The 489,556-nt window shown below is 46.0% G+C and overlaps 4 protein-coding genes, 2 long non-coding RNA genes, 1 other non-coding gene and 1 pseudogene across 59 annotated transcripts; 2 read left to right on the top strand and 6 right to left on the bottom strand.

Annotated features, from left to right (window-relative positions):
• Positions 1-11,312: 11,312 nt before the first annotated feature.
• Positions 11,313-278,971, bottom strand: PKNOX2 (PBX/knotted 1 homeobox 2). Of its 7 annotated transcripts, XM_031016196.3 has the most exons (14): positions 278,868-278,971; positions 209,085-209,155; positions 112,340-112,446; positions 111,576-111,648; positions 92,814-92,922; positions 76,311-76,450; positions 58,578-58,749; positions 46,168-46,356; positions 33,868-33,997; positions 33,316-33,413; positions 32,341-32,460; positions 15,624-15,700; positions 14,569-14,747; positions 11,313-13,542 (listed from the first exon to the last, which is right to left on the bottom strand). In XM_031016196.3, exons 5-14 carry the CDS (start codon positions 92,898-92,900, stop codon positions 13,316-13,318), a joined length of 1,419 nt encoding a protein of 472 aa, XP_030872056.2. In that variant the 5' UTR covers positions 92,901-92,922; positions 111,576-111,648; positions 112,340-112,446; positions 209,085-209,155; positions 278,868-278,971; the 3' UTR covers positions 11,313-13,315. The 7 variants fall into 7 exon arrangements, with proteins under 7 accessions (XP_030872056.2, XP_030872055.2, XP_030872059.2 ...); XM_031016195.3 differs by lacking the exon at positions 111,576-111,648 and having other exon boundaries at positions 278,868-278,970; XM_031016199.3 differs by lacking the exons at positions 92,814-92,922; positions 111,576-111,648.
• LOC115936339 (U6 spliceosomal RNA) lies at positions 166,686-166,787 on the bottom strand. Its single transcript, XR_004071836.3, has one exon. It is a non-coding gene; the product is annotated as a U6 spliceosomal RNA (small nuclear RNA).
• Positions 174,122-181,261, bottom strand: LOC134756481 (uncharacterized). 2 transcript variants are annotated; one of them, XR_010129217.1, is made up of 3 exons: positions 180,401-181,261; positions 176,645-176,740; positions 174,122-175,615 (listed from the first exon to the last, which is right to left on the bottom strand). It is a non-coding gene; the product is annotated as an uncharacterized lncRNA (long non-coding RNA). The 2 variants fall into 2 exon arrangements; XR_010129218.1 differs by having other exon boundaries at positions 180,475-181,261.
• Positions 278,972-283,020: 4,049 nt separating the features above from the next.
• Positions 283,021-286,585, top strand: LOC134756482 (uncharacterized). Its single transcript, XR_010129219.1, has 2 exons — positions 283,021-283,115; positions 284,842-286,585. It is a non-coding gene; the product is annotated as an uncharacterized lncRNA (long non-coding RNA).
• Positions 286,586-329,032: 42,447 nt separating this feature from the next.
• LOC101130192 (keratin, type I cytoskeletal 18-like) lies at positions 329,033-332,027 on the bottom strand (annotated as a pseudogene).
• Positions 332,028-332,136: 109 nt separating this feature from the next.
• Positions 332,137-346,978, top strand: TMEM218 (transmembrane protein 218). Of its 31 annotated transcripts, none has more exons than XM_063693640.1 (7): positions 332,168-332,412; positions 332,720-333,059; positions 339,928-340,017; positions 341,168-341,243; positions 341,660-341,856; positions 342,690-342,792; positions 346,250-346,978. In XM_063693640.1, the coding sequence occupies exons 5-7, from the start codon at positions 341,747-341,749 to the stop codon at positions 346,382-346,384; spliced, it is 348 nt and encodes a 115-aa protein (XP_063549710.1). In that variant the 5' UTR covers positions 332,168-332,412; positions 332,720-333,059; positions 339,928-340,017; positions 341,168-341,243; positions 341,660-341,746; the 3' UTR covers positions 346,385-346,978. The 31 variants fall into 31 exon arrangements, with proteins under 31 accessions (XP_063549718.1, XP_063549710.1, XP_063549711.1 ...); XM_063693638.1 differs by having other exon boundaries at positions 332,309-332,460; XM_063693648.1 differs by lacking the exon at positions 332,720-333,059 and having other exon boundaries at positions 332,137-332,414.
• Positions 346,277-380,751, bottom strand: SLC37A2 (solute carrier family 37 member 2). Of its 3 annotated transcripts, XM_004052358.5 has the most exons (19): positions 380,548-380,736; positions 367,135-367,216; positions 366,650-366,743; positions 366,445-366,523; positions 364,734-364,869; positions 364,221-364,297; positions 363,199-363,365; positions 362,521-362,558; positions 362,073-362,225; positions 361,645-361,735; positions 360,101-360,163; positions 359,659-359,744; positions 359,117-359,165; positions 358,851-358,924; positions 358,517-358,595; positions 358,316-358,413; positions 357,972-358,036; positions 357,730-357,786; positions 346,277-355,888 (listed from the first exon to the last, which is right to left on the bottom strand). In XM_004052358.5, exons 1-18 carry the CDS (start codon positions 380,604-380,606, stop codon positions 357,759-357,761), a joined length of 1,518 nt encoding a protein of 505 aa, XP_004052406.2. In that variant the 5' UTR covers positions 380,607-380,736; the 3' UTR covers positions 346,277-355,888; positions 357,730-357,758. The 3 variants fall into 3 exon arrangements, 2 of the variants coding, with proteins under 2 accessions (XP_004052406.2, XP_004052405.2); XM_004052357.5 differs by lacking the exon at positions 357,730-357,786 and having other exon boundaries at positions 380,548-380,751; XR_010129216.1 differs by lacking the exons at positions 357,730-357,786; positions 358,517-358,595 and having other exon boundaries at positions 355,867-355,888.
• A 21,391-nt stretch (positions 380,752-402,142) lies between these two features.
• On the bottom strand, positions 402,143-489,261 carry CCDC15 (coiled-coil domain containing 15). Of its 14 annotated transcripts, XM_055355135.2 has the most exons (18): positions 488,774-489,088; positions 488,236-488,421; positions 483,882-484,031; positions 483,142-483,330; positions 468,644-468,757; positions 466,250-466,372; positions 456,963-457,109; positions 455,717-456,724; positions 452,630-452,749; positions 452,262-452,384; positions 451,158-451,265; positions 450,576-450,650; positions 449,187-449,270; positions 439,873-439,965; positions 438,621-438,724; positions 405,041-405,214; positions 404,576-404,724; positions 402,143-403,054 (listed from the first exon to the last, which is right to left on the bottom strand). In XM_055355135.2, exons 2-18 carry the CDS (start codon positions 488,410-488,412, stop codon positions 402,933-402,935), a joined length of 3,060 nt encoding a protein of 1,019 aa, XP_055211110.2. In that variant the 5' UTR covers positions 488,413-488,421; positions 488,774-489,088; the 3' UTR covers positions 402,143-402,932. The 14 variants fall into 14 exon arrangements, with proteins under 14 accessions (XP_055211110.2, XP_055211111.2, XP_004052404.3 ...); XM_055355136.2 differs by lacking the exon at positions 449,187-449,270 and having other exon boundaries at positions 488,774-489,053; XM_004052356.4 differs by lacking the exons at positions 449,187-449,270; positions 452,630-452,749 and having other exon boundaries at positions 488,774-489,066.
• Between the last annotated feature and the right edge of the window lie 295 nt (positions 489,262-489,556).

The raw sequence follows: 489,556 nt of genomic DNA, 5'->3' as shown, positions 1-489,556 counted from the left end.
TTTAGTGTCTGCTTGAACTAAGCATGCCACAGAGAAAGCCATACTTTATCCCATCAACAGCTCCACAGAAGGCCACAGAATCCATCTAGGGAATACAGAAGGCACTCCCAGTGCCCTGCCTCCCTTCCTGGGCCTCTGCTTTTCTTTTTTTTTTTGAGATGGAGTTTGACTCTTGTTGCTCAGGCTGGAGTACAATGGCACGACCTCAGCTCGCCGCAAACTCCGCCTCCTACGTTCAAGCGATTCTCCTGCCTCAGCCTCCCGAGTAGCTGGGATTACAGGCATGCAGCAGCACACCCAGCTAATTTTATATTTTTAGTAGAGATGAGGTTTCTACATGTTGGTCAGGTTGGTCTCGAACTCCTGACCTCAGGCGATCTGCCCTCCTAGGCTTCCCAAAGTGCTGGGATTATAGGCGTGAGTCACCGCGCCTAGCTCGGCCTCTGCTTTTCCAGAAGCAGAACACTAGCAATCTTAGCTCGGGGTGATGGAGACTTATCCCCCCAGGAAAACTGCTGCAATGCCTAAAGCTCTAGTCCAGGCATCTGCCCAGAGCAGAGCTTCTCCACAGATAGAGCCCCGGCTGCCACAGGAGCACGGAAGTGACAACTCGTCCTGTGATAAAAGGGCATGGATTCAGTTCTGCAGTTCCTGGTGCTAAGGCTGAACATGCCCAGGGTCATTAGTGGAGTGAGGTCATTAGCATGTTTAGCACTCTGCCGGCGATGGGGTTTTTCACCAGCCTCAGCAAAGGGGAAGCAGCGAATTCCTGAGAGCTTTTCTTCCTGCCTTGGATTTGTCAGATCTCGGTCAGCCACTCCTTTCCCCCAATTTATCCTGCCAGCAGGTGTCTGAAGCGGCAGAGACAAGCTAATCAAAGCTGCTGGCAGTTAAAAATAAATCTCGAGTGTTGGGGATACACTCTGGCTAGGAGGAGGTGAGCAGGGCAGGCTGAAAACAGTGGCTCCTCCTTTCTCTCTTGTTTGTCCGTCTATCTGGAGTTTAAGGGGAATATGAAATCAATTCCTCATGGTTTTGCATTGCCCTTCCCTGTGTTCTTCCTATTCAAAGTGTGCTTTCCAGGCCAGCAGCACTGACCGCACTTAGAAGCTTGTTAGAAACGCAAAATCTCAGGCCCCACATCAGGCCTACTGAGTCAGAATTTGCATTTTAACAAGGTCTCCCTTTAAAAGGGAGGCAGCTCTTCTCTTAAAAGGAGCCTGGGTTTTGTGCCTTGAGTTCAAATGCAGCTCTACTACATATTAAGCTAAATCTCCCTGCAACTTGTATTTGCATCAAGGATTGGAGAAACTCTGCCCTAGGTTTTCAGAGTTGCTGAATCCTTGACTCTTCAATGCTGAACCTAGGGAATTTGTGGCTAGTGTGATTATCAGGTGAACCCAATTGTCTTCCCTCAGCTTTTCCCTCTTCTGGTCTTTCTGGATTGTAGAAACCTCAGGGAAGAGTCTCAAGAATTAACTGATTTTCAGGCCCGAGTCAATCTTGATTGCAAAACTCAAGTCCTGTCTAGGATGTCCGCACTCCGCGAAGTGTACCAGAGAGCCACGGTCTGCAGGGAGCCCTCCTAGGTAGGTCAGAGGTCTGTCTGGCAAATACAGCCTATAAATAAGGTATGTTTCCATCAATTAAAGGATTTTGCTAGGCCTAGTCTGGTCAAGTTCTGGTAAGAAAACTCCACCATAGGGCCAGGCGTGGTGGCTTATGCCTGTAATCCCAGAACTTTGGGAGGCCGAGGTGGGCAGATCACCTGAGGCAGGAGTTTGAGAACAGCCTGGCTAACATGGTGAAACCCCCTCTCTACTAAAAATACAAAAATTAGCCAGCTGTAGTGGTGCACGCCTGTAGTCCCAGCTTACTTGGGAGGCTGAGGCAGGAAAATCACTTGAACCCAGGAGGCGGAGGTTGCAATGAGCTGAGATTGTGCCACTGCACTCCAGCGTGGGTGACAGAGCAACACTTTATCTCAAAAAAAAAAAAAAAAAAGGAAAACACCATGGCACCAGAGGCCAGCCTTTATTTATGTGTAATTGAAACAAATGGTCATGCGGGAAAAACTATTTTTCAAATGGAATATTCCAACAGTCTCTATCCTTTCATCTCTACTTCAGAAGACCAATGTGATACTTCAGAAAGAAAACCCAAAGGGAGCATTTTGTGACCCTAAGTTTGTGGGACAAATTGGATTTTTAAAGTTAAATAAACCCTTTTCATACTTGCTGGACTAATGTCTGGAGAATGACTGTCTTCCACTGGTGGTCAGGGAAGAAGGGATGGAGACCGTTAATGAGAAGACCTGGTCCTCCAGGTGTCTTAGGGTTAATTATAACCCAAGTCTTAATGGACTTCACCGAGTCCATGCCCAAGCCTCTTTTGAGCACCCAGTATGTCCCAGGCACTCCCACCACAGCCCGGTCACTGAGAGGTTTAGGGGTCTCACCAGAGGTCAAAGGCAAAAAGCACCCCAGGACGCCCAGCTTTCTTTGCAGCAGAAGCAAGAAATGGGGAGTGGCAGCCTCGTTTCCAGGGAAGCCAGGAGAGGTGACTCTCATCACCCAGTCAGCCTCCGTAATTAGTATGCGTGGAGTGGAAAGTAATTAAATGCTACTCTTGGAGAAGAGATACTTGCGTTCTTGATGGCGCCTGATTATTTATTTCCTTGAGAGGATGAGAGAATGGTCGTTAGGGTTTCTGTCTGAGCCTGAGGTTTGCTCTCTTCCCTTCATCGGGGAAGGGAAGCCGAGGCCACTCTGCTCGCTGGGAAAGTGCTTTGGTTTCTTACTAATGCCTTTCTTCTAAAAGAACAATGAGCCACCTTAGCCCACAGCCCAGCAGCTCTGCACCCCGCCCAAGCCCTCATGCATATTCATCCTGCTTCAAAGAGCACAGCATGGAATATGCAAATTAGCCATGCAGGAGCTGGTTGGCATTTTGATAATAGCTTTGTCTGAAAAACCCCAGAGACACGTGCACATCTAGTTTCTCTCTTTCTCCCTTTCTCTTTTCTCTACCCCTGTGTCCTGCTTCTCACTCTCTTCCATTCCCAGCCTCCCAGAGAACAGGAAAATGAATCACAGAACCAAAGAAGCAAGTTATGGAGGAACCCGGTGTCTCTATTCCAGTCCAGCGTATTTCCACTTCTGCCTCTCCTCTCTCCTCCTTCAACAGAGTCGTTTTATTTTTTCCTACCAAAGTGTTGCCTGATCTGACAACATCCCAAGGTTTCCGGCTTGTCCTATGCTCTCTGTTGACTCCCCCGACTCTTGCCTGGGGACCCATTCTATGCCTGTCTCTCAGGGATTAACTTCCTTCCCTTTGTCTTTCTTCTTCCGTCTTCCAACCTGTTTTGCCCTTACTCTCAGCAATCAAGGCTAAGAACCTAAGAACCTAGCCTTGCCTTCCAAGCAAGAAAGGAAAGGAATCAGCTGCACAGATCAGGAGAGAAGGTTTGGATATCAGCTGTCATCACCGACAGGTCACTGGGACTCAACATTTCCTGACACACACCAATTTCCAAAACACATCTGCACAACCATCACCAACAGTGCCGACAGCGGTGCTACTGCCCCCTCCTTTATCCGAGCAGCAGCGTCTCCTTCATGACTTGCTTCCTGACCCCCTCCCATAGCAGAGCTACTTGAATAGTATGAAGAGGATTTTCTTAAGTTCAGATGACGTGAGTCCTGCTCCTTCTCCCCGAAATGCAGATGGTCAAGTCAGGAGCTGGTGGGTGACAGAGTAGGTGCTCTGCTATGGGTGAAGCAGGCTGGGGTTTGAAGCCCACATCCTTGGATGCTGTTTCATCCAGGACCTTGGAGGAGAAAGGCATAGGCAGGTGCAGGGATACAAGCACCTCTTGGGATTTGAGGACAGAGGGGGCCTCTCTCCTTGACTCCAGAGGCAGCTTATCTCCTAACAGGAGCATGGGCTTTGTGCCTTGAGTTCAAATCCAGCTCTAGATACATATTAAGCTAAATAATTTTTTAGAAAATTACTTAATTTCTCTGAGCCTTGGTTTCCTCATTTAAAAAATGGGAATACTAATATTAATAATACTAGTAATTCTCCCACAGTTGTTTTAAATAATCTTTAGTGTCTAGCATATATGCTACGTGCTCAATGAAATGTGACTTTTATTTTTTCCTAGTAAACTTTGAAAACCATAGAGAAAGTGCTGGTTCTGTTGCGTCTTTAGCCTTGGGGACGTGACCGTTTTTTCAATTCAACAGGCACAAAAAACCTGAAAACAAAATCAAAACAAGACAAGTACAGCCTAGCCTGTTGCCCTAAAACGAGCTTTTTTTTTTTTTTCTTTTTCTGAGATGGGGTTTTGGAGTTTCACTCGTCGCCCAGGCTGGAGTGCAATGGTGTGATCTCAGCTCACTGCAACCTCCGCCTCCAGGTTCAAGTGATTCTCCTGCCTCAGCCTCTTGAGTAAGTGGGATTACAGCTGCTCGCTACCACGCCCTGCTAATTTTTTAAAATATTTTTAGTAGAGACGGGGTTTCATCATGTTGGCCAGGCTGGTTTCGAACTCCTGACCTCAAGTGATCCACCAGCCTCGGCCTCCCAAAGTGCTGGGATTACAGGCATGAGCCACCATGCCTGGCCTAAAACCAGCTTTACACCTACCCTTTATGCTCATTAAATCCTGCCTAGTGGTAGCCCAGGGAGCCCTGGTACTTGCGGATTCTGGAACTAGCGGCCTCCAAGTACATCTGGACAAGAAGACAAAGTGAAGTGGCAAGAGTGGGAGTGTATTCTGGCTTCTCAGCAGGTTCATTCAAGGGAAGGGGTGGAGGAGGGATAGTGAAAAGTCACATTTATTTTTGAGCTTAGAGAACAGACTCTATTTCCACTGGCAAAGAGATGGGTGGGTTCACAGAAGAAAAACACACAGACCACTGCAGTCATGCTCAGGGAAGCCTCCTGTGCTTTATGGATAGGCAAGACAGGTGGGAACATGAGGATTAGTTGAAGAGGTTGGAGAAAGGTCCTGTAGATCTCCTGAACTGCTGCTGCTACAAATTACATAAGCCCTGAAGACCACAAGTATGCAGTCTGGAGGGTTCCTACATATTCCCTCTGTCTGCAGAAGGTAGAGCTCAGATCACTGGGTGGAAGTTGGAGGGATCAGTTGGCTCTGTGTAACAACTTGGCCTTCTTTGCCCTGAGAGGTAGTGCACAGTGTAAGGTAAATAGAAATGACTTTTTTTTTTTTTTTTTGAGAAGGGGTTTTGCTCTGTCATACAGGCTGGAGTGCAGTGGCATGATCATGGCTCACTGCAGCCTCAGCCTCCCGGTCTCAAGCAGTCCTCTCACCTCAGCCTCCTGGGTAGCTGGGACTACAGGCATGGGCAACCATGCCTGGCTATATATATTTTTATTTTTATTTTTGTAGATATTGTTGGGGGAGGGTCTCACTATGTTGTCTAGGCTGGTCTCAAACTCCTGGGCTCAAGCAGTCCTCCTGCCTTGGCTTCCCAAAGTGTTGGGATTACAGGTGAGACCCACTGTGCCTGGCCAGGAGATGACAATTTAGTGTTCCGTGGGTAGGGTTCCTATATGGCATGGGTGAGTTGGGATTACTGACCCACAGTACCCTTTTCAGGGCTGAGAAATGATTTTTTTTTTTTTTTAAACTCTAGGCTTGGATTCTTGTTAAGACACAAATTCAGCTGAGACGAGAAACACTGAGAGCATCAGGTGTTTTCTGCTCAGAGTGACTCACTGCCGGTCCTTTTGTGGAATCAGGTTGAGAATCTCTGGGGTGCTATTAAAAATGCACCTATCTGTGCTGCACCCTGTGAGTTTCTGATTCAGTAGATGGAGAATAGAACTTGGGTGCCTGTAACTGAAGCTTGCTCAGCAATTCTAAAGTGCAATCCAGCTGAGAAGCCCTGGGTTAGGGGTTGGAGGAGAGATGAAGACACCATTGGGTTGGGAGGTGGGGAAGATTCCATCATAACAGAGCAGTTATTTAATATTTCACCTCCTTCCAAAATGTGTCCCCACACGATTCACAGTGTTCTCCAGTCGAAAAGGAAGCCAGACGTGTGAAGCTGTCTGGCTGTTGGAAGCTGGGCAATGATGTCAATGTCAGCTTCTCCAGCAGGGTGGGTGGCTTCCAAGGAGAGCAGCTGCATTCCCAGGAGAAGCTGAGAAGCTGCTAAGTTGTCATCCACAAGACTAGAGTTTCATGGACTATCAACCGAAGGGGCTCCTAGTGCCGTCTCCTCTAATCCCCTCAATATGCACATGGGGGAAGTTGCTTCAGATGGTCCCTGTGTGTAAGGGAAAGTTACGGGCAGAATCTCAACTACATCCAGGGGAGCCCAGTGTTCTTTCCTGTGCAAAGGGGTCAGGGGAGGTCCACAGATGGGCAGAGCTGGCCTTAAATGAATTTGGTAGAATAAAAATTTTGCAATACATCAGTGGAAACAGCTAGAATTTCTAGAACCTAGAAATTCACAGGAATAACAGGTAGATGTGAGGTATACACACCTGTAGTAGAATCTCTGAATAATAAGATGAGAAAAATGTGAAAATGAAAAGGTATAATGAGATACACATAACTGAAGGGAATTGTCTTAAATGGCTGATTGTAATGAGATGTACATAAATTGTAAGGCTTGTAATGAAATGAAAAAAATCATATTCTTGCCTGATAATACTGGGTGTAATGTCTATACCAGAAATAAGTTGTCTCAGTGCGTTGAGTGTAATGAGATGCACATAATTTTAAAGAGCGTAATGAGATGAAAAATAAATCAAACACTTGTCTTAAAATGAAAGATGTACTAAGATGCACACACCTGAAGGGCATTGTCCTAAATGGGTTCGATTTAATGAGATGCATTCAATTTGCAAAGGGGCTAAATGAGATTGGCCCAGAGAGAGGCTGAGAAATAAAAAGTATAAGATATGCTGGAAAGTGGTATAATAAAACCTGCCTCATCTGTGGGATGGAAATAAGGTGCCAAAGTGGAAATGGAGCGTGTGAGGTGACCGCAATTCTGTCAGTCCTCGGTGCTCGGTCCCTTGGTCTGTGATGCTCTGCAAAATTCATCATCCTTTGTCCCTCATAGGTTACCAGGCACATAGTGGGCACCTGGGAATTTGTACTGAATGAATCACTGGCTTGAGGGTGGTAGTGTATCTGGCTAAAGGAAGTTAAAGGAGCAGCTATAAAGCAAGGAGCTTCAAAAGACGATTGAAAATTATTTTCTTTTTTTTTTTAATTTTTATTTTTGAGACAGTCTCACCCTGTTGCCCAGGCTGGAGTGCGGTGGCGCTATCTCGGCTCACTGCAACCTCTGCCTCCCAAGTTCAAGCGATTCTCATGCCCCAACCTCCCGAGTAGCTGGGACTACAGGTGCATGCCACCACATTTGAGTAATTTTTGTGTTTTTAGTAGAGACAGGGTTTCACCATGTTGGCCACGCTGGTCTCAAACTCCTGACCTCAAGTGATCTGCCTGCCTCAGCCTCCCAAAGTGCTGGGCATGAGCCACCATGCCCGGCCGACAATTGAAAACTATTTTCTGAAAGCAATGCTCCTCCAAGTCTTTGGGCATCTTGCCTAGCTATCTGGGGCAAACACCAGTTGTGGAACCTATATTGTATCTGTAACAAGCAACCTTGGTGATTTTTATGCCTCTAGCCTCATTGTTGCCTGGGGAGGCAAGGTAGGCAGAAAACGTATGAGTGAAGATATCTGGATACGAGACACAGGTATACTTTGCAATGAAAGGTAGGAGTACCTTTATGCCCACAAACAAATACATTCTCTCCAATATTTTGTACCAAAGGCAGGGCCCTCCCTCTTGGACTATCTTGTTTTCTTACTCTTTTTTTTTTTTTTTTGAGATGGAGTCTCGCCCTGTCACCCAGGCTGGAGTGCAATGGCATGATCTCGGCTCACTGCAAACTCCGTCTCCCAGGTTCAAGTGATTCTCCTGCCTCAGCCTCCCGAGTAGCTGGGATTACAGGCGTGCACCTCTACGCCCAGCTAATTTTTGTATTTTTAGTACAGACGGGGTTTCACCATGTTGGCCAGGCTGGCCTCGAACTCCTGACCTCATGATCCACCCGCCTTGGCCTCCCAATTGGTCAAACTCAATTGACCTCAGGCCTCCCAGTTGGCCTCCCAAGAGGCCAAGCAATCCTCTTGATGGATTAATGAGTAGAGATAAATATTTCCCTTCTTAAAAACAACCACTTAGATATTACAGCAAAAGGGGGTTAAAAAAAAGGGCATGGGGGAAGCTTAACTAAGCCACCAGCCACCCAAATAGTGACAGCCAATAGTAAATGAGCAATGAACCCTCAGCCTCCGTGTTGGGGAGACCACAGGGGCTGCAAATGTCCTGATGACACAGAGAACGTGCCTTAGGGGGCAGCAGTTAATTCAACTACACTCAATCATGGCCAAGTGGGATTATATAGGTCCCAAGTCGCCTGATTGCCCGATTTTTCAGGAGAAGCCAGGAATCTGATTTTTTAATGTGTAACCTTCTAACTTTTAAAAGTTGGCACACAATTTTTAGACAATATATGGCTCAAAACAGGTCTGAAGATTGAGATTAACCTGAACGTCACAGTGGAGCTGAAAGCTTCCTGCTTTGCAACTCTGAATGAAGAAGTTTGAGTTCTCTGTGGTAAGGATGAGATCATAGTTACAGCCATTACAAGGAGGCTACAAGCACTCTTTCAGTCTCAATCTTTTTCTTTTTTCTCAGGTATATTCATTTTAAAATAGAGATGTGGGCGGGTGGGGGGTCGGTCTCACTATGTTTCCCAGTCTGGTCTTAAAATCCTGGGCTCAGTGATCCTTCCACCTTGAACAACCAAAGGGTTGGGATTACAGGTGTGAGCCACCGTACCTGGCCCAGTCTCAGTTGTTTCTAGTAGAATGTAAACTCCCTGAAGTAAAGAACTCTGTCCTTGTTAGCCACAGGTGTATCCTTGTAAAACAGTGCCTGGGACAGAGTCGGGGCTCGATAAATGCATGCTGAGATAATGAATGACTCATCAGGAATGAATTGGAGCAGGCTGCAGTGTGGTGGTCATTGCCCTCCTGGGGCCCCATGCAAGGCAGGAGAGGGGATCCTCGGTCAAGTAAGTTGAGCTCTGGCCACCAACTCCCATGAGCAGGATCTCTGAGCTTGAAAGGTCTTTCCTGATGGGTTGGGGGGTGGGGGGCAGAAGTCAGTCTGAGAGTTGCCAGAGCCCTGATATCAGAGTTCGGTTTTGGGTAAAGGAAACCTTCCCCTACCCCTCGCCCTGTCATCCATCTCTTGAATTTCCACAGGGATTATGGCGTGTCTTTTCCTTGGGTTGGGTAGCATTTGGGTCATGCACAGAGAGAGGTTGTTGGCTCCTAAAAATACAACTACCTACATCTCAAGTGATTTCAGAAACCCCTTTTCAGCCGGGAGTGGTAGCTCACGCCTGTAACCTCAGCACTTTGGGTTGCTGAGGCAGGCAGATCTCTTGAGCTCAGGAGTTGGAGACCAGCCTGGGCAACATGACAAAACCACATCTCTGCAAAAACAAAACAAAACAAAACAAAATTAGCTGGGCCTTGTGGTGCATGCCTGTAGTCCCAGCTACTCAGGAGGCCAAGGCAGGATAATCACTTGAACCTGGGAGGCGGAGGTTGCAGGAAGCCGAAATTGTGCCATGGTACTCCGGCCTGAGTGATGGGAGTGAAACCCTGTCTCAAAAATAAATAAATAATAATAATAATTTTAAAAGGCCGGGCGCAGTGGCTCACACCTGTAATCCCAGCACTTTTGGAGGCCGAGGCAGGTGGATCACCTGAGGTCCGGAGTTCGAGACCAGCTTGACCAACATGGAGAAACCCCATCTCTACTAAAAATACAAAATTAGCAGGGTGTGTTGATTCATGCCTGTAATCCCAGCTACTTGGAAGGCTGAGGCAGGAGAATCGCTTGAACCCAGGAGGCAGAGGTTGCGGTGAGCCGAGATCGTGCCATTGCACTCCAGCCCTCCAGCCTGGGCAACAAGAGCAAAACTCCGTCTCAAAAAAAAAAAAAAAAGAAAAAAGAAACCCACTTTCAGTTGGCAGCGTGATTGAAAAGATGGCTGGCAGAACTTGATAGAAAAACTTGGCGGGGAGAGTGTAGGACAGGCTACTCTGCAATTTCTTTAGAATAGTGTTCCCTAAAGTGTGTTTTGTGGAATATTGGTATAACTTGAATAGATATTACTTGAAAAAAAGGGAGGTGGAGCAAATCTGGGAACAATTGAAACAAAGTTCAACAGGTTTCTTTCCTGTAGGACTTTTCAGAGCCTTTAGTATAATAATGTGCATGACGAAACTCTACTAACAAAATAGAATATGCAGTTAATCTTAGGCTAATTTGGGCATGGATTTTTTTTTTTTTTTGGTAGCATATCTTTCAACAGTGTGTTCCTTAGAAACCACTGTCTTAAAGGACTGTTGTCTTCCCAGCTCTGGAGGTGAGGTTCCAATCATCTTGCAGTTCTTAAGATTTTCTTCCTCTACCCAGAGAGGCGGGGTTTCTGTAGAGTTTGCAGAACTCTCTCCAGGTGTGAGGAGGGGGAGGGAGGTTGGGCTCCCTGAGGGCAGTGATGCAGGGAACTCCACCAGAGCTGGTCAGAGCCCACTTTGCCTGTGTAACCAACCACTGGCTTCCCTATCTTCCACCTGGCCATGGGGTGATCTGCCAGTACGTGCAAACTCTCCAGCATTCCTGAACGTGAACAAGGCACTCCCCTCCTGCTTCTAAACAGATGCCCCAGACCTCTCAGCAAGTGTGGCTAAAGAAGGTACCCTCTCGTCTGGCGCTGACAAGAAGGCCTGCCTCTCACTTCTGTGAGGAGGTCAGCTGCCCGAGTTTCTTCTTGCCTGGGGGATTATGGTGCTGACCCCTGGGATTCAAGGCCGAGAATGGAGACAGGAAAGCAAAAGCCTTTGAGGGAGGTGGAGTATGGTGGACAAGAGGGACCGGATTCATAGCTTCCGCTGTGGTCGGGGAAGCTGTCAGGAGAGGGCAGTGCAGAGCTTCCTTGCCTTCTCTCCCCAGCTCTGCCTTACAACTGGCTGCACACAAGGTGAGTGTGCTGAAATTGGCTCTTCCTCCCCAGACAGGGCAGCTGAGCTCACGCAGGACGCACATCTACCTTGTCCCCTTCCCTGGGTAGTCAGGTGTATACTGAGGCCTCCAAATTTTGTCTGGCCTCGGGTCCCGTGAAAAGAGCAAAGGATTGCCACAGCAACCACAGAAAGAGAATTGTGCACCAGGGTTACGGTAGGTAATAAGATTTACTGAAAACGTCTCGGCCACATTCAGTACTGGTTTGGTGGATACATCAGAAGGAGGTTGCATAACATTAGGCAGGTGGAGGGGCTGAGAGGAAGAGATGTGGGCACCTGTGTGCCAGTGTGTCCGTGCTGGGGGACGCCTGTCCGGGTGGTGAGTGGAACGGTGTGTGTGTGTGTGTGTCTGTGTGCGCGTGTTAAGAAAAACGAACCAGAAAAGGAAATGCATTTTATCCCACTGCACATTGCAAAAGTCTCACGCCAAAAAAGCTAGACTTTCCTCTATGTATGGCATCAAAAGGGAGTAAAAAAATGATTGGATCACCCAGATTATAAATAAGGTTATTTGTTTCTCAAAAATCCTTATTAAAACATTAAATATCAGCTCTTTTGGGGGAGAAATACATTCATTTCAGGGAGACCTTGGAAGAGTGACCATCCTTTTGCTCTACCCCAACCAGGTGGGGGAGGGGAAGCCCCAGAGGGCCCCGAGGGTCCCCTCCAGTTGAGCCAGGTAGCCACTCACATCCTGCCACTGAAGGAGATGGCTAATGCACAATTTACAAATGAAACTGCACGTCCATTAAATTAAACCCAATGGAAAACACACGTGTGACCTGTCCTGTCATTCACAGCCATGGGGTGAGAGGGAACCGGAGGAGAGGGTGCCAACCAAGGGGGTCTGGAAGGTGGGTGGGAGGGTATGTGTTAGGGTGGACAGTGGAGAGCCTCCTCTTCCTTCCAGGAGCCCCAGTTCCTCCAGGGCTGTGGATAGCAGGGTTAGAACAGCAGGGTGGGTGGGGTGTGTGGGATGGGTATCCCCGCAGGCTCTTGGGTGCCATTCTCTGGGCCCTCCCCCACATTTAGGATATTGATGGGAAGAGGGATGTAGCACCTTCTCCAACCCCTGGCTTCCCACTGGACTAGATGCTTTCCAATGTTTCTTCTGCCTTCCCTGAAGGACAGAATGAAGAAAGGAAGCTGGAGGCTGATGGAGCCAGGCTGGGAGCAAAGGGATGGCCGTGGCGACCTGCGGGGTGGAAAGATTCCCAGATAACCTGGTTTCACCTTCTCTGAAGGTCTATGGAGGGCGTGGAGCACTGAGGGTGGGAACATCTAGGGTAAAACACCATTGTCCTGTTGTTACAGGAGCTAAGTTCTGTGATCACCTAGGGACAGCTGTGGCCTCAAAGTCACCTCGATATGATTCCTAGCCCAGGGTCTGCCATCTCCTTGGCTCCTGGAGTCAACCCAGAAGGGACTCCTCTTAACCTCCCACAGGTTGAGCCCACCAGCTTACAATTGGTTTCCAGGAGAGAGTGAAGGGCACTGTGGCTCCCATCCCTTTCTCCTATGTCCATGGCTGCTGTGCGCAGAGACAGGGCCTTGGAGGGATGAGCTGGAGCCCGGTGGATTCCATCCCATTCTGATCTGCAAGATGTGATGCCTCAGGCCCTCCCACTCCTCTGGCCACTGGTTATGCTTTGGGGCTCCCTCCTGCCCTTGAATGTCTGTCAAAGGAGCTGAGAACCTTCTGGGGATGAAACTCAGTCCCCCTTTGTCTCTCCCCTTCCTTCTAAGTCTGTCCCCGGGCAAAGGCCTACTCTGCAAACAGCACCAATCTGCCTCAGTGCAGGGCTTGTAAACAACTCAAGTCCTTCCGTGGGTGGGGGCCATGGGTGCCATCTGTCTTCAGGGATTTGGTGAGTCCAGATCTCACTCCTGTCTTTCCATACAGGCTGCTCGACTGGCCCCGCCAAACAGAGTCCTCGGCAGTTCAAGGGTAGTGGGGCTGGGGTCCTCATTGAAGCTCGGTGGTTGGGAAGGAACAGGTGTCTCCTTTGCCTTTCTTCAAGCTACTGATTTGGGGAAGCTAGGGCCCAACTCCGTCGGTGCTTCCTGCCCGTGTCCCCTTCCCCCCCACCCTGAAGGCCTCCCAGTGACACTCCTCTCCTGCTCAGTGATCAGTGCCATCTGGGCTGCCCGACTACTCCAGGGAGTCACTGTGTTCCAAGCCCAGGTCGCTGACATTTGTCGTCTGCAGCTGGTCGACCTCCTCCTCCAGCTCCTCCTCCTCCTCCTCTTCCATCTCATCCTCATCCTCTTCTTCCGTCCCATCCAATGAGTCATCGTGTGCAGCCATCATAGCCTGCTGCATGGCCATGGTGGCACTGTCTGAGGACAGGGACTGCAGGTTGTCCAAGTTGATGGAACCTGCGAGAGAAAGCCAGGGTCAGGACGAGGCAGGGGCTGCTGGTCAGGGCCAGCACCTCTGTGTTGGACAGGGTTTAATGGACTGGCTCATAGAGCAGTGAACTCCTTGTTTTTAGAGCTGTCCAAGCCTGAGCTGGACAATGCCCTGGTATGAAGTCTCCCATCCATTCACTAGTCAGCTCCTCCCTGCTCCATCTCAGGAAGCAGCACTCCCAGCCACCGTTCACTGCGCATTTTCTTCATGTGTTGGCCACTTTTGACTTTCTAACAATTCTGTAAGGCAGGTATTATTATCCCCATTCTGTCTCAGACAGTTAAGTCATTAGCTCAAGATGACATTGTCAGCGATGACAGAGTTGGAATTTTCTCCCAGGCTGGTCCAGGCCCCTAAATCTGTTTTTTTTTTTTTCCCATCATAACCCATAAGATGGCTCATCACAAAGGAACCTGTGCGCAACCATACGCATACACGTGTGCGTGAGGTTATGTGTGCACACACGCACACCTACGCTCCACTCCCCATACAGAGCTATCTTCATATGCCAAGCTATAAAATGCTTGGCTCATTGAATTATTCATTGTGCACTAGGCGACTGGCAATTAGAAAAGAGTATATGGAGGGTGTGATGGAGAGGCTGGGAAAACAGAGCTCTTCCTGGCCCCTGTTCACCAGCCAGCTGCCTGCCTTGATATTTATAGATGGCCTTGGCTCCTGAAGAGCTGTGCAGATACTGACTGGTGCTAAGGAACTCAGATGCATGCGGACATGGGGGGCTCTGCTGAGCAGTCACTGACTTGCGTGACCACCAACTCCCGCTTTTCTTTATGAGAGTGCATCTGGTCTGTTAAATTAGGTACAAAAACATCCCCTTCTTTAGGGCTTTGGGGAGGGATAATCACTGTGGCAGGGCAGCGATGGGAGCCCAGGTAAGGAGACAGCCCTTGAATCTTTGCACGGCTTGACCTGAAGAAGCTCCAGGAGCACCCCCAGCCCTTGTCTAGGGTGCACTCAGCCCCGGTTCTTACCATCGGGGTTTGTCCCTGGGGCACCGCCCTGCTGTTGCAGCACCCCCGCAGCGATGGAGTTGGGCCAGAATCTTTGGGTGGGCCGGTGCTGAGACTTGATCTTCTTGGCTTTGGGGGCAGGATCTGGGTTGCTGGCATCAAGCATGGGCTGCAGGATGCGCCTCCGGGCATTGATGAACCTGCCCAGAGGTAAAGTGGAGACCTGGTTAGTCATCACCTGCATGGCCTTGGGGTGGGGGCAGGGAGGGTGAAGCTGCCTTCAGACTCCATTTCACAGAGCAGACCGGAGTTCCCATCCCGGATGTAAAAGCCCAGCAAGGAGGAGGGCCCTGGGTGCTGAGAAGTTCATGAAATTTCCTGGGGCTTGGTAACTGCAAAGTCGTATGGGAAGAATGCATGGGGGGTCAGAAATCCCTGCTCAAGACCTTCCAGGTTGAACGGAGGAGGAGAGCATGGTAGTCATAGGCACTAACCTCTGACTTCTCTCCAGAGAGCCAAGGGCTTGGATCAGGGCCCTCAACTCTGGGGTCTACTTCCATCCAGCCAGACCTTGCTCTCTGAGCTCCCCTGACAGCCCAGCCAGGCACAGAGGCTGGGAAAGCCGAGATCCCTGTGGGGTCAGAATGGCTACTCTTCCTCCCTCTCCCCACTCCCAGCTTTGCAGCTAGTTTTAGTCTCAGTTCACATGGGGGTGGGGTAGACCAGATGACCACTGGCCTCCAGTGCACAGGTGCGGGCAATCCTGTCTGTCTCTGAAGTGCAGGTGGGCTGGGTGCTCAGGTGGGCGTGGGTTTTCTCTTCCTCAAGAAGCTTCCAGGGATGTGCCTGACACAATGTCCCAGCAGAGGGCGCTGAGAAGCTGCAGATGAAGCCACAGGTACCAGTGTTGATTCTTGCTTTCTGCTTCTAGCCTAAGTCGGGGGGGACTGGCATGGTAGCTGGGCTGAGATTGAGGCAGATCCTGGCATTCGAGTCTCTTTTCCCTGCTACGCATTCCCCTGCCCAGAAGGTGGCCCCTGGATCTGGGAGCCTGCGTGCAGGTGATGCAAACTCACCAGTTGTTTACTTGCAGGAGGGTGAGGTTGGTCTGGGCTGCGATCTGCCTCTTCTCATCCTCCGTGGGGTAGGGGTGCTGAAACGAGAGGTGGAGACTAGTGAGGGCTGGGCACATGCTGATCTGGCCCCCCAAGGGACTGTGCCCATGCCATGGGCACTATCCTGAGCCAGGCAGCCCGAGTGGTTTGGGAACCAAAATTGGGGAAGTGTCATGTTTGCTCCCCACAGAGAATGGACCTAGAGCTAGGAAGGCTGCCCCATGCCTGAGACTCCACATCCCGGGCTGGCCAGTCCTCAGCCAAGCCCCCACAATGGGGAGCCAGGGAGGTTTCCCAAGACCAAGATGGTTCAGTACTGACAGCTTCCAAGGCATATCCTTCTCACTTGATCCTCACTGCCACCCCCAGCAGGCAGGGCAGGCATTGTCAGTGTTAGGGTTTCCAATGGCCTCAAACGCCCATAGAAGGTGGTAGGCGGGGTGAATGGATCAATTTAAGTTAACTGCTATTTACTGAATATCTACTATGTGCCCAGATTTATGCTAGGCATGGCTAGGAGACAGAAGAGTACTACTTGTATAGTGCTTTATAACCTGTAAAATGCTTTCATGCATTTTATTCATTAAAAAATCATCATTTTATTTAATAAAGCACATCATTGAAACTCTGAAAGGCAGGCAGGTTAGGTATCGTTATTCCCACTTTGCAGATGAAGAGACGGAATGACTCCTCCAGTGTCCCCCAGATGGTAGCACCAGCTCAGGTCTTCCGCTTTGGGTCCAGTCTTTCTTCCATTGCTTCATGATGCCACTTTATGGGACTGAGTGGAGGCGAGAAAGAGAGCAGGGCAGGTGTCTCAGTCCCCCGCATGCTGCAGCCCGTGCACTGACTACGCATCTGTCTCCCTCTCTCAGACTGTGCTTCAGGACGGCACTGGGATACTGAATGTATCCCCAGTGCCTTCCACATACAAATGACATACAAATGCCTGCTGAGTGAAGGAAAGCAAAAGCACAGCACTCGATGCTGTGGTTTGGGTGATGAGCACTGTAGAGGCTAAGAAGGAGAGAAATGCAGTGGTGGGGAAGACTGAACAGGTCACATTAAAGAATGAGAAGGCTCTGGGTGGCAGTGGGAAGAGAGTCGTGACCCCATTGGGAGGGAGGCCACAGGATGGCTGAGTCTATGCATCCCTAGGACTTGTTCAGGCCACAGCCCAGTGCCTGGCACCCAGCAGGCATGCAATTAAGGTGTGGCGAACGTCTGAATAAGTCAGAGTTTTGTCCTGGAAGCTAGAGGAGGTTTGGGGGCTCTTATGGCAGAAGATCAAGCCATCCAGCATCCTCAGGCTAAAATCATTCCTTTTGATTGGAGTGGTATTAGAAAGTGGTGCTTGAGCTGCCTAAGGTCCCCGAGATGGGAGGTCTCAAAATCTGGCTCTATCGTGACTAGCTATGAAATCTCAGGCACGTCGCTTAACTACACATCAGCAAGTCATCTGACAAATAAATGAAATTATACTTGTAAAATGCTCAATAAAAGGTACGAATACTCTTATTATCAGGGGGTGTTACAAGGTGCTTAAAACTTTCTGAGGGAAAAGGCTGCGGCCAGCAGCCTTGGTGGTACTCGCATTATCGGTGGAAAAGGAGGAGCAGCCTCTCCCCTACCTCAGCATCCCCCAGATGAAGCCATCAGGACCATGTGTTGCTTTAATTCAAACCTCTGACCCTCACCACCATGCCAAGGCAGCTGGGACTTGTGATTCATACAGTATTAAGATTCTAACAAGAAAGAAGGCACATCAGCATTACAGGAGCCGATTTTCATTCTAATTGGGAAGGAGCGGAGGGAGGATGGGAGGAGAGGGTGCGGATGGCCCCAGGGGGCAGAGGGGCAAGGACTCTAGGAGCTCTGACACCTTCTGGGGTCAAGCCCTAGTGCCTGGCTCCAACCTCCCTATTTGTGGGAAAGAGCCAAGCAGCCTCCCTGTCCATAGCCAGCTGGTCTGTAGACAAAATGCAGCAAAAATATGGTGATTTTTTGGCCTTCCCGGATGCAAGGGCCTTTCATGCCTCCATGCCTTCGCACGTGCTGGCCCTCCTCTGGAGCACGCTTCCTCCTGCCTGTCCTCATGTGCCTTTCTGAGCTTCTGTGAGGGCCTGCCACAGATCACAGCCTCTGCAAGGCCCTTCCCGACTCCCTGAGGCAAAGCTGGTCACTGTGGCCTCTGAATGATTGCTTTTCGCCCACTAGATGGCAAGATATGTGTCCCCCACTAGGCCATGAGCTTCTCTCAGGCAGGGACCCCATCTTATTAGACATTGTTTATTTCCAGTGTGCAGACCAGGCACAGTGTGCAGACAGGCAAAGAGGCCAGTGTTGAAGGATTGTGTAGTGAACTGAGGAATGAACTAGCACAATAAGGAGACGCAGACTTGTTTCTTGAGCAGAGCTAGTGGCCGTGCTGGCTGTGCCGGTTCACCAGCCCACAACTGTTGGGCATCTGCCACATCCTGGGTGCTGGCAAGTGAAAGGTATCTGAAGTTAAGAACTCACAGACTAGACGGGAAGAAAAAAAGGAGGAAAAAGCCTCTCTATTAATGGGAAGTCTGTGCTAAGTACCCCTCTGGTGACAAAAGAAGAAAGTCCTTAGGGAAGGGGATTTCAGCTGGACTTTGAAGAATGGCAAAGCCAATCTAGTAGAGGAGAGGATGATGTTCCAGGCAGGAGCCTTGCACTGGGACTTATATTTAAGCCGGTAGGATGAAAAGTTCTTCCACTGTTAACGGCCTCCAGAGAAGGAAATCCTCCAGCCTTCTTTGGAAGAATAATGTTTGCTGTCTCTAAGGAGCCTTCTGTTGTCGGGCCCCCATTCTGAGTGAATGTCACAAATACACAGATTAACATGCTCCAGTCCAGTGGGGAGCTATGAGAAGCAATGCCACCCAAAACTGGCTGCTTGCTCTCTTATGAATGAGGATAGAAAGCCCCTAACCACCGCCTGGTGCAAGTCCTCACCACCTATCCCTCCTGGAACCAGTATCTCAGGACGCACGCTGTGGGGCTGTGGGGTAAGCAGCAGCGTTTAGCAGCTCTGGGGACAGGTGTGTCAGCCAGAACATTCCTGGCACCACATCTGAGTGGTCATGGGAGCAGTCCAGCTCGTACACGCCTCAGACCACATGATTCCTGAGGACAGAGTCAAAATAGTCCTGGCCTCTGGACAGACCATGGTTAGGTCAGCGCTACTTTTAGCACAACTGGCCGGGCTTGGGGCCAAGGAGGGGAAGAAGAATCAAATGAGATCACAGCAAACCATCAAGGCACAGTGGCTGCTCTCTGATCGTTATTGGAGGGAACTCCCTGGATTTGGAAGAGAAGGGCCCAGACAGTAGCTCTCTGGAAGTAGATAATCCTTCCTTGAAAAAGAAGTATATACAGTTCATGAAAAGCAAGGAAAAGAAAAAGAAAAAGAGGTACAGAACAGACTAGAAGATGACAGAGCCTTCTCAGGGACAGCTGGAGCCTCACACGACTGGGCAGTGCTGCCAGGGAGTAAAGGACCTTCAGAAATGGGATCAAGTCCTGACCCACCCTTTAACATTGTGTGACCTTGACACACGCAAGTGACCTTTGTTTGTTTTATGTCTTCCATCCCTAGATGGAAGTAGCAAAACAGTGACTACCTCTTGGACGTGGGGATGATTTAATGAGATAGTGCAGGGTAAGCCTGTGTGCTCCATTGACTCGCTCTGTGCAATGCACTGAAGCCTCCCGGCATCATCTAGTTGAATACTCAAGGACTCTAGAGAAGGGAATTATGGTATTTACACCAAGTAGGTGTCTCAGGGCACTATAGTTGCCACCGGGAAGTTCCGCTGAAATCTGACCTCAACTCTTTCCCATCTCTCTCTGATACCTCCCTTTATAGCCCCATAACGCAACTCTCCTCTGGACTAAACTGATACTAAAAGCATCTTTCAATTGAAAGAGTGAGTTCTGCCCAGGGGCTGGTTCAGAAGGAAGCTAAGCCAGTTCTGGTTCACAGGTCCCTGGATATTTCTTTCATGCACAGCCCATTGGCAATTGTCCTTCCACCTCCTAGCCATGTAGATCTCACCACGAGGTGAGCCAGTTCACCAAGGGACACAGCAGATGGGAAGCCGCAGCCTGTCAGTGTCAATAGACACTGAGGTGCTGGTGGAGCGGGGCATGGAGGCTGATTCAGATCAGCGAGCTTCCATTAGGTTTCCTACCATCAGCAGCGCTGCACCAGAGTCCACTACACGCTTTTCCCCTCCTCTCCCTCTTGACAGCTGTGGGGCCATGGGCTGCTGCCAGCCACCACTCTGGGGTGGTTCCACTCTAGGAGGGCCAGAGACCCAGAGGAAGGCAGCCAGGATGGTGGGGGCCCCAAAACGACCACATTCCATCACATCTAAGAGGCCACTGATGGTGGGATGTACCCAATTTCAGAGATGTTAAAATGGAAGAAAAGAAAAGCCTTTTAGAATAAAGAGAAGCACAATAAATCACCCGAGAAACTTCTCTTTCTGTAGTCATTGCCCTTGTTCACGCTTTCCATTCTTTTATTTTTGCTCTCATTTTTATCCCTGCTCCCCTTAAAACTGTGAACACTCAGAAAAGTACGAAGAAAAGCAAACACCCATGTAACCACCCCCAGGTCAAAAAAATAGGATACTACCAGCCCCCCACAAACCCCCTTCTGTCCCCCCAAACACCTCTCCAAAGATCTCCTGACTTTTACAGTAACCACTTTTTTGCTTTTCTTTGTAGTTTTGCTATCTGTGTTACATCCTAAACATGATGGCCTAGTTGACATCAGGTTTTTGAACCTGATGTAAATGGAATCATTCATCCATGCTGGCTCTGTTTAACTGTAATTGTTCCTTTTAATCGCTGTGTAGTTTTCCACTGTGAAGACACACTGCTGTCCCATTCTTCACCTTCCTGCAATCTCAAAACTATTCTCTTTCCCTCTGGTTTCTGTGTCAATCTATCCTTCACAATGCCAGCAAGATGGGTCCTTCTTAACCTCCTCCCCATCCCCATCCCTGATAAGTGAAGCCCTCTCGGATGCCCCTTCTATGAGCTCTGAGCACTTGCCCTATCTAGGATTCTTCCTACTACAGGGGCTTTGGATCTGTGTAGCTACCTGTCACCCCAAGGGGCAGGCTGCAAGTGTTTTGAGAAAAGGGACCATGTCTTTCTTTTCAACCCTACCTCACTAGCACCAAGGAAAAATGTGTGGCATGTGGTAAGTGTTCAGTACGCATCTGTTGAATGAACGAACACGGGGCCTTCGGAGTAACTGGTACTTCTCACCATTTCCTGTGGGCATCTGCAGGTTAAAGGTGAGTGGGGAAAGCATCAGTGATCGGATCCCCCAGGAGCTCCACCTAGAGGCAGGTTGCTCTACTCACTAATAATGCTGCTTTTTCAATTATTGTTGAACGTATATTCAGGGAGGATGTGGAAGAGAAAAAGGGGGTACTTAAGAGTCCATTAAGGCACACTGGTCACCTCTCTAAAGAAGACGTGGAGGCAGTACTGTTAGAAGTAGGTGAGAACACGGACTCTAGAGTCAGACTGCCCAGGTTTGAATCCTTGTCTTGTCTCTAACCAGCGTGAGACCTTGGGCAAATTACTTAGTTTCTTCTTCTGTAAAATGGGAGAGATAATTCCACCTGCTTCAAGGTTGCTATAAGAATTAAATGAGTATATATGTATATATGTGTATATACATACGTATATATGTATGTGTATACATATGTGTGTGTGTGTGTGTGTGTGTAGCTAAACTGATCAGTATCAGTAAATGAGTTAATATACGAAAGCTATTTAGAACGGTGCTTAGTGTACTCTGTGAGTGTTTGTTAAATAAATAACAAATAAAATAAGTCTGTAGCTTGACGCATGTGGCTGTGTCTCTGAAGAAGCCACAGGTTGTTTCCTGGCAGATGGCAGGAGCCTCCCAGCAGCCCCTTCTGTGAGCATACAAATACGCTCATTTTTTCAAATGGGTTTTATTTCCTGCATGTACTATGATGGGGACATTTTATCCTAACCTGAGTCTTAAGCTTCTTGGGGAATGCTGTGAGGTTGTAAATCTCCTGCAGCCATTTTTCAGGTGGACTTTCTTAGAGCTGCAGCCCTCTGGGGTGTCCTGGGGCTCAGTGCAACCCAGGGGTCTCCTGCACACCTTCCTTTTTCAGCGCCTCCATGCAACCCTGCAGCTGACTTGCCTGTTGTTGACAAGGCTCAGTCTTGGATGGAGAAGCATCAATCCAATTCTTCCTTCCCTGGGGACTCATTGCCAGCGGGGCACACACCCTGGGACAGCATTACACCAGGGGATGCCTCCGACAGTCAAACATCACTCCTGGGGAGCTGGAGGGCAGCTTCTCTCTAGATCCCTACAGCGAAGGATGGGTGGAGAAAACACTCTCACCCCACAGGCAGGAGTCTGAGGTCTAAGATTTCTCTGGGACAAAGAGAGAAATGTAACCAAGAACCCAGCTGGCCTGACCTCCTTCCTCCTGGTAGCCGTACACTAAAGGCCTTCAGGCACAGATGCCTGAACAGTGTCTAGAATGAAGACAGTCGTGGCTGGGGTAAGGGGCCACAGTGTTCCCAGCCTTCAAGAGTGAGAATAAGGGGTGAAGAGGGTTTGATGACCACAACAACTTGGAGCGAGGGGTCACTCCCTGTGGCCAGTACGAATCATAGTGGCATTGATGATTATCTAAGAGATAATTGTCATCCAAAATGACCCCTCCTTTTGCTCTTCCTACCCAATCCTAAATCCTAGCCATCCTTCATAAGGCCCAGCTCAAATGCCAGCTTCTTCAACCAAACCCTTTTAACCAACATCTCAAGATTACACAGAGCTCTCAGGGTCTCTGTGTCCAGCTTCTCTCACAGGACAGGAGCCCTCTACACCAGCGCTTTTCAGCCAGCATACCCCAATAAGGTATAAGTGTGCAGACAGCGGTGCCCTCGGCCCCGGGTGTGGTTTGCAGAGTCTGGAGCAGCAAGGGCTCCCCGGCTGGTCTCCGGGCGTAAGCAGCCTAGTGGCTTTACTATCATTTTCTACGCGTGCTGACATAAAAAATGTGACATGCCGGCCTGCAAGGCCACCATCGTTCAGTGCATAGCCCTTTGCTCTGACGGGTAGGAAGGCGTTTCTTCTGAACACGTGGCCACCCGCCAGGCACTGTGTTTTCTAACATATTGTCAATCCTATTCATCATAGGTAGCATTTCTATCTCCATTTTATAAAGAGGAAAGCAATATCAGAGAAGTTCATTAATCTGTTCCAGATCACACAGTAAGTAAAATTAGAGCTTGGACCAACTCAAGCCTGTCTGCCTCCAAAGCCCTTGCTCCTTGCGCTACACCATGCTGCCATAAAGGAACAGGCTGCCCGAGTCTTCTTTTCTGCAGGCAAAATATCCCCAGACCCCTCAGCCGCTCCTCACATGACATGCTTCCTGTTAGGGTCACTGGAGCAAACATCTCCCCATCCTGCCTGCCCCCTCTGAAGATGATTGTCAAAGAACTTTTTTCAACCTGATTCTAGGGCCTGGACACACTCTTCTGGCTCTTGAGCTGCTCGAGTGTCCGTGCTTGTATAATAGCACTTGATTACGTCATGGGTTGACCTCTCCTGGCTTATGTCTATCATTTATTTCCCCAATTACACAATCAACCCCCTTAGTGCTGCAATCACACCTCATACCTGAAATTTGGGTGTTTGTGAAGAGATATGTTATTTGGAACTTAGCTCATGTTTTTTTTTCATAGACAGAAGTTATTCTAAAAACAGGCAGTTTTCCTGGCCAGTACTAAAAGCCACTTTGGTTAAAGATCTGTGTTCAAGTCGGGAGGGGTCCATGGGCTTCAGGAAGGACAGGCGAGAGACTGCTCTCTGCTTTCAGGGTCAGAACTAGACTGGGGAAGACTCCATGATTGATGCAAGTGAACCTTCAGCGTCTCCTTTTTGTGCCCCATTGACACGATGCCCCAGTTCCTTTTCTCAGAAGCCCCTGGGTTCTGTGTCACCCTACAGTCAGCATGCTGAATCTCAGGCCTCTGGGACCCCCGACTTCAGGGTCAAATGCCCTGAAACTATGTTCACAATGATCTAAATAAGCTTTCATCAGATTCTCAAAAGATAGAGAGGCTTAGAGAGGTTGAGAACAATTGCTAGAAACTTCTCTGCACCCCATTCTGGCTTGGCTCCTCGAAACTCTGTTAGAAAGTATTTTAACCTTCATCTTCTACCACCAACAAGCACTAGCATTCTTCTCATTTTTTTTTTTTTTTTTGAGATGGAGTCTTGCTCTGTCACCCAGGCTGGAGTGCAGTGGCGCAATCTCAGCTCACTGCAAGCTCCACCTCCCAGGTTCACGCCATTCTCCTGTCTCAGCCTCCCAAGTAGCTGGGACTACAGGTGCCTGTCACCACGCCTGGCTAATTTTTTTGTATTTTTAGTAGAGTGAGGTTTCACCGTGTTAGCCAGGATGGTCTCGATCTCCTGACCTCATGATCCGCCCACCTCGGCCTCCCAAAGTGCTGGGATTAAAGGCGTGAGCCACCGCGCCCGGCCCCCATTCTTTTTTTTTTTTTTAATAAAAAACTCAGCTTTTTTGGGGGAAATGTGGTGGGGAGGGAACGGGGTCTTACTCTGTTGTCCAGGCTGGAGTGCAGTGGCACAATCAGGGCTCACTGCAGCCTTGACCTCCTGGGCTCAAATGATCCTCCTACCTCAGGCCCACAAATAGCTGGGACTACAGGTGCCCACCACCATGCCTGGCTACTTTTTTGTATTTTTAGTAGAGACGGGGTTTTGCCGTGTTGCCCAGGCTGGTCTCGAATTCTTAGACTCAGGCTATCCACCCACCTCAGCCTCCCAAAGTGCTGGCATGATTACAGGTGTGAGCCACTGCACCCGGCCTTTTTTTTTTTTTTTTAATTTTTTCTTTTTTTAAACAGATGAGGTCTCGCTATGTTGCTCAGGCTGGTCTCGAACTCTCAGGCTCAAGCAATCCTCCCGCCTTGGCCTCCTAAAGTGCTGGGATTACCACTGTGCCTGGCCCCATTCTTCCCATGAAGCTGACCTTAGCTGAGTAGGAATAGTAAAGCAAGCTTTTGAACTAATTCATACTAAGCTGTGAGTAAATGATGGCCTCACAGCCTTTCATAGTCATTGCTTTTTACAGGGATTGGATAGTTTAAAATGGGTCTCTAATAGTGGAATTTCATTAAAAAGTTAATCCTTAATATGTATGCAAGTGGAATTTCAGACAGTATGAGGAAGTTAAAGGAATAGGTAGCAGACAAAATACTCTGGAACAAAAATGGGCCAGTCTCCCTAAGCCATTTTCTTTTTTTTTTTTTTTGTTTTTTTTTTTAGGGGTTCTTGCTTTCCTCCATAGGTTCCCCAAAAGTTTTGTGGTTTCTCTCAGCATTTTCCAAGGCAAGGCCAATTATGGGAACTCTCAATGAGACTGGAGGCATTTGCAGCAGTAGCGGTGCCTGTATCGGGACAAAGAATCTTCACGCCCATCTGCTTATTCTATTCTCACAACAACCTATGAGCTGGATATTGTGGCTACCGTTTTACAGCGGGAGAAACAGAGGCTTCACAAGGTCAAACAATCACCCAAGCTCGCCAAGCTAGGTAGAGGGGGTGGTGAAAACTCAACCCAGGTCCTGCCCCAGGAACCATGTCCTTTCCATAGGCTATGTGGTTTCTAAGAAACATTGCCATTCCTATGTCAGGCATGTGGATGGGTCCTGTAGGTGGGCCTTTGACAGAGATACAGCTAGAGAGAGTCAACCTCCAGTATCCGTGGGGAACTGTTTCCAGGACCCCTGGTGAATACCAAAATTCATGGATGCTCAAGTCCCTGATATAACATGATATAGTATTTGCATATAACCTACAAACATCCTCCCGTATATTTTAAAACATTTCCAGATTACTTACAATAATGAATACAGTGTAAATGCTACATAAATAGTTATTATACTGTGTTGTTTAGGGAATAATGACAAGAAAAAAGGCGATACATGTTCAGGACAGATGCAACCATCCACTTAAAGATATATTTTCAATCCAAGGTTGGTTGAATCCAGGGATTCAGAACCCACAGATACAGAGGGCCGACTGTAATCCCTTCAAGACTTAACACAATGCCCTGTGCAGGGGAGGTAGCAAGGCATGCAAAGAATGTGGAGTGACCAAAGGCAACACTGAGGCACAGAGGCAACTGGCTGGGCTTCACCTCCACGTGCCCTCCTTGGCCAGGAGCTCTGTGCAGTGCACCCGCTGTTCCTGGGGTACAGCCGCTCTGCCTCCCCTCAGCCAGAAGGAGCCCGGCATGTGAGGTTCTCAGGTTGGGGGAAGGATAGCTGGGCATCTGACAGTCTAAGAGAACAACAGGCACAGAATCATGCAGAGTATACCCGTCATGGCAGCAGGACTTACGAGCCAAGAAGTGAAAGCAACCCCAAAGTCCATCAACTGATAAATGAATGAACAAAATGTGCTACATCTGTACCATGGAATATGCTTCAACCACAATGTGGAATGAAGTACTGATACATTGTCCTAAGTAAAAGAAGCTAGACATGAGAATCCCACAATTCCGTTTAGGTGAAATGTCCAGAATAGGCAAACGCATAGAGGCAGAAAGTGAATTCATGGTTGCCAGGGGCTGGGGAGTGATGGCTAATGGGTACAGCCTTTCTTTTTGGGGTGATGAAAATATTCTGGAATTAGATGGTGGTGATGATTGCACAACTCTGTAAAGATACTAAAAGCCACTGAATTCCACAGTTTAAAAAGGTAAATTTTATGGTACGTGAACTTATGTTTCTATCTAAAAAGTCACACAGAGAAGGCCCTGGGTGTTTTTTGTGCACTCAGCTTTTGTGACCACAGCAGAGTTCATAGAAGGGCCCTGGAGTGAGCCCTCAGCTCCTTGTGGCTGAATGGAAGATGATGTGGTGGATGGCAGAGTGCAGCTGGATGCCAGGCCAGGCTTCTGAATGTGATGAATGGGGTCGGGGAGACATCAAAGGCAGCATCGCTGTGAGGTCTGAAGACCGGGACTGGACATGTAAAATCTCTACACCTCTCCCAGGACGGGACTCCACGCCTCCGCTGGGCGTTGGGGTTCCCCTTTGCTTTACCTAGACTTTGCATGGGAGCCAAGAGATGTCTGTGGTTTCTTGGGTCAAAGTGGTGGGTAAGAGATTAGAGCCTCCAGTTGCATAGGTCCGGGTTCAAATCCTGTGCCACCTGTCATCCATGTGACCTTGAGAAATGTGTTGCCTTCTTCGAGTGTCAGTTTTGTCACTGGTAAAATGAGGCGAATTGTATTACCTCCTCCTAGGGTGGTTGTGTGGGTTAAATGAGATGATGCGTTACAGTGTTTAGTGCAGAACCCGGCACGCTGCAGTGGTCAATGCAGAAGCGGCTCCTCTGGTGGATGGCAGGGCCTGCTGGGGCCTGGTCTCCAGGATCTCCCTGCACACAGAGCATATTCTGAAAAGCTGCTCATGTGCTTGGCTGGCAGCAGCACAGACAGATGTCACATTTGGGATGGAAAGAAGCAGAATCACGTGGCAGGTCAGGAAGACTCCAAGATCTGGAGCAGAAGGGGTGGAGTAGAAGCTGGGGATGGGGAACAGTGCCTACCTCTCCACCCTCCAAGAGGAGGACTGTCTGCCATGGGCTCTTGGCCGACCTGAGTCTGCTATGGAATGATTGCTTCCAGCAGGAGTGTGGCCTCTTTCAGCCAAATGCAAGAGCAAGAAAATGTCACTGGATTCTTCAGGGACTCAGAGGCGAGCAGCTAACGGATGAAACCATCCCAATCTCACTGCAGCCTAACAGCAAAAAGGCTCTGGGATTTCACCTCCATCTCAGGAGCCTTCTATCATCTGAATACTTTCCTGTGGCTGCCAGGGCTGCAGAACGGTAGAAATGACAAGAAGCCCCAGACATAGGACAAAGGGAACCAAAGAATACAAACTTATACCCCAGGGAAAGAAGACAACAGGAACCAGTATTTACTACAGACATTCTCACAACCAATCCCTATTTAGCAAAGTTTGTGGATTAATCAATGCTGTTTCCACTTCTTCTGTAAATCATTAGAACTGCTGTCTGCAGCACTCTGAATGCTTGAGATGAGTAGGCTGTTTTGTAGAATGTCTGTTAGCCACACTACCTGCTTATCTGAAAGTCAGCAGTGCTCGTATGCAGACTGGTTTATGCCAATTCTATGTATTATTAATAAAGTATGTAAGTTTCTGTAATTTAACAAACTCTTCTGTAAACCAATGAAATATGAGTGCAAAAAGAGTTGCTGCTGATAAGTAGAAAGCTTTCAAAAGTCTTGAGGCCCAAATTTGCTTACAAATGCTGAATAGTTAGGATCAGATGAGACAAACATAAAGGATTGGAATACATAATAAAAATCTGGAAAGATCTCGTGGACAGATTAGTTCCCAAACGTCAAAGTTGTAATTCCACTTTCTATTGAGGTGGAATTTATAGATGTTACAGTATAGGAGAGGTTTATGCAAGGAAGATGACTAACAATTAGAAAAAGACCTTAGTCCAGTATCAAAAGATTAGCAAATGAATGTATACGGTATGTCCATCTTTTAAATTAAAATATCTCTTTTGAATGGTTGTTTCTTTTTTAAACTAATTTTTTCAATCAACAACAAATTAGTTGTCCCAGCTGCACTGGATGTGAGAACATCGATGGCATATTTAGGTCTGTCCTTACTTCATACCCTTTCCGCTCTTCTTTCCTAAAGCTGAGCAGCTCCTATTGGCCTGACACAGTGTCTCCCTAGAGTTGCATTTTTCAAGAATTACAGTCTCAGAGTTGTTCCTCAGAGCAACAGTGAAAACACCAAGGGGGATGTAAAGTGTTCACATAAGTTTGGGAGAAGCTTCGAACCTTACCCCTCTTGCAAATTCACCATGCCCCTTCGTCCTGTAAGAATAAAAAAAAATACACTATGGCAGGCCAAGGTGGGTAGATCACTTGAGGTTGAGTTCGAGACCAGACTGGCCAACATGGTAAAACCCCACCTCTACTAAAAATATAAAAATTAGCCAAGCATGGTGGTAGATGCCTGTAATCCCAGTTACATGGGAAGCTGAGGCAGGAGAATCGCTTGAACTTGAACCTGGGAGGTGGGGATTGCAGTGAGCCAAGATCGTGCCACTGCATTCCAGCCTGGGCAACAGAGTGAGACTGTACCCCGCCACCAAAAAAAAAAAAAAAAAAAAAAAAAGCTAAACTTTGTATAACTCAGATTGGCCCAAACTTATTTCACCATGGAACCTCTTTTGGGGTGCAAGACCTCATAAATCCTATAAAGCTCCGTACCTTGGGAATTAATGCTGTAGGGCTCCTAGAGGAATATAATGTATGATCCTTATTTCTGAGAAATTTACAACAGAGTCAGAGATGCAAGAGAGGCCACATACATCTACCCAAAGAATGAGTAAGTCACAGTATTGTCCGTTACTCTTAGGGTCAAATGATAGTAAAATCAGTAGGTGTTACAGATGAAAACAACAAATCAGCTATCTACCTCTGATTAATATTCACAAATTTTGGGTCTTCAGCCTCCAAAACTTGCTCTTGGCCCATTGTTCTAAAAAATTCAAAGGGAACTTATTTCTTAAGTGCTATGTGCTAGGCCTGGCTCTTTATATACATTTTCTCATTGAATTTTCACAACCATGGGAAATAAGTATTAGCTTCTTTTTTTTTTTTTTTTTCAAAGAAATAGAATCAGGGTAATCACACTGCTAGTGGGAGAGCCTCAATTCATGCCTCGATCTGTCTGGCTTCAAATCCTGTCTTCTTTCTACCGTGCCTAGTTATGAAGAGCCTTTATAGCCTCTTTCCTGAAGCAGCTGAGGTTTGGGGAGGGTGTGTCCACATGTGCATGGCTGTGTGGCCCAGGCGTGGCCTGCCAAGGACAGCTGGGTCTGCTTGTTTCCCTAGAGCAGCCTGGACTTCTCATTCTCTTCCTTCCCTTCAGTCCCAAAGTTCTGAGCTCTGACTTTAGAGGCCTAGTGGCCACTCCCCTTGCCTCTCTAGAGGCCACTGTGATGAACTGGGGGAGGACTCTGCCAATGTTAAGCGCGTCATGAATGGCACCTGCACCTGTGCACACTGCCAGGCTGGAGAGGGCAACAGGGGTGGGTGGGAAAGTGTGGGCAGAAAGCCCCTCCTCATGCGTCTCGGCAAGTCCTCTACCCTATCCCTGGTGCTTTCTGTAGATGCCAGCCTGGGTCCTGCCTCACTCTGTGCTCAGCTACTACCTCCTCTCTTCTCCACCTCCCCTTCCTCTGCCTTCCCAAGTCTGGGTGGAAATGACCGTGGAGTGGAAAGACAGGACCCTGAGCTCTGCAGGGAGGCTCACAAGGAAGGAGATGAGAGGGTGGGGCATGAACTGAGGTCCCAGGTGAGAGGCCAGGCATGACCAGGAGAGACAGAGATGGATGACCCTCCAGTCTCAGGCTAACCATTCCCAGGGGTAAGTTGCAAGTGGGGAGTGGAAAGTAGTGAAGGGGAAGGCCACAGATAGGGTGATGGGAGTCAGTGAGCAGGTGCTGGCCTGGACACCTGGGCAGGGAAATCTGCTTTGCAGCTTCCTCTCTCTCCTCTTGCCTTTCTCCCCCTTCAGAAGTGAGGTTGTAGGTATGTTCACAACAGCCTTCAAAAATGCATGGGGGTGGGAGGTGGGGAAGGAAAGGGAGCATTTATTAAGCAATTCAGTGTGCCAGGGTCCTGGCAATCTTTCATTACTTCATCACAGTCTTCCTAAGAGGCGAGTGTGACCAAGTTGCAGGGTAAAAGGTAACACTGAGATTTGAACCCAGGTTCAGCTGCCTCAAAAGCCCATGAGCTTTCTGGCACACCCGTGACCCTGCATCGTATGTCACCCACCACAATGAGTGCAGCCAGACTTAGCTCCACGAGCAGCTGGGAGAGGGTGGTGCTTTCATTTCGGTTGTGCCAGGTCAGTGCACAGAAGATGCATCCTTCCTCCCACAGGTAGGCTGGGAGCTGTGGCATGGACACTGGACCCACAGGTCACTGAGTCCATCTGAGCCCCCTGGCTCTCAGGCAGTTTGGAAAACCAGAAAGGCAGGAGACCTGGGCGTTCCCCCTGTACACTCCAGCCACTGAATCAGAGCTGCTCCTTAGAGGCCTGAGGCTGTACCTGCTGCGGGGCCTCTGGCCTCATCACCTAGGCACAGGGTTCCCTCCAGCCTCCTTTCCTCACCTTAACTCCAGCATTCCAGCCCCTCCTCTCCAAATTAGCTTTCTCATCTGGAAACTGTAGGTGTTCAGACTAGTCAGTGTTTTCAAAATGTACTCACTCAGCAAACCACTGGGGCAGCCCCACGACCCCAGAGGCGAGGGAACACTTTTGGGGAGATGCCGAGCTCTGGCTCTCATCTCTTGCTAGGAGGTAATCCTTCCAGTCTCTTGGGGCACAGGAAGGTCCAGCACTTTCAAATCAGAGCCCCCAAGACCCAGTCAGTCTTCTGCTGCCACTCAAGTCTGAGAACCACTGAGGCCTGGTCTCCATGGCTTCTGAAGGCTCTCCCACTTCAGATAAAGGGCTGTTGATGGACTAATTAGTTTCCATGGCCCATTTGATTTTTCTCCTCCCTGAAGAAGGATTTCCTCTTCCTCCTGGTTCTTCCCACAGTTCTCCAGCCAATGGATCCTCAGTCCCTTGGAATTTGTCTTGTATCTGTGTCTGTCTGTCCTGACATGCCAGGGCAGGAGCTCACAGACTAATGGAAGCCCGCCCGTGGTCACAGCATCTACCTCCCTACCCCAGAACACACACATACCAGCGCATACACACTCAGCACAGTCACTGGCCTTTATTTACTGCCACAGCCCTTGAAAGTGGTGTTAGGAGATTGCAATTTTGAAGTCTTTCCTGACATTCCACCAAAGGCTCGTCTTTTGCAACTAATGCTGCACACAAACACACAGCAACCTTCACACAGTATGCACTTTAGTAACACTCCACTGTAACCCAAGGTAGTGTGCCATTTTATAAAAGGAGCTGCTGCAGCTTATGAAAGAAATAGTGCTGTGTCCTGGAGCTGAGCTGTGACATGAGGAGCCAGGATTCCAGCCTTGGCGCCCATCTCCACCACACAGCGCTTGGCTCACCCAGCGGGGAGGACTCAGGAGTCCTGGCAGAGTCAACACATTCTTCCATGGGAGAGGGGCACGGTGAGCGTGGCTGTGGCAGGGGGAGGGCTCTGGACCAGAAACCACCCACTCCCCGCAGTGACCCTCTCTCTGTTCATGAAACAGTGTGACACACCTGCCCAGTACTGGACTCTTGAGCATGCGCTTGTCCCCATTACCCCATGTGTTGCCACATTTTTTCCAGATAGCAACAGCAGCAGGTACTAGAGAAGGTCTCCAGCTTTAGGACCCACCTGAGCCCCCCTGGCCTGGACTCCAGATGTCATTCCTATCAGAGAGCTCTCCCTGAGGCCGCGCCCTCTGTCTGTGGGTTTGGAGCCAACAGCAGAGTCTGGTACCCACACGGTGGGTTATTCATACCCCATGCCGGGACTCCACACCCCCAAGACACACACACTCACCATGAGATGCTGGAAGAGCCAAGAACGCATTATATTGGTGGCATGCTTGGGCAAGACTCCTCGTTTGTTCTTGGACTTCTTATCCTCATTGTCCAGGAGGGAGGTGAGGTCAAGGTTAACCTTCAGGGCACGTGGAGAGAAAATCAGCATCAGCAGCCTGTGAGGCCAGCAGCTGGGGACCTGTTGCCATAGCGACGGCAGGCTCGGCTGCCAGCCCCTTTCCCGGCTCATTCCTAGGGCCCTGGGGAGGTCACCTTTCCCTCTCAGCCCATGCCAGCCCCTCAGAGAGTGGAGGTGAGGCTTGGGTGATGGGAGAAGGGAAGAAGGACAAGGAGGAAGAGATGGGGAAGGGGGAGAGAGAGAGAGCGAGTGAGAGAGAGAGAGAGAGAAAGACAGAGGAAACAGGGCCATGCAGAGAGAACAGGAGAAGATATGAATTTGCCATAAGCTGTCAAGTAGTTATCAGCATTTCTGTGGTACTTTACAGTTTGCAAAGCACTTTCCTATCCATCGCTGTGGTTCATTCTCACAGCAGCCCTGTAGGTTGGCTAGGCTGTGCGCAGTTGCTATTAATCCCCCTTTTATCAATAAGAAGTCTGAAGCTCAGAGAGGTTAGGTGACTTATCAGAGATCCCAGAGTTAATGTCAGATCCCAGACTCTGACTTCCGATCTTTCTACTCTTCCTTTGTGTGTGCACTCTCTACCACTGAGGGACACAGCGGCTCAGTCTGCAGACAGGAATAGGAAGTGCAGGATCCTTTGATGTAACCCCAGGAGGGAGGCAGCAAAATCCCAGGAGTTGATAAAACCTTTCCAAGACCCAGCTTCTTATCTGTAAAGTAGGGGTAATGATACCTCTTGGAGGATGAGGAGGATTCACTGAGTCACCCGTGTAAAGTGCCTGGCAGATAAGAAGCGATTACAGGTGCCCTAGCCCACACCATGCACATGTGCACACACCTACACACACTCACCTGTGTGTTCTGGATCTGGATGGCTCCCTGGGGGATTGCTTGGGTGACCACCTGACCCTGGGAGGTTACCATGGTAACCGGTTGGTATAAGGCTCCACCTGAGGAGACAACCAGTTTTGGGGTCCCCTGCCATGGGAGTGGGTAGGAGCGAGGGCAAGCAGGGTTCCCAGTTCATTTGGCACTCACGTGTAAAGACCCTCTACTTGGAGCCCTTGGGTAGCGAACTATGGCTTTTCTGCTTTATGGGTGGGTGGGGGATGGTGTCTAGAGCCTAGGGCAGAGCCTCTGGTGGGAGGTGCTTCGGGGAAGGGACAACAGCCTTACTTGGTCCTCTCAGGGGCTCATGAGATTTTGACCCAAATTTGTTCTAAACCATCACAATTGGGTCTTGGTGCTAACCGTCTATAAACTTACAGAAAACTTTAGTCAAGAAACTGAGCTGGGAGCCCCTCCCTCGGTGGAGGACAACCCCCACCCCTGGAACCGCCTCAGGGCCACCCTTTCTCCTCCCAGGGAATTCCCACAATCACCCTTCCCAGTCTTTGCACCGACCTGACACAACTTGTGAGTTGACGGTTGTCATGGCGATGTTGCCCTGCTGGAGCGCTGAGGCTGGGACCACAATCCCCTGGGGGTTATTGGAGACTCCAGACATGGAATTGGGGGAATTCTGCAGGAGGTCCTGGCAGTGAGGGAGGCGTGGTTTGTGACAATGACACTGAGAGCTTAGACTCTACAGCCCCAGAGTCCTCTTCTGTCCTTTCCCCTTCCTGCCTGCCCCCCTCCCTCCTTCTAGCTCCTCCCCAGACCCAGGTCCAGAAGGCAACTCTCTTGGTTTCCTAGAAAGAGTGAATAAGAGGGCTCAATTAAAAAAAACAAAAACAAAAACAGAAACAAAGAGTCACCCATTTAACCATTCCATTGCCCTGAAAACTTAAGGCACAAATTATCTGATAACCCCATGGTCTCCTCCTTGGCTGTACTTTGAAATCTCCAGTAATGATGCTTGGGTTCCAATCTCAGAGAGTCTCACTTAATTGTTCAGGAGTGTGTCCTGGGCTCTGGCTTTTTTCTTGATCAGATCCATCATATTCAATGGGCTCTGGGTTATTAAAAGCTCCCCAGGTGATTCCACTGTCAGCCGGGTCTGAGAAACTGGCTTCACCTGGTCGGCACCTGCTCATCCTTCAGCGACGCTTGTCTCCTGATGCTTTCCCGTCCCCCGGCTCCTCTCCACACACCTCCATCACAGGCCTGTCACGCTAGGCTGCACACACAGAGCAGCCTCCAGCTCTCACCTTTGTATCCTTAGCACCTAGCTCAGGATACTAAAATACATGTTAAATAAGCAAATGAAAGCCGCCCTAGCCGCCCTAGACTTCCCATAACCTGTCTTCTAAGGGTGTCTCATATGAGCCTCAGCCACCTTTGGCACGTGGCATTGATCCTGTTCTCTTCCTCAGGCTGCCCACAGGATTCCACTGGAAACAGACTCTCCTCTCCCCACACTGCCGACCAGCACGGAACCTTTGCCGCTTTTCTTTGCGTTAGCCCAGGCAGGTAAGACATGTTTTCCTGGCCCTCTGCTCCCCTCACCATTCCTAGTTAACAGCTGGGTAAAGAAGCCCTTGGACTTGCTGTGGAGCCCTCCCTGCTTTCTGGGGAGCCTGCACTGGGAGGCTGGGTGCTTGGAGAGAATTTGTGAGGAAGGAATAGGATGTGGGAGAGGTTAGGGTCTCTAGGTTTGGAGAAGACAAAAAAGGCAGCGAGTGAAGTGTGGGAGCCTCAGGAGGCCTGCCTGGGTCTCTTAGCTCCTCCTAGCCACGGTTCCTCATCTGAAGACGGGGCTTGAACCAGTTAACAGGTCCAATGGCCATTTAGGCGACATTCCCATGCTCAAATGCTGGAATCGTAAGGCATGAACTGCAAGGATTTAGAGACAGGTAAATGGTCAAGGAAATAGACAAAATGGGGCAAAAAAGAAGGCCCCAGCTTCCTGGTTTTTGTTTTAGGACTTGAAGAAGCTTGGGTCTTCAGCCTTCAGGGCAAGTCTAGGGTTTCGAGCCTGGAAATCTGAGTTTGGAGGAAACCTGGAGCCAGTGACTGCCTACCTGTAGCAACGAAGGGAAAGTGTTACAGCCCGGGGGACAGCCATGGCGAATCTCCTCCCAGACCCCGACAACACAGAACCTGGCAGAGCCTGTCAGGAAGTGGAAGTCGGCACTGATTTATACATCTCACTCGATTCAGCTGATTAAATCCCCCTTGGCGTCTCCTCCAGAGCTGCCTTTTTTACTCTCCTGGGTTGTCTCTGGCCCAAGAGCTGGAGGAGTATTGCCTATAAATAAGCAGCGCCAGGAGGAGAGGAGCCAAGCACGCCCTCCTCCCACCCACCTGCCGCACGGGCCTCCTGGTCTGGCTCTTCTGGGTGGGTGGGGCGATGGAGGCCTTGCTTCTATTCTGAGCTCACCTCTGCTGCTGTGACCTTGGGGAACAGAGGGGGCAGCTCTTGCCTTGGCTTCCCCTTCCTGGGGCCCCGTGGGAGCCGCCTAGCCCGTGAAGTTTATACTTTGAGCAGAGCTCTTGGCCTTTCTGTTCATGCAGTCGCAGTCTAAAATGGAGTCTGCCATGCAGAAGCCTAGAAACTGGAAGAGCCCCTGGAAGCCACACATTTCCCCTCCCTGAAGTACAAATAAGGCACTGAGGTTTAGAGATGCCTGGGACTTCCCAAGGCCACACAGCCCGTTAGCAGCCAGAGGACTAGAACACAGATCTCCTTCACCCACAAATGCCCCCTGCACAGGTTCTGGGCTGCAAATGCTCCTTGAATCCTGCAGGTCAACCAATCGTCATTGCAGGCAAGGTGAACAGATAAAAACAACGAAAACTCAGAAGTCCAGAAGCAGCGTGGGCACTGGAGGAAAGGCAATCACGTCACCACCCTTCTGTGGGCCTCATCTCCTTATGTATACAGTGCATGTGACACCAGGACCCTCAACGCCTGAGTTTTCGGCGATGAGACTGCTCTGAGTTTGAGTTCTCCTTGTCCCAACATCCCAGCCTACCATTCTCATGGTGTGTAAACCGTGCTGATATTATATTTGAAGCTGAAGCAAACTCGGAAGGTAAATTTACTTTTTTTGTTTTTGTTTTTTGAGACAGGGTAGACAGTCTTGCTCTGTTGCCCAGGCTTGTCTCAAACTTCTGGGGTCATGTTATTCTCCCACCTGAGCCTCCTGAGTCATGGGATTACAGGCGTGAGCCACCACACCATGCTTGAAGGTAAATTTAATGGGGGAGTGGGTACCTCCATGCCATTCACCTTAAAACCAGTGGAAGTGACTTCTCAATCCCTTGTTTGGAATCATCCATGCTAGCCTGTGCCTCCTCTGGTAGGGATATTTGAGAATTTCAAACATAAAAGATTGTCCCAGACTTTCTTCACCCCCAAAAAAGTACCCAACAAGGTTAGAAAAATACAAGCAAAGTCAGTAAAATAAATACAAGATGTGTCCCTTGGGATTCAACCAACACACATTGTTTCCTAGCCAAAGGCAGAGGGTGAGCCACCACCTGGATGCTTCATCTGCTTACTCAGACCCTGGCTGCTTCTCCACCTTGTGGCTTGGATACCCTCCATGCCAATTTACCCAGTTTGGGTAACTAAGGGCAATTTATGCATTGGATCAGAGCCTTCTCTTTCCTACCCTTCTCTCCCTTCCCTGGGTCTTTGGCTGGAAGGTGCTGAGAGGCAGCCAGATTCTATCAGTGAAGGAATAAAATAAAAACCTTCAGAGATAGAGTCCAAGGGCAGGGCTGGGACTGGCAACATTTTAGGTGGGGCAGGGAAGAGGAAGCAAAATTTTGGCGTCCCGGAGGTCTGGGGAAATGATATTCATCCCTTACATCTGTAAACATGAGCTGCTTCACAAACCTGCCTTGAGTGTGTTTTTTTTTTTTTTTTAGACATAGATTCTCAGGGCCACTGGGTCAAGACCCTCACCCATCATCTAGCAATCTATATTTCTAAAAACCTCCTTGTGATGGTCCCAAAGATCGTACACACTGAGTATCAGAGAGCATTCTTTCACCACGCTGTTCCATTTTAATGTCACCATCACCCCATGGGGTCAGCAGGACTGTCCTATTTGCCTGAAGAGAGATTGAGGTCCAGAGAGGATGGAAGTGACTTCCCAGAGTCAAATAACTGTGCCTCCAGCCTAAGGCCTCTGGCTCTGAGTGTAGGACGAGTGCTCACAGAGAGAGGATATGTGCTTCGGGGTCAGACAGGCTCCAATGCAAGCACAGTGCCTGGCACATTTAGCCATCCAATAATTTATTTCCCACTTCCCTTGGCTAAGGTCACTCAACTAGGGAGTCGCACAGCTGGGATTTAAAACCCTGTCCTAGAAGCCTTCAAGCCACTTGAGTTCTTTACGTAGCAATGGAAGGGGTTCAGCTGGGGTTGCGCACGCAGGCAGAGTTGTGCAAACCTTGCTACATGTCTCCCTGTCTGAGATGTTCCTGGGCAACGGTCGAGTCCCAGGATCCTAAGCATCGTTTCTCTGACTAGCCCCACAACTCCACTTGGCTGCGATTTCCAGTCGAGGCTTAGTCTCTAGAGCCGTAGAATGGAGACAAGGGGGGTCTGACTCTCTTTTCTGAGGAAGGAACTTCCAGAGCAGCAGTGGAAACCCCCTGGGGAGCACATGTTGGCTAAGCACACAGTATTATTAGCTTTTTGACAGCTTCCCCTCAGGGCTTATCAGACTCCAAACCCAGGTAGATGCCACTGTGTCTAGACACAAACAGAGTTGCTCCCCTCTAGGCTCCTTAGCACCCAGATGGAAGTGAGAAGAGTGTTTGGTACGGTTCTAGTTACTTTTTTCAGCACCCAGAGCCTCACATCCCTGCTGGAATTATCCAGGAACCTGGGGATGAGAGCTGGTTATCCAGCCCAAGAATTCTGTTTGTTTTGTTCCACTAGGAAGACAGCCATGGTGTCCCCAAGCCTCTGGAAACTGCCTGAAGCCTGGGAATCAGATGAAAACCAACACGCCAGGCTCCATGGGCACCCCTGGAAGCGGCCCCACTCCTGTTCCTTGTGGGCTGTTGATTGAGACTCAGAAGCAAGAGCCTCTCAGGAGGGGCAGAGCAAGGCAGGGCTTTGGGTTTGGAATGGCAGAGTTTGGAATGGCAGAGAACTGGTGCCTCCCGAGCACCATCCTCTCGGCCAGCTGCAACACCCTGGAACTGCGACCGCCACTCATTCTTCACAGACCTCAGTGGTCACCAGGGGAGTTTTACTCCAAATTGCATTTGGAACAGCAGAAAGATGACTTGTTCCAAAGGAAGGCCTTACTAAGAAACGATGAGAAGCTGTGGAATGACTTTTGGAAGTGGGGGGTGCAGGGGCCCACAGGAATGGACAGTGGTCTCATGTCAGCCCAGGAAGAGCTGTCTGTCCCTGTGAGCCACCGTGCTTCATTGTTAATAGGGAAAGGGCTTGAGCTGCCCTGGGAGACTCAAGGAAGACTTCATTTCCACTCAAGGAAGGAATTCCTGGAAGAAACTAGAATGGGACAAAGACATGAAGGACTGAAGGAGATAAATGACAGAAAAGTTTCTGTTTAAGCTGTTTTGAAATAGATGGAATTTTTATCTTACTTGGATGCCTGTGAAACAGGGGAATGAACGGGATGGCCTGGCAAAGATCCTTCCAGCTGAGGATTGTAAAAGAGCCCATGCCATTTCCTAAGGATTGTGTGGGAGGGTGAGTGACGGTGAGTCGGTGGCCGGAGTGGGGTGCAGTGCGGAGCCAGCCCCAGCCACCTGCCATCCTCCCCCTGGCCACTAGAGGTCTCTGCTGATCCACCGGCTCAGACCACACTCACCAAAGCCTCCCAGAAGGCCCGTGCTGGCGGCTCCCCTGCCTGGGCTGGGGGCGGGTGGGGGTCGGTTCTGAATGTCTCCTTTCTGCTGGAAAGCTTGTCCTGACCTCTCCAGGGCACAGCCGCGGCCTGTCCTCTGGACTCTTCAAAGCCTCCCATCTGCCTTACATACTGGACACAACAGAATGGTTCTCTCGAATGCAGGCGTCGTCTTTCCCTAGCTTGGTGGCAGGCTTTTTGAGGGAAAGAGGGGTCTTTCTCTGAATTCCCTGAAACTGCTTAGCGCAATGTTAAGTGCGTGGTACATGCTAGATACATGTGTGGTCTGACTTTGGCCTAAGGCTGTGGGTGTATTCCTGTGTGTGGTGTGTGTGTGTGTGTGTGTGATGCGTGTGTTTGTGTGTGTGCCCGCGCAAATGTGCCTTAGGAGGGTGGAGAGGTTGTCCCTGTCCCCAGACACCCCTTCCCGGCAGCATCCCTCTGTTCTGGCAGAGCCAGGGCCCTGTCTTAGACCAAGAAAAGCCAGATTCCCAAACTCGGGAAAGCCAAGCACATGTAAACAAGCCACCTAATCCTGTTCTTGTTCCACTCCTGTTGGGGGCCTTGGTCTCAAGGGAAAGGCAGTTCTGGCCTGTGGGGACAAGCAGCAGCTGCTGCTCTTAAGGAACATTCCTTCTCAGGCGGGAGAAGCGCTCAGGTTTCACTAGCCTGGCGGCAAAGGCCACCCTCTGGTCTCTGGGCTCCACGGCTGCAGGGCTGGGGGTGAGGAACCGGCAGAAGAGACAGCTTTAATGCCTGTGACAGGCAGTGTGGCTCATTTTATTCCACTTCAGTCTAGGGATGCCCCCTGTCCATCTAAGTAGTGATCTTTCCAGGGTAGATCGCCCCCTACCCCAGCCCCATCCAGGCTTCTCCCTGGTCCTGTCCTCAGGATGCTTAGCCACTGGGCAGAACGTCTAGGGTCCTGGCTGAGGTGATGGCCCCCTACCCCTTCCGCCCCCTGCCAATCTGGAAAATCCAAAATTCCTTAGAGGTCAATAGGCAAGTGCCACCCTTCCCAGGTGGGGATGCGTTGATTAGCCCCCTTCCTATTCTGCTGGGGAGGCGCAGAGCTGCAGAGTCGCATCTGGCAGCTGGGCCTAGCATCTCAGAATGTCCTCAACTTTGTACCTCTCATTTCCCTACTTCCAGTCTACTAGCAAATCCAAATTCTTGCTTCGTAGCAATTGGCTTCTTCCTCTGTAGTCCCTACCCCCCTGACCAATAGCTAGATAGGGTCATCACTCCCCACCCAGGTCCCAGGACCCCTGATTCTTCTCCCCATGTGTCACAAAAACATATCCCCGTGTAGCAAGAAGAACATGGGCTCTGGAGTAGCCCATCCCGGACTCCAGCACTTGCTAGGTGTGTAACTTTGAGCCAGGGTCTTCACTTCTCTCAGCTTCTCTTTTCTTGGATGTAAAATGGAGAAAATCATGTGTACCTTGCAGCCTGTCATGAAGAGTAAATTAGATAATCTGTGGAAAGCACCTAGTACACACCATGTTTGAGACAGAGGGGAGCTCAATAAATGTTCACCGTCTCCCCTCCTTCTGCCAGCTCTTCTTGGACCAATACAAGATGTGGCTGCTCAATTGATTTGTCTCCAGCGTGTCTCCAGCCCTGACCCTGTTGCCTACATTCTCCACTACCTTTAAAGTCTTCAGCAGTCGGCCACCACTATCAGCCCCAAAACAGAACTCCCACACATTTGGCTTCAAGGTACTCCATCATTACACTTGGAGACCTGGGACTGTGTCACATCCATTTTTTATATCCCCAGAACTCAGTAGGCTCCAGAGGTGCCTGAATGGATGCAGGATGCGTGAATGAATGAGCCCCCTTCACCCCATCTCCTCTCTAGGGATTCTGATTGGCTCTCTCTGTTTCTCGCCTTCTTTCAGACTTCTTGCTACATTGGAAACACTCACCTTTATAAAGGTTGCCAAATAGGCTACCAACTCTCACCAAGCCTGCCTGAAATGCCACCTCCCAGAGGAAGCCCTCCCAAGGCCAATGAATCTGTAACTTCTCCAATCACAATGGGCAAAATCCTCCTGTTGGCCTCTCCAGTCTGTACTGAGGTTTGTTTATCCTATTGTGGAGCAGGAACAAACTGGCCATGAAGGTGTGAGGGCTGGGTCTGGGACTTGGTCCCCCTCTGAGGAAGGATAAGTGATGCTGAGTTGAGACTGGGGCAACCTCAAGCCACACATGTGGATCACCCAATCCAGAATCCCTGCCTGCAGCTCCTCTCCCCATCTCTTTGGCTGCTCCTTTCCCCATCTCTTTGGCTGCTCCTTTCCTCTATACTCTTGACCCTGAGCATTTCACGGCTGACATGATTTATCTAGATCCTCATTGTGACTCATGGCGCTCTCTCCCTGAGACTGGGAGCTCCTCTTGGACAACGGCTTGTGTCTGTTCTCACAGGACCTAGCACAGAACATACAGGGAGTGCCCCCCAAACGCTTGGCAATTGAATGAGAACCATGATTCAATCCAATTTGCCTGGAATAGAGCTGAGGCTTAAATCTCCACAGAGAAAAAAGGATGAATTTCAGGTCAAACTAATACTTGAGTGAGGTGTCTCTCTAGTGGAATGGTTCCATTTGCGCCCTCTAGGAAGGACAGGAGAACCCAGAGTAGGGTCTAGAACCAGTCTCCTTACAGAGGATGCTGCCCCCACAAGAAGCCTGGGCTCTGAGGAGTAGGAAGCCTGGGTGTCATTGGGTGCCTGCAGCACAGGATGGGTTCCTAGGGAGGGGGAAAATCTAGCTGTGGCCCAGGTCTTTGAAAGTCTGCTTTAGTCCCCTGCTTGGTAGAACAGTCTCCCTTACTTCCCATCTCCACTTGGCCCAGCAGAGAAGACTCACACAGAGAAATCGAAGGCCGAGCAGGAAAACGCTCAACCCATCGATCTGAATGGAGGACATGGCATAGCATCTGGGAGTGGGGGTACCAAGTTGAAAACAAAAATGTCTCCCGCTTTGCAACACAAGGCTGGATGATTAGCACACAGGGAAAACCATGAGCCAGCAGTTTGCAACAAAGCTGGCAGGCGGCTGGAATGTTGATCCAGAGGATCATGTTCCAGAGGGGAGACACCCCTCCCCAGGCCAGGCTGGTGCTCAGTGAGGCTATTTCAGGCCGGGGGGATTAAGGGTGAACCATGACGAATGCATGTGCCCGCGTGTGCACACACATGCACACACACACACACACACTCACAAGCTCCTTTTCTCTCTCTCATACAGGCTCCTGTGTCTTGAACCCAAGACCTGCCTCCTGCACTGAAAGTCTCTGGTCCCCGATTCTTAGCAGCCCTGGGCCTCTCCTTCCTGGGAGAGCCCATGCAAGCCCCGCCCCTACCTTAGTGCAACAATGACAGGGGCCTGTCCTGGGAAGGCTTAAGAGATGTGTGAGTGTGCAGGTGGGCCGAGGGATGGCCAGAGAAGGCAGGAGAGCAGGTTAGGAAGCTCCTGCCATAGCCTATGTGTAATTACCGTATTTACCCCCGAAGCCTGAGCAAAGCAGGCAGTGGCAGTCAGAGAAAATGCAGGGGCAAGTTTGAGTAATGCAATAGGAGCAGCACACAGCACATCCTCCTGACTTTCCCGCCTCCTTGTACCCTGGCTGCGCACTGAGCCACATGCATTGTCCTTTCACTTGCTGTCACTCTTGCTGCCGTTCCTCTCTCCGTCTGTCCTTCTGCCCTGTCGTTCTCAGTATTGTCTCCCTTTTCCTGGGTTTGTGTGCCTCCCTGTCTCTCTCTGTTGCTCTTTTCCTCCAATTCTTCAGCCTGTCTCTGCCTCCCTCCTGAATGTTGACCCTGCATATTTGGCTTTCTTTCCCTTTATTTTTCTTCCTATTTCTCCTTTCCTCCTTTGGCTTCCTCTTGCCCCTGCCCCCCCAACTTTCTTTCTCTCATTCCATTATTTCTTTCAATAAATACTTCCCGGCCATCTTTCTTGCACAAGACCTTGTGGTAGCCACTGCTGGGGTCACAGGGAGAGTACACTAGGACTCTGAAGGGATGAGTCTATTTCAAGAGACTATCAGCAGGCAGAGGCTGGAAATGGCTGTTTTTGGCCTATAATAAGGTGATTTGGTGATTTCAAACATGTAAAATACTGTCTCTGCTCAAAAAGTGTTATCTAGGATAGGAAAATGAGATGAACACAGGGATCTATAATATAAAGTCACAGTGACTTTTGCCATATCGATGGCTCAGCAAGCTCCACCAGTTAGTGGAGTGCAGGAAGCGTCCATTCTGGATGGGGCATCAGGGAGTCCTCCTGGGTGAGCAGCCTTGTTCCTACCCTTGGGGAAGAAGCTGGGTTTGGTTGTGCAGAGATGATGGGGTTGTGGGGGAGGTGTCACCCGAACAGACAGGCATGGAGTGATGGTTACAGCACCTTGAACAGTCAGATTGGCCCACCCAGGAAGGCTGAAGCCAGACCTAGGAGGGCCTTGAATGTCAGGTGGACAGATGTGAAAGCCCTCCCTTCCACCCCCAGGGGCATGGCAAGCAGGGTTTCTGAGCAGGCGAACGACATGAGCAAAGTTAGAAAGATGAATCCAGCAGCAGAAGCTTAAGAGATGCGAGGTTGTGCAGGTGGGCTGAGGGATGGCCAGGAGAGCAGGTTAGGAAGCTCCTGTCATAGCCTATGTGTAATCACTGTATTTACCCCAGAAGCCAGAACAAAGCAGGTGGTGGCAGTCAGAGAAAATGCAGGGACAAGTTTGAGTAATACCAAGTAGGAACACCTCACTAGTGTCTTTTCTCTTTCTCAGTGCCTCGCTTGCATCACCCCCTCCCCCACACCCACCACCCAATTGTCTGATTCCTCTTTCCCAGCTGATCAATGGCCTTTCTGCAGTGGGTACCCCAGGGCCAGCTTCACTTCCAGGCAGAGATCTGATGCTTCCAGTGATAGGAATCAAAATTCTTCTCTCTTTCCTCAAAGCTCAGAAGGCTGAGTGCCGGGATTCTCCAGGGGGACTGATTTTTGCAGGTGGCAGCATCTCTGAGACCTTAACCATCCAGAGTCCGCGTTATCCTTTTCTGCAAACCCCACTTCTCCAGTGACCGACTGGTTTTTGCAGACCAGCTTGTCAGTCTCAGACCTCCAACCCTGAGGGGGCTGAGGTGGCTGCTAAGCCCTCTGCCCCTCCTTCCTTCCCCCACTACCCTGGTGCACCCCCAGCTCCAGAGCTCGAGGTGGAGTTGGAGGGCCCAGGAGGGGAAATCCAGTGCCTCTCCAAGGACCTGATTATTTCCAAAGACTTGTGCTAATTTTCTGATATGATCCTCCCATCTCTGTGAGGCACTAAATCCTCATTACTTTTCCTGACCGATGCATTCTAATTAGATCAACACTTAAAAAAAATTCACAATAGCCACAGGATGGCTTTCCATCTCATTAACTCCTCACTTATTATTTTCATGAAAATTACTGATAAAAATGTGCATCTCCATTTGGCGAGGCCTCACAGCCTCCTCAGCTCCTATCTTGCATCTCTCCCATCACCGGGACTGCGCAGCGTCACCATGGTAACCCACAATAATAGAAACTAATAAATTACAAACGAGATGCTCGTTGAGCAATTATTGTCCTCTTTTATGCAAGTTTCTTGCTAATTTTGATCATAAGGGAAAGTACAATAAGACTCTGAAGGAATGAGTCTATTTCAAGAGAATATTAGCAGGCAGAAGCCCGGGCGGGTGTTTTCAGATCTGTAATAAAGTGACTTGGTGATTTCAAGCGAGAGGAAGAGGAAGTAAACTTCTTGCCCTATGTCCTGGGCAGTACTCACTACGGAGTCTCACAAAGAGCCCACTGGGGTGGGTTGGATGTGATACCGAGTGTATCTTTTGTGCTTGTTGTCAAAATGTGCAAAGCAAGGCTGGCCTTCTAGAAGTCAGCCTGTCCCCTCCCCTGACTCCACCAATCTGGGGAGATAGAGTACATGGGTGGTTCCTTAGGGGTCCAGGGACAAAAACGGCACAGCCTTTCTTTGGCACTACTTCCAGCACCTCTCGGCACTCACTCCTAGAAAGTTTACCTGCATCCCCATGCCTGATTGTTTAATGAGAAGAGGCTACGGAGGACTCCTTGGGGACCCTCCAGGTGTCTTCCAGGACTCAGGAGCTCAGTGGAATGGGAACAAAGTCTCAAGCCTGTGGCTTATGCAGATGCCTGTGAGTTGGGCGGGAAGGTATTGCCAGGCAGCTTTCTCGGTTTGTAGGTTTGGGGAAAATATCCTGCCCTGGAGGGGAAACCCCATTCTTGCCCAAAGCGTGTAGTCAGCATTTCTGCATTTCCCAGGTCTCAGGAAGGAGGTGGCAGGGGAACCTGGGAACAGGGTGGTTTGAGGTGACCTTGACCATGGCCCTGAACCTTAGGGGGACAGAGATGCCAGAGTAGCGTGAGTGCCTGGAGAATGATTAGGGAGCAGCAGGCCCATGGGAAGCTGGCTTCACCCATTAGGTGGGCAGGATTCAGGGAATGACTGCTTTCCCCAAATGCCCTTTCCCAGAAATGCAGATGGCTCAGCAAGCCGCAGCCTCTTAAGAAGCCTGTCCCAGCTCATCTTCCAGGAGAGCTTTCCATCTCCTTAGCTCTGGTGCTCATTCTGGGGGATACCTTGGGCCAGGAAGCCAGGAATGATTTTGGACATTGTCCCTCTCCGATCTGGTCATTTTCAAGGGAATACTAATGCCCTGGCAGGGCAGATTGTGTGTAAAAAAGGGATGGGATGGCCTAATGGATATGAAGAAGAGTGCATCAGAGGAGGGCCCTCATGGCAAAGGAACCCACTGGGTCTAACCCAGTGAAGGTCACCTTCCTCCACGCCTGGCTCCAGAGCTGGGCTTAGGAGCCTGGCTTAAGAGATGGGACCCAGCTCTGGGAGTTACCTGTGAGTGAAGGTTGATGGAGGGCTGGTTGGGGGAGTAGGGCCCCCCTAGATCATTCCTGAGCAGGTTGTCGCTGTGCATCTTGGTTTTGAGGCAGGTGATGTAACGGTTACAAAAGTCCTTGCAGAGTTCATTGACTTTCTCCAGCTCCAGCAGGTGGATTCTCAGGACCTGGATTGCCTTCACCATCTGTGGAGAGGGAGGAGAGGTGAGCCCAGGTGTTTGCATCCCATTTCCCTCACTGCCTGGACCCCCAGCCCCCACCACCCCAGGGGAGGGGAGCCCACCCCCTGCCGTAGCTCATGCTTCCTACACTTGATCTTGGCCAAAAGGCCCAGAAGTGGTAGGCGGTGCCTTCTCATCCCCATGACTTCAGTTCTAATGATGGCTCTCTGCTAATTATTCCTTTGCTCTGAGCCCTCTGTTATCACAGCTGTTCTTGAGGCAGTTGTGGTATTCTGAGAACAGCATTGGCCTTAGCGATGGGAGGCCAGGTCCAAGCCCCGGGCCTGTCATTTACTATCTGTGTGAGCTTGGGCAAGTTGCTCAAGCTCTCTGTGCCTTAGTGGCTAACAAATGGGGATAATTAGATTCTCTCTGACAACTTTACAGGTTTGTTGTGAGTGTTGTATGAGGGCGTATAAATGGTAGCACATTGTGAGGTGTGAAGGACCAGGCAAGCATGAGGAAGACGGAGATCAGAATTTCTTATAAGTGCCTCTAGAGCTCAGGGACTGTCTATTCTTAAACAAGCATTCTGAGTGCCTCATGGGATACCGGTTACCTTGTGGACGCTCTGTGGATACTTGCTGATGGACTGAATAATCCAGCATGACTTAGCTGGGCACCAGCTACCTCACTGTCTGCTGTGGCCATTTCCATGCCCTTTGGATTGCTGTATGGGAGCCTGCTGCCTCTTCAAATGGACATTCCTAACCTTTTCATGGCAAGAAGCTATTTTGCAATTGAAGCTTTGCTCTTTACTGCTGTTATTATCATAAAAAGAAAATACTATGGAAGGTATGGAAAGCAGGGTGAAAAAAACCTGTCTTTGATCCAATCGCCCTAAAGAATGATGATTTTTTCCTACACCCATATATTTTAACATAGTTTCAATAACCTTGTGCATGCAATTTTGTTTTCTGTTTTTTCCCTCTAGTTTAGCAAATCTATTTTTCTAAGTGCCAGAATTGTTTTCTCTATCCTGTCTTCTAGACTATGAGCTTTGAGAAGGCAGGGATGATGTCTAATTTGCTCACCATGTTATCTTCAGCACCGACACATATGGATACAGAGTAAACATTTGCTGAATGGGTGAAAGTTATTGAGTAAATATATTTTTAAATGTTGCATATTATTTCATGTGTGTGCCATACTTAACCAGTCTCCTATTGTTAGGTATTTAGATTACTTCCAATTTTTCAATTTTATAAAAAATGTTACAGTGAATATTTTCTAAGCTTATAGCTTTTTTTTTTTTTAAAAAGTTTCTGCATTATTCTTTAGGATGAATTCCCAGAAGTGACAGGAAAAAAAGCTATGAACGTTCTTGTGGATTATGATAAATATTGCCAAATTGCTTTTCAACAGGGGGTTGTTCAAATGGTGCTAGAATAATTAGACATCCACATGCAAAAAAACTGAATCTTGATTTAAACCTCATACCTTAGATGAGATTAACTCAAAATGGATCAAAGACATAAATGTAAGACAGAAAACTATAAACCTCTTAAAAAAAACAGGAAAAAATCTTCAGGATCTAGGGTGAGGCAAAGAGATCTTAGAGTTGACACCAAAAGCATGATCCAGGCTGGGCACAGTGGCTCATGCCTGTAATCCCAGCACTTTGGGACATCGAGGCAGGAGGATCACTTGAGGTCAGGAGTTTGAGACCAGCCTGGCCAACATGGCGAAACCCCATATCTACTAAAATTACAAAAATTAGCCAGTGGTGGTTGTGCATGCCTGAAGTCCCAGCTACTTGGGAGGCTGAGGCAGGAGAATCGCTTGAACCCAGGAGGTGGACGTTACAGTGAGCCGAGATCGAGCCACTGCACTCCAGCTTGGGCGACAGAGCGCAACTCCATCTCAAAAAAAAAAAAAAAAAGATGATCCAGTGAGGAACTGGACGCTGTCAAAATTAAAAATGTTTACTCTTCAAAAGACCCTGTGAAGAAGAGGAAAAGACTACATACTGGAGGAGAATATTTGCAAACCAAGTACCTGACAAAGGACTTGTATCTAGGATATATAAAGAACTCTCAAAACAAAACAGTAAAATAACAAGCAACCCAATTAGAACATGGTTATAAGACATGATTAGACATTTCACTGAAGAGGATATACAGATGGCAAATAAGCACAAGAGAAGATATTCAATGTCATTAGTCACTAGGGAAATGCAAATTAAAACCACAATGAGATATCACTACACACCTATTGGTATGGTTAAAATAAAAGAAATAAATATGACAACACCAAATGCTGGTGAGGAACTGGAGACTAGAACACTCAGACATTGCTGTTAAGTGTGTAAAATGGTACAGCCACTCTGGAAAACAGTATGACAATTTCTTACAAAACTAAATATGTGCGTACCATATGACCCAGCAATTGTACTCTTGGGCATTTATCCCAGAGAAATAAAAACATATGTTCTTACAAAAACCTGTATACAAATTGTTCAAAGCAGCTTTACTTCTAATAGTCAAAAATCGGAAAAAACCCAAATGTACTTCAATGGGTGAATGGATAAAGAAACTGTAATTCATCCATATCATGGAATATAACTCAGCAATAAAAAAGAATGAGCTATTGATATGCCCAACAATGTGGATAGATTGCAAGGGAATTTTCCTGAGAGACAAAAGCCATTCTCATATAGTATATAATCCTCATTGGATTATATACTATATGATGCCATTTACAAACGTTTTTGAAATGACAAAATTATAGAGATGGAAGACAGAAAGACAGATTAGTGGTTGACAGCGGTAGAGTGGACGAGGGAGGGAGGAACTGTTCTGTACTTTGCTATAACAATGTTTATGTGGATCTAAGTATATGATAAAATTGCACAGAACTAATTACGTTACACACACACACACACACACACACACACACACACGAGGGCACGTAAAACTGGTGAAATCTGAATACAGTTGGTGGACTGTTCCTGGCTGTGAAATTGTGCTATGGTTATACAAGATGTGAATCAGGAGCTCTCTGTATGAGTTCTTATAACTGCATGTGAATCTACATTTATATCAAAATTAAATGTAACCACTAGGAGCGGGTGATGCTTATTGCTTTTCCAGATCCATTTATGTTGACGCAAGCAATATATGGGATCTCTTTTTAGTCTCACCCTCCTAGCTTTTGGCTAGCTCCTGGATGCCTAGAGGAGAGTTTGGACAATATAAAAAGGGATGGAAACAAGGAAGGAAATCTCTCCCAGAGAATTGTGACTGTGAGGTGTGTGTAGAGCAGTGTGGCTTGAAGCCAGCATTACACCCTTCTCTGAGCCTCATTGGCATTTCAAGTGGGGAGCCCACATTCCCTGGGCTGGGTTTGTGGCTTGTCTGATGAGCAGGGATTGTGCTCAACTAATTAAGGGTTTTTGGAGTACTAAATTAGACCAAGTGTCACTCAAAGACAGAAAGCAGCGATTGTGTGTCGTCATGCAGGGCTCAGTCACAAGGTCTCCTCCTAAGAAGTGCCACCTCTGTGGGGCTGAGACTGAGGGAGACTGAGCCATCCTAAGCAAAGAGGAAAATGGTGACTTTAGAATGGATCATTTGGACCCCAAAGTGGAGTTAAGTACTTAATTAAGATTTGTTCTTGCCTAATGTTCTACTTGACTTTGGCCACGAACATCTTGGTCTATGTCTCTCAGTGGAATGAGCACAGGATAAGGTACTTAACACATATGCGTTGCCGGATTGTGAATAATACCCAAACGTTTCTTGTTCAGACTGTGTCTCAGGCACTGTGTTAAGCCCGTTCCAGGCCTTATTTATTCCACACAACCATCTCATTAGGTAGGTACCGTTATTGCTCATGTTTTGCATTTGAAGAAAATAAAATCCAAAAATATTACGTTTCCTTGCTTAGAGTCACACAACTGGTGAGCGACATGAAGCCAGGTTGCCCCACCCCCGACCCGTGTGCCTTGTCTTTCAATATGGACTCTCAGGATTATGTAGGTAGAGGAAGTGGTAGTATAAAGGGTGCGTGGTTTGGGAGAAAGTGGCTCAGTGATAGCAAGTACGGGGTTCTAGGAAGCCAAATAGCTTTTGAGACATCAAAATTTAGGATTTCCAGAACCCTTCCTGGTAATGTGCCTTTTCTCAGCTGCTCTGATCTCCCACCTCTCACTCCTGGCACAGCCCCCCGGGGTCCAAACACCTCACCAACACAGGTGCCTGCTTCTCCATGTGCACACGGAGAGGGCTGGACTGTCAGGTCCCTTACGTTTTCTGATTCTCTGAACATTACCAGGACTTCTGCCCTCAATTCACGCCTGATGGTGTTAGAATGAACCCCACACGGTGACCTGGACCAGCCTCTAGGTGGCTGCACAGTCCAAACTCATCAGGACACAGGCTGCATCTTCTCCTCCAGCCTCTCCCGGTCACTGGGCGATGACCTTGTTGCCTCGGACCCTCTCCATATTCTCTCAGTCTGCTGATTAGAAGCTTTTCCTTATATTCAATCAAAATCTCTCCTGCCTTAATGTAAAGTGCCTTCTGTAGGCACCAAGAACATCGAGGAACTTCTAGGACCTCTATCAACACAACTTCTTTTTAATTTAATTTTATTCATTCAACAAGTATTGAGTCTTACTATATGCCACATATTGGACCAGGCATCTGACTTGAACAAGTTGTTCAATTAACTTTCTCTTCTCTCTCTTTTTTTTTTTTTGAGACGGAGTCTTGCTCTGTCGCCCAGGCTGGAGTGCAGTGGCGCGATCTCGACTCACTGCAAGCTCCACCTCCTGGTTCACGCCATTCTCCTGCCTCAGCCTCCCAAGCAGCTGGGACCACGCCTGCCACCACGCCGGGCTAATTTTTTTTTTTTTTTTTTTTGTATTTTTAGTAGAGACGGGGTTTCACCGTGTTTGCCAGGATAGTCTCGATCTCCTGACCTCACGATCCGCCCGCCTTGGCCTCCCAAAGTGCTGGGATTACAGGCGTGAGCCACCGCGCCCGGCCTAACTTTCTCTTTTCTAGACAAAAACGATCGTCATTCCTTAAACCTTTCTCCTCTTTCCCTTCCCCCTTCCTTCTTTCCTCCCTCCTTTCTTTCCTTTTTTCCTTCTTTCTCACACACATACATATATTCACACATACACAGAGAAAAGTGCACATATCTATTCATTTATTTTAAATATATAACCAATTTATACTTACTTTATAAAATCAGAAAATACAGGTAAGTAAAACAAAAGTAAAATAGACTCAGAAGAGCTTTGCTCAAATAAAATACACGCATAGCATGTTTAAACAAGGTCTGGTGCACAGTGACCAAAAGTGGACTTATCCTTTGGTCTAATAAAGTGCAGCTGAAGGATTACTTTTTTATGGGCTAATGGAATTGGTTTAAAGATTTAAGGAGGTAGAGTAAATCATAATGGTATTCTGAGGCAATGAATATGTAGGACCTGTTCAATATTAGAAAGGTAGGCAACACTATCAATGTTAGGGGGCTACCTGGCAGGGCAGGAACACTGTGGGCTCATTGTCAGGCAGCCTGGATTTGAGTCCAAGCCCGCTCTCTGCTAATTGGGTCCTGTTGGGCAAATTCCATGATTTCTCTGAGCCTCAGTCTCTTTACGTGTAAAATGGGGATAATGTTCATCTCTAACTCACAAGATTTGAAAGGGGCTAAAGGAGATAATGATGTAAACATGCTTTATAAACCACAGTAAACCAAATGCATGCAAGTTGTAAAAATAATCTCTTCTAATAATGTCTGATATCCCATTGGCTTTTCTACTGCTATTCTGTGTCCGGCCAGTGAAAAAATAGTAACTCCAAGGGTCTTTTTTGCTCCCATATTTGTGTTTAGTAAATCATCCTCTATCCTGCGTTTACAATTTTGGATTTTTGTCTCCAAGTTAGAAAATTCTGATTTATTAAACTATTTTTCTAAATGATCGGGGTCATGTGAAAATTTATTCCAAATCTTCTAGAGCAATAACAATGCCACTTAATTCAACATCACTGCCAAATGCGGTGAATGCGTCCTTAATTCCTCTCCCCAGGTGTTGCTCCATCTTTCAGCTTCTTTCCCTCCCTTCTCTTTCAAAATAATGATTCAGCCCTCTTTTTCTAAGAAGTCTGCATCAAAAAAGCAAAACAAATGCAACCTCACATTTTAGTCTCCTACCACTGTACACAAGTCTCACAGTCCCAGGAAAGTACACAAAAATGGGGTTTCTTATTTTCTATAAAGCCATGTGGTCTGATGTCCCACACTGATTATTTTCTGCCTGGATATTTTGAACAAGTAGTTTGAACTTTATCTGCAAAATTTAGGATGACAATAATACCTACACTTCAGAGTTGTTGTGAAAACTGAATAAGATCATGTATGCAAATGTGTTGGGCATATAGTAGCCATTCAAGAAATGTCAATTCCTCATACCACTGTGGTATAGTCCTCCCTCCATCATCAAATGCCTCTCTCAGTGTGCCTCTCTTGTAGGATCATGGCCTTTCCACTTGATAATAATAATTTCTTCCCTTTCAAAACATTTGTATACACAGCACTTTACAATTTACAAAATGCTTTCTCTCCATTATCTCATTTGAGTCTCGTCACCACAGGGACACAGGCAATATTATCTCTCCTAGAGATAAGGAAATTGAGGCTCAGAGATTACGGAACCCATTCAGCTCCATGCAGGAATTAGGGAGGCATCTTTGTTTTGCAGGCACATTCCTTTCACCCTCTCCTTCCTTTTTGCAAATTGGGAAGCTGGAACTATTCTCCCTCACGGACAGAAGAAGGAATTTATAAACACACATTCCTTAACGTGCTATGATATTTCCTGTGGGTCACTGTGCCTGCCAATGCTCAAATCTAATCAGGAATTTTTCCAGACCAGGCCAGCTTGTCCTGACCATTTGGAAGTGTGGGGTCACTAGAACAAAAAATGGGACATGAAAAAAAGGTGAATACCAGTGATTGGAGAACTGCCTGATGATTCGGGGACAAAACAAATATTTTGTGGAAACCATCACGCAAGACAAGTCAAATCATTTTGGAGCCAATAACCTGGCACTCTCCTTCTGATGGCCTCAGAATTTGGGAAAGAAGTGGTACCGAGGAAGGAGGGTGGGCTTCGGGAGTTAGAGCCACTTGGTTCAAATCCCAGTTATGTAATTTATTGGCTATAGGGTTCCTAGTCCTTGATTTCTTCCTCTGTCAGATGGGGATAATAACAACTACTTCATAGGGCTCTTGTGAGAATTAAACAGCAAAGAAGACACTCGGGGCTTTAGGTCTTGGGTGTCTTGGGTCTTCCACCTACGGTGAGACACTGAAGAATTTACATAATCTCTAAGCTGTAGTTTCCTCACCTGGAAAATAAGATAATAATAGTGACTCCTCAGAGTTGCACTGTGGGTTAAATAAGATGTAGCTAGAAGAAAATGAGAAACAAGACCTGGCCCAGAGAAAGATGGAAGAAGATATTAGCTCCAGAGCTGCTTCGGGTGTGGTCACTGGAGCGCGAGTCTTGCACTGTATTTGATTCCTGCCTGTGCCATGGACCAGCTGCATGATGGTGACTGCATCTCTTGCCTCAATTGCCTCCTCTTAAAATGGGGATAATAGTAACATGTGCCTTGTGGGTTTAGAAAGAAGATTAAATAAGATAATATATGTAAAACAGTTGGAACGGTACCCGGCACCTGGTAAGTGCTCTATAAATGTTCATTATTACTAGCGTTGATGATTCCCATTTCCTTTCCCTTTCCTGGTGTCTGTGGGATTTTCTGCTCCTGTCTAGGCAAAGAGAGCCTGGACTGAAGGCCAAAGTGGCTAAGTCTCTGAATGCCGCTGGCCTGAGGCCTCTGGGCCCAGAGCTCTGGCCTGATTCCTTCAGGTGCCTCCTTATCCACAGCCTCCGGCCTCTGGCCCTGCCTCTTCAGAGTGGGCCCAGGGGCCTGGGGGGCCCTATTTTAGAGCTGGCTTTGCGGTCAGGCAGCCATAATCTGTCCCTCGAGCCACACCAGAGTCTCATTAAAATGTGCCCCATAAATGTTAAAAAATTTACACATAAAAAATTCCATGCATGAAACTGAAACCGTATGTTTTACAGCCACGGTTTGAAATCTTGCATAATATATAAAATCTTGGCCCTGCACTGGGGGCCCGTAAATCAGATTTTATAAAACAAAAAGCTTTTACCTTTCAAAGGGTTTTGGGGAACTTGCAAATTTTACAAACTTTACCAACTGCCAGTCAGAGGCTGGTGGGCCCAAGGAGGGGATCTGTGGGCCCAGCTTAGGAATCATCCTGGTGAGCCCCTGCGGCTATGGGAATTGGAGTGGAGGGAGTGAAGGATGAAGCCGGCCTTTCCCAGGGGAGCCAGCCAGGGGCACTGCAGCTTGACCACCATGAGGGTGGAAAGCCACCCGCGTCCCCTGGAAATGGGGAGGTAGAGTGTGGGTGTACGGAAAGAGATATCGGGGGCACTTTTATTTGCAAGTGAAGGAGGAGTGGTGGTGTGATGTTGTGGGCAGAGCGGAGGATCAGGAGTCAGCTGACCTGGGTTCTGGTCCTGGCAAGTCACTTCCTTCTGTAAACTTACATCCCAGGCTATAAAAGGAGATAGGGTGTGCTTCTCCCTAGGGTTTTTTGTTTGTTTGTTTGTTTGTTTTTGAAATGGAGTCTTACTTTGTTGCCCAGGCTGGAGTGCAGTGGCATGATCTGGGCTCACTGCAACCTCTGCCTACGGGGCTTAAGCAATTCTCATGCCTCAGCCTCCTGAGGAGCTGTGATTACAGACATGTACCACCACACCTGGCTAATTTTTGTATCTTTAGTACAGACGAGGTTTCGCCATATTGGCCAGGCTGGTCTCGAACTCCTAGCCTCATGTGATCGGCCCGCCTTGGACTACCAAAGTGCTGGGATTACAGGAGTGAGCCACGGTTCCCGGCCCTCCCTAGGGTTTTCCCTCTAATGGTTCATGAATCTGTTTCTTCTCTGGTAGGGGTGCTGTGGGAGCAGGTGGCTAATGGAGGGAGGGAGGTTCCCGCTGAAATCTACAATCTGGGAACCTCTCTGATCTTCGGATCAGCCCTGGGTGACTGTGGGACACAGGGGAGTGTGGTACAGGGCAACTTGCTTGGGGGACAGGGGAGCAGCCAGCTGGGGATGGGGAGGATTTGAGTTCAAATGGGGGGCTTGTTGGGGCTGGAGACCACAGGCTTACAGGGCCTGGGAGAAAGCAGGGCCCAATTGGGGCTTGAGGACCCTGGGGGAGAGAGGAACTTCCAAGGGACAAAGTTTTTGGGGACCCAAGTGCCCTCCTGACAATCCCTGTGAAAGTCAATATCCAAGGGCAAAGGAAAGCTGCCCTGACACACATATATATAAAAAATAAATCTCTCAATTATCTCAGCTCATTTGCTCGGGGTCTCTCATTTTATGTCCCTGCTCGGCTGCGCAGTATATCTGTCCGGATAAAGAGTTACAGTCCGTTGGGCTACGTGTGCGGGGTTGTAAAAAATACAGATGCCAAATTAACTGGCTGTGGCACTCGGCAGCTGATTGAGCTGATAATGACGCGATCTGACCTTTTTCTAATTTCTAATTATGTGCACCTTGGCTGTGCTGGCTACATGATTCTTGTTCTAATGATGGCTCCGGTGGTTGGCCTCTTTACCTCCCGCTTCCTGACACAGGACCAGGGGTGGGGGGTGGCAAGGGGCACTGCTTGACTCCCCACATCAAGTTTCAGGGTCCCGGCCGCACGGTCTCTTTGGTGGCCAGGATATGAAGTTGAGGAACTGGAGCACCTTGTCGGAGGGGCCCTGCACTTGAGATTAACCTTCCAGATGCCAGGCATTTTTAAAGGCCATTTCCCAGCACCATCTCACTAATTTTGTATTACCATCACACGAGATAGGTGTGTTAGATCTACAGATGAGGAAACCGAGCTTCAAAGGAGTTAAGTCATCCAAATCACACAGACAGTAGTGGTGAGGCTCAGATAGCGCTCTTTCAAATATCTCCATTTACATAATCAGCCAGTCAATCAACCAGTCATTGACCATGGCTAACTCAACTAGATAAATCGGGTGCACCCAAGTAGATGGAATGTCCAAGGATTGCTCCACTGGCTGGACACTCCCAGCCCAGTGCCTGAGATGGAAGACCAGGGAACGCTGGCAGTATGGGGCCACCAGGGCAGCTTCCACAGCAACCACGTCCCTGGGTCAGGCCTGGCATGGGGCAGACACTCAACCAAGTTCTGTTAGGTTGATTCTAAATATGATTCTTTGAGTGAACAGAACCCTGGGGAACCTACGTCATGTTGGCCAGGAGAGAGCATGGAGGTGGCCACCTGGGCGTTTTCCAGGCTGAGCTAGGATGGGAGGCTGTTCTTGGTGGGTCTTCCAGAGCTCACCTGGCAGGTGGTGGTGGGCAGGGCATGAGAAATTTGTTCCCCCAGAACTCCTCCCTCTTAAGAAGGTATAAGTTATTTCACATTAGCTACCCAGTTTACTTTTTGATATTTCCTTACCAACTTAGGCCTCAGTTTCTTTTTGTGTCAAATGAAGGGAGTGGGCCCCGCCCCCCAGGTCCATCCCAGCTCCTACAGAAATGGCTGCAGCATCTCCTGGCCCCCTGGCTGCCATGGGTCTAGGTTGTGAGGATCTGCTCCCCGACTGCAGTCTATGGTTCTGATCAGCCGGAGCACAGGGCAGAGCAAAACCAGCCTGCAACTGGAGCACCTGCACAGGGCAGCTTTCCCATGGGACCTGAGAGACAATGGCCCACCTCCTGGGAAGGGGGCTGCCAATCCCAGGCAGGGAAAGGGATGCCCCAGGATGAGAAAAGGTGGCTTTGGGGCTCTCAGATGCCTTCACTGACCCTCCCGACAGCAAGCGAGCCCTTATCCTCTGGCAGGGTCTCCTCTGCTCTTCAAACACTCCACCCATCATGACACTTCACAAAGCTTCCGGCCAGGGTGGGCTCTCCTGGCAGCTCTTCTGGACTCCATACAGTCACATATTCAGCTCTTGAGAGAAGCAGTGGTGTGGATAATTCACAGCACAGAATACCAAAGCCAGTTACACCGGTTCTGCAGATGCAGTGTGTGTGTGTGGGGGGGGGTGGGGTGGGGTGTGTGTGTGGGGGGGGGGGGGGCGGGGTGTGTGTGTGTGTGTGTGTGTGTTCTTTTTCTTCCTTTCTGGAACCACATTTTCTTTTCTAATTATGTTTCCCTTTTGGAAGTAGGTACCAGTTAAACTCTAAATGCAAGAGGACAGCACTATCATTAATCAATTTGTGGGGGAGAATTTTTACAGAGTTTCCAAATTCACTGTGCATAACCTCGGTAATCCACCCACAAAAATAAAGAATTGTGGTTAATAATTCCAAGATGACTAGTTAGAGTAATGGACAAACAGAGCAACCTCTCTACTGCTCTCTCCACAGAATTTCCAGAACTAGATGAGAATTCAGATGTCATCCAACTCAGTGGTTACCAAACCTAATGACAATTGCAGCTGCCCAGGAAACTTTTTAAAATGCAGACTCACAGGCTCCCACCAAACTCACTGAATCACAATTCCCAGGCGGTGTGGCCTAGAAATATGTATTTTTATAAAACTGTAGTTATGCTCTAGTTGACAAATCAGGTTTGGGAAGCTAATCTACTCTGTCCCCAGAATGAACGGGTCCTCCACTGGTCTCCTCAGCACATCGATGTCAGGTCTTTCTCTCGATTAATGTGCTCCAACACATTAATACCTTCATCCTCCATACAGTAGCACATCAACTATTAGCTCCTCTCTGGACAGCCCAAGACAGATTTGCTAACATGCCAGGACTCCAGGACTCAGAACAGCTACCCCAGATGTTCTGGCTGTTACAACCCTTCTTTCCTCCCGTCTGCACTGTAAAAGGGTGGGTGCTAAGATGCTAGTGCCACCCTGGGCATAGATGGGCAGAACTTTGGCAGCAAAGCCTGTGCATGGAACTCTTGGTTTAAGGCACTTAGAAATGGTTCTTGGCTGCAAGACTGGTACATCTAGTGCATGACTCATGGTGGGCACTCAAAACCTTTTGTTGGTAAATTAATGAAAGGATCATTTCTAGGGCATTTTGAAGGGGGTCAGTGGGTAGGAAGACTCTAGCCAGGGTAGAGGGTGGAGGGTCTTTACCAGATTGTCCAGTTCTGGGTCATCGCTGAAGAAGGGTTTGTGCTCCTGCTCCTGCTGGTGGACAAAGTTCTCGATGTCCACATCAAAGCTGGCGGAGGTGATGCACTCAGAGCCCTGGGTGGCCTGTTCACATTTCTCAAACAGCAGCGTCAGGAGCGGGAAAAGAGGGTGCCTGCGGGGACATCAAGAGCTCACACATGCGCACACACAGAGACCGTGCTGCTACCTGTGCTCAGAAGCCACCAGGCTCCCCTGCCCACGTTCCCCTCACTTCTCCCAAGGTCCCGCTCCTTGGTAACATCCCCAGTCCCTATGGTCAATCTAGATGGCAGCACTTTGTGCCTTGGCAAGGAGGGTCCACTCTTCCAGCTTCTGGGCTTAAGAGGCTTCTGTCCCTACCACTGGTCGCCTACCTTTTCTCTTTGGTCACATAAACTGCATGAATATTTGGGGAGGGATGATGGATTATAAACCTTCCAAGAAGTAGGTGTCCATTTCTGGCTCAGAGTCAACCTAGGAAGGAAATGTGGGGAGTGTCCAGAGAAGTCCTGGATGTGAACATTCGTGGTAGGTCATAGATCCATTCTTGGCTTTCTGGAGCCAGCTAAGGGTGGCAGTTGTGCACAAACACTTGTGTGCTTGCAAGTGCATGCAGGAGACATATGTGAGCCTGAAGACTCATCCACACGTGGTGGGCAGATGTGTCCACCTGTCCTGAGTCTTGGTAGACTCAGTTTAGGTCAGATACCCCAGTGTGTTAGGTCATCACACAATGATGCAGCGATTATTTACATCACTACGTGATGCAAATCATTTGCTCACTGTTTTCCTCTGAGACTCTACCTGACTTAGTGATCCTGATATCCCTAAGACCTTGGCATGCATGCTCATAGCAGACACTTAATAAATATTCGGTGAATGAAGGAATCAATGAGTGAAGAGGGTATGTGTGGTGGTCGGGGCGGGGGGTTCTATGACATCTAGATGTGAGCCAAAGTGTTTACCTAAATGGCTCTATGGATCTTTTTGTATTTTTTTGAGACGGAGTCTCGCTCTGTCACCCAGGCTGGAGTGCAGCGGCTCGAACTCGGATCACTGCAAGCTCTGCCTCCCTGGGTTCACGCCATTCTCCTGTCTCAGCCTCCTGAGTAGCTGGGACTACAGGCGCCCGCCACCACACCTGGCTTATTTTTGTATTTTTAATAGAGACAGGGTTCCACCATGTTAGCCAGGATGGTCTCGATCTCCTGACCTCGTGATCCGCCCGTCTCAGCCTCCCAAAGTGCTGGGATTACAGGCGTGAGCCACCACCCGGCCTGGCTCTATGGATTTTATCTTGGAGATCAGCAACTCTTGAAAGCTTTTCTGACTCCTGACCCCCATTCCCCCACTGCCAAACCTACACTGATAGTCCCTGAGTTGTTTGTTTTATTGTCTGCCTTCCTCACTAGACTGTGAGCTACATGAGGGAAGGAATCTAGCTCACCTTATTTATCACTATATGTCCAAAGTCTAGTCAGATGTATGTGGATCTCAAAAAGTATTTGGTAAATATATATGTTTTATGTGTGTAGGTGTATTTGCATGTATAAGTCCACAGCACCTTTATTTCTGCAGTATGTGTGCATGCGAGTGCATGGGAGTGCATGGGTTGTTGACAATGGACTCCAGAGAGTCCCATTCCCTTCCACTGCAGTTCCAAAAATGCATCTGCACAGCCCTCTCTGGTCTGTCTCCCCAGACTCCTGTAACTATGCAATGTAGGTTTTTGTTTTGTTTTGTTTTTTTGTTTTTTGACATAGTCCCATTTGCTGGGCAAGGAGGAGGAATGTGTGTTGGACCTGGACCTGGCCCCCATGCTTCTGCCCAAGGGGATGGTCTAGCCAGTGCTGTGCAACAGAACTTTCTGCAATGGTGGGAATGTTCTGCAATCTCCACTGCCCCATATGGCAGCCACTAACCCCATGAGGCCAATGGATACTTGAAATATGGCTACTGTAACTAGGACTCTGAACTTTTAATTTTACTTCATTTTAGTTACTTTAAATTTAAGAGGTTACATGTGGCTAGTGGCTACCATGCTGAAACAGTAAGTCTTTTTTTGTTTGTTTGTTTGTTTTTTGACAGAGTCTTGCTGTGTCATCCAGGCTGGAGTGCAGTGGCATGATCTTGGCTCACTGCAACCTCTGCCTCCAGGGTTCAAGTGATCCTCTTGCCTCAGCCTCCCAAGTAGCTGGGATTACAGGTGCCCGCCATCATGCCTGACTAATTTTTTTTTTTTTTTTTTTTTTAGCAGAGAGGGGATTTCACCACTTTAGCCAGGCTGGTCTAAACTTGTGACCTCAAGTGATCTGCCTGCCTTGGCCTCCCAAAGTGCTGGTGTGAGCCACCACGTCCTACCGAGTACACAACAAGTAAGGCAAACAGGCAATGGTCTCCCCTCCAGCACACTGTGACTGAGCACACAGAGAAGGACTGAATATCTAGCTTACATGGTATCTGTAAGTGGGTGGGGGAACCCCTAGGAGCCTGTCCATCTTGGAATTCTAACAATTTTGGACAAAAAGAAAGTGCGTACCCCCATCCACACTCACACTCGCATTTTATGAGTCTTTCTACTCAGACTCAGGGGTGGTGGGCGAGGAAAAGAGAAATTCCTGCTCCAGAGGAGCTGCTGGGCTTGGCAGAGCCTGTCCCTGCACACTCTCTCCCCGACCCTGGTTTTGGAAGCCGATGCCTAAACTGCTGGGCCCCAGGGCTGCAGACTCGGTGTAGAGTCTGCAGAAAAAAAGAGTCAATATTTAAGGGTGGCCTATTTGCTGCCCCAAATTGCCAGGAGATCCATTGAGAAAGATCTACCGGGAAGCTGGTAGGGAAAACAATGGGTTAGCTTAGCCATTCGGCTGAAGACAAAGAGAAAACCAGGTGAAGGGGTTAAACTCCAGTATAAGTCTTCATTTGCAGCCACTAATACTGCAGCATATTATAGTCTAATCTAACCTGATCCCAGTTTAATGCAAGATTCTCCTGGCCCTGAGTGGAATACCAAAGAAAGCCTCAGTGGCTGTAATTTAAGCAGAGCCCTGCAGTGGTTTAGCTGAGGGACATGAAAGGCAAATTCCAGACGGTGTTATGAATTATTGCGCCTTATGAACCTCCCTACTCTCAACAGATGCCTGCTGCCATTTAAACAGCCACTAGATCAATTAGGAATGAAAGGCACAAATCGACTCTGTACAAGGGCACTAAATTACCAGGAACTAATAATCCGCAGCATCGTGCCAGGTGGTGGGGGTGCGGCCCCCGCTGCAACCCCGTGGCAGCTGCGGTCACCGCACATTCCTTTCTCACTGGTTAGTTGGAGGGAGGGGACAAAGTGTGTGTGTGCTTGTGTGTGTGTGCACGTGCATATGCATGTGTGTGCACCAAGGTTATATGCAGGCTGTCAATGAGAACAAGTGTTGTTTGGGGTCCTGTGTGTTTTCATTGTGTGCACACAGAGTGTTGTGCCAATGCTGTATATATGCACAGATGGGTAGTGTATGTAAGTGGGGTGCTGATTTTGTGTGCTGTGAGCACAGTGTGCATGTTCTCTGTGCTGTTTGTATGCAATACGTGTGTATGTGTACAGGGATGGTGTGTTCTGTGTACACAGTGTGAGTGGCATGTGGGGTAAGGACAAGAGATCTGCCACGACTGTGTCCCCCAGCTACTAGCACTAGGCTTTGGGTAGGGAGAGGAGGGTGATCTCCTCTGCTTCTGTCCTTGCTTCTGCAGGGAGGAGCAGCTTTTCTTAGAGTGGTCAGGGAGGGCCTCTCTGCGGAGGTGACATTTGAGTTAAGCCTCGGATGATGAGACGTAGTCACGCAAAGAGCTAAGGGATTGGCGTTCCAGCAGGAGAAAAAGCAAAGCATTTGAGACAGGAATGAGCTTGCATGTTTCTGGAACAAAATGTAGCTGAGTGTGGCTGAAGCCAGGTAGGCAGGTGGGGCGTGGAGGGAGATGAAGTTGAAAAGGCAGCAGGAGTCAGATCATGAGGTGCCTCGTGACAGAGCTGGGCTTGCAGGGATGGGGTGGGAGGCATTGTCACATACAGCAGGGAACATGCACCTCCTCTGCAGAACCACAGCCAGGGTCTGTCTTCTAAACCTCCTTCACTTCCAGGTGTCAGATCTCCCCAGAATGGCTATGTGTATGTATGTGGGGGCATATCTGGGGGTGTCTTCTGTGGCTCCTGCTGTCTCAGAAGAAAGGAACATGCTGCCCATCCTTCCCTCCAAGTTAACTAAGAGTCTATGGAGCATAGGGCAGACTTCACAGGTACTGGCCTGGCACCCTCTCTCCAGCTGCTCTGCAACCTGAGGACTGAGCAGTCAGGGTTGGAGGGTAGGGTACTGTCAGCCCCCAGATCCTCTCTTCTCCTACCCCAGCCTCCCCATGCTCCAGCGTCTGGCTCCTCCCATCCCATCCCAGAGCCCTGTTTCTCTCTCAGAGCTCAGACAGCATCTGAGATCACCCACAGCTTTTCCTGTGATCCATGGTCATGGTCAGTGGGGCCCCTGTGGCTCCCATGCTCCATCCACCTGGCTCACTTGATAAACCCAGACCCTACCTTCTACCTCATGCGTGGGGATCCCTGAGACACTGCACTGCCCACTGAGAGACAGGCTCCATTTCTCAGCGACTCCGTGGGTTTTGTGGCTGCAGCGTGGTCCTGGGCTTCTCGCAAGCTGTTCCCAACACAGTTATGGGAGAGTCATCTCCCCTTCCCCAGGTGCCCAGCCTGTACCTGCCTAAAGGCTGACTTATATTTTCTAAGCTACCCTCCAACATCACCCCCTAAAGCATGAGAGGAGGCTGGCAGCCACTTTGGAAAAGTTCTTCCCAGCAGTCTCGGCTGCAGGCTTGGGGGTCTACCCTGAGGGCAGAGCCCATGAGAGCTGCCATCAAAGCCACCTGCAATACAAATGGCCCTGTGTGAGCCAGGGATGGGTGGGGAGAAGGATTCCCAGTTAGAGGAGAGACTTTGGCCTTCCCTGAGCCTCAGTTTGTCCCACTACAAAATGGTTTTTCAGGAGTGCTTCTTCCCGCTGTCCAGATATCTTCCACTGTGGGTCCACACCCTCCATGGGCTAGAAGCAGAGATGTGGACACTTGGTGTCCAGTGCCGAGTGTCGATGATGATGAGTGGGATGTGAGGAGTGGTCATTAGACTTTATATCCAAAGAGCTGAGGACATGTGACCTCCATAAGAGCTCACCTTCTCCCTCCCAGACCCCTTCTTCGCTCTTCTCCCCCCATGTCGCCTCCCTCCCGACCGCCCCCTCCACCCCAATCTCTCTTAAGCCGTTCAAAATTTGGAGGAAATAAATCTCTCTGCACTAATTCAGTGAGAGTTTGAGCCTCGTCAGTGCAGAACAAATAAAAGGAGTGAACTGGCATGACATTTTACTGCAGAAGAGAGGTCGTTTCCAGCCACTAATAAAAAGGATTTGACACAGACTAATAAAGAGAAATGAATTTCTCTAATGGCCTAATTTAGCACATTCAGCCCTGCGCCTCCGCCTGGGTGCCGGGAGGGCGGGCTCCTTCCCCAGGAGTGCGGACACAGGCAGGCAGGAGGGAGACGCAGCTCAGCTCAGGGAGAGGGGAAGAAGAGATGATCGCGAATAACATTTTATTATTTCTTTTCTCTTTTCTGAGTCCCCCATCCCACCCCCCACCCCCTACCCTCATCACCTCTCCCCAGGAGCATCTGAACTAAAATCAAACTCAAGATATGCAGTTCTTGTTAACGATCCAAAGAAATAAAGAACCCCTCTCCACAGAATCGCAGTCTTGTGCTAGCTTAAGAAGGTGATTAAACCGGATGTGTTGATTTCTACAGGGGTTTAAGCCATCGTTGGGTTTAATTACTTCTGACATTTCTGCCTTCGTGTTTTTTACATCACCTAAATTTGCCGGTCTGGAATGCCCAGTTTGAGGCCAAGGTGTGTGCAGCTGTCCCCGGGAGAGGCGATTAGAGACAGGGCAGTATGTTGGCTGCAGCCCTGTGCAGAGGTTAGCACCACCCTCTCTCTTAGCAACAGAGAGGCTGAGACCCCTCAATCAACACCGAAGCTTTGGAGAGCATCATGGGGCAGGCAAGATTCAACAAAGCCCACATATTCCTCCCCACCTCAAGACAGATATTCTTCACATAAATCGGGCTGACAGATTGCCCTAACATTTTTAAAGGCCTTCAGGAATGGACCCCGCAACTTCCTTGGTAACTCTTATGCTCATATATAACTTAAACTTCCCCTATGTGGTTGTGGCTAATTTCTTTTTATTAAAAGGACTCAAAAAAAAGATGGCTGGGTCCTTGGCTGGGCATGGTGGCTCACGCCTGTAATCCCCAGCGCTTTGGGAGGCTGAGGCAGGTGGATCACCTGAGGTCAGGATTTTGAGACCAGCCTGGTCAACATGGTGAAACCCTGTCTCTACTAAAAATACAAAAAATTAGCCAGGCATGGTGGCACGTGCCTTTAATCCCAGCTACTCAGGAGGCTGAGGCAGGAGAATTGCTTGAACCCAGGAGGTGGAGGTCGCAGTGAGCCGACATCGCGCCACTGAACTCCAGCCTGGGTGACAGATTGAGACTCTGTCTCAAAAAAAAAAAAAAAAGAGAAAGAAAAAAAGGTAGTTGGATCCTTTTTCATTTCTCTTTCTTTCTTTTTGGACCACCTGGGTTTAAAAAAAAAAACATTTCTTCCTTCTTAGGGGAGGAGTGGAAACAGAAGCAGAGACAGAAAAGAAGTTAGAAAGAATGCAAAAACACAGAGCTTCGGAGAGGCGAAGATGCAAAACACAAGGGAGCCAGAGAGCGGATATGCAGACAGAAACAGCACCAGCCATGAGCGGGGGCGAGGGTGGTCACCGGCAAGGGGAGATGTGAATGCTGAGTTCTCTTTCTGGGTGATAAACTTTGTGATTCACAGCCATGCCACTCTGTCCCTTCTAAGCCTCTCAGCCATCCCTTCCCTTGTGACCTTGGCCAGGACTGCAGACCTCAATTATGGGTCCAGCCAAGTGTGTGGCTGCCTGCCTGGGCCATCCACCTCCTTTCCTGTAACTGACCTTGGAGCCCCCCAGCTCCCTCCACACCTTCCTTACAGCCATTCTCACCCTCTTGGGGGTGGGAAGAGGGAAGCCCAGGGTCAGTGCCCACCCCATCCCTGAACCCCTGCTGCTTCTTCCAATGGGGACAGGGGAGACAGAGCCTCTGTCTCTTCCTGTTGGGCCAAGGATGGATGATCCAGAGGTGGAATGCATGGGAGAACAAGATTTTTTGGTGGACATCTTCAGGCATGGGCCAGCAGGACCAGAGGCCTGGTTAGAGTCCCACTGCTCAGAGGACACAAGGCTGTTGGCCGGTGGGGTGGGGTGAGGTGGGGCACGCAGGGATCGGTGGCGCTCTGGCTACCAACCTATGCCCTACCGACACACAGTGAGTGGTTGTCAAGTTGCCAAAAGCTCGCCTTTCCAGAAACTCTGCCTGAGGACTGGCGTTTTGAGCCTTTATTTCTTAGTGCCCAGGCCAGAGACCACTGGGATCTCAGAACCAGAGAATATCCTAGAAACCACTTTCCCGAACAGACCCCTAACCCCTTCCTGGGGCATCTGTTCACCGCAGACGGTCCACAACAAGTGCCCTTTCAGAGGAGGGCAGTAAATTTTCTCCTGGATGATGGTGAAATGAAGCCAGCGCTTGCAGATGGGCGCTCCAGGCTCTTCATCATGTGGTCTCAGCCTCTTTTCAGTATCTCTCCTAGACCAAGCTTGTCCAGCCCGCGGCCCATGGGTGGCATGGAGCCTAGAACGGCTTTAAATGTGACCCAACGCAAATTCGTAAACTTTCTTAAAACATTATGAGATTGTTTCTTTTGCGTTTTTGTTGTTGTTTTGTTGTTTTGTTTGTTTGTTTTTGCTCATCAGCTATTGTTAGTATTAGTGTATTTTATGTGTGGCTCAAGACAATTCTTCTTCCAATGTGGCTCAAGGAAGCCAAAAGATTGGACACCCCTGTAAAAGGACTCAGCAGAGAAAGGTGGTGGCTGGAAGGAGAGGGCAGGCGGACCCTGGTCCCTGGAATGGTCACTACTGTCCTTCAGCAGCCCGTGGAAAGCAAACTTCTGTGCCTTCCTGTGCCCATCTTTGCCCTTTGCTCTCGTGTGCCCATGACTTTCTTCCTGCTGCTCCTTCCACCTGAATTCCCTGCTCCTGTGTCTCTTCATGTCCCCTCCAATGACCTCAGCATCCAGGCCAACATGCCTTCTGTGCAGGCTCCCCTCATGGGTCTCTCCAGCAAGAGAAACCATCGCCTCCTCCGAGCCCTCACAGCAAATGCTAGGGGTTTCTTCCTTGACCTCACTCACAATTTAGGGTGGGAAGCTGGGTGGTCTGAAATAAGCTACACTTTGGGTAAGTTACTGAATTTTTGGAGCCTCAGTGTCCTCTTTCATCAAGGATAACACCTCCCATGCAGGTTCCTGTAAGAATTAAATGAAGAAACACGGAGAGTGTCTGGCACTTAGTAAACTATCAATTAATGCCTGCTCCATTTCCCTGGAACGGTGCGTGGGCACTTTTTAAATTCAGGGCAACACTGACACCATCCACTCCAATAAATTTATATTCCCATCTCCACTGACTCATTTGGCTGGGAAAACAAACCCACATGCCAATTCAAATAGAGGCCCAGAAAGAGGAGGGGGAGAGACATCTTACAATTTATCAGAACTTCGAACCTCATTTTCTTTTAACTGAAAAAGGACTGCCAATAGAAATTTATTTTTATTTATTTTATGACACTTCTTAAACTCTACTAAGCACAGTCGTTTGTGCACAGGACTGTCTTCCTCACGGCATGGTGGGCTCCTCCAGTCGGTGACCACATTTTCTCTCTCTCTGAACCCCCAAGGGTTAGGCACAGTATATGGCACACAGCAGAGGATCAGTACATTTTTGACGAATCAGTGAATGGGAATGAGTGAATGAATGAGTGGAGTAAGCAATGACTATCGGAATGAAGGTTTTGAGACACAATCCTCAAGTTCTTTCAGGCTCAGAATCCATCCATACTAGGGGGACTTGGAACAGATTTTGCCATCTGGCAGCTTCTAGTCACAGTTGCTACGAAAGGACCTGCCTTCTTTGGGGCTCTGCTGGGGGCTGCCTGCGGAGAGGGTGGTGAGGTCTTAAAGGGAGGGGAGGGAGTAGGGAGGAAGGTGCTTGTCCAGCCCTCTGCTTCTCCTCCCCTTGAAAGCACCAGATGGAGAGAACAGAGGGGGGTGGGAGCGAGCCAGCGGCCCCTGGTTGGATGTATTTTTACTTCAGGTGTGACGTTGAAACCATGCGGGTGTATTTTTAGTCCTGCCCAGTGGGCGGTGTGTTCGCCTGGGTTGCCTTGGAGAGGACTTCTTCGAGTTGCTAAATTGGAGCTGCATCTGTCAGAGCTCCTGGGCTCCAGCCCAGCTCTCCTCCCCCAGGTGGGTGGACAGGTCGATTCCCGGCAAGTGTGGGGCCCAGGGCAGGTCGCAGTCTGCTCAGCCCTCCTCCCTTCAGACACATGCACGCACACACTCCTCCCGGCACATTAAACGCATCTATGTGAAATCTCAACACAGTGAAAGTTAAAACTGCTCTGCGAGGGCAAAAATGCAAAGAGCCTGATACATGAGACCTGGTGGGGATGTCGCGTCCAGCCCCTTCAGAACAAGGCGAGGTGACCCTGGCAGTGAAAAGCCCCCGTGACACGAGTTTACCTATATAACAAACCTGCACCTGCATCCCGAACCTAAAATAAAAGTTATAAACAAAAGAGAAAAGACAAGTGTCCTTCCTGAAATTAGGCAGCTAGTGAAAGGCGATCAGCGATTCCAACCAAGTCACCAGAAATTCAGCCAGTCCCCCTAGAGAAAGAACTTCAAGGGGAAGAGATGCTGTGAGGAGGTGAGCCCTAACCACGTTGTCTTGGTCACAGGCAAGGACTAAACACACACCCACACACACTCAGTGGCACTTTGTAAAGTGCTCTTGTATGTGCTTATTGCATTTTGATACCCCAACGGGCTTCTCATTCCCATTTCACTCATTAGCAAACAGATGTGCTGTGTGGTTAAATGATCGCATCAGGCTATGCAGTAACTGAGTTGAGATTTAAAATCCAGGTATTCAAACTCCAAATCGTGTGCTCTCCCCTCTCTCCCATGTACTACTTGTGAGCAGTTACTGAACTCACTTCATCCACCTTCCCCCTTTTCTCTGCTGTTCTTGAGTCATACACATCCTGGGGTCCAAGCACTGAGCTGCCAGGATTACCCTGGGAGCCACGAGACTGTTGCTGTATGAGAGAATCTCTGCTTTATCCGGTGAGTTTCCAAAAGAACCTCCTCTTGTAATAACACTTGTGTGTGTTTGGAGAGGCCTTAACATTTTTACAGATCTCTCCTCTCCTCGTTTGATGCCTACCCTGTGGGGTAGGAAAGCTTATCTAAAGAAGTTAAAGATTTGCCCGATGGTAGAGTCAGAATGCAGACTAAATTTTCAGTTCAGGTTCTTTCCACTCAACCATGAAATGGATCAGTGCCTGGGAAAAGCAGAAAGTGGCACTATGGTTAAAAGACGGGGAAGCTGGCTTAGCTCAGGCCCGGTGAGAAGCCACTGGCCATATGAACCTTCATTGCCCCAGCTTTCTGTTCTCCTCCCACCCCACCTCACCCCACCTCACCCCACCCCATGACCCCATGTCATTTGCACTAGCAGGAGACCCAATTGCTGGTTGTCTTCCTTCTTGTAAGGGGGACAGACCCGGTGTAGTCCTTCTTCATGAATGTAGCTACCATTCACCAAGAGCCTTCTGTGTGCCAAGCACTGCCAGCTGTTAGCATTGGTTATCTCATTGAATCCTAACATAACCTTGTGAGGATAAAAGTCATCAGATTTCAGGACTCCTGGATCTCTGGTCTTCGCGGGGACCCTGGATGATGGAGCTCTACCTAGGTCAGGCAGGTGAGCCGTGGAAGCAGCACGACCCACCACTCCTGAGCACACCTGCTCCCTGAGCAAGACAGCTGCAGCCTCTGGGCCTGTCAGCATCAGTTGCAAGGCTGGGCTTGGTGCGGGAGGCCTTATGATGCCATAGAAAGGGCAGGGAATAGGCTTTGCCTGGTACAGAGGAAATCTGAGCATGGTTTCACTTTTCAGATTATAGCTCCAGCAGGATCACCCCCCTGACTATAGTCAGCAGCTGAGATGTTACCTCAGGTGCCAGTGAACCCAGCTGCTTCAAAAAGCAGGGACTATCCACTAGAACCCCCATCCCACAAAGCCCAGCCAAGGACACAGCCTGGAACATCTGCCCACAGCATCTAGTAGTCCAGAGGCCCTGGCATGAAGCATCCAGTCCTAACTTCTCTGCTTGGAATGGCTGCATGTCTCCCACACCATTCTCAGGCCACCTCACCCAGCACATTCCAGGAATGACCAAGCCTAATGCCAGGGAAGGCAGAGGGTTAAGCCCCAGGGTCAACTTCACTGGAGCCAGAACACTCTCTGGTCACAGGGTGGACGAGTTCTCTCAAAGACACTTCATTAGGAAGTTCCAGTTCCCAGGGTCCTGACCAGGCAGCTGCTACAGAGGACAGTCACACAGGACCCAGCCTATCTGTCTAGCCTCAAACCTGGAGAGATTCCTCCCGCCCCATCTACCAGCCCAGCCCCAGGATTGGTAGCATGGCTGTCATTCTCTCGGGTCTCACCTCCCTTGGGAAAAGCAGTGCAACTCTCCCACGCTACACTGCAGGCCTGAAGCTCTGCGGTCAAATCCACAAACACTTTTTTGAGCCCATACTGTGTGCCAAGTTTATGTCACAGCTACTTTCTACGCCTATCTTTCCCTCTGTCCCTGCACAGGACCCCTTTCCGAATTTACCACAATGCCTTACGCATGCTGGAGCTCAGTTCATAATTAATTGAATTGTAGAGTGAAGACCACTTGACTGGAAACCTTTGGCAGCCCTGCCTCTTGCTGCGCCGCCTCTCAGCATTTACCTCCTGGCTCACAAGCTCCTGCCTGACACCAATACATCCAACAGCGGCTGACACCCACAGAATGTGGACCACCTGCCAGGTTCTTTACCAAGCACATTACCTGCGTTATCTCACTTAAACCTCATGACAATCTAGATGAGGAGATGGTACTATTTTTAGCCCCATTTTACAGATGAGGAAACTGAGGCATAGAAAGTTTTAGTGTCCAGTGATGGAGCTAGAGTGTGAACCAGGCTGTGCTCGTAACCCCGATCCTGTCCCCCCGAATGTACCAGACTTCACATCCTGAATGGGCCAAAGCAGCATATGCTGGCTCCTCTGTTTAAAATACCCCAGTCTACTGAAAACTGATCTGTATGCCATTTATTATCTTATTGTATTCTAGCTATTATCATTTTTCTTTTTGATAGTTGAGAAAACAGAGTCCCAGAGAGATGAGCTAGCCGACAGTGACAAAGCTAGTTCTCACCAAGTCTATTTCTAGAGCATGATTCTATTTCCCACTGCCCAACACAGGGCCATGGCTGCATTTGCACCTCTGGCTATAGGGCTGTCAGGATCATGCCGGGAACTTCTGTGACCTTTAGGATGGTCTCAAGGGAGTGATCTGAACACTGCCTATTGTCCTGCTCTGTTCCTCCCCACACAACTGCGGATTCTGCCATCCAGTCTGCATGAGACAGAAACAAGTGCATTATAAACAGGGCTCACATTGCTTTTATTGAACTAGAGCTGGACTTGAGCATGAGCTCTCTGGTGGTCCCATGTGGGTAGAAGTTCTGAGCTTGTGATGTGTGGGAGATGAGACTGACAGAACGAACTAGACACATGGTGTGGAAAGTGTAAGATTCTCAGAGCTAAGAAACTAAAGAGGAGGCATAAGAATGGTTTGTAGCAGGGTTTCTGGAGCTGCGAGGAAGGAGATCATTCGCTGATAGACCAGGAAAGGCTTGGAAGCCACTTGGAAAAGATGGAGAAGTTTGGAGTGAAGGTGGGGCTCTGCTGAAGCAGATGGAAAGAGACAGACTGCCTTGGCATTCAGGTGGAAAATCATCACTGAAGACGCTTATAAAACACCTATCCACACCAGGTGCTGTTCCAAGAGTTCATTGATTAAGAGAGAACATTTCAAATTTAGAACCCAGGAGTGGACCAGACAGGACAGTGAGGACCAAGAATGTAGGATTGCAGCTAAAAGTATCAGTAACACCATTCTAAAGAACTGGCCTGTAAGATGGGCTTACGCATGTAAATCTAGAGACTGTGCGCCTGGAACCTGGCTCCCTAGGTGGGGTTTGGGCTTTGAGGCAGCGAGAGCCTCACGTCTTCCCTACTGCTTGGTGCCCTCAGGTGGGCGGTTTGGGATGGGCCATGGTATGAGTATTTACATCACGGGGATCAGCAAATGCTACGAATCGGAGCTGCTCCCCTTCTCTGCCTCGAGAGACGTTTGCCGGCACATCAACCTAGAACTATGGTATATTTATGGGGTGCTCCCTAACCATTTAATGAAGCCGTCCAACAAGCTTTGATGCAGTAGCTACTTCGTCTAAGCTGCTGACTCTAAGGTATCATGTAAGGTGCTGGGGATAAAGCAATGAGCAAGACAGACGCAGACCCTGTCCTCTGGAGTCAACAGTATAGCAGGGGAAACAGAAATAAGGTTGACACAAATGCTAACACAGTTAATTCAACTGTGAGTAATGCCACAAAGGAGACAGGCAGAGTCCGGAAGCCACCTCACCCTCTATCCCTGACCTGCAGCTCCACTCTCTGGGTTCTTAATGGAAAGGCAAAGCACCACTGCCCTCACTGTCTTCTCACTGCTCATGCCTCCAGCCCAGCTTTTCCTTATCGGTAATGGGCAACAACTTTAGCACCTCCGCGTCCCTGGTTCTCGGAGAGAATCTTTCAGCCTTAGGGAAGTGAGCCAACACCTTAGCAGAGCAGTCTTTGCAAAGCCAACCTCCTCCCCCACCAGCACCTGGCCAGGCCTAGCTCCTGCCCCTCTTCCGCTCCTCAGGACACCATGGTTTCCATGGGAACCCACTCACTTCAAAGGGGAACGAAGGAGACTGGAGGGGAGGAGGGGGAGGGAAAGCTGGATTAACCTCACCCTCTTGGTCCTGCCTCTGCGCCGCTGGCAACCTAATCCCCTGATTTAGGCAGCCCCTAACATCGGAACCATCACCAGCATGGGCGGGTGGGTGTTGTGGTTCAAGCTAAGCTTGAACTTCTTTGGGAGAAAACCCCAGGGTTGAGGTGGGGGCTGGGGGAGGAGAGAACTGAGCTGGGTCCAAACCTGTGGTCCCTCACTCCACCGGCCTCCCCTCTTTGGATCCCCTCTCAGTGCTGCTCCTGGGCCACAAACACAATTACCCGCGATGTGCATCCAATCATGGGATCTGCTCGGATTAGACTGCAATCATTAATCTGAGCCGGAGCCCCTGGTTGCTTTGCTGATTAGTCCAGATGATGCTCTGGTATGATCCAATTAAAGACAGACGCTGCCCTCCGTCCCCCACCCCACAGTTTCCACATCAGAAGGGAACCAGTACATTTCATTAACACATCCTCATACACAAATAAAACCTCCCGGGCACTGGCAGGCTCCCTCCCCTTTGTCACACTGCCCCTCTGCCACCCAGCAGGGTCCTAGGCAGGGAGGGGCCACACCTACCCTTCCTTCATCTGTGGTTCTAGCAGGGGCCATGATGGGGGCTCCCAAAAGCCAGTGTGGGGCACTCATCTGAATGGAAAGGGTCTGGTTACATTTATTGACATAAAATGCCGACTCCCTGATGTGCTTTGGAGCAGCCAGGCTGCCCCAGGCAGGCAAATCTAATTAAAATTACCCGACCCTACAGGAGGCTGAGCTCCCTCCCTGGTCATCCTGGGGCAATGGCTGCAGAGAGGGCAGCTGGTACTAATGGGTGAGATGTGGTTGTAGGAGACAACCCTGGGGCTGCCGGGCCAGGAGGCAGCAGCAGGACTAGAGAGATGGGAAGCCAGCATGGTGCTGCTGTCAGCTCGGTGTCCTGAGGTGCTGGGGCAGCCGCGTTTGCCTGGGATTCCCTCTTCCAGGTCAGACAGCTGCAGACATACTTTGGGCAAACACCAAGTGTTGTGGGTGGTCAGCCCGGTGGGAGAAGATAAAGCCCAGGAGGGAAGGGGAGTAGGAAGAAGTATTAATTGCAGAAAGGTCTAGGCCATTCTTCAAGTGACATCCATGTGGTGGCTCCCATGGGGGTGGTGACCCACCTCTCCTGCAGGTTGGCCTGGGTAGGGTACGAGCCTGGGATTGTGAGAAGGGCTTTGGAACCCATGGTTCCCATTGGTGGGACAGAGTAAACCCTCTGTTTGGTGCCGGACGCGGGGCCAGGTGCCTCCACGGGCCGTCTCATTGATTCTTATCAAGTCTGCTGCTTAGGTTCCATCGGGACACGAAAGCTCAGAGAGGCTAGGACACAGTGGAGGTGGGACTCAAACCTAGGTTTCCAAAAACTATTCGTTACACTACTCATCTGGAGGGCTTTCTAGACCATGATCTATGCTCACTACAGGCCCCTGCCCCAGGGGTCTGAGCAGCTGCCAGGTGAGTCTTCAGGATGCATAGGAATCCCCTGGGATCTTGTGAAAATGCAGATTGAGTCCTTAGGCCTGAGTGAGCCTTAAGAGCCTGCATTTCTAATCTGCTCCCAGGTGATACAATGCTGCCAGTCCACAGGCCATACTTTTGAGTAGCAATGCTCCAAATAGAGTATGACAAGCATATGTCATCAGGCTGTCGGGCAGTTTTCAGAGGCCACGCTACTCCCTTCCCTCCTTATGCTCCCCACAAAAGCACAAGCCCACTGCACCTTGCCCAGGTTAATTACAGGTGTCTGTGCAGTCTTATCTCCCCATTCCCAGCTTCTCTGGCCACTGGCTGGTCCTGGAAGGTCCTCTCCTATCCCATTTCTCCACCTAGTGGGGTCTCTTACTCAACCTTTAGGACCAAACTCAAATATTGCCTCCTCTGTGAAGCCTTCCCTGTTGCTCTGACCACGTAGCTCTGGTTTCTTGTTTGTATGTCTATCGGTGCCTGGAGAGATGGAGGGAAGAGACTATACATTGACCCTCCTTCCGCTGGAGTCTAGCACAGCCCCCCGCATAGGAATAGTAAGGATTCAATAAGAGACTGTAAAGAGGGAAGGGCAGAGGGAAGGAGGTCCATCCCACACTGGGGTGGCTAGCTTGACCTTTCTTAGAGTCTCCCTGACAGGTACTGTGACCAGGTCCTGGAGTTCTTTGGGGCCCAAGCCAGAGCTCTCCACCAGCAGGCAGCTGGGCCTAGCCTGTGTGTTTCACAGGGCAGGGCACAGGTGCTGTGTTTTGTCCCTCTCCTGGGCCTGGGAGGCCCCTGGTGCCAGGATCCGTGATCAGAGGCCACTGCTCTGGACTCCCAACTGTTGGTATTAGAGGCATTCGGCTTATCTGAGGAACTAAAAATAATGCCGATGAGAATGAGAATAACAGCCCTAATTACCACCATTACCATAAAGGCACTGTCATTGGGGTGGTGGGGGAGGATTCTGAAAGAAATCAATCTTCCTATTCATTAGTCTTGGGTGAATCATTCCACGTGTTACTGGCATTCGCACCTGCTGCAGTGTGTGCCCAGCCAGAGGCGAGCCACACTTGCTGATGCATGTGAACATATAAGCTCCCACAAGGGAATATGAGCAAGGGTCCAGCCTCAATACTGAGTGCAGACTTGGGCACCTCTTCTTAGTGGTTAATGATAACTAAAGTCCCTGTAGGAGCCTCATTCAGGCCTGTTCTCAGGTGACAGCATCTTCCTCCCCAACTATGTACAAGAATGGGAGTTCATCAAAGAGACAGGCATTTCCCTGAGCCCCATCCCAACCTCTGCAACATTCAAGACTCAGCCCTGCATGCGTGGGGCAGATGCAGAACAAGAAGAAACAAGCTGCCTGCCCTCAGCAAACTCCCCTTCTTGGGGAAAAGTGCCAGAACCTACAGTCACACACAATACCTATTGTTTAAAAACAGACTACCATGAATCCAAGTGTGGTCCAATAACCAGCTGCATCAGATTCACCTGGAATGATTTAAAAAATGCCTATCCCTCTTCCTATAGTTTGATCTACTGATTTGTCCTCTTTGAGGATGAAGCCCAAAACCATGTGTTTTAACAAGCTCTCCCTGTGATTTTCATGCCTCCTGACGTTTGTGGACTGCCAAGTTCTAGAGGGTGCGGTCAGAGGTCCAGTGCTCTGGTGGGCTTGATGGAGGGAAAGCAACAACAGGACACAGGGCGAGGAAAGGGTCCTGAGGCAGCTGCCTGTTTGGCTGAGCAGAGGGTTTCTGATACCCATTAGGGGTCATCTCCCTGGTTGAGATAGGAAGTGCTGCCTAGGCCTCCATATCCTTCCCTAGACATTTCCAGAAAGCTAGAGTCACTGTGGACAGCTGAGGGGTTTCTGGATTGAGTAGAGAGAGAAGGAGGCCAAGGGAGAATAGCTATTGGCCGTCATCTCTGCCGAGCCCACCCTTTGGCCTGCATTCTCATCCCTCACAGCTGAGCTAGGCCTGAAGCTGGTTGAGGGCTGTAGACACAGCTGAAGTGTCTCCTACCTGTATACAGCTCGCTTGTCAGCCTCCAGCTGGGCCTGGGGGTCGATGGGGGCACTGGGCACAGGTGTGCTGGCAGCAGCTGAGGGGGCAGAGATGTGGACAGCCTGGGCCTTGGAGGGTGGCTGGGCGGTTGCCGTCATCTGCAGAGAGAAGAAAGGGGAGGTGGTGGGTTAGCATGGCCAGGGTGCTGGTCTCCAGGCTGTAGTGTGAGGTCCGCCTTGGCCTGTGCTGTGCCTGGAGGAGAGCAAGAGGCCAAGAGAACTGTGAGCACACAATGAGCATCCATTCGTACATGTGCTACAGTGGGAAGAAAAGCAGGCTTTCTTCAAATAAGCATGTTCTAGAAAACAATTTCAGGCCATCCAAAACCAGGAGATGCCCAGCACACTCTGAAAAGAGATGACTCTTAGTGCAAATATGGTAACCCTTGCCCAGAAGTAGAAAAAAACAATAGGATGAACCCTTTAAATTGTGCTTATGAGTCGTTTGGCCCATCATACAGTTGATTTGATGACTTTGAAAAGCAGGAAAACAGGAGCTGAATCAGCTGTCATTTGGACACAGGTTTATTTATTCCCTTTAATGGAAGCCACAGGCTATGGTCCCAGTGGTTTTGACGGATGGCTGAATGGCTCTCCAAATTTGGTTTACCTGGCCACTTCAAGATAAGCAGGCTTTAGTGGGCAATGAACAGATTCTTGTTCTTGGCCATAACAAATATTTAGGGCAGGGGATTTCATAAACTGTGACACGTTTTTGAAGGTGTCCCGAGGCCGACAATTTTGTACCAACCAGAGCAACTCCTTTTAATATTATCTATGAGATTTTCTATCTAAGGTTTTGTTTAAAGAAATGGTTCAATGGTTTACATTTTTTTTAAACCATCACTATGGAGTTTCATGCTTTTTTATTTCCTTCAGTCAAAGAAATCTCTAAAAGTGTGAATGATGATAAGTCTCAACTGTTCTCTTACATCACCCTGTCCATAGCACGATGGTAGTTCTCCCCACATGTGGTGTTGGGCTTCATGTACTTATCTGTCTTCTCCTCTGAGGCCTTGGTCACTCCTTCATCACCAGCTTCCAACTAGCACATACTTAGTAAAAAGTTTTGATGCTTAATAAAAATACTTGCGGAGAAAATGAGTGAGTGAATAAATGAATGAATATGCCTTGAAAGAATCAGATATTTTATAGTTGCAAAGTTCATCATATGAATCTAGGTCCCTGCTTTCTGGAAGAAAAAGTATTATATGTCTGTGAATACAAGCATTGCTGGTACATATATCCCCAAGACATTTGCATGTCTTCATTTAGATCTTCTCTTCATTTAGATCTCTGTTCAGATGCTACCTCTTTGGAGTACCATACAGCCCCTCTGCCTTTGGTTTATTTTTCTTCATAGCCCTTACCATGATCATATTCTATATTTATGTGCTTATTGATTTTCTCTTCACTCCCAGCTAAAATGTAAGCTCATGGAGTGATTGTAACTGTTGTATTCCTAGGGCCCAGAATAGCCTGGCACTAGTAGGTGTTCAATAAATATTTGTTGAATCAATGAATAGATGAATGATGGGTGGTGAATGAGGTTGAGACTATAAAAGAAATGTACCTGCTTTCCTAGATTGTATCATTTATTAGGCAGAAATACCCTTGCCACTGTTGGCTGATCTGGGGGAGCCTTTCCAATCTCAGTGGGTAAGAAGCTAGACATAGCATCATGGTGCCTGGAAGCCGGAAGACAATTGATTGAGTCCTACCGTTTTCCCCTATTAGCCTTTGATCTTGGGCAAATTCTTTAACTTTCCTAAGCTCCTATTTTCTCATCAGTAAGCAAATTGGTGACCTTTTGGAATTCATGAGTATTAAGGAGGTGCTGTAAGAAAGAAAGTAGAAGCAAATGCTGTTCCAATTTTCAAAATAGAGAAATAAAGTGAATTCTGAAAAAAACTAAAACCCAGTAATCTTCACACTTATCTGGGCCAGATTCATTCCTTCATTCACTAATGCAACTGATTATTTCTTCAGATACTTCTTGAGTCCCTGCCATGTACCAGGCACCGTGCTGGGCACTGGGGTCACAAAGATGAGAGATTGCTATCAGAAAGCTCAGTTCATGGATCTGACATGACCATTAAGCTTGCAGATCAGGAAAACATGGTGTAAGTGACCTCAGCAAGGTATTTTCCATGATAGCCTGGCAGAAAATGTGGAGAGATGCAGGCTGGTGGACAATTGCATGGATTAGAAAACTACACCCAAGGGATGACAATTAAAGGATAAATGTCAGTTTGGGGCAGGTTTCCAAAAGAGTGTCTCATGCTTCCTCCTTATCCTCTTATTCAGCACTTTAATCAGTGATTTAGAGAACGTCTAAAAAAATGCTCAACAAATTTATGAATGCGGTGAAACAGGGATCCAAAAGATCTTTACAGATTTTGGCAAGGGGCTAAATCTGATAAGATTACTCTTCATCTAATAAGTTAAAATTTAACATTTCTAACATTTGGGCCAAGAAAAATCAATATTGAAGTGCAGGGAAGGAGAGACATGGCTTAGTAGCCGTGTTTTAGTTGACAGCTGGCTCAATATATCAAAAGTGTCTGTCAAAAAAAAAAAATCCAACCTAAACTAATGCTAGCTGAGGATGCATTAACAGAGGCATTGCTCACAGCATGCAGAAACTTCTGGTCTTGCACCACTCTGATTAAACAAATACATGAAAGTACATTCAAAGCAGGGTCGGCCAGGATGGTAAAGGGGTTCGGTACTTCATTGTATGAGGAATATTTGAAGGAACGTGGGATATATAGGCAAGATTTGGGGGGTGGGGGAGAAGGGGAAACATGAGAGCACTCTTTGAATATCTGAATGAGGAGATTTGATTATATCAGTTCTGTATGACTCCAAGGGCCAAACTACAAGCAATGCATTTGATCTATAACAAGGAGACAACCTAAATAATACCTTTCCAATCCCCCAACTCTTTAAGGCTGGAATGGGCTGCCTCCCTTTCCAGGTGAATTTCCTGCCACTGCAGAGGCCAAGCAGAGTCGGACTGACCAGCTGGGCCACCGTGGAGAAGATGGGAGCTTCAGGTGGGTGGCTGGGTTACATGATATCTGAAGCCCCTCCAACTCTGACAGGCTCAGACACCATGAGGGTGTTTTAATAATCACCACCCACCACACAGCGCTGGTGTGAGGCTCGAATTTGACGATGTGTAGTATGTAAAAGTGCTTTGGAAACTCTAGAGCGCTTCACAGATGGAGGAGAGGTTGTTATTATTAAACACGAGACTTCCGGAATGTACTTCTGCCATAAAGCAAGGCATAGCTACATCTGCACAGCTCGTCTGAGGGTGACATGTAGGGGGAGCAGTGTGCTCTGCTCTGCCCACTAGGAGTGAGTTTCCTCGTGTCCTTGAAGGAATCCACAAGCGGCTTCTGTTAGCTGAGCTCTTGGGATGAAGAAGGATGAAGGAGGATGAAGTCCCCCTCCTAGGCAGGACTTTGGGGAAAGGTGTGGGGGGAAGGCCCTGGAGGGAAGCTCAGAATAAAATGTAAATCAAAAGTGGTCACTTGCCAGTGTTCCAAGAGGCCCCAGCTGAGAGGCTGTGACTGGCAGAAGTATGTAAAGAAGACAGCAGAGCTGGTCTGAGGAGGACGATGACTCAAATTTATATAGCTCATGGGGGCCAAGTTAGCAAACTCTGCATTTCCTGCAGGTTTGAAGAATGAGTGTTTATCCCCAAATAGGTTTCTTTTTCTAGCCAGAGACATCCACTTCCCAGGAACTGGAGCTCAAAGGGAGAGGACCTGCAGCTGTCCACAGGGCTTGGGGGCCAGGAGGATGGGGATAGCTTGAAGTAAGTTTTTTTGGGGGAAGTTACTGGGAAGCACAGCCTAAAGAGTAGGCTCAGGTGTGGACCAGGGGCAGGGCGTGGCTATTAAGCAGTGGGCTGAAACTGCCTTGTTCTGGCCTGTGAAAGCCAATTGTTAAATGTTCAGAAATTTTGCAAATTGGCTGACATCACATTGAGAGCTTGAAATTGGCCATGGTGGGAGCATTTACACCATGAAAATTGGCAAATGCTGCAAATCAGGGCTTGCCCCTGCCCTCCCCACCCCCACTCCCAGAGAGCAAGTTGTTAAATATTTACTAGCACACATCTAATTTCAGTTTTTCCCCAAGTAGCTTTCTTCCATTCTTTTTGGTCTGGCACAGGAAGAAACTCGTCTTACCCACTCCAAGAGGCCACTTGGTGCATTCACAGCTGGTCTCAGAACTGGCCACTCCAGATTTGGAGCTTTTCCCCAAGGAGCCCTCAGAGCACTCTGGAGACCCTGCCTTGGCAGCCCGCTAGGGACAGGGACAGGTAGGCCATTAGTGTAGGCATGGAGGACTGTCCCTTTTCAACCAGGGGAAGCTAAGGCATAGAGGAGAGGCAAGGTTGAACGATGTCCTCAGAACTGCCTGGGAGATCAGAAAAGCCTCAGAGAATGGAAAGAGCAGAGGATCCGGCCCTGGGTTTGATGCTCCTCTGCCAATTATTAGCTACGTGTTTTGGGACAAGTTTCCTGATCTCTTTGGTTTCCTAATCTGTAAAATGCAGGAGATAATACTCAATCTGCAGGTTGTGCAGATTAATCAAGAGAACCAGACAATGGCTACTGATGGGGCAGGAGGCAGCATTCCCTGGGGAGGCCCCTATGAGATGTGACATTGTGCCGGCACCTACACCCGTGCTAATAAAATATTTCTGGGGTGGGTGAGTGGCTCACACCTGTAATCCCAGTGCTTTGAGAGGCTGAAGCGGGTTCTGTGCTTCCCATGTCCTCTCTTGGCCTAGGGTTCTTTCTTGGGACAAAGACCCTGGGGCCATCACCTCCATGCACGTCCCTCCTGTAGATGCTATAACCACTGGACTTCTGTCTGCTATCTAGCCAGAACCAGTTCTGCCTTAAGCTTGCAGCTAAGGAAACCCTGCCCAGATTCTTGGTTTGAAGGTTCCTTCTTTTCCCATTCTAAAAAGGAGTGGGAAGAGTCAGGGGTTGTCAGATGTATATGCAGGTGTGTAAAATCTGGGTGGGGCTGAGAGATCCAGCCACGCTGTCAGTCTGGCCTTCTACTCATGAAAATGAGCAGGAGATGCTCCCTGGTGTGTTTTAAGGGGTGCTGGGAAGCATGTAACTTGCCCTCACTGATACCCAAAGCCCCCACAGATGCTTCTTTTCTGTTAAGCACCATCTTTTTCCAATTGTAGGGGAAGAGTGACATGTTTTGTTCTAATAAGCTAATAAAATATTTCTGGGCTGGGTGCAGTGGCTCATGCCTGTAATCTCAGTGCTCTGGGAGGCTGAAGTGGGAGGATTGCTTGAAGCCAGGAGTTCAAGACCAGCCTGGACAACAAAACAAGAACCCATCTCTGCAAAAAGTAAAATAAATTGGCTGGATGCGGTGGTGTGTGCCTGTAGTCTCAGCTACTCGAGAGGCTGAGGCAGGAGGATTGCTTGAGTCCAGAAAGTCGAGGCTGCTGTGAACTATGGTCGTACCACTGTGCTCCAGCCTGGGAGACAGAGCAAGACCCCGTCTCTAAAAAACAAAAAAAGAAAAAGAAAAAAACCATGTGGGCCTTCATGTTTCACAGTAATCCTGTGCAGTAGGTTATCATCATCTCCATTTCACAGATGAGAAAACAGAAGCCCACAGAGGGCCTTCTGACTAATCGCACTATGTGAATTGGAGCATTTAATTACTTTTCTTTGAAGAGGAGAATGGGAAGATTTTCCCCTCTCTGTGCAAAAAGAGGCAGGAGGTGTAGGGGGGCTCAAATTAGAATGAAACTTCACTCCCCCTCTGCACGTGTTCTAAGTCTCCATCTAGTCCACCCCATCCTCACTGCTGGTCCCAGTTTGTCCCTCTCCCTCAACAAACCTCTCCCCTACGAGTTCAAATCATTCTCCCAACAATGATCGTGCCAGAAACAGTTCTCCCATGTGGAACCCATGTAGGAAGGCACAGCTGGTTTATTAATCGAAGGTGGCTCACTGCTGGGTCAACTTCCCTCCCAGGCTACGAGGAGCCTGGAGGCCGAGAGCCCACAGGAAACCTGCCTGCAGGGGCTTCAAGCCTTCTGGAGCCCGGAGGCCCAAGTTGCATTCAGCTGCTGCCTCCTGCCAACTTCCCTTCAGACTTCCTCTCTTGCTCATGGGAGGTGGGAGCAGATGGTTTAGAAGTGGGGCTGATACCAAGGTCTTTCCAGCACCCATAAAAGATGGGGTGGGATAGCATTAGGAGATATACGTAATGTAAATGATGAGTTAATGGGTGCAGCACACCAACATGGCACATGTATACATATGTAACAAACCTGCACATTGTGCACATGTACCCTAGAACTTAAAGTATAATAAAATAAATAAATAAAGTCAAAAAAATAAATAAAAAAAAGAAGATGGTTGGCGTTGGGGAGAGCAGAAGCGTGGGTTTCAGATAGAACTAGTTTTGAATCCCACTCTTACCACTTACAGCCTTAAAGATGGAACTTTACCTTCTGGGGTTTCAGGTTTCTCATCTGAAAAATAGGCGAGGTGCTTCCTACCTCCCACCACCATGATGGGGATGGCTGTCTCCTCCAGTGGATGGTGGCAGAGCATCCAGAACCAGGCCAGGCTCCTCTGCCCCAGGCCTGCGTGGCCCTCAGCATGCTGCTGCGACCTGTCTGCTCACTCGCCTCCCTCCCTCACTAGACTGTAGGATCCTTGAGGGCAGGACCAGGGCTTTTCTGTTTACTGTCGTAGCCTCAGTGTCTGGTAGAGAGAGTATCTGAACTATCTATTGAATCAGGAATGACTGGTATGGAGTGGGCAGGTCTGATTGAATGCTACCATTTTAGCTGCAGATTTACCTCCTTGACCCTGAATCCTCAGGTCACAAAAGAGAAGTCTACAGTTCCTGACCACATAACTGACTGGGGGGATTTGGGTGTCCAGCCCAGAGCTGGAGACAATGGGACAGAGCACGCTGTGCTGGGATGAATCTCTGCTTTGTATTTGGCTCTCTCCTGCCTGTGTGATTTGGGCAAGTTACTCAACCTTTTTCAACCAGGGTCCTCATCTATAAAATGGGAATAATTATACTCAAGGTACAGGGTGTTCAGAATTAAATGAGACAATTATATGCAAAGTAGCTGGCACTCAGTAGCTATTCAGCATATGGCGGTTATTGTTAATATAATCCACACAGCCTACAGCCCACACCCTGAGAGCTGGCTGCTGTTGTTTCTCTCATGTGGGCTTCCCTGGGGGTCCTACCAGTGTGGGTGCCACCCCTGCTGAAGGAACCCATTCTGCATAAATTCCCTGGGAGGTAGGCAAGTGTGAGTTCAAGTGCAGGAACAGGGGGCCCCTGGTGTCACAGAAGGTTACATTATGCGTTACCAGCTTGGAATTGAGTGGCATGCCCAAGGCAAGGACTCAGTTCCTCTGAGCCTCAGTTTCCCCATGAGGTAAAAATGGAGCTATTAATATCTCTTCCCAGGGCTACTGTGAGACCATATGTGAGGGTGCATTGCAAGCAGCAAATGCCCCGCAAACCTTGGTTTCTAAGCAATTCTAATGCTTCCTTTTGCTACATTTCTCCTCTGAATCAAATCCAAATCCCACCCCCTGTTCAGATCCGGCCCCAGTGCCCCCACTCCTCTGCATACAGTCTTGCTTGTTATGACTATTAAACCCCCACACACCTCCCACAGGGCCTCTTTCTGAAAACGCTGAACACCCAAGCCTTCACCTTCTCAGCACAGACACTCCTTTTTTTCCTTTTTCTTTTTTTTTTTTGAGATGGAGTTTCGCTCTTGTTGCCCAGGCTGGAGTGCAACGGCACCATCTCGGCTCACCGCAACCTCTGCCTCCTGGATTCAGGCGATTCTCCTGCTTCAGCCTCCCGAATAGCTGGGATTACACCGGGCACGGTGGCTCACGCCTGTAATCCCAGCACTTTGGGAGGCCGAGGCGGGCAGATCACCTGAGGTCGGGAGTTCAAGACCAGCCTGACCAACACGGAGAACCTCCATCTCTACTAAAAATATAAAAAAAGCACAGACACTCCTAAGAGGACATCCCCTCTTCTGAGCCCTCCACCTGACATGGCAGAGTAGGTGCCAGCCAGCCCCAGGAGGGCCCCCTTAGGCTGCCAAAACCTTGTGTTCTGGCCCCCTAGGGCTGCCCAGGCCTAGCCCTCAAGGGGCCACTGAGGCTTCAGGCGGGCCCGGCAGGGCTGGCACTCCCTCCAGTTTAGGGCAAGCCGGGTATGGGATCAGTTTCCTGGCAACCAGGAGAGAAGCCAAGGACCCGGGAAGAGGTCAGGGCTTGAGGTCACTTGGTAAACATCAAGTCTGGCCTTAATAGGTAGGAGGCAATAGGGGACATGAACATTGTTGGGGGGCACAGAGTCCAGGGCGCTGCAGACCTGGGCCTGCTCCGGCGAGTTGGAGTATGGGGATATGTCCAGTTTAAAGACATGGGTGGCTCCAGCAGGCAGAGAGAGCGGTCACGGCGCACAAAGAGAAGAAAGGCCCAGCAGAAAACCAAAAAGAAAGAGAAGAGTCTGTTTTGATGAGTCGAAGCAAGGGAAGGTGGGTCCCCATATGGTCCCTTCGCTTACAGTCACAGAAAAAGCTTAGGGGAAATTTCAAAGCTACTGAAAGCTGCTCACGGATCCGCAGCCTTGTCACCTGCACAGCCCTCCTCCCCTTGCCCTATCGCCTCACACCTACCCTTGGTTGCCTGAGCGCACCTGATGGTGTCCACCTTCCTGCCTTTCCGATGGTGTCCACCTTCCTGCCTTTCCGATGGTGTCCACCTTCCTGCCTTTCCGATGGTGTCCACCTTCCTGCCTTTGCTCCCACAGCTGCCTCAGCAGGGACTGTCCTCATCTCCCCTGCAACCTGCCTCCCACCCAGCTGCAGCTTCAACTCTTCCAAGAAGCCTTTCCTGCTTCTCCTCCCTCCCCAGGCCGCAGAAGACTGGACTCCTGCATCATCTGAACGGATCCCAACACCGGCAACACCAGGCCCTTTGCCTGTCTCATGAGCGGGCTGGTCTCCCAGCTCCCATGCCTGCCCGCGGTGTACTCCCACGTGTTAAATGACTGAAGGATGACCAGAAGGAGGCAATGACTGAGTGATGTGTTAAAGGCCTCAGGGATCCCAAATCCTGGGAGAGGCCAAAGAAGGCCCCTCAAAATATTCCCCAACCCAGTTAGCCCAGGGAGAGGAAGGGCCGGCATCAGAGCCGGACAGCCCAGTGTAGCTCAAAGAGGCTCTCGAAACAGCAGGCCTTGGTCACCTCCATTCTGATCCCAGGCCAAGTGGACAGAACAGACCATAGAAGAGTTGCTCAGTGGTGTAAATGGGGGTTTCAGTTAGTTAATTAATTTTAAAAGGGTTTGTAGGTGGTGGTTTACACAATGTGACTCATGGAACATTCACTGCCCCTAACTGCATTTCCTGGACTGTCACTGACAGGAGGCCAAGAAGAGGAAAGCTGTGGGCTCCACTTCCCAGCTTTGTGCATTTTCCTGGGAACTGATGGCCTCCTGCCCATCCCATCGCTTCCCTCTGGAAGATCCTTCCCTTTTGTAATAGTCCAAAACCAGTGATTTCCAATAGGTCCTTCAGAGGGCACGCCAGAATCCCTGTGTGTGCACGTCTCTGTGTGTGCGTGTATGTAAGGGGGTGTTCATAGCTGGTAAAACCTATTTGACATGCCTACTATGTTCCTAATAAAAAGTAATTAAGGTTCAATCCCATCTGGGCTGCTGGAGATGTGCAGGTGATCGAGTGAAGAATGAAGCTGCGGTGCGGGTGAAAAGGGGCTGAGGAACACCACTGTACTTTTTGTTCTCACACTCTCAACAGCCTCGTGAGGCAGGGAGGGCAGAGTTATTCTCATTTTACGAATGCAGAAACTAAGGCCCCACATGGACTCTAAGCTCCAAGAGGACAGGAACTCCGTTGATTTTGCACCCCAGTACACAGCACAATGTCCGCATGGCCCACAGGACACACTCAATGTTTATCGAATGGATAAGCGGATGAAAGAAATAGCTCTGAAATTACTTGCCTAAATTTGGATAATTCATCAGCAGTGGAGCTGATAATTATACAAATTCTTATTACAAGTCCTGATTCCTGAATTTCTACGAGGTTGAGTCATTCCATCCTCCTCTTCAGACCACAGACTTCAAGAACAGCAAGCATCCTGGGGTCCTAACACACCCACCTGCCTCCTGCCAGGCCGCACAGACACCAGAGCTTTCTGAAGACCAACTAAGACCAACGGTGTGGGAAAGGGAGGCAGAGCATGTAAGGTCCTCCCCAGACCCGCTGCTGACTTGGATCACCTGTCCCCTGATTTATTTTAGGCTTTGTATCTCAGGGCCATTAACTATTTTTGTAGCTGTTTAGGGCATTCATTTGTTCTGCTTGGGGACAAGGGAGTAGACAATAAAATCTCTGTTTTTGGTAAATATCAGAATATAGTAAGTTCATCAAATAAAATACCTAGACCAGGCCAGTAGAGTGTTTCTTCCCAAGTTTAAAGCCATCCTGACAGCCCACCATCTCCTACATGGGCATAAAGGCCCCACGGTTGGACCCAGATGTTGTTTTTGCCTTTTACACAATGAAGAGTCCAGGTCTTGAGTGAGTTGGAGTTCAGGGATATGTTCAGCTTCAAGACATGGGTGGCCCAAGCAGGCAGAGAGAGAGGTCACTGCGCACAAAGAGAAGAAAGGCCCAGCAGAAAAGAAAAAAGAAAGAGAAGAGTCTGTTTTGGTGAGTCGAAGCAAGGGAAGGTGGGTCCTCATATGGTCCCTGGGGTGTTGCCCCCAGGGGCAGAGGGAGCCATCAATCACCATCACAGAAAAGGCTTAGGGGAACTTTCAAAGCTGCTGAATTAACTCTAGTGCTGCAAAGCAAATGTGTTTCACAGGCAGCTGAGCAGAGGGCCCTGCAAGGCAGGGGGCTCCAGCCCTTAAAGAGATGAGAGGAATGTAAAGCGAGTGTGAAAACATCTGAACCCACTTCTGCCTGTCACAGCTGTGTGGCCTAGATGGAGGCCATTCACAGCCAGGGGCCCCAGCCACCCCCTTTTGCCTCCAGTTAATTAAACCAGCATGGGGATCCTAATGACTGATCAAAGCCCATCCAGCTTCCCCAGGATATCTGCCTCCCCTGGCCCCACCTGGAGTGGGGATGGTGCTAGGACAGGGAGGGAAAGAAGGTGCCCAGAGAGACAGGTCTGGCTTCCTCAGTGTGGTTGGCCCAGGCTTAGCCTTCCTCTTGCAGGGTAAGTGAGACAATGTTGTCTTGACCCCAGATCTCTGAGTGCCGTGTCCTGGAGTCCCAGACACCATTCTCCCCACTCTGAGGGATGCTGGAGGATCGGGGTGAGGGGAATGGGAGGGACGCAGCTTTTGCAAAGGGGCCCCAAGCAAACACTTGACTTCCTTCCGAAGTGAGCCTCACAAACCGGACCTCAACTATGAGTTCTAACTTCCTGTCTTTTCTCTCTCTGTTCAAAAATGAGGCTGCATCCTTGGTGAACTTCCCAAACCCTTCCAATGCCACTCATCATCAAGTCATGCTACGTAAGCCCCTAGCTACCTACCCATCAGTTTGTTCCTAAACTTTCCATTGAGTTTAGTTCCACATTGACAGGGGCTGTGCCTAGTGGGTCAGACTAGGATCTACCAGGATTTCTGCTTTCTAGTCCAATGCTCATGCAGCTGACATGCCAGGGACACGCAGACCGAAGCATACTAAACATTGACTACATACTCAAATAGACCAGATACAAATATTTGTCTTGCTAATAAGCCAAGGGCAAAGATATTTGTGGAACAGTAGGTGTGTGTCTGTGTTTGAGGAAAAGTTGTGTGGGGGGGTGCTGATAGTGAGAGTGTGTTTTGTGTGGGAAGGTGAGGGGAGTGAAGTGGTTGCCTTTGCTGGTGAACCCGGATGGCTCCCCGGAGTGGCTGATGGAGCTATAGAAGTGAGAACTTCGCTTGGCGGGTGATGTTGCATATGGGTGTTACAGGAAGGTCTCGAGTGACATTTCTGAGAGTACATGAATGAGAGGTATTTGCCTAGAAGGAGTGACAGGGTGGTTGTGTGTTCCCAAGAAAACTCTGGGAGGGAGGCTGGAGTGACACTTGCTGGGATTCTAAGCAAGGCAGGAGAGGAGAGAAATAGTAGCAAATGGAAGGGTCAGTGGGGATTCTTGGGGCAGTGGGAGGAGGGGGCTGTGAAAGTCCAGCTGACAGCCAGGCCCACTATGGCAGAGATACAGAACAGAAGTGGGGTGATGTTGGAATCAACACAACACACTGAACTGAGGATCACACACCTAGTTCACATCCAGGTCTCTCTAGAGACAGTGTGGTCATTAGGCAATCATTGTAGAATTCCACTACCCCAATGACTTACCCCTACCTCTTCAGGGCATAAAGTGAGGGTCTGCATCAAGGACCCAGTTACAGCATGCTGGAATTGGGGGTCCTGTAGTTAAGACAGTAGAGGGCGCTGCTACTCTGGCAGAATTTAGCAGGAAGCCACCAGAAAGAGGAAGTAGGTCACAGGGAGGGTTCCACTAGGTTGTTGTTTTTGCACTTTCTTTCTTTCTTTCTTTCTTTTTTTTGAGATAGAGTCTCACTCTGTCACCCAGGCTGGAGTGCAGTGGCGCAATCTTGGCTCACTGCAAACTCCGCCTCCCGGGTTCAAGCCATTCTCTTGCCTCAGCCTCCCAAGTAGCTGGGACTACAGGCATGTGCCACCATGTCTGGCTACTTTTTGTATTTTTAGTAGAGACAGAGTTTCACCGTGTTGGCCAAGCTGGTCTTGAACTCCTAACCTCAGGCAATCTGCTCACCTCAGCCTCCCAAAGTGCTGGTATTACAGGCATGAGCCACCATGCCCAGCCCACTTTTGCACTTTCTAAACATATAGTCATCCTTCAGTGCACAATCAACAGAGAGTGTGGCGGCCTTATAAGCAATCACAAAGTTTCTCCGGGATGGACTGCAACAGAACTAAGGGGCTAGAAGCCGCTTAGCCATCGTATCACTTGGCTTGTGCCCAAATAGCACGAGGCCATAACAGTGAATGCTTCTCTACTAAAATGGGAAGAAAAAAAAGCCTCCCTCATTTTTAATAACTTTATTCCCCAAACTTCAAAAATGAAATTGCCAAGTTAAGAACTTGCCTTGAAAAAAAATTCTAATTTATTATAAAGAAGGTCCGGGGCTTGGGAATTTTTTAATGCAGATTCCTAATTTTCCAAAGTGAGATTCTCCTGTGCATTTGAATAGATTATGCTCGGTATTGCTAGCCCTTAGCACAACGGGAACATTATTAAAACGATCGCATGGGTCTCAGAGGAAGGGCTCTGCGTCTCGCTTCCTTTTTCATTTGGGGGACTTCATATCAGAGACTGTCCATTTGTTGCCTGTGGAAGAAACTGGGTTTCTGAAGAGGTGATGGAGAGGTGTGCTCAGCTGCCCAGGTTGTGAGGAAACAAGTCATACGTTGTCCAAAAGTAATGAGATTAGACCTAAAGGAACGAGGAGGGAGTGGGCCTTGTTTCCTGAGAGCTCTGTTTTGGACAGGATTCCCTGGTGTGCCTGGCCCATGTTCCCATCAGGCCCTGCTTCTGTGAAGATGTGGAGTCTCAGAGAGCGGCTGGTTCTTGGGGATATGAGCATTCTGAAGGGAAATGCAGCAGTCTCCCCCTAGGAAGCTGGGGTCCATAACTTGAAAAGATAAAGGGAAGAAGTCAGGGGTCCAATGCAAGTTTGCAGAAAGTACCAGCAGCCAGGCATGCACGGAAGAGCTGTTCCTACAAGGGAGCCCCTCCTAGAAGCCCGAAAGAGTGGGCAGAAGGTCCTCAAATACCAGCACTCTCTGGAGAGAACAGCCTTTCCCCCTAGAGTCAGAAGCCTTTGTTCTGGGGGCATCCCCTAGCTCCCCCATCCCTCCCACTCCACCCCTGCCCTAGCTCCTTTCCCTTAGCCCCACATCCTGCTCAGTTTCCTTGGGAACCAGCTCAGCTTGGGGAAGGCCAATGGCAATTTGGGCATAGCCTAGTGCCTTCGTCAAGGCCGTAAAGACCCTGACATCTTGACCTGGTCAGTTCACCATGGACACTGATGCTTCTCATCAGACATTTCACTCATGGATTGCCAGGGTTACAAATAGATGGCAGCTTCCCCAGGGCAAATTATTCCTTTGCTCTAAATGTGAAGATTTTAAATGGTGACATTCTGGCGGATCCTCAGAGAGGAGAGCCTTCGGGCAGTGCCTGTGTCTGGCTTCTGTCTGAGACCTTAGATATGAAAGTGGAGACTCCCTTCTTCCTTACAAAGGCTAGAGCAGCTCAGTGGTGACTTCTGGGGGGCTGAGCACCTTAGGGCTGCAGCCCACCTCCATCCATCCCTTGATAGCTGGGATTTATTAATCCAGCTGTATGCTGATCATTAAATTAGGCTTCTCGATCAGCATTCAACACAGGCTCCTGCTAATCCCCGCCAAACCAAAACTTCTCCCAGCTCCCCAGGCAGTCAAAACAGGGAGGGGTGGGTGAGAGGGAAGCGGCCTTCATCAGTCATGCCAACACAGTGTTCTCTGACCTCTCAGCCCTGCCCTGGTCTATCCTTGAGTCTTGGGTATGGAGGTGTGGGCCTTGGCAGCTACCACCTGCTAAATACAAGAAGGGTCTCCATCTCTGTTCCCCATTCTGCTGGAGAGAGAATCCAGTCACAAAACAAGTGGAGCCCATGTTCCCACCACTTAATCGATATGTGGGCATCGATGTGTGCTGGCTGAGTGGAATGGGAATGGGTCTGCTGCTATCAAAGAAGGATGATCTTGCCCCTATTCTGGCCCCTAGCTTCTTCTCTCACTTCTTTCTTGGGAGGCAAAAGGTTCCCATCAGTTGAGGGCTCCTTCTGAACTTTGTCTCGGGAGCTGAAACTACAGAGGGAAGGGACTTGACATAGTGTTGGATGCCTGGAAGCTTTCAAATACAAGAGCCATGTAAAGGCCAAGTTCAACCCTGTGGCTTATTCATGGAAGCTACTGGCGTGAGCAGAGGGCTCGCTGAGGATGGGGTTAGGCTGGGAGAGCTGGGGAAGTAATATGATTTGATATGTGGGAGCGGGGCCATAGACATGTGCTCAGAGATTGGTGAAGGACCAGGGCTTTTGGACCTTCAAGGGCAGAGCAAAGGTGTTCCATATGCTGGGTACGCTAGAAAGAAGCCCCACAGCATCTGGTAATCTCCCAGAGGATGACAATGATGTATAAAGCAGCTACTATATGCTCCCACTAGGCTGGAGGCATCAGGGCCATAGTGAGCACAAGCCTGGCATCTACATCTTAAGACCCCTTTCATGCTGCACAAATCTTACATGTGGCCCACGAGAACCACTGTGTTTGAAAATGCCAATGAGTGAGGGATGGCAGAGGAGGGCAGAGAGTGGCTGCTGGAGGAGTGCAGATGGTAGCCTGCCCACAGCACCCGGCGGGCACCTGCTGCACATGGGCGAATGTGTGGATGGACATTCTAGCTGGGTGCATTTCACATCACAGGTGCCCAATAAATAATTATTGAATTCATATTGACAGGAGAGTGTGAAGGGAAGGGTCAGAGAATTAAGGCTTCTGTGAAAGCACAGACACAAAACTCGAAGTTTCCAAAGAACCAAGGGTGGACAAGAGGAGCACCTGGGGGAAGCAAAAAGGAAAAGCGGCTGGTCTAGAGGATGTAGGAGGGCAGCCCCCACAAGCTGGGCAGGCTTCCAGGAGGAGAAGGGCAGTCAGCATGAAGACAAGATCTTGGGGGGCGGCTGTGTCTGAGCTGAGGGATGGAAGCTGGGGACCAGAAGGAAAGGGTTGCGGGGTGTACAGAAAGAATCTTGGCTTTTTAAAAGTAGAAGCCCAGAAGAGTTCTGAAGAGAACAGAGATTCTCCCGACAGGCAGGCAGAGGAGGACAAAAGGGCCCAAGTGACCCGAGAATGGGGGGCCTGGCACTCAGAAGCCTCTGAGTGTGAAGTTTCTCAAACACTCAGAGGGCGGTTCCGCTCACATCTGGTACCTGGGTCTGCCCCACTGTGGATTTTGCCCCAGTCACAGCAAAGGGGCTTGGCTGCGCTTGTCTGCTGTCTGATGGATGGGGTGGAGGACAGGACTGTGACCACTAATCTAGCTTCCAGTCCTAGGTCCTGGGGTCTGAACCTGGTGACTGCCCTCGGGGTCTGTGTTTGCAGGGCTCTCGCTCCCCAGGCTGACGGGAAAGAGCCCGGAGTGCCGCCAGGACGTGATTGCGGGAGGCCTGGCTCAGCCCGTCGGCCCCTGGAATATCCCAGCCTGCAGCTGGGGCTCTAAGGCCACCACACTCCCTCCCCCGTGGTGGGAGGCAGCGGCCCCTGCGCACTCACCTGTGGGCTGTCCTGGTAGGGTGGGGGCGGGACATTCTGCGTGGCCATCATCGTCAGAGCGGGGGCTGGGGAGGCATGTTGCATCATGGGATTGATTCACATGGAGGACCTGTGGGCAGGAGAAAGGGGGCCGCACCGTTAACACCGCTGAGCAGGCCCGCCCTGGGCACCCAGCAGCTCCCTGTGTCCCCCGCTGGGCCACCTGGGCCGGCTGGATGCAGCAAGGGTTGCACGCCCTTCAGGGCAACAAATGAGAGCTAAGGAAGAGGCCTGGGTGGGGAGGGGCTTGCTGTGCTATTTTGACTTGAAAGAAACAATATTCAAATCATATGTAAAACAACCGGTACCCCTGCAGCGGCGCTTTGTTCAGCATCAGCTCCGGCCTGTTGTACGTGTGGGGAGGGGGCACGAAGAGGGAGGGGGCCTGCCTGGTAGCAGCACCGGGGGACAGGAGGCCATTTGGATACCCCTCCTTCCCCAGGAGGACCCTGAGTTCCAGCCTGATAAGGGTGCTCCTGGCCCCGCTGTTTCCCAGGCTTTCTGGAGCAGCCACAGCGCGCACAGGGGCAGGAGGGCCTCAGGCCAGCTACGGGATTCCAGGGTCCCCAAGCACCAAGCTCGCCCCTCCCCAGGGCTCACCCGTGCTCAGACTGTGAGACTGAGGACGGCCTGGACCCGTCCTCACACTGTAGCCCCAGGGTGGCTGCCTGGAGGCCTTGGGGAAGGGAAAGAGGCAGGGAATGCCAGTCTACTCCTGTACTTTCCCAGGCTCGGGCTTGTGACTATGGGCGTGTCCACAGATGTGCCTGCATATCCTATTAAGGAAGACTTTCCTCAGTCTTGGTTCAGTACGGTCACCGGAATGTGGGGGTACCAGAAGAGCTATCAGAGCCAAATGGGCTACCTGCCTCTTTGGCTGGTAGAAGACAGAGGCCAAGGGTGACTTGTGTATGGGAGGGTGGGGGTTGGGGGACTTGTTAGTAAAGCTGGGATGGAAGCAGCACCTCCAGATTCCCAGCTCTGGGTCTGCTCCACTGTTGCCCCCGTCATTTCCCCATCACCAATAAGCAGGCGAGCTGCCCCTATGAAGCCTCAAGATTTCCTCTTGAAGTAGGATGTGGTGCCATAAGGGGAGACAGCCCGGCTGTGCCACCCAAGGAAACAGAATGTCCAGAGAGCTGTTGTGCTACAGTAGATGCTCTGAAATATTTAGATCTAGAAGCCACAGGCTAGTTGCCTGATACAGGGCTGTCCACTGTAGGGTAGGAGGTTGCTAACAGCCTCTGTGGAGTGCAGGACGTGTCCTTCTCCTGGGTGGAGGGCACTGTTGGTGTAGAAACCTTTGTGAGCACAGCACTCCCACCCTCCGTCCCCTCTCCCTGAGGCACCTAGGGCTTCATCCACTTCCAGCCTGGCCCTTCCCAGGGTCTTCCAAAATGTTCACAGACCTGAATTCTGTGGGAATTTGAGAGTGCTTTGGAGCTGCTGTCATCTAAAGGGGCTGGCCTCCAGGGCCGTGTGTGTGTGTGTGTGTGTGTTTCTTTTGGTTCTTTTACAGGAAGTGGAAGTAAGATCTACTCTGACCTGACCTGAGTCTCCAAGATACCAAGTACGCTTTGACCTTCTGCAAAAAGCACTGGAAAGGCCTGTTTCACTCAATAGATGTCTACCAACTACCAACTCTGTGCAGAGAACAGTGTGAGGAGTGTGGTGGGACAGATGAATGAGGCATGGCTAGGAGAGGGAGGTCATGGTCCTAAAGGAAGGAAGAAAATGAGGTGGAGGTGGGTGGAGAATGCACAGGGAGGGATGGCTCCCCCCGTGCTAAAAATGCCGATTTCAGGCCGGTTCCGTCGGCCTCACCGCCTGTCACTCGCCCCCGCCTGGCCTCCTTCAGAAGACGGACTACCAGGATATCTTCACAACAGCATGCAGGGCCTCGCCCATCTCACACACCGCTGGTCCCTGAGATCCAATTTCCTTTTGCAAAGGGACGCAGGAGGGGGCTTTGGGGGAGCCTCTCTTCAGGCAGGGGAACCAAGGCCTCTGTTCACAGCTGGATCTTTGGGTGGTGGTCAGCATCCCAGAGAGCCAAGAGCAGAGTGAGGGTTGCAGAGGGAAAAAGGTGGGGGTGGGGTAAGATATAGACTTTTTGAGACATCAGAAGGAACTTCCAGAATTAAGACTTTTGAGATATTAAAGTGGGTGGAATTTCTCTTTTTTGGACCCTGACAAAATAAAGGAAATAGGAATGTTTCAGGGGCCTATTAAACATAGCCTTCCCTGGAACTCTGGCAGAGAAGGCAACTTTGGATAGGGCCCAAGGGCCAGGATGGTGGGATCTCTTCCCGGGAGCATCGATCACAGATGCTCATCCGCCAGGAAAAAAGTGAAGGGCCATAGCACTGTAATGCCTGCAGCCTCCAGAAGAGGGAGCCTGGGGGCAGAGTCAGGGTGGGAGCCGCCTCAGGAAGGAGGGCTTTCTCCCCCTCTTAGGGGCAACTAGTTCTCTTTAACCTCGGGCTTGGGTCTTTTGGTAACCTCATTCCATGGATTAGAAAGTCATAATGAAGGCAAAACAAAGGAAGCTCAACGAGGAGGGCATAGGCTACAGAGAGGCGCCTTTCATTCACATTCTTTTGTTCACTGTCCAGTGAATGGAAGGCAGGGTCATTTTAGAGGCGCTGTCCCCAGAAATATTTGTAGCAGCAGGAGGGCTGCCCTGTCTGGGGGTAAGGAGGGATGGTTAAGAGTAGTCTGTGCCCAGAGACAACCACCCATGAGGCTGAGAGGAGACTGTTCAGTCCTGAGCCCACCAGGCTGCGGAGCAGGGCCAGACCCGCGTCGAAAGAAGACACAGGAACAATATTCTGAGGACCCAGATGGCCCTGGCCCCTCCCCCTCCTTGGGGTCACCACAGGCCACTAGGCCACTGCCCCATTACCCTCTGGGGGCTTCTCCTGCAAGAGAACAGGAGGCCTTTTCATTAGAGGCTTAAGTTTCCTTCTCTGCTTGCTCAGGCACAGAAGCCTCCGGCAACTTGACACTCCGGAAGCTCAGCTGCTGGAGACCCTGCACCCATGTCCGGAAGCTGGCTCTTTTCCTCACACCTCTCCACCCACACATGCACTTCCCCGGTTCCTAAGGGGCCACGTGCAACCATCCTGGAGAGGAATTTGGGGATCTGACTTGCCTTATCTGTGACTTGGCTGGGACTTTGCAGTGGGGTGTGGGGGAACTCTTTGAGCCACAGCGGGGGTCCTGGCCCTTTGGGGGAAGGCTGCCCTTTTTGCATTTTCTTTGGGAGAGGGAGGGGAGCAGCAGGCCTGAGCCCCTGCAAACCTAGCCCCGGGCTTCAGAGCTTTTGTCACGGATTCTGAGAGGCTGCTTGGCCCTGTCCAGAGGCCCCAGTGCTCTGTCACCAGACACCTGGGCATTCAAGGGGGCACAGTCAAGACTGCAAGTGGAGGACAGATGAGGAGCATCTCCCATGGAGAGATTTCCCATCGCGAACAGGCTCACAGGGAAAGGTTGCTTTTTGATTTGTTTTGTTTTGTTTTGTTCAATGCTGAAAACCTTTATGATATGACATCTAGGAGGGAAAAATTCTAATGCAACACTTGACCCCACAATGACATCCAAGAAGAAATCATTTGGGTCTCTGATATCATCCGAAGAAACTAAAATGCCATTTTAGAGAGCCCAGGAGCCACCGAGGCAGGATCAGTGGATGCAAAGTCATAAAAGCACACCCCTTTAGGAAACGGGATGGGCAGTCCTGGACACCCACCTCCCTCAGCCTCCTCAACCCATGCCCCCCACAGCCCTGCACCACCAGGTCGGCAGTCTGGAGCCCCAAATCCAGTGTGTTGACAAACAGGCTCAGAAAAAAATACCAAGCTCATTAGGAAGGAGCTCATTAGGACTTGTTGACATGAAACCCATTAGACCAATTAACATTCCATTAACGGCCTGGGGCACCAAGGGGTTAATGCTGCCAGGCAGTAATTGGGCCAGTGTGCCGGGGTTGGGGGCTCAGGGCCTTAAGGATGAGACACAAAGTCTAATTGGGAACTCTCTGGCCAGCTGGCCTGACAGCATTTGTTCCTGGCCCCTGACCCTAGCTGAGGCAAATTGATGGGGGATAGGGAAAGTAGGGCCAGCTCGCTTGGCCCCTCACTGTCCCACCCACCTGCCCCAAACTGGAGACAGGGCCCATGGCTGGCACAAGGACAAGGGGGAGGGGACACTCCCACCCTCCTGGACTCTGACAGTCCTGTTTTCTTCCTTCACGCCATTCCCCCCACTCCCTCTGGTCAAGTTTCTTTCTCAGCCCCAGGGAAGTGGGTCCCTTCTCTCCAGGAATTGCTTTGCAGTGATGTTACCCTCTTAGAAGAACTCTTTGGAGAAGCTAGAATCCTTCAGGCCCAGAGCCCCGTTCATCTGAAGAGTGCTGGAGTTCAGAGAGAGGGATGGAGGGGACGGTGGCCCTGGGTCTGCCTGCCTTCTGGCCCCTGACCTCCTCCCCTCCTTCCTCCCTTCCTTCCCCCTTCCATCCTCCTTTCCTTCCTCCCTTCCTGTCCCTTCTTCCCTCCCTCCCTTCTTCCCTCCCTCCCTTCTTCCCTCCCTCCCTTCTTCCCTCCCTCCCTTCTTCCCTCCCTCCTTCCTTCCTCCCTTCCTCCCTTCCTTCCATAGCAGCTAAGAGGCACTCATGAGGGCCCCTAGGAATGCTACTTGTCTGTCCTCCGACACACACAAGCAGCATGTTCATGATTTTCCTTCCCTTGAGACAAGTAGGGGCTGTGGAAGTCCCTTCCTCTGTCTGGGTCTCAATTTCCCCATCTGTAAACTTTGGGATTGGATGAGGGAATTCACAGGGCCACCCCTCAGTTCTCAGTTCCCATGATCTAAGCCTGGCCTTGGGGTAAAAAAAAGTCTGGATTCCACATCCAGTAGAATCTACCACTTATTCTGTAGCCTGTACAAGTCACTTTCCCTCTCGGACTGCAAAATGAAGGGATTTCCCCAGAACATTCGGGAAGCCTTTGCCCAGGATTTGCACTGCACACGTGCTTGTTGAATGGAACGGAAAGGGTTGGATTGTAGCTTCTTTCTAAAGGCCAGCCAGCGCCTGACTTCTCTTCCTCCCATCTAGTTGGAGAGTGGGAAGGAGGCCCCTGAGGTCAGCGAGCCAGGAGCTGTCAATCCCTTCAGCCCAGACGCCCCCAGGTTACCCCTCCACCCCCACCCCCAAGCCGTCCCCTCTGAGCAGCTGCCCAGGCCTGGGTTCTGACGTCTAGACAGATTTGCAAGAGGCTGAAATAACACAGTGAACTCAGCAGGAGGGACCGAAAAGCTGCATTAGTAACCTGGCTGGCTTCAACATCTCCCTCTGGGGCAGCCTCCTCAACCCTGGCGCAATCCGTCTCTTTTTCCCTCAGCCCCAACACTGCGTCCAAAATGATCTTCTCTGGCCCAGCTCCCTTCCCAGAAGTGGCCTGTAGGTGGCGTCGCAGGGCCCGCTTTAATTGCATTATATAATATAACCTGTTTACTAAATCATGTAATCAGTCGCCTTAGGATTTGCAGCTTGGGATGTGTATGGAGAATTGGACTTTGAGTCAAATTTAAAAACAAATAAAAATGAGAGGCAGCTGTTGCTGATAGTGTGATACTCATCTTTTGGAAACAAATTCACCCCAGTGCTATAAATTATGCCTGGAAAAAAAAAGTGTTGCTGGTAGAACGGAGTTGGCTAGGTCTCCTCTGCTGGCAACTCATAGCGATGAATCTTGAAATAACGGTGTCAACCTGTCACTGATTTCATGTGACTCTGTGGATTTATCTAAAGAAGCAAAGGCGTGTGGGTGCATGCGAGCACACACACATGGAAACACACACATGCACCAGGTCTCTCTGCAAAACCCAGTAAGGGCTAGAAGTGACAAGCTGGAGGCGGGGTGTCTGCCAGAGCTCGGTGGTCCCTGAGGCTTGGTGGATGGAGTTGGCACCGAGAACTGAGCAGTGACAAGGGTGAGGTCAATTTGTGGTGGCAGAGGAGGACAGAATGGAGAGAGAGGATGCACCATGGGCTGGGAAGTTTGACCATGTGAGCAGGGGTTTGTCACCTCCAAATCAGTTGTTGTGTTGAAATGTTTCAAAAAGAGGGAGAAGTGGAGGCTCCTGGAGGGGAGGACTAAGGAATCTGGGAAGAGGGGCAAGCTCCCCAGAGCCTGCCCCACCTTACAGCACAGCAAACACCCTCGCCTGCCTCTTCACCCCAGGGACTGTAGGCGCTGAAAGGAAGATGGGGACCCTGAGGATTCAGGCAGCAGGAATTTGGGGCTGAGTGGGTGCTGCTCTCTACCTGTCTTTCTGATCCTGGGCTGATGGGGGGAGATGGAGATCCTCCAGTCTGCTGAGGTCAGGCTTGGAGTGGGGCCTGGGAGCCAGGGAGGGAGGTTGTACATATCTATGTTACTGAAGGAGGGGCAGGTGCAGAGGAACTGAGTGGGATTTGCACTCAGGTCTCACATCCTTGTTCACTCTGTGTCCTGAAGGGCAGCTAAGAGGTCAAAAATAAGCCACGACTCCACAATGACCCAGGTCCCAGGGCACACTGCACCCGGCACAGAGCCCAAGTCCTTGCAGAATGTCACAGCCAGAACACCTGCTTCCCTACTGCCCCTCCGGGTCCTCCTTGGAATACTCAGTGGGGAGGCAAAGATGACAATCAAGACAAGCAGACGCTTTGGCCACCCATGGCTCTCCATACTAATTGTCATTTGCCGCCCTTCTGGGAAGCCAACTTGGGAGGTGGTGCCAGGTCATGCCCTAATATCATGATGCTGGTGTCCAGGGAACAGAGTGGGGACAGAGCAGAAGCCAGCATGAGCTTTGGCTAGGACTGCCTGCTTCTGACTCCCTAAGAGATGTGCAGATCTCTCTCCCTCAATCCTCCTTCAGCCCTTAAATGCCACATGGAGTGAATGCTTTGGAAATGGTAAGAGCCTTCTGTGAGACCAGAAAATCCAGAGACCCTTCCCACCCAACCCCCAATTTCCATCCCAAGGAGCGTGGCCTCCCCCTAATGGCCTGTGGCCCTACTTCCAAGGGCCTAAACCTCCTCTCCCGTCTCCACTCCCAAGACCATTTTACTGTTTGTTCTTTTTTTGGAGTAACAATATGTCCTCACTGTGGTCAGGCCAACAGATCACTTATGCACTCACTGACCCCAGCCTAGAGATGAGCAGAAGCTTACATTAGAGACCCACCCTGGAGGAGAGGGTGCCGGATCCCTCTGTGTCCATGGTTCACTATGGGGAGGATTAGTGGGCACACAAGCAGCATGATAAAGCAGTGTTTGGGGACAGGCCCCAGCACTGGGTCCATCACCCTCCTCAGCCGCTCCCTCCTCCATGGACAGGACTTGCCTTCCTTGAACTCCAGCCCGACCAGGTTTCCCAGAGAGGAGCCCCACCGTCCTGCCCTTTGCTGACGGCCATGCCGCTCTGACTCACACAGAAGCCAGAGTCCCAGGCCTGCAGTCTCTCCTCCTTGAGTCCCCAGTTCAGCTATTTTTTTAACTGGGCTTCACAACACGGAGCAGGAGAGTCAGATGAGCAACACCCGCCCTGCTCCCGCGCCCTCTTCCTGGTCTTGCTCCTGCCTCTCCACACTGGGAACGAGAGTGCTGGAGCCCCACCGCCCTCCCTGCCTCACTGTCACACCTTTTTTGGCTTCAAAAAGCCGCTGATATATTTTACAAACTGAAACAGCAATTTAATTCCCCCTGATAGCGGCAATTGTCCATTAGATCTTCCTACCGAGGAGCTTAACAATAATTCCTTTCATCCAACTGCTTGCTTCTTCTTGATCTGAGAATCAATCCCATAAATAGCAGGCAAGAGTTCTCACATTACTCTCCCCTCCAGCTTTTAGCATTTTGATGAAGATTCTCATCTCCTCTTTAAGCACTTTACAACTTGGCAATTTTTCCCCCTTTGGTTCCTTTAAACAAAATAAAACAAAAAACAGAAAAAAGAAAAAAAAGCGTGCTGGCTGGAAGGGGGAGCACAGCCCTTGCATTCTGCTCACGGAAGTGGTGTGCACCTTTTCCTACCTGGAGGCAGGGGGATGGCTGCAATGACCTGCGGTGGGTCCTGTCTGCTGGAAAGTGGGTGCTGCTCTGCCCCAGAGGCCATGACTATTGTGTCCCCAAAACTCACACTCACCACACCTGGGTCCCGCTTTTGCCAGTGATGTTCAACTTCCGGTACCTCTCCCATTCCAGGAGCCCCTCCCCCTATTGTTCACCCCCAGGAATGGAGGCGGGAGGGAGGCCACAGCTGCTGCCCTGGGGTGCTCTGAGCCAAATCCCTCCCCCAGCCTGTGGCCCCCTTGGAACCTTCTAACCTAGAGAGCGGATTCTGCCCTTTTGTTTTCCTCTCCAGCCCCTCCATCTCTAGCCAAACAACAAGAGTGGGAGAGGTGGGGAGGCCCAGGGAAAGGAGAGAGCTTGAGGCCTTTTATTCAATTATTTTCCTTTTTTTTTTTCAACATGCAAGCAGCACCAGGGATCGGGACAGTGGAGAGCCCTCCAGCTCCTCCACGGTGGTGGCTAGGGTGGAGTGTCAGGGCACCTGGGAGCCCCGGCCCGCCCCTCCCCCGGAGACACTATCATGTGCTCTCTCGTCTGCACACACTCACAGAGAAACAGATCTAAAAATGAACCTGGGACTGAAGTCCCCCTCGACAAACCTGATTCCCAGGTTTATTATTATTTGTCAAGAGCTGACAGCAGCCGCTGCTCAGGCGCTGAGCTGAGAAAACAACACAGGCCAGGCCCCTGAGACCCACAACTCAACAGAGACAGACAAACAGCTCCAGCGCTGGGATCCCAGGTGGAAAAGCGCAGAGCCACCTCCGGCAGCCCTCTCGGGCTCCCTCCCTTTCATAAGTCTCTCTTCTCTGAGGCAGTCAGGAGGGCCCTGACGCTCCCTGGGAGCTGGGGGGAGGAGGAAAGCAGGCATGGGGACCATGTAAGGTGTGAGCAGGGTGGCCGGAGCAGGGGCTGGTGGGGGAAGGAGGGCATGGAGGCGAGGGACCCTGAAGCCTATGCATTCCACCTCTGGTGCAACCTCAGATTCTCCTGGAGCCAGCGGAGCTAAAAGGGTCAGCCAGGCCCCTTTTCTCTCTGAGGACTGTACTGTGTCCTCTGGCTAGATGATACCTTGTTCCAATTTTTAAAACTTGCCTTTAGGAAAAAAAAAAAAAAAGTCAAGAGTCAGAGTTGTGGAAGCAAGTGGCTCTGTGCATTCAATTTATCATTGAAAAGCCACTAGTTCCTGAGACGCCCATACCCAGCCAACGTGTGCCCTTCCTGCACCTTACTGGTGGCCCAGGCAGAGCTCACGGGAAACAAGAGCTCTAAATAGAGCCCACGGCAATGGAATCGGCTAGAGGAGGAAAGGCTGCCCAGCCAGGCTGCCCCACCCTTGGTCCTCACCACCCCCTTGGAAGGAGGGCGGGTACACTGGCTCTGTGTTCCTAAGCTGCAGGAAAGCCAGCCCTGGGGAAGGGAAGATGACAGCCATGATGCGAGAGGATGTGGCGCGGCCACGCAGACTCGCACCCCAGCAGATACTCCCTCCATCACCCAACCTAAGATGCTCTCGTGCCTTTTGCTGTGTTTCTTGTCCGCTACCAAGGTGTTCTGTATTTCACAGCCATGCCCTTCCCTTCATCAACACTTGGCTCCAAAGCCTACTGTTCCATGAAGCCTTTCTTCCCCTTCCACTCCAGGACTACACATGGGAGATCAAGGCGGGAACAATCATCATGCATGTTTCTGTGTTATGGAAAATCTGCTCCTCACCCGCATGTCCCATCTTGCCCACTGGCCCCTGTTCCCCCAGCAGACAAGATCATGGCTCTGCCTTGCATGTTCACTGGGGGAGAAGGGGCAGCCTATGCAATATGACTGCACAAAGTCTACCTCCTTATGGAGCCTCAGTATATATACATGGTTATAGTTTAATTTCTTTGGCTTAACTCCTTTTTTTCTTTCCTTTTTTTTTTGAGATGGAATCTTGCTCTGTCACCAAGCTGGAGTGCAGTGCAGTGGCACGATCTCGGCTTACTGCAACCTCTGCCTCCCGGGTTCAAGCGATTCTCCTGCCCCAGCCTCCCGAGTAGCTGGGACTACAGGCGTGCACCACCACACCCAGCTAATTTTTGTATTTTTAGTAAAGATGGGGTTTCACCATGTTGGCCAGGCTGGTCTCGGTCTCTTGATGTGATCCGCCTGCCTCGGCCTTCCAAAGTTCTGGGATTACAGACATTAGTCACTGTGCTTGGCCGACTTACTTTTTTTTTTTTTTTGAGATGGAGTCTTACTCTGTCACCCAGGCTGGAGTGCAGTGGTGTGATCTTGGCTCACTGCAACCTCTGCCTTCCGGGTTCAAGCGATTCTCCTGCCTCAGTCTCCGGAGTAGCTGGGACTACAGGTGCCTGCCACCACGCCTGGCTAATTTTTGTATTTTTAGTAGAGATGGAGTTTCACCATGTTGGCCAGGCTGGTCTCAAACTCCTGGCCTTGTGATCCACCCACCTCGGCCACCCAAAGTGCTGGGATTACAGGCATGAGCCACCATGCCTGGCCTGGCTTGCTCTTAAAATGTAAAACAAGCCAATCCAAGAAGCATAACCCTTTGAGTCCCAGCAGCCATTTACACAACAGTGAGAATAAGTTTGTTAGTTTCTGGAGCCAATTTGGATGTGAGTGAGATGATAATATAGAATTAATAACAACTGCCACTTACTGAGCCATTCCTGTGCCCCAGGCATGACACTAACAGTAGATACGGGTCACCTGGTCTCTTTTTCTTAACAACCAGATGGTGTCGGCATTACAGTTGTTCCCATTCATGGGTGAGCAAACTGGGGCTTTGAGGAAGTTTCCAGATGTTACACACAGTCTGATCCCAGAGTCTGCAGGGTTAACTGGAAGTCTCAGGGTGAGGGCAGGAAATAGCAGGGAAGGACAGAGACTCCTAGAAACTGGAGAAGTGCAGACAAGGTGAGGCTGATTATAAAACCAAGCTGCCAGTTTAGAGGTGGGCCCTCGAATACTGGCTGTCCTTTGACTTTCCTATGCCCTGATTTTCCAAGCATCATGTTATACTGACACCACTAAATGCCTTCTGTGTTGCCGAGCCTGGGCTTTTGTACATCAGTTAATGGACACACACTCTGTGCCTTCCCATGGTGGGGAAGTTCCTTCCATCAGCCCTGTCATCCTGCTACAGCAGTGTGTGTACACATTTTGTTAAATATTTCATTGCATTTTGCTCTTATTATTTTATAAAAATGAGCGGGAGATGGGAAAATGAAAGTGCTGATCCCAGCGATAAGAAGTAGGGGTCTCATAAACATAATACGACTGAGACGAAGATGGAAAACGTTAAGCGAGCTGAAAGCGGCAAATCTTGAGTCTTCATCGTGGACTCATTGGACTGTGTGTTCAATTAGGAGGAGAAGGAACAAAATTAAAGAACACAAAATGATGGAAATGTATGGCTGAAGACCGCATCTCAAAGGCGATGTATAATTGGAATCTGATAATGTGTCGTAGCTGTCTGGGAGCAGAGCTCCGGGAACGCATGGGGCACATACGAAAGCCAGGCTGTCTGTGCCTCACCCTGCTCTTGGCGGCTCTGGGGCCAGGGCTCTGAATCACATTGACTGGGATTCTGTCGGTGTCTCTGTCTTGTCATACTGGACTGAGGGGCCCTGCTGGGGCCCAGGAGGAGTGAAGTGGGGTAGAAGGGGGCATGCAGTCAGCCTGCTCTCTGTGACGGTCTCCACTTGGCCTTTCCCCGCACACCCTTGGCTTTCCAGGGACCACCCACAGCTGTAAAGAAGTCCCTGTTCTGGAATGAAATCTGTCCATGACGCACAGGCTAAGAGGCAGCTGGCTGTATCTTGGGAAAGCGTGTCCAGTGGAGCAGTATTAGTGTTTTCAAGTCAGGGCACCCCATCGTTAGGGAGCATCCCCTCTCTTGTCATATCTCCCTGAGTCCAAGATTGCCAAAGAAGCCCCTTCCTGTTCACTTCAGAGTCTTCTCTTCCACTCTCAGCCCAGAGAGATTCCAGGCAGCAGTCTGCATGGGCAGCCAGTGAGCCAGCAGCAGGGTTATTACCCACATCCTCTGAGGCAGGCAGCTATTAAACAGAAGTGCGAGGATGGAGCTGTGTTCTACCTCCCACTGGCTCGGGTTGTTCTCTGCCAGGTCCCGTCCCCTTCAACCTCCAGCCTTGGAAAGGGGCTGTGGTTTTCTGGCTCCTAAGAGGGAAAACTTTAGTCATGTGCTGGCCCTTTCAGCTGCTCTCAGACACAGAAGAGGAGTGTTTCATATTAGCAGCAGAGTCTTTGAATACTAGGAATGGGTCTGAAAATTATAACTCGCAGTGAAGCTTAATTCTGACTTTCGCAATGCAACCCATTTCCTATTATTATGGTCTGGGTGGAAAGAAAGAGTCCTGCCTTTAGCACAGAATCTTTGTAGTCTCGATGCTCAAGATCTTGCCTTCACTTTGCCCTCTTCTTTCTCCGGTGAGATGGACATCATCTCTCATGCTAGGGCAAGGACCAGGGAGTGGAAGAAGAGGAGGAGAAGAAGGCAATTTTGCACAGTGGACTCTGGCCCTCAGGGACCAATTAGGATGCTTAGAACGGTTACTAATCCCCTGGGATCTGAGCATTTGTTAGTCTGGGTCTTCCAGGGTCAAGCCTGTCCAGGGAAAAGGAACAAAGTGTCTCTACTTCCAGATCAGGAGGTTCTGTCCAGAGTAGGTTGATCGGAGCAGGCAGGGTGCTGCACGTGAGATGTCTGCTCCCAGAGCCAGGCTCTGGGATGGGAAGGAGAAGTAAACGGGGCTACTCTTCTAAGATGACTCCCCAAGGGCACAGGTTTGCCTGGGGCTGGGGATGATCCTTGCTGTCTTCAGCCCCCCTCGGAGCTTTCCTCTCTGTTTAGGGCCTGGCTGTCTCCAGTGAGAGCCTGTGCTTTGTGGCACTGGGAAGAGCAGTCTGCTGTCTCTTTGTCCTGCAGTTCATAAACGTGAGAAATAGAGCTCACTTAATGAGGCACTTGCCACGGTCAGGGATGATTTCACTAGCAGAAGCTGTGTGCATGTGAGCTGGGGAAGTGTGGGGAGTAGGGAAGATGGGCAGAGGGAGACAGGGAGGTGAGGAAGCCCATTTCAGAATGATGGGGAAGGTCAGGCAGAGAGCTCCCCAAGAGGGACAGAGAGCGGATGCTGGGGAGATGGAGGGTCCAAAGGAGCTGTCCACAGTGAGAAGCCAGCTGCTGCGGCTGACCTGAAACCCAGCCTCAGCCTTTTCTTCACTCCTCAGGAAATGAACACTTCTTCTCCAATTCTGGAAGCAGTGGGAACTCCAGGCACTAGGGCAGACTGTCAGACAACCGACAGAGGTGGAAGGGTCCTGAGTCGTCATGAGGTCTGACTTCTTCCCGAGACAAATAAGGAAACTTGCCCAAGTCCATGCAGCAAGTTGGAGATAGGGCCCTAATTAGAACCCAGGTCCCAAGTAGCAAATCCAGGCCTCATTTACTGAGCACCTATTCTGTGTCAGGCACTGTGCAGGGCAATGGATGTCCCAGAAGGAGAAAACAGACGACAAAAGAAAAGAAATGAAGACGTAGCAAAATGGAGATTTCCCTGTGCTGAAGCAGACAGGTGACTTCAGACTTAAAAGATCCCAGTGCTAAGAAAGGAGAACAGAAAGCAAACCTCAAGCCCCAACACATGGTGGTGAAATCAGAACTTTAATGGGAAAAGAAGAGAGAACGACACGTTCCCATGGATCCTCATTGCAAGATTGGAAACAAGGAGATGGTGCAGCCATGTCAGCAAGTTCTAGGAGAAAAAGGTTTTGAACCTGGGATTCTGAGCGCAGTCCGGTTATCAGTCAAGTATGAAGACAAAGCCAGTGTTGGACATGTGAGAACTTGGAGTTTATTTCCCACTCGTTGATATAAAAAATAACTAGAGGTTGTAGCCCAGCAAACGAAGAAATCCGAAGAGGCGGAGAACACTGAACAAGAAAGAGTGGCTGCTGAGGGCACCAGTCATGACACCACAAGGCTCAGAAGGTTCTTCCACAGCAGCCACGTTGTAACGACCCTTCCACAGGCCATTCACACTGCTTAGTTCTGTGGTTGAAGATATTGCCATGCCCACAGTGGTTTTAATGCTTTTAAACAGATTTCCATCTTATAATCACCTGTAGAATGCAGAGGTAAACTACAGCAATGTAACAGTATAAATCTTCTAAATCTTAACAATGTAAAAATCATAGATAACTTATTATTATGCAAAATATAATATGTAGTACTATATACAGTATATTATATACAGTATAAAAGTATAAGGCATACTATAGATCCTATATATCATATATAATTATATATTATAGTACATAGCATACATATGTATTATAGTACATAGCACATAATATACCTCATATTATATAAACATATAATATTACATATTATATAATGTATATTATAATATACTATTTATTATATGTGATTTTAAAATACTGCATACATTATATAGTATACTATATAATATAGTGTATAGTATTATATATTATATATCATGTATTATATATTATATATCATGTAGTATACAGTATTATGTATGATATATAATGCTATATACTATATTATATAGAGATATACTACAGAGTATACATTATATATTATATATAATATGTAGTGCTACACTATATAATACATAATCTTTATAGTATATATAATGCTATATGGTATGTGTTATTTAGTCTATTACTATCATTTTACATTATTAAGATTTAGAAGATTTATACTTATATTAATATATAGGATATATTATATATGGTGTATATATGTTATATAGTACATATAATGCTATGAACTAAAAATAGATAATATCAAATGTAATTTGATAAAAACTTATCAAAGTAATATAAATTGGAGGGGAAGGATGTGTGCTAATTTCCTCAACTTTCATAGCAGACAGTTAATGGATAAATAGATAAACTGAGAAAAAAGGGCTTAAGCATATTATCTAATATAATAAATGTTGGCCATCAAATAACTAAAGCCAGAAGCTGTTGTGGTTGACTTTGGATCATGAGCCTTGTGGGGAGAGGTGAGGGTAGGAAGGGAGAGTTTTTATTTTGTATCTTTTACACTGTTTGCTTTTTCCTCTCACACATACTTCTAATTTAAAAAATAACTACAATAAATAAATAATTATACATCTATATAATAGAAAACTATGCAGCAGTTAAAAGTAATGGAGTAGATCTATTTGTTTTGGCCCAGAAAGCTATCAATCATATAACCTATGTTTAAAAAGCAAGTTTTTAGAACAATATTTAAAACATAACATTTAACTGTGTTATAATAAACAGCAAAACTGGTAACATGTAGTCCCTACCTTCAAGGAGCTTTCTGACCACGCACCCACTTCCATGTCCTCTGCCCTGGGCCATCTGGCCTGCTTGGGACCTCTTCCCTTTGCAAGATGCATGCCTCTTATTTGCTTGCTTGTTTGTTTTTTAGAGACAGGGGTCTCCCTCTGTCACCCAGGCTGGAGTACAGTGGAGCAATCATAGCTCACTGCAGCCTCAACCTACTGGCCTCAAGCAATCCTCCCTCCTCAGCCTCCTGAGTAGCTGGAACTACAGGTGTGCATCACCATGCCTGGCTAATTTTTTAAAATTAATACCGCTTTTTGCAGTAGATAAGAACTATTTTGTGCATTTTTCAAGTAACAACTCTAAGTTCTTGACTATAAGTGCTCAGTCCAAAGACTGGCCTGGATGAAACTGCACAAGAGATGAACAGCTTTCTACACAAATATCTCGTGGAGGGAAGCAGAGAGGGGAGTGAGAATCCAAGGACTACAGGATGTCAGGCCTGAAAGACTCCTCGGAGAGCCTCTAGTCCTCCTCCCTCATTCACAGAGAAGGAACACATGTGGGGCCCAGAGAGGGGCAGTGGCCAATAAAATGTCATGCGGTTGGATTATGATGTCCAGAAAAGACAGAACTGGGCTTTGTGAACAGCCAGAGTCAGGAAACAGCAGACAAGCTGAAGGCTGACCTGGGAGCCTGAAACCATGGCCTGCAGAGAGAGAATCCTACAGGGAGTTCAGAGGGGGCCCGTTCAGGAGCTGCTCAGAGTGCAGATGGCTTGACTTTAAGGGGAGGCCTGCACAAATCAGACCACATCGCCCTTCCCTAGTGTCCATGGTAGTGGGAAAGAAGCAGTTTTAAGAAAGTAGAAGGTGGCGCTTTGGGGCTCAAGGGGAGGGGCTTGCACAGGAACTGGCATTTTCTGAGCATTTCTGATGCACCAGACATTGTGTGAGGTGCATTCTTGTGCATTCTCTCATTTAATCTGCACAGAAGCCCCATGAGGTAAATATGATTACCACAATTACAGAAAGACAATGATGGTAAGAAAACTTAAGTGTCCGGGCGCAGTGGCTCATGCCTGTAATCACAGCACTTTGGGAGGCCGAGGCAGGCAGATTACTTGGACTCAGGAGTTAGAGACCAGGCTGGAGAACATGGGAAAACACTCTCTCTTTAAAAAAAATACAAAAATCAGTCCAGCATGGAGGTGTGCACCTGTTGCCCCAGCTACTCAGGAGACTGAGGCAGGAGGATCACTTGGGCCTGGGAGGCAGAGGTTGCAGTGAGCTGAGACTGTGCCACTGCACTCTAGCCTGGGTGACAGAGTGAGACCCTGTCTCAAAAAAAAGAAAAGAAAAAAAAAAGAAAACTTAAGTTACGTAACTTGCCCCAAATCTCACAGGCAGCAAATGGCAGAGCTAGAATTGGAGTCTAGGTTGGTCTGGTTCCAAAGCCTAAGTTTCCTCAAGGAACCAGAGGACTCCGATAACTATGTGTTCACCAACTGAGAAGAGGAGATATGTCTCTCCTAAATGGGGATACAACAAATGCTGTTCCCTTCCTGAACCCTGAGTATGGAATCAGCTCCTTTACCCAATCCATGACTATCCAGGTACACTGGCTGGCTCTTGAGAACTAAGGTTTATGTTTGCCCAACAGGACTTTGAAAATCCCCACCTCAGAGGATATCAGCATTTGGGGCTCCCTTTCTCCCTAGCAGAGTTCCTACAGTGCCAGGCTCAGAAGAAGATGGGCTAGGACCTAGCATGAGTGCAGGGAAGAGAAGAAGCTGGAGTCCAGAACTCTTGATTTCCAAGGTTTCAGTCCTGAATCTGTCCTGTACCAACCTCAAAGGCATATGACCTGCTCTTGCCACCCCTCAGACACCGGCCCCCAGCCTCCTCCTATGTCTTCCTAGGCACCTCTGCCTCCACTGAGCCCTGACTCTGGGGGAGGCAGGCAGGCCCAGGAGAGTATATATGTCAGTTAGGGTTTGTCGTTTACACGTGGAGATCATTAACGAGACTTATTTTTAAATTGTAATTGCAAAATGTAAATGATCCCCAAACCGATGTGTAATTGCTACCCCCTCCACCCCAGCCCTTCCCCTCTGGTGCCAGCTTTGCAAGGAGAGAATTAGAAAATAAAAAGGGGGTGGATTATGTAAGCAAAACGATTTTAAAAAAAGAGAGCGAGAGAGCTAAGAATTTAAGTGAGACAGCTGGCAGCTTCTCTGATTGCCACACTTCCAGCATTAGCTGCAAAAATTGTCCTTGCCAGTTGCACCCATCCAAGCAATAGTGTCAACTGTATTTAGTCCCTAGAACAGACCATACTGCCACTCACTTGGCAAGACGGTTCAGTGGTTAGTGTATGTGTGTGTGTGTGTGTGTGTGTGTGTGTATGTGTGTGTGTGTGTCTCGGGACTGAGAGGGCAAAGGTCAGGGGTGATATATGAGGTTGCCTCTACCCCATCTGTGGAAGCCTTCCATTCTACAGGAAGACATAATTCACAGCCGGATTAGCAGTCCATCAACCCTGTTACCCATATTCTACCATGCAGGTGATGGCAGGAACACCTCCATTCTCCCAGGCTCAGACTGGCTTGTTTGGACTCCAGCATCCACAGCCTCAGCCTGCAGAGAAATAGGACTCTACAGGAGAGTTCAGCAGAAGAGCCTCAGTTCTATTCTCAGTCCCAGAGAAAGCCACTGAACTTGGGCATCAGCACACTTCACACGGATTCAGCAGGTGTAGAACCCTTGTCCCTTTTTGTACCTTCTTCCCATCTTCTTCAATCCCTGCCCACAGCTGCTGTCTACAGTGAACTCCTTGTGACATCACTCTGCTACACAGACTCCAAATGTTGAATAGGCTCAACTTGCCCCCCGAAACGGGCATCGCCCAACCCACACTCATCAAAGACTTGACCTGCATAGATACCTTCCCCTCAGCTTCCACCGCGAGGAGCCACAGCTCTCCCATGCCACCCACCCCTCGTTGTACCTAGAACACAGAGCTCCCCAGACAGGAAGAAGGACGAGCATTGTTGCCAGTCTGTCCTCAGACATGTGGACCTCTAAATAGACTAACTAGCTGCTTGGAGAGCTGGGCAAAGGGACATTCATCTTTGTGATTAACTCTCCCTCGTTCCCTCTCTGCAGGGAAACCAGCTTTGTGAGGAATTTGGCAATGATTTCTGCGGCCAAAATGGAGACTGATGAACTGTAAAATCATGGTGGCCCTAAGACATCAGGGAAACTTACAAAATCCTGGGCAAGGTCCTTTGGAGTTGGGGCCCAATCTCACCATAACAGATCCAGCCCTTATCATGGCATACTGGAAAGAAAAAAGGGTTGTTTTGGATAACTGGATTTCTACATCCCTGCCTATATTGATACTTATGTCTGTGGGATCATGAAGTTACTTAAGGGGATTTAAAAAACCCTATCTGATAAGAGGATTAAATGAGATTCTCTATTCAAAATGCTTTATACATTCAAAAGAACCATTTCTCAGAGTTCATCAGAAACACCTGGAATGCAGTTTCCATGCATCAGAAAGATTTGGGGTGCAGGTTCCTGAGTCCTAATCCTGACTCAAAGGATCAGAAGCTTTGGCTTTGGGGTCCTGGAACTGCATTTTTAAGGAACCCCCCCACCCCACCCCGCCACCACCAGGTCATTCATGGGTGATAATGTTTGCTCCAGAGGGCGGTACAAATGTGATCATCATCTTGATACCAAGCAAGGCCCCACCCATCTGTATCAACCACCATTTATTGTTCACAGAACCATTTATTGTTCACAGAATAGATGAAAAGAGACAGGAATAAGGCCCAGCCCTCCTCCTCAAGGAGCTAAGGAGGTGACATGAAGACATGAGAATAATCACACAATGATTGGCTTTCAAGGTTGTTCATGTTAAGTGTCAGCTCATGTTCTGAGCTCGTTCTAGAGGCCTTCAGAAGAAAAGATATCCTGCTTGGGGGGTGTAACTATATGTTAAAGGACAGAAGAGCATTTCTTACTGTTCGGGTGATCCTGGGGCCTCTGAGATGGTCCTCAGGAGACTCACTCCCCTCTTTCTACTTCCAGCTGGGCCAGAATTTCTTCCTGTCTGCTAGAGCCAAAGCACCTGCAAAAAAGGGTAGAGCAGCTCTCAGCAGGGAAGGCAAGAAGTGCAGGGGTGGTCAGAGAAGAGGGGCTTCCGGGCTGTGTTCTCCCCTCTCCAGGCCTCTCCAGGATGTCCTCTATTCTGTAATTTCCCTTGCAGCCATTTCTCCTGTATTTGCCATTCAACTCTCTCTCAATGTGGTCACTAAGGCCCATGGAGCCACTGTAGCCAGGCCCTGGTCACTGTTGAACATGATCTGGTCACTGTTGAACACGCCCTATTGTTGTCCTTCTGGCTTCCTGAACCAGGAGTTCCTGCGGCCCTCTCCCCCAAGTGTGGACAGGTGCCTGTGAGTGATTTCTGCGGTGCTGGGAAGACCACAGCTGACATCTTGTATTAAGGCTGTGGGGAAACTCAGAGGAAGGGGGGACAGTGGTAGATTTGCCAGGCGTGCGGATAAGTTGCAGATCCAAATGATAGCAGGCTTCGACTGGGGTCTGGAGAGACACTCAGGGGTTAGGGTGGGTGGGGAGGTGTCCAGGGCAGCAGGGAGGAAGAGTCGCAGGGGAATGGGCCTAAAGCAGCACTTAGCAGTAAAGGATAACCTGTGGCCTCAAGCTGGCTTTGGCTGCATGACTTATTTTTATTTTTAGGTTAAAGTGAATTAATTTTGTTTCTCAACATTTGAAATGGACCATGGCGTTGGCAAATGGAGGCTGGGTGGTCAGCACAGCCATAAGGTCTGGCCGGACACTCCTCAAACAGTCCCATCAATTTCTCCTTGTGGTTGAGTTGCTAATTGGACTTCAGTGAGGCTGTGCTTGGAGCCAGGATGGCAGGGTCGGGGGAGGGGGCTGCTCTGAGGCCTGGGCGGCACTTTCAGAGCAGCATCGGGAGAACCGCTGGCCAGGAGGGCCTGCCCTACACCAGAGGTAAATGCATCTTTAACATCAACAGTTTCTTCCTAGTTAACACCATCTTACTCTCCCTGTAAAAACAGATTTGCACCTCAGTAAAGAATGTAATTAACCAGTGACATGACAACAGGAGGAGCTAAACAGTGGCCCAGGCCGGGAGCTGCAAGGGGTGGTGGTGGTGGGGTGGTGGAAATTTAGACATTTGCCTGAACAATGAGACTTTCTCACCTCCCTTCTGGTGTGTGCGTGTATGTGTGTGTGTGTTTGTGTGTGTGCACTGCTGGGAGGTGAGGGTGGCAGACAGACAGCATCCGGGATCCTGAGGGAGGTTTGAATTCCTGGTGGCAGAAGAGAGGAAGCCAAGGGTGCTGGGAAGTGGGATGAGCTGAAGGAAGCAAGGATAAGCAGGGTGGTTTGTGAATTTCCATTAACAAAAGCTCTCTGGATTAAAACAAAAACCCCTCCCTTCTTTGCACCCCAGGCTCCTCCCAAGAGGACGTAAGAGATACCAGCCATTGCCTGCCCTGGGCAGCCCCTGGGAAGAGCCCAAGAGATCAGGACCAGCTCACAGGCATCATCATGGTCCAGTTACTCCTAGCTTATTCCCTGCACCAGGCTTCTCCTCCACGTGACCTCGTCTGTGAACTCTGTGACCGACTCCCGGTTCTGTGGCCACCCCAGCAGCAAACGTGGGAGATATGCTTGATTCCTCCCTCCTCCAAGCCTCATCTCCTTTTCACTCCCCCATCACTATCCCACTTCTCATCCTCTTCCAATCAGGGCTGAAGATATCTTCCCTCCTTTCTATCCCCAGCTGCACAAGCTACAAAGGGCCCTTCTCCCCTCCATGCTCCTCCTTCCCACCATCGGCCCCACAGCGCACCCCTGCACTGCTGCTTCCAGGCAGAGCTACCGGGACAGGTGACTTCATTCATGCTCTTCAAGGTCTCATCCATGCCAGGCACTGCCGACACAGCCGTGAGTGCCTCACACCTGTGATGGGCTTACAGCTGTGGCACCACCTCCCCCAGAAGTACAATGACTTCCTGCTCAGAGGAGGCCTTCAACACACATCTGCTCATTGTCTAGAAAGCAGCTGGCCCCGACTGCCTTTCTAGACTCATCTCCCACCCTGCACCATGGCTGTCTACTCTCCAACCACTCACAACACTTGCCATTCTCCAAACCTGTCCACAACTTCCCACTCCCCTCAATGCCCGATTCTATATTTCTGTCTGATCAGATATTTCTACCTGAACCATTCCTCAGTGTTCACGCAAACATTCTGGCTGCTACCTCCACAGCCAGAAGTAATTTTTCCTCCTCTGTGCTTCCAAATAACATGCTGCTTGTCATTCTCTGAAAGCTCTAGTCACATCCTGTCTCATGCTATGGTTATCTTAGATATCTTTCATCTCCTTCCAAACTATAAGCTTCTCATGGGCAGAAGTCCTATCTTAAATCTGTATAATTTTTTCAGTTCACAAAGTACTTTCATGTGTAATATCTTCTTTAACTCTTAAAGCAACCTTTAAAAGTAGGTATTTTAATATGATGATTTTGTTACCTTTAAAAAATAGCAAATGCTTCTTGTAAAAAATAGACAAATAAGAGGAAAAAAGTTAGTAGCAATCCTACAATACAAATATAAGCTACAGTTAATATTTGGAGTAAAATGCTTCTTTTTTAAAAGCAGTATCACATTTTCATACTGTTCACTAAATAGCCTTTTATATTTAACAACATATCATAAACACCTTTTCATGTAGGAGGAAAATATATTATAATTTTAATGATTATGGCATTCCATTTATGGGTATACTATAATTACTCAAATTCTTCACATTTGTTGTTTAGATTATTTCCAGTTTTTGCTATTATAAACATATAATGACTTTTCTTGCAGTGGACTCTTGCTCCAGACTTGATCATTTTCTTAGGATAAGTTTCTGGATGTGGAATTGCCAAGTCCAAAGGTGTGTTCATCTTAAGGAATTTTTACAAATTACTTGCAGGAAGGTCACACCCATTTACATCCTATCAGCAGCATATGAGAGATGCCTTTCCCTTGCCAGGTAGTTGCTCTTATTTTGTAGATGTGGAAAATGAGGCTTAGGAAAGTCAAGCACAGGGCTTGCCTAAGAAAACAGCCAGCAAGTGGTGTGTCTTCTGACTCCAGACATTTTGTTCTCTCAAGCTCTCTGCTTCTCTTTGCCCTTCTATTTCTTACCAATCCAAAGAGAGTGCTTGCAGTAGTAAGTGCTAAATTAATGTTGCACTCCCGGAAGGAGAGGCAGAGGCGGCTGTGCCCTGAGTGGTGGGGTGGGTCAATCCTGGGAGCTTTGCTAACTTCAGTCTTTTCTGGGTGTCTGAGGCTGACTTGGTAAATGACAGATCTGTTCTTTGGTAGCTTTTTACTACTCCCTCCTGCCCTGTTCTGGGAAGGTACAAATTGCTTCAATTTAGTCCCCATGTATTAAGAATCTACCTTGTGCTGGGGCCTGGGCATCAAAGACAAAACACACACACTATCTGTCTCTGTCTCTCTTTCTCTCTCACTCACTCTCTCTCTTTCTCTCTCACTCACTCTCTCTCTTTCTCTCTCTCTCCCCCGCTCTCTCCCTGTCTTCTAGGTGTTTACAGTCTAGTGGGCAAAATAGAAGGTAAAGAAATAATTGCCACCTACAATGTGTGTGTGATGCTACTTCTGACTGTCAGCCTCCAGATCCCACAATGGCCAGAGCAAGGCTCAGGGCCAGGGTCAGGGCTGGGGAGGGGAGGAAGCCCTGCCTGCCTGGTGTGGCCTCCAGCCTCTGTCTCTTTCATTGTGTCCCTCCTGGCACTGGGGTTCTAGGGCTCCCTCCGACATCCTGCCATAGCTATGTGTTCCTTGTCTTTCTGCTCTAGCTGAGCCTCTGCTGCCCCCACCCCAAGACAACACAGAGGAGCTACAACTCAGAGAGGAATCACTCCAATATTAGGGAAAGAAGCTGACCCTGTTCTCCACTCTGGGAATAAAACACACATTTGAGAGAGGAAGGACGATCAGAGGTGACACCAGCATGCCCCCACACAGGGCACCGCTTCAGGGCTACAATACACTTGGAATTCTCCTTCCCAGAACTGACAACTGCCGAGTTCCATTTGTTTCCCAACAGCCTACAGAAAGCTACAAGGCACAAATACAGTCTGTAATCTCCTTCCTGTCACTGCCAGCAATTCCACCAAGCACAAGGGGGACCACTCACATGACAGAGAGCCAGGACGGCAGGGAGGAGAAGACCCCTGATGGCCGCGGCCATCCTCCCAGTCTCCAACCCTCCTCTTGCCCTCCACACTCAAGCTGTGTGCCCCTTTCTAGATTGCAGGCAGAGGGACCCAACAATCTCCTTTTTGTCACCATGCAGAGCTCTTCCTCTCTGAAAGCTAATAAGCAGCACAGCAGGCAGGGCCAAGCCACAGATGCAGACAGAAAATCAGAGAGAAATGGAAGGATGGGAAGACACAGGGCTGTGTGACCCAATGACCCGGATGGTTCAGGGGACAAGAAAGGAAGCAAGAGCTTCACATTGAAGATAAAGTTCCTCTGTCCTCACGACCTCCCCACCTCCAGCACTGTAGCTCCCACAGGCCTCTCTCTGCCTATCCAAGTTCATTCTACTGGACCCATCTATGGACATGGGCTGGCTTCCCCACAGATCACCTTTGCCTGTTTCGCCAACTTGTGCTTAGGCTTTTTGCAGATGAGTTGGATAAGTGAAGACCGAGCCTCTGGAATCTGTGGCCAGAGACCCAAACCAAAGGCTTGTCCCCTGTCCACTCTGGGAAGGTTACCCCACTCTGGTATCTATCTCAGGAGCATAAAACACCAAGGTTTTTGTCCCAGTTGGCCCAAGAGCCTAAAAAAGCATCTGTTCTCACTCTGGAGCCCACTGAGGGCCTCTTCTTCCATGAGTGCAGTGATGAAAGTGTGGTTTGCCTACACGGACACGCCAGCAGTCCCTAATAGCTGATGTTTGTGAATCCTCAGGCTTCAACTCCCTGCGGGCGGGGGTGAGCTATGGAGGTGTGGCAGCCAGGACCAGCTTCATCACACATTTGCTCTGTGATGTTGGATGAAGCATGCCACCGGTTTAAATTCTGTTTCCTCCTCATCATTATTGGTTTTCACCATTGCCACCTATAAACAAGGGGCTGGACCTGACAGTGTGGCATTCTCTGATCTCATTCTCTGATGATGCTTGATTGGCTGTTAAATTCAACTGTCATCCCAGGGAAAGCCTCAAGTTTCACCAAGGCAATGAGACTGATCTCAAAGACACCAGATGCCAATCCTCTAGAAAGAGAGGGGCTCTTTGGAAGCTAAAATAATTCATCGACTTGTTTATGGTGTTTCTCCTCTGCTCAAAAGTCTATAATGGCTTGCCAGGGCCTAAAAGACAAAATTGAGGTTTCTTAGCTTCCATTCTTCCCCTTCATAATCAGCCTGACCCTACCAATCTTACCTAATCCCCCACCACTTTCAAATCTGAACCTTTTCTCCAGCCAGTCCGGGCTGCCACTGCCTCACAGCCAAGCACACCCCCTGTGTGAGTTCCCTGGCCCACCTGCCACGCTTCCCTTTCCTCTGTTGTCCAGGTCCCATCTAACCTGCAAAGACCAGCTCAAGTCCTGCCTTTCTGCAGCCGAATGAACTCAGCCTCTTGCCCTCCTCACCCTATTACTGACCCTTGATCTTACTCAATTTTGTGAGCCCTTGCTTTGTGCGTGAATCTTAATCTCCCCTCGATGTCATCATAAACTTTTGATTGTGAGACTTTCATATTTCTCTTATTCCTTCCATACATACCTAGGTGAGTACTGTACCCATGGAGATCATGGAAAGTATTGTTCCTGTCACATGAAGAGGAGCTGCTACTAGAAAATATTAAATCAGATCAATGCTGAACCAGTTCAGTTGATGGTTTGCTTACTTAGTTATTATTATTCATTGCCAAAGGTATTACAGTTCTTTATATTTCAATGTGTTCTTGAATTGAGAGCTGTTGACTAAACTATGTATTATTTTGCATGCTTCCTGCAGTAACACTAAGTGAATGTGGGAGAGAGAATACAATGGGTGGAAAGGTGAAGTCAGACAACCTTGAATTCCAATCCTAGGTTTCCGTTTTCCTAGCTGTATAAGTCACAGTTTTCCTACTTCTGTAAAATGGTTACAATAATACCCAACTCACAGGATGCTTCCTGGGATTTGATGGTATTACAGTAGATGTGTGATATGCTTAGCAGATAGCAAAGGGCTTGGCAATGACGTAGACTGAGCCTTTCATAAATGATGACTATTGTCATTAGTGACAATGATAGCAATAATAACTTGTTTAGATCTCATCTAGCAGAATCTTACTCATCCTCTGAGACTGGGCTCTGTTAGATTTTCTCTCATGGCCACTGAGCCCCATACAGGGTGTCTGTCATTCCTTCCTTTCTGCTCCCCTAATACCTGGGACCATATCTCCAAGACAAAGTCCAAAGTCGTTAGCCATGAACTCCAGTCTGTGTCACTGAATTATCTGTTCCTAGGTGTGTCCCTCCCACTAAGCTCTGAGTTTCCAGAGAGCAGGGACTCTGTATTCCTCACCGTGCACTTCCAGCCCTGGCCTAGCATCAGGATCAACGTGCATCTATTAAATGAGGGAAAGAATGGATAAGCAGGAACGCCAGAAGCAGTCAAGAGACCTGGGCAGAGTTTGGCCAGTCACAGATTTTCTTTCTGGAGAAAGGGGCCTGGGGGAGAGATTGGTAATTGGGAATGCATCATGAAAAGCAAATGTCCGCTTTAATTCAGCTAAGACCAGCCCACTTGAAAGGGACTTTAGAAGAAGCCTTTCACTTGCCCAGCAGGATTTTCTTATTTGGGGAACCTTCAGCCCCATCAGAAGACTTTGACATTGAACATCTCTGCAAGGCCCTGCTTGTCTCTACTTTCCTTACAAAACTCAGCCTAGCCTCCTTCTCTCACTCCTCCCCTCCCATCCCTTTCCCCAGTGGTCAGACCCTCAGCCTCTGAGTCCTTGCTGTCTCCCCAAGCCAGCCTGCTTGATGACTCTGGGTTCCAAGCAGGCTCCCCAGCTCCAATGGCTCTCTCCAGAAGCAGGTGAAGGTAAGTGCATCTTGGTACAATCTGTTTGTTTTTGCCTCTGCCACCAGATAGAGTGAGCTACATTTTCTTCCTTTCCATCTCCACGGCCACATCTCAGCTCAGCAATTCCCTCCTGATCCATCTCTCTGGGGGCTGCTGCATCCTCCACAGGCTGCACGAGGACCGTTCCAGCCACTTACAGCATCCTATGCACAGTTCTCTTCACATTTAGCCAGCCACATTGTGATCGTCTGGGTACTACTCTGCCACCCCACTTGATTATATAATCCTAAATGGAATCTCGAGCCTATAGAGCTCCCCAGAGCCTAAGATGTATTTTGTACATATAAGGTGTTCAGCATATTTGCTGGATAAAGGAGTAAATACATGTATATATTCAGCAGAGGACATGTGGAGTGTATAACACACCACATGCTGATCTCCTTTACGAAGAACCATATTATCCAATTTATTATTTAAGCCTTGCAGCAACTTTGGAAAGTAGTTATTATTAGTCCTATTTTTAAAAAGGGAAAACTGAGGTTAGAAAGTTAAGCGACTGGCCCAAAGAAAACTGGTTCAGGGGTGAAGGGAAAGGGTGGAGTCCACCTGCCTATCTAGTCCAGGAAAAGCTATAAAGAGGGTGAGCTGCTTCTGTTCTGCCTCTCTTGGGAAATAAACAAGAAGAATTCTTCTTCTCATCATTTGGTGAGTCGGTGACATTTCATTTGACAAAGAATCTAGGAAAAGCCTCTCTTGGGACTAGTTTTGGGACCAGGCTCTGATAATATTGCTTTATTGAAAAAGGATGCTAGGAACTGAGCTCCGGATGGCCTTTTACATGGAGTAATTTATGCAGGAAATGAGATATATATTTTTTTAAAGAAACACACATTGATCTACACAGTCACAAAGACAGCAGTGACAACACACACACACACACACACACACACACAACCCCAGAAACAGTGTCACAGACACACAAAGGCACAGATTCCAGTTCAGGGTCATGCCACACACAGTAAGCAGTCAGAAGATTCCAGGTCAGATGGATACAGAGCCCTAGGCTCACACCCACTTGCAAAACAGTCGGAAGGCTCTCTCTGACTTTCCCTTCCATGCCTTCCAGGAGAAATTGCGATTTTCCCCACACATGTAAATTTTCGTTATTAAGGAACGCAGAGGAAGCATGACATTGAAGAAATTAATCTCTCTGTGCCTCCCTGCCCTTCTCAGGGCTCTATTTCCTCCTGTGATGACCACACCGCTTATGGAGATGGTGCCAATCCGATGACCTGCACCCCGGGGCATAGCTCCCACTCAGGGAAGATTTACACCTTGTGCCTTGCAGAGGTTTCAGTCATAACCAGCTCCTGGAGGACAGCAAAGGAAGGCAACAAGGAAGGGAAATGAAATGTCTGTAAAATTCTCATTCAGATACTGCTGAGAAATGAATTTCAGAAGTGGAAGGCATGGTAAAAAGCATTTTATTTAAAATGCCTTTCTCCCTAGGCTGTTTGTGAAGAGTTGGGATTTGAAAGGACATCTGAAAGTTAGGACTTCCCTTCCAGCCATGGTGATTTTGACCTGGGCTCAAAGCAGAGCCCAGGATCCCTGTACTTACAAAATTGGCACCGAGAAACTCACGGATGCTGGAAACGCACGGGGAGCCAAGATACCTGGCCTCCATCCATAACTCTCCTGCATCAGCACGTCACTGCTCTGGGCCTCAGTTTCTCCATCTGCAAAGTGAGGTTAGGACCAGATGGTCCCTTCCACCATGGTCTGCATCAGGGGACTCCTTGCTCTGCCTTGGTCCAGTGTTAACAAGACTTTATGTACCGGGGTTATCTGCAAGATGATGTATACAACCCAAAGCATGTCCACTCCCATCCATTGACTTTTTGTTTATGCTTCACTGTAACTTTGTGAGGTTGGCAGTGCTGGTATCAATATACCCATTTTACAGACAGAATAAGCAAAACTGAGACTTAACTGTCTCGGCTAAGGTCACAAAAATAATCAATATTGAAATATCAAGTGGATCTATTGGGATATTCAACGGAAAGCTGACCTGCACACTCTGGGGGATCTGGGGGACACAGGGGTGATGGCGGATGACTAACTGCTCCCCCTTCCAGCTCTGCAGCCAAGCATCTGCCACAGTGATTCAGCAGTGAGGGTGTCATCATCCATGGGGAGTTCTGGGCGTGATGCTGCCCAGGAGCCACTGGGCTCATCAGGATTAAACCCCCACGAGAGCAGCGCCATCCTGGGTGGGGCGGGGAAGGTGGTCATTAGTGGGCTTCACTTCATGGAAAACGCAGAGGACAGCACCTTGTGACTGTGTCTGCATAAGAGAGGACAAGGTCCCTCAGCACTCTCATAATGATGAAGAGGACAGGGAGTGGAGGGGGCTGTAGAACAAAAGGGCAGAGTCTGGAGGGATGGCTACCGGCACTTGGATATGCTTCCCAAAGCTCGGTCTTTCTCTGCACTGCTGTTCCCCATTTTTCTCCAGTACCCTCTAAACTCTGACAATAAACCCTACGACCTCAGATCACCCATTCCTATGCTCAAAAACATATATATACATTTTTTTTTTTGAATAAGACACATCTTCAGTGCAGGTATTCGAGACCTTTCATGACATGGCTCCTACCTAACTTCTAGCCTATGACTCTCCTTCAAGGACGCTAGGTCAGGGGCTGGCAAACCACACCCTATGGTCTGAATGTGCCTCTCCAAAATTTGCGTGGAAACCTGATCCCCACTGTGGTGCTATTAAAAGATGGGGCCTTTTGGGAAGTGATTAATTTATGAGGGCTCTGCCCTCATCAATGGGATTAGTGCCCTTATAAAAAAGGCTCGAGTGAGCTCGTTTTGCCCACCCCCTGTGTGAGGACACATAGAAGGTCCCGTCTATGAGAAAGGAGCCCTCACTAAACACTGAATCTGCTGATGCCTTGATCTTTGAGTTCAAATCTCCAGAACTGTGAGAAATAAATTCCAGTGTTTTATACATTACCCAGTCTAAGGTATTTTGTGACAGCAGCCCAAAAGGACTAAGACATAAACTCACAAGCCAAATCCTGAGGCTGCCTGTTTTTGTAATTAAAGTTTTATTAGAACACAGCCACGCCCATTTGTTTACTATTGTCTATGGCTGTTTCCCACTGTGATGACAGCGTTGAACATGGTCAGCCCTCCGTATCTGTGGGTTCCACATCTGTTGATTCAATCAACTGCAGATAGAAAATATTTGGGAAAAAAATTTAATCTGTACTGAACATGTGCCGACATTTTTCTTGTCATTATTCCCTAAACAATACAGTAGGACAACTATTTACACAGCATTTACATTGTATTAGGTATTATAAGTAATCTAGAGATCTAAAGTATACAGGAGTATGTGCGTAGGTTATATGCAAATACTACACCATTTTATATAAGGGACTTGAGCATCTGTGAATTTTGGTATCCGTGGGTGGTCTTGAAATCAGTCCCCCACAGATACCGAGGGATGATTGCAGTTGCAACACAAGACCTGAACTATTTACTGTTCGAAATTTTACAGAAAAAGTTTGCTGATCTCTGCTCTGGGTTATAGTTAAACTATACTCACCCTCTCCTATACAGATTCCACTTTTAGATACCTCCAGGCCTTTGCTTGTTCCAAGACTGGGATGCCCTCTTTCCGTACTCTAATAGTTGAAATACAGCTCTTCCTCAAGGACTCAGCTCAAATGTTATTTATTCTGTGATGCCTCCTGAATTGCTACAAAGAATTGCTCATAGCTCTTTATAGCCATGGCACATTGTTAGGATGACCCCACAATATATCATCCAAACTGGAGTAATTCTGAGAGTGAAAGAGAGCACAATGACTAATTACACAGCAACTACAGGTTGCAACTGAGACCATGTCAGGCAAAGCAGGTTGTGTGGTTGCCAGCATGGAGTGCTTCTGTCATCCTGCCTCCTAAGGGTTAACTGTTTACATATCCACCTCCCTCCAGGAGGCAGCACGTTTAAGGGCAAGGGCAGTGTGGGGATTTTTTTGACCCTCAGAGCATCTTTACACAGCAAATGTGATCAATTCATATTTGTTGAGGTGAAAGAAGGGCTCTGGTCCGAAGCTAGACACAAGCAGTTTCTTTAAGAGTAGCAAGCTGGAATAACAGAGGATAGAGGAGCCATTAGCTAAATGGGGAGGAGGTGCTTGCAGCCAATGGAGGTTGCAGGCTTGTGTGTGTCTCATGGAGCCTGTATGCCTAGCTTGACAGGGCGTTTCAGTACCTGGAACACCAGGAGTCACCTCACCTTTCTGCATCTCTGGCTCCCCTGCTGCCCACCCTCCTGTTCCTCCAAGCCCAGCCCATTCATCCTCTCAGCTCCTACTTTCCCTCCTGACATCTGGTCTCACTGATCCTAGGATGTATCTCTTGTTCTACAGGGTACCATGTACATCTCAGTCCTGGGTCTATAATGATCAAAGTGGTCGTAACCTCCTGAATCTCTGCTGTGTTAGAAAAGGAGGGGTGCTAATTCAAGGGCTATAGCTTATTTCTGTGGTTCCTAGATTCCCACTTTAGACTGAATACTGGGTAACCAGAATTTAAATATGCATCTCCTTTCATAAAGCACCGGAACATTCTATAGACTTCTGCTCACTAAAATGGGAGACAGGAAACAGCAAGGGATATGAGGACCCATTTAACATTCTTGACACTCTCCATCTGTTTTCCTTTAAACAGCTAGAAAGATCTTTTTGAAGGTGCAAATATTCTACTACATGGTTATACCTCCCTTGTTTCAAGCACAATATGGCTTTCCCATTCTTGAGATCAACGTCAAAATCTTTACCATGGTCTAGAAGGTCAGTCTGGCCCTTCCCACCTTTCCAGCCTCATCTAGCTTGCTGTTTGGCCTCCATCCACCCAGGCCTTTTTTCCCTCAAACAAGCCATGCTTCTTCCCACCACAGGGCCTTTGCACAAGCTACCCATGTTCCTAGAAGGTGCTCTTTCTTCATTCCCTTTTAACTAGTAATAGCCTGCTTTGCTTTCACATCTCAACTCAAGAGTCACTTCCTCAGGGGAGCTACAGTGACCTCTCAGGTAAGCCTCCTTTGTTATATGCATTTCTTAGTTCAGTTTGAGAATTTAATTAATGTTGTAATTATATATTATATGTGATTATTTGAGTAATGCCTGTTTTCTCCATTAGGCTATAAAACTCCATGTGGACAAGAGTCCAGGCTTGTTTTGCTCCTCTTGAAACCCCAGCACCTGGTAGCACTTAAAAATATTACAGACACATCTCATTTTATTGCGCTTCACTTTGGTGTGCTTTGCAGATATTGCATTTTTTACAAATTGAAGGTTCATGGCAACACCGCATTGAGCAAGTTTATCAGTACAATTTTTCCAACAGCAGGTACTCACTTCATGTCTGTGTGTCACGTTTTGGTAATTCTCACAATATTTCAGACTTTTTCATTATTATATATGTTATGGTGATCTGTGATGAGTGATCTTTGATGTTATTATTGTAATTATTTTGGGGTGCCGTAAAATGTACCCCTATAAGATGGTGAACTTAATCAATAAATGTCATGTGTGTGAGGCACAACAATATTAAAATTAGGTCAATTAATAACCCTACAGTGACCTCTAAGTGTTCTAGTGAAAGGAGTCCCATGTTTCTCACTTTAAATCAAAAGTTAGAAATGATTAAGCTTAGTGAGGGAGGCATGTCAAAAACTGAGTGTATTAGTCTGTTTTCACATTGCTATAAAGAAATACCTGAGACTGGGTAGTTTATGAACAAAAGAGGTTTAACCAACTCACAATTCAGCATGACTGGGGAGGCCTCAGGAAACTTAAAATCATGGTGGAAGGTGAAGGGGAAGCAAGGCACGTCTTACATAACAGCAGGAGAAAAGGGTGAGGGGAACCGCCAGACACTTATAAACCATCAGATCTCATGAAAACTCACTCACTTTCACAAGAACAGCATGGGGGAAACTCACTCATGATCTAATCACCTCCACCAGGTCCCTCCCTCAACAGGCAGGGATTACAATTTGAAATGAGATTTGGGTAGGGACAAAGAGCTGAACCATATCATTGAGATAGGGCAAAAGTTAGGCCTTTGTGTCAAACAGCCAAGTTGTGAATTCAAAGGAAAAGTTCTTGAGAGAAGTTTAAAGTGCAACTCCAGTGAACACGTGATAGAGAAGTGAGTGAGACAGTCTTATTGCTGACATGGAAAAAGTTTGAATGGTCTGGATAGAAGATCAAACCAAACACAACATTCTCTAAAGCCAAAGCCTAATCCAGAGCAAGGCCATAACTCTCTTCAATTCTATGAAGGCTGAGAGAGGTGAGAAAGCTGCAGAAGAAAAGTTGGGGCAGGGCACGGTGGCTCACACCTGTAATCCCAGCACTTTTGGAGGCCAAGGCGGGATCACCTGAGGTCAGGAGTTTGAGACCAACCTGGGCAACATGGTAAAACCTCGTCTCTACTAAAAATACAAAAAAAAAAAAAAAAAAAAATAGCCAGGCATGATGGCGGGTGCCTGTAATCCCAGCTACTGAGGAGGCTGAGGCAGGATAATCACTTGAACCCAGGGGGCAGAAGTTGCAGTGAGCCGAGATTGCACCATTGTATTCCAGCCTGGGTGACAGAGCAAGACTCTGTCTCCAAAAAAATTAAAAAATAAAAGTTGGAAGATAGCAGAGGTTGGTTTATGAGGTTTAAAGGAACTATCTCTATAACATAAAAGTGCAAGGTGAAGCAGCAAGTGCTGATGTATTATAGAAGCTGCATCAAGTTATCCAGAAGACCTAGCCAAGATCACTGATGAAGCCTACAGTAAACAACAAATTTTTTCAGTGTAGACAAAATAGCCTTATGTTGAAAGAATATGCCATCCAGGACTTTCATAGCTAGAAAGGAGAAGTCAATGTCTGGCTTCAAATCCACAAAAAAGCAGGTTGACTTTTTTATTACTGGCCAATGCAGCTGGTGACTTTAAGTTGAAGCCAGGGCTCATTTACCATTCCAAAAGTCCTAGGACCCTTAAGAATGATGCTAAATCTGCTTTGCCTGCACTCTATAAATGGAACAACAAAGCCTGGGTGACAGCTCATCTGTTTACCGCATGGTTTACTGAATATTTTGAGCCCAATGTTGAGACCTACTGCTCAGAAACAAAGATTCCTTTCAAAATGTTACCAGTCATTGGCAATGCACGTGATTACCCAAGAGCTCTGATGGAGATGTACAAGGAGATTAATGTAGTTTTAGTGCCTGCTAACACAACATTCATTCTGTAGCCCACAGATCAAGGAATACTTTTGACTTTCATGTCTTATTATTTAAGAGTATATTTTGTTAAGGCTCTTGCTGCCATAGATAGCAATTCCTCTGGTGGATCTGAGAAAAGAAAATTAAAAACTTTCTGGAAAGGATTCACCATTCTAGTGCCATGAAGAGCATTCATGATTCATGGGAGGAGGTCAAAATATCAACATTAACAGGGATTTAGAAGAAGTTGATTTCAAGCCTCATAGATAACTTTGAGGGGTTCAAGATTTCAGTGGGAGGAATAGCTGCAGGTGTGGTGGAAATAGCAAGAGAACTAGAATAAGTGGAGCCTGAAGATGTGACTGAACTGCTGCAATCTCATGGTCAAACTTGAATGAATGAGAAATTGCTTCTTAAGGATGAACAAAGAATGCAGTTTTCTGAGATGGAATCTCCTCCTGGTGAAGATGCTGTGCACATTGTTGACAACAAGGGATTTAGAATATCACATACACTAGGTTGATTAAGCAGCAGCAAAGTTAGAGAGAATTGACTCCAAGTTTGAAAAAAGTTCTACAGTGGGTAAAATGCTATCAAACAACATCACATGCTAAGAGAAATCTTTTGTGAGAGGGTGAGTCTGTCAATACAGCAAACTTCATTGTTGTCTTATTTTAAGAAATTGCCACAGCCACCCCAGCCTTCAGCAGCTACCCTCCTAATCTGCCAGCAGCCATCAACACTGAGGCAAAACCCTCCAGCAGCAAAAAATTATGACTCGCTGAAGGCTCAGATTATCATAAGCATTTTTTAAGCAATAAAATATTTTTAAATTAGGTACGTATGTTGTTTTTTAAGGCATAATGCTATTCCACACTTAATAGACTGCAGTATAGTGTAAACATAACTTTTATATGCCCTGGGAAACCAAAAGATTCATGTGACTTGCTTTATTGCCATATTGTCTTTATTGTGGTGGTCTGAAATCCAACCTGTGATGTCTCCCAGTTTATGCCTGTAATGGAATGATCATCCTCAGGAACCGAGTCGAAGATTGGGAAGGCTACCTCTGATCATTTCTCGATGCAGTAAGTGAAATTCAAGATGAAGCTAGGGATTAAATTCCTCTTTCTTCTTATCCTGCACTTTCAGCTTCTTCTCCATGCAAAGCTGTCTTTAGGGGCCCAGTGCATAGAAGGCCACATAAGAGAGTTCACACAGGCCCTGGCACTGGATGGGGGTTCTCAGGTCAAGACAGGCAACAGATGCGGCTAAGTCCATATTGGGGCAGGTGGATGGATGACCACTAAAGAGGGGTGAGTCAGTACCAACTGGCTGGGAATGAGGGGTTCACAGTAGGTCTCATTCCCTCCATGCGTCCTTCACACACCATCATGGGCTCCATGAGAACGCAAAGGAGCCTTTTGCACTCCCCGGGTCCGTCCTCCATCCTTCCCTTGCTGTTGTAATGGTGTCCTCTTATGTATGGACATCTTTGCCTCCACTCCAGCGCAGCCTCCTTGAGGACAGAGACTGCGCCTTACATGTCCTTGAATCCTCACAGCTCCTGCTACAAGGTCAGGCACAAGATAAATATTTGTGGATTCCTGCTCTTACACAGGGGGTGTAAATGTGAGGGTACCTGCTTGTAGTGTAGAGCCAGAGAACAGCTTTAAGCCCTGGGTAGGGGGTGGCACTGGGGAGGCCATGGGGGCACTGTGGTCTCGGGTGTGCAGAAAGAGTCAGCACTTGAGCCAAACACTAAGGCTTTTCTAGCCCAGCCACCACTGGACTGAGAAGCTGCCCACTCCCAGGCTGGCTCATCTGAAGCATGGAGCGGGTCACTACGCCCTCAGATCTGGTGAGAGACACACCATTAGCTGCCATGCACTCAGCCCTCCCAGCCCTGCAAGGCAGCCTGCCAGCTGCACCCTGGGGTGGGGTTGAGCAAAGGCCTCCCACCGGCCAGGCCAGGGAGAAAACAAAACAGCTGCCTCTGTGCTGGCACCAAGCCCACTCCCTGTGAGAAGGCCTCTCTGCACTGGACCAATAAATAATAGAAAGTCCAAGCGGTCCAAGGTAGCAGACCCCACGGGCTGGGCCTCGGGCAGGAGGCGGAGTCGCCCACCAGTTTGGGAGCACAAGGATTAATAACGCATCAATTTTAATGCAGAGAGAGGTGGGTTTTTTTTTTTTTCCTGCTTCACAAACAGTAAAGTGAATGTTTGAGCATCCCGGCAGGGGGTTAATGAGGACTCTGATTAGTTATTCGGATTTCTCCACACTGCCTCCATCTATCCTACTAGGGAGGAGAAAAGGAAGGAGGTGGGGAGAGGGGGATGCTGTGGAGAGCAGGGGTGGGCCCATGTGACCCTCCTGCCTCCCTCTGAGCAGGCTTCAGCCAGAGGGTAACTGCAGCCCACCCTGTGGTAGAACCAAGGGCAGGAGAGGGCCTTAGAGAGGACTGTGTCCGGCTCCTGGTTGGGAAGACCAGAGGGGCGTGACTTGCTGGCCACAAAGGGGAGCAGTGAGAGCCTCTGGCCAGAACCCAGCCTGCCTGGGGCTTCTGCTGCATGGAAATTCCTTTCCCCAACTCTCTTTCCTGACCCAAAGTCAGGAAAGGAATATTCTCCTTTTCCCTTAAGGAGGCTGCTGCTCAGGGGTAATCCAGTGTCCAGCCAGGGCTGCCCCGGGGCTGGGTCCAAGGAGCATCCTCATCGGAACATCTCTGCCAGGTTTTTTGTCCTCTCGGGGGCAGGGCAGGGCGGGGCAGGGCAGGGCAGGGCTGGGGAAGCAGTAGGCAAGGTGAGAGTTTCTGGGATGGCTTCTGCTAAGGAGAAGCTAAGGGGAAGCTTCTCTGCAGCATAGCCAGAGCTGGGGGCTGCACTGCCTCCTCTGCTCCCAGCTGTGGGCATCTAGCCCGGCTCTGGGGGAGCTGAAGTACGAAGCCTTTTCCCCTCCCCAATGACTGCAGGTCAGTGATGGATCCTGCCTATTTGGCCCCTGACATGCAGAGCACACCAGAGGAGCAAAAGCATGCGGGGAAGCAGCATGCTCCCAGGAAGAGAAACTGACGGGCCATCTGGACGCGAGCTCTGAGTCTTCCCCACCATTAAGATGCAGATGGACTTCTGAGCAAGGGCTCCCCTCCCTGACCCACCCTGGCTCCCAGCCCATCTGCTGCCACCCAGGACCCAGAGCAGATCCAAACTGGCCATGGTGATGTTGCGAGCAAGTGATGTCACAGTGAGGGCACCCCACTGCAGGTGCTCTGAGATCACTGAAATCCCCCAGGTGCCTCTCTTTGGTGATTCACGATGAGCTGACCATGACACCAACCCCAAATTCTCCAACTGGAAGGTGAAGCCCCTTCATCAACTGTCCCCAGAGTCAGGGCCGGTCTCCTCTGCATACCCACAGGGCTCTGCAGCCCTGCATCCTCAAGGAAGTCTTGGATGCTGCTACGGCAGCCCAGGGCCTCAGCTATTTCCTCTAATTCATTCAGTATAATAATGGCCAGTGCTTACTGGGGGTCACTTGTGTGCCTGGCATTGTGCCCAGAGCTTTACACACAGAACTCACAGGGCTGCACTCCATCCTGTGCGGTAAGTACTAACATCCAATTGCATCTTAGCCCGGCGCTTTCCAACAGAACTCTCTGTGGTGATGGAAATGCTCTCTGTCTGTATTTTCCAATACCATGGACACCATGTGGCTATTGAGCACTTGACTCAAACCTGGTGTGACTCAGTCACTGAATGTTTAATTTCATTTCATTTTTATTTTTATTTGAATAGATACACGTGGCTTGTGGCTACCAGCTGCCACGTTAGACAGTATATATTTGAGGAGGCCCTGCGATGTGCTGAATATCACAGCTAGGAAAGGGCATGGACAGGACTCAAGCCAGGGTTGTCTGCCTCCTGGGTACATGTGCTTTTCCAGGATGCTGTCCTTTGAGCTTTATCTTCAAGTGCAAAATGAAACCAAGGTAAAGAAGTGGAGTGGCATTAGCAAGTCCATGCAGTGCTCACAGCCAGCAGGAGCTCTGTGAGGATTCCAGGAACTCCTTGAGGGGAATAAAGATGAGTCAGACCTGGTTTCTGCCCTCAAGGTGCTCCCAATTCAGTTGAAAGAGAAAATTCTACCTGGGACAGGAGAGTTCAGATGCAGAACTGAATGAGGTAGGATGTCACCTGGATAACCCACAGCAACCTCCCCAAACTCACCAGGCCCCATTAGGGACTCCAGCAGCTCCCTCCTGCCCACCCTCCGTCTGCTCCTTTCTTCCATGTTCCTCAGTTTGGATGAATGGCACTGCCATTGCAGACATTCAAGAAACAAACCTGGGGGTGCCCTCGACTTCTCTTTCCCCTTTCTCCCTTCTTTCACCTTCTACTTTCAAAGACACACGGATAGTTCTTCTTAAGTGCACCGTAAATACTCTCTGCTTCCCATCCCTGCTGTCTAAGCTCCCTGTTGCCCTCGGTGGAAGGCGATAGCATGACACGGGCCTTCAGTGGGCTTGGCCTCCTCTGCAGCCTCCCCCCTGCCTCTCACACTGCACGCGAGCGAAGGCCTTCCTTGTGCCTCTGTTCATCTTTAAATGCTGTTTTCTCTGTTCAAAATGCCCTTTCCTACCTTACCTACTTGGGCCACTGCATATTCCTAAGGCTCAACTCAGGGTATCTTCCCTCGGAAACCTTGTCTGATCATCCTGGCCCCTCTGGCAGACAGTAATTTCTGCCTCTGTGCTCCCATCACCTGAGCACACCTGTATGGTGCTGCTGAGCCTGCTGAATTGGCATTATGGGCACGTGCGTCTCCTCCATTCCATGGAGCTCCCCGAGGTGGGTGGTTTTGTCTCTGTGCTCAGAGTGCCTGCCGTGCGTGACACTCGGGGGGTGGCAGGCAGGGTGCGGTGGGTCTGCCCTTGCAGTCATCCGCAGGGCCACAGCACCCGCTGCCCCGGCCCTCCTGCCTCAACACACCACACACCACCTTATGGAATATTCCTGATTCACCTCACAGCCTGCCTGCTCTCCTGGGGCACAGCAGGGTGACTTCCCACAGAACCTGGTGCTCAGCGTGAACTCAGACGGCTTTGAAGAGAGTCTCAAAATCAGCCAGCTTCAGCCCCAACAGAAATGGGCTTGGATCTGTGGCCTCCACACTCTCCTTTTGCCTCTTGCCTTCCTGGTCCTCCCCTCCACCAGGCATTTTTTTGATAGTGAGCTTCAGGAAACTTCAGTTTCATCCAAAAGAATTTTTTACTGTGTGGTGCACAGATCTGGGGACCCGATCATACTGAACATCCTTCTTACCCCCACACAGCACTCCACCCCTTACAAAGCAGTGCCCTCATCTAGCTCTCATTTAATCATCATAACTCCCCCTTGTAGGAGGAAAGTTAGGCACTGTTTTTCCCATTTTACAGATGAAGAAACAGAGGCTCAGAGAACCTAAAGGACTTGCCCAATCTGAAGTGCTGGATCTGAGGTCCAAATTCAGATTTTTTTTTTTTTTTTTTTTTTTGAGACAGAGTCTCACTGTGTCACCCAAGCTGGAGTACAGTGGTGTGATCTCACTCACTGTGACCTCCACCTCCCGGGTTCAAGAGCAAATTCAGATGTTTTGATTCTAAGCTCAGTAAAACAAACTGGGAGGACAGTGATGTCAAAAATTTAAAAAAAATGTTTTTTTAAGGATCATAGAGGAAGAATAGGCTTGGAGGAGGTGCTGATGAGTTTATTTGAGGGCATTGTGTTCAAGGCTTTGATAGGACGCTGGGTAGAACAGAAAGCTTGACATGAGTGTTTGAGGCTACGTTCTACCCCTAGTCCACCGTACAATCACCACACAAAGCTGTCTGCTGTTCCCCAAACACCATCTTGCATCTCTACCTTTGTGTCCTCCATAAGGAATTTGTAGCCTTCTCTGCATCTCTGATGCACAACTGCTTAAAATGTCACCTCCCTTCATGTCTCTTTCTTGCATCTGCCCAGGCAGACATGGGCTCTCCTTCTGGGGGGCTTTCACAGCACTTTGCATACACCAGAATTCTAACCCTTGTCCCTTCTACCTAGGGCTATAGCAACTTGTGTGTCTGCCTCCTCCATGGTGTCTAAGGCGGGGACAATTCTTGTTCCGTTTTGTATCGCTCGCAGTATCTAGTACTGTGCCTTGGGCGTAAAAGGTGATCAAAAAAATATTGGTGGGGTTGGATTTCCTTGCTAATGCTATTTCTAAGGAGTGTTGGCAAAAGAGAGCAAGGTCTAACCCATGTCTTTCTAATGGGGAATGTGAAATATAATGGACATCACATCTTAGCCCGAATTTTCAAATCTGAGTTCTGTGATGATTTAAAAGTACATGTACAAAAGATGGAACAAGGCATGGATGAGTAAAAAGCAACACAAAAGAGTAGGCTGGGCCTGTTAGAAGTGTGCTAGGAAGGCCAAAGACCAGAGTGCACTGGAGTCTAAAAACACCTTCCCCCACCAGACTCCCCCATACCACACACATTCTCTCCCTGTTCTCTTAAAAAGCAATACTTGAAATAAAATGGAAAGAAAAAAAATAAGGGATTGAGGCAGCTATATCCCGGGGCAGACATATGAGGTTACCAGACGACAGAAGGAAAGCAAACGATTGAACTCCCACTTGGCTTTGTTTTTTTCAAGGACAACAATCATCAAACCAGAAAGATGATTTTAAAAGGGTTCAAGTTTGAGATAGGTGAGGAGATGGTAAACTAGCATCTCATAGCTTTAAATAAACTCAAGTCTGTGGACAATGGCAAATTATATCTTGGAGTATGGAAAGAACAGGATTGCAAAACCACTGTTAGCTGTTTGTGAACTGATGAAAACAAATAGCTTTTAGAGATGGAAATAAGGCAAAAGTTGTCCCTCTTTTCAAAAAGTGGCAAGCATCAGGGTTCTGGAAGCTATGTAACAGTAAGTTTGGCATTACTTGTTAATGAAAATTCTAAATAGGATTATTTATTTATATATTATTATTATTATTATTATTTTTTTTGAGACAGAGTCTCACTCTATCTCACAGGCTGGAGTGCAGTGATAGGATCTCGGCTCACTGCAACCTCCGCCTCCTGGGTTCAAGCAATTCTCCTGCCTCAGCCTCCTGAGTAGCTGGGATTACAGGCACATGCCACCATGCCTGGTTAATTTTTGTATTTTTAGTAGAGACGTGGTTTCACCATGTTGCTCAGGCTGGTCTCGAACTCCTGACCTTGTGATCCACCCACCTCAGCCTCCCAAAGTGCTGGGATTACAGGTGTGAGCCACCGCGCCCGGCCTAATAGGATTATTTATGAAAGAAAGAAGAGATGACCAAGAACCAGAATGGCTTCACTGAAAAACAGTCATGTCAAACTAACTTTATTGCCCTTTAAAAAAACACACACATAGAATTCCTAGGCTGGCATAAGGAAAATTCTGAAAAATATCTTGATTTCAGTAAGCAGTATGACAAAGTCTTCCATGATATCCTTCTGGGTAGGATGAAGAAGAGTAGCTTGAATGGGGGAACCGGAGGAGTTTTTAGCTAGGTGAGTGATTGTCTCCAATCAGTGTTGGTTAGTAGAATTCAGTCTGGAAGGAGCTGTTTCATGCTGAAGTAACCAGCTTTATACTGTTGAGAATTTTTGCTAAAGATTTGCATGACACTATGGAAGGTGTGCTGATCATTCCACACACTGAAAGAAATAGTTAATGTGTTTACAGAGAGAATTAAGATTGAGAAAGACCTCATGAGGCAGAAATTACAGGCTGAAAGCAAGAAGATGATGTTGAGTAGCGAGAAATATAAATTGGTACTGTTAGAGGCCGGGCGCAGTCGCTCACGCCTGTAATTTCAGCACTTTGGAAGGCCAAGGCGGGCAGATCACCTGAGGTCAGGAGTTCGATACCAGCCTGGCCAACATGGTGAAACGCTGTCTCTACTAAAAAATGCAAAAATTACCCGGGCGTGGTGGCCAGTGCCTTAATCCCAGCTACTTAGGAGGCAGAGGCGGGAGAATCGTTTGAACCTGGGAGGTGGAGTTTGCAGTGAGCTGAGATCGAGCCATTGCACTTAAGCCTGGGGGACAAGAGTGAGACTTCTCTAAAAAAAAAAAAAAAAAAAAAAAATTGGTACTGTTAGAGTAAAATGCAAACTGTATGGGTGAGGGAGATGGAATTTGAAAGCATGTCATGTGGGAAAAAAATAAAGGGATGTTGGAATGAAAATTCAGTAGGTACCAGTGTTGTGATGTGCAAGGAAGGAAGGAAGGAAGAGAGGAAGGAAGGAAGAAAGAGAGAGAGGAAGGAAGGAAAGAAAGAAAGAAAGAAAAAGAAAGCAAGAAAGAAAGAAAAAGAAAAAGAAAGAAAGAAAAGAAAGGAAGAAAGAAAGAAAGAAAGAAAGAAAGGAAGGAAGGAAGGAAGGAAGGAAGGAAGGAAGGAAGGAAGAGGTAATTGTGATCTCAGGCTGAATGACTACAAGATGACTGCAGACTGGTGTCCAGATGAAGGAGTCAATGGTTCAGACCACACAGGAGGAGCGTGTTTACTCCATAAGAGGAACATTGGTAATATGGAGTGCATCTGTGGAGGAAGGCTAGGATGCTTAAGAAAGGTACATACTTCCAGAACAGAAGATCTTGGAAGAACATGACTGTTACCTTCAATATTTAAAGAACTACCATGCAGAAGATGGTTGGTCTTACACTGTGCAGGCGAGAGCACTGAACTAGCACAGACGGTGGAAGGGACAGAGAGACCAATTTCCCCTTTATGTGAGGGAGTCCTACTAGTGAGAACCAACCCAGAATGGGAGAGCTGCCGTCACCAGGAGTTGTTAGCAGACAAGAAAAGCCTCTCTAATCAGAGATGCCATCACAGCACGGCAGGTTAAACCAGGTGACCTCCACGGCCCCTTCCAGCTCTAGGTTATTATGAAACTCCTGAGTGGGGAAGATATTTCTGATTGGGGCAAAGCCTCCCCCGAGTCCTGTGAACACATTGTGGAGGTCGCCATCTCCTTTGCTGGTGTAATAAATCTGGCCCTGCGTTCCGGGGAGCTGCTCTTGGGAGAGATCATGGTGGCCATGATATGTGGCATTTGGAAAAGAGCCAGCATCTTCTCTTGTGCTTCTCCTAACATGTCTGGAGGAATGCAGCTCCCACTGAGTCTTCCCCAGAGCATGAGCAGGATTGAGCAGAGGTGGGAAAGGAAAGCCCTAGGGTTGGGGGTGCTGCCATTCTTGGGGGTGGTTCCTCCTGAGCTCCGAGGCAGCTGGCTGGGCAATGCTGAGGCTGGCCAGGCCCAGCCCACACATAAGCCAAGGAGCTACCCATCGTGGCCAAGCATGATCCATAAGCTGAAACTTGGCAGGAAGGGGCAGCAAGAAGCAGTAATAGGGCACATTCTAAGGAAGGCCATCCCAGTGGCCAAGGGTCTCCCGGGACCATACGCTCAACACCAGCTGATACTGCACAAATTAAATATCTGTGGGAAATTCTCGTCTCCAGTCATCTCTGTGCCTTTGCCCACACTGCCTTCTCTGTCTCAAATGTTTTCCCTCCTCTCCCCTCGATGTTTGCCTTTTTGGGTCTTGCTCATCCGTCAAGGCCCCTAGCCTTGGCAGTACATTTTGTGTTTCCAAATTGAAGACATTTCCCATGGCAGCACTCATTGTAATCTACCTTGCCTATGGTGAGTTGCATTTGTGCTGATGTGTTTCCTCCACTAGGGAGCAAACTCCTTGAGGGTAGAAAGGGTTTCTTTGCATACATATGATTAGCTTTGCATATTAGCGGCAAGATGGCAGCTAGTAGAGCATTAAACTGGTGGCCCAGAGTTCTAGTCCTGGCCTGTTTACCAACGTCTCTAGGCCTCTTTTTCCTAAAGAGTAAAGTGAATACAGTGGCAGATCCCTAAGGGACATATCGAACACTTATGATTTCACTTCATAAATGTTTTGGGGTATGTCCCCCTTTATTGTTTTTTGTTGTTGTTGTTATAGTTTGTTTTTTTGAGACAGAGTTTCACTCTTTTTGCCCAGGCTGGAGTGCAATGGTGCAATCTCGGCTCACTGCAACCTCTACCTCCCAGGTTCAAGCGATTCTCCTGCCTCAGCCTCCTGAGTAGCTGGGATTACAGGCGTGCACCACCACGCCTGGCTAATTTTGTATTTTCAGTAGACACAGGGTTTCACCATGTTGGCCAGGCTGGTGATCCACCTGCCTCTGCCTCCCAAGGTGCTGGGATTATGGGTGTGAGCCACCGCACCCGGCCTCCCTTTATTGTTTATGTCAAGTCCTGTCCATCTTCTGGTCTGCTTGCATTTCTGTAACTTTTTCTGCTGTTGTCACTCAGACAACTGTCCATCCGTCCATCTGTCCATTCATCCATCCTTATTTCCAACAAATAAGTATCTGCTTTGTGCTAGGTCACCAAGTAGACTACGATATACAAACTGCTCTTAAGGAGGGCACAGGTATGTCAAGGGTCACAGAAACGAAAAACGAATAGCAAAAAGACAAGGTGAGAAGTGCTGTTGCAGAGGTGAGTATAAAGTGTGCTGGGCCCACAGAGAAGGAGAAACGAGGAGGAAGAGGCTGGTTAAGATGCCAAAGCTCCTCTTCACCCTCTCAACCCTACTGGGAACCCTGTGGCCTTAAATCCATTCTCTCAGCAAATTCTCCAAATGCAACCCTGGGAAGAAAGATGCAATTTGTGTGAAATGAAAATGAGGGAGAGGGTAGTGGGGCCTGGTCTCTCAGTCCCCAGAGAGCCCATGGTCCGACGTAGAATGAGTCCCAGACCCCTCCACGGCTGTGCCAGGGTCTCTAGGGTCCAGAGTCTGCATTTTCAAGCTGTTCACCTCTCTTCCACCCCCACTGCCTCAGCACACTCGGCAAGTCATTTATTCCTCCATAACATTTGCTCGAAGGAACGTTACAGCTGAATTATAGCTGGGACCATTATCTCACAATAACTGTCTGGGAAATGTTAATGCATGGATCATGCAGAATGCCACATTAGGGGTTTTGTGGTGGACATAACATTTTTATGAACTTTTTCTCTGGTAGCACCAGCCTTCGATGGAAAGAAAAGAAAAAAAGAAAGAAAGGACAGAGTGGGAAGGCAGAAAGAAAAGCCAGCCCAGGAGAAGCGGGCCTGGGAGTAGACGTGGCCTTCAATGGCACCTAAACCTGCATCAGTGAGCGCCCTGGGGGGTGGGGGGCTGCCCTGGCAGCGCTCCAGTGGGTGGAATATCTTTAGCGTTAGGTATTTGCGAGTGGGGAGCAACCGACCAAATTGGCAACTTGTGGGAGACAGGGCCTACTGAGGCAGACCCATAAAACTTCCCAGCCTTTTCAGCCACCTGCCGCCGGGCGGGTATTCAGTGCCAGTGGCGGAGAGGGAGGGGTGGGAAGGGGTGTGAGAGACTTGGTGAATGACCACCATGCCTCCTGGGTGAGGGGAGAGGCCCCTGGTAGAGCCACTTTTGGGGCTCACCTTGGGGAGGGATGGCTAATAGCTTAAGGAGATTTTAATTTCTGCCATTTAAGAAAAAAAAAGGAAAAACACAATCTGGGGAATGGCAGTATTTTACACCTGGCTTTTAAAAAGGACTAATAAAGGCAGTGTTTAGCATTTTATATCCTTGCTCAAAAATAACGATCTTTGGTTCTCATCTCAGACATATTTTAAGTGAGCTTGTGTCTCCTGCCTCCGGAATATTCTTTCAGGAGGCTGGATTTATAGCTCTGTTCTTTACCTGCCCTGGGATCCAATTTAAGTGTCATAACCACCACACTTCGGTCAGTTTGCCTCTTCTCTCCCCTCCCTTCCACCTTTGCAGTCGTTCTCGATGCTGTTACTGCAATTTTTCTTCCAGACAGGGCGCTGGTTAGCTCCTGACCCTGCAAGACACTTGACACCTGTTTACAGCCATTTCTTTGAGCACATTAAAATGTGAGCTGGAGTGGGTGCCGTGCGCTGAGTGGCTACCCTCCAGCTATGCCGGATCACTGCCTGGCGTGGGGGTGCCCAAGAACCAGCCACTGTCTAGACTGCAAGTGCCTCTGACCTGGGGCAGGTAGCAGGTGCTGGAAGGTGTATGCGTGCTCTCTGAAGCATGAAGGGGTTCAGGGAGTTTGCAGCAGGCTGGATCTTTTGAGAGAGCCACTTGTGGTCTTGCTGAGAGCCCTAAGCAGGTCAGTGTGGTTGGGTAGAAAGGACCCTTGCCTGCAAGTCAGGCCTCCAGGTGTCAGTTCTATAATAGTTTGTCTGGCTGTGTGACCTTACACACATCACTAGACACAACTCCAGAGGTTGTGACTCCACTGTAAAAGGCTGAAGCCAGAGTGGCAATCTCTTAAGAGCTCTTTCTGCTCTGGAGCCTCTAATTCTACTGCCCACCCAGATCATCTGGAGTGGTAAACTGGAGCTTGCTCAGGTGGGTGTCTTGTCCATCTTCAAGACGAGGTGAGTGCGTGGCGTTGGGCCAGATGGGTTCGAATCCAGATCCCACCACTTACTAGCTCGGAGAACTTGAACATGCTTTTTAGATACTCTTTTGGTTTTCATTTCCTTGCGTGTAAGGAGGAAATCACAATACTACCTCATAGGCTGACTTCACGAGGCTAACTCCTGCTAACACCCTCAACAGTTTACTTATGTATTACATTTATTGTCTGACGCTACACATGGGCAGGGATCTTGGTTTGTTTTCTTCACAGATGTATCTCTAATACCCAGGACAGTAATTGACACATAGTAGGCCCTCAGTCAATACTTAGTGAATAAATGAATGCCCAAGAGTGTCTAGGGAGACATTCGTTCCTCAGTACCTCCACTCGCATCCTGTGCAGACCCCTGGGTATTTGCCCTGAAGCTCTCCAGAGAAAGACATTGCTCAGGGCTTATGGGCTTTCCAAGTCTCTTGATATAAAATGTTGATTTAGGGGACGTTTAATGAATCTGTGACCTGAGATGCATAAGGAATTCACACCAGCCCTTGGTTCTGTTCCCTCCAGGATTAAAAGCAGGTGTACCTGGACCAGGCAGCAGGCTGGGAGCCCTCCCCTTCCCACGTGCCCCTTCTCGTGCCTCTCAGGCTGCCACACGCTGGCTCCTGGGGACCCCCTCTGCCATATGTTCCATCCAGCTCCAAACTGCATGCTAATTGTTCTGAATGAACAGCTCCAGCTGGAAAAGCAGGCAGGCCGTTTATAGACCTTAAGATAACACCCAGCTTCCCGTAAGCGAGGGGGTTTCCAGGGAAGGGGAATGGAAAGTCTTTTCAGGGCCAGAGCTGGGCGAGATGGGGCCCTGGGGCTGGAGCTGCAGTTCAGGACATCACCTCTTCTTGGTGTCTACCCAAGTGGATCCATTTCCAAGCAGCCCCCTCCCCACCAACAGCCTTTCCTATGGAGGCCCTGAGGTGTTTCCCGGATCCATCAGGCCAAGCTCCCTGCAGGTATCAGAGGGTCCCTGCCAACCACGTCCTTTGTGGCATCCAGATCCCAACAACATCCCTGCATTCCTAAAGAAGCCTTTTGAGGTTGGCCTAGAGGAAGCCCCAGTAACTGCCTCCTAGCTCAGGCCGGCCATGCATCTACCTGGGGGAAGCAGAGAAGAGAATGTTTGCTGATGGAAGGAGATGGTTTTGCAATGGACATGGAAACATAAGCCTCCTTCTATTTTCTTAGCCTACATAGGACTGCCTGGCAGCCTGTCTCTCCCCTTAGATGACACATCCTTCATTGGTAAGGGTGAGTGTCCTCTTTTTTTATGTCACTATCTAGTGCCTGTCCCTCTGTGTAAGCCCAGTTCCTTCTCCAGTTCTACAATGCTGAAACAGCTTTGTCCTCCATTTCTGCCAGCATTTCCCAAAAGTGGAAAGAGAAATGTTGAAGGGTGGGTTTCCTGATAAGGAGGAGGGCAAGTGTGATGGAGTCACGGAGCTGGGGAACATTGGGGTTGACAGGAATCTCCAAGGCCATGAGTCTGAACTCCCTGATCCACAGGGAAAGAGGCCCAGGCAGCACCGGAGAGCTCACCATCCTCGTATCCAGACCCACCCTGCACCCCACATCCTTTCCCGAGCCTGGGGCCTGCCTGGGAATGTGGCGGGGGGGCTGGGGCTGTGACCAGAAGCTTGGAGACTGGGCCCAGTGCCGGCTCTGCCAGCAGTTAGCTGTGTGGCCCCAGGCACATTCCTCAGCCTGTACCCCCGTTTGCTCATCTGTAAAAGTGAGGGTGACGTAACACTTGCCTGCATCCCTTCAGGGTGGTTGGAGGCCATAAGAAAAATAAATGTGAAAAGGCTATGAAAATTGAAAAGCAAAATTCAAAAGTATGAGATTTAGGTTATGTTTATTTCTGTGGCCTGGGGTCCCAGCTGCGGGTCAGGTTTTGGAGGGTGCGGAGACACAGTGGTCTGTGTGATGGGAATTTTCCCGCCTGGCTCTCAGCACCCAGCATGGGAGCAGCAAGAAGAGCTCCTGGGGACATGGAGGAATAGAAGCACTGTGGCTTCTGGCCTTGTAGAGGGCTGGGGCTGCTGGGGCCTTCAGCTCTCAGGAAGCAAAAAGAAGAACAGACTAGCCATGAGATGGTCCACTGTGTGCAGCAGCGAGCTAGGGTGGAGCTGCACACCACTGCACTGGCTGGTTCTGCCGCCTCCAAGGATTCTCCCAGCTCAGGTATTGCCTGACTTTTCTCTGCCCTCCAAGGCTGTAGTGGGAAAAGAGGTGGAGAGGGCATGGAGGAGGGAATACAGCGCCTCCCTTTGAGGGGTGTCCATCCAGAAGAGGCAAAACTGGGTGCTCAGGGCTGGCAGCAGGGCCTGCTCTCTGCTTCCCCGTTAGGTATGGGATGCACATGGGGCTGATGACTCCTGGCAACAGGGTGGAATTGGGGACAGCCTTGTTTTAAACACCCCCAATGCTCTGGAGGGCCTGACTCAATCCCCTTGGCTGCATGGCCCCACCAGTACATGGGGGTGGCCGAGAGCTTCCTGACAGCCAGAGGCTGGCTTCCTCTCTAGAAGCCTGTGAGTCCAGCAGCAGGTGGGCTGGGCCAGCCGGCTAAAGGCTGTGAGGGGTAGTGTGCAGCCCAAAGGTGGGAAATTGCACCCATCAGCATCAGAGGAGAGTGTGCATAGCAGATTGTGGACTAGACGTGGCCTCAGTCACTCACTTGATTGTCAGGGGCTGGTCAGATCATGGCTGGTCAGTGCATGGCTGGAGAAGAAGCTCCTGTCCTCTCCACCTCTCCAGGCCCAACTTCTAGGTCCAGGCTGAATGTGGCCTTTCAATTTACATCACCTGCTCTGTTCTTCTCTTTGCCTGCAATGCTGCAGCTCCCATCCTCTGTGGGAGTCCACTCATCCTTCCAGGCCCCACCCAGATGTCCCCTTCTCTGTGAGGCCTCTCTGGACCTCCTCCAGGCAGCATAGCCCCTCCATGGGCTCTGGATTCTCCAGGCAGCTGGCGAACTGCGTCTGAGATGCCATGGCCACTCTTAGCCCCAGTCAGACAAGCACTGGCCCTGAACTCCTTGCAGCGATGCTCTCATTAACACACACTGGGATCTCCAGAGGGACCATGCCCTGAACTTTGCACACAGTAGGTGCCTAGTAAATGTTGGCCAAAATGACAGAGTCTGGGCAAATGTATAAGAGCACGCTTTCCCTGGCTTAAATTACATCTGCAAAATCAACACCCAGAAAGGGAGAATTAGAAAGATGGCTTTGCCTCTGGAAGGCTGTCCTGGAAAATCACTTCTGTCTCCTCTCCACTGGCCTGGTACCACCTGCCTTGTGCCCAAGCTGAGTCCACCAAACCCAAACTGTTCTTTTTTATTCTTTATTTTTAATGAAACAATAGATGATCTTTTGACATTTCCAGGGCTGTTTGGAAGAAGGAAAGATAATATGTAACAAATTCATATACTTGTGTGTGTTTCTTGGCTCTGGTAGCTAAAATTTCCATCTCTTTATGCAGGAGTCCTGGGGAGCTGAAATCCTTGATAATGCCAAACAATTCAACACTTTATTCTCTCTTTACTCTGTCTGTACCACGGAAAAATATCGATTTGATGCTGCCAGCTGTGGGAAGTGAAATCAGATACTACACTCTTTCTTGCAAGCAGAAGAAGTCTACCCTGCTTGGGAGGCCCTGTCTCTACCCAAGAGTCTTTGGGTAGAGTCCTATCCAAGGCAAAGGACAGCCTGGCTTTAGTTGCCCCCGGGGCATATGGGCTGGAGGATCGCGAACACCTGAGGTGTCCAGGGTGGGCCCAGATAGTTTCTGTCTGTCTTTCTGTCCCTATAGTTTCTGTCTGTCCTTCTGTCCCTACTGCCTGGAGTCCTTTCCTAGGCAGTCCCAGCAGTGGATTGGCAGCATCTGATCTGAGCTTCAAACAGTGCTCCCTGAACCAGAGCCAGCCCAGAGCCCTGGAAGTTAGCAGAGCCAGTGACACCTTCAAGCTCACATTCTCAACTTGTACAGCACATTTTGGCCTGGGGCTGAGATAAGCATCTATCATCAGCACTTTCATTTCCTGGAGGAGGGGACGAGGATAGAGCACAAGACTTGCCCAGGGCCACACACTGCAATCTCGCTAGAGCTTAAGACCTCCTCTCCTGACACCTAGGTCAGAAGTGTATTCATTTGTCCATCCATCCTCTGAGTCATCTAAAAAATATTAAATGCCTGCAACATGCCAAGTAGTGTGTTCTGGCTCCAAGTAGCTTTTCCTTAGTCTGGGAGCTTAGCTTTCAGGTTTCCCTATAGAGGAAAAAATGCAGGGCCCTGCCTGTTGGGATCTGGGGAGAGTTTATTGGGATAAACAATACGTAGTTTCAGAAGCAGGTATTTTCAACTTTCCCTCCCTCCCCTCTCCTGCACCCGACTCTCTGTCTCTCTGTCTCTCTGTTTCTCTGTCTCTCTCTGTTTCTCTGTCTCTGTCTCTCTCTTTCTGTCTCTCTCTGTCTCTCTGTCTGTCTCTCTTTTTCTCTCTCTCTGTGCACGCACACACCTTTCCTCCTTTTCGTGTAATGGTGATTAAGAGTCTGGGCTTGGGAACCAAAATGCCAGGGCTTAAATCTTGATTCTGTTGCTTGCCAGCTGGAGAACTGTAGGAAGCTGCTTAACCTCTCTCTGCCTCAATGGCCTCATCTGTAAAATGGGGATACTAATATCCCTAGACAGGATTAAATAGAATAATACATGTAACGTGTTTAGCACAGTGCCAGGCACAGTATTCAAAAACTGCCACCTGCTATTGCTATTATTATTAGTAGTAGTGGTCATTGCCTGGTAGGGAGGGGTCAAAAGGGAGATAAAGAGGGTAGAAAAAGAGAAGTCTCCAGCCTTAGGCTCAGCCACCTTTGCTCTTTCAAAAGCAGACTCTCCAAAGAAGCCACTCCAAAATCAGGATGGAAGCCCTCATTTCAGCTCCTTGGTCCCCTCTCCAACCGCTCACACGGCCCCGAAGGCCAGACAGGTGCAGGATGCTGGTTGACAGGCCGGTGACTCCACCCCTGGACAACCAACCAGGGCTAACCATGTGCCAACCATTTGTGGAGGAGAGTCATCCGCCCACAGGCCTAAGGCTCACCTTCTATCAAGCACAGCCCTGTCATGAGGGGCAGCAGACAGGGTGTCTCAGAAACAGACGGCGAGACGGGGAAGAGACCAGGCTGCTTTTGGTTTGTTCCACAGCTTTTAGGAAGCCCCACGGTCGCTTCTGGCTCAGAACCGAGGCTCAGGAAAGCAGAGCAGCCCGGTGGGGGGATGTGAGGGGATCCAGCCCTATCCCCAAACCTCACCCTCTCCAAATCGGGTAAGAAGGAGGACCCCAGGAAAACAACTTCAGGCATCTATCAGCACAGTTTGTGAAACACTTCCATATCCTTTAATTTTTCCCAACAATCTTTGAGACCAACATGGCAGATATAATTAACCCCATTTAATCAACAAGTATGTTGAGGCTCAGAGATGCTAATGGCTTGTCTAAGGTCAGGAGTAGTGGCGCTGCCAGTGCCCAAACCCACCTCTCCTGATGCCCAGCAGAGCACAGCTTCCTCTGCCACCCTGCCCTTCCCTGGCCTCGGTCAGCTCTCCATTTCTCCACCGAGACAGCTGAGAGGCTCATGTAGCTGGCTCCTCGTCTTGTGCCCAGGGAGGGGAGGCAGACAACCAGAGTTACACACTCAGACTACAGCTGGGTTTAGAGTGTGACCTAGTTTGGATGTTTGTCCCCTCCAAATCTCATGCTGAAATGTGACCCCAGTGTTGGAGGTGGGGCCGGGCGGGAGGTGTTCAGATCGTGGAGGTGGGTTCCTCATGAATGGCTTGGTGCTCTCCCCATGGGAATGAGTGAGTTTCTTGCTCTGGTAGTTCACTCAAGAGCTGCTTGTGTAAAAGTGTGTGGCACCTCCCTGATCTCTCTTGCTCCTGCTCTTGCCAGGTGACATGCCTGCTCCCCCTTTGCCTTCCACCAAGAGTAAAAGCTCCCGGAGGCCTCCCCCAAACCCGAGCAGATGCTGGCACCATGCTTGTACAGCCTGCAGAACTGTGAGCCAAATACACCTCTTTCTTTATAAATTACCCAGCCTTAGGTACTTCTTCATGGCAATGCAAGAATAGCCTAACACAGGGCATGATCTGGAGAAAGGTGACAGGTGTCTCTTGGACTCCTGACATGATAACCAATGGTCAGGTAAGAACAAGAAAGGGACGAAGAAGGCCTGCCCTACAAGTGTGCCACATGGGTTGTGGAGACCCCGGGAATATGTCAAGGTCAGGAGCCAAAGTCTGAGGCCACTGTTTGGCTTCTTCTGACAGCCTTGCACTGTAGGCTTCATTCATTCATTCATTCATTCATCCATCCATCCATCCATCAATTCATTCATTCATTCATGCCAAGTATTTGTCTGGTCCCTGGTACTGTGCTAAGGGCTGGCCTTTCAGCTGCTCAGAACTGGGGGCCTGGAGGCCTGTCTGTGCACAGCTCAGGCTAAATAAATGCTCCTGGGGAGCTGAGGGAACACAGAGGGAGGCTGAGTTTCTACTTCACCCACCCCAGAGTCAGGGCTGTTGCTTTGGAGCTCAGTCCAGTTTTAGAAAGCCCTCTACTCTGGTGGCCAGGCCGAGGGGTGAGCCAGCCCAGGCATTCAGGGAGGGAGCAGGTAAGCCTCCTGCAAACCTGTGACAAACGCGCCGCTTCCAGGGTATCCTGTGTGGGCCTCTATCCCTGGTGACACATACACAAGGTGGTCCACAAAGGTTGTCACTCAGTGGGATGCCTGACTTTTCCAGGTCTCCCAGTGCCCAGCTTTAAGAGCATCCTATGCAAGGCCCTTCATCTACCCGTCTGAACCTCCACAGCCCCACGGGTAACCAACAGCCTCTGCCTGTTTCCTTAACGCCACCTTCTGAGGGACCCAGAGCTCTCACTCCGGCTTATTCAGCCTGGCCTACTCAACCGACTGCTTGCCCAGTGCCCTCACTGTGCCTGGGTCCTCCCAAGCTCCGAAAGTCCTCTTTTCCTCTCTAGCACAGGCTCAGTTTGGGCCATCAGTTGTATGTTCATTGTTCATTATATGACAGGTCCCATGATGTCACCCACTAGCAAGAACAAAGGTGATTAAGACTGTCCTCAGAAGGGTTATGGTTTGCAGGGAGTTATGGAAATGTGACAATGAGCTAATCTACGGGAAGGGTGATATGGGGCTCAAAGATGGGCACCAGGCTCATCCTGGCAAGGAGATGACGCTGAGCTGCGCCTCAAGGAATAAAAATAGTGTGCGGGGAGAGAGACTGTGTTCCAGACAGAGGAAACAGCATTTGCAAGGGCAGGAAATAACATAATGCATGCAGGATGTAATGAGAAGTCTGTGTTTATGACGAAGGGCTGGCCATAGATGAGGCTGGTGAGGAAGGTGGAGGACCCATACACCAAGTACGAGAGCTTAGTCTTCATCCTTCCAGGAACAGCCAGTTTCCTGAAATGCACAACCCTCATTTGCAAAGAGTCATCTCAAATGTCACCTCCTCCAGGAAGCCTTCTCTGACTTCTCCAGAATGAAGCACTTTCCTACTCATGCTGTCAGACTAATGAGTTCCTACTTCTAGTATACCGCACATGGCTCTAAGCTTTTGTTTAAACTGCTGTTGCCACCACTAGACTGGAGATCAAGAATTATTTTCCATTCAATTGTAGATCCCCAGAAATTAGCAGAAGGCCTGGCATACTCAGGTGGTTAATACATATTTTATGGATCAGTGAATGAGAACAAATTGAGGTCAAATGATCTACTCACTCCCTGCTATCTGCCTCCATTCTGAACTCTCAGTTTAAATACGTAAATATTGATCTATAGCTCTATTTATTAGTTTCCTCATCTGTATAATGGGAAGAATAATACTCTGTGGATCATTGTGAAAAGTAAATGACATAAGTGCAGATGCTACTGCACAACTTAGCATGTAAGCGTCCTGTAAATGTTAGTTTCTTTTCTCTTTCAATTAACTCATATTTATTCATCACCTGCTATGTGCCAGGCATTGTTGTAGGCACTGGGTTTAAAGCAGTGAACAAAACAAATTCCCTGTCTTCATAGGACAACTTCTCGTTGGGCGAGATAGATAATAAACGGCTGGGCGCCATGGCTCGCCCCTGTAATCCCAGCATTTTGGGAGGCCGAGGCAGGTGGATCACATGATCAAGAGATCAAGACCATCCTGGCTAACATGGTGAAACCCCTTCTCTACTAAAAATACAAAAATTATCTGGGCTTGGTGGCGCATGCCTGTAGTCTCAGCTACTTTGGAGGCTGAAGCAGGAGAATCGCTTGAACCCAGGAGACAGAGGTTGCAGTGAGGCAAGATCGCGCCATTGCACTCCAGCCTGGCAACAGAGCGAGACTCTGTCTCCAGAAATAAAAATAAATAAATAAATAAGTACATGCATAGCATGCTGGATGGAGATGAGATGCATGGAGAACAATACGCCAGAATTAAAAGGATCAAGAGCACCAGGAGTCAGGGAGGGAGAGGGGCTCACTCTTTCGTGTAAGGTAGTCGTCAGGTGACCTTGATGATGAGATGACAGTTGAACAGAGACTTGAGGCGACCAATGTGGGCACATGGAGGAAGAGTGTCCCAGGCAGGATCATGTGTTGAGTGCACAGCAAGGAGGCCAGTGCAGCTGGAACAGAGTGAGCAGGAGACGTGGCTGAACTGGCAGGGATCTGTATTGGGTAGAGCCGGCAGACTATGGAGTAGACTTTGAGTGTTCATTCTCAATGACAGGGAAAGACACTGGCGGCTTTTGAGCACGGAAGTGGCATGATCTGATTTTCATTTTAAATGGAAACTGGCTGCTGGGTTGAGCACAGACTGGAAAAAAAAAAAGGCTGGGAAGAAGGGAAGAAGTCGGGAGGCTCTTGTAATAATCCAGGCAGGAGACAGTGGGACTGGGGCCAGGGTGGAAACAGTGAAGAGGAAATAAGCTGAGTCTGGCGAGGTTTCTGAAGACACCAGGGGTGGAGAGTGTGAGAGAAAGAGAGGAGTCAGGGGGACCCCACCTTATTTAACTGGAACAACTGGAAGTATGGATTTGCCCTTTACTGAGATGGAAAGGCTGCCTTCCACGTGCTGTGGGGCAGAGAGAACAGAAGAACATTCTTGAAGAGCTGTTAACATATTGAACGGGGGCGAGCTACCGGCAGTACAGAAGGAGGAAGACAGAAGATAGCCGTCTATGAAGGAATAGACCAGCAGATGCCGAAACGATACAGACGAGAAAGGCTATGGGTGGTCAGGATGGGGGCAGTCCATGCGAGCCCCAGTTCTGAAACTGCCCTCTTCGAAGGCCACCTCCTTGCCAAATCCAGTGACCCTGTCTCAGGCCTCCTTGTCCTTTCCCTGAAGATCACATCTGACACTAGGGTCTACCCTATTCTGGTGACACCCCCAAGCTTCCTTGCTGCTTCCCTCCTCTCCCACTGTGTCCTCCAGTTCACTGTGCCCTCATCCTTCGACCACAGGAATCCAGCAAAGGCCGCTCCTGAGCCCTCACTCTGCTCTCTGGCTCTGAGAGTGGTGCATACGCACAGGCACACACACACATGCACAGGCATACATGCGTATGGACACATGCACACACACACGTGTGTACATACATGGATTTGATCCACATGAATGTTTGACTCTCAAATCTATATATCCCTAGAGCTGACCACTCTCCCAAGGACTTTGATCTCATCTGGACATTTTCTTGGGACGTCCAGCTGTCATCTCATGTTCAAGCTGCGCCAATACCTTCCCCCTCCTTCAACTTTTCATGCTACCTTGTTCATTGTTGTCAGGGGCATCACGGTTGTCCTAGCACTCTGTTTCCAAGCCTTAGATTCATCTTTGGTTTGTTCCTCCTCTCATAGATGTGTGTGTATATATGAAATGTTCCTTTATGTCCCACGGCTGAATGTCTGCAGCACCACACTGTGGACCCGCCTCTAGCTTCACTGTCTGGCCAGCCCTCCAGAAGGCCACCACCAAACTGACCCGGCTAAAGCATGACCCTGACTAGTTCACTTTCCTGTTCAAAAACTCCAAGTGGGTTCTCATGTCTAACAAGGCAGAGTTCCAGTTCCTCCGCCTGGTGTTTACTCCTCTGCACAGTCATGCCTCACCCTTCACTCTCAGAGAGCCCCAATACTCCATGCGAGGCAGGTGGTGAAGGGATCTAGCAATTGTTGGCATCTAGTTTGTGCTGTTTTTCATCTCATGTAATCTGCACAACAGCCTTGCACAGTAGATATTAACCTGTTCATATTGCAGATGAAGAAGTGGACTCTTCATAAGCCTGACTACTGGAAGTCATGGAGCTAGTGAGGAGCAGACTGGGGGCTGATGCTCAGGCCTTTTTTACTTCCAAGCCCACACCTTTTCCATCTCACCACAGTGTCCCTGTGCACACGAATCTTTCCACTGTGGAGGGCTGACTCATGTTTTCTACTCACCAACAAATGCCCTGCCATGCCGCCTCTCCACCCAACCCTGTCCCCTAACCTCTGCCTCCCTAAATCCTCTACAACCCAATTCCAAGGTCTCCTTTCTCCTCCAAGCCCGACTTCTCCCACCTTCTCTACTCAGTACTGACTTCTCCTTTCTCTTCGTGCTGAATTGGGTTCCTCTCTGTACCTCTCTTCTGGCCACCTAGCTATAGAATGTCTTCTCTAGCTCTGGTTCATGCCTTTTTGCCAAGCTCCATAAGATGGGGGGGCTTACCTCAGGCTTCTGGGTGTCCCAAAGGAGACACCCCTAAATACTTGTGGAAATGAAAACACAATAACAATGGCTTCCTTAACAGGAATATCAAAAACAACTTCTAGCAGGAATCATTTGTGTTTCTGCTTAATGTGTTAATTTCCTGTGGTTAACATGGAAATAATAGTCTGAAATGACAAGTTAAATAGAATAGTGATGTTAGGAAGTTTTGTTACTTGAGTAAAATATTATTATAACATTAGTGGCAGTCTACAACAGAGTTCAGTTGAGACTTCCTTCCTAACACAGTTTTTCATTGCTCAAAATTGTTCCAAAGCATTCTGGATTTTTTTTCCTCCTTCAATCAATGTTGGGAGAAATAAGATTAAAGGTAATATCTACAGCCATTTTGAAGACATTTGAGTAAGCGGTAAGAGGGAGATGGGAGATGTTCCATTTCTCCAGGGATAAAGTGTATGTGTGAGTGTGAGTGAGTGTGAGTGTGTGAGCATGTGTGTGTGAGCGTGTCTGTGTGAGTATGTGTGTGTGTGTGTGTGGGTGTGTGTGAGTGTGTGTGTTAGTGTCAACTACTCCAAATAAAAGGAACTTCACATGAGGCTGATCATCAACGTGGCCTGATTCTTCCCTGAGTTTAAAGAGACAAGATTTGCAAAAGACAAACAGAAATGTCTTCTGGAAAGTCTCAAGTAATAACAACTTAGATGCCCAGAGGGTTAGATGGCAAGGCTGCCAGATGCAAGACCTGGGGTGTCTGTCAAGCCAGACAAAGAACAAGGAAACAGACTGTTGAAAAAGGAAGATCTCTTCCCAAGAAAGAAATTCAAGTAACATCTAACACTGTGGTGAGCTCCCCAGGGACAGGAGAGCCACTCTCTGCTTCTCCAAACTCCTTCTGAAAAACACTAAAAGAAATCAGAGGTAGGGAGAGCTACATTTCACCCGCTTGCCCCATTAGTCATCCACCTGCCCACATACATGGGTTTACCTAAAACAATTACAATTTGTTCTGTGATTAAGTAATTAAAAGCATATGGTACAGAATTTAAGCAGTATGGATTATATATGTATATATTTGTGTGTGTAAATATTTCTACTTCTGACCCTGAATCCCCCATTCATCCACCCCACCCCCAGAGGCAATTACTGTTATAATTTGTGTGTCTGCCTCCCAGGGAGATTCTATGCATATACAAGCATGTATGGTTTTGACATAAATGGCAGCACATTCTACCACGCTGTCCGGCATCTTGCTTTTTCCCTTTGGGGTTGGCCTGTGAACAAGGTTAGGTGGTCCAGGCTGACCGCAACGCTCCCTGCAAAACACCAAGCCAAATAACACGCACAGTCTCCCACTTTGTGGCTTCTGGTTCTCCGAGACCCTCACTTCCACACCGTACATGCACATCAAGAGGGGATGAATATCTCCAGTCTTGAAAGGTGGTACTTCCTCTCTTTAAAGGCAAGCACTTCTCAGGTATACGGCAATGTGGACACGGTCTGAGGGAAACCTCACCCTTCTCTCTAGGACTACAACGTTCCCGATAAACAGCAAAGGGAAGAGAGAAAGGAAGGGGTGGCTGCGGCCAGCCTCGTGAGTGAAAGCTGCCTTCCCACACATGGCAAGACCTGCTCCGTTCCATCAGTCTTCAATGCAGCACCCACTAGGAACCCAGCCTTGTAGCAAGAGCCAAGGATACACAAATGGATCTTGCCTTTGAAGGAAACAGAGGCAGCGCCCCCAGAACCCAGAATCAACATTAATTCCAGAAAGAATTCCCCGAACCTGGACCAGATAGGGTCAGCCCCCTCACTCCCACCCCACCCAGCATCACACCAGAGGGAACCCACTGAGGGCTGGCACTGGCTTGTCTCCTGCTGCTGCCACTGCCACTCCAGAAAGACTGTCATTAAAGCTTTGTCCCCGACTTTCTGATTTACATGTACAAATAATCGCTGTCAGGGGCACAAGCCCCAGAGAGCAACAATAGATTCCGGTGGTAGCAGATGCAGATGCAGGAAATAAAAACAAAAATGAAACACACCAGCCTGGCAGAACTCAATGCTGAGAGACGACCTAAGCCGGGGAGAAAGGCCTGCTGGGGAGGCAGACTGGAGAGGGGTTATTAGATGAAGTGTGATGGGTAGGTCTTCTGCAGAAGCTAACCTAGGATTTTTAAAAATTGTGGTAACATGTCCATGACATAAGATATGCCATTTTAACCATTAAATGTACAATTCAGTGCCATAATTATATTCAGACTATCATGCAGTCATCACCACTGTCTCTTCTCAAAACTTTTCCATCACCCCAAACAGAAACTCTGCACCCTTTAAATCAATAATTCCCCATCTCTACCTCCTCCAAGCCCTTAGTAACCTTAATCTACTTTCTTCTCTATGAATTTGTCTATTCTAGATATTTCATATAAGTGGAATCATACAATATTTGTCCTTTTTTGTCTGTTCTCCTTCACTTAACATAGTTTTTAAGGTTCATCCGTGCTGTAGCATATTTCAAAACTCTATTCCTTTTGATGGTTGAGTAATATTCCGCTGTATGGATATACCTCATTTCCTTTACCCATTCATCAGTTGATGAGTACTTGAGGTGTCTTTGCCTTTTGGCTACCATGAGTAATGATGCTATGAATATGGGTGTACAAATATCTGTTTGTGTCCCTAGTTTTGATTCTTTGGGGATTATATGTAGGAGTGAAATTGCTGGCTCAAATGGTAATTCTATGTTTCAATTTGGAGGAACCACTAAGCTGTTTTGCACAGTGGCTAGCCTAAGATTTGAGAAGATGACTCAGTCTATGCTCTAGGAGACAGAGTTCTGTGCACCTTGGTCCTGGGAGCTCACATAGCACACTCGAGCCTGCCTGCCCGGCCTGGACTGGAAAGAAGGGGATGAGTCCAAGCTGAGGAGTATTAGAATAAAGTCTAGTGGGACTGGCTTTCCATACCACTCCCCATGGTACTCAACCAGCTGCTGGGAGAAGGACCGTTGTATACCTGCAGCATGGGGAGCACCGATTCTTAGGGTCAACTCATCTGCCTCCAACTTTACATGCGAGGAAAGTGAGGCCCAGAGAGTGATGACAATTGATTGAAGTCTTGTGACCCTGTCCCCTATTCTTTCTGCAGGACCAGCCTGCCAGAGCTGGGTCTGGGAAAAATGGGGCAGCTCAGGGAAAGAAGTGGGAAGAGACCCTCTTTGTGCTCTGCCTCTGCCATTGGCATGACATGGTATCGGGGTGTAGTCTTGCGTCTGTCTCAGCTCCTTCTGCCGGAAACACCCTTCTCCCATCAGCTTCTCCTGGTTAACCCCTACTCATCCTTCTAGGGTCAGCTCAGGTGTCATATCTGCATCCCCCATATGACACCCTGCTCTGTCTCCTCAGTGGAGCTGGGCACCCTCCTCTGGCTTCCACAGAACCTCAGGCATCCACTCTCAAGGCTGTTACCACAGGCATCTTGTTATGTTCAAGTTACTGACCCATTTCTCCACCACACTGTGAGCATCCTGAGGGCAGAGAATGAGCATTTGTCTCTATTCCTGACAAGGCCCAGGACCCAGTGTTTGTTGAATGAATGTATGACTGAGACTAAAGAATGAATGAACAGCATGCTCCTTATTACCATGCTGCGTAATGAATGTTTATTGACTGACTGAATAAACAAGTGAATGGTGTCCCAAGGCCTGAATCGAGCTTGTGGAATAGACTCTTGGATCACGGTCAAGCCCTCACTCACTCACCCATTTATTCATTCCTTTATCATAGTCACTACTGTGTCTGATCTAGAAGGTACTCTGATTCAGATGTAAAAAACCCTCAGTCTCTGTCTTCAGGAAGCCCACAGAAGAGTAGAGGGAGACAGAAATAAACAAAAAGTGTGCTTCAAGCCGCTCCATTTCCCCAAAAGCACACAGAACTTGTATCACATCAAAAACCTGACCAAGGCCGGCTCTGCTCCACCAGTAGCTGGGCAGAGCTGGCTTTGGGAGGGGTAGCCAATTAGCATGCTTCAACACCTGTCCGTGGCTGCTCCAAGGATCCAGGGGCTGGAGAATTAATGACCAGGAGGATTTTGGAGCTCCCAGAACCCAGTCCAGCTCACATCAGAGACCTCATTCCCCTTTAGGGATTCATTCACTCAGCGCAGCTGGTTAATTTTTCATCAGGAGGTGGGGCTGGGGCTGGGAAGGAGCTCTGATCCTCCACTCTTTCATGCTGGGGGTGGGAGTGAATACAACATCCTATCCATTTTATTTTTTTTAGATGAAATAGAAACAGACTGTGGTTGCCAGGAAAGACCCAGCCCTCAAGGGCTGGTGCTGCTGCTGTGGGCTGATTAACAGTTATTGGGCAATGGATGAAACCTCCAGGCTGCAAGGGCCTCCGGTGAAGGTGCTTACACAGCTAATGAGCACCGAGTGACACGCCAGTGGTGAGCAGCAATTTTTTTTTAGAACAGTGATTTAAGGCTCTAGTCTTCTGTCCCACCTTTATCTCCTTTTCCATCAGGTCCTGGCTGGGCTATACCCCTGCTCTGGCCTGGGTAACATTTGGTTTTTTGTTTGTTTGTTTTTAGGAGTGATCTCTTCCTCCATGGAGACTCCAGCTGCAACTCCAGGGGCAATTGTTTGGTCAAATCTGGCCCAGAGCCTGAAAGCTCAGGGATGAGAATGAAGTCTCTGTTTGCTCACCCAAAAAACTGGAAAGGGAAAAATAAGAACATGACCTGATATATAAATGAGGCTAGAGGTAGCAAAGTGCATCCATTTTCTCACTTGATCCTCATTCAAAGCGTTTACTGAATACCTTCTAGATGCCCAAAATTCAAAGTGACCTCAGAAGATGTGTGGAGTAGACACTGTCATTCCCATTTTGGAGAAAACTGAAGGACAATGTTGCATTGTCTGCCCGGATCACTGGTGGAGGTGGGAAGAGAGCAGTATCCTACTATAGCATGTGGCATGGAGTCAGTCATGAGGGGAGGCTCATCTCCTTCTCCCCATTTTGGGTCTCATTCCACTGTGGAGTCTCCCACCTGGGAGCTAAGAGATTTCCCCTGGTCAGCAGGGCCCCGGTCTGCTATGGGTTCCGCTTGAAGGCTGAGGATTTCCTGCCACTGCCCATCCTCTGGAGATCTCTACACCGCAGCACCTAGGAGAGACTGTCTCAGGCCAATGAAATGGTAAAAGGCACCTGCTATGTGCTTTGCACTGTGCTATGTTGTTATATGTTATGTGCTAGACACATAAGACATGGTCCCCTTTCTCAAGAAGAAGGTAATTTTACCATGGAGACAGAATCTACACAAATGAATCTGATAGAGTGCGTGTGTGTTTCACAACAAATATCAGTGCTTCTCCATCTAAGAAATATGTACAAAGCACCTGCGGATCTCACTAAAATGCAGACTCAGATTCAGGGGGTCTGGGTTGAGTGGAGACATGCTAAGGCATTTCTCACAATCTTTCCGATGATGCGGGTCCCACTGGTCCTCAGGCCACACTTGGAGTAGCAAGGCTGGGGATGGTGCACAACGTGAGAAGCCAGAGTCGCTGCGGTGGTCAGCAGTGCTTCCTACAGGAGACGTGCCTCTGCCGGTTCCAAGGAGGGGAAGGCCTCAAATTGGCCAGGAAAATTGGAAAGGCAGACATAAAAGGGTGACTATGATCTTTACTTGGCACTTTGCAGGGCCGATGGGCCATGAGGACTCGAAAGAACGTGTGGGAGAACAAGCTGTCGCTGGGAGCTGGAGACAGGGTCTTCAGTTCTGACTGTGTGACCTCGGGCTCACCACGGCCTCAATCAGGAAGTGTTTGTGATGGAGAAGAGTTCAGTGGTTCTCAACCTGGGCAGCACATCCGAACATCTGGGAGGCTTTTAAAAGAAAACGCCTGGACCCCTTCCCAAGTGATTTTTATGTAGTGATCTCGGGTAGGCTCAGGCCCAGGTAGTTTTCAAAAGCTCCCCACTGATTCTCATGTGCAGCCTGGGTTGAGAACCCTCACACGGTGCAAGCTCTAAGGCCCCTCCTAATTTCCTCATCTTCTCATTTGGACAGAAAGGTCCAGGACTCCCGGCTTCTGTTCCCAGGCATGTGGCCTGGAGCGAAAAAACAGTCTCAGAGAACTCCTAAGAAAAGCTTCAGCACAATGCCAGAAATCTGAGCATTTCTCCGGTGGAGGCCAGGTGGAGGGGCTGTCCTGCCCATCTGGTTCCCATTAATCCCAGAGCATGTTTCACATCCCTGGCAGGTACTTGGAGCTGGGAGCAACCCTCTGCCCCCTGGGTGGCCCTCAGCAGGGGCCTTTCAAGCCAAGCCCTGCTGACAGGCTGCAGGGCTCTGTGTGGCCCCCCTGGCTTCCAAGTCGCTTCCCCCACTTGGGGATAGAATCCCTGGACAAATTAGAAACCAAAGAAGGCAGACGCAGAAGCCTGGCCTCTCTTTCATTAGCAGTCTGTCACAAAGCGTGAAGGGCTTCCATAAATTCTGTAGCTCAGCAGCTGCCGAGGAGACCTGGGAGGAAGAAGATTCATTTGTTCCCCAGAAGACTGAGTCTTCAGGCATTTCCAGCCCCTTTCCTCCCCCACCCACTCAGCCGGGAACTAGCCCAACACCACGTGTTGCTCCAGGGTCTGCCTGTAGCCTAAGCTTTGGAAGGAGCTGGGAGGGAGTGACTGCCCCAGCTAAAGACGGAAGAGGAAATGGTGAGGCCCTAGACACCCCTTCCTCCCCGCCACATGGGACAGAGGAGTCAGGCTCTGTTTCCATAAGGGCCTTAGAGCATTTGGCTGCTAGCACGCCCTTTCCCCAGGTTGCAGCCACTGTGGCTCTGTGAAGGGGCTTGGTCTTTGCTGTGAGTTTCCCAGACTTGCTAAGTCAGGCTAGTGGAGCTGGGGTTCACCTGAATCCTCCCCAAAGGGTTGCTATTTTTCTTTCCGATGGCTACCTTCTAAACAGCACGGTGTTGTGGTTCAGCCCGGGCTCTGGGGTCAGACAGCTATAGAGCTGAGCCTCAGTTCTACCACTTACCAGCTACACAACCCTAAGCAAGCTGAGGAACCTCTTTGTGCCTCAGTTGCCTCATCTACAAAATGGGGATAATAAAATATGTACCCAATGAGGATTAATGTCATCAGACTGTCAACAGCAAATGCCTGAGAAAGGTCAGAGACAAAGAGGGCCTCCTCAGGCGGCAAATTCACAGGCATCAGAGACCTCAGAAGCTGGAGGATCAAATGAGCTGCAGGATCCCACGTGCAGCACATGTTTTCCTGGGTGAAAGGATCAGCAACGCTTTCCCTCTTGAGAAGGCCAAGAAGAACCTAAGGCCATACGCTGCCTGCGCACTCACAACATACGCTGTTCTTCCCTGCACATTCTGACCAAGTCAGGCCTGGGAGACTCTGGCCAAACGGCAATGCCAGGCCCTGAAACAAGAAGAGGCCAAGGTCCACGGCTGCAGATGTCCCTCCCAGACAGAACCCAAGCCCAGATTCACAATGAACTTTGGGGCAAGGGAGGAAGAACAGGCTGCAAATCACAGCTTTGGCCATTGCTCCGCCCAGCCCAGCAGGCTACACAGCTGGGGGCCAGGAGGGCCTGGCAGGCGACACCAGGCCTGGCAGTGGGGAGGAGGGCTCAGCACCCCTTCTCCCTGCAACCTCAGTGGGTGGCGAAGGGGTGGCATAGGGCCAAGGGGGTGGACAGAGGTTGCACTGTGCCCACATCAGGCACAATAGGCTTACGTAGGCTAGCAAAACTTACTTTGAAGAAATTGGGCAAAAATCCATTTTTACCCCAAATTCACTTTGTCGGAGAAGTAGTGTTTATGTTCCAAAAGGATTCTTTTCTCTACAATATTATTTACCATGGGATTTTTCAGTGAGAGCTTCCTAATACCTTTAGGGTATGATTTGAGTTATTAAACCTTTGTTGACATGCAAGTTTTCAGGAATTCAAATTTGTGAAGCCCTCTTATTTCCTTTAGTTACGACTGTGCTGTTTTTAGGCTACCTGTGAGCCTCCATGCCCTGGCCCCAGATCTGTTTTTTTCCCATTCCTTTCTTCCCGTGCATCCACAAGTACCTCCGTCATGAACGGAGTGTGCACTCTGTGTTCCACCCTGAGCTGGGGCCTTTCTTACGGTCCTTCATGCAGCCTCACACTGCCCCGTCTCTCACTTATGCCCTACACACCAGGACCAGTAGTATGCTGGTAAATATTTAACAGCTGGCTTTCTGGAATAATATTCCCACCATGGCCAGTTTCAAGCTGCCAATGTGAAGTTGCTGAATGTGAAGGGGGAAGAGATGCAAAGCAGCACACCATCACCCAGGATTTCCTCCCTACAGAGGTGATGGAAAGAGCCTCAAGGGCATGGATGGTAGTGAAGTGCTTAGGAAGCCGTGAGCTTGGAGTATTTATTACCTGTGTTTTTAATAGAATTTATTTAATGCAAATTTGTGTAATTTAATGTTAATAATGGCTGTGTTTAACCATTGGCTTGCAAAATTTCTGAAAATTTAACAATCAGCTCTTGCAAGCTGGCACCAGCTGGCTCCAGCACACCACTGCCTAGACTCTAGCTGCAGTCACCTCTACTACTGTTGTTACTGAATTTACTCACAGTAATAGGAATGATAGGAAGCTCAGCATTTTAAATGCAGCTTTCAGTTAAGCCTCATAGCAAATCTAGAGGTTAGGCCATTTATTATCCCCATTTTACAGATGAAGATACAGCTGAGGCTACCCTGAAGCTTAAGAGAAGTTAAATGATGTATAGCCCGATATTAGATCGGATCTACACTCTTTAACCTAACTGTCAAGACTCTATGAACTGTGCCTTCTCTGTTTATTCTATTTCATGTCTAATACCCTTCAATATCCTTATTCTCAATGAAGCTTCAGCAGAGAACTGGGAATCTGGGGTGTGTTTTCCCAACGTTCCTTCTCAGTTTAGCACCAGAGCCCTTTTCAAAGCAGCAGACTGTGTGTAGGAGCACCAGCCTGAGTCCTGGTTCAGGCTCTGTCTCTGTGATATTGGACAAATCACCCCCCTAGCCTTGAGTTCTCAGCTAAAGGATAAGAAGAGCAAGTCTCCATGGCTTGATTGCTTTAGGTGCCACAATGCTATGGGACAGCATTTCTGCCCAGTGGCCCACAGAAAGGGCCAGGGAAGCCTGGATCCCCTTCTCTGCTATGTGGCAACTTGCTCCCAGATGGGGCTCTTTCTGCTGCTCTCAAGGTAGAACACAGCCTCCCACTCAATCAGTCCCCAAGCAAGCAGAAGCTTATTAGGTATCCAACAAGGTGGACCAAGAGGTGCCCCCATAGAAGCCAGGGAACCTCAGTAGGGAAACAGCCAGAAATCAAGAATGGTTTGGGAAAGGCTGCTCAGAGCTGGGGGTGGAGGACAGCAGGGGGGCCCAATGACCTCCAGAAGTCCCTAGTGTCCTTTCTCTGAGGAGGCTGGTCTTGTGGGTTTCCTAAGCTAAATTGATTCCAGGCCTGGAATTCATCATTCCCTTCATAATACAAATAATCACCAAATGCGCTCAAGCACTCGGTAGCCTGGATATTCACTCTAGCAATTCTCTGTGTGGACGGTGATTAGACCATCATTATCTTAATGCTTCTTAATTTATCTTTCTGATTAGCAACTTACCATTTTATTTGCAAAAAATAGCCTTCTGCTGGGTGGAAGCCAGCCGAGCACAGCAGCTGTCATTTTCTCTGTACTAAATCAGGCCAGGCTTAAGTTGGTTCTCTGGCGATGCTATTTCTTGTGTCTTGGCGCTAACACGCACCACAATCTATCCTGGTTGTTGTTGTGGAGTAAAGGCGCACTTTTGAGGAGCAGCGGGCTGAGAGGTCACCTCTACCTTGGCAAAGGGTCCAGGATAAGACACTCTCATACTCTCAGGGAAGGGCTCCCAGAGGCAGAGCCCTCCTACTGCCCTAATGGGACAGCCCATGGGGGTACTTGCTGCAGAGACTAGGAGGGAAGTCAGTGGTGTATGCACCGTAATAAGAGAGGATGGCTGCTACAAAGCTCTTGCCATGTGGCAGGCATTACATGAAGCACTTGAGATCCACTATCTCATTAATTCTCAAAACAACCCTTTAGGTGTGTTCAGTTACTATTTCCATCTACAGATGGAGAGACCAAGGCTAGAGAGGTTACATCATTTGCCTGAGGTCCTACAGCTTGTGAGTGGCACAGCTAATTTTGAGCCACATCTTAGTGACTCTCAGAACCAATGATCTTAACTGCCATGTTATATCACTTTCCCAAGCGAAGTAGGCCCGGTGTGAGATGAGACATTTTAGAGCAAACACTGTCAGGGTGACTGTTGAATAGTATTATAATACTTGACTGATTTCCCACCTTCAGAAATGCCTTGAATTAGCAAGCACCTTTCTATCCTGGACACAAACATGATTCCCTTCTTCCCCACTCCCCACCACCAGGAGGAATGAGTTCCCCTCTTTCAAATTGTCCCTAGTCTTGTCTTGGGTCAAAAGTTTTCTTTTTAACTGACACTTCTGTTCTTCCATCTTCCAACCCAGAACAAATCACGCTGCTCTCTGATTTCTACTTCCTGCCAAACATCTTTACTTTATTGTATCCTGAAAACACACAGGCCGTGGCCCTGGCACATCTCTACCCTGCCACTGTCCCTAAGAGGTCTATCACTGTTTATTCCACTTGGATGTTCAAACCCTATGCGTCATATATTTCAATTGTTTCTGCGTCTTCCAGAGAGCAGTATACCTAGATATTGAAGTACAGGAGAGGAGGAGGAAGCTTCAACTTGGTTCCTAAATTCTCCAGAGAAGGTCTCAGGTAGAGGGAACACACTGAAGGGGCAGGTGGCTGCAATGTTTGTCTTGACCCCAATCTCCATTCTTGAGGTGTCAGCCACTTACCCATTCATTTCCCTGGTTAATAGTTATGCCTTCACTAAGCCCTATCTGTGAGAATCTTGTCTGTGCTATCTGGTGGTAGGCATTAGCTGCATGTGGCTATATGGAATTTATTTTATTTTATTTTTTATTTATATATTTTTTGAGATGGAGTCTCCTTCTGTTGCCCAGGCTGGAGTACAGTGGTGTGATTTCAGTTCATGGCAACCTCAGCCTCTCAAGCTCAAGCGATTCTCCTGCCTCAGCCTCCCGAGTAGCTGGGATTATAGGCATATGCCACCACACCTGGCTAATTTTTGTATTTTTAGTAGAGATGGGGTTTTGCCATGTTGCCCTGGCTGGTCTCGAACTCCTGACCTCAAGTGATCCACCTGCCTCAGCACCCCAAAGTGCTGGGATTACAGGCATGGGCCAGCATGCCCGGCTGGCTATGTGAAATTTAAATGTAAAATTCATTCCTTCAGCTGTACACATTTTAAGTGTTCAATTGCTACATGTGAATAGTGACTACCAAATTGGCCAGCACAGACATAGAACAATTCCATCATTGCAAAACGTTTTACCGGACAGCATTAGTCTAAATTTGGTCCTCTACACCCACTTGGAAGCTTTGGTAAACAAAGCTGGATACCTATAAAGCTCAAATGTCATGGACCTTGGTCAAATATTTCCCTCATTGGACGACGGAGACCAGTGCTTTTCAACGTGTGGTCCCTGTACCAGCATCATCACCTGGGAACGTGTTCGAAATGGAAATTCCAAGGCTCCGTTTCAGACCTATTGAATCAGAAACCCCAGAGGGAGGGCCCAGCAATCTGTGCTTTAACAAGCCCTCCAGGTGACTCAGATCACCCACTGGTCTCGATATAATCATGACACCACAGATTGAGAGACTGGGACGTGCCAGTCCTGGTGGTGAACCCTTTATGAGTATTATCTCATTTAAACCTGTCAGTGACACTGAGATAAACAGAATCTTCACATTTTACAGCCAGGAACTAAGATTCTTAGTAGGAAGTAACCAGCCCAAGGCCATGCAGCTAGAAATGGGCAGAGGTCAGTTTCAAACCCAATTTTGTTTGACTCCAAAGCTTATGCACTAACACTCCCTGGCTTGGAGCTGACGGACAGCTTTTCTTTGCCAAGCGTCTTCTGAAGGTACTTGGGATATCTTATCTGACAAGCTGAGCAGTGGCACCCCAGAGAAGAAAAGCGGCATGGCTAAAGCCCTGCTCAGTGACAGACACCACAACAGCACTGGCATGGCAGCAGCAGCTGCACCTTGTCCTAAAAGGGAAATAAGCCGGATTTGAGTAACTTGAATGTCAGCCCTCTCCACTTGGAACGATGGTCTTTTCCTAGGTCTTTCCAGGCACTTGGGGATCTTCTTTTAAGGGTTCATGTGAGTTCAGAGGGCTGAGTTGATCTAAAAATAAAATTCTTCCCTGGATAACGGTAGATTTGCTTTTCTTAAGAGTTCAAGAAAACCTCCAGTAATTGTATTAGGGGATTAGAGCTAGAAATTGCTGTTCCTTCTTTAAGCTCTGTGGTTGTCCCCCGGCTGGCAAGCAGGATTTTACAGGAAAGGAAACACATGGTTTGTTTTGTACAAAAGTCATGTTCCTGAAATACAGTATTCAGCAAACATCCACTGAGCACCTGTGTTATCCGGCTACATTCTCTCAGGTCATTTCATTCAATCTTCAGAAGAACCCTGTGAGGACCTCTTATTTAAGACAGTAGCTATTATTATCCCCATTTGATAAATAAGGAAAGTGAGGCAATCAACGGGTAAGTGGCAGCCAAAATTCAAATCCAGGCCTGCCTATCATGCAAGTTCCTCCCTCTTTGCTGCACCACACAAGCCCACCTTGTCTAGCACTGGGATAAATTAAGAGAAGAGCCTGGAGTCTGGGGATCTGAGGACAGAAAGGGAAAGACATTCCACATGATGGCAGGTCAGCCACCAGGAAGGCATTGAGGGAACATTTCTAAGAGTATTTGTGTTAGCTGGGCCTTCTCTACACACGGCCATATCACACATATACGTTCCAGGAGTCCAATCTCTTTCCTCCTGAGGTGGCTCTGAGCTGGTGCTGGCCACCAGCTCTTGCAGGCCCAGAGGGGAGGCATGGCCCTAGCAAGCGGCCTGAGCTCCAGACAAAGCTGAGCCTCATGAAACCCTGACACGAGAGCTGTCAGCCCTGCCCAGCAAATTCTGGATTGTCTTTGGAGTGTGATCCACCTTTGGTTCCAGAGAAGCTGTTCATCTGGTGCCCAGGAAGCCAGGACGGTCACTCAGGTCACCAGTTTCTTGTTTCCCCATATATCTGAAACCTCCACCTGGACACCCTCAGACTCTTGGCCTCCCAGAAAGCAGGCAGAACTAGGGGGTGAATGGGAAGCGGACAGACATACTCCTTATACACCACAGCCACAGATGTCCATCACCCTGGCACCGTGACAGCCAGAGCCCTGCCACGCCTGTGCCATTGCTGGGTAAGCTGGACAAACTGTGTAGGGCCCTGTGAATGTAGGAAACTACAGCCTCTTTCTTGGGGGAACTCCACACTGGTTCTTGATGGAGAGCACTGAACGGTAACATGCATTGCACCTCACCCTGCTTGTGACACTCACAAAGGAACCCACGCCAGGCTGCCTGCTTTCACTCAAACCCAGTAAGGGTTTCCTGGAGATATTCCAGTTCCTCTCACAGGAAAAGCTAGAGAAGACCTCCCCATTCTCTTTCTGAGTAGACTGGCTGTGTTCATCCTTCCCTGACAGTTTGGATTCTCAAGTCCAGTGGAGAACCCCTGAGTGCCAGACATGAACTTTTTAGGGAAGGTGCAGCCTCTCCTTGCCCCTGGGCAGATGACCAGGGCTCCCATCTCCCCCAGCCTACACTTCCCATTCAAGGTCCCCAACACTGTTCCCCAGATGCACACAGGTTGAGAGGGGTGGTTATAAGCTGAGCTTCAAGAAGCCCCAGGAGTCTGGGTGCAGGTTCAGGCTGTCACGAGGTGCATATCAAAGCCGGAGTTTAAAAACTGTACTGGGAATAGTGCAATTATCTCGCTTCACCACATTTCTCAGCCCCGACTGAGGTTTAATTAAAGCCAAGTAAAAACAGAGTCGCCATTTCAGATATCACCCCACTGCATGCTGGTTAAAAAAAAAAAAAAAGGAAAAAAAATCCTTTATCGGGGACTTAAAATTTTTTCTGTGGGTATCTTCCAGCTCAGTTGGATATTATTTCTTCATAACAGTTCCTTTAAAGGAAAAAATATATATATTTAATATATATGTATAAAATGAGTTAATCCCCCATAATCTCCTTGAGTTGTACCTAAAACACAGTTTCTTGCAGGTGACCTTTTCAGAAGAGGCTGTTGCTATGGCAACCGCATTGTTTGATTTAGTCAAGAGAAAAATGCTGCATGGAAATGTATTTAATTTTGCTTAATTTGATGCTGTATTTAACACTTGCACAGGCTGAAAGGAGAGAAGGGCTGAAAGGCAGGAGCCAGCTCACTGGGGCCACGTTCACTGGCATCCTATTCTGGGTGGCAAAAGGGGCCCCCAGATACCACCATAGACTGGGTACCTGGCTGTTGGCCTAGGAGTTGGAGCCAGGACTCCCCTGCGTTCCGCTTCTGAGGTGCTCTATAGGAAGAAGCCTGGCAGGGCCCACCAGATGCCCCTCAGATGCTGGGGCCACGGGGCAGACACTGCAAGTTGAATGGCAAGGTGAGGCATACCAGCCATAGCTTCAGACCAGGAGTTCACAGCCGGGGTAAAGCTCTCACTCTGGTGCTGCCATAGCCTCATTTTCCTCATCTGACATGTGAGGCCAGTGAATTAAAATACTTCTCGGGTCTCCTTTATCGGCTTGTGAGTCTCCAGATCCAGTCTGATGTTCCCCGCTAGGTTTTGAGCTTCATGGAAGCAGGGCTGAGTGCAGGGTAGATACTTGGTAAATGATTCAATCATTCGGTCAGACAGAAGCCCCCTCCAGGAGATACCACGGCCCAGTTCTGAGAGGTCCAGGCACAACCTTGCTCACTGCAGTTCACAGGCCATGGCACCCACATGTTGCCACACAGGCATGCCCACAAGCACAGAGGAGATGTGAAAACCAGACGAGCCAGGGCACTTGACCAAGGTGCCGCAGGGATGACAGGGACGGAATCTAAGCTCTCTGGTTTCCAATAGTCCCGCCAAGCCAGACACATGCCCCTGTTGGGGGCAAACATGGTGACCACGAGGAAAGAATAGGTACAGCCTGACCATAGTGGTCTCCCGGCTCAGCCAGGCTGGGAAAACGGACATCCGCCAGCCTCCTGCGCCTCCACCCAGCCTTAGGCTGGCAGCATCCACAAACTCTATGCCTGCCTCTGTTCTGAATAAATTCTAATCCCACTCATTGACCTGATGACCTTGGACAAGTTATGTGACCTCTCTGGGCCTCAGTTTCTTCATCTGAAAAATAAGACCTGGCGAGGGATATCTAAATGCCTTTTTTACTTTGACATTCCCTGTGATATGATTCTCACCTGCCATTACTGGATGCAAACAACCAAACACCTCCGGGATGGGCTGTGTCCACCACCCCGATATTCACTCATCAATTGTACTAATCCAGCAAGTCGGCCCCCTCCCTCGGTCTTCAACTGAAGGCACCGCATCTCCGTCGCAAGCCAAGACCCGGCCATCCCAAGGCCCTCAGTCCCAGACTGCTGTGCCCTCCAGGACCACACTCATCAGACTTCCCATTCGCCTGAGCCATCATCGGGAGTCTGAGGGTCCTAGCTGATACACTGCTGGGTAGACACTCAGCGCCAGGCTGCTCCCACTGCCTTTGGCCATGCCCTCTGGGGATCCTGGTCTCTCTGACTGGCTCTTTCACTTTCTTGCTTTAGGGGAAACCCAGACTTCCCCCACGAGGACCTGTTTCCTCAGAAGCCCTTTCTGTTGGGGACAGCTTTGTCTTATGTCTCATATACTTCAGAAGTGGGAGATGGGTGTGTCTTCCCTGCTTCCCACTACAGTTTTTTTTTTTTTTTTTAGACAGGGTCTCACTCTGTCGCCCAAGTGGGCATGCAGTGGTGCAATCACAGCTCACTGCAGCCTCCACCTCCTAGACTCAAGTGATCCTCCCACCTCAGCCTCCTGAGTAGCTGAGACTATAGGCATGGGCCACCACACCTGGCTAATTTTTTTTGTATTTTTGTAGAAATGGGGTTTTGCCATGTTGCCCAGGCTGGTCTCAAATTTCTGAGCTCAAGCAATCCTCCCGCCTCAGCCTCCCAAAGTGTTGCGATTATAGGCATGAGCAACTACACCCAGCTAGTTTCTTTTAAAAAAAATTGCATTGATACATAATAGCTGTATATTTGGGGGGGTACATGTAAGATTTTGATATCTATACACAATGTGAAATGATCAAATCAGTGTAAAATTGGGATATCCATCACCTCAAACATTTATCTTTCCTTTCTGTTGGGAACGCTATAATTCTTCTCTTCTAGCTATTTTGAAATATACAATAATTTATTGTTAACTATAATTTCCCTACTGTACTATTGAACACTAGAACTTATTCCTTCTATCTAATTGTATTTTTATACAAAATATGGAATGCTTCATGAATTTGTGTGTCATCCTTGTGCAGGGCCAAGCTAACCTTCTCTGTGTCACACCCATTTTGGTCTGTTTACTGCTGAAGCGAGCACCCCACTGCAGCTTCTAAACCATCTCTCTTTCTTCTTTCAAAAACCCAAGCTCACTTACTTGAAGCACCTGTCGTCAGACCTCATGCCCCCTCCTACGTATGAAATGCTGTCAGTCTACCAACCTCCTGGACACTCCCCCTCATTCATGGATGACTTTAGCATTCGGGTTGCTGACCCCTTCTCCATTATTATTTCTGCCAGCATCATTGGAGACTCCAAAATCCATGAAGATGACCTGTCTGATACTCTGGCCTCTAGCTGGCTGTCCTTCCTAGCTTCAATGAGCCTTTATTATTATTGTTTTTTCTTCCCACTGTGATTGGCATCCCATGAGCTTTTGCTCCACTCACGTGGCCGTTTCCTAGATTTTGGCACACCACTAACTGAATCACCCACGAAATGTACATTGCCAACTTCCCACTTTCTGACCATTGCCACCCTAGCTTACTCTGACACCCCTACTTACTCTAGCAATTCTCCAATCCTACTTCATTAAAAACATTTTTTCATGATCCGTTTCCATCACTCCCTGCATGTGTTCACTTCCCTCTTTGCCCAGCTCTGATTCCACTATCCAATACTTCAGCTACTGCCATGCTGATCACCTGGGCTTCTTGCAGCTCTCCTTGCATTGTCTCAGTCTAGCGGAACTCCTGCCCTGGTATCCTACCCACTTATTCAGGGCCTGTACCAGAGCAGCTGAACCTTACTGGAGAAAAATGATACAAATTTGCTGACTAGACTCACTTCAAACATGACCACAGATCTCACTCAACACTGTCAGAAAAAACTACCACGTTTCCCTAGAAAATTCAATTTCCCAGTCTCTGGGGAAACCTCATACTTCCTTCTCTCCCCAGGTCTCCAACACTCCCTCCCCACCCCACTCTCAGTTGATGACCTTGCAGTATATTTCATACAGAAAACATATTTCTATAAGATGAGAACTACCCCGTCTTCCCATCAACAAGCCCTTTATTGTGTCTGTCTCAGAACTAAAATACTCAGGCCATGCCATCCTGCAATTACCATAGAAAAAGAGTCCTGGCTCCCATCCAAGGTCAATACCTTCACTGGGCTCTGAACCCATTCTCCCGTGCCATTTCAAGGACTTTTCTTCCTCTTTAACTGGATCACTTCCACTGGCATATAAACATACCTCCATATCATCCTCCTTTAAATAAACTCTCCCTTGACCCAAGTCCCTCCTCCATTTTCCACCTCTTTAGGAGTTCCTCTTCACAGTAAATCTATTCAAAGGAGTCATCTGTACTCACTGTCTCTCCTTTCCCATCTTCCATTCTCTCCTCAACCCGCCCCAATCAGGCTTTATTACCCACTGCTCCACTGATGACTAATTACCAAGATTACTAAGGACCATATCTTGCCAAAGTAAATGGTCAATTCTTTGTCCTCATTTTGACTTCCCAGCAGCATTTGGCACAGCAGGTCAATTGCTGATCTCAAAAAACTTTCTCCTCCAGGCCCTGATACTTCACTCCTCTGGTTTTTCCCATATTTCGTAAGCACTCCTTCTCAGCCTCCTCTGTTGGCATTTCCTAAAAATACTGGAGCATCCCCTTCACTCTCCCTTTCTGCATCCTTTCTCTCTCCCTATGTGATCTTTCCCCATTGCTTTAAGGACCTTCTTACACACGCAGGTCTCTCACATCCCCATCTCCAACTGAACCTCTTTTCAGACACCCAGACATCTGTATTCAACTGTCTACTCAACACCTCTACTTCAGTGTCTCAAAGGCATCCTGAGCTTGGCATATTCAAAACAGATCTCTTAATTTCTCCCCTCAGATCCTACACCCCCTTCTGCCAAGTCTCCTCTATCTAAGTAAAACTCTCCATTCAGGTGCCAAAAATCTAGAAATCAGTCTTGGTTCCTTCCTTTCCTCAACTACATTCAATCCATCAAGAAGTCCTCAACAACCTGACTCCCACAACTCTGCTCCATCTCCACTGCCATGGCCAAGACTAAGCCAACAAAGCCTCCACCAGCCCCCTTTACTCCCTCAGCAGCCAGAGTGGTCTTTCTAAAGCACACTCAGCTCTCCTCACTCTCCCCGTTGTAGTCCTCATGGCTTATCCAAGACAGGTAAGACCCAAATGCCTTTGTGTGGCCTCCTAAGACACTCTCTGCCTCCCTGACCTCCTTTCTCTTCATCCTCCCTCTTGTCTACTCATTCCCCACGCACACTGGCTCAGGTCCACCCCAGAGACTTGGCTTTTGCTTTTCCTTCTGCTTGAGAGGCTCTCCCATCTACCCATGGCTGTCACTTTCTCGACCATCAGGTTCAGTACAAATATCCCATCCTTAGAGAGCTCTCCCCAACACCCAGCCCAGACACTTTCCCACCAGAGCCTGCTTTACCTTCTTCCCAGCATTCGTCAGGACCTAACATTTTCTTATTTCCGTGGTTGCTTCCTTGTTTATTCACTCTACTCCTCCCTACTTAGAATATGAAATCCTTGATGGCAGGGACGCTTGTCTTGTTCAGCACTATTCTCTGAACCTACAATAAAGCCTTGCACACAGTAGGCATCTAGCATTTGTTGACTGCCTTCCTGAAGGAAGCAATTTATGGCTAGATGTGCTGTCTTAGTTATCTCTGCACCCCGGGACTGGGCCTGCTGCCACACCAGGCTCATAATCAGCACATAATAGATGCACATGGATGTGCAGCAACTTGGAGTTGGGTGTTATCCTACTGCCCCTGATCTGACTTTCCACCTACAGCAAGAGTTCCCATTTATTCCAACATTCCTCACAGGTGGTCATTCAGCCTTCCAAGGTCCTAGAATATTTTACGAGGAAGCTTAGCATCTAAGAGAGTAGACAAAGGCCATGGCCCAGCATCCTGGCCTGGGCCTGCTCCAGCCCCCAGCCTCAGGTCAAGTCCTTCTAGCTGCAGCCGACATGTTCCATCCCTGTGTGTTCCTTGTTCACGCATCCTTGCCTGCCTTCTTGGCACTATGGCTGCTGCACAGTTTGCTCTCTAGTCTATAAAAGGTGAAAAACAAAACAAACAAAAGGCCACGGTTTCATGAGTTGCTGTCTGATATGAGCTGGCAGGGCACCTCTGCACAGGGCTGGCACCGCAGAGGCAAAGGATTCATATATAGGGACTCCGTTCTGTGCTCTGTGGAGGGAACACAACCCCTCAGGGAGCTGGGATGTGGAGCTCGATATCCCTTACCCTTCAGGCTCATCATGTCTTTCCCTGAGACCATAAGGTTCTGAAAGTATGTGTGGTGCAGTGGTTAGGAGTGTGGACCCCCTGCATCATTCTGGTCTGGGTGACATCTAGGTTATGTGACCATGGGCAAGTTACTCTATTGCTCTGAGGCATAAGAGTACGATAATAATAAGCCTTAGCTCAAAGCATTGGTATAAAAGTAAATGAGAGAATAAATGCAAAGTACTTAGCACAGCTTTAGACACAGAATACACACTAAGTAATAAATATGAGGTCCTCCAACTCTAACCTGTGGTTCCAGAGCCAGTGTGATTCTACCTTCACCACTGTTGGCAGGAAGCTATGTCTTTGGCCCCAGCCTGGCCTCACTCACAATATCCAAGAAGATCCTGATTCTGCTGGTTCCTGCTCACATGACCATCCGTGTCCATGTGTCTCGGAAGATAAGCTTCCAAAGGCGGTTAGCACAGCTCAACAGTGGTCAAATATGTATCCAAGTCTTTGTCAGTTACGGTAAAAGCAAAACACAAAACAAAACAAAACAAAAACTATAGAATGTTAGAGCTCAAAGGATCCTCCTGACGTGGTCTAGTCAAACTTTCTCATTTTGCCAATAAGGAAACTGTACTCACAAACATGGGGTGTTGCCCAAGGTCACACCATGACTGCTGGGTCTGGAACCCAGGCCTCCTAACTCCTAGGAAGGCAAAGTTCCCAGACCTACCCTCACTTCCAACTTCCCTTCACTGTAGAAAAATACCACAGAACTCACAAAACCACAAGGCATTTTCCCCAAAAATCTCTCCATCCAGCCCAAAGTTGAGAACCTTTTTCTTGGCACTGCTTTCCTCACCCCATAGGGAGGTGGGTGACAGAGGCATCTCCAGGACAGAAGACAAGCCAGAGCCCTCGCTCTGACCCGCCTCCTCCTGCCCCTCGGTCCACCTTCCCTCCTTCTCCCATCTGCCCATCCTCCTTTTGCATTCTCCCCTTTTCTTGTTTTGCCGCCTGCCTTTTCAGCTGTTTGCTCAGAAGCTGGGCTCTGTTTGCTGAGCCTTCATTCATTTTCATATAACCTGGGATATTTTCAGCTGCTCCTCTGGGTTCTTAGGAGAATTTCAAGTGGCGAGAAGCACAGTGGGCTGCAAAGGTAAACACCCATCCCTGAACTCTGAGCCTGCCTGGGGAGTGTGCTCATTCACAGGCTGCCTTCCTGACCAGCACAGCCAGTCTCTCCGGGCCTGACAAGCGGCCTCTCACCCTGGACTGGGCAGGCTTTTAGGCAGGCAGACTGCAAGTTTTCTTCAACCCAAGACTGGTGCAGGAAGCTGGCTGCTTAAGCTCTTGAGTGATGGGCAGTGACAGTAGGGGCTTTGGCTGCCTCCCCTTGCAGGCCATTCTCCCTGCGCTTCGGCCAGACCCGACAGTCAGTGCTCAGTGCTGCTTCTGTCACTGCCTGAAACAAGGTGTGGTGAGGCAGGCGGAGAAGTCAATTCTCTCACTTCTGGAAAACAGCTTCAAAAAAGCACTGATTCATTGCTGCTCCTCTCCTGTTCACACCAGGACCTGTGCTGAAGGCACTGGGAGTCCGTGGGAAAAATAAAGAAGGGGAAACCCCACAAAGAAGGAGGCTGTTCCTCCTGGAGGAAGTGGGAGAGCTGTCCCTGTGCCCTCTTTACTCGACACGATCAAAGCGTAAAGAACATCCCTTTAATCCTTACTCCAGGTCCTGGGTAGAACAAGGCCCAAATCCTCCATGTTACAGAGGGAGAAGGGGAGAGAGGGCACGGAAGGAAACGGAAAGTCAAAGGAACACGGGATACAAAATCAAGATCTGAGCTTGGGCCCCAGTTGTCCCATATTAATCATGTGACCTTAACAAGTCAAACCTTCTGCATCTCTGTCCTCTCAATTGTAAAACTGGGACAAGAGCATTCATCTCAGGGTTGATGTGAGCATTAAATGAGATAATATGTGTGCCTGTGCTTAGCAATTGGTAAAGAGCTTCACAGATGCCATTTATCATGATTCATCGAGAGCCAGACATTCCACCAGTGAATCAATTACCTAAGGATCCAGGATCAGTCATGCTGAGACAGACTTATGGAAAAACACCTGGAGAGCTTTCCTCACACCCCCACGACCCTTCGCAGCCAGGAGCACTGTCATCACCAGCTCTAGTTCCCATTTGAAACACTTCCCTCCAAGCCTCCATGCAATTTGTATCAAATGATGTAGGAGAGTAGGCATGAGGCCAGGGTTATTGGATATTTGTCAGGTTTAATAAAAGGCATCGAGTGGCTCTGGGCTTATAGTGTTCTGTGATTTGTCACTGTAGTGTTGAGAGGTCTATGGCCCTGCCACTGCAGGCACAGGGCATTAGGAAAGCAAGGGCAGGTTTTATTAACAGAGCCAAGGGACTCGATGATGCATCTGTCACGGGGGTGGGCAAAGGCGGCTTCCCCATCAGTATGCCTGGCTCATCAATGGCTCCAAATGGAGTCACATCATTTCTGGGTACCGTGGGCTGAGCAGAGCCAGGAAAAACATCTGGGCTATGAGCTGGAGCAAGGCCCAAGGAGGAGGTGCTCCTTATGGACCCTGGGGGATTTTTTTTTTTTTTCTTGACAAAGTCATCAATTTGCTGCTCTCCTTCCCTCAACTCTGTTATTTTCATGACAGGACACACATTGAAGGTCTAGACAGAACTGAAATCAGTGTCTTCTGGAACACAGGAACTGAGACTCCTCTGAAGACCAAGTGAGCAGAGTGCTCTGATACAGTGCCAGCATGGCAAATACTGAATGAACAAATGAAGACAGGAGTGGGGCTGAGAGCTGACCCAAATATGCACTCTGCCTTGGGATGGAGGTAGGGAAGAAGCCCCGGTGCAAATTATGGGAGGAGGTCTATTCAGGAAAGGAGAGCATGGAACACTGTGTTCAGGGAGAATTCAGCAACGGAGATGTCCAGAAAGAGATTATGAGTGTCTTGTCACACTGACACGGTGTACAAATGGAAATTTGGTATTACTAAGATGAAAGCCCATTTTCTAAAAGCAGAGCAAAATGGCCAAGCTGGACTTGTAGCAAAGTTTGAAAACTAACTCAGAGCTCCTTAAATCCTTCCTAAGAAGGAAGGCCAGAGTATATACTGGAGTCTGGGTAGAATTCAGTCCCATGGCTATCCCAGCAGAGAGGACGGGATGGTGGGGCAGGGAACTGTGAAATCATTCAAACATCTTCCCTCCAAATCCACAGACAGGATCATCAGCCCCCATGAAAGACACAGAAGTTGAGTCACAGGGGTTAGTCCTGCAGAACTTCTTGTGTCACCCCCCAAGGCAGCTAAGGTTCAGCATCTTTGGTCCTAGCCAATCAAGAGCCTCTGAGATGCCTGGAAACTCCTCCCATAGGCCTTTCAAGTCAGACAGATCTCCAGCTCCTGAATCAGCCATGCCTGATACAGGCCCTGGTCCAGGAGCCTGAGTCAGGGGAGAAGAGCAGGGTGCTCGTGATGATTTCCAAGTTTCCTCCCGCCACCCTATCCTGGGAAACATGAAACGCAGAGTGCATCAGAGCCTCTCTGGGAAGGTGGGCTGGGGCCTGGGTGCCAATTGTTTAAATTTTCTCCTCAGTGGAATTACAGGCTCAGGAGTCCACATTGGCTTTCCAAACAAAGAGTGGCAAATTGCTAACTACAAAATCAATTTTTTTTCGAGTGCATTAGCTGTCCCCTCATTATTCTCCACCCCATGAAAGAATTAATGAGAGCCTGAGCCACAAGTGAATGAGGGCTTTTTAGCTTGGGAACACACACTGAATGGCGCCAGGCATGGGACAATTACAGAAGATATTCAATAGGGGGAAAGGCTGACAAATGCCACATGAAAGCTGAAATTCAAACCTCCAAGGCTTCAGCCCCAGGTCTGGGCCCTTGAGATGACACATAGAGGCAGGATCAGCAGTGCAAGACACCATGTCATGGCAGGACCTGCAGTCTCCCAAAAGAGCCATTCACCCACCTGCAGAGGGAAGACCACACCTGGAGTCCAGGAGAAAGGAATGCCGATGCCAGTCATTCGGTTTGTAGGATTCCTCCCAGGGGAGAGAGGGCTGCTGGTAGTTGCAATCTTATCTGCGAGGTTGTGCTAAACTCACAGGAATTGGTAAATCCAGGAACACTGAGTTATTCAAATACTAGCCAAGAGTTCTTAAAACCTGAGGGGGCAATGGCTCTGATAGATGGATTCCTTAAGATAGCCAGAAAGACCACTGAATGGAAAAAGGAATGAGCAGAGGCGATGGTGGAATATTCAGAAACTGGATATTTCATCTTCATTTCTTGCCTTAGTCACTGTTGTATCTCCAGTGCCCACAACAACACCTGGCACATATGAAGCACTCAGTAAATATTTGTTAAATTAATGCATGCATAAAACCCAACTTCCAGGAAACTCTTTCCTACTGTGCCCCAAGCCAGTCCTTGTGAGAACTCCCCAAAAGTCCAAGGACAACCGCCCCCCACCCCATGAAGATGTACCAAATGTCCTACATCTAAATGTCCCAGCATCCTTTTGGACGAATGCTACCAAGTGCACTTGAAGAGACCTGGACCACCCTTGCCCCATTCTATTGAAGATAGAGGTGAGTTTCCTGTTTCATTTCCAGACTCACTCTCAGCCTCGCCCTGGACAGTGGGTACCATCTCCATCCATCAACCAAAAGCACACAAAGAAGAAACAGCTGAGAGTCCAAGAGGGCCTCAGTCTAGGAGACTTGGTCATGCCTCTGCCAGTGTCAGCAGTCAGGCTGGATTCCCCAGCCCCGGCATTAATTGTAGCCCCTGTGCTATGATTACAAAATGGAATTAAATGACATGCCAAATTAAAGAGTTATTTTTTCTAATATATATTTTGCATAGGATGTGTTTGTAACAGCATTAATTATTTACACTGCCATAGAGAGAAAGCATAAATATAAAGAGAGAGATCAGACGGTTCCTGTAGGAGAAAAAAAATGAGCATTTCCATCAGGATGATGAATACCTGCGGTCTCACTTTGGGGCTGGGCCTAGGGGGTGGTGGAGAGAGGGGGACATCTTGAGAACAAATCTGACAAGCGTTATCGAGGTTTTTGAGGAAGGAATATGTTAAAAATGAAAGTGAGTACAGAAAGTTTAAATATTTAATATCTGCATTAATTCTAATTCACACTTTCTTTATTTTTCAGATTAAAAATTTACAAGAATTCCCATCTCTTTCATCCTTCTTCCTCCCATGAGACGCTTTGTGGTCACTGTTCCAGGGACCACCTTTGGCAGCATCTAGGTAAAAAGGGGCATGAGAACAGCAGCCCCCCTGCCCTCCACCCCACCCCCACGGCATCCTCCCGCCATGGGCATCTCCCCCAACTCCCCTGTAAGAAGCCATTGCTGTCGGGCTGCTGGAGCCAGAATGACTCATGGGACCAAAGCCATTTCCTGGCCTCCTCAGCCCCCACCCCAGAGAGGGTCACGGAATTCTCAGAGATGGTGCAGCCAACTTGTGGGTTTAAAGTGCTTGTCCGAGCCCAGATCTCACAGGGACGGGCAGAATACCACCACGGAACTGATGTCTTCTTGAAACAAGAGACTTCTGTCACACACAGCCCCAGGCCCCCCTGCCCTTCAGAAGCTTTTATTCTAAGGCCAACCAGACCAGCGTTATATGCTTTCAATAATATCACTGAAAGCCAGCATTGATTGACTTGGAAGCAAGGGAGAACTAACTTCCCGAAGTCACCAACACCAGCTCCCAGCTTCAGCCCTGCCCCAACCCCAGCATTAAGCAGGTGAGCAAACTGCTCTCCTACTAAGAACAGCTTATACATCTGAATTCCCTTACAAAGCACTTTCCCATGCCACGTTTGACCCCAGAGTCCTGTGAAGTGGTCAAGGAGCTGTTATCAGCCTTCATTTTATACAGGAGAGCACCCAGGTCATGTGACAGACCTAAGGTCTCCCCATTTAATTAAAATGTTTTCACTGTTACAATGCAGCTTCTACAGCACGCGGTTCCCAAAATACTGCATGTGAAAGGGGAAGGGAACATTGGGTTGAGAGATGCTTTTAACCCCACTCCCTGGTTTCCAAGTGACCTGTCTGCGTTGGGGGCCAACGTTTTCCGAGATGAGAGCAGGGAGGGGCAGGTGGGCCAAAGGACTGCATCTGCTCCCATGAGGGCCCGCTGTGTCCTTGCTCCTGTTTTCCCTGAGATTCTCAGTGACCTCAGGCCAGAGACCCTCAGAGGAGAGTTGTTGGCAAAGTTTTCTCAAAGCCCCAACATTTCTGTGACTCCCTGAGTTTTAAGTTGTCAGATACTGTGGCATTTTCCCCCTTCTTCTCATACCCTACCATCCTCCCATCACTTGCCACAAATTCCTGCACAAAACACCTTCCTAAATAGTGTCGATGAGCGCCTTATTCTCATCAGGCCTCTGATGGAAGACAATTCCCTGACTCCATTCTTACTCTTCCTCACAGATCTATCAACCCCAAAAGTGCCTGTAAATCAGCAGAGAAAACACACACACACATGCACACACACACGTGCAAACACACACACACAGGCTTCCTCCATCAGAAAGATGAGCAGGAAATCTCACCTGTGGTAGAAATCTGAGCTATCAGTCTGGCGCTGGGAGATGTTTGGGGTTGTTTGTTGTTTTTACTTCCAGATACCTGCTGGAGTCAGGCCGTCCCTTTAAATGAGAAGAGCGGAGCTAGAAAGCACCCCAGCTTAAGGCCTGGAGAGCAGAATCCCTCTAAGCAGTAGCTTCTTCCTCTCCCTCACATAATTCCACAGCCTCTTACTGAAAGGGCAAGGAAAGAGATGGCCCAGCCAGGCAGAGGGAACACCTGAATGAGCTCAGGAGGAGCAGCTGCCATGATAGCTGCTCTCTCTACAAGCCTTCAGGACAAGCACATCCTTCCTGACCCTTCCATTCACTCCAGATACGAGCACTATCCCGGGACAGGACTTAGATCCACATGAGTACGGGAACACACACATGAGCACAGCGGGAGGAGTTTGGTAGAACTGTCGTTCCAGCTTGACCAAACATCTACCTATGCTTCCCAATCTCACAGGTTGTGAAATTTTCAAATGATGGAGGGAGGAAAGGACATAGCAGAAGAGAAGGTGAGTTAGCCAAATGGAGATACCGATCAGGGTCCATGCTTTGGCTGGTGACGGAAACAGACAATCATAGCAAGGACAAAACCCCTCCCTCTCATGGCCTCTAAACAGCCTCTGTCTCAGAGAAATCAAAAGGGAGATTTTTCCACAGAAAAATCAAAAGGGAGATACAGTGCTTGCCGAAGGCACATTCCTAAGGCCCTAGCACAACGTGGAGCACATGCCAGGCATGCTTGTTCTTTCTCCTCATTTCCCCCTGTTCTTTCCTCATTTCCTTGTGCTAAGTAAAATGACTTTAGAACCTGGGTGGGAAGTAGGGAGGAAGCCGTGAGTCCTGTCCTGACCTCCAGACCTTGCATGTGGATTGGTTTTGCTGCTGTAAGGAAAGGGCTCAAGGACAGCAGCTCAGCATCCTGCGGCTGCACACGCAGAGTGAGAGGGACATGGTGGCAGGGCCTATCGAGGGTCTGCGTGGCCAGGAACGAGGAGGTAAGGAGAAAACGTTCTCCCTTCTTACTGGGAGGAGCTCTTTGCAAACTGAAATGAGATTGTCTTAGTGCAGAAGCCTACTTTTATTTTTAAAAAGTTATTTTCACAACAATTAATACCCCCTTCCTGCCTCCACACATCCATAATCCCACCCCTTCAAAAAAGCAGGGCTGTCTTCCAGCCTCTGTCTCGCAGGCATTTTACTAGTGGGGAGGATGAAGGGTTCAAGAATCAAGGACATCACACTTGCTAAATGCCCCCAAAAGTCAATGTAACATCTCCCATCTCAGAGGCATCTTCTTGGAAATGAAGCAAAGCCGGAAGGCAAAGGACTGGGGGTGACTGGCTGTGTGACCTTGGGCAAGTGACTTAACTTGTCTGAGCCTCAGTTTTCTCTCTCCTAAAATCAGAGAAATCTTACCACTGACGGGGGAGGGGGTGGTGAATTCCTCTCTGCTCGTGCTTTCTGAGCTACTCTTCCATGCCAGCCGTTGTCACATTTATCATATCATTCAACTCTGATGAGAACCCAGTGAGAAAGGAACTATTCCTTTCTTTGAGAAATTTGATAAGTGTGCATAGGGGTGAAGTGACCGGCCTCGGGGCAGAGACCTGGCCAGTTATGGAGCTGGGGGCCCAGGTTTCCTCCATGGCTGACACGCTTTCCACCACACCACAGCTGTCTCCTGATGGGCGGGCGTAATGCACACTCAGGGCCTTTGGGAAGTTTGAGGGTTGCGGAATGTGAGGTGTGAGTACTCTAAGAGTTTAGACGGTGAGGAGAGGAACGCCTATTCCTCTTTAAGCTCCCCCCTTCAGGATCCTCCTGATGAGATCCTTGGTGGCCAGAATTTTCTTCTCTCCTTGCTCTAGAGCCCTTACCCAACCCTGTGAAGCAGAAAAGCCACAGATGACCCACAACCCTCTGGGGACCATTGGGGTGGGGGCTGAGCTGAGGGGCTTAGGCCCCTCAGAAACCCGGGTGACAGCCCCGCACTGCCCCTGCCTCTGTTCGGGCTCTCTGAAGGTCTGGAATGGAGAAAACCCAAGCACAACTGAGCAGCCAGCAGGGTGAGGTGGCAGCGGAGGCCATGGGGCAGAGAACAGTGTCAGGGATGCGTCCACTGAAGGAGGAGCGGGTCAGGTGTGTGGCAGGAATTGGCGTGAGCATCCTGGGTGCTGAAGAGGAACCTCGGAGAGAGAAGGGCCTTGGAACCTCTTGCAGAGGCCAGTGTTTGCCAGGGAGGTTTGTTCATAGAATCGGAAATCAGCTTGCCTTGGTCATACATGTTTAGGAAGCCCTAAGTTAAAGTCTTTAAACTTGGAATGAGCCCTGTAACTTTTTTTTTTTTTTGAGACAGAGTCTCGCTCTGTTGCTCAGGGTGGAGTGCAATGGTGCGATCTCGGCCCACTGCAAGCTCCACTTCCTGGGTTCACGGCAATCTCCTGCCTCAGCCTCCCGAGTAGCTGGGACTACAGGCGCCCACCATCACGCCTGGCTAATTTTTGTATTTTTAGTAGAGATGGGGTTTCACCGTGTTAGCCAGGATGGTCTCGATCTTCTGACCTCGTGATCTGCCCGCCTTCGCCTCCCAGAGTGCTGGGATTACAGGCTTGAGCCACCGTGCCCGGCCATAAGCCCTGTTAACTGTTTTAAGACAAGGTGTTCACACAGGCTTTCCCAAGCTGGCTTAGCTTTGGAACTTTCTTTACGCCCCCAGAGCCCACTCTGGGAAGTGCTTACCTAGAGCAGTCCTCCCATTTCACAGATGGGGCCAGGGGAGGATGGGAACCCATGCAGCTTCTAAAATCGGCCGCCTTCTCGAGTCCCCCACATCCCTAGGGGCCTAGAACTACTCCACACCTGTTCCCAGGGCTCAGAGAAATTGTGTCTGGCTGCAGCTGTGATGTGTGGAAGAAAGGACATCTGTCTCCTCCTTTTCAGGGGATGGGGGTAAAAGGAATGGGGGGTGGGGAAGGGAGAACTAGGCCCCTTGAAAGTGAGGAATAATTTCTCACAGTAGAAGATCAAGACAGCTGGGCAGCCCCCCGGCCCCGCCACCCCACCCAAGAACTCTCTATGCCTCCCAGGTCTTAGCAGGGACCACCCAGGTGACCTCTCAGGAAGCCAAGTCCCAGCCCTAACGTCCAATCCTGCAGTTATTAGGCCTAAAGAGACACTATCCCTGACCTCAGTTTCCCAATTTGCAAGTGGCTCCTTTCTGAAAATGAAATCTCTTCCAGTGACAAACTCCCCAGGACCCCAGGCCCACCATAGCCTGAACTGCATTCCAAGAGATCTGGGGAAGGAGCTCTAGCATCATCCAGTTTCCTGGGGACATACGGTGAGCTCAGCCCAGGAGAGGAGAGGGGTTGGGAAGCAGCTGCCCTCTGCCTCTACCCATCCTGGCCCCCAGACAATCCATTTTCCACTGGGTCCCGGTTCCTTATCCAGAAAATGGGTGGAGGTCCCTTGTAGCTCCCATAATGGATCTTCACCTCTAAGGGTTCCCTTTTCCTAACAGTGTCAGGAATGGCACCAACTTGCTCAGATTCAGAGTTAACTCCTATAGGGGCTTGAGAAAGGTGATCCTCTCCCACCCTCTAAATGTGGGGGAGGACTGATTAGCCCCCCATCCCCTGAGGTCACTGGGATTCCCATGGTCCTGCAAAAGCTGGATGGAAGGGTGCAGAGAAGGAAGCCAGGAAAAGCCCCCTCCCCGCATCCCCTTACACGCCATTCCAGGACTTTGTCCTCCCAGCTCTGAACCCAGCCAAGGCAGCTGTTCTCCAGATTCAGACAAAGACCTGACACTTCTTCCAACCGGGCCGAGCTGGGCAGTCTGTGGACGGGTGGTGGGGGCAGCGTGGCACAGAGAGAGGCCAGGGAGAGCCAGCGCCGGAAGAGTCTGCATGGCTCATCCTCGGCTCCACGCCCTCCGTGAGAAGACCGGACTGAGATAGCCACGTTCTGTGGGGCCCAGTCTGGCCCTCGGCAGCTCTCCCCCTCCCGCGCTGCTCCTCAGCCACATGCCCTTGGGCTGAGCTAAGTCCAGAACCCGGCTGAGTAGGGGAATTGTTCTGAGAAAGTGGCCCGTTGGCTGGTTGCTATGGAAACCGACATACCACAGTGCTGACCCCGGAGAGGTTTAGCACGCTCCCCCAGCAGGGATGCCAGCAGCTGGACTGCAGCTGTTACCGCGGGAGTGGGGGCTGGAGCCGTCGCCAGCAGTCCCTGCTGTTTGCCTAAACTAGGCCCGCCAGCAGATCCCCTCCATTTGCTCCCACCCCGCTCCTCCTCATGCGGCCTCCCCCACTGCTACGGACGGGAAGGGAGCGGCTGAGCCTGCCCTGGCAGGATGGGGGTGGGGTGGGGGAGCTTGGCTCTAGAGAGAGGAGGTCTCCTTTATGAACCGAGGCATGTCCTTGAAGGGTAGGGCAATGTCCTCCCCACTGCATTTCTGAGGAAACTGAGGCCCAAGGAAAAATAGGAATTGGTCCCCAGTCACACAACCAGGGCATGCTAGAGCTAGGGCTGGCACCCAACTGAGTCTAGAAGCACCACACCACTGGCTCTGGCCCTCTGTGCTGTGCTCTTGGCCCTCCCTGCAGCAATTCAGCACACACTATAGAGACTGCCCCGTGCAGACAGCAGCATTTAACCAGCATTACTCCCGGCACAACCTCGGGGAGGGCGAGGGGCGCCGATGACTGAACAAAAGGAGCACTAGGAAACGGATCATAGAAATAGAAAGAGGGACACAGAGAGGAAAAGGAGGGTACGTGAGTCGGGGAGCAGGAAGGAACGCATGGCAGAGGGAAACAGAGAAGTAAGGAGAGGCAGAGAAAGTTAGAGAAAGAAAAGAGAGAGGTGATGAGGTGCCCAGAACCAGTGGAAAGAAAGGACAAGATCACCTCCCTCCCCCAGCTAGTTCCGAGCCCCTCCCAGCACAGACAAAGCCTGTGGGGTCTTAGAGAGAGGACTGCACAGACAAAGCCTGTGGGGTAGAGAAAGGAGAGGGAGGGAGGAAGGGTGGGAGGGCTGCTTGGGGAGCAGGGCAAAGGTGGAGCGGGCATTAAAATCGGTTTCTGGGAGGCATCTCCTGCCATCCCACAATGCCTCAAGCTCCCTGAGTGACCTAGCGCAAACACACCAGCCCGCCTCCCACCGTGATGTGGCACTTCTAGACTCAAGTGGGCTAATCTGCGACGGGACGCTAAGCAAACACCCCCTCAGCCAGAGAGGTGAGATAGCGCTCCCTCCCCGAGTGCCTGACCAGTCCTCCATCCTCACGCGTGGCTGCCAGAACACAAGCGTCCTTTCATTCCTCATGGTCTGTTCTGACCTTCGTCCCCACCTCTCCAGAGTCATCACTCCTTCCGGCCCAAGGGGAGACGCAGCTGCATAAAGAACACCCCCCCCCCCCGCCCCCACCGCCGTGCCGCCTCCACTGTCTCACTGTCTGGCCCCTACTCTTCAGCCCTTCCTCATCTAGAGCTGGATCTGACACCAAAGGCGTCTTGTGAGCAGGTGGGCCCACTTCTCCCCTCCAGTGCCCCATCACGGCTCATAATGAATTAACACCCTTCTTAGTGCTCTTCCCCTCCAGCTGCCCTAAAATAGTTGGTTGCAGGGGACTGGAGGGCTGCTCTGCATCCCCGCACCCTCCTGGGCTGTTGGGAAGTTGCTCTGTCTGTGAAGCCTTGGCTCCAGGAATGCCAAGGGACTCAGGGAACAGTTCGGAATGTGCCAACACCATTACACTCTGTAATTTAAGACCTGGCTCTGCAATGGGCCAGCAGATTGCTTTTGCACTTACACCACCTTTTTCACAAAAATTTGGTGTCTCAGGCCAGTTAATTCTATTGTGTTTGCAGATTGGGAAGAGCGGCATTGGAGCTGATGCTCTGCTCCCTCTGGCCATGTTCTCCCTTTTGAGCAAGACCAGCTGGTCAGTTGCAGACACTCAGCCTTGACTTGGGGGTGAGATGCCCTGCTGAGAGTATCACTGGTGCTCCTGCTTCTGGCCAATGAGGTCACTGAAAGGCAGTTCTTGAACAAATGACCAACCCTGAGCCTACCACTGAGAGTGCAGTGGTGAGGAGGGAGCATGCGGAAGAAGTCTCCACAAGGACCCCTGTCCAGAAGTTTGCAGTCTTAAAGGAAGACAAGGCTGATCTACCACATGCAGCAGAGACAAATCAGTGCTTAGCTGCAGGGCACCCTGAATTGCACATTGCCTCAACTTGAGCTCATTTCTTAAGGCAAAGTGCAGGCACTCGCTTGGCAATCATGGTCTTATGTGGTGGTGAGGTTGAAACCAGATCTATGAAACCATCCCAATGGTGAACTCCAGCCAGAGCCCTTTCTCTGTTTCTCCTCTTTAGAAAAGACAGATAACATAAATATGTGACTCCAGGAAGCAGCAACATCCCATCCTGACAGCAAACATCCCTTTTCCCCCTCACCAGCCCTTCCAAGACAAGAAATAGGCTATAACCCAGGACCCACGATCCAAATCGCTTTGGAACTTGGTCACATTCCACCTGAAAAATGACCAGCATTTACAGTTTCCAGGTCATTACCACAATCAGCATCTCATTTAAATCCCTATCACTTACTGTGCCACAGGTAATTATTATTATCATTTTATAGATGGGGAAAAAGGGGCCCAGGAAGGTGAGATGCTTACCTGAGGCCACACAGCAGAAAGTAGCAAAGTCAGAAATTCACTGAGGCCTTCCACTGTGGGCCAGCTTCCTTCCCACTTCTCCACAAGGCCTCTTTGCTAGTTTCTCCTGTTTCTCACAGAATCTAGCATGTGGTGTTTGTTCAGTAAACATCTCTTGTATAGCAGGAAAACATAAAGTTGTCCTCAAGGCCACAGCGAGACGTCCTCAGTCGTGTGTGTGCATGGAGAGGTGGGGGCGGCAGAAGATGTAGTCTTAATGGAAAACAGGGCTGACCTCCCAAATGCAACTCACGAAAGCCTGCAGCTACTAGGGAGATGTCACCCCCAAGCACTGAGCTGCCATGTTGAAGAGATGGTGGCAAAGGCAACTGAACTCGTCTTTACTTGAATTAACTTCTCAAACATCCTCAAAACTCCCAACCTATGTGAGCATCAATCACCTTTCTGATTAAAAAAAAAACATAAAACAGGCTGGGCATGGTGGCTCACGTCTGTAATCCCAGCACTTTGGGAGGCCGAGGTAGGCAGATCACGAGGTCAGGAGATTGAGACCATCCTGGACAACATGGTGAAACCCCGTCTCTACTAAAAATACAAAAATTAGCTGGATGTGGTGGCACGTGCCTGTAGTCCCAGCTACTCAGGAGGCTGAGGCAGGAGAATCGCTTGAACCTGGGAGGTGGAGATTGCAGTGAGCTGAGATTATGCCACTACACTCCAGCCTGGGTGACAGAGCGAGACTTCATCTCACAAAACAAGCAGACAAAAAAACCATAAAACAAAAATTGGGCCAGGCATGATGGCTCACACCTATAATCCCAGCAATTTGGGAGGCTGAGGCGGGAGGATCACTTGAGGCCAGGAATTCAAAACCAGCCTGAGCAACATAGCAAGACCCCATCTCTACAAAAAACAAACAAGCAAAAAATAGCTGGGCATGGTGATGTGCTTGTAGTCCTTGTCGGGGAGAGTGAGGCAGGAGGATCGCTTGAGCCCAGGAGCTGGAGGGTACAGTGAGCTGTGATTGTGCCACTGCACTCCAGATTGGGCAACAGAGCAAGGCCCTGTCTCTTTAAAAAAAAAAAAAAAAAAAGAATTAAAAAAAAAAAGAATGGGGGTGGGATGGGAGAGTTAGGACGGGGTTAGGACAGTCAACCGAAAGCAGGCTGTGTGGTGAGGTGCAGTAGGTCAGTAAGTAGACAACGTGTGAAGCCATAGCAGACTCCCAGCCAGCCTGCCCATAGCAGATCCCATGGCCCAGTGTGGGCCAGGCCTTCAAAGCCAAGGCAGGTGGGCCATCCCCAGGATCCCAAAGGAAGACATGCCAAGGATGCCCTTCAGCCGGAGGCAAAGGTAAAGGGCCACGCAGAAGTCCACAGGTCAGCCTCAGTGTGGGGAGCAGGGATAAAAGGCCTCAGTGGTGTGGACGCCTGGGACTGCTGATATGCAGGGGGGCCAGGGTACAACAGAGGTACTTAAGGTGCCTAATGAAAAGAGACCCAACTCTAAAATCACCCGGGGAGTGATTTGAGAACCAAAGCCACAAACTGGAACAAAAATCTCACGTTATTGGTCACTTATTGCAGAATAAAAAAAATTGTCAGAGCTGGCAGGAATCTTAGGGATTACCTTATGTATGTCCTGGCTCAGTGTCTAGAACATAGTGGGTGTCCAACATGCGTCTTAAATGAGTGAGTGAATGAATGCATGAATGAATGTATCCTCTCATTTTAGAGATAAGCAAAACTCTGGGACCGAGAATTGATACTCACAATGATGTGCAAAGACCCTAGGATTTTGAAGAACCTCCTGAATCATCCAGGAAAAATTCATGCTCTGTACACTTGTTAATTGCCTTTCAGTGTCATGACCGAGAATGAATACTCTGGATGTGGTGGCTGGCTCCTTGTGAAGAAGAATTCAATCAGATTCCATTTGATTAACCTGCACTGAGATCCTAGTATGTGTCCGACACTATGCAGAAATACTTCACTCCCTCTTCCATGGCAGACCATGATGAACTAGGGTTTGCTGTTTTCATGGCTTCTGTCACTGTTGGAGCTGAGGCTGAGGCTGCAGCAGGAGCTCCTCTGGCCCCGAGGCAAGAGACATGTTCTCTGCATCCCCAGGGGACCCAAAGCAACTTCTGGTTTGGGTTAAAGAGGACTTGGGTGACCCCACCCTGCCAGTCATCCACCCTCTGGCAGCCAGGGCGGCAGCAGGGGAGGGGGCAGAAGGCTGCCACAGTGCTTCTCTCCCCTGACATTTCCTCTGCAGCTCCCTCTCTGGCCCTGTTTTTCAGACCTCTAGTAATAAAAACAAGCCAATAAAATGAACATGAAAATATATTCATTAGGATTTATAATGCTCATTAAAACTGCCTGTGTACGAAAGCATGACTTAGCTTCATATAAGTGGGAAAAAAATGCAAATTATACTGCATGCAAAGAAGATATTTCCCTAATCGTCCAATCAAATGCCAGCCCAATTATCTGTGGCCAACCCAATGGGTTAAAATTATACTCTCTTTCCTTGGACACAGTGAGGTGCCTGAAAGTGTTTCATTTTAATAAAAATGAAATCTGGACCCTGCAGAAAACCAGCTTCACTAATGACGTGTTTACACAGAGAAAGACAATTTCTAGTTAATGGTGATTACTACCGAGAACAAATTAAACTTCCCGGAGTATATGGGTTAGAGATAATGGGAAAGAGGGGGAAAAAGTTATGGTTTTAGTGTGTGCGTGGTGCTTGAGGGGACAGGGTGACAGGAAGAAAGAAGCTAAGGAAAGTCTATGAGGAAGCTGAGGTTGCAGGGGTGCTGGGGTGGGTGTGGCGGAAGAAAGCTTTGGTGACCGGCTGCACTGGTTCTGCCAGGGTTGGGACCTGACAATAAGGCAGTAGGGGGCTGGCAGCTGGCTCTGGGGTCCTAAAACCCCAGGGAAGGCCATCTTCAACTGGGGCAGGGCTGAATTCTTTCTGCAAGCTCAGGTGCCCTGAAGCCTGCCACTTTTCCTTCTTGGGAAGGCAGGTTAAAAAATTCCTGCCGTTAACAGTCACTAAGGCTATAGGGAAAGTGCTTCCTACTCCACGCCACTGGCTTAATGATGAGACCAGAGGCAGGCCTGAGCCTCCGAGCTCTCATGCAAAGTCTAAGTGAGCAGACAAGCTTCAGAGGGGCAGCAAAATGGAAACAAAACAGACAGGAGACAGAATGGTAGAGTGACAATGACGATGAAAAGGGCAACCTAAATTTACCTACCCTTCACTAAGTCCTTGCCATGTGGTGGACACTGTTTTAAAACGTCATCCCTTTTCATCCTTACCTGTGGGCAGGATCGTCAGCTGCTGCTTCTTCATTTTTACAGCAGGGAAACTGAGGCTGAGAGAAGTTACTAACTGCCCAATGTCAGATTCTTAGTAAATGAAGAAGTTGGATTTCAAATCCAGATTTGTTCGATTCCGAAGCCCGTACTCCTAACCATTGCTGGAATAAACATGGAGGTATCCTATTGGGATCCTGCAGGCCTTGAAAACAGCCTCCAGCTCACTGGCCAGCCCCTGCACTTGGCTTCTTTGGCCACTGGAGGCGGGTTTGACCATTGGAGGCCATGAAGATGTTCTATCAACAGCACAATCTCAGAAAGTACCAGATGGTTCCTGCTTCCCCTCTCCCCTCTCCCCTACCTCCGACAAGCAGGTGAGCCAGCCGGGGACAGCGAAGAGGAAAAGGAGCAGGGATTCCTCTAGTGCTGAGTTTTAATGTATGTTCTTTTGTAAACAAGAACAATCATTTGTGAACAGGCCCAGATGCAAACAGTCCCCATATCAGGAATTCCAGCTCAGAGGCACAGAATAATACAGCTTTGGGGAAGATTTAATAATAGTAAAATTAAAATTGTAACTGAAGCATAATGAAGAATGTGGTACAAACAAGCACTGCAAAGAAGAAGGAAAAAAAAAAAACCCTACACAGATTAGCCCCTATGGAATAGTGATTGGTTGAGAGCAACAGTAAACAATGCACAGAAATGCAACTTAATTATCTCGCAATTCTCAACATTCTACCAAAGCCACAAGGAAAGCTTTGATGTTGGCAGCTGAGACAGAGGCGGCTGCAACGGAAGCAGAAGCCTCTCTCTCCCCTGCTCCTGGAGGAAGATCATTACTAAGAAATCTGCAGCCACTACAGCAGCTGAGCCAGAGAAGAGCAGCAGGATTGATCTGCTAAGAAAGCAGGAAGTGGCTATCTGGAAAAAAAGTATCTCTCAGGGGGCTGCCAAGTCAGGGGGTTGGTGAACAAAAATGGAGCTCTGAGGTTCAGGGGCTCAAGGATGAGGACTGGCAGGGGGAGGCACAGCTGACCACCAATCCCCAGAGATAAGTGTGTACCTGGGGCCTGGCAACCCCAGCACTGGTTTGGTGGCACCAGGAACTTGCTGGATGGAGTCTGGGTGCCCTTTCCCGGCCCCAAACGCACACAGTGGGTACTACCTGGTCAGGAAAACCTCCCTTCTTCCTGGTTTTCACCTGAGGTGCCTGCCCAGGGTTTAGGGTGGTGGGGAACAGTCCCAGAGGAAGGAGGATACTTGATTCTGAAGACTTCTGAAGAGACAGACTCAGTGGGCACCCACATACAGAAACCCAGTCCCTGAAGCCCTTTTTATCTCTGCTTGTCTGATGTCCTAGGCAGGCTCCTGGCTTTGTTTAGTTGGGCCCTGAAGTGCCTTGGAAACTGTGTCTTGGGTCTTCCCCTGTTCATGGAATGGGGAGGCTGCTGTAGCTCCCCAGCAGTTGCCACTGCCCTGGAATAAAATATTTTCTGTGGCTTCTCAGTTCTGGAAGTTTCACCCTGACGTTTCAGCCTGGAGTCCATCCCCACCGTCTTCCCAGCAGGCTAAGTTCCCTCATTTCCTGAGATTGGAGAACTCAGGCCCGAGGAGCATCAGAGGAACAGCCCTGGTCTTTCTGTATTTTACTCCTGATTCCAGATTTTGATGAAGGGAGGTCATGGAGCCCTCCAAGGGGATACTGGTGAAAACTGAGGTAGCCTATACTAGATACATGACTTCTAGCTGTGGGCAAGGGGCTGGGAAGGGTAGAGACCATCTCAGTATTGATTACCTTTATTTGGAATGCTGAGCTTGGGAGACTCTGGTGTGTTGGTGCCGGGCAGAGTCTCTCCAGAACCCTGCTCATTTGGCAGGGCGACTTCCAGAAGTGAACAAAGCCCGTCCCCCACCTTGCCCCCCACCTCCCAACAACCACCCTGTTACTCTCTAGTACGTCACCCCGCATGTGACTTGGACAGCTCTTGTCTCATTCTGAAAATATCTGGTTTATTTGTTTATTTATAGTTGATTGTCCAATCCCCTTCCCCACTAACACAGAAATTCCTTGAGGGCTGGGGCCTTGTTGGTGCCATTCAGCAATGAGCCCCAGTGCCTGGCATGGGGCAAGCTCTCCATAAGCATTGATTGAATAAAGGAACAAAATGCCCAGGTTGCTCCCATAAGAGCCAGGGTCAAGGGCCTCAGGACCCACTGTCATCCCTGTCCTGCCTTTGTCAGTCTCATCCCGGGGGTGGGCTGGGCTCATTTCAAATGCCCAACCTCATGATATGAGTGAGGCTAGAGCTCAGGGCAATGAGGGGTCTTGAGACATCACAGAAATGCTCCCGGAGTCTGGAGATGTCATGGAGACATGTAGAGAACCCTCACTGGGTGGTTCCAGGCACGGCTCTGAGTCCTGGGTATGCATTCGCTCGTTTAATCTTCACAATGCTGATTTTTGATCCTGCTAAGGGCACTAACCAGCCATGTGGCCAGGATAGTCACTTTCCCTCCTGGGCAGCCTTATTTTTTCATCTATAAAATGGTGGTAAATGGGCATTAATCTGGAATACTTGCTAGACAGCAAACTCTGAAAGGACAGGGACTGTGTATCATTCGCGTTGCATCCTCAATATCTAGCACAATGCCAGGTGTGTGGTAAGTCTTTAATACATGTTTAAGAAGTGCGTAAAGTGATTTTCCACTTAGCTCCATTCCAGGATTCTAAGACTTCTTACCCTAAACCATCCACTGTCCAGCAGTGTGCAGGCCACTTGCCATCCCCATCTGCTGTTTCCAAGAGCCCCTTCGGACCTCAGACTTAGAATTCACCTGGACACCGCCATCAATGTTACAGAAGGTGAGGTGGGAACAGGGCTCAGCTCTGGAGCAGGAGGAAAAGAAGGTTGGCTAGAGCAAGCAGGGGATGCCATGTTACTCACCTGCACCTGGGGCTCAGCTTTGACCCAGCTTGGATGACAGGTAGTGTCACAATGCGGTTGTGATCCCCTACACAACCTGTGCAGGGTACAGGTATTCAGAACAAGCCAGTGAGTTAGGCGGGTCAGAACTGACTGTTCTCTTCATTGTACAGATGTGAAACTGAGGCTCAGAATGGTAAGCCACTTGCCCAAGGTCACATAGCCATTTAGTGATCAGGCCTCAAGACCAGGACTCCTGGCTCAGACCTGGGACTGCGTTCCCTTTTTTTCTCCCCTTGCTGCCCTCAGGCAGATCCCACTGGGTGAGGAGGGAGCTGCTGAGGAGGTGGCATCAGCCCCATGGCAGGGAGGTGGGCTGGGTAGAACCTCCAGGAACCCCATCGCCCCTTTGCAGCCCTGGCAAATGGCCATCAGTGCACCATCTGAGATTCAGGGAGATGGAAGCCATTGGTGAGTTTTTACACTTGGAATATATAAAGAGACATTTTTTTCTTTGTAAAAAGCGGTTTGGAAATTGCCCTGGTACTAAATTTTTGCTGAGGACGTCAGATGTGTACACCTCTTCCCTTCAGTTGTCTAATGGCACAAGCGGTTCGCATCTCCATTTGTTTGTTTCCTTGGTGTGCGCACTCTTCAGTCCCTAGGAGCTGGAGGAAGCCTGGTGTTACATAAGCACCTCATCAGGATAAACATCCAGCCAGACGCGGCTTCCTTCGATGCTCCCACCCAGCAGGAGCACTTATCCCAACCCCCACATTTCCCCAGAGTGCAGAGGGATTTGTGTTCCTGACAACCGCCCCCTTATTACCAAGTGGGTCCCTGGGAAGAGCTGAGTCCAATCTGCGGCATATCTAGACGCCTTGCTGCTCCTGTGATGAAGGGAACCAGGGGGTCCTCTTTGACTCCGACCTCCAGGGTCCCTCCTGAGCATCCTGGCCTCCCTAATAGCATTTATTTATTCATAGAAAGCCTACTAGGTGCCAGGCTCTGTGCTGGGTGCCAGTGATAGAGATGAGTGAGCCAGGATCCTTCCTTGGGAAAACCCAAGGTAGAAATGAGGTGACAGCCATGCCAAGGAATCACGACAAATCAGCGGTACTATCACTGAGAAATGTATGAAGTCTGGGAACCAGGGAGGAAGGAAGTCCTAGCTCTGCCTGGGACCGTCGGTGGCATTTGCACAGGACCCTGAAGGACACGTGCACATGAGGAGCAGCAGAACAGCAAGCAGAGGGCAGGGCTGAGCCACCCTCCTCTCCTCCTCACTCACACCCAAACAGGCTCTGGCCAGGACTCTCTCCTTCCTTCTTTCATTCTGAGAAGGAAACTGCCACAGGGGAGGCCCAGTAGCCTGCGTACTTCTCCCTGTGCCTCTGTTTCCTCCTCTTTATGACAGAAAAAATGATAATATCTACATGATAGGACTGAGAGGCTATCATGCAAGTGCTTCAAAGAGTATCTGGGACAAGAGTAGGCCCTGATAAATGTGAAAAAGTTTTATTACGATTTTTATTGCTATCACCACGAGTGTTGCGGGCAAGCTTCCAGGGACCCTAAGCAAATGCCTCAGAAGCATAAAGATATTTTTGGTTGTACTTAAATTCTTCACTTCCAACCCAAACATATCAGGAAGGGCCTTCCTACTCGTTCTTGACTGTGCAATGACAACTCCCTTAGAAGAGGTAGCCTTTGACCCTGGGAGCTGCTGGTGAACAGCCGAAGGCCTTGGTATGAGTTCTGTTGCCTGGGACAGAAGTTGGAGCCAATCGGTGACCTGCTTAGCGGACAGCTCACAGCATCCAGATGCCTTTAATAACTTGACAGATGCAGCTGTCTATGACCCCCTGAAGGAGTAAGCTGATGCCACCTGCAACCCTGATGCCACCTCCAACCCAAAGGCCGGGTTGGTAGAGGTTCTGTGGTGACAGTGACCAGGGTGGCCAGCGTCTGCTGGGATTTGTGCCTGGTCATCTCGCAGCCCGGGGGAGCTACATGGACCTCTCATTGGGTACCACACCTTGTCCTCGTTTTCAGGACCCCACCACTCAACATTCACCAGTTGCCCAAACCAGAAACCTAGAGCCCATCCTTGGTGCCTCCTCTACCTCCCACCACTCCCCCTTCTGAGCCTGCCATTTCTCCATCTGAAACACCTCATAAAGGTACACAGGTCTCTCTCTCCGCTGCCTCTGGCTTCAGGCAGGTCATCGTAATCTCTGGCAACAGCTTCCTGCAAGGTCTCCTTGCCTTGTCTCTTTTTTTGCCTTCCTCCAATCTATTCCACATATTGAAGCAGGGGCCACCTTTCCAAAACACAGATCTGGCCAAATCAATGTCCTGCTTAAAACTCTTCCACATCCTTCGAGACTCTCCAGAGTCTCCAGCCCCAGCTTTCCCCACAGCCTTTGTCCCTCACGATGCTCCTGAAATGTGGGAAATTTTGCATTTCACCTCATCAGCCAAGCCCTCTCTGGCTACCAGGCTCCCTCTGCCTGGAGTACTTCCACTCACTCCCTGGCCACTTCAGGTATCAGCCCTGATCCCACAAAGTTTCACAAAGTGCCCTCCTCACCGCTTGACTAGCACTGCGGCCTTGCCTGATGGAGGCACTTAACATATTGTGCTAGAGGTGCCTGCTTACTTGTCAGCTGTCTCTCTTTGCTACCGTTCTATAAGCTCCAAAAGGCATATCTCTAACCTGAATAAGGCCTGAACAGAGTGGGCAATGGACAGGTGTTGAATGAATGACAATAGAACAAATGAATGAACAATGAAGAGAAGGATATATGAACTAAAAAAAAACTTGATTGTTATAAAATAACATCACTGAGGCCGTCACCACAGTGGAATCTGAGCTTATATATAATGAGGAGGTAGAAACACAGGATGGAGGCATGAATCCATCTGGGGGTTGAGCCAGCAGGAATGGAGGAAGAGAGGATGGGTTGGGAACCAGCAGAAAGGCAGGCGGACCTCAGAATCAACTGCCCCTTCCCCTCTTGCTCCCCTGCACCCCATCTGTGTAGATCTCAGCTCCCTGAGAACAGAGTCTCATCAATAAAGGGACTTACACTATTTCATAAACTTTCTTTAAATTAAAATCCAGGCAACGCACACACATACACATATACCCCACAGACATCTTTGTCGCTGAAAAGTTGCTCCCTATAAAATAAAAGAAGCTGTTTAAATGTCTTCCTTCCAAGCTAGCCCCACAGAGCTGGAGCTGAGAATACATTAGCCTTTAATGAAGTGAGACTCTCATCTTCCAGGAGACACCTCATTTAGCGCAATTGTTTCAGAGCCATTACAGAAAGACAATTACAAGGAAGCGGGGAGAGTAATTGGAAATGCTGGCAGGAGTTGGGCGAAATGATAATAAATAAAAATATTCAACCTAATAAGCTTCCAGGAGGGGGTGGGATGAAGAAAATCAACATAATTAGAACTGAACCTTAGCAAGGAAAAACAGACAGCAGGGTGGCAAGTGCTCAACTTGTACAGGAAGAAAGAAGAAGTCACATGCCTCCCGTGATGACTCGGGGGCTACAGGCCGCTGGCCCCCTCCAGAAGCTGCCAGGCGGTGGAGGGGCGCCCGCAGCCCAGAGCCTGTTGGGCGATCAGCGTTATGCTGTTCCCAGCCACAGAAACCTGGGTGTGTGAAAAAGGCAAGCCCAGCCTGGCACGGCCAGGGGTCCCCCATATGCTGAGGGGAGGCAGAGGGAGGAACCTGGGCCCAGCCCCATTCTGCCCTGCCGATCTCCAGTTGTGCAGCTGTGGGGAGGAGGCCTCAGCTTTCTGAGCCTAAGTTTCCCCATTGTGGGATAAGGGAGGCGGACTGTGAGAGCTGTAAGTGCTCCATCTATGTTGTGTGAAAGCCTGCAGTCTCCTCCGATAGGTGTGTCTTCCTCTCATATTCAGTCCTTATCTGGCAGGTCACCTCCGTCGTTCTGAAATTTCAACACAGGAGCCTAGAAGTTAAGCCTAGTGACTCAGCCTAGACACCCTCGATATAAAAATCATTCCTGACCTATCTCTGCTTTCCCCAGGGAGTAGTGATCCCTCCAGACTAGCGCTAGGCCCAGGTCTTTCCAGTGGGGTCTGGCACAGCTCCTGCAATACAGCAGCATTTGTTGAGAAGTCTGCCTGTCTCTAAAAGGCTGTGCGCACCGGAGCTCTTGCAGAGGAGATGATATGAGGCCTGGGACTTGTTTCCAAACAACCCCACTGAAGAGGGAGGGCTGATAGCTGCTGAAGCTGGGTAATGAGTACATGGAGTTCGTGATCTACTGCTTGTTCTCTTTTTTGAAATCTGTTTGAAAATATACATTACAAAAATTTCTTGTTTAGTTATTTTTGTTTGTTTTTGAAAAAAAGAAATATACGTAACTTGAGGTGAAGGACCTCAAATTTATCACCCCAAGCTGGGCATGGTGGCATGCACCTGTAGTCCCAGCTACTCAGGAGGTTGAGGTGGGAGGGTCATTTGAGGCTAGGAGTTCGAGTCTAGCCTGGGCAACATAGTGAGACTCCCATGTCTAAATTTTTTTTTTTTTTTTTTGAGACAGAGTTTTGCTCTTGTTGCCCAGGCTGGAATGCAACCGCGCGATCTCTGCTCACCGCAACCTCTGCCTCCCGGGTACAAGCGATTCTCTTGCCTCAGCCTCCCGAGTAGCTGGGTTTGCAGGCATGCGCCACCACACCTGGCTAATATTTTTAGTAGAGATGGGGGTTTCACCATGTTGATCAAGCTGGTCTTGAACTCCCAACCTGAGGTGATCCACCCACCTTGGCCTCCCAAAGTGCTGGGATTACAGGCGTGAGCCACTGCGCGCAGCCAAAAATTTTTTATTTTAATTTTGTCACCCCAGTTCCTATCTTAGAACCTGGTACACAGAAGGCACATACAGTTGTTTTTTGGTATCTGCATGGGATTTGTTCCAGGATCCCACTTGGATACCAAAATCCATGGACACTCGAATCCGTGATATGAAATGGTGTTGTATTTGCATATAACCTACACATATTCTCCCATATACTTTAAATCATCTCCAGATTACCCATAATACCTGATACAATGCAAATGCTGTGTAAATAGTTGTAATACTATATTGTTTAGGAAATAATGACAAGAAAAAAGTCTGCACATGCTCAGTGAAGATGCAGCCATCCATTTTTCTTTTCTCCAAATATTTTTCATCTGCTGTTGATTGAATTCGTGGATGTGGAACCTATGGATACAGAGGGCTGACTATTCTTGTTTATTTGCTGCACCATGGTTCTCTAGGTATACTATTTAGAAGTAAATCATTGAGGACCAAATCAAAGTCAAATTTTAAAACTTTAAAAGATTCTCCAATAGTATCCATTAGTATCCCATAGTATCCATTTAAATCAGTATGAGTCCAGCCACACATTTGCAAGTGCCTGCCATGTCCTAGGACCTGGAGATTCCCAGGGGAATAGGATCCCCAGATGTTTACAAAACTCTACCAGTAAAAATTTATAATCACCCTCAAGATACACACATATAAACATGTGTGTGTATATATGTATTATATATATTATATATAATATATTATATATGTTATATATAATATATTATATATGTTATATATATTATGTATGTTATATATACATATATGTATGTATATATACATGTATATACGTTATATAATGTATATTATATGTTATATATATACGTTATATATATATTATATATGTTATATGGACAGAGGATCACTTGAGGGCAATTCAAGTCCACCCTGGGCAACATAGTGAGACCCATCATATAGGACACACCATATACTGGTACAGTAGTGTGGCTTGTATAAAATGTATATATTATAACATATAATATAAATGTATTATATATAATGTGTATATATAACATGTTATACATAACATGTATTATATATAACATATCATATATGTGTATGTGTTGTATATATGTCTTATATATCTTATATATAATACATCTATATTATATGTTACAATATATACATTGTATATAAGCCACACTACTCTACCAGTATATGATGTGTCTTATAAAACACATTTCAAAAATAGAAATCTAAGTAAAATAAGATTTTTTAAAAATACAAATAAGTAAAGCCGCAAGATTTTCTTCTCTTATTCCAATGGCCCATCTTGTTTACTCTGTTTTGGAGGCTTTGCCTGTAGAGTATCAGTGTCCTGGGACCCGACAGAGCTGCTGTGCAAAAGTAATTCCAGTCTGCTCAGCATACCAAGCAGAATTTAACACCTGCTTTTCTTTTGCTGGCCATAACATCTAGTTTCCAGTAACTAGTGACAAATTGCCTTCAGGTTCATTAGAACCCTGGAGCAGAAAACTCCAAGCAGTGGATGAGAGAAAAACCCAGACACCTCCCTCTGAGACAAACAAGAAATAGCCCTGTTCATTTGTTCATTTGGGAAACATCTATTGCAAATTCAGCACTTGCCAAGAGCCAGGCCAGGCAGAGCAAGGGCTACAGAAGCATCAGCCATGGACCGAGGACTGACATGGCCCAGGGGAAAAGGACAGACACAGACATACCTGGGATGGTCAGTGGCAGGAGTTTCAGGCCAGGGGCTCTGGGAGGAAGAAATTGCTTTCCCCGGAAGGATCTTCTTAAGAAGACTTTGTGGAAGAGGTGGATAGGAGCTAGCGGGATGGGAAGAATTCGGCCATGTGGAGAGCAAAAAAAGACTTTGGGAAAAGGGAATGTCCTTGGCAAAGATACAGGGGCAATACATTAAGGGTCATTCTTCTCTGCCTATCCTGTGCACCTCTGGAGATCCCATATCCTGAGGCTGGGTGGGGAGACAGCAAATCCTTATTAGAATTGCAAGTAACAGAGACATGGAAGGGCTCTCAGACTCAACACCCTGGAAACTAGAGAGGGAGGCTGCTGCTCTGACAACCTTTCTTCAAGCATGCCAGTGAAGGAGGCTGCTGAAGTTGTCCAACAAAACAAGCATTTATTGAGTGCAAAAGGCTAACGAGAGGGGAAGGCATTCCAATAACCCAGCATTCTCTTCTGCTGTGGAGGGACTGGGCATAATCTGCCCTGCAGACAAGGCAGAAGAGATGACCCCAGGGCCTGTGCTGGCTCTAGGACATCATACTTTGGCCTCTAGTGCCCTTCACTAGAGCTAGGCACCTCTGGTAGAGACAGTATAGAAACCCAGCGTGAGGAAGAGTCCCAGGAGGATGCTCAGTGGGCACTGTGAGCTCAAGGAAGAGGAGCCCAGCACAGATGTTGTCACAGAGGCACTCCTCATCAGGAAACTGGGTTCCAACCAGGTAAACATGGGGTGTAGAGGGCATTCTAGGCAAAGAGGACCTCATGTGGATAAGCAGAGAGGAACAAAGGGGTACAGAAGCCTAAAATCCTGCCGGGAAAGGCAGATGGTTCTGGGATCTGCCAATTCCAAAGAAAGCAGAAACTGTTGGGGTCTGGGAGGAGACAAGAGGCCCTGGGGGTCGTTTTCAGGCTAACCCTGCTGTGCCTAGCACTGGGTACTACACACAGCCAGTGCTTAATAAATGCATTTTTATTGTAGATTGTCATTTCTAGGAAGTAAGGGCTGGGATAAGCAATTTATTCTTGTAAAGCCCCTGGCAGTGCCACATGCTGAGATGCATTTATTAAAGTCTTTTGATGAGAGAAGGAGGAGAGAGAATGGGAAAGTGAGGAGGGTGAGCTGAAGCAGGGGTTGCCCATCCTCATCTCCACAGCCTCCCTAATGCCCAGGATCAAAGCACAGGGCCTAAGAGGGAAAAGTAGACAGGAGCTGTGGAAGAAAAAGCAAAATGCACAGTGATGTCTTGAGTCCCCATCTAGGGTCAAGCATGCCTAACATTTCCCTTAATATTCCCAACAATCCTGTGGGGTGAGATCATTATTATTCTTTAATAGACGGAGAAACTAAGGCTAAGACATGGTCATAGGGAGGAAGTGGGAGAGCAGACATTTAAGCTCAAATTCAATGTCCCTCCATTGTACCATCTTCCTCCAGATGCTGTGGTCCTGCCCAGACCACAGGGCAAACCAGGGAAGGAGAAGGCAGAGATGAGCACCAGCAGCATGTCCCAGGAATATTCCTGCTATGGTTTGAACATTTGTCTCTTCCAAAACTCATGTTGAAATTTAATTGCCATTATGACTATATTGGAAGGCAGGGCCTTTAAGAGGTGTTTAGGTCATGAGTGTGCCACCTTTATCACAGGAGTGGGTTTGTTATTGCAGGAGTGTGTCCCAGTCCCTCTTTCTGTCTCTCTCTGGCCCTCTGTTTTGTCCTTCTGCCATGTGATGCCTCCTGCCATGTTATGACACAGCAAGAAGGCCCCTGCCAGATGCCAGCACCTTAATCCTGGACTTCCCAGCCTCCAGAACTGTGAGAAATAAATTCCTGTTTACTATAAATTATCCCGTCCCAGGTATTCTGTTACAGTAGCACAAAACAGATGAAGACACCTCCTGGCTATTCTTCCTGTTCCCTGGACATCTCTAGGTAGAACCCCAGGAATTGGTGAGGTTCTTCTTCCTGAGGTCTGGGGTCCACAGTAGCCTCCTATCCCCTTTCCACCCTGGTTTCTTGCTCCAATCTTATTTTACATTTTGTATCTAGAAAGATAGCACTCACCATTAAAAACAAAACAAAACAAAACCCTGGGACTTTCCCAGGCCTTGGCATCACTTCCCTCCCAGTAGTTGGGAGCCCTAAGGTTCCAGACCAGCCTGCATTTCAGTTTCCTCACTCAGTACTGAGAAACTCAGTAACCACTAAGGTCCCTTCAGCAACCTATGAGCCTCTCCTTCACTCCTCAAACTTCTTTTCCTTTTGCTCCCTGCCCCATCCCTCAGAAGCCAGGGTTCCCCTTCTCCTGGTGAGTCAGCAGCAGCCTGAGCTTACCCATCATAGGTCCCCAGAAGTCCCAGGATAAGCCATCCTAATGGGGGCAGGCTAGGACCAGGGCCTCTGTACAACCCGGCCAGGGCTTGCTGGTCAGAGGATTTGGGGAGGCAGAACCATTCCTGATTCAAAGCCAAGTCCAATTGCTTCATTTGAGAGAGACCTCCAAGTGCAGTGGAAAGCACATAGTCTTTGGCGTCATGCAGACCCAGGTCTGAATCCTGGTGGCTCTGCTTTTTAGCAGTGGAAACATGAATGTGTTGCTTGGCCTTTCTGAGCTCCAGTCCCTGGTTCGTCCTGACTCAGAGGGCTGGTGGAGGGTGACCACAGATAGTGCATGTGAAGCACTTGGCACAGGCCTGTCACACAGCAGAAACTATTCTCTGATGCCTCCTAGACTGGTATATTAGTAGGACTCCTAAAGTATAACACTTGACAGTCATGGGGATCACATGGCATAAGGGAAGAGAAGCTGCCAGCCATGCTCAGCCAGCCACCAAGGCTGAGTAGTTTCAGGATAAAACACACACCTTCCAGCATGGAAGGGCTCCCCCAGGGAGAGTCCCAGATGCGTCACTTGATACACTTTTTTAAAAATTGGGTTTAAAGTTATAAAACAGCAACAGTGAACTTCTCCTGCCTCTGCAGGTACATGGTCCCAGGTGGGGAGTGGCGGCATTAATTAAATTCACCCAGTCTCCCCCATGAGACCAGGTGGTCTCAAGCCCAGACACCACCCACCGCGTGGTCTCCTGCACCAGGAAATGGGTCCTCACAAGTCCCAGCCTGGAAAAGGATCCACTTTCTAGATCAGTCTCACAAGCACCCTGCCCTCCCCCAGATGCTCACCCCAACCTAGCCTAATTCAGTCCTAAGTATTCCTAAGGTGCCTTCCAATTTCCCGCTGTAATAAATGGCACAGAATGCAAATGGAGGTGGATGTGGGACACAGATGTTTGCACTAATTTAATTGAGGGAACACCTTGGATTAAACACTTTGCAAAACACTCACAAATAGGTTCAGTGCATTTGGTAATGAAAAGCCTCCCAGCCCCCTGGCACTTTGCTGAGGCTGCCTGGGGCTGGGAGTGGGAGGGCAATGTGGAGAAAGGCCTAGAGCAGGCAAGACACAAGATGCCTCCAACTCAGGGGGAAGGCGAGGGAGCCAGGTCCCTGGGAGGGTTTATAGCAGATTCTTTGCCAGCTGGGGCCAACCCCACCAAGAGACAGATCTGGAAGGGTTGGGGATAAGGGGAGGCAGCGTCTGCATCCCCAGGTGGAGAACTGCTCACCTCTAGAAGTCAGCAACAGGCAGATGCCTCTCCATCCTCAGGACACAGCTCCAGCATGTAGGCCTCACTGCCCAGCTGGCTGAGGGCCAGACACCCACCTACAGGGGACTGGGGTCCCCAGACCCTGTGACCCCAAGGAAGATCAGCCTTGCTGACATTTGGAGCATGAGGTTGGCTGGGAAATATCTCAGAAATGTGGGGGTGATTTGCAAGGCAGTACTGATCTCTCTGCAGCTTCTTCTTCCTTGCCTTGCCCTGTAGCTCAGGGTGCTTCAGAAGGTCCAATCTTGTGCAGTTACCAAGCTCCAACCCTTCCCTTCATCTTTCATCCTTCCGTCCATTCATCCACTTGGCTCTGGAGCTCCAGCGATGAGTGAAGCCCAGTACCTCCCCTGGCAGTGCACACTGGTAAGGGAGGCAGGCTTTAAGGGTCCCAGGTACAGGCTGGGCCTGGTGGCTCACGCCTGCAATCCCAGCACTTAGGGAGGCCAAGGCAGGCAGATTACGAAGTCAGGAGATCGAGACCATCCTGTCTAACACAGTGAAACCCCGTCTCTACTAAAAATACAAAAAATTAGCCGGGCATGGTGGCGGGCACCTGTAGTCCCAGCTACTCGGGAGGCTGAGGCAGGAGAACGGCATGAACCAAAGAGGCGGAGCTTGCAGTGAGCTGAGATCATGCCACTGCACTCCAGCCTGGGTGACAGAGCGAGACTCTATCTCAAAAAAAAAAAAAAAAAAAAAAAGTCCCAGGTATACTGTGATAGATTCCCTCATGGCAGTAAACTTGGTAACCTGGGTGCCTGGAAAGAGTGCAGCAACTATGGCACAAGAGGTGAAAAGACCAGTGGAGAAAAGGGTGAAAAGCATCTTTGGCAGAGGGTACAGCATATGCAAAGATAACGAGACATGGAGTCCAGACAATGGCAGAGACTCGGGAAGACCATTTCCATGGGCCCACTTTGGGGACAGGTGGCTTAACTAAAGATGGCCCACTTTCTCAGACTCATCCTCCCACCCCAGGGACAGTCCACCAGGAAGAGGAGAGGGCAAGGGCCTCTGGGCTGAGCCTCCAGGCCCTGAAAGCTCCCACTGTTGGCTGAATCTAGAATCAGTTCCTATAACCATTGCTCTACAAGTCCCATAGTTCAAATCAGGCCTAGATGATTTTACATTCCTGAAAACAGAATCCCTAATTTTCAAACACAGTGATCACTTCAAGTGTGATAACCATTATAGTAATAACCTCTTATATTTGTGCAGTGCTTTATAGTGTATAAAACACTTTCACATATCTCTTTTAATCCTCCACCAACAACCCTTCAAGAAAAAATAGGAAATATTATTATTCTTGCTTTCTAGATGAGAAAATTAAATCCCAAGTTCCCAGCTAAGTAAATAACAGAACCCAAGTCTGCTGACACCAAAATGCACACTTGTTCAATCCTTCACTTATCCATTGCATTCACTGAGCATTTGTTGAGCACCTACTGTGTACCTAGAAACACTACAGGCTCAGCAGAGCATGATGGGGACGTTAGGATGATTGCAAGCCTAGATGAAGAGATAGGCCATGGACAGATGTGCCCCGACAAAGAACAACAAGCAGGGCACTAAAACTCAGGAGCCAAGAAGGACACACCCGCCACTCTCCTGAAAGACTGCCTCGCTCGCACACTCACACACAATCTGCCCTCCCCCCATCCCTGCCCCGCATTGCACAGGAAGACCTGAGCCATTTCCCCTGGGCTGCTCCATCCCCAGCATGGAATGCAGACACCTCCACCCCTGATGTCCCCCCACCAGCTGGGCAGCAGTCCAGAACCAGTAACCAGAGGCCACCCTTCAGGGCCTGTGCACCACTCAGGCCCCCAGCACATGCAGACACACACAGGCAGGTACATGCAGGCATCCTAGAACATGTATGAACCCTGGCGTCGTGGGGAGAGAGAGTAGGGCAAACTCCCAGAGCGGCTTAGCTTCCAGTAAGGATGGATGGGTGGATGGGCAGGTGGGGGTATGAAGAGGGGAGACTGGGAAGTATAGGAGCTTTTACCTCCCTACAGGTAGATGCTCCTGGGGTTCCCCAGTGGGCCCAGTTACAGACCAACACTGCCTTGTCCTCCGATGACAACAGGCCAGCCTCAGTTCCCTCTGCAAAAATAGTACCCACCTCACATGTGAGCATGTGCGAAATGAGACAGTGACACACCAAGCACAGGGCCCCCACATAGACGGGGAACCACAGATGAAGTGCCCCTCCTCATCTTGTAAATGAAGGTGATGAATGGATAGGCAGCTACCTCTGCATGGTGTCAGCAGAAATCAGTCTCCTGCTCCCCGCCGCCATCCCCCTCCACCTTCACCATCCATCCTGGAGCTTGGGGGCTTAACTGGAGAGTACCTCTCCATCACTCCACCCTCTTCACCTTGAATTATACATTCATCCTTCATCCTTTCTCTCTCTCTCTCTTTTTTTGTTTGTTTCTTTTGTTATTGTTTTTTGATGAAGTCTTGCTCTGTCACCCAGGCTGGAGTGCAGTGGCACGATCTCAGCTCACTGCAACCTCCACCTCCCGGGTTCAAGCAATTCTGCCTCAGCCTCCTGAGTAACTGGGATTACAGGCATGAGCCACCATGCCTGGCTAATTTTCGTATTTTTAGTAGACACGGGGTTTCACCATGTTGGTCAGTCTGGTCTCGAACTCCTGACCTTGTGATTTGCCCACCTTGCCCTCCCAAAGTGCTGGGATTACAGGCGTGAGCCACTGCGCCAGGCCCCTCCTTTCTCTTAATCAGTCTTGTAGGGTACCTGTTATGACCAGGAACGATTCAAGGTATTGGGATTGAAAGAAGAATGGGGTTCAATGGTTTACATGGATAGATAGACTAATAATTGTGTTTGAGTCTTGTGATGGTCTACAGGCAAAGGAACGCAGCAGCATAGGGATGGGGGAGGCTGGGAAGGCCTGTAAGGAGGAAGTCACAGAGGAGATAAATGAGCAAGGGCCGCCCAGGCTGAGGATAGTCCAGATAAGCAGCATGTGCAAAGGCACCGAGGCATAAAAGTACACAGAGTATTTGTTGGGGGAGATTGAGCAATCCGGCATAGTTGGGGTTTCAGCTATAGGAGTGTGCCTGTGTATCTGAGTGTCTGTATTTACAGGGATGGGGAGCAGCTGCAGGGTGAGAGATGAAGTTAGAAAAGTAGACCAGGGTTGAACTGTGAAGCCCATGGTCAGCCAGGCCAAGAAAGCTGAACTTCAACCTGTGGATAGCAAAGAACCACTGGAAGTGGTCCAGCATGGGGATGGCATGGCCGCATATCACAGCAGCATTAATTAGGCTCCAGCTATCGCAAGCACAGCGCTAGGCTCCTCCAGATACGGGAAGCTCTCCTTGGCTAGCTCTGATGATAAATGGGTCTAATGAGGTATTTTCCTCTTTGATCCATGCAACTATCCCTGGAGAAATGGCTAGCTTTGGAGCAATTTTTCCTCTCTGAAGAGCCAGCTTGGCTGGCTAACTGCAAAGGCAAGAGGAGGGGACCCTACACCATCACTAGCCCCCCCACAGCCAGGGATACTGGGAGCAGCACTTGGAAACCCTTCAGAACCTTCTTATAAGCCTCCCGGTTCTCCCTCTGAGGATTTGAGAAGGACCTGAGAATGGGTAATGGTGGAAGTGACAGGCACCACAGAGAAAGAAAAAAGAGGGAAATCCTTTCAGGCTGGACAAGGATTTAGAACTGCATTTCAGTGGATGAAGAAAGGCGATTTGGGTGGTGGCAGCCACCTTGCAGCTTCCAAACTCTGCTCAAAGCCTCTTGCCCTGCTTGCAGCGGGAAAGGGTCTCTCTCCCTTTCCACCTCTTCTCTCTCCTCCCTCCCATCCCTCCTTCCCAGCTCCTCTCCAGAAAGGTTTATGGAGAAGACTCCAAATAGCCCCCTCTCCTGCAGGCATAGTCACACCAACTGAAAGGAGATTTAATTAGCAAAATCTCGTTAGGCAAACGAAATTATCCGTAAGACAATACTCTTCTGGACAGGGGGTATGATTAAACAAAGCCATTAATTGAGAGAGTCGCCTTGGCAGCTCCCCGATGCGTTCATCTCTGGGCCGGCTCCACTCGGCCTCCTTGGGCCAGGGAAACAGACTCTTTGCCTCCTCCCCTGCCCGGTCCACCCCCTCCCCACTCCATCTCACTCTTCCGGGGCGCCTCCAGTTGGGGCTGCAGACCTCGGCATCTCATCAATCGGCCTCTCTGCCGCCAGATTCCTGCTAAAGTGCCTTGATTGCATAACGTCTATTTGCATAATGTAAATTGCAATCTCCTAGCTCAGGAGGCAGGAATCACAGAACAGCCATTATTTTTTACCACTCCACAAAAATTCTACATTTAGAAAGCAGATTTGCAGCTCGGAAAGCCTGAATCCGAATCCTCCAGAAATGCCATTAAATCACACCAATTAAGCTGGACCAACTAAAAGCCCCTGTCACTGCTCTCTGCACACTCAAGGACTACCAGCCTAGATGGAGGCCATGAGAACCTGGAGGCTGGGGCCACGGAGCTGGCTGCAAAGCCGGAAAAGGCAGGAAATTCTGCCTTATAAACCTTAGCACACACCCTTCGAGCATAGGTTCCCATCAAGATCTGGTCGAGCGGGGTGGATCGAGTCTGTTGTTTTTACGCTCATTGCCTGATTTCTTGTGGGCACACTGACTGTCTGTAGATGCAATCTACGGAGGAAAGAGTATGTGAAGAAGAAACCTCCACCTTTCACAAAGGTAATGGGAAGATCCAAAGTGTTTCACATGGGGTAAAACATCCACCCTTTTAGTGGTTCTTTAATGACCTTTTCTCTCTCCTTTCAAGTCCCCTCCAGCCAACTGAAATAAAAAATGAGGACAAACCCTACTCAGGCCAGGCTGGGCTGGCTGGATTCTGAGCTGTTTTTGAGAGCTGTTTCCTTAGGGGTCACTGGGGTGAAGGGTGAGTTACAAGGTCTCTGGAAAGCGGGCATTCCCTTGGACAGCCAGCCAGGATCCTAGCTCCTCTGCAGCAGTATACCTGGCTAGTGTTTTGCCTCTTTATTGCTCATTCAATATTCATTTGTCAAAGGGCAAGACACTAATGTGTATTATTAAAATATCAATAGTTTATGAGTGAACTTCTATGGAGAGTACAGTTAAAGGCAAGATTCTTGACCGTCTCTGTCAGAAGCAATGGAAAGGAATAGCTTTTCTTTCCAACTCCACTTTTTATTTATTTACTGGGCGAGTGAATGGCTGGAGCCTTAGTGAGTACCTATTGTGTGCCAAGAATGGCTCTAGGTACCTGCACATGCTGGATCGCAGTGAGTCCTCATAGCAGTCCTGGGAAGTATATACAACCCCATTTCTATTCCAGAGATGAGGAAGCCAAAGGCCAAAGAGATGTGCCCAGGATCACAGGGGTGCCAAGGCTGGGCTTCAAATCTGATCTTTGTACTTCAAATCCAACATTCTTCTCCCAAGCTGGAGCCTTGAAAATCTAAATGACCTTTATGTTTGTATCCATCTGTTTCCTTCATGTGCCCAAATTAAATGTTAATTTCCTGACCTAAGTTTCACAAAAGGGGACAGAATAGGAAATCTTTCCATACTTTCACCTAGACTCAACTCCATGAAGTAGGCCCATTTAGATATATCTAAGCAAGTTCCCAAAATCTTATCTGCACATTTAGAATCTTAGAAATGACGGTAGCATTGGGGATGATGCCATCAGACATTTCCGTTTACAGAGGAGTCAACTGAGTGTCACACAAGAAAATAGTGTAAGTCTCAAGAATAAAGAGTCTTTAGTTGAATTTCAATTCTGTTACTTCCTAGGGTATTCCTCTTGCTCTCTAAGCCTCCTCTCCTCTTCTGTAATAGAGAAAATAACATCATCCCATAACATAGTGTGAGGGTTCAGTGAGAAGATGCACCCTAAGTGCTTAGCATGATGCCTAGCATGTACTAAGTGCCCAATAAGTGGAAGAATCCAAGACTCTTCCTCCAAACTCTAGCACTTTTTATCAAGACCAAGTCCACTCACCCCTCTCGCCCCTGCCTCCTCCCCTTTGGTGTTAGCCATTCTCAGCTCTCAGCCCTTTGGGGATACGGGCTGGTTGTTTCTACTCTTTGGTTGCTTGGGCTTTTTTTCTATCCCCTTAAGTCACAACAAGGCACCCAGGACATTCAGATCCTCTTCCAGGATTTAGCTGCATCCAGGTCAGAAAAATGGCAAAGGAAAGAGACTATAGTTCCTGAAGGGCACAGCCTCCTCAGGACATAGTATGTGGCAGAGGGGAAGAAAGGAGAGCAGGGGACGTGAGGTCAGGGAGGAAGGGCTGCCCAGAATTCCCCAGCTACAGCACAGACCCTTGTAGCATCTTAAATCCTAATCTTTGTGTGAAACCTACCCCAGCTTAGAAGTCCATGGGGATGGAGGTCCAGGGAGCCCTGGATGTAAGTGAAGGGCTCAAGGCTTGTGGAGTCCTGGCTCACAGTCTAGGACTCCTCCAGACCTGACACTTGAAGCTGTGGGTTACAGACTCAACTCACTCTTGCTGAGATCGACCCTGAGGTCGAAGTTTCTGCTAGCTGCAGGACCTACTAATACCAGCATGGCCTGCCCAGGAAGGAATCCTTGCCTGGCCTCCGAGGGCCCTTTCGACTCAAACATTCTGTGAATTAAGGGACAGTTTAATTTATCTAAGGCAGGGGGTTCTTTAGCTTGTCTTTCTAGGGAGAACAAATCACCCCCAAAGAAGGGTTCCTTTTATTCTTTCTGGGAAATAGATGAGGCTGTGCTGTGCCAGACCACTAACTTGATGAGTACCAATTGTGGTAGACTGAATTCTCTAAAGACGACTGCAACAAGATACATTCCTATTCTTCATCCTGTTCTTTCAATGTGATGTTGATACTCCTTGGAGAGATGGAGAAGGTGGGTATTTATGTTCCCTTCTCTTAAACCTAGGTGGACCTTTGCAACTGCCCCAGTTGAGAGAATGCAGTGGCTATGATGCTGTTTGCCTTCGAAGGGCAGGTAATAAAAGGCAACACAGCTTCCACTTGGCTTTTGCTGTCTCTTAGATGCTCACCCTTGGAATCAAGCCGCCATATTGTGAGGAAGCTCAGGCTACATGGAGCTGTCACATGGGTCTGGCCAAGACAGTCCAGCCAACCTCTCAGCCAACAGCTAGCATCAAAGCCCAGAATAATGAGGGAGCAAGCCTTTGGATGATTCCAGCAACCAGCTTTTGAGCTGCCCCCACTGAGATTCCATGGTGGCACCTGGTGGCACAGAGACAAGCTGCCCCACCACGCCCTTTCTGAATTCCTGACCTGAAGAATAAATGATGTTAAGCCATTCTGTTATGGGTGATTTTTTACATAGCCTGGAAATGGAACACCACTGGAATTAACTTGGAATATTTGCTGTTTCCCTCTCAAATCCAGCCCTCACTGGCCTTGTCTCTGAAACTTCAGACTTTTAGACGCTTCCCTCCTCAACTGGGCCCTATCACCCTGAGCCTGCCTCCCCGTCTCCTCTTCTTCCTTTCCCTCCAAAAGGCAGGCTCCCCATGCCTGAGGCCACCCTGGTAAACCACTCCCTGAAAGGTCATTTGAATCTTTCCATTTCAGAGGCCTGGGACCTGAAGAAACCTGTGTTTCCTGCTTCCTGTCTGTAGGCCCAAGGCTGTGTCCCTGCCAGGGAGCTTTCCTGGGTGTGGTGGCCAGAGCCAGGTGCCCAGCTGCCCTCGGGGATCGGGGGGATGCGCAGGCCTATTTCCCCCCACGCTCTCAGCTCTCATTAAGGTTCATGCTCAGCTTGCTCCTCATACTTGACTTATGAGGTCCCTCTAACCTCCGATGCGAGGAGACATCGATTCTCACAAAGGTCATTATCTTCTAGTCTGCCCCTCCGCCCACCCCCCCCTCCCACCTCCTAGACAGGCTTTCCTGGAACAGGATGGAGGGAGGTACCCTTCCCCCAACACCCCAGCCTGGAGATCCGACTGCTCCTGAGCAGGGCTGCAGAGGAGGTGCCCCGGGAGCCCAGGCCCGTCAATCACAGAGGCGACCGGCCCTGAATCGCAGGCCATTAGGCGGGAGGGCCGGCGCCCTGCTCGCTCACCGGGCAGCCATCGGCAGGATGTTAGCCGATCGCAGGGCGGCCATTCTTATGATTTATTCAAATACTCATTACAGTCAATCTATTTTTACACAGAGGTGAAGATGTGCGCTGTTAACGGTTAATCATTTATAATTCCATGGACTGGTTGGAAGCCAATGTACTATCAAAGTCGCGGCAGCAACAGCTCAGCCTCAGGTAGCCCCATAAGCAGCGTGGGGAAACTATGCCTGCCCAGGGCAACTCAGTCATCCAGGTAACACTTATTAAAGAGCGACTAGGCTGAGTGTGCAGTGGGCAGACTGAGAAGTAGGAATCCCAGACTTTACCCCCCAGGAGCTCACGGCCTTGCTGGAGAGGGTTATGGTTATGTGACAGCCAGAGGTGGGGACAGAGGCAGGGGACACACGCAGGGGCAGCGTGTGTGAATGCTGCGGAATTTCAGAAGGGGAAGAGATCGCTTCCAGCTGGCGTTACCAAGGAAGGCTCCACAGAGGAGGCTGGACTTAGGCCGGGTCCCACAGGTGGGTAGACTTTTGCCAAGTGGGGAGAACCAATATGAGCGAATAAGCCTAAGAGGTCAAGCTATTACTGGGCTGATGGAAGGGAAGCGGTCAGCAGCATTTCCTTTTTCCTCCCTCATGCCTCCCCAGAAATAACCAGATGTAAAACAAGTGCAGGCTATAAACTTGGCCCAGTTTGAGGACTGATGTTGCCACTTCCTCCTCTCGTTGCCTTCCAGGCTTAGCCCACAGGCGATAGTGGCTGGGGTCTGGGTCGGCCTTGCAGACTCAAGAGCTTCTTTCTCCGGCACTCGTGACACATGTAACACATCAAGTCCACCTTAATGCACAATCAATATAGTCTAATTAAATACGATGTCATATTACAGGGCCTCTTTGTCACATTCAGACATAATCTAATTAGAGCTCCACTGTATTTTACATTCTGACTAGCTCTTTGTTGAGTGTTTCTCTTGCACAATGCATGGCTGTTAAAGATCAGGTTCAGGGCTGGTCTTTAACCCCTAACCTTATTGAGTCAGCACGGAAAACGCCAATCAAAGTTACTTACAGTTCACAGCCCCTTTTCTAGTGAGCAGCATGGAGGATAGAAAGCCTCAGAAGTCCTGCTCCAGACTTCACCTGCCAATGAAAGAAAACATCTTTATAGACTGTGTAAGATGCTGCAGAAGTGAAAGCCAGGGTGGGGAAGGGAGTAAACCCAGAGGTGGGTTTGGCTCAGGAAAAAGGCCAGGGCTGGCAGCCATGTGCCCGCAGTGCTGAGTGAGAAAGCTTCCTAGCAAGAGACTCCTCGTGCAAAACCATTATTGTTTAGAGACCTAATCAGGGCAGAGCGAGAGGTTCATGCCCTCCTCTACCTGCTTGATGCCTCCATTTCGTAGGACTTGTATTCCCCTTCCCTATAGGACTACCAGAGGAGAAAAAAGCCTCATGGTTGTCAAGTGCCCTGAGCTGACCAAGGTAATAATCATTTACTGGTGCCTCCTACCTATTGGAAGACCCCATGCAGGGGAACAGAGCAGAAGGGCCCCTATGAAACTTTGCAATCTAGACAGGGAAGGCTGCAAAAGGCAAGCAAACGACGACGCTGACCCTGTTGTCTACCTCAGGAATATGAAAGTCTTGCTGCAGACGAGAACTTGCAAGTGAAGGTGAAGAGTCCAATTGGGCAGGAAGAAAAATGTGCATACAGAAGAATGATGCGGCAGGACTGGAAAGATAAAAAAATCTGCCTGCTTTTAATTCTCTTTCTGAGATAAAACAATTTTCTAAAAATAAAAACAGTCAACACATATTTATCAGTTGTCTGCTCTGTAATCTACACATGCTGTCCTGTTATAAAAGCACTGCCTCCACATTGCTGGGGAAGGGAGATCACCCATATACAAGAACCCCCAATAAGGCCAGACTGTATATGAAGTTGTGCTAAAGTGTACAGAAGCGATGCCTATTTTCTCTCCACAGAGACATGAAGTCTGCAAGAGTCGCGGCACTCAAGGGAGTTTTCATGAGGAGGTGGAATTTGAATGGGATCTTGGCGGACTGGACAGACAAGAATTGGCTGGTGGGAGGGAGGGAGAAGGCATTCCAAAGAAGGGGGCTATCCAAGCAAGGGCCAAGGGGCAGAAGGGCATGGAGGGTCCTGGGATGACGCAGAGACTGGTCTGCCTGAAAGACACTAGAGGAGAGAATAGTGCCAGCTCAGCAAGGTGGGGCCAGAGCATCCAGGGGTTTTGGTGTCAGGCAATAGAGGGCAGGCTAGCCTGTGGGATCACAGAGACACTGAAGGATGTTCAACAAGGACTTGACATAATGTAAACCCTCACATGTCCCTGCCATCTTTAGCACTTTCCCTTTAATTAAGACAAGCAAGCCTTTTTGGAAGAAGGTGGAATTTCAGTTAGAAGATTCAGGCATGGGTTGTAGTGAGATGTGCTGAGGAAACCAAATTTTCTCTCTTGTTCGTGATGACTTCCTCGAGGCAAAGTCATTTCCTCAGGGGCTGTCTCCTTACACCTGCGTGATCAAGGCTCATAGCTCATGGAGGTGACTCAGAGGCGGAACCAGACCACTGGCCTACAAACCACTGAAAAGAAGGACCATGTCTTCTGCATCTTTATATCCCCAGAACCTAGCAGAGTGCCCAGCCTGTGCTGGGTTCTCAGTAAATATCTGCTGAAAAGTTGAATGGTGGACTCTCATCATTCCAACCAGAGTCCACCACCAGCACCTCAGAACCAACCCTTGGCTGGCAATGGGTTCCAACTTGTATTATTCTAAACTACTTACATATTACTACTGAGCATGATATGAACTTGGCACATGAAGTCTCTAGATTAAATTACATGGAGCTGTATGCTCTATCCCTGTCCTGTGGGACTGTCTGTCTGAGACACCTGTGACTTGAAAGAAGATATGGCCAACTTTTCAGGTGCACATGATGCAAAGCTGAGAAAAGCAGTTACTGTGCTGGAGGCATAGATTCTAGATTGTTATAAAACTTTTAGCAAGCTGAAAGAACAGGCCAAAAGTTAAAAGTTCACTTTTCCTTTACCAGTTTTTATTTCTTGCACAATAACATCATGACAACTACAAATGAAATAATTTTGAAAATAAAGAAAAAAATGCCCACAATCTCATTACTCTAAACCATCAAATTAGTATATCCTGCGTCCACATGCAAACCCACTTTTTTTCACCGACTTTTGTAGAAAAGATTTGACACGAATATATATGCCAAATCCCACTCTTACATTAAAAAAAGCATTGCAAAACAAAACAAAACAAAACAAAAACAAAAAACCATAATGGGATGACCCAGTTTGAAAAAAAAAAAAAAAGACTTGGATTATTTGATTTAAATCCAAGCTCAAAATGAGCCCAGGATATGATATTGTTGCCAAACTCACTAAATGTGATCACAGGCTGCAGTAATAGCCATATGGTACCCAACTGAGGGTTGAATGATCTCCTCCATTCTGAACTTACCAGTTTGTATTAGTTCTATATGTAGTTTTAGCATCATATTTTAGGAACTTTGACAATGATGAATAGAAAAGAGAGGAGAGAGAAGATGTCTAGTGGTTAAATTGTGGGTTAGAAGTCTGGTGGTTCAAAGGGTAGGCTCTGGAATCACACTGGATAGGTTTCGATTCTGGCTTGACCATGGGCAAGTCACTTAGTGCTCCTGTGCCTGTTTTTCATCTATAAAATAGGGCTAATGCTAACTCCTCCTCTGAGGGTGGTGGTGAGGATGAATGACTTAATATACTGAAAGGTTCTTAGAACGCTGCCTTACACAAAATAAGCACTTGCTGAATGTTAGCTATCTTTGCTGTTGTGGCTGTTTTCAGTATTATTAGGAGGCTATGAGGCAGAAGATATGGTAGAAAAAACTAGAGATGTATCTTCCTTGTCCCTTTCTAAAATTATCCACTGGTCCTTGCTCTAGTGACTAAAGCAATACAATCCTTCTCCCACATGGTAGTCCTCCAAATATTTGAAGAAACTATGTGAGACGGGGACTGTGTTGCTCTAGAGGATAGGATTAGGACTAACTTTAGATGTTAGCGGAAGCCAATCTGCAGTTCAACATAAGAAAGAATTCTCTGGCAATGAGAACCATCCAGAAATGAGCGAGTCTTCCTTGGAAGGTAGTGAACTCCCAACACTGAGAGGAGAATCGTGCACTGGGTGAGAAGCTGCTCAAAGCATGTTTCCCAGATTTGGGTTTCAGCCATCAGTAAAGTGTTGAACAGCATTCGAAGGCTGATAGTGTTGACAAACTTGTATTTTGATAAAACATTAATAGTGTCTTCTCTCACCATCATTTCATGAAATAATTCATCTCCCCCAAAATAAACAGTGCAAAAATCTCACAATAAAGAGCCATCCTTTGAGAAACGGAGCATCATTTTCTCTCTCTCTCCACACACACACACACACACCCCACACACACCTGTGTGTGTAAGCACATGCAATCTCTACACACTGTACTTATGTTTCACTCATCAATATGCACCACTGAAAAAGTCTTCCTGGACTGGCACTACCCCATGGATGCCTGTTGGGGAACCATCCATGTGCCTGATGTTTTTAGGGCCTTCCAAAGCCAGCTGTCTGTGATCCTCACAGGCAAATAATCATGGCAAAGGCTTTCAGCCGTGCAATAATGCAACCAGAATTTGAACTCAGGCTTGTCTTATTCATCGTGAAAATAAAATGGAATCATAAATGAGATTGGCGATTCACATTTGTAGATATGAGGGAATTTATGAAATGGTAAATGAGGAGGGAGTTGAATGGTCATGCTTATTTGGAAAAGAGGCAGGAAGAGGGATAGAAGAAAGCTTCCCATAGGAGGTAGCGTGATAGAACTTGTCTCTGCATCCTCAAGGATAGCTGTGCAGGCATCTATGAAACCTATCCAGGTAAAGAGGAAGATGAGCTGGGGGTTTAGCAAAGCCATAGGTCTGACACAGAGAGCACTAGACCGGGGGGTCAGCCAGACATGGGTTCATGCCCTGACTCTGTTATTAACTTACTGTTTGATCTTGGACAAGGAACTTTAATCGCTGTATGCCTCAGTTTCCTCATCTGCAAAGTGGTAGAGTTAAACTACCAGATCTTTAAAATAAAACTCCATCTGACAATCTCTGAGATTGCCCAAACCAATCCTCCAGGGAGGGCACTAAGTCTCTTGCTAGCACGGTGTATCATTGAGGTTAAGAGTAAAGATGCTGGAGTCAGTTTCAGGTTTAAACCAGGGCCCGTCATTGACCTAACCTTAGCTTCTATGAACCTCAATTTTCTCATCTTTAAAAGTGTGCTAACAGTAGCACCTTTAAATAAGATGGTGCATGTACCATCTCATTTGTGCAATGCCTAGGACATATTAATAACTTAATTAAAAAATGGCTGCAACTGAATAGGAAAAAGAGAGGCAAATCCAGAAGACTGAGGACTTCTGCATTCATCCTGCTGCCCATGACAAGTTTTCCTATTCTTGCCCAAGCCAGACTTTGGGGATGAGGACCAAATTGTGACAACTCCTTCTTGAACACTAAGAGTCTCTCTGGATGCTCCTGTCCTCTGCAAAGCCCTCTGTAGGCCTATAAGCCAAGCTTCCAGAAGAGAAACAAAACTTTGGTGGAAAAATCTGATTGAGATAGGCCATTCCAGGAGCAAACACCTGATGGACCACTCGTCCCTCCAAAAGCGTATCCGCAGCTCCCACCATATCTCACTGAGTCCCTGCTCTGTTCCACCCGTGCACCCTCATCACCTGACAATGTTTTGCAGTTGCTTACACTTGTTCCATGAGGTTGTCAGTCAGGCACTGTGGCCCCTGACCAGCAGGCTCTAAATGACACAATAGCTATGTAATTAAATAGATATAATTACCTAGTGCTAACTTGTTGGCTCTGAGACTCTTATGCATCCAGCACTGAGGGTACTGCACGGCCTTCCTCAAAGCCCACTGGGCCTGGATGCTAATTCCACACTAGTCCTCAGCCCCCTGTGCTACAGGCAGTGCTGGGCACCCAGTTGCAAAGGACCTGGAAAGGCTTCCTCTGTGACACTCCTCAGGCCCTGCCCAGGCCAAGCCTCGACTCTTGGGCCTGGACCTGTCAGTATAGGTATGAATATGAAGTTATCTTAGGAATGTTGGCACTGGTGGGTTAACCTTAATATTTATCCCATATGGAAGGAAGAAGTGGACATACTTATGACCTTTCTACACCAGGCAGAAGCAAGCAATTTACCCTCCAAGCCTGGGATGGGAAGACTCACATACACTGGGTGGTGTGGGCTCACAGAGTGGCTTGGTCTCAGCAGAGGTAAACCCTCAAGCATGAGGGTGGGCCTGCTCACAAGCAAGCCTCCCTGGCCCCATGGACATCCTCTGTAGTGCTAAAACACCAAGACCCAAGACTTACTAATTCTCCCTCACAAGCATCACTGCTCTTCTACCCATCCCATTGTCATTAACCCAACTCTCCTTGTCTCCAGCCTCACCCTGTTTTTGCGCATCCACCCTACCAACCCTGCCCTGGGAATCTTCCTAAAACACAATTTTCATCTGTCCATGTCTCCTTTAGTACCCTTCCACGACTCCTTATTGACTGGCAGAGGTTGCCAACTACCAGCCCCAAGGTTGACTCTTGCCTGTCCAGTGTTTTTATATCTGCCAACATCTAAACCTTGCAAAATTTCACATTTAGAAATCTGGATTCCTAACTTTTCTCCAGAAATTGTATGACCTAAACATGCCAATTCTGCATTTCCACATGTCGATCGTTGGACGAGGTAGAGTATCAGCCGCCTCCTTTTAACTGGGCACATGTCCTCCTGTTTGCCCCATAGAGAGAAGGCAGGTGTTGCCCCAGAAGTCTCCCCCGTCACGGGGCCAGACACCTAGAGGCTGACTCATGCTGCCTGCTGAGCAGTATCGGGTTCAAGGTGATAGTGTGGGGGTGGTGGGGGTGTCGCATTATGTTCTCAGCTGTGCCGTACTCAGCTGCAGGCTGGAGGAGGAGGGCCAGGAAATGTCAACACCGCTCCCCCATGGACCCACCAAGTGTCTCTCCCTCTCACCTGGGCAACTCCTCCACTCCTAGTCGGGAAAGAGCTGGGGAAAGGTCTTACTGCAGTTTCCCAGGAATGCCAGTGGCCAGAAGGCAGGGGCTGAAGGCTTCCCTTCATTGTGGACACTTTCCCCACCCCCAACTCTGTAGCGGTTGCACCCCCTCCTTTTATTTCCATCCCATTCCTCCTATCAAAGCCCTAACAGCACATATTTTGTTAATTGTACAAACCTAATGGGGGAATGCATTGGCAAAAAAGGGTAATGGCCATCAGACCAGCAATAAAACAAAATTAATGGCCCATAGGAAGAAATCATGTCCACTTAATCCTGGCTCTGAAACTCTAATAGAATAATGGAATACCAACCGAGGGTTTTTTCTCTCTATGCAGATTGCTTACACCATGTTAATCACTTGCAAAGCAGGCCACATACCACTCCGGCTCACATGACCCTCCAGGGAAAGTAGCAGACCAGAAACATTCAGTGCAAGGCTCATTACTGACATGGACCATACAGCAACACCTTCCCTCCCTCCCCCAGGTGACTCCGGGACAGCCAGTGTGGGGTGTCATTGAGAGCCATCAGGTGTGGTGGGCCAGAAAGCAAGACACCTAAGACCTAATAATAGCAAACATTTATTGAGTGCTTACTATGTGCCAGACACTGGGCTTGCTGAGCTCCTTCTATGGACTACATGACTGCCACCTGTTTTCATCCTCTATAGCTGCATGGTGCAGTAAGGTAGCCAATGGCCACGTGTGACTTTTAAAATTCTAATTCTAATTAATTAAAATGAAATGAAATGTAAAATTCAGTCCTCATTCTCACTCACCACATTTCAAGTGCTCAACAGCACATGTAGCTAGTGGCTGTCATACTGGACGGCTCAGATGGAGCACGTTTCTGTCATCGTGGAAGGTTGTGCAGGACTGAGTTGCTCTAGAATGTTAAGGCTATTGTATCTTTTTTGTTTAACTGATTTTTAAGTAAAGGAGGGGAGAGGAGCAGTACACTACCCAAGGTCATGCCATGCCACTGATACACGGCTGAGCTGGGTTCTAACCCTCGTCTAACCCAGCCTTGCTCCAGCCAGGACCAGCAGTGGAGGCAGCAGGGGGCCTCCTGAGCCTTTCAAGGCTGGTAGAAAGTCTCTTCTGTTCTCTGTGGCTCCTCCAGGGCTCTCTGAGAAACTGCCTTTTGCAGCAGGTGCCACAGACCCAGTGAGGTCAGTAGTTGCTCAAACGGCGTTAATGAAGAAAATGAATATTGACTTAAGGGACAGCAGAAAATAATTAAGACACCTTAAAAACATGCCTCCACTTTTTACATACTATAAACCCAAAGGAAGCAAAAGTGGCGACTGAAGCAGATACTTGTACACTTGTGTTCGTAGCAGCTTTATTCACAGCAGCCAAAAGTGGGAGCAACCCAGTATCCATCAACAGATGAGTGGACAGACACAATGTGGCATGCGTGCATCTACATCCAATGGAATATGATTCAGCCTTAAGAAGGAAGGAAATTCTCACACATGCTACAACATGGATGAACCTCGAGGATACTATTCTAGGTGACATAAGCCAGTCACAAAAAGACAAATACTGTATGGTTCCACCTGTACAAGGTACTGAGAGTGTCAAACTCACAGAGATAGAAAGTAGACTAGTGGTTTCCAGAGGCTGAGGTGGAGGATGAGGGACTGGGGAGTTGTTGCTTACTGACTACGGAGTTTCAGTTTTGCAAGAGGAAAGGCGTTCTGTGGATGGATGGCAGTGATGGTTGCACAACAATGCGAATATACTTAATGTCATCAAACACTAAGGCAAATTACTGACATGCACCATCTAGCAACCCCTTCCCTCCCTCCTCCAGGTGACTCCAGGACAGCCAGCGCAGGGTGTCATTGAGAGCTATCAGGGGTGCTTAAAAATGCTTAAGATGGCAAATTTTATGTGATATATGTTTTACCACAGTTTAAAAATACGTATATATGCCACCACTAATATCTCCCAATTTCTATCAAGAATAATAAAAAAATAAAGAGCCTGAGATCTTTAGGAGTAGGGGAAGGAGCAGTTCATCAGTCCAAGGAGAGGATAAGGGAGCCAAGGCCTGACAGAGAGAGCAAGGAACCCAGAGCCTCCCAGCCCCAGTGGGGAGAAGTCAGAGGAGAGGCTGCCAGGGAGGAGGGACTGTGTTCCTGAGGATGGGACAGCTGGGCCAGCCTGCAACAGGGAAGGCAACTCCAGAAGGCTGACACTGGAAAAATGAGCAATGATTTAGGATTAAAAAAAAAAAGGAAAAAAAAAACCTGGTGAGGGTAGGAGAGGGGGCCAATTAGGAGTGTAGGAGAGTATCTACGCTTCTAGTTGTACCATCTAAGAGTATATCCACAGCAATAAAACGATAAGTAGGAAATCTAAAAGAAGAGGGGAATAGGAGGAAGAGAAAGAGATGAGAGGATTTGGGCACCCAATGTGATGCAGCAGTCAGTAATGGTTTGGCGTGTTGGAAAGGGTGTAGACAGGACCTAGGAGACGGCCCTTGTCCTCATAGTGTTATGACTCTGTGCACATTGCCCTAACTCTCTGGGCCTCAACTTCCTCATCTATTCAACCCAGTGGCTGTACCACAGCAAGAAGAACCTTAAGGTGGTAGCAGTCCACAAATCCCTGGAAATTTTATCCAGAATAGTATTTGTGTGTAAGTTTTTCCAGGGAGAGGTTTACAGATTTTACCAAAATTTCAAGGCTATCCACATCCCCTGAGAGGTTAAAAATCAGTGGAGAAGATACTCACTAAGTTCACATTCAGCCAGAAAGTCCTAAAATTCCAAGAAATCTTGGACCAGACACCAATAAATCTTTGGAGGGGTCAAATAAATCCAGATGTCTATTCCTGCCTTGCCTGCAACGCAGACATATTGTAAAAATGAAATGAAATAATTACATACTTTGAAAAGTTAATATTACGTGTCTTGTGCAAGTAAATATTGCTGTTGTTGGTTCACAGGAAGCAAGAGAAATTCTGCAGCAGGCAGAAAGGAGGAGGCAAGACGCCACACCTCTGCTTTCCTGAACAAAGGCAGTGTGATGAAGGGATGTGGATGGGCTACAGGTTGATCCCTGGGCTTTTCTCATTTGGTTGGAAATGAAGAGGCCTTTAATTCCCCTTGTGGAGAAGGGTCTAGCTCAGAGAAAAAAATACAGCCTACCCAGGAGGTGCACCCCAGGGCAGAACACATGCATCTTTTTGTGCTAACAAGACCTCATTTTGCATCCGACTTTACTTTGGAGGAAATTTTCAACGTGTGACTGAGAAAAGTGACAGACTGAAGATGCATCAGGGGAAAACAGCACAGGCAGAGGACAGTATTTGGCACCAGAGAGCCAGCCAGCCAGCAGGAAACCCTGCATAATGACTAAGCCAGGGTCGTCAGGCCAGAGGGGACATTGCTACCGTGGGCTGTGCCCTCCAGGAGTAAGCCAGCCCAGAGGCAGTGGGTGGGGGAGCTGGAGTCTGGGGCAGCTCAGTGCAGAAGTCAGTGCTAGAAGTGAGATGGATGGACCTGGGCAGACTCTTAGAGATCATCTCTCTTGACCTCATTTCACATTTGAAGAAACAGTTCAGAGAGTGATGGAGACTTACTTAGAGAAGTCCAGGATTGGAAGTCATGCCAGTAATTCCCTTCATTCATTTACAAAATGTTTTCTGAGCATCAGACCCTTCACTAGGCTGGGGATCAATGATGAACAGCAATTCCAGTTCCCTGCCCTCAAGGAGCCCACAGTCTAATGAGGGGACAGACAACCAGTTGACTAGGGAGTTAAGTATGATCCAGCAGCTATATAGGTACTGCAGGATGGGTTCTCCCCAGCAGGCATTTCAGAACCTTCTATTCACTCCCCTTTGGGGCAGGCACATCCAGACAGGGGCATGTTGAGGGTAGGCCACACTTTCTCAGACCAGTGCTGGAGGGAGTAGAAAGAATTTTACTATCAAATCCAAGCCAAGCTAACAGTCATTGGCATCTCAGAAAAGATGCCATCCAGGCAGCCATCCGAAGGCCATTGGAGGGAGCACCCAGCACCCAGACCCTGGGGGAGGGAGATGGACCCCACTCCAGCAAGCCTGCCACAGGCCTCTCCAAAGGGCACCACGGGCACTTCCCATTCATTATTCCCTAACTCGCCTCCGGGGGGCGGTCCTGAATATTGTTTCATAAATAACTTAACAGGGCTCCAGCTTGTTTCACTGAGGTTAGGCAGATGTGTACGGTGCTGGCTGATTATGAGGGAGTTTGGCTGTGCTGAATGGTTCTGGGATGCTGATTCTCTGGGGAGGGGTGGCTCAGTGGAGAAGGCAGCCGCGGCTGGTGTTCCCACCTGGATCTGGGATCACAGCAGGATGCTGAAAGAGCATTTGTTTCCAATTGTTCTTAGCCACTAATTTGGCTCCTGGGTGTAACACCAATCTGAGAACAGAGTAGGAAAACTGCCTTTCTGAGGGAGGCCTGATTTCACCATAAACAGGCAAGGGGCGGGAGATTTCCTGAGTTCACAGCACAGGCCTCGGCCTCCCAGGCAAGGCCGGCAGCTTCAATCTCCAACCCAAGTTGCCCTGACTGCACGGCCATCTGCCTGCCTCACCTGCGCATGGCTCCTTCGAGGGGCTCCAGCAGAGGACAGATTACTCTGATGGCAGGTAGATAAAATGGGATCCCTTGCTAGCAGTAACTACCCTGAACAATCTCTCTCCTGAGCAGCTGACAGTCTCCACCTGGCACCTGCCAGCCACAGAGCTTGTGGGTGGCACCGGCTGGATGGGCTGGCCCGGGCGACTCCCCAGGCACGGAGAGGCCAGGGAAGGTCCTGCTGAGGCAGGACTTGCTGGAAGAGCCCTCTGTTGGGCTGCAGGAAGGTCCGCCTGAGACACCCATCAGTAGAAGACACAAAGGCAGCTGTGTTTCTGGTGGACTGAAGAGCTAGCAGCATCCAGGGGCAAAGGGGAAAAGCTGTGTGAGCAAGGCCGCAGCAGCCGCTGCCTTCTCAAGACTCATGTGCAAGATCGCCAGTAACAAGAGGCCCTTCTTGTCGCTAAATTGCCTTCTTGTGGCTTAAAATAATTGAATCAGAGAACTTTCAGTGTGACCTTCTCGAAAGCCAACTAGGAGATATCATGCCTTTACCAACCCTTGTGGCCTTCACTCACAGCCTCCCAGCTGCAATGTCATCGTTTCTAAGCCAAAAATGCCTTCCTCACCAGCATGTGATTTAGCTATTCAATAGCTTCATAGATCCAACATAGTATAAAAATACTGGAGGAAAGAGGACAGTTGTTTTGTTTGTTGTTTGTTTTTTAATCTTCTGGAAGTCAAAGTACATGCCACGAAATCTTTGCGTTAAAGTTTATGAACTTTGTTGAAAAGGAAAACTCTCAGGCCCTTACTGACGGCTTCGTTACTCTGGTTTTACACATATTTCTAACAGACTAAGTTACCTGGTACCCTGAGCCTCAGCTGATTAGAAGTATTAAAAGAGGGCTGGGCGTGGTGGCTCACGCCTGTAATCCCAAGACTTTGGGAGGCCAAGGCAGGTGAATCACTTGAGTCCAGGAGTTTGACACCAGCCTGGCCAAAATGGCAAAACTCATCTTTACTAAAAATAGAAAAAGTTAGCTGGGCGTGGTGGCGGGTTCCTGTAATCCCAGCTGCTCAGGACGCTGAGGCAGGAGAATCACTTAAACCAGGGAGGCAGAGGTTGCAGTGAGCCAAGATTGCGCCATTGCATTCCAGCCTAGATGACAGAGTGAGACTCTGTCTCAAAAAAAAAAGGACTAAAAGAGGAAGAGTGTGGGCTTCCCCAGAAGGTAAACTGAGGTATGGAGGGTTGGCCGAGGAGAGAGTTAAAGGGCAAACCAATGTGTCATTAAATGAGGCTCAATCATGTTCCAGATAATTTACTTAAGAAGACAGGGAGGATGTCCACTTGTAATATTTACAACATCCTCAGGGTACTTGAAGAAGTAAACCATTAGCCATCTAGAAAATCCCAGACGAGAATCCTTCTTGGTGGTTCCAGGCTGCCAGGCTCTTCCTGTAGGTTGTCTGGTGTGTTCAGAAGCTGCTTGCATTCACTCCTAACTAGGCTCATTCATTCACTCAACATTCATGGACTCCTCCAGTTGCTGGGTCACCCCAACAATGCAGAAAGCAAGATGAAAGCAGAGACACCTTTTGATGCAACACACACACACACATACACACGCACACACACGCACACACACATACACAGCACACACATACACACGCACACACACATATACACACACATACACACACACATACACATACGCACACACATACACATGCACACACACACATACACACACACATACACACACACACACAGACACACACACACACACACACCAGGAGCACCTATTACACATTAGGTGCTTGACAGATGCACATTGTATAGATGTTAGAAAAGGCATCTGGAAAAAGCAGAGGCCAGCCAGTCAGACTGTTCTTTAACCCAGTCCCTAGGTACTTAGGTGAGAATTTTTGTGAGAAGGGGCTATAATCATTCAGGGTTCAACTAAAAATATCACATGAAAAACATCAAACTGCTCCACCAAGAAAAACAAAAAGACAACATAGCCTCAACCCTGAAAAAAATGTGGAGAAGATCCCCCCGGTGCACCTCAGAGAAAGGTTGAAGGAAAGGCATCCGTGTCAGCCCCAGAAAAAAATCCCAACTGGAAGAGAGCAAGGGGGGTGGCTCAGGATGAGGAAGGACCCATCACTGTGGCCCCAAGGCAGTTGTCACCCCTCTGTGGGCTCAGCTTCCTCATTCAGACAAGGAACAGTTTGGGGCCATCAGTATCTGAAGTGCTTCTGGCTTCCGGGTCAACAAGTTCCCAGCTTTGTTCAAGAGCCAATTCTCCTTGTCCCCCTGATTTATTTTCACTGCAGCTTTGAAAGGCATGATTCTCATCAACAGTTCCTCTCCAGGCACCGGCCAATCACCCCAAAATATGCATTTGATTTCTTCCTAACTCTGTTAGGTCTCTGCCTCAGGTACCCAACCAGGCGACAGCAAGTGATTCTTCTACAGCCCGGGCAGGCAGTGGGCTGTAGGTCATGGCACTACTGTCATTCTGGGGACAGGAAGTTTTTATGAGACTCACAGGGGGTGGTGGGGGAGGAGGAGGGATTCCAGCAATCTGCCCTGAAGAATGCAGGTTAATAATTTATATGTGCATTTAAAAAAAAAACCTACTGAAACAAATTGCATACAAATTGTGTGACAGTCGAAGGAAATGTGCCAATGTTGCTCAGTGAAGCGTAATAAATATATGCAGCCCATAATAACAAGCTACTTAAACTCAGGGCACTATATGATTTATTAATTGTCTTCTAATCCTTTCCAGCTACAACTAAAACCAAGAGTGTGGCTGTATCTCACATACTGACTTATACGCCTCCAACACTAAACGGCGTGGCTGCGGTTAGCTCTCAGGTCCATTTTTCATTCTGGCCCCCAACTCTGCAGACGGGCTTGGAGCAGGGTGGGCTGCTTAGCATACTGCTGTTCTCACCAAAGGGGGTAAATGTGCCCCAAACACACTGCACTTATCACATGGATGCCACACACTTCATGCTTATTTTGCCTAGAGTTCCCCTCACCTGGCTTCCCTTTCCCATCCACCTCTCCCACTGCCACCAGTACCAAGGTGCCCCTGGGTGGACACTAGTCCACTATCTCCTGGGATGCCCCAGTGCCAGGCTCACAGCCCCAGAGTCCACTCCAGCAGCAGTTGCAGAGCCAATTAGATGGTGACAATTTTTGTTTGTTTGTTTTTTTAGACAGAGTCTCACTCTGTCACCCAGGCTGGAGTACAGTGACGCGATCTCGGCTCACTGCAACCACCACCTCCCAGGTTCAAGCAATTCTCCTGCCTCTGCCTCCCAAGTAGCTGGGATTACAGGTGCCTGCCACTGCATCCAGCTGATTTTTTGTATTTCTAGTAGAGTTGGGGTTTCACCATGTGGGCCAGGCTGTGATTCACCCGCCTCGGCCTCTCAAAGTGCTGGGATTAGAATTAGAACAGAAATAGGAGCAGAACACAAAGTCCTGCCCTCTCTCTGGGACGTACTGACCCAGTGGCGAATGTAGGATTTTGCTGTTGTGTCTACTGGTTGGGCCTCCATCCTGTCCCTAGTGCTACAGATGCTGGCCTTTGAAACTTCGGAGGAATATCCCCTCTGCTTTTGTAGTCAGAAATACTGCTTTGGTGTATGGATGGTTGGATGGAGAAATAGAACAACGCCAGATCCTAGGCAAGGTATGACGGGAGAATTGCAGAGACTGGGTTCAAGAGGTGAAATGATTCCCCAGGGCTGATTGCCCCAGTGACCTGCCATTGTTTCCTTTTCCCCCAACATGCTTCTCTCCGGCCTTCCCATCTCACAATGGTGCCATCTTCCACCAGGTGCCCATGTCTGGAGCCATCTCCAATGCTGCCTCTGCCTTCTCCCTCAATCCCACACCCAACCTGTGGGGATTCCATGCCTAAAAAAGACTTCTCAAATCTATCCCTTCTGTCTCCACTGCCACTCTACAATTCGGAGCTCAGGGGTTGGAAATCAGCCGCTCTTGGCAGAACGCAGCCGCAGATATTTTGTGGGATTTGCACAGTGTTTTGTGTTGTGTTTTGTCTTGCTTTTAAAAAAGGTAATATGGAACAAGGCTCAAAAATCAAAAAGTGTAAGAAGGTAAACACTGCAGTGTTTCCCTCCCATTCCTGTCCCCCACCTGTCCAAGCAAATACAAATATAGATTCTTGTTTTCCCCTTTTTATACACACTTTTTTTTAAACTTGGTGGGTTATTTTTTTTTCCTTTTTACACATATTTTGGAGATCTTTATCAGTACAAAGAAAACTTTCTCATTTCTCTTTTTAAATGAATAGTATTCCATTGTCAGGAAATTCCATAATTTAATAAATTGGTCTTCAATTGATGGATATTTGGGTTCTTTCCAATCTTTTGCTATTACAAATAATGTTACAAAGAAGGTACTTAGACATATGTCATTTCCTATAGGTACAAGAATGTCTTTAGGATCATTTCCCCAACATGAAACTGCTGGGTCAAAGGCATATGATTTATCATTTTGATGATATTCGAAATGGCCCTTCAAAGGGGTTGTGCAGATTTACACCATAAGACAGTCTGTTTCCCCAGGGCCTTGCCAATAGAATGCGAGATCAAATTTTTTGGCTTTTTGCCCATTTAAAAGATAAATGAATAATGGTATCCCAGGATAGTTTTAATTTGCATTTCTCTTACTATGTGCAAGGTTGATCATGCTCTCATACATTAAAAGCTATTTATGTTTTCTTTTCTGTGAATAGTCTGTTCATATTCTTTGCCCATTATTTTTTCTATTGGGTTATGTTTTTGTTGTTGTTAATTTTTAGGAGCTCTTCATATATTAGGGAGAATAGCCCTGTGATATGAGTTGTAAAAAATTTTCCGCAGGTTGTCATTTTCTCTTAGCTTTGCTTATCATTTTTTTTTTTTTTTTTTGAGATAGAGTTTCACTCTTGTTGCCCAGGCTAGGATGCAATGGCGTGATCTTGGCTCACTGCAACCTCTGCCTCCCAGGTTCAAGAGATTCTCCTGCCTCAGCCTACAAAGTAGCTGGGATTACAGGTGTGCGCCACCACCTCCAGCTAATTTTTTTTTTGTATTATTAGTAAAGACAGGGTTTCACCATGTTAGCCAGGCTGGTCTGGAACTCCTAACCTCAGGTCATCTGCCTGCCTTGGCCTCCCTAAGTGCTGGGATTACAGGTGAGAGCCACCATGCCTGGGCTACTTATAATTTTTGATGGTAGTTTAAAAATGTTTAGTTTGAATGCCAACAGGTTGAGAGCAAACACCCTTCCACTGGCTGCAGCCCCCACTGCTCCCTATACTTTTGCAGTTGACATGCTTTACCCTTTTTGATTGCCAGCCTGGACATGGGTGTGATGCCTGGAACTGCCACTACCATCTTGTGACCCAGAGGAAAGCCAGTTGGAAAACAGAGCTAAGATCCAGACGATGACAGAGAAAGAACCTGGGTGCTTGTGGATGTCATGGAGCCCCTGAATTTCTCCAACCCTAGAGCAGTCCTGGTACTGAACTTTGTAACACATAAGAAACTAAATGCCTCACTCTTTAAGACTTTTGGGGTTGGATTTGCTGCTACTTACAGTCTAAGGCTTTCTAACTGATACACATCTTGACTGCTCTTCTTACAAAGGTCTGGTCCCCTCTAATCCATGCGCACTGCTGCTCAGGCCAATGCTCTAAAATATAAACCTGACAGTGCCACTCCCCATCTAAATACATGCACTAGCTCCCCATCTCCTGCAAGATACCATCCAAGTGCCTTAGCTCTCACCCTGTCCCTGCCTACACCTCCCAGCCTTGCTCACACCTCTGTGCTTTTGCTCAGCCTATCCCTCCTGCCCTGAGCTCCCTTTTCTTCTTTCTGCTGTCTAATCCCCAGGATGGTCTATTCTGGCACCACCTCCTACCAGCAAATTTTGGAACAAGTTCCTGTCCCCGCCCCATCACTGCCATGCAGCACCCAGAGTCTTCTCTACGGCTGCACAAACCCCAGTGTCCATGCATGTTTTTACATGGCCGAGCCCCCACCCCACTCACTTCCCCATGAGTTCCTTGAAGGCAGGGACAAGGTCTTATTCACTTCTGCATCCCCAGTACTTAGCTCAGGGGCCAGCGTGAGGTGGTATTCATGGCATTTGCAAACCTGAATGGAGCTCCCCCCTTTCATCCTGTTTGTTCCCACAGATGCCCCCTCAGGCCTCCTGCATCCAGCTCCTCAGAACCAAAGCCCTCCCACCCAAGTCCACATCACTTTAAAGAGCAGCTAGAAGAAAGGCCCTATCCAAATCTGCCTGCTCTAAGAGGAGAAGGAGATGACCCATTGAATCACCAGATCAAACAGGGCCGTCTGTCTCTGCATGGGCTCATGCCAGGGTCCCCAGTGCTACAGCAAATCATCTAGTGCAACAGAAAGTTGAGGTTAGGAGCTGGGTTCCCAGCCACTTACTAGCTCATGAATTCAGACAAATTACTTAACCTCACTGCAATTCGGTTTCCTTATTTGTGATGGAGGGATCAGGAGGCCATTGTGAGGATGAAACGAGTGTAATTATCTCACATAGAAATTGCTCAGTAAATGATAGCTGTAATATTCCCCCTCCTAGGCTCAAAACCACCCCCTAGGTAAATGAGGAAAAGTCCATGCAAAGTAGACCCCAAACACTTCCCTAGGGTGGGTCTCTTTTCCAGCTCAAACAGCAGTATGGGGACCACATAGCAAAAATATATTCATGGGGCAATCACTCAGAGGAGACAGCCGATGTGCACTGACACTTCCTGTGTGCCCGCCTGCGCTAGGTGGCTTCTACCTGTTTCCATGCACATTCCCCACAACAACTCTGCAAGGAAGTATTTGTAGCTGGCCTTGCAGTGAGGCTTAGAGGAGTTAACAACTGCCTAGTGTGAATGTCCATGGCCATGATCCTGGCTACGTGGAAGTGTGAAGATCTGAACCCAGCCCCACTGGGCTCCCACCTGAGTTCTTTTCCTTGTCTCGTGTTGCCTGCAAACTACATGGAGTGAGAGCTGGTCTGGCATATCTAGGACTTGTGATCCCTGCTGATTAAGCCTAATAAGGTGTCCAGAGAGGAGTGTGGAAGGAGAGAGATCCAGGAGTGGGAAAGGAGGGGATGGAAGAGTGGAGAGAGAAGCTCCTAGAAAAGGCTTCTCTCATATCACCAGCGTGCTGTTGTCTGGAGGGTCGTGTGTGCACATGCCTGTGTGTGTGACTCCATGGGTGGGTGTTCACGCATGTGTGTGAGTGTGACTCTGTGTGTATGACTGGGTGTGACTTTGTGTGTGTGTGAGAGAGAGAGACTGTGTGTGTGTGTGTGTGTGTGTGTTTTGAGGGGATGGGGAAACTTTCACAGCCTGGCCTCCTGCCTACTTTCACGCACATGCACATCCTGGCCACACCAAGCCTGAACATGCCCCATGTGAACTCCACGTGTGGTCAACAGTGGGAGTCTTCACCTATTAATACGCCTTTAACAAGGCCCCCTGTTGCAGGCTGCTCAGGCCAGCCACGTGACCTCAGTGGTACCAGCTCTGTTACTAGCCCCTGACTGACCTGGCCAGACTGCTGAAGGGACAGTGGAGGGGAGGTGGGAGGAGGGAGGGAGGAAGCACCTTCGGAAATGCAGTGGGCTTCCCTGGACAGGCCTTCCCAAATCCAGAGCGTTGGGGCAGAGAGAACTCTGAGAAAGGCATCTCTCCCCGGGTGTCTCTCAGTTTTCACAGACGACCAGAGCACAGGGGAAAACACACACCCCTTCTCATAGGAGCAACCCTTTTGAAGAAGAGGGAAAGGGGTGGGAAGGGAACGAGGGGAGAAGGGGCAGGCTGGGTTCTCAGCCTCGCTGCCTCCCCAGGCGGGTTTCTCAGGCCCCCTCAGCACCTGCCCGGGACTCGCCCCCCTACCAGGACTGCCCTGAGTTTATCTGTCCTCTTCCTGCTGGGTGGAGGCAAGAGCAACTTACCCCATCTGACACTGTCTATGGGAAGGAAAACGGGGCCCAGAGAGGGGCCCAGGGTCACACCGTGGCCTGTCAGGAGCAGACAGACTCGAAACCACAGCTCGGACCCCTCCCTGCCTTAGTCCTCTGAGCCCTGGTAGACAACAGCTGTAGCTAAGGATTTTCTCCTTGAGCAGGACAAAAAGAGACAATCTCACGGGACCTGACCCAAGGTGAAAAATAGATATCGTTGTTTAATGTAAAAACATCTCCGCAGCTGGGGTAAGCCTCATCTTCTGCATTCTTTAAAGCTTTTGAGGACCTAGTGTTCTGAAATCAATCTAGAGAAGCAATGAAGTTGAGCAATTCAAGTCAGCAGCAAGCATGGACTGCAAGGCCCTTCTTTAACCATTCCCTGGCTTCTCTGATGTTGGCAAAACCAGATGCAGAGAATAAATGACTGAGCGCTGTAAGTGACCACCTAGCCCTGAAGAAGATGTAATCATCCAGTCCTCCTGGGGCCTTATGATGTCTTCAAAGACCCTTTCACTTCCAGCCTCTGCTTTTCACTTATGAGGGTAATGGGAAATAGTTAGTTAGTTAGTTAGTTAGTTTATTTTGAGATAGAGTCTCGCTCTGTTGCCCAGGTTGGAGTGCAATGGCGCGATCTTGGCTCACTGCAACCTCTGCCTCCCAGGTTCAAGTGACTCTCCTGCCTCAGCTTCCCTAGTAGCTGGGATTACTGGTGCACGCCACTACGCCTGGCGAATTTTTGTATTTTTAGTAGAGATGGGGTTTCGCCGTGTTGGTCAGGCTGGTCTTGAACTCCTGACCTCAGGTGATCTGCCCGCTTCAGCCTCCCAAAGTGCTGGGATTACAGGCGTGGGCCACCGCCCCCAGCATGGAAATAGCAGTTTATATCCTGGGCCTGCTCCTGCTTTTCTAGCTGAATGACCTTGGGCAAGTTATGCTCGTTTTACAGGCGAGAAAAGTAAGGCACGAAGGGATCTCAGGTTGGCCTGAGTCACGGAACTGTGACACACACAGTGCTGATTCTCCTAACTCACAGTCCTGAGCCCTCTCCATGGCCCCCAGCCTTTCTTTCAGCCATTCTAGCCTTGATTAGAAAACCAATGATTACTGCACTAACTCCTAAGCCCCGTCTTCCTGGTGGGGGAAGAACAGCCTTCTTGCAGCAAGCTGATATTTGGACAATCCGAGAGCCTCCCAACTGCTCCGGAAGACATGGCCTTCCCCTCCCAGGACCTAGCAACGCTGCCAAAACAAGAGGAGAAAGCTTCCAACAAAAGTTTGTTTTCATGGAGATTTTATTTCCTTCGCGGACGCTCTCCCACCACAGATTTCTCTTTGTTGGAGCTTGCATTCAGAAGTCACCAGATACACAGCCCCTGACCCCGCAGGCCCCTGGGGGATCTCACGCCTTTATCTCTCCTCCCAGGCCCACAGGCTGCCTGCTTCCCCACTCAAAAAGCCCTTTGAGCCACTATGGATAGAGAGGGGTTCTCGGAGTGGACAGAAGCCTTGGAGGGGCTGAGCTGTCCACATCAAGGTGGGGAGGGGAGAGAAGAGAGAGAAAAAGAGGAGGGTGGAGAGGGAAGGGCTCTGTGTCTAAGGGTTGGCAAGGAGATGGAGAGGCTGCACCCCATCCCCTCCACCCCTCAGGCAGGGGCTGCGTTGCCCGATTGATGGTGCAGATGCTAACTAGGGGGTGCTGACAGCAGGACGCAGACCTCAGAGGCTGCCCAGGGTATGGCTCAACTTGCACCCAGGCAGGGCCAGCCCAGGCAAAACTCAGAAGGGGATAAGATTTGTCTTAGGTGGAGGAGCCTTTCCTTTTTTCCCTTTTCAGGATCAGCTATCCTCCCAGGTACATGATTTAGACCTCTTACTCTGGCTGTCACTCTTAGCCAGGAAGAAAAGGGGCTGACAACACAAATCCATGCTCCAGAGCAACCCCCTCCCGAGTAGGACATTCAAAAGAGGGGGACAGAAAGGGAGTAAGAGGGAGAGCAAGAGCGAATCAGAAGAGGAAATGCTAGCTCTGAGGAACAAACTGGGAATGGTAGAATTTCAGGTTCAAGGGTAGGTGGGGCTGGGAGGTGGCCACTCATGGAGCCCACTCAGATGACAGCCTAGCTCTCTTCCAAGCCACCCTCCAAGAGGCGGGTCCTGACATGGGATGGCACAGCGTGGACATTAGGGCCAGGCAGAACTGAGTTTGATTCCCCATGATACAATTTGCTAACTTTGTGATCTTGGGCAAGTGACATAACCTCTTTGGGTCTCATTCCTATCATTTGCCCACACGGAGATAACATCATCTCCAGGTTTTTGTGAGGAAGTGAGATAGCCGAGCCAAAAGGCCAAGCCGGGCAGCTGGCAAGCAGTAGGTGCTGGAAACCCCTCCCTGGCCCTCCTTCTGCGAGGACTGAGGTTGGGGTGGCACAGGCAGTCCTTGTCTTTACTTTCCACATACGTGGTTTGGGGCTTTTTTCCTCTGTGCGCACCATCTCACTCCCCTCCCAGATCACATGTGGCCAGAATTGCCGTAGAATTTGAAATGTTCACATTTTAAGTGTTTTTTTAACTTTTGGGCCAGGCACAGTGGCTCACGCCTGTAATCCCAGCACTTTGGGAGGCCATGGCAGGCAGATCACTTGAGCCCAAGAGTTCAAGACCAGCCTGGGCAACATAGGAAGGCCTTGTCTTTACAAAAATTACAAAAATTAGGTGGGCGTGGTGGCATGTGCCTGTAGTCCCAGCTACTCAGGAGGCTGAGGTGGGAGAAGCACTTGAGCCTAGGGGGCAGAGGCTTCAGTGAGCCCTGATTGTGCACTGTACTCCAGCCTGGGTGACAGAGTGAGAGATCCTGTCTCAAATAACAACAACAACAAAATCTTTTGTCCTGAGGAGACAATGAGCACTGACAGTTTACAAAGCATTTTTCAAAACCAGCATCTTATTTGTTCCTCAAATGGTCTTATTCCCATTTAACAGATGAGGGAACTGAGAGTCAGGGATCCAAAGCCATCCCATAGGTAAACAACAAAGGTAAGATGAGAGCCAAGGCTTGTCTAATGTCTGATGCAGACGTGAGCTCCACACTGTCTACAAAGGGCAGGGAGAGGTGACAGATGTGAAGAAACTTGGGGCTTAGACACAAAGGGACGCCACAAAGGATGATAGCATTTTGAAGATGGGGGAGAATAAAATTCTAGAGCCTGGATTTAGAAGACAGGGGGCTGAAGGCATCTCAGAGGAGTGCCTGTGGGCCAAGGAGGCCGAGAGAGAGGACAACTTCACACAATTTCAGTGGTGAGGCTAGGAGTTCAGGGAAAATTGTCCTATTTCATCTCTGACCCAAAGATCTGGGGAAGAGAGCCCTGGGTCAGATGGTGGTGCAAGAGCCTACATATGGGGTAGACATGGAACCCGTTGAAGTCTTACTTCCCAGGTTGACCTGGGCCAAGTCAAAGTGAGTTCTGAGCCTAGACCCTTAATTGCCATCTACCTACAAGATCTCCACCAAACAAATAAACAAAGGATGTGGGAGCAACTAGGGAAGGCCATTGGTCCTAACTGTAGAACCGGCCAAGAGGACCTCCAGCTCGGGGGCTGGCTGTATGGATCATGGATCCTGCCTCCCCTCCACAGGAACCACCTATCAGCCCAGGGATATAAAAAGCCCAGCTGTGAAGTTCCTTTTCCCTCTCCTCTCTTCCCTCCCTGTTCAGTGTAGTCCCCTGGCAACACCGAGCTCTGACAGGCTCTTTAAGAATCCCCTCCTAGAATCGCTTGAACCCGGGAGGCGGAGGTTGCAGTGAGCCGTGATCATGCCGCTGCACTCCACCCTGGGCAACAGAGCAAGACTCTGTCTCAAAAAAAAAAAAAAAAAAAGAATCCCCTCCTATTCTTCTGTCCAGTGTTGACCTGTCAGGGCCATATCAGATACAACGTCAGGTATAACCACACCTGGGTGGGGAGGAGAGGACCAGAAGGATTAGTCCTGGAGGACACTCCTGCCCGGAGATTTCCAGGATCTCAAATCCACCATTACCAGCTCCAGAAATAATGCTCCCCTCTACCTCGTTCAGCACACATAAGACTGGTTACATGTTTCTAGACTGATCTCCTGCTTAACCAGCTGCAAAGGAACTCTTTCAAAGGGAAGATGAGGAATCCCTCCTGGGTCCAGAGAAGCCGTGAGTCTATATTGTGAAGCAATTTCAGACAGTCTCCTCTTGCTTTCAAATGTACTTAATCAACATGAAAAGGATTGCGAGGGCTGGAGCTCTTACAGGTAGAACTAACAGAGAAGAATAATGTTCATAAATCATTTAGCATACAATCCAAACAGAGGTGTATTTTTTTCTTAAAGGAAAAGGCAATGCCAAAGAAATAGAGCCATATAGGAAACCAAATACATCGTGACTTGTCCCCACATGTAGTGTGTCTCCAAGTAGGGCAGGGCAGCCTGTTTACATCATTGTCATCTGTAATCTGACCCTCAATACTGATTCTCCAGCTTGGCTTCCTCCCCCATTCCCAAAGCTCAGATCAGCAGAGGAGTCAGCACCAAGGAAGGACAACTGATAAAAACAGCTGCATTCCCACCTCCCCCTGCAGCCCAAAGCAGGCACCAGCTCTCTCCCGAGCAGCCGGCTCCACCCCGGGCAGCTGGGCCTGAGCTGGAAGCTGCAGGGGCCAGGAGGGCAGGCCCAGAAGACCCAGGCCACATTCTTCCAGGGCTCAGTTCAGAGAAGCCTTCCCTGACCACCCCAATAGAATAATGCCCAGGCCCCAGTCGCTCTCTGCCAGAGACCTGCTTTGTTTTCCCTTCAAAGCAATTATTACTAGTTTACATTATATTATATAGATGTTTATTATATGTCTCCAACCAGGATCTAAAATTTATGAGGGCAGAATATTTACATGTGTTGTCAACAGTTGTATTCTCAGCACCCAGAACAGTGCCTGATACATAGTAGGTACTCAGTAAATATTTGTAGAATGAATGACTGAACAAATAAAGGAATACATAAAAATACATCCTTCTCTCTCTTCCAGGTAATGTTCCAGATTGAGAAACCCTTGCCTACTCCAAAGTAGGAAGCTGCAGTTGGGAGTGAGAAGTCTGTGAGGGGTCTCTGCTTCTGACTGTCATTTTGACCCAAAGGAAACTATCCCTGCTTACCAGCCTCACCCTCTCCATCTGCAGAATGGGAATTACTCCAGTGCAAGGAAGGAGAGGGAGGAATTGGGAAACTGACGTTCACTGTCTTCTCTAGGTGCTGTGCACTGTGCTAGGCACCTGACCGACAAGCATCGTCTCATTCATTCCATACACAACCTTCGTTCAAGATTAACATTATTATTCACATGTTATGGATAAGGACACTGAGGCCCAGAAATATAAAGTAACTCACTCAAACTTGCACATATAGAAAGGAGGTTTCAACCCAGATCCGGAAGCCACTTCTACACAACAGGACGCCCCAGTGCAGTTTATCCTTTTACCCCTGTAAAGGACACATCACTCCAGAGGAAAATTCACACTCTGCGCAGTGGAATTTGAAGATCCTGAACTCTGCACTTTCCCAGAAGTAGAGGCGGGACAGTGAGGGTGACAACTCGTCTTGGTGTGTCTGAAACTTTCCGGGTTTTAGCACTAAATTCCTGTGTTCCAGGAAACCCCTCAGTCCCAGGTGAACAGAAACAGTTGACCTCCCTAAGTGAATGCAGCCATAGCCAGAGACGCTGAAAACTCTGAACCAAAGACCACGGAGTTTTCTCAGAGGGAGCACCTTCTTCACATCTTCCCACAGGCAGTGAAGGGAGGGCCTCGCTGTGCTGCACCCCGTGCACACTCATCCAACACTGCACCTGCATCCACATTTGTGCCCACAGCAGAGGGAAGAGCAGGAAGCTTCAAGGCATTATTGCCTTCCTGTGCCCTGAATGCAGGCTTTGGACTCAGAAGAAAAGCATGGGCTCCTTCCCTAAAGGGCGAGATGACATCCCCAAAGAGAGAAGGGCAGATTCCTGGAATTCCAGTCAGTGAGGCTTTGGTTTTAGCCAGACTCCCTCCGACACAAAGAGCAAAATCCAGGACTGCCAATAAGTTCCTAAGAACCACTGGCCCATGGGATGGACTCTTCAGGACTCCCAGATCAAAGGATTCAGAGGGAAAGGTCACCTCTGTGGGATCCTCTTTCTGCACAAGAAGCTGTCCTTCTATTCTCCAGCCAGAGGTTGGCAGAACCTTTACTGCATAGCTTCATTCTCCTGCTGCCAGAGAGATGACCTGTCCAGGGCTCAGTCCCCCACACCACCACTACCTTGCTTCACCTCCAGTGATGGTCAGCATGCATCCTGGGCCACCTCTGACCTCGAGCATGTGCTGATCTGGTCTTTCTTCTGGAACCAGTGATAAAACAAGAGCAATACCAGCCCAGAACTGCAGCAGAGACCAAGTGGAGGTGAGGGTGGGAGTGAAGAATGACACCAGGGTGGGTATGAGGGTTGCACAGGACACGACTCCCTCCTGCTTTTGAGGTTTCTATTTTCAGGGCCTTGGGAGAGGCGCCCTTTTGCCTCTTTGTTTTTCCACAACAAAGATGGCTCTGATCTACATCTTGCAGCCCTCCCTTGTCGTCATCCTCCTCCCCCTCCAGCCTGCCCCATCTATTACTGTGTGTTAGCGCGTTGCTTTATGAATGTTCTCCAACTTTTTCATTTGTGTTTTCTGTAGCCATTGGTTCTGTGCCTTCTGAGTTTTCCTAATTTTCTTTCCTTCTTCCTCAGCATGCTATATCTTTAACCTCCCTCTTCTTTCCTACTACCCCAAAAGCAGAACCCTCCTTCTCCTTCCCAAGCTGACCCCACCTGGTCTCTGACCCTCCATCCCATAGTGATGCCCATCAATTATGAGTGTGTGTGTGCGCACATGTGTATGTACCTTCAATCTCCTACTTGGGCTACCAGCCTTGATCTACAAACATGCAAAATCTACCCAGACCCATAGGCATTATACTGAAGTGGAAAGAACACTGGCCCAGCATACAGGATCTCACCTGTGACACTTCTTGGCCCTGCCTATTTCAGAGACTTTGCTTCTTCACCTGTAAAGTGGATTTAAAGTCTCCCCACCCTGACTTTCTTAAGTGTTGTGAGGACTAGGTAAGACAAGAGATTTGAAGTGCTTTGTAATTCATAAGATGGATTTAAAGAATTATGTAATTTTTAAATTATTTTCTTAGCCCTCTGGAATTATATTCCTCCCATCTCTCTCTTCCCTTTCACCACCAAACTTCTGAAAGAGCGATTTGCGCTCGCAGCTGCCACTTCCTCACTTCCCGTTCTCTCCTGAGACCCTGAAACCCGGATACTGGCCCCACAACTCCAGTGCAGCTGCCATTGAGGTGGCCAATTACTCCCATCCACCCAAGAAGTGGCCATTTCTCAGTCACAGCCCTCCTTCACTCAACACGTCCACAGAATGCAGCACACGTCCCCTCTCGCTCCCTGAACCTGCTCATGAGTCTTTACTATTTCTGTTAATGGTACCCTTTTCTTCCAACCACCCAAGCTGTACGAATCTTGGAATTCTTATTGATTTATCCCTCATGACCATTCAAACTCTCTTCTACCTCTCACCTTAACCTGCAAACAACCCAGACCCCACACATTCCCACACAGGCACATTTTAAGCCCTAACTGGCCCAGTTTCCACATATGTCTCTCATATTCACTTTCTCCTGTCCCATTACCAACATGCTTGCTAAATCCTTCATTACTTCTCACTCCCAGACCATCACATTAGTCTCCTAACTCACTCCTCTTGCTCTGATCTGCCTTACACATTACTGTCTGCAAGATTTTTTCTAGTGCAAAGTCTTCTCTTTTTACTCCTTATATCAAAAACTTGCAATGGCTCCTTGTGGGCTATAGAAAAGTGCAAATTCCCTCATCTGGCATAGAAAACCTCCCAAGACATGGTCCCAATCTAACTTTCCAGGCTCAACTTACAATCTACCTCTGTGCTGTGGCCACACTCCCAGTAAATTAGTGTATTTCAGGTCCCATGACTATGCTCCAAATTTACCTGCCTCAGGGCCTTTGCATATCCCTTCTATCTGCTGGAATGCCTGTTTTCCACTGATGCCTATTAGAACTCTACTCCTCCTTCAAGCCCAGCTCAAAAGTGATTCTCATCCATGAATCATCCCCTGGTCACCCCAGGGAGAAGTAATGTTTCCTCATCCAAACTCATAGCATGTTGCCTAAGATACCTTTCATCTTTGCATTACAGCTACTTACATTTGTCCTGTCTCCTCTATTGGACACATTCATTACAGAATTCCATTCAGTGCATTTTAAAATCCACAGTAGTGATGCAATCAATATTTGTTGAATTAAAAAAATGGATGACTAAATTAAGTCTCCCTGGCAGTTTTCAATCCAAGGACCACAGGTAAGCTTTGCTTACTGATGGCTGACAACCAGAGGCCTCCTCCTCCATTCAAGAGTCATTTGGCACAACCAGCCATGCCCCCGACACACTTATTCCCATCTCTTCCTCACCTCCCAACCACCCATACCCGTCTCCTATCTCTTCCACCCTGACTTGCCACTAAAACCTCTCTCCCCAGGTGCCAGTAGCTTTCATGCCCACAAGCGAAGGAATATTCTCTTACTCTTTCCCTTACTGGATATTTTGGTCCTTGTTTCAGCTGACTCTCATTCTCATCACCAAGCTTTCTACTCCTTTGGTTCAGTAATGCCACCCTTTCCTAATTCTCCTCCTAACTCTCCTACCCTTTCTGTGTCTCTTGTGGTTTCTCTCGCATCATGTTTTAAACACAGTGTTCCTCTGGATTCTGCTTTTGCCCACTGCTCCTCCCGCTCTGCACATGCTCCCTGGGAGAGCTTATGCACCCGTCATGGGCTAACGGTGCTCACATTTCTGTCTCCAGCCATATTCTTGAATGTGTGTATTCAATTTCCTGCTAGACGTCTCCAGCTATATGTTCCATAGATGTTGGAACTCAAGATGAAAAGAAGACAGAAAAAGAAAAAAGGAAAAACAAAGAAGGGAGGAAAGGAAGAGAGGAGGGAGGGTGGAAGGGAGGAAGGGAAAGAGAGAGAGAGAAGAATCTATCTTCCAGAAGACCTATTTTTCCTCTTATGTTTCCTGTGGCAGTTGTTGAACCACCACCCCCTAGAATGAGGTCAAAACTTGGAAGTCTCCCTGGACTCCCTCCTTTCTCTTAGTCTCCCACATACAGATCAGTCCCCCACCCCCTCACCCCCTCACCCCCGCCACCTGAAGATTTTTCCTTCTACCTAGTTCTGGAACTCAGACCCTCCCTCTCTCACAGCACCACCCCTCAGCCCAGGCCCTCAGGCTCACTTGCCTGCAGTACTGCAGTAGGTCTCTAACTGGCTTCCTGGTCTTGCCCACGTTCATCCAGCCTTCTTATACTGCCAACGTGATCCTTCTAAAACACAACCTGTCTAAGTCACTCACCTGAAATCCTTCATGCTAATGCTGGCTGCAGTTTACTGAGCGCTGTCTTTGCTCCAAGACGGCTGTTAGCTTGTTATGCTGATTAGCTCACTCAGTCCTCACAACATCTCAATGAGGTAAGTACTATGATTTCGCCCTCTTAACAGATGAGGAAATTGAGGCACCAAGAGATGACGTTTTTCTCTCAAGATCACCAGCTCGCAAGTAGCAAAGCAGGGCACCTGGCTGCTTCTCAGCCGCTATTTCATGCTGCCTCTTCAGGGGACCCCACTGGTTAGATAAGAACTCTACGCTCCTTAGCAAGGCATTTGAGGCTGTCTGTGACCTGGCCCTGCCTGATTTCCCACTCATCTCTTGCCACTCCTTGGACCAGAATCCTGACCTGCTTACTTTTTGCACACACACCACGCTGGTTCATGCCTCCACGTATTTGTGCAGAGTAATCTCTCTACTTAACACCCCCTCCTCTGCATTTTGACCTAACTACTCTCTGCTCAAGTCAGGTTAGACGGCACCAGGGCTGGTTCCTGCCAACCTCCTGAACAGCATCAGCCCGAGCCGACTATCCCTCTCCAGTGTGCCCACAGCCCTTGCCCTTGAAGTTGCCTTCTCGGTTCTCCCCCCTCCACTGCCCACTAGACGGTAGGCTCCTCGAGGGTGGGGACTCTGTCTCCTTTGTCTCTGCGCCTGCAGAGTATGACACAGTGCCTGGAACACAGTGAGTGCCCCATAAATATGCACTGAGCTGAGCTCCATCCCAGCCCAACCAAGGCCCTGGTCATTTCAGATCCCAGATCACCCCGGTGCACAGCCATCTCCTTCTTCCTGGAATTCCCTTAGCACATAGAATCTGTGCCACTCATTCAGTGATTAATTAATCCTGTTCCATCAGGTGATGTCTCCTGCATTGTAATCTTCATTATTATTTAACTTTTATTGTTACTTTTCTTTTCATAAATTGCCTTTCCATTTAAAGGGTAAAGTCCTTCAAGATGGAAGTTAGGGGTTAGGTTACATGTGTATTTTCATCTTTTTAAGTATCTTGTAGATCTTAAGTGCCCAATAAATGTGCAGTGATTTAATTTAACACAGTCTGGGGAAGTCGAGATTGGGCTGCAGTATATGTTTAGGGCAAGGCGTGGCATGAGAGAGAAGCGGGGAGACATATTTTAAAACAGGGGCTACTTAGAGAGATAGAATATTTGGGCTGAAAGGGTTATAACCCACTCTCTGCTTATCCTAGCTCCACCCCTAGCAAGAGAGTCACCCGATGGCTTTGAAATGAATTTTTACTTGGATGTAATAAAATACAGAGTTACAATTATGAATTCAGAAACAGAGGCCACAAAGTATGCATAAATGCCAAAAGTATCTTTGCCCTCCGTGATCAAGAAGCTGCCTGCCTGGCCTGCTAGACACTGAGGAATGTGCTGCATGAAGAACATGGTTGTGGGGAAAGAGCCCACCTGGGCCTGGGTTCAGACTTGGCCTTACACCAGCTCTCCCCCGCTCCCCACCCACCTCCCCGGAAGGGACTCCACACCCAACAATACACTTTCATTAAAAAGAATGTCCAGCCCCACTATGTACCACACACATAAGCAAAATAGACACAGAATGGATACAAAATAAATGCCAAGAACTCAGACCTCAAAAAGGATCCATGATTAAAATATGTATGGAGCATCTTCTAACTCACTCCTTTCTAGGAGTAACATGTAATGAACACGTAAGGGACACAAGCCCTGTGCTCAGCACGATGCTGGGTTCTGGGACTACAGCAGCAACAGCAAGAGTCCCTACCTTCCAAGGGTCAACAACCACTGTGCGCAATGCACCACGGGGATACAAGGAAAGATCAGACATGGCGCTCGTCCTCTGGGAGTGTACGGTCTTGTTTTGTAAGATGTGTACAGTGTCCTCTGAGAGCCAATCACACCAGACAGTCTCTGCTAAGCACCAAGAACAGGTATACCCCAGGAGCTCAGAGCAGGGTAAGGAAGGGGTAGATTCAGCCGGGCCTGGAGGAGTGGGAGAGAGGATCACAGTGGGAGAAAAGGAGTCAGCAGAGGGAGGAGAAGGACAATAGAAGGCAAACCTCAGAATGTTGCAAAGAGCTGTCTCTGACCGGGAATGTGGCCAATTCACAATTGAAATGGGAGGCGAGCTCCTTTAAGGCAGGTAGGCTTGGAAGAGAGGTCTGGAATTAGAGCCATCGACTTCCCCAGAACTCACATGGATAAAACCAGGAGAGTCCCAGGCAAACTGGGATGGGCCGTTCAGCCTGTGACAATGGGATTAAACTGGGAGCTTGAGCCACAGGCCATCGATGACTTTTTACTAAGCGAGCACAGCACTGCTAAATCCACTAGCCATGTGCCACTCACAGTGTGGCCAGGGACCAGCAGCATTGATGTCACCAGGAGCCTGTTCAACACAGAATCTCAGCCCCACACAGACCTGCTGAATCAGAATCTGCATCTTAACACGGTGCCCAGGTGGCTCCTTTGTGTTGTACCTTAACGTTTGAGAAACACAGCTCTAATCACCCCTTCTCCCCGGAGACTTAACGCCAAAACCAAGGCCCTGCTACCCAACTTGCCACCAAGCCATGAACTACACTTCCTCTTCCAGGAAAGGAGCAGGCCTTTGCTTCTCACCCTGTTCACCTGGTCACTGGGATTCTTTCCCGCTCTGGTGTCTCCGGCATTCAAACAGCTCTGAGAAGGAAATTTGCTTTCTAGGTCGAACCTCTCTCCCTGCCTTCCCCCTCTCCACACGTCTCTGGGGAAGGCAATTCCAGGAGGCCCAAACAAAGGGCACCATGCCCCACCCTCTGAGCAGAGGGACACAGAGGCTTGTACTTCTCTCTACTCAGATGGTGAAAGTGAAGCATGGTTTGGGGAAATGAAGCTTGGGAAGAATGAGCTAATACAAGACTCCCCCAGAGATGACACAGAGATTCTGGAGCTCTGAGTTTTACCCATTGCTTCGGGGGACATGGGCACACACGGACACACTCTCCAGGCGCCATGCAGTGAGTTAAAGTGAATCGTTTGCTGACCCAAAGCACCCAGGACTCCAGGCATTTTGCTGGTTGGCTAGTGGAATACCACCCTACTCAGCCTGGCTTGACTCTGCTCCCAAAAGCCCCTAGAGAGAGCGCATTTGGGTTTGTGGTTTGAAACTGTGGACCTCTTTCTGTAGTTGAGAGGGGAAGAATGTCCTCCAAGGAGGGAGAAAAAAATGAGGCCTTGCAGTCCTGTCCCCAAAGAACACTATACAGCTCTGCCCATTGCCTGGCTCTGCCACCTTCCCTGAAGGGCCAAGGAAGGGAGACCTACAGGAAGGAAGCGGAGCCACTTGTAATTGTCCTGATGTCCAGACAAGGCAAGTTAAATAAATATTCAAAGTCAGGCATGGTGGCTCACGCCTATAATCCCCATACTTGGGAGGCCAGGCAGGAGGATCGCTTGAGCCCAGGAGTTCAAGACCAGCCTGGCCAACATAGCGAGACCTTGTCTCTACCAAAAAATTTTAAATTAGTGCACTTGTGGTCTTAGCTACTCGGGAGTCTGAGGCAGGAGGATTGCTTGGACCCAGCTGGTTGAGGCTGCAGTGAGCCATGATCAGCTGACTGCACTCCAGCCTGTCTCATATAAATAAATATTTAGAGGCCAGAGGTGAGGTCCTAGCCTGAACTCTGTACCTCTTGGTTAGATCTGGGGATTTTCTGAGCAGCATAGTCAGAAGGCCTAGCACCATGGTCCCCAGATACCAGAGATTCCAATAAGAATTAAAATGAAGAGCACATAAGGAAAAATTTACCACGGTGAAATTCTATTCCGAGGGCCATATATTCAGGGACTGCAAATATTTTACCTCATAATGAAAGGTTTTTTAAACTCTAAAAATACCTGGCAGCTGGGGGTAGAGAGGAAAGGTGGGAGAATAGTGAGTTAATTTGCCCATCTCTAAAAAGAAAAAAATAATTGTTTAAATAATATAATCAAACAAAGCTTTAAAAATGCTCTGTGGAGCCTGAAGGGGTGATGAAATTATCTGTCCCAGAGCACTCACCCCTCCCCCCCGACCCACAGCCTCCCCAGAGCCCTAAGAGCACATTCCACGGCTCCTCCCCCTGCACTCCAGAAGGCTCCAGTGGAAGGTGGGATGGAGGATGCCAGACATCCCTCGGTGTCCCCTGCCAGTGCTCAGCACTCTGTCAGCCTGGACACCTTGGTGCCAGTTTCAGCCCTTCTGTGTGCCTGGACTTCTCCACGGTGCACCTGCCAACTGCCCAGACCTCTTTGGGGACAGACACTTCACCCACATGGCAGTGCAGCCACCTCATCCCTGGAGGGTATGGGGTCTGAGGGGAGAGGTAAAGAGGAAGGATGGGCTCTAGAAGCCAGTGGTCACCACTCCTTGCCCACCCCATCAGCATTAACATTCCCCCAGGACACACAGCCATCAGGGATGAGGCCCCTCGGTGAGGGGTGCAGGGGGCAGGGCAAGCAAAGGGGCAAGGAGGGTCCCAGCTGCAGCCTGGCTGGCCCCTGGCCCTCAGCATGTCTGCAGCAAGATGGGGGGCTCTCTTGGGGATGCCATTCAGGCCGTGTCTTTTGCAGGAGGGGAAGCCAAAGAAAAACATGTATTTATAACATGAACTTTCCCCCTCTCCTTCCCCTCAGCTAACTGATTAATTAAATGAATACAAAGGCCGTCTTGTTGGGAGCCCCAGCCGCACGGACCCTCTGTGTTTTCTTTAAGCCGGCCTAGCAAACAGGAAACAAAAGGCTTAATTCTGTCTGGCTTCATGAAGGGGGCTGTATGTCACAGCCAGAGGCTGGGGCTCCACCAGACCCCAAGGAGCAGCCACAAGGCAGCTCGTGACCCCCAGCCTCCCAGCCGAGCCCACATTCTTCCCCAACCTGGGCTGATGCTAAACTCGCTGGGCTCTTGGGGGAAATGCCTACCCAGCAGGAAAGAAACTAAAAGGAGCCAGGAGTGCCTGAGATAAGGCTCTGGAAGAAAACCTTGAAGGAAGTGAGGCTGAGGAATTTGGTCCACATGGCCACTAATAACAGGAGAGAGGGAGGGGGTGAAGTCTGGGGCTTTCCTGATGGTGTCGGATGAAAAATCACCATTTTCCAGCTGGCACACTTCCTGCTTCCAGTGAATCTGTCAGATACTCCTTAGCTTGGCAGCCGCACAGGTGGCGCAATCTTCCTTTCACAGGTGGAAACTCCAGCTCGGAGAGGGACACAGGCAGCAAATCACACAGCACCAGGCACCTTCTCCAGCCAGCCTTGACTCTCTCTCCAGGGCTTTACCTGCTCTTCTGTGGCCATTCCTTGTGGACATTTTCCATATCGTCTGGAAGTCCCCAGAACTTTGGAGGGAGGCTGCTTTTTTTTTTCTACCAAGGAAGAAAGCAATATCTGGGAAGGACGCAGTTCCAGAGGTCACAGAGGTTCTGAAGAGCTCATCAGGCCAAAGGCTCTAGGCATCAGCAGTGAGGGGGCTTCACTCAGAGCCCCTGCATGTCTCCTCTAGCTCCCAAACCCCACTGGAAAGTGGAAAGGAAGACCCCGCTTCCTCTTGGGGTAGAATGGCCATAACCAAGCAGCAATCTGGGTTCAGCCCCAGCCTAAGCTCTCAGGTCAGAAAGGGTTCATGGAAACCAAGGTCCTGGGAGACCAGTGAGAAGGAGCTAAAATGAGCAATGATGGCACAGAGGAGGTGGCCCCAGGCTGAATCTGAGGACAGTGGTCTGCATTAAGGGATCCCCATCAAGTTCTCTACTTCAGAGACTCACAATTCATTCACCAAAGCTTTACCAAGTCCCTCGATGTGCAGTGTACAAAAGGCAGAGACCCCCTGCCCATGAGGATCACACGGTCTAGAGGGGGAGTCCTTTTGGAAAAGAAGCAAGAGACAGCAAGGAAACAAGGGCCCTGCCTGGGTCATTCACTCAGTTGCTTAACCATTCCTCATCAAGGGCACTGGGGATGCAGTGACGGTCAACCCAGGCCCTGCCCTTGACCTCCTGGAGCATGTCTCATGGGCAAGTCAGACAATAAACTCCACATCACATAAGCAAATATGTGACTGCAGACTGTGGTGGCCTTGGTACAGCAGAAACATGGGCATGGGTGATGGCTGTGGCTTCAGTGTAGAGAACAGATGGAGGGCCAGGGGGAGGTTGGGAACTGGCGGGAGGCACTGCAATGAGCCAGGCAAGCGGTGGCAGAGACTTGGGCTCAGGGGGCAGCATGGTGCATGGAGAGCCATGGTTGGGCCAAGATTCACACCTTACATGACAGGTGGAATTCACAGAACCTATCACTGGGCTACGAGGAGATGAGGGAAGGGTCAAAGTCGAAGCCAGTGCCCAGGTTTTTGACTGCAGAAACTTGGTGAATTCTGCTGCTATTCGGTGAGATTGGGCAGGTTGGGGAGGCACAAGTTAAGGTGTAGGGGGAGGAAATCAAGCTGGCCTGGTCCTTTCTACTCCCTCCCCTGCCTCTAACCCTTGGGAGGGACTCTCTGCTCATCCCTTTGCCTTATTTCTTCATGGGACTAATGGCTGTGACCATGGAGAACAAAATGCTTTGGCAGTGGGGCCCTCTGGTCCCCGTTCCGGTTACCATCTGGGGGAAAGGCCAGCAGCCAGGCTCTGACATTGTACACTGAAGGCAAGACAAGGTGCTCTTAGCACAGACAGCCCTAAGAGGCCACTGGTGTCACTGTCTATAGATGGGAAAGTGGAATCACAGAGGACAGGAGACACCTGCCCAAGCTTCTCGGCCGTGGGTGATGGACTGAGGTGATCTGGCTGCAAGACCAGGGTTCATTCAATGAGTGTATGCTGCTTCTGTCTTGTCCAGTCCATATACATAGCAACGAGAGACCCAGTAAGTTTTGTTTTGTTTGTTTGTTTTGTATTTTTTGAGACAGAGTTCTGCTTTGTCACTCAGGCTGGAGTGAAGTGGTGCAAGCTCGGCTTACCGCAACCTCCACCGCCTGGGTTCAAGTGATTTCTCCTGCCTCAGCCTCCTGAGTAGCTGGTATTACAGGCACCTGCCACCACATCTAGCTAATTCCCTTGTATTTTTAGTACAGATGGGGTTTTACCATGTTGGCCAGGCTGGTCTTGAACCCCTGACCTCAAGTGATCCACCGGCCTTGGCCTCCCAAAGTACTGGGATTACAGGTGTGAGCCACAGCGCCTGGCCAACCCAGGAAATCTTAAGCAACCCAGGAGCTCACATTGCTGACCTGGGAGAGTGAAATATGCCACACTGTTTTCTTTTGCAATAACTGATTTAACTTCCTGAGTTGGTTTTTCTCAGATGGATAATATATTTAATTAGCACTGAATGCATGTGCGGGGCTGGCAGGAGCACCTGGACCTCAGTGAAGGTGAGAACCGAGGAATGTTTTGCCACAAGAAGGGGGTACCTGGGCAATGGTGGGAGCAGCCGTTCTCCCCTCACTGAAGCTCTTTGACCTCCTCAGAGCAGTCTAGGAGCTTGGGGAGCTCTCAGAGGGACTGGGGCTGGTCAGCAGAGCACAAGGGCAATAACATGCCACCTGGGGCTAGGCTGGGGCAACAGGTGAGATCAACTACCAAAGAGGAGAAAAAAAGGGAAGAAGGCTGGGCGTGGGGGCTCAAGCCAGGAATCCCAGCACTTTGGGAGGCCGAGGAGGGCAGATCACTTGAGGCTAGGAGTTTGAGACCAGCCTGGCCAACATGACGAAACCCTGTCTCTACTAAAAATGCAAAAATTAGCCAGGCATAGTAGTGGGTACCTGTAACCCCATCTACACAGGAGGCTGAGACAGGAGAATAGCTTCAACCCGGGAGGTGGAGGTTGCAGTGAGCCAAGATCGTGCCACCACACTCCAGCCTAGGAAACAAGAGTGATACTCTGTCTCAGAAAAAAAAAAAAAAAAAAGAAGAAGAAGAAGAAGGAAGAGGAGGAGGAGGTGGATGAGGAGAGAGGTGAGGGAGTAGAATCTGCAAAAGAACAAAAAATCAGAGGAGAAGCGGGTGGCAATAAGGGAGGGCATTGTGTCTGAGGGGCCCATAGATCAGATCTATAGTGTTGGGACCACCAATTGTCTTAGAGCAGGCCCCTGTTATCACAGGTCGGAAACTCGAGGAAGTGTACGTAAGAATGAGCCTGCACTGATTATTTTACTACCCTGTGAAAAGCCTGTCTTCCAAATTCACTTGTACTGAAGGAAAATATAGTGAGACACTCAAATTACCTCACTACCATGGAGGGGAATGAAGATATCGAAGGAGAACCTGAAAGCAAGTTTCAAAAGGAGAAATTGTCCCCATGCACCGTCCTTCTTACCCTCAGGTAAAGAGGGGATCCGCGGCTGAAACTGGTTGATGGGGTGTGGTGTCGTATCGCCCTCTACCCCCACCTTCACCTTCTGGCCTTTCTATCCAAAAAGCGGATGGGAGCAACCCATCTAGACACAAAATTCCTTGTCTTCTTCGGGGGAGAAAAATCAGCTATAGAAATGATGGTGGAACATTTGACTTCTCCACGTGAGGATTCCATGCTGGGCTCCTGACATAACTCATCCCTCTGCTGCTCTCTTTTCTGGTCAGTAGATGTGAGAGCCCCAACAAGTCCCAAGAGGATGGGCTACCAGGCCCACCCCAGACTGTGGTGCTGGGAAACACAGACGAGGGACCATCAGCCCTTTTCAAGCTTCTATCCACCAAAGGCCTTGCCTCTGAGGGCTGCCTGAAAGCCCAGCTGCTTCCCTGCATTGGTCCTGCAAGGACAAAGATTATGCTGCTAATGTGGTTTGCAGGGAGTGACCATTAGCTTCCCTAGGGCCTCTAATCTGCAACCCCTGGCTGCAGTTGTGGCCCAAAGAGGTGGCTGCAGCACATCTGTGTGAAGGGCAGAGTGGAGCAGATACCGAGATGACCCACCCTGAGATCACCAGGACGCCATTCCAGGAGTCCCACCAGCTCTGCACCGGCAGCCGTAGCCAGGACCCTGGGGGATGTGTGTCTTCCCCTTGGGGACTCTCCAGCTAACCCCTACGGTGGCCCTGCCAGAGCCTCAGCTGTGTTTTGTTTGTTTGTTTTTTGTTTTTTTGTCTCTGCTTTGGGGCAGGGAAGGGGTCTGAGGCAGAGCTGTGTTGTTATGGGGTCCCCAGAATGGGACTCTCCCAGCTAAGGCCCTAGGAGAGCCTTGACAGGCAGCTGAGGACTCCTACCGAAGACCAGGGCAGAGCCTCTCTTAGGCAGCTGTTGGGCTGAATAATAGGTTTCTGTGGGTCCCCAGGCAAGTGGGAGTTCAGAAAGAGAGATCCCCACTCAGGGTAGGGGTGGCCTGATCCTTGGCTTCAAAGACCTCGTGGGGAGGCTGAGAGGACCTGGGTGGGCAGTCCCGGGGCACAAGCAGCAGTCTCTGGGTTCACTGCTCAGCCACCCCCTAAGCCTGGGCAGTAACTAAATGACTCTGAGGGTCACAGTGGCTGAATTCATTAAGAAATGTCAGCTCCCTCCCATCTCAGATGCAATGAATTACACAGGACCAAGGTATCCATGAGAGTCATCACTCAACTACTCCAAACACCAACCTGCCTCAACTAAGCAAGATCTCTGTCCCCTCAGAGAAGCAGGGGTCCCGGCTGGGGCCAACTCCAACAGCAGCAGCACTCTCTGCAGCGAAGGTGACCCTGTGAAATGTGGCTAGTGAGACTGAGGAGCTGACTTTCTGATGTGAGTTCATTTAATGCGTTTAAATTTAAGTAGCCACATCGCTTATGGCTTTACCCAATAGGGTAAAATCCAGTGATCCCAGGGAAGTACCTTCTTCATACCTGCATACCAGGCACTACTACAAAGGCCTCTTCTCAAAGTATAAAGCACCAGGGTCCCTGCTCATGAGGAGAGGACCCTTTTATCTTCGCTAATCATCAGGGATATTTCATTCCCTGTAGCCACTACAGGACAGCTGTGGTTCTCTACCAATACTTAGAATCATGGAAAATTAACAAGGATGAGATATTGGACATGATCGAGTCCAATGCCTTTGTTCTAATGATGAGGAAATTCAGGGCCAGAGAGGTGAGGCAGCTTGCCCAAGGCCACAGGTGAAATTGGAGCAGGGTTTGACCCAGGTTTGGCTTCATGGCTCTCAGATCTTCCTCCTCCCCTGCACTGCCTCTGAATACCAGCACTCTCTGTGACAGTGGCCCTTCCACCCTTGTCCCATAAAAGCCTGGTTAGCAACACACAGCATGAAGCTTCTCGGTGAGGATGTTGGGAGCTCCCATGATGGAAAGGCTTCCAACCACTTGGGATCTCGTGTATGGGGACAGAAAGTGGGCTCAACAGAAGACGGTGTCCCGGGCTCAGGCCTTGTTTCAGGCCCTATCCTAAGCTATAGGCCTCAGGGAGCCCTAGAGAAACCAGCAAAATGTGCAGCCCAGCCCCAGACACAGTCAGCACACACAAGAGTCAGTGACTGAGAGAAAAGATGCACAGACCTCACAGCCCCTTCTCGGGTGCCACGGGAATACACAAGCTCTGGGAAAATGACCATGCTGACAATCCTGCAGGCTCAGGATCCAAGAGGAAATCCCACCTGTACTGTTGCCAGCTCCATGCTTTGTGTGCAAAAGTAGCCCCTCTAAGGATCTTGGCACAGATCCCCATGCCCAATGCCTAAAGACAGAGCCAAGCCATGCAGAATGCTGGTTCCCCAGCTTCCCAAGCAGACCCAGAGGCCGCCTAAGTGGTGGGGGAGGGGACCAGCCTGAGGCTGTAAACCCAGTGTCCTTAACCTGGAGTTTCTGTGTCTGGGATATTGTCAATGAATTTGTGTGTGTGTGTGTGTGTGTGTGTGTGTGTGTGTGTGCGCATGTGCATATTCCTTGGGAGAGAATTCATCATTTCATCAGATCCTCAAGGAGGCCATGGCACAAACACTTTAAGAACCCTGACATTCAAAACCAGTGTTGGAGTTGGAGAAATTATCAGGCATTGCCATCTGCCGACGGGACTCCCCCACTGGCCATTTCCCTGGCATCTCAAACTCAGTGTTGTAAAAAGGAGACCCTTGCCCCACAAGAACTTCACTCTCATTTTCATGAGTAGTGTGTCAGCTCACCGAGTCTTCAGGGTGTAGATTTCCCCCTGAACCAGATTTCCAATACCTACTCCATCAGCAGGTTCTTTCGGTTCTTCAGAACAGCTCTCAAACCTCTCCTCTTTTGGCCTCGACCCAAACCAGGACCCTCGACCGTCCCCAAGACCTCCCCGCCTCCCCACTCACTGCCGACTGCTGAAAGTCTTCACCCCTCCTCCTGCTTCCCAGGCCTCCCAGCTCCAAGCCATCCTCATGTTCCTAAAAACTTTTCGTTTTATAATATCACCTACTTACTTAAAAGATTATGAACTGAGGGTAGGAAAAGCACGTGTCTTGAACAAGTAAGCAAGAGGATAAAGGCACAACAGAAAGACCAGATGCTTTGAAGCAGACCAGCCTGGGTTCAAATTCTGGCTCAGCTTCTTTCTAGGCTGAGAATCTGTTTATATCTAAAGGTAAGTTTAGGTGGGGTACAATTAAAACACGGTCATAATGAATGCCCTCCTTGAAGAAGCCATGTTCCTTATGGAGTGGTTAAAAGTTCAGACGTGGAAACAGACTCCCTGGGTGCTAGTCCCATCTTCCCAAACTCCTGGTTGTGTGATGTTGGATGGGTTCCTTAAGCGTTCCATGCCTCCGTTTTCCCGTCCATAATACAAAAGAGGATAACAATAGAGCCCGCCTCCTAAGAGCGTCAGGAAGGTAGGACCTACATAAAGAGCTCAAAGTCATGACTGGCATGTTGGAAGTGCTGCATACAGGTTAGTTATTATTATCTGGAGGGTTTGTGGTGAGAATTAAATTAGCTGGAGCATACACAGCACCTTGCCTGCAGCCTGGCATATAGTAGGTGCTCAATGGACGGCAGCATTTTTCCCATCACTAAAAATGTGTTGAATGAGTCTGTTTTAACTCGTGACATTTTACATTCGTGGCAAAATATCCAAGTGGGAGCACTGCAGCAGCAAGCAGTTTAAAAGGAGGGATGAGGCCTAAGGGACATTGAAGCAAGAGTGGGCCTTTGGGGTCCTCTGCAGTGAGGGGCTCACCAAAACCCCAGGAGAGGCTGAGTGCCCCTCTCTGTCAGCCAGTGTGATCCCAACTCGGGGGCAGGAGGGCCAAGTTCCCCAGCTATAAGGGTCCTGCTGTGAGGACACAGGGTGAGGACCCTCCTGTGAAGCAGGGTGGGGGTGGGGGACTGGGAGCTACAAACCTCCTTGCCTGTGAATCCCCCAGCACCTGCTCAATATCTTCTAGGTTCTCAGGAGACCCTGAAAAGACTCGCTGTGTTATCTTCTGATGAGAAGCATCAGCAAAGACCAGGAGAGGATTATTGCTCTCAAGAAAGGCTGCAATGGGAGCCGGCCTGGGGTGGGGAAGGGGATGCCAACTGCTCTTAGCAAGGGATGACAGCTCTTTCCAGCCCAGAGGGCCCTACTGGAAAAGGAGAAGCATGTGCAGAGCTCTCCTGCCCTGTGCTACGCAACCGCTCTCCACACAGGGCTCAGCAGAGACCAGGGAGGAAGGGCTCGCACAAAGGCATCTAGGTTTGACTTTGGAAAGCCCAAAGACATCACGTTGCTCTCAGTCTTTACCCCTCCTACGGGGCCCTGCCGGCAGCTCAGAGCTTGGAATAGCTCCCAACCAGCCCTTCGATATTGTCTTAGCTGAGGAGGGGCCTTTGCAGTCAGTAGCACACTTGGTACTCACAACACTATGGGGAGAAATGTGTAGCCCTTCCCCCATCCTGAAAATGGGGAAACTGAGGCTTGGAAAGCTTACATGGCTTGCCCAAGGCAGCACTTCTGGAATGTGCTCCATTCTATCCTTAAATCCTCGTCCCCTGCTCTGAACCTCCTATGCCTGCACCCCACCGTGCTGCCTCTCATCAAGCCCCACGTCTTACTGGTGAGGACACTGGGCCTTGGTCCACATGGTGAGTCCCATCAACTCCTGTTCCTAGGTCAATGCCCCTCTCTGCACTGAGGTTACTTTGTCCCTGGGTTTGAGGCAGGGTGGGGTCCAGGTTATCCCGCCCATGGGACAAAGCATCCATGCCTCTTGTAATAGGAAGAGTGGCTCTGTATTTCATGCAGACATTTGTAAGTTATAGCCTTACACAGAGAGAAAGAGGCACATAAATTAAAGTGGCCAACTTGTATGCACACATGCACACTGGCACGGACAGAAGGCTCGCTTTAAATGGAAAAAATTAGCAGCTTGAAACAGTAAAAAACCTCAACTTTGCCTCAGAAAGATGCAGGGCAACTTCACAGAGTTTTATGTGGCCCATAAATTAGAGCCGAGAAAGGGCCTCTGCAGCATTCCTCGGTAGAGAGGGGGCTTTCTGCCGCGCAGATACGCTGTGTGGCAGCATTACAAATGTCCCAAGCAGTTTATATACAACAGCACAGCATGAGTTTGCTGGGGGATATTGGAGCTGGTAATTGCTATTCTAAAACTGGCCTTGTAAGCTTGGAGAAATGTTTTGAGGGGGGAAAAGAGCCAATTTAAGAGCTTTATAAAGCTATAAATGCCTTCTGAGCAAACCAAATGTAATCTATCTAGAGAGACAGGTCATCCCTCAAACTCAATGGCAGAGCCCACAATGCTGCACAGCTGACAGAAGTGACCCTGAGGGTCCCAACCGGCAAGTGGTTCACCTGTGTGGAGGCGAGGGACTGCCCAGATGACCCCAGGACTGCCTTCAGGTCACCTCAGGGCAGTCTTCCCTGCATACAAACAGCCACTGGCTCACTGAGAGCTCACAGCTGGTTTCCCTGCCAGCTTCTTTTGATTTCTTTCCCTCAAAAAAGCAAAACCAAGCCCCCTTGACCTGGCTGGCCGTGATTTCCTGTGTGCCACCCAGATGTCCTTTCCTCCCTGTGGCCTCTGAAACAGGGAGGCTGAGACTTGGGGGACAAGGCAGACAGTCCTCCCACCTGGCCTGGGTTCCCCATCCAGAAAATGGGCGAATACCTCCCTTCCAGGGCTGCTGAAAGAATTAAGAAAATGTATGTAAGCACCTGCCACCCCACACTCAATAAAGGGTGGCTGTTACTATTTCATTGTTGTTATCACTTGTGGGAGGAACAAGTGTGCTCTAAGCAGAAGGCACTTTTGCAGGTCTCCACCTTCCCCAGACCTAGCTCCTGCCAGGCTCCCCCAGCGTCAGGTTAAAGGACATCATTTATGAATTCCCGCCAGCAGGACACAGGATGGACGCTGGCCCAGCTTTCCCCAGGAAACAATTGCAGTGCCTGTTTCCTGACTTAATTTGCCCTTATCTTCCCAAGCTGCCTTCAGACACATTCTTTAGCCGCAGCGCCTGTGAATGAGTGCATAGCTCTGCCCTGGCTTTGCACGGCTCTGCCGGGACCCTGGAGCCTTCTGCCAACCCTAGTGACCAGCTCAGAGCCTCCTCACATCAGTGAGATGTATGAATTTCCCCACGTTTATGGTAAGAAAAAGCGAGACTCAGAGAGACCTGCTGGAATTGGAATAGAAGCCAGATTCCTGCTCCCTCTACCTCTGCCCTCAGCCCTCCCCCTGCCACAAGTCCCCAGCCTGCCCCTCACATCTCTTCACAGTGCCCTGTGCCACAATAATCCCTCTCTCTGCTCAGATGTCGATATTTCATCACAGAAAACAAAAGCCATATAATGCACAATTACCCACTTTCCATTGTGTTTTAACAGCTCTATTGACAGCGCGAAGCACCACACTGGAGTAGTAGAAAGGGATTCGAGATCAAGCTTCCGGTGAAATGTGGTTTTAGTTATATGTATTTTTGTAGTTTTTGCAACACCTTATTAAAGTTGAAAGGGATATATAACAGCATTACCAGTGACGCTTTTCAACGCCAGTGCAGTCAGGTTTCATCACAACCCAAAGCAAGTACATCCCGGCCACCTCTGAGAAGGCATTTCCTACGTCCTCATCCAGCCCTCCTGAGCTGGCCACCTCCACTCCACACCCCACCCAAAACATGCACCCCACCCCAAACACACGCCCCACCACAACTTCCCAACAGTGGAATCTAGTGATGAGATGCTCGCCGGAGGCACTGGCAGGTGACTGCACTGTGACGTCTACTGCTCAATCCCCAAATCATGGGACTGTGGTCTTCCTTGACCCGCCACCCCCACCACTTTCTTAGAGTGAAATTATGGTGGCCTAATTGCTGTGGCACCAGAGTTATGCCACACAAGTTTGTACCTCTTGGACGTTGCTGAGGCTGTGCTGCACTCCGGGCTTGCTTTGGTTTATTCTGCTTTCTAAATTCCTACACACCCTTGAAAATGAATGCAACCCACTCGCAAAATAAAATCAACACACAGGCAGTACCCTGTGGTGACTGGAGAGTGTCCTGGACTTAGAATGAAAAGATCTGTGCTTGAATCCTGCCTCTGCCATCTGCATTAGCTGGGTCTCTTTGGGCAAGTCTCTTGACTTCTTGTCTCTTCATTTTTTTGTTGTTGTTTATCTACAAAATAAGAGTATAAGCTATGTTATTATAAGGATCTTTCCAGTCCCAAGATTCCTAAATGAACACCTCTTAAGAATTTCTGGAAAGTATTTATGTTATACCTACTAGGCACTTGGTGCCATAAGGAATGAAAAGATGAAAAAGATGCGGCTCCTGTCCTCAAGGAACCTGCAGTTTCACTGTGGAGACAGGCATATGAGAACAAAAAGTGAAATTGCAGCGAATAATTCCAGCCCTAGTTCAAGAAACAATATATGAAAAGTCATGAGGCAGTACATGATTAGATGCCAAATGAATTGTGCAGACAATAATTGCTCTAGGCCAAGGAGTTCAGAGGAGGAGAGAGTGCTGAGGGGTGGGCTGGTCACAGAGCACTGTATTTAAAAGATGGGAATCCCTGCTGGGCTTGAAGGATGCAGGCACGGATTTGCATCTGTGGTGACGGCCAGAGTGAGAGCCCAGGTAAGTGGACCTTCGAGAGCAAATGTTCACAGGTGGCCATCACAGGGCAGGGTCAGGGGACAGAGTATCAACCAATTAGAGTGGAAATGAGACTTCATGCTGAGAAACCAAAAGAGGGAGACCAAAGCAGAAGCTGGGCTGTAAAGGGTTTTAAGTGCCAGACTAAGATGTTTGATTTGTATCCCATAAATAAGGAACCAAGAGGGTGAGCAGCGGAGTACCGTATTTTGAGAGAATTAATCAGGCCATGATCTGCAGAACGAATCGGAAGTAAGTGGCACAAGTATGGACATCAGAGAAAAGGCACTCTCAGTGAGCCAGCAAGAGGTGACAGCATCTCAGCTAGGCTAGTGGCACTGGGAAGGCGGTGACATGCTGGGCACGGATAGGAGGACAGCCTCAGCCTCTGATAGGTGATAGTTTGGTTCACCATTTAATTTATTGCCCAAATTGAGACACTTTTGAGAATGAAAAGAGAAGGCCGGGCGCAGTGGCTCATGCTTGTAATCCCAGCAGTTTGGGAAACCGAGGCGGGCCAATCACAAGGTCAAGAGATCGAGACCATCCTGGCCAACATGGTGAAACCCCATCTCTACTAAAAATTAAAAAATTAGCTGGGCATGGTGGCATGCACCTGTAGTCCCAGCTGCTTGGGAGGCTGAGGCAGGAGAATCACTTGAACCCAGGAGGCGGAGATTGCAGCAAGCCAAGGTCACGCCACTGCACTCCAGCCTGGCGACGGAGCAAGACTCGGTCTCAAAAAAAAAAAAGAGAGAATGAAAAGAGAGCTATTAACAGTTATACTAGGACAACAGATTTAAACCAGAACCATCCAGGGAAAGCAGGGATGTATGGTTATTATATAGACCAGGGAAGGAAGGAGAGGGAGGGGAAAGAGGGACTGCAAGATTTCAAGCCTAGAAGACCAAAAAAATTTTGGAGTTGACAGGGACAGGTGGGAGGATGGTGGAAGAAAGTGGCATAGAGTGCAGAGAAAGAAGGATGAAAGGAGTTTGCTTCTGAAAGGAGTTTGCTCCAGTTGCATGGCCAAGCAGATGTTTATTTCATTAAAGAGAAGACCTGCATCTTATCTAAATTATTACACAGATATTTGTTAAATTGAATTGAGACAACAAAGACCTTCTGAGTTTAATCTAAAGAGGACTGATTGTTAAGGTGATGGGGCAGGGCTACCCCTCTCTCCTTGGTTTTGTTCTATATATATATATATATATATATATATATATATATATATATATAATTAGAATTTTAATAGAAGTATCTCTTGGTGGGCTTGTTCCTATCCCCTGGGCCATCTGCAGCCCAGAAAGTCTCATCATGAACCGATAACTCCAATGTGGGCTGAAAACATAAATGTGGCACTGAATGGCCAGACTGGCAGAGGAAACTCAGTGAACCCTGCTCCAAGCTGGATGGAAGAAGCAGGGAACTTAATTCACCTATACCCCTCTTCCTGACCATAGTGCAACAGATGAGAACAAAAGAAAGAAGAAAGTCAACCCCAAAATACGAAGAGAGGCTTCTCTTGCCCTAAGTTGATTGGGACTTTTGTGCTTAGGTGTCTTCCATCAGACCATCAGCAGCAACTCCTGCTGTGTCCTGTCCACACTGGGAATTAGCACCAGCACAGGACTCAGAAAACCTCAGGACTTTTCTGCAGGGTGCCACGTCCTTTCATGGGAACTATGTTCCGGGCTCATGCTCACACTTTAAAAGAAAAGAAAAACGCGGCGCATGAGGAGGAATGTACAGGCCACTAGCTGGGTCTCATATCACTGCCCAGAATAGGATCTTACACAGCTCCAGCGACCCAGAAATTTGAGGCAGAAACTAACCATTGGCTATGAATTATCCAAGTACCTGTGGCTGCAGTCACTTGATAAAGCTAATCTCCCTGAGAGTGTTGATTACCACCGAGTTAACAGCACGGGAGTTTGCGATAGGACAAAAGTTGCTGGGCCAGAAGCTCTCCTTGAGCTGCAAACAATTTGCTCCCAATCCTCAGAAAGAGTTACCTCTTGGAACCTTCTGATAGAATCAACTCTACTTGTCTCTCAGACTCATCTGTTAACACCAACATCACAAAAGAAAGAAGATGCTATAGTTTGCAGTGGCTCACAACCTTTTTACCATGACACACTCATGAAGGTTGCAGCAAGCTCTTGTCAGTCACAGTGAATCCTTGCAGCAATGAATTTCTAATGGGGTGAAAGACTCCAGAAGACATGATCTATCAGAACAGGCTGAGAGGTGCAGTACCTTTGAGAAAGCCTTCCCCAGTCCTCCAACCCACCCCCAGGGAGGTTCTGATTCACTCCACAAAGGAGTGTAGTCCTTTCTCCCCTTGAGAATGACTGGATAGAAAACAAGCCCACTCACAAATCAGAAAACTTACCACATATACCTAACTTCCTATGAACACTTACCAGCTGTATGAATCACCTCACTCTCTTAGCATTCATTTCCTCCCCTCTAAAATGGGGGTGGTAATAATAAAAAGCTTGTCTCCAAGGGCTGTTTTAGAATCAAATGAGGTAATAAAAGTGCCTGCAACATAGTAGGAGCTTAACAAATGTTTGGGTTTCAGTTCAGCTGACATTTTAACAGTGTGATTAGTGCTCCCATGAAATTGGTATTTTCTGATTAGTGGGTATTTGCTCTGAGCAAGACTCCAAATATGATTCTCCATCAGGAGAAACCCATTTGTTGGGTAATAAATCAGATGGATGCCCCCATTCCCACCTGGCCCAGGCCGCTAGGAGTGACCCATTATCAAAAGGGTGGTAGACAGCTAACATCACACTCAGTGGTGAGACAGAAAGCTTTCCTCCTAAGATCAGGAATAAGACAGGATGCCTCTTTCACCTGCTATTCAATATTGGCTGGAAGTTCTAGCCAGAATAATTAGGAAAAAAAAAAGAAATAAAATGCATCCAAATTGAAAAGGAAAAAGTAAAACTGTTTCTACTCATAGATGACATGACCCTGTATATAGAAAATCCGAAAGAATCCACAAGAAAGTTACTAGAACTAATAAGCATTCAGCAAAGTATACAGTTTGTGTTTCTATATACTAGCAATGAACAAGCTGAAGAGAAAATTAAAAATACAATTCTGTTTAAAATAGCATATTTTTTAAAATCTAGAAATAAATTTAACCAAGGAGATGAAAGACTTGTATACTGAAAACTACAAAACATTGCTGAAATTAGATTTAAAGAAATGAAAAGACATACCATGTTCATGGATAGAAAGACTTAATATTGCTTAGATGTCAATACATCTAACAAACAATCTGCAGATTCAAAGAAATCCCTATCAGAATTCCACAGTCTCTTGAAAAAAATGGAAAAGTTAATCTCAACTTCAAATGGAATTGCAAGGGGCCCTGAATAGCCAAAATAATCTTGAAAAAGAGGAACAAAGTTGGAAATCTCACACTTCCCAACTTTAAATTTTACTGTAAATCTACAGTAATCAAAACAACATGATACTGGTATGGGGATGGACATTTAGACTGGTGGAATTGAGTAAAGAGTCCAGAAATAAAGCCAAACAGCTATGGCCAGCCACATTGATCTTCGGCAAGGGTGGCAAGTCCGTTCAATGGGGAAAGAACAATCTCTTCAATAAATGGTGCTGAGAAAACTGATTTCCATATGCAAAAGAATAAAGTTGGAGCGCTACCTCACACCCCATGCAAAAATAACTCAAAATGGTTCAACAACCTAAATATAAGAGTTAAAGCCATGATACTCTTAGAAGAAAATAAAAGTGATAAATTTTCATGACCTTGGATTTGACAGTGATTCTTAGTTATGTCACCAAAAGCATAAGCAACAAAAGAAAAATATATAAATTAGACTTCATCAAAATTGAAAACTTTTGTGCATCAAAGGACAATTATCTATTTATTTTTGTTTGTTTGTTTTTTTGAGACCAGGTCTCTTTCTGCCACTCAGGCTGGAGTTCAGTGGTGCAATCACAGCTCATTGTAGCCATAAACTCCTGGGCTCAATCTATCCTCCCATCTCAACCTCCTGAGTAGCTGGGACTACAGGCACATGCCACTGTGCCCAGCTAATTTTTTATTTTTTGGTAGAGACAGAGTCTCACCATGTTGCCCAGACTGGTCTCAAACTCCTGGGCTCAAGTGATCTGCCTACCTCAGCCTCTCAAAGTTCTGGGATTACAGACATGAGCCACTGTGCCTGTCTCAAAGGACATTATCATGAAGTAAAAAAGAAACCTCCAGAATGGGAGAAAATATTTGCATATTTTCCCTGATAAGGGTTTAATATCCAGAATATATAACGAAGTCCTACAATTCAACAACAAAAACATAAACAACCCAATTTAAAAATGGGCATAGAATTCGACTAGCTGTTTCTCCAAAAAAGATATACAAATGTCCAATAATGAAAGGACATTCAACACCATTTGACATTAGGAAAATGAAAATCAAAACCATAACGAGATACCACTTCACATTCTATCTTCACAATGAGATGCTATAATGGCTACAGTTAAAAAAAAAAACAGAGAATAACAAATGTTGGTCAGCATGTGAAAAAAATTGAGATTCTTGTGCATTGCTGGTGGGAAGGTAAAATAGTGCAGCTGTTGTGGAAAACAGTTTGGTGGTTCCTCAAAAAGTTAAACATAGAATTACCTAGAATATGACCCAGCAATTCCTCTACTAGGTATATGTCCAAAAGAACTGAAAACAGGGACTCAAATGATACTTGGATATCAGTGTAAGTATTAATATGCAATACTTGCAGCATTACTCACAATAGCCAGAAAGTGGAAACAACCCACATGTCTATAAACAGGTGAATGGATGAACAAAATGTGGTATCTACATTCAATGAAATATTATTCATCTATAAAGAGGAATGAAATTCTGATACGTGTTAATGGCACAGATGAATCTTAAAAACATTATGCTAAGTGAAACAACCATACACAAAAGGACAAATAAATTATGATTCTGCTTATATGAAGCATATATAATATAGTCAAATTCATAGAGATAGAAAGTGGATGAGAGGTTACCAGGGCAGAATGCAGAGTTATTGCTTGATAGGTACAGAGTTTCTGTCTGAAGTGATAAAATGTTTTGGAAATATATATGGTGAAGTTTGCACAACTGTGTGAATGTAATGCCACTGAATTGCACACTTGGAAATGGTTAAAATGGCAAATTTTATGTTATGCATGTTTTACCACCAAGAAAAGGACAATAGAAAAGATAGAGTGTAATTAATTATGTAATTTCTTATGTAAAATGAATTGAACTCAGAGAGCCCAACCAAACAAATGAAACCAGACTTCTTTCAAGCTCAAACTCAGTAATTGTAAATGTACACAGGTTTTGCAACAGCCTCGACTTGGGCTGAGGCATGGAGCCACTGGGCACAGAGCTGCAGGGCTGAGGACAATGAAGAAATGCCAGGAGGCAATGGTCAGGGATGCTGCTTGCTTTCTGCAGAGGTGCTGGAATCAGGTACCTGCAAACAGGGTGGGACTCAATGCTTGTTTATTGAGCATCTATTATGTGCCAGGTACCATACACAAAATGGTAAACAGTGAGTAACCTGCCTGGGGCACTTGTCCTTGGCCTGTCCTCTGAGGGTTGAGCAGAAGTCCCTTGAGCCCTGGACCTTGCCTACCCATCATGATGTCTTTCTTCGTGGTTTGTTTCTGGTTTCAAGCATAAAGACTGTGTAGATGGAAAAGTATTCTACAGATGCGGGATGGTGTTGCTGTCATTCCTATTACCACTAGGGATTTACTAGGTCTTCTTGGGAGACAGATGCCAGCCTAGCCAGCCTCCAACACAAGGCCAGGAAAGCAATCAGAGGCTCCTGGGTGTGAGAAGAGGTTCTGAGGAGAGGGCAGGGAATGGCAGTCAGCACAGGCAGGTTCCAGAGGCTCCAGCCTCTACCCAGCAAGGAGCCCAGCACTGCAGGCTATGCTCCCCTAGAGCACGCTGCTTTCTTCTTTCCACACTGGTGGGCTCAGTGCCCCACCAAGCAGTAGGGTCTTTGCTCATTATCTTCCTTACACACACTCTTGTTTATGGCTCCCCTCTCTCTGTCTATTCAATCCCACCCAACCTTCAAAGCCTGGCTCATGGGAGACAGGGTTTCTAATGGAAAAAGTTTGGATGCAGATGGGTCCGGATTCCAAATCTCAACTTACCAGCTGTGTGGCTTGGGCCTTTGCCATATGTGAAAATGGGGATAGTCATCCCCACATTCCAAGCCTGCTGAAGGGGAATGAGTGTCAAGGGTCTGCCACACCATCCACCTCTTCCAGAAGTCTCCCCTATCCTTGCAGTCCACTCAGTCTGTCCTTCCTCTGAGAGCATTACTCTTATTAGTGTCGCTCATTTGGCAATGAGTCTCCTCTGTCCTGTAACATCTCTTGTGATGACCCGCCCTCAGGTATTGTGATGTAACTCCTTCAATATCATTAAACTTTCCATGGTTTCCATGCTTCTCTCCCCACTCAAACTGTATGCTCCTTCATGTAGAGACCAAATCTTGTCATCTTTTATCTCCCTCCATGGTGGCTAGAACACAATGGGTGCTAAATAAATTGAAAACGTATTTGAGGCAAATGGAGGGTCCACAGGCAACAGAAGAAACCCCCACAGGAAACATATCACATTTGCTCAGAGTAATAGCCCATTCATGTTCTCCACTCTGGGTGTAACCGTTCCCTGACCACACTGGCACTGAATGAACACTCCATTCATTGAGCACATGAAATCTGCTGATGCCCTCAGCTCAGTAAGGTCAACTGTAGTGGCTAATCCAGAAAAATATTCTCTCTGAAAAAAATCACCTCTTTTTGTGAATTTTAGAATGTCTTTAGAAATGGTGTTTATCTTCTTAGTTTAGTGTGACCATTTAAAAGAGTCAATGCAAAAAAAAAAAGTTAATGAAAAAAGAGTCAGTGTCTTATGAGCATAGTTTACCCTCCATTAGAGAGAGGTGGCTCAGAGAGTATGCTACAGTGGCAGAGGGTAGCTGGCCAGGGATTTAATATGTGTCACCAACGATCCACAAAGCAGGCAAGCTGCTGTCAGAAAAAGGATTCTTCGCATGCTACAGCCACCATGTGCCTTGTCCCTTGGAGCTTAAAGGACTTCCCCAGCCTATTGAACCGGGATGTCCCCTGGGCTAGGAGCTGGGAAAGCCTGGGTGCTGATCAGCAGTGGAGCTTCGAATGAGTTACCACCTCCCTGGGCGTCAAGGTCCTCATTTCAGAGAAGGCCAAATTAAACCAGAGGCTCTCCACGGTCCCTCTTGCAAGTTGCATTGATTCCAAACAGTAATGAGCCTTCCTATTTTCCAGAAAGTCAAATAAGCCAGGGAAAGGGGAAAAAGACACACTTAAAGCCCCAGGATTCTGGCCCTCAGCCCAGCCTTGAAGGCAGGGACAGGAGCATTTCTCCTATCTTTACCTTTCTCTCCACAAAAAAACCAAGGGTCCTTCCCCAGGCCCTTCTCTGTAGCTGCTGGCAGGCCAGGACAGTGCTATGAAATGGGCCAGGAGCCATGAATTTGGAGGAGCTGGGGAGGCCAGTTTCACAACCCAGCTTTCCTAAGAGAAAGAGGCTATTTCTTCCCATCCAAACCCAACACTGGGAATAAATGTAATGGCTCAGATGGCTGAGCCTGTTGTATGTAACATCTGTAATATGCCAGGTACTTTATTTGCCTTGGGCCATTGAAGTCCCAAAACAGCACCATGACATAGTTATTACAGTCCCCACATTTACAAATGAGGACACTGAGGCTCAAGTTAAGACATTTGGCCAAAGTCAAGGTGATAGTACACAGCCAATGGGAGATTTGAACCCTGGTCTGTCAAAAGCCAAAGCCCTTTACCTTTCAGCTAGATCTTCCATAGACATCTATCTGCCTATCTCTGGGGAATTCAGCCACGTAGAAGGAGCAATGGGACAGCCTTTAGTGGGTGCATGAGCCTTCAGTTCCATGACATTCTCTCCCTCTCTCCTGACTCACAGGGCAACCAACTGCCTGCCCAGGTTACCTGGGACTGGGGGGACCCCAGAAACAGACTTTCAGTGTGAAAGTCGTTACAATCCTGGGCAAACTGGGGTGGTTAGACAACCTCCAACTGAGACTTCGTTGTGCTTTATGGCTCCAAAAGAAAGCAAATGTATTTTTAGAATGCAAACATAATTGAGGGACATTATCAGTAACTCCGCTGAGGAGAGCAGCTTTAGGCCTGTCCCCTAGTGCAGCCCCAAAGAGCCAGGTCACACAATCAACAAAACCTCTGTGTCCCAGCTCTAAGCTAAGACTGAGGGTAGCCAGTCTGGGCTGAACTGGGAATTTCGGGAGGTGGACAGAGAAAGGAAGTCATCTGTAACTGAAGCCAAATGGGCCAGATTCCTTAAAAACATTGAGCCATGAAATGCTGATTGCACCCCCATAGCATGGGGTTACTGGCCCATTTTACAGATGGAGCAGCCATCTTGGCATCTTGGAGAGCATTTAGAGGATCTTCTCTGAATCTCCCAAACATTTAAGAAGGCTAGATCCTGAGGGGCTCACCAAGAGATTCCTCTCCCAAACTAGGCAAAGCCCCCATGACACAAGCGCATGGGGAACTATTTCTATGGGAGACAGAGGCCAGGCCAGTGCCAAGTCCTGCTCCCAGCCCTCACTGGGCAGCTGGTAAACGACCTTGTTCAGGTCTGTTGCTCCCAAATGCGTGTATTAAGGGAGGAGACTCCTCCCTACCACAAGTCCCTCATCGGACACTCCTAACCACTGTTCCCTTCTACCTAAGGATGGAAAACCAAGAGGGCAAAGCCTCTCTCCTGCTATCCAAACATTCTGCTTCCTTTAGGCAGCACTTCCTCCTGGAAGCCATCCCAGACTACTCCAGCCTGCAGTGTAACCTCCTCCCGTGACCTCACTCTACTGTCTCGTAATGCATCTCACATTCTTGTCTTGTGCTATTATTTCACTTAATGTATAAGAGGATGAGTGCTGGTGAGAGACCACCTGGGTTTAAATCCTGGCTTCTCCTCTTACTAGCCGTGTGGCTTTGAACAAGTTGCTAAACCTCTCTGTGCCTCAGGTTACTTAAATGTGAAAGAGGTATGGCAACATCCCCACAGAGTCATAGTGAGAACTGAATAAGTTAATAGGCATAAAGTTTTCAGAACAGTGCCTGGTATGTGGTAAGCACCAGTTAATGTTTGCTAGCATTATTTTAATGTTAATATCGATGTTAGTAAGCATTGTCTCCCTAGCTAAACTAGAAGTTCCTGAAGTGCAGGACTAGAATCTGATACTTCTTGCATTCTCCACCTTAGGCAGACTCTACCAAGTCAGAGCTAAATAATCATTTCCTGTGGATTGACCTCATTCATTCATTTTACCTCGTGGGAGAGAAGTATGTCTGCCTGTCAGTTGCCAATAGCTGCCTTTACCAACATCCCGCAAGGTGGCCCAAGGAACAGCAGCAGAGATCTTGGAGTGAAATTACAGCCCCTCAGGCCATGTGGCCCCAGGAGCAGAACACTAGGAAGCTGGAGACCACAGAGCAAACCCTCTTTTTCCCCAGGAGCTGTGTCATGCAAAAAAGCCAAAGCTTCATGAAGAGTCCTGGAGTAAATCCCAGAGGCTTTGGTTCTCATTCTGGCTCCGAGCTCTGTGACCTTTCACAAGCCCCTGAAGTACCTCCCTGGGCCTCTGTTTACTCAGTTGTTAAATGAGAGAGTTGCTCAAAGACCAATGACTTAGTTCCTTCCAATTCTGACATTCCATGAGTCAATTTCAGAGTAAGGGAAAAAGCATCTTTGAATGAACCTGACACATCATTTCACGAACAAACAGCTCTCCCCATTCATTCACTCATTCATTCATTCCACAAACATTGCCTGGGCTTTTACTACAGCCAAGTACTATTCCGGATTAGAGCAGAGGGGGAAAAAAAGAGACAGAATCCAACAATCGCTCTAAAGAAAAATAAAGATGGAAAGGGAGAGCCAGGGAGCGGACAAAAGGGATTTCATTTTAGATGGGAAATGAGGAAAGCCTCATTGAGATGATGATATTGGAGGGGAAATCTGAAAAAGCAAGCAAGCTAGCAAGCCACGCAGATATCCAGGGAACGATGCTCCCGGCAGAAGGACCAGTACATGCAGGGGCCCTCAGGCAGGAGCGTGCATGGCTGTTTCAGTTACAACAGGGGTGTCTAGAAGGCCCGTGTGCTTGTAGTGAGCAGGACAGTGACAGGACATGAATTGGGGAGGTGGAGATTCAGCCATGGGGAGGACTTTGGCCTTTATTCAATTACAAACCCAGATCATCTAAGCTTTAACGTCAATGAATTTGATGCCATTCACATATACGCTGAGGGCAAAATACCTAATGCATCTGTTCATTTTTACCTCCACCCCCACCATCATGGATCTGCAATCTATTTATAATTTTTATTGTCATTATGTTCATTTTGGGGCAGAAAAACTGAGGCTTAGAAACATCTGTCTCTCTGTCCAGGACTATAGCCAAATGTTGGCCTGGTCTCCATTTCAGAATCTCAGACTCGGTTTACCCACCTCTCCCCGCAGGTGCAGCCCTGCTTCAGAGTCAGACTCCAGGGGTTCTCTCGCAAGCTCCTCTGAGGCACAGCTCAGTGACTCGCGCCTGACCCGCCACTCTGCCCCAGCACCCCAGCTGCCTGTCAGCTCTTGCAGGCACAGCCCTTCCTCCCTGCCGGGGGCCTTCAACTCTATGTTCCCCCTGCCTGGGACGCGATTTTTCTCCCGTCTTTTCTCAGTTTTGCCGTGTCTGCCTTCAGGCTCACCTCAAACATCACTCCCCAGGGAGGCCCTGCCCTGCTCTCTCCGGATAAAATCTTCCTGTTGAAGAATGCTCCCACAGTGTTAGGCTCTTCTCCTCAAAGCTCGTATGTCACTCATATTCTCACATTTATTCGTGTGATTTTTAAAAGTAACGTCTCTGTTCGCCATCTAACTGTGAACCCTAACAGGATAGAAGCCACCTGAGTTTGCTCACCTATATATCCCTGGCACCAAGATAATGCTGGGCACATGCTCAGGATACCTAATAAATACTTGAGGAATAAGTGAATGAAAGAATGAATAAATCCTCAGGCCTTCTGTTCATTGAGCCCAGGGGACACACGGTGGGACAAACACAGGGTTCACTGGTTGGTTCTACGAGTGTGGCCAGAGCCATGAAACACACGGGAGAGGGCAAGGCTTGAAGGGGAAGGACCTGCGCCATCCGAGCCCGACACCACACCGTGCACTTTACACGGGCTATCTCCTTTCATTGTCCCGGCTGCCACCTGAGTTGAGAATTACTGTACCAACTTACAGATAAGAGAACTGAGGCTCAGGAGGTACGTTTTCCTGGGTCATATCACAAGTGTTTCTGTAGTTAAGCCCAGTCTTTGATTCTAAGGTCTATGCTCTTTCTGCTCTGCCCCAACTGCCCTGCCCTGGGCAGTTTCTTCCTCTTTCTTTCTTTCTTTCTTTCTTCCTTCCTTTCTCTCTTCCTTCCTTTCTCTCTTTCTTTCTTTCTTTCTTTCTTTCTTTCTTTCTTTCTTTCTTTCTTTCTTTCTTTCTTTCTTTCCTTCTCTCTCTCTCTCTTTCTTTCTTTCTTCTTTTTTTTTTGAGACAGAGTTTCGCTCTGCTGCCCAGGCTGGAGTGTAATGGCATGATCTCGGCTCACCGCAACCTCCGCCTCCCGGGTTCAAGCGATTCTCCTGCCTCAGCCTCCCGAGTAGCTGGGATTACAGGCATGTGCCACAATGCCTGGCTAATTTTGTATTTTTAGTAGAGATGGGATTTCTCCATGTAGGTCAGGCTGGTCTCGATCTCCCAACCTGAGATGATCTGCCTACCTCGGCTTCCCAAAGTGCTGGGATTACAGGCATAAGCCACCACGTGCCCTGGGCAGTTTCTAACCCTCTGCCACTGATTTCCTGTGTGACCTTAGGTAAGTTACTGTCCTTCTCTGAGCTTCAGTTTCCCCATATATAAAATACAGTGGTTGGGATGGATGGATGAATGGATGGTTTCACGTGTCCTTTCTAGTTCTGAGATGTTCTGACTTGAAGATTCTATGCTTCTAAATTTATAAAATCAAAAAATGAGCATTAAAGTACCTCGCTCGATGTCAAAACACAGTAGACTATTCATAAATGTTCATTTCCTCCCTCTCTCCCTCCCTTCCTTCCTACTCCCTATTACAAAGATTCTCTGCTTCACAGCCCTCCTTGATGCCACCTATGCTGTCTGGTTCTTCCAAGACACCCAGAGCACTGCTTCCCCTGCTTCTGCGAAGCCTCCCCAGGCTCTGACATTGCTGTCCCAGCCAGCTCAGGATCCTTAGTCAGCCATTCTAGCTGTGCTCTCCAGAGAGGCCCACAGCCCACAGCCTTCCCTGCTTGCACTCCCTCATGCCTCCTGCCTCTGAAGGGGTACCTGGGTCCCATGCAGCACTGTGGGGAGAGAGAAGGAAGTGACGGGAAAGGAACTCATGAATATGAGAACCTTCTGAGGCCAGGACTAGAGCAGGATCTTTGCTGTTACCTCACTGAATCCCCTGCACAGGGACATTGCTACTCTCATTTCACAAAAGGGAAGAAACTAAGGCTCAGACAAGTTAAGAAGTTGCCCAGGATCACATAGCCAGCAAGCAGCAGAAGCTGGGCTTTAACCCCTGCCTGCCTGACCCCAAAGCAGTTACCTTTTGCTAACTCTGAGGATGCCCGAACCCTAGGCAGGAGGCCACCGGCTTTCCTTTTCACGTCCGTGTAACCATGGATTTATAGCCCTTGTCACTTAAGCCCATCAGTCTCTCTCTAACCTCCCCCTGCTGCCTCTCCTCGCTGCCCCCCTCCAAATTACAAGACTGCAAAATATTCACAAATTTTCCTCAGTGTTTCCAAAGGGAAGATACAGCCCTGGTCACTGCACCAAGTCCTCAAAAGACATTGTCAAGTTGACTCCCTCCCATGTAGGGGAAGAGGCCAGATCTGCCAAAGACTTTTTGTAATAAATATAGTCCCCCTGTGGCTGGTGCTGAGCAAAATGGGCTGAGTCATTTCTACCCCCGTCACAGCTGCTGCCCACGAGGGCTTTCCAGAAATCAGACTCAGGTAAGACGTGAACATGAACATTGCAAGGGTATCACCAGGGCCCTAACTGGGGCTGTAGGAAGAATGCGGAAGGGATGCCTGCATTTTCTAAAGCTCCCCTGAAAACCTGTCCTAAAGGAGCATAGGATGGCAGAGGAGGGGAACAGGGGATGTGGGAATTGCATCCTGCTCTGTGATGCAGCCGACAGGGAAGCTCGGATGAGAGCACAATCCCTGGCAGCATTCTCCTGGTGCCCAGCTGCCTTCCTCTCACCTTGTTCTGTCCTTGCCTGGGATGGAAAAGAAGATGCTGGGGAAGAAGGGGTTGGTCAACTCTCTCCCCAGAAAGGGCCCCACAGGAGGGACAAAACTCAGCATGAGGTCAGGCCAGGCCAGCCCAAGGTGACTAGAGTTCATGCGCCTACTCTTACCTAGTTCACGGCAAGTCTCCCTTCATGCCTTAGCTTAAAGCTCACTTCCTCCAGGATGTCCTCCAAGATCCTCCCAGACCCCCACAGTAGGTCACGCTCCCTGTTGAGGCCCTCACGGCTTCCTGGACTTCTGGGTGGCTCTTGTGGTTTAACTAATTACCCACGGAACTTGAACGTCTTCCTCTCCCATGATCTGTGAGCCCTCCCGGCAGGAACCCATCTGTCTAGTTCACGGTCATATCCCTAGCGCCTCCGCAGGGTCTGACACAGAGAAGACACTCAGTAAAAATCTATCTAGCGAAAGTGACTAGCAAGGAAGGAGCCAAGGCCTGCTTCAAGCCAACAGGACCTGGCGGAGGCCAACCCCCTCCTCACCCCAGGCCCCTGACAGCCTCCCACACTGGATTAGATGGCAAAACCTACTTGAGAACAACCATGAGCACTTTGGAGGCCCCAATTCCAGTTGGTTGACTCTAAGCTTGAATTGGCAAAACCACCGGGTGCTCAGGAATCCCAGGGGAACTCATGCCTGCCCCAGCCACAAGGAAGTCATGGAAAGCCACCCTGCCAGCTTTGAATCACCCAAACATGGTTGTCATCATGCTGTGAGTGAGTAGGAGAAGGCGTGTGAATTTGTGTGTATACTCTATTTTAAACTAATAAGAAATATATAGTCTGTGCCAACCAATTTTCTCCCCCACGTATTACATGCAAGGCACGGTGTAGGCGCTGTCATTTATGTTTATACAACATGTATAACACATCCACATACATTACCTCACTTAATCTTCCCCACAGCCCTGACAGTAGGTGTTATTGCCACCAGTTGACTGATGGGGAAAGTGAGGCCAGCTCTGACGGTCCCACAGTGAGCAGAGGGCTCTACCAAGGCCCACACCCATACCTGTTGCTTGTTCTACACTGGCCTGCCTCACTCATAGCTGGGTGACCTTGGGCAAATTCTCTTACCTTCTCTGAGCCTCACTTTTCTTCTTGGGTCTACAGCGATGACTCAACAAAATAGTGGTGACAGCCCCCAGCACAGGGCTCAGCACAGAGCCTACCACATAGCAAAGGAGCCTCCACTCGTCTGTGGCCTTCACGCTGGAGGTCCTGCACAGCCCTAGAAATCACAGAGCTCAGGGAACATCCTTCTTCTGCCTTTACCTGCAAGCTAGCTGTGGCAGCCTGTCTCCCCAGAGCCCAGTTCCACCATGGCCAGGTCAGGGCTACCAGAACCAGGACTCTGTGCAGCAGAAATGTTGGGAAGTTCCCATCACCCCTGCCAGCAGCCAATGGTGTTCCGTGGAGGACTGCCTGGGATTGAAGCTCTCCCTCCTTCCTTCCTTCCTTCCTTCCTTCCTTCCTTCCTTCCTTCCTTCCTTCCTTCCTTCCTTCTCCTCAAACCCAGTGGAAATGACTTTGTAAAGTATTCCAGGAGACCAGATGTCCAGCTTGGAAAGAGGCTCCCCCTACAATCTAGAAGTCAGCAGGAGTTAGCAGTCCCCCATCTTGCTGCCACTAAGAGGCTCTCATGAATGGAGGTGACTTCTCAAGGGGTGCTATGCCAGTGCCGGAGACTAAGTCAGGTTCCTTGGAAACAGGCTTCAGGGAAGGTTGGTGGAATCCTTTCGAGCTCCTTGGCTTTCCTCCAGAATCTGTCTCACAAGTCAAGAGGGCCCCAGGGGACCGCTGACCTACTATGAAACCAGTTGTCTCCTCCCAGAGCCGGTGGGTCGGGGGCAGAGTGGGAGAGGGGCCGGGAGAGGAGCTCCTTCCACCACCGCTATGTGGGCCACAGGGGAGCAGCGGTCTTGAGTTCCCACTCTGCCAGGCTCTCCTGCCTGATTTCTGTCCCCGTGACCCTCCTGGAAGCTGGGGGACTCTGCAGGGTCCCTCTCAACAAGCACTCTCCCGGCCCCTGCAGACAAATAAATGAGGCCAGCTACCTCTGCAATATATCTTCCCACCCACTCACCTGCCTACAGGTAGACAGCCTTCCCACTGCTGGGCTAGGTGTTCTCTGGTGTCCTATCACCTTCTACAAACTCATGGTGCCTGATGGACCTTGCATGTACAGCCCAGACAGTCGTAGGAGAACAGACTTGAAAGGGGCCTTGAAAAGAGCCAAGGATAACCTGCTCATTGTATAAAATGAGGATTCTGAAATCCAGAGAAGCTAAGAGATGAGTCAAGGTCACATAGCTTGTTCTCAATTTCACATGCGTTTTGTTTGGTCTCCTCATCAAAAATATGTAGCTCCTAGAGGATGAGGCCACTGAGTGTTCCCCACAGCATGCTAATGGGCACTAATTAAATAGTGGGTTCAGGCCACACCTGTTGACAGGTGGATTCTTAGGGAGGAAATGAGAATGAGAACAAACACCTGTCGCCCCTGGGCCCGGGGCATACACTTGACTCTCTGGGCGTCTGTCTCCCTGCCCTGGACCTGGAGATAGAACTGACAATCTCCACAGAGGAAGGTCTCCTGGGAGGAAGGCAGGACAGCTCCTCAGAAGGAGGGGTCACATCACATTTAGACCTAGCACAGGACTTGGAACAGAGGAGCATCCATTCCTTAACAATGCACTGTGGACTGAGGACCGTGAGGGGAAGCTCTGGGGTAGGGCTCACTTGCCACTACTCCAGCACAGACCCATTGTGCTATGCTGGAACCCAGAGAGACTGTGCCCTCCCCTTACCTAATAGGAATTAGACAGATGCTACCACTAACGGGCTAAACTCCCCTTGGTGTTTGTCAGCTTGACATCTGTCTGGATTGTGAGCTGATGACCACGGGCATGAGCCCCCGAGGGAATTCTTTCCACCCAGGGGTCCAGCTTACACCTGGGCTGGCAGACCAAGGCCATGCTGCAGCCTCACCACCCCCACTCATAGCCATGAGATATCCCCTGCTCCTAAATCTACCTCTGCCTCTTAGTGCGGGCCCTCCCAGCCCCACCCGAGACTGAAGACTTTGTGGAAGTAAAAAACAGATCTTCTAGACTTTGGTTTTCACAACAGTAGCTCTTCCCAGCATTTGCCAAAGATTCGAGTAATGGAGGAGATGAGTTTAGCTGCTTTTATGAAAGATCTTGGGAGATGAATAGGTAGAGCTCAGGAATGGCTTGTGTTGTCTCCAGAAGGCTAAAGGAAGAACCATCATCATAGAAGATAAGCCTGGGCTACCCTAAATAATGTGCTCCATTGCTACACACAGACACATCTGCACCCACTTCCTGGACCTGCCACTTTAGCCACTCTCTGAGCCCCAGTTTCTCTTACCTATAAAATGATACAATGCCCATTTTACCTGCTTCACAAGGCTAAGAGGATCACACAAGGGCATGTGAGAATGAGCTTTATTAGGAGAGAAGACTAATATTTATTCAACGTGAGCTTGCCATGTGCCAACCACTTACAGATGTTTTCTTCCAGAGTTTTCACAGCAGTCTTAAGTATGCTTGGTAGTATTATTATCCTCACCTATAAAGCCAAGAAAACGGAGGCTCAGAGGGGTTAAGTGATGTGCACACTGCTTAGCTGTAGTAGAACCAGGGTCAGAACCCAGAATCTGACTTCAAATCCTGTGTTCCTTCCCCTGGCCCCACGCTGTCTCAACAAGAAAAGTAAATGTTGCTTTTTATGAAGAAGCCAGTGAGTCTTCAGACTGAAATTGCTGCCTCATGGAGCCATCCCCTATTGCTAGGAACATCCATTTGTCCCAGGCAGGCCATCAGAAGGGTCAGAACCAACCCCCAGGCCCCCACTGTCCTTAAGACTCTATACCACAGGCGCCAAGACCCTGCAGTCTGTTGAATGTCATCATGATTCTTTGCTTGGATTTGTGGCGGTGGCGGTGGTTTTAATGATTGCCTAGCCACAAAGCCACGAAGCAATCCAATTGGGAGGAAATACAGAATCATGGAACTTTGAGTAGAAGGGGACCTCTGAGAGCAAGTTCAAGCTCCTCATTGGATAAGTGAGGACGCTGACATCCAGAGAAGGTAAGTCCCTTGTTGAAGGTCACACAGTCAGTCAGTGGCTGAGTCCACAGTGGAATCCACCATGCTCAGACTACCAGTCCCCCCTTTCTCTCCACCATCCCGATCACCCTGATATCAATCAGCTTCATGGTTCCCGAGATGGAAGAGGACTGGATGTGGGCCTATAGTCTCTGTTCTCTCTGCTTAGGGAAAAAGGGGATTTTAGATAAGAAAGCCATGTTGCAACCAGGAGTGAAGTGAGTTTGTTTGCCTCATGCACCAACTCATTGGTCTAAGTTCTACCCATTGAGAAGCCAACATGGAAAGGTCTGCTCGGAAATCCCTCAGTGTGTAATGAAACTGGACCCAAACAACGAGGCCTTACCTGGTGCTCCTGGGGCAGGGACAGCCCACTTCTGGCCACCTGGGATAGGTAGAGGGGGCTAAGCTCCTCCTTCTAGTCCAGGCTGCTCCCTTGCAGTCCCCAGGACAGCGCAGAGCACCATGACCTAGGAGGCTCATGTTTCATTCCCCCACTGGCCAGCCGCTCAGCCAGTCCTTCTAACGCTCTGCAGAGGCTCCCTTCCTCCCAGAAGTCTGCCCTGTGACTCCACTCTGTCCTGGTCACTCCACATCCTGCCCCACTGTTGCCTCCTGTGGTTAACACCTGGTTGGTGGCTTTTTCCATGTCACCTCTCTGTCCATCATCTCTCATGTCTGTGTGTTGTATGTGCCCTCTCTACTGTTAACCCCAGACACCCCTCATCCCCAGAGTGTCCTCAGGGTCTGTGTACCTGTTTTCTACCGCAGCCTCTGCCAGGGCTGTGCACAGCGGGCAGCACCAGGCCACAGCATTGACTGGCTATTTGTGCAACACTGGTTGAAGACGCCAGTGACCTGGAAAAGGGCCCAAGCCAGGTTCTGGGGAAGCAAAAGGAAAGAGAAAGGGGTAATCCTCCAACTGGATCATCAGCTCCAACATAACATGACAGAGGAGAGTCAACCATGACTGAGCCTCTCCTCTGTGCCAGACACTGTGCTAGGGACTTAACAGATGCTCCTCAACAGTCCTGTGAGCTATGTGCTTTTACTTCCCAATTTACAAATGGGGTAACTGGATCGAAGATGTTAAGCAACTTGTCTAGATCCATATGACAGGTAAAGAGCAGGGCTAGGCTCTAAATGAAGTTTTGCCTGATGCTAAATAAAGCCCATACTCAACACCGCCCCCACCACAAGCAAGCTCCTTGAGGACAGGCTGCATGGCAATGTCTTGGCTTTGTTTTTGCTGCTGTCTCCTCAATGCCTAGGACTGTGCCAGGGACACAGAAGACGCTCTATAAATATTTGCTGAATGGAAGAACAAAGGGAATGGGTGAATGCCATGCTGCCCCTCCCCAGCAAGGCAGGACACCTGCCCATGATGCCAGATTCTATTTCCAAGAATCCAATGCCAGGGTTCTATTTCCAAGAATCCTCAACAACTATTTGTTCCCTCTCTACTAGATTTGGGATGGCGGTGTGAGTAGAGATGTAAGTTGAACACAAAAGACTACATCCTAATGAGGTGGAGGATTTACAAGCCTCAGTGCCCTGTGACCTGCTGCTTCTGTGGCCGCTTTCTGGCCCATCTGGATCTGGCCCCTCCTCCACCCCAGCCTCCCCCCTCCCCCACTGGGCACCCCCACTGCCTTGACTGAGCCGTACTCAAATTGGCCACGTTCCTACTAAGCAGAGAACTAACAGTTACGCCACCCACCCCGGCCCTATCCGAACTCTCCAGAGTCTGCTCTGGGCCCCAGGGCCAGCTGCTTTTCTCCACATTCCAGCCAAAAATAATACAAGAACGAAGCTGTTTGGTGGAGACTTAATCTAATCTTCATTGCTTCAGTTTTAAAATATCCTGCCTGGTTTAGGGTTTCTTATTACACACAGGGATGTGTTTTTAGTGAGATAGGTCTTAGCAGAAACGTCCTTCTTGTAATTAGAAACCCAGGCAGGCCGGGCCTGCAGTGAGGCATCCAAGCCAAACAGCAGATCCCCTTGAAGACAACGCGTTTGCAGCAAGCTCTTCTCAAGCTCTGCTTGACCGCGTGAGATGAAATGAGCTGTCCCGGGCTTGCTTCTCCCTCTCTCCTGGGGGTTCTGGACGGGAGGAAAAGCTGGAGTTCAGGTAGAAAGACTGTGCTCTCCAACTGTTGCTCCCTCAACCCCCAGCCCTGTCTCCCACCCCCAATCAAAACGGAGACTAAGATGTTGCCTGTGATTGGCTGAGAAGGAAATGAGGAGGAAAAATTACCCCAAGGAATCCCCAAAGACTAGGGAGTATTAAAGACAAGCATTCCACCGGAGCCGCGTCTCCAGGATCAGAGCTAGCTTTTACAAATCAGACACCGGAACAGAAGGAGTCTATGAGCGCGCACACAGTTTTGTGTAAGTGCCGGGTGTAACTTCTTGGGCTTTCTGGCCCAGAATCTGCTTTGATCTGCCAGCAGAGACTGCTAAGAGAGGTTCAGGCCGTGGCTAGCTCCAGACCAGCACCCAACCCCCTCAGCCAACCAGATGTCACACACACCAGTCAGGGCTCAGGCCTTGCCTTCCCAGTGGAATAAAGAGAAGGGGCTGCACTTCTGATAAGTCAGATTCTGCATTCGTCTGATGCAGGAAAGCTATTCCAGGTAACACCATTTGGAAGAAGCGGGCTGGATCCCCCAACTCAGCCAAAATTGCCCCTTTGGTAAAGTGTAGATGGTTTTTGGAATCACAGCAGGCCTTTCAAATTCTAGGATGTAATGCAAGGCAGGAATTCAGCCCCTTTACTATAGCCTAAGAACTCCTGAGAGTTGTGGGGAAGGCCCTGGAGCCAGGCGAGGAAAGAAAACACACCGAAGAATGTGACTTTGCTGCTGAGAAGCCTCTATCTCCCATTTTCTTTACTCAGAGCACAGCCTGTGCTTGATCCAAGCCCATCCTCTCACCCTAGTGAGAACTGTGTGTGATACATTCCACTTTACAGATGAAGAAACCAAGGCCCAGAAGCTAGATGACCCACTGGAGTCATGCAGCCCTGGCAATAACAGAGTCAAAAGAGACCAGGCCACTAAATTTCAGCCTAAACACTAGCTCAGCATGCTGACCTGCCAACCTTGATTATCTGCCCACCACTTCCCTCCCTCCTTCCTCCCTTTCCCACCAGGTATTAGATTTAATTAAATTAGCAGATCCCCATCGCAACAATCCTGGCCATGCTGCCTGGATAGAACCCAGCCCGTGGAGCTCCTCCCTCTAAATTCTGCTTCTCAGTATAATTCAGTCTTCAATAAGTCACGGATCTCACGTGAAGTGTTTTATACAAAGCATGGTGTGTTGGCTAGACTCAGGCTAACGGTGGTTCATGATGATTTCATTTTCCATTAGAACTTCCTCAGTTTTTCCTCTGCAGCATCGTTTTCACCCTCTCCATACTCGGATCTGCGTTTTGTTTGATCCAGACACTTGGCTTCACATGCCGTCACCTCCAGCAATTGCATCACACGTTTATATATATCTTACAGCATCGCAGTCCTTGTGCCACACAGCGTAGGAAAAAGGAAAACTCATAACAGCCTTTCTCACCCTCCTCGAACTAATTTAGAAAATGTGCTCCAGATTAAATAAATCGGGAACAAAAGTCTGAGATTAGAGATAGAATTTCAGAAAGTAGGGAGAGGGAAGCTAAATAAATAGCAAGGAAATCTTGCAACATGTTGGAAGCCTATAAATTTTATTGGTTGTTTCTTTAATAAAAACAAATTCAATTGCTAACAACGCAGTATTATTAAGCCTCTAACATTTAAACATCTAATTTTCCCCTGCTCTGCTGCTGTTTACGTTGCACGTTGGATTCATGGAAGGTAAGGAAGTCAGGTCAATCAGTTTGGTTTGATTCCTAAACCAAGCTAATAGAGACCCCTTTAAAATCCAGCCGTTTTGCTTTCTAGGCGTGCCTTGGTCTCTAATGAGTTACAGCCCAGGTTGAAGATGGACATGGCAGAAAGAAATTTAACACACACTCTGGTGCACCCATAAACTTCAAGGCCAAGGGAGAGGAGGTATGTTTCCAGTTAAGCTAGAACTCCATGAATTCAGGATTCTCCACTCACAAGACAGTAATTCTCCTTATTTCATCACTAACTTACTTCAAATGTGTTTATACAATTTATTGCTACTGAACTTCCAGGCAACTGGTGTAGGGTTAATGAAACCCAGCTTGGAGAAGCTTTGAGCTTTGAACAACTAACCACAGTTTAAATGGTTATGACATGCGGTCAAAGCCACAGCCTGAGCCCACTGCAGTTTCTGTGTTAGGACCTAGTCAAAAACCTTGTCATCTCACCTTTTGTGCCAAACAGATTGAAAAAGCAAAAAGCACTGAAAAACAGCCTGCCTTGTTCCTTCTCAAGGTTCCCAGCCATTTAAACACATTTATCTTACTAAACGCGAGGCAAAGCCCCTCCCCCAGTCCCAAGTAAATATTTTAGTTGCAGTTTGAATTGGCAGCCGGGCTGAAATCCTGAAATCCAGTTTGGGTTTAACAGAACAGGGGTCAGGCCTACCTAAAGCAATGCTGGGAGAGGCTGCTGGGGAGGCACCAAGCAACATTTAAAGGCAGACTCAGTGAAAGCCCAAAGGCAACAAGAGAATGAACAGATGAAACCGGACTGGAAAAGAAGCAAACTCGTCTTTCAGAATCACTTGGACATTAACTTTTATTAATTCTCATTGTCACATGGCACCCTCCCCCAAGCTCTGCCATGTGGGAACTCCAGCAAGCTCCCTCTTTTTAAACAAGCCCATTTTGGAAGAGTAAAGGGGAGGTACTGGATTTGCCACTGCCACACAATAAAAGCCCCTTTTGAAAGCAGCACTTTCATTAACTTAAAGCAATCTATAGACTTAAAAGCAGAGAGCAGTAAACTCCCAGAGAGGATCGTAAAACAGCCAGTCTCAAGTTGGGTATACTTCAGTGCAATTCGCACGAGGCATTTTACTGTGAGCGGTGGTCGGGCCCATCTCCCTCCGGTAACCCCCTGCCCCTTATTCTGAGCAGCCTCTCTTTCTCTTGGCTTTCAAGCCTTCCCGCTCACAAAGGGGAGGCGGTGACCAGGGAGTCTCCGTGGGGTCACGGCTCCCTCCCCCCTCGGGCTCTCAGCGGGAGAGATCTCTCACGAATTCCAAGCCTACAAAACAACAGCCTTGGAGCTCCGCGGCGGCAGTCGCCGCGCCCCGGGCCGCCGAGGCCACTCGTGGGTCGTGGGTCGTGCGTCTTCCGTGTCCTGTAAGGGCTGTCTGGCTCTCCCTGCCAGGGGTGCAGGGGGCTGGGATGGTGGGTTTAATATTAAAAGGAGGAAATCTCAAATCTTCCTCCCCTCAATGCCCTCCTCCCCCCCCCGCTCCCACCCACCACAAACACTGTTTCTCTAGATGCCCAGAGAATAACCTACCTCCCTGGTCGGGACCCCTTCCCACCCCACACCCCACAGCTAGGCCCAAGCTATGGGGATGCAGCCCGAGTGGGAGATTATGAGACCAGAAACGGGACCCTCCCTCCCCGCTTCCACCAAGGTCCTGGGGCCTCCGAAGGCCAGAACGGCAGAGACAGCAGGAGGGCAAGGGCAGGGGCTTTGGGTAATACACCGTGTTATGTTTGAACACCATCATTCTCAGATTTGGGGCGGGGAGGATCGTCTAAACTGCCTAAAATGCGAAGCTTTTGGCTGCCACCAGTTATAGAGCATTTGAAACCCGAAAAGCTAATATCCTGAGGTCTCCGGACAGGAGAGACGACAGTAGGGCACTCCAAGCTTCCTCCTCCCCCGGGCGCACCAGAGGCCGGGTTTGTGGGCTTCTCAGTCCGACGCGGGTAAGCACGGGAAGCGGCTCCAATCAGGGCACTGGAGTTTGAGCCGGTCCTACCCTGGGCCACAGCCCAGACTCCTCGGCCCACTGTGGCACCTCGCTGCTAGCGCTGCCCCCCGGCCTTCATCGCAGGCCGCGGCCCCTGCGGGCCACCGCTCCCGCCCCGCCGTGCTGCGCCCGCAGACCCAGGTGGCTCCTGGAGCACTCCGAGCCGCCTGGGTCGGGTCCTCCGATCCACTCCCAGCCCCGCGAGGCTGCCCTGCCGCTTCGCCCAGAAGGTCTCTTCGATCTGTCCGCTTCCCGGAATCGCTCTCTTAGGACCGGGTCCTGTGTGGCCCAAGTCCTCTCCTCCTAAAGAAACACTTTCGGGGGGGAGCAGCAAAAATTCGGGGCTCGCCTGCCATGGCTCAGATCAACTACTTTCATCGCCTACCTAAACGCTTTTTCACACGCGGAGCTGCAGGACCCCTCGTGCGACCCTCCCCAAATTCCAATAGCTTCCACCACAAGAAAAAGCTGTGATCCTGTTACTGAATCCTAAAAACGCCACCCGTTCCTCCAGCCTCCAACTCCGACCTCCAGCCCTCTGCTCTGGCCGGCGTGTAAACTACTTATCGGCCCTTCGATCCCGATTCCGTAAACAGTCTGGATCCTATAAACCAAACTCTAAACTGGTCCTAAAACCCAGCCCTAATTCAGGCCGATCCACAAGCCCCTACCCCTCAATTCCCAACCCGAGTCTCCCCACCGCGCGGAAACCCCCGGCTCCCCCGTGAAGAGCCCCGGGAAAGGACGGCCCATTTCGCTCGTTTCTTCCTGGGGATCGGGAGCCAGGAAAGCCCGTCACCTAACCCGAAAGAAATGCAAACTTTGAGCGGCAGATTCGGGACCCTGCGCCATCCCCCTCAGCTCTCCGCTCTCGAACGCTTTCCGTTCCCTCTTTTACGAACTCATCCCCTAGTTCTCGAGCCAGAAGGGCTCCCGATTCCCAAGCCTCGCGCGGGCCCCTACGCCCGCCTCACCAAAGATCCCCAACAATCATGGAAAGCCGGTGACCCTACACATTCTCGCTCCTCCCTGGGTGAGGGTCCCTGCGTGTAGCCCCTCGGATCCTGGCTTCCCGGACCCCGCCGATGTTCCCCTGTCTCCACTGATCCGTCTGCAAACCCTCATTCGCCCTGCCTCCCCAGGCCGCGGCCGCGGCTCCTCGACTCCTCCGGTCACCTGGCCCCAGCCTGGGACCGCTCCCGCCTCCAGCCGCTGGAAAGCAGCTCCAGGCTGGTGGCGCCGAGTAAGCTCCGGCCCCAAGGACGCCCGAAGCCGGGAGAAAGAGAACCTGGAGCCTGCCCGCGGTTCCCAGCCTCTCCCCGCGGAGCGCCCGGCCGGGAGCCTTCTGCACCCGGGCTCGGGCCGGCGTGCCTGTTCCTATTCTCGGGTCCCCTGGCGCTCCCGGCGCACAGCTCCCCGCCCGCCCGCTACAGGGTTGGGCCCGGGGCGATTCGAGTCCGCAGCCCGGCTCCTTGCACCCGCGGACAATGCGCGGCCGGCCACGGGCCCAAGCGCGGCGAGGCGGCGGCGGCGGCGGCGGCGGCGGGGCTGAGCGCTGGCCGGGCAGGGGAGCGGGCGGCCCGTGGGGCTCTCGCAGCCTCCGTGCCCGGCCTCGCCGCCCCTCGCGCTGCTCCGCTCCGCGCTCTCCCGGCGCTTCCCCAGCTTCTCTCTGCACGCTCCCGCCGTCCCTCGCTGCTCCCTGCCTCCCTCCTCCCTGCTGCCTCCCTCTCTCTCCTCCCTGCTGCCTCCCTCTCTCCCTCTCTCCTCCTTGCCCTGTCGCAATGAATAATACTCTGGCTTGGGGACTGGAATAAAACACACGCGCTCTGAGGCAGCCGCCCGCAGCAGCAGCCGCCGCCGCGCCGCCGCCGCCGCCTGCAAAAGCGTCTCTGACATGGAAATGAATGACAGCTTACCTGATGCCAATCTTCATCAGACTGACACCGGCGTGACAACACAGCCTATACTTCCCAGCACTGCTCGGGACGTCAGCGGCACAGGGACCCGCCCCCCGGACCCCCCCTTCACACACCTCCCCTCTCCCCACTCCCCCTTTTCTCCCCACCCCCCATCACCCCCACCCACTCCCGGCCCGGCCGCTGCCAAGTCGGAGGAGCCGCTGGAGTGTCTCCCTCTACTGGAGGCTCTCGGGCGGCGGGCGCGGGCCTGCTCCTGCGGCGGGGAGGCGGGCGGCCTGGAGAAGCGGCTCCGCTCGCGAGGAGCCTCGGATGGGGAGTGCTGTGGACCCCCAGGAACTCTGGAGCACCCTCCCGCCCCCAAGCCAAGTCCTCCTTAGCGAACAACCGGGGCCGAGTTCCAAGATATCACCGGTGCTGAGGGGACCGAGATGAGGTGAGATTTTCTGTGGACCCCAAGAGAACTCCCCAGAAATGATGAAACTTAAAACGGGCAAGAAATCCTTCCTTCCACCAGCACTCCCCCTCCCCCTTTTCCTGCCTGGCTGGCCTCATTTTTATGATTGCATTTGAATAATTCTCATTACCCTGGCCCCAGAAAAGGTGTTCAGATGACACTCTGGTTAGTTATTCCTGGTCTCAAGAGCTTTTTCTGCTGTGGGCTTCCTGGGGTGTCTGGTTCAAGGTGGGGCAGAGGGAGAGAGGAAAGAGTGGAGAGGCTTTGTCAGTAAAGCACTTCTTTGCAAATGTCAGGCAAGCCTGTTCTAAGCCACTGCTATTTTCATTCTAATAAAAAGTCCTCAAGAAACTCAGTGAGTTCCCAGAGTTCTGGGGGCTGGGGTGCAGTCATATAAAGGGAAAGACCAGCTGGGCTGTTTCAGCCTGGGCCTACTGGGGTGGCTTCATCTACATCAGGGAGGAAATGGGCTCCTTACATGCCCTCTACAGTGGAAGACAAAAGCAGGCATGTGTAGACAGACCCACAAGCGCCTCCATTCACTCAGCAGAGATCACAGTCCTACTAAGAGCCACACACAGGAGCACACATGCTTGCTTCCTCAACTTAGCACATGGCCCTCCGCATAAAGGGACAAGAGAACCCCTTCTGCCTCTGGAAGTTTGCTTCTTGCTCCCCATAGAGGAGCCCTTTCAGCCAGTCAGGCAGCCATTGATCCTCTGACCCCAGGCCAGGCAGGGGGCCTGGAAGAAGCCCAGACAAAGACACCGACATAAGCGGGAAAGCAGAAAGTGAAACCCAGCCGCTGGGTTTTCAGTAAAGAATCTGACCAAAGAAGTCGAAGGCTGCCCCTGAGCTCTTCTCAGGCCTCTGGGTCGCCACTCACCCACCTCTGTCATGGGCAAGGATGAGAGCTGTTAGCATTGCCTGGCTCAGGGGAGGCAATTGAGACCCTTCTTATATCACATCCCAGGTACACACACTACTGTTTGTCCAGATCCTCCCAATACCCTCAACCACCCACCAACGTTGCTTGTGGGAGAAACTCTTCAGTGGTAGCCCCCATTATAGACAGATTAGAATCCTCTCACCTTCACATAGAACCTCCAAAAACTTCACTAGGTGGATTTATGTCACCCTAGCCTCTGATCTGCAGTCAGAGTCTCTGGCTGCTGACAGCATAATCGCTATTATATATTATACATTGTATAATAATATAATAATAATGAATGCACTTGCCCTTTTTATGTGGTACAGAAGCGGCCAGATTCTCCAACCCAGAGGCTGGAGGTCAGGCTGCCATAAACTCTCAGAGGGAAGCCCTCTTCAGATAAGGGAGGGGGAGGGGAGATCCATTTGTCTCTGCCCAGGACCCCTGGAGGGAGGAGTTTCTCTCTTTCCCATGGCTCCCAGTGAGTTGCTACAGCCTGCAGTCAGAGGGGAAAATCAGGCTGAATTTACCCCATCAGAGAGGTGTCAGTGAGCCATAAATAGGACCGCAGGCAACAGCCTTGGATCACTGATTTACACCTGTCACACCCCTCGTTTTCTGAAATCTAGATCAATGCCCAACACTTTCCTGATGTGGGAGATCCATTGCCATGAGCTATTAATTTTTGGAGTCTTTAAATACTATGATTTTCACTAATACCTTTTTGGTGCTTTAAACTGCACATCGTAGTTTTAAGTAAATATATCTTGCTTTGACTATTTTTGTCATTTGCAAGAGCTTAAAAAATGATTATCCAAAATATAACCATCGTTTTTATAATCACTGAAGGCAAATATTTTCCCTGCGCCCACCAGAAGCTCTGCTGTGTGCTAGCACTAAGAATAAAGAGCAGAAGCAAAGAGGTTCAGGTTATGGCTCCTGTCCTCAAGAAGCATTCATTTGTTGAAGAAGACAAAGCACCAATATGTAAAACATTAAGTAGCAATAATACAGGAATCAACAGAAGACACAAGCTAGTAAATACTTAATGAAGAAATGAGTTGTCAATATGTCAAATTCCATGAGTTCCACATCTCAGTTTTGGCTCTGTCAATGAGTAGAGAAAGGATAGAGTAGAAATTAAGAATTCACTACAGATACTCTACAATTTCTTCCCCACCATCCATCCCTCTGAGGATGAAGAAGAGAATGGAGAGGAATGTACATGTTGTACTGCATAAGCCATCAACACACTGACATTATAACCAAATAGAAGTTTCTACAAATCCTAGTTATCACTCCTAAATTTTGGAGTTCCTGTTTGGTTCTGGGCCCTCTTCTCACTCTACCTGCACTTTGTCTGTGGTATAAGCAGCCCACACCAGCCGAGGCTGCCTCCTCCAATCTTCCAATGTGGGTGATCAATGGCCCAACTGAATTCTGCCAATGTCACAATATGAACAAAAATTTAAGACCTGTCTGTATTAGTTTGCTCAAGCTGCCACAACAAAATGCCACACACTGGATGGATTCAACATGAGACATTGATTTTCTTACAGTTGTGGAGGCTGGAAGTTCAAGATCAAGGTGCCAGCAGAGTTGGTTTCTGGAGAGCCTTCTCCTCCTGGCTTGTAGATGGCACCTTCTCACTGTGCCCTCGCGTGGCCTCTCCTCTGTGTACACAGGCAGAGAGACAGCTCTGGTGGTCTCTCCCTCGTCTTATAAGGACAGTCCTGTTGGATTGCGGCCTACCCTTATGACCTCGCTTAACCCCCCTAAAGGCCCTGCCTTCATATACGGTCACATTGGGGGTTAGGGTGTCAACCCCTATTAATTTGGGTGGCGGGCACAATTTAGTCCATAATACCACCCAACTACCAGTTCCCTTCACTCTCAACTTAATTATTTTTAATGAATATTGATAGATTGCGAGTTCCCTGAGGATGGGGACAATATCTTATTTCATCTTAGGATCCCTAAAACCTGGTCCAGTGCCCAATCCAGAAAACATATTAAAGAAATGCTTGTTGGATTGAACTGAATGAAACTTATTTCTCCATCATTGTTCCAGTCCTAGTTGACAGACTTATCACCAGTCACCTGGAATATTTTGATAATTTTCTAACTGGTCTAAATGCCTCCAGTATCTCCAATCCCTCCTATACACTTGCACAAGGATGTTCTTCCTAAAACAAAGGTTGGGTCACACCTTGGTTTCTCCTGAAAATCATCAGTAGCTTTCCATTGCTTATAAGATTTAGCCTAAAAAGTTACTGGGCCTTATAATAAAAAGAAGGACCTTGAATGCCACACTCCTTACTTAGCAAGGCCTTCACATTAGTCCTCATCTGGCCCTGATTCCCTTTCAGGCTAATCTGCTCCATTCCTGCCAACGCCTCCCCAACTCCACCTTCTAGTGATTTCCAGTGCTTCCTGCTGCATCAGAACCCCCACCCCAACCCCTGGGGAACTTCTTTATAATTCAGGGTTCCAGGTTCCACCCCTAGAGAAATCAGTCTGGAGAAAGGCCTTGGAGCCCATATTTTAAAAGTCACTGCAGTTGTGAGGTTTGGGCACTTCCATTCTACCCAGCACTCCTGCTCCAGCTCATGGGCCCCAGAATACATTCTGGATTCTGGGCCCTTCCCGTACTTGCTCACACTCTTCTTTCAGCCCTGGGTTTTCATTCCCCCTTTTCCTACCTTCCGAATCCTATCTGCTTATAAGCTTTCATGGAAACATCACCTCTCTTCAAAGGATCCTTGGATCCCCCAAAAGAGAACACCAGCTCTGGAATCACCAGGCCCTGGCTCAGCTCTCCACCCTGTAATGAAATGGCCAGCTATCTGGGACATTACTGGTGAGTGCCAAGTCTCAGTTTCTGTGTTTGTGAAATGAGGATGATAATAGAATCCAACTCATGAGACCATGGGGATTAAATAAAATCACAAATCTAACGAGCTGAGCACAGTCCCTGGCACATGGGAGGCTCTTCAATAAATGAATGGCAGCATTAGGTTTAATAGCCCTTTACCCAGGGCTGCCCAGTGCTTTGCATTTGCCTTTGCCTTTATTATAGTGCTTATTTAATTGGCCTGAGGAAGGGAGATATTGTTTACGAAGAAAGCTGCCACAGGCCCTGAGGGCTTGCAACACGGATAATGGGAGCAAGGAAATGAGGGCAGGGGGACGCTTCTCTCTACCTAAGGCCTCCTTCCTGACCCTGGATCCAGGTGGGGCTGTGGTGGGGGGAGCCAGGGCCAAGTGAGGAAGACTCCGTTCCTGATGAAATAATGCAGGAAGGGCACATCCTTTGGAGAAAGGGGTGGGCAGACAAGGGGAGACCTGAGAGGTATAAAAACTCAGATGCTAGAAATCCTCCAAAAGGGAGTGCGGGTCCAGGATTTTGCTCTGAGCTGAAAGCTGGGATGTCCAGGCCCCTTGCCCATGTCTGATTTTTTTTTTTTTTTTTTTTTTTGACCCTGGGAAAGCATCTCAGCTCCCTCATCCCACTCCCACCCTCTGAAGCAGGGGGATGAAGCCTGTCCTCTGGGCACACGATAGGCAATTAATTGGGTCATGCCTTTAACCAGCTCCTCTAATATAGGAGCAATATAATCCCCAAAGCTTTTTAAAAACCCATCTTCTTTATGGTACTGATGCACTTTAGGGAAGTTTCTTCAAGCACTGTCTCCTCCCCATCCCTTACTTATCCCAAGCATCTCCCCACCCCACCCCAAGTCCACACACACACACACACACACACACACACAGACACACAGATTCCAGCTCTCAGGACACACACACAGACACACAGATTCCAGCTCTCAGGACACACACACAGACACACAGATTCCAGCTCTCAGGACACACACACAGACACACAGATTCCAGCTCTCAGGTGGGAGCTGTCCTGGCCTTAGCTCCAGATAAGAGGATCTGTGGGTGGCAGGAAAGGAAAAAGAAGATTTCTGAGTAATTTCAAAGTTCTTTCTAGGTTCTAGCAAGGGGTGGGAAGGATCACAGCCAGCTTGAAAGAACTGAGAAAGAGAGAGATTGGAAGAGAGAATATTTAGACTATATTTAGGAAGAGAAGAGAGAATGTTATGACGATTTCCAAAAAGAGCCATTTCTGGGAAATGCCATCCCAAAAGTTTGGCCAAAAAAATTTGAGAAAGAAGGATTTAAACCTGTGCCGTCCACTACAGCAGCCACTAGCCACATGCAGGCCCTGAGCGCTTGAAAGGTGGCTAGTCCTAACTGTGATGGGCTGTGTGTGTAATAAATTTAGAAGATTTCATCTATAAAAAAGAATGTGAAACATTTCATTAAGAATTATTTTATATGTATTACTTATTAAAATAGTAATATTTTGGATACATGGAGTTAAATAAAAATATAATAGGTCATTAAAAATTTCTTCACCTGTTTCTTTTTACTTTTTCAGTGTGGCCACTAGCAAATTTAAAATTACTATGTGACTTGCATTCCATTTATTGAAGCCTCCCTTCCAGGCTTCATTTTTGTTCTGGTAGAAGCTATGTTTGGATGCTGAAACCTTTATTATTTATTATGTATCACTCCAGCTCTCCAGCTCTTCCATCTCTTCTGCTTCTGCCGACCCCACAGAGGACCAGCATGAAAGGAGATCATTAGGCTATTCAGGGCCTCCCTCAGACTGCAGAGGTGGCTAAGAACTCCCCGCCCACAACCCCTGCCCAGGGTTACATGGAGTTTTGAAAGCATTATTCTCCCCAAACAAAAAACCACCTCTCCCATTTGGACTGAAGGATCCATCCCTGAGCCCCTTGTCTCCTATCTCCTTTTCAGTAGCCTCCTCGCCATCAGAACTGTCACTCCCGCTGCCATCATCCTCTCCTTCAGCACCATCTCCATTCTTATCACTCGCATCACCACCACCTCACACAGAACCATCTGCATCCTTCTGCTCACCCAGTGGACCCTCTCCTCCCTGTACCCAGGGAGGAACCCTATCAGCATTTGCTGCCTTTGATGCTGCATCCAAACTCTAAGCCCTCCTGAGCTAAGGATTTTGCATGGCTGGGCTCCCAACTGTATTCTGGCAGCCAAGCCCCATGGCAGCCAGACTGCAGGGCTCAGAGAAACAACCAACAACCCTGGGAAGGGGTGAAGGCCACATGCCCTGCAGAAGATGGTCCCGTCTTATTGCATTAGAAAGGGACAGTGAAGAGTGACCAAATGAGGGAGCAAGAAACCCCCAGCTTACCTCACATAGGGACCGCGGTTTACTTAGCAAGGAAGAACAAAACAGAACAACAGCAATAATAATAGCTAATATGTATTGCTTATTGGCTGGGTGCCAGACTCCATGCTGAGTGCCGAACATGCATTGTTCATCAGATCTCCACAGCACCCCTATGTGGCTTAGGTAAGTGAAGGAACTTGTCGCCAGGTGTGAACTCAGACAGGCTGCCATCAGAACCCACACTCCAAGCCAGCATTCTGAATTGCTCCTTCATAAAGCATAAACGTTCACTCCCTTGCCCCCCTCATCCATTCATTTATTCACTGATTCACTCATTCAGCATGCATACACTGATAGCCTCTAAGAAACTTACCAGCTCATTGGTTCCCATTCAGCATCTAGGCTGTCCAGGCACATAGAAGGCACTGGGCTATGAAGATGAATAAATCAGAATCTCTGAACTCCCAGAAATCTTTAAGGTTTTCAGGGGCCATGAGAGATGTGGAAAAGCCTAATTCTGCCTTCAGATCACACCCATATTTTACAGCAGAGAAACTGAGGCCTAGTAGGAGGGACATGGAAAGGGTGTTCAAATCTCTCCCGATTTAACAGTCAAGTAAGAGTCCACTTGGATTCTCAACACAAATCAGGGTTTGTCTTCCAGCCTCACCCATCTCCGGAGATTTTGCATATATGTTGTGTCACTGCTTGGCTGCGTGGTCCTTTTGACAGACTCAGTAAGTCTCTTTCTGCCTTTATTCCCATTGGCTACTTTCACAATACCCAGTAGTAATGTCCACACCCAAATCAAAACTCATCCACTCCAGAAACTACTTCATTCAGGACACCTATATCTTGTATCCCCAGAGCTTATGTGTTCACATTCCCATCATAGTAGTATACATTTGTATGTTCCTTTGTACGTGTTCTTAAATTTCAAATACGTATACATTAGTTCAAGCAGCTTTTGAACTTCATGAAGGCAAGGATTTAGTGTTTCTTTTATATCCTACCTTCTCCTTCCCAATCTCTCAGTCTCTCAGCATCTGGTAACAATCTCAGCCTATTCAAATTAACTAATAAATGCAAATTTCTTGACCTTCTATGCAGACATAATCTGTGTGTGCATGAGTGTGTGTGTGTCTGCCTGGGTAGTAACTTGAACCAGTATGGAGAGCAGGGGTGTTTGTGTATACAAAGTGTCAGTATAAGCATATGTACGTGTGTGTGTGTGTGTGTGTGTGTGTGTGTGTGTGTGTGTGTATGAATTCTCCAGCTATTAGAGTTAGGGAAGCTTAGACACACATCAGCACAATCCATCAATTTCCAGACATTATCTCTCATGATAATTTCCTGCCAAATCTTTGAGTTGCAATTAAGAAAGTAGATAATTTGAAACATTTTCCTCTGCATGTTGAGATGGATTATAATCCTAATTTGATAAAGACTCTTAATGACTCATTAGCCACCCTTGGCTTCTCCTCAGGTCAGCCAACTTCCCAGGCGCTGGAGGCAGCTGGCAGCAGAAAGGCAGTGACGCTCAGGTCATTACATGTTATTGCTTCAGCAGCACTAAAAGAAAAAGACACAACAAAGACACAACCGCACCACAGCCCTGGAATTCTCTTTTCTTCAGCTCCTGGATTTGGGCATCAATTTTTTTTTCTTGGCTTTGAACAAAGCCTCTAATTTCCTGACAAGCAAAATGCTGTCTCCAGGGTATGTGCACCCTGCCAGAGTGGCAGACAATGCATCACAGCCTTCCCTCTGCACAGGTGGGGGTACAGGGGCTCACTGTTCTCACAGCTCTGGGCCCCATCCCCACCACAATTTTTTTTCCTGGGAGGGGCTCCCCAACCCAAAGGGTGGGGACTCCTAGAAAGAATGGCAATTTCAAGTTGTTTACAATCACCACATATCAACCTCCTCTCTGCCTTGTGTGAGCAAGGTCAGAAAGCACAGAAGACCATGTACAGGGTCCCAGTTCCTTTCCTCCTGGCTGCGTGGCATCTCTTCAGCCCCAGGCTTAGAGCATTGAATTATTCACAGAAGCCAAAGTCATGGCTTCCCTTGGGTCACCCACTCAAGAATGTAAACCCCCTGACTCTCAGAAAGGTCTTACTTATTGCTTGGACTCCTGTGGACCTGTGTGCAGCTGCAAACACACGCATGGCATGCACTCTTCACATACGGACAGGTAGGACACAGACACACAGTCACACTGACACGTGTTCACACAGAAACACAGTCACACGTTCACATGGAAACACTGACACATGGTCACACAGTCACACAATCACAGACACATCGTCTCACAGAAACACAGTCACAGTCACACTGACACGTGTTCACACAGAAATACAGTCACAAGTTCACATGGAAACACTGATACATGATCACACAGTCACACAATCACACAGACACACAGTCACAATGACACATGGTCATGCAGAAACAGACACATAGTCACACAAACAGTCACACAGAAACAGTCACAGTCCCGAGGTCACTTGGAGACACTGACACATGGTCACACAGTCATACAATCACATAGAAATACAGTCACACTGACTGTTCACACTGACACACAGACACAGTCACACACACAATCACACAGAAACACAGTCACAAGTTCACATGGAAACACTGACATGATCACACAGTTGCAAAATCACATAGACCTACAGTCACACTGACACATGGTCACATAGAAACACAGATACATAGTCTCACAAACACACAGCCATACAGAAGCACTACACAGTGACAAGGTCACATGGAGACGTTGATACATGGTCACATAGACACACAGTCACATTGGCATGCAGCCACACAATCATATTAACACAGTCACACAGAAACACTGACACAGTCACACAGAAACACTGACACAGTCACACAGAAACACTGACACAGTCACACAGAAACACTGACACAGTCACACAGAAACAGTCACAAGTTCACATGGAAACACTGATACATGATCACATGGTCACACGGTCACACAATCACATAGACACACAGTCACACTGACACATGGTCACATAGAAACAGACACATAGTCACACAAACACACAGCCATACAGAAGCACTACACAATCACGAGGTCACATGGAGACGCTGATACCTGGTCACATGGTCACACAGACACACAGTCACACTGACACACATTCACACAGAACACAGACACAGTCACACAGTCACAAGGTTACACGAGAACACTGACACGTTATCACACACACAGTCATAAGGTCACACAGAAACACTAACATACAGTCACATAGCAACAAAGTCACACAGACACACAGTCACAAAGTCACATGGAAACACTGACACATTATCATACAACCACACAGTCACAGAGTCACACAGGTACACAGTCACAGGGACACACAAGCACACAGTCACACAGTGTGTAAGGACTTCTCTGAATGGCTTTGATCCCGAGGCCAGGTGAGAGATTAAGGGGGAAAGGGGATGTAGTCAGTGAGTGAACACCTATCTGTGTGGCATGCCTGCTGACACTGGGGACTGTGCTGCACGGGGAGGGTGGGGAAGCTGGTCTTGACCCATGCAGTTGCTGCATTCTGAGCTGGAGCAGGCATGGGGGCAGCATCCTTAGTCAGGATCAGCCTTTGAGCTTTAATTCTCTTCCTGCACCAACCCCCACCCCCAGGTGTATTCTCACCCCTGTCCCAGGCTCACTCCATCCTGGCTGTCACAGGGCAGGCTTAGGGTGAAATAAAAAGCCTCCACTGTCCCCACCACACCCCCGCCCCATGCATTCCATCAATGTGACAAATGCTCTCTGGGCAGGACCCCTGAGGCTGTCTTCTCTGCCACCAACCCCTCCTTGCTTCCCAATGAGTCCAGAGAGACATGAGCAGAGGGGTGATGGATAGCCCTGTCTTATTGTTCCAGACTCCGAATCCAACAGGGGCCTGGGAGAGCTGTATAAATCATAGCCTGGGCTAGGCTCTCACCAGCGCAGCTCGACAAGAGGAATGGAGGGCGAGGGACCATAAAACTGTCTATGGGCTAAGTTGTTTCATTTCAAGCCAGGGCCAGGGAGAGAAAATGTTTGGTTCTTGGGAGACAGACTCATTTGAATAGGATAGATAAGCCGGTGGAGGTCTGCATGTCTGGGTGCTCAGAGAGACCGAGAAAGGCTGGTCTCACAAGAGGACAGTGGATGAATTGAGTCGCCCCTCATCTCTGGTACCTCATTCCCACAATACAAGAGGCGTGGGGCAGTGCTCATGTCCCAAACTGTGAGAATGTTTGGAAAAATTTGCCTCTAGTGAGGAGCGAAGATTCTCATCCCAGCTGGCTGATAAATTATACTTTTCCCTTCTCTGAAGTAGGAACAGCTGGGCAGGCTCTGGCCCTCAGACTGTGATCAGGTAAAACAGGAGCCATTCCCATTTCATTTGCTCAGACATTTAGTGAGCAGCTACTATGTGCCAGAGGCTGTGCCAGGTGCTAGGGGCACAGGGCTGAAAAGAACAGAATCACGTGGCCCTGCTCTTGAGGCTCTCATGATCTAGTGCAGCAGACTCATAAATCCATGCTTGTAATTCAGGATTGCTTATTTCACGTTTCTTTATCACCTTTAGCATCTATGACAAATGCTTGTATTTATTGGCTTGTTTACTTTTCTCCCCTAATCAGGGAGAGAAACTGGGGAACTCCTTAAAGGGAGAAAAGAAAGGGAACCAACATTCGAGTGCCAATTACGTGCTGTCACTGGGTGCTTTGCAGTCACTTCACCGCCAAAGCGGTTCATCATAGGTTCCACTATTCTTATTCCACAGATGAGAAGATTGAGGCTCAGAGAGATTAATTCATTTGCTTGTGGCCAAAGCTAGCATGTGGTGGAGCTGGGACTCAACCTGAACGGGTGTGGCCCCAAAGTTCTGGCTTGTTCTCCACACACTGCTCAAGGGGTACCTTCAGCACCTGAAGCAGCGCCTACCTCAGGGAGCAGTTGATTATACAAAGTAAGGAAGGAGTACAGAAGAGCGTGGGGTTAATGCTGAGAGGGAAGGGGGTTAGGGAAGACTGCACAGGAAGGGATTATGGAAGTTTCGAGGAATAAATGGAATTTGCCAAAATGACAAGGAACAAAACGTCCAGTCTACAGCCATCCCACTCTGAACGCACCTGATCTCGTCTGGAATGTCCGTCTAGGTGGAAATGGCATGGAGGCATGAAACAGTGTTGTGTGTTCTGATCACCTACTCAAAAGCTCCCTGTTTCCTCCATGACTTCCCCTACTCCTCCCATTCCTGTCTTAGGAAATAGGGGCTCAAGAATCGGATAAGAACTACATGGGGCCAGGAGCAGTGGTTTATGCCTATAATCCCAGGACTTTAGGATTGCTTGAGGCCAGGAGTTCAAGAGCAGCCTGGGCAACTTAGCAAGGCCCCATCTCTACCAAAAAAAATTTTTTTTTTTAATTAACGAAACATGTTGGTGTGCACCTGTAGTCCCAGCTACTCGAGAGGCTGAGACAGGAGGATCACTTGAGCTTGTGAGGTTGAGGCTGCAGTGAGCTATGATCATACTACTGTACTCCAGCCTGGGAGATAGGACAACACCCTGTCTCAAAAATAAATAAATAAATAAAAATAAAAAACACCTGGACATACAGATGGCAGAGTGACCCCAATGGGGCCACTGTACAATGCAGTAGAGTGTTTTTGTTTTATTGTTATTGTTATCTTTTCTGAAACTAGATTACAACTTCCATGAAGGTAAGATCCAGTCTGCTTTGCTCACAAGTATGATTTCAACACCAAGATCAGTGTCTGATTAATTTTGGAATCAGTGAACAGAACTGGACCAGGAAAAGGGGCATTCTCTACCTCTCTGCCCTCTCAGGAGGCTGGTGTAACTGGGCCAAACTGGAAGCGCCTCCTGTTTGGGGTCATGGAAACCAAAAGCCAGACAAGCACCAGGTGGGGCCCGAAGGAGGTGAGGTCCCGAGTCCTTGAGCAGCTGGTGCCATCCAGCTTTGCCTTCTCTGTCTTCTCTGCCTCCTCCTGTCTAATTCAGGAGCCAACAACAGCACATGCACTCAGAGAAAGGGGCCAGGGAGCAGACCTTGGGCCTGCCCCAGGCTTCAGCTCATGCAAAAGGTGCAAGAGTCCATATGGGGCAGGAGCCTGAGGAACACCAATACCAAAGGGACAACTCAAAGAAGAGGAGCCTGCCAAGGGGACTGAGGAGTGCCCAGAGTGCTGTGACACGCAGAATGGCGCTGGTCACCCCCCACCTTCTTCTCTGGCATTGTGGCTATCATCCCAGAGAAGCCTGTGAATTACCAGCTCAGCCTCTGGAAACAGCAAAGGTAATAACCAAGGGCAACAGGAATGGGAGAGGAAAGAATAAACATAAAAACAGTGGACGAGAGAGTTCCACCATTGTTTTTCTGAAAAAAACAAAGAAGGAAGAATGGTAACTGGCTCCACAGAGAGAAGTCACAAGCCCAGAGCCTATGATGGGGCTGAGCGACTCTGCGGAACCCTGAGTGGTGGAGGCCTCTGAAGCACCAAGCTCTGTGGCCTGGGGTCAGGCTCCTGGCTGGACAGCAGATGATGGTGGGAAGCCGGTTTTTAAAAAAGGGCTCCACGCACCCCACACAGCCACTCAGCCAGTCTCCTCTGTCTCCAGAAAATGAACTTTTTTCTTTGAAAAAACTGAATAAGAACAATACTGGATTTGGGAACACCAAGTATGGTGGAAAGTGAAAAGAATTAGGGAGCGGTCTGCATGCTCAACTGTGTGCCCTTCTGTCCTTTTCCCGGCCTTGCTAGCAACTCCCCAATACCACCAACCTTAGCCAGTAGATTGCAAGGGTTGAAGAGCCCCATAGGGAACTGCAGTTACTGGTATCGAAGGCACCTCAATAAAAAGGTTGGCTTGTGACCCAATAACCTATAGGAAGCCCACTGGTCAACAAACTGCCCAGTTACATCCCAAGCTCCCCAAATCAACTTTTAGTGCCTCTTTCTCAAATATGAACAAACAGAGGATCACCAGATATTTAAAGAAATTTGCAAACATGGAAAAGGGAAACTAAAACAGAAAAAAAAAAAGAGGAGGAATGGAGCAATAGAGCTCTTGCAAGGAATAAAAGAAAGTTTCAAAAGAGCAGTAATGCTTCAAAAACACTCTCAAAAAGAGGAAAAAATGTACTCATAAAACAATGAGATTACAATGAAAAGATAAATTTTTAATTTTAAAAGCCTCTTTGAAATTAAAAATATAACTAAAAGTTTTTCAAAAATTGAATATAAAGTTTAGAAGATAAAGTTGAAGAAATCTTTCAAAGAGTGAAGCAAAATGGTAGAGATGCATAATAGGAGAGAAAAAAAGACATTAGTCTCCTAACGAGCCCAGCACAAAGAATAGAAAAGATATATACCAATGCCCACCACCTTCATTATCATGACATTTTAGAACATAAAACATTTTAAAAGTCCTAAAACACAGGTAAAAGAAACGAGCATAAAAACATCAAACTTTTGGCCGGGCGCTGTGGCTTACGCCGGTAATCCCAGCACTTTGGGAGGCCGAGGCAGGCGGATTACGAGGTCAGGAGATGGAGACCATCCTGGCTAACATGGTGAAACTCTGTCTCTACTAAAAAATACAAAAAATTAGCCGGGTGTGGTGGTGGGCGCCTGTAGTCCCAGCTATTCGGGAGGCTGAGGCAAAAGAATGGTGTGAACCCGGGAGGCAGAGCTTGCAGTGAGCCAAGATCGCGCCACTGCACTCCAGCCTGGGCGACAGAGCGAGACTCCGTCTCAAAAAAAAAAAAAAAAAAAAATTAAACTTTTAAAAAGAGCAACCTCAGATGTTAAAAGATATCAGAGAAATGCCTTTTACATTCTGAAAGAAACTGTTCTTTAATCTAAAAGTCGATACCCAAATAAATTATCAGTCACATATCACAGTAGTCTAGAGATATTTTCAGATATTCAATGACTCAAGAAAATGACCTCCTAGGCACCCTATCTTAGGAAGTTATTGGAGGATGGGGTTTAATAAAGTTACACTACAGGGCAACATAGAATACATGAATTCAGGAAATAGGGTATTTACCACAGGAAGACAATAAAGGAAAAATTCAAAATTATGGTAAATTGAAGCCTCTGGATGACAGTTAAACAGCATTCCTATAAAGCAGCTAATCCAGGTTGAAACAGAAAAACACAAGATTCTTGGAGGGATTACTATATGGGGAAAAAGTAAAACAGATGAGCTTGAATGCATAAAAAGTAAATTCCAGGAAAAACAATGGATTGTATGAAAAAGGACACAAGGTCACATTGTACTACTTGACTTGGTAGCAAATTATATTTGCATAGCCATTAGCATAGAAACATCAAATAGTGATTGAACTAAAGAGTAAGTTTATGTTGAAGAGATAGGAGGAGGGGAAGAACAAGGATGGAGTTGGGAGACAACACCATGAGAGAATTAAGTTCTCTACATGGCAGTAAATCAATACATAATTCCTAAAATTGGTCAAGTAAGTAGTAACAATATAAGCATATTATTTAGAAACACAGCGATATACACAAAAAAGAAATGAGATGTAAGAGTTGATGGTAACTGCCTTGGGGCAGGACTTGGGAGCATGGAGAGGTGAGGCGAGGCCACTGTTGATTTCCAAACTATCTATATATATTCTTTGATAAATAAAAATTAAACTTTTATAAGAGAGTCCACATGACATGCACACATCCCAGCTCAGCTTTTCAGGCTGTGGGATCAGATGAGGATTTGTGGTCAAAGCTCTGACCGAAATAAACGATGCGTCTTTATCCGCGTTTCTGCAGATACCCCTTGGGGACCTGACACAGTGGTTGGAGGCCAGTAGGCTACAAAGATAAAGAATCCTGACCCTGGCCTACAGCTGTGGAGGGTACAGGCAATTCTCAAATATGCTGTGATATTTTGTCTGTGCATGCTGGTCTCTCTGATTAGAGTGCTTCAATAAATAAAGCTCTAATCACCTAATGTGGTGGACATCTCTTCAACCTTTAAACACTTCCAATCTATCTCCTCTCCTAGAAAGCCTTTCCTGAACCCTCCTTCCCAAAGAGTTATTCCCTCTTTTCACCTATTTTTGAATCTTCTGTGGATGCATCTAGCAAAGCATCCATCACCCTGTGTTTCGGTTGTAAATAAACCATCTCTCCAACTGATTTGTGATTCTCTCTGTGGCCATCAGCTTATGCTGGTTATGCTGCGGGATAAACAACCATAAAATCACAGCAGCTCACCATGCAAAGGTTTATCTCTCATTATGTTACACATCGGCTGTGGCACTGGCATTCCATGTCTTCTCTTCATTGTGGGACCCAGCTAGAGAGGCCTGGCCCTATTCTGGACATGCCACTCTTCTAGAAGATAAAAAAGAGAAAATGCAGTGGAACCACAAAATGTCCCTGAAACCTCCTGCTCACGCTTTGAGGAGAAAGCTTCTGCTCAAATTTCATTGGCCAAAGCAAGCCACATGACCAGGTCTGACATCAGTATAAGGCTTTCACAGGGCAAGGCAGCAAACAATTGGGCAAACTAATACCGTCTGTCACAGTCTCCTTGGTAGGTTTCACATCTTATTTTGATATCCTGGCCCTAACACAATGCTTGGCACCAAGTCAAGTACTCAGAGCATCTTCATGGACTTGAACTGATTATCAGATAATAACTTAGCCTGATACAGGAACCTAAGATCAGAAGGCGATTTGAAGAAGGCAAAGGGCCTGCTGCGGAGCTGGGAGGGCATCAACAACAGGCTCACAGCACGGGAAATAGCACCATGCTCGGAATCAAGAGGCCCGGGTTCCAATTCAGCTGTGAAAAGCCATACCCACCACCCTGGGCTCAGCCTTCGAATGAAAGGGATGACCTCAATAATCCCTGGGGCTCCTTCCAGTTCTCACTTCTTAGGAGCCTGTCATGGAACCCCTCAACCTGGGTCCCTTGGTACTCACTTGCCAATCTGCCAGCTGCTATTAGTCACAGCATCCAGCTCTATGATTAGAAAGAAAATAAGCCCCAAAGTCACTTCATGTGCTAAAATGAATTTCTAAAAACCAAACATTCACCCATGTCAATAGAAGAAAATACAACTATACTTCAAAAATGAATATGTTTTCAACAAAAATGTTATGTGGCAAATACTCCTTAAACCATTTTCTATTTTGAGCATGTTGCTCTGACAGAGGGATCTCCAGTTACGTGAAAACTACTTATGACATTGCAGAGGGTTGCGATTACACATCTGAATGTATCTGCACTAAGTTCAGGTTCACGGATGGAAACCATCACATCAGTTGAAACTGTCTTGCACTTAGTAGGAGTTTGGTGTTTGTTAAATGAATGAATATCTGTCTTAATTGTACATCTTGGACACTGAAACTATCATTCCCAATCCAAATTATTCCTATTTTTCTGCTATTTTTGAAAGCTTTGAGGAAAAAGTATTAATCTAAAAGGGTTGAGAAATCCTATAGCTAATAGGCTGATGTACTAAGAGAATTATTTAGCAGATGCCAGGTCCTGAGCCTTGTGTTCTCAGCACCAGAAGACAAAGGCTGTGATGACCCTGTTTGATTAGAGAAACTTGTGCCTTTAAGTTTCCACCCATAAATCATGGATGCCAGCCTGGGTGTTCACCACCATCAGATAATAATAGCAACATATATTAATACATAGCATTTCCTTTATGCCAGAGCCCTTCCAAGTCCTTTGCATGCATTAACTCTCATCACTATCACAGCAACCCTAGGAAATAGGTACTGTTGTCATCTCCATTTTACTGATGGGAGAATCAAGGTACAAGGAAGGTGAGTTAACCCATCTAAGGTCGCACAGCAAGTGGAGGGCCGGCTTTGAATGCAGGCAAGCTGGCTCCAGAGTCTGTGCTGAAGTCACCTCTACATTGTACGGTCTGAGCAGCAGCATGCTGCCAAGTGAGTTGGAGTCATTCCTGGATATAGATGTAACCTGGAACCCGTAAGCATTTCATCACCTCTTCACCCTTAAAGACTCTTCCCACCCTGTCCTGCAGCAGCCCAGGAGACTATGATTTCTGCGCTCGAACTGAGGGTGCGAGGGGAGAGGTGAGTGTGACTTTGGCTCTCCCAAACACCAGCATGGCTCATTTTTTTAGGTGGATGCCAGTGTATCCTTATCCATCTCCAAGTTTCTGGATGCCATGCCATCCTGCCTGGCAGGGGAGGGAGGGGGTATAAGGAAAGTCACCTTTCCCTGGGACCACAAGGTCCTGTTTCTTGTGGCCACAGCACTGCAATCACCAGGCAAGGCTGTTTCCCGTAAAGATCAATCAATGCTGCCCCCATCCCACGTTCCCACCCTTTCCTGCTCCTCGGCCTACAACTGCTATCGATTACAGCAGAGCAGGGAAGCAAATGCCAAAATATATCAATCAATCACCAAGGTGGCCAAGAGACTTTATTAAAACCACTATGCCTTCTTCTATTTTCCTGCCCCCCCCCCCCGCCCCCCACCCAGCTTCCTCGGCCCAGTGGCCATTTCTTTTGGAAGGTTTCCAAGAACTTTGCAGACATGATCTGATGGCTGGTGGAATTTCCTCTATTTGGGGAAAATTTAGACCCAGAGAAGGAGCAAGAACAAGTCCCATAGTGAGAAGATGGAAACCAGGTGTGTGAAAATACGTGCAAGTGTCTGTGCAGTACATATATGAAAATGTGCAAGTATGTGTGTTTGTTTAAAGAAAAACCTAAAATTTAGTCACATTTCAGAAACATTTGGTAATTATCGCTGAAGTTTTTACAAACCAATTCCTTCTGGTCGCTTAATGTCCTTCACTAAGTGGTTTAATTGTGAAATTTCACTTTATAATTGGGTTCATTTTAATGCAGAAAGAGGTAGATTTGCATAAGCAAATGACAAACAGTTAACAAAACCCATTAGCAGAGAGGCAGGACTCTAAAGAGCCGCACACCTGGGTAGTCAGCTCAGAATCAAAGCCTGTGGCAAGGAAATCCCTGCCCTCACCCAGACCAAATTCCAGGCCTCTAACGAGAGGGGAAGGAGGACATACATTTCAAGTGCCTTAACAGATTGCTTAGTCCTAGCAGACTAAGTTGTTAGGATGAGAGGAGACCCTCAGAGAGATGGTTTCATTTGCTTGTCAATGAAAAACCAAAGACTTTTCTTTTTCCTTTTTCTTTTTCTTTTCTTTTCTTTTCTTTTTTTTTTTTTTTTGAGATGGAGTCTCACTCTGTCACCCAGGCTGGAGTGCAATGGCGCGATCTTGGCTCACTGCAACCTCTGCCTCCTGGGTTCAAGTGATTCTTCTGCCTCAGCCTCCCCAGTAGCTGGAATTACAGGTGCCCGCCACCACGCCCAGCAAATTTTTGTGTTTTTAGTAGAGACGGGGTTTCACCATGTTGGCCAGGCTGGTCTCGAACTCCTGACCTCAGTGATCCTCCCACCTCGGCCTCCCAAGGTGCTGGGATTACAGGCATGAGCCACTACCCCCAGCCCAAAGACTTTTTTGTCTAAGGAAACTCTGGACAAGGATTTTTTTTTTTTAACCAGCAGTTTTATACAGCCATCTGACAACTCTTGGTCCAGATGAAAAAAGCATGGACTCAGAGTAGCGGGGGGGACAGAGAATCTGACTGCCAACTCTCATTCTGCCACGAACTAGCAAGGATCCTCATGCCTCAGTTTCCTCTTCTGTAAAAAGACAACCTAAAACTAGATTATGAGTTCTTATGTTTCCCAAACTCCTGCTATCCTCACAAGTAATTGACTCATTCATTCATTCACCCAACAGATATTTATTGCACCCTTGCTATGAGCAGGTTCTGTAGAAATTAGAGAATCATGAGGAGACAGGGTGAGGCCTCAGTGCTGGGGAACACATAGCCATAGACAAGGCCCTACCCTCATGGAATTTATCTTCTAATGGGGTGTTATGGATTGAATTGCACCCCCCACCAAATTCATATGTTGAAACCTTAACCACTAATGTGACTGTATTTAGAGATAAGGCTTCTTTTTTTTTTTTTTTTTTTTTAAGATGGAGTTTCACTCTTGTTGCCCAGGCTGGAGTGCAATGGCGTGATCTCGGCCCACTGCAACCTCCACCTCCCTGGTTCAAGTGACTCTCCTGTCTCAGCCTCCCGAGTAGTTGGGATTACAGGCACCCTCCACCACACCTGACTAATTTTGTGTTTTTAGTAGAGACGGGGTTTCACCAGGTTGGCCAGCCTGGCCTCAAACTCCTGACCTCAAGTGATCTGCCTGCCTCAGCCTCCCAAAGTGCTGGGATTACAGGTGTGAGCCACCGTGTCCCGCAGAGATAGGGTCTTTAAGGAAGTAATTAAGGTTAAAAAAGTTACAAGGGTGAGGGTCTAATCCAATAGGACTGGTGTCCTTATAAAAAGAAAAAAACAGAGATTCCCTCCTCCTCATTCTCCCAACCTGTGCACAGAGAGGTCATGGGAGGGCATAGGGAGAAGGCAGCCACCTACAAGCCAAACAGAGAGGCTTCCCTGGAAACCAACCTTGCTAACACGTTGATCTTGAACATCCAGCCTCCAGAACTGTAAGAAAATAAATGTCTGTTGTTTAAGCCCCGCAGTCTGTGGTATTTTGCTACATAGCTGGAGCTGACGGATACAAGGGTAAGCAGGGAAGGGCACAGTGTTATGGGAGCGCAGATTAGGGCCGCCCCACCCAGGCTACAGGGGGATGGAAGGTTTTCCAGAGAACCTGCCATCCAAATATAGACCTGAAGGGAGGATTAACAGGTGCAAACAGGAAAGAGTACTCAGGGCAGGACGCCCACACGTGTGAAGACCCTGAGGGAAGAGGAGCAAGTTCTGTCAGAGGACCTGAACACGTTTCTTTATGGATGGAGCCTGGAGGGTGAGACGAAGAGGGGGTGGAATGAGGCTGAGGAGGTCGGGGGAGCCAGCGTGGCTGACATTTCATAAGCAAACACCCTGAAGATCCCAGAGAACAAGCTGCTCCACTTTTCGACACTTCGGACTCACCCCATTGATGCTTCTGATTCTGCTGGAAAAAATGCCAACTTGGGCTCTGCAGGTTCCAAGAAGTCGTGAGCTTTTCCCTGCCACCTGGTTGGCTGCATCATTCCTCAGCATCACTGCGTGTGTTCCTTGTGGAAATGCTTTGCTTGTTCATCCATAAGCTCCCTCCTTACCTTTCAAAGCCTCTTCTGGGACTGCCTCTTCTGGTGCTCGCCTTCAGTTCTGTAAAATTCCTTTGCTTTTCATTAATAATTGCTAGTGTTTATTGCGTTAGTTAATACTAACCATGTCCCAGGTGTTGTTTTAGGGGCTTTATGTGTATTAGCTCTTTTAATCCTCACAACAACACTATGAAGTAGATTCTATTAATTCTAGTTTATGGATGAGGAAACTGAAGCACAGAGAGATTAAACAGTCACTTGCCCAGGGCCGCTTGGCTAACAAACGGAGGAGGCAGGATTAAAACCCACGCAGTTGGCTGGGGTCAGTGGTGCACGCCTGTGATCCCAGCACTTTGGGAGGCCGAGACTGCCTGATCTCAGAAGTTCGAGACCATCCTGGGCAACGTGGTGAAACCTCATCTCTACCAAAATACAAAAAATTAGGCTTGGTGGTGGGTGCCTGTAGTCTCAGCTACTTGGGAGGCTGAGGCAGGAGAATCGCTTGAACCTAGAAGGTGGAGGTTACAGTGAGCCAAGATTGCACCGCGGCACTCCAGCCTGGGTGACAGAGGGAGACCCTGTCTCAAAAAAAAAAAAAAAAAAAAAAAAAACCCGGGCAGTCAACTTGGATGTCTATGCTCTTAACCACTATGCTGTCCTGTCCAAAAAAAAAAAAAAAAAAAAAAGATGGAAACTGAGGCTTGGCTAGGTTCCCCTGGCTAGGTGAAGCACGGGTGCCAGGACTAGAACTGAGGTCTTCCTGATCCCATGTTCTCTGCTGTTCACACTTAGCGGGGCTGCCTCTTGAGGGAAAGGAGGAGAAGCAGATGAGTTTGAGGACCACTCAGGAGGTAGACAAGCTAGGACTATCATGGGGGTAATCAAAGAATAAGGGATACAATAGGAAGCCAAGGGCAAAGCCAGGTTTCTAGGTCAACTGTGCAGCCAAACCTTCATCATCTTCTGCCACTTTATTTTATTTATTTATTTATTTATTTTGAGATGGAGTCTCGCTCTGTCACCCAGGCTGGAGTGCAGTGGTGCAATCTTGGCTTACTGCAACCTCAGCCTCCCAGGTTCAAGCGATTCTCCTGCCTCAGCCTCCTGAGTAGCTGGGACTACAGGTGCGTGCCACCACGCCCAGCTAATTTTTATGTTTTTAGTAGAGACGAGGTTTCACCATGTTAGCCAGGATGGTCTCGATCTCCTGACCTCGTGATCCACCCGCCTCGGCCTCCCAAAGTGCTGGGATTACAGGCTTGAGCCACCGCGCCCGGCCTGCCACTTTATTCTTTATTCATTCATTCTTTCGTTCATTTGACACATACTGTGTTTCAGGTGCTGGCTGGGAAAAGCAAGAATTGGGGAGCAGGTAGATACTGAGACTGGCCATGACACTCACCAGGCCTTACTCCTTCCCCTTGTCCATGGAGCTCAAGGACTTTGCATTCTAGGGGATGGGGTTGATAAATAAATTATTACAACGTGATTATAAGTATATCAATATATCTACATCTATCTGTCTACCTATCTACCTACCATCTACCTACCTATAAAAGGAGTACAAGGAAGACAGCCCATCTCTGACTAAAGAAGTCAGGGGGAGCCTCAATCTAGAGAGGGTACCACTGGAGCCAGTGCTGAAGGGTATGATGGGAATATCCTAGGAGAGTATCGGGGATCCTGGGAGCTTCCCTGGAAAGTCTGTGACTGATGCCTGAGCTCTTCAACCAGAGTCATCAAATTCAGATATTCACTCTGAAAGGAGCCTCGGAGGCCCTCTCTATCCACAGGTGAGCCGACTGAGCAGGGCCAGGCCTGGGGTGAAGTGGAATTTCAGGAAGCACCCCGTCTCCAGCCACACAGGCGCCAACCTGCCAGCACCACCCTGCAAGCAAGGCCTCACCCTGGTCTCAGGCACAGCTCTCCACAAGGGTCACACAGCAAAGCCAACAGTGCCATGCAAGGACCCCTGCCGCCTGCACTCCAGTCTTCTGCGTTTTGTGATTATGGAGAGCAAGGGAAAAGGAGAAGGAAAAGAAGGGGAAGAGGAGTCAAGAAATGCACCGCAGTCTCCTGTTCCTACAACAGAAAAGACAGCTCTGAATCTCTATATCCACCCACTTCAAGTTCCCGCCTTCCTTCCTCAAGCCTTACGTTCAGAAATGAGGATCTCTTCCCCACAGAGCCCTTCCCTCCCCCCTTTCTACTACCTGCTCTTCCAATTCCACACCTTTTCAACATTTATTTCAGCTGCAGATTGTCTTTCAAAAGCTGGCGGGGCGAGCCCTGCAGAGCCCACCACCGCGGCCAGAGGGTTGTAGTTCTACAGTCAGCCAGCAGGGGGCAGGCCTGCTCCGAGTCTCCGTCCTGCCCCGACCATCCCAGCCCCCCAGCCCAGTCACAACTCCTTAGAGATGCAAATTGAGAGGCAGCCTTCCTAACCCGAGAGGGCTGCTAATTCTCTGACAGTATGCAGATTTCCATCTTGCCTTTGCCTGGGTTTATTTGTTTTACTTTGCAATAAATTTAATACAGACTCCCTGAAGCAGAGAGGCAGATGGACTATAAAGTGCATTTTGAGCAGCCTTAGTTACTAGGTTAGTGTGGGTTTTGATCCCTGCTTAAATTATATCTATGAAATTTGACATGGATTTGGGTCTGGGGTTTGCTGGCTCCTTGGTGCTCTGGAGCGGCTTTTAGAGCATTTACAAGGGTTGATTTGATTATTGGGGCTTTAATTTTTCACAGAGGCTAACAAGGAGGCTGGGAAGTCCGGCTGGGGCCTGGCAGGAAGATGGAAAAGCTGGGATAAGTTGGGTTTCTACCTGCCCCAGTGTTCACGGTATCAAAATCGTTTTCTCATGCCCCTGGAGGGGCCCTAAGTCACTCTCGCCAAAGAGCTGCATGCGGAAACCTGTTCTGATTCCCGGGGTAGTAGTGCAGCAAGGAGCTAGCTCAGATTCTACGAAAAAAGTCAGACGCACATATGGGACAGACATAACTAAAACATCTATAAAGAAACATTAACAAGAATGGTACAGATCAGCATTGTATAACAATGTAAATTGGATGTGAGGGGACTTGGCAGAAGGACAAAAGTCAACGCACTCCTGTTAACCCCTTTGCCTTGTGCCAGAGTGTGTGGCCTCCCACTTCCCTACTTCCTTCCAGCAGACCCCTGAAGAAAGGAGGCGGAAGGAACTAGGAATGGGATGAGTTGGGTTCTTGCCCTGGCTCCACCGATTACTTCTTTGTTCAGATATTTGGGTAATATATTTAATTTCTGCAAGCTTCAGTTTCCCTCTGCACAGTTGGAATTTCATTATCATGAGGACCAAGTAAGAGATCTTTGGGAAGAATGTGTGTAGGCTGTAAAGGACCGGACCATAAAAAGTGAGTACATGGACAGATGTCATTCCCTGGTTGTGAAATGGTCATTGATGGATTAGGGTAGCAAGGCTTCAAGGCCAGAGAGGAGCTATTAATGGAATTTCCAAAGCCAGTCCATGAGGCAACATTGGTGGAATGAGTTGGGTTTCACAAACAAGCCAAGGTGTGAGACGGCCAGCTTTCTCACTGATGGTGAGTTCTGCTCACCTGTGTGCGAAGCCTGCCTGCCAGCAGAGGACACCCTGAGAAGGTTCCAGCAGCAGCAGCAGCAGCAGCAGCAGCAGCAGCAGCAGCAGCAGCAGACGCCGAGGACTGTCCTGCAGAGCCCTGAGGGCTTGGCCACCCTGGCTGTGGGAGACTGGCAGGGGCTGGTGCTGCAGATTCATCTTCTCCCGCGTGAACCCGAGTGCAGGCAGAGCCCGGAGACAGAGGAGGGAGGGGAGGGAGGGCCCCTTGGCAAGAACCCAACTCATCCCATTCCTAGTTCCTTCCGCCTCTTTTCTTCAGGGGTCTGCTGAAAGGAAGTAGGGAAGTGGGAGGCCTGTCCCTCCTGCCTCCCTCCTCTGCATCTGCACATCTCTTAGGCCAGAGACTGGAGCAGGAAAGGGAGTTTGAGGGGGAACTAAGAGGAATGTGTTTGAAGAGCCAAGAAGAGCAAAGATTTGGGAGCCACCAGAGAAAAGGGGTAGAGAGTAGAAAGAGGCAGGTCGGGGAGAAAGGAAGGAACCATGACACATTGATATTTACTCCTGAAACTTTGAAGAGGATTGTGAACTGCTGGGGGAAGGGGAGAGAAATGAGAGAAGAGAAAGGAAATAACCAGCTCCACATGAAGGAGGGGGTGGAGTACAGGGGAGGTGGAGGCTGAGATTAAATGGAAATGAGGGGCTTGGTCACCATGGAGAAAGAAGCTGGAAGCTTTGGCAGCAGTTTGTCTATTAGGAGGAAAGGCAGGGATCAAAGAAGCTGTGGTGTGTCTATACACACAACCGGATTGGAAAATAACTAGCTGAATTCTGCCCAAAGCAGGAGGGAGGGGGAAGGGAGTGAAAACTGGTTGAATTCTTTCCCAAATAACAATGGTTCTCCCCACGCTCGTTTCTCCCTTCTATCTGTTCCTCTGTCGCCTTAGGAACACACTACACTGAAACTGTTGGGTTGTGAAGATTTTGTTAAATTAAATTTGGTGACTTCCTCTCCGCCCCAGTGACCTGCGTGTTCAAGGGAATGGAAACCCTACATCCTGTCCCGGATAGAGGAAGGGAGATGGTAGCCGAGGTGGGGAAGGAGGGCGAAAGGAACGCAGCAGTGAGGGTAAACCAGCCGATGCCTTGGTCTTCACGGGACCCTCTGAAGGAGAATGAAGAAATCCAGAAGCAGTGGCCACCGGCCAAAAGAATGGCCACACAGCCTCTCCAGAACCACAGCGGGGCTGCACTGGGACCCATGCTGGGTCTCTGCCTGACCCTGGGCTTTTCAGAGAACCCACAAAGGCTTTTCTCCAGGAACACGCTCCCTGTTTCAGACCACACAGCAGGTGCGCAGGCGGGCCAAGGGACAGCTGTCTGGGTGAAGGTGGGGTGGAGTGTGGAAAGATCTGAGACCAAGGCCCACAGGCTCCTCAAACACAGAACAGCGCTGGGGCCAAGAACTGGAGTGGGGCAGGGGGCCTGAGGCCAGGGCCTCCACGTGGACCCTTCCCCTAGCCTGTAAGCATCAGCAGCAGTGCTGAGCAGGGGGGAGTCTGGCTTCCCGGCTGGAGGCAAGGAGACTGAAGGAAGAAGGAATCAAGGTTGCTGAAGGTTAGAAGCTTCAAGGGAAAATGGAGCAGGGGGCAAGCCTCCGACTCTGAGTGTGTGTGAAGAGCAGGGTGGAGAGGAACAGAGCCATACATCTGTCTCTTGTGATCTTCGGGATACACTACACTAACATTTTGAAAATCATTCATCATTTATCTGAAATTCAAGTTTGACTGGCTAGCATGTATTTTGTCTGGCATCCCTATCCCTGGGTCCAAGGGATTGGGGTGATAACCACAAGACTTATGTCACAAATTGGGTGAGGCCAGGGAACCCTTATGGACCTCAGAGGTCGGTGACTTACAACATACCATGGAGCTTTACCCATGCCCAGGTCCGATCAGTGTGTCCCAAACGTAGCTGGGGTTAGGAGAGCAGCGTCGTTTGCAGGCACGCTGGGCCATGGGGGAGCTTGGCCAAAACTTCATCTCTGCCAGTGCTTTTAGGAGTGAACCAGAATCCGGCAAGATCAGAGCGACTCCCCCAGAGGAAAAACTGCCTTTTTTCTACATCCACGGGAGTCTTGGAGGCTAGCGAGGCCTAAATTAAACCAATAAGAATGTTCTCCCTGGGGAGAGCAGCTTGCCTCAGTCCTTCTGAGGAGTGTAACTAACACTCTTCTCCAGTCCTTCCCCGTTCATACAACTCTGAACAATACTTCCCTAACCTAAAACTCTCCTCCTGCAGTGGATGCTCTTTCAAATTCTATTCAGAATCCAGCCTCTAAGATGCTACATTCCAAGAGGAAAGAAAATAAATAAATACATAAATCAATAATAATCCTACATTAATTTCAAACTCAGTTAAGAACACAGAAGCAGAAAAAATCAATGGTGGCCAAATGAAAAAGGGCAGACTGAAAGGGTTTCTTAATCCAGAAAACTTTTATAATGATATGACACATAATAGAGAACAAAATAAAATTAAAACAATAAAAAAAGGTACACCCAGCAAGCAGTGTCCTGTTAAATAATTGGATGAGATTCATCAGAGTAGCGACTGGCGCTGAGCGTTTTTTAATTTTCTCCCTGCTGGAGCCTCTCTCTCACAGTATCAACAAATAGATTAACTGCTTGTCAGAGACGAGGCCTTCACACAGCAAAATTGAATTCTTCAGTATTTATCTTCCCCCTTTACACCCCCTGCCCAAAGAGGAATATCTGATCACTTTTTAGAAAAAGATCCCAAATCTAGAAATGATTAATTCTGTCCCATGATGCAAAGGGTTAATTCCACCATGGTTCATGAAGGAAAGCCAGGTTTAATAAGAATTGCTAATTGCCTTTTCCTTAGGAAGGAATGAACTTTGAAAGGGCAAAAGACAGAGGCAGCTTCACCCCTTCAGTGATGCATCTGTGGCAAGGGCAGGCCCACCGGCGTCACGGTGTTTTAGAGAAACGAAGGTTCTGCAGGAGTTGGACTAGGGAGGAATGGCGAGCCCACGGAGGCACAGCCTGCCACAGAGCAGCCATGGCCACAGGCCCATCCACAGCAATGCTTTCGTTTCAGGAAAACAACGTAATGGTTCAAATTGGACTAATATGGTTAACTTAAAAATGTTTTGCTTTAGAATTTTGTTAGTATTCAGTTAATTCTTAGTTATAATGGAGCTACAAACATTGGGAAGTTATACCTATTTTTGGTTTGTACTTTTTGGGTTACACTATGATATAAATAATGTAGGTCAATATTAGATGTCTGGGGAAATATTCTTCCTTTTTTAAAAACGATGTGAACGTTAATCAAATATGAGAAACAATGGGAGGCTGGAAGAACTCAGCCAGAAGGTCCGAATGCCCAGGGGCCTAATCCTCACATAATTCACTAGGTAGCATGGGCAAGGCTGTGACTTACTCAGTGTCAACTTGAAAACAGGGATTATAGCCCTGTCATGGTGGCTCACATCTGTCATCCCAGCACTTTGGGAGGCTGAGGCAGGTGGATCATTTGAGGCCAGGTGTTTGGGACAAGCTTGGCCAACACGACAAAACCCCATCTCTACTAAAAATACAAAAATTAGCCAAGCGTGGTGGCCAGTGCCTATAGTCCCAGCTATTCAAGAGGCTGAGGCAGGAGAATCACTTGAACCCCGAAGGTGGAGGTTACAGTGAGCTGAGGTCACGCCATTGCACTCCAGCCTGGGCGACAGAGCAAGACCCTGTCTTAAAAAAAAAAAAATTAGTTTTGAACTAGTTATTCCACACCCATTATCTCCAGATCAAACAAGATAATGGTGTGGAATAACTATTTCAAAAAGTTTAACCATTTAGAAACCATTAAGAAAAGTGTTTTTCCATCACATCATAATAAAGGGTAAGCAGTCTACTCTGAGGCAGATTGTTCTTGGATTTGCATGCTTGAACTCACTGAGATGAAAGAGCTGTCAGCTCCATCATGGTTAACCTAAGAAGACGTCAGGCAGGAGAAGGAGGAAGAGGATAGAGGAAGGAACCTGTATTTAGCCCGTTGGTACCTGGCTTAGCTCAGAGACCCTGCTGGGCAGTCTGTCCATCCATGCTCCATGAAGGTGTTGGTCATAGGCCTTTCTATTCTGTCCAGGCCCCCTCTCTGCTTCCTCTGTTCTCTTGCCTCCCAGGACCCCCTTCTGAGTTAGTTTGAGAAATGAAACAGAAATGATATCACTTAATGGGGAAGACGCTTGTCAGTTTTTCCTGCTCTGGCCTGGCCCAACTTTCTAATCAGCAGTTTTGCATTCAAGGTTGGACCCACTTAAGTAAAACTCAGGCAGGCACAATTCAATCAGATGTTTCAGGGGCTGAGTTCTCTGAAGGAGCGGAAGCAGAAGTGGAGAGGACTGGGTTGTGCATTGGTGCCAAGTAAGCATGTTTTGAAAAAATAGCATGGAAACATAAATTAGTGACATCTTAGGAGGCAGTTCAGACACTTGTTATTCCCAGACTGCAGCAGCAATTTCAGAGTAGTTGGTTTTTTGACATCAAAAGGTAAGAGGCTGCTCAACTATTGGGTTATTTTGGTATTCTACAGCCTAGTGCATGAAATATCAAACTATCTTACCAATAGAGAATGAAATACAATCCTTTTTTACAAGTAAAGACAAATTAAAGATTCAATCTAAAATAGCATATCATTTACAATAGCAACAAAATTGTAAAGCATATGAGAAGTAGTCTAAGAAATAATATATATAACTTTTTATGGAGAAAGATTTTAAACCCTATTAGAGGACATAAAAGAAAACCTGAATAAATGAAAGAATCTTTCATAATTATGAAAGGGATGACTTTATACAATGCCAATTCCCCCAAAATAGCATGTAAATTTAATTCATTCCAATAAGAATCCCAGTAGACTGGGTAGAGGGGGATGAATTTGACAATGATTTAAAAATTGGTGATGAAGAATACAAGTCAACTAATGCTAAGTTTTTTTTTTAAGAAAAAAAAAAAAGAAGAGCAAAAGAAAGGATCAGATTATACCAGACACTAAGAAATATCACAAGAACAGAGTTATTGAAAGAGTGTGGTAGGCACAGAACAGATAAACGGGCTGGTACAATGTGCAAGTCCAGATAGACTTAGGTGTGCATGAAAACCTGGCATATGGTGAATCTGGCATCATAAATCAAAGGGTGAAAAGATGAAGTATTTTATAAGTGATGAAATAAGTTCAAATATCTATCTTATTACTGGATATGAAAATAAACCTTATATGGATTCAATACCTAAATATGAAAGGCAAAGCCATAAACTAACAGAAGAAAATATATGATAGTATATTGTGACCTTGAAGCAGGAAAAGATATTTTAAACAAGATCCAAAAGCAAAACCATGAAGAGAAAAATGGATGAATTTTACACCCAAATTAAGGATTTCTGTTCAGTGAAGTACACCATCGACAGAGTTAACAGATGGGTAATGCCTGGAAGAAGACATTTGCAACTAGCAATTGTTCAGGGAATCCCAACAAATTAGGAAAAAAAAAAAAAAAAAGACGGGAAACAATAGAAAAACGGGCAAAGTATATGATTAGGTAGTTCACAGAAAGGGAAGTCTTAAAGCCTAATAAGTATTTGAAGTGATGCTTAATTTCACGAGTAATATGAAAAACACAAAACAAAAATAAGATCCCACTTTACATCTAACAAATTAGTAAACATTAGAAAGCCTGATAATGCCGAGTGCTAGCAAAGATGTTCACCAGGAACAGCTGATGAAGGTGAACGCCGGAGCAGTTATTTAGGAGCACCGTGTAGTAGAACGTAGTGGAAGGAGAAATGCAGATAGCCTATGACCCAGCATTGTCTCTTGGTGGGTTTATATGCCCTAGAGAAACCGGCACATAAGCACAAAAAAGTTCATCCCTTGCAAATAGTGGTAGCAAAGTATTGGTGGCAACCTGGGTGCTCTTCACCAGGGGAATGGAAGGGTGAATTGCAGTTAACAGAAATGATGAAACACTACGCAGTGGTATGAAGGAATGTGATAGATCCATGTACAGCAACGTGGATAGGGCTCCAAACCGCAGTTGGGAGGAAGGGGGAGTGAGAATAAATTTATAGCACGATACCAATTATGGAATTTTTTTAAAGACACAAAGCAGCAGTATACGTATCTCAAGAATAAACTTAAAGAAGGTGGATCGGAAGGACATTACAGTGGATGAGGTGGTGCTGACCCACAGCCCTGCTTCAGGCCCATCCACCTGAGTCCTTGGCTGCTGGGAATATTTGCACTGAGGCGCAAGGCAGTGTCCCTAAGGGGAATTGCTCGGCCACAAGGAACTGCTTCGCCTAAGGTTATGCTTCTCCTAGGGAAAGGCCAGTGGTCACTGGCTGATTCCAAGATATAAAACACTGATCCCCTTTGCTTCAGTGCGCAAAAACGATGAAGGGCCCAGCTCAGCTGCAACCACACGGGGATCCCCTTCCCCTCCAGTGCAATCCGACCTTCCTTATTTCCGTACAAGTGTATCTCCTGAGGGCACTCACGAATAAATCTGCATGTCACTCCCATCTCAGAACTTGATTCCAGAGAGCCCCATCTAAAAGACACATTAAATCATCAAGAGTGAGAGCCTTTAGTGGGGAAAGGAGAACAGAAATGGGATGGGGAAAATAAGAACTCGGGAAAACAAGAATTCAGAAAATTATCAACAATGATGACAACACACCATCAAATGAGGAGTATGATCAACTCCATTACGTGCCCCCAGAGTCTAAAATGTAAAATAAAAAGAGGGGAAACATAACATCTGCCTGTGACCATATGCAAGGTGTCCCTCCCTTGTTCAAATTGTAGCTCAACGTCAGTTAATCTTCTGCCCACACGCCAGTGGTGATGAAGTAACAGACTTGGAAACAAGTGATGATCAAGGACTCATGCTTTTTGTCATTGTAACTGGGGACATCTTCAAGAATCAGGGGATTGAGGGGGTGGTTCTCCTTTGGCCCTAGTCTATTCTTGCTGCAAGGAGCTGTGAGAGATGGTTCCATCCTGCCCAGCCAGGGAAGGAGGAAGCAAAAGGGTGTGGGCTATGTGTGGTGGGGTAGAGTGGTGTGTGTGTTGGGATGTGTGTGTGCAAGAAAGAGAGACAGAGACAGAGAACGTGTCTCCACCTCAGGCAGGGAACAGCCCAAGATTCAGCAGACAGAGATCCTGGTCTTGCTATTGGCTGCAGCGCCATAGGAGCAGGACTGGCACTTTCAGACACTTGTGGGGACCAGCTCCTCACATCCGGGGTGCAGCTTGTTCTGCCTCACAGAGCTGGACATCAGGCCCTGCCTTCCACACCCTCTGCATCCCACCTCTTCCCTCTGCTCACTCTCAGGTGTCATGGGTTCCATATTCTTCTGTGATGGAGACATGTTCACTTTCTTGGGCCCTGACTCAGCCCATCTCCTCTCCACTGCCCCAACCCCACTTCCAGAGTCCTTCACCCTCTTCAGGGTTTCTGAGAGTCTCGGTGAGCTCACACACCCAGGCACTGAAGAAGACGAGGCTGCGGAGAGAAGTCTAGTCCCTCCGGAGAGGCCGAGTGATCTATGGCAATGGCTCATCACAGGCTGGAGTGCCTACAATTCTCTCTCTCCTTAATTTAAAGAAATATAGAGGAGCATGTTTGAAGGAGCATAAAAAAATTACAATGCGAACTCACCGACTCACTCTTTCAACAAAAATGTATGGAGCTCCCGCTATGCAGCACATAAGGCAGGGGCTTCCGCAATACGTAAGACGATCTCTGGTCTCCAGGAGCTTGCAGCCTGCTAGAAAGGGAAGACTTGCACACAATACCTACGATGAAAGTGTAGCATGATGACACCAATAAGAAGGTCACTCCCCAGATGCTTTGGGCGTCAGAGTAAGGAAATTGACTCCAGAGGGAAGAATCAAAGAAGGTTTCCAGGGCCCTACAGCTTTTGAAATGAATTGCAACTGAGAGCTAGTATTTGTTGTTGATTTTTAAGTTAATTTTATTATATTTGGGAAATACATTGACCAGCATAAAAAATAAGAGCATCAACAATTGTACTGCCTTTTAAAAAATATATAAAGTAAGATATCAGTATTCCCCTTCACCCATCCCATTCCATCCCTCAAAGTAACTACTGTAACAGTTTGGTATGTATCATCAGCCCTTGTCTTTTGATGGAAATGATTTTAACAGGAAGAGATGAGAGGGGTATCCCAGGAGGAGAACAGGATGTAAACAAAGATGAGAAAAGGCAAGTTTTTGTCTGGAGTGCATGGCAAAAGTAGAAGATGAGAGATGATGTCATAAGAGGAGGCTGGAGTCATATCACAGAAGGTCCTAAATGTAGGAGTGTGGTTATTTTGGACATTATCCAATTCGCAATGCCAGATAAAAAATGACTGAAGGAATTTGGGATTTTTTGCTAGAAGAAGAGAATATCCAGGGAGCACACAGTAGCATTAATTCAATTGTAAAACGTGCTATCATAAGGAAGAGAGATTCAAATTTTAATTTGAAGATCACAGGTCAAAATTTGGGTCAATTGTTGGAAGTTTCAAGAGTGGTATTTCAGTGCCATATAGGAAAGGACCTTCTAACAAACAGACCTGTGCAATAATAGAATGGGCGAGCTGGTGAGGAAGTAAGCTCTTCACTGGAAATGTCCAAACAAATTTACAAGAAAAAAACAACCCCATCAAAAAGTGTGTGAAGGATATGAACAGACACTTCTCAAAAGAAGACATTTATGCAGCCAACGGACACATGAAAAAATGCTCATCACCACTGGCCATCAGAGAAATGCAAATCAAAACCACAATGAGATACCATCTCACACCAGCTAGAATGGCGATCATTAAAAAGTCAGGAAACAACAGGTGCTGGAGAGGATGTGGAGAAATAGGAACACTTTTACACTGTTGGTGGGACTGTAAACTAGTTCAACCATTGTGGAAGACAGTGTGGCAATTTCCTCAAGGAACTAGAACTAGAAATACCATTTGACCCAGCCATCCCATTACTGGGTATATACCCAAAGGATTAGAAATCATGCTGCTATAAAGACACATGTACATGTATGTTTACTGCGGCACTATTCACAATAGCAAAGACTTGGAACCAACCCAAATGTCCATCAGTGATAGACTGGATTAAGAAAATGTGGCACATATACACCATGAAATACTATGCAGCCATAAAAAAGGATGCATTCATGTCCTTTGTAGGGACATGGATGAAGCTGGAAACCATCATTCTCAGCAAACCATTGCAAGGACAAAAAACCAAACACCGCATGTTCTCACTCATAGGTGGGAATTGAACAATGAGAACACTTGGACACAGGAAGGGGAACATCACACACCGGGGCCTGTTGTGGGGTGGGGGGAGCGGGGAGGGATAGCATTAGGAGATATACCTAATGTAAATGATGAGTTAATGGGTGCAGCACACCAACACGGCACATGTATACATATGTAAGAAACCTGCACATTATGCACATGTACCCTAGAACTTAAAGTATAATAAAAATAAAAAAACTAAGCAAATGAACAAAGAACCAACTAAAAAAAAAAAAGAAAACATACAAGAAAGGAAATGTAATCACGGTATACCACATGACTTAGTTATAAGCAGTATTTCCATAGTCACAATACTATGAATACTGAATACCAATTTGACCAAAAATTATAGAGTAACTAAATTAGGAGGATTGAGGGAGAAGTATATATATATATATGTGTGTGTGTGTGTGTTATATGTGTATATATGTATGTATTTTATGTGTATATACATATGTGTTATATGTGTATATATGTATTATAAGTGTATATATGTATTATATGTGTATATATGTATGTGTTATATGTGTATATATGTATTATAAGTGTATATATGTATGTATTATGTGTATACATTGATGTATATTTGTATATATGCATGTATTATATGTGTATATATGTATTACATGTGTATACATGTATGTTTTATAACTATATATGTATTTATTATATGTGTGTATATGTATGTGTTATATGCATATATGTATGTATTATGTGTGAATATAAGTATGTTATGTGTATTTATGTATTATATGAGTATGTATTATATGTGTATGTATTGCATGTATATGTATGTACGTGTTATATGTGTATATATGTGTATGTGTTGTGTAGGTATATGTGCCTATATACGTGTTGTATGCATATATGTGTATGTGTTGTATGTGTATAAATGTGTTACATGTTATATGCATATATGTATGTGTTTCTTATATGTGCATATATATGTGTGTGTTGTGTGTGTTATGCGTGTATTTATGTGTATGTGTTATGTGTGTATATATATATGTGTGTGTATGTGTCATATGTGTTAGAGAGTTAAATTATCATCTTCCAGAGGAAGAAGGTAATGATAATGTCAAAGTTGGGGAGTGGAAATCAACAATTAGCAGCAGAATTTTTTGTTAGAAAATATGGAGTTAAATGCTGTAAGTAAAAATTAATTTTAAAAGGGTAATAAGGAGCCCTGGGTTAGGATAATGGCTGCCGGAGATGAAAATCAGGCGATGGAGTTCAGACATGCTCAGGAAGCTGGATTTGGGGGCTGATTACGTGGACAGCAAGGGAAAGGGAAGCATAAAACACACATAAACAAAAGAAATCACTCTATCGTTTTCAGCCTGTGTTTGAATAATGACAGTGGTTGGGGAAAAAAGCAAAGCTTGAGAATGTTAGAGGCTTGCACGGAAGATCTAGATAAAGGTCACCTCAGCAGTGCCCGGTGGCGGGGGCGCCCCTCTGCCCGCCCCTCTCCTGGGCCTCTGGGGTTCTGAAGTAGGGTATTCTGAGTGCAGCTGTCTGGCAAACAGAAACCAAGAGGCTTTTAAATGTATAGGATTCAGGCACCAAAGGAGGTCTTAGAAATCACTTACTTAAATTAAATCCTCCAACTTTCAGCTAACTAAATTGAATCCCAGAGAAATTAAAATCCTAGGGAAGAAACAGTTTCAACCAAGGGGTGCTCAACAGTGTTAAGAGCTTTAGAGACGGTAAAGAAGCGAAGACCAAGAAACGGCCGTCGGATTGGGCGGTTCGGTGATCATTGAGAAAGTAACCGTGCCGGGCAAGGATGGAAAGCCAGTTAACGCAGAAGTCAAGATACCACGGGGGCTGAGGCGCCTGCACCTCCCTGACGACACCTGCACATTTTAAGTGCTCCACAAAGACTAGCTGTTGTTGATGTCTAGTTTTCAGATAAACGTGATGATTAAACGGAGGGAAAAAAAGGCTAGTAGCTTAATGAAGATAACTAAAGGTCTTAAAGGTGTTTGGGAAAAAAACTGGAAATCGTGTCTAAGCTAGATGACTAAGAAGCAGAGAAGCGCTGTAACTGACAGCGGGCGGCCAGCATGGCTGGGATGGACTTTAAGGAAAGATGTACGTGCGGTGATTCGTCTTGAAAAAGAGGGCAATTCTAGACTAAAGGAGAAGAGGAAGGGTTGGGTGACTATCTGGAAGAATTTTGAATGGTAAGAAAGGGATATTTTTAAAACCTAGAGCAGATGACGTCTTTTTAAGGAAAACAGGAGACATAATTATCAACCGAAAGTGGGTTTCTGAAGGTGAGATTGCAAGCTTGAAGAAGAAAGAAAATAGTGCATCTCAACCAGGGGCGATTTTGCCGCCTGCCCCCAAGAGATGTTTGGCAATGTCTGGAGACATGTCTGGTTGTCAGGAAGGGACATGGTATCTGGTAAGCAGAGGCCGGGGAGTCTACTAAACACCCTACAATACAAAATACAGTAGAGCCTTCCCTTCCCCAGTTTTACTTTCCACAGTTTCCATTACCCACGGTCAACTGTGGTCCAGAAATATTAAAAGAAAAATTCCAAAAATAAACAATTCAAAAGTTTTAAATTGCCAGCTGTTCTGAGTAGCACGATGAAATCTTGCACCAACCCACTCCATCCTGCCAGGGACGTGAATCATCCTTTTTTTCAGTGTATCTAGCTGTATCTGCTGCTGCCCCATTAGTCACTTAGTAGCCGTCTTAGTTAACAGATTGAAAAAACATAGTGTATATAGGGGTTGGTACTGTCTGTGGCTTCAGGCATCCATTGGGGGTCTTGGACCATATCCTCTGCAACTAAGGGAGAGATCACTGTACACAGAAAAACCCCCACAGCAAAGAAGTATTCTGCCCAACATGTTAATAGTGCCAAGGTTGAGAAACCATGCTTTAGATGAACAATTATTAAGGGAATTTCACTAAAAGTCAACAAGAAATAGGTACAATTTTCCAGCAGCTGTATAGCCTGTCCCTCAAGCTTAAATAGCGTAAATGTGTAGTCAATCTAATTGGTTTTTTTTTTTTAAGTTTTCTAGTTACACTAAGCAGAGAGAGCCTATATAAATAGAATGGTTCATTTTGAGAAGCTTTGCAAACATTTGCCATGGGTCAATCACTAAAGGTGTTACTATCTAACATTTACTTTCTTAAACTAACCTTTGAGGTAGGTAACTTTTTTCTAGTTTTCCAGATGAAGAAACAGAAACACAGAGAGGTAAAGTAAAATCACACAGCCAGTAAGGGGTAGAGCCAGGATTCCAACCGAAGCAGTTGGACAAGAGTACCTGTATTATTATTAGGATGCCTTGCTGCCTTTAAGGGACCTCTAAAAGTTGCTTCTATTTCTCATTTTGACACTCTTCAAATGACCTTCCCATTCTGGAGTGTTGTGTCCCAGCAGAGGCTTTTTTTGTTTTTGTTTTTGACAGTCTCGTACTGCACATATCTCCTCCCCTTCATACACAATATCCAGTCTTGATTTCAAAAATCCATATCCCTGATGCTAAGGAGCAGGGAGGTGATCAAGCTTTCCTTAAAGAAAAACTACAGTACTTGACCTATGACCTCTGAGACAACTAGTTTTAATGAAGATCAGCAACCTAACCACTTAGAAATTCTGCAAATGGCCAGCCTGTTTTATGAACCAACGCATTACCCATGTCCCTTTCTGAGATGGCAGAATAAGTGAATGCCTCTGAGCACTATTCATTCTATCCATAAAGGCCTTTTTGACTACTGATCCCTGATCATGTGCTCTGCTCAGCCTAGGTTTGGAATTACCAACCTCCTAGGATTGAGTTTATCAGGACTCAATCAGAGTCCTGCAGAGGTGCTGCTAAGGCACTACCTTTCATGTGCATCAGTGCAAGGAGAACTCTGGGAATCCTGATGACTGGCCCATGATTCATGCTGTCAAGAGAAATGACTGAGAAACATACAGGAATTAGACACCTTAATTCATCCACAGAATCTGCATGACTTTTGACCCAACTCTGGCACTCGACAGCAAGAGGGCTGTAGGCTTGTGATCTCTTGCCTGTGTGGTAGCTGGCTAAGGTAAAGCTGCTGGAGTGGGAACTGGAGAAGCAAACCACTGACCTAAAGGACATTAAGATGAGAAGCAACTTGGAGACTGCCAACGGACCAGGCTGCCCTGCAGAAAGAGCTTGCACCCTTGCTCTGGTGTCCTCGTTCCTCTCTTCAGCATCTGGCAGCTCTGCCTCTAGGGTCAAGGGACTCACAGAAGTCCCCAGGGCTTTCATCTGCCAGCTCCCTCCTTTCTCTCCAACTCTTCTCATAGCTCCTTTATCTGCTGCTTATGTTCCCTGCTCCCCAGTGGCCTTGTGCTCTGCTCCATCCTAGATGCCTTAGGTTCAATCTGCATCCACCAAGTTGCCTGTTTCCTTGGATATTCACTCTTGGAAAGCCTTTCTTGATTACATATGGACACGTGAGAAAGACAGGACCAGGACTGGAGAACATTTTTATTCTAATTATGAACGTATTTGGTTTTATTTATTTTTTTTCCTGATCTTGAGTCTGATTCTTGCTTAAGTACATAATTGATAGAGCTTACTCCTCTAATCGTCTTTTATATTTCCCCAGTAATTTAAAGCTAATGATTTCCATCACTTTAACTACAGTAAAATCAAAGTTTTTGACATTAGCAGCTTTGGGAGATCCTCACCGATATTTGGGATTTTGAGGCTAGAGCACTATGAGGGAATTACATATCATCCAGGGCACGTGGTCCAATTTACTGGTCTTACATCCCTTACCATTAGAAGAGTCTTGCTTTGTCTTACTTAAATGTACCATCCTCCTGGGCTGTCCATTCCATGAGGAATACAGATGTTCATCACAGCCCTCTCTGGAGACTCTCTCACAGCCCTTTAAAATAGTCCCTATCTCACGCTTCTCATACTGCAGTAAGGGGACCTGGGATGGGGAGTAAAATTCATTACCCCTTTTTATAGATGAGAAAACTAATGCCAAAGGGGAGAAGGGGCTGTATTAGAGTCATGAACTTGAGAGAAAAGGCCAAGAATAGACCCCAGATGCTCTGATCCCCAAACCATTGTAGCTCCAACAAGAGAGCCTCCATTTTGGAGGCTCCAGTGAGAACCTCCATGTTGGTCTCTTGACCATTGTCAAATGTCATTACCTCTCTGCAACCTACCCACTCTGGTATCTCCATCAGTGAAGCTGGTGTTAGCTAGCCGGTTTAGTTTGAGTCTTTGATTCTAACTACTTGTTATCAGCCCTGCCTACATCTGTCTCTTAACCAAGAGAACAGCTTTCACTCAGCATCTCATGTTGGTTGATTTCTGAGAAGGATGTGGTACTCCTGTCTGAAGCTGCCCTGTATCCTGATTTCCTGCTAGGATGATCAAAATTGATTTCTACCAGGAGGATAATCCAGCCAGGGCTGTTCTGGGGCAGAAGACAGAGTTACCACGGGGCCACTATACTCTTTTTTAAGATTACTAGGGACCAGGCATGGTGGCTTATGCCTGTAATCCCAGCACTTTGGGAGGTAGAGGCAAGTGGATTGCTTGAGGCTAGGAGTTCAAGACCAGACTGGCCAACATGGCAAAATCCCCTCACTACTAAAAATAGAAAAATTAGCTGGGTGTGGTGGTGCACATCTGTCATCCCAGCTACTCCAGAGGCTGAGGCACAAGAAACACCTGAACCTGGGAGGGGAATGTTGCAGTGAGCCAAGATTGAGCCACTGCACTCCAGCCTGGGAGACAGAGGGAGAATCAATCTCAAAGAAAAAAAAGAAAAGAAAGAAAGAAAGATTATTTGGTCTTTGGAACTAGTGATCTGCTCAAACAGAGATCCTTAGACTAATAAACTGATGAAGGGTAGAATGTCCGATGCACTTTGTTCCTTCTAAGAGCTCCTTAAGGAGAAGAAAAATACATAGAAGTCTATCTGACCCACTGTTCCAGCGACCTGGAGAAAAGGTGTCATCTGCCATGTCAGTTTCTCATCTGGCTGTCATGCTGGCCTTCTTGGAACACTTCTGACCCCAAACAGGACCTAGAACAATGGATGCACATGGAAAGTGCTCAATAAATACTCGTTGACTTTAATGAAAAAGTAGTTTTAGCATTCTACAATATCTCTGTGGGATTCAGAGAACTCTTGCTCTGGTGTAGAGGCTAAAAGACACAGAAAAGGAACTAAAATGAGTTTAGCACTGAGACAGAGTAAAGAAGTGTCTATAGCCTGGCGTGGTGGCACATGCCTGTACAAGTCCCAGCTACGCGGGAGGCTGAGGCAGGAGAATCGCTTGAACCTGGGAGATGGAGGTTGCAGTGAGCCGAGATCACGCCACTGCACTCTAGCCTGGGTGACAGTGCAAGACCCTGTCTCAAAAAAAAAAAAAAAAAAAAGGAAGTGTCTAAACATGAGCTAGAGATCATGTCTTCCTGTAACATCCCAGATTCTCCGCATGCAGTGACTCAGGAGCTAATGTTGGCAGACAGAAGAGAATGAAAACTTATTTCTAAGACTCTGAAATCAGTGGAAGTGCTCCATCTCTATGATCCAAGGAACACCCAGGCCTATTTCTGACAAAGAGAAAAAAGGAAATAAAAATTCTTGCTCAGGAAACTAAAAAATTTTTGCAGAACTGAAGAACTTGCTGTTTCATAGCTTTAGCTAAACACGTCTAGCTTGATTATCAAATATTAGAATTGGGAGAAACAAGCACTGATGCAAGTAAAAGAATATTCTGCTGCTGATTTAAAGACAAGTGAATCGCTAAATATTTTTATTAGCAGCAAATTTGCTGCTTGCTGGAACTAATTTCACGCCCTGTAGATATGGTGCTTAAGTTGGAAATGGCGTTAAATTGCTCTCTCCTTGAGGCGGGTAGGATTTCTGATGGCAGCAGCCACTAGGTGGCACCGACAAGGTAGCTCCTCAAAGATAGGCAGCTTTGGAACCAATGATAGGAAAGTCCAGAGGAAGTCCTGCCTTACATTTCCCTTTCTCCTTCCAAAGAAATGCCCGTGCTCCAGATAGCAAAACCTTTCAGAAAGGAAGTTGCCTAGAAAGGAACATTCCTCCTAAGGGTCTTGAATTTCCCAGTTCAGTCTTTTCTCTAAGCTCGTATAACACTTTTAGTTAGCACGTCCAATTTGGCAATCAGTTAGAATTTATAATTTCTTGCATGTTAGCACTATCTCTTCAACCACACCACAGCTTCTAGAAAGGACAGGTTACATTTTATTGCCAGTACTGGAGCCCAGGTGAGCAAACAGTGTGTATAACTTGCGGGCCAGGGAGCTAGACTAGAAGAACTGAGGCAGAGACAGCAACACAAAGGATGAGACCAGGTTAGATCCAAGGCAGGACAGAATGCAGAGGTCACAGCACAATTGGGCAACTGAAATCAGGTGGGAATTCCAAAGCAGAAGCAAGTCCAGGACTGAGGTCAAGGAATTGCCGTGGCTCAGAATCCAGTAAGTGAGCCAAAGTCAGAGGACATGTTAAATAATAAAGGTCAGAGCAAGCTGTGGGCAGACAAATAAATCAAGGGAATGCAGAACCCAGATGCCTAAGGGAAAAATAAAGCCAAGAGGCCAACAGGTCAAAGTGAAAGTCAGGAAAAACATAATAGCAGGGCAAAACACACACAAAAAGTTTGACGTACTTGTTAATCAGATGTTTAGTGGTCAATTCATGCTAGAACCAAAGTGGATTCACTAAGAATAAGTTTTGCTAAATTGAACTTATTTCCTTGTGCAATAGAGTTATGAAGTTGATCAATCTGATTGTGTTGTTTACTCTCCTGCTTAAATACTTCTGACTTAGCTAAACCCTTCACCTACAGGATAAAGCCAAAATTCCTTATCATAGCATTCAAGACCCTTCACACACTTTTCAGCTCTTGACACTCATTTCCCTGAACCTGGTACTTAACTCACACTAGAATATTTGCTATTTCTGAATCATGCCAAAGACATTCAATCTTCTATGCTTTGCTTCTCCTATTTCTCCACTCTGGAATTTCTTCCTATCTCCATTCTCTACTTATCTCACAAAAACCCTATGTATTTTCTTTTCTTTTCTTTCCCTTTCTTTTTTTTTTTTTTTTTTTTTGAGACAGGGTCTCACCCTGTCACCCAGACTGGAGTGCAGTGGTATGATCTCAGCTCACTGCAACCTCTGCCTCCTGGGTTCAAGCGATTATCATACTTCAGCCTCTGAGTAGCTGGGATTATAGGCACATGCCACCATACCTGACTCATTGTTTTGTGTTTTTAGTAGAGACGGGGTTTCACTATGTTGGCCAGGCTGGTCTTGAACTCTTGACCTCAAATGATCCACCCGCCTCCCAAAGTGCTGGGATTACAGTCATGAGCCACTATGCCCGGCCTAAAAAAAACTCTATATTTTCAAGGCTCAGTCAAATGTCACTTTTTTGTGTGAAGCCCTCCTTTCTCTTTCTGCACAATGAAGAATTAATCTCCTCTTTTTCTAGGTTTTCAATATACTTTGTTTATACTGCTACTGTATAATATAATACATATGAGATGTTACATTATCTATTATATTGTATATTTCTATCTATCATCTATATCTATCCCTTTAATGTAAATTAGAGGTAACACATACATTAACTATACCTGTATTAATTTGGATCTGGTGTTTATATGTCTGTCGCCTCTGCTAGATGTCATCTCTTTAAGACAAAACTAATATCTTGGTCATTTTTGTTTCCACAACACCTAACAAAGAACCTAGAAGATAGGCGATCAACCAATATATGTTTATTGATGTGAATGAGAGGAAATACCAAATATGATGTAACTTCATTTAAACAGAATATTTAATAAATCTCTCAGGATTTCAACAGAATGTTTAATAAACCTTCAACATTGTGAATAATGTTGTACAGTGCGTCATTAGGAAAATTGAAGCTGCCTGAACACATACTGGGAGGAGGTCTCCAATGCTACCAAGTTCTATCCAAGGCAGCATTTTTATTAGTGACTTGGATTAAAACATACAAAGAATTTTTATCAGATGTGAAATGAGACATACTGATATCATAGGAAAGAAAAATAAGACTTTAAAAATGAGTCTAACTGCCTCAAATGTTGGGCTCCAACTGACAAGGTAAAATTTAAATAAGTGTAAAGGCCTATATGTAAATTTAAAAAATAAATTGCACATACCAAGTATGGTGGAGATTTGACATGGCAGCAACTAATGTGCAGAAGAGTTAGATGCTTTGGTTAATCAAAAGCTTTAAAAGCAGTGAGATGTTACCAGTAACAATCTAAGGACATTGGAATCACTAATGGTCATAGGCGTCCAGCTCAGAAGAAGCATCGTAGTAGCATCACTGCACTTCCTGCCTTTCAGGGCCGATTTAAAGTATTATGAGCAATTCTACCACAGGATTCTAGAAGATACATTAATAAAGCACAGTTCATCCAGAAAACTGTGACCAGAATGGTAAAGGAGTCTAGAAACCATGAAATAGACAAAGAATGAGGGAGCTCTGTGGAAACCTGGACACTTGAAAAACTGAAAACTAAGGGAAGGTTTGAGAGGCGTCTTCATGTATTTTTAAATGGCCTTTTATGTGTTGCTACAAATGGTAAAACTAGACAGGAAGAGTAGGAATTGTGAGGAGACAGAGTTTGGCTCAGTGTAAGAAAGAACTTTCTAAAATTTCTGGTCATCCAACAGTGAAGTGGGCAGCTTTGGGGGGTTGGGAGCTCCCCAACCTTGAACATGCTCAAGCAGAGGTCAAAGACTAGATAAGCGATTCAAGGAAAAAGAGGTTTTTTGTTGTTTTGTTTTGTTTTATGAAGCATAAATACCCTCCTTTGTAAAATCTTTCAGTGGCTCAACAGAATCTGCAGGATAGTGTCTAAATTCCTTATCATGTCATTTAAGCTGTTGTGATCCAGATCCCAACGACCTCCTGCCTGATCATCTGCCTCTACTGCCTCCCCTGCTTTCAGCCCCAGTATACCCCATACCAAACACATTCCACGCTGCTTGCCCAGCACCTGTTCTGCCATGCTCTCTCACACCACTCAGTGTTGGCACATGCTATTTCTTGTGCCTGGAACCTTTTCCCACTTGCTCACTTTGGCTAATATGCATTCATCCAGAGAGGCTGCGTCACCTTGGAAATGTCACCTTGGAAGCCATCCCCAAGCCCTCTAGTTTCCTCCTTGTACCTAGGAAGCACCCTCAATTTGCTACCTCTTGGTTTCTCTTGTTTGCGTCACACAGTGGAATGTGAACAATGTGAAGAAAGGGGCTGTGTCTTATCTCCCTATCCCCCATTTCTAGAATCTGTCTGATGGATGAGAGAATGCTCAGCTTTTGAAGTGAATTGCATCAGGCCTTTATTCCTTAAGTCAAAACATGACCAAGGGATCAGGCAGAATCTGGAGTCTACCCAGTGGGCAATGACCTTCAGAAATAGAGGGTGTGGGAAATTTTGACCAGTTGAAGGCATGGCGATCCCTCTCAACCATGTACCACCTAAAGTACTGCATGCTGGGCTTCCTTTTTTCTTTAGAGGGTTTGGCTTCATTCTCTTCATTGCTCAAGTCTCCTGCCCTTTGTCACTCCCCTCCTTTCTTCTCCCTGTCCCCTGCTTACATGCTGGCTAATGCCCCTTGACTGTCTCAACCTGGGGGCCTCGCTGGCTATGTAATCAAAGCAGTGAGTCCATGTATCATCATTTATTAATTTAAATCACATCTACTGCCTTCAGGGTCTCTGAGTTTTTGTAGCAAACTCATAATGTCAATATTTTCCATTGAGAATTGTTTGGCATGATGCCACAGAGGTTAGCAAAACAGGGTTCTGGGGCAGAAAGTCCCAGAACTGAAATCTTCAAGGCTTCTTTTCTTCCTTATGGACAGTGCCACTCACCAAAAAAAAAAAAAAAAGAAAAGAAAAGAAAGAAAAAGTGGAATATTTGTGGGACTACACTCCCAAGCTGGGCCACACCTAGGTATTTGCGTGCTTCTGCGAATATTCTATTCTTAATCCTGATTTAGCTCTTAGATCTCCATCCCAATTATTTGGCCTTTCAGTCCTAGAATACAGCACTGATCTGTAAAAAAGCTTTTCAATTTGAGCAGCTGAGAGCTCAAATAAGATTTGTCCCCATATTTTAAAATCTCTCAGTTCTGAGTCTGGCCGCATCCTCTTACAACTCAAGAGCAGTGGTCGCACTACTCACAGCTTCAGCTTGACCTTGTTCTGAAATACCTTTCCATTGGATAGAACAGATAGAAAGTGGTCATTGGTGTGAACCCACCTGAATGGGAATACTTTCCAGCTGCACAGTGAACTTCAAATTTCATAAGGAAGTGTGGGCTCAGCCTTGTCACGGGCTGTAACGATGCCTCAAGACATCTGCTGATACAGAAACCCTGTGGTTCTTCTAATACTCTTACACTTTCCCATAAAGTATCATGAGTTTCCTAACCCCCACCACCAAATGTTTCTCCACAGGCTCCAGCCGAGTTTGCAATATAGATCCCCCTAACTGTTGCCTGGTATTTTGCCTCTGAGGCATAGGTCCTCTCCTTTGCAAGAGCCGAAGGGATCAGAACCCACAGAATCTTCCTCTGGCCAGCCAGTTGATATCTGCTCCCTAGAAAAGATGCCCGGATGGTAAACCCAGCGGCTGGGCAGGGCCAATGGGGACAGATTCTCTCTTTTGATGTTTGATGGCTTTATATCCTCCTCCTATTCTATATAACAAAGGGACATTAACCCCAGATTATCATCACCCTTGGCACTCTCCAGGAAAGGATGTCATTTTACAGATAACAGAGAAATCCTGCCTGCCCTCCAGAGAACTGAAATGAGCCTTCCCATTCCACATGGTGGGGAGGAATCATCCAAGGGCTTGGTATTGTGGGAATTAGGCTCCCCTGACCATAGACTGCGTTAACTGTTATTGGGCTTTACATTTTCTTTTTGGTTTTTGGTAAGTCAGATCTTGTCACACCATTGCTCAAAACTCCTTCAACTTCCCATCTTACTCAGAAGAAAGTTCAAGCTCCCTCAGTGGCCCACAGGGCCCTCTATGGAGATCCTCCCCCAACTTTGCAGTTCTTAGAGTACACCCAGCGCCTGCCTGTCTCAGGGCCTCTTATGCCTGCTCCACCCTTAGGTCTTCCCCAAATAGCTACCAGCTCACTCACTTCCTTCAGGTCACTGCTAAGATGTCACCTTATCAGAGAGGTCTGCCTTGACCACCTTATGTAAAATGGTGCCCTCTCACCCTACATGCCCCTTCATCACTCTTAGTTCTTTTTCCTCACTTTACTTCTTCATAGCACTGAAAACCAGCAGATAGCTGACACATTTATTTGTTGATTATCTGGCTTCTCCCACTAGAATGTAAGTTCCACGAGAGCAGGACTTGGTTTTGTTCATTCTTTATCCCCATTTTCCAGAACAATTCAAAGCACACAGTAACACTTAATAAATATTTGTCAAATGAATGGACACACAATGAATGAAGGGCCTTCCTCTTATGCATCCATACTAATGCACATACTGTTACTTGCCTGGTGCCTGGCCAAGAAATATGGCCCACTGCCCTCCATTATGCTGTCAGGAAAACAGAGGACTAAAAATTGAACCTAAAATTCACATAAAGTAGCTACTCTCCCATTTATCAGAACTCCAGCTTTTCAGATGATGCCAAGCTTAAAGTTCAACTCCCTCTCTGTCCATCAGTCTTTTCCTACTCTTTAGCTTAAGAAACAGACCTTAGGGCCGGGTGCATTGGCTCGCGCCTGTAATCCCAGCACTTTGGGAGGCCGAGGTTGGTGGAACACCTGAGGTCAGGAGTTCGAGAACAGCCTGGCCAACATGGTAAAACCCCGTCTGTACTAAAAATACAAAAATTAGCCAGGCATGGTGGTGCGTGCCTGTAATCCCAGCTATTTGGGAGGCTGAGGCAGGAGAATGTCTTAAACCCAGGAGGCACAGGTTGCAGTGAGCTAAGATCACGCCACTGCACTCCAGCCTGGGTGACAGAGCAAGACTCCATCTCAAAAAAATAAATAAATAAATAAATAAATAAATAAATAAATAAATAAATAAAGAAAAGAAAAAAGAAATAGACCTTAGAACTCTTTCCCACAGTGAGACACCTTCTCAGCTACCCAATAAGCCAAATGAACCCAATCCTCTGGCCGCTGAGCACCCTAAAACATGTAATTCGGCACTTCATAATGTTAAGGCAAACCAAGCTCCTCGTCTGAAACAGCCCTTTCAGAGAATAGACAAAATATCTGGCACTCAGATGTTGAGCCAAAAGGTTGAATTTTCTCTGAAAACCATTCTGATTTCTCTGAAAACCATTCAAGAACTGGCAAATAATTCAGAAATTAAAAGTCTGTTACTTGTCTTATCCATCTCTGAGTCCCACCAAAGAGAGAATCCTCCCCCTTCTCCAACACCAGAGGGGGGCAAAGGCTTTTCAGAAAGTACAATACTGCATTAAAACTGAAGGAAGCTTTCCAGGTTTGCTTTCCGTTCTATTGTCTTATTCTGTCAGCTCCCACATCTCCCAAAATCCAGGCTTAATAATTTACAGCGGAAAGACATTTAATAAATAAGCGGCAAGATTGGAGCTGTCAGCTCCGCACAATGGGGTTGTTTGCATCTTCCTGCTTGGCATCAGCTCCTGCTCTCCCGCTTGCTTCAATGAAACAATCCCATTTGCTATTTTCATAAAATTAGTTCCTCTGCAGTTTCTATTAATCAGAACCTTCTTTGGAAAGAATTATACTGAGATTTCATCACCATCTGAGTTCAATCATTCTGTGAATCTGATGAATTTTTATCATCTCTATATGTGGCAGAAAAGGTAAGGCTTGGATGGGCTGATGTAAGTGGGCGGAGAGCTCTCCCCTCATATTGGGTGAGGTCCGACAGTCCTGGGAACCTGGATCGATCTCCACCACCACACATCTGGGCGGTTTTCTCCTCAAAATATATCTCCTTTACATCTATAGTTTCAAATCTTGTTTGGGTCATGGACTCTTTTACAGATCTTATGTAAGCTATGAATACTCTCCCTGGAAAAGCCCATATATGCTCATGTACACTACACACACAATTTAGGACACTCCCTCTCTTCTCCACATATATGGCCCATTGTGGATTCCAGCGTCAAAACTAGGTGCTCTCTGTTTTTGTAACCATCCTCACTTCCTTTAAGAACTTTAGGATGGAATAGAAATTCAGTCACCTCCAAAATCCTTTATAGAAGGAGAAAGAGAAAAAATTTTTGAAAGAGAGAAAGAGCATAAAAGTGAGAAAGTTTCTTTATGATGGCCATATACTTTCTGAGAAGTAAGAAAAATGGAAAACAGAAGGCAGTTCAAATGAGCTGAAATAAATAATGAAAGCCCAAGGATTCATAAATTGATGCATGCCGCACTGCAGTTGTGGAATGAGACATGAGATCAAAACTTGGAAAAATTTTGATGAATTCTCCTTGCTTCCAGTGTATGTAACACCTATCCCATCATAAAATAAACTCTACATGAGGAAAAACACAGTCTGGAGGAAAAAAACCTGGGACCAGGGTAACTGGGGTTCTAGTATTAATACCACCTCCGTCTACTGACTACGTGGTTTTAGGCAAGAGGTAACATAGCTCTACCAATGTGAGATCTTTAAATTAACACTAAATGATTTCCAGTTTGTTTCAATTCCAACAGTTTATCAGACATGATTCATTAGGAATCTCTAAGGTAGTGAGAATTAAAACCTTTACTTAAAGGGCCTAATAGTAAATATTTTAGGCTATGGGCCATATAGTCTTTGTGGTAACTACTCAATTCTGCTGTTATAAAGCAAAAGGAGACAAAAACAACACATAAACAAATGAGCATGCCTGGGTTCCAGTCAAATTTTACTTATGGAAATCAAAATTTAAATTTGACATCATTTTCATATGTCACAAAGCGTTTTCCTTCTGTTTTTTTTTTCAAGCATTTAAAAATGTAAATATCATTCTTAGCTTGCAGATTGTACAAGCTAAGATTAAGCCCACAGGCCATATAGTTTGGCAACCATTGGTCTATAACATCAGATGAATATTATGATCTGGAAAATCATGGTGATAATTCTGGGTGGCCTTGGAGGGTCAGTAATTTGGCTTCAACTACTGACAATAGTCGTTGAGGATATTTTTGTTTACTTGGTTTCTGAATTAGCAAAATTGAGAATTAGCAAAATTAGTAGTTTTTGAGCCTCAGCCAATAACCAACAATTACTTCAGTTTTTGCTACATTTTCAGACCTGTAGAAATGCTAATGTAATCACACAAGAAATTGTGTACAAAAAATTCAGGGCTCACTGGCAGAAAAAGTTTTGATAACTATAAAATGAGCAAGAAAACTTTATATCTTCTCTTGAAATCATTCCATGCCCTTGCTAACCCTAGTGGCCTCTTTGTACTCTTCCCCTCTACTAGGCAGCATAATGAGTGATTTTACACATTTGAGGAGGAAATGAAACACTGGTTTTTGTCATTATTGCTTTGACTTTTTTGTTTATGACAGAAGAAAATAAGTTAACAAAATGGCATGCATTCATATATGGCACCTATATGCATTATACAAGTATAGTATGAGGAATACATACACAGTAGAGATGTGGAGCAATGGGTAGAGGTGCTGTATAACGTGGCATGGGGAAGATTTTTTTTTTTTTTTCAGATGGAGTTTCACTCTGTTGCCCAGGCTAGAGTGCAGTGGCGCCATTGTGGCTCACTGCAACCTCCGCTTCCTGGGTCCAAGAGATTCTCCTGCCTCGGCCTCCCCAGTAGCTGGGAATACAGGTGTGCACCACCACGTCTGGCTAATTTTTGTATTTTTAGTAGAGACGGGGTTTCACCATGTTGGCCAGGCTGGTCTCAAACTCCTGACCTCAGGTGATCCCGCCTCGGCCTCCCAAAGTGCTGGGATTACAGGCATGAGCCACCATGCCCGGCCAGGGAAGGCAATTTTTTAAAAGAGAAAAATTAGATGATCAAATAATCAGTCTTTCTTAGAGTGAGGGACACAGTTTTGATTCTGAGACAGCAAAGATGAAGCACTATGATGACGGCACTTCTCTCAATCTCATTGAGAGGATATGATATCATTTAATCAGAAAACTATTAATAACACCCTGCTCCTAGTTAAGGGGTGCATTTGGGGAGTACTTGGGAGGTGGATCCCCTCTTAAGAGAGAGAAAACCTAATAATGTTATATCCATTCAGGAAGACGTAAAAAACTTTGGAGTACCTCCTCATTCATGTCCATTCTTTTACTTATCAATTTATTTTTGACATCCAATGACTTCTGAACTTCTTATTGGCTTCCTGCTCCCCAAAGGGTACCCTGCTTCTGCTGGCTCAGCGCCTCAGAACTTTGGTGTTGTTGATCTCAGACACCACTTTGTCGTCCGCTATCCTGGACAGTCTTTTGGATGGTTTGCATAGAGTTGCTGTTGGCCAGGGCATCACCACAATTGAAGTCCTCCCCATCTTCCAGCAGGCGGCAGTAGTAGTAGTAGCGGCAATCTCAGCCTCCCGCTTGACCTTGATGTTCAGCAGGGCCTCATACTTCTGGGCCTGGTGCTGCCCCTCTGCCTGGGCCTGTGCCAGCTCTGAATCTAGGTGCAGCAGGGCCCCACTGAGCTGCTCCATTTGCATGGCATGGCGGGCCTCCACCCACCTCAGGCTGTTCTCCAAGCTGGCCTTCAGATTTCTCATTGAGTCTAGGTTGATCTCTTAGGACTGAACTATACATCTCAGCTCCATGAATGTCGTCTCAGCAGCTCCTATTTTGGTGGACTGCGTGGTGACCACTGTGGTGTGTTCCTCAGTCTTCTGGGACCAGTACTTGTCCAGCTCTTCTCAGTTCTTCTGAGCCAGCTCATCATACTGGGCCGGGAGGTCTGCCATGATGTTGCTGAGGTCCTGAGATTTGGGGGCATTTACCTCCATGGTCAACTCAGAGCTGGCAATCAGGGCTTGTAGACCTTTTACTTCCTTCTCTTGGTTCTTCTTCATGAAGAGCAGCTCCTCCTTGAGAGCCTCCATCTCTGTCTCCAGCTGTAGCCGAGTGACATTGGTGTCATCAGTGACCTTGTGGAGCCCACTGACGTTGCTCTCCACAGACAGGCACATGACCAGCTCCGTCTTATACTTGACTCTAAAGTCATCAGCAGCAAGACGGGCATTGTCAATCTGTAGAACAACACAAGCATTGTCCACAGAAATTGCAAAGATATGAGCCCTCAAGTCCTTGATGGTCATGAAGTAATGCCCCCAGGCTCTGACCTGGGGTCTCTTCTTCTCCAAGTGCTCTCAGATTTTGCTCACCAGCCTCTGACTCTTGGTCACCAGAGTCCTCACTCTGTCCAGGTAGGAAATCCAGGCAATCATTCAGGCCTTGCATGGTATCCTTCTCATTCTGGATGTACCCCATTCCTTCCAGACCCCTGGCATCCCTGCAGCCAGGCCTCCAGACCCCCAGCCACCCCAGAAGCTGGTGGAGAAGGACACTGAGGTCCGGGAGCCCACGCCCCTGAGGCCTGCATAGACTTTGGCTGTGCTGCTGATGAACTGGACGCTGTGGCTGTGTGGCTGGATGGAATGCAGGGACTGGTAGTTGGTGGAGGTGGTAAAGCAAATGGTGAAGCTCATTCTGCCTAAGGAGAAAAGCGAGAGGACAGGACTCAAGTTCTGTTAAGCCATGCCCATTTTTAATTTATAGCTTAACTGAAGCCAGTATGATCATTAGATGTGTAAGGAAGTTAACTTTTCCAATCTCAAACTTTGAACTTTTGACCACTTTCCTCCAAAATATTAAGGTCTCAGAGCCAGTTCTGACCAGCTTTTCTACACATTACTTTCCATCATTTGTCTCCATATTATTCTCCAGATACTCAGTGCTCATTCTTGCCTTGGCCTCTTTGCTCAAACTACTTTCTCTCCCTGGATTCTGTTCCACCTTTCCTGTTCCTACTCATATGCTAGGACCCAGCATTAGTTCTAGCTCTATGATAAAGACACACACATTAATTCCAGCCATGACAAAATATCCCCCAAATAATACAAGGGAAGAAGTGCTCTGGAAACTACAAAATGTTCTGCAAATATGAAGTATTATTATATTTTGGAGAAATTAATTGTACAATAGGGTTGGCCCATTGTTATATCTTGCTTTAAAGTGTTTCCTAGTTGTTTCATGCGTTGTTGACCTAACATTACAAAACCACAGGCTATTAAGATGGGAGTCACATCTCATTTCTTGTATATCTTCGCAGTTCCTAACAGAACATAGCTGCAGTCAACACTCAGTTCCAGTGAAATGAATTCATCAAAATAAAGGATTTCTTAGCCACAGAGCTTCTCACTGGGCCAAGTAATGTTAAGTTGCTAAACACACAACAAATCATTGGTTACTTTATGTGATTGCAAATGAAGCCTCAAAAGTTGAATAAATTTGAGACGTGCAGTTGATGAAACTCAAGCATCTTCTTCTTTTTGGTTCATAAAGCTGTGATTCAGGAGAATTCCTTAAATCAGAGATTAAGTGCTCTAAGATTGAATAGGTTGCTTCATGATATTTCTTAAAATTTTGTTTAAGGTCAAAGGTTCAAACGGTGCAGCTCTCCAATTTGGTATTGATTATTGTTTGTTTCCCCTTCTTGATTCAGTGGTGGAGCACGCAGCCTCTGTCCTACTTCCTTTGGTTGTCCTGATTGATGCATCTTTTGGTCTAACAGGCCATAGCCTCAAAGCAAAGTCATGGCAAGCTTTAGTTGGCAGTTAGGTAACAGCAGTCTGCCAATAGCGTGGGCCAGCTCCAGTTCCAGCAGCCTGGCGGCAGAGGGTTTACTTGATGGACCCTGGGCCTCTTCCCCAGTCTGTCCCGTGGGTAGAATGATCCTTGCCTTTGTCTGTTTCGCAAGGCTAATGGAAGAATTAAATACCAAATAAAACAAGTCGAGATAAAGATAAATGAAGCGTGCCGTTATTACAACTGGTGCTTCGTCCTCAGTTCCCTCCAGGAGGGTTGTTGGGGACACTTAATGACCGGGCCTGAGCTGCCTTGTCCACCACATCTTGCGCCCCACTCGAGCCAGTGGGTTGGGGATTGAGATGTTCATCAGGCCCCGGAAAAGGCACTGATGTCTAGATGACTGTGCAGCTCTCTGGAGTTCGAGATCTGATCTGCCTGGCCCTGCTGCTTCGCTGCCTGGATGGGCAATCTCTATGGTGACAGTGACTGAGGCCGGAAGAAGCCTCTCTCTTCCGCCCAACAACCCGCCCTCAGGCTAGACTGACCAATGGCCCAATGAGTTACGGAGAGATGGTGTGATTGACAGTGGAGTGGGGAGGGGGGGGAGTGCAGCTCGGACCGCTGCTACCCAACCGAACTGAGGTCGGTCCAAAGGCCGACAGGCACCGACCAATCGGAGGGCGTAACGAAGGGTGACGAGCCAACCCACCGCGCTCGGCGTTGCCGGGAGCCGCGCTAGGCGTAAGCTAATGAGGAAGAAGTTGGCCGTTGAAAGAGCAACGCTGATTAGTGAATCTTAAATAACCTAAATGAAAGCCCACTTGTGATTCGCCCTAAGTAAACCAGAGCCCGGTGGGCTGGAACGCGCCGGAATCTGAGGTGTGAGTAGAGCCTGGGGGAGAGTGGATCCAAGTGAAGGGGGCAGAGGTGAGGAAAGCGGGGCGGCTGCGGGGAAGGGAGAAAAGTGGAGGGTCGGGCTGAGGTGGTTGGAAGAAGGCGTGGGCGGACGGCGGTGCACGGACCTCGCAGACCACCCTTACCGCTGATCTGGACCCAAGGCCTGGCTAATAAATACTTAATTGGAGGCAGAGAAGGAAGGACTGTTTTATGTTTCATGCTCTTAAGAAAAGGAAGTGTCAGTGCCTGATTCAGATCTCTTATGACCGAGACCTTAATCCCTCTCTAGCTCCTGGGAGGTGGCCAGGTGCACATTCTGAAGACGAGACATGGGGGGCATCGTTTTCCTGTCGCCAGTTTGAATCTGCAACAGGGTTGGGAAGAAGCTTAGAGTTCAAGTGGGGTGTTCCCAGGCTGCAGTGCTGTGAGATGCGGAGAGCGGATAGACCGAGGCTCTGCAGCGCTTCCAACCCACAACACCGTCCAGGAGAGGGATGCAAGGAAGAGACCTAGGTTTACTGATCCTCCTTTTTCTATCAACGTGTTAAGAGCAGATGCTACATCGGTGGCATTTTGGGAGCTTGGCAACTGATTTTTTCCCCAGGCTTGCATTTTATCTAATTACAAAGGTAGAGGCGTTATTCTAATATTTTAAAATTCAAAAGATAGTGAAGTGTTTAAAGTAGAAACATAAAAGTGTGAAAGTAACCCCCCCGTTATTTTTGAAGGTTTGGAAAACAGCTATAAAGCAAAGTGAAAAGGACTCTTGCAGAGGAGCACTTCACTCCTTGTAACCCACTGTTTTCTGTTGCTTTCAAGGGCTTGAGTCAGTGTGAAAATCGGGGGATGGGTGAGATATCTCCCTCCAGCAGCAGCACTTAGGCCACATTACCCTCTGAGGAATCCACATTTGTCTTAGGTAGTAAGTCATCTTATAATGGCCGTTAGTATTCTCGCTTATGATGATCAACCTGGTGATGAGTACCGTATTTTTAATCCATTAGGTTACCTGTGCAGGGATCAGTCCATTTATTCCTATTTTCTCTGACAGCTGGATGAAAGGGTATGTAGAAACAACCAGTAAATGAACACACACATCTAAAAGGTTTTGAACAAACTCTTTCAGAGAAAAACCTCACAGCATTGAGCACAGAAGGAAAACATTAGCCCTGTAGTTGCTTTTGTTGTCAGCTGCTGAACTGTTCAAATTTAAATTTTTTTTTTCCACTCCAATCTACCTGCTTTAAATGCCACAGATATTAAGTAAATGGACTTACCCTTGAAATCGGGTTGGCCAAGCCATCGCTTCTCAAAGAAGGTTTAATGATGGCATGAACCCGATTTTATATTTTATTGTATTGTACTCAATAACAATAATTTAGCTATTCTAATATGGGAAATTATCACAGATATTATTCTCACATTTAAATAAGATAAAAATGACTAGATGTTCTCTATTCCCCTATAGCAGCACTCTGTACTATACCCAGCCCTTCTTTTCTATGCTTAGTAAGAAAATGTATAGTTTGCTTATAAAATTATGAGCTCCATTCTTAAAAGAGCTTGGGAATATTTATCTTATTACTTTAAAGCCATACCATATATAAATCCAATGTCTCACGAACTCTTAAGCTACTAAGGGGGATTGAAGGGCAACATTTCTAATGGCGCCAGCCAGCTTCAACTACCATTTGCCCTCTATTCTGTTAGAGTTGGTCCAAGTCTTCTAGGTTATTTGTGTAATATCCAGAACAGCACAAATTAAATTTAAATCGTTGTTTTCTTAAGGGCAGTACCATTAGCTCAGTCAACTAAGCTAGAAACTTGTGTCATTTCTAACACCTTCTCCCTTGACACAGCTAAGACTGGAGTTCAGACCCTCATCATCCCTTATCTGGAGAACTGCAATAGTTTCCTAACTGGTCACCCAATTCATATGCATCCTGCTGCCCATTACCTTTTTAAAAATTAAAAATTATCACGAAAAATTTAAAAACAGAAAATAGTACATTGGGTAGTATAATATCTATGTTCCACCAATCAGATTAATAAATATTAACATTTTGGCACACCAGCTCAAGTTTTTTATTTTAAAGAAATAAAACATCACAGATTTAGTTCAGATCCCTTTTATTTCCACTCCCAACCCCATTCCCTTTCCTTCCTCCCTCTGCAGAGGCAAATAGTCTTTTGAAATAGTCATATATCATTTATGCCCATGTTTTTATACTTTTGCTGTATATATGTTCGTCAGAAACATATATTACTGTTTAGATTGTATTAATTTTAAAAATACAAGTAGTATCATACTGTGGGTTCCATTTTGCAACTTGTTTTTGTCACTCAACATTGTTTTTGAGATATATTCACATCAATACATATAGATCAATTTCATTCATTTTAAGTATTTATTATGAATATATAATATTGTATCTGTTCCCTGATTGATGGACATTTAGGTTTTTTCCTGATGTTTTGCTATTGTAAACAAAGCTGCAATAAACAACTTGTACATGTCTCTTTATGCAAGAGTGTTTCTAGAACAGGGGTTCCCCAAGAAGATGTTGCTGCCCGTTTTAGGGTATTTTGGAATGTGTGAAGATGTATTTTGTTATTCTTTGATTGGAGGCACTACTGGGGCTTACAGATCAGGACTGCGGATACTGGATGTTCTGTAATGTATGGGACAGTCCTCACAACGAAGAATTGTCCTGCATCCTGTGCAACTTTTGAGTATCCCACAGGATACTCATTTATAATTATCTGAGTGTAGAGCCTAACTCCGGTTTTTGTATAAACATAATGTATTTTTTGGCACAGTTTAATATAGTAAAATTTCCAGGAATGCAACTCTAATGTAAATCAGAGGAAAATTATACTTATTTGTGGTTTGGAACTTTAACAAGAGTTGTTCATCACTCTAGCAAATCACATAACTGAAGGCAGCACAGCTCGTGGTATTTGAGTTGCCAGAACAACACACCTGCATAGTCTGCATTTGAAGCTTTTGCATTCGTGGTGATTCTAAGTTTAGGTGCAAGCATCTGACTACTGTACTTCATTATGTATTCTAGTGTAGTCAGCCTGAACATTTGTATATTTAAACATATGCTATTTCATTACGAATTACTTTCCATTTAAAATCGACTTCTGTATATCATATAGAGATCTAGTTTTATTATTTTCCTGTTGGAGAATCATTTGTCCCAACACTATCTATGAAGTTCTTTACCCACTGAATCATAAAGCCAACTCTGTGCTGTAGGAAGTTCTCACAAATGCATGGATCTGTTTCTGGGTTCTTGATTTTATACCACTGGGCCATGTGTCTTTGTGCCACTATCACACTGTTTTAATTACTTTGGTTTTTCAATGTGTCTTGCGGCAGTTGGTAACAAGAAAGGCAAGTTGCCATCCTAGTTCTCAAAATTGTTTTGGCTATTCTTGGGTTTTTGCTCTTCCATATGAATTTAGGATCCGTTTTCAAGTTCCACAAAAAATTGTTTTTAGACTTTGGTTAGAATTGCATTGATTTTATAGGTTAAGGAAAATTGAGATTTTTTTAATTGAACCATCCCATCCGGGAACACAGGTTATTTCTCTGTTCAGGTCTGCTTTATTTCTCTATTCAGGTCCTCTCTCTCTTTTTTTTTTTTTTTTGTCTTTGAATAAAGTTTTATAATTTTAGCTATACAAATCTTACTCATCTTTTATATTCATATTTATGCAGATATATATATATATATATATACATATCCACATCTTTTTGTTATGAAAGTTTAAAATATATTCAGAAATATAGAAAATAGGATAGCAAACATCTACACACTCATCACCCAGCTTCAACAACTAGCTCATGACCAGTCTTGTTTCATGTCAGCCCCTTCACCTCCTCTCACTGAGGTAATAGAAAGCTCCTAGAAACCCTTTTCTGTTATCTGTAATGTGCTACATGTGTATGCATATATCTTTATCATAAATAATCTTTTAACAATATAATAATATCATCTTTTTAATAGCGTTTTTTCACTGAAAATACAAACAGTAATTTCATAATATTATCAAATATCTGAATATTCTTCAGATTTCCCCAATCATTTCATAAAAGGTTTTTGCAATGCTTCGTTCGAATCAGGACCAAATAAGGGTCCATATACTACACATGGCTGATACATCTCTTAATATTCTTTCTGTAAACATTTTAGTGAAGGGTAATACACATACAGAAAAGTATATAAATCCTAAGTGCATGGTTAGATACAACATCACCGTATGAACAAACCCACGTGACCAAAACCCAGATCAAGAAACAGAATTTTATCAGCATCTCCCTGAACCTCCTACAGTCACTATGTTTCACAAGCCAACCACACGCCTGACCTCCAGCCCCTAAAATTAGTTTGACCTGTTTTGAACATTATATAAATGGACTCATATACTATGAACTCTTTAGCCTCTAGCTTTTTTCATTTAATATTTGTGAAATTCATCCACATTGTTGAGTATAGTTGTAGTGTGTTCTTTCTCATTGCTTTATACTATTCTCATTGCTTTATACTACATAATGCTTTATATACTGTATGAATGAATAGATTGTAGAGTACTATATCCACTCTATTGGCAGATATTTGGATTGTTTAAGGTTTTAGCTATTTCAGGTAGGGCTGCAATGTCTTTTTTTTGAATTTAGGTGTGCATTTCTGTTGGGAATACACCTAAGAATAGAAGAGCTGGATGTAGGATGCATTTATATTTAGCTTTATTAGATACTGCCAATAGTCTCCAAAGCAGTGGTTAACAAATTATGGCCCTTGCCAGCCGTATATGAGGGTTCCAGTTACTCCACATCTTTGTCAACACTTGGTGTTGTCTGTTGTTTTCATGTTAGCCATTCTGGTGGGTATATGAAGGTACTGAATTTGGTTTTCATTTGCAATTTCCGGATGACTAATGAAGTTGAGCACCTTTTTACATATTTATTCTCATTCAGGTATCCTCTTTCTCAAGTGTTTATTCTTTTTTATCTGCTTGGTCTATCAGTTTCTGAGACATATATTAAAATCTCCCGCTAAATTAGTGGTTTTATCCATTTATTGTAGTACTTCTGTCAGTTTTGGCTTTATATATTTGGAGGTTTTGTTGTTAGGTTCACATTTGTTTCAGGTTGTATCTTTTTACTGAATTGTTCCTTTTGTCACTGTTCTTAATATTTTTCAGAGCTTTACATCTGTTTTGCTTGGTACTAATATTGCTTCATAGCTTATATTTTATTTTGTTTCACTTGGTTTTTTTCCAACTGTGGCTTATAAAAAAACAAAAACAAAAACAAAAAAACAGAATTTCCTGTCTTAACCATTTTTAAGAGTGCAGATCAGCAGTGTTAAGTATATTCACAGTGTTGTGAAACAGAGCTCCAAGATGCTTTCATCTTGCAAAACTGAAACTCTATACTCATTCACCATCTCCCTATTCCCTCCTTCCCTGGTTTTTGTCTTGTTAATATTTGCTTTGCATGTCTTTCTCAATCTCTTTATTTTCAGCCTCTCATTATACTTTCTGTAGAGCTTTTGTACACAGCTATTTTTAAAAAGAAAAATCTAAGAGAATTTCTTTTAGTAGTCAAATATAATGTTTCCATGTACTATGATTACTGTTGTATTTGGGTTTATTTTTACAATCTTATTTTGTATTTTCCATTTTCCTTGCGTATTCTTTGTTCTGCCACCCACCTCACACCCACTGACCCTTGCCCCACTTTCTGTTTTCTTTATTTTTTTTCACTTTACTAGTATAGAAGCTATTTTTTCTAATTCTGTTGCTTGCTGTTTACCTATATGTTTTTTTTAACTTGTGTACTTAGCTTAAAAAACATATACCTCCTCCAAAACAAAATCACTGTAGAATGCTTTAACTTTGAACTATCCTTTTCCATCTACCATATAACTGTTGAGTAATATTTAGTCCTTTCTGATTTTTAACCCCTCAAAAATTGTCATTATTACAGAAATCTTTACTGTCAATATTTCTTAATAATTTTCTCACCATGCTTCCTATATCTCATACCTCCTTTCTTGGTTCATTTTCCTTCTTGCTGAAGTATGTCTCTGAGTAGCCCTTTCACTGAGGATCCTTGAGAGGTGTACTACATTTCACCCTTTGTATGTCTGAAAACATCTTTGTTTTACACTTACTCTTGAGGGATTCTTGCATGCCAGCCTGTGGGTTTAGTTTTGCCTCTGCTGGGATCCAATGGGTTCTCACTTTTAGTCTAGTTTTCATGTTAATCTTTCTATTTGGGATTCCCATATCACATTGGTAGTATTGAATCTCACACATGGATATGATGTGAGGTGGGGATTCAGATTTCTCTTGGGCTGTTGTTTTTTGACCTGTGGCCTGAAGCACTCAGCCAGCTTCCTTTCAACTAAGTCAGTAGCAAATTATTTAGACCCTATTTCAAAAACTGGTCAACCCTGTGAGGGCCCAGCTTTCTGCATTGTTCTCATTGCTAGTTCTTTGCCATCGTGGGCTTGAGACCTTATCTGCCCTGAAGAGAATCACCCTGAAGGTCTGTATCAGGCACCAGGACCCTCGTAGACTTTTAGGCTCAGCTCAGGCCTTGAGTTACATTTTTTTATAGCACTTAATGATTTTTCTTTATTGCTTTAGAGCTCTGCTGTGTACTAAATTCTTCTTGTTCTATTTTATTGAACATTTATGTGTTTGCTGTTGTATGAGGCACTTCCCTTGTTAACTTCTGTCCAGCATATTGACCAGAGGTTACAGTCATCTTTCTAAAACTCCATATGATCCTTTCACTCCCTAACCTGATGTTTGTGGACTTGTTAGCACTGTGTCATTTATTCCTCCTACAGATACTTGTTGTGCATAATCTCTGTGCTAAGAACTGGGGTTACTACAGTGAGAAAGATATCAGGTCTCTGCCTTCGTGGAGTTTACTATTCTAGTTGGACAGACAGAAAATAAACTTGTAAACAAATAAATGAAAATATTAACTAGTTTTGTGAAAAATGCTCTGAAGGAAATAGAGTGATGGAGAGTCAGTGTTTGAGGGGTTACTTTAGAGAAGACACTCGGAGAAGACCTCACTGAGGAGTGACATTTAAGCAGAAATCAGAAGGCTGAGGAAAGCCAGTCCTACAAATAGTAGCAGGAGTGCTTGGGGTTGAGGGCTAGTTCCAGGCAGTGGAAACAGCAAGTACAAAGACCCAGAGATGGGGAAACCCCAGGCGTGTTAGAGTGACCGAGATGGTGCCCATGTGGCCCTAATGAGGGCAGACTGCTCCCCAGAGAAGTTAGGCATGCAGGTGGGCCCCAGGTCCCATCTCCCCTCACTCTGTCATCTTTTCACTCTGATTCTTTCCTAAACGTGCCTGTGCAGAGTACTTCCTTTGTAAAGCCCCTCTCACTATTGCAGTTCCCACTGCACTTCGCTTTTACCATTAATCAGAATGTAATATGGACACTTGTTTTCAGGACAATGTTCTCCAATAGACCTTGAGCTTCTGTCAGAAGATATCTTATTCACCTTTGGCATCCCCAGCTTATAGCGCAGTGCTTTACATGGTGAGAACATCATAAATGTTGATTCAATAAACGTATTTTTTTTTAGCAGTTCATGCTTAGACCCTCCTTTCCAATAACTTTATAACTTCTCATAGCTAATATTTTCATGGTATTTAAACCATAAGGGTAAAGAAAACCAGCAACCTAGAGGAATGTGTTTGCTTAAGAGTTGTCTCCGATGCTGAAAAGGAAAACCAGGAGAGGTAGTGAGGTGTGCTGTTCCTCTGCTGTGAGTTGAATGGTGGTCCCCAAAAATATATGTCCGCATCCTCACCCCTGGAATCTGTGACCATGACCTTGTTTGACAAAAGGGTCTTTGAAGATTTAATTAAGTTAAGCATCTCAAGATAATACTAGATTATTTGTACAGACCCTAAATCCAATGACAAGTACCGTTATAAGAGACAGAAAAGGTGAAGACAGACACAGGAGAATGCCATGGGAAGATGGAGGCAGAGACTGGAGTTGTGAGTTAAAAGCCAGTGAATGGTGCCTGGAGCTACCAGAAGCTGGAAGAGGCAGGGAAAGATTCTCCCCTAGAGCACTGATCCCCAATCTTTTTGGTACCAGGGACTGGTTTCATGGAAGACAGTTTTTCTACAGGGGGATGCAGGGGGGTGGTTTCTGGATGAAACTGTTCCACCTCAGATCTTCAGGCATTAGATTCTCATAAGGAGCCTGCAGCCTAGATGCTTCGCACGTGCAGTTCACGATAGGGTTCGTGCTCCTGTGAGAACCTAATGCCACTGCCACTGATAGGACAGGAGGCGAAGCTCAGGCGGTAACGCTGGCTTGCCTGCTGCTCACCTCCTGCTGTGCGGCCCAGTTCCTAAAAGGCCATGGACCAGTACCAGTCCATGGCCCAGGGGTTGGGGACCCCTGCCCTAGAGCCTTTGGAGGGAGCACAGCCCTGCTGACACCTTTATTTTGGATTGCTGGGCTATGAGAAAATAAATTTCTATTTTGAGCTGCTAATTAGGAAACTAATAGATACCCCATCGTGCTTATATCTCACTTACCCATTCTGTAACATGGCTATAGTAATACCTTTCTCAGAAGCTTCGCGCCGGGATTCAATGAGATATGTTTGTACGGCACTTAGCACACAGTAAATGTTCAAAAATAGTGATGGCTGTTCCTCTTCTTTAAGGACTGGGAGTTTTCGTCCTCTTGAATTAGAACTCGACAACAGAGTGGGAACTTTCTGTCTTGTGATCGATTGCCTGGTGAGTCACAGCTCACACCATGGATTTAACCTGAGAGCTTCAACTTCTGCTTTGGCCCTGGAGTTCCCATGCCCTGGTGTCTTCTACCAGTTCTTAGGTAGGGTTTTGTATCCAGAGAGGGTTCAGCTTCCTCCCGTGGGCTGGGGGAAGAGGTCAAAGTAGAACTCAGGTACCAAATTTGAAAGGAAACACTCAGAAAAAACTTCTGAGCGCAGAGCGGAAAACACCCTCTCAGTCCCCACCAAAGAGAAAAGCTTTGGGTTCTAAATTTCCAGTTTCCATTAAGGGACTCTGGGACTGGACATTTCTGAAAATTAATGACCTGTACTGAGTAATCCTCCTAACACACTGATCATCAAAAAATAACCTGTAATGAGTTTAGGCTTTCTGTATTTGTCTGAATGCTTTCACGGGAGTGTGTCGCAGGAAGGCGGCACTGGAGCACAGAGGACACTTGATCGTGCGGCGCGCAGGGCGGGGGGCCGCCGCTGCCTCCCCGCGGGATGGCTGGCACTGTGCTCGGAGTCGGTGCGGGCGTGTTCATCTTAGCCCTGCTCTGGGTGGCAGTGCTGCTGCTGTGTGTGCTGCTGTCCAGAGCCTCCGGGGCGGCGAGGTAAGGCATTCTGTCCAACTGGGAGTCCTAGGTAAAGCAATTAGAGGCAAAATCGCTGATGCTCACTAAACATTTAGAATTTAAGAGATCAGTTTTGTAATTACTGGCAGTTTGAATGAGTTGCATTTTAACCTCTTTTTATAAACACTAACTGTGTTATTTATGCTCTGGAGCAGAGATGGGAGGAGAAGGAAGTAGTGTTCTTGAGTTCTAACTGTGGCAAGAAATTCTGCTTTCACTGCTTATTGAATTTCTTGAGGTTGTATGTGTATGTGTTTATGAATTGTTCAGATTTATGGCAGAGGCTTGGTCCAGTCCCCGAGGCTCTAGCCCTGGACCCAGGAAAACGAAAGCAACATTTGATGAGTTGGGCCTGCTTTCTATATCAGGCATTGCCTTCAGAATAGGGTTAGGCCATAAACCGACTCTGAAAACACTAGAGTTGCACTCTGGCAAGACAGTGTTAGTATGAAGCAGAGAGTTGTAGAATTTTCTAAAGTATTCTGTTCTAAAAACAACAGAATACTGTTGGAGGTGGAGAGGGGATGCTTTGGTTTTTCTTGATTATGACTTTGGGCAGAAGTAAAAATAAAAACTACACATTTCCATTCTTAGGAATTGGGAATTACCAAGAATAAATGGGAATGCACCCAGCTGGTACCTGTCTAGGAAGAAGGACTTTGGGATGAAGAGGTTGTTGACAGCAGGCCTCTGGACATTGTTAAGGGACTGAAACATAGAATATTGGCTCCAAGGAAGAGACTGTCCAGACCTAACTGATCAAAGAAGAAATTGTAGACAGTGCTTTTAATAATTTGTCTTTTCGACCCCAGGTTCTCTGTCATTTTTTTATTCTTCGGTGCTGTGATCATCACATCAGTTCTGTTGCTTTTCCCGCGAGCTGGTGAATTCCCAGCCCCAGAGGTGGAAGTTAAGGTAAAGCTGTTGGTTTCGTTTTGCCTCCTGAGCTGTGATTCTTATTTCTCTTGGTCTGCACATCCGTCCTGCCCTTGATGTTCCCTGACATCGGGTTGCCTGAGATGTCAGCATTGTAAAGTTCAACCAATGACGGGGAAAGTTCAGAGGGAGTTTTAAGTTCCCCTACCCCTTCACTCAGGAAAAGAATCTTACTCTGAATTCCATCTACAACCCCCCCAGGCAGTTATTTGCCTGATTTGGTCTCATCTTCAGTTTGCATCAAGTTGAAAACAGCCTGTTGGAAAGCCACCTCGTACCATGGGGACAGAAAAGAAAGAAAATGAAATAGGGATAGTCGCAGGCCTGCGCCCAAGATGAAGTGTTCCCATTCCTGGCAGCCTGGGCTCCTAACCGCAGATCCTGGGCTGAAATTGATGTGCTGCCCTGAGGGTGCTGAGGACATGCTTCTCCAACTGCATGTGCTAGAATTTTCCCAACAGTCTTCTGGGAGTTCTTTGGTCCTCATGCCTGGGACCATACCTGCCAGCACCCACGTCTTTAAATGGATTTTTATTATCTCTCTCAGAATCCTTCTCTGGAGTTCTTTACCATGGCTTTACCATGTATGGCTGGTCTCAGACCCATGGGATCTTGACAATGACATTGACCTTTTCTGTCCCATTACTGCTTCTCACAGCTTTCCTCTCAACCTTCATTTTGATGTTTTAAGTGATAGTCATGAAAATAGCTAACATTCTTTAAGGGATTTCCGTGTGCCAGGTCCTGTGCCAAACACTTTGTTTGCACTGTCTCATTTAAACCTCAGGACAGCCCTAAGTAGTATGACATAGGTACCATTATTATCCCCATTTTATAGGTAAGAACACTGAGTCTGTCAGAGGTTAAGGTAACTTGCCCAAGGTCACATAGCAAGAGGCAGAACAGGGATTCAAGCTGAGGTCCGTCTTCAAAATCTTCAGTGTTGAGAACTTAACAGAATATCCAGGGCAGTCCCAGAGAGCTCATGGGTTAGCATTTTGACACTAGACAACAACAGTACACAAGATTATATGTGTAACTTTTGAACTAAAATTGACACTGTAGGATTAACTATGGCAAGAGGAAGGAAATTAAACTCCAAGAGAAATAGTACTTTACCACACACACTTAAGGAATTATTTCCATGGACACAAGTTTGTTGTCAGTATTTGGAAAACACTCTGGAGGTGTGGGTACCACATGTGTGAGCCAGGGGCAAATTCCCACCTCACTTATCTTTTTTTTTTTTTGAGACAGTCTCACTCTGTCGGCCAGGCTGGAGTGCAGTGGCATGATCTCGGCACACTGCAACCTCCGTCTCCCGGACTCAAGCAATTCTCCTGCCTCAGCCTCCCGAGTAGCTGAGATTATAGGCATGTGCCACCACACCCAGCTAATTTTTGTATTTTTGGTAGAGATAGGGTTTCACCATGTTGGCCAGGCTGGTCTCAAACTGCTGACCTCAGGTGATCCACTCGCCTCAGCCTCCCAAAGTACTGGGATTACAGACGTGAGCCACCGCACCCAGCTGCTTTCCTTGTCTTTTAAGGGGGAGAGTGATGTGGGCTGCCACATTTCTGGATGCTGCAGATGTAAACATCGGGAGAAGGGCACAGAGCAAACACATTTTTGAAATCAATCCCTCGATTGTCTGTCATATGAGTTTCAGACCCAGGAGACAAGAATGGGGTTTGAGCAAAATACTTTTGTCAGCATGGCCGGCAGAATTGGAGTTCTCATTTTCAGGTTTTGAGAGCGGGCCTCTGCAGCAGCCTGGCTCAATGCTGTATCAATAATACATGGCCTGGGCCTTCTGCACCCAAGGCCTGCTAATTGGCTAATTAAAAAGTGAAACGTGTCGAACGAGCAAACATGTGGCCCGCAAGAGACTTGTTCAGTACCGGAGCCAAGGTCAAAGTTATGTTAAAGCTGTTTTATCAAACTGACCTTTGTTGTAAGTTGACTGTTGGGGTAATCTCTGGAGCAGCTGAGGTGTCTTTGGACCTCAGTGATCCTACTAGGGCTCGGGTCTGAGAGATACTTTGCATATGGCCGCTGTGTTAGTTTTCTGTTGCTGCTGTAACAAATTATGTGAACTAATGGCTCCCAACACAGATGTATTATCTTACAGTTCTGTAGGTTAGAGTCCAACATCAGTCTCACTGGGCTAAAACCAAGGGGTTGGCAGGGCAGCATTCCTTTCCAGAAGTTCTAGGGGAGAATCCATTTCCTTATCCTTTCCAGCTTCTAGAGGCTGCTCGTATTCCTTGGCTGACGACTCTCTTCCTCCATCTTCAGAGCCAGTGACATCACACCTCAGTGATGCTTCCATCCTCACCTCTCTTGCTCTGACCCTCTCTCCCACCTCCCTATTCAACTTAGAAGGATCCTGTGATTAGATTGGGCCCACCTGGATTGGATAATCCAGATTAATACCCCTTGTTTTAAGGGCAGCTGATTGGCAATCTTAATTCTCCTTTAACATATAATCTAACATATTCACAATTTCTGGGGATTAGGATGTGGATATCTTTGGGCCATTATTCTGTCTGCCACAATTGCCTTTCAGCTGTTTTGGATTCTCCTAGGTACTGGGATTTCAAAGTTTCTGTGAAGTCAGTCAGCCACTTGGTTGGTGGTGTTGCTCCATTAGGTCTATAGATTAAATTGCTTTTTCCTGCCCAAATTTAAGCACCACCATTTGGATCTGGGGAGAGTGGAGCTCTGGAAGGGGACAGTGGACAAGTGGGTAGAGCCAACACCAATTATAGGGTTTTGTCAGCAAAGACCAACATCTTTGGGGCCTCAAGTGTAAGGCCAGGCAGCCCACTGTCTGCTTTGGGGCAAGTTACCTATCCTCTTAGTGTTTTAGTATCTCAGGTAAATGGCCATTTTCCCTGCCCCGTGGCATGGGACTCTTCCGCTGATAGCTTCAAAGAGTCACCTTTCATTTTGAAAATGAACCCTCCTGAAATGGCAATGGATTGATGATTTTGGGGGTTGGGTCTCAGATACATGGGAGTTTATTATACTATTGCATTTTTATGTAGTTTAAAATTCTCTGTAATAAAATGTATTTTAGCAACAACAAAAATGACCCTTTCTAGGACCAAGCAAAAGCTTCTCATTAACTCTTTCAGATAACAGATTTCAGAATATAAAAGAATTCATCCAGGGACCTCAAAGTGTTTACCAACGTCCTAAATTGAGCCATTTGTTCCCTGTCCCTCATTAATCCCTTCTTGACTTGTGTCTACCTGCTCAGGGAGTTGAGGAAAAGATTCTTTTTTCTCATGTACAGAGGAGACTCAGGGCAGGATGTTACTGGAAGTTATACACATGAACTAACTCTTGGCCCACTCATCATGGAGTTCAGGTTAACCCAGCCAGGGTGCCTAACTGGTAGTAATTTCATTTTGATGTTTTCTTTCTCCAGATTGTGGACGACTTTTTCATCGGCCGCTATGTCCTGCTGGCTTTCCTTAGTGCCATCTTCCTTGGAGGCCTCTTCTTGGTTTTAATCCATTATGTTCTGGAGCCGATCTACGCCAAACCACTGCACTCCTACTGACCACTCTTCAGGAAAACGAAAACCTGTTCTCTCCTTCATTGTGATGACATTGATGAGCAGGAAGGCACTATTCAGAGCCTTGTTTTGACAGCCCTCATGCCTTAAGGTTAGAGGGGTATCCGTCCATCACTAAGACAAATCTCTTGAGTCCTGGCTTCCAGAAACAGGATTGCCAAATTGTCCCTGTGGGGCTAGATTCTTACCAGCTTAAGAAGGATATTGCTATCTTCTTAGTACCCGTACCTTAGGATTTCCAACTGTTTTGAAAGGGAAATAGTAACAGTGATCTGCTTAGAGTGGATTTTCACTCAAGTCCTTAGTAAGTGGATTTTGGGGAAAAAAGCACATGGGCTTCTGGTTCTTTTTGATAATATATAAAATTCTTCATTATGAGGTTGCATTCCTTTGCAAAGGCGAGGCACTCAAATTTGAAAGGTTATTTTAATGTGATAATTTGGAAGACTTACTCAGATGTTGGTCATTGACCACTCTGTGCATATATTTCTGCAGAGCTCTGTGAAGGCAATGAGTGTCACTTCCCTCTGCTCTAATAAAGCAATAAATAATAGCTAAAGGGCTGACTTTCACTTCGAACTCTTGGCCACGGCTTTTTAATCAAGTTCTTTAGGTTTCCTTGGGATTAGAGGAAAGGTATGGAAATATTGTTTTTTGTTTTTTGTCTTGCCATGTATCTGCAGGTTTTTTTCTTCCATGATGTGGTGGGCTGTGTGTGCCTTATTTAATTACCATGAGTCCATTTTGGGGTGTCTTCACTTTTCATCTTTGTAGCCCTTTCTCCAAAGCTAGTGAGGAAGGTATATGCTCAACATCAGATATAACTCTATACCTGTCTGATCTCCCAGACCAAATGAAATTTGCATTAAATGGAGGGGCTCTGGTCAGGTTCCACTTTGGAAGTCTGATCCTGACTCCCTAGAGCCATTTGAAAAAGAATCTTCTGGCTTAAAATTAAGAACCAAGAAAACAAGTTGGAAAGAGATCACTGATGGAGTACGTGCTCTATGCCAGTAGCACACTAATTCCTTTGAGGTTTAATTTATTTAATTTTTACAACGGTCTCATTTTTATCATCCCCACTTTAAAGTAGAAAAAATGGAAGCTTAAAGAGATCAGCTGACTTGCCCAACCTTCACCTAACAGCCAGTGTGCAAACCCAGGTGTGGTAGGCCCCAGGGCTTGTCTCAGAGAGAAAACACACTAGGCTTTGTGGAACTCTGATTGAGAGCTTCAGGTAGGTTAAGGCCACACTGTTCCTTCACTTTCTCTCCTCAATTCTGTTTTCAGGGTAGAGAAGGTACCCAGTCCTGCCACCCCACAGGCAACTAAGCTCTAAATTCCAAGAAGAGAGAACAGGTAACCATTGAGAGTCATGGGCTGGTGAGGGCCAGGTATAGTTATCCCTACATTGAACCATTTCCTTTATCTTACTTAGTTTGGAAAAACTTTGCAGATAAGGCTTTGTACAGAAAACTTCAAAGGAAATAGTTTCCTAATCTGGCCTAGGGCACACAGGTAAGAAAAGAAGAAACATCCTCTCAGCAGATTGAGGGAGAGAAAAAAGAATGCATAAGTCTTGAGGGAATTGAGACAAGCTGGGGGCCTCATGCTATTGCGCTACTCTGTGAGTCTCCCTGCAGCCCAAGTGGAAGCTTGGCTCCTAACAAGCACAAGCTGCCAATTGTTACCTTCTTCTGAGAGCCTTGCTAAAGAAGTAACTCTGGGAAAACTCTTACAGGTTCCTGACCATGATTCCATCTTTTTTATTCCCCCCAAAAGTTATTCAACTATTAGATCAATGGATAATAACTATGAGGTTTTGGGTGACTATTTAGATGGAAGAAAGTGTATTAAGGTTGGAAACTAAATTCTATCCTTAATACTACTGTTTTCTAATTTTTGTTTTTTTGCCTGATGTAAATGAAAGGCTTAGATGTTAAAGATTGGCTTTAGGAAAAAAAAAAAATACCCTGTGCAAAGTTTATTTCAGCTTGACTTGACCTACAGTCTACAGACCTGGAGTCTATAATTACCAGCTGTGGTGAAATGAATGATAGATTTCTTTCTACCTGCATACTCAATGCAGTTATGCAAAAAAAGCCCCGCGGGGTTGGGATAAGACGTAGAAGGCTGAGAGGGCTCAAAATGAATTTCACTGAGAGTTTGGCATGGGATAACCCTATAGTCAATGTCTGTTATGGTACCCTGTATGCTCATGGCCTTCTTGGAGACAGGGCTCAGAGGTCATTCCTTAAATACAGACAGAAGTCATCTTAGTGTTCAGAACCATTCTGTGATCAGTGGCCTTAGAACATGTTCCCTCCTATACTGTTCCCTACCCAGAGGGGATCCTGTGGAAGACTGGTGATCCCCACTGTTTAGAAGGTGGAGAGGGAGAGTAAATCTGGGTTTCTATATAAGAAAATAGGTTATTTCTTAGCGTCTTAAAATTGTATCCTGACAAAAGCTGAATTAGCAGGATACCACCCTATCCCCACAATGGAGATCACAATGGGTAATTTGTTGATAAGTTCCTTAAATTTTTCACTTATAAAAATGGAAGTAAAGCTACCATTCTTTGTGTACAATGTAAATTTAATGTAAAACTGCATCAGAATTACCATACCAATGTCCAGGGACTAGGGAGTACATAGCCATTCATTCTTGAATCCTGCCATTTATTCAGCATATATTGTGTGCCCGTAGGGTGTAAAGCACTAGTCCTGGTGGAGTAAGCCCATCAAAGAACTAGGCTGTAAGGTGTCTAGACTGTCTTCCTCACTCCTTCCTGGAAGGAGGGCATCCAATTTATTTTTAAATGTTTTTATTCTAACATAAAGCAATCCATTTTTTGTTCTGTTATTTAACAGAAACTTTAGTATCAACTCTATTTCATGGTTGTTGCAGTTGAAGTGTTTCTGGTTTATTTTTTGCTCAATGTGTAAAGAAACCTGCTGTGATTATTTCACAGATGAGAAACAGGCAGAGAGGACAAGGGATTTAAAAAGTTTCACAGTTAATTAGAAGTGGGGCTCCAACTTGACATCAGGATTCCTGACATCTCATTTCTCAAATAGTTGAAAGATCACTTTTGACTTTCAAGTAACTCCTTATTTTTACATTGGTTAATACTGTTTCTTAGCTATTTGTACCTGACATTTTCCTAACACATATCCAAAAAGGTAAAAGTTTCATTAAAGGATTCTAATGATCATTTTAGTACGAATAACAAACATTCAATCATAATTCCTTTGCTTAAACCTTTAAGTATCTGGCTGTTACATAGAAATGAATTTCCAGATGTGAGAATCAGAACCGTATGGAAACGAATCTAGAAAAGTGTTGATTATCCTCATAGGAGCATAAGAACTCAGGATTGGAAGAGATTTTATAGTTCATAAAGTTCAACCTTTAATCTCTAGTTCCATCCCAATACTTGGAAATAAGTCTAGGGTTCCACATGTCAAAATAACAATTTTTGTTACATTTAGCAAACATGTGCTAGGCATTTTTCTAAGTGTGTTGTAAGTATTATGTCTTCCTCATATCGGCTGTATGAAGTAGGTACTCTTAATATCCCCATTTCACAGATGGGGAACAGGCACGGGCTGGTAGGCGTAAACAGGAGTCAGGATCCAAAGTCAGGCAGTTTGGCTCTAGAGTCTAAGAGCCTGACTACTGTCTGTTATAGAGCGTTGCTCCATAAGATAAACTCGAAGGAAAAGGAGGGACAAGGGCAGGCAGTGCAAATCCACTTGACAGAAATACCAAGGAAAAGTAGCTGAGTCTGGTGGAAAAACCAGAATCTTAGGAATTGAGCAGGAGTCTGGGGAAAAGCGTGAACAGGCACGCAGGCCTCAGAGATAGCTTCACCCGTTAGCCCAGTGTTTCTGGCAGGTCTCTGCTGTTAGACTTTGGTTGTCCCCTTGCTCGGAGATACTAAACAGCTGAGCTGCTAGTAGACTATGTTTTCAAGTTTCGAGAACACTGCCACCTCTCTTGTAAGCACCATCCAGCTGGAATGTTGAGACTTGGGCCAGTTTTCAGAGGTGCCAATGGCAGAATCAAAGCCACACACCAGGAATTTTTGTTTTGTTTTCTACTTGATCTCTGTCCCTAGCAGATTATTGGTGATGACTGTTTATAAAAAAAAAAAAAAAAAAATTCTGAGTCCCTACCCCCCCACCCTCTTTTCTCAGTTTCCTGCCACCAAAGAAATGAGAGCTGGGATCAAAATCAGGCTCAGTGCCACAGACAGAATGAGAAAGTGTGTTTTTAATGGTTTACATCACATCATGCCAGAGATGATATAGTCTGTGCATTTGGTCCAAGTCCTGCCCTCGGAGAACTCGGGTGAGGTGGTCACACAGTAGCCCTTATGCTGTGCCTAAATGCTATGAGGCCAGCCCCTTCACTTGTTTTAAGCTTTGGAGATTTCTTTTGTTTGCCTGTGGTTATTTTCCTGCCGTTAAATTGGTCATACCCCAGTTTTACACTGGGAATATTATCAATTTCCTATTACTGTTGTAACAGATTGCCATAGACTTACTGGTTTTGAACAATTCACATTTATCGCTCCGGAGGTCAGAAACCAGAAATGGGTTTCAGGGGGTAAAGGAAAGGCTTTGGAGCCTCGAGAGAACCCATTTCCTTGCCTTTTCTACCTTCTAGAGGCCACCCCCATCCCCCTGGCTGGTGGACCCTTCCTCAGTCTTCAAGGTCAGCAGAGCAGCATCTGCCAATCCCCAACACTCCTGCCTCCCTCTGTGATTCATCCGGAGCCCTGTGATTCCACTGGGTCCACCCCATCAGTCTTTCCATCTCAAGATCCTTAATCACATATACAAAATCTCATTTGCCATGTAAGGTAACACTCACTGGTTCTGAAAATTAGGATGTGGACATCTTATGGGGGCACATTGTACCTATCACAGAATATAGGGCCCCTTCTCCCCTAAGCATTGCCTCCTTCCACCCCCATCTGCCATCCTCCCTACCCCCACACCTTTCAGTAGGAGGTCTGCTCCTTTGTCACTTCTCAGGATTCCCAACAGCAACTCTCCCACCCCCACTCAGACACCCAGGATGTGTTGAGTTCCTCCTGCCAGCCTCAGTCTTAGTGGTGGCCTCATGGTGCTAGGACCGACCAAGAGCTTCTTTCCCTTTCTTTTCTTTGCCTCTTGCCTCCTCCTCCTCCTCCCCCAACCTCCCCACACACACTCACCCAGCCTCCCAGTGGATCTCTAAGGGAGAAACACAAAGAGTTACTGCTTTTTAATTACAAGTGCTATTGTAGCATCTATAAGGAAGAACATTTTAAGCTTAATTGAGACCAAATGTGAAGTTAAATTAAATGAATAACTAATTAACGTAATGCTCCTACATTAGCCCCGTGTGAGTGAGTGCTGAGGCCCAGGGAGAAGGCAGGTACCAGGCCTCTGGTGAACAGGCTGTGCCCAGAGCTGCCCAAACAGGGCCAGTAACCTGGGACCTGGGAGATGGGTGCAGACAGGCAGATCTCAGTGCTGGGGTTCTCCCAACCTTCAGTATTTTTTCCAACTCCCTGCCCACAGCCTAAGTCCTCATTTCTGAGGCCAGACCCTGAGCTCGCACAATGCCTTTTGCATGTGTCTAGTGCCACACTTACCTGCTGGTAGGAGCCAATGCCATTTGTTCAGTTTCAGTCTCTAAGGCCTAACATCCTAGGAGTTGGATAAGTAGTCATGTTAACTTCCTCCCTCTTCCATTACCCCTCACTACCTTATCAAATGAGTCATCCAAGTCCTCAGAATTCTGCCTTCATAAGGAAGAAGGACTCTTCCCATTGCTCCTGGAATCGCCCTTCTGCCAGCCGTGTTCCTGCATGGCTGGACTAATGAACAGCATAGCTCTCACCTGGAGTCACTGTCTCCGTGTGTTTTCCTATTTATCCCCTAACTAGACAAGTTCTTCAAGGGCAGGAGTGTGTTGAGTATGTGTCTCCCTTCATACCAATCCTATGAGGTAGATAATGTCACCATTTTCCTGATGATGAAACAGGCTTAAAGTTAGTAAGCAGTGCAGCTGGGGAAGAGAAGACCTCGAGAGACCCATTCCTCTTCCCCTGCCCTCTGAAGCAGAAAGCAAGCTGAAAGTCTGAAAAGTCAAGAGGCCTCTGCTCCTGTCTCTCTTCCGGGAAGCAGGATGGAACCACAGCCCACCCTGGGCTGTATGATGGGATTGGGTCACCATCTAGTGGCTCATATAAGCAACACAGCTTCTCCTTAAACTCCTTAATTACAAGTGCTATTGGAGCATCTCTAAGGAAGAACATTTTGAGCTTAATTGAGACCAAATGTGAAGTTAAATGAATCACTAATTTCATTTCATTCTCAATGTCAAAGAGCAGCAGAGAGCAGCTTTCCTGAATGCTGAACATAAGGCCAGAGTATAGCTCTTGCCCCTGTGGGCTGAGGACTTGGAGGTCCCTAGCTGACTCCTGCGCTCAGAGCTGAAGTGACTGCAGGCAGGAGGAGCCTTCCTTGTTTGTTGCCATTGGCGCTGTGCAGACTGCTTCAGTGTGGAAGGGTGTGTATCCGGCTAACGCACCAGCCCACAACGTCCCAGGAAATGCAAGGCTTTTATCTTGCGTGGAGCTCTAAGCTCCCCGTTTGCCCACACATCATCAATATCATGAGCATCCCCTTCAAGAGTGCCCACTGTCATCAGCTTTAACCTACCCACTTGGTGGTCCTGGTGTGTCCGGAATTGCTGGGTTCTTGGTCTCACTGACTTCAAGAATGAAGCCGCGGACCCTCGCGGTGAGTGTTACAGCTCTTAAGGTGGCGCGTCTGGAGTTTGTTCCTTCTGATGTTCGGATGTGTTCGGAGTTTCTTCCTTCTGGTGGGTTCGTGGTCTTGCTGGCTCAGGAGTGAAGCTGCAGACCTTCGCGGTGAGTGTTATGGCTCTTAAAGCAGCGCGTCTGGAGTTGTTCGTTCTTCCTGGTGGGCTCGTGATCTCGCTGGGCTCAGGAGTGAAGCTGCAGATCTTCGCGGTGAATGTTACAGCTCATAAAAGCAGCGTGGACCCAAAGAGTGAGCAGTAGCAAGATTTATTGCGAAGAGCAAAAGAACAAAGCTCCCACAGTGTGGAAGGGGACCCGAGCGAGTTGCCAATGCTGGCTTGGGCAGCCTGCTTTTATTCTCTTATCTGGCCCCACCCACATCCTGCTGATTGGTAGAGCCGAGTGGCCTGTTTTGACAGGGCGTTGATTGGTGCGTTTACAATCCCTGAGCTAGATACAAAGGTTCTCCACGTCCCCATCAGATTAGTTAGATACAGAGTTTCCACACACAGGTTCTCCAAGGCCCCACCAGAGCAGCTAGATACAGAGTGTTGATTGGTGCACTCATAAACCTTGAGCTAAACACAGGGTGCTGATTGGTGTGTTTATAAACCTTGAGCTAGATAGAGAGTGCCGATGGGTGTATTTACAATCCCTGAGCTAGACATAAAGGTTCTCCAAGGCCCCACCAGAGCAGCTAGATACAGAGTGTCGATTGGTGCACTTACAAACCCTGAGCTAGACATAGGGTGCTGATTGGTGTGTTTACAATCCCTGAGCAAGACATAAGGACTCTCCACGTCCCCACCAGACTCAGGAGCCCAGCTGGCTTCACCTAGTGGATCCCGCACTGGGGCTGCAGGTGGAGCTGCCTGCCAGTCCCGCGCCGTGCGCTCGCACTCCTCAGCCCTTGGGTGGTCGATGGGACTGGGCGCCGTGGAGCAGGGGGTGGTAATCGTCGGGGAGGCTCGGGCCCCACAGGAGCCCATGGAGGGGGTGGGAGGCTCAGGCATGGCGGGCTGCAGGTCCCGAGCCCTGCCCCGCGGGAAGGCAGCTAAGGCCCGGCGAGAAATCGAGCACAGTGCAGGTGGGCCAGCACTGCTGGGGGACCCAGTACACCCTCTGCAGCCGCTGGCCCGGGTGCCAAGTCCCTCACTGCCCGGGGCTGGAAGGGCCGGCCGGCTGCTCCGAGTGCGGGGCCCACCAAGCCCATGCCCACCCGGAACTCCAGCTGGCCCGCAAGCGCTGCACGCAGCCCCGGTTCCCGCTCGCGCCTCTCCCTCCACACCTCCCTGCAAGCTGAGGGAGCCTGCTCTGGCCTTGGCCAGCCCAGAAAGGGGCTCCCCACAGTGCAGCGGTGGGCTGAACAGCTCCTCAAGTGCCGCCAAAGTGGGAGCCCAGGCAGAGGAGGCGCCGAGAGCGAGCGAGGGCTGTGAGGACTGCCAGCACGCTGTCACCTCTCACTGGGACCCCACTTCAGCACCCCATGCCAGCCTCGCTCACTGCCAAGCCAAGACCTGACAAAGATGAGCATGGGCACAGCAGGTCAAACAGAATCTATTGGTGCCAGTGGGCAACTTTAGGCTCAGATGGAGATGCCAAGATCTAGCCAGAAGACAGCGAGTGATCCGGGACTTGGGGTGGAAGGAGGACATAGAAAAGTGGAAAAGGGAGCAGCAGATGGCACCAGGTGACCACACCTGCAGCAGCTGCCTGAATGAACCATTCATGCCCTCACGTCTTGCCAGTCTTGTCACCGTTGGCACCTGTGCTCAGGGCATAAGTCCTTCTTATGTCCACTGTCTACTCCATTCCTAGAGCAGAGCTGGCATACAGTAGGCACTCCTTGGCATTTCATTCTCAAAATACTTAATACACATACTGGTATTTTTAGTCATGCCAACCCCTCTTTCTACTCTCCTCACAGCACCGGCCCCCAGTCACCTTCCACTGAGGACATTATGGGGCCGGGATCAGAGTGAGGCAAGGGAGGCACTCAGGGCCGGCATGTGCCCAAGAGGGAGTGCCCCTTCAAATTATGTACCGAAGGCAGCTCCCCTGCCTCGCCCGAGTGCTGGCCCTGGAGGAACAGCAGTGATGGGCGGGTAATGGAGTTATCAACAGGCCTAAATGGAGGGTAGAAGAGGGCCCAGCTTGGGGAAATGCACAGAGAAGACTGTTTCATGGATAGAGGCACAAAGAGAGGCTGGGCTCCTTTGATGGAGTGAGATGCCCACCTATAGATACAGGCAGATTACAGAGGTTAAAATTTAACATGGGAAGGAGAGATGCACATTTTCCAGGCCTTGGCCTTGTGAAGCCTTCTGTCTTGGAATCTGAACAAGCAAGAATCTGAGCATATCCTTCCCTTATCAAAATGGAGACACAACTCAGCCCTAGTCCCATCCCTTTTGCTTGCAGCTTCCAGAGCTCAGGCCCCTGAATCTTCTATTTCCTCATGCTTGGCAGTCCCCTTCCCATGGAGAATCTCTGTGCCCTTAGGCAGCCCTGGGTCTGGGCTGGGCTGGCTAATGTTCAATAAAGAGGGTTTGCCTCCCCTACTTGTGGAAGTTTCCATTGTCTTGCCCATGGGGAGCACGTTGGGGACCCAACTGGGACCCTCCATGCTGCTGTTCCAATTGGGTCCTCATATTTCTTTATATCTGCATGAAGAGGAGAGGGGGGACAGAAGAGAAAGTGAGACGACTTCATAAGCTCCTGCTGAGTGGGGAGAGGAAAGGCAGGGTCCTAGGGTCCCTTCATCATTGCTTTCATCTCAGTTCTCTGTAATGAGGCCTCCCTTTCACCTCTCAGGCAGGAAATAGCAAGCTAGATTAATATTTAAAACCTGGCCGGGTGCGGTGGCTCACACCTGTAATCCCAGCACTTTGGGAGGCCGAGGCAGGTGAGTCACCTGAGGTCGGGAGTTTGAGACCAGCCTGACCAACATGGAGAAACCCTGTCTCTACTAAAAATACAAAATTAGCCGGGCGTGGTGGTGCATGCCTGTGGTCCCAGCTACTCGGGAGGCTGAGGCAGGAGAATCACTTGAACCCATGAGGCGGAGGTTGCAGTGAGCTGAGATCACACCACTGCACTCCAGCCTGGGCGATAAGAGCAAAACTCCGCCTCAAAAAAAAAAAAAAAAAGAAATTAAATAAAACCTTACAATGTTCATGCCACATTTGACAGCTTTACAAAGCAATATCACATATCCCATCTTATCTCAGCCTTGGGTCAATTCTGCCAGGTATTCAGGGATAAGCATCCCCATTCATACATAAAGATGTGGCGGTTCAGAGAATCTGGGTGCTATGCCCAAGGTCTCACGGAGTGAGTGGAGAAAGCAGGACTGTCCAGGGGTTTTTGGATTCCAAGCACAGTGCTCTGTCTGCTCTGATAAATCACTGCACACCTCACACACAGGCCTCCCATGGAGCAGGACCAGCCTGGGACAGCGGTGGCAGTCCAGAGAAAAGCAAACAACCCCCAGGCCCAGTTTCAGTGTTAGGCTGTGCCCGAGCTCTGAGCCTCTGTCTCTCACCTTCAATGAGAGGCTGCTGCGAGGCAAGCTCACACGTCTAAAGCCAGACACAATTCCAGGCACAGAGCAGCTGCTCACTAAATCCTCCTCCCTTTCTGCTGCTCTTCTTCCCTTCCCACCCTCAGGCCTGGCTCCAAGGAGCACAGGCACAGGAACTTTGGGTCATGCAGTCCAGCCCCCTGCTCCCCTCTTCCAGGGCAGGGCAGGGCAGGGCAGGACAGGTGCTCTGTGTGCTTCCTGTGTTGTGTGTCTTCCTGCTCTCACTTTCTCTCCCCTGGGTGGTGTCTTCCTTAAGTGGAAGTGTGTCCCCAGATGCGGGCTGGTTACCATGTCCCAGGGGGTTCCTCCTCACATTTGCCATCCAGCCCAGGTCCACAGCTCCGGCCAGCTCATTAGCGGCCTCCTTGTTATCACGAGGCTCCTGCTCAGGATGGCCAGCGGGAGAGGGTCGCCCGACCATCAGACCACCAGCACTGTGTAGCCTCAGCCACTGACCTACTGATGCCACCACCACCAGACAGTAGGCAGAGAGCACACCAGGCCAGCCACCCATGCTTGATTCACATTTGTTTCAGAGACTTTGATTGGTAGTTGCTTTTTTTCTGCATACCCCAGGCAGAGGGGCCAGATGACCTTGGTTTCTGAACTTCAGGAGGCACTTGCCGCTCAGCCTTAGCTCAGAGTGAAACTGGTTTCCCTATTTCTGCCTCCTCTGTCCCCGGAGGGCATGTCCAAAGTTCTCACACTGTCCCTCAGGGAAGAGGCCACCAACCTCTGTGGCATCTCCGACCCCTTGGAAAACACTTCCCAAGCACCATGCTCTGCTGAGGTTGAAAGTCTTTACAACTGGCCCACAAGAAGAAAGAGAAAGTTGGAAAAAGTCATACTGCAGGACAGAGGATTTGCATGCAGCCCCCACTCAAATGGCACTCGAGTCACAGACTCGAAGTAAATACTCACAAAAGTCATGGGACTTGAGGAAAATACTATCACTGGTGGGTTAGGACCATACTAGAGCTATAGAGATACACGGGGACAACAGAGGACAGGTTAGCAGGGTGAGGGCCACCCAGGGACTGGCTCAGTGCTCCTCAGGTCTGGGCTGGTCGAGCCTCAGCCTGCGTTTGGAGAAACTGAGCACTGGGCTGATTCCCACAAGAAATGAGGTTGGTAGAGGGGCAGCTTCAGCTCCCCGGACTCACCCGCTGCCTCTGCTCAGGGACACCTTCCAGGCCAAGATTTCTTTGTATACTAACCGGCAAAGGAGCTGTGGAGCACAAGGCACAGAGGGAAGGGAGGGCACTGTTAGCATTGAGCACTGAGTGCCCAGCACCAGGGTGACCAGTGGACTGGCAGTGGAGAAGGGGGAGAGACACACTGCCACTTGGCAAGGAGTCACTCGGGGTAGGGAGAGTGCTTCTGAGCAAAGGGCAGCTGCTCTCATTGCCCCAGAACCCCAAATGGCCAATGCTTTGGACCTCCAGGGTTCCAGTCTGGCAGGACAGAGCATCCCTCAATACCTATCTGTGTACCCCAAGACTCTTACCACGCAGGCTAGGACATCGGCAGAGATGAGCATGTAGAAGACATTGTTCCAGCCCGTGGGGGAGATGAGCCCAGCCAGCAGAGGCCCCAGAGCCGCACCTGAATGGAGCACAGCCTCGTGAGCAGGGGTCCTGCACCTTCCCTGCCCACCGGAGGGCACTATGCCTAGGGGCCGGCCCACAACAGAGCTAGAGTCACAGACCTATGGAGCCGGTGCCGTCAATGATGGCCGTGACTGTGGACAGGGCTTTGGCATTGCCCTTCAGGCTCTTGTGAGTCCCCTGGAGAGAGACAGTGGAGTGGGGAGGCCCAGCTGAGCAGCAGCATGAGCAGAACCAGGACAGGAGAGGGGCTGACTCAGGGAAGGTGGTGACTGGGGTTTGGGCTTGAGAGGAGAGGGGCCCATGGTGCGTTCTGAAGGACTTTGACGGTTTCTCCTCTGCGGGATGGGAGACAGGGAGAAATGGACCTGGAGATGGTCACCGTGACCAAGCCCCCAGAGTGGTCCCTGGCCCTCGGGAGGTGGCCCCACTCACCAGGTCAGCAGAGACAGCAGTGGTGATGAGCGCGTATGGGCCATTGACCAGGCCCCCGCAGATGATCAGCATTACTGGGACAGCATAGAGACAGCCAGTCAGAGAAGCAGCACCACCCGCAGCCCCAACCCCAAGGCAGGAGCACTCTCCGGCCTTCAGCCCTCCCAGCCCCTCCACCTGCCAGTGCCCCCCGTGGGCCAGCCTCATGGGGCCCCCAAGGCAGTGCCTTTCCCCTGGCCTGGCAGGACTTGCAACCTCCTCCTCACCTATGGAGCTGGCAATCCCGTCCTGGCCAATGTAGTTGTACAGGAACATCTGAGAGAGGAGAGGGGAGAGGCAGAGTCACCCGGAATCCCTTTGCCGGCCTGGAGCCCTGAGGTCTGGAACAACCTTCTCCTGCCCTGAAACCCCAGAGGGCATCCTATTCCTTTTCCCCTGCCTATGCAGATTTCTCTGGTCTTTAAATGTCCCAGGGATGGACGGTCTAAAATGTGGTACTCTCCAAACAGTCTTCTCTCAGATTCAACCTCAATCTCTTCTTTCCTTGATCAAGAAGTTTAGGAGGCGGTCTCCTTCTCTACCAAGGCCAAAGAGTCATGAATCCCCCTCTAAAGTCTGCAGTCTGGCTCTTTTTCCAAGGTGCCTCTGCTGACCCTCGCTTCTCCTCCCCCGTGTGTGCACAATGATACATGTGCACGCGTACACAGAGACATCAATGTGTGTAACACGTGGACGTGCACACGGGCCAGAGGCCCACACAGGCTCCTGCTCACATGCATTTGCGCTTCACCCTCTGGGTTATACGCACCATGGGGGCAGCCAAGATGAGCATCACACAGCAAGTGGTGGCCCTGCCATTGGTGTAGTCAGAGACGAGCCCTGCCACGATGCCGCCTGGAACACACAGCCACTCACACACTGACTCCCAGACAGGACCCTGCCATCCCCTCACCTGGCACCCCAGCTGTGCCCCAGTGCTGGCCTGGGCCTGTCAGCAAGAACCAGCAGAGCTGCTTTTTCCACAGCCCTCCCCTTCCTGTAGTGCCCATCACTACTGGAGACCAAACAAAAGGGCATCTTTCTTAAGCCCACCCAGCCAGGCAGGAGCAGAGCTGAGAATAAACCCAGGAGCCATTTTTCCTCTGGTGCCACCTACCCAGGTCATAGCCCATTGGACCTGTCCCTTCTTCCTGCACCCCACAAGAAAAGAGGGGAAGGGAGCCTGCTGGCAGAGCAGGGCAAGGCCTCACCTATGATGCCACCAACATCGAAGAGTGTAGACAGGTCCCCAGCCTCCTTGGCACTAAAGTGAGCTGTGGAAAATACAGGTATGTGGTCAGACCTGGGGTTCGGGGCAAACATCCTGGAGTGTCACAGCTAGAAGCCCTGCAGAGCGTGATCCAGGTCACTGCCCCCTTTTCCGAGGAAGAGCTGGGGACCTGTGAAGCAGGCTGGCCAGGGCCACAGGGTGAGAATGCAGCAGTTTGGATAGATGCCCTCTTGGTCCTGTCCTGTATTGCCCTCTTCCCCTGCAGGATGACCTTCACCTCTCAGAACAAGCCCTCCCTGGCAAGCTCTGGGATCTGGCCCCCGAGCCTGCTGTCCCATGGCCACCTTTCCCCTGGAGCACAACCTGAAGCTCAGCCCAGCCCTTTCTCTGCTTCACTCCGGCCCTAGCAGCACTAGGAACTCTTCCCGTTTACCTTAGGCTGTGCTCATACACAGAGCCAGGAAGGAGACTTGCAGGGACACAGAGGCCTCAGGTCACAGGCCTTGGCTCCATGTTTTAAAAAAGGAATGTCCAGAAGCTGAGATTGTAGCCCCACCCTCGAGGGTGCCTCATACTCTGAAGTCAGCACCAAGGCCACAAAACAAAGAGTCACGGTGTCCACGAAGCTGCCCTAGTGCTCCACACTGTCACAGAGAGAGGCCCCGACAGAGCTGCGGGGCAAGCTATGGCTTGAACTTGGCCATGACTAATTCCTACAGTATCCTGTTCAGAGCGAGCACAATGTGTGGCAAGGCACTGTTATTCCTCCCCAGGGCTGGGAGGGAGGGCAGCAGTACTGGGTGACAGGTCCTCAGCCCTGGTGGAGCTTGGAGGCTCCTGGGGGCTGGGCAGGGTGGGGTGGGCTGCTGTTTGGTAGAGCAGCCTGACCTATGGAAAAGCAGAGACCCAGGCCAGGTGGACATGAAACATCCTTTTTCAAGTGAGCTCTTCTCATCTATACATCCCTGGGCAGGGGCAGACGGGAGTAGGTCCATGAGACAGGGCAGAACACCAGTGCAGCCCAGCAGATCCAGGCACAGGGGCATCGATCACATTAGGTCCCACTGGGAGAAGACCACCAGGGTCACCACCAGGCTACAAGGAGTGGGGTCGCTCACCAGGCCCTCTTCCTTGGACTGGGGGAGAGATCCAGCAGGCAGGCCTTCCCTAGCACCTCCAATCCTACCACCTATGAGCCAAGCAGCCTGGAGGGGGTTTCTCCTACACTAAGGGCTAGAGAAGAAGATAGCAAGAATTGCAGAACAGAGCTCTGAGTTCCTAACCCCCAGCTCAGTTCCAAGGGTAGAAAAGGTGGCTGGAGTCAGGGTCTAGGGGGTAGTTTGCTGGGTTTAGCTTTCATTTAAGTAAAGAACTAAATCAAGCTCCTTTCACTCTAGGAGAGGTTCAGCAGGAATTCTGCCTATATACTGGAATCACAGGCATCACCACGACGGGCTTCCTCTCCCACCAGAGGCAGCCTTGGCCTCCTCAGAGACCCCTTCATTCCCCTTCTCTTGGACTTACCCACATTGGCAATGTAGAGGGGCAGCCAGTAGAGGAAGGTGTAACTGACCAGCTTGGCAAACAGCAGACACAGAGAGAACTCGACCACGCCCTGGGGAGTGCAACAGGGGGCACATGGGAAGGGGTCCAGAGGTCCTGGGTTCAGTGGTGGCCCCGAGGGGTGCTCAGCACCACCCCAGTACTTTCCATCACCTGCCACACGAGGCAGCCTCCAACACATCCAGTCCCAATAAAAGCAACATGACCACTGTGCAAGGTTGTTTCAAGACAAATCTCCCACACTGCCCTCCCCAAGCAGGCTGCCCAACTTACACCTCCCCTATAAAGAAGTTCTAGAAAAATAGATCACCCAAGCACCCCATCTCCTCATCACCAACAGAAAAAATCTGGAAAGCCCCTCTCTTTCCTCCATTCCACAAACTTCTTACTGGGATCCGGAGCGCCCCAAAGAAGCTGATGGCAGCAGGCTCTTCGCATGGCCCCTTGGAGCATTTGGCCACAGTCTCAAGGCCGCTCTCCCTGATAGAGCAGGGACTGTTCCCAGGGTCCTCAGGGTTGTCCTGGTTCTCAGCTGGCTCACCCTGAGCAGAGGAGATGAGCCCTGCTGTGGGGGCGTCCATGTGCTGCCTCCCACCAGCTGAAGGTGCAGCCCAGGCAAGAGACACTGGCTCCCAGGATGGGGAGGCACATGTTCGTCTCAGGCTGGACTGACCTGCCAGACTCATCAGGCTGTAGGGCCAACCCATGGGCCTAGCACTGGGACCGTGAGGTCAGTGAGGGCCAGAACTCCCTGCTCTAGCTCCCCAGGCCTCTCCGGGTCCAGCCCTCTGGATGGAGTTGGAGGGCAGGGATAGGGCTGGGAGGGCTCATACTCACGTGGTGCTGAGGAGGGGCGCAGTCCACATCTTCTGGGTCTAGAAAAAAAAATCGCTTTCTAAGAAGTTTCCCAACCCCCGCCCCCCCAATCCCGAGGTGATTGCCAGGCCCTCACCTTGCACTGGATCTAAGCCATCCCGGGAACCAGCCCCGCCTCCAACTCCTAAGGTGGCCAGTGTGTGTCCCAGCAGGAGGGAGCGGGGCCTGGGGCTCAGGAGACAGCTTTCTAGGCCTGGCTTTCCTAACAACCAGCAGTGTCACTACTGCCTCTTGGACTTTAGTACTCTTAGCTACAGAGTGGCTCTCATACCTGGCCTGGCTAGTGCACAAGGCCACCTGCAGCAAGTGGAGAGCCTGGTCACTGTAACAATGTCCTTTCAACTCCACCCTCCCTGATCACACCTCTCAGATTCAACCAATGCTTGCCAAGCACCTCCTGTGGGCCTGGCATTTTAACTATGGTGTCTCAGTTAAGCCTGCAGAAATCCTACGAAATAGACATTATTATTACTATTATTATTTTACAAATGAGAAAATAAAGGCTCTGAGAGATTGTCCAAAGTCACACGGCTGGTCCTCCCACTCTGTGACCAGCAATCTTTCCAGTAGATCCAGCTGCCTTCTCCCAGAAACCGAGAACTTCTAGGCTCACTTGTGGGGAGTGAGGGGCCCACTCACGTTCGATGAGGAAGAGGAAGGTGATGACGCCCATGATGGCAGTAATGATGCCAGGCACGACGAACGACAGGCCCCACTGCCCGTTCACCCAGATGCCGGCGATCAGGGAGCCCAGGATGTTGCCCACAGATGTGTGGGAATTCCAGATGCCCATGATGAACCCCCGCCTGGAAGGGAGGGAGAGAGGGGAAGAGGTATAAAAAGTAAAAAGCAAAGCACATTGTTCATAGCAACTGCCCCAGCCAAGCTCTAAAGCTGGGCTGACTACAGCTTCCCTGAGGCACCAAAGACAGCCCCAAAGCCCCAAGTCAGCAAGGAGTGGGAGACCTTGGATGGTGTCAAGCAGGTGGCTGCAGGGCCTGGGGTCTCGCTCCACCTGCCCAGCTCCCTGAGTGAGTGCCGATGGGAGCTCTAGCCACACCGAGGGCATGGGGGCTCGGCCCTCGTTCTTCTCTTCTGTCCCACGATCTCACTCTAAAGCACTGCCCTCAACCAGGGGTGATCCTACCCCCAAGGGATATCTGGTAACAGCTAGAGATGTTTCATGGTCACAACTCAGGGTGTGCTATGGCATCCAGTGAGCAGATGCCAGGAAGGCTACTACTAAACAGCCTGCAGTGGTAGGACAGTCCCAAACAAGGGTCCAATAGCCCAGAAAGTCAGTAGTGCCAAGGGTGAGAACCCCTTCTCCAAAGCAACTTTGTTTTGCACACAAGCCAATTCGGGGTCGGGGTTGGGCGGGGGGAGGGGCGGAAGTTTTATAGGCTTCTTTTTGTCTTCGTTGAAAATATAAATTAATCTATTATTAGAAAAAAACATAACTAAGGTTGCCTGCTCTATGGGTTAAAGCCTCATCAGTGAGAAAATCAGCACTGCTTTTAGCCACTTCTAAGCACGTGAACAGCAATGTGGAGGCCGCTTTCTGACCCTTCCCTCTGAAATTACATCAGAGGCCACGGTGACCAGCTCAGGACCCCCAGCCCTCCCAATCCTTCCCACTCCTCCTCCCTTGTCACACTCACTTCCCCTTCCCGAACCAGTTGCCAACACAGGTCACCACAGAGGGCCAGCCTGTGGTCTGGACGAGTCCATTACAGACCTGCAGGGAGAGAGAAGGGAGGGCGGGAACAGGCCTGGGCTGTGCGACTGGCTTCCTGCTCTGACCACCCTGGGCTGAGGAGGTTCAATTTCGTGGCCGAGGGGCCCTCCATACCCCACGCTACAAACCTTACCCTTCCCTTACACACATGCCACACCTCCCCAATGGCATGAGCTGGCTTCTCTCGCTCAAGATTGTTCAAGCAGAGACCAAGCCTCTCGTGCATTGGAAGTGACCACAGCGTTGTGCTCAAGGCCAACTCTCTGAGTGAACAAATGCGGGGGCAGTGGGGCCAGGAGGTAGAACTCAGTGCAGTGTAATAGAGAGCACTGGACAGGGAGCCAGGAACACAGGCTCCCACCCGCTGTGAGCTGCGGTCTCCCAGGTCCTTCCCGAGACGGCAACACAGGCCCAAGTGCAAGACGGTGATTCATACCTGGATGACCACAAAGTACCAGAGCTCGTGGATGTTCCAGAAATATCCCAGGCCAAAGAGCGAGGTGAAAAGGCCACTGAGCAGCATTCCAGCTGAGAGGTAGTAACGGAGTGGAAGCCGCTCCCCAAAAACCCCACTGGGGAAGAGAAAGTTGGATCTGCGGTTAAGCTCCTCTGTGTCCACCTCAACTCCCTACCATGTTTCTGCCCCCACCACGCTAGGAAGTGGCTCTGGCCAAGGTCCCACCAATGACTTCTGTGTTGCCATGTGACGGGGCCAACCTCTGTCCCTCACTGCTTCTGTGACACCTGGCCATGCTCCATGAATTTAGCTTTCCCATCTTCCTCCGCTTGGCCAGCCACTCCGTGTCGTGTATTTTCCTCTCGGTGCAGTCTTTTGCAACACTTTTACCATTGTAACAACCACCCATAGGCTAAATATGCACCCACATGCATATCTTCAGGCCTGATCTGTCTCCCAGAGCTTCACAGTCGCAGACAGGTGCCTCCTGGACATCTTTATTTGGATGCCCCCGGGGCATTTGAAACCCAGTGCTCTTAAGCTGAATTCCTCTTCCTCTTCCCGCCAACCACCCTGATGCCTTCATCATCCTGCTATCCTCATCTGAGTGAATGCCACCCCTTGGGCACTCAAGCCAGGCTCAGAGCTCCCTCAGCCTCCCACCTTTCCTCCCCACCCCTCACATTCAGTCTCCAAGACTCACCGGGCTACCTCTTAGCTAGTGCTCCAGTACATAGCCTCTTTCCACCTCTATCACCACTGTAGTAACATAAGCTCAACAGCTTGGGCTACTGTCAAATTGGTCACTCTGTGTGACCAGTCTCATCCACCTCAGCATCACTCTCAGAGTGAGCTCTCAGAAATGCCCATCTGGATGGGACGCCCTGGCGAAAACCCTTCCATGCGTCGCTGCCCATGGACCTCATGTGCAAATGACCTCAGCCCTCAGCCCTGCTGCTACCTTCCTTACACTGTCATTCCCTCCATACACCTGCCCGCGGTTCCTCCCGTAGATCATGCTGTTTCTTCACATTTGCCCTACTTGCTCGTGCTATTCCTTCTGCCCAGGTCTCCGTCTGCACCGCCGCACCCAAGTCCCTTGCATCAGGTCAGGCACCATCTCATCCAAGAAGCATCCCCGACCCCTCTGCTCTAGCTCAGCTTGGACTGAGTAATGACCTTGGAGCTCCTAGAACACATGATGGCCACCTCTGTCATGGAGCCGCCACAGTTTTAGCACCAGCTGCCAATGCATCCATTGCCCGCACTGGCCTGTGAGCTCTTTGGAGGCAGTATGCAGCCTTATTGATCATGGATTCCTGGCAAGGAACAGCATGCTTCCCGTGCTGGTTTGGACGCAGCAGAGGATGGGGATTCTCCCAGCTATATGTGCATGCAGGGCCATTCTTAAAGGGTCCTAGTCCATACCCACCAACTGTGGTATCTGAGTGAATAGACTCAAAAGCAGCATCCAGGAGAACATTTCCAGGCAAAAGAGCTGCTACCAGTGGGAGTCTACCAGGCGAAGGAGCAGTCTCTGCGACTGCGGTAAGGCAAGGAGGATGGCTGTGGGTGGATTGTACATGCAGCATCCCTGGGCTCATTCCCAGCTGCCCCCAGGTTCCTTAAGGGGAGGTAAGCAGCTCTAAACCATCCTCCTCTTGGTCATAGGCTCAGCCTCTGTCCTTACCTGATGAACATGCCGATGGCATAGGCGACGAGGAAGGCGTTGTCCACGCCCCCTAGTAACTCCTTATAGTTGTCCTTGTCTGAAAGCAGATGGGAGAAACAGAAAGCTGACTGCGTGGATGCCCCTGCAGGAAGCCCTCCCTGGACAGCCCCTTCTCGAGGAAGAGGGAATGGGGAATGGGAAGAGCAACTTGCCCTGTTCTTACCAAATGGGGCCCAGCTGCACCACATGGTGTCATTGAGACTGTGAGTATCATTGATGGGTTTGATCTGCTCCGAGCAGTTCTGGTGCAGACGGCTCTGGATAGGCAATGGGACATACAGGTCAGGGGTTGACCCAGAGGGGAGCAAGCAACCACCTGCCCCAACCATACCGGAGACACTGCCTCCTACCAGATTCTATGTCCCCGCTACTGGCACCTCCTCCTGCAGGAACTGGCTGCGGGGGAAAGCAGCCACATCAGACCCATGAGCAGCATCCACATAGCCCAGGGGCCCTGCACGCTTATTCCATCCACAGCCACCGACACAGCTGTCTTGGGGAATAAACTCAAAAGGAGCTCCTGGGGAAGACAGCCACTGAGAGTGGGAGCCTGCCAGGTGAAGGTGCAACCTCGGTGGCCATGGGAAGGGGTAAGGACGGTTACGACAGTGTGCTTCTGCACTCTTCCTTGCTGCCAGCCAGCCTCACCTTGACGATACTGATAGGCTTCCTGGACATGTGATAGCAGGCGTAAATTAGGAAGGTCAGCAGCAGGATGAGGCCTCGGAACCTGCAGGAAGGGACAGCATCTGCGTTAGTGGGAAGTCAGCCCCAGCTGGAAGTTCTGGGCCGGCATCCCTGACCCGTGTCCCCTCTGGCAGTCCCAGGGCCTGAGGACCACCAACTCTTTCTTTCTTGGTGCAGAGGCCAAGGGGAGGCTGGGAAAAAATGCCCAGAGGCCAGGGTGCTCAGAGGGACCTGTCTCCCTGGTCCCAACTCCTGAGGCCTCTGTTGCAGCCGGCTCGGCCCCAGCCCACAAGAAGCATCTCCGCCTGCTCTGACCAGCTGGCAGCACCTCTGCTTTTCGTCGACCTCCCTGAGGTCAGGGCGCCTGTGTGTGTGTGCATGTGTGTGGCAGAGGTGGGGGCAGGGAGTTTGAGTGGTTTTCACATGTCTGAAATGATGGGAGTAGGAGGGAGACAGTCAGGAGAAGGGTCTGTTTTTAAAGTGAGGTCGACACTCCTCTGAAGCTTCGAACAGGGCAGACACAGCACCTCCTTCAGGCAGGCGGTAGTTGGAAAGGAAGTGGCAGTGGGACAGGTGGTGACAGACCCAAGCCCTCTTCTTAGTCCCAGTCCATCCATCCCACTGGACAGAGCCCATTCTTTCCATCTGTGGCTCGCACACGTGCTCTTTCTCTCCCCTCATGTCTCATCCCATGCCCTGGCCCGGGATGGAAAGAACAGTGCAGGCGGGTGGCACTCAGCTTTTCCACTGTGCCCCGGCCGCTCCCCGAGCCTGAGGCCTGGAGAAGGGCCCCAGAGCCCTGCTGAGTCACTATCTGCTTCCTCGCCACAGCCAGGAGCCAGGACATGCATGGAAAATAGGCCTCAGAGTGGAGCCCCAGTCCAGGAGAAGGGGCCAGGAGTTAGGCGAGACCCAGGGCTCACTGAAGACTTCATGGAGAAGGGTCAGGAAAAAGGGTGGGAGGGCTCCTGAAGCCCTTTCTGTCCTGGCTCCAAGAGCCCAAGGGCAGGACACTGGATGCTCCCTCTGCCTAGGAATCCTCCTCCACACCCCAGACCCAATTCCCCCAAATGAGGCATGAAGCAATACCCACTACCACTTGGGAAACAAAGGGGCATTTCAGCGAAGGCTGAATTGGGCTTGGGCTACAAGGCTCCTTCTCACTTTGCCCCTGGATCGAGCTTCCTGTCTGTCTTCTTGAGAGACTGAAGTTGCTCCTGCCCCTCCACAGCTCTGCTAAAACGCTTTCAGTGCCTTTCCATCCCATCCAGCATGAAGGTGCAACAGTGTGGTCTGGAATGCAGGCGGCTCCACGCCCCGGCCTCTCTGGCCACCGGTTCCCAAAGGCACACATGTGGGTCACAGAGGTCCTCTAGGGACTCAAGTTGTCTAGGGAAGCTGGGGCTACTCCAAGTGCCTGTCACAGTCACTGACATAGGCAAGCTTGTGGCAACAATGTTTTCCGGGTTCCACCTGTTGCCATATGGCTCATGACTCTTAGTTCAGGGACTTCTAGAATCTGAGGGAAATCCTCTGAGAGACTTTGAAGAGGGTGCCCAGCTGGCCTTCTGCAAAGAGCAATGGATGGAAGAACCCTGCAGTCCTACAGATAGCACCCACCAAGCCCCGCCTGGGACGCACCTGGTTCAGGGAGAGGCGGGAAGCTTTGCATGGCACCTCTCACTAATTGCCTGTGTAACCTCCCGTGAATCCCTAAGCCTTTTTTTTGTCTCTGGTTTCCTCATCAGTTACACATTGCGCTAGTATCAGTCCCAGCTGTCCCACAAGATAAGAGAACACAGCATGACTCTCCCCCAGTCCCCAGGTCCCTGGTTATACTGCCGGTAAGGCCCCCCAGGAAGCAGGACCAGCCTTCATGACCACTTGGATGTGCCAGGGCCTCTGCCAAGATGTTTGGCCACTGACCATGGTGACAAATCAGATCCTTTCAGTGTCTGAAAGATCCCCAGGGACCCAAGGCCCCACTGGGGCCCCAGCTATGACTGTTCTTTCATTGCAGGCTCGGCAGTGAAGCCCTTGCTGGCTCCGTAGCCTGGTGTTGACTAGGAAGCCAGACTGCACCTCCACACTCATGCTGAGCCCTCCCAGGGCTGGTCAGAGCCAATGGGGACCCAGAGGCACAGCCTGCTGCCAGCACCCTTTCCCCTCCCACACCACTCCCCCAACTGCACTGTGTCAACTCCAGCCTGCCCTCCCCGACTCCCCTGCTTGTGGCCCCAGGTGTTCTTCCTTATCTGCTCCATGGCCCTTTTGCCTGGAGTTCTGTCCCCGACAACCTCAGTAGGAGGAGCTGTGCCCATTTCTAACATCTTGATTCCCTTCGGCTGAAGCGAGGCTGCTCTCCCATGCATCCCTGTGCCCATCCTGTACCAGGCACCATGCTACAATCCAGCACTAGCAAGAGAATCCATGAGCGGAATCTCCACCTGCCTGGGCGCACAGGTCAGCAGGGAGACAGTTAGACCTGGTGTGATGTCTCTCTCTTACAGAGATGACACAGAGGAGAGACTCCGAGCCAGCAGGAGGGAGCAGTGTCGGGAAAGGATTCCTGGAGCTGAGGCTTCAAAAACAAGCAGGACGAGGCCAAGTCAACCACAGCTGGGGCAGGGAGGACTGCCAGGGAGAGGAAGCAGCGTGCACAAAGGCACAGAGGTGTGAAACGACACTACCTGTTTGGGGAACTCCGCCTCAGTGGGGGTATCTGCAGGGTGAAACTGAGCCAAGCAGAGAAGCAGAGCTGGCTGGGAAGGGCAGGGGCCTCAGGTGGCATGGCGCAGGGCCTCAGGTGCCAAGCTGTGGCATTTAGGCTATCTCTGAAGGTGATGGGAAGCCACTGAAGAGAGCGGGAGTTCCCAGGTCAGCAGCTCTGAACCCCAGCCAGCCTAAGCCAGGTGAAGACCCAGGGCTGTGCCCTGTAGGTTTTGGTGGGAAGCGCAGACAGGCTTCCTCACTGAGGCTCAAGGCCAGTTCCCTGGGCCTTTTTCATCCTGCCAGCCACTCCCAGGGACATAGCAGCATCACGGGGGACCCCAGGTGGTGGATGTCAGGGAGTTGATGTCTATAAGAGAAAACAGCAAGGACTTGGGAATCGGGCAAAAGCTGGTTTCATTCCTTACATCTTTTTGCTCATCGGAAAAGCAGAGTCCATCATCTCTCTCAGACCTATTGATGGGTTAGTGAGATGCACCTAACCGGTCTGAAATTGTTCCTGATGCCCAGAGGGCGCTTAGATGACAGCTAGTGTGCTTCCAATGTTCAGACCAGGAAGAAGGACTGGAGGGGTGGAGGCGGCCCACACTGCTCTGTTAGGGGAGCCGAGTAGGGTCAGGGGCTGAACCAAACTCTTCTGGGAAGTGGAGGCTCCAGGCCCTGGATTTACCTGGAAGGTAGAGATGTGGCTGCCAGCCTGTCCCCCCTCCACCCCGCCTCCCGCTGTGCATAGCTGGGTCTAGATGAACATAAGGATGCCCTGAAGCTCCTGGAGCTCTGGCCTTCCATGGTGGGCCCTAGGGCTTCTTGGGGAGCCTACAGTGGGACACAGGGGAGACTCCAGCCCCGGGGCCCTCCCACCTGCTCCCGCGGGCAGACAGGAAAGTCAGTAGGGGTCCCCACGTGCATCCTGCCCTGGTAGGTTCCAAGATTCCAGCCCTGCCGTCCTCCAGGTGGTAGCCTGATGTCCCCGCCAGCTCTGACCCCAACTCCCTGAAATCCACCACCTGGAGTCCCCCATGATGCTGCCAGTAGAAACCCTGACACCCAAGATAGCAGAAGAGTCATGAGTCTTGAGGGTGGCGGGTGAGGGATCCTCAGCTGTGTTGTGTGACACTAGGCCTGGCACTGGCCTCTTCTGGGACTTCCTTCCTGGCCTCCAGAGGGATGGAGGGATGAGCTCAAAGTCACACCACTCGCTGGGCATGGCATAGTCAGAGCTGGGCCTCCTCTGAGTCTGGTGCTCTATCCATTCCCCATTGTCAGGTGTTCTAAGAGAAAGATCAAGGTGCCGTGGTTCACAGGAGACTGGGAACTTCGGTCAGGTTAAGGGCTAGGCTAGACGGAGGCCAAGACTGCCAAGCTCACGCTAGCTTCAGAAAGGCAGCTGACGCACTCCTTCCATGTTTAGAACCCGCAGGTTTCACTTCTCCTCTCACCAGTCCTTCCCTCGTGAATCAAGAGGTCCCAGAAGAGAAGCAGGGCACAGAATATGCACAGCCAGGCCTTGCCTAGCTGGCCCCAGGGTGGCTGTGACAGGGGGATGGCAGCCCAGGGGCTGGGCCAGGCTGGGCAAGTAGGCCAAGGACCAAAGGATGGAGGGGAAGGCCCCCGGCTGCTCCAGATGGGGCGGCTGTCCCATGACCCTCAAAGACCTTGTTAGCAAGAGGTGGCACTTCTCAGAATCCCACCTCCCCCCCCCCCCCCCACCGGATACTGGTTACTGAATAACCAAGTTAGATAGAGAGGTCGACTAGCTATCTCTTAACTATTAGCTGACAGTCCAACCTACTCTTTCGAAGGAGCCTGATAATAACTTTATTGACCTTGTTGAGACTTTGCACTAGGAATGCTTCTGGGGTAAAAATCAAGAAATGGTGTGTCCCAAAGCAGTGACAGATTAGAAACAAACAAACAAAACCCCCAAAAGACCGACTGCCACCACCACTGCAACAGCAAAAAACAAGAAACAGCCCAGCAGAGGGATGCTGCCCCCGAGAGATGTCAGAAATAGCCCCGGTTCCCCAGTGGCTCCCTAGTCACTCCCCAGTCCCAGGCTAGGCTGGCTGTGGCTGCAGGTGACTTTGGCACTTGTCCAGAGAAAATGGATTCAGTGGTCTCTTCTTGGATGTGACTGTTCTGAGACTAAGCAGATCTGAAAAGGATAGAGGGCTGGGCACAGTAAGAACCAAGCTAGGGTCAATGGTGACAGTGCCCACCCCCCCTCCCCCACAAGCCCTCCACCAGCACTGGGAGATACCCTGCTAGGAAAAGGCCAGCCAGGAACAGATACCATAGGTGCAGAGCCCTGAGCCAGGTCTTTAGCACACAAGACAGGACAAGACCCTCTTTGGGAGGCGCAAAGCTCTCCCAGGGCAGCAGCCAGCCCCTCAGGGAATCCTCTGTTTGCTGTCCTTCCTCCAGCTGGGACGTGGGCACATGCTCAGAGAGATCGAGATGACTCGGGGCTTGCCCTGAGAGCCTTCCTAGAGAAAGAAGCCATTGGCCAGGAGCCACGAGGAACTCAGGACATTTGAGAAGAGACTGGTGGCTCAGATGACAATCTGTCTTAGGAAAGAGGAAAATACAGGATAGATTGTTTTGCTTTGGGAAGAAAGCTGAGTGGGGGACCCTGAATGGTCAGGCAGAATGAAGACAGCCTTCACGCTGCAGCAGGGGCTCTGATCAGCAGCCGGAATAACAGGGAGGGTGGGAGTGTTGGTGGGGCTCAGAAGAGGCAGCCAACAGGTTTTAAGTTGGTGTCTCTTCTGAAGAAAGGTTGTGTAAATAGCACTGATGGAAGCGCGTTGATGATGGCAGAGCTGCAGTCCTGCTTAGAGGGGGAGGAGGATGGCCTTCCTTCTCCTGAGCAAGAAGCGTCCAGGGGACAAGACCTGAGCCAGAAGCCAACAGGAGAGCAGTGACTCCGCCCCCCCACCCCCCACACACACCAACTTAGTGTCTGTTAGTGACTCAGATAGGAGGTCCTGGGCTTCAGGGACTCTACCTCTGGTGTCTGTCCTCAATTCTGCTGTTACTTTGGGACTGTCAACCCTGACCCCAGCTCTCAGTTGATACAGAAGCTTGAATGGAAAAAACAAGGCCTTGGCCAACCATACAGACTATTTCGAAACCTTGCTGCTACCTTCTAGACCAGCCCACAGGGCCTGAGTCAGACAGCCCCACCCGAGGTCAATGAGGTGCACGCCAGTCCACTGTAGGGAGGGAGAGAGGAAACAGCAGGGTGGAAGAGGAAGCCCAAAAAGCAGCTGGGGGAGAAGCTGCTGTCACGAGGGGTGGGGGATGGGACCTCCACAGGCTCACATGCCCCTTCTGGGGGGCCGGAGTAGGGATCATGGGCTGAGACTCCAGGTTGTCCCCAGGAGCCCTCATTTCCTTTTCCAAGCAGCCTCTTCCCATCAAAGCTCATTTTAAACAGCCCTTTCTGCTGCCCTTACCATGCACCTCTTTGCAGTCAACAGGAAAGTAAGATTTGAGAGAGCTAGCCCATAGGACAGGGAAACAGACATCAGACTTCGAGCAAAATTGGCTGAGTCCTAATTTCTGGTTCTGCCACTTAATGTGACCTTGGGCAAGTTGTTGTACATCTCTAAGCCTCAGTTCGATCTTCCTTTAAATAAGATCATACGCCCCTGCTGCACGAGAGTGTTATAAAGATTAAATGAGATATCCTGGATGTGGAAGTGTCTGGCACACAGCAGGTTTTCTCTCAGTATGAATTTGAATGTCTTTCCCCTGCGTCCTCCTCAGAGTGGGCACCAGGATCCGGCAGTGAAAGCCCTTAGCTGACTCCACAGGGCAGAACCATCCATCCTAGCTCAGCTGTGGCCTTTTGCAGCTCACAGGGGAAGATCGAGGTGTGGGAAAAATGGCACCACGGGAGCTCACAGCTCCTGCTCTTCCTGCCTGCCCAATTCACCCTCCTGCCCATTCCTGCTCATCCAGCTGTGGTCACCCTGGTATTTCCTCCCACAGGCTTTTCTTCTGCATGTTCTGGGCCATCCCCCTCAGAGGGCCCCAGGAAATGGGCCCAGCCCCATAAGCACCAGCCACAGTCATCTCCCATGCTGCCAGCTGCCCCCAGACGCACCCACACAAACACTGGTACAAAAGGCAGGAACCAGCCAGGCTCCAGGCTGGGGAACCTCCAGGTGCTCTGTGGCTCTGAAACGCCATGGACAAGCCATTCATTGTCATCCTGACGAGGAAGGCCTAACAGGAGGAGGAGAGCAACATCTTCCTGGACAGAAACTCCGCCATCTCTGACTCTTGCTTGGATGTCTGCAGCTGTCTCCACACACCTGGCGCCATATGACTCCCAGCCTCCTGTCCAGGGGCACCTTTTGTTCCTGCCGGCTGGAGCTACATGTTACTACTTCATAGACAGGGGACGGGCCATGTCTCCACTTGCATGCCTTTGCCGGCTCTGTGACCTCTGCTCAGAACACTTCCAGATCCAAGTCAAAGACTTCCTTCTTCTCCTAATGGAGATGATTCTCTTCCTCCACAGAAATTTATAAGCACCTAGCCAATACCAACTACGCTAGACACTGGGCTAAGTGCTTTAAGCAGCTTCTCATTTAATTTCACCAAAACCCCGTGATATAGGTACATCATTTTTTCCATTTCACAGATAAGGAAATTGAGCCTGGGAGATGTTAAGTAATTTGTCCAAGGCCAAATGGCCATGTAATCTTTTCCCCACCCAACACTATCATTAGGAAGGCAGCGGAAAGACCATGGGCTTACGAGTCAGACTAATCTTGATTCCAACTCCAGCTCAGTCATTTATCAGCTGTGTGGTACTGGACAGGCTTACATAACTTCTCTGTGCCTCATTACACTCATATGTTCCACAGGGAAGCTAACATTCACCTTGCAGTTCCACAAAAATTACAAATAAACAATGCCTGGCACAAAGTAGTAGGAAAAACAAATAGAATATAGTCAATCATTAGTGTTTACTCAGTGTTTCATATCAGCCTGGCACTGACCTAAGTACCTTACACATAGTACCTCATTTAAACCTCAAAACACTCGTGTGATACAGGTATTATTATTATCCTCATTTTACAGAGGAGGAGTCCAAGGCCCAGGGCCAGTCCACTTTCAGCTTCCTATTCTGTCTTCTTCACTTCTTAAATGCCCTCCTTGGGGACATGTGAAAGCAGTTAAATGTGACAGAGATTTGATTTCTCATTTTCAGACTATAAGTCTTTATTTTTATTTGTCTGCACCCTGGCCTGTATTTTGTTTAGCACAAGAAAGGTGAATTGGGTTAATATGTATCTGTAATAATAACATCATCATCACTAATAATGATAGTAAAAGCCGCCATGTATTCCATGCTTCCTGTATGCCAGGCAATGTATACATATAATCTCTAACCTTTTATGTGTTAAGTGCTCAGCAAGTCAGTTTTCTTCAAAATCTCCCCAACCGACTCCTGCATTCCCCTTGCTGGTCCTCTGAACGACATGGCACATAGGAAATGCCATCCTTTGGCACTCAATAAGTAGAGCAGGGCCTTCTAAAATTGCTGACTGTGTGTACACAGCCCCTCTCCAGCTTGATTCTTAGTTCCAAGAAGGTAGAACCCTGTCTTGATTGTCTTTGCAGGCCTCAGAGCTCAGCATAATAATGTACTTACAGAAGAACTACGTGACATTTAGTGTTTGATAGGAATCCAAATCTAAACTTATCTGGAAGGAAGTAAAAGGATACCTGTTGAGTACCCTCCAGCAGCCACAAGATGTCAAGAATGTTTCCTTATATTATCGCATTTATCCTCAAGAACCCACCTGACTTTTATTGATGAGGAAACTGGGGCTCAGCAAAGTCAAGGCTCACAGTGGTGAAAGGATTTCAACCAAGGTCTGTCATAAATCCCAGAGATGTTGGGGAATACCGTAGCTGAATTCACACCTTGAGAAGTGTGAAAGTGAAGAGTGTTGGAGGCTGGAGAAAGTCATGTTATGCGTATTACTGAGCCCTTCTAGAATGCTAACGTGTTCTAGATGGTTTATAATGATCCACCCTCCCCACTCCCCATTCTCTCTGAAATGTTAGTTACTTTGGTTAAAAGATATAACTAATATACATGAATGAGACTCTACTAGGAACAATCGTGGCAGAGAGGTATGACTTTGTATACATGGTATTGAAACCTGTTTTTGTTTGTTAAAAGAAAAAATATTACATATAAGAAAAATGACTGGTTGTTCCAGAATAAGAAAGAGAACAGTGAAGGTCAAATCTGAATGGATACATTTGTAGGTTTGTAGAAAGGAAATTTGATTTGTCTTGGATTATAGTACATGCAAACAATAAGTCTAAAAATAAGCAATTAAATGTGTTAAAATTTTGCCAAAGTTGGCAAAATCTTGATAAGTTTGTGAATATTTAATTTAAAAAGAGGGAGGGCTCCTGGAAAACCACAAAGATTTGTTCTTTCATCTTTTAAAAAGAGAGGTGCTAGAAATCATTAGATTTATTTAATATGTTAATATTGATCAATTGCTTGGAAATAATTGTCAAGTCAGAAGAGATGCTCAGCCTTCTCTAGGTTAAATTTATATTGGTAAAATATTATTTATCTAAATATTTGAGAAATTATATGCTATATAAGAGTTGTGCAGACTTCTCAATGCTCTCTCTGTACATGACATGTTTCTATTTATCAGCACCCTGATGGTGCCTTCCCCGATAACAACAGTATACGTGTTACTAGTCATGATTTCAATTATTATTTAAAATGTTACTGGAGGCTGGGCATGGTGGCTCATGTCTGCAATCCTGGCGCTTTGGGAGGATGAGGTGGGAGGATGAGGTAGGAGGATGGCTTTAGGCCAGGAGTTTGAGACCAGCCTGGGCAACATAGCAAGACCCTGTCTCTACAAAAATAAAAAACTTAGCTGGGTGTGGTGGTGCATGCCTGTAGTCTCAGCTACTTAGGAGGCTGAGGCAAGAGGATCCCTTGAGCCCAGGAGTTTGAGGCTGCAGCGAGCTATGATCGTGCCACTGCACTACAATCTGGGTGATAGAGCAAGACTTTGTCTCGAAAAAATAAAATAAAATAAAATAAAATAGTTACTAGGCTGCAACTTTCCTTCTTTAATTTAAATGTAGCATCTTCCAGGCCACTGGTTTTCAACTGGAGATGTACATCAGCCTTTCCTTTGCAGTTTTATTAAAATACAGATATTTAGAACTTACGTTAAGCTTACTGAATATCTTTAGTTGATATTCTTGGCATTTTATGTAAATTATATCTCAGAATTTTTATATATTATATCTTAAAATTTTTTCTCTGTAAAAATCATGTTCATTTTTATAAATTAATATCATGTTCATTGTGTTTTTTGAAATTAACCTTATATTTTTAGACATTGTCTAGATTTTTTTTTGTTTGGATTAACATCTTTTTGTTTTGCACACCACAGAAGCAATCAAATTTCCTTGTCAGTTGCATTATTCTTGTCATGAATTCTCATCAGATCATTCATTCTTGAAAATTATCAGTAATAAGTTAATCAACAATTTTTAAGTCTCTGTCACCTACAGATAGTTTTTATTTTACTTTGATGCTTCTTAAAGGCTCTGTAATCAGTTATAGAATAGAGTGGGAGATTTTTGTTTTTTGAGAGATGGGATCTTGCTGTGTTGCCCAGTGCACTGGCTTTTCACAGGCATGATCATGGTGCACTACAGTCCCACACTATTGGGCTTAAGGGATCCTCCCACCTCAGCCTCTTGAGTAGCTGGGACTGTAAGCATGCCACTGGGCCTGGCAGGCCAGAGTTTTTATCTTTAACAACCAAACACTGTCTCAGAAAAGCACTGTACTGAGTAATTGCTCTTGGATATAGGTTTCTGATGGAACCACTTAGACAACATTAGGAACATACTAGTGGACTGAGTCAGGAGTTCCAGAACTCTTTAGTCAAGAAGCAGATAGGTTTTTGAGATTGCTAACCCAAGATTCAGCGGGACAGAATTAATCACACAGGACCACATGAACTGGGGGTGGATGACTGTCTTCTATGTTCAGAATATTGTTGATGTTGATATAGTGTTCTATTTTCTGGACATATAAGGAAGACCTTTCTCTTTCTTCTTAGGCTATATTAACCCATAAGAACTTAGTAGATTCTGCTTTCATAAACTGAAATGAAACACTTATAAATATCTTTTTCTCCCTACCTGACTCCTCAGAATTCAGAAAGTCTTATGGAATCTTCTTGCTTTTCATGGCAATATGGTTATTTGCACAGGTTCAGTAAGAATTTTTTTTTTACCAGTACATAATTAGAAAAGTTGGTTATGCAACCAAGACCTTGCCTGGATGTTGTATTTGATCAGGATGCCTATTTAATCAGATACAACCAGCCTCCTTTAAAAACTGAGGTTCACTCTATGCAGCCAATACTAAGAAAACCCTCCCAAGAAAATGGGCTTACTGGGTTTCCAGGTTTACAAGCCAAAAGGAAGGTCACTCTCTGGCTAGCCCAGAAACTTTAGGATATTTTGGGGACCCTGAGAAGAGGAATTTGCCCAAATACATCAGTACAGTAGGTAAAACCTGGTGGAGACAGTTTCTTGACTCGGCTTACTAATGTCAGGACAATAAATAATTAAAGGCTTTAAAAAATCTAATCTAGGATTCCTTATGAAAATTTCCAGCTAAGTTTATTAACTTAACAAGGGCTATATGGTAAACTAACACACTTGTAGCCATAATCAAGTCAAATCCAATGAGATCAGCTTTATTTTGTGATCAAGAATAATCCTTCTAAGAATTTTTTTAAAAATCAAAACAGGGGAGACTGTAGAAAAACAATGTATTTCCGTGGAAAACTATGCCTTGTCTAGCGGATAGTCCGCCAGGTTATCAGATTCCAGCTTTTAATTGACCTTGAGCTATTTTAAAATTCTTTGAGGTGGTAGGTAACTGAGAAGTCACGCAAAATATACCTATGAAGATAATTTCAGTAGTCTTCCCTCACAACCTGTAGAAGACCAATTTGATCTCAATATTCCTAACCTATAAATGAATATGTTCTTTAGATTCTCTTTTTAAAATTGCGGTAAAATATACATAACATAAATTTTGCCATTCTAACCATTTTTAGTCTACGTTTAGGTGGCATTAAGTATGTTCACATTGTCTCTCAACCATCACCATCATCTATTTCCAGAACTTTTTCATGTTCCCAAACTGAAACTCCATACCCATTAAACAATAATTCCCCAATCCCCCTCTGTAGATTCTCTTTTGAACCGATTATAACATCTTCTGCCTCCTTTATTATGAGTAAAAGAAAATCTTTAACATGGGTTCATTCTTATGTCTTTGTGAGAGTCAGGATTTTAATCTTTTTCTGAAAAATATCTTTTAACAGTCTCCAACTCAAAAAAGACCAGGTAAATAATCTAAACGAGTGAAGAAGGTTAGAACTGATGAGAGCTCTCAACAATTAAAAAGTGTGTAGGGTAGCCAATTGTCTCATTTTGCCCAGGATTGAGAGGGTTGCCGACAAAAGACTGTTTCAAAACCAGGACAAATTGGCCACTTTAATAGCACCTGCCCTATCTAAAGGGGACTCCTCAATCCTATTCATTTAATTTGGAAATTTAGGCCCAGTATTGCTACATCACCCATTTTTCTTTTCTTTCCTTTTTTTACTTCTAGAGACAGGGAGGGGTGTGAGGGGGGAATGGAGGGGGTGGTCTCAGGATGTTGGCCAGGCTGGTCTCGAACTCCTGGCCTCATGTAATTCTCCCATCTTCGCCTCCCAAAGTGGTGGGATTACAAGCATGAACCACCATGCCCGGTCCACGTCGTCTATTTTTCAAGAGAAGTCTGGAATCTAGCTATTGTTGTTAAATTTTATGATTTGTAAATAACGGCAACTAACACAATATTTTAAAAACTGTGCAGACCAAACGGACTGCTCCAATGGTTGACCGCCTCTAAGGAAGAGTGGCTGAAACCCCTCCACCCCACCTTGCAGCCCAACATGTGGTCCCTGAGGTCAGGAAGAGAACCACTGTGAAGCCCCTCTCCCACTGCTGAGGGGCTGCCCCGCTCTGCTCCGAGAGCTGTGCCCTTTCCAGGTGCTGAAAGGCCTCGAGACGAGCTCCCAGGACCACTGAGTTCTGGCCTTGGTGTTCGAGGGCTAAAGGAGACCAAGAGGGACACTCACAAACCCCAGTGGCCACCCCTTTCCTCTACCATCCCCTGGCCTCGGTTCCCCAGCCTGCGAGTCCAGGTTCCCCAGCTGCCCAACGACCGAAAGGCGCTCTGAAGGCGCCCCGGATGTGTGTTAGGAGGGGAGGATGGAAACGGGAAACGATGGAGACCCTCCCCGGCAGCCTGTTCTTCCCCAGTGTCACAGAGCCAGCGTCGCGGGGTCTTGGGGAGCGCGGGTGGAGTTGGGCAGGGAGGGTTATCAACCTCCGAGGCGGGAGCCGCTGGAGGAGCTCGGGACCAAGTTCCCCCAGCACCCCTGGCCACGCGGCGACGCCGGGGCCCATCTGGGGTGATCTCCGAGGCCCCCCGCGGCCCCTGCAAGCCCCGAGCCCGGGAGGTCCCGGCACGCCTCCCTCCCCTGCCCCGCTCACCAGCTGTCCCTGGAGAAGGCCCGGAAGAACCAGACTCCCGGAGCCAGGGAGGACCGCATTTTGCCTGACCGGTACCTAAGGCTGAGTCGACGGAGGAGGCTACGGAGCTGCGCGCGTGTCCCGGGCTGGACTGGCTGTCAGCGGGGTTTAAATGCCCCGCCGGCCGGCCCGCCCTGGCCCCGCGGCCTGAGTACGGCAGCGCCCGCCCCCTTGCGCCCGCCCTCGGGGTCGGGTCCAGCGCAAACCCGCCAGTCATCCCTAGCCCGGCCGCTGGCACCACAGCGCTCCTGTGCTTTGCTTCCCCGCCACTGCCCGACAGCTCTGAGGTGCTGGGGCTCCTCATTCCGCCCTGCACTTTCTGCCTCACCACCCGCTGGGGAACCGAAAGCAGCAATCTCGACGCTGTCCGGTGTGACGTGCCTGCCTGCCCGCACTACCCCGCAGCGCTTCCTGTCCTAAAAAGCCATGGGCTCCGACACGGGCGGGACACGAGACGCTGCAGGGCTGGAAGTCACACTCAGCGGCCCTGCATGACTAATCTCGGTACTCTCACCTTCTGGGAGCGCAGGAGTTTTTTTCGTGGGCGGGGGCGGGGGGGGACAATATTCGGCCCCAAACACACCACAGGTTCAGCCTGGGGCTTCCTGCCCTGCTCATATTCCACAGGACCCCACTCTTCCCCCACTTCACAGACACTGGCCCCCACGCGCTCCTGCCATGACAATGTGGCAGTCACTCCTGCTCTCCTTTCTGGAGGCAAGCAGCCACCAGGCAGGGACTTCTGTGGTCCTGAAAGTGACTGCCTCTAGCCTGAAGATTTCAGGGTATGTTTCCACTGATAATTGTGAGATTCTTGTACATGAACCCAAGGGTGAAATACAGAAGGCTGCAAAGGGAAGTATTCCCCTGAGGAATAAAGTTAATAGAACATAAAATAGGAGTGTCCGAGCAAATGGGTTTCAGCCCTAACCCCACCCTGCCCCTAATTCCTAGGAGTGCCCAGGCCCTACGCGCAAGGTCAGAGAAGTGGAGTAACAACTCCACCAAACAGATTAGGACCTAGAATAATGGGCTTGGCTCGTACCAGCCCTAGAATCAAGAAAAAGAGGGTAAGCAGAGTTGTAAAAGCCTCTGTTAATCCCAGGCAGTCAGGGGGCATAGGTCTAGCGGCAGAAATGAAGACGGTAACACGCCAACGACAAAAGGTAAAGGAATAGAGAAAAGAAGAAAGGCAATAAGTAGAAGGGAGGCCCAAATAGGGTGCAGAGGCTTGAAACACCAAAGGACCAGTGTCATTAGCAGCGATTCACTAAATCAAACCCCTGATTATACCACTCACTGTACTTGGGGGTATATTCATTTCACTCTTACAAGTCAGTTAGGTGGCTATTACCCACCTAGGTAAGGTGACTTTATGTCCTGGTTTGCCCGGGACAATCCCAGGAGACACCTGCTGTCCCAGAATCTATGATGGACCCATTCTAGGGTCAATAATCACAGGTACCCCAGGTTAAGGTACTCCTTTAAGGGGCAGCAAATAAACTAGAGGAATGAGCTGATATCCCCAGGAAGGGAATTATTCCTACGCTGCTTATTTCTGAGGGACTAAAGGGAAGGATAAAATTGGAATCCAGTTGAGCCAACGAAGCAGCTGAAGTTCCTTGATGCTACATTTGAGGAGTAGGTGGACATCACCAGAGGAATGCAAGAGACCATATCCAGGGCTTCAGAGGTGCTGTCCAGACTTCAGCAGTGTGGAACATCTGTCTTTCCATTTCAGATAGAAAGAAGCCAAGAATAAGGGTCACTCCTGCTCATTTGTCAGGAAGCTGTGTTCCTGCCTCACAGGGGACCATGCCTATCTGAGGCTGGGACTCTCAGAAAGGCATTAGGAATATGCCCTCATGGTAGTACGGCTATTGTTCACAGTGCACCAAGTAGCTGGGAGCAGGGCCGGTACTGAAACAGACTTTGCCTTGTCACAGTTACTTCCTGTGAATTCCAGCCACGTATCCCTGTTCAGGGGCCAGGGTGGCAGTGGGAACACTCCCACCAATGTTGGAACTCTTTCTTGCTCGCTCCTGTTAGTGAGCTGGGTGATCTCTGTGCTTCCTGCTGCTTGGGGGAGTGACAAAGAGGGATATTGTGCCTCAGGGAGTCCCTTCACTCACCTACACAACCTCACCACTCTCGACTCACCTTCTTGTTATTATCTGGCCCCCCTCCCACACACTACCTCCTCAAACCCTGCAGAATGTGGACAGGATCTGAAGGAAATAAAGAGGGAGGGAAGGAGCTACTCAATCAAACGCTAAAGGAAAAGATCCTCAGTTCTTATATGGATAGCCTTATACTCTGTCAAAAATGCTTCCTATGGTTCAGTATGAGACACTTGTGAGAAAGAAGCCATTTTACCCATCAAATACCAGTCCCTACTGCTAGTAAGTTCCATGACCACCCACAGGACTGTTGGGGTAGCCAGTTGGTGTTTTATGCCCTTTAAGACACGATAACAAGTGTCTTCCCTGTTTTCTTCAAAGGGACAGAAGGATCTGAATGCTTAAGAAAGTCTTTGAGGACAAATGACATGAGAATAAGCCACTAGGTAACAGAACTCCAAAATTTGAACACATCCACAAGCATCATTTTTTGAACACATTTGCCTCCTTCCACTCCTGTCTTACTAAACAGAGAAAAGCATATTTTTTGGTAATACAATCAAGACCAGTCTTGATCAAGGGGGTAAGAATTGGGATATTAGGATAAATTGTAATTATTCAATCTTTTAAATATTCAATTTCATAGTAGGCCTTTTGATGGAGAGGCGGAGTGGTGCAGTAAAAAGAACATTGGCTTGGAGTCAGAACCAAGCCTGGTCAAGATACTTACTGCTTCACTAAGCCTCAGTCCCCTCCTCTGTTAAATGTGTGTAACAGCACCCACCTTACAGAGTGCTGTAAGAATCAAAACATATGTGCATACAAAAAGTGCAACAGTGCCTGGCCATATTAAATAGGTTTGGCAAATGGAGCAATTATGTGTGCAGGAGCTAATATATATGGTATTAGGGTCAGATATTGACTGCCGCTGACAGAAACCAATGACTGTCATAAATGAGAACAAAATATAGGGGTTAAAGGATCAAAATTCTTAAAAAGGATCAATGGGTATAACAAAATATATTTCTGACTGCAAAATCCTTAATATAATGTGCTTGTGTGTGTATCTGTGTATGTGTGTATATATATACAACTTAACCCACTGAGTTATTGTAAGCTTTGTGGTAATACGTGTTGAATAATTTGGGGTTCACAAGGATGTATGTATGGCTTGAGTAGAGTGTCATAAAAATGAAAGAAGTTATTGTCTTAAATATGTTGGATGCTGAAATCTCACTAAGAATTACTACTAAATTCTTCCCAGCTAACAGTCAAAAGATAGATAAGCAAGGTGACCAAAGGTATTCAAAAATATTTTATTTCTCAATAGAAGTCAAACTTCTGGAATGCTTAGCAAAGAACATCCCAGCCCTTATATAACTGGCCAAAAGTAGGGTTTCAATGTACTGAAGACTAGATTGATGGTTCATAATGGCCTGAAGAATGGGCTTTGGAGACCTATCAGTCAATCAACAGGGCAGCCCTGCTTTCAAATGGTCAACCTCCTTAGGATACCAGTAGTGACAACAGGTATATACAAAGACAGCCTGACAGCCAGTAGTCCTTAGGAAGAGAGGAGAAGGATGAAGAAATGGTTAAATTATGAAAATTTCCCAAAGTCACCTTGTTTAGAGGAAAAATTAAAAGGAATATATGGTAATGACAAAAGTGAGGTAGTCTCAGCCTGGTCACACAGCTGGGGACAATGTTTAGTTGTTCTAGTATCTGAAAGTAACCATTCATTTACTTGCTTAATAAATATTTGTTGCCTGTAATCCCAGCACTTTGGGAGGCCAAGGCAGGAGGATCACCTGAGGTCAGGAGTTCAAAACCAGCATGGCCAACAAGATGAAACCCTCCTCTTCTAAAAATACAAAAATTAGCCAGGCATGCTGGCACACGCCTGTAATCCCAGCTACTCAGGAGGCTGAGGCAGCAGAATCGCTTGAACCCAGGAGGCAGAGGTTTCAGTGAGCCGAGATCATGCCACTGCACTCCAGCCTGGGAGACACAGCAAGACTCCGTCTCAATAAATAAATAAATAAACAAACAAACATTTGTTAAGTGACAACTACGTGCCAAGCACAGTGCTATGTGCTGAGGATACATTAATGAAAAAGACAGGCCAGGCACGGTGGCTCACACCTGTAATCCCAGCACTTTGGGAGGCTAAGGTGGGCGGATCACCAGGTTGATCGAGACCATCCTGGCTAACACGGTGAAACCCCATCTCTACTAAAAAAAAAGTATAAAATAAAAATTAGCCAGGTGTGGTGGCGGGTGACTGTAGTCCCAGCTACTCGGGAGGCTGAGGCAGGAGAATGGCATGAACCCAGAGGGTGGAGCTTGCAGTGAGCCAAGATCGCGCCACTGCACTCCAGCCTGGGCGACAGAGCAAGCCTCCGTCTCAAAAAAACAAAAAAAAACAAAAAAAAAAAACAGACAGACACAGTCCCTAATCCCAAAGAATTTACAGTCAAAGGGGACAGAGATGTATAGAGATAATCCCACTTCAAAAGCTTGGCAGAAGAGATCAACTCAAACAAGAAATAGGTTATATAAACAAGAAAATGTTCATGCTGATATGGTGGCACTGATCAAATAACTCCAGGAGAGTCTCAGAAGGCTTACTGTAGACAACATAAGAACTAGATTTGAAGAATAGCTTAGCACATGCCAAGTGAAGAGGAGAAAGGTGGAACCAGAAAGTTGCATGTGCAAAACAAGGAACCATGAAAAAGCATGGTACATTGAAGAAATGGTGCATAAGACATTCTTTGTAGCTGGTGAGTACATGTGCAAGGTGGGGAGCTGCAGAAGATATGACTTATTACATGTGGTGAGATAGTGAAGAACCTTCAATGTCAACAATAACAGGTTGGAACTGTATTCTTTAGACAGTTGGGTGCTATAAGACAGCTTTAAGGGTGAAGACAGTATCAGATTTATGTTTTCAGAGGAGAAATGGCCATTTAACAGAGCTTTGTCAGACTTCCAGTTCTGGATGAAGATAGAAGAGATACACTTCTCTCTATTCTTCTTGCTAAGTACTGTTAAAAACCATTGACATTATATATAAAGCAAGCATAAGAAAACTCTGAAAAGTGGAGAGAAGACAGATCAGTGAGGGACCTTGAGATCTAAGGAAAGACAGTGGTGAGTTATCTGGGTTTGCTCTTGGCTTCATATATCCCGGACTGGGTGCTGAAGAAGCCAGCAAATCCAGAAGCACCAATGACACAGACAGAACACCAAAGCTCTCAGAAATGCTGGCTCTGTCTAGCCACAGGACCAAGGAAGGGGTAGCGTAGCAATAACCACCCTGCTCCAACTAAACTTCATAGAAAACACTGCAGCCCCACCCCACCTTATCAGCAAAGGCCAGTGGGGAACCTAGACTTCCACTTGCACCTGGCTGTAATGAGGGGTGCCCCCCCGCCCACCGCCTGGCTGGTGTCAGAGAACTCCAAGTGGGAAACAGGACTTTCACCACCTTCCAATGGTAAAGAGCGCCCCACCCCAACCACCAAGGTGTCATGGAGGTCACACGGGGAGCAGTAAGGAGCCCATACAGGGCGATATCAATGGAGGCCTAGCGGAGAGCCAGAACTCCCACCCTTTCAAGCAGTAGTGAGGTGCCCTGCCCTGCCTCCCCCAACCAGGGATGTTAACAGAGGTCAAATAGGAAACCTGGACTTTCACCCCCCGCCACCCCTGGCAGAGTAGATAAAAAACATTACCCAAATACATGCTGTCACTTTCCTAAGAAACTAAAATACACTTACCATACACTTATTGTGCTCCTGGACTTTTATCCCAGATAACTGAAAATTTCCATCCATACAAAAACCTGTACATGAATTGTCCATAGCAGCTTTATCTATAATAACAAAAAACTGGAAACAACCAATATGCCCCTCAATAAAGTTAAACAAATTGTGGTACATTCATACCATGAAATACTACTCAACAATAAAAAGAAATGAACTATTGACACAATGGCATTATGCCAAGTGAAAAAAAATCCATCTCAAAAGGTCACATACTGTATGATTTCATTTATATACCAATCTCAACATGACAAAATCATAAAAATGGAAAAGGGATTAGAGATGGACTGGAGTGAAGGAAGGTGGTGGTTGAGAGGGGTGTAACTTTATAGGGGTAACACAAGGGAGGTCTTTGTGGTGATGGAATAGTTCTGTATTTTGTTTGCATTGGTGTTTACGCAAATCAATGCATGTGATAAAATAGCAGACACACACATACTGTACTACGGTTATGTCAAATGTAATCACTGGGGAAAACTAGGTAAGAGGTACCAGGACGTCTCTGAACTGTTTTTGTAACTCCCCGTGAATCTATCCTTAGTTTATAAAAGTCTTATAAAGTTGAAAGGAAAAGCTCTGTCAACTTTAATTTCCTTTTAGTAGTTCTCAGTTTTCTAATTCCAGAAACAGGATGGGAGAAATTTACTTTTTAAGTAGAAATCTTTCCTTTGGAGAATATGCTATGGAGCAGCATGGTCAGCTGCCCATATTAACTCAAGTACCTCACTAGCAATACAGATTTCAGTACTGTGCCTTGGATTCCAAGTTATGATACTTGTTTTTTTTCTTCAACTTTTAAGCTCAGGGGTACATGTGAAGGATGTGCAAGGTTGTTACAAAGGTAAATGTGTGCCATGGTGGTTTGCTGCACAGATCATCCCCTCACCTAAGGATTAAGCCCAGCTATTCCCCCTGGTGTTCTCCCTCCACACCCAGCCAGTGCCACCTCCAGCCCCCACCCCGCCTCTGACAGGCCCCAGTGTGTGTTGTTCTCGCCATGTGTCCCTGTGTTCTCATCATTCAGCTCCCACTTGTAAGTGAGAACATGCAGTGTTTGGCTTTCTGTTCCTGCATTAGTTTGCTGAGGATAATGGCCTCCAGCTCCATCCATGTTCCTGCAAAGGACATGATCTTGTTCCTTTTTATGGCTGCATAGTATTCCATGGTGCATATGTACCAAATTTTCTTTATCCAGTCTATCATTGATGGGCATTTGGGTTGATTTCATGCCTTTGCTATTGTGAATAGTGCTACAATGAACATACCTGTGCATGTATCTTTATAATAGAATGATTTATATTCCTTTGGGTATATACCTAGTAATGGGATTGCTGGGTCAAATGGTATTTCTGTCTGTAGGTCTTTGAGGAATTGCCATACTGTCTTCCACAATGGTTGAACTAATTTATACTCCCATCAGCAGTGCAAAAGCGTTCTTTTTTTCTCTGCAATCTTGCCAGCATCTGTTGTTTTTTGACATTTTAGTAATAGCCATTCTGACTGGCATGAGATGGTATCTCATTGTGGTTTTGATTTGCATTTTTTTAGTGATCAGCGATGTTGAGCTATTTTTTTAAACGTGTAACTCTGCTTTTATCGAACAGCTTCATCGGCACCTCTAGATGGCTAGGAGATAATACTCCTCCCTATTACTCAGACAAACAAATTTAACTTGCAGAGAACAGACATGCCTGGTTCACACAGTGATGCTGGTGGAAAGATGAGACAGAAGCTCTCCCCAAGGGCCACTCCATTTGTAGAAACAGATTCCTTCTTATCATTTGGGACTAACCTCTGTCCCTGTGACCAATTAAGCCTATGATAGGCTTCATTAAGCCTAAGATAGGCTCAAGGAAGTTGTGGGAATGCCTCCCTGCCTTACATTGCTCCTTAAGTCTACAACTAGGAATGCATTCTTATTGTAACATCGTGAAGCAAGAGGAATGAAACAGGGAGAACAGGTTGAACAAATGAAAATGGAAATGGGTTTAGAAATCAAAAGCATGTGACTTCAAGAACTATCATGCTTTTCACAGGCAAGGACTGAAAGGTCTTCAAGTGAAGAGTTTTATTAGTAAGATTAAAGAAGGTCTGAATAAACAAACCAGCACTACACAATAAAGACTGAAGATATCCCTGCTGCCTCTAGATGTCTACAGCATCCCCAACAGGTAAGCTCCAGATCTGGAAAAACTCAACTCTTTCATCTGCTTTGTCCCAGCAAAAACTTCATCCTAGAATTTCCCTACAACTCTGTAACACTAGCCTGAGAGCCCTGGCTCCTAGTACACTGTTGGCATTCCTTATTGTAAAATATATGAAGAACAGGCTACAAGAGTCAGGAATCAAGATCAAGATGGAAATTTCTGGGAAAAGAGTGCTGATCCACTCTACCTTCTTAGAAACTCATTCTCAAGCCCAAATGTTTCTTTCTTCAAAATGAACATCCAAATGTTCACTGTATGCCAAAGCATGCCTTAGTAATTTCTATTTTCTTTCCTTTTTTTAAATTAAAATAATTTGTTTTAGAGACAGGATCTTTCTCTGCCACCTAGGCTGGAGGGCAGTGGTGCTATCATAGCTCACTGCAGCCTCGAAGTCCTGGGCTCAAGTGATCCTCTCATCTCAGCCTCCTGGGTAGCTGGAACTACAGGAATGTACCATCATGCCCAATTAATTTTTTTTTTATTTTTGCCTTTTTAGAGATGGGGCCTCGCTATGTTGCCCAGGCTGGTCTCTACCCCTGGCCTCAAGTGATCCTCCCCCCTCAGCCTTGGGATGACAGGTGAGAGCCACCATGTTCAGCTTGTCCAGTATTTTCTGATCACTGTTACTAAACCTTTTCTCCCCCTTCTTAGTAATGAATTGAAACAAGTACTTCCTAGTTTATGATAACAGAGTTTCAGCTAGAGAGAAATGGACATGCACAGATATCTCTTGAAAAGCCAGAAAACACTTGTTTCTTTCATGTTATTGTCTTATCAAGTCCTCGTCTACTGCACAGAATGAAATTTAAGGCACGCACACACACACACACACACACCTCAAAATTTAACAATCCAATCACGTTGAAAACAGATGCACTATGAACAAATACACAGTCCAGTTAACAAGTATTTTAAAAGTTAAATCTGAAATTCCTTATGAAAACTTCCAGCAATGTAAACTGAAGGAGACTTTTGTGGTAAATTAACATGCTTACCGTACTTATAGTTAGATCCAATCCAATGAGACCGGCCTTATTTTGTGATCAAGCATAGTCTTTCTTTCAGACTATTTTGATCGAAATGGGAGAGGATGTAGAACAAAATTTATGTTTCAGTGGAAAATAATGTATTGTCTAGAGGACACCCCTCCAAAGTGACCTGATTTTAGCCTAAAGTTCTCCTTGGTTTAACAATTCTGCAAACTGTAGATAAATATGAAAAACATCAGTTTTGCCTCCATTTGCACATCCAATCCAACATTCTTTTATCTATATAAATTTGTGCATTTTTTTCCTTTTTTCTTGGAACCAGTTGAAATATCTACTTATTTCCCTCATGAATTAAATGTTTAATGCACGTTCATTTTTATATCTGTATGAGTCATGATCTTACCTTTTTATGAAAATTATCTTTTAAGATATATAAACATTATCATATAATTCAGAAAACCTATATGCTAAATAGTTACAACTAGTATACTATGTAATTGGGCAGGAATAATTGCTTCCGAGTGAGAGAAATCAGGTTAAGTGTTCATAGACAGATGCTACTAGTACTTTGCCTTAAGAGTTATTAGAATTTTAAGACTCAGAATTTGAAGAATATTTCAGGCAAACAAAAGGCCTGTTAATCCTAAGGGACTCTCATGGTAATGGACCTAGCCAGCTTTTAGAGTCCCCAAGGAGAGGCCAGACTCAGTCCCGTGTGATTCATGCAGGGGCAATACCCAACTTGGAACCAATCCCAGTGAATCTGTCTACCATCCTACCTGGCAAGGCTTACAGTCCCAACTATTCAACTGAAGAAAGGCTCCTGGGAAACACAGAAGCATGAGGTGTGATGGTAACTGGGATAAGTGGCTCATGGATCCAAAGCAATGTGTCTTGAAATGAGCATCACAACCCACTTCCTGTGTGTCATACAGCAGAACTATATACCACATGCTATACCACAACCTGAATAAATTCCCTATTCCTGCTGCCTCAGTGGGCCAGGTAGTAGTGATATGGATCCAATTATATCCTACTTCTGGAGTCAAACTAAGCTGTATTAACAGCTATTCATCTCTACATTTCTATTTTGCTAATAGTGAAAAGGAAGAAGAGGTAGGTCAGGGGTTCAGAAAATGTAATACATATAAAAATACATATTCACAGAGCATTAACTCAGTCTCCAGCTATTATGGTTTACCTGTGTCAGATTACATTCCTTGATAAATGGATTTTTCCAATGTGAGCCATTGTATGTAAGTCTATTAGACTAGTTAAAATCACCTCTCCACAGTTTTCAGAGACCCATGTCTAGTTAACTACTGATTCCTATTGTGTTGGCTCAAGTTCCAATCTTGCTCTACTTCAAGCTCTGTTTTCCATTGTTAATCTTAGCTCAGTCCTGGTCCTTGCCTTGTATCTTTGTCATCCTCCACTTAGTCTTAGCTCTGTTTCAGATCCCCCCTTATCTACCATCCCTGACCCAAGTTACTTATAAGGTAAGAACAAGGAGTTACAGCCATGTGAGAAAACACTCTAAGCCCTAAAAGACAGAGCTGTATCAGAGTCACGTTTCATGTATAGGATGTAATGTCCTAATGTGTGAAAGAAAAAGTGGTATTGATTATGTGTATGCCAAATGCTTTGAACTCATTAGAGAAAACACTGTGCCCACCTGGCAAAAAAGGACAGACATGTCCTCTTCCTCCAGCTGAACCATAACTCAATTCTGGCAATGTGATAAGATGGGTGTAACTTGTCGGATGTGGGTACCTACAGCTTTGAACCAGGAAGGATTTAAACACAGGCATCACCTAATCCTCAGGTTTAGCAATAAAGAAGGCATGCTAATTTGCAATCTAAATGGCACACCCATCCATCTGGCAAACTCTTCCTTTGCTCCTCCACCTTCAAAACAAAAATCTGGTTTTAGTCATAAGTAGGCTCAGTGTAGGATGGAGCACTGAATAAGATCAAATAGCCAAATGTAAATCAAATGTTAATGTCATCATAACCTAGGGACATAGAAAACCTCTCTTAGGCAATAACTCAAAAGGCCAAATTGGATGTCTCTGTATTCCTATGCCTAACTAGCTTATTCTGGCTAAAATATCTGAAACAGCAAGGATTCTACATGCAGCCAATGTAAGGAAAGAAGGCCTCCCCTCTTGAATTGTTAAGCAAGAACTATAAGAAGTGAGTAGTAATATTCAGATATGTAGGACAGAGGACATATAATAGTGGTAGTAATTATGATAATAAAGATACTAATTCTGATTATTAGTTTCCAACACTTCCTGTACTTATCATGTGCCAAGCACTATGCTAACTACTATCTCATGGAATTCTCACCACAACTCTGTGAAGTAAGTACTATTACTATTCTCAATTTGCAGATGATAAAACTGAGGTTCAGACCTAAATATTAATAACTGGCTTAAGGTCACATGGTTGATATGTGATAAAACCAGAATTTAAACTGTGGACACAATCCTAACCACTACAAACTACCCCACAGAAACAGGGCCTTTGAAGACAGCAAGAAAAAGTTGACAACAAAGAGCAATTTTTCAATCTCTACAGACTCTGTTCAGAGGGAAGAGAGAAATATAAAGGACTTTTACTATCTCTGAATTGAACCACATATTCTCTCTTACCCCCAACTCACCCTAAGGTTTCAAAACTGCTTTTATTTACAAAATTACCATTTCGTTCTTTCTGTCATTAATGTTCTCCATGGTCTTTCATCCCTGATTTCTCAACTTTTATATGCCTGGGAATTCACTAGTTATAGTTTATAAAACCAGGTAGCTAGGTGCCTATCTAATTACTTAGGGTGTGAGCTATGCTAGGGAGCTTCTGGTCTCTGGAATAAACCTAAATTCTATTTAATCAGTCTTTCTTATAGAAAGGCCACAAAACACTGCAGCCTCTAGGTTCTAGTCACCACCTAATAATAACTATGTCAGAAGTCCCAGAACTACTTTCTCATCCAAATCTCCTAATATTTGGGAGAGTGAAAAGGAAGACAGTTATACTGTCAACAAAATTATTTCAGGTTTAAGTTTTTTGAAGTAAATAACTTAAAAAAATTCAAACATACACAAAAATAGAGAATAGCATGATGAAACTCCACAAACCTGTCACCTAGATTCACTATTGTCAAGCTTTGGCCACACTTACTTCATCTATACTGAATTATTTTAAAGTAAATCTCAAACATAATTTCATCCCTATATACTTCAGTAGCCATCTCTGTATATGTCTTGTATATAACCACAATGCCGTCGACTTACCTAACAAAATGAATCACTTAGATTCTATTCAAATTCCTCTCATTGCTTCAAAGTTATTTTTTCAGACTGTTTCTTCACATCAGGATCCAAACAAGGTCCATACATTATATTTAGTGGTTGCTAACTCTATAAGTTTGTCTAGAGCCATCTCCTCATTTTTAAAATTCAAGCTCTTAACTTGCTAAAGAAATTGGCTCAATTTTCCTAAAAAATGACCCATATTCTGGATTTCTGCTTCTTCGTGGCATAATCTAACTTGTTTCCTTGTATTTCCTATAAGTGGAATCCTCACGGCTTTTCTCTTTACATATTATCATCATCTAAACCAGAAAATAGTTTGAGTGATTATGTTCTTAATTCCCTCAAAGATGGTTCATAAATAACTAGTACCATTCTAGATCAACAGGAGAGAAGTTAATTTATTATATACAATGAATTCCTTAGAACATTAGGGCTTTTCTCCCAATAACCAAGTGAGAAAGACTGACAGGTTTGATTACATTTAGTTTCGACCTTTTATTTGGCAAAAATACTTTACAGAAGGCACTGCATGCTTCATATTGCATTACATCAGATGACCATGTTTAATAAGTTCATCCATTAATTATTGCTGTAGGCATCTGAGCATGGGTAGAATCTATGACAAGAATTCTAAAAGAAGTAAGCTCATCTTGGAGCCTGCATGAGATAACTCATGTGGTACAACACCATGTTATCTTAATCAAAAGGAATCACTTTGGCTTCTCCTTGGCAGCATGTGACCTATGTTAGAGAGCTTCCATACAGCCCACCTCAAATAGTAGTCAGTAATACAGAGAACAAGACCAGAGATGGACCATTCATTTCCACCTTAAGAGAGCTATAAAAATCTGAACCAACATATTTAAAGTCTTTCACCCAACAGAATGGGTCCAGCAAGCCAGGTGGCTATTTGCTTTTGTCTTCCTCTGTAACAGTTCCAATCTCCCAAACGTTTTTTTCTAAGAAGCATGAAAAAATGTTTAAGATGGGGCACAAGTAAATTATGCTCACCACACTCAGAGAGAAACTGAAGGACATATTTTAATTCTAAAAACAGAATCTAAGTAAATAAACAGAAAAATAATACCTGCTGCCTCCTTTATCAAACCTTAAATGTCTAGAAGATATAAAAGCAAGAGTTTCTAGCCTCTGTACCCAGTAGGTCATCAATAAAGTTGTTGACTGCCCATCATAAAAGTGTTAAATAGGTAAGGGTGAGGCCTGGACAATTAAGTAATATCCAGGAACAATGGAAGGGAGAGGACACAGAAGTTTACTAAGTCAAAGCAACTGGAGCAAGCTGTTTCACGTTGCATGCCTAGGAAAACACGTCATACATCCTTTCTGATGGTTATTATAGGAAAAGTACAGCATGTATATCCCCTGCTACTACCATAAGCCTGGAATTGCCTCTATCACATACACATTTCCACCTCTTGCCATGGGTTCTGGAAATTAATAAAGTTCCCTTCTAGGTAAGAGCTAAAGCTAAGCTTTCATGGGGTTGTGCCTCTCTTGCTGGGCTCATGTCCATATGCTCCTGTAGCCCTCTGTTCTGCCCTTCTATTCCACTTTGACCTATAGAAATTGCATCTACTCAGACAACACAATCAATCCTGGAGTTACAGTAGAGGAGAATAAACTTGTTCCACCCTTATCTCACTGTCCACAAGTAAAACCTACCATTACTCCACACCTCGGCATGAACAGCAAATGAACTGAAAAATGAGAAACAGTGAGGTCAAAAGTATAAAACAAATAATAAATTCCTAGAATGTTAGAACTATAGGGTAGATGGAGGCCACTTAGTATAACCCTCTTATTTTACAAAAGAGGAAAGTGCTGCCCAGAGAAATCAAATTATTTGTTCCAAATCACAATGGCAATGAAAACCTGGAAAACAAAGTAAAATGATTCCTAATAACCTTTTTAGTAAATAGCACATTAGGTAAAAGTACTAATCATGTAGAAATATTTGGAATGTTTTAAAGACAAATGTATTGATTCATTTAACAAATACTTATTGAGAGACTATTACACACCAGGCATGGCCTTAAGAACTGAGGCTGCAGCATTAAACAAAGAGACAAGAATCTCTGTCCTCACAAAATATACAAATTAGTGGGGACATAGGGAAAATAAACATTAGCAAAATATATAGTATGTCATACAGCTGTAAGTGTCATGAGGAAAAAGAAACGAAAGGGGATATAGAGTACCTGTGTTTGGGGGCCAGGGGGAAGACTGCATGTAAAAATAGGATGGTCAAGGAAGGCCCTCTGATAAGCCATATTTGAGCAAAGATTTGAAGGAGGTAAGGAAGTGGCCAAACATTTTCTAAGGAAGACGTGTCTCCAGGCAAACAACAAATGAAAAAGCCCTGAAGTAAAAGTGTCCCTAGAATGTTCAAGGAAGAATAAAGTCAGTGTGGCTGAGTAGAGTGAGCGAGGAGAAGGGCACTTGGAGATAAAGCCTCAGAAGTAACAGGGATCAGATTGTGTAGGGCCTGTACAACATTGTAAGGGATCCAGCTTTCCCTGAGCAAAATGCATAGCCAAAGGAGGCTTCGACAGAGAAGTGGCATGAGCTTAATTATTTTCACTGCTTTGGCTGCTGTGCTAAGAGCAGTTTATAGGAGGCAAGTATGGAAGCAAGAAAACCAACTTGGGAGCTATTGCAAGAACTCAGATGAGATATGATGACTTGGACCAGGGTTGTAGTGGGGAAGGCACTGAAAAACAATTGCGTTTTGAGTATACTTTCAAGGTGGATCCAATAAGGATTGAATATGGGTTGTTTAAGAAAAGAATGAAGGTTGACTCTACACTTTTTTTTGGACAGAAGAAACAGAGGATGGAATTGTTGTTTACTGAGATGGGGAAGGCTATAGTAAGGAAAACATTTTTTTGTTGGTTGGTTTTATTGGTGAGTGTGTGCAATGATAGAGATCAGAAGGTTGGTTATGGGATACATTAATATTAAGTATGGCAGCTGTACTGAGAAAATACATAAGGTGCAAAGAGGAAGATTACTTGCGAAACTCTTACAATAATCCATGAGAGAGAGAACGGTGGGTGGATCAGGCATATGGCAAAGGGAGTCATGAGAACTGCAGATCTATTATGAAGGTAGAACTGAGATGATTTGCTGATGGAGTGAGTGATGAAAGATGAGCAGCGGAGGTGGGAGTCAATGATTTCCATGAGATTTTTGGCCTCAATAACTAGAAAGATGCAACTGCTATTAACTGATATGAGGAAGACTGTGGGAGGAGCAAATTTAGTGAAAAACTAAATGTCAAGTAGGCAGTCAGGGTTAGATGAGTCTGGAGGTTAGAGAAGAGCTGTGGACCAGATATATAAATTTGAGAGCTATCAGTATTTAGATGATATTTAAAACCATGAGATAAGAAGAGATCACCAAAACAGCAAGCGAAAAGCAAGGCAGAAAAGAAGTCCAAGGACTGAGCCCCAGGATACTCCAATATTAAGGGATTGAAGATGGGGGAGAAACAGCAAAAAACAACAATAACAAAACCTAAGAAGCAATAACCAGTTGTAGTTGGAAGAAAAATAAAAAGCTCTAGTGTTGTGGGAACCAGGTAATAAGGTACTTCAGAAAAAAAAAAAAGATTGATCAATTGTTTAATTCTGTTGACAGGTAAGTCGGTAAGACAGTAAGCAAGTAAGTAAGACAGTAAGATGGAGTCTGAGAATGACCATTGGATTTAGCAATGTGGAAGTTTTGGGTGACTTTAATAAGAGTACTTTTATTAGAGAGGTAAAGGCAAACAGTCTCACTAAAATGCATCTGAGAGAATGTGAGGAGAGGAATAGGAGCAGCAAATATGTACAACTCAAGGATTTTTGTTATAAAGGGAAGCAGAGAAGTTCAGGGGCAGCTGAAGGAAGATGTGGGATAGAGGTGTTTTTTCTTCCTGTCTTCTTTTTTTTTCTAGTTGGTTGGTTTTTAAGATGGGCAAAATTACAACATGTTTATAAACTGATAGCAATACTCTTGTAGTCAGGAGAAAAACTGATGATGCAGAAAAGAGGGGGAAGAAATGCTGAAGAAATGTCCTTGAGTAGGTGGGAATGAATTGGATCTAGCCACATGTCAGGGTAGGCCTAAGATAGGAGAACAAACAGTTCATCCACATTAACAGGAATTAACAGATGCAAGTAGATGGGTAGGTATGATGGTGGAAACTTGTGAAGTTTCCTTCTGATTGCTTATTTTTTCAGTGGCACAGGCAGTACTGCCACCAACTGGTAGTGAAGGTAAGGAAAAACCTATAGGAAGTTTGAGGAAAGTTTGAGTAAGATGTAAACAGTCATCTAGGAAATGTTCATTCTTACTTAATCATTTTTCAGTTGAAATGCCTGCCATTTACCCTGTTTGAAATTCAGGATGCAAATTTAATCCTGTCCCTCGCACTCCTACCACCCAAATCAAAATCTACTCATTTCAGCTCAGTTCTTATCTTCACCTCTTCTTTCTTACAGGCCCCTACTAATCTAGAAAATTGGTAGAATATCGGGGAACCTGCCCCGATATTCACATAGGTTCTTTTCTATTTTCCTTAAGTGTCGGCCAGCTTGAGAAATAAAGGGACAGAGTACAAAAGACAGAAATTTTAAAGCTGGGCATCTGGGGGAGACATCACATGTTGGTAGGTTCCGTGATGCCCCACAAGCCACAAAAACCAGCAAGTTTTTATTAGGGATTTTCAAAAGGGGAGGGAGTGTGCGAATAGGTGTGGGTCACAGACATCAAGTACTTTACAAGGTAATAGAATATCACAAGGCAAGTGGAGGCAGGGTGAGATCACAGGACCAGGGCAAAATTAAAATTGCTAATGAAGTTTCAGGCACCATTGTCATTGATAACATCTTATCAGGAGACAGGGTTTTGAGATCAACCGATCTGACCAAAATTTATTAGGCAGGAATTTCCTCTTCCTAATAAGCCTGGGAGCACTACGGGAGACTGGGGTCTATTTCACCCCTGCAGTTTCGACCATAAGAGATGGCCACACCCAGGGGGGCCAGTTCAGAGACCCACCCCCAGGTGCGCATTCTCTTTCTCAGGGATGTTCCTTGCTGAGAAAAAGAATTCAGCGATATGTCTCCCATTTGCTTTTGAAAGAAGAGAAATATGGCTCTGTTCCGCCCAGCTCACCAGCGGCCAGAGTTTAAGGTTATCTCTCTTATTCCCTGAACAATTGCTGTTATCCTGTTCTTTTTTCAAGGTGCCCACATTTCATATTGCTCAAACACACATGCTGTACAATTTCTGCAGTTAATGCAATTATCATAGGGTCCTGAGGCGACAAACATCCTCCTCAGCTGATAGGATTAAGAGATTAAAGTAAACATAGGCATAGGAAATCACAAGGGTATTGACTGGGGAAGTGATAAGTGTCCACGAAATCTTTACAATTTATGTTTAGAGATTGCAGTAAAGACAGGCATAAGAAATTATAAAAGTATTAATTTGGGGAACTAATAATTGTCCATGAAATCTTCACAATCCATGTTCTTGTGCCATGGCTTCAGCCGGTCCCTCCGTTTGGGGTCCCTGACTTCCTGCAACAGTGGAATATGTCTATACAACTCTGATTTCACAAACTTGTAAACTAAAAACCAAACAAACAAACAAAAAAAAAACACTTAAGATTCCAGGCTCTTTTCCAAAGTACACTGATCCAATCCAAACAGGATTCACCATACTACTATCACAAAGGGTCATGAGACTCAGTCTTCCTCGTTGGTAGCTGCTACTCAGCATTCTCTAACTCCACAAACATAAATCATTAGACATTGTCTACATATAACCAAATTATAATGCAAAAGCACACACATTCTCAGACGAAATTTATATTCATAGGCTAAAAGAAGACTTGAAAGTCTCCTAATCCAATGCAAGATCTAATCCCATCATAATTCTACTACTAATTTGATGTCAAACAAGTCAATTCACCTGTTTCAGATTACCAAACCAAAAAAAAATAGAATCAAACAAGCAAAATAAAATTGTTGTATAAGACCAAAGAAAGAAAGAAACAAATGAAAACCAATACAACTTATCCTGGTAATGCAAAGTAATTTAACACCTGAAAACAATGTAATACAGCATATTAACAGAAAAAAAAGGACAAAGAATACATGATAATAATAAATGCAGACACAGCATTTGACAAAATCCAACACCTTTCCATAATAAAAACACTCAACAAACTAGTAATAGAGAGAAACTTCCTTAACTTGAAAAAGGACACCCACAGTTAACATCCTATATAGTGGTGAAGGACTAAATGCTTCCCACTTAAAATCAGAAACAAGACAAGGATGTCTACTCTGCCATTTCTATGAAACATTGTACTGGATATTCCAGCCAGGGCAATTAGGCAAGGAAAAGAAATAAAAGGCTATTTATAGATGAGAAGATCTTATATATACAAAATCCTAAGGTTTTCTCTAAAAAACTATTAATAAATGCAAAAAAGTCAACTGTATTTCTTTATACCTGTGATAAACAATCTGCAAGAAAACAATTCAATTTATAAGAGCATCAAAGAATAAAATACTTAGAAATAAACCTAACAAAATAAATGCAAATGTTATGCTTCGAAAACTATAAAACATTGTTGAAGGAAATGAAAGAAAATCTAAATGAATGGGCAGACATCCTATGTTCATAAGTTAGATGGCAATAGTCCCCAAATTCATCAATAGATTTAAGGTAATCCTTATCAGAATCTCAGCCAGCTTTTTGCAGGAAGGTCATCTTAAAATTCAAATGAAAATGCAAGCGACTCAGAAGAGCAAAACAATCTTGAAAAAGCACAAAGTTGGAAGCCTCACACTTCCAAACTTCAAAATTTACTACAAAGCTACAGTAATCAAGACAGATTGCACTGGCATAAGGTAAAACATATAAATCAATGGAACACAATTGAGAGTTCAGAAATAGAAGTTCATGTGTATTGTCAATCTTATGGGGCAAATAATAGTCTTTTTCAACAAACAGTGTTGGGATCCTGGTTATCCATATACAAAAGAATGACGTTGGAACACTACCTAACACCATATGAAAAACTTACTCAAAATGGATCACAGACCTAAATATAAGAGCTAAAACTATACGACTTTTAGAGGACCACTTAGGAGTAAATATTTGTGACCCTGAATTAGGTAATGGTTTCTTAGACAAGACAACAGAAGCACAAACCACAAAAGAAAAAGTAGATAAAATAGACTTCGTCAAAATTTAAAACTTTTGTGCTGCAAAGAAAATCATAGAGAAAGTAAAAAGACAATCCCCAGAATGGCACAAAATATTTGCAAATCATATATATGGTAAGAAACCTATACGTAGAATACACTGATAACACTTATAACTCAATAATAAAAAGAAAAATAACCCAACTACAAAGTAAACAAAGGATCTGAAAAGCCAGTTCTCCGAAAGAGATAAAGTATATGAAAAGATGCTCAACATTACAGCCATGAGGAAATGGAAATTAAAAATACAATGAAATATCATTTCACACCCACTGGGATGGCTATAAGCAAAGACACAGATAATGACAAGTGTTGGCGAACATGTGAAGAAATTTGAACCCTTATACACTGTTGGTGGAAATGTAAAATGGTGCAGCCACTTTTGAAAACAGTTTGCAGTTTCTCAAAAGGTTAAACAGAGCTGACAGAAGACCCAGTAATTCCACTCCCAGGTATATATCCAAAAGAAATGAAAACATACGTCTACAGAAAAACTTGCAAATAAATGGTCATAGCAGTGTTCATAATAGCCAAGAGGTAGAAACAATTCAAATGTCTGTCAACTGATATATGGATAAATAAAATGTGGTATATCCATAGAATAAAGTACTATTCAGCAATAAAAAGCAATGAAGTACTGATACATGCTACAAGATAGATGTTTGAAAACATGTTAAATGAAAAAATCTAATCACAAAAGATTACATATGATATATTCCATTTACATGAAAAGTCCACAACAGGCCAATCTATAGGACAGAAAGTAATTAGTGATTGCCTATGGTTGGAGGTGCATTTGGGGAGAGAAAATGGGGAGTGACTACTAATGGGTATGGGGGATTCCTTTATTTTCTATTTTTAAAATTTTTAATTGTGGTAAAAACACATAACCTAAAATGTACCATTGTAACCATTTTTAAGTGTGCAGTTCAGTAGTGTTAAGTATACTTACATTGTTGTAAAACAGATCTCCAGAGCCATTTCATCCTGCAAAACTGCAACTCTATACTCATTAAACAAAGCTCTCCACATCCTCCTAATTCCAGCTGCTAGCAACCACTATTTTACTTTCTGTCTTTATTAATTTGACTACCTAAAAGTACTGCATATGACAGTATTTGTCCTTTTGTGACTGCTTTTTTCACTTAGCATAATGTTGCAGTGTGTGACAGGATTTCCTTCCTTTTTAAGACTGAATATTTTATTGTATATACCACATATTATTTACTATTTATCCACTGATGGACATTTGAGTTGCTTCCACCTTGGCTATTATTAATAATGCCACTGTAAACATGGGTGTGCAAGTATCTGTTTGAGATCCTACTTTCAATTCTTTTGGAGATATACCTCGAAATGAGATTGCTGGATCATGGGGGCTTCTTTTTAGAGTGAAAATTTTATAGTGGTGATGGTTGCACAACCAGTGAATATACTAAAAACCACTGAATTATACACCTTAAATGTGTCAATTATATATAATATGTGAATGATATCTCAATAGAGCTGTTAAAAAATACAACACTTAAAGGCTGAATCAAGTTATAATTACTTCAAGGATTTTGGCTGAACTAGGTAATCTGGTTGCATAACTATTCAATCTTGTTCATGTAATTCTAATTATTTTCAAAGCCTTGGCTAGATGTTTAGGCTTTTTTTTTTTTTTTTTTGAGCACAAACCTAAGTGCTTCTTCAGCACTGTACGTTAGAGAAAGTAGAAAAAAGAAACTGTTAGTATGTATCTCCAATTCATAATATTAAACCTTTTCATATTTTTTATCAGGAAAAACTGCAAGGAAATAACAAATTCATTCCAACTATGGCAATTTTTATTTCATTTGCCCTGTAGCCATGTCATATACCAGGTTTTTAAAAAATAGGGAAATAAGGAATTTACTCACTTTGACTTCAGATTCACTTTTTCAAATGTCACTCACAATTATTTCACATAGAAGATATACAAGAGACAAAGGATTTATTTACCCTTTTTGCAACAGAAAATTACACAATTAAAAATTCCTATGTCCAGTGTCACTGAATGGGGAAAGAGGCAATACATTTTTAAAAACAAGAGGAAAAAATGCTGAGGAAAAAAATGTGCAACAAATCTAAATTCTTCTAATCTTGAATTCTTATATACAATTAGAAAAGGTAATGGCAATATAGATGGTCTCTGATGCTCAGAAACACATTTCATCACTTTCTTTTCTGCTTCATCCAGACATTTTCAGTATTGTCAAGCTCAAAAACACAGTTTTAGAAAGATGATAAATGAGAGAATCTCAAAGATTTCACATGAGCTCTTCTGATCAGAGCAGAGCAAAGTAAGAGAAGCCTTACTTCTCTGATCATGTTTTAAAATAATAGGCTCCGTATGGTTCACAAGAAAGAAGAGAGAAGTAAGTCAGCTTTCAATCTTGGTTCCAAGACAGAGATTAAAACAATGATTACAATCTAATTATAAAGACAGTTATTATATGAGACAGTATTTCTTTCCAGATTATATATTTTATAACTTGAACAGCTTTTGTTAAATACTCTCTCAGTGCTGATTTTAAGTAAAAGCCAAAATACTACCAGTTAATTTCAGATTCTTATTATAGATTTTTCAAAGTCCGCCTGTGTGCAGAAGCAAAATTATGAATTGCGACTCGAAGAGTTGAATTACCCCCAGGGACATCACAGGAATTGATGAATGAATGTAGTGCCCGAGTATATGCTGCAAAAAAAGGTTTGCACAGCAATGAATAAAGTCAAATTCTAAACAACTCTACCAGCCTCTATCTTATTAGTACTGCTTCTCTACCAAGAGTCTTACAAGTAACTATCTATTGAATAAATATTTATTCAGTACTTACTATATGACAAGTACTCTGTGAGGACAGAAAAAATAATAAAGAGTATGGACACAAAAATAATTAAGTTGCCATGTAATACTTCCAAACCAAAGGTATATACAAAATGTCATCATAGGCCAGGCACAGTGGCTCACACCTGTAATTCCAGCACTTTGGGAGGCTGAGGCAGGTGGATCACTTGAGGTCAGGAGTTTGAGATCAGCCTGGCCAACATGGCAAAACCCCGTATCTACTAAAAATACTAAAATTAGCTGGATGTGGTGGCACAAACCTGTAATCCCAGATATTCGGTAGGCTGAGGCGCTTGAACCCAGGAGGCAGAGGTTGCAGTGAGCCGAGATCGTGCCACTGCACTCTGGCCTGGGCGACAGAGAGAGACTGTCTCGGAAAAAAAAAAAACAAAAACAAAAAAACAAACAACAACAACAAATGTCATCATAGAATGAAGTTGGGAATGAATGCACAACTACCTAGGACAGGATGGCAAAGATTCCCAGAAGTGGTTAACACTTAAGACGAGTTATGAAGAAATAACAAGAGTAAAGGAAAGAACACAGAGAACTAAGTGTGAGGTGCAAAAGGAGTAAACAATATGGCACATACTGGGAATAGCAACTTTGATAAGGCTAGAGTAGGGCCCAGAGCCAGAGAGAAAATAGACCAAACATGCCATGCATCTTATACTGCAGTGGGTAGCCCTAGAGGTTTTAGAATAGGGAAATGGCATAATTAGATTTGTGTTTTTTAAAATAAAGCTGATAAGAAACTTGTATCATACAGATGAAGCACTAGGAATATATATACTGGCAGTATTCCTAGTGTATACATGAGGGCTACATAATCTTTACACCATATAAATCAATATTTTTAAGGATGGATAGGAAACAGAAATATTAATGACAATATGAAGGACTAAGTTTTCTCTAGCTGGGACTCCTGAAAGAGTTTATACTGTTTCTTATTTTCCTCAGTGCCTCCTGGCAGAACTAGCAATCTAATGTGGATATATATGGTAATACATCCATGTTACATACCATTAAAGTATTTGAGTAATAGGGAATTCAACTGGATAGAGTCCTAACTTACATAGAAGGCAAATTCTAATAGTCTTCAGTTAAAGGACCTGAAACTCAAGTTCTCCTACAGTAGAATAAGCTGAAAATATTTCCCCAGCATCAATGGAGACAAGAAGATAACAGATCTCAAAGAGAAATATAACTCATTATAATTTTTTCATTGCCTCATATAGTTATTTTGTAAAGGGTTTATAACGGTCTCTGATACATAGTAAGCACTCAATAAATGGTAAATTACTATTACCACTACTCTTATTTATTTTTCTTGTTGCCACTAGGCCCTGACTATTCCTTCAAGAAACTTACCTCTGTGGTTTTTATAGAAAATACAGTTGTTGGCACAGGTATCAGGATGAGCATCCCAAAAATCAGGACCACAACAGCATAGTGGAGGTAAAGTAATATTATACAGCTGCATTTTCCCCTGGATTTGGGCTCGTAAAGCTTCTACATATCTGTACAAATAAAGTATGATCAGGCAAAGTGAACTACTAGAAAGAAAGCGAGCATGAATCCTGACTTTACAGCCAGATTTAACTGTTAAATCTATTCCATATCTCTGGGCCTTGACATTTCCTCTTTGTACTGGGAAAAATGCAGGGCTACACCCAAGAAGTATTAGGCAATCAAAAAATTTGGTGAAGTTATGAACTCCTAAATGAGGAAAAGTATGAAAAGACACAGTCAATTCTCTTCTAAGGAAAATGAGAACAATGAGTTCTACCAAGTCTCTTCTAGAGCCAAAATATCATGAAGACCTTTTCAAATTACCTCAGGTATTCTTTTTCTCTCTGTTGTTTTTCTCTGGTTCCTTTTATTTCTTCAAGTTGTAACTGGGCTAATATCTCACTCAACTTCTCTCCTGAATATGGATCTTCATGAAAGTTCATTCTTAGGATCCTCTGCTCTTCAGCATAACGTTCTTGCTCTCTCTTTTTCTTAATTCTGAAAATAAAATCATAACATGGTTAGGAATTTCATAAAATTATTATTTAAAATTAGCTTCTTTATCCAAATAACTCAAGAAATTCCCAGAAACTAAGGAGTCGGGAAATCAGTTTAATATCCCAAGAATATCCTCAAAAATTTCTGCTGGCTGCTTTATCTTCTCCCAAAGAGAAATGAGCAATAGCTACTATTAAAAGAGTTCTTCCTGGCTAGGTGTGGTGGCTCATGCCTGTAATCCCAGCACTCTGAGAGGCCGAGGCAGATGGATCACATGAGGCCAGGAGTTCTAGATCAGCCTGGCCAACATGGTGAAAACCCATCTCTACTAAAAACACAAAAATTAGCCGGGCAGTGGTGGCACGGGCCTGTAATCCCAGCTACTCAGGAGGCTGAGGCCAGAGGATCACTTGAACCCAGGAGGCAGAGGTTGCAGTGAGCTGAAATTGCACCACTGCACTCCAGCCTGGGCAAGAGAGCCAGACCCCATATCTCAAAAAAAAAAAAAAACACCAGTTTTTCTGTAAGAATGTAGCAAAACAGTCTTTTCAGATTAAAACTACAAGTAAACAGGGATTCTGCTTCTGACCAAAACAGAGTAACAGGGACCGCATTTGCCCTCCAACCTTAAACCACCAAAAAATTTTAAAAAGTTTTAAAAAGTACACAAATCAAACAAATACAAGAAATGATGGTTTTCAAGACATTGGACACCAGGTAACAAACGACACTGCTCCTTGACAGATGGCAAACAAGTGAAGTAAACCCTATAACTGCTAGAGATTACTGCCTTGGAAGGTTCCACGCAGTGGCACAGGGCAGGGAAATTGAAGTGAAGCCTGATGGGCTCTAAGAATTGAAGAGATGGAGTTAAGAGTGCAGAGAGACAAAGGCAGTTAGAGTTCACAGGACAAAGTACCAGAGAGAAGAAAGCTGCCCAGAGACAGCACCCCAGAGATGAACAGAGAGTCTCCTGGTACACAGCAGAGCACTGATTGGTGCATGTATGCAATGAAATAACCTGAGGCTAGGAAGAGAACGATCCAAAATAAAAGAGAACAGTGACTAGACTCCACATACCTCCAGGAATAATTTGTCCTTATTTCCACCAATCAAACTTGAAAAACTTGTATTTCACAGAACATTAGGTAGAGTATTCAGAATGATCTTATCTGAGCAGTAGGGAATAAACACTAGTCCCAGACTGACTACTGCACCAGACCCACCTAACAAGTTATAAAAGCAAGTCATCAAATGAACTTGACTGTATACCAAAACCAGGTTCAATAATGTAAAGAAATCCAGCAACTAACATGGTAAAACTCATAACGTTGGGCATCTAACCAAAGATTACTAAGCACACAGAGAGGCAGAAAAAAAGCCCAGACTCCAGTGAAAATCCACAAGCATCAAGACCACTCAGGAAATATGACCTCACCAAAAGAACTAAATAAGTCACCGGTGACTAATCCCAGAGAGACACAGATGTGTGACCTTTCAGACAGAAAACTCAAAATGGCTGTTTTGAGGAAACTCAAAGAAACTGAAGAGAACACAGAGAGGAATTCAGAATCCTATCAGATAAATTTAATAAAGAGATTGAAATAATTTAAAAGAATCAAGTAGAAATTCTGGAGTTAAAAAATGCAACTGAAATACTAAAGAATGCATCAGAGTCTGTTAATAGTGGCATTAATCAAGCAGAAGAAAGAATTAGTGAGCTTGAAGACAGGCTATTTGAAAATACACAGTTAAGGAGACAAAAGAAAGAAGAATAGAAGAGAATGAAAGTATGCCTATGATATCTAGAAAATAACTTCAAAAGGGCAAATCAAGAGTTTTGGGCCTTGAGGAGGAAATCGAGAGATGAGGGTAGAAAGTTTATTCAAAGGGATAATAACAGAAAACTTCCCAAACCTAGAGAAAGATATCAATATTCAAGTGCAAGAAGGTTACTGAGCAGATTTGACCCAAATAACATTAACTCAAGACATTCAATAATCAAACTCCCAAAGGTCAATAATAAAGAAAGGATTCTAAAAGTAGGAAGAGAAAAGAAACAAATAACATATAGTGGAGCTTCAATATGCCTAGCAGCAGACTTCTCAGTGGAAGCCTTGCAGGCCAGGAAAGAGTGACATAATATATTGAAAGTGCCAAAGGAAAAAGAACTTTTATTGCAGAATAGTATGTCTGGTGAAAATATTATTCAAACATGAAGGAGAATTCAAGACTTTCTCAGACAAACAAAAGCTGAGAGATTTCATCAACACCAGACCTATCCTATAAGAAAGCTAAAGGGAGTTCCTTAATCTGAAAGAAAAGGACATTAATAAAAAATAAGAAATTATCCGAAGGCACAAAACTCACTAGTAATAGTAAGTACACAAAAAGACAGAATATCAAAACACTGTAATTGTGGTGTGTAAGCTACTCATATCTTGAGTGGGAAGACTAAAAGATGATCTGATCAAAAATAATAATTACAACTTTTCAAGACATAGTACAATAAAACATAAGTAGAAACAATAAAAAGTTAAAAGTAGGGGCATGATGTTAAAGTGTAGAGTTTTTATCAGTTTCCTCTTTACTTGTTAGTTTGTTTATGTAATCACTGTTAAGTTGTCATCAGTTTAAAACAACAGGTTATAAGATATTATTTGCAAGCCTCATCGTAACTTCATATTTGGAAACATACGACAGATAACACAAAATATAAAAAGCAATAAGTTAAAACATGTCATCAGAGAAAATCACCTTCACTAAAAGGAAGACAGGAAAGAAGAACAGAAGAAAGAAGACCATGAAACAACCAGAAAAAAAAGTAACAAAATGGCAGAAGTAAGTCCTTACTTAACAATGATAACATCGAATGTAAATAAACTAAACTCTCCAAATAAAAGATGTTGAGTGGCTGAATAGGTTACAAAATAAGATCCAACAATTCCTTGCCTGCAAGAAACATACTTCATCTATAAAGACACACATAGTCTGAAAATAAAGAGATGGAAAAAATATTCCATGCAAATAGAAACCAAAAAAGAGCAGGAGTAGCTATACTAATATCAGACAAAATAGATTTCAAGACAAAAACTATAAAAAAAGACAAAGAAGGTCACTGTGATGGTTAATATTGAGTGTCAACTTGATTGAATTGAAGGATGTAAAGTATTATTCCTGAGTGTTTCTGTGAGGGTGTGGCCAAAAGAGATTAACATTTGAGCCAGTGGACTGGAAAAGGCAGACCCACCCTTAATCTGAGTGGGCACAATCTTATCAACTGCCAGCGTGGCCAGAATAAAAACCAGGCAGAAGAATGTGAACAGACTAGACTGGCTTAGCCTCCCAGCCTACATCTTTCTCCCATGCTGGATGCTTCCTGCCCTCCAACATCAGACTCCAAGTTCTTCAGCTTTGGGACTCAGACTGGCTTCCTTGCTCCTCAGCTTGCAAATGGCCTATTTTGGGACCTTGTGATTGTGTGAATTAATACTCCTTAATAAACTCCCATATATATATATGAGAGTTTATATAACTCTATATATATATATATATATATATAGTTCTGTCTTTCTAGAGAATCCTGAGTAATACAGATTTTGGTACCAACAAATATTAAGGATGGAGTTCTTTTGTTGGTTTTGGGGTTTCTGGAGTTGGCTACTAAATATGATTAGACCCCAAAATGCTAAGGACTCTACTTCTAATAGTATGGAGAACACTATGGTCCCTGGCATGAACTGTTTAGAGAGTTATGCAAAATAAATGCATTTGACACTCCTGATTCACTGCTCATGAAAGGCAAGGAGTTTAGTGACCCTGTACATAATAATTTTGACCATATGTGGAGAACCAAGGAACATAATGAAGTTGGTTGGTTGCTCCTAAGTTCACTGGACAAAGTGATGAAAGAAAATGATGAACTCAGGGATTCTAACTCCTGGCTTCAGAAGCAGACACTGAGCCTCAAATCTTCTAAGATTGCCCTGAGTAACAGTCTTATCTCCTGAAGAGAAAGAGATGAAGCTGTGGAAAACCAGACACAAGCTTTTATCATGCGAGTGGCTGGCCTGCAATGAAAGGTGCATCCACAGCCTTGCCAGGTGTCTACTGTTAAAATGAGGGCATTGATTGGAAAAGAATGGGACCTTGCAACTGGGAATGGGGATATGTGGGAGGACCCTGATGACACTGGGGACACTGAGCTTGTAAACTCTGATGAATTTTTTTGGCCAGAAGAAATACCTTTCTCATCCCCAGTAGTGGCAACATCCCCTCCCCGACCCACATTCCCATCAACCTTTCCACCTTTGTCTGAGGGGATAAACCCTGCGCTGCCTGAGGCAACAGTGATGGCCTCCCCTGAGGCAGTTGCCAGGCAATATAAGTTGATTCTCCTCAGGAGCTATCCCCAACACCTCTGTTTGCTTCTAGACCTATAACAAGACTAAAGTCCTAGCGGGCTCCTAGAAGTGAGGTTCAGAGTGTGGCCATGAGGAGATGTGCTACACTCAGAAAGAACTGCTTGAGTTCTCTAATTTATATAAGCAGAAATCTTGAGAAGAGTCATGGGAATGGATATTAAGGTGTGGGATGATGGTAGAAGGAACATAGAGTTTGATCAGGTGAATTTGTCGATTTGGGCCTACTAAATAGGGATTCTACATTTAATGTTGTAGCTCAGGGAGTTAAAAAAGATTCTAATAGTTTGTCTGCTTGGTTAGCTAAAATATAGCTTAAAAGATGGCCCACTGTGAGCGAGCTGGAAATGCCTGATTTCCTCCCTTGGTTTAGAACGGGATCCAAAGGTATAGGGAGATTGGAATGGTGGAGTGGATTAGTCACTTTAGACCTTCTCATTCCAGCTGGGAGGGTCCAGAAGATATATCCTTGACCAATGCTTTCCAAAATAGATTTGTGAGGGCAACACCTACATCTTTGAAGAGCTCTGTAAGGATTGCTCTTCAAGATCTTGATGTATGCCAGATTTAACAATGGAAACCCCAGTCACTCAACCACAAAATTTAAATGCAATGGAAATAATTGGATCCCGAGATGGCAGGGCCAAGTGGCAGCACTCAGCCATCAAAGGCAAGATGGGCATGGCTACCATAATGGACAGCAGAGGCAAAGCAACAATCAGAATCATTTGACTTATGCAGAGCTCTGGCACTGGCTAATTAATCACGGTGTTTCTAGAAGTGAAATTGATAGGAATCCTACTGCATTCCTACTTAATTTATATAAGCAGAAAAATTCCAGGTCAAGTGGACAAAAGACTAATTTTAAATATAAAAACAGAGAATCATGGCCCCTCAATCGATATCCAGACTGGAGCCAGTTTAGAGACCTAGAACCTCTTGAATGAAGGGGGAGTCTGCTCCCCTTGAGGAAGGACCCCACTATACTACCAACAATTTATGCTATAAATCTTTCTCCCATCCTTGCCCAAGGAGACCTCCGGACTTTACCAGGGTAACTGTGCACTGGGAAAAGGGAAACAATCATACGTTTCGGGGACTACTGGACACTGGCTCTGAGCTGACACTGAATCCAGGGGGCCCAAAACGTCATTGTGGTCCTCCAGTTAAAGAAGGGGCTTATGAAGGTGAGGTAATTAATGGAGTTTTAGCTCAGGTCTGACTTACAGTGGGTCCGGTGGGTCCCCAGACTCATCCTGTGGTCATTTCCCCAGTGCCAGAATGCATAATTGGCATAGACATACTCAGCAGCAGGCAGAACCCCCACATTGGCTGATTGGTAGGGTGAGGGCTATTACGGTGGGAAAGGCCAAATGGAAGCCATTAGAGCTGCCTCTACCTAGAAAAATAGTAAATCAAAAACAATATTGCATCCCTGGAGGTATTGCGGCAATTAGTGCCACCATAAGGACTCAAAAGATGCAGCATTGGTGATTCCCACCAAATCCTCATTCAGCTCTCCCATTTGGCCTGTGCAGAAGACAGATGGATCTTAGAGAATGACAGTGGATTATCATAAGCTTAACCAAGTGGTGACTTCAACTGCAGCTGCTGTACCAGATGTGGTTTCATTGCTTGAGCAAATTAACACATCTTCTGGTACGTGGTATGTGGCCATTGACTAGGCAAATGCCTTTTTCTCCACTCCTGTGCATAAGGTCCATCAGAATCAATTTGCCTTCAGCTGGCAAGGCCAGCAATATACCTTTACTGTCCTACCTCAGGGGTATATCAACTCTCCGGCTTTGTGTCATAATCTTATTCAGAGAGACCTTGATCACTTTCCACTTCCGCAAGATATCACACTGGTCCACTACGTTGACGACATTATGCTGATTAGATCCAGTGAGCGAGAAGTAGCAAACACACTGAATTTATTGGTGAGACATTTGCACGCCAGAGGATGGGAAAAAAAAATCTGACTAAAATTCAGGGAACTTCTACCTCAGTAAAATGTCTAGGGGTCCAGTGGTGTGGGACCTGTCGAGATATTCCTTCTAAGGTAAAGGATTTGGCCTCTCCTACAACCACGAAAGAGACACAATGCCTAGTGGGCCTATTTGGATTTTGTTGTCGACACATTACTCATTTAGGTGTGTTACCCCAGACTATTTATCGAGTGACCTGAAAGGCTGCCAGTTTTGAGTGGGGTCCAGAACAGAAGAAGGCTCTATAACAGGTCCAGGCTGCTGTGCAAGCTGCTCTGCCACTTGGGTCATATGACTCAGCAGATCCAATAGTTCTTGAGGTGTCAGTGGCAGATAAGGATGCTGTTTGGAGCCTTTGGCAGGCCCTCATAGGTGAATCACAGCAGAGGCCTCTAGGACTTTGGAGCAAGGCCCTGCCATCTTCTGCAGATAACTACTCTCCTTTTGAGAGACAGCTCTTAGCCTGTTACTGGACTTTGGTGAAAACTGAAGGGTCATCAAGTTATCATGCAACCTGAACTGCCTATGATGAAGTGGGTGCTTTCTGACCCATTTAGCCATAAAGTGGGTACACAGCAGCATTCCATCATCAAATGGAAGGGTATATATGTGATCAGGCTTGGGCAGGTCCTGAAGGCACAAGTAAGTTATGTGAGGAAGTGGCTCAAATGCCCATGGTCTCCACTCCTGCTACCCTGCCTTCTCTCCCCCAGCCTGCACCAATAGCCTCATGGGGAGTTCCCTATGATCAACTGGCAGAGGAAGAGAAGACTACGGCCTGGTTCACAGATGGTTCTGCACGATATGCAGGCATCACCCGAAAGTGGACAGCTGCAGCATTTCAGTCCCTTTCCAGGACATCCCTGATGGACAGACCTGAAGGGAAATCTTCCCAGTGGGCAGAACTTCGAGCAATGCACCTGGTTGTGCACTTTGCATGGAAGGAGAAATGGCCAGATGAGCGATTATATACTGACTTGTGGGCTGTAGCCAATGGTTTGACTGGATGGTCAGGGACTTGAAAGAAGCATGATTGAAAAACTGGTGACAAAGAAATCTGGGGAAGAGTTATGTGGACGGACCTCTCTGAGGGGTAAAAACCTGTGAAGATATTTGTATCCCATGTGAGTGCTCACCAACAGGTGAACTCAGCAGAGAAGGATTTTAATAATCAAGTGGATAGGATGACCCATTCTGTGGACACCACTCACCCTCTTTCCCCAGCCACCTATCATCACCCAATGGGCCCATCAACAAAGTAGCCATGGTGGCAGGGATGGAGGTTATGCATGGGCTCAGCAACATGGACTGCCACTGACCAAGGCTGACCTGGCTACAGCCACTGCTGAGTGCCCAATTTGCCAGCAGAAGAGACAAACACTGAGCCCTCAATATGGCACCATTCCTCAGGGTGATCAGCCAGCTAGCTACCTGGTGGCAGGCTGATTATACTGGACTTCTTCCATCATGTAAAGGGCAGAGGTTTGTCCTCACTGGAATAGACACTTACTCTGGATATGGGTTTGCCTATCCTGCACACAATGCTTCTGCCAATGCTTCTGTACTCACAGAATGCCTTATCCACCATCATGGTATTCTACACAGCATTACCTCTGACTTTACAGCTGAAGAAGTGCAGCAGTGGGCTCCTGCTCATGGAACTCACTGGTTTTATCAGTTCCCCCATCATCCTGAAGCAGCTGGATTGACAGAATGGTGGAATATCCTTTTGAAGTCACAATTACAATGCCAATTAGGTGACAATACTTTGCAGGGCTGGGGCAAAGTTCTCCAGAAGGCTGTGTACGCTCTGAATCAGCGTCCAATATATGGTACTGTTTCTCCCATAGCCAGGATTCACAAGTCCAGGAATCAAGGGGTGGAAGTGGCACCACTCACCATCACCCCTAGTGATCCACTAGCAAAATTTTTGCTTCCTGTTCCCACGATATTACATTCTGCTGGCCTAGAGGTCTTAGTTCCAGAGGAATGCTGCCACCAGGAGGCACAATAAACTGGAAGTTAAGATTGCTACCTGGACAATTTGGGCTCCTCCTACCTTTAAGTCAATAGACTAAAAAGGGAGATACAGTGTTGGCTGGGATGACCAACCCGGACTTTCAACATGAAATCAGTCTACTACTCCACAACAGAGGTAAGGAGGAGTATGCATGGAACACAGGAGGTCCATTACGGCATCTCTTAGTATTACCATGCCCTGTGATTAAGGTCAATGGGAAACTACAACAGCCCAATCCAGGCAGGACTACAAATGACCCAGACCCTTCAGGAGTGAAGGTTTGGGTCACTCCACCAGGAAAAAAACCAAGACTCTCTAAGGTGCTTGCTGAAGGCAAAGAGAATACAAAATGGGTAGTAGAAGAATGTGGTCATCATACCAGCTACAATCACGTGACCAGTGCAGAAACAAGGACTGTAACTGTCATGAGTATTTCCTCCTTCTTTTGTTAAAAACATGTTTGTGCATGTATACTCCCGTACTAAGAAAATATCTTCATTTTATTTCTTCTCTCCTTTATCATGTAACATAAGATTTATTGACTTCACATCAGCATTTAAGTATTGTTAACTTTAAGTAATAGTATTTTGGTTGGGGATTTGTGCGTTTCCGGTTGTATGAAGAATACTTGTATTATGCTAGGCATAATTATGACCTTATTTTTGTCTTTATTTGAAGATTACATATGATCTCAGGAGATGTGTATGGGCTCAAGTTGACAAGGGGTAGACTTGTGATGGTTAATACTGAGTGTCAGCTTGATTGGATAGAAGGATACAAAGTATTGATCCTGGGTGTATCTGTGAGGGTGTTGCCAAAGGAGATTAACATTTGAGTCAGTGGGTTGGGAAGGGCAGACCCACTCTTACTCTGGGTTGGCACAATCTAATCAGCTGTCAGCAAGGCTAGAATATAAGCAGACAGAAAAATGTAAAAAGAAAGACCGGCCTAGCCTCCCAGACTATATCTTTCTCGTGTGCTGAATGCTTCCTGCCCTCAAACATCAGACTTCAGGTTCTTGCGTTTTGGGACTAAGAGTGGTTCTCCTTGCTCCTCAGCCTGCAGATGGCCTATTGTGGAACCTTGTGATCATGTGAGTGAATACTTAATAAACTCCCCCTTATATATATTTATCTATTCCATTAGTTCTGTCCCTCTAGAGAACCCTGACTAACACAGTAGTCATATTCATAGAATTAGAAAATGAAATGGGTCCCAGCCAGAGTGATCGGGCAAGAGAAAGAAATAACATCTAAACTTGAAAAGATGAAGTCAAACTGTCACTGTTTGCTGATGATATGATCATATACCTAGAAAACCCTAAAGACTCATCCTAAAAGCTCCTAGAACTGATAAATGAACTCAGTAAAGTTTCAGGATACAAAATCAATGTACACAAATGAGGAGTACTGCTATACACCAACAATGACCAAGCTGAGAATCAAATCATCAAATCAAGAACTCAGTCCCTTTCACAACAGTGGCAAAAACAAAAAACAAAAAACAAAACAAAACAAAACAAAACAACCACCACCAACCTTAGGAATATACTTAACCAAGGGGGTGAAAGATCTCTACAAGAAAAACTATAAAACACTGCTGAAAGAAATCATAGATGATACAAACAAATGGAAACATATCCCATCCTCATGGATAGGTAGAATCAACATTGTTAAAATGACGATACTGCCAAAAGCAACCTACAGATTCAATGCAATTCCCATCAAAATACTACCATCATTCTTCACAGAAATAGAATAAACAATGCTAATATTCATATGAAAACAAAAAAAGAGCCCATATAGCCAAAGCAATACTAAGAAAAGAGAACAAACCTGGAGGCATCACATTATCCAACTTCAAACTATACTACAAAGCTATAGTTACCAAAGCAGCATAGTATGGGTACATACTTAGTGCCCATAGTACATACATAGTACAGACACATAGACCAATGGAACACAATAGAGAACCTAGAAATAAAGTCAAATACATACAGCCAACTGAAGTTCAACAAAGCATACCAAAACATAAGGTAGGGTAAGGACACCCTGTTCAGTAAATTGCATTGGAATAACTGGCAAGCCACATGTAGAAGAATAAAACTGGATCCTCATCTCTCACATTATACAAAAATCAACTCAAGATGGATCAAAGACTTAAACCTAAGACGTGAAACTACAAAAATTTTAAAAGATAACAGCAAATAAATTGTTCTAGACATTGGCTTAGGCAAAGAATTCATGGCTAAGAACCCAAAAGCAAATGCAACAACAACAAAAAAAATGGTACCTAATTAAACTAAAAAGATTTTACATGGCAAAAGAAATAATCAGCAGAGCAGACAACCCACAGAGTGGGAGAAAATAATTGCAAACTGTGCATCCAACAAAGGACTAATATTCAGAATCTATAAATAAATCAGTAAGAAAAAAAACAAATAATCCAATCAAAAAGCGGGCAAAGGGCATGAATTTGAAATTCTCAAAAGAAGATATACAAACAGCCAACAAACATATGAAAAAATGCTCAACATCATTACTTATCAGGGAAATGCATATTAAAACCACAATGAGGTATCACCTTACTCCTGCAAGAATGGCCATAATTTAAAAATAAAAAAAAAAAGATGTTGGCATGGATGTGGAGAAAAGGGAACACTTACACTGCTAGTGGGAATGTAAACTAGTGCAACCACTATGGCAAACAGCATGAAGATTCCTTAAAGAACTAAAAGTAGAAATGCAATTCCATCCAGCAATCCCACTACTGGGTACCTACTCAAAGGAAAAGAAGTCATTATATGAAAAAGACACAGGTACATGTGTATTTACAGAAGCACAATTCACAACTGCAAAAATATAGAACCAACATAAATGTCCATCAACCACTGAGTGGATAAAGGAAATGTGGTGTATATATACACCATGGAATGCTACTCAGCCATAAAATGAAATAAAATAATGGGCTTTGCAGCAACTTGGATGGAGTTGGAGGCTATTATTCTAAGTGAAATAACTCAGGAATGGAAAACCAAATATTGTATGTTCTCACTTATAAGTGGGAGCTAAGCTATGAGGATGCAAAGGTGTAAGAATAATAGAATGGACTTCTGGGGCTTTGGAGGAAGAGTGGGAAGGGGTGAGAAATAAAAGACTACCTATTGGGTACAGTTTACACTGCTTGGGTGATGGGTGCACCAAAATCTCAGAAATCATCACTAAAGAATTTATCCATGTAACCAAAAACCATCTGTTCCCCAACAGCTATTGAAATAAAATAAAATTTAAAGAATAAATAAATAAATACAAACGAACAACATAAAATGGTAGTTACCAGGGCTGGAGGTGAGAAGAGTTGCTTAACAGTTACAGAATTTCAGATTTGGAGGAAGCAGGGCAAGATAGCCAAATAGAAGCCTCCACCAATCATCCTCCCCAAAGGAACACCAAATTTTAAAACTATCTACAAAAAGCACCTTCAAAAGGACCAAAAATCAGGTGAGCAATCACAGAACCTGGTTTTAACTTCATATTGCCAAAAGAGGCACTGAAGAGGGTAGGAAAGACAGTTTTGAATTGCCTACACTACCCCTTTCTCATTCCCCAACAGAAGCCACATGGCATGGAGGGAGAATCAAGGCACTTAAGGGAGGGGGAGTATAGCATTTGTGGGACTCTGTAATGGAACACAGTGCTGCTAACACCAGGCAGAACTCAGCCAGTGGCCAAAGAAGGTGCATTTAGACCAGCCCTAGCCAGAGGGGAATCGTCCATCCAGGTGGTTGGAACTTCAGTTTCAGCAAACCTCACCACCACAGGCGAAAGTGCTCTGGGGTCCTAAATAAACTTGAAAGGCTGTCTAGGCCACAAAAACTATAATTCTTGGGCAAGTCCTATTGCTGTTCAGGGCTCAAAGCCAGCTAGTGAGATACCAGCTGAGGCAGCTAAGGGAGTGCAGGTGCCACCCCTCCTCCAACCCCAGGGAGCATAGCTCACAGCTCCAAAAGAGAAGCCTATCTTTTGCTTAAGGAGAGGAGAGAAAAGGAATACTCAAACTGTACCAAATATTAAAATAAAAATCAGTAAAATAAGAAACACAAAAATAAAAAAATTAATGAAATTAAAAGCTAGTTCTTTGAGATGAATAAAACTGACTAATCTTAAGTCAGGCTGATAATGAATAAAGGACATAAATTATCAGTACCAAAATTAAGAGGTGATACCATCAGAGATTCTACATATATCAAAAATATAATAGAATATTAAGAACTTTATGCCATTAATAAAGTTCTTAACATCAATAAATGACATTAATAAATATGTCAATTAATTTGACAACTTAGATGAAATGACAAATTCTTTGAAAGACATAAATTATTAAAGGTAACTCAAGAAAAAAATTGATAACCTAAATGGCCCTATATTAGTGACACTGAAAATATAGTTAAGAATCTTTCCACAATGAAAATCTAGAACCAGATGGATTCACTGCCAAATTCTACCAAACATTTAAGCACTAAACAATGCCAATTTTACATAAATTCATTCAATAAAACTGAAGAGGAGAGAACACATCCCAACTCATCCTATAAGGCCAGCATTACCCTTAAACGAAAACTTAACAAATATATTAGACAAATATCTTTTTAGATAAAGAAAATTGTTAGCCAGTATCTCTCAGAACATAGACATAAAAATTCTAAACAAAAGTTTAGCAAATCTCATTACACAATGTATTAAAAGGATAATACATTATTACCAAATGGGTGCACCCAGGAACCCAGAGTTGGTTTAACATTCATTTATTTCATATATATATGAAAGAATATATATATTCATATATATATTCATGTATATTCATATATATATTCATGTATATTCATATATATTCATATATATATTCATATATATTCATATATATTCATATACATATTCATATACATATTCATATACATATTCATATATATTCATATACATATTCATACATATTCATATACATATTCATACATATTCATATATATTCATATACATATTCATACATATTCATATACATATTCATATATATTCATATACATATTCATATATATTCATATATATACATATATATTCATATATATTCATATATATTCATATATATATTCATATATATGAATTTGACAGAATCCACCATCCATTCTTGATAAAAAAAATTCTCAAGAAACTAGGAAGAGAACGCTTTCTCAGTCTGATAAAGGGCATGTATGAAAAACTTAAAGCTAACATCATACTTAATGGCAAAGAACTAAATGCTTTCTAAGATCAGGAATTACCCATTCTCATCACTTCTATTCAACATTGTACTGGAGATTCTTAGCCAGTGCAATCTGGCAAGCAAAAGAAACAAAAAACATCCAGATTTAAAGAAAGAAGTACAACTGTGTTTATTTGAAGACAACATGATCACCAAGTAAAAAACCCGGTGGAATGAGTGAGTCTATAGCAAGGTTGCAGGGAACAGGATCCATATCCAAAAATCAACTGTGCATTTCCATACATTAGCAACAATCAGAAACAGGAATTTAAAAAACAGCACCATTTATAACAGCACTGAAAACATAAAATATTTGGGGATAGATTTGACAAAAGACATGAGACCCATGCACTGAAAACTATAACATACTGCTGAGAAAAATTAAAGAAGGGCTATAAATGTTAAAGAAGGGCTATATAAAGGTCAGCAGATTCAATGTTGCTAAGATTTCAATTCTAAATTTTCCCAAATTATTTCTAGATTGAACATAATCCCAATCAAAATCCAAAAATGCTATTTGTAGAAACTGAAACACTAATTTTCAAATTCACACAAAAATGCAAAGGGCCTAGAATAGTCAAGACAACTCTGAAAACAAAAATTGGAGGGTTAAGACTATCTGATTTCAAGCTTTACTATAGAACTGGACTAATCAGAACCTCACAGTATTAACATAAAGATAGACAAATATATCCACGGAAGAAGAGAAAGCTGGGAATACATGCATATATAGAGATGAATGTATGTATGTATATATAAACACACATATATATGAATGACTTATTTTTAATGTTGAGATACAATTTTCATATCATAAATTTCCCCACTACCATAATGTGATTTGAGAACATTTTTATTATGCCATAAAGAAACCTTATACTTATTAGCTGTCACTCCCACCCTCTCACCTCTAGCCCTAGCAACCACTAATTTTTCTATCTCTATATCCTAGTTTAGACATTTTATATAAATGAGATCATGCAATATGTGGTATTTTTGGATTGGCTTTTCATTTGGCAGAAGAGTTTCAAAGTCTATCCACATTATAGCCATACTTCTTTCATTTTTATTGCCCGCATTCCTTTGTGCAGATATGCCACACGTTATGTTTCCATTCATCAGCTATTGGACATTTGAGGTGCGAGTTTCCAAAGTGGCTATACCATTTTACATTCCTCACCGGGAACATTTGGGGATTCTAATTTCTCCACATACTCACCAAAACTTGCTTTTATCTGTCGTTTTTTAAATCATAGCCAATCTAGTGAGTATGAGCTGGTATTTCATGGTTTTGATTTGCATTTCCCAGTAACTATGATTTGAGCATCTTTTCATGTGCTTATTAGCCACTTGTATATTTTCCTGGGAGAAACGTTAATTTAAATCCTTGTCCACTTTTAAATTGGATCAAGTGTCTTTTTACTATTGAGTTGTAAGAGTTATTTATATATTCTGGACATAAGTCCCTTATCAGATATATGATTTATAAATATTTTCTCCCATTCTGTAGCTGTCTTTTCACTTTCCTAATAGTTTTTAATTTTGATGAAGTCCAACTTATCAATCTTCTCTCTCATTGTTTGTTGGACAACTGATTTGTGACAAACACAGAAAGGCAATGCAATGAAGAAAATATAGCCTCTTCAACAAATGGGTATCCTCGTACAAAAAAATAAGCCTCACACCATACATGACAATTAACTCAAACTGGATCACAGAGTAAATGTAAAACTTAAAATTATAATCTTTCTAGAAGAAAACAGAAGAAAATCTTTGTGACCTTGGGTTAGGCTTGTTAAATAAGACTTGTTAAATAAGTCATCAAAAGCACACTCCATAAAAGAACAAACTGAAAAACAGAAATTCATCAAACCTTATCAAATCCTTTAAATATGTACAGTTTATTGTACATCAAGTATACCTATTTAAAAATCCCTACTAACATGTAGAGAGGAAAGAAGCAGTTCAGTGAGAAAATCATCAAAAAAGTATGTAAAGAACTTTTGTTAAGAAATATGACTGACTCAAGACTAGAACTCATAACTGAGTTCTAGAATAGAATTGGCCTGATGAGGCCAATTGCTAAAAATTACTTTGAAACAAATGAGCTATTGTTTTCTGAACAGTAGTATGAGGCCAGTTCATACTCATACTTCTTCAATAAAGCATGTGCTGGTGAAAATTCTGGGCTTCTATCCATTTGTGGCAGGCTATTGACTCCAGGGGAATTATAGCCTTCCATTTTGTTAGATTAACACAGGTATAAATTAAAAATCAGGAAGACATCCTACAAAGGCTGAAAGATCAGGCATTAGAAAAACACACAAGAGGTGGTATTTGTGAAACCAAGTCTGTCCAGATTCTGACAGCTAATCACTGGCCATCTCTAGCAAAGTGACAAAGCCACTTTAAACAAAGATTTTCTTACAACTATTCTCCCATATTTACCAGTCTTTCCTGAGCTACAACTGTAAATCTAAAGTGAGTACAGGACATAAACATCGTTTTTATGGTATGATTCAAACTCAAAACAACATAAAGTTGTAATAGGGGAGAAGTGAAAAATATTATTGCAGCTTGGGCAGAGGGAGATGCTTTTATACTAGTGAAGATAAAGATTTAAAGGCATATAAAGGAGTACACTAGGAATGTGAGGAAGGTAATATAGAAAAAGGCCAAAACAGGCATATACACACATCACACTTGACTTTAAAATATATGTCATCTTGCTCTCTTAAAAGATCATGTGTGAAATAAGTTAGAGAATGAAAGAAAACTATTAAAATACAAAAGTTAAAAGATGAGCCTAAGATCACAGGAGCTCTTGGCTAGGGATCTGCATATATTGAGATCTTATTCCAATGAGAGCCAGTAAAGTAAGTGTTTTGAAGACATTCATATTTGTTAAGTTCGGTAACTCCCAACCTTGTAAAAAAAAGTAAAGGATAAAAGATTTTCCTGTGAATAATGAATCAAATTGAAGTTTTCAATGATGGAATTTAAACAGAGTGAAGTCAATGGTGACAGAAAAGCTTACTTACTGGTATAATTCTCTATACGAATTATTCTCTATACCAGTCAACTAAGGGCTAAGGGAACACGTCAGCATTGTTTTTCAAGTGTCATCACCATAGGTCTTGGTAACAGAATGGTTACTAGAAAAGATGGAGTCAGCCCCATCCCTCTCCCGGTAGCTATTCCTCTCCTCACAGATATTCCTCTCTTCACAAACATCTCAAGAGTGAGTAGATTTTCTGTCTCTATTTCCTCACTTCTTCATCTGCTCCAATATGGCCTTAAGATCCATCACTCCACCAAAACAACTAGTGACCTACAGGTCATTTAATCCATCCAGTACATGCATTTTTATTAGGTGCAATACTGTCCCCAAGGAGGCAAAAAACCCTTAGATATTATAGTAATTTGTGGCTCTCCAAAAAATCACAGTACATAAACGGTTATATCTGTGTATTAAAATTATATTGGGGCAGTTAGAAAAAATGTCTAAAAAGGTTCAATACGGGAACAATAATGAAGAAAAGGTTGAGAAACACTGATGGAACATTTTTCAGTCCTAATTTTACTTGCCCTCTCAGACACATTTAATATTGCTAACCACTCCCTCCTTCCTGAAACTTTTCTGTTCCTCAGCTTCTGTGACACAATACTTTCCCTGAATTTCCTCGTATACTTCTTTAGACCATCCTTCTCTGTCTTCTTTGCAGGCCCATCTGCTCTACACTAGGTGTTCCTCAAAGCTCAATTTTAGGCCTTCTCCTTTTCTTACTCAATACCTTCCCCCCAGGCGATTTTATGTATGCCCTCTGCTTCAGTTACTATACACTACCATCTATAACTCACAAAGCTATAGCACCAACACAGATCATTCCCTGATATTCGAGCCTATTTATCTACCTGCCAATTTGACATCTCCACTTGATGTCTCACAGGTATTCTCCTAGGAAAAAAAAAATCCACAGCTTTGGTCAGATTCACAGGTTAAGAACAGCTGCCATATAGTAGTTTAAGAAGGGATCATAAAATAAAAAATGATAGTGCTAAATTTAAAAATTGATTAAAAAACAATTATTCTATAAACAAGTTTCTGTTCTTCTCCAATGTCTTCAAAGCCTCTATTGTAAATACATGTTTTAGTTGATACACAATAGAAACTAGACTAGGTCAGAAATCATTATGTCAATTTATCTGTTTCTCCTAGAGCAATGGTGTGAATACAATTACAGTGATTCTCTGGCTATGCCAAAAGGTATTCTGAAACCAGCATCAGGCTTTCAGTAAAAGAGAGGTTAATAATATAAAAGACTGCAAACAGGTTTATAAACGTGCTGCATTGGGTGTCTGCACAAATAAAAAATGTCAATATTTGCATTTCGAAGAGAATTCTGAAAATAAGGTGATATCACAGGGAAACTGGATTTAAAATATATTTTCTTACAATTTCAACAACTTAAAAACTCTTGTTAGTCATCTTTCATATACTGCCAAAGCACTAATCCTTCACAAAGTTAAAATAGAGACCTAGAACCAAAAGCAAGGACGGTTTCCAAAGCAATCACAGAAATCTGCCAACACCAAGACTTTCAGTTAAAATGATTTCTGCCTCTAAGATTAAGAAACAAGCTTATTTACTTCAGGAGTGAAAGAGGTGCCCTGCTGGAAAAATAACTTCTCAAGGAGGTAGAAGAAATCTGCCTCTTTGATATAACAGAATTAAGATCTAATTTAGAAGTCTAACTTTTTTCCTGCTGTTCCTGTTTTTTCTGTTCAACCTTTCTCTTGTCTCCCAGTTCCACGATTCTGCCAGTATTCTTCCTTGTGACTTCAAATGGAATAAATTCTAACATTTCATAGCAGAGTAGGGTGACTATAGTTAGCAACAATGTATTGTATCTTTCAAAATAGCTAGAAGAGAGGACTTGAAGTGTGCCCCCCCACATAGAAATGACAAATACCGATTTGATTACATATCCTATGTAACAAAATTTCACATGTACCCCACTAATATGTACAAATATAATGTATCAAAAAAGAGAGCAATCACTAATAAGAATAACTTAACATTTCCTACTGGTACTCTCTACTTGGATTTCCTTTTAGACTTCAAGCCCAGTATGCTCCAAACTAAAATTCTCGTCACCTCTACCACCTTCCTGGCAAATCTGTTTTATAGTACAACATGTACCCAGTGACCTAAGCCATAAATCTGGGAGTTATCCTTGAATTCTTCTCTAACAAAATCCTATCAAGTCTCTTAACCACTCTTAAAACTACCTCCTCCTCTTTGCCTCCCTGGCCTTGTCTTATGTGGCAGGCCATGTTATAAACTTCAAAGACGTTAGGTGATAAAGTCAAATAAATCTGGGGTTGAATCCCAGTTCTGCCACTTGCTAAATGTACCCTTAATCCTAGGCAAATTACCTAACCTTTCTAGGGCTCATTTTCTCATCTGTAAAATGAAATGAGTAATAAAATCTACCTTAAAAGGTTATTGAAACAAGTAAATAACCTAGTGTCTCTAAAGCACTCAACACTACGCCTAGCACATTCTAAGCACTCAGTGAATGCTAACTACTGCTACCTTGCAGGACTACTTTATCCATTAAGAGGAGATAATCTATGCGAAGTGCTTGACACACAGTTAGGACTTAATATATAACGATCTTTTAAAAATTAATTTCACCTCTCTTCTCTCTATATATTATTTCAACAACCTCCTAACAGTCATTTCATCTTATCCCCATGATGCCACTGAGCTCCCTGTTTTCAACATAAAGTCAAATTTTTTTCTCATGACATACTAAGGTCTTTACAATCATGTCTTTCCTTATTTCTTAAGGCTCACCTGTTGCTATTCCTTTAGCTCCAATCACATCAAATTCAGAGGTGTCACATTCTTTCACAAAAGCATATTCCTTTTGCCTGGAATTCCTGTCCAGCCTTTCCCCTCTCCAATTCCCATTTTGTCTTATACTATTCCCACAAATCCTTCAAAACTCAGTTCAGGAAGTTCTCCCTTTCCTTCTGCCACCCCATATCCCCAACTATGGCTTTAAAACAGTCTCTGTGCTACCACATATTCTTGTACTTTTTTCCTTCTCACGATAAGCAGCAGCTAATCTTTACTGAGTACATACTATATTTGTGATTCTGTACTAAGCACATTTACACGTTACCTCATTTAATCCTTGCAGGAACTTTATGAGGTATATATCATTATTATCCTTATTGTATATAGAGGAAATTGAGGATTACAGAAGTAACTCTCAAAGTCACACAGCCGGTAGGTAGCAGAGCTGGGACTTGGAAACATATCTCCCCATGTTCTTAACCACCTGCTGTATTATCTTGTAATACTAAATATATGGTAATATAATGATCTATTTCCAGTCATGCGTTACCCAATTATGGAGATATATTCTTTAAAAAAATTCATCTTTGTCATGAAAACATCATAGAGTGTCCTTCCACAAACCCAGATGGTATAGCCTATACACAACCAGGTTATATGGTATAGCCTCATTGCTCCTTGCCTACAAGCCTGTATAGTACATTACCGGACTGGATCCTGTAGGCAACTGTAACACAATGGTAAGTGTTTGTGTATCTAAACATAGAAAAAGTACAGCAAAAATACAGTATAAAAGATAAAAACATTATACTTAAATAAGGCACTTGCCATGAATGGAGCATGCAGGACTGGAAGATGCTTTGGGTGAGTCACTGAGCGAGTAGTAAGTAAATGTGAAGGTCTAGGTCATTATGATATACTACTGTAGACTTTATGAACACTGTACACTTAGATTAAAGTTACAAAAATTAATTTTCTTTCAATAATAAATTAACCTCAGCTTACTGTAACCTTTTAACTTTATAAACTGAATTTTTTTACTTGACTCTTTTATAATAACTCTTAGCTTAAAACACAAGCATGTTGTACAGCTGTAAAAAAATATTTTCTTTCTTTGTATCCTTGTCCTATATGCTTTTTCCATTAAATTTTTTAAAACTTTTTAAACTATTTTGTTAAAAACTAAGACATAAATACATGTTAGCCTAGGCCTACACAGGGTCAGGATCATCAATATTATTGTCTTCTGCCACCACATCCTATCCCACTGGACAGTTTTCAGAGGCAATAACACTCATGGAGTTGTATTCTCCTATGATAATGCCTTCTTCTGGAATACCTCCTGAAGGACCTGGCTGAGGCTGTTTTACAGTTAACTTTTCTTTTAGAATAGTATAGTAAATATATAAACCAGTAACATAGGTGTTCATTATCGTCATCAGCCATTATGCATTGTACATAACTGTATGTGCTATACTTTTACACAACTGGAAGCACAGTAGGTTTACACAAGCATCACCACAAACACATGAGGAATGCATTACAACGCTACATCACTAGGTGATAGGAATTTTTCAGCTCCACTATAATCTTATGGGACCAACAGTGTATGTGCTGTCCATCACTAACCAAAACATCTTTATGTGGTGCATGACCATATTTATCTGCTTCCCCATTGGTTAGTCAAACTTATCTAGCTAGATCCTTGAAGATAGGGATCATATTTTTTCATTTCTTGCATACCCTATGTCTAGCATCATCTCTACCAATTAACAGATGCTCGATAAATAGCTGCTAAATCAATGAATGAAACCATATCATTTTATTCTTATAACAACTGAGTGAGGTAAAGTAGTTATCAATTACTGTTTATAAAACAGATGTATGATTATTTTAGAATGCTGCTAAGGTGGTTTTGTCTTCAAGTTAAATCATGTGACTTTCATGCAAAGAAGGCATAAATGATTTAGTTTCTTCAGTAAGTAAAAGGCAAAATTAATTTTTAATTATTTGCCAACTATCAATACAAGATTAAGTCTTCTGATACCATCTGTAAAGCAATCAGTCCTTCATATTTTTTCTGAGGTCAAGAGTATAAACACAAGAAGGAAAAGATTATCCAGTAGGAAATGGCAATAAAACAAAAAGCCTTTAGCAGAAAAGCTTTCAAAGAAGGTCAGTAGTATTGCTAAAGAAGTTTCCCACTGACTATGCCATGTGGTAGGCATGTCATGAGAAGATTTAGGTTAGACATAAAACACCCACAGCAGGGGTGTGTTGCCTTCAGTCAAATGAACTGAATGAAATTCTCATTTTGACTTTTACCTGCTAGCCTGTAAAATGCTTACATATGAGCAATACAGAACTGAAAAGACCTTTTGATGCAGATCAGATCACAATTACAGCTAAAAGATTAGGCTATCATAAGACAAATCTGGCCTAGGTGAGAGAATGAACTTCCTGAGCTGAGTGTCAACATGCTTAGATGCTGAAATTGTTATACTAGAGCTCTAAAGAACATTAAAAACAGAAAAGGTCTTTGAAATATTTAAAGAGAATTCTGCTTAAAAGTCACACTAGACAACTTGATAAAGATTTTTTTTTTTCCAAGCATCCCAACCCCAGTCCACATACTTTTTTATTGCAACAGTTTTTGTCAGGTTGCTTTTAGAACAACAGTATTATATTTCAAGGGAGAAAAAAGCATGTGAGGAAAAAAACATACACAAAGGGAATATTAAACACCTCACAGGAAATCTATTTTCACTAGTGGGATGCCACATAAATATTTCAGGAGTCCTTGTACCCTCTTATGCACAATAAACAGGATATTCAGCAGCAAGGGGCCCTCAACCATGCAGATACTGCTTAGTCTTACAATGTCAAACAAACTAGTAATAAAATATTTGAGAAATTAAGAAATACAGGAAAGATAGGAAAAAAAGATTTATCATCCAAAGACAATTCTTTAACATCTTGGAATATTTTATTTCAGTATGTTATTCATTGTATGATTGCTGTTGTTGCAAAAAGCTTTGTTTCCATTTGGTCCATAGCTTGGGAGAAGTTCAGGGGTGGTTAAGAAGCTGCCCGGGGGCTAGAGGCGGGGGCTTAAGTAGAAGCTGCAAGTATAGGGGCCTGCAGCAGTTCCCCTCAAAGATCATTGTGCCAATATTTCACTTGAGGCTTCTTTCATTTATGCTCACAAGGAAAATTAGTCTGTAATGCTGCTTTCTTGTAATGTCCCCATCAGGCTGGTATTAAGGTTATGCTTTATTTGAGAAATATTCCACTTTCCATTCTCTGGAAGAATTTATGTAAAACTTTATGTTATTTTTTCCCTTATACATTTAAAAAGAATTCCCCAGTGAAGATATATGAGCTGGAATCTGAACCTGGATTTTTCTTTCAGGATTTTTAATAACTGGTTTTATTTCTTTCAGTGATATGGGATTACTCAAGTATTCAATTTCTTCTTGTGTCCATTTTAGTTGTTTTATCCCCATAGGAGTTTATTTTATTAAAATTGTCAAATTTTTAAAATGTAAAGTTGTTTATAATGTTCTCTTACTGTGATTTAATGTCTGTAGGCTCTGTAGTAATGGTTCCCTTTCCATTCCTAATATTGGTGAATTGTGTTTTTTCTTTTTACTGATTAGTAAAACTGATATATCCTTGGCAAAACAAAATTTTTAAAAGAACCAACTTTTGTCTTTGATTTCCTCTGTTATACATTTGTTTTATATTTCACCGATTTTGCACTTATTCCTATGGCTTTTTTTCTGATGTTATTTGTAGTTTTTCCCAAGCTTAAGATGGAAGGTTAAAACATTGATTTGTAGCCTTTTTAATTTTATATTAATTGTAATCAAGACTCTGACATTCCCTTTAAGGACTGCTTCAGTGACATCTAAAAAGTTTTAATATGATTTATCTTCATTATTATTCTCTCAAAAGTATTTCCTAATTGCCATTATAATTTTTTCTTTGATCCATGATCCTTTAGAAATATACTGCTTATTGATTTCTAGTGTAATATCACTAAAGTTACAGAACATACTCTGAAAAATAACCAAAAGTAAGATCAACTGTGGAAAATGTTCCATGGGCACTTGAAAGGAATATATTCTGTCACGATTCAGTGTTTTTATAAATGTTTCCACTTTTCTTAAATTTCTAGGCATAAATTGGTTGGGTCATATAGTATGTCTATGTTTAACTGTATAAGATATTAAACAGTTTTCCAAAGCGGTTGTGCTGTTTTCTACATATGATACTAATACATGAGTTACAGCTGTTCTACATCCTTGCCACTATCTGGTACTGTTAAGTTTGTTGCCTTTCCCTCCTTAAGCTACTCTAGTGAGTCTGAAGTGGTACCTCATTGTGCATATAGTGAGTTCTTATTTTAAGATTATATTTTTCTATTGGATTCTATTTTATAGATTCCATTTCTTTGGTGAAATTCTCCATATTTTCATCCATTTTCTCCATCTCTTCCTCTAGTTACCTGAGCACATTAATCAATTATTTTAAAGTCTACTAATATTAGTATCTTGTGTCATCTGAGTCTGCTTCTGTTGTCTTTTCTTTCTCTTGGCTTTTGGATATCTACTTCTAAGTATGTACTTAGAAACTTTTGATTGAATACTGAATATTGTTTTAATTTTTTAGAGGCTCTAAATTATGTCATCCATAACCAGAGAAAGTTCACACTTTTCTCAGCTAGGCAGAAAGTACACAGTTCATCATCTTAATCTGGTCCAGACATCAGCAGAATCAAGGCTGCTTTGTAATTTAGGTAGGTTTATTCTACTGCTAGTCAGACGATGTTCTTAGTGTATGCTCTCCCTAACTCAACTGAAAGCCTGATATGTATATTGGGCCCTTTCTCCCCTCCCCCAACCCAGTGGGTCCTGAACTCTACATCTCCTCGTCATCACAGACTAATAGATTCTTAGTCTCTTTTCCACTCATTTTCCATTTAGCCTTCATGTTTTCTTAGACTTTGGCAAATGTCTTGAGGAGAACACTCAAACACTCAAATGTTTGAGACCCTTGAGTCTCCAATTTTGTTACTGCAGCTCCTTCAGACCACCAAAAGCTCTGCTTGTTTCTGTCACCCAGCAGTAGCCCTGTACCTTACCCAATGTCATGCTGAAACATATTTTGAAAACCCCTTAAGAAATACTTAGTTCCTATTGTTCCCAGAACTTTAGTTATTTTCACATGCATATAAATCAGACCTCTCTTAATATTTCACATGCTCCTGAAGCTGATGGTCACAAACTGAACTCACTAGCTTCCTGAAAAATCTGTTCTTTGAACATTCCCTATATACGTTAATGGTACTAACCATTCATTCAATTATCTAAGAAGAAAGTTAGAAAATACCCTTGACCAAACCCATCAAGACTAAGAGTTTGGTCATCAAAATCTATGGATTCTACTTCTTAAATATTATTAAATATGTCACTCTCTGTTCCCAGTGCCCTCATCGTCCTCCACAACTACTATAATAACTTCTTAACTGGACTCTGCCTTAGTTTTCTTTTTTAGATTATTCTATATGCAGCTGCCAGACTGGTCTTTATAAGATTATAGTAAGAATATAGGACTTTTGCCTTAAAATCTTTCAACAACTTCGTTATAGACTCTCTGCCACTTCACTTCACTTGGGGTTTAGCCACCCCAAATTTTTATTTTATTTCTCAGACACACCTTATGCTTCATACTAAGCTCCTTGACCATCTGGCAAACTTCAATTCATCCTTTAAGATGTAGCTTGAGTATTAACTTATCTATAAAGCATTTCTTGACCTCCCTAGACTATCCCTGCCTCACTTTAAGCATTATAATTATTTTTTGTCTCTTTTTCTCCTGTTGTCTGTTCTCTCTTGGTGCTCATCCTATCATGGTAGTAACAGGTACTTTTTATTGAGATCTTATTAAATGTCAGATACAATGTTAAGTACTTTACATACATTTCTCCACTTAATGCTATCAACAAACTAGAAGATCAATATTATAATCTCCATTATATAATTAAGGATACTGAGGCTCAGAGGTGAAGTTACTTGCTTAAGTTTACAAAGTTCATAAGGGATACATTCACACTTAAGTCCATTTGTAAATATGTACTATCCTGTCATATATTCTAGTTTTATATTCTCAGCATATAGAACAGTCCCTGGCATGTAGTAAGTTTTCAATAAATGTTTGCTTTGTTGTTGAAAAGTACTAAACTAGATAATATATGAAAGCCCTTGTGAATTATAAAAATTCTGCATGAATACTATTATTTCCTCCCACCTTGATTCTGTTTATATGTTTTCCTAACTCACCATCCTTATCCCCTTCCCTGCAAAACATATATTTATCCACCCAAACCCAACTAAAGTGTAATATTTTCTCTAACTCTTCAGATAAAATCGTTAATCCCTTCTTCTGTGCTCACATGGACTCTGTACCTATCTTGGCAACTGCACTAATTATATTACTTATTTGAATATGTTTGTTTCTCATCCTCCCTCCCCAACTTAGATTATGAGTTCTTCAAGAAAAGGAATGAATTTTATTTATCTTTGTATCATCTGAGCCTAGGACAGTGCCTATGATATGGAAGATAAAAAATAAATGTTTTCTGAATAAATGCAGAATCACTCTTAGACCTGGATAAGAGGGGAGCCCTTATCATGAGACCCACATTTTTAATAGTCCCACTTTGGCCTGTCTCTGACGATATCTCTTCCCATAGTCCTCAGAGACTAAGCCACTAGGCGAAGGCACCTGAAGCCTATGACTGCCCATCTATACTCTGCTCCAGGTACCCAGGCCCCTAGAATTCTTTACTCAAACTTTCCAAGGCTGTTTTTAGGGTATACACAGTTCTGTTCCCCACCTTTGTCTTCCTCAGAGCAGGCTGCACCTCTCGTGCGCATCTAGGCTCAGTGGAACATTAAGGGGTGACCACTTACAGGGCATGTACCTAGAACTTAGATATCTGGGCTGAGTTGAACCATAGCATGTATCCGAAATTCTTCGAGTACAAAATAGAGGTATGAATAAGAATAGAAAGGGGGTGGACTGGAGGCTGACTCTCCACTCATGTTCCTGCATGTAACTCAGAGGAGTTCAAGAATTGCAAATTTGAGTCCGAGCTTCTAGTCACTATGAAATCATATTTGTCAAGGTAGGACAATAGAATATATGTCATTTAACAGTCTTTTAGCTCAGCTTATGACATTAAAATACTTAGATGTAAGGTACATAAACTTGTATTTGTATGTGAGCCCAATCCCGCAAATATTAGAGGCAGGCTTAAATCAGTTATCCCACGAATAAACTATAAATAAATGAAAATACATGTGAAAGCACTTAAAATAATCCAATAAATATTTCCTTTGACATGGCTACTACACCAGCAGTCATTGTTTTTTTAAATGAATTCTTCTAAATAAAGAATACTTCGGCCGGGCATGGTGGCTCAAGCCTGTAATCCCAGCACTTTGGGAGGCCGAGGCGGGTGGATCACGAGGTCAGGAGTTCGAGATCAGCCTGGCCAAGATGGTGAAACCCTGTCTCTACTAAAAATACAAAAATTAGCTGGGCTTGGTGGCATACGCCTGTGGTCCCAGCTACTTGGGAAGCTGAGGCAGGAGAATCGCTTGAACTCGGGAGGTGGAGGTTGCAGTGAGTCGAGATCGTGCCATTGCACTCCAGCCTGGGCGACAAGAGTGAAACTCCATCTTAAAAAAAAAAAAAAAAATAATAATAATAATAATACTTCTATTACAGAAACAGTTGCCCATTAAGATGAAGGAAAACTTGTTAGTAATACAAGAGAAGAAATGGATTACTAATTAAAAGGTTTATTTTTTTTTCATTAAGATGAAATAGCATTGAAAAGGAACTAGGAAACTTTTAGGTCCAATGACTACCCATTAGGGAAAGGACTCCTTATTCAATAAATGGTGCTGGGATAACTGGTTAGGCAAATGCAGAAGAATGAAACTGGACCCCTACCTTTACTATACACAAACATTAACTCAAGATGGATTAAAGATTTAAATGTAAGACCTCAAACTATGAAAATCCTAGAAGAAAACCCAGGAAGTACCACTCTGGACATCAGCTTTGGCAAAAAATTTATGACTAAATCCTCAAAAGCAATTGCAACAAAAGCAAAAATTGATAAATGGGACTCAAACTAAAGAGCTTCCTCACAGCAAGAGAAACTATCAAGTGCATAAACAGACAACCTACAGAATGGTAGAAGATATTTACAAACTATGCACCTGACAAAGGTCTGATATCCAGTATCTATAAGGAATTTAAACAATTTGGCCAGGCGTGGTAGCTCACTCCTGTAATTCCCCCAAATTAGGAGGCCAAGGCAAGTGGATCACCTGAGGTCAGGAGCTCGAGACCAGCCTGGCCCACATGGTGAAACCCTGTCTCTACTAAAAATACAAAAATTAGCTGGGCATGGTGGTACATGCCTGTAGTCCCAGCTACTCAGGAGACAGGCACGAGAATCACTTGAATCTGGGAGGCAGACATTGCAGTGAGCTGAGAATGTGCCACTGGACAGAGTGAGACTCCATCTAAAAAAAAAAAAAAAAAAAAAAACACCAGGCAAAGCAAAAAACAATCCCATTAAAAAGTGGGCAAAAGACATGAATAAATACTTCTCAAAAGAAGACATACAAGTGGCCAATAAACATGAAAATATGTTCCACATCACTAATCATCAGAGAAATGCAAATCAAAACCACAATGAGATACTATCTAACACCAGTCAAAACAGATATTACTAAAAAGTCAAAAAATGACAAATAATTGCAAGGCTGCAGAGAAAAGGGAATGCTTATTCATTGTTGGTGGAAATGTAAATTAGTTCAGCCACTGTGGAAAGCGGTTTGTTAGTTCAGCCACTGTGGAAAGCGGTTTGGAGATTTTTCAAAGAACTTAGAACTACCATTTGACCCAGCAATCCCATAATTTGGTACAACGAATCCTTCTACCAAAAAGGCACACGCATTCATATGTTCATCGCACCACTATTCACAACAGCAAAGACACAGAATCAACCTAGGTGCCCATCAATGGTGAACTGGATAAAGAAAATGTGGTATGTATACACCATAGAAGACTATGCAACCATATAAAAGAATGAAATCATGTCCTTTACAGCAACATGGATGTAGCTGGAAGCCATTATCCTAAGCGAATTAACACAGAAACAGAAAACCAAATACTGCATGCTCTCACTTATAAGTGGAAGCTAAACTTTGGGTACACGTAGACACAAAAATGAAAACAATAAACACTGAAGACTACTAGAGGGAGGGATAGGGGAGGAGAAAAGGCTGAAAATTACCTATTGGGTACTATACTTACTATCTGAGTGACAGGATCATTTATACCACAACCTTCAGCATCACACAATATACCCTTGTAACAAACTTGCACCTGTACCCCCTGAATCTAAAATAGAAGTTGAAATTATAAAAAACAAAACCAAAAGACCCCAAAGACTATTCATTATGCTATTTGAACACATTTCTAGCACTTTACAGTAACCTATAACAATTTTGTTATAGTATTATACAGAGTATTTCAAAATAAAAGTGTTATTGCTTTATATTTTATAGCACTTCACAAATTTCAAACTATTACACATATTAGCACTTTGTTTAGTGCATTATGCATAGTATGTCAATAACATCTGATGAAGTAAATCCTCATATTAGATTTCATTATAACTTTTTTTTTTTTTTTTTTGAGACGGAGTTTCGCTCTTATTGCCCAGGCTGGAGTGCAATGGCACGATCTCGGCTCACTGCAACCTCCGCCCCCCGGGTTCAAGTGATTCCCCTGCCTCAGCCTCCCGAGTAGCTGGGATTACAAGGATTACAAGCATGAGCCACCATGCCCAGCTAATTTTGTATTTTTAGTAGAGACGGGGTTACTCCATGTTGGTCAGGCTGGTCTAGAACTCCTGACCTCAGGTGATCTGCCCACCTCAGCCTCCCAAAGTGCTAGGATTACAGGCGTGAGCCACCGCGCCCGGCTCATTATAACTTTTTATGCATTGTTTAGAAGTTAGTAGGCACAATGAAGTTTGTCAAGACAACTGGGGTTGAGCTCTAAGGGGCACAGTAAAAACCCATAGCCTGTAGTCCCAGCTACTCAAGAGGCTGAGGCAGGAGAATCGCTTGAACCAGGGAGGCGGAGGTTGCAGTGAGCCGAGATCACGCCACTGCACTCCAGCCTAGCAACGGAGCGAGACTCTGTCTCAAAAAAAAAGAAAAAGAAATGCAACTGATGGAGAAGAACTTCTTCAACCTGAAAAAGCGCATCTACAAAAAATGTACAGCTAACATCATACTTGATGGTAAGAAACTGTAAGTTTACCTGCTAGGATAAGAAACAAGCCAAAGATGTACCCTCTCATTAACATCATACTGAAAGTCCTTGCTAATGAAATAAGGCAACAAAAGGAAATAAAAGGCATACAGATTGGGAAAGAAGAAATAAAACTAACTTTGTTCACTGGTGACATGATCATATAATAACAAAAATGTCACTGAACAAGCTACTGGAACTAAGTGATTACAGCAGGGTTGAAGGATACCAGTTTAATATACAAAAGTCAATCACTTTCCGATATACCAGCAATGAACGGGTGGAGTTTAAAATTAAATGCACAATACCATTTATATGTATTTCCAAAATCAAATACTTAGGTATAAGTCTAACAAAAAATATATAAGATCTATATGAGCAAAAACAACAAAACACTGAAGAAAGAAATCAAAGGACAACTAAATAAAATGGAGAGATCATCTATGGTCATGGATAGAAAGACTCAATATTGTCAAGATGTCAGTTCTCCCCAACTTGATATATACATTAACTGCAATCTCAGTAAAAATCTCAACAAGTTATTTTGTGGATATTGACAAACTTATTTAAAGTTTATGTAGAGAGGTAAAGCCAACACAACATTAAAAAAGAAAAACAAAGTTGAAAGACTGAAATTACCCGACTTCAAGACTTATTATAAAACTACATGCCACACCCACTGTCGCCAGCACCCAGGTATAGAACCAAAGGGCCTGAGGACAGGCCTGCCTCACCCACTGCCGCCACTTCAGGCACTCATGCTTGTCATCCGGGTGCCTGGGGATCAACTGAACTCACCCACAATGAGATATCATCTCACCACAGTTAAAATGGCAATTATCAAAACAACAAAAAGTAACAAAAGCTGGTGAGGATGTAGAGAAAAGGGAACTCTTATACACTGTTGGTGGGAATGTAAATTAATACAGAAATTATGGAAAACGGTATGGAGATTTCTAAAAAAAAAACCTAAAAACAGAACTTCCAGATGATCCAGCAACTCCACTATTGGGTATTTATTCAAAGGAAAAGAAATCAGTGTATCAAAGGGATACCTGTATCCCCATGTTTACTGTGGCACCATTCACAATTGTCAAGATATTGAATCAACCTAAGTGTCTTCAACAGAGGGACACAAAGAAAATGTGGTATATACACACAGTGGAATACTATTCGGCCATAAAAAAGAATGAAATCCTGTCATTTGCTGCAACACAGATGGAACTGGAAGTCATTATGTTAAATCAAATAAGCCAGGCACAGAAAGACAAACATCGCATGTTCTCACTCACATGTGGGAGCTAAAAAAGCTGATCCCATAGAGGTAGAAAGTAGAATGATAGTTAACCAGAGGGTGGGAAGGGAGGAGAGGATGAAGAATGGGTTAATGGGTATAAACATACAGTTAGACCGGTAGAATAAATTCCACTTATTGGTAGCACAGTAGGGTGACTCTAGTTAACAATAATTTATTGTATATTTCAAAACAGCTAGAAGATTTGAAATGTTCCCAACCCAAAGAAATCATAATGTTTGAGATGACAGATATCCTAATTACTCTGATTTGATCATTACAAATCATACATTTGATCATATACATTGCATGTTATCAAAATATTACATGTATCCCATAAATATGTACAATTATTATGTATCAATAAAAATATGTAAGTAAAGCTACAATAATCAAAACAGTGTGGTATGGCAAAAGAATAGACAAATAGATCAATGGAACAGAACAAAGAGATCAATGGAACAGAACAGAGAACCAAGTCCAAAAAACAGAACCACATAAATGCAGTCAACTGATTTTTAACAAAAGAGCAAAGGCAATATGATTAATAAAAGATGGTCTTTTCAACAAATGGTGCTGGAACAACTGGACATCCACATGCAAAAAAAAAAAATGACTCTAAACACAGATCTTACACCTCTCACAAAAATTAACAAAGTAGATCATAGAGAAAAATGTAAAATGCAAAACTACAAAACTCCTAGAAGGTAACACAGGAGAAAATCTAAGTGACTTTGGGTATGGCAGCGACTTTTTTATATATATAACACCAAAGGCACAATCCATGAAAGAAAGAACTGATTAGGCAGACTTCATTTTGCTCTGCAAAAGATACTGTCAACAGATGAGAAGACATGCTACAGACTGGGGAAAAAATGTTCACAAAAGACTGATAAAGAACTGTTATTCAAAATATACAAAGAACTCTTAAAATTCAACAAGAAGAAGAAAAATGAACAGACACATCACCAAAGAAGATACACAGATGACAAATAAGCATGTGAAAAGATGCTCCATATTATATGTCATTAGGGAAGTGAAAATTAAAACAATGAGATACTACTACACACCTACTAGAATGGCCAAAATCCAAAATACTGACACCACCAAATGTTGGCAAGGATGTCAAGCAACAGGAACTCTCATTCCTTGCTGGTGGGAACGCAAAATGGTATAGTCACTTTGGAAGACCATTTGGTAGTGTCTTATAAAGCTAAATATATTTTTACCATATGATCCAGCAATCATATGCCTTGTTATTTACTCAAATAAGCTAAAAATGTATGCCCCCACAAAAACTTGTACATAGATTTTAAAGTAGCTTTATTCATAATTGCTAAATATTGGCAGCAAATAATATGTTCTTCAGTAGGTGAATGAATAACTAAACTGTGATACATTCAGATAATGGGATATTATTCAGTGCTAAAAATAAATGAGCTATCAAGCCATAAAAAAGCACTAGAGGAAACGTACATGCATATTTCTAAGTATAAAAAGCCAATCTAAAAAGGTTGCATACATACTGTATGATTCCAACTATATGACGTTCTGGAAAAGGCAAAACCATGGAGACAGTAGAGAGTTCAGCGGTTACCACAGGATAGGGTGTAAAGAGGGAGGAACAGGCAGAGCACAGAGGATTTTAGGGAAGTGAAAGCACTTTGTATAATACCATAATGGTAGACACATGACATTATGTATTTGTCAAAACCCATAGAATGCCTAACACCAAAGGTGAACCCTAATGTAAACTATGGACTTTGGGTAATAATAATGTGTCAATGTAGGTTCATCAGTTCTAATACATTGTACCACTATGGTGCAGGATACTGACAGTAGGAGAGGCTACGCATTTGTGGGGCAGAGGGTATAGTCTCTGTACTTTCTGCTCAATTTTGCTGTGAGCCTAAAATTGCCCTAAAAAAATCAAGTCTAATAGAAAATCGAACCAAAAAACCAAACCATAGCTGTTCACCATCTTCCAATACTTCACCCAGATCAAAAATAGCTGTTTTCAATATGGATCAGAGGGCAAAACCATTACCTTGTTCATTCCAAAAACATCTTAATTGGCAATTTAAGGCTCACAGGGTGGATCGAATAACTTACTTTTCAATTTTCTTCTTTTGTTCTTTTTGCCTTTGTTGTTCTTTAACTTGTTCTCTCTCAATATCCATGAAAAGTCGTCTATGTCTCAGGTACTGCTTTTGACGCTAAAGGAAAGAAGTTAAAATTACTAAGATTCTGCTTTCAGAGGAATTTCCAAGAAGAAAAATATTCTTATACCATAGACAAAAACAAACGCAAGCAAACAAAAACAGATGATATAGAAGTTACATGATTAAGTCTTTAATTTCCTTCTGTCTATGGTCACTCAGGATGTCACATACACAAGAATTTTATATTTTCAAGCACATGGCTATTATATGTTAATAGGCAAACCAGAGAAAGTATTTACTCTGTTACTCTGAAATATTTACTCTGTGTTCCCAAGTAGTAAGTACCATAAAAGCAGGGCCACAGAAAGAATGTAGAAGATATTTCATAACAGAACCAATAGTTACTTTAACTTTTCAAAATTAAAACAGTATCACAAAAGCATACTCTAAGCCTAGCCTAACATGGCACGGAGGAGGGTAGAAGGGCTGAGGTATACTAAAGCCTCAGACTCATAAATGAAACAAGTAGAATAAAAGCAAGTGCTACTAGACTGTGTGTGATCTGTTCATTCCTCTGGATTTATATATACTCTTTTAAATACACAAGCTATTCAATGAGCAAAAAGCATGTCTATGTATATACCAAAGTAGTGCAGGGCTTTTTGGTAAAAATTATTGAAGGTCTAAATAGTAGCTCTTAATACTGAGGATGCATCAGAATCACCAGTGGTATTTTTAAAAAACAAAAATGCCCTAAACCTCCGTTTTCAGATACTGATTTGGTATATCTGGTTTAGATCTAGGCATATTTGTATTTTGAAAAAAGCTCCCCATCTGATTCTGGTGCATGGCCAGGGTTAAGAACTATTGGTTTAAACTAACTTTAGATTGAAAAGAGAAAAAAAAAAGAAAGCCATAAAGTAATTATCTTCCTTTAAGTAAGTTATAGTGGCAAATATACATTAGCTGGAGAAATTTATTAGTATCAAATAATTGATTTCACATCAATGTACCCTAACTCATAGGAGCTTGGAAAATAAATTCAACACATTATAATGAGTCAAGCAACTTTTATTTGATTTATGAAATTTGTGGTATTAGCTCTTTTATGTGTTAGGACACAACAAATTGTTTCCAATTTCTCATATATTAATACTATCATAGTAGACATATTGGGGTCCAAAAGCAGTATCATTACATACCTCTTTCTTATCTTCTTCTTTATCCACGCCAGACTGAAATGCCAGTGGAGCTTGGAATTCAGTGCTCAATCCTGATTGATACCTATCATAAGCCTATTAGAAGGTCCAGTCACACAAAGTGACAAAATTACCAAAAACTACCCTATGAACAATTTTGATATTTTTATCTATTCTTTTCTTTTGCAAACTTGGGGTCAATTGGATAAAGAAGGGGAAAAAAAGTGAATATAAAGAATAAAATCAAAAAAGAATGAAAGGAAGCCATTTCAGAAGGAAGTAACCAAACATAAAATAATAAATCGAAGAAAAGGGTTCAGGTCAAAAACATGAATAAACAAAAAATTAAAATGTTCAGAATGAAAATTCTTTTAAAGTGGTCACTTGAAATCACTGTCATGAGTGCGCTTGGAATAGAATCTAGGATAAATAGCCAGATTCCTTAATATTTCAATTCTATATATGATCACTTTGAATTTATACAACCCTCTTAGTAGGCATGAGTCCAGAGAAAATATTATATCAATCAACTGGAATGGCATGGAGGAAACAGACTAATTTCCACCCATGTTTACTGGGAAAGCCTTATAACATAACTTGTTATATCTACTTGGACATTACATGGGTCAAATAATGATCTCCAACTTTTAGAAATAAAATTTCATCTCTTAAGTTTAAGAGTTATTTATCTTTCAACAAGGTTGCAGGATACATGATCAATATACAAAAATCAATTGTATTTCTATACTTGTAAAGAACAATCTAGAAAGTAAATTAAGAAAAAATTTACATTTACAGTATCTTCAAAAAGAAGAAAACACTTAGAAATTTAACAGAGGAAGTGTGAATTTTATACTCTGAAACATACAAAACATTGTTTTAAAAAAATGAAAGATGATCTATATAATGGAAAGACATCCCATGTTTATGGACTGGAAGACCCAATATCGTTAAGATGGCAGCATTCCCCAAATCAATCAACAAATTTAATAATCCTCCATCAAAATGTCAGTTGATTCTTGGCAGAAATTGATAAGATGATCCTAAAATTCTTGTGAAAATGCAAGGGACCCAGAATAGCTAAGACAGTCTTGAAAAAGAACAAAGTTAGGGGACTCACTCTTCCTAACACCAAAACTTACTACAAAGATATAATAATCAAGATAAATTGTACTAATACAAGGATAGATATGCTATAGATCAATGGAATAAAAGTGAGAGTTCAGAAATAAACTCTTACATTTATAATGAGTTGATTTTCAATAAGAGTGCCAAGACAATTGAATTGAAAAATAAACGGCTTTTTAACAAATGATTCTGGGACACAGGTTATCCACATGCAAAAGAATGAAGTTGGACCGCTCCCTAACACTATACACAAAAATTTACTCAAAATGCATCATAGGCCTAAATATAAGAGCTAATACTATAAGACTTAGAGGAACGCATAGGAGTCAATCTTTGTGATTTTGGCTTAGGTAATGGGTTCTTAGATATGACAATAAAAGCACAAACCATGAAAGAAGAAGTAGACAAATTGGATTTTATCAAAATTAAAAACTTTTGTGCTGCAGAGGAAACCATCAAGAAAGTGAAAGGCAACCCACAGAACAGAAAAACATTTGCAAATCATATGTATCTGATAAGGGACTTGTATGTGGAACATATTATGAATTCTCATACTCAATAATCATAACGCAAATAACCCAATTACAAAATGGGCAAAAAGCATCTAACAGTTCTCCAAACAAGATATACAAATGGTCAGTAAGCACATGAAAAGGTGTTCGACATCATTAGCTATCAGGAAAATACAAATCAAAAGTACAGTGAGATGCTACTTCACACCCACTTGGATGGCAATAATTAAAAATACAGATAATAACAAGTGTTGGTGAGGATATGGAGAAATTTGAGTCCTCATATACCGCTGGTGGGAATGAAAAATGGTGCAGCTACTTTGGAAAAATCAGTTTGGCAGGTCCTCAAAAGGTTAAGCACAGTTATCATACGTTCCACCAATTCCACTATGAGGTATAATATGACCAAGAGAAGTGAAAAATATGCCCACAAAAAAAAACTTGTACACAAATGTTCACAGCAGTACTATTCCTAACAGCCAAGAAGAAATAAGCCAAACTTCCATCAATAGATGAATTGATAAATAAAATGTGCTACATGCACAAAATGGAATATTTTTCAGCAATGAATAGGAACAAAGTACTGCTATATGCTACATCAATGGATTTTGAAAACACATGCTAAGTGAAAGAAGCCAGTCACAAAAGGCCACATCTTTCATGGTCTCCTTTATATAGACTACCCAGAATAGGCAAATCTGTAAAGACAGAAAATAGCTTAGTGGTTGCATAGGACTGGAGGTGGGGCTAAAGGGAAAAGTGGCGTGGTACAGGACTTTTGGGGGGCGATGAAAATGTTCTCAGATTGATTGTGGTTAAAGCCACAAACACAACCTGTGATTTTTGCACAACCCTGTAAATACTAAAAATACTGTATACTTTAATAGGTCAATTGTATATGTGAATTATAGTCATTCATTATTTGCATATTCCACATTTGCAAATTTGCCTATTCACTAAAATTTATGTGTAATCCCAATACTTATGGTGCTTTTGCAGGCCTTTGCAGACATGCACAGAGCTGTGAAAAATTTGAGTCATCCAATATGCATGTTGCCAACTGAGGCTGACCAAGGTGATACTCTGCCTTTTTGTTTCAGCTCTCATACTGTAAACAAGTGTTCTTTTTGCAGTCTATTTGGTGCCAAGATTTTGCATTTTTGTGTTCTATGTTGGTGATTTCACTGTTAAAATGGTCCCCATGCATAGCTGAAGTACTATCTATTATTACTAAGCACAAAAAGGCAGTGGTGTACCTTATGGAAAAAATATGCATGTTAGATAAGCTTCATTCCAGCATGAGTTACAGTGCTGTTGGCTGTGAGTTCATGTTAACGGATCAACCATATATATTAAATAAGGTGTTTTAAAGAGAAATATATATAAAATAAGGTTATGTATTGATTAGTTGACAAAAATGGTATGACCAGAGGCTTGTAGGAATCTACCCCCGGTATCTCCCCTACGAGCAAAAATTCAGTATTTCCTGATTCAGTGTTTGTAACAACTTTATATAACACAACCACTATGAATGACAAGAATAAACTGTATATATCAATAAAGCTATTATTATTTTAGAAGTTATTTATTTGTTTTGTGACTCTAAACGTCTGAAAATCTATACAGCAAAATGTTAATGTGAAATATCTCTAAAATTTGTGGTTATCTTTTTCATTTGTGTTTATCTTCTCTACAATAAAAATGAAATTACTTTCTGTTTTCAATAAAGAAAACTGGACTCCCAGTACTAATGACGAAGCACAACTATGGGCTCTCTCTCTTGCTCTCGCTGATTGTAACTAAGACTTCTGAGAAATGTAGCTCCTGGGATCTACCCCCTATGGAGAGCATAGGGGGTAACCTAGAGAGAAGTGAGCTAGAAAGTGGACCCCTTAATTCTGTGTGTGAACTGGCATATATCTCAGAATCCCCCTTGAATTGTGCATGTATGGGACAGACCTATAGGAGTATAATGAAAGCTTTGAAAACTAAAGTAACATTGGAGCCATGGTGCATAGGAGAGATCACTTACAGTTGGAATTTAACCAGGTGACTGCCTGCTAGAACAAACAAACAAATAAAAGATACAATATTCTTTAGAGGATTTTAACAGAAACCAGAGTCTCAAAATACAATATTAGAAATATTAGCCTGGCATGGTGGCTCATGCCTGTAATCCCAGCACTTTGAGAGGCCAAGGCGGGTGGATTACTTGAGGTCAGGAGTTCAAGACCGGCCTGGCCAACATGGTGAAACCCCGTCTCCACTAAAAATAAAAAAAAATTAGCCAGGCGTGGTGGTGGGCGCCTGTAACCCCAGCTACTAGGGAGGCTGAGACACGAGAATCACTTGAACTCAGGAAGCAGAGGTTGCAGTGAGCCAAGATCACACCACTGCACTCCAGCCTGGGTGACAGAGCAAGACTCCATCTCAAAAAAAAAAAAAAAAAAAGTCTAGGATACAACTTAAAATTAGTTGACATAGAAGAAAGCAGGAAGATGTGACCAATTCTGAGGGGTAAAGATAATAAACAGATCCCAACTCCAGGGTGACCCGGATGTTGAATTAACAGACAAAACTTTTAAAGCAGTGATTAATACTTTATCTATGAGGTAAAGGCAAACCCAATTGAAGTGAATGAAAATACAAAAGTTCTCACCACAAAAATAAAAACTATTAAAAAAATACAGATCCAAATTTTAGAGACAGAAAAACACAATATGTGAAATCAAAATTTCACTGGATAGACTCAATAGAAGAATGAAAAAAAAGTCAGTGAACTTGAATCTATTGGATCAATATAAATGATCCACTGTGAAGAACAAAGAGAAAAAATAAGACTGAAAAAAAAATGAACAGCATGTAAATGATGCATCTGTGGGACAATATCAAAAGGTCTAAAATTTGTGTAACTGGAGTTGCAGAAGGAAAGGAGAAAATAATTAGTACATAAAAAAATTTGGAGACATAATGGCAAAAAACTTCCCAAATTTGGTCAAAGATATAGATTTACAGATTGAAAATGTTCATCATACCTGAGATGGGATAAACTAAAAAACATTATGCCCAGACACATCACAATTAAACTGCTGGAAACCAAAAAATAACAACAGTTTTGAAAGTAGCCAGAAAAAATAGACACATTACATATAGAAGAACAATGACTCAAATAATTACAAATTTGCTATCGAAGACTGGAAACCAGAAGACAGTGGAAAAATATTTCTAATGTGCAAGCAACAAAAAGAGTCAATAAGTAGAGACTCTCGGCCGGGCGCAGTGGTTCACGCCTGTAATCCCAGCACTTTGAGAGGCTGAGGCAGGCAGATCATGAGGTCAGGAGTTTGAGACCAGCCTAACTAACATGGCGAAACCCCTTCTCTACTAAAAATACAAACATTAGCCAGGCATAGTGGTATGCACCTGTAATCCCAGGTACTCAGGAGGCTGAGGCAGGAGAATCGCTTGAACCCGGGGAAGCAGAGGTTGCAGTGAGCTGAGATCACACCACTGCACTCCTGCCTAGGCGACAGAGTGAGACTCTGTCTCCAAAAAAAAAAAAAAAAAAAAGTAGAGACTCTCTCAAGTTTTTCATGAAAACATGTATGATTATTGGAGGCAAAAAAAATGGAGTTTTCAGTGTAGATAGATGGAACACCTATGACAATTATAACATAAAGGGGAAAGGGGAAAAGGACCTATCTGATTATAAAGCTTCTACATTTACTTAATGTGGTAAACTATTAACTCAAAGTAGACTGTGAAAGGTTTGGTATATATATTGTAATCCTCACAGCAACTATTATAAGATAATATGAAGAGATAGAGACAAAAAGGTAATAGGTCAATTAGAATGAAATTAAGTAATATTTAAATAAAGAGACTTCTGCTTGAAGCCACAATGCAATAATAGAACGGAATTTACCTTCCTGCCTGAAGACTGAGAAAACAAAAAACAAACAAAAATCTATACAACAATGGTTTTTAAACACTGACTATTAGGAAGCATAGGATAATTATTTCTCATAGACAGTAAACAAATGTGGTCAGTGGTCAGCACTACAACTGTCCCAGCTTACTGCCTGAATAATTTCTAGTCCACAACATGGAGAGAGGGATTCCAGACAGACCCTGGCAGCCTCTCTGGGGGGCGACAAGAAGAAACCACACTGCACCTTTAGCACTTTGCTTGCAAATCTCAGCTAAATTTCCAAGTTCATTGCTTAGAAGTTATGCCTTCCATACAACTGTAGGACACAATTTGGCTAAGCTTCCTACCACTAAATAACAAGGATTACCTTTCCCCCAGTTTCCATGTTCCTCATTTCCTTGAGCTTCACTGGCAGTTTGTTTGTTTATTTATTTATTTATGAGACAGAGTTTTGCTCTTGTCGCCCAGGCTGGAGTGTAGTGGTGCGATCTCGGCTCACTGCAACCTCTGCCTCCCGAGTTCAAGTGATTCTTGTGCCTCAGCCACCCCTGTAGCTGCGATTACAGGTGCATGCCACCATGCCTGTCTAATTTTTATATTTTTAGTAGAAACAGGGTTTCACCTTGTTGGCAAGTCTGGTCTCAAACTCCTGGTCTCAAGTGATCCATTCACCTCAGCCTCCCAAAGTGCTGGGATTATAGGCATGAGCCACCATGCCCAGCTGGCAGTATCTTTAATGTAGACATTTCCACCAATATTTTGCTTATAACAACGAAGATATTCTCTAAAATGATGGCCAGGAGCAGTGGCTCACACCTGCAATCCTAACACTTTGGGAGGGTGAGGCAGGAGGATCACTTGAGGCCGGGAGCTCAAGACCAGAGTAGGCATCACAGCAAGACCCTGTCTCTACAAAAATATAAACATTAGCCAAGCATGGGTAGCACAACCTCTAGTCCTAGCTACTTAGGAGGCTGAGGCAGGAGGATCACTTGAGCCACCCATTTGAGGCTTCAGTGAGCTATGATTATACCACTGCAATCCAGCCTGGGCAACTGAGTGACAGTCTGTTTCAAAATATAACAATAATTTAAAAAATGATACAGGCTTTCTCTGTTATGGGCCTCAAAATTCTTCACCTCTATCCATTACCCATTTTTTTAGCCATTTCCACGTTTTTTCGATATTTGTTGTAGCAGCACCCCATTCCCAGTACCAAATAGCTACAAACAGGAAACAACCCAGATGTCCATCAATAGGAGATTGAATAAACAAACTGTGATATATTCAAATAACGGAATGCTATACAGCAACGCAAAGAATACATTATTGATGCAGCAATATGAATGAATCTCAGAAACATTATGCTGAGCAAAAGGAACCTTGCACAACAGGATTCATCCTGTACAGGAAGGTCTACAACAGAGAAAACTGATTGTGGAACAGTCAATGGATAAATGGGTAATCAAAATGTAGTATATACATTCAGTGGAATGCTATTCAGCCTTAAAAAGGAAGTAACTCCTATAATATGCTGTAGCATTATGCTAAGTGAAATAAGGCAGGCACAAAAGGGCAAATACTGTATGATTTCACTCATATGAGGTACCGAGAGTAATCAAATTCATGAAGACAGAAAGTAGAATAGTGGTTGCCGGGGACATGGGGAGAACAGACTGAGAAATTACTGTTTAACGTGTATATGGTCTCAGTTTTACAAGATGGGAAAAAACTCTGGAGATGGATGGTGGTGATGGTTGCACAACAATGTGAGTGTACTTAACACCACTGAACTGTATACCTAAAAAGGATTAAAATGGGAAATTTTACGGTATGTATATTTTATCACAATTTTTTAATGTGTCTATATTTACATGTGTATAAATGCTTATAAAGAGGACTCAAAGGATGCATACAACTCTTGACAGTGATTAACTCTGAAGAGGAGAGAATTAGCTGGTGGGGCTTGAAGAGAAAACTTTTCCTCTGAGATAGTAGGAATAAGTAATAACAGCAACAAAAAGAAAGTAAACGGTTAAGGCAGTTATTGTGTGATAGCTTTTATTTTCCGTATGAAAGTTGAGAATATGGGGGTGCAGCAGGAAGTTTAAGGAGTGTTTAAGATTTAGAATAGTCAGGGTAGGGCATTGGGCAGCCCTGGGAACCCTAAGTATGAATGTGATATAAATCTATACTATTAAAGTGTTTTGTTCAAAAAGGCTGGATTATTTGGCAGCGTAAAAGGTGAAAAGATGGCCAGGTACAGTGGCTCACACCTGTAATCCCAGCACCTTTGGGAGGCTCAGGTGGGAGGGTCACCTGAGGTCAGGAGTTTGAGACCAGCATGGCAAACATGATGAAACCCCATCTCTACTAAAAATACAAAAATTAGCCAGGCTTGGTAGCACATGCCTGTAGTCCCAGCTACTCAGGAGGCTGAGGCACAAGAATCACTTGAACCCGGGAGGCGGAGCTGCAGTGAGCTGAGATTGCGCAACTGCACTCCAGCCTAGGTGACAGAGTAAGACTCTGTCTCAAAAAAAAAGGAGAAAAGGCTATTCCAGGGTTGAAAATTTCCAGGGATAGTAACAGCAGAAGGACAAGAAGAGATTCAGATCACCAAAGCTGTAACCTGAATTGAATAGTCCAGAGTAAGTACCCCTCTTGTGTGCTTTGTGAATGCCCCATGCGTCCTCTATCACTAATTATGCTGCTGCATAATTATGTTTATGTATCAGTCTCTCTTCTTTAGATTCTCTGAAATTTGAGTGTCGTGTCTTGCTCACAACTGTATCTTTGATATTTAGGACTTAAACAATGGCTAACACCTAAAAGGTGCTCAATAGATGTTTGACTGATCGACTAACACATTCAAAACGTATCTACCAAGTGACTACTAGGTACTAGCCACTGTGCCAAGTGCTGTTCATACAATGGTAAACAAAACAGGTATGGTACCTCTCTCAAGAAGTTTATGGGCTAGTGGGAAATCTCTAGACAATAAGAAAACAAGCAAATTAATAATTAACTACAAATTGTTTTGTACTGAAAAGGAAACAAACAGAATGCAAGGATAGAGAAAAACAGAAAAAAGATCTATTTTTGATAAGGTGGTAAGGATAGTCTTTTCCAAGGAGGTGACATTTAAGCTGAAACCCGAAGGATAAGAAGGGACCGACTTTATGAAGAAAAAAGGGAAGACTACCCAGACAAGAGGAAAAAACATATGCAAAAGACCTGAGGTAGGAAAGAGCCTGGCAGGGCTCAGGATGTATAAATGACAATGTAGACTAAAACACAGCAGCATACCCTTAGGCCAACCTTACAGACCCAAACTAAAAATCACCAAGAGTTGCAGTTCAGTCCTGAAAACCGCAGCCCAAACTCTATTTTCTGCTTCTTTGCCTCCTTTGAATTTTGCCCTCTTAAAGAGGCCAAGAGAAAATTTCTCTTCAGTCTCTCACACAGCCAAACACTGCTGGTTGCCGTAAGCCTTCGTTTTTAAAAACATAAAATCAGAAAATAAAAATTATGCACAGAGGGGTAAAATTCCAGTGATAATAAACTAAACTTCGGTTAAGCCACGGAAAAATCTTAGTAGGCCAGGATGTTGTAACATTTTCTTGAAAAACTACAGATCTTAACTCAATGCCCCCAAACCTTAGGCAAGAGAAACCTAACAAGCTCCAGCCCAAACCTGATTAGTTTATTTCTTGGTGAGCCTGCCTTATGCTCTACCAGCTTACTGATGGAGATCCAGTACTGGCCATGGGGTGGAAGATCCTCATAACCCCTGCCCTCAGAAACTGCTCATTTCTTCCCCTCTCACACTGTAAAAGACAATGGCCATCAGAAATATACCTTTTATAAAAATACATCTAAAATATAGTTTTTCAAATGGACAATAAATGCTCCCCAAAATACCCTAGGTTTCAATGGGAGACCTAAAATAATCTTAGGATTAGGATAATAATATCAGGATGCATTTTGCGCTGTATGAAATAAAACAGGAATGTGCTTTTTGATCAGCCTGACCACTCCCAGTTTAGTAGGTACCTATAATCTTGTCCAAATTCCACTGCTCATACCCTGTGATGTGCTCTACCTGTCATCTGCTGGAAGTATCTCTCTGGTGCACGGGTGAAAGGTGCTAATGGCCACCCAGAAGCAAATCCTGTGGCCATCTTTCAGCTGACCAAACAGATAGCTGCTGCCTAACGTATAAGTTCTAAAAGATACAAAAACACTTACCAAATTGTGTGAGCAGGGGTATCACAGTAGTGATAATACTGTAAGCTTCAGTGATAGCCCTGAAGTAATCTAAATGAGTCAGAATAGTCTGATATATTATGGCACAAAAGCAGACATTATACTTCTTGTCACCATTCTGGATCTTAACTCTACCTGCGAAGCAATCTTCAATTTCATCTATAATCCAAGGATAATAATAGTATCTATCTTCTATGGTTATTATGAAAATCAAATAAGATACTTCATATAAAATTCTAAGACCATTTTGGCTGTGGTAAGTGTTCAATGAATGTAAGCTGTTATTCATAATAATGTTAATAATACTATTGCTAATCTTAAAAACAGATAACGTGATCATCATGATCTTTTTTGGTAATGAAACTATGACAAGCCCAGCTCAAACTCTAATTTGCTTTCTGTTGCTTACTCTTTAATGCACCCTGCTCTACCTGCTCTCTGGCAGAGCCTGGATCTTGGATTTCATGTAAAATATATCCATGGCGCTCTGGAAGTAACTCCTTCCTCCATCTCTCATCTGTCCTATCACGTGAGGCCTACTCATAGTTCCTGTGCTAAAAGACAACATAAACACTGAACATAACTTATCCAAGCGGGATCATCATTCCTGTGGCAATGGTAAAAGCTTCAGTCAAGAAGACTGAGGTAGTTTCAATAGGTCAGAATGGTGTGATACATCACAGAACAAAAGAACGTTATATTCTTTGCCCGTTATTACTGACCTTAACACTAAATTCCTGAAGCAGTTACATTGCCCTGTCAATCTTCAGCCAAAAAAAAAGCAATTTACACTCTGTTACTTACTCACTATATTCTGCTCTACTTCTCTAGAAGAGACTAGATCTTGAATATTGTGTGAAACATACCAATGGCACTCCAGGAGTATTTCCTCTTGCAATCTCCCATTTCTCAAAAGATGAGGGTAGTTTGATATGCTTGTTCTAAAGGAACAACAAAATACAAAACTGATTGTCTAAGCAGAAATGACGGGCTAGTGACAGTATTACAGACTTCAGTGACAATCCCAGAGTAATGACACTAGGTGAGGATAATAGAACACAGTTAAAGCTGTGTGTGTGTGTGTGTGTGTGTGTGTGTGTGTGTGTTCAACATAAAAATTTCCAAACTTGCATCAAAGTAGAAAAAAAAAAAGTACAATGAATCTCAAGATTCAACAATTACCCAGATTCAACAATTAGCAACATTTTGCTTTATTATCTATCTCTTCTCCAGTGTTTTTCCTGGAGTATTTTAAAGTAAATTCCAGATTATTCTGGCACATTTTGAAATAACCAAAAACATTATACTCTTAGCTTAATTCTGGAGGCCTTAATTCTATGTATTCCACAAACAAGCTAGCTTGACAGGCTTCAGCCTCAATGTTAATATGATTTAGCCTTGTTCCCCTTTTAGAAGGTATACAGTCCTCCTGCTGTATTCGGTTCTACCTGTTCTCTAAGGGAGTCTTGGTCCTGGATTTTAGGTACAACATATTGATGATAGTCCAGAGGCAATTCCTCTCTCACTCTTTCTTCTCTCATAAAAGATGCAGGTTGCTTGAGAAACATATTTTAAAGGAAAAACAACAACAGAAAAAAAATTGTGTAATGCTAATCATAATATCATAAGCTTCAGTGAAAACTCCAGAGAAATGAAACCAGGTAAAAATATTCTGATATGTTTTGATATGAGGGAGATGTTACACTTTTAGCTCAACTATGTAGACCTTAATTCTTAATCCCATCATTGACAGAATAGTCTGACAAACTCATCAAATCCTAAGTATCTTCTAGTTCCTACATTGTACATGTAGGGGCATTATGCTTGCAGCAATACTGTTGGCTTTGGTAAGAGTTGAAGAATAATCTTGTTAAATTAAAATAGTCAACTGATTCTGGAATAAGATATGAACGTGATACATCAGCCTCAGAAATCACTGAACTGATTTTGACTCATATAGTTCCCTAGACCAGGGTCTTTTGTACCACTGAAGTACAAAGTAGAAGAGAAAAAAACAAAAAGGAGAGAGACCAGGAGGAACTGAATTGTTTAGGGTTTAACACTCTATGCTCCTGAAGCAGTTCCTCTGTTCTAATAGGACTTAGGATCATCTTCCCACTAATGTGGGAAGGAATAAAAAATACTGTATTCTGGCCGGGGACAATGGCTTACGCCTGTAAACCCAGCACTTTGGGAGGAAGAGGCGGGCAGATCACCTGAGGTCAGGAGTTCGAGACCCGCCTGGCCAACATGTTGAAACCCCATCTCTACTAAAAAAACAAAAATTAGCCGGGCGTGCTGGCATGCGCCTGTAATCCCAGCTACTCGGGAGGCTGAGGCAGGAGAATCGTTTGAACCCGGGAGGCGGAGGTTGCAATGAGTCGAGATTGTGCCACTGCACTCCAGCCTGGGCGACAGAGAAAGACTCCATCAGAAAAAAGCCACTATATTCTTAGGTTAGCTCCAAAATCCCTCATTCTAAATTACCAGTTGTTGGGATTTATAAAACCTGGGTACTTCCTTCCTGTTTATATCTTTTTCTTCTACTCTACCTGATTTTTGATGTCATCCTGGTCCTGGGATTTGGGAGGCAAACACTGATAGTCTGCCAGAGAAAAGTCTTCTCTCCCTTTCTCATCTGTCATATCAGAGTATGGCTCCTTAAAGTGTACTTTCTAAAAGAGAAATAATAATAAACTATAAATTGTCTAGCAAGACTAATATGATGGCAATAATATTCTAGGCTTCACTGAAGGCCAAAGGGTAGTTTTTTTCAGGATAATATAAAACATTATGGAATAAAAGAGACACTCATACTTTTTGTCAGTTCTGAAGTTTAGCTGAGAACAACCTTTGAAAGCTTCAAACTACACTCTAAACAATTCAGTTCCTGTTGGTCTCTGTCATTTTTCTTTTCTACCTTGCCTCTGATGGAGGCCTGATGATGCCTGCATAGAAGATCCTGATAGACATCCAGAGCAAGTGCCTCTCTCCCTCTCCTACCTATCAAAATGGATGTTGGCTGCTTCAGACTTGCTTTCTATAAAAGAACAAACACAACATATCAATTGCTCAGTTAAGAATGACAGGTTAAGACTTTAGGTTTTAGTGAGAATTCTGGAGTTAACCAAGATCAGAATATAATTGAGCACCTTATGGAAAAACCAAAAACTACACTCCATTCCACAAAAGTCCAACCACAACCCTAAGTAATCTAATTCCTGTTGGTCTTTCTTCTTCCTTTTAGTCTAACTGATCTCTGGTGGAGGGATGGCCTTGGAACCTGTGTGAAAGATACTGCTGAGTACTTATGGACCACTCCTTTTTCCATCTTTCAGCTGTCTAAGCAGATAATGGCTACCAGAAATATTTCTCCCAATGAAGAAGATTAAAAATAAAAAATTAAATTGTTCACAAAATCTGGGTAGAGTGTTGATTTAAAAAATTAAATAAAAAGAAAAGAAACAGCAAATTGTTTATTTGGAGTAATATGCTGCTGGTAATACTTTAACACTTAGTAAGAGCACTGGAGTTTTGAGAAATCAATCAAGAAACTATTTTTTCCAAGTATGGATCTCCAAATCAGGTACAATATACAGCATACCTATTTTTATTATGCTTTGCAGATATTGTGTTTTTTACAAACTGAAGGTTTGTGGCAATCATACGTCAAGCCAATACACTGGTGTCACTTTTCCAACAGCATGTGCTCGTGTAATGTCTCTGTGTCACATTTTGGAAATTTTCACAATAGTTCAGACTTTTCCATTACTATTATATCTGGTATAGTGATCTATGATCAGTGATCTTTGATGTTACTATCCTAATTGTTTTGGGGCACCATAACCACGCTCATCTAAGACAGCAAACCTAACTGATAAATGTTGTGCGTGTTCTCACTGTTCTACCACCTGGCCACCCCCCTACCTCTCCTTAGGCCTCCCTATTCACTGAGACACAACAATATTGAAATTAGGCCAATTAATAACCCTACAATGGTCTCTAAGTGTTCAAGTGAAAGAAAGAACCACATGTCTCCCACTTTAAAGCAACAGCTAGAAATTATTAAGCTTAGTGAAACAGGCCTGTTGAAAGCCAAGACAGTCCGAAGGCTAGGCCTCTTGTACCAAACAGCCCTGTTGTGAATGCAAAGGAAAAGTTCTTGAAGGAAATTAAAATCTACTCCAGTGAATACATGATAAGTAAGAAAGCAAAATAGCCTTATTGCTGATATGCAAAATGTTTTAGCAGTATGGACAGATCAAACCAGCCACAACAGCTCCTTAAGCCAAAGCCTGATCCAGAGCAAGGCCCTAACTCTCTTCAATATTATGAAGGCTGAGAGAAGTGAAAAAACTACAGAAGAAAAGTTGGAAGTTAGCAGAGGTTGGTTCATGAGGTTTAAGGAAATAAGGTGTCTCTATAACATCAAAGGGCAAGGTGAAGCGGTAAGTGCTGATGAGAGGCTACAGCAAGTTATCTAGAAGATCTCTAGCTAAGATCACTGATGAAGGTGGCTACACTGGACAACAGATTTTCAGTGTGGACAAAACAGCCTTATATTTGGAGAAGATGACTAGGAGTTTCACAGCTAGAGAGAAAAAGTCAATGTCTGGCTTCAAAGTTTCAAAGGACAGGCTGACTCTCTTGTTAGTGGCTAATGCAGCTGGTGACTTTAAGTTGAAGCCAATGCACATTTACCATTCCAAAAGTCCTAGGACCTGTAAGAATGGCACTAAATCTACTTTTCTTGTGCTTTGTGAAGGGAATAACAAAGCCAAGATGACAGCACATCTGTTTACAGCATGTTTTACAGAATATTTTACACTTACTGTTGAGACCAACTGTTCCAAAAAAAATAAAGATGCCTTTTAAACTGCTCATTGACAATGCACCTAGTCACCCAAGAGCTCTGATGAAGATATACAAGGAGATTAATGTTGTTTTTTCATGGCTGCTAACACAACATCCATTCTGTAGTTTGTGGATCAAGAAATAATTTTGACTTTCAAGTCTTGTTATTTATAAAATACATTTCTGTCACAGACAGCAATTCCTCTGATAGATATGGGCAAAGTAAGTTGATACCCTCTGGAAAGGGTCCACCATCTTGATGCCATTAAGAACATTCATGAATCATGGGAGGAGGTCAAAATATCAACCTTAACAGGAGTTTGGAAGAAGTTGATTCGAACCCTCATGGACTTTGAGGCATTCAAGACTTCAGTGAAGGAAGTAATTGTAATGTGGTAGAAACAGCAAGAGAACTAGAATTAGAAGTGGAGCCTGAAGATGTGAGTGAATTGCTGCAATCTCATGTTCAAACTTAAATGGATAAGGAGTTACTTCTTATGATGAGCAAAGAAAGTGTTTTCTTGAGATGGAATCTACTGTGAACATTGTTAAAATGACAACAAAGTGTTTAGAATATTACACGGACTTAGCTGATAAAGCAGTGGCAGGGTTTGAGGGAATTGATTCCAATTCTGAAAGAAGTTCTACTGTAGATCAAATGCTATCAAACATTATCACATGCTACAGAGAAATGTTTCGTGAAATGAAGAGTCAAATGATGTGGCAAACTTCATCATCTTAAGTAACTTCCACAGCCACCCCAAACATCAGTAATCACCACCTTGATTAGTCAGCAGATATCAACATTGAGCCAAGACCCTCCACCGGCAAAAAGATTATGGCTTGCCGAAGACTCAGATAATCGTAAGCATTTTTTAGCAATAAAATATTTTTAAATTAAGGTATGTACTTTTTTTAGGCATTATGCTGTTGCACACTAATAAACTACAGTACAATATAAACATAACTTTTATACGTACTGGGAAGCCAAGAAATTTGTGTGACTTACTTTATTCCAATATTTGCTTTATTGCAATGGCCTGGAACTGAACCCACAGTATCTCCAAGGTATACTTGCAATCCTTACAAATCCCTCCTCAAACCCTAAGTAGCTTATTTCTTCTTTTTTTATCTCCTTTCTGCTCTATTTTACCTGATATTTTGGTAGAAAATCTTGGTCCTGACATTTGGGTAGAATATTCTGGTCGTTGGAGAGAATATGCAGGTCTCTCGGTAGAAAATCCCGGTCCTGACATATGGGTAGAATATTTTGGTCTTTAGGAAGATAACCTTGGTCTCTGGGTAGAAAATCCTGGTCCTGACATATGGGTAGAATATTTTGGTCTTTGGGAAGAACACCTTGGTCTCTGGGTAGAAAATCCTGGTCCTGACATTTGGGTAGAATATTCCAGTCTTTGGGGAGAGCATGCTGGTCTCTAGATAAAAAGTCCTGGTCTTTAGGTAGAAAATCCTGGTCTTGATATTTAGATAGAATATTCTGGTCTTTGGGGAGAACATGCTGGTCTCTAGATAAAAAATTCTGGTCCTTAGGTAGAAAATTCTGGTCCTGATATTTTGGCAGAATATCTTGGTCTTTGGGGAGAACATGCTGGTCTCTAGATAAAAAATTCTGGTCCTTAGGTAGAAAATTCTGGTCCTGATATTTTGGCAGAATATCTTGGTCTTTGGGGAGAACATGCTGGTCTCTGGATAGGAAGTCCTGGTCCTGATATTTGAGTAGAATACTCTGGTCTTTAGGGAGAACACAGTGGTCTTTGAGTAAAACATCCTGGTTTTTCGTTAGAAGAGCCTGATTTGTGGGTAGAAAATCCTGGGTTTTCAACACAATACTCCCTTCTTCTAGCTCAGTACTCTGGGCTTTCAGCATAATACCCTGAGTTTCTGTCTTAATAGGCTGGCCTTCTGGCTCAATGGCCTGGCCTTCTGGCTCAGTAACCTGAACCTTCATTTCAACAGCCTGGGTATCTGGCTTAACACTCTGGATTCCTGTCAAATCACCCTGGGTTTCCAGCAAATCACCTTGGGCTTCTGGAAAATAATCCTGGGCTTCTGGCAGAATATCCTGAAGGCCCTCAAAATGTAACTGCTTTTGTTCTTCCTCTTCCATCAGAACAAATAATGGATTTTTGAATTTTACTTTCTAAAAGTGAACATAAACACCAAATACAGAATGTGAGTTAGCAGCAATACTCTAGGTTTTCCAAAATAATCAAAATATCAAAATGATATGGCAGTGAAGCAAATTACTAGAACAAAATGTGAAATTATAATCTTTGTCCAACTTAACAAAAGCTAAATCTACAATCCTAAATCAGTACAACATTACTGGCAATACCTAGTCCAAATCACAATTAATTTAATTTCTCTTATTGCTTTACCTGAACTCTGCTGAAAGGTTTGTTCTTATCTTCAGAATGGATAGCCTGCTGGTCCTGCTGGCCTCTCCCAAACAAATCTTCTTTCCCTTTCTCATCAGTTACAAGAGATGAAGATTCCTCATAGTCAGGTTCCTCATGGTCAAATTCCTAAAGAAAAAAACAATGAAAACGCGCACACACACACACACACACACACACGCACCATGTAGCTATTATAGGAAGAAACAATGTGATTGCAATAAAATTCTAGCCTTCAGGTCACTGCTATTATAATTTTAGTAGGTCAGCATAGTCAAATGTTATACAATGTTTACAGTGCAGGACTGTATAATGAAAACTAAAAAGATAATTGAAAGAAATGACAGATGATCAAAATAAATGGAAAGACATAACATGTTCATGGATCAAGAGAAAAGATTGGTAAGATGGTAATATTTCTCAAATTTACAACACTCCCTATCAAAATGCCACTTGCCTTTTCTTTGGCAGAAATTAACAAGTTAATCATAAAATTCACATGGAAATGCAAGGAACCCATAGTAGCAAAACACTTTCTTGAAAAAGAAGAACAAAGATGAAGATCTCATTCCTCCCAATTTCAAAAGTTACCACAAAGTTATAGGAATCAAGACATTGTAATACTGACACATACAGAACAATGGAACAGAACGTAAAGTTCAGAAATAAACCCTCACATTTATAGTCAATTGATTTTTGACAAGAGTACCAAGAAAATTCAATGAGGAAAGAATAGTGTTTTCAACAGGTGATGCTGAGACAACTAGACACCTATATTCAAAAGAATGAAGATGAACCACTTATTTACAGCATACATAAAAATTAACTCGAAATGGATCACAGACCTAAAATTAAGAGCTAAAAACTATAAAATCTTAAAAGAACACATAGGAATAAATCTTCATGATCTCAAGATAAACAATTATTATTAGATAATTCATCAAAAGCACAAGCAACATAAGAAAAAAAGAAGTGACTAATTTAAAAATGTTATGCCATAAACAATACTATTAATCAAGTAAGATAACAGTCTACAGAATGGGAGAAAATACTTGCAAATCAACTATCTGATAAGGAACTTGTATCCAGAATATATACATATTATATATATATTTTTATGTATAAATTTATATATATATAAACACTTAACAATTTGATAATAAAAAGACAACCCAATTAAAAAATGGGTAAAGCACATGCATAGACATTTTATCCACGAGAGTTACACAACTGGGCAACAAGCACATGAAAAGATACTGAAGATCATTAGTCATCAGGAAAATATACTACAAATCAAAAGTACAGTGAGATACCAATTCACATCTACTAGGATAGCTATAACAGAAGAGAAGGACAATAATAAGTGTTGGAGGATACAGAGAAATTGGAACCCTCACATATTGCTGGTGGAAAACTGTTTAGCAGTTCTTTGAAATGTTAAACATAGAATTACTATATGATCCAGCAGGTTCACTCCTAGAAATGAATGTCCTAAAAGAAATGAATGTCCACACAAAAATGTGTACACAACTGCTCATACACAATCGTTCATAATTCATAAACACCAAGAAGTGAAAAGAACGCCAAAGTCTGCTAACCGATAAACGGATAAACCAAATGTGGTACATCTATACAATAAATTATTCAGCAATAAAAAGAATGAAGTACTGATACATCCACTACAATGTGGATGAACTTTAAAACATTATGCAAAGAGAAAAAAACAGTCACAAAAGATGATATATCATATAATTCCTTTCATATGAAATGTCCAGTATAGGTAAACCTATACAGACAAAAGGTAGATTAGTAGCTGCCTAGGATTGAGGTTAAGGGCAAGGAGAGAATGAGATACAGGGTTTCTCTTAGGAGTGAAGAAAATGCTCTAGAGCAAATCCCAAAAACAAGATAGCTGGCTAGAAGCAGCCAGGAGGAACATCTACTACCGAGAGACTGGAACATTAGGTACACTCTTAGCAGATCTTTGGAGGGAAGGCATTAAGAGTGGACAGAGGGAAGACACAGATGCTGGGCCAAAAGAGGAAGAAGGTGGGAACCTTGAAGAGGGCTACCGTGCACCAGGACTTGTTCCTGGCCCCCAGTGGCTCCTGGGGAAGGGATGAATTGAACAAGTGAGAAGAGACCTGCTCACTCCACAGACCTCTGGAATCCTGGCAGCAGGAGACCTCATAACCCCCACTGACACTTGCGCTGGCAGGGAGAGCTGCTTAGAGAGGTGGTGGGGCAGAATCCCAGCCGGTGCAAAGCCTAGAGGGTTTGGTACAGGAGTATCTGTAGTGGGGCATGGTCAGGCTGTCCATCCCCCAAGGCCCACCTTGCTCCCCTAGGAGACATTAGCCATAGGGGAACTGTCGGACGTGAACAGTGCAGGGCGATCTTGCCCGTGAGACAGGGCCAGTTTTACATGAGTGCACCCCTGTCTACCAGCCTCTCCCAGGGCCCCAGCCCTGCTTGCAGTACAACCTCAGATGCCCACCGGGGTGCCTCCCAGAGGCCCACATAATAGCTCCTGTGTTGGCAGACCATGCCTGATCATCACAGCAGACCACACCAACCAGCATGAGCCTGCCTATGCCCTTCCCCCACTGCGTCCTCCCTCATGCCACTTTTCCAGCATGCTCATCCATAGCAACACCTACATCATTTTACTCACATGTGTGTGTGCAGGCAGACCTCACCTCCCCTTCCCCACCAGTGTGCATGCACCCCACCATGCCACTGCTGCCAATGTGAGCGCACCCTGCCTGCAATGGTGTGTCACTACTGCCAATGCAAAGGCACTCAAGGAGACGAGTAGCCCCACCCCCTGCCCTGCACGGCCACTGCTGCACATGAACGCCTACCTGGAGGGAACCAGCCCCATGCCTGTGAGCGCCCCATGACATGCTGACACTGCCACCAGAGTGAACATGCACACTGATGCCAGTAGGCCCCACTCCCACCGCTCCATCCTCTGGTGCAGCACTGCAACCACCACCACTGCAAATGCCCACAAGGAGGCCAGCACCCCTGCACCTGCCGGCACCCCACCACAGCATGTACCCTGCCACGCTGCCACTGCTGCTGGCACATAAAAACAAGCATGAATCCCATTGCCACCACCCAAAAAAGCGTTTTGGCTGGCACCATCCATCAGTGTGTTGTGACCAACAGCCTGGGAACACCTTAGCTCCTCCAGTGTGGCAGGTTCCTAACCTTAAGAGGCCAGAGAACAAAGCCAGAGCCAATACCAGCCCCCCAGAGTTGGAGCACACAGTCCAAGAGTCATGAGCTGAGTCCTGGCCCCTAAAATCTTCCAGAAATGAAGCCAGTCAACTGACTCCACCTTATACCAGAATCAAACCCCCAAGGACATCAAAGAGGATTAAAAAAAAATCCAAAGGATAGCAACTTCAAAGACTGAAGGAACAACACAGCCCACAAACATAAGAACCAGTGCAAGAACTCTGACAACTCAAAAAGCCAGAATGTCTTCTTACCTCAAATGACTGCACTAGTTCCCCAACAATAATTCTTAACTAGTCTGAAATGGTTGAGATAACAGGAATAGAAATCAGAACATGGATAGGAACAAAAATATCGACATTCAGGAGAAAGTTAAAACCCAGTCCAAGGAATCTAAGTATTACAATAAAACGATACAGAAACTGATAGACAAAATGGCCATTATAAGAAGCAAACTGATCTGACAGAGCTGAAAAACACACTACAAGAATTTCATAATGCAGTAGTATTAATAACAGAATTAACCAAGCTGAGGAAAGAACCTCAGAGCTCAAAGACTGGCTCTCCAAAATAACTCAGTCAGACAAAAATAAAGAAAAAAGAATAAAGAATAATAAACAAAACCTCCAAGAAATATGGAAGTATATAAAAAGACCAAATCTATGACTCATTGGCATCCCTGAGAGGGAAAGAAACCAAGCAACTTGCAAAATGTATTTCATATTTTCATATCATCCATGAAAATTTGTCCAACCTGGCTAGAGAGGTCAACATTCAAATTCAGGAAATGCAGAGAACCCCTGCAAAATACTACAAAAGAAGAAGACCATCCCCCAACCACACAGTTCTTAGATTCTCCAAGGTCAAAATAAAAGAAAAAATGTTAAAGGCAGCCAGGGAGAAGAGGTAGGTCATCTACAAAGGGAATCCCATCAGGTTAACAGCAAACCTGGTGGCAGAAACCCTAAAAGCCGGAAGAGACTGGGGGCCTATATATCAAGCATTCTTCAAGAAGAGAATTTACAACCAAGAATTTCACATCCAGCCACACTAAGCTTCATAAGTGAAGAAGAAATAAGATATTTTTCAGACAAGCAAATGCTAAGGGAATTCATTACCATCAGACCTGCCTTACAAGAGGTGCTGCAGAGAGTGCTAAATATGGAAAGGAAAGACTATTACTGGCCACTACAAAAACACACTTAAGTACATAGACCAGTGATACTATAAAGCAACCACATAAACAAGTCTGTATAACCAGCTAACAACATGATGACAGGATCAAATCTGCACACACCAAATACTAACCTTGAATGTAAATGGACTAAATGCCCCATTAAAAGGCACAGAGCGGCAAGTTGGGTAAAGAAGCAAAACCCAATGGTATGCTGTCTACAAGAGACTCATCTCACATGAAATGACACCAATAGGCTCAAAGTAAAGGGATGGAGAAAAATCTACCAAGCAAATGGAAACCATAAAAAAGCAGGGGTTGCTATTCTAATTTCAGACAAAACAGACTCTGAACAAATAACAATTTAAAAAAAGACAAAGAAGGGTATTACATAATAGTAAAAAGCTCAATTGAACAAGAAGACCTAACTATCCTAGATATATATGCACCCAATACAAGCGCAACCAGATTCATAAAGCAAGTTCTTAGAAACCTATGAAGAGACTCAGGCCAGGTGCGATGGCTCATACCTGTAATCCCAGCACTGTGGGACGCTGAGGTGGGCGGATCACTTGAGATCAGGAGTTCAAAACCAGCCTGGCCAACATGGAGAAACCCCATCTCTACCAAAGAATACAAAAATTAGCCACACATGATGTGGTGCATCTGTAGTCCCAGCTACTCAGGCGGCTGAGTTGGGAGCATCACTTGAATCCAGGAGGCGGAGGCTGCAGTGAGCTGAGATCATGCCACTGCACTCCTGCCTGGACGACAGAGTGAGACCCCACAAGACTGAGATAACCACACAATAATAGTGGGAGATTTCAACGGACCCCTGACAATATTAAAGAGATCACTGAGTTGAAGGCCAGACTGGCCAATATGGTAAAACCCTGTCTCTGCTAAAAATACAAAAATTAGCCAGGTGTGGTAGTGGGTGCCTGCAGTCCCAGCTACTCAGGAGGCTGAGGCAGGAGAATCACTTGAACCCAGGAGGCAGAGGTTTCAGTGAGCCGAGATCATGCCACTACACTCCAGCCTGGGTGACAAAGCAAGACTCCATCTCCAAAAGAAAAAGAGATCATAAGGCAGAAAACTGACAAAGATATTCAGGATCTGAGCTCAACACTTGACTAAATGGACCTTATAGATATCTACAAAACTCTCCACCCCAAAGTTAACAGAATATACATTCTTCTCATCTGCACATGGCACACACTCTAAAATCAACCACACAATCAGCCATAAAACAATCCTCAGCAAATTCAAAAAACACAAAAAAACAAAAATCAAACCAACCATGCTTTCGGATCACAATGCAATAAAAATAGAAGTCAGTGCTAAGAAAATCACTCAAAACCATACATTTACATGGAAATTAAACAACCTGCTCCTAAATGGCTTCCAGGTAAATAATGAAATTAAGGCAGAAATCAAGAAATTATTTGAAACTAATGAGAAAAAAGATACAACATACCAGAATCTGTGGGACACAGCCAAAGCAGTGTTAAGAGGGAAGTTTATAGTTTTAAACACCCACATCAAAAAGTTAGAAAGGTCTCAAATTAACAACCTAACATCAAACTAGAAGAACTAGAGAAACAAGAACAAACCAGCCCCAAAGCTAGCAGAAGACATGAAATAACCAAAATCAGAGCTGAACTGATAAAAACTGAGAAACAAAAAACACACAAGAAATCAATTAATCCAGGAACTGGTCCTTTGAAAGAATTAATAAGATAGAGCACTAGCTAGATTAATTAAAAAGAGAGAGAATATCCAAATAAACACAATCAGAAATGACAAAGGGGACATTACCACTGGCCTCACAGAAACACAAAAAAACCCTTGGAGACTATGATGAACACCTCTATGCACACAAGCTAGAAAATCTGGAAGAAATGGATAAATATCTGGAAACATACAACCTCCCAAGATTGAACCAGGAAAACACTGAATCCCTGAATAGAACAATAACACGTTCTTAAAATGAATTAGTAATAAAAAGCCTATCAACCAGAAAAAGCCTACGACCAGACAAATTCATAGCTGAATTCTACCAGATGTTATAAACAAGAGCTGGTATCATTTCTACTGAAACTATTCCAAAAGATTGAGGAGGAGGAAGTCCTCCCTAACTTATTCTACAAGGCCAGCATCATCCCGATACCAAAACCTGGCAGAGACACAACAAAAAAACAAAACTTCAGGCCAATATTCTTGATAAACATAGATGCAAAAATCCTCAACAAAATACTAGCAAACCAAATCCAGCAGTGCATCAAAAAGCTAATCCACCATAATAAAGCTATCCCTGGGATGCAAGGTTGGTTCAACATACACAAATCATTAATTGTGATTCACCACACAAACAGAACTAAAAACAAAAACCACATGATGATCTCAAGAGATGCAGAAAAGGCTTTCAATAAAATTCAACATCCTTTCATGTTAAAAACCCTCAACAAATGAGGCATTTGTTTGAAGGAATATACTTCAAAATAAAAATAGCCATCTATAACAAAAAACCCAGAGCCAACATCATACTGAATAGGCAAAACTGGAAGCATTCCCCTTGAAAACCAGAACAAGACAAAGATGTCCTCTCTCACCATTCCTATTCAACACAGTACTAGAAGTCCTAGCCAGAGCAATCAGGCAAGAGAAAGAAAAAAAATTACATCCAAGTAGGAAGAGAGGAAGTCAAACTATCCCTATTTGCAGAAGATATGATTCTATACCTAGAAATCCCCATAGTCTCTGCCCAAAGCTCCATGATCTGATAAACAACTTCAGCAAAGTTTCAGGATACAAAATCAGTAGCATTCCTATACACCAACAATATCCAAGCTAAGAGCCAAATCAAGTATGCAATCCTATTCACAATAGCCACAAAAGAATAAAATACCTAGGAATACAGCTAACTAGGGAGGTGAAAGGCCTCTACAATAAGAATTAAAAAACAATGCTCAAAGAAATCAGAGATGACACAAACAAATGGAAAAACATTTCATGCTCATGGATAAAAAGAATCAATATAGTTAAAATGGCCATACTGCCCAAGGCAGTGTACAGATTCAATGCTATTCCTATCAAACTACCAATGACATTCTTCATAGAAACTATTTAAAAATTCATATGAAAACAAAAAAGAGCCTGAATAGCCAAGGCAATTCTAAGAAAAAGAACAAAGCTGGAGGAATCACATTACCCTACTTCAAACTACACTACAAGGCTACAGTAACCAAAACATGGTATCAGTACAAAAACAGATACGTGGACCAATGGAACAGACAGAGAGCCCAGAAATAATGCTGCACACCTACAACAATCTGATCATCAGCAAAACTGACAAAAACAAGCAATGGGGAAAGGACTCCCAATTCAGTGGTACTGGGATATATTTGGCTAGCTATATGCAGAAGATTGAAACTGGACTCATTCCTTATGCCATATATAAAAATCAACTCAAGATGAATTAAAGACTTAAATGTAAAACCTAAAAGCATAAAAAACACCAGAAGATAACATAGGAAATATCAATCTGGACATAGAAACAGGCAAAGATTTCATGATGAAGATGCCAAAAGCAACTGCAACAAAAAAAAATGACAAATGGGATCTAATCAAACTGAAGAGCTTCTGCACAGCAAAAGCAACCATCAACAGAGTAAACACACAACCTACAGAATGGGAAAAAATATGCATCAAAGAAAGGTCTGATATCCAGAATCTACAAGGAATTAAACAAATTTACAAGCAAAAAACTCCATAAAAGAGGGCAAAGGATATTAACAGACACTTCAAAAGAAGACATACACATGGCCAATGCATGTGAAAAAACGCTCATCACCATTCATTAGAGAAATGCAAATCAAAACCACAAGATACCATCTCACACCAGTCAGAAAAAGCCAAAAGATCACAGATGCTGGCACGGCTGTGGACAAAAAGGAATGCTTATACACCACTAAGGGGAATGTAAATTAGTTCGGCCATTGTGGAAAGCAGTTCGGTGATTTTTCAAAGAACTTAAAACAGAATTACCATTCAACCCAGCAATCCCATTATCTGGTATATACCCAGAGGAATATAAATTGCTCTGCCTTAAAGATACATGCACACATATTTTCATCACAGCACTATTAACAATAGCAAAGACACAGAATCAACCTAAATGCCCATCAACAGCAGACTGGATAAAGAAAATGTGGTACACATACACCATGGAATACTATGCAGCCATAAAAATGAATGAGATCATGTCCTTTGCATCAACATGTATGAAACTAGAGGCCATTATCCTAAGCAAACTGCAAACTAATTCATGAACAGAACACCAAATACCACATGTTCTAACTTACAAGCGGGAGCTAAACATTCAGTACATATGAACACAAAGAAGGAAACAACAGACACCAGGGCCTACTTGAGGGTGGAGGGTGAAAGGAGGGTGAGGATGGGAAAAATACCTATTAGGTAAAGTCACGTGACGAAGTAATCTGTACACCAAACCCCTGTAACATGCAATTTACCCATATGACAAATCTACACATGTATCCTTGAACCTAAAATAAAAGTTATTTTAAAAAATTAATTAAAAAATTAAAAATAAAATGCTCTAAATTAGATTGTGGTAACAGTTACACAACCCTGTGCAAACTGTGAGTACTAAAAACCAATGAATTGTACACTTTAAATGGGTGAATTGTATGGTATATGAATTATATCTCAATAAAGTCCGTTAAAAAAAATACTGGATATCTTAACCCTTTATCCCATCCTTAGTTAGCTGTGGATACTTCTGATAAGCCAATGTCTTTCCCCTCTACTTTTTATATTTCCCTACCTGATTTGCCATATAATTCTGGTAAGGTACAGCAGCTAAAAGACCTTGATGGACCTTAATGGGCAACTCTCCTCTTATTCCTGTATTTATCCCAGTGGATGCTGGTTTCCTGGAAAGCACTTCCTGGAAAAAAAAATTACTACAAATATAAATAGGTCTAGAGGAAGCAACATATTCATGAGACTAAGTTGAGTTTCTGTGAAAGATCTAAAATTATCTTAGTAGGTTTTGGTAGTCTAATACACAATAAAGGGAAAAAACATGAGTTCTACTTCATATGTACAAACAAAGCACTCACATATAAAACCATATGGAATAAAACAGGAGAATATATTAACTTTATAAATGACAACTTGCACCTATTCTAGCCAGTAACAATTTCAGAAGGCTCATGATTTTAGTCTTGGCAACCTGCCAGAGTACAAGCAAGTATGTGTTCCACTTGTATCTCCAAATCCGGATCAATAACAACCAGATAGATTCTAATGTCACTAAAGACTAATAATGAAATAAAACCAGGGTTCAACTCAATCATAGATTGTTCTTTCTGATTTGCAAATTCCCACTTCACACAACTAAGAAGGTAGAAAATTGTTGAGATTTGAGGGAAAGCTTGATACAAGTAATAAGAAAAATTTCACCAATTTCTTAGATCATTCCCAATTGTATTGAGTAGATTTGTTTTTCATATTTTTACCTGAAAAACATATATGCATTCTTTGGAAGCAAGTAGGTAGCCTGAATTCATCATTATCACCATAACAATAATGAATTACACTTAAATGGCACCTCTGACGTAAAAAACTGGTTTATACAAAGATGTTATCTCAGACTTAATCCTCCCGTCTATTGGATAATTATTTCAATCAGAACTGTGAATAGTACACTTTCTGGAAAAACACCAGTTGAAAGGTCTGAGCATGTTCCAAGCAATATAAATATCCATCTCTAAGATCTGATAACTGTTTGTGTTTTTTTTTCTGATTTAGTAGAAAGTGTCTAATCACCTCATCTAACAGTACCCTGGAGTCAGTCTAATGGCCCAAACTATAGTACTACCAAACCATGATAGGTATGAAAACTGTCAAGAAACCAACATCTGAAAATAATTTAGGTACAAAAGAAACTCTGAGGAGCCACAAGGCAACGCTAGAAAAAGACAACCATATAAACGCAAGTGGGATGTGTTGCCATACATGGACACATATCCACGCCCACTTGTTTTTTAAATTTAACTATAAATTTCTTAGTTGTAATTAAAGAGAAAAACATTACAGTTTAGTATTCAACCAATTGCCAACATATATGAGACAAACATTTTTGATGGTTGGGTCAAGATATGGAAAAAAATACAAAATTATATATCTATATATTTATATATTATATATATTATATGTATATTCCAGGAAAATATAAGAGTATACTAATTAGGAAGTAAAACTGGGAAAGAACTAAATGAGGCAGTTGACGATGGCAAAAAAATAACATATTTATTGGCAAAAAAACATAATTTATTAAAAAATAAATTAATGGTCTATTTTACTAGATGCTGCCTATAAAACATTAATGCCAAAATTAAGTACACACAGGAAAACACATAAATTTAGGATCCAAATTTGTGAATTCTGAGGTAGGCACCAAAACAATGTCATTTTATAAGTGTAGACTTACATATCCTCCTAAGCCTAGCTCCACACTCTCGCTTAAGTTTTGAATCAAAAGAATTTTTCTTTTTAAAAATTAATAGTATCAATTTTTTCCTGATTAGAAAGTGACATACTTTATGACAATTTTTAAAAATAAAAAACAGAAGAAAATCACCTGTAATACTACTACCCAGAAATAATCAGTATTAGCCTCTTGTGCCATTTGTACCTAGGCTTTTGTCTATGCACATGGAACTCTTTCCATCTTTTTATTTTGCTGTATTTCTCTTCATAGCACTTATCACTTGAAATTATATTCTATATTTATTTGCTTGCTTATTATATGCTTCCCTACTAGTACAGAAGCTCCTTGAGGGATCTTTGTCTGTCTTTTCACCACTATAAGTCCTGTTTCTAGAACAATGCTGGCAATCACAGACATTCCATAAGTATTTGTTGAATATATATACATATATTTTAATTAAGATCATATCATACTTAATTTCATATCCAACTTTTTTCTTAACTTTATATCACACTTTCCCTTATCTTCAGATATTCTTTGAAAATATTTTTTAGAATGGCTGCATATGGATATGTCACAATTTACTCAAGCTTCCCCTACTATTGGGTATTTAAGGCTATTTCCAATTATTTTACAGTTCTAAATTATGCTGAGATATAAGTAAATCTTTATCTGTATTTTTTACCTGTATTTTTTTAAATCATGTATTAGAAATTAATTTACCTCTCGGGTAAGAAAGCTTTTCCTTCCATCATCTGGAAACACTGATCCCTTTTTTTTAACCACGGTTTTAAAGGATGCTAGCCGGTGACGTGCCTGTTTCATAGTTTCACTAAGCTGCCAGGGAAAGGGGGAAGAAAGCAAACAAAAGCAGGATAAGTTTTAATTCCAAATGCACTAAGTGTTCCAACAGGAAAACAGGTCCCTATTATTAAAAAATGCCAGATCTAAGACAACAGGATTACTTGCAAAGGAGACTTTGATGTGCTGATAGTGTGGTACAACATTATTGTCATTATTCTAGAGATTGTACTTTGTAACTTGGTTTAAGGGCGGTTACTCAAACTGTTTTTTAAGAAATAATGTATACTTTATATAAAGCATGTACACAAAAATATGAAAACCTAAAGTCTGAATTAATACACTTGGAGATCACTGACCAGACACATTCCTTACCTTCTAACCACTTTTGTCAATAAGGAGTTATTTCTTCAAGTGCTCCATATATGCTTAATTGCTTTCATCACTGCTTGCTAGGACTCTATTCCTAGTTTCCTTAAAGCCCTTTTATCCCCAATTTACATGACTCCTTTCACCACCCTCAACATTTGAAGACTATAGCTACTTAAAGTCTTTTCTTGAATCTCCCTTCCTCTTCCTCCAAGAAGCCTTCCTAAATTAACTTAGAACACAAATTCAAACATTTCAAAAGAACCAATTTGTTTCAACTACTTTAAGTAACACCTAATAAATGACTACTAATATTAAATGTTGATTTCGTGTTCATTCCTTATCTCCAGAAATTTCAGTATGCGGCTATTTTGATTTCTTTTTCAGAGAAGCACAGCCTATTTTATATCTCACAAATTTGCAAAGAATATCTCATTAGGGAAACAAATAAAACATATATCATTTTTAAGATAAGCACTGTAGGCCAGCCGTGGTGGCTCACACCTGTAATCCCAGCACTTTGGGAGGCCAAGGCAGGCGGATCACCTGAGGTCAGGAGTTCGAGACCGAGACTAGCCTGACCAATGTGGTGAAACCCCATCTCTACTAAAAATACAAAAATTAGCCGGGCATGGTGGTGCACACCTGTAATCCCAGCTACTCAGGAGGCTGAGGCGGGAGAACTGCTTGAACCCAGGAGGCAGAGGCTGCAGTGAGACGAGATAGCGCCACTGCACTCCAGCCTGGGCAACAGAGACTCCATCTTAAAAAAATAAATAAATTAAAATTAAAATTGAAAAATAAAGATAAGCACTGTATCACGTGGAGGAAAAGTATATCCTGTACTAGTCAGTAAAATTATGGCAAAGCCAAGACTGCTACTAATCCACTCATTGGAAGTTTAATAATATCAATTATCCCTTGAAGAGAAATGATGGTTATGACTTCTCTACAGAAAATACAAAAAAAATTTGCCGTAGTGGCACATGCCTGTAGTCTGTTACTCAAGAGGCTGAGGTAGGAGAGGTGGAAGGATTGCTTGAGCCTGGAGTTCAAGGCTGCAGTGAGCCAAGATTGCGCCACCGCACCCTAACCTGGACGACAGAGCAAGACTCTGTCTTAAAAAAAAAATAAAATAAACTTTATGGCTTTATTAATAATTACCTAAGGATGAAAACACTCTACTCTACCAGCCCAGATTTTTTTTACAGCACATCACCTCTATTTAAGCTTGTTTTCAGAGGTCTATACCTCTGTCCAGAGAAATCAGATTGAAACATACTACTCTTTGTTTTGCCAAGCGGAAGACTTCTAGATTTGGTCAGCTGCGGAGTGGCCAAAGGGAATCAAGATAGAGCTGTTCACAATGCAAAAAGAGATATGTGTAGTTGAAATTATAAAAAAAAAATAGCCCCATGACTATGCCTCCTTTTATTCATTGACACTTAAGGTAGGTGTTATTACCCTGCACCATGTGACCAAGGATTCAAAAATCCCCATTGTAACAAATTTGAAATAGGAATTCAGAATTTTCATTTCCCATCAAGTCCAAACCTCTATTAGAGTCACATTGATTATAGGCCCTTAAGCAGGATATTTCAACAGCTCCAAAAGCTAGAATATACATTATTTTTCTTCTGTTTCTCTGTAGTTACCATAACCCTTCACCAAGCCTCAATCTTGGAAAGGCTTTTTCAATGACATGCTTTGAGGACTGTCATTGGGTGAATAATGGCCACCCAAAGATACCAGGTGTTAATCCCTAGAACCTGTAAATATTACTTTATAAGAAAAAAGGGCCTTTGCAAATGTGATTAAGTTAAGGATCTTGAGATCTTAAGGACATTGAGAAGATAATCCTGGATTATCCATATGGGTCCTAAATGCCATCAAAAGTGTCCTTACGAGAGAGGTAGAGGAAGATTCAACATACAGAAAAGGAGGTGATGTGAAAATGGCATGCAGAAATTGATGTGATGCAGCCACAAGAAAAGGAATGCCAGCAGACACCAAAAGCTGGAAATGTCAAGAAACAAACTTTCCCCTAGAACCTGAGGATGGAGCACAGCCCTGAGGACACCTTCGTTTTGGTTTAGTGAAGTGGATTCTGGACTTCCGGCCTCCAGAACTGAGAGATAATAAATTTCTGTAATTTTTTAAGTTATTAACTTTGAGGTAATGTGTTACAGCAGCCACCAGAAACTAATACAAAGACTAAAGTTAATGTTAACAAGCAATTTAACAAAAACATAGAACCCAGGGGGATATTATAAATTAAATTATGCAATAATTCAAATAAACAAGTAGATAAGCACATTTCTCTGCAAGATGATGTTGGTCATTACATATATGTGTAATTGTGTGAATGTCTGTGGTATATATATACATTTGTATGTATACTTACATATATGTTTAAATGTACATATGCATATGTGCATGTGTTGTATGTGTGTAAATACTCAAAACATAAAATTTGACCAAAAGTCTTTTCTATCTAGAACCTTAGGCACACTATTGATTCTTTTGTAGTTAACTGTTATTAACAGACTACGATTAAATCTCTGACTAAGGCTTAGATTCCCTGATGAAGATGAATTACTCATAATTAGATAAATAACTAGATAAATAGAAAACCTAGCAAATGAAAAATCAATATAACTCCAGATAAAACAAAAAGCCATACATAGACGGAAACATAATCATAGTTTACTCATAGATCAGCTGTGACTAATGTTTATATAGTCATAACAACATAAATGTTTAATATAGATCTAAGCAAAATTACAATATAACTATAAAGAGAGGACGGGAGTGGAAAGAGTGCATGTGTAGTGGTGGCAGGGGAGACAAAGAGGAATAAATCCTCATCCTTCCTAGCGGTAAATCAATAAAAAATGCCTAAATTTTTTTTAATTAAGAAGGAGTATTACTAGCATGTTGCTCAGAAATATGAATATTAACACCAAAAGACAAAACTAAAAGAATACAAATAGTTGCTTCTGAGGAAGATGAGGAAATGTGCAAAGTACTTATCTTTTTTAATAACAATGCATGCAACTATTTATTTTACTTGTTCAAACTATGTACATATATACTTTCAATAAAACTCACTGTAAAAAATGAGAAAAAAAAATCCCAGACAATATCCCTCAAAAAGCTTCCTCTCATGAACAACATAAACATATAAATGCATTTTTGGTTCTCATATTGCATATATAAATACATATGTACATATATCAGACCTCAGGAATATCCTACAGAACATGGGCCTAAATTTTAGCTTGGAGCAGTTTGTTATTACCGACCTTCTGAAGCCTACTTCTGTCAACTCATCAAAGTCATTCTCCATCCAGCTTTGTTCCGTTGCTGGCGAGGAGCTGTGATCCTTTGGAGGAGAAGAGATGCCCTGGTTTTTAGAATTGTCAGCTTTTCTGCTCTGGTTTCTCCACATCTTTGTGGTTTTATCTACCTTTGGTCTTTGATGATGGTGACCTACAGATGGGGTTTTGGTGTGGATGTCCTTTTTGTTGATGTCGATGCTATTCCTTTCTGTTTGTTAGTTTTCCTAACTAACAAAGCATTGCCAACAAAACTTTGCTTGCATTGACCCCTAGAGACTATATCCCAGGTATACCAGACAACCAATCACAGTGCCTTCTAAGGAATACTGCCAGGCCTACAAGCCCTATTAAAGGGGCAGCCTTAGGCAACTTCCTCCCTAGCCTTAGCTGACTGGAGCAAGGGTTGTGTAGTAGTATGTCAACTAAAAATAGGCCTTGATGCAATGTCTTCTGCACACCAAAAAAAATGTCTATTTTGCACACAGAAACATAACTTTAACAATTAGCAAAAGCACTTCTTTGTAACAAAACGAAAATTGTAATATATAAATTTTGAGATTTAAATCTTAAAATCTAAAGCAAACTATGATTAGATAGTAAAATTTAAAGCATCAAGCAAATATGAAGGATAAAATTTGAGAAATATAGATATCTAACTAGGACACTGTTCATATTTTCTTCAGTTCTTTTTAACTTGTTTGTGTAATTTTTTAGCCAATCAAGAATAAGATAGAATTTACATGTAACTGTATAAACGAAACAATTAGTAATACTATGTAGGTCATGGGAAAAGAGTATAGATGAGATCTAATATTTATAGAATTTTACCTACTTTATTATCACAGAGGACTAATACCAATGTAAAGTGTATTGTTAAGGCCATAAAAATCTAATCAAAGTTGAATTCCATTCAAGTATAACGTAGTTTATTTGCAAATGATATCATACTGATTTTTAAATGTGTTAGACTTTTCAGTGGCCAGAAAATACCATACATTAAAAGTTGAACTCACATGAGCCACTTTTTATAGCCCATGAATCCCAGTGCAATGCAGCGAGTTGCATTATCTTTCTTTTGTCACAATTGCTATCAATCTATAAGATGGCCAGTAATGTAGACCTAATGCAAAAAGGCAAGCTGGGCCAATAAATATTCCTTACCTCAGATAATAAACTAGGAAATATCCAGAGAAAAGTTAGAGAGAGGACTTGAACATAAAAGGTCCTAAACTGGAAAAAAGAGGCTAACGGGTCCTCAAGTATACCAAAGTTATGATGCTGTGATGAGGAGATGACAATACCAGTTAATGGTAGAGAAATGAGAAAATAAGAGGGAAGCATACATGTAGAAACAAGGTGACCAACTATACTAGTTTACCTAGAACTGTCTCAGTTTTAGCACTGAAAGTCCCATGTCCTGGAAAACCCTCGATCTTAGACCAATAGGGAAGGCTGGTCACCCTATGAGAAGAACTGAATCAATCAAGCTATTGATTAAATATTAGTGTGAAGATCAAATATCTCATGCTCTTGGGGTCACTGGAGCTCACATCCAGAAAAACTCACATCCAGAAAAACTCTCCAGTTGCATTCCTCAAGGGAGTTTGGATTTGTGTGAGATTCTGATTCTTCCCTTATTAACCCATGTGTATTCTTCAAATAAACTTTCCCCTTGTTTGGGTTAGCCTGAGTTCTTGCAGGCAAAAGTGTCTGACTGAAATACTAGTTTTTTCAATGGTAGATTACAAGAATTTAGCAGGCTATTTCACATTACTTAAAGCTTTACTACAAAAAGTAATTATTTCCATGGTTTTAAAAAGCTGGAAAACTAGCACTGTAAAGAGAGAATAAAAATAGAAATAAGATAGTAAAAGATTCAGTGAGAAACAAAAAGCTGGAATAAACCATGCTAGAAAACAGTAGCAAACTGAATAGGGACAGATCAATAAAAAGTTATTATATAGTAAGACTAAAACAATGATCAGTTGTTCTTCAATTCCTCACCAAAATGCTGCTGTCAAGGGACATCACAGAAACTGAATCCCTAAAGATAAATATCAGATCTAATGAAAACAAAATACGGTTCTATATATTATAAGACACTTGAAATTTCTTCCAGTCTACAATTCTAGCTCCTACCTTTAGGCAACTAATCTTAACTGACCTTTGAACAAGTAGGTAATACCTCAAGTAGAGGGTGAGGTGAGGGGTGCGGATTAAGAGCAATAGTGGCCAAATCATATTTAAAATACAGTATTGTGTTGTTTTTGAGGTCCTATTTCAGAAGAATATTGAAAAACAAAATAGTATTCAGAAGAAATCAATAAGGCATTAGGAATATAGAAACCCAAAAAAGAAAAATGATAACTATAATCAAATACTTGAAGTGCTCTCAGATGCTATCTTATTTTTTATTACCTGAGAGGGCAAAATTAAGACCAATGGATAAAAGTTATAGGGAGGAAGATTTTTGACTCAACATGTTGAAAAAACAGTTGCAATAATTTCAAGTCTTCAAAAAATAAAATGATCAGTCTGAAAAAGTAATGAGTTGTCCAATAGTGGAGGTGTTGTGGCAGGAATTAGATGGCCATATATGGAGATAATATAAAAAGAATTGGGGGGTCCATTCCAAGATGGCTGAATAGGAACAGCTCCAGTCTGCAGCTCCCAGCGTGATCGACGCAGAAGACAGGTGATTTCTGCATTTCTAACTGAGGTACCTGTCATCTCCTTGGGACTGGCTGGACAGTGGGTGCAGCCCACGGAGGGTGAACCGAAGCAGGGTGGGGCATCGCCTCACCCAGGAAGTGCAAGCGGTCAGGGGATTTCCCTTTCCTAGCCAAGGGAAGCCATGACAGATGGTACCTGGAAAATCGGGACACTCCCGCCCTAATACTGCGCTTTTCCAACAGTCTTAGCAAATGGCACACCAAGAGATTATACCCCGCACCTGGCTTGGCAGGTCCCACACCCACAGAGCCTTGCTCACTGCTATTGCAGCAGTCCAAGATTAAACTGCGAGGCAGCAGCCTGGCTGGAGGAGGGGCGTCCGCCATTCCTGAGGCTTCAGTAGGTAAACAAAGTGTCTAGGAAGCTCGAACTGGGTGGAGCCCACTGCAGCTCAACGAGGCCTGTCTGCCTCTGTAGACTCCACCTCCAGGGTCAGGGCATAGCTGAACAAAAGGCAGCAGAAACTTCTGCAGACTTAAACGTCCCTGTCTGACAGCTCTGAAGAGAGCAGTGGTTCTCCCAGCATGAAGTTTGAGCTCTGAGAACGGACATACTGCCTCCTCAAGTGGGTCCCTGACCCCCATGTAGCCTAACTCGGAGACACCTCCCAGTAGGGACCGACTGACACCTCACACAGCCAGGTGCCCTCTGAGACGAAGCTTCCAGAGGAAGGATCAGGCAGCAATATTTGCTGTTCTGCAATATTTGCTGTTCTTCAGCCTCCACTGGTGATACCCAGGCAAACAGGATCTGGAGTGGACCTCCAGCAAACTCCAACAGACCTGCAGCTGAGGGACCTGACTGTTAGAAGGAAAACTAACAAACAGAAAGGAATAGCATCAACATCAACAAAAAGGACATCCACACCAAAACCCCATCTGTAGGTCACCATCATCAAAGACCAAAGGTAAATAAAACCACAAAGATGGGGAGAAACCAGAGCAGAAAAGCTGAAAATTCTAAAAACCAGAGCACCTCTTCTCCTCCAAAGGATCACAGCTCCTCGCCAGCAACGGAACAAAGCTGAATGGAGAATGACTTTGACTAGTTGACAGAAGTAGGCTTCAGAAGGTCGATAATGACAAATTTCTCCGAGCTAAAGGAGGACGTTTGAACCCATCGCAAGGAAGCTAAAACCCTTGAAAAAAGATTAGATGACTGGCTAACTAGAATAAACAGTGTAGAGAAGATCTTAAATGACCTGATGGAGCTGAAAACCATGCACGAGAACTACGTGACGAATGCACAAGCTTCAGTAGCCGATTTGATCAAGTGGAAGAAAGGGTATCAGTGACTGAAGATCAAATTAATGAAATGAAGTGAGAAGTTTACAGAAAAAAGAATAAAAAGAAATGAACAAAGCCTCCAAGAAATATGGGACTATGTGAAAAGACTAAATCTATGTTTGATTGCTGTACCTGAAAGTGACAGCGAGAATGGAACCAAGTTGGAAAACACTCGTCAGGATATTATCCAGGAGAACTTCCCCAACCTAGCAAGGCAGGTCAACCTTTAAATTCACGAAATACAGAAAACACCACAGAGATACTCCTCGAGAAGAGCAACCCCAAAACACATAATTGTCAGATTCACCAAGGTTGAAATGAAGGAAAAAATGTTAAGGTCAGCCAGAGAAGGTCGGGTTACCCACAAAGGGAAGCCCATCAGACTAACAGCGGATCTCTCGGCAGAAACTCTACAAGCCAGAAGAGAGTGGGGGCCAATATTCAACATTCTTATAGAAAAGAATTTTCAACCCGGAATTTCATATCCAGCCAAACTAAGCTTCAAAAGTGAAGAAATAAAATCCTTTACAGAGAAGCAAATGCTGAGAGATTTTCTCCCCACCAGGCCTGCCTTACAAGAGCTCCTGAAGGAAGCACTAAACATGGAAAGGAACGACCAGTACCAGCCACTGCAGAAACATGCCAAATTGTAAAGACCATCAATGCTAGGAAGAAACTGCATCAACTAATGGGAAAAATAACCAGCTAACATTATAATGACAGGACCAAATTCACACATAACAATATTAACCTTAAATGTAAATGGGCTAAATGCCCCAATTAAAAGACACAGACTGGCAAATTGAATAAAGAGTCAAGACCATCAGTGTGCTATATTCAGGAGACCCATCACACGTGCAGAGGCACATATAGGCTCAAAATAAAGGGATGGAGGAAGATCTACCAAGCAAATGGAAAAAAAAAAAAAAAGCAGGGGTTGCAATCCTAGTCTCTGATAAAACAGACTTTAAACCAATAAAGATCAAGAGACAAGGCCATTACATAACGGTAAAAGGATCAATTCAACAAGAAAAGCTAACTATCCTAAATGTATATACACCCAATACAGGAGCACCCATATTCATAAAGCAAGTCCTTAGAGACCTACAAAGAGACTTAGACTCCCACACAATAATAATGGGAGACTTTAACACCCCACTGTCAATATTAGACAGATCAACCAGACAGAAGGTTAACAAGGATATACAGGACTTGAACTCAGCTCTGCACCAAGTGGACCTAATAGACATCTACAGAACTCTCCAACCCAAATCAACAGAATATACATTCTTCTCAGCACCACATCGCACTTATTCCAAAATTGACCACATAGTTGGAAGTAAAGCATTCCTCAGCAAATGTCAAAGAACAGAAATCACAACAGACTGTCTCTCAGATGACAGTGCAATCAAATTAGAACTCAGGATTAAGAAACTCACTCAAAACCGCACAACTACATGGAAACTGGACAACCTGCTCCTGAATGACTACTGGGTAAATAACAAAATGAAGGCAGAAATAAAGATATTCTTTGAAACCAATGAGAACAAAGACACAACATACCAGAATCTCTCGGACACATTTAAAGCAGTGTGTAGAGGGAAATTTATAGCACTAAATGCCCACAAGAAAAAGCAGGAAAGATCTAAAATCGTCACCCTAACATCACAATTAAAAGAACTAGAGAAGCAAGAGAAAACAAATTCAAAAGCTAGCAGAAGGCAAGAAATAACTAAGATCAGAGTAGAACTGAAGGAGATACAGACCTTCAAAGAATCAATGAATCCAGGAGCTGGTTTTTTGAAAAGATCAACAAAATTGACAGACCGCTAGCAAGACTAATAAAGAAGAAAAGAGAGAAGAATCAAATAGACACAATAAAAAATGATAAAGGGGATATCACCACCAATCCCACAGAAATGCAAACTACCATCAGAGAATACTACAAACACCTCTACGCAAATAAACTAGAAAATCTAGAAGCAATGGATAAATTCCTCCACACATACACCCTCCCAAGACTAAACCAGGAAGAAGTTGAATCCTTGAACAGACCAATAACAGGCTCTGAAATTGAGGCAATAATTAATAGCCTACCAACCAAAAAAAGTCCAAGACCAGATGGATTCACAGCCAAATTCTACCAAAGGTACAAAGGGGAGCTGGTACTATTCCTTCTGAAACTATTCCAATCAATAGAAAAAGAGGGAATACTCCCTAACTCATTTTATGAGGCCGGCATCATCCTGATACCAAAGCCTGGCAAAGACACAACAAAAAAAGAGAATTTTAGACCAATATCCCTGATGAACATCGATGCAAAAATCCTCAATAAAATACTGGCAAACTGAATCCAGCAGCACATCAAAAAGCTTATCCACCAAGATCAAGTTGGCTTCATCCCTGGGATGCAAGGCTGGTTCAACATATGCAAATCAGTAAACGTACGCCATCACATAAACAGAACCAACGACAAAAACCACATGATTATCTCAATAGATGCAGAAAAGGCCTTTGACAAAATTCAACAGCGCTTCATGCTAAAAACTCTCAATAAACTAGGTATTGATGGGGCATATCTCAAAATAATAAGAGCTACTTATGACAAACCTACAGCCAATATCATACTGAATGGGCAAAAACTGGAAGCATTCCCTTTGAAAACTGGCACAAGACAGCGATGCCCTCTCTCACCACTCCTATTCAACATAGTGTTGGAAGTTCTGACCAGGGGAATCAGGCAAGAGAAAGACATAAAGGGTATTCAATTAGGAAAAGAGGAAGTCAAATTGTCCCTGTTTGCAGATGACATGATTGTATATTTAGAAAACCCCATCGACTCAGCCCAAAATCTCCTAAGCTCATAAGCAACTTCAGCAAAGTCTCAGGATACAAAATCAATGTGCAAAAATCACAAGTATTCCTACACACCAATAACAGACAAACAGCCAAATCATGAGTGAACTCACATTCACAACTGCTTCAAAGAGAATAAAATACCTAGGAATCCAACTTACATGAAGGGATGTGAAGGACCTCTTCAAGGAGAACTACAAACCACTGCTCAACTAAATAAAAGAGGACACAAACAAATGGAAGAACATTCCATGCTCATGGATAGAAAGAATCAATATCGTGAAAATGGCCATACTGCCCAAGGTAATTTATAGATTCAGTGCTATCCCCATCAAGCTACCACTGACTTTCTTCACAGAATTGGAAAAAACTACTTTAAAGTTCATATGGAACCAAAAAAGAGCCCGCATTGCCATGACAATCCTAAACAAAAAGAACAAAGTTGGAGGCATCACGCTACCTGACTTCAAACTATATTACAAGGTTACAGTAACCAAAACAGCATGGTACTGGTACCAAAACAGATATATAGACAAATGGAACAGAACAGAGGCCTCAGAAATAACACCACACATCTACAACCATCTGATCTTTGACAAATCTGACAAAAGCAAGAAATGGGGAAAGGATTCCCTATTAATAAATGGTGCTGGGAAAACTGGCTAGCCATATGTAGAAAGCTGAAACTGGATCCCTTCCTTACACCTTATACAAAAATTAATTCAAGATGGATTAAAGACTTAATTGTTAGACCTAAAACCATAAAAACTCTAGATGAAAACCTAGGCAATACCATTCAGGACATAGGCATGGGCAAGGACTTCATGACTAAAACACCAAAAGCAATGGCAACAGAAGCCAAAATTGACAAATGGGATCTAATTAAACTAAAGAGCTTCTGCACAGCAAAAGAAATTACCATCAGAGTGAACAGGCAACCTACAGAATGGGAGAAAATTTTTGCAATCTACACATTTGACAAAGGGGTAATATCCAGAATCTACAAAGAACTTACACAAATTTACAAGAAAAAAATCAAACAATCCCATCAAAAAGTGGGCAAAGGATATGAACAGACACTTCTCAAAAGAAGACATTTATGCAGCCAACAGACACATGAAAAAATGCTCATCATCACTGGCCATCAGAGAAATGTAAATCAAAACCACAATGAGATACCATCTCACACCAGTTAGAATGGCAATCATTAAAAAGTCAGGAAACAACAGGTGCTGGAGAGAATGTGGAGAAATAGGAACACTTTTACACTGTTGGTGGGACTGTAAATTAGTTCAACCATTGTGGAAGACAGTGTGGCGATTCCTCAAGGATCTAGAACTAGAAATACCATTTGACCCAGCCATCTCATTACTTGGTATATACCCAAAGGATTATAAATCATGCTACTATAAAGACACATGTGTTTATTGCAGCACTATTCACAATAGCAAAGACTTGGAACCAACCCAAATGTCCATCAATGATAGACTGGATTAAGAAAATGTGGCACATATACACCATGAAATACTATGCAGCCATAGAAAAGGATGAGTTCATGTCCTTTGTAGGGACATGGATGAAGCTGGAAACCATAATTCTAAGCAAACTATCTCAAGGACAGAAAACCAAACACCGCATGTTCTCACTCATAGGTCGGAAATGAACAATGAGAACACTTGGACACAGGGTTGGGAACATCACACACCAGGGCCTGTCGTGGCATGGTGGGAAGCGGGGAGGGATAGCATTAGGAGAAAAACCTCATGTAAATGACAAGTTAATGGATGCAGCACACCAACATGGCACATGTATACATATGTAACAAACCTGCATGTTGTGCACATGTACCCTAGAATTTAAAGTATAATCAAAAAAAAAAAGAACTGAATTCCTTGGACAGAGAAAGATAGGACCAGATAATATTCTTTTTTAACATTTAATTAAAAATATAAATAAATTCAAACCTATGGAAAACTTCAAACAGATACAGAAGTAATCAGAACACTATAATGAACCACCATGGACAGATATGGATACCTCACTTTAGCACTATCAACTCCTAGCCAATCTTGCTTCATCCGTAACTCCCTACTTTACCTCATTCTTTTATTATTTAAGTATATTCCAGACATCAAATACTTTCATGTATAAATGTTTCAACATGTCAGATGAATGTTTGAAACTCTTCCAACTCCAAGATCACATGTTTCTATAACACCAACACAAGAAAACTGAGACGTGTACTAACATTCAGAAAGTGAATTATGCGTACCATTTACCCAACCAGTTCTAGATAAACTAAGGGAGTTCGTGCCTGAACTGTCTCATTGTCTAGTTTCACGGTGACATCTAGTGGATAAAAACTGCAACAGAAGTGGTAAGATCAGAAAGCATCTATTGTCATGGAGTCATATGGACAAAGTTTACAAGCTCAAAATAGTTAAGTCACTGAGCATTCTTCAGTAGTTCATGTCCTTTAAAAAAAAAAAGTGTGGGGGTATTATAAAAACTTTAAAAAATCTTGTGACATTTAAGGTTTTTCATAACCTGATTTCCTCCTCCTTATCCAACCCCATTTTTGGTTATTCTCCATTATAAACTACCAATTAGAAAGGTTCCATTACTTATTCCCAAATACACCTGGCTCATTGGAGATTGTAGGCTTTTTTTTTGTTTGGGTGGTTTTTAAGAAAAAATTATCTTGGCCAGGTGTGGTGGCTCACACCTGTAATCCCAGCACTTTGGGAGGCCAAGGCAGGCGGATCCCTTGAGCTCAGGAATTTGATACCAGCCTGGCCAACATGGTGAAACCCCATCTCTACTAAAAATACAAAAATTAGCCAGGCATGGTGGCAGGCACCTACCCCAGCTACTCAGGAGGCTGAGGCAGGAGAATCAGGAGATTCTCTTGAACTCACGAGGAGGAGGTTGCAGTGAGCCAGGACTGCACCACTGCACTCCAGCATGGGCAACAGAGTGAGACTCCGTCTCTAAGAAAAACAAATTCTCTTGAATTTACCAATACAAAATGTGTAGTTCAATTCTATCTCTGCCATGAATTCTTCCCCTACTGTTTCCTTAAAAATTTCTGAACTCCCATAGCACAACTTTATTGCAAAACACAGAAAATCTCTCTATATTATTATCTGATACAATGAGTGGTCTATTAGTTTTGTATTTCTACCTGAAAATATAAACCCATGGAAGGTCCTATTTTACATTTCCTTAGTATCGCTACAATCCATAACAAACAGCATATGCAAATACTGCTGACTGATGAGTTCTATTTTTGTATTAAACAGATGAAGTAAAATCCTCACTACAGTGGGACTAACAGCTACAAGCACCACGAAAGCAAGGACTGTGTCTGTCTTAAGTTAATGTTCTATTCCTTGTACTTTATGCAGTGCCTGGCTCAATAAATATTTGCTAAACAAATAAAAATGATTATTACAAACTGAACAATGACAAGAGTCAAATAGTTGTGGACAAAGAAAAAAATTTTAATAGTAGTTCAACATGATAATGTGTGCTTCTAAACTTTTCCTATTTATACTAATAGCACAATTAAATTATGACCAAGTATGTTAAGCAGTAATACAGCTTTTATTTTCACATACTCATAATTTTCCATATTTTCTCTCTTCCTCTCATTATTTCTAGTAATACATTTTAAATAAGATGAAGAACAATTACTGAAGCAGAGTTGAAGACTGTATCAACTGGACAAAAGCTCAGGTATACTAATCACTACCTCATACCCTAGATGTCGTATTTATAGTTTAGGGGAGGGGGAAAATATCATAGACATAAAATAAAATGAACAGGTACTTACAGCCTGGGCTTGTTGTTGGAATAATTCGTTCTGATTCTCTTCATCCTCTATTCCATCCCCAGGCATCAGGGAAGGAGGTAACCTAGAACTTCCAATAGCAACATTCAAATTGTTTGGAAAAACACTTGTCCTTTTGGAAGTTAAGTGTGCTGCTGAAGACTGCATGGCTATGGAGCCTTCTTTTTGTGCCTACACGAAAGAAGAAAGGGGGATAGTAACATTCTACCCCAATCCAGAGCAATCAAATAATGCCTCTAAAGCAGTTCAGAAGATTTTAAATTGGGGTGGGGGGCAGGGGAGAGGCTCTGGCTGGCAGAGAAACTAACATTTACCAGGCACCTCCCATGTGCTAATAATTTAGGTTATCTCATCTAACTCTCACACAATCCTATGAGAGAAGTATCATATCCTTATTTTATGGATGAAGAAACTACAATCAGTGAAGTTAAGTAATTAGCCAAAAGTCAATAGCTAGAAGTGGCAAAGCCAAAATTCAAACTCAAGTCTGAACCCAAAATTCTGACGTTGCTTTTAACTACTTGGTAAAAGCAAAAAATTGAGTCAGAACACAGGAATAAAACATGGTTTCTCTACAAAAAAAAATCTACTGTCTTCACTAGTTAATTAGATTATATTAGGCATGTAATCAAAGGAAAGCAATTCTGTTACTGCCTAATAGCTTATCTCATAACACACGTATTTTCCATTCAATCTTTACTCAGGCTCACTTTTGAACTTACTCTTTCATAAGACTTCTGAAGCTGTTGCTTTTTTCTCAACCTAATTTGTTGATTTACTCGGTATTTAACTTGTTTCTGAAAATGTTTCAAAGCTTCTTTTTTTTTTCTTAGCTGTTCCTTTAGTTCTTCTTCAATTAAATATGCTGATGTCTTTAAAGATGAAAGACAGAAAATGAACTTATATGTTAGCAGTTTTGTCCATTAGGGCTGTTTTAAACACAAAACAGTCAGGATAAGGATACAATCCTGAAAAAAATAATTCCATTCTGTACAAAAAAAAATGGAATGTATGAGTATCAAATCTTAAATTTTTTATTGAATTAGAACTAACGATGTCTTCATTAAATCTTAATGAACCAAATAAAACCTAACACGTTACACATTTTCTAAAATGGAGTAAATAGTCAAGACACACCAGGTTACTTACCACTCACCAAATATGTCCTATTGTTAAAATGTCTTCATATTTGGCATTATGCTCCATTTTTAACCTGGCATGCCCTTCCTTTCATCTCCACCTAGTAAAGTCCCATTCAGTTTTCACAACCATTTAATACCCACTCCCCAGTACCTTCCACAACACTCTCTCTCTAAGCCCTCTTATGCTATAACACCTCTCATTTCACCAATGTTAACTGAGTATAGTACTTCTTGACTCCCCTACTAGATTATGAACTCTTTGAGGGCAGGATATGTATTCAATTCTCCTTTATTTCCCCTACGGCATCTAGTACAGAGCCTTCACTATAAGGGTAGTCAATATATATTTATATAATTGCTCAATTCCAAAACATATTCTAAACCAGGGGTGTCCAATATTTTGGCTTCCCTGGGCCATGTTAGAAGAACTGTCACATAAAATACATTAACACTAGTAGGTGATGAGAAAAAAAAAATCACAAAAAAACTCAGAGTGTTAATTAAGAAAATTTATTAATTTACATTGGGTCGCATTCAAAGCCATCCTGGGCCACATGTGGCCCATGGCCGCATGTTGGACAAGCTTGTTCTGAACAATCTGGAACACTTTATCCCATTTGAGTTCTTGATCTGCATTTATCTCCTCTAAGTGCTTTGAATAATAATCATAGTCATCATCATAACAGCACTTATCATTATTATGGATCTATCAGGTGACAAGTATTTTAACTACATTGTAGCACTCTATCCTCAAAACCACCTTTGGCAGTAGGTATTCTTATCCCTTATGTTACAGATGAGGAAACTGGAGTTCAGAAAGATTAAGTAATTTTAATATAGCTAACTAGTAGCACAACTAGAAGTTTCTGACTCCAACAATTATGTTCCTCTCTACACTGCTTTTCTCTTGACTATGTCTCTCTTTCACTAGGAATTTTCAAATTAAATAAAATCATCATCATATCTCGTACCTATTCCTTCTAACTCAGTGATTCCAACTTCTAATTCTAAAGGGTGCCTCAGATCATTTTACAGGCTGTTATTAAATTCTCAAAATCAAATGCATTCAAATTTCAATTTAAGTTAAAATTTCCAAGATGTCTATCCCATAAACTATTCTAGTGGAGTGTACAAGTGTCAAAGAACAATTAGGTAAAATAATTCCAACGGAGAGATATATACATAATGAAGCCTGAACAACTGACCCAGCTTAACTCAATCCCCAGACAAGTTTAAGCCATTCGGCCTCTTTCTTTTACCTCCATTTTCTCTGCTCCTCTTTTACTCCACAAGATTACAAGCCAGATCATAAAGAAACTTCCACCTCTGTTCTTAGAGTGCTCATTCTGAAGGAAGTCAGCACCATATAAAAATTCAGACTACCCTGAGATTACCATGCTGTGAGGAAGCCCAAGTTAGTCAAACAGAGAAGCCATGTGAAAAGAGAAACATATCTAACCAGCACCCAGACATTCTAGTCACCCTAGGCCAAGCGTCAGATATGTGAATAAGAAAGCCATCTTGGACATTACAGCCCAGCAGGTGCCACATTACTGGGAGAACTTGACTATTTTCTAGCTCCAGCCAATAGCCGGAAAATAGTCAAGGTGTCTCAGACATGTCCAGTTATTTGAGCCCCAGCTGAGGCCCCAGACACTATGGGGCAGAGACAAGCCATTACCACTGTACCCTGCTCAAATTCCTGATACATAGTATTATTTGCTTTATACCACTAAGTTCTGGGGTGGTTGGTTACACAGCAAAAGGTAACCAGAACAAATTATAAAATAATGCAATCCCATATATGATGATAGAACAGCAGTGTCTTTTGATGCTAATTTATTAATAATTATTGGGGGGAGGTAGTCTAAAGCTATGACATTTTTAGGAATCCTGATGGCCCCCTGAAATTTTGGGGAGAAAAATGAGTAGAAGTTCCCCTTTAGAACAGACATGATCTAAGGGCCAAGCTTTAGAAGTAACTATTCAGCATTTATTTTGAGCTGACAGAGCTATATCCATTAATAAGGGTGGATACCCAGACTAGATATGCTAAAGCTATAAGGAGTCCTATTAGATGCTTGATCAAACTCCCTTTGGCTGGAACTGATCAGAAATTTTTAAATCAGGAAAAGGAGATATGTTTATCCATGTTCCAAGACTTTAATATTTTGAGTTAATGTGTGTGAATACGATAGTCAATACTTCTTAACATAGAAAAAGTTTGATGGTGTCAAATTTTAGGCATGTTGACACTACTGATATTATACAGATGTAATTTGAGCAATTACAAAGAGGTGTCAACAACTTAAATACCAAAATATCTTTATACCAAATCTTACCAAGTCTTGTGGGGTGTTTCCTGCATTCATCCCTTCTCATTCCACTCCTTTTTTTTTTCCAGAGATGGGGTCTCACTCTATTGCCCAGGCTAGAGTGCAGTAGTATGATCATAGTTCACTGCAGCCTACAACTCGTGGGCTCAAGCACTTCAACCATCCTTTTTCAAGGCTGTTCTTCTCTATTTCTTACCACTAACAAAGTTTCGATGCTATACTCCATGCTTAAATTATTATAATTATATTCTAATTTATCCCCAGGATCCAATCACTCCCTAGCCTTCAAAACCTTTGAAGCAATTCATCTAATGAAAACACTGGTTGATCATGACATTCACCTGTAAATATTAAACAAAGTCAATCCCTTCTCCAAAATTTCCTAAGGTACTCTACCATCCCTATTTTCCATAATCCTGTCAGCGACCATTCTCCTACTAAGCTTTCCACTCCAATCGATCTAATCTACCCTTAGAATCCTGAACCTTGCTTACTTCTTACTCTCCTCATTCTCCTTAATAGGAGAATCATTCCCTTCCCTTCTCCGATCAAATTCTTCATTACACTTTCCTGGGTCACATCAACCCAACGTCATAGCTTCTTGATTGAGCATTATATTCTTAGAACTTAGATAGATATACCACCTAGACTCTTAAAATCCTTTTTGGAAATAGGCAGGGTAGGAATAAATCAATGAATATACATACATATGTGCAAACATAAATAAAATGAATATAGTATATTGCATTACTTTAACATTTAAACATGTCTCATTTCTCTTCTGAAATCAAGTACACTGAGGGAACATATCTCATCCTTTTTTCATCCATGTTCAGCACCTTGTCTACACATACAGAAGACATTTTGTGCCTTTCATAAATACTTCATGAGTGTCTATATTGATTAGGCAGTATTTAAGATAAAAGTGGGAATGTGATGATAAATGACATTTGTTCTCTACGCTCAAGGAGCTCACACTGCATCAGGAAAAGATATATAAACAATCTACTATAACACAATGTGGTAAGTGCCAAGTTAAATTTGAACAAATAGCTAAGGGGCACAGTTTGGTGAAAGACTATCAGAAACCATGGAATTTCTAGTTAGACTTTCTCAGATTACCAGAGTTCATCTCTTTCTCCTTTATTCTATTACTCCATTTTGCCTGAATCCTCATTACAAAATTTATCATAAACCTTAAGCAACCAATTAATGTTACTTAAAGTACGCCAACTATCATCCATATTAAGTTGCAGTGTCTGGAAGATGTAGATAGTGCTTATGTCTTGGGAATAACAAGCAATCAAGAGTCTGAAGTAAACTGATATACAGATATATATCTATATAACCTGTTCCATGTAGATTATGCTCTATATATTATAGTAGGTGAGTAATAAATATTTGATTATGCCAACTAAAGCTGCAGTCAAGTTTTGGCAAATACTTGTTCTATAATCCTAATGCAAGAGCATAAACTATTTATGGCAGAATAGAAACAGCATCCTCGGACTGTTCATCTTTAAGCACCCAGGATTAGAGAAGGCTAACAAAAAGGGTGGTGGGGAACCCCACCATATTTGGATCAAACTGACACTCACATATGCTGGGATTTCCGAACTACCTGGTGAGGCAGGTTCCACCCATGCCCCAACTGGTACTATAGCCTCGTTCCTCTCAGCCAGCACTGCCAACACGTCCTTGCTCTTCAGGGGGTTTAAAGCCAGGGGCAACCTTGAGGTATTTCGAGGTTTCTTTCGGGCCATACTTCCCAGCATCTGTGACTCCTGGTTAGGAGAAAGAAAAAGCTTAAAATCTTCAAATGACTGCATTAAAAGTTCAACCTCCTAACACATAAGCCACAGGCCCGTGAAAAGGAGAGAAGCCTGGAGGCAGGAGCCTGGCATGAAGTGGAAACACAAGGATTCTAGAGAAAAAGGAAGAAAAGAAGGGAAGAGAAATGGGAAGAAATAAAGAGGCAAGGAAAGGTTTTTAAGTTGCCTTCTAGAAGAAATGGCGATGAGAGGGAAGAGAAAGGATGGGAATGAGAGAACGAAGACTGTCCTCAGCTGTGGACGCAGCGAGGCGGGAAGGGAGGAATGACAGCTGCAACCCGGAGAAAGAGGGAGGGGCGGGGACCTGTGTCTGCAGCCGAGAGTCCCAATAATCGGTATAGGTTATGGGAAGACGCGCTGAACGGCTGGGAGCCTCGGGCCAGATAAAAGCCTGCTTCTGAGGCCCCGAGGTCTGCTCCGGCTGAGATGGCACTGGCCAGGTATCGGCCCGCAGCTCGCCACAGACTCAGTCTACTCGGAGTACTAAGGTAACCGCCTCAAGTAAACCGCCACTTTGCGGTGGGCTGCTCCATCCCGCCCATCCGTAGCCTTATGCCCGCCCTTTCCGGAGCCCGCGTCCCCTCCCGGAGCTGGGAAGGCGTGAGAGGTGGAGTTTCGAGCGTCCGAGGTATCGTCATTTCCTCTTCCTGTCCGGCTGAGGGGGCGGGGACTTGTGGGTAAGCGGAGTCGCTGGGTAATGCGCCATGTGAGGCGCGGTGGGACTGTAGTTCCTAGACCAACGCCGAGACTTCCTAAATCCCTCCGGAAAGGGATGCGTTGGGCCTGTGATCTGGCGACTAGGAGGGTCAGGAGTCCCAGTAGAGGGAATCACGGGAAAAGAATGAAAGAGGGAGGCGAGCCTGGCACGGCTTCCTGGAGAAACAAACTAAGCTAACAAATTTTTCGGATCCTTTGTGCAGCTAATTTTACAGTACTGTTTCATACATGTTATTATATTTGGACATCACGGCCTGTTGAGTGGTCTCCCTCTCTGCTGCAAGCTCTGCTGTAATCCAGAGACACTCAATTATCTCTGTAGGATAATTTATTCGATTAACATACATTACTACTAACTTTTTATAAACCA

Source organism: Gorilla gorilla, chromosome 9, assembly GCF_029281585.2.
Source record: "Gorilla gorilla gorilla isolate KB3781 chromosome 9, NHGRI_mGorGor1-v2.1_pri, whole genome shotgun sequence".
Taxonomy (NCBI): Eukaryota; Metazoa; Chordata; class Mammalia; order Primates; family Hominidae; genus Gorilla; species Gorilla gorilla.
This window is presented reverse-complemented; position numbering and strand designations above follow the sequence as displayed.

Excerpts from the sequence above, each read along its gene's own strand:
- PKNOX2 (XM_031016196.3), bottom strand. The coding sequence starts at position 92,900 with ATGATGCAACATGCCTCCCCAGCCCCCGCTCTGACGATGATGGCCACG. Across the intron at positions 33,998-46,167 it reads CCATCAACCTTCACTCACAG|GACCTCCTGCAGAATTCCCC; the intron begins GTAACTCCCAGA and ends CCTCACTGCCAG. Across the intron at positions 15,701-32,340 it reads GGCTCTTCCAGCATCTCATG|CACCCCTACCCCACGGAGGA; the intron begins GTGAGTGTGTGT and ends CTCTCGTTTCAG.
- TMEM218 (XM_055356311.2), top strand. The coding sequence starts at position 341,747 with ATGGCTGGCACTGTGCTCGGAGTCGGTGCGGGCGTGTTCATCTTAGCC. Across the intron at positions 342,550-342,689 it reads AAGGACTTTGGGATGAAGAG|GTTCTCTGTCATTTTTTTAT; the intron begins GTTGTTGACAGC and ends TTTCGACCCCAG. Across the intron at positions 342,793-346,249 it reads CCCCAGAGGTGGAAGTTAAG|ATTGTGGACGACTTTTTCAT; the intron begins GTAAAGCTGTTG and ends TTCTTTCTCCAG.
- SLC37A2 (XM_004052358.5), bottom strand. The coding sequence starts at position 380,606 with ATGCGGTCCTCCCTGGCTCCGGGAGTCTGGTTCTTCCGGGCCTTCTCC. Across the intron at positions 361,736-362,072 it reads TTGGGGCGCTCCGGATCCCA|GGCGTGGTCGAGTTCTCTCT; the intron begins GTAAGAAGTTTG and ends TGCACTCCCCAG. Across the intron at positions 358,414-358,516 it reads TGACGGCACCGGCTCCATAG|GTGCGGCTCTGGGGCCTCTG; the intron begins GTCTGTGACTCT and ends TGCTCCATTCAG.
- CCDC15 (XM_055355135.2), bottom strand. The coding sequence starts at position 488,412 with ATGCTGGGAAGTATGGCCCGAAAGAAACCTCGAAATACCTCAAGGTTG. Across the intron at positions 439,966-449,186 it reads CCAGTACTGGATCTCCATCA|GCTTATGATAGGTATCAATC; the intron begins GTAAGCTGGTAG and ends ACCTTCTAATAG. Across the intron at positions 404,725-405,040 it reads AGAGAAAAAGAATACCTGAG|ATATGTAGAAGCTTTACGAG; the intron begins GTAATTTGAAAA and ends TTATTTGTACAG.